Here is a 576,716-nt window from a genome sequence, read left to right on the forward strand (position 1 = left end):
ATCCCCGTCCCTTGCCACGTGCCTTGCCCATTTTAAATGGAGGACAATATCTTTCATGCTCACAACAAATGACTGAATTTGGAGCGAACTTATATGTGATCCGTGTGACGGACAAACCACAGTTTTACCTAGCCTGTAGGTAACTATTTTGAACAACAAACTGGTGTCAATTGCTTCACTGACACACTGAAACAAATTTTTAATGGAGGTCAAAAATGGCAGTATTTTCTGAAAACGTATATGTGATCCGTGTGACGGACAAACCACAGTTTTAATTACCTAGCCTGTAGGTAACTATTTTGAACAGCAATCTGGTGTCAATTGCTTCACTGACACACTGAAACAAATTTTTAATGGAGGTCAGAAATGGCAGTATTTTCTGAAAACGTGTTACGGACAAACCACAGTTTTAAATAGCTGGATTTTTAGCGCTGTAATATGGAAAGGACCTGGCTGTATTCTGCAATGCCAACAAGCAAATGGCGCAGAAAAACTGTGTTCTCTGGATTGCTTTTTAAGCAAATAATGAGGATTAAATCCGAAAAAGAATTATTCCTGGCCCCTGAGACTTAGGCCTATTTCTAAAAATATCTAACAGCAGCAGCAGACAAAACTGGAATGGAGCCTCTTGTCCTATGTGCACTGCAGTCTGCTATATACCCTGCCTGCCTGCATACACTGCCTGCTATCTCTGCAGATGGATTAGTCCTCAGAAGGACTTTTTTTGAGATAGATATGTGTCTCTAATATAGTTTGGTATACCTACACTAATTAGAAGCAAGCAAATCACTCCCCAGCTCAGCAGCTCCTCTCCCTACACTGTCTGATTCCGGAGTGACTGTGACGAGCATGGCGGCGCCAGATCTGATATAGACCTGTTGACGCTGTGCGGCCAGCCAATAACTGTAATGCCACAACCAACATGGCTACAGCATTACAGTGAGTGGCAGGCAATCCCTGTTCATTGGCTCTGTAAAGAGCACCAAACATGCAGGGAGGAGACCCGAGCTCCTGCAGAGCAACCCCCGAAATATTTGCAGAGCGCCGAGCATCTCGAGCAGTGAGATGCTCGGGCGCTCATCGAGCAGTAGCGAACATGCTCGCTCATCGCTAGTAATTATTTTAATTTACTGAGATGATTTTTGTGTTTTCATTGGCTGTAATCCATAATCATCAACATTAACAGAAATAAACAATTGAAATAGACCACTCTGTTTGTAATGATTATATAATATGTGAGTTTCACTTTTTGGATTGAAGAACTGAAATAAATTAACTTTTTCATGATATTCTAATTTTGTGAGATGCACTTGTGTATGAGAATATATACTATATATATATATATATATATATATATATACACATACATACACTATATATAAATGCACACACTATATATATATTATATATACAGTACAGACCAAAAGTTTGGACACACCTTCTTATTTAAAGAATTTTCTGTATTTTCATGACTTTGAAAATTGTACATTCACATTGAAGGCATCAAAACTGTGAATTAACACATGTGGAATTATATACTTAACAAAAAAGTGTGAAACAATTGAAAATATGTCTTATATTCTAGGTTCTTCAAAGTAGCCACCTTTTGCTTTGATGACTGCTTTGCACACTCTTGGCATTTTTTTGATGAGCTTCAAGAGGTAGTCACCGGAAATGGTCTTCCAACAATCTTGAAGGAGTTCCTAGAGATGCTTAGCACTTGTTGGCCCTTTTGCCTTCACTCTGCGGTCCAGCTCACCCCAAACCATCTCGATTGGGTTCAGGCCTGGTGACTGCGGACGCCAGGTCATCTGGCGTTGCACCCCATCACTCTCCTTCTTGGTCAAATAGCCCTTACACAGCCAGGAGGTGTGTTTGGGGTCATTGTCCTGTTGAAAAATAAATGATGGTCCAGCTAAACGCAAACCTGATGGAATAGCATGCCGCTGCAAGATGCTGTGGTAGCCATGCTGGTTCAGTATGCCTTCAATTTTGAATAAATCCCCAACAGTGTCACCAACAAAGCATCCTCACACCATCACACCTCCTCCTCCATGCTTCATGGTGGGAACCAAGCATGTAGAGTCCATCCGTTCACCTTTTCTGCGTCGCACAAAGACACAGTGGTTGGAACCAAAGATCTCAAATTTGGACTCATCAGACCAAAGCACAGATTTCCACTAGTATAATGTCCATTCCTTGTGCTCTTTAGCCCAAACAAGTCTCCTCTGCTTGTTGCCTGTCCTTAGCAGTGGTTTCCTAGCAGCTATTTTACCATGAAGGCCTGCTGCACAAAGTCTCCTCTTAACAGTTGTTGAAGAGATGTGTCTGCTGCTAGAACTCTGTGCGGCATTGACCTGGTCTCTAATCTGAGCTGCTGCTAACCTGCGATTTCTGAGGCTGGTGACTCGGATAAACTTATCCTCAGAAGCAGAGGTGACTCTTGGTCTTCCTTTCCTGGGGCGGTCCTCATGTGAGCCAGTTTCTTTGTAGCGCTTGATGGTTTTTGAAACTGCACTTGGGGACACTTTCAAAGTTTTCCCAATTTTTTGCACTGACTGACCTTCATTTCTTAAAGCAATGATGGCCACTCGTTTTTCTTTACTTAGCTGCTTTTTTCTTGCCATAATACAAATTCTAACAGTCTATTCAGTAGGACTATCAGCTGTGTATACTCCAGACTTCTGCACAACACAACTGATGATCCCAACCCCATTTATAAGGCAAGAAATCCCACATATTAAACCTGACAGGACACACCTGTGAAGGGAAAACCATTTCCGTTGACTACCTCTTGAAGCTCATCAAGAGAATGCCAAGAGTGTTCAAAGCAGTCATCAAAGCAAAAGGTGGCTACTTTGAAGAACCTAGAATATAAGACATATTTTCAGTTGTTTCACACTTTTTTGTTAAGTATATAATTCCACATGTGTTAATTCATAGTTTTGATGCCTTCAGTGTGAATGGACAATTTTCATAGTCAAGAAAATACAGAAAAATATTTAATTGAGGTTTGTCCAAACTTTTGGTCTGTACTGTATATATATATATATATATATATATATATATATATATATATATATATATATATATATATATATATACATACACTGCTCAAAAAAATAAAGGGAATACTTAAACAACAGAATATAACTCCCAAGTAAATCAAACTTCTGTGAAGTCAAACTGTTCACTTGGGAAGCAACACTGATTGACAATCAATTTCACATGCTGCTGTGCAAATGGAATAGACAATAGATGGAAATTATTGGCAATTACCAAGACACCCTCAATAAAGGAAAGGTTCTGCACGTGGGGACCACAGACCACATCTCAGTACCAATGCTTTATGGCTGATGTTTTGGTCACTTTTGAATGTTGGTTGTGTTTTCACACTCGTGGAAGCATGTGATGGACTCGACAACCTACAGAAGTTGCTCAGGTAGTGCTGCTCATCCATGATGGCACATCAATGCGAGCTGTGGCAAGAAGGTTTGCTGTGTCTGTCAGCGTAGTGTCCAGAGGCTGGAGGCGCTACCAGGAGACAGGCCAGTACACCAGGAGACGTGGAGTAGGCCATAGGAGGGCAACAACCCAGCAGCAGGACCGCAACCTCCAGCTTTGTGCAAGAAGGAACAGGAGGAGCACTGCCAGAGCCCTGCAAAATGACCTCCAGCAGGCCACAAATGTGCATGTGTCTGCACAAACGGTTAGAAACCGACTCCATGAGGGTGGTATGAGGGCCTGACGTCCACAGATGGGGGTTGTGCTCACAGCCCAACACCGTGCAGGAAGCTTGTCATTTGCCACAGAACACCAGGATTGGCAAAGTCACCACTGGCGCCCTGTGCTCTTGACAGATGAAAGCAGGTTCACACTGAGCACATGTGACAGACGTGACAGAGTCTGGAGACGCCTTGGAGAGCGATCTGCTGCCTGCAACATCCTTCAGCATGACCGATTCGGCAGTGGGTCAGTAATGGTGCGGGGTGGCATTCCTTTGGAGGGCCGCACACCCCTGCATGTGCTCGCCAGAGAGAGCCTGACTGCCATTAGGTTCCGAGATGAAATCCTCAGACCCCTTGTGAGACAATATGCTGGTGCGGTTGGCCCTGGGTTCCTCCTAATGAAGGACAATGCCAGACCTCATGTGGCTGGAGTGTGTCAGCAGTTCCTGCAAGATGAAGACAACCTCATCAGGAGCATGCCCAGGCGTTGTAGGGAGGTCATACAAGCACGCGGAGGCCACACACAATACTGAGCCTCATTTTGACAATTTTAAGGACATTACATCAAAGTTGGATCAGCCTGTAGTGTGTTTTTCCACTTTAATTTTGGGGGTGACTCCAAATCCAGACCTCCATTGGTTAATAAATTTGATTTCCATTGATGATTTGTGTGTGATTTTGTTGTCAGCACATTCAACTTTGTACAGAACAAAGTATTAAATGAGAATATTTCATTCATTCAGATGTGTTTGAGTGTTCCCCTTATTTTTTTGAGCAGTGTATACACATATATATATATATATATATATATATATATATATATATATATATATATATATATACATACATACACAGTACAGACCGAAAGTTTGGACACACCTTCTCATTTAAAGATTTTTCTGTACTTTCAGGACTATGAAAATTGCACATTCACACTCATAGAATCATAGAATCATAGAATGGTAGAGTTGGAAGGGACCTCCTGGGTCATCTGGTCCAACCCCCTGCTCAAAGCAGGATTCACTAGATCATCTCAGACAGATGTCTGTCCAGCCTCTGTTTGAAGACGTCCATTGAAGGGGAACTCACCACCTCTCGTGGCAGCCTGTTCCACTCATTAATCACCCTAACTGTCAAAAAGTTTTTTCTAATATCTAATCTGTGTCTCCTCCCATTTAGTTTCATCCCATTGCTTCTAGTCTTTCCTTGTGCAAATGAGAATAAAGATGATCCTTCTACAATGTGACAGCCCTTGACATATTTGTAGACAGCTATTAAGTCTCCTCTCAGTCTTCTTTTTTGCAAGCTAAACATTCCCAAATCCTGCAACCGTTCCTCATAGGACATGGTTTGCAGACCAGTCACCATTCTGGTCGCTCTTCTCTGAACTTGCTCCAGTTTGTCTATGTCTTTTTTAAAATGTGGTGCCCAAAACTGTACACAGTATTCCAGATGAGGTCTGACCAAAGAGGAGTAAAGACCGATAATGACTTCACGTGATCTAGACTGTATGCTTCTGTTAATACATCCCAGAATTGTATTTGCCTTTTTTGCTGCTGCATCACACTGTTGACTCATGTTCAGTCTATGATCTATTAGTATACCTAAGTCTTTTTCACATGTACTGTTGCTTAGCTCTATTCCTCCCATTCTGTATATGCTTTTTTCATTTTTATTGCCCAGATGTAGTACTTTGCATTTTTCCCTGTTAAAAACCATTCTGTTGGTTGCTGCCCACTGCTCCAGTTTATTTAGGTCTTTTTGAATCCTCTCTCTCTCTTCTCTAGTATTAGCTATCCCTCCTAGCTTTGTGTCATCAGCAAATTTAATCAGTTTACCCTCAATTCCTTCATCTAAATCATTGATAAAGATGTTGAACAATACAGGTCCCAGGACGGAGCCCTGTGGTACCCCACTTGAGACATTCATCCAGCTGGATGTGAAGCCATTTACAACCACCCTTTGAGTCCGATCACTAAGCCAGTTATGAATCCACCTAACAGTTGCCTGGTCCATTGCATACTTGGTCATTTTTTCAATAAGGATGGTGTGAGATACTTTGTCAAATGCTTTGCTGAAGTCAAGATATACTATATCTACAGCATTTCCCTGATCCACCCAGTCAGTGATTCTGTCATAGAAGGAAATTAAGTTAGTCTGACATGACTTGTTAGTTACAAACCCATGCTGACCCTGGTTAATCACTTCATTCTTATCCATGTACTTACATACATGTTGTTTAATAATTTGTTCAAAGATCTTTCCTGGTATAGAAGTCAGACTCACCGGCCTATAGTTCCCTGGGTCCACCTTCTTCCCCTTTTTGAAGATAGGAACAACATTTGCTCTTCTCCAGTCTTCTGGGACTTCTCCTGTTCTCCAAGAATTTTCAAAGATTATGGAGAGTGGTTCTAAAATTTCTTCTACGATCTCCTTCAGTACTCTGGGGTGTAACTCATCTGGACCTGGAGACTTGAACTCATTTATGTTAGCTAAATATTCCCTCACAATCTTTCTGTTTACAGATAACTTGGATTCCTCTATTCCTTTAAAAGGACAGTGAAGATCAGTTGATGTTACATTTTCTTTCTGAGAGAAAACAGATGCAAAATAGGAATTAAAAAGTTCGGCCTTCTCAACATCCTCTCTTACCATTTCTCCATTTTCATCCTGTAAAAATCCTATAGCATCTTTGACTTTTCTTTTGACATACCCCCAAAATCCATTTTTATTGCTTTTGACATCTCTTGCAAGCCTTAATTTATTGTCAGCTTTAGCTAACCTGATACGTGCCCTGCATGATCTGCAGACTGCATTATAATCTTCTTTAGATATGCCTCCCTCTTTCCATTTAATAAACATTTCTTTCTTTCTTTTTAGCATGTGTTTAAGTTCTGTGTTCATCCATCCTGGTTTCCTTAAATGCTTCCCATTCTTCCTACTTTTCGGGATTGTTAACGATTGTGCTTTGAGAATCTCATTTTTAAAAATTTCCCATCCTTCCTGGACATTTTTGTCCTTAAGGACATCCAGCCATTGGATCCCTCCTATTCTCTTTCTGAGTCTCTTAAAATCTGCCTTTCTAAAATCTAACCTTGAAGTTTGAGTCTTCACATGTCTTCCTCCTCTAGTTATCCAAAATTCTATAATAACATGATCGCTGCCTCCTAGGGTCCCAGCCACCTTTACCTCCTCAACCATTTCCTCCCTGTTTATAAGGATTAGATCCAAAGTAGCAGATCCCCTTGTTTTCTCCCCTACCTTTTGGAAGATAAAGTTGTCAGCAAGAGAGGATAAGAATTTGCTTGACCTGTTAGTTTTACTTGAGAGAGATTCCCAACAAATGTCTGGATAGTTGAAATCTCCCATGACCACTACGTCATATTTTTTGGAGAACTTGGTCATTTGATACATAAAGAGTTCATCCATATCTTCAGCTTGCCCAGGTGGCCTGTAGTAAACGCCTACAATGGTGTCCTTTCCGTTGTTCTCTCCTTGTATTCTTACCCAAACAGTTTCCACAGAACTCCCAGTCTCTGAAGCTTCAATCTCTGTGCAGATATACGCTTTTCTAACATACAATGCAACACCTCCTCCTCGTTTATCAAGTCTGTTTCTTGCAAATAAGTTGTATCCTTTTAGCCTTTTATTCCAATCATGTGTATCGTCCCACCAAGTTTCAGTGATTCCAATGACATCATATTCCTTTTCCTGCATTAGTAGTTCCAATTCTCCTTGTTTGTTGCCCATGCTTTGTGCATTTGTATAAAAACATTTTAGTTTGTGATTGATTTCTCTTCCTCCCATATTTTTATTATTTAAATTGTTTTGTCTTTGTTCTTCCTTTCCACTTCCAGTAACAGAGATCTCAATAGTATTTGTCAGCTGTATGGCTTTTTCTGGCCTTTTGCTTCCCTTCCCACATTGTTCTAGTTTAAAGCTCTTCTGATGAGTGTAGCAAGGCGACTTCCAAATACATGTTTTCCAGTCTTCGTTAGGTGCACCCCATCTCTAGCAAGTAGTCCATCGTATAGGTAATTCATTCCGTGATCCAGAAATCCAAATCCTTGTTGACGGCACCATCGACGTAGCCAGTTGTTCACCTGTAGAATCTTATTCCACCTCATTGTTCCATGGCCATCCACTGGGAGGATGGATGAGAAGACCACCTGCGCTCCCAATTCTTTCACTTTCTTGCCTAAGTCTTCAAAGTCACTGCAGATGGTTTCCAGGTCCTTTCTTGCGGTGTCATTTGTCCCCACATGTATTAGCAGGAATGGGTAGTGATCTGTAGGTCTGAAGAGTCTTGATATCCTGTCAGACACATCTTTAACTTTTGCTCCTGGAAGACAGCACATTTCTCTTGAGGTTATGTCTGGTCTGCAGATAGCGGCCTCTGTTCCTCTTAACAGGGAATCCCCCATGACCACCACTCTCCGTTTTTTCTTCACAACATTCTTCTTTCTCCATCCAGGAGGATTCTGAGGGCTTACAAGGTTATTCATTGTGGCAAAGTCTTATTTTGCTGTATTTCTTCATGGTTCTCCTGCGTGAGAGCCTGGTACTGGTTCCTGAGCAGTATGGGTGCTGACTGCCTCTCGATCCTCCTGCTTCTGTGGGTCACATGCTTCCATTCCTCTGTTTCCTCAGGTGCAGTTTGAATTTCTTCTCTTTCTGAATCATGAAGAGATAATTCTGCTCTGTCTAAGAACTCTTCACCTTCCTTAATGATTTTCAAGGTAGTTAACCTCTCTTCTAGATTTCGCAACTTTTCCTCCAACAGGGACACAAGCTTGCATTTCTGGCATGTGAAGTTTGGCTTTTCCACTGGCAAGTCTGTGAACATGTAGCAGGATATGCAGCTCACCAAATGGCTCCTGGACTCTTCCATGTTCTTATTGTTAATGTTCTGAAAACAGTGAAAAAAGCATTAAAAAAAAGCTTCAAAATGCGCGCGCCTAACGGCGCGCGGTTTACCGATGTCCTCTTTTCAGCTCCAACAGCCAAAATCCAGTGTTCTTTGAGCTCGCGGAGACTCTTCACTTACCCCAAAATGCTGTGGGAATATGCAAATTATCTCCTCAGGACTCCTCCCCTGGAGTTCTGAAGAAGGCATCAAAACTATGAATTAACACATGTAGAATTATAGAGTGTGAAACAACTGAATTATAAAGTGTGAAACAACTGAAAATATGTCTTATATTGTAGGTTCTTCAAAGTAGCCACCTTTTGCTTTGATGACTGCTTTGCACACTCTTGGCATTCTCTTGATGAGCTTCAAGAGGTAGTCATCGGAAATGGTCTTCCAACAATCTTGAAGGAGTTCCCAGAGATGCTTAGCAGTTGTTGGCCCTTTTGCCTTCACTGTGCGGTCCAGCTCACCCCAAAACATCTCGATTGGGTTCAGGTCTGATGACTGTGGAGGCCAGGTCATCTAGCGTAGCACCCCATCACTCTCGTTCTTGGTCAAATAGCCCTTACACAGCCAGGAGGTGTGATTGGGGTCATTGTCCTGTTGAAAAATAAATGATGGTCCAACTAAACGCAAACCAGATGGAATAGCATGCCGCTGCAAGATGCTGTGGCAGCCATGCTGGTTCAGTATGCCTTCAATTTTGAATAAATCCCCAACAGTGTCACCAGCAAAGCACCCCCACACCTCCTCCTCCATGCTTCATGGTAGGAACCAGGCATGTAGAGTCCATCCGTTCACCTTTTCTGCGTCGCACAAAGACACGGTGGTTGGACCAAAGCTCTCAAATTTGGACTCATCAGACGAAAGCACAGATTTCCACTGGTCTAATGTCCATTTCTTGTGTTCTTTAGCCCAAACAAGTCTTCTGCTTGTTGCCTGTCCTTAACAGTGGTTTCCTTGCAGCTATTTTACCATGAAGGCCTGCTGCACAAAGTCTCCTCTTAACAGTTGTTGAAGAGATGTGTCTGCTGCTAGAACTCTGTGTGGCATTGACCTGGTCTCTAATCTGAGCTGCTGTTAACCTGCGATTTCTGAGGCTGGTGACTCGGATAAACATCCTCAGAAGCAGAGGTGACTCTTGGTCTTCCTTTCCTGGGGCGGTCCTCATGTGAGCCAGTTTCTTTCTAGCGCTTGATGGTTTTTGCAACTGTACTTGGGGACACTTTCAAAGTTTTCCCAATTTTTCGGACTGACTGACATTCATTTCTTAAAGTAATGATGGCCATTCGTTTTTCTTTACTTAGCTGCTTTTTTTTGCCATAATACAAATTCTAACAGTCTATTCAGTAGGACTATCAGCTGTGTATCCACCAGACTTCTGCACAACACAACTGATGGTCCCAACCCCATTCATAAGGTAAGAAATCACACTTATTAAACCTGACAGGTCACACCTGTGTAGTGAAAACCATTTCCGGTGACTACCTCTTGAAGCTCATCAAGAGAATGCCAAGAGTGTGCAAAGCAGTCATCAAAGCAAAAGGTGGCTACTTAGAAGAACCTAGAATAAAAGACATATTTTCAGTTGTTTCACACTTTTTTGTTAAGTATATAATTATACATTTGTTAATTCATAGTTTTGATGCCTTCAGTGTGAATGTACAATTTTCATAGTCATGAAAATACAGAATAATCTTTAAATGAGAAGGTGTATCCAAACTTTTGGTCTGTAATATATATATATATATATATATATATATATACATACATACATACATACACACATACATATACAGGGTGGGCCATTTATATGGATACACCTAAATTAAATGGGAATGGTTGGTGATATCAACTTCTTGTTTGTTTTGTGGCACATTAGTATATGGGAGGGGGAAAACTTTTTCCCGATGGGTGGTGACCATGGCAGCCATTTTGAAGCCGGCCATTTTCGATCCAACTTTATTTTTTTCAATGGGAAGAGGGTCATGTGACACATCAAACTAATGAGAATTTCATAAAAAAAACAATGGTGTGCTTGGTTTTAACGTAACTTTATTCTTTCATGAGTTATTTACAAGTTTATGACCACTTATAAAATGTGTTCAAAGTGCTGCCCATTGTGTTGGATTGTCAATGCAACCCTCTTCTCCCACTCTTGACACACTGATAGGAACACTGCAGAAGAAATGCTAGCACAGTCTTCCAGTATCCGTTGTTTCAGATGCTGCACATCTCGTATCTTCACAGCGTAGACAATTGCCTTCAGATGACCCTAAAGATAAAAGTCTAAGGGGGTCAGATCGGGAGAACTTGGTGGCCATTCAACTGGCCCACGACAACCAATCCACTTTCCAGGAAACTGTTCATGTAGGAATGCTCAGACCTGACACCCATAATGTGGTGGTGCACCATCTTGTTGGAAAAACTCAGGGAACGTGCCATCTTCAGTGCATAAAGAGGGCAAAATATCATCATGTAGCAGTTTCAGATATCCAGTGGCATTGCGGTTTTCATTGATGAAGAATGGCCCCACTATCTTTGTACCCCATATACCACACCATTCCTTAAATTTTTGTGTTCAAACAGTCATGGATCTATCCACTGTGGGTTAGTGCAGGGCCGGCGTCAGCACCCGGCGCACCCGGGCAAATGCCGGGGCCCTGAGCAGGCAGGGGGGCCCACTGGCAGTCGCGCACCCCGCTGGGCTATGGGTGGAGGAGAGCGGTGTCAGCGCCCGCCCTTCTCCGCCGCTTGCTCAGGGCCCCGGCAGCCGGATACTTACCTCTCCCCGTGCCTCCGCAGATCTGCTGTCTTCCTGCTCTGCGCTCCCTGTGACGTCTCAGGTCAGAGGGCGCGGTGACGTCTTTACACCGCGCCCTCCCCTGAGCCGTCACAGGGAGCGCAGAGCGGAAAGACGCCGCCAACGCTGGAGTCCCGACCCAAGCAGCTGCAGCAGGTAGCAGGTGAGGAGGAGGGAGGTGAGTATTTGATTTTTTTTTTTTAATGTATGGAGGCATGGGGCAGTATAAAGAGAAAGGGGGGGTATCCTGCATGGGGCATTATAAAGAGAGGGGGGGCATCCTGCATGGGGCATTATAAAGAGAAGGGGGGGTATCCTCCATGGAGCATTATAAAGAGAGGGGGGGGTATCCTGCATGGGGCATTATAAAGAGAAGGGGGGGTATCCTCCATGGAGCATTATAAAGAGAGGGGGGGTATCCTGCATGGGGCATTATAAAGAGAGGGGGTGACATCCTGCATGGGGCATTATAAAGAGGGGGGGTAACATCCTGCATGGGGCATTATAAGGTGGGGAACAGCCTGCATGGGGCATTATAAAGGGGGGGCAGCCTGCATAGTGCATTATGTGGGGGGGGAGCCTGCATGGAGCATTATAAGGGGGGGGCAGCCTGTATGGGGCATTATGTGGGGGGTAACAGCCTGCATGGAGCATTAAAAGGGGGGGGCCTGTATGGGGCATTATGTGGGGGGTAACAGCCTGCATGGAGCATTATAAGGGGACCAGTATCCTGTATGGAGCGTTATATGAGGGCCAGTATTCTGTATGGAGCCTTATATGGGGGCCAGTATTCCGTATGGAGCCTTATATGGAGGCCAGTATTCCGTATGGAGCCTTATATGGGGGCCAGTATTCCGTATGGAGCCTTATATGGGGGCCAGTATTCCGTATGGAGCCTTATATGGGGGCCAGTATTCCGTATGGAGCCTTATATGGGGGCCAGTATTCCGTATGGAGCCTTATATGGGGGCCAGTATTCCGTATGGGGCCTTATATGGGGGCCAGTATTCCGTATGGGGCCTTATATGGGGGCCAGTATTCCGTATGGAGCCTTATATGGGGGCCAGTATTCCGTATGGAGCCTTATATGGGGGCCAGTATTCCGTATGGAGCCTTATATGGGGGCCAGTGTTCCGTATGGGGCCTTATATGGGGGCCAGTATTCCGTATGGGGCCTTATATGGGGGCCAGTATTCCGTATGGGGCCTTATATGGGGGCCAGTATTCCGTATGGAGCCTTATATGGGGGCAGTATTCTGTGTGGAGCGATTCACCGGTTTCTGAGCTATTGTGGAATTTACAATAGATATCACTCATGTAATGTAAGAAGTGAAATCTTTGCATTGTACTATATATATATATATATATATATATATATTTCTCCGCCGTATCTCTGCATCATGAATCGTGGTATGTGTTAAAGGGGCCCACTGAGACTCTTTCGCCCGGGGCCCAGAAAAACCTGGAGCCGGCCCTGGGTTAGTGTCAGACCAATAGCGGTGGTTTTGTTTGTTAACTTCACCATTCACAAAAAAAGTTTGCCTCATCACTGAATATAATGTTCTGTGTAAACTGAGGGTCCTGTTGCAATTTTTGTTTTGCCCATTCTGCAAATTCAGTGTGCCGATCTGGGTCATTCTCTTTGAGATGCTGCAGCAGCTGGATTTTCTAAGGGTGCCATTTGTGAGTAGTTAATATTCGCCGAAGAGACGTTCGACTGATGCCACTCTCCAGTGACATGCGGCGAGTGCTACGCTGTGGGCTCTTGCTGAATGAAGCTAGGACAGCCACTGATGTTTCTTCATTAGTGACAGTTTTCTTGCGTCCACATTTTGGCAAATCCAACACTGAACCTGTTTTACAAAATTTGGCAAGCAGTTTGCTAACTGTAGCATGGGAGACGGGTGGTCTCGTAGTGTGTCTTGCATTGAAATCTGATGCAATGACCCGGGTACTGCATTCACCAAACATCAACATAATTTCTATCCGCTCCTCACGTGTTAACCTCTGCGACATGTCAATGGCTGTAAACAAAGAGAAACTTGTAAATAACTCATGAAAGAATAAAGTTATGTTAAAACCGAGCACACCATTGTTTTTCTTATGAAATTCTTAATAAGTTTGATGTGTCACATGACCCTCTTTCCATTGAAAAAAATAAAGTTGGATCCAAAATGGTCGACTTCAAAATGGCCGCCATGCTCACCACCCATTTGGAAAAGTTTCCCCCCTCCCATATACTAATGTGCCACAAACAGGAAGTTATATATATATATATATATATATATATATACATATATATATATATATATATATATATATATATAAAAGTTTAAAAGCAGCACAAAAAATGGAAAAAGGAGCAAAGCCACCCGGGTACACACCAGTCCTATGTATATCCACAAGAAGATTGGAGGCAGCACACAAACAAATGATGAAAAACTATCTTTTAACAGCCCATGTGGCTGTAGCAACGTTTCGGTCAAAAATTGTGGACCTTTCTCAAGCAATGTGAAAGTGCAATGTGCAAAGTATTTAAGCCTGCTTAATCACACAAATTGATTAGCAGTAATTCATACAAAATATACATTTTATACATAATATAGATACCATCAATACATCATTTCACATGATTCATACAATGTGTATATTATATAAAGTGCTTAAAAGACAGAAAAGATCCAAATCATCATTATAAAATCCATCAATATTCATAATTGATCATAATCACCAGCTGTACATATTTAAGTAGCCACATGACTCACCCCATAAGATAAACAGGAAAAACGGCAAAATCTCACTATCTCTATTGCGCATGTCCGGAAGGAATATAATAGTTATGGAACGCAATTGCGTTTCAAAGGCCGGAAATACCGACGCCATCATAGGAACCTGTATAGTGCTGACCGCGCATGCGTGAGGAGGCCTCAACACACCCCTCACTGCGGTCATAACAAACTTGTAACCAGGGCATCCATGTTTAATAAGGGCAAATCGAGAAAATCTCAATATAGCAGAGCACACAGTGCGCATATATACATATCATAAACTGCAGGGGACGCAGCACTAAAGTGCATATTATAACTATATCCAGCACTGATTTATAAAGTGGATTGGATTCATAGGAGTCACAGACACCAGAGCCTGAGAGGCATGGGAACGCCCCCCATTGGCTGGGGATAGCAACCCAGTGGCCTTATTGGGATGGGAGATAAGTACCCATAGGGAAACCAATCTCAACCCCCCCATAACACAGGCTACCTAATGGTCCATATACTCCCATAAACAATTGCATAGCAACCCCTCAGTTAATTCTATAGAATCATTCATTAAGAAAGAGATTAATCACATGGAGCCCTATTTATGTCCTTTATCATCATCATATTCCTATACAAACATTGCGCTATTTTAGATAAAAATTATAGATCATAAAGAGTTATCAATTTCGATGGGGATGAATCATGTCCTCAAACATCAAACAGTGGTGGTAGATCTATAAGAAAAAAACAATAAAATATTGGTTAGAATCCTGTAAAACAACCACATCATGTATGACAAAAAAAATATCACAAGGAGGAAATAGGCAAGCAAACATCCCTAAAGAGTTACACTCAATTTATAATCAACATTTAATCCATTGGGTTTTAATGTTTTAAGTCTCTTAATCCATTCCAATTCTCTAATTTTCAACAAACGAACCCTATCTCCACCACGTCTCAAAGGGGGTATGTGATCAATATTTCTGCATTTCAGATGTTTCTCTAAGTGTTTCATCTCAGTGTTTCCACGTGTTTTGGAACAGGTAAGTCAAGTCTTTTTTTCCGAATTGTGTACCTATGCTGGTTAAGTTTAGTCTTTAAATCTAATGAAGTCTCCCCAACATAAAAAAGATTACAAGGACATTGTAATAGATAAATAACATAATCTGATGAACATGTTAAAAAATGATTCATAGAATGAATCTCCCCACTGTTAGAGCTGAAACTTATTGCTCTTCTGCAAAAATGAACAATTAATACAATTGAGGCAAGGGAAGCACCCTGTTCTCCGTTGTCCTGTTAATGTGCTCTGAACTTTCTCCCTTCGGGAGCCAATGTCTGCTCGGATCAACCTATCCTTGATATTTTTGGCACGTTAATAAGATATCAGGGGAGGTAATTGAAATTCTTTAATCTCATGTAGACATCTATTTAGCATTGGCCAATGGAGTTTAACAATACTCACCACCATCTTACTCTCTTCACAGAGAGTTCAAATTTCCATGTTTTTTAGCTGTTTTATTTAGTAAGCTGTTACGGTCCACTCCCTTCACTTTTTCCTTCCATTTATAAAGGAGTTTACATGGGTAATTCCTCACCCTAAATTTATCCATCATTGAGTCTAAAGAGGCCTCCAACTGCGTGGATGAGGACTATCATACTTCAATAAGTTGTTTCTATCTGTGGGTTTGACGAACAGTTCTGTACTTAATCTATTGTTATTATATTTGATCAATACATCTAAAAATTGTATCTCTCTCTCTCTCTCTCTCTCTCTCTCTATATATATATATATATATACACACACACACTACCGTTCAAAAGTTTGGGGTCATTTAGAAATTTCATTATTTTTGAAAGAAAAGCACATTTTTTTCAATGAAGCTTTTATTAAATGAATCAGAAATACACTCTATACATTGTTAATATGGTAAATGACTATTCTAGCTGCAAACGTCTTGTTTTTATTGCAATATCTACATAAGTGTATAGAGGCCCATTTCCAACAACCACCACTCCAGTGTTTTAATGGTATATTGTGTTTGCTAACTGTGTAAGAAGGCTAATGGATGTTTGGAAAACCCTTGCATAAGTATCTTAGCCCAGCTGAAAACGGTTTGGCTGATTTGAGAAGCTATAAAATTGACCTTACTTTGAGCTAGTTGAGAATCTGGAGCATTATATTTGCTTGTTCTATGAAACTCTCAAAATGGCCAGAAAAAGAGAACTTTCATGTGAAACTCGACAGTCTATTCTTGTTCTTAGAAATGAAGGCTATTCCATGCGAGAAATTGCCAAGAAACTGAAGATTTCCTACAACGGTGTGTACTACTCCCTTCAGAGGAGAGCACAAACAGGCTCTAATCAGAGTAGAAAGAGAAGTGGGAGGCCCCGCTGCACAACTGAGCAACAAGACAAGTACATTAGAGTCTCTAGTTTGAGAAATCGACCCCTCACAGCTCCTCAACTGGCAGCTTCATTAAATAGTACACGCAAAACGCCAGTGTCAAAGTCTACAGTGAAGAGGCGACTCCGGGATGCCGGCCTTCAGGGCAAAGTGGCAAAGAAAAAGCCATATCTGAGGCTGGATAATAAAAGGAAAATATTAATATGGGCAAAAGAACACAGACATTGGACAGAGGAAGATTGGAAAAAAGTTTTACTTACAGACGAATCAAAGTTTGAGGTGTTTGGATCACACATAAGAACATTTGTGAGATGCAGAACAACTGAAAAGATGCTGGAAGAGTGCCTGATGCCATCTGTCAAGCATGGTGGAGGTATTGTGATGGTCTGGGGTTGCTTTGGTGCTGGTAAAGTGGGAGACTTGTACAAGGTAAATGGGATTTTGAATAAGGAAGGCTATCACTCCATTTTGCAACGCCATGCCATACCCTGTGGACAGCGCTTGATTGGAGCCAATTTCATCCCACAACAGGACAATGACCCAAAGCACACCTCCAAATTATGCATGAACTATTTAGGGAAGAAGCAGGCAGCTGGTATTCTATCTGTAATGGAGTGGCCAGCGCAGTCACTAGATCTCAACCCCATTGAGCTGTTGTGGGAGCAGCTTGACCGTATGGTACGCAAAAAGTGCCCATCAAGCCAACCCAACTTGTGGGAGGGGCTTCAGAGAGCATGGGGGGAAATTTCACAAGATTACCTCAGCAAATTAACAGCTAGAATGCCAAAGGTCTGCAATGCTGTAATTGCTGCAAAGGGAGCATTCTTTGACGAAAGCAAAGTTTGAAAGAGAAAATTATTCTTTCTAATAAAAATCATTATTTCTAACCTTGTCAATGTCTGGACTATATTTTCTATTCATTTTGCAACTCATTTGATAAATAAAAGTATGAGTTTTCATGGAAAACACAAAATTGTCTGGGTGACCCCAAACTTTTGAAGCTCCATATCTGGTTCTATAATTCACTGATATGTATACCCTATTGCGCAATTATTACGGTTACAGTCTTTTTGACAGCATATAACCATTTTGATATTTACCTGCATGTACTTTACATACAGGATTTTTTGGTCTTATGCTAGGCGTGCTTTTAGCTTTCCTTAGAGCATTTGTAATCATTATTTTTTGATATGGTCAGTGTTAGGATTCTTCATCCATAGGCAGCATATTTACATCTGCCATCCATTGAATGTTGTTTTGGGGTGTTAGTCTCTTTGCTATACTAGTCACCTCATTATATTACCTTTTAGCTGTCCTCTCTCCCCCTCCCCCACTGTCCTTACTTTGTACTTTATTACTTATAATGATTGTAATTTTTATGATATTTTATATATTTTCTTCAATAAAGAATAATTTTTCTAATTTCCCTTATATGCGTCTGTTTGGAGAATACTTATTTATAGACTTTATTATTATTCATTTTGGAGGGAAAAGGCTTCTCCTCTCCCCCGTATTGTAATCTCTTTCTCCAGTACAGATCTTTTTGGTTTTTCTACCAGGAGACAGGCCAGTACACCAGGAGACGTGGAGGGGGCCCTAGGAGGGCAACAACCCAGCAGCAGGACTGCGACCTCCGCCTTTCTGCAAGGAGGAACAGGAGGAGCACTGCCAGAGCCCTGCAAAATGACCTCCAGCAGGCCACAAATGTGCATGTGTCTGCACAAGCGGTTAGAAACTGACTCCATGAGGGCCTGATGTCCACAGATGGGGGTTGTGCTCACAGCCCAACACCGTGCAGTACGCTTGGCATTTGCAACAGAACACCAGGATTGGCAAAGTCGCCACTGGCGCCCTGTGCTCTTCACAGATGAAATCAAGTTCACACTGAGCACATGTGACAGACATGACAGAATCTGGAGACGCTGTGGAGAACGATCTGCTGCCTGCAACATCCTTCAGCATGACCGGTTTGGAAGTGGGTCAGTAATGGTGTCGGGTGGCATTTCTTTGGAGGGCCGCACAGCCCTCCATGTGCTCGTTAGAGGTAGCCTGACTGCCATTAGGTACCGAGATGAGATCCTCAGACCCCTTGTGAGACCATATGCTGGTGCGGTTGGCCCTGGGTTCCTCCTAATGCAGGACAATGCCAGACCTCATGTGGCTGGAGTGTGTCAGCAGTTCCTGCAAGATGAAGGCATTGAAGCTATGGAGTGGCCCGCCCATTCCCCAGACCTGAATCAGATTGAGCACATCTGGGACATCATGTCTCGCTCCATCCACCAACATCACGATCCACTACAGACTGTCCAGGAGTTGGCAAATGCTTTAGTCCAGGTCTGGGAGGAGATCCCACAGGAGACCATCCACAACCTCATCAGGAGCATGCCCAGGCATTGTAGGGAGGTCATACAGGTACGTGGAGGCCACACACAATACTGAGCCTCATTTTGACTTGTTTTAAGGACATTACTTCAAAAGTTGGATTAGCCTGTAGTGTGTTTTTCCACTTTAATTTTGGGGGTGACTCAAATCCAGGCCTCCATTGGTTAATAAATTTGATTTCCATTGATGATTTTTGTGTGATTTTGTTGTTAGCACATTCAACTTTGTACAGAACAAAGTATTCAATGAGAATATTTCATTCATTCAGATCTAAGATGTGTTATTTGAGTGTTCCCTTTATTTTTTTGAGCAGAGTATATACACACACACACACATACAGTGCCTACAAGTTGTATTCAACCCCCTGCAGATTTAGCTGGTTGACACATGCGGAATTAACTTGGCATTGTGACATTTGTACTGTAGATCAGCCTGGAAGTGGGAAATGCACTGCAGCAAATTTTGTTTTTGTTTTTTTTTGTTTGTTTTTTTTAAAACGTTAAAAGTTAATTCAGAGTGTCATTTATTATTCAACCCCTCAAACCACAAGAATTCTGTTTGGTCCCCCTAAAGTATTAAGAAGTAGTTCAGGCACCAAGAATAATGAGCTTCACATGTGTGGATTAAAGATCTCTTTTGCCAGCCTTTTCTGACTATTTAAGACCCTCCCCAAACTTGTGAACAGCACTCAGACATGGTCAACATGGGAATGACAAAGGAGCATTCCAAGGCCATCAGAGACAAGATTGTGGAGGGTCACAAGGCTGGCAAGGGGTACAAAACCCTTTCCAAGGAGTTGTCTACCTGTCTCCACTGTTGGGAGCATCATCCGTAAGTGGAAGGCTTATGGAACTACTGTTAGCCTTCCACGGCCTGGACAGCCTTTGAAAGTGTCCTCCCGTGCCGAGGCCAGGCTTGTCCGAAGAGTCAAGGCTAACCCAAGGACAACAAGGAAGGAGCTCCGGGAAGATCTCATGGCAGTGGGGACATTGGTTTCAGTCAATACCATAAGTAACGTACTCCACCGCAATGGTCTCCGTTCCAGACGAGCCCGTAAGGTACCTTTACTTTCAAAGCGTCATGTCAAGGCTCGTCTACAGTTTGCTCATGGTCACTTGGAGGACTCTGAGACAGACTGGTTCAAGGTTCTATGGTCTGATGAGACCAAGATCGAGATTCTTGGTGCCAACCACACACGTGACGTTTGGAGACTGGATGGCACTGCATACGACCCCAAGAATACCATCCCTACAGTCAAGCATGGTGGTGGCAGCATCATGCTGTGGGGCTGTTTCTCAGCCAAGGGGCCTGGCCATCTGGTCCGCATCCATGGGAAGATGGATAGCACGGCCTACCTGGAGATTTTGGCCAAGAACCTCCGCTCCTCCATCAAGGATCTTAAGATGGGTCGTAATTTCATCTTCCAACAAGACAACGACCCAAAGCACACAGCCAAGAAAACCAAGGCCTGGTTCAAGAGGGAAAAAGTCAAGGTGTTGGAGTGGCCTAGTCAGTCTCCTGACCTTAACCCAATTGAAAACTTGTGGAAGGAGCTCAAGAATAAAGTCCACATGAGACACCCAAAAAACCTAGATAACTTGGAGAAGATCTGCATGGAGGAGTGGGCCAAGATAACTCCACAGACCTGTGCCGGCCTGATCAGGTCTTATAAAAGACGATTATTAGCTGTAATTGCAAACAAGGGTTATTCCACAAAATATTAAACATAGGGGTTGAATAATAATTGACCCACACTTTTATGTTTAAAATTTAATAAAATTCAACTGAGCAACATAACTTTTTGGTTTGTAAGATTTATGCTTCTGTTCATAAAACCTACTCTCGTTTGCAGTTTGAAGGCTCTAACTTATTTGCATCTTATCAAACCAGCTAAATCTGCAGGGGGTTGAATACTACTTGTAGGCACTGTATACATTACTAGCTTTTACCCGCGGCTTCGCTCGCGTGGAATTTGGTCTGCCACATTAAGTTTCGTGACAGATCATTTTAATAGTAAAAAAAAATAATCTTAATAGTAAAAAAAAATAATCTTAATAGTAAAAAAAAATAATCTTATTTAGTTACTCGTACATCCAAAATTTCAGATGTCTAACTTCAAAACTGACGGATTCCATACAATCTTTGAACCCCTATAATATGAAGAGGGAAACTCTTGAGGGTGGAATTATCAAAATTCCTTTCTTAGTGCTCATTTAAGCTATAATAGAACCTATCTGCAAATTTCAAGATGCTAAGTTCAGTGGTTTCGGCTGTGCGTTGACCGCTAGGTGTGTCAGTCAATCAGCTTTACAGTTTTATATAATCTTCGCCTGTATGGTGTGTTTATAAAAAGTAGCCCTATGTCCTTCCCCAGGCTTGAAATTATCCATATCAAATTTCATCACAAACGGATTACTAAACACTGATTAATAAACAGGACGGACTGAAGTTACTTGCGTTTAATATTGTTCGTGTTAGTAAAGAATTAGTATGTAATTGGAATAATGGACATCTGCAAGTAATTTATCTATGTGTTTTTACTGCAATATACTCCTGTAAATTATGTTATTTGATTTCTTTCGTTCAGCGAAAATATGTAGATTTTGCGATTTAGAAACACGTGAGCAAGCTACGTATAGCTGACCGTGGGAAAAACAGGGCGTGCCTAAATGTATCCCCGCTACCTTCAAAGTTTGCCCTTGCGATTTATTGATGGTCATTGAAAATGCAACTTTAAGTGGGAACTGCAAACGTTTGAAATTAAAGGGTAAGTTATTGGGTATTATTGGGATGCGTGGTATAAGAATATTTTCACCCTTAGCTTCTCCAGTTAAAATTGTGGCCTTTACAATGTGCCTGCCTAGTTCAGTGACTTGCAATCTAGTGCCATTACATAATCTCGGGGCGTCCAAGTTGCGCATTAACAAAACGGGTATACCGACCTTTAATTCGAGCTTATGAGATGGGACCCCGGATAGCTCCAAAGAGTTAAGAAACTCCACGGGGTAGCTCGTACAGTCTTCAGATGACATGACTGTGTCGATGGAGTTGTAGGTTGTTGCATCGCTGGTTACTTGGTCCAAGATAATTTTATTGATTTTCGCAACTGTTTCATTTCTTGGTGCTAGTATAGTTCTTTCACATAGCCAATTTTCATCGTGGATGTTTTGTTGCAAATTTGGAAAAACTTGAGCAATAAGTGCGTCTTCCGAATCCACAACATGACAAAATTGGTTAGTGAATAGAACCATACCTTCTTCGTCAGTTTCGATTCGACCTTCACCGATCTCGAGCAGTTTCTCAGCGTACGCGCCCGACTCTAGATCACTGAATAACTGGACACGCATGTTGGTGGTGAGGTGCAGTTTTTCAACTTTGGTCCATAAATATGAGGATTTCAGACATGCGTTAATTTCGTCTGCTACAGTGCCTCGCTCGATGACAGGCAAAGTTTGCCTAAAGTCCCCAGCCAATAAAACAACCACACCACCCATTATTGTTTGTTTACTGTGTAAGTCTTGTAGACAACGATCAAGAGCTTCGATGGCGCGTTTGTGTGACATTGTGCACTCGTCCCACACGATTAGTTTGCACTGTTGCAACAGGAGGCCACGGGCGCTGCTCTTGCTGATATTACACGATGGGGTTTCTTCGTTCACCAGATTAAGAGGTAATTTAAAGACTGAATGTGCCGTCCGTCCACCGCTTAGCAATGTTGCAGCAATTCCAGAGGAAGCTACAGCTAATGCAACGTTATGACCGCTACGAATTTTTGCTAAAAGTAAATTAAGCAAGAAAGTTTTTCCTGTACCACCCGGGGCATCAAGGAAAAAAAGTCCTATGAGATAGGGAAAGGGGAAAGTTGGAAAAGTGTGGATATAAGAAAATTAAAATACATAAACTTTATTGATTAGTTAAAATCCTATAAATGTGAAATTACTCATGCATCTATAGATGCATATAAGGTAACCACTTACTAGTTGAAAAAGTGGTACCCACTAATAGATCTGGCTGGATGTAGTGTAGGGCAAATTATGGGACACCTCAGTCAAGTCCCTCTAATGTAGGACCGAGGTTATATATATATGTTAACCCCATATATTGGAATAGCCTGAATATGAATGTCAGGTGGAACAACTAAAGACACATATAGTTGCTATGATAGCAAAATGTACATGTATCAATCTGCCATAGGGCATTACTATTCACCACCTGACAGACATATATATGTATATATGTATAGGCTCGCTTAAATCCAATTGTTTTAAATATTAACAGTGGGAGATGTCAGAAATCAGCACTCGCCTTCTGTTCAATCACACAATTGCACAGTACGTGTATTTAGGCTGCTATTAATGAGCCGGCACTGTTCAAAATCATTAGCAGGAGGAGATCACACTGACAAGCGATTGTCTCCTCTGTTACACTGAGGGGCCGTCCGCTGCATCGAGCGGCTCCTCACATGTCAGAGGTTAACGATCACACTGTGATTCAGCCTGTCCAGCTGTACAATTGATCGCCCGAGTGAGGAATAATATATTGTCCCCTGTCTCATTCCCTGCACGCACGTGCCGGCATGCCCAGCACAAACAGCTGATCGCTGCAGTGTTGAGCAGTCCGCTGTCTCGTAGCTGCACACGTGTTTGATGTGTCCGACTCAAACAGCCGAACACTGCGGCTATACTCTATATGATCCGCTACAGCTAAGGGTGCTGACACAGTTCTCCCTTATTATAATGCTGCCATATTATGCATATTCCTAGGGTAGATTCTCATTCCCCCCTACACTATCATGCAGCTCAGATAAATTCCCTGACGCGCGTTTCGCCGGTATACCGGCTTTTTCCTAAGGGTGAGGTCGGCCTCCAACTTTATACCATCCAAAGTGATTGACATGAGTATCGACCAATCATATTATGTTAATCAAAAGAAAAAAACAAACATTTCCTTTCTCTAAATCAAATGATTCTTATGTGTATAAATCATATTATTTGAACAATATTAGGACAGGCAAATTGTCCATTTGTATAAATTATAGAAGTAACACAAAAGGAAGAATAATGTGAGTATGATTCGAGACATTAATATTCTAGAAATCAGTACTCATACTTTACAATTGATTGATCTTTCAAAATTGAATATATTTGGAGTAGCTCCTCTAGATAAATTCCCAGAGAGATGAAAAAGAGGGAGATATAGTATGTAGGGAATAATTAGAAGAGGAAGATTTGAAATAGAAATTATTCAGATCTCATTATAGATTATATTCATAATTACTATCAGTTTTACTTTGTGTCTCTCGTTGTTACAAATGACACTTATTTCCATGTATTCCCTATTATGTTAAAGAGTATATGGACTATGATGTACATGTCCCACATACCATCAAAAAAGAGAGAAGGATTTTTAATAAGGTTTTAATTACAAAAAGCATCCAAAATTGAAGCTCTCATTTAATCCGTGTGGATTCACAGAATTACATCTAAAAATTCACTCACTTTCTTTTTTCAAAAGCATGGAATCCAAATCTCCGCCTCTATTGTCCATCATAGCTTAGCTCTTTTATCAACTCGTTTGACAGCTCTCCTCTATGCCGCGGTGAGGGTAGACCAAAATCGGACAATTTCTTTCCAGAAATTATTAAAATTTTGTCCTCGATAAGCCCCAACGCCTCATTGAAACAGAGATCATCGTTAACGTGATCCATTCTTTCAAATCTGTGCATGATATCCTCTGATAACGCAGTTTTATACTTGTGCCAGAGTTGTAGAGGATTGGATAAACCGCAAGTGCATATCAATATGGCAAACAGCTCTCTTATTTGCGCCGGGGAGCGACATAGCACGGCCTCTTCTAAGGTGGTATCCCAGTGGTTATCATCTTCCAACAACCCCATCTTCTCACACACCTGCCGAAAAGTTGCAAGTTCTTGACCTTCAAATGTTTTTAAATCCGAGAAGTTGGTTGGACCCCTTATTACATTCAGCAGCATACACAAGCAATAACACTCAAAATTGCTAACGTGCACCGTGTAAATGCGACCTAGAGCGTCTCCTGCCTTCACACCTGGCCAGCCATCGATAGGTGTTCCTTGTAAACGACGTTTCCATTGCTTCCGTGTCACATTCCAAGTATAGTAGCGAGGCACGTCAATGTAAAGTAATGTTTTTGCAAACGTATCACTTTGGCACAACAGGAAAAATGCAGTTAGTGTAGTTTTTGGTGGTGCTTCTAATCTCTCTCTAAAATTATTTTCCGTAAAGTAAACCCTCTCGCCATTGGGTAAATGAATCGCGAGATGAGTGACGGTTGGGTGTCTCTCGTGCAGAGGCAGACCTAAGATCCGCCACGCTGCTTCGTTACTACTAACATATCGGCCGGTTCTAAAGGTCTGCACCTCATCTCTTGGGTCAATGTTAACATTCCCTTGCTGGCGGATGTTAAAAATAGCCTGGTCGCTACCCTTATTAATATATTTACAAATACATTTTATCGCCTGTACCATATTACAGAACTCTACATTTAAATGAGAATTAAAAATTTTTGATAAGAGTGGAGAATATGGGACCACCCAGCTATTGTCCACCAATATTTCCTGTGTTCCTCTACGGGTTTTTATAATCGTCGTGCGTCCACCATTCTCTGGTGCTCTGCGCCTGTACAAAGGATAACCTTTTTCATTGGTTTGAGTATCTTTTAAAAGCTTCCTCGGATATTTTTTGGTACATTTTCCTTCCCTCATGCATGGCGATGAAGAATTGAATGTACCACATGGCCCGTGAATCATATTCTTTGTCACTGTATCATAGAGCTTTTGATCGGTTTCTGGGTTTGGTATCTCAGCACATATGATTTCGTCAATTTGGTTCGAATGCAATTTTTCCTTTAACCACAGCAGTAAGTGCACATGAGGCAAACCTTGCTTTTGCCACTCGATCGAGTACATGAAGCATTGCATATCACCAAATATGTTACCTTTTGTAAGTAGAGCTACCAACTTCTGTACTTTTATTCTAAATACTCGAGCTGTTAAGTCATGTCTGTCCGTTGAATTTTGACCAGCCATAAGCTCTTTGGTGATTTCTGGCCAAGCGGGGTTGCAAGTCATTGTAATAAATAAATCAGGCCTCCCATAATTACGTAAGTATGTGAACGCATCTTGTGTGTATTCGTGTAGGTATCTCGGGCTATTTACAAATGATGACGGGAGAATCACCATCTGACCTAAGTTATTTGGATCCAAATCCGCATCATTTCTTATTGCATCTTGCAAGTGAATATAATTTTCTGTGCGCAGTTTTTTTTTATTTAAAGAAATGAACCTTAAGCGTTCACTTTCCATCTTTACATACATGTCGACCAGAAACTGATGAAGTAGGAGCCTACACTTAAGCATCAAATTAAAATCGCTGCGACGGACCATCAAGTGAAAGGCATAAAAATCTTTGCAGGACACCTTTTTGCTTGGCATTGCTTGTTTGGTAATTGGATTTATCTGAGGAATATCAATGCTGTACCCCTCTTGTCCTTTCCAAAAAATTATTGGGTACTCGAGAGCGTCATAGAATCTATGTGTATCGGGAACCCTAGTGAGCATGCCATCGCGCGGCTGCACAACGATGTCCCGAGACATAGTTTGTTCGCTACTATTACAGCAGCTATTTCATTTGTAGTAGGGGCATTGAATAATCTCTCATGTTGACCACGTGGTACACGGTCTGGGTGAATCACTACTTTGAAATGATCGTCATTGATCATTCTGTCTCTAGCCATTTTAAATTCATGCACCAAAATGTTGTGGTCATGAAGTACTCGATGAAATTTTTTAACTATGTTTCTATCTACGCTTTGCACGCACTCAGTACGCCTGTTGATTTGTTCTTCTTCGTCACCTATGAAATAAACTTGTAAAAATTGTGGTTGCGAAATGGACATAGGAATTAAAGAACCGATACGGTGGTATACTTTTCCTTGTATTGTAAAGGTCGGGCAAAACCCTGGCATTGAGACAATTTGATCTGCTCCAAAAGACGTCATATGAAAGCATATGTTGTATTTTCTTATATTATTTAGAAAAAGGCGAGATTCATCAGTTTCATTAGAGAAAAGCTCTTTTAAAGGTTGAACTGGCTCGTCTATATAAGGAAGAGCTACTTTCCCGCCCAAACAACACATACCTGCTGCTTCCTCTTTCCACTTAAGAGCTCCGTAATATTTGCAATCTATGGTCATTGCTTCTATTTTTATAAGCTTGAGAGTTTCATAATCAAGAGTCTCGTCATACTCAAATGCAGCTTTATTAAACAATATCCATGTATTTCTTGTAAATGTTTGACGTCGCTGTGCTGCCCTTTCAGCAACAGTGTGTCTGCGAGATTCGGCCATTTCATAAGTTTCAGTGGCTCTTTGGGACGCCATGTAAGTCGCTTGCTGCTGACGTCGAGCTTGGGACTGTTCTGGAGTTTCAGCAGCCCGTTGACAAGCCAGATACTCCGCATGCTGTTCACGTCGGGCTTGGGACTGTTCTTGAGTTTCAGCAGCCCGTTGAGATGCCAAAAACTCCGCATTCCGTTCACGTCGGGCTTGGGATTGTTCTGGAGTCACTGCAGCTCTATGTGCCGCACAACGCACCGCCTGTTCAAGCCTTCGTTGCTCGGCTTGTTGAGACGTCTCATCACGTCTAATTATTTTCATAGCTCGGGCTTTATTAGAGCTTTGCGAAATGTTAGACTTGCGCTTTTGTGGCATTTTTATAAGTACTAATTACAAAATAGGTACTTAGTAAAGTTCAAACAAAATACTAAAACAATCTAATTAGTTATATTACGATCGCTGTACAGACGATATTAGTTGTATATGACTGGTCTATGAGGAGCAGCTGTGGCGCGGTTACCCATAGCAACCATTCCCAGTGCTCTGTGGGAGCTGAGAGCAGCCTGCTGGTGCTGTGGGTGACATGCTGCGCTGCACACACACAGGGCTGTGCTGCACACAGGAGGGGAGGACGCCATTTGTGTAGCGCTGCTGCCGGTGCTGTCAGGCTGCAGTGTGTGCATCCTCCATGGAGCCGCGCTCAGGTTACTGCCCCTCCCCATGTGTGAGTCACTTCCCCTCCGCCCAGGTGAGGCGCTCGGAACTTTCCCGGCCGCAGCAGCTGGCGCAGGTGAGCGCATGTTTTATTATACGGTGTTATGTGGAGGGACAATGGCGGCGGGGACCCCCTGTGTGAGGACAATGACGGCCCGGTGCCCCCGGGCAACCTGCAGGAGGAAGGCTCACACTCCCCCCGGGCTGTGGGCGCGGGCAGGCCGTGCTGGGACGTGTAGTTCCCTAGTAACCTGTTCCTGACATATGGGCTGTTTTCTGGGCTATTTTTTTTTTTTTTTTTTTTTTTAAGTCTTAGAAAATGTCATAAATTATCCTACTCCCTTCAGCTGTTTCCAGAGTGTAATGTATCAGGGTGAGCTCATGACTGACAGCTGCCAAAGTTTCTAGGAAATGTCAGTCCCTGGGGGTCGTGTATGAACCCCCTGGGCCACACTTGTACCTGGCCACGGTATATGATCACCCCTGTATTCTGACTGTGGACAGGCGGCAACTGTGACCTCACTATACAATGATCCACTATGGGCAAATTATTGTATTATCAATCTCTTTTGACTGCTGTAAATCAGCCATTTAAATATCACCTGTGTATGTGTGTATATAAGAGTTTGATAAATATACTAAAAAGTTTGATAAATATACTAAAATGTGCATTGTAAAATAGTATCTAATTTAATTAAATTTATGGTTCACAATTTTGGTCATAGTGGCTTCCACATAAAAGGTAGATATATGCTGTCACAGACTTTTATTTAGAACTATTCAAGACAAACAATTCTACGGTACATCATCTTTGTGTAACTCCAACGGTTTAAGCAGCGTACGCCAAGATAGCTCTCAGAGGCCAGATTTTTTTCCGACTTAATTGACATGTATCGTTATATTACGACCAAAATTACATAAAATCATTACAAATTGTAGCCTATATGTTATTCCGATGTATAACCTATATTACTGTAAAGTTTCATGCAAATAAGTCCAGTAGTTTTTTCGTGAAAGAGTAACAAACATACATACTCACAAACTTTCGCATTTATAATATTAGTAGGAGATATATATATATATATATATATATATATATTGTGTGTGTATCTATAATATAAACGGCCAAGCTTCCCTCTGTCTGAAGCCTCTATAGACTGCGCATGTGTGGCACCCTGCTACACACAGGTACCACAGGACCCAAAAGGGTGCATGGACGGACTTCTCCACAAGAGGCCCTTACTACACACAGACACCTCCACTCTTCCACCTCATACCACCAGAGGGAGCCCTGTTAGGGATATATATACTGGAGGGTGGAGTTAGGTAGGCAGAGTGTGCTGGCACTAGAGATCAGTGAAGAGGCAGCACCTGTTGAGCTGCTGTGCTGAGGGCCTGGAGTGTGGCCGGAGGCAAGGAGAGGAGAGAGGAGTTAAGGGGGCAGAGGAGCATCTTAAGCTCACCCCAAAACACAAGCCGGACACCGGGTCCATGTCTACAGGGTCCTCTACACCCAGTAGGGACAATTGGCATACCAGCAGGATTCCAGACCCCTGGTCAACGTGAAGCTATAATCATTTACAGAACTAGGAACCACGAAGGCCCCAGTGTCCTGGGATAGTGGTAGCCAGAGAAAAGTACTACTACCATGCAGACAGGTGAGAGAGTGAAACAGTACAGAAGCTAGGCCTAGTTCCAGGCTGACCAGGGGCTTTAGAGAGAGGAAGAAACGGACCAGGAGGCCTAATACCCGCTCACTAGGGAGAGTCCAGAAGTGCACCCGTCCTGCTAAGTACCCTGGACCATACCTGCCGTTTACACCAGTAAAGGTACTTAAGCGAATCCCCTGTGTGCGTATCCGTCATTCCCCCTGACACGACTGGGCCACCTCTCACCTGCATCCCTTCCATCAACCCTGCCCCGGGGGCCCGCTCCGCCTGTGGGGAGCAGAAACATCCCAGCTGCCATCCCATCACCCCCGGAGGTCTGCAGAAGTGCTGGTACCCATTACCAGGAGCCACAGGTGGCGTCACGAGACAAAACTGTTATTCTTCCCTTCAAGTAGCAAACCCCTTTTGAAGAGTGACTCCAGGGTACGGGCCCGGGAGCCGACCGCCGTGACATCCCAAGAAGGTAAAGGCCTGGGTACCGAGTCCCCCATATCCCCCTGGGTGAGTCACATGCGCGACGCGCAGTCTGGCTCCAGACAGAAGAATGCATAGAGCCGTTACAGGTAAGAGGAGTGTATGGCACCGGAGATCGCGGTATGTGTAGACACTGAATGCATACCGCGATCACCGGCACCATACTTGCATACTTAGTTGACGGGGAGGAGCATTGCCGCGGCGCCTCTCTTCTCGCCAGAGTAGGAGTGAAGGCGTCGGAGTTGGCGCATGCGCTTAGCGCTATCCGGCGCCATTTTACTGAAGACACATTTGCAGTGTGTCTTCAGCAAAATGGCGCCGGACAGCGCGGTATGGGCATGCGCGTACTCCGGTGCCACACTCCTCCGGCAGAGCAGGACACCACAGCGCTGGAGCACAGGGAAGAAAGGTGAGTATAAGTGGTTTTTTTTGTATGTGTGCAGCGTGAAAGGGATGAGGGGTACCATGCATACCAGGATTGGTGGGTGAGGGGGCCACACATACCAGGATTGGGGGTTGAGGGGGCCGCACATACCAGGATTGTGGGATGAGGAGGTGTAGTATGAACATGAAAAATGGCTATTTTATATTTCAAATCCATATTGAAAAAAATAGGAACCGGACATGTCAGCATTTGTAGGTATCCTACCTCAATAGACTAGGGGTCATTAGTCCAGACATACTAAAACATAGTTTTAGGTTGAGTTTGCTAACAGTCTGAGGTTTAATCTTTATTACTGAAGGGAATTAGCCTTTGTATACGCTGTGTTTGCTGTGAGAGATCCGAGGTAGAACCAGACACAAAAACGATTGCACAATATTGTAAGTAAGACTACAGGCATATGGCTTAAGATGGAGAAGCTTATTATAGTACCAAAAATATAAGTGGCTATCTAAAACCCATTATGATGCATCCAACCTTTAATTAATATTCTGATTATATATTCTGTGTTAAGGTATACTTTATCTGTGAATGTATCTCACTGATACATAGCTTCTTAACACAATATACTGTCTAGGAAGAAAACCTAGTTATGATTTATAACCCGGTGTAGGATTTACTCTTATCATATGTAAACATTATGACAGAAGTAGAATGGTCTGTGAACACGTCTTGTCCAGTATTGCTTATCTGTGATAGCTGGCCACTGTCACGGGATTGGAATGTTGGACAACAACCTATGTACTTTCATGCTTACGTAATATTAGGTTGTGTAAGCCTTTTTCTAAAATATATAAAAGTTGTTGAAGAATTCAGTTATAGCAGAAGCATTGTGGACCTGTGAAGATGACGCTCTTCACAGTGTAGAACCTAGGACGCATTCTCTGCCCATTGCTGAATGCTTCTCCAGCTAAAGTTTCCGGACAGATGATGTACATGCTACTAGGGAAATCTTTTTTTTCTTCTTCTATCCAATAGTAAGTATGTAACCTTTATAAGTATTTAACCTTTGTACTTCGAATCTACAAAAGTGTACGCAATATCATAATATCATACTATTCCTTTGATTCTGTATTTTATCTTTCAAATTAACTGTTATAAATAAAATTGCGTTATATTACAAGTGGTTGCCTTCTTTAAAGCCATATCTGAACCTTATTGCTAAAAACTTGGCAATACATAATTTGGTGTAGTCGGCAGGATACGCAGAAGGCTCAGAAGTTCTTTTTATTGGAAAGTAGAAGTGACTCTGTGTGATAGTGTGATATTGTGTAAAACATGCCTCTCTTTAAGAAAAAAAGAGGTTGTGTTTCTGTAGAAATTCCAGGGTGTGAGCAGGCTCCTTACCATATTTTGGCCAAAGAGTGGTCGCAATGTGTTGGATTAAGTGAATCATGTGATAAATGTTTAAAAGAGGCTGAACCTGCTGATGTGGTGACATGTCTGCACAAAAGTGAGAGTGGAAAAAAAACAGGAATTGGGTGCTGTGAGCGGGAGAGGATGGATTTTGTTACATGCTTATAGGAGACAGCATGAGGAACGGCTTCAATTGCTGCAAAGAATGCAAGCGTTAGAACAGCAAAGATGTGAAATGCAGAGTGCTTTGACAGTAGTGCAATGTCAGAATAGGCTGCTAATGGATTAATGGGATGGGTATCAACATGTCGCAGAAAAGGCAGCTGTACGTGTAGCTCAGTACAAATATAAAAAGAGACGGGGTAAAGTGAATAAGAAAAAGGTGGCTTTGGCCATAGCCAAGGCTAGGGTTCAGTGGGATCCCTATCAACGGGATGGTGAGGTGTGGGATTCCACTGATTCTGAACAGGATGAGTACTTCAATGAGCAGAGGGAGATTGATCCTCCTGCTGACTCAGTGAAGGCGCATCCTATACATCACAGACGGATCATAGACACCCCTGCAGGTAGACAGGAGAGAGATGTGATGGAGGATTTCAGTCAACAAGAACTCAATGACCTTCATGATCGCTTTTCCCAAAAATCTAATGAATCCTTGATTACCTGGGCAGTTAGGTTATGGGAGACAGGAGCCCATGGGGTGCGGCTGGATATGGTAGATGGTCCAAAGTTTGTGCAGCTGAGTCACAAACCTGTAGTGAAGGAAGAATTCCGCACACTGCAGATTCGGCAGCCCATGTAGTCTGCAGTATGCTGGATGTAGTGGCTGTGGCATTGCAGCATGAATATAATAATAATCTTTATTTTTTATATAGCGCTAACATATTCCTCAGCGCTTTACATACATTATCGTCGCTGTCCCCATCGGGGCTCACAATCTAGATTCCCTATCAGTATGTCTTTCTATCTGAAGCAGATTGGCCCCCTAATGAGAAGCCATGGTTTACTTTAAAAGATTGTTCTCAGATGCTAAAGGAAGAGGTTATGAAAAATGCCATTTCTGCAGATACATATGACACCTACATGGATGTCCTTGTCAGTGTGTCCGTCATAAATCGAATAATTAGGGCTGCTCCTGCAGCTTATAAACATATAATGATGACCCTGATGGTGAATCAGACTTGGAAAACTATCTCTAACACATTAGAGGCAATCTGACAGGAGATTTGGGAAATTGGGACCCTAAGCACAGTGGTAACTCTACATCTGGGGAGCAGCGTAAAGAGTCCAAAGACAATAATAGTGGTTTCCGCACCTCATGCAAGGATATGTTTACTGCCTTACTGAAAGATGGGGTTCCTAAGGAGAAAATTGATGGGAGCATTACGACAGGAGCTTAAAACCCGGCAAAGGAAGTCAACTTCTCCTTCCCCAGGGGTTTCTCAGTCAGAAGGAGACACGAGTGATTGACTCTCTGGCCGAGCCCTCAATCTGGATAAGCGCCCTCATGTAAATATGGTAATTAATTGGAAAAATAAAAATAGACAGTGTGTAAAAACTTTAGTGGATACGGGGGAAGAGGCCAGTTTGATTTATGGCAATCCAAAACAATTCAAAGGAAGAAAAGTAATAATCACAGGATTAGGGGGCAAACAAATAGAGGCAGTGCAAACTAAAGTGTCATTGAAAATAGGGAAACTGCCTACAGCAATGTACAGTGTAATGGTTGTCCCTATTCCAGAATATATAATTGGCACTGATATACTGAAAGGGATGACATTGCAATTACCAGATGGTAAGTATCAATTTGGGGTGCCCCCCTCAGTGACAGCTAGACCTTCTCAGCTATCAGTGAGGCCTTTCATTAAAGCAGCCCCAGTGATGGTTTGGTAAGTCAAAATGCCTCCAGTGGAAATCCCTCACAGCTCAAAGGTAATTACTATGAAACAGTACAGAATCCCAGGGGGGCAAAAGGAGATCAGCGTGACAGTTCAGGATTTGTTGAATGTTGGTATGCTTGTGCCTGTGTCCACTGAATGGAACAATCCTGTCTGGCCAGTGAAAAAGAGTGATGGTTCATGGAGAATGACTGTGGATTATAGGGAGTTAAACAAACACACCCCTCCCCTCAGCCCCAGTACCTGACATTATCACTTTAATTGAACAAATACAGAGACACAAAGGGACTTGGTATGGGGTGTTAGATTTGGCTAATTCTTTCTTCACCATACCAATTGACGAAAAATACTGGAATCAGTTTGCTTTCACGTGGAATATACATTCACACGTCTTCCCCAAGAATGGCTACACAGTCCAACCATTTGTCACAGGGTAGTGGGAGAACACTTGGATGAGTTTATCCTTCCATCACACATGAAGATATCTCATTACATTGATGACACTATGGTGCAGGGAGAAACAGAAGAGGAAGTAGCCCAGCAGTTAAATGCACTGATGGAACACATGAGGAGTAAGGGATGGGAGATTAATCCTAAAAAGGTGCAGGGACCTGCACAAAGAGTGAAGTTCCTTGGTATCCAATGGAGCAAGGGACACAGGGAAATGACCCCACAGGCTAAGCAAAAGATTCTTGATTTTGCCATTCCCAGAGATAAAACACACACATAACAGTTCATAGGACTTTTTGGACTTTGGAGACAGCACATTCCACACCTCAGTCAAATACTCACACCCCTCTACAAGGTAACAAGGAAAAAATATCAGTTTGAATGGGGTGAGGAGCAACAGGCAGCATTTAAACAAGCAAAGGAAGTAGTAGAAAAGGCATTGGATCTGTGGCCGGTGTTGGATGATGAGCCTATGGAATTGAATGTGTCAGTACAGGAAAGGTATGCTAATTGGAGTCTGTGGCAAAAAAGGGGAGAAACAAAGTACCCTTGGGGTTTTGGAATAAAAAATTACTTGAAGCGGCCCAGCGCTATACTCCTTTTGAATATCAGTTATTGGCGTGTTATTGGGCATTAGTTGACACAGAACAGTTGACGATAGGACATGAGGTAACAATCAGACCAGAAATTCCAATCATGCAGTGGATACGTAGTACCCCAAAAACCCACCGCATAGGGCATGCCCAGGAATCACCAGTAATAAAATGGAAATGGTATTTTCAGTACCGGGCAAAGCCAGGAGTAAGTGGGATTACAACATTGCATGAGAAAATTGATAAAGTCCCAGTAGAAGTTCAGCAGCAGGAGTTAAATAGGTCAATTCAGAAATCACCTATGGTATGGGGGGTTCCTTTTGAACAATTGAGTCCTGAACAGCGCAAACATGCTTGGTTCACTGATGGGTCATCCAGGTATCGAGGTAACCATCGAGTGTGGAAGAGTAGTCAATATGCAGAACTTTATGCAATTTACAGTGTTTTGAAACAGGAGTCACTGAGTGAATGTTATTTGTATACGGATTCGGGGTCTGTGGCAAATGGATTGACTACATGGTTACCAACTTAGGCTCAGAATGATTGGAAAAAGAAGTGTGGGGGAAAGAATTGTGGCAAGACATCTGGGCAATTGTGCAAAGAATTAAAGTGACTGTGTTTCATGTTGATGCTCATTGTGCTTCAGATAACCTGGAAAGACTTTTAATACGATAGCAAATGAACATTCCAAAATATCAGTTGCTGATGCCAGTGAAGAGCCTGACTAGTTGAAAAATTACTTGGATTGGCTCAGTGGGCACACCAGAAATACGGACATCTTGGAGAAAAAGCCACTTATCAGTGGGCACAAACCAGAGGGGTGCCCATCAGGTTAGATGTAATCAAGGAAACAATTATGAAATGTCCAGTATGCCAACATTCACAACAAAGACCTGTTGTTAGGGGTCAAATAGCCCGAGGTAAACTACCTGGACAAATTTGACAGGTAGATTACATCGGCCCCCTTCCACAAGATGGAGGGTGTGTATATGTATGCACGGCCGTGGATACATACTCAGGGTATATGATGGCTTGTCTGTGTAAAACGGCCAATGCCAACAGTACCATTAAAACCATGGAAACCATAATATTATATTGTGGTATTCCATTGCAAATTCAGAGTGACAATGGTAGTCACTTCAAGAACAGGAAGGTTGCAGAGTTCTGCTCAGAACATAATATCGAGTGGATCTTTCATATCCCATATTATCCTCAAGCCGCAGGATTGGTAGAGCGGATGAATGGGCTATTGAAAGAACAGTTGAAGAAATTGGGAAATGGAATCTACAAAGGGTGGAGAAAACATTTAAGTGAAGCCCTTAACATTCTTAATAACAGAACAATTGGTAAACAGGAAACACCGTTAATGAGAATGATTACCCCCAATTTACAGATCATGCCTTTAAAAGCTACTACCACAGGACAGACCGTTCTCTAATGGGAACTAGAGTCAGGGGCTCTGGGACCTTATAGAGCCACCCCACAGGCGCAGGACAAGATTTACACTCTCATGAGGAAATTAGATTAGAAATAGGGGTTGTAAGGGCAATCAGAACTGCTAATGATTACAAATGTCTCCTGAGCATTTTGGTTTTATAACTCCAAGATGGGCCTTGAGAGAAATTCAAGTGATGGGAGGAGTGACAGATCAGGATTATCAAGGTGAAATCAAGGTACTCCTGTTGAATAGTGGGGATAGTGACTTGCTGATCCAAAAAGGAGACAGGATAGCTCAATTATTAATTTTGTCTATCCAGAAAATGAAAATAATCAAGGGAACAGCTCCTACAATAATAACAGTTGGAGGAGACAGAGGTTTTGGCTCCACTCATTTTCTGAATGATGGTGCAAAAATCTGGGTGAAGCAACCTGGAGATAAAGGTCCCCCAGAACCTGCAGAGGTGATCGCACAAGGGGCAGACAATGTGTTAATAGTGATGAAGCCAGGACAAGAGAAGTGGGAACATGTTCCTGCAGACAGGTGTTATCTCAGAGGCTAATGTATATATTTCCATTTTAGATTCAAAATTGTAGATGATTGGTGTTACAGGCATGGTCCTTTTGGTCTCTGTCAATACCCAACCGTTATACAGAAGGGAAAGAGAAACACCGGACAAGGAGAATGAGGCTTTATGGAAAATTAAGCAGAATTTATGGAGTTACTTGGCGCAACTGACAAACATGACCATTTTTGTATGGCAAAGACTGCTAAGGCTACAAATGTGTTAGAAACTAGTATGGTAGTTATACCAACCCCCTTACGACTGAGGACCAAATTCATAGGGAGATTTATCCAAGATGAGGAGGTGGAAGAAGGAGATGTGCTTCAGAATTATACATACAACCCGTATTACGCTTGTATAAACTGTACTGGAGAAGATTTTATTACTGAAGATATGATCACTATAAAGACTCAAAACATTGCATCTGCTGAGTTATGTTATCAAATGACTTGCGACCAAAATAAAATAGGTAAATGCCAGCAAATGAAAATAGAAAGAAAAACAGGGAATAATGAGATTGATATTATTTGTAGTTCCCGTTCAGGTAAAGATTGTAAGAAAATAAGGTCGGGGAAAAATATGAAGTGTAATAATACAGTAACTTCCCCCTCATACATACAACATGTAAAATTTCCCAAGGGGTGGATGTTTTCTTGTGGGAATATAACTTTTAACTATATTCCAGACAATATAATAGGGGGGCCATGTGTTATCTCTAGATTAGGTTTAAAGATGTATCCTTTATTCCCATCTCGTAAAATTAAGTGTTCAAAGAGGGGATTTTCTTGCTTATCAGAAAATTGTAATTATAACGTAAACTTACTAACTGAATCAGAAATTCTAGGAATATATTTGACAATGGTAGGATCCCCTGTCATAACGGCATATGCTGCCCATACTGTAGGTAGATTATCTTGTCTTGTGGCTAGATCCATAAATACTACTAGTAGAGCTTTAGAGAATATATTATTGGATATACAAAGTTACCGAAAAGCAATTTAACAAAATAAGGCAACTATAGATTATTTACTGTTAATTCATAATCATGGATGTCAAGAGTTTGATGGGATGTGTTGTCTTAATTTGTCTGATCACAGCCAAGATTTGCAGTCTCAAATAGATCAGTTACAGGATGATGCTAATCAAATCATGCAAAGTGACGGTAAATGGTGGGACTGGTTATTTTCCTGGCTGCCTGATTTGGGGTTTTTACGCTATATTTTAGGAGTAATTTGTGCAATAATTTGTGCATGTATTGCTTTATGTTGCTGTATACAATGTATTCCTTGTTATCTCTGTGTCACTCATCTGTTGAAGTTATTCCTTTGGGATATGGCGTTTGATATAAATAATATATGGTTTCAGATAACCGAGGGTGGATTGTAGAATGAACATGAAAAATGACTATTTTATATTTCAAATCCATATTGAAAAAAATAGGAACCAGACATGTCAGCATTTGTAGGTATCCTACCTCAGTAGACTAGGGGTCATTAGTCTAGACATACTAAAACATAGTTTTAGGTTGAGTTTGCTAACAGTCTGAGGTTTAATCTTTATTACTGAAGGGAATTAGCCTTTGTATACGCTGTGTTTGCTATGAGAGATCCGAGGTAGAATCAGACACAAAGACAGGTCTTGTCCGGTATTGCTTATCTGTGATAGCTGGCCACTGTCACGGATTGTAATGTTGGACAACAACCTATGTACTTTCATGCTTACGTAATATTAGGTTGTGTAAGCCTTTTTATAAAATATATAAAAGCTGTTGAAGAATTCAGTTATAGCAGAAGCATTGTGGACCTGTGAAGAGGAAGCTTTCCACAGTGTAGAACCTAGGATGCATTCTCTGCCCACCGCTGAACGCTTCTCCAGCTGAAGTTTCCGGACAGATGATGTACATGCTACTAGGGAAATCTTTTTTCTTCTTCTATTTAATAGTAAGCACGTAACCTTTATAAGTATTTAACCTTTGCACTTTGAATCAACAAAAGTGTACGCAATATCATAATATCATACTATTCCTTTGATTCTGTATTTTATCTTTCAAATTAACTGTTATAAATAAAATTGAGTTATATTACAAGTGGTTGCCTTCTTTAAAGCCGTATCCGAACCTTATTGCTAAAAACTTGGCAATACAGGGGGCCACACATACCAGGATTGGGGGATGAGGGGGCGGCACATACCAGGATTGGGGGATGAGGGATACCATACATACAAGGATTGGGGGTGAGGGGACCATGCATACCACGATTGAGGGATGAGGGGTACCATGCATTCCAGGAGTGGGGGATGAGGGGGGCCATGCATACCAGGATTGGGGATGAGGGGTGTCATGCATACCAGGATTGGGGGGTGAGGGGTGCCATGCATAGCAGCATTGGGGATGAGGACTACCATGCATACCAGGATAGGAATGCGGGGTACCATGCATACCAGGATGACGGATGGGGTGCCATGCATACCAGGATGAGGGGTACCATGCATACCAGAATAGGGATGAGGGGTACCATGCATACCAGGATTGGGGAGTGAGGGAACCATGCATACCAGGATTGGGGGTCAGGAAACCATGCATACCAGGATTAGAGGTGAGGGGACCATGCATACCAGGATTGGGGATGAGGGGTGCCATGCATACCAGGATTGGGATGAGGGGCTATACATACCAGGATTGGGGATGAGGGAGCCATGCATACTAGGATGAGGTGCTGGGTGCCATGCATATCAGGATTGGGGGATGAGGAGACCATATATACCAGGATTTTGAGGATGAGGGGTGCCATACATACCAGAATTGGGATGAGAGGTACCATGCATACCAGGATGACGGATGTGGTGCCATGCATACCAGGATGAGGGGTACCAAGCATACCAGAATAGGGATGAGGGGTACCATGCATACCAGGATTGGGGAGTGAGGGGACCATGCCTACCAGGATTGGGGGTGAGGAAACCATGCATACCAGGATTAGGGGTGAGGGGACCATGCATACCAGGATTGGGGATGAGGGGTGCCATGCATACCAGGATTGGGGGGTGAGGGGTGCCATACATACCAGCATTGGGGATGAGGAGTACCATGCATACCAGGATAGGAATGTGGGGTACCATGCATATCAGGATGATGGATGGGGTGCCATGCATACCAGGATGAGGGGTACCATGCATACCAGAATAGGGATGAGGGGTACCATGCATACCAGTATTGGGGGATGAGGAGTGCCATGCATACCAGGATAGGGATGAGGGAGCCATGCATACCAGGATGAGGTGCTGGGTGCCATGCATATCAGGATTGGGGGATGAGGAGACCATATATACCAGGATTGGAGGATGAGGGGTGCCATACATACCAGAATTGGGATGAGAGGTACCATCCATACCAGGATGACGGATGGGGTGCCATGCATACCAGGATGAGGGGTACCATGCATACCAGAATAGGGATGCGGGGTACCATGCATACCAGGATTGGGGGATGAGGAGACCATATATACCAGGATTGGAGGATGAGGGGTGCCATACATACCAGAATTGGGATGAGAGGTACCATGCATACCAGGATGACGGATGGGGTTGCATGCATACCAGGATGAGGGGCACCATGCATACCAGAATAGGGATGCGGGGTACCATGCATACCAGGATTGAGGGATGAGAAGGCCATACATACCAGAATTGGGATGAGGGGTACCATGCATACCAGGATTGAGGGATGAGAAGGCCATACATTCCAGGATAGGGATGCGGGGTACCATGCATACCAGGATGAGGGATGAGGTGCCATGCATACCAGGATGAGGGATTGGGTACCATACATACCAGGATTGGGGGATGAGAAGGCCATACATACCAGAATTGGGATGAGGGGTGCCATGTATACCAGGATGAGTGGTACCATTCATACCAGAATAAGGAAGCGGGGTACCATGCATACCAGGATTGAGGGATGAGAAGGCCATACATACCAGAATTGGGATGAGGGGTGCCATGCATACCAGGATGAGGGGTACCATACATACCAGAATAAGGATGTGGGGTACCATGCATACCCGGATGAGGTATGGAGTGCCATGCATACCAGGATGAGGGGTACTATACATACCAGGATGGGGATGCGGGGTACCATGCATACCAGGATGAGGGATGGGGTACCATACATACCAGGGTTGGGGGATGAGGGGTGCCATACATACCAGGATTGGGATGAAGGGTGCCATGTATATCAAATTTTGGATGAGGGAGCCATGCATACCAGCATTGGGGATGAGGACTACCATGCATACCAGGATAGGAATGCGGGGTACCATGCATACCAGGATGACGGATGGGGTGCCATGCATACCAGGATGATGGGTACCATGCATACCAGAATAGGGATGAGGGGTACCATGTATTCCAGGATTGGGGAGTGAGGGAACCATGCATACCAGGATTAGAGGTGAGGGGACCATGCATACCAGGATGAGGGATGGGGTACCATACATACCAGGGTTGGGGGATGAGGGGTGCCATACATACCAGGATTGGGATGAAGGGTGCCATGTATATCAAATTTTGGATGAGGGGACCATGCATACCAGCATTGGGGATGAGGAGTACCATGCATACCAGGATAGGAATGTGGGGTACCATGCATATCAGGATGATGGATGGGATGCCATGCATACCAGGATGAGGGGTACCATGCATACCAGAATAGGGATGAGGGGTACCATGCATACCAGTATTGGGGGATGAGGAGTGCCATGCATACCAGGAAAGGGATGAGGGGCTATACATACCAGGATTGGGGATGAGGGAGCCATGCATACCAGGATGAGGTGCTGGGTGCCATGCATATCAGGATTGGGGGATGAGGAGACCATATATACCAGGATTGGAGGATGAGGGGTGCCATACATACCAGAATTGGGATGAGAGGTACCATGCATACCAGGATGACGGATGGGGTGCCATGCATACCAGGATGAGGGGTACCATGCATACCAGAATAGGGATGAGGGGTACCATGCATACCAGGATTGGGGAGTGAGGGGACCATGCATACCAGGATTGGGGGTGAGGAAACCATGCATACCAGGATTAGGGGTGAGGGGACCATGCATACCAGGATTGGGGATGAGGGGTACCATGCATACCAGGATTGGGGGGTGAGGGGTGCCATACATACCAGCATTGTGGATGAGGAGTACCATGCATACCAGGATAGGAATGTGGGGTACCATGCATATCAGGATGATGGATGGGGTGCCATGCATACCAGGATGAGGGGTACCATGCATACCAGAATAGGGATGAGGGGTACCATGCATACCAGTATTGGGGGATGAGGAGTGCCATGCATACCAGGATAGGGATGAGGGAGCCATGCATACCAGGATGAGGTGCTGGGTGCCATGCATATCAGGATTAGGGGATGAGGAGACCATATATACCAGGATTGGAGGATGAGGGGTGCCATACATACCAGAATTGGGATGAGAGGTACCATGCATACCAGGATGACGGATGGGGTTGCATGCATACCAGGATGAGGGGTACCATGCATACCAGAATAGGGATGCGGGGTACCATGCATACCAGGATTGGGGGATGAGGAGACCATATATACCAGGATTGGAGGATGAGGGGTGCCATACATACCAGAATTGGGATGAGAGGTACCATGCATACCAGGATGACGGATGGGGTTGCATGCATACCAGGATGAGGGGTACCATGCATACCAGAATAGGGATGCGGGGTACCATGCATACCAGGATTGGGGGATGAGGAGACCATATATACCAGGATTGGAGGATGAGGGGTGCCATACATACCAGAATTGGGATGAGAGGTACCATGCATACCAGGATGATGGATGGGGTTGCATGCATACCAGGATGAGGGGTACCATGCATACCAGAATAGGGATGCGGGGTACCATGCATACCAGGATTGAGGGATGAGAAGGCCATACATACCAGAATTGGGATGAGGGGTACCATGCATACCAGGATTGAGGGATGAGAAGGCCATACATTCCAGGATAGGGATGCGGGGTACCATGCATACCAGGATGAGGGATGAGGTGCCATGCATACCAGGATGAGGGATTGGGTACCATACATACCAGGATTGGAGGATGAGAAGGCCATACATACCAGAATTGGGATGAGGGGTGCCATGTATACCAGGATGAGTGGTACCATTCATACCAGAATAAGGATGCAGGGTACCATGCATACCAGGATTGAGGGATGAGAAGGCCATACATACCAGAATTGGGATGAGGGGTGCCATGCATACCAGGATGAGGGGTACCATACATACCAGAATAAGAATGTGGGGTACCATGCATACCCGGATGAGGTATGGAGTGCCATGCATACCAGGATGAGGGGTACTATACATACCAGGATGGGGATGTGGGGTACCATGCATACCAGGATGAAGGATGGGGTACCATACATACCAGGGTTGGGGGATGAGGGGTGCCATGCATACCAGGATTGAGGATGAGGGGTACCATGCATACCAGGATTGGGGTTGAGGGGTGCCATGCATAATAGGATTGGGGGGTGAGGGGTGCCATACATACCAGCATTGGGGATGAGGAGTACAATGCATACCAGGATAGGAATGCGGGGTACCATGCATACCAGGATGATGGATGGGGTGCCATGCATACCAGGATGAGGGGTACCATGCATACCAGAATAGGGATGAGGGGTACATTGCATACCAGGATTGGGGATGAGGGAGCCATGCATACCAGGATGAGGGGTTGGGTGCCATGCATATCAGGATTGGGGGATAAGGAGGCCATACATACCAGGATTGGAGGATGAGCGGGCCATGCATACCAGGATTGGGGATGAGGGAGTCATGCATAGCAGGATTGGGGATGAGGGGTGCCATGCATACCAGGATTTAGGATGAGGGGTGCCATGCATACCAGGATAGGGATCTGGGGGGGCATGCATACCAGGATTCGGATGAGGGGTCATGTATACCAGGATAGGGATGAGGGGTACCATGTATATCAGGATGAGGAATGGAGTGCCATGCATACCAGGATAGGCATGAGGGTTACCATACATACAAGGATAGTGCTGAAGGATGTGGTACCATGCATGCCAGGATTGGGTATGAGGGAGCCATGCATACCAGGATGAGGGGTGCAATGAATACCAGGATTGGGGGTGAGGGGTGCCATGTATACCAGGATTGTAAGTGAGGGGTGCCATGCATACCAGGATTGGGGATGAGGGGTGCCATGCATACCAGGATTGGGGGTGAGGGGTGCCTTGGATACCAGGATTGGGGGTGAGGGGTGCCATGCATACCAGGATTGGGGGTGAGGGGTGCCATGCATACCAGGATTGGGGGTGAGGGTGCCATGCATACCAGGATTGGGGGTGAGGGGTGCCATGCATACCAGGATTGGGGGTGAGGGGCTCATGCATACTAGGATTGGGGATGAGGGGTGCCATGCATACCAGGATTGGGGGAGAGGGGTGCCATGCATACCAAGATAGGGATGAGGTGGGCCATGCATACCAGGATAGGGATGAGGGCAGCACATAACAGGATGGAGGAACAGGTTTGGGAAGCACAAATACCAGGATGGGGGTAGCACAAATACCAGCATGGGGGCAGCACAAATACCAGCATGGGAGACCATATACCAAAAAAAAGGCTCGCCACCTGGGCATAGAACATGCTCAATATATATATACACACACACACACACACATATATATATATATACACACATGCACATATATATACATATATATACACACATACATCCATACATACACACACATCTATAATATAGCGGGCGCCATACATACCAGGATTGGGGGGTGAGAGTGCCACACATACCAGCATTGGGGGGATGAGGGGTACCATGCATACCAGGATTGTGGGGTGAGGGGACCATACATACCAGGATTGGGGGATGAGAAGGCCATACATACCAGAATTGGGATGAGGGGTGCCATGTATACCAGGATGAGTGGTACCATTCATACCAGAATAAGGATGCAGGGTACCATGCATACCAGGATTGAGGGATGAGAAGGCCATACATACCAGAATTGGGATGAGGGGTACCATGCATACCAGGATTGAGGGCAACAGTCTCTGAAGGATGGACCCTTGATCAAAAGATTGTTCAGATAAGGGATAATTACAATCCCCTTGGACAGCAGCATGGCCATGACAGTTGCCATCACCTTTTCACCTTTGTGAATACCCTGGGAGACGAGGCTAAGCCGTACGGGAGAGCTGTGAATTTATAGCAATTCCCTTGAACAGCGGACCAGAGGAATCTGATGTGGTACGCAGATCGGAATGTGCAGGTACACGTCCTGAATGTGCACCGAGCAAAGAAACTCCTCAGATTCCATTGAGGCGATTTCTGAGCGAAGCGACTCCATTCTGAAGTGACGGAGGCGTACTTGTCGGTTTAGGAATTTGAGGTCCAGAACTGGACGGAGGGAGCAGTCCTTCTTTGGGATAAAAACCTGAAAAGCGTTTGTGAGAGGGAACAGGTACGATGACTCCTGACTAGAGGAGATGGCTTGAAAGAAACCTGGAATCTTAGCTTGAAGCTTTGGGGGGCGGGACATGAAAAAAACATCTTTCTGGGGGTTAGAAAATTCTATCTTGTACCGGAAGACACAATCTCTCTGACCCAGGCATCATCGACCATGGATAGTCACAAGTCCCGGAAGAGAAGACGGCCGCCCACCCTAGGGGGAAGTCCCAGATGGGGGTGACCAGACATGCTGAAGAAAACCTATTTGAACGGGAGTGCGACCTGGAGGACTTTGAAGAGCAACCCCTTGCGTGCCAGTTAGGGGAGGGCTTGAATGATGGCTTTCTTCTCTCCCGCTGGTTGGAAGAGCGCTCCTGCTGGGAGGAGGTCCCTGGAGAAGAGAATTAATGAAACTGAAGAGAACACCTTCTTGTAAAAGGACATTTTGGTTTGGGCTGAGTTAGGGAGGTGCTTTTACTGCCTGTAGCATCCAAAATGATCTGATCCAGTTTTGCCCCAAAGAGTCTTGAATAGTGATGTGCGAGTACTGTAATTTTCATAATCGCTATACTCGTAACGAGTACTTTGTAATAATCGAGTTTTCGTTACGAATAGCGAGTACAAGCCAATGGGAAATGCGAGTAACTTTCTGCTGGACCCTACAAAGAGGTCTGGGGGTCTGAGGAAAAGGCTGAAATGGATGGGAAAGTGATGAAGCAGAATGGGAAGAGCCTGGAGAATATGCCTGCATGCATTTCTGACTCACATATGGTTTCTAGGAATAAGTTTGTCGCAGTATTACGCCACTTTTACAGACAACTACCAAACCTAACCTAAATTGCATTTAACAGGCCAAAAAGGTTAAGAAACAGTTTTTCCTGAACAATCACTTGTATATAAGGCTAAATAAACCAGAGAAACCAAAAAAATATCCCTTTTAGCCTTTGTTCACACATACTGTTGTGGCTTTTTTTTCGCCTTTTACAATTGGGAGGGCCCTGACTTATACATTTTGTAGGCCCCTCTGTCATACATCATTTTTAGTTCGCTATTCCCCAGCACTTTACAAGCACAGCTAGAACATACTAGTAGGTATGTTGATATTTGACCTGAGAGGCCTCAGGTGGCTCTGTAACATGCGTTTTGGAGGGACAGCTGTTACTTAGACATTTGGGTGGTCACTCCATCATTGACACTCAGATGGTGGAATACATATTCAATAGCAGTTTACAATGTACCCATTGTAGCGTTGGGCTTGACCCTCCTCTTCCTCCACCACCATGTGATACTGCGGCCCTAAATTCAAATGTTCAGAGGCCCTGCAGTAGGCAGGAAAGCGGAGTTTTGTGAGAGCCCCCGTGTGGCCCTGTAACATACATTTTGAAGTGCCCTCTAGAGATTTTGGAGGTCCCTCTTGTGTACAATGTATTTGAGAGTGTCCTCACTTATTCATATTGTAGGGCCTCACTCTATTATCTAACTCATTTAAGGGCAGAGAAAAAGGCCAAGAGACATGGAGAACTAGAAGGTAGCAGTGAGTGTGGCCTGCAATCCTCAGGTATGGCTGAACTCAGTGAACCGGAAAAATCAAGCTGCACTAGTCAACTGGATGATGAGCTCAAATATATCACTTGTGCAAGTCAATGGACAAAGGATAAATGGTGCCCCCCCCCTCCAGGATGGGTTGGAGAAGCTTCTCCAAATGGCTCAGAGATTTTGATTGTCAACATTCCCCATATTATATAGGAAGAGAAGACTTCTTGATACTGTACTACTTGGTCCAGTGCAGAATGTGCATCGTATTTCCAAAAATTACTCCTGGGGGCTGAGTCATAGGTGCAGGGAGATTCCATGACAAGGGCCTCCCTTGTCAAACATTATCTACGGTGGAGTACTATAGTAGTTGTGGCCCTCAAGTCAAGTTTTCAGAGGGCCATCATTCGGTCATCAACAGTCAGTGTAAATTTCTATTGAATATGTATCCTCTATCTCAGTCACAATGTAGCACAAGCCAGGCATGTTTTTTTGCCAAATAGGGTGGCTGACTGAATATGTATCCCCTCAGTCACAATGTGGCACAACCTGTGACAAGGGCCTCCAATGACAAATATTAGTTCGGTAGGACCACTGTACATTCCAGATTTGTCCACTGCACAATGTGCATAGGGTTTGTAGAAATGAGCCCTATGGGCTGAGTCATGGTTGATGTAGGTAGCTACCATCCCAGGGGCCTCCAATCACAAATAGTAGTTAGGCTGGAGTAGGAATACTGTCCTGGTTTGTCCACTGCACAATGTGCATAGGGTGTGTAAAAATTAGCCCTATGGGTTGAGTCATGGTTGACGAAGGAAGAAAACAGGTTTTTATGGGAATGGGGTGACGTTAACAGCAGTAGCATGAATCTGCATTTTTGGTGAATTTAGGTAGGATTGCTGTCATCTGGAGGGATTACAAACTGTGGAGATATCCAGTCCCTGTTGAATTTAATCAGAGTAAGTCTGTATGCATTTTACGTGGAGAGGGGTGTGCGCCTATCAGTGATGATTGCCCCAGCGGAACTGAAAACACGCTCAGACACCACACTAGCAGACGGGCAGGCCAGCACCTCCAAGCCATATAAGGAGAGGTCGGGCCAAGTGTTCAGCTTAGACACCCAATAATTAAAGGGAACTGAAGCATCAGAAAGGACACACGTATGGTCACTTAAGTACCCCTTGACCATGTTCTGCAACTTATCCCTCCTTGGCATTGTTACAGGCACAGATAGCCCTTGCTGTTGTGCTGTTTTTTTGAAAATTGCCCAATTTGTGGACATTTTCCCCCCATCTATGTTGGAGCTGCTGTTCGTGTCTCTCCCCATTATCCCTTGGTGTTGAAAAGAGTCGGTACCTCTGCCACCAGCATTGTCTGAGGGTGATGTTTTCAGCAACTGATCTACAACGGCTGTCTTGAACGATTCCATTGTAAAACTCTTTGATGACTCCAAAAGGAGAGAAGGAAAGGTGGCCAACCAGTATAGGTTGTTGGATAAAATGTGTATCATGTGAGGGTCTTACCACAGACACTTACACATGAACTGTGCCATGTGGGCCAAGCTGCAAAAAGGCAAATGCTCTGTGTCCCCAACAGTACCCATCCTCTCCTCATGCTGACTCGCCTCCTCCTCCTCTCCAGCCCATCTAGCCTGGACAGACATGAAGCTTGGGTTAGGTGTCCTCTCTGTAGCATTACGAGTCCCCTCGGTAGCAAAGAAAAGCAAGCTCTCTCCCTCCTCATCATCCATTGTTGCCTCAGAAGATTGACTGGGCTGGGTAGTAACACCCATTGGGAAATCTGGCTCCATACCAACATGCTGGGCACTCAAAGCTTCCTCTTTGAGATTATGCAGTTATTGTTTCAAGAGACACAGCAGGGGGATGGTTACGCTGATAATAGCCTGCTCACGAGGTTGAGCTGATCACAGCTCACGAGGTTGGTGCAGTACTCAAAGTTCTCAAGAACCTCACAAATGTCAATGATCCACACCCACTCAACAGTTTTGTGTGGTGGCTGACTCAGTCTGACGGGCATGCTGAAGCTGGTATTCAGCTACTGCCCCCTGCTGTTCATTAATCCTCACCAACATATGGGCAGGTCACAAATGAGTCGGTGACTTGGCAAATTCAAGAGCAGCAAAAGTGGTAGAGGAATGGCGGAAATGGGCGCTAATATAGCGCACCTTCTCAAGTAGGTACGACAAGTCACGGTAAGTTTTCAGAAATTTCTGAACAACTAGGTTCAGCACGTGAGCCATGCATGGCACACTTACCAGCTTGAACACCTTTAAAGCCGCCACCAGGTTACGCCCATTGTCGCAGACGACCAGACCGGGTTGGAGGTGCAGCGGGGAGAGTCATTGATTGGTCTGTTGTTTTAAAGCTTGCCACAGCTCTGCTGCAGTGTGTGCTTTCTGACCTTAACAGATCAGCTTCAGCAGAGCGTGTTGCCGCTTTGCCGATGTGCTGCTGCACAGGCCCCAGCTTGGCAGCGATGGGGAGGGTAATTCAGCAGAGAATGAGGAGCAAGAGGAGAGGAGAGAGGAAGTGGAATATGAAGAGGTGGAAACCCTGACAGAAGTTGGGCCTGCTATTCTTGGCGTGGGTAGGATGTGTGATGTTCCAGATTGCGCCTTTGTCCCACCCTCCACCAGGTTCACCCAGTGTGCCGTAACAGAAATGTATCGTCTCTACTCACAACAACTTGTCCAGGTGTCCGTTAGGTGGACCTTCCCGATTAAGACATTGGTGAGAGCACAGTTCAGATTGATTAACGCGTGCTTGTGTAACGCAGGGACGGCACACCGGGCAAAATAGTGGCAGCTGGGAACACTATCATGGGACACCCACAGCCAAGAGATCACGGAAAGACTGTGTTCCCACAAGCTTAAAACAGCAACATCTCCACAGCTAGCAATTTGGCAATCAGCAAGTTTAGTATTTGTGCCTGTGGGTGTGTGGCTGGGTATTTAAGCTTTCATTCCAAGCTCTCAGGCACAGACAATTGGACACTTTGCTGGGACAAGGAAGTGGATATGGTTGATGTTTGTTGTGTGTGAGCAACCGCAGCTTGTGGGCACAAGTTATGAGTGTCTGCTTCCTGAACAGCAGATTCTGAAGGATATAGCCAAGGTGACATGGCATTAGTTTGACCCGCAGATGCAGATTTGCTACCCGGGTGTTCCGCCCACCTACTGGGGTGCTTGGCTGCCATGTGTCGCATACTGGTGGTGCTTAGGTTACCTTTGCCCTGGCCTCTGCTCAACTTGGTATGGCAGATGCTACAAACTACAATGTTTTTCTCTGAAGGACTTTCAGGAAAAAAAATTCCACACAGCAGCTGAACACCCCCTTGCCGTGACTTGGAGCACAGCGGGGGTGCTCTTGGGAACAGTTGACCCAGTTCTCACTTAAGGCAAACCACAACCCCTTAGTGCCTGTGTTGGTGCTACATATCCATCTTCCTCTGTGTTGCTGTTATGGCTATGCATGCCAACGGTCCAGGTCGGATCAGTGGACTCATCATCGACCACTTCGTCTTCCATCTCATCCTCCTTCCCAATTGACATTGTAGGCTGACCTGATGGCAACTGTGTCTCATCATCATCAGCCTCCACCTCTGGAGACCGTAAATGACATTCCACCAAGTGGCTATCTTCTTCCCCTATGTCCTCAAATACTTGAGCATCAACACACGCCACCTCCTCTTGTCCTTCTTCAATGCTTCACGGTGATAAGCCAGAGCCAACCAAAGGATACGTACCAAACAGATCCTCGGAGTGGCCAATCTTGGGGTCATATGTCTCCTGTGACTGATAATGGCTGGAGGAAGGAGAACCAGCTTCAGGATTGGATGGGCCAGCCTTCTGTGTATCCACAGTAGACTGGGTGGTCATGGAAGATTTGTTGCTGCTTGACAAATGCGTAGAGGTCTTGTCTGCTATCCAAAACAGAATCTGCTCTCGCCCTTCTAGCTTCCACACACGTTTACATTCCAGACCAGGAAATTTTTCCAGGAACATAGTGGATGCATCAAGCCTCTTCTGGCCTGACAGACTGAGTGCCTTCTCGCGCATCACTGACACCACGTCCCTTAACAGGCTTTTTTGGCATTTTGGGTTATGTTGACAGATTTTCAGATGTTGATGGTGCAAGCCAAGCTAGCTGTCACAGCCAAAATAGTGGTTAAAATGGCCTGGTGCGTGCTTTGTAGCAGGCAGTAGGAAATGTTTTGACTACAGCTTTGTGTAGGGCACCCCATTTTTTAAGTTATATAATATGAACAGAAGGCAGTCTCTGATCCCTAAAACAGCAGGGGAAAAAAGACCTGTGCTAAAAAAAAAAAAAAAAAAAAAAAAAAAAGCACAAAATGCTACTTCTGTGTGTGCTAAAAAAATATTGCTTTGCCTCTGACAAGAGCTGTTTTAAGATGGACACTGGAACAACACTTTAACCTCTCCTTACCTAATACACAATCTCTCTCTCCCTGTACTCTGACCTTGTTGTGTGTCTCCAGCTCTGAAAATAGCTATTTTTTGGTGGTATTATGGAGCTAGTGAGCGGCTCCTTTAAACACAACTAGTATACACTGCAGGTAGCCCTTACAAGGGCTTTTGTTATATCAAGAGGCCTAAACACTCTCCCTAGCAGCTCAGCGATCTCACTCTCTAGGCTATTACAACGCAGGCTCCAGACGCAATGTGCACAAAATGGCAGGGCTTATAAAGACCCTATAATGCTGGGCGGCCAGCCAATCACAGTAATGCCACAACCAAGATGTCTGCGGCATTACTGTGATTGGTTAAGAAGCCCAGCATGTTTAGTGGCTGCAAAGGAGGCGCCAAAACTGCAGGGCAGGATATCCGAATATAGCGAGACGAGTACACGAAAACTCGCAATATAACGAGTAACCCGAATACCGTACTATCCGTGCGAATAGCGAATAGTAACGAATACGCTCACTCATCACTAGTCTTGAACCCTGGAAGGAGAGATTAGTAAGGGATTTTATGGAAGTTGGATCTGCGTTCCAAGCCTCAAACCAGAGAATTCGCCATATAGCAATAATATTGCTTGTGACGCGGGCTGAACAGCTGGCCGTGTCCAGGGACGCAGTGAGAAAAAACTTCCCTGCATGACTTTTGGGGACGTGTCTAGCTGCTGAAGGAGAAGGACATCAAGCAGGGAGCTCCCTGAGTCTAACTCTCAATTTCAGCAATTAAAACAAGTTTCTTGGGTCCATCCATCGTTCTAACATCTCAGGTGACAACTCAGGATCTGAAGGCAGCAGTACCGATTTCTGAGGTAGGGCCTACCTGGATCCCTGAAGCCGCGGTCTTTCCTGCTGGGCAGTCCCTGAGGGCGCCCAAGAGGGTGCCGGCGGTCATGACTGGGGTGGTCACGCAGAGACTCTGAGGATCGCTTGGAGCTTGGCTCCCTCCTACCGCAAAGGACAAGAGATGGTGACCGGAGAGAAGCGCTGCGACTGCTGAGTCGCTGTCCAGTAAGATCCGAAGCAGATGTAGGGGAAGACCCTGAGCAGCATCTGCCGCCTGAGGGGGTTTCTCGCCACAGAAGCGCCGCCATCTTGGTGAGAGTGAGACCCGAGGAGAAGCAAGTTATTAGCACAGACTGACAGAGGCCACAATAAATCCACACTGGGCAATCCAATAGAACCGGGTCCTACATGTGGCATCACCCTTCCACTATAAAACCTCTATAGACACAGATACTGCTCTATAGTTGGGGGGGGGGAGCCTGTGCACATGAAAATCCTGCAGTAGGCTCCTTTTATCCATTTCCTAATATACAGAAGCTCTCTAATATCACCATCGCAGAGTCTCTGGCGGCATCTTGTGGATATATGCAAAAGAACACTATAACCAGTCTTAACCCGGTACTGCATCCAAGATTTATTACTGCTACCTTCTAATACCCAGCCACGGTGTGGTATAAAATCTATAAATGGACAATAGGCAGTTTGCTCTGATGACCATGAAATAAGAACAACCCGCAAAATATGAATCTGTAAGTCTTCCGATTCAGGCGACGACCATGTGAATTCTAATTAACCGCTTATGTTCTCCCTCCCATTTAACCATCTGATCCCCACATTCAGAACCCTCAAGGTCTTTGTTATCGTCACCTAGCTGAAGGCCATCTTTAAATACCAACTTTTGTGTTTATGGACCTCTACCTCCTCTGTAGTGGGCAAAAGCAGCCCCTCTTCTCGCCATATTGATATTTCTAAACATACCAAGATGGCCTCAATTCTTGATCAAGAGAAACAACTCTCCCAAATAGATGGTGACGAGGAGGCATGCCACTCCCTTAGACCACCCCCCACCTCTTTGGTAAGGAAAGGGGACAGACAAATGGACCCATCGGAACTGGCAGCTGAGGTCACGGCTAAATTGCTACTGGAAATTAAATCTATCATTCAATCTACAATTAATTCTGCACTGATGGACTTACAGGTTAGGCAAGATGAACAAGCCGAACAGCTGACTGAATTAGAATCGCAGGTATCGACCATTGAGGATGACTCAAAGGAGGACCAAGCAAAAGTGACAGCTACTGCTAGTGAAAACATGATCCTGAGAGACCTTATTGATGACCTGGAGAATCGCTCCTAGCGAAGCAACTTGCGTCTGGTGGGACTACCGGAATCATATCCCCAAAATGTACTGAAACCATTATGTGAAAACGATATCCCAAAGGCTCTAAAATTACCTGAGGGCAGAAAGGTGGAAAGAGTACACAGGATTGGCCCCCCACCCTCAACATCCACGAACCAGAACACATCCAGGCGTAGACAGGTCATCATGAAATTCCTGGATTTTAACGATAAATCAGACATTATACGAGCTTATAAACAACTCAATCACCCGTTGGCCATTCAGGGTCATAAAATTTTGCTCTTTGAGGATTACTCCATTGAGGTGACCAGAAAACGCAAAACATTTAGCTCCATTTACACTAGACTCCATAAAGAAAATGTCCGCTTTCAACTCCGCTACCCAGCTACTCTACGATTGAAAGACTCAAATGGCTCTTTTCGTGAATTCATATCTCCAGACAAAGCTGAAACTTTTGTCAATAACCTGCTGTGCCCAGGGGTCAGCCCGGATCAGACCCCTCAAGATGACAACGAGGCTTCATGTCCAAGAACCTCAGAGAGATTCGGAAGCCGAATAGGTAAAGGAGAACGGAGACCTAACAAAAACGTGACAAAAAAAGTTAATTATTCAGGAAATTATCATATCTACACATGAGTCGCCTCAATCTGAGTGGCCAATTGGAAATTGCTGCTCCCGCCCTTCCCTCTCTCTCTTTGGACTCCTAATACAATAAATGACAAGTTTTACTAATTGGGAGAGGAGGGATAGAACTGGGAGCAAATGAGGGGAAAAAGCAAAAAAAATGAAAACAACAAAACAGGGGAGATTTTATTTGAAAATCTTATACACATGATCGGACAGAAGTGAAGCCCAGGGAAAAGGTTCTCCTAGCGAGCTGGGACGAAATGCCTCAGCTCATGCTAGGACTAATATGTTCTACTGCTTTGAATGTTTGTTGTTCAATTTTGGTATATAATGTTGAGAATGATTTCCGTTTCTATATTCCAGTTGAATGCCATCATTATTTTACAAATACCCCACCAATTTGATTTAACCATATTACTTCTATTTATGTATATTGTGTCATGGAACGTTAAGGGTTTGAGATCTCCCCAAAAAGGTATGAAAATCCTCAGACATCTAAAACCCGACATAGCCCTCCTTTAGGAAACACATCTTCCAGAGACAGATTTCCCTCAAATGAAGAAGTTATGGGTGGGCACCGTTTATGGTTCCTCTTCAGTGAATAGAAAGGCTGGGGTCCTAATTCTTTTCAACAAACACTTCTCACACCAGTTTATCAGCCAACAAATAGATAGTGAAGGTAGATTGGTTCACTTAACAAGATCTACGCCCTGCGGGGTTTTATCCATTTATAATGTATATGCACATAATGTAGGAAATAAATCCTTTTTCAAACAGTTGGAAACTAGACTTTTGCTTGACCCCAACTCCAATAAAATAGTAGGGGGTGACTTCAATTCAGTAGTGCCGGTACATGAAGACCGGAAAAATACTTCAGGCATCATACAGTCAACAACTACAAATGACAAGGTGCTATCACCTCTCATGTCCAACTGTCACTTAGTCGACTCGTGTAGGTTCCTTAATCCTAGCAATAGAGAATTTACGCATTTCTCACACGCCAATGATTCATGGTCTCGAATCGATTATATGTTTGTCTTCCCTTCCCTGTTGGCCAAATTGATCTCTGTCCACATAGACAATATCGCTATTTCGGGCCATGCTCCAGTAATTCTGGAACTATCACAGTCTTTTACCAAAGGCACAGATTTTCTATGGAGATTTCCCAACTACTTCTGTAAAGATGACTCTTTTACTTTCTCCCTCAAATTATGGTGGCAAGAATTTATTTCAGACAACGCGGAACACCAAAACGACCCAATATTACTGTGGGAGTCGGCCAAGGCTGTGCTCAGGGAGAAAATTTTGGCGTATACATTTTCCCACAAAAAAAAGTTCTAAAGAGATATGGGGAACTATCTACTGACTTAAAACAAGCCTACACCAAATTCTTGTTGAGCCAGGCATCATAAATAAAAACCACTGGTCGCAAAAACAAGTGGAATTCAATCAATACGCAGACTTGAGGGAAAAATTTCACTTATCCAAATCTGAAGCTTATTTTTATAGATTTGGAAATAAATTGGGGCGGATGTTGGCTAGTTTAGCTAGGAGGATGAGAAAACAACAGGGAAGTTTTCAATTAAAAAGTACCAACGGGGAAATCCACACCAACCCTAAAACAATAAACGAGATATTAGGTTCTTTTTATAAAGACCTCTACAAAAATTCAAATCAAACCCCTTCCTCCACAATTACACTTTTAGATAAAGTTAAGATACCCATCTTCTCAGAAGAACAAAAAGCTATTTTAAACAAACCTCTCTCTTTGGAAGAGGTCACGAATACAATTAAGAACCTAAAACCGAACAAAGCACCCGGCCCAGGCGGTTACACAAATGAATTTTTCAAATCTCTGAGAGGAAATATCCCCAAATTGAAATCAATTTTTAATAAACTATCTCAAGGCAACCTCATTTTTCCTTCTGCAAAAACAGCGTATATTAAATTACTACTAAAACCAGATAAAGACCCACTATTCCCTAGCTCATACAGACCAATCTCTCTCATTAATACGGACATTAAGATCATATCTAAAATAATGGCCACCAGACTGGCCTCCATCTTACCCCATCTCATTTCTCCTGCCCAGGCAGGCTTTGTAAAAGGTCGCTCGGCCACTCTAAATATCAGAAAAGTACTACTGGTACTAGATAAAATTCACTCCTTACCAGATTTAAAGGGCTCCCCAGTGATTGTTTCCTTGGATGCAGAAAAAGCTTTTGATAATATAAATTGGGAGTGGTGGTATATGGTCTTAACAAAAATGTCAGTAGCAGGCCCCTTTAACTACATTCGTAATCTATATTCATCTCCAAGGGTTCAGGTTTACACTCCGGGTTTCTTGTCCATTCCATTCCCCCTTGAGAAAGGAATGAGGCAGGGTTGTCCGTTGTCCCCCCTCCCCCTTCAACTTATCTCTGGAGCCCTTAGTTCGCATTTTGTCTGATCCAAGCACTTTCATAGGCATTCAGTTTACTAGGAAATCAATTCAGGTGGCTTTTTTTGCTGACCATGTCATTTTATTTATGTCTGACCCCACCCAACATCTACCTATAGCATTAGACTTACTTAAAAATGTTGGCTCTTACTCAGGGTTTAAAATCAATGTTACAAAATGTAAAATACTCCCATTAACCGAAAAAGGGAAGAAAAAACTCTGCCCAGATGGGTCTTTAAATGGTATATCCCTAGCACCCTCACATATCACCTACCTGGGAATTAAAATAGGCCATTTGCCTTCATCTATATACACCTTAAACTACCCTTCTCTTATAAAAAAAAAAAAGTCAATCAATAAAGTCATGGCAAGATTTGCCTCTATCTTTTATGGGTAGGGCACATTTGGTAAAAATGATCAGTACAGCCAGGATTATGTATCAACTACAAACCTTACCATTACTCCTGAAACACAAGGACGTAACTATACTCAATAGAGCCTTCAGTCACTTTATTTGGAAAGGAAAACGTCTCAGGATTAGTATGAGCAAACTTATGGCTTCCAAAGACGACAGAGGCATTAATTTCCCAAGCATCAGAAATTACAATCTTGCTTGCCTTTTCCTGTATATAATAGACTGGTTTCATTAGAGACGCACATATTCTGACTACACGTTGGAAGCAGATTATGCATACCCCCTTGACCTGATTGCCCTCCTTCATTCTCAATTTACTTCCCTTCCCTTGGCAGTTAAAAAGTCAACAATCCTTAGGGACACTATTTCCGCATGGAAGGCAGTCAGGAAAAAATACGGCCTTTCTTTCAGGATTTCAAAGCACCTCCCGATATGGCAAAACCCAGAATTCCCCAAGGGTAATGAAAACAAACTATTTCTGAAATGGCGGCAAGCATGTGTAGACAACGCATCCCATCTTCTCCACTCAAGTGAGCAAAGATGGATCACATGTACCGAGTGTTTAGACAGATACAATCTACCTCCCCAACAATATTTCCAATATGAACAAATCAAACTATCCATTATGGCCAATTTAAAAGATGTGACCTTTGAGGTCTCCCAAAATGTCTTGGATGTCATTCTGTTGTCTTCAATGGGTACCCCTTCAATTTCTGTCCTTTCTTCTGTAATGAGATCCAATCTACTAGGAGTTCACCCAGATACTTTCTTCAAATATTGGAGACAACAGTTGGAGGATGTGGAAATCTCTGATAAGATCAAGTCAGGCTGGAATTTAATAAGAAAACACATTATAAACGAAGCATGGAGAGAAACGCAATATAAAATCATGCATGGCGCCATCTATGCATTTAACATACCGAAAAAAGATCTGCTTTCAAACAGGCTAACAGTTTGCCCTAAATGCCACCTTCCACTCTCAGACCTCATGCATGGCCTATGGTCATGCCCGGCTTCAGTTTCATATTGGGGACAAGTATCAGCTATGATCGACACCATATGGGGTCCAGGTTATACTCTTTTCCCTTATCTAGCCTTGTTACATTTTTTGGAACCACAGAAAACCCTGAGGGGAAGAGGGGAATCCCTCCGAAATTGCTCCATACCCTACTTATCCTGGCAAAAAAAACAATGACTTTCTTTGGAAATGGAAATTGTTTATTGTAAATTGCTGCTCATTAAATGGAAAAAAAAGAAAATGGTTGAACCCTTCACTTCCACAGCGTGGTACATTCTGGAAGATCAAAATCAAATATGTAAGAACTCTTTATACCCTGTCTGTGAACCGGTATCTGATTATCATCTTAATCTGGTATGTTTTGTTTCTTTTTGAAAAAGTTAATAAAAATTATATATAAAAAAAAAAAAAAAAACAGATCGCCCATGCAGGGAAGTGGTCTGCCAGGTCAGCGACCTCATCCGGGGGTGGGGGAAAACGGAGTCGGTTGACCAGATGTTTTTCCCAGGCGGAAACAGATTTTGCTACCCATATGGAAGCAAAAGCCAGAAAGAGGGATGCGACAGCAGCTCCAAAGGCTGATTAGACTAGAGCCTCAATCTGTCTTTTGGTGGCATCCTTGAGGGAAGAGCCGTCAGGTAAGGAAAGAACCATCTCGGCGGACAGGCGGGAGACCGGTGGATGAACGGTCAGTGATTCCGTCCACTTACTAATAAGGTCCGGATTAAAAGGAATATAGGATATCCAATTGTTTTCTGCTGCAAAAGTGTTTTTACGGATGCTTCCAATGTTTAAAAAATATCGTATCAAATTCTTTATGATTTGAAAATGTCCGGGAAGGATGTTTCATCCTTTTAAAAGAGACAGAGTGATCCTGGGGAGGACCCTTGTACTCCTTAATATTAAGGGTTTGGTTAACAGTCGATATGAGGCTGTCAACCATGTCCTGGAGCTTGGAAGTCTGATCCATATCCGGATCGGACACTGAAAGGGAACCCAGGGTCACCTTGGGCGAGGAAGCGTGAAATACTGAAGGAATCCTGGAGGATTTGGACAGGGAAGGAGAGCTGGATGAGGAGCTTCAGTGAGTTGGTTTCCTAGATCTAACTCTTGATCTGCCCTTGTGAGGGTGGTGATTGGGTGCCTGCGAATCGTCCAGAAGAAGGTTCGGAGCATTGGTGGCGGTATTCTTTGGTCCAGGCCCTAGAATGTCTGCCTAATTTGTCTGAGATGCCATTTGTCAGTATATGACCTCACAAAGGTAACAGCCAACTCCAGGGGAATGCTCTTGTCCTGGGCAGCAAGGGTTTCCAGTGATGCCAGCATGGTGGAAGGGCTGCAAGTTAGGCAGAAGGCCGAGGTCTGACCTGTGGGCCATTTCTTCTTGCAGAGGACACAGGCATAGTGAATGATAGTGGGTGAAGGAGGCTTTCTATCCAAGTCTGGATTTGTTGAGTACTGCTGAATAGGGTGCCTAGAAAAAAATATATAACGGCCTGGACAGAGCCGAAATGGTCCTGGAGAAGGAGAGCTTGTTGGTGTTGAACTGTGAAAAGATGCTGGACTGGAAGAGTAGTCTATTAATGCTGTGATTTGAGGCGCTGCAGTGATAAGACCCGAGCTGCTGCACACGGACAGGGCAGAAGTGTGGGAGAGGAGAGGGTGGGCCCGAGCAGGGCACGCTGTGATCCAAATTGTAGGAAATGAGTCTTCTGATAGACTACAAATTAAGCCCACAAACTACTCCAGGAAATTTTGCTCTCTAAAAGATAAATGGCACTCTGTCTCTTCTGAGCTCTGCTATATGCCCAAACAGCAGTGTATGACTACATCTAGGGTACTGCCATACTTGGAAGATATAACTTAATTTACAGGATGTTTTTTTTTTTTTTTTTAACCAAGGTAAAGGTTAAACATTTTGATCTAAATGTAGTAATTATATCAAATGTTAAAATTTCATTCTCTCACATGCCAATACTACAGAAATTGTTAATATTTTTATTCCATAAATGTATTTATTACACCCACAGAGGAACTCCTTGAGGGGTAGAGATTCCAAAATGAGGTCGGTGGGGGGGGGGCTTCCTCCTGTTCTGGAACCTCAGGTATTCTGCAAGTTTTGCTCGCAAACTATTACTGCCAAATTTGTGCTCCAAAGCCAAATAGCCACTCTTCCCTTCTGAGCCCTGCCGTGTGCACAGATAGTGGTTTCCAACCACATACGGATTATTGTGGCATTCAGAAGAAATAGCATGAGAAATGTTGGGGGGTCCATTTCCTCCTATAAGTCCTTGCAAAAATTAATTGTGGCTAAAAGACATGTAAAAAAAAACCCTGTAATTTTTCATTTTCACATCCCAATGTTATAAAATTCAGTGATGCACCTGTGGGGTTCCATATGATACATCCTCAGATGAATTCCTTGAGGAGTGTAGCTTCCAATGTGGTCATTTGTGGGGTGTTACTGCTGTTCTGGCAATAAAAGGGCTCTACAAATGCAGCATGGTATCTGCAAAGGATACGAGCAAAGTCTGCTTTCATAACGGCACTCCTTTCTTTTAGAGCTCTACTGTGCGCCCAAACAGTAGTTTTCCCCCACATAGCGGGCATCAGCACACTCAGAAGAAATCAAACAAATTGATTAGTCCATTTTCTCCTGATACCCATGTGAAAACATTTTTGGGGAAAAACATTTTTTTTTTTTTTTTTTCTTCTTTAATTTTCATGGTTGAATGTTTTAATATTCTGTAAAGCGCGTGTGGGTTCAAGATGCTCACCACACCCCTAGATAGAAACTACACCCCTTAAGGAATTGAAATGCAGTCACTTGTGTGGGGGTTTCTGCTGTTTTGGCACCTTAATGTTCTTCAAATGAGACACAGAAACTGCAGTTTATTCTGCCAAATCAGCGCTCAAAAAGTCAAATAATGCTCCTTCAGAGCCCACCTGTGCTTAAACAGTGATTTTTGCCTCACATATGGGGAATCAGCATGCTAAGGAGAAGTTTCACAACAAACTGGGTGGTCCATTTTCTCCTGTTACCCTTATGAAAATGAAAAAATTGGGGCTAAAGAAACATTTTAATGAAAAATACGTAATTTTTCATTATTTTCTCCCACTTTGCTATTATTCTTGTGAAGCACTTGAAAGGTTAAACTTCATGAATGTAGTTTTGAATATCGTGAGCGTTTTTACAGTGGGGACTTGTTTGAGGATCCTGTATGTCAGAAAACCCCTAATGTCACTTAAAAGTGAAGTGGTTTGATTTGTACATTTCGTAGGAAAAACAATTTTTTTTTTTTAAATTTTGGATATTTTCATAAAAAAAAAAAAAAACACGTAAAGCATATCGCCCTAAATTTACTAGCATCGTGAAGTACAATGTGTCACAAAAAACATTCTCAGAATCACTAGGATTTGTTAAAGAGTTCCAGAGTTATTATCACAAAGGGACACTGGTCAGAACTGAAAAATATGGCCCGGACATGAAGGTGAAAACAGTCTTCGGTGTGAAGGGGTTAAACATGACTATAATACAAAGGAATTTTGTTGGTGATTTTAAAGCAAGTTTCAAAGTATATTTTATAAAAAAAGAAGAGGAAAACAGTGGATATTGTACAGACGTTAAAATCTTGTAGAGTGCAAGTACACGGTAGACAAATAAAAAGTCATGACTGTTAATAAACCTTTAATTTTACAAAAATGTTTAATTTGACGAATGCTTTAAATCAGGAACTAAAACTGTATTCACAATAGGGGAAAGGAGGGCTCTTAAAAGTTGCTTCTGTTTATTCCTCCTCTACTTCCAAATGGAACTCCTGCAAAAAATAAAAATGTAATGTTTTGAATTCCCATAATGTAAAAATAGCAAAAAATCAAAATGGTATTATTAAATAAGTACTCCCATGTATATTTTTTGATTAAATGTGTATATGTGCATGTAATGTAGTGTGAGTATTAATATACTCACCTACCGCTACGTTCTCATATGTTCAGCGCCGTTGGGCTTCGCTTCTCAGTGATGTCACCACAAGTGCGACCAGCCGCCTCACTACGCTCTGTGTGAGCCGGAAATCTTTTACAATGAAAGCCTAGAGAGCCTTGTTTTGATACTCCATAGGCTTACATGGTAAAAGTCACTTCCAGGTCACGCAGAGTGCAGCGTGACATCACTGGGAAGAGGAGAACAGCGCTGGACACCGGAGAGAGCGGCGGTAGGTGACTATTAATACACTCACACTACATTACATGCAAATACACACATTTAAATTAAAAAAATATATACATGGGAGTAGTTTAACACAGTTTTCTAGCTAACATCTAAATTCAAAGTAGGTGCGTATATTATACTGTGCCTAAACAGAGATTTGTGACATTTCTCAGCACCCACCCTGCAGCTTTAGGTTGCCTCGTTGGGCATGGGTGTATTATTTTTGTTTCTGTTTGGGAGAAACTGACTTTTCTTTTCTTAAGTTGTAATTCTTAGTGTCAGCCTCCTGGTGGCAGCAGCATACACTCAGTTTCCTGTGTCCCCTCAATGAAAGCTACTAGAAAGGGATTTCATAGTAAGTCCAGAAATCCTCTTTACAGTTCAAGCAGGGTCTCTAGCACTATCAAAGTGAGAAAGTTTTGATCCTTTAAAGAAGATCCGTCTTATAAGATGACCATAAACTTATTTTTATGGTTCCGTATTTCTTAAAGACATTGTATTTAAAAAACATTTCACTTTAGGTCGTATTTTATTCTATTTAACAAACCTCTTTGCCTAGTAAACTGCCTTCCCCGGACAGCAGGTCTTCCAGTCTGTGGATGAAGTCTTACTCTTCTGAGGGGTTTTGATTGACTGGTACTTGTGTCTGCATACAATTATATAAAAATATCAAGAACAATTTCATGGCCTACGGTGCTTCAGACAGTGCAAAAACGTCTTAACTTGGTACAATGGATTGGCATAAATTACCCACTGTGTTTATGGAATCTGTTTTAACAATGAGCATGTCGTGTATGCTATGGCAAAAGAACTACCATATTTTTCGGAACATAAGAAACACCTAGGTTTTAGAGGAGAAAAATAGAAAAAAAAATGTAAGCAATAAATGTGGACATGATGCCATGTTATATGGGAGGGGGTCTGCTGCTGACACTGGTATTGGTGGAATGTCCCCAAATTCTGTTAAAATCCTCTATTCTGGTATGCTTGGCACCCCTCAGTTCCCCATCACGCAGCTCACAAAAAAAAAAAAAAAAAAAAATCATACCTCCTCTCTCCTCCAGCGCTGCGTCCCGCTCAGCTGCCAACACGCTCACTATTTGAGCCGTGCATGGCGTCCCTGCCATGTGCCCTCACACAGTGAAGTGCTGTGCAGGAATAGTCACTGCTCCCCTGTTCACTCTCTTCAAAAGCGCGCACACTGTACCCACAGCGCGGTTCCTGCGCTCCGCGGTCAGTGTGCCTACTATTAAAGATCATGAATATTCACTACAACCCATGGGAGTGGATTGTAGTGAATATTCATCATCTTTAAGAGTAGGCACACAGACTGCTGGCCGCAGCAGGAGCCGCGCTGCAGCTACAGTGGGCGTGGGGAGCAGGGAATATTAATTTTCTTTACCAGCGGGCACAGCGTAAGCTGCAGCAAGCAGCTGCCGCTCCTCCCCAGCCTCCCCCCACCATCCACAGCCACAGTACATATGTTCGGACTACAAGACGCACCCCCCACTTTACTCCAAAAATTTTGGAGGAAGAAAGTGCGTCTTATAGTCCGAAAAATACGATACATATTAAAGTTAGAAGTCAATTTACATTTTTATTTCAGAAATCAAATGTACACATGAAAATAAGCAACTGTGTGATATATCTTATCAGAGAAATCCACTTTCTACTCCAGGACTGATCTTTCATTCTCAATTCAAGGGTAAAATCTGTATTCAGCGAAGACATTTTCCCATTACTGAGATAGGAGATGGCAGCTGCTACTGATCAGATTCTATGTAGAGTGGAGAGAAGAGAATGAGGAACTAAAGGCAAAGCTCCTCCTTTCTCCTTTCATAGAATCTTATCAAGAGCAACTGCTACCTCCTATCTCAATAATGTAAAAATTTATCTTCACTGAATACAAATTTAACCTGTGAATTGAGAATTTTGAAAATGAATGATCAGTCCACAAAGAGAAATGAGCACATTTATCTAATAAAATATACTGTATTACAAATTTTCTTATTTTCATGTGCACTATTGATTTTAGAAATAAAAATTAAAACAGTTACTCCTTAAGAAAACCAATTAGAATTTGAGTCTAATTATATAATACCACCTGCAGAGGAAGAACTGGGAGGATCCTGGCTTGTGGAAGGAAGGTCTGTTTCAGAAGGCTGAGCAGCATCCTGGTCTTGCCGCGTTTCCATTTCTAATGTTGAATCTGAGGCAATTCTGTAATAATGCAATGTTCATTATCTTACTGTTTAAGAAAAATTGCAAGATATTATATATTTAAAATAAAAAGGAGAAATTAACCCTTCAGATTCCCCCTCCGCAAATACTTCATCGCCTTCATCTGCTGTGCCAGACTCAACAGCCGTAGAAACATTTCCAGTGGAAGTTGTGACCATAGGGACAGACTGAGATGCATGATCTGAAGTATCAGCAGCAGGATTCTCAGCAAAAACAGAGACTAAAGGACAAAGAACAAATACTGATATTAAAAAATGCACAAAACTGGTCATAGAAAAAAATTCAGCTTAATTTTCTATTGTGGTGAAGAACTGTTCTGTGTCTGGTTCCACGCTGGGTCATACCTGGTGCTGCTACTTGAAGTGGAGTAGTTGGGACACTGCGACCACCTGACTCCTCCTCATGAGCAAGAAACAGGGGAGTTTCGTACATACCTAACCCTTCAGAAATAGAACAGTGTAAATGAACTGGTGATCAAACTAACACTAATATAATAAACTCCAAAAAAAACCTCAGAATAGAAGTGCTTCTGAGGTGTACAACAGTTTGTTGTCCTATTAACGCTCTGGGAGGATAACATTGCTTCCGGGGGTCAGAATAAAAAAAATTAATAACTTTATACTACCTCCTTGTGATGCAAGCTGACCAAGGTCAGAGTGACTAGAACTGGCTTGTGGCATATCCTCTGGTGGTCCAAACCGAAACCGAGGAACTCCAGCGACCTGTGGAGAACTGAATATATGTTCATGTCAGCCAAGACCAGTACACTAGCACTTAATTATGTATAAAATCTTGGTTAATAGTCAACATTTTATGTTAAAATCCAGAATAATACAAGGAGCAATTATATTTTCTGCATCCGACCAATGAACAGAATTTAACATGAAATACTAAGAACATTATTCTCACGTTTCTCCTACACAGAGGACCACGGTATGCTGACAAAAGTGCTATGGGTCAATAAGCCGTAGACTATTTTACTGCAGTAGTTTCATGATATACTGTACGTCATGTCACAACTTACTGAATTGCTTCAGCAAAACCATCCGTACGATGAGGTACAACAAGTGTTGGTGTGCTCGGCACGGTACGATCTTCATCATCAAAAAAGTGTTGCTATTTGGGAAATTTAGGGAACATAAAAATGAGCAAGTTTACCATCCATATAAGATCATTTCCACCCAGGACTTAAGTATGGACAAATAGTACAATTTATCAGCCACCAAAATAGATAAGACAATAAATCTATAAATGAATCAGTAAAAATCAATTCACAATTTTACACTTTAAATTGATGCCTACCATGCCACCTAATCCAGGTGTAAGCTGAAGTCCGCGGCCTACCGACTGTCTGCGGGCCATCGAAATCCGCTAAATACAGAAGTGGTAATCTATTTGTTATACTTATTTCAGAAGGTCCAAAAAAACAGATCATCTCATCTACAACACAGACACTTGTCTATTTTAATTTAGGCACTCACCAAGTATTACCCTGTAAAGCTGACTATATGCAAGTACAATCTATCAGCTGACCGCAATACCACAAACCACTGTACCCCCTAAACTTACATGATTGGATCGATTTAGCAATATATTGAAATGATCATTTAAATCATTTTTATCCCAATTAAAAAAAATAAATAAATTAAAAATATACCTCGCCCCACACAGGCTTGTTGATTTAATTAAGTAATGGTCTCTCACAAATAGGGATAGTCTTAGTGAACAGTACCCTTAAATACTTTAATTTCTAATTTTACATTTTAAAATATCTTATTGTAAAATCTACCTGAGCTGGTGGTCCAAGCTCTTGAGGAGGTGCATGTATTGTTAAACGGGGAGGAAGAGGATGTGGTGGTCTACGAGGTGACTGAGGAGGACGAGGACCTGGACGGTCAGAAGCAGAAGATGGTTGTTCCCTAGCTTCTTGGGAAAGTGAAGATTCAGAAGTTCCGGTCGAAGCCTCACCTGTACACAAAGATTAAGGCATCTACTAAATATACAAAGTAGATTAAAGCTTATAAGTCACTTCCTGACTACAATAACACGCAGCAAGTAGTAAAACAAAACAAAAAAGGAGGTTATAAATGTAAGATTCTATTACCGCTATTTTGAGAGTCTGCAGGTCTTTGACCAATATCTCCAGTACTCATACTTTCCTCGGTCTCTGTGCCAGGATCAGTGCCTTCGGCACCCTGGAGATAGATCAATTACAAGTTAAAAATAATTTCCAAGCTGCTGATAAAGACAGAGCAAAAATAAATATGCACAAATCAAACCATATTTAGGTGTAAAATATTAGGTGGCCAAAGATTAAGTGTAAAATGACGATATCTATACAAGTAGGCGAGTGAATTGGTGATCTATACTGACCACTTTACCAGTGTGATATCAGGGTGTGATGTGCCAAATGACATACAGCTGCGCAGCCGTTTAAGGGCCCATTGTATTTCCAAGCACAAATACTAAGGTGAATAGATATACAAGTCCACATGAAGCAATACCAAAACCCTTCTGCATCTTTGCGGAATAAATAAGTACTATGTACCGCAGCTTCTTCTCCTTCATAGGTGTCATTGCCATCAGCGCTACCATCTTCACCATTACTCTCATCCCCGTCGTCACCCATACCACCATCATCATCTTCATCCTCCTCCTCATCCTCTTCATATCCCTGAACGTCCGAGGAAAACATTAAGAAACACAACTTAGGAAAACCACAAGCCTTTATACATGAGCTTGTAACATGCACAAAATTGCAGATTACCTCTTGATCCGCTTCATTTTCATCCTCCTCCTCCTCTTCATCACTTTCTATGACAATAATATCATCACGCTTTGTTACAGCGTCCTGAGAGGACTGCACAATTTGGGCTGGCTCCGAAGCCTGTGCTGAATTATCCAGAACTGGGGGCAACGACTCCTCAGCATCATGAATTTGAGGGTATTCCAAACTAGCAGACTTACAAAAAAAAAAAAAGAAAAAAAAATACTTCCAGAATGCGGTTGCTTGGCTTTAAACCTCTATAGACAAAAAGTCCAGTATGGCCTGGTGCACTATGTAGCATGGTTTCTAAACTCAATATTCTGAGCATTGCATGATTGCCTATAGCAGGGCCTAAGCAGTGCTGCATGACACAGGAAGGCAAGTGACCGCAGGGCGCCCGTGTCATGGACTGTGCCTTCAGGTCCTACACAATGCATAACTCATTAGGTTAATCTCATTATTTTGAAAATGAAGAAATGAAAGATAAACACTAAGGGTTCTTTTTCATTGCGTGCAGGCACCCGTTCGTTTTACTTTACTGAGATAGGAGATGACAGCTGCTATGATAAGATTCTATGTAAAGGAGAGGAAGTGGTGGCAGAGCTGCTCGCTCCCTTCAGTCTACATAGAACTTTATGAGCACCAACTGTCATCTCCTCTCAGTAATGGGAATGTGTCTTCAATGAATACAGATTCTAAGATCTTGAAAATTTTGATAATCAATGACCAGTCCTTGCAGAGAAAGAAGCAGATTTCTCTGATAAGATATATTACAAAGTTGCTTATTTTCATTGGTGATACGGATTTAAGAAAATCAATGGCTACTCTTTAATTATATGTCATTTGATTTTTTTACTAAAATACAATTTTAGAATGCCACCAGTGATCAAGTTCTCTAACTTGCAGATGGAGAGTCATGTGACAAGAGCAACCATCAGACTGCTCCAATTGAAAACGGTTGATGGACAGATCTGGTCACACGCTTCTCCGTCATTGCCATTATGAGAACAGGAGATCTGTGCAGTCTGAGGAAGACGGCACTATCACATTCCAGTAGGAGAACCTCTAATACTTATATATTCATAATTGGCACAAAAGGGATGTCCTAATTACATTTGTTAAAATAATGTAGGCAAGCGCTTTAACGATGCAAACATATATGAGCAAAGAGCCAGTGACAAAACAAGATTATTACCTGAGTAAGTGTATCTTGGGATTCCTGGTCAAATGAGTGTGATTCGGCCTCAGGAATATCTTCTCCCAAAACTTCCTCCTTAAAAAGGGAAATATCCAGAATTGAACATTTACTTTATGCAGATGCACTTTTAATGGTTAAAAGAACAAGGTTCAGCGTGTTTACAAGGTTGCAATATCTTCCAATGTGCTGTAAGCATGAAGTATCGGGAACAGAGGCAGGAGCTATGGCTGCAGGATTAGCCTGCACAGGGTTTAACTCTATTCTGTAACCAAGGAGCCCAATGCACAAAGTCGCTCCACTGTTATTTTGGGGCCGATCTAAAACTAAAAAAAATAAAAATAAATAAAATCAGTTCTTTTATTACACACATTGGATGTTAAGGAGCAGTGCTTAACATGAAGCAGTGGTTTGTAGGAAGCTGCAACACAGAGATGGTGAAATGCACAACTAATCATGAAGCAAACCTCTGGTTCAACTCGCTGCAAAGTCCTCAGCTTTTTGTTAACAGGCAAATCTGGTTCTTCCATGGACTGTTCAGAGGTCTCTATAGAGCTTTCCTCTTCTTCACGCTGACGTTTTGATATGGAAGAACTTGGAGTTGCTGAAACTGTAAAGGTCTTTTAGCTTTAGGGAAAGCCAAGAACAATTATATAAAAAAAATGTTCTCTCATAGTAACTTACAAGTGGTAAACACAGAGGAGGACGTAGATGGCCTTTCTATAGGAGAGCTTTGGACAACTTCCACAGCGGGTTCTGGAGTACAAGGTTCTATGGTTGCATGGGACTGCTGAGTCGGCTGGACAAAGGCAGTTTGCTGCTGGACAGCTGGAACGGATTGTGAGAGGGATGACTGGACATTAGGACTTGTAGATCTAACAGATCCACTGGTGCTTCCAAAAACTGGTACATGCTCCAATAGACCTTCTGACTGCATTGCTGTAGAAAATGATACGGAAAAATAAGCTCATACTGTACACTGAACAGTAGCTTTAAAGACCTTAAAATAATTGGAGAGCAAGGCAGCAAAGATTGAAAAACATGTGAAACATTTTATTGAACAAACAATAAAAATCATGTGGACAGGCTATGAGGAAGTCACCAAAAATGGAAAAGTGCATCAAAGATGAAACTAGAAATATAGAACGGAAAATGCCAAAATATCATCATGATATCCCAAATGGTCATGGGGAACAACAAATTGCACAATGCCCTATGGCCAAATAACTATAATAATTAGTACAGTATGGTGCCAAATCAAGCAAGTACTAGCGGGTCCTAGAAGCTGAACCAGGGAACACCACAAGGCTATGTGGGCACAAATATATAATAGAAAACGTACAAGGCAATGCCTCCAATATCAGTCAGCACTAATCCCTAAAAATAACAAATGGTCCCTAGTAGCGGCAAATATAAATGTACATCAGAGGCACAATGGCATACTGTGAACCCGGACCTTTAAAAAAAAAAAAGGGAACAGTGTGAATAGTAGGGAGGCATATAACTACCAGAGATGCACGGCAAGTGTCAGGAGGAGAGGGGTAGATGGTAACAAACGTAGCCCAACGCACGTTTCGCGGTATCCCAGACCGCTTTATCAAGGGCAGAAAGCATTGCCTATTAAATATTTGTGCCCACATAGCCTTGTGCTGTTCCCTGGTTCAGCTTCTACGACCTGCTAGTCTGCTTGATTTGGCACCATACTGTACTAATTATTATAGTTATTTGGCCATCGGGCATTGTGCAATTTGTTGTTCCCCATTATCATTTGGGATATCATGATGATATTTTGGCATTTTACATTCTATATTTCTAGTTTCATCTTTGATGCACTTTTCCATTTTTGGTGACTTTCTCATTGCCTGTCCACATGATTTTTATTGTTATTTGTTCAATAAAATGTTTCACATGTTTTTCAATATTGCGCGCCAATTTTTTTTAGTGCTAATGTAGCAGATGATGCCTTGGGTGGCTCTCCGCTCTACTTATATGAGGCCTACCCATTGTGTCCATAATATATATGGCACTTTTTGTTGTATAATCTTTAAAAACCTATAGCAAAAAAATAAGGCAATGTGCATAAATGAAAACTAATCAGCAGGCTGCACATGTGTACAGCAGGATACGTGCCTTCTTGTGTTTCCACTTGGGTCGTGGGCATAACTGTAGCGGTTGGAGTAGTAGTTGGAGTGGAGACAACAGCAGGGGTGACCATGGGGCGTATACTAGCTCTTGGTGGCCTTTGTGCTGTAGTCACTTTACTTGGCGTAGCCACAACTGGAGTTGGTTTGATATTGGCAGTGGGTGGTTCAGTGCTGCTGGCCCTAGAAAACCAGGAACATACGTAAAAACAAGTTCATGAATTAAAAATAAGAAAAATGAAAGAAAAATCATTCATAGCTTATAGTTGTTTTATAACATAAGTTATTTCTACATTATCCTGTTTTGTTATTTACAGAAGAAAACAAAAGGATTTTATTATTTACCATCAAATCACTTTCTCATCAAGTTAATTGCAGGATACAGAGAGAGTGGGTAATAGCTGTTACCTCTAGGAGGCGGACACCAAGTAGTTAATTATTTGCCCCTCTCACTAGATATACCCCTCTTTACCAAGCTGAATCAGTGGTAGAGACATACCAAGATGGTGAAGATTAACATGACAACTGAGCTCAATTAGGAAAAATACTCATTAATAACGCACCTTACAAATTAAGAATTGGATGGGTGTTGAAAGAATATAAAAAGAAATTGATTCTATGCCGAGTACTAGAATTAAAAAAAATAAAAAAAAAACAAAACCTTTTCCTCATCTGTCATTGCGGAACACACGGCCCATGGCATGCAAACAAAAGGCAGTGCTTAGGGGTGGGAAAAGAAGAGTGATCAATGACAGTATCGCTGCCTGTGAATCATGCAACCTGGAGAGGGGACACAAGATATGGATCCTAAATGACTCAGAAGAGGATGAGCTAACCTCTGTACAGGCCTGCACAGAACAAGCTCCACTCCACAGAGCACACACACTACAGCACGGCTGCAATGGGCCATAGACTGGAGGGAAAGTGGACCATGCACCCTGCAATAGAAGGGCTGTAATGCCAGTCTGAAACCAACTGGGGGAAAGCTGGACACAGGGAAGAGCAATGCCTTGCTATATGAGGAAAAAAATAACTAACTATCTGGAGGGAGGAGGCAGAGACCGAAAGAAACAACCCTGTACTGAGGAGCACAAAAACAAAACAAAACATGAAGAATCTAAGAAAAAAGAAATCTGAGGACCCTGTACAGCAGGATAAAACCCAAACTGCTTTGCAGCCAATAAGAGAAAGTAACTGGGATGCCTTCATTCACATACAGTATTCTAAGAATGTGTGTTTTGAGGAGAAGTTGGGATGATGATGGCTATCTGAACTAAGTTCTAGATATAAATCCTGCAACGGACAACTTGTTCTGAAAAAGGACAATAAATGATTATATTATGGTGGCATCAACCGTCATGTTACCGAACAAGGCTGTAAAACCATTATTTGAAGAGTGGATCCTGGTGGAAGTGATTCCCATAAAAATATGTGCCAGAGTCATCTATCAGTAGGTCGACCAACTAGGGAAAATGCTGGAACAATGCAAGTCTGGAGTGAGAAGAAAAACTAGAATGCTTTCTGCTAAAGGATGTGTAGCAGAAGAAGATGGGAATAAGAATCAATGTTAAGGGCTGACCAGAGACCCCTCTGCTGTTCCCAGAATAACTTGAACTTGGGACTAGAGTGAATCAGTCTGGAATCTATGGGATCCAAGTTGTCTGACAAACTAATAAAATAAGATCCTCAAGTAACAGTTTTATAGGACTGCAACTACTGTCTGGGAGTCAATGATGTCTAGCAGCTTGAGATTGTCTGTCCAGACCCTGACAACAGGGTAGGTCACTCTATTCTACCAAAACTATGGCTGGATCTGTGATATCACAGGGAGCAGTGATCTCTGTGTGAGAGCCACAATGAGATCAGAGCAAAACAACCAGAATATTCATGGTTCCAATGTATGATGGTATGCAAAATAAAAACGAGGACCTCATAACCTTCAAAACTCAGAAATAAAATCAAGTGCGTACTTCAAACAGAATTGCATTGTATAGAATAAAGTTTTCCCAGCAGGAATAGTCCTCTCCATACTGCCAGATTGCATGAATAGAAGCTTGATTGAAATACTATTCTAAGGCTGTGTACCCACTATGCGTTTTTGAAGCATTTCAGCAGCGGCAATTCCGCTGCAGAAACGCTTAAACGCTTGGTAGAAGGTCTGCCATGTTCCCCAATGATAATCCACATGTGCTGTGCACATGCTGCTGAAATCTCCGCTGTGAGTTATCATTGAGGAAAAATCCGCAGCACTATCAATTATTTTCGCAGCCATTGACTTGCATTGAATAGCTTAATATCCGCATGACTACGTGTGGATATTAAGCGATTCAATGCGCGGATGGTACCTGGGTTTGGCGAAGAGGAGACTCTCCTCCAGACCCGGGTACCATAGTACCTGTAAAAAAAAGAATAAAATAAAAAATATACATTATACTTACCGTCTGATGGCCCCCGGTCTCCTCAGCGATGCGTCCTGGCAGCTCGCGATGGTCTAAAAGGACCTGCCATTACGTCATTTAGTCATGTGACGGGACGGCGGTCGCGTAATCCGTGACATGACTAAATGACGTCATGGCAGGTCCTTTTACACAACCGTGAGACAGCGGGAAGACCGGACGCAGCGTACCGGGGGCCATCAGAGGGTAAGTATAAGGTTTTTTTTTACCACTTTTATTCTTTTTTTTAACTAACTTGGTCACCCTATTATAAAATCCATCTCTTTTGCATGGATTTATATAGTGTGACCAAGTTGTCAAGCACTTTCCAAGTGATCCTAAAATTGCTTGGAAAGCGCTTGACAACCCGCATGCGAAATTGCATGATCAAAACGCTTAAATTCCGCATGTCCCTGGCAGGAAAAACGCATGTACAATCCGCATGTACAATCCGCATGTACAATCCGCATGTACAATCCGCATGTACAATCCGCATGTACAATCCGCATGTACAATCCGCATGTACAATCCGCATGCGTTTTTTTGTGCCAGGGAGAAGCAGAAACGCTCAGGAAAAATCCGGAGCATTTCTGCATCGTGGGCACATAGCCTGATAACAGAATAGTTGACCAAATTCAAGTGTTCTGGGATTCTGAGAAACATGCCAGGGAGGAAGAAGTGCCAGTGACCTAGGAAGCCTTCAAGGCCTATTTGAGGGGATGTTTGATATCTGCCATCTCCTATATTAAATAATTTCCCTCCCAGGACAAGCTACAGCTTTTAAAAAGACAAAGACAGACATTTATTCTTTTACCAGACAATACTTTTTCAAGCTTGGCAATAAGACTTGGTGACTGTTAGCCCGTATAGTTAGTCGTAATACTGCCTCTCCTCCGGTCCTTCTGTTTTAGGATTCTGGGGGCTAGTAGTGTCCAATTGCTGAGAAATTCTGTCAGTTTTTTTGTCACAAGATCTGTACTCCATTCGGGCAGATTACATAGAGGACAGTGCTGCAGCCCTTCGTGTTTTATTATTGTACAAAAGATAGTGGGTGCAGCCAGATATATGGCAGGGTTAGTTTGGGCTCCCTCTGCATGTAACATATTTAGACCTACTGGCCCCTCATCTTTATAACCCCTCCATAACACCCAAAGATTGATATATCTGCCCTTGAGCATGTCAAGGACTTTGGTATGGGCTCAGAGGCATAGCTCACTCCACACAAGGCAGATGTTGGCTGCATTATCTAGTTGAGCCTGCCAGTTGCTGCTGTTAACCTCTTAAATGCTGCTGTCAATTGCAAACCAAAGTATTCAAGAGCCGCGATCCGGCTGTAAAAAAAAAAAAAAACAAACAAAACCAATACCCACAAACCAAAAAACTAAAAATTCAAATTCCCATCCTTTTCTTAGCTAAAAGGGGTGGTCCAAACTAACATTTATTTTAATCCTGAATGTTTATTTAATGTCATCATCTAATCTATTTTCTATTCTACTTTAATTAAAAAGTCCCTTATATTCCCTCACTACTCTAACTGCTTAATTTTATTTATTACTACTACTACCTGTTTGATGAGTCTTCATTTGAGAAACCCAGTGCATGCTGGAATAATCAAATGAGTTGTCACCAGGGGGCAAAGGCTGCGATCACTGCCGCAGCCTCTGTCCCCACCCTTAACCCCTTTACCCCTGAAGGTGGTTTGCACGTTAATGACCAGGCCAATTTTTACAATCTTGACCAGTCACTATATGAGGTAATAACTCTGAAACGCTTCAACAGATTCCACTGATTCTGAGACTGTTTTTTCGTAACATACTGTGCTTCAAGATAGTGGTACAATTTCGTTGATATGACTTGCGTTTGTGTGAGAAAAAAAAAATAATAAATCGGAAATTTGGAGAAAATTTCGCAATTTTCAAAATTTGAATTTTCATGCCTTTAAATCAGAGATATAAAATAGTTAATAAATAGCATTTCCCACATGTCTAATTTACATCAGCACAATTTTGGAACCAAACTTTTTTTTTTGGTTAGGAAGTTATAAGGGTTAAAAGTTGACCAGCGAGTTCTCATTTTTCCAACAAAATCATTTTTTTTTATTTTTTTTTTTTAGGGACCACATCACATTTGAATTGACCTTGAGGGGCCTTTAAGACAGAAAATACCCAAAAGTGATATTCTAAAAACCCACATTCAAGAAGTTTATTAACCCTTCGGGTGCTTCACAGGAATTTTTGGAATGTGGAAGAAAAAAAATGAACATTTAACTTTTTTCACAAAAATGTTACTTGAGACCCAAATTTTTTTTATTTTGTAACGGTAACAGGAAAAAACAGACCCCAAAATTTCTTGTGCAATTTCTCCTGAGCACACCAATACCCCATATGTGGGGGGAAATCCACCGTTTGGGCACACAGCAGGGTTCGGAAGAGAAGGAGCGCCATTTGACTTTTTGTAGTGTGTAGTGAGCACCTTGAACCCCCAGGTGCTTCACAGAAGTTTATAACATTCAGTCATAAAAATAAAATTTTCACATTTTTCCAACAAAAATGTTTTTTTCAGACCCCAATTTTGCATTTTCATAAAAGGTAACAGGAGAAATTGCACCATACCATTTGTGCAATTTCTCCTGAGTACGGCGATACCCCATATGTGGGGGAAAACCACTGTTTGGGTACACTGCAGGGTTCGGAAGGGAAGGAGCCATTTGACTTTTTGAATGTAAAATTTGCTTGACTAATTAGCGGATGGCATGTCGCGTTTGGAGAGCCCCTGATGTGCCTAAACAGTGTAAACCCCTCACAAGTGACCCCATTTTGGAAACTAACCCCCCCAAGGATTTTATCAAGGGGTATAGTGAACATTTTGAACCCAGAGGTACGACACAGAATTTGATAACATTAGGTCGTTGTTAGTTTTGAGTGCAAGTGCTCGCTACTTGAGTTTGCATTGGGTACTCGGGTATGCACCATGTATCGTGGGTGCTCGCGTGACATGCTCGAGGCCCTGCCCGCGTGTTTCACGGTTGTTAGACACACAAAAAAAACATGCGGGGATCGCTCGTTCATGGCAAGAGAGTGCACTTTAATGAACATGATAAATGAAAAACTGTTAAAGTGCATTTTTTTGGAATTTCATCACACATTAAATTTTTTTTTCCTGCTTTCTAGTATGTCACATGAGAAAAAAGGAATGGTGTTAATCAAAAGTATGACTCGTCCCGCAACAAACAAGGCCTCGTATAGCTATGTCAATGGAAAGTTAATAAAGTTATGGCTCTAGGAAAAAAAACAAAAACGCTAAATAGCCATGTCAGGAGAGGGTTAAGAGGATTGGTATCATTTATTCTTTTTTTGCTGAGGAAATGGAGAGTGGTGTGGGCTGGATGCAAAGCTAATGGTAAAGAGTGCTAGAAGTGGCGAGATGGAATGAAAGCAAAAACCTGAAGGCAAAGCTTACCCCCCAGAAGACAACACAGACAGGCATATCTGCTGACCGCTCACATAAGGAGAGGGCATTGCAAGGGGATGTTTCTTGAAATGCAGAGCTAGTTGAAGATCTGGGAAAAAAGCGGCACTGCCTCAGGATTGGTTGCTGCAACTGGGACCACCACATATCGTTGCACCCTAGGCCAGGTAAAAACCAGGGTCTTCATTTTAGAGGACGGCTGGGAGGTGCTCAGTGCTGGAGAGAAGGCAGATGCGCTGAAAAGGGCAAGGGTGCAGAGTAGGGACCTGTGGCTCCCTCACTTGGGGATAAGCAGAGAAATTATATGTCTTCCCCCATCTCCCATACAGGGCAAGGGGAGGGGGAGAAAAAAAAAAAAAAAAAACAATAACTAAAATAAAAGCAGAAAAGCCCTGAAAGAAGAAGGTCTGCCTAATACAGGACACTAGGCTAAAACCCACCAGCTCAGTGCCTACAGGATGGGTATAGATGGCTGCAGGCGCAAACACAACTACTTAGTGTCTGTGTCCTAGGGGCAGCAGCTATAATCCACAGTCCTATGTCCACTAATGACATGGGAGAGAGTCTACTGAAATCCCCCAACAACTCTATGGGAATTTGTGGTAAATATGATCAGTAGGTAGGTTAGTATCTGACTCGCCCCCTGGGCCGTGGGGCACTCGGAACCGGGCAATAGGGAGACGATGGGAGTAGTAGTGGCGACCCGGTCCCATGGCTCAGGGTGGTCAGACCAGTGGCAGTCTTTTAGATGTTTTAAGAGATGTCAGACTACGCCACCCGTGGATTGCGGTTATTAGGAACCGCCGCTGCAGGGCAGACCGCTGAGGCCAATGATGTATGCAGCTGGGATGGTGTGACTCCCCACGGGAAGAGTGCGGCCCCAGGGCAGTGTGGTGGATGGATGGAAAGATGGTGGTGAGAGTCTCAGTACCGGTAATGCCAGAGGAGTGAAAAAGCACACAGACAACGTACTGCAGTCCAGGGTCTTTACTCACGGTTAATATCCAAGTCACTTCTGCAGGGAATGACTGCCCGAGCCGTGCTGCGTCCACCAGGTGAGGGGCTCGGTCAACTCCCAGACAGCTCAGGAGTATGGCTCAAGACCCCCTTTTGTCCTTTCTCTGGCCTGCCTCACCAGTGACCCACTTTTGTCCAGCTACCGCGGACTTGTGCGGTTAAACGTGGGCCCCGTCCTCCGCTGTCCTATATGGTGCCTTCCTAGCAGGTTTGATGAGGTGTCGCACCAATAAATGATCACGACCTCCGGTCTTTGGCTAAGGGTTGTTTCTCCTCCACCAACTTGGGATCCGGTACCCTTAATCTGCCTAACCCTGCACCCTGGATTCTCGTGGGTTCTTGTTCCTGAGCCCTTCTGTTTCTTCCTCTCTTTCTTTGCTGTTCCTTTCGGTTTCTGTTCCTTTCGGTTTCTGTTCCTTTCGGTTTCTGTTCCTTTCGGTTTCTGTTCCTTTCGGTTTCTGTTCCTTTCGGTTTCTGTTCCTTTCGGTTTCTGTTCCTTTCGGTTTCTGTTCCTTTCGGTTCTTGGCCCTCTCCTCAGGCCTGCCTCATGGAGCTGGGCCCAGAATGAGCCACAGCTCCCTGTCAGCCCTCTCTGGCTGAACTCCTCTCTCTCCTCCTGCTTGAACTGACCCAGAACTAAGATGGTGCCCACCTTTTATACCTCCCTCTAGAAACATGAGCCCAGGTGACCAGCAACCAATGGGCTCCTACCTACGCTCAGGAACCAACCCCTATCTGCCCCTACAGCACTGGGTGTTCCACCCCCCTCCCCACTCCAGACAGGGACATAGTCGGTCGTGCCTGCACTTCTGTCTAGTGGGAGCACCGTTGAGCTGTCCCTCGGAAATGGGGTGTGTGTGCTATATGCAGCTAACTGAGCCCTGGTCCATACTCCATCCTTACCCGGGAGTGGAATACCACACCTCTGGCAGAGGTGCAATACCCCTGAAGCGGCCGAGCCCTCGAGGCGCTACATATCTCCTTCATTTTTCAAAGTTTTATTGCAGGCAAAATAGCATTGCCTTCAATGCCATTCTATCCAAGAGGATATAAAACAGATTATAGATTGTAAGTTTGCGAGCAGGGCCCTCACTCCTTTTGATATCTGAGTGATGCTTATTCTGAAACGTCTTTATTGTCTGTACAAGTCCCTCTAAAATAGTAAAGTGAGACGGAATATGTTTGCACTATAAAAATTATTATATTTATTAGAATATCATGTTTCGATTTTGGTCATAGAAAGCATCAGTTATCCTTTACATAACTATGTTTTTAGTCTGTTCATCCTTCCATTACAAAAAGTTCTCCCAGATCAATTTCCCTTCCCTAATCCCTTTTAGGTGTGTGTAGTTTAGGTACTACAATACTTTGCCATCTCTGCCTTCTCCGGTTTCCGCTCTGGTCCCCTTCAGCTTTGCCGGCTCTCACTGTTGGGGCAGTAATGCTTTCCATGATGTAAATCTATGAAACCTGAAACAAGGCTCCACAGATTTACACTGCGAAAGAGTCATCTGCTGCACACAAACCCGAGTGAGACTGCTAGCTCCAGAAGAGGAATGGAGCTGCGCTGCAAATCAGGGAGAAAACAGCAATTGGCAAGTATTTCAATGGACTTACACTACACACATATGTAGACGGAATTAGTAAATATAACAATTAGTTCGGAGTGCTTCTTTAATCCAATAGTAACACATGCCTATAAGTGTGCTTGTCAGCTTGTGTGTACCAGACAGTGAATTATTATGTATACACAATATCTCTATCTATAGCACGTTTTGTCATTGCTTTCACCTCTAGAGGTACAGTATTATGAGGCGGTGTCTACAGTACAACCCACAGAAGTTGCTCAGGTAGTGCATGTGTCAGCACAGTATCTAGAGCATGATATCAGGAGACAGGCCAGTACACCAGGAGATATGGAGGGGGCCGTAGAAGGGCAACAACCCAGCAGCAGGAATGCTACAGCCTGTGCAAGGAGGAACAGGAGGAGCAGTGCCAGAGCCCTGCAAAATGAACTCCAGCAGGCCACTAACATCCAAGTCTGCTCAAACGGTCAGAAACAGACTCCATAAGGGTGGTATGAGGGTCCAACATACAAAAGTGGTTGATGTGCTTACAGCCCAACAAAGTGTAGGGTGACTGTCATTGGCCAGAGAACACCAAGATTGTCAGGTTTCACATTGGCACCCTGTGCTCTTCACAGATGACCGCAGGTTCACACCGAGTGTGGAGACGCCGTGGAAAACGTTCTGATGGCCGCAACATGCTTGAGCATAACTGGTTTGGGCAGTGGGTCAGTAATGGTGTGGGGAGTCATTTATTTGGAGGGCCGCACAGCTCTCCATGTGCTCACCAGAGGTAGCCCGACTGCCATTAGGTAGAGGGATGAGATCCTCAGACCCATTGCGAGACCATAGGCTGGTGCAGTGGGCCCTGGGTTCCTCCTGATACATGAAAATGCCAGACCTCATGTGGCTGGAGATGTGTCAGCTGTTCCTGCAAGATGAAGGCATTGAAGCTATGGACTGGCCCACCCGTTCCCTAGACCTAAATCCAATCGAGAACATCTGGGACAACATGTCTCATTCCATCCACTAACACCACGTTGCACCACAGACTGTCCAGGAGTTGGCGGATGCTTTAGTCCAGGTCTGGGAGGAGATCCCACAGAAGACCATCCGCAAGCTCATCAGGAGCATGCCCAGGCATTGTAGGGAGGTCATACAGGCATGTGGAGGCCACACAAACAAACTTCTGAGCATTACTTCCTTATCTTGAGGCATTTCGACTGAAATTGGATCAGCCTGTACTTTGATTTTTCACTTTGATTTTGAGTATCATTTCAAATCCAGACCTCCATGAGTTATTCATTTTCATTTACATTAATTATTTTTATGTTTCATTGTTCTCAACGCATTCCACTATGTAATAAAGATTTGCAAATGGAATATTTCATTTCAGTGATATTTAGGATGTGGTATATACACATAAGCACATAAGCGTCAGCAAGGCATTAAAGATACCGAAATCATTGGAAAAACTATTTCATCTATATAAAAAGGAAATAAATTACTCAAAGTGGCCGCTTACTAACTGCAGAAAAGCATGTGCATTTCTCTTTACTTACATTCCCCTTTCACCAGTTGCTGCAGTTGGTTTAACTGTAATTTGTCTCTGTTCTGGTCCCTACAAAAAGGAAAGTCAGAAATAAGTAAGGGAACAAATAGCAAAGATTCTTCCCTCTAACTCCACTGAAATGTCTTGCCTTTGAGGGCTCCTGAGTTTCATCCCTTTGTTCATGGTGCCGCTCTTGTTGCTCACGCAGCTCTCTCTCCAGGCGGCAGATCCTACCTTCATACTGTGATTTTAAAGCACTCATTCTAACCTCCAGCTCTTCCTTCTGCTGTTCAAGGTTATTGAGCCTCTGTTTCACATCTTCATTTTCACTTGATAGTTGCTCCTTTAAAGCTATTAAATGCAAAGAACTTCAAAATGAGATATTAACAGGCCCAAGAACAAATTACTACATCACTATACCAATGTTTAATTATGTGGAGTTTTACTTTGCAATACTAAAAACTAATACTTTGAAACCATCACTAATGACTGTACAAATATATTATTAGACTTCAAAACATTACATCAAGGTTATTGTGATTTACTCCTTGTCAACACTATCAACAAATGGTTTACACTTTTTGCATCCACTGATCATACGAGACAATTCAATTACTAATTAAAAGAGTCCTGGAATTTGAAAATTAAGAGCCTATCATTATGATGGGCCATGAATAGTGAAATGGTGGGAGTCCAGCTTCAGTGCTCAAGCTAATGCAGGATTCCATCCATTACCAAGCACTGAGCAGTATGTTTCATAGTGGTTAATGCCTTGGATAATTCACTACAGCTTCAACATATTCAGGTGAATGTGAACAAGCTGTGAAATGTACCAAGTACGATTACTAAAAGATCAGTACTGCGCATGGTATATAAAAAAGAAAAAAGAGAGCAAAATGCATTGCGGCCTTTTCAAGCAATTGTCAAAGTCAACAGGAAAGCTGCAAGATGCTCGTAAAGAAACGTTGCTAAATGCCATGTAAACAGGCAGCTGATCACCCAATGGCTGAAATGATCTTTTGGGCAGCACAGAAGATCATTGTTCTCAGCGGTGCATCGTTCTGTGTAAACAGGACTGGCTCTGCTAAGAGCTATGACCGCCAATGTGCACTGAGTGATCTATTTATATGGCTCAGTGTGCATGGTTTGCTCTAGTCTGCCTGTGTAGCAGCCAAACGATCCATCAGTAAAAGTATACCAATCAGCGGGCGTACCATGCCGCAGGTCCATGCAAATAGACTCCCACCAAACAAATATTGATGGACTATTATGATGTGTGTCTGTAAACTATTTGTCACAACACACATCAGTTATACATATACTAAAAGAAAAGCATTTTACTCTTACAATTAAGCTGTGCAAGCTTCTGCTTAGCGCCAAGAAGAGTTTTCTTTGTCTTCTCTTCCTTTTCATTCATTAGTTGCCGCAATTGCTCCTCTTGTGCAGTCTTGTCTTGCAGGTCTCTATGGACTTTGGAGAGTTCTGACTGAAGTTGTGTAATCTGTTCCTGTAGAGCTTTAAATTCATTTTCTTTTTCTTCCATTGTCTAGAAAATAAATTGGCAGCTTGCAAAGAATGTACAGGTGCATCTCACAAAATTAGAATATCATCAAAAAGTTAATTTATTTCAGTTCAATACAAAAAGTGAAACTCATATATATATAGTCATTACAAACAGAGTGACCTATTTCAAGTGTTTATTTCTGTTACTGTTGATGATTATGGCTTACAGCCAATGAAAACACAAAAGTCATTATCTCAGCAAATTAAAATAATCAACAAAAACACCTGCAAAGGCTTTTTAAGTGTGTAAAAAGGGCCCTTAGTCTGTTTCAGTAGGCTCCACTATCATGGGGAAGATTGCTGACTTGACAGATGTCCAGAAGGCAGTCATTGACACTCTCCACAAGGTCCCAGAGTTCCAATTTTCATTTGGAAATCAAGGTCCCAGAGTCTGGAGGAAGAGTGGAGAGGCCACAATCCAAGCTGCTTGAGGTCTAGTGTGAAGTTTCCACAATCAGTGATGATTTGGGGAGCCATGTCATCTGCTGGTGTAGGTCCACTGTGTTTTATCAAGGCCAAAGTCAGCGCAGCCGTCTACCAGGAAATTTTAGAGCACTTCATGCTTCCCTCTGCCGACAAGTTTTTTGGAGATGGAAATTTCATTCTCCAGCAGGACTTGGCACCTGTCCACACTGCCAAAAGTACCAATACCTAGTCTAAAAACAACAGTATCACTGTGCTTGATTGGCCAGCAAACTCGCCTGACACATTTTTTTTCCCTATTTTCTTCCTCTTAAACCTAGGTGCGTCTTATAGTCTGAAAAATACGGTAATATATGGAGTTTCACTTTTTGTATTGAAGAACTGAAATAAATAAACTTTTTGATGATATTCTAATTTAGTGAGATGCATCTGTGCATATTGAGTATATCACTACAGCAGTTTCCCGTAAATAGAAGAGCAATATGAATAAGGTTCGTAGACGCCTTCTTGCTACCTTCGCTCAGTGAACGTTATGATCAAAAACATCTGACATAGTATTATACCAAAAAAGACTCCAAGTGTTTTCTAATAACACAAGGGGTGAAAAGGGCTTTGGTCAATGCCTATATCTAATTAGTCACACTATAGGAACACCACTCTGATAGGGAATTTAGCTATTTAGCCGGAGGGTGTTTGCTTGGATGTGCAAATTGCCTCTTCAAAGGAAATATTCTTCACCACACACACATATATATTATACATACGCATTATATGTATATCTATCATGAATGTGCGTGTATGTATGTGCGTGTATCTAACTAAATATATATATCCACACACACACACATTCATGATATGATATAATATAATATATATATTACACACACACACAAATTCAGAAATATATATACATAGATATAAATGTGTGTGAGATATATATTCAGTGTTTTGCATGTGTTGCTTACTGTACATGTATGTTTACACAAAATTAAAGAACTTTTTATATAAAAAGCATGTGCTGACGTCATTTGCCGGCACTGCGAGCGTGAGAACTTTCCTACGCTCGCTCTGACGTCAAGGGGATTAACAGAGTTCAGATGATATGAACCCCGCTCAACTTGATGACAGCACTGAGAGTCACAGAGGTGCGCAAGCATGCACTCCTCAGTGTCTCTGCTGGATGGCAGGCTGGATGGTGGCATCCAGCTACTATGCAGGCTGCCATCTAGATGTAGCAGAGCTGGACCCGTCGCTGGACAAATGGATTATGTTCTTTACGTCGAAGAGGTGAGGATGAGGTTGGTTTATTATTTTATTTTTATCTCAGGTGACAATGGATTCAGTGGAATGGGTGTGATGGTAAGTAGGGTTAAATAAAGAAATATTAAAAGGAGTCTGTGTGGTTATTTCAAATGAAAGATTTTTTTCTGGGAGTAGGTGTTTTTTTTCCTCCATTTCAGTTTCACTATGGGGCTAGTAATAAGGGTGTCTCCATTACTAACCTGGGCTTCATGTCAGGTGGCAATACAAACTCCAACTCCAACCCTATAACCCCACTGCCACCGCTACAGGGCAATGGGCAGAGCAAGGCTAAGTGCCAGAATTGGAGCATCTTATGGATGCACCATTTCTGGGGCGGCTGAGAGATTATTTTTGTAGTCTGGGAGGGGGCCTGTATTCATGGTACCCTCCTAGGCTAATAATATCAGCCCCCAGCTGTCTGTCTACCCTTTGCTGGCTGTTAAAATAGAGGGACCGCACGTCAATTTTTTTTTGGGATCCCCGTTTTAATAATTAGTAAAGGCCAGGTGTATAGCCGGGGGCTGATATTAAAAGCCTGGGAAGCTCCATGGGTATTACCCCCTTCCCAGGCTACAAACATCTGCCCACATCTGTCCGCTTACCCTCTGCTAGTCAATAAAATTACGGGTGACCAAGCCAATTTTTTTTTTTTTTTTACAAATTCCTTAATTTAGCAATAAATGACATGTGCAGTAAGCAACAGTCACTGTACTAATTATATAGGTCACTGACATCTTTCTATCTAAATATTTTATGCATGTATAGCTATTCTCTAATGCCGGGTAATGCTGTGATTTTACAGTATGCGGCTGATGAATTGTCGGGTTTCAAGGAGATGGGTGCATGAAAATCAAACGGCACTCGCAGGGTCCAAGTGCCGTGCGATTTTTTTTCACTCACCCATTAACAATTCTTGTCTGAGATACGCGGCAATACGCAGCATGCTGCGATTTCTTGGTCTGATTTAAGCGGAGAAAAAAATAAATAAATAAAAATAATCGCAGATGAGATGTGCCTCACAGAACAACAATGGTCAGAGTGCAATCAGATTTTTTATCGGATTGCACTCATCTGTTTTTCTTGCTTACGAGTATGAGCCCTTTAAATGAGCCTTGTCACATGACTTCGGATAAAAGCCAAATGCAAATTGAGATTCTGGTTTGGCTTTTATCCCGAGTCATATGACAAAGCTCATTAAAGGATAGATACAGACTTTTAGGATTGTTACTTCCTAGGTGGCACTAGAGTTCTAGCCCTCTTCCTCCCTGAAGAGGCAATTTGCATATTTAAAAATTTCCCAGAGGAGCATTGCATGGCATACAAGTCTCCTTACACTAGCACGTCACTCTCCACAAGTAGAGACGTTGCACCCTTAAATCCAATTTGCTTGGAGACACCTTTTTTCTTTTCCAACCACTCAGACTTTGCCCAGTGGATTTCTTATATCTATCAGTGAAACAAACTCCCCCCTCCCTGACCCCCCCCAAAAAGCACACAATTGTGATGACTATGCCATTTAGTGAGTTTTCTGTCTAAACATGTTTATTGTACTCATACGATCCAGATAAAGGAGCAGTTAAAAAAAAAGGTCTTGCTCTCTTGCTGAAAGAAATGTGTAATGCACACTTGCCCAACTGGAGTCACATCTGCTCAGCCTCATCCAGCACATGCTACATAATGAGCCCTTGGATATAGCCAAAAATGCTCGAGTCCCAGAGAAAATAGGATAAATGATAGAAGGGTGTCCAAAAATATATATAGCAACAAATAAAGTACCGTATATTCCGGCGTATAAGACGACTTTTGAAGACTGAAAAATCTTCTGTGTAGTCTGGGGTCGTCTTATACGCCGGTAATGCTTTTGAACTTTCAGAAATTGACATGCGGGGATACTCTGGGGGTGTTAATAAGCTGCCGTGGCCGTATCCCTGCCATGTCGGAGTTAATATAAGGTGGAGGGAGTTAAAATACGGCGGCGGTAGGTCCAGACAGTCAGCGCTTCTGTGCTGAAACTGACACATCGCTGCGTATTCCCAGCTCCGTCCACAGCGCAGGGCTTCTGTGCTGACAGCTTTCACTTGTCACAGAAGCGCTGCGCTGTGTCCGGAGCTGGGAAGTTCGCATCGCTTCTGTGACAATATATGAAAAGCCGGCAATTCAGCAGCGGCATAAGCCGGCACCCGACAATTTAGAATAGAAAGAATAGAGCTTCACACATAGATTAGATAGATAGAAACATGTCAGTCACATACATATGAAGTACAGTGACAGTATTGCTTACTGTACTTGTCATTTAGTGTAAAGGATTTATTAAAACAAATAATAGTGTTTTCATGCACTGTCTCTTTAAAAAAGCCGGCCGGCAATTCAGCATCTGTACCCGACAATTTATAACAGACAGAATAGAGAATCACACATAGATTAGATAGATAGAAACATGTCAGTCACATATATATGAAGTACAGTGATAGTGCTGGTTACTGTACTTGTCATCTAGTGTTAAAATAACGGATTTATTTAAAAAAAAATTGGCGTGGGGTTCCCCTTAATTTTAGTCTCTAGCGGAGGTTAAGCAGACAGCTGGGGCAGATGTTTGAAGCCTGGGAAGGGGGTAATACCCACGGAGCTTCCCAGGCTACTAATATCAGCCCCCAGCTGAATACATAGCCTTTACTAGCTATTAAAATGGGGGACCCCCCAAAAAAATGACGTGGGGTCCCCCCTAATTTAATAGCTAGCAAAGGCTAGGCAGACAGCTGGGGGCTGATATTAATAGCCCAGGAAGGGTGCCATGAATATTGGCCCCCTCCCAGGCTAGAAACACCAGCCGTCAGCCGCCCCAGAAATGGCGCATTCATAGGATGCGCCAATTCTGGCACTTAGCCTCGCTCTTCCACGCTGCCCTGGTGCGGTGGCAGGGGGTAATAGGGCTGGGGTTGATGTCAGCTTATAATGCCAGCTGACATCAAGCCCAGGTTAGTAATGGTGAGGCGTCTATAAGACACCCCCATTACTAACCCCATAGTCAAAGTTAAAAAAAACACAAACACCCAGAATAAAGTCCTTTAATTGAAATAAAGACACAATTCTTTATTGTTCTAAATTAAACCATACTTACCGTCACGCCCATTCCAGCTGAAGCCAACGATCTCCTGCAATAAAAGAAAAATAATAAAGCAACCTCATCCTTACCTTTCCATGGTTCCCACGACAGCTCCAGCTCTGCTACATCGAGATGACAGGCTGGACCGCAGCAGAACGCTGCCATCCAGCCTGTCATCCCGCAGACACTGAGAAGCGCAGGCATGCTTGCGCTCCTCAGTGTCTCGCTGTGACGGCATCCAGATGAGCCGACAATGAACTCAGCTCACCTCCTGGACGTCCGTCACTGACAGCGTGGGAAACTTCTACTGCGCATGCGGGGAGCAGGAGAATTTTCCCACGCTGTCAGTGACGTGCATGAGGTGAGCCGAGTTCATTGGACATGATCTCGGCTCATCTGGATGCCGTCACAGTCAGACACTGAGGAGCACAAGCATGCCTGCGCTTCTCAGTGTCTGCCGCATGGCAAGCTGAACGGCAGCGTTCTGCTGCGGTGCAGCCTGTCATGTGAATGTAGCAGAGCTGGACCGGTCCTGGGAACCATGGAGAGGTAAGGATGAGGTTGCTTTATTATTTTACTTTTATTGCAGGAGATCGTTGGCTTCAGCTGGAATGGGTGTGACGGTAAGTATGGTTTAATTTAGAACAATAAAGGATTGTGTCTTTATTTCAATTAAAGGACTTTATTCTGGGTGTTTGTGTTTTTTTTAATTACTTTACTAGAAATTCATGGCGGTCATGTCTAATATTGGCGTGACCCCATGAATTTCGGGCTTAGGGCCAGCTGATAATGCCAAGCTGGCCTTAACCCCTTTATTACCCAGTGAGCCACCGCACCAGGGCCCTGGATGAGTTGGGTACAGCGCCAGAAGATGGCGCTTCTATGAACGCGCCATTTTCCGGGGTGGCTGCGGACTGCAATTTGCAGCGGGGGGGGGGGGCCCAGAAAGCTTGGGCCTCCCTGCGCTGCAGATTCCAGCCCCCAGCTGCCTAGTTGTACCTGGCTGGACACAAAAATAGGGCGAAGCCCCACGTCTTTTTTTTTTTAAATTATTTCATGAAATAATTTAAAAAAAAAGGGCTTCCCTATATTGTTGTGTCCGGCCAGGTACAAATAGGCAGCTGGTGGTTGGGGGCAGCCCATTCCTGCCTGCTGTACCTGGCTGGACACAAAAATATGGCGAAGCCCACGTCAACATTTTTGGGAAAAATTAATTACAAAATTAATAATAATTTAGGGACTGCATCTTTATTAACCCCTCAATTGTCATTTAGTGTTAAAATAAAGGATTTTTTAAAAAGAAAATTGGCGTGGGATCCACCATCATTATAGTCTCTAGCGGAGGTTAAGCAGACGGCTGGGGCAGATGTTTGAAGTCTGGGAAGGGGGTAATACCCACGGAGCTTCCCAGGCTACTAATATCAGCCCCCAGCTGAATACCTAGCCTTTACTAGCTATTAGAATGGGGGACCCCCCCAAAAAATGACGTGGGGTCCCCCCTATTTTAATATGTTTATGAGTGACAGTTTTCCTGCTATATACCTGCATGTCATAAGAATTTAAATTAAAAAAGGACCATGTTAAATTCAAATCTGTTTTTTTTTAATTTTTACCGGTGTTTGGTATGCGTTGGAAAAGGGGTAGTCTTATACGGTGAATATATCCTAAACTCTATATTTTAACAGGAAAGTAGGGGGGTCGTCTTATACACCAGGTCGTCTTATACGCCGGAATATACGGTAACCCTTTAAAAATTAGTAAATCTATATTCGATAGACTCAATAAAAACACCACCTCAAAAATATACATTTGTAAGACTGCCATCTTTTATCTGGATCTTGTGAGTACAATGACAGGGCTTGGGAACAAACCCTTAGTGAATAGCAGAGCTTTATGATAGTTTTTTTTTTTACAGGTTTAATATGTGAGAAAGAAGAAACTCTGAAAGATTGATACCGCTGTGCGTTGTAAAAAGTTTGGGTGGCTGGAGAAGAAAAATGGATGTCTCAAAGCAAACTAACACCATCCAGCTACACTTCTTAATTCGCCAGGTGTTTCTATAGCATTCTCTAAAAACTACCTGTCATGCCAATTTAAATATTTGGAATTTTATATGGTAAACTTGCATTTCATTGGCTACAGCATGCCACGCATAGGTGGATTGTAGCGGCACCGTGTCATTGACTAGGTCTTGTTAATATGGCATACATCAAAGCTGCCCATAAATATCACAAGCAGTGTTTTTCACATCACTCTTATGTGGATTTAAACATGGAAATACTACACGGACAGATCCCATGTGAAATACTATACGGACAGATCCCATGTGAAATACTACACGGACAGATCCCATGTGAAATACTACACGGACAGATCCCATGTGAAATACTACACGGACAGATCCCATGTGAAATACTATACGGACAGATCCCATGTGAAATACTATACGGACAGATCCCATGTAAAATACAATACGGACAGATCCCATGTAAAATACTATACGGACAGATCCCATGTAAAATACTATACGGACAGATCCCATGTAAAATACTATACGGACAGATCCCATGTAAAATACTATACGGACAGATCCCATGTAAAATACTATACGGACAGATCCCATGTAAAATACTATACGGACAGATCCCATGTAAAATACTATACGGACAGATCCCATGTAAAATACTATACGGACAGATCCCATGTAAAATACTATACGGACAGATCTCATTTCAACCTAATAACAAAAGTCACCTTCTGCATAGTTTCCAACTGGCTTTCTAGAGCAGACAGCTTGACTTCAGCTTGTGCTCGATAATCTCTCAATTCTTGAAGTTCTTTCTGAGCAGCTCGTTCTTCTGACTGATTTGCTTGAGCTGCTGTAGTTTCAGCAACCAACTGAGAAAAGAAACATAGAATTCAGAATAAGAGTATGTGCACACATCTTTTTCAGGTGAAAACCGCCAGGAATAGCGGTCAGAAAAGGCTCAAAAGAATGAACAGATGCAGATCTACGTAAGACACTTGCTGTGCATACGTCCAGGCTTTTGGACGCCTTTCAGCCTCTGAAGGTCTCTAAAAAGGGCAAGCTGTTAAAAAAGAGACATACATTCTCCTTCTGGCTCTGAACTTACAAATCAAAGGGAAAGCTCAAAATATTCCCAGAACAACCACCATGCAAAAACGCTCAAAAAATAAAATTAATATATTCACCAGAAACCAAAACCATTGGAAAAACGCTCAGGAAATTACCAAACAATAACAAGCCTCAGAGAAAAAAAACAAAACAAAAAAAAATGTCAGCGTTTTCTGAAGACTCAGTGGATTCACCCAAATCTAAAAGACGGCTTGTGCACAGACCCTTACAGTTTACAAAACGTTGGTGCAAAGCCAAAGAAACTAGTACCACCTCCTCAAGAATACAAACAAATACATGCACAATATTCTAATGTTTTCACTCATGAATAAATGTGACTTTTAGTTGAACACAATTTTATCAAAACCACAATCATGAATTTATATTTAACCCTTTCACGACCTATAGGTACGTCATAGGTAGTGTATCCCCCTTTGAGGCGGGCTCTGGCGGTGAGCCAGCATCTTTTCCAGCACATGACAACTGATTTGATCAGCTGTCATGAGCCCCTAACAGCTGCGGGTAGAACCGCGATCCACCTGCGGCTGTGAACATGCTAAATGCCACTGTTAATCTCTGACAGAATCCTTTTACATGATCGCGCCGGAAGCCCATCACAAACCATGCCCATCGGCGCCCCTGTCACATGATTGTGGGGAGCCAATGGGTTGCCATGACAACCAGGAGTTTGCAGAAAACCCCCGTGAGAACACTGCTGATCTGCTATGAACGCTGGCCCGTGGCCAGCGTTCATAGTAGATGAGTGCAGCATAAGCGATCAGACGATCGCAGCTCCAAGTCTCCTAAGGAGACTATTGAAACAAGTAAAAAGTGTTTTTAGAAATATTTAAAAAAATATAAAAAAGTTCAAATCACCCCCCCTTTTGCTACATTCAAAATCAAATAAAAAAAACAAACCAAAATACATATTTGGTATTGCTGTGTTCAGAAACACACGATCCATCAAAATATAAAAATAATTAATCCAATAGGTAAACGGCGTAACAAGAAGAAAAATCAAAACGCCAGAATTACATTATTTTGGTAGTCACAACGTTGTAATAACAGGCGATCAAAACATCTCATCTACCGCAACATGGTATCAATAGAAAACAGCTCAGCGCAAAAAATAAGCCCTCACCTGGCCCCAGAAAATGGAGACACTACTGGTCTCGGAAAATGGCGCTTTTTTTAAAAAAAAAACAAAAAACTTTGGATTTCTTTTTACCATGGAAATAAAAAAAAAAAGATCCTATACATGTTTGGCATCTGCAAACTCGTAATGACCTGGAGAATCATAATGGCAGGTAAGTTTTTGCATTTAGTGAATGTGGTTTAAAAAAAACAAACAAAAGTTGTGGAATTGCACTTTTTTTGCAATTTCACAGCACTTCAATTTTTTTTCCTGTTTTCCAGTAAACTACTTGCAAAAATCGATGTCATTCAAAAATACAACACGTCCCCACAAAAAACAACCCCTCACACAGCCATATTGACCAAAAAAAGTTGTGGCTCTGGGAAGAAAGTGAGCAAAAACAAACGGAAAATCCCAAGATCGTAAAGGGGTTAATGAAAAAAAAAAAAATCTGCAGCAACTCAAATATACTTTACCTTATTAACACAAGAGTTCATCTCACCTGATCATGTAGAGCCTTTAACTCTTCATACTGAGTCTTGTACCTCCTTCCAATTTTTTTCACTTGGTTGATATGTTTTATCTTTTCTTGTATATCTAACAATTTAGTATTAAGCTCTTTCTGGAGATTTTCCTTCTCATTCTTGAATTTTACAGCATCTTCTTTAGCACTTTGACACTGACTCTGACACGTATTCAGAGCAGCATTTAACCTGCCATAGAAATGGAAAAATGTTTGCAAATTTTAAAGCACATTGAGGAAAGACAAAAGGTCGGCATGCTCCAATTTCAATATTCACATCTAAATTTCTGGAATTTTAGCCTCGTCACCCCCCCAAACCTGTTTTCACCTTCCTGACCAAGCCAAACCTTATAATAATTACAAGTGTCATTTTATGAGGTAATAACTAACTTCAATCCCAGTGATTGAGACTTTTTAGTGACATTTACTTTATGTTAGTGGTAAATTTAAGTTGAATTTTTGTGCGTTTATGAAAACATCAGATTAACAAAAAATTGAGAATGTCACAATTTTCAAACTTTAAATTTTTATATGCTTAAACCAATTAGTCATGCTGTACAAAATAAACATTTCCCACATGTCTACTTTACATCAGCATCATTTTTTAAACAATTTTTTTGTTAGGATGTTAGAAGGGTTTTGATATAACTTGCGTTTATTTCTGAAAATATCGGAAATTTTGCAATTTTCAAATTTTTAACTTATGTCCTGAGAGATATGTCACACAAAATAGTTAACATTTCCCACATGTTTAGTTTACATCGGCACAATTCTTGAAACAATTTTTTTTGTTAGGAAGTTAGAAGGGTTAAAAGTAGATCAGCAATTTCTAAATTTTCCAACAAAATTCACAAAACAATTTTTTTTTAGGGACTACATCATATTTGTAGTGACTTTAAAGGTCTATATGACAGAGAATACCAAAAAGTGATACCATTCTAAAATCTTCACCCCTCAACAAGCTCAAAATCACATTCAAGAAGTTTAATAACCCTTCGAGTGCTTTACAGGAATTAAAACAAATGTGTAAGGAAAAAATTAATATTTTAATTTTTTCCGCAAAAATCTTCATTTAGACCCAAATTTTTTATTTTCACAAGGGTAACAAGAGAAAAGACGTTGTTACTTACCGGTAACGGGATTTCTCTGAGCCCATGACTGCACCAACGGAGAGAGGGGATCCGCCCTTCAAGGACAGGAAACCTACAGATAAAAAGGCTGTACCTCTCCCCGCATCAGTTGTTTACAGAGCACGAGAGGACCTCCAGGTTAATACAAAAACATCACCATTGCCATTCTTAGCAGGAACACTCTGTGCTGTGGCTAAAACAATCTTAACAAATAAATGTGCTCACTACATCTGCAGGGAGGGAATATACGGGCGCTGTCATGGGCTCAGAGAAATCCCGTTACCGGTAAGTAACTATGTCTTTCTCCCTCCCCCATGACAGCACCAACGGAGAGAATTACATAGAATTGTAGATTAGGGAGGGACCACCACCTCCAGAACCCTTCTCCCAAAGGTAAGGTCAGAGGAAGAGGTTAAATCTAGACTGTAATGTTTGTAGAAAGTAGAGGGGGAAGACCATGTCGCCGCCTTACATATTTGCTCTATGGAGACATCAGATCTTTCTGCCCAGGAAGTTGCCACTACTCTGGTTGAGTGAGCTCTGATACCCTCTGGAGTAGTATGCCAGGGAGTTGGCGTCCCTTATCCACCTCGACAGCATACCTCTTGAGGCTTTTAGTCCCTTTCGAGGGCCCTGGAAACAGACAAAAAGAGCCCTATCCTTCCTACACTCTGTGGTGACTGATAGATAATGCAATAAACACCTCCTGACATGTAGATTATGGAGGTCTTGACCCCTTTATTTTTGGGATTACGACAAAGATGGAAAAACAACCTCCTGGGACCGGCGGAATCGAGACTCCACCTTAGGCAAATAGGCTGGGTCTGGTTTAAGAATGATTCTGTCCTCCAGGATTTGTGTAAAAGGAGGGCCAGCGGACAGGGCCTGAATATCGCGGACCCTTACGGATCGAAGTCAACGCTACTAATAATGCTGTTTTGAGGGACAAATTCTTGAGAAGAGCTATCTAAGGGTTCACACGGTGGAAAGGTTAAGGCTAACAGGACTAGATTTAAATCCCAAGGTGGTACTTTCTGAATAATGAAGGGTCTGGATCTAGCGGAAGCTTTTATGAATCTAGCTACCCATCTGTTAGCAGCTAAATTGTAAATGTACAGAGCCCCCAATGCAGCAACCTGGACTTCCAGGGTACTTGTGGCGAAACCTTGCTCTAAACCCCTTTGGAGAAACTCTAAGATGGCCGGGATAGGAATCTCCCCTTTGGGATTAGCCCCTGAAGTGGAAAGGAATTTTCTCCAGGTTTTACCATAGGTTCTGGTGGGGACAGGTTTTCTGCTCTGAAGGAGAGTGGAGACCAGATTATGGGAAAAACCCCTACGCCTCATGAGTGCCCCCTCAAGTTCCAGGCCATCAGGTGTAGATTTGATACCTGGGGATGACATACTGGACCCTGGGAAAGTAGATCCGGAAGCACCCAAGGATCTGTAATGGAAATCACTCTTAGCCAATAAAACCATGCTCTTCTTGGCCAAAAGGGAGCGATCGGGATTACCCTGGCCCTGTCTTCTCTGATCTTCCGCAGAATGGCAGGTATTAGGATAACCGGAGGAAAGGCGCAAGCGACGCTGTGATACCACAAAATCATGAAGGCGTCCAGAGCAAAAGGGTTCCCCCCTAGATCTATCGAGCAAAACTGATCTACTTTTGGGTTCAGACTGTTGGCGAATAGATCTATTACAGGAAGACCCTACATCTCTAATCTGGTGAAAGATGGACTGATTCAGCACTCATTCGCCTCGTCTTAACTGAGTCCTGCTTAGGAAGTCTGCCTTCTGGTTCTCTATGCCCTTTATGTGGAGTGCTAAAGAGACATGAGATTTTCTTCCGCTACCTGAAAAATGAAGTCTGTTATCAGAGGATGGGAATGTGTTCCCCTCTAGTGGTTCAGATAGGCCACCAGCACCTGGTTGTCGGACAACACACTCACCTGATGGCCCCGAAGAGTGACCAGAAATTCTATAAGGGCGAACTTCACTGCCAAAAGTTGCTTCCTGTTTGAGGATATTGATCTCAAGTTCTCCGACCAGACTCCCTGAGCTACTTTGTCCCCCACATGAGCCCCCCACGCACTGGGACTTTCATCCGTAGTGAGGGTCTGAGTAATCCTGTTCACCCATGGAACACCTCTGGATAACCTGTCTATCTTCAACCACCAACCTAGAGAGAGAACAGCCTTGCGAGATGGGTAGTTGACTCTTTCTAAATGCCCCCCACTGTAATCCCCTGGTGTGGATTTTGGCCCATTGAACTGCCGATATGCAGGAGGTCATGGAGCCTAGAAGAGACATCGCCTTCCTCAGAGGGGAGATCTATTGCTCGGGACATCAAGCTCATGATTTTTAGCTTTTTCTCCTCTGGAAGGCAGCATTCCTGCCTCTCTAAATCCAGTAAGAGACCTAAAGACTCCTGCACTTTTTTTTAGCTCTGTTCTTGACTTTTTTAGGTTTAAAAGCCAGCCTAACCCTACTAAGGATCACATTACCTCCTCCAGCTGCTCCCTGCACTGCTGTATGGAGTTGCCCACAATCAAAAAATCATCCAGATATGGGACAATCAGGATGTCCCATTCCCTCAGGTGTGCTATCACTTCTGATATCAACTTGGTAAACACTCTGGGGGCGATTGTGAGCCAGAATGGTAGAGATGTGTACTGGAAGCTTGCACCGAGATCGCTACCCTGAGGAATTTGCAAAAGTCTTTGTGAATGCGGATGTGATACTAGGCGTCCAAGTCCAGGACAGCCATAAAACAATCTGGAAACAAAATTTTTATAGCCACCTTTATTGTCTCCATTTTGAACGGTTGAGATTCCAGTGACTTGTTCAGTTTCTTTAAATTGACAAAAGTCCTGAAACTGCCGTCTGGTTTCTTCACTAGGAACAACGGAGAGTAGAAACCTTTTCCTCTTTCTAGGAGGCGAACCTCCTGTAGGACTGCTTTGTGTACGAGACCCAACATCTCCTGTTCTAGAGCTAACTGCTCCTCTACGGAGGTCCGTAAGGGGGTAATTAACACATTCTGTCTAGGGACTGTCAAGAAACGTAATTTTAGACCTTATCTCATCAGGTCCAAAATCCAGGTACTGCTGGGGATTTTCTCCCAGGCCGGAAGAAAGAGGGACAACCTTCCTCCCACCTGGTGCAAAACCTCATTGGGAGGGCTTCCTATTATTACTGGAGGGACCCCCAAATATAAAGCCTGTTCTTTTTTCTTCTATCTTCCCACTTATCCTACTCTTTAGGGGGCTTTCGACGGATAAATTTCCTACTCCGAAAAGATCTTTTATATGATGGCACGGAGAGGATGGGAAAACGCTTCTTATTATCCCCTGCTTTGGATTCTAATCGACTAAGCCACACCATTAGGGATCTAGCTGTGCAGGTAGCAGCAGCAGCGGGCTTGAGACCCCCTTCCTCCCCGAGGCCTCCCAAGATCCTTTCAAGAAGAAGTCTGCCGTCTTATCCAGGAGATCTTTCAGAACCCCCATGTCTTCAAAGGGAAAGGCAAATTTCTTAGAGGCCTTAGCAATGGCCACGTCTAATTTCTGGGCTTTCTCCCAAAAGGAATAGACTGGGTCATCAAACGGGTACTTCCTTTTAGGGGTAGAAAGATTCCTTCTTTCTGGCCTATCCCATTCCTAGGGACTTAACTTTGTCATTAAGTGGAAAAACCTCTACGTTTTTTCTGATCCAACCCGCTAAACAATGTCTTCTATGGACTTTTCTGGACGCTGATCTATTAGCCCCATAGTGGATCTAACTGCTTTAATCAGACTATCAGTCTCATCTATAGGGAAGCAATTCCATCCACCTTTCTCTTCCTGAGACGAGGAGAAACCTGAGGAAGAGCAGGAAGATACTGATCCCTCATCGTAATCTGAACTAGTGGATTTGGAAACAGGGGAAGCGGCTCTAGATTTATGTTTCCTTTCCCTACCTCTTTGTAAAGATTTGAAGGTATTCTGCACCTCAGATTTAACTATAGAACTGATCTCAGACGCAAATCTTTGAGTTTCCTCGGAGATCGTCTGCTCTATACAAGAACTGCAGAGACGTTTAGTATATGAAGCAGGCAGTTCTTCAAGGCAGAGGGCACAAATCTTGTGCTTAGTCTTGTTTACGCTTTTTCTTCCCTAAAAGAGAAGAAAAAGTGGGGCCCTAACTAAAAAGGTTGAACATTCACGAAGATCACTCACCCATCAGACATGACCAGGGGGTACCAGGGTAGGTAGAGAAACCGGGCCAGCCGAAAAATCTCCTTTGGAGGCCAAAGCCACGCTCGAGCCCCCGCTGCGCTGAGTAGACCTGCCAGATCTTCCGCTCCCACTGCCACAATGACGGGAAGGATCTTAGTCTGACTGCTGAAGAGGAGCTTCCACAGACTCCTGCTCCATGTCACCCTCCATCTGGAGAGTTGCTCAGTTGATGTGCAGGATTTCACTGGCGCCAAAGCTCCCCTTATAAGGGCGGGAGCTTCCTTCTTTATTAAACATCCTTAATATATTTTTCTTTCCCCAGGGTCGCGTCGGGAGCTCCCTCCGGCCACGCCCCCCCGCCATGTCATCAGGAAGCACCTCAGGCGTGTCCCCGCGCATGCGCAGAAGGGAAACCCGGAAGTCCGGCACCACAGCGTGATGCCGCGACTGGGCTCCACCGCTCACCTTGCAGGCCTGCCGGACCCAGAGGTGGAGCTTCAGGTGACTGCGCCGGCCGAGGCAGGGAACCCCCCGCTGCCTGGATCAGACCGGCCAGGCCTGGATCTTTGTCAGGTAATTTTTCTTCCTGCAGGTACAGCACACTGCAGGTCCCCCGTCAAGGACAGGAAACCAACTGATGCGGGGAGAAGTACAGCCCTTTTTATCTGTAGGTTTCTTGTCCTTGAAAAGCGGATCCCCTCTCTCCGTTGGTGCTGTCATGGAGGAGGGAGAAATAAATTATACAATTTGTTGTGCAATTTCTCCTTAGTACGTAGATACCTCATCTGTGGTGGAAAACTACTGTTTGGACGCACGGTAGGGCTCGGAAGGGAAGGAGCCCATTTGACTTTGTGTGGAATAGATAGAAGTCATGTCACGTTTGCAGAGCCCCTGATGTGCCTAAACAGTGCCCAAACCCCCCCCCCCCCCAAAACTGACCCCATTATGGAAACTAGACCCCCAAGGAACTTATCTTATCTAGAGGTGTGGGGAGAACCTTGAACCCACAGGTGCTTCACAAAACGTTATAACGTTGGAATATGAAAAAGCAAAAACGTTGCTTTGGCCGCAAAGTTTCATTTTCACAAGGGTAAAAGGAGGAAATGGACATTTGGCCAGAGTATGCAGATACCCCATAAATGGTGGAAAACTACTGTTTGGGCGCACGGCAGGGCTCGGAAGGGAAGGAGCGCCAATTAAATTCTGGAGTGCAATTATGGCTGGCACAGACTGCGGATGCCATGTCACATTTGAAGAGCCCCTGACATGCCAAAACAGCAGAACATCCCACAGATGACCCCATTTTGCAAACTAAAGCTCTTGAGGAATCCATGTGGAGAAGTATGGTGGAACAAAACTAACTACGCTGATAGTAATTGTTGGTGAATTGTTTATGTCCAAAACTTATTCTGCTGGCATCCTACTTTAAAGGACTAAGGTTTTTAATTTATTAGTTTTTTTATAGCTATACCAAGGGACAGTTTTCCCATAGATGCACATTATTATTAGAGACTGTCTTCGGCAGGACAAGTTGTAGATTTAATTCTTAACCTTTTTTTTTTTTTTTGATGGGGTAGGGGGTGGGAGAGGAGGGGTTGTGGGAAGGGTGGAAGATGTGGTTACATTAGGACACTGGTGTCTGGGTATTGAGGCACCATCCAGACTCCTAAAAGGAAACTTTCATTCACATAAAAATCTATTTACCTTGCAATCTCAGTCTTCAATTTCCCAGTGTCTTCTGTCAATTGCTGAATACGTTTAGTATTAATCTCTCTTTCAGAAAGCAACTTTTTATACTCCTCCACATCAGTATCTTTTTGTTGATTAAGTAAGTGCTTAAAATGAGAAACAAAGCAGTTTTACTTAAACATAGGGGCAAGACAATGCTCATTATCCCTTGCAGTGACTTACCTATCAGATTAACAAAGAATCAGACATATTGAAATGTAAGGGCCCCTTAAAGAGGTTGTCCACTACTATGCAGAATGCCCCAATCTATTTAAATGGTGGAAATAAGTTGTTTTGTAACTACCATCTGTTGTGCTTCTTGCCTGTGAGCGGCGCCATCACTGGCTGCTCGCCAGGCATCACGTGATCCCGGCTGCAGCCGGCTGACATCTGCTGATGTCATGTCCAGTTCCGGCTGCAGCCAGGCGTGACCCAGTGACGCGCTCCCCCCTGAGTGATGGGCTGTGGGCGGGGTTTCACTGCACGTCACGGCCCCGCATCCACCGCGCACTTTTCATCTCCTCTGCATTCATTGGGAAATCATGCGGTGGATGCTGGGCTGTGGCGTGCGGTCAAACCCTGCCCACACCATTTAAATCGATTGGGGCATTCTGTATAGTAGTGGACAACCTCTTTAAAGGAAATCTGCCAGTAGGATCCACTCTCCTATGCAGTCTATGTGGGCATGCAGGTCATAGGAACCATTACCACCACAAACATAGCCATTACCAAATGGAGGTCTGGATCGCTAACCGTGTATAGCAAACAGCCTTCCCTAGCAGTAGATAGGGGGCTAAATACAAAAACATTTTAACCGTGTTCCTCTAAAAACTTAAAAAATGACAAATAGAATTTCACACATCCATGGAGCACAAGATAATTGTATACAGTGTGACATTTTATAAGCAACAAAGCACAAGTATCAAACGGCAACTGTGAAGAAAAATCTACAAATCAATCAATAAGGGAAAAATCGTAACAGCAGTAGAGAAAAGGGTGAAACTGGATATACCAATATTGTAAGCAAAAAGGGGCTTGAGCTGGAGGTGATAAATCTAGCACATTATCTCTGGGTCCATGAGCTTTAAAAGGGGTTATAGCAAATGGTCTACACTGGGCAGAATATTTCCTATTGTCTGTATAGAGAGACACAGTATATTTGAAAAGCAACAATTTGGCTCATTGGCCATTTACAGACAGCATCTTTTAAATAGACCAATTCAGGTCATCCTGGAAATAGGAGTCGGTGGTCAAGTCTATAAAAAGCTGGGCTACACAAAGAAAAAGCATTCACATGCGGGGGCAGCTTAAAGGCTGATGTGCTTTCCCTCAGTTATTCCCTCTCCTCCCTCAAGAAACAGGTCAACTGCAGACGGAAACGTGGGTATTTCAGTTTATTTTTATTTTAGAACTGTTTTGCCTATTTGTGTGTCATTGTATTTTTACCTTTTTATATATTTATTGTAAGCACTGTATATTTTTATATTAAAGCTTAAAACCTTTAAAAAGTTGACCCTTGTTCGATCTAAAAGAATCCATAGCCTTTAAGAGAGAGTGTGTGACCTTTTGATTGTCTGACCGTAACAGATTTCAGGGACTGATTACCCCGTGCTCGATGAGTGGTGGCAGCTAAGAAATCGGGGTGTGATGAATGTGTGGGGGTGTGATTTATGTTCACTTTATAGCCTAAAACAGAGGATAAGAGCTGGAGAAAGTGAGAGGAGATAGATTTACCCGTGCAGGAGCACTCCACGTCACGTGCCGAGCAGTGTGTATGTGACAGCAACAGTTACCACACATTCATCACATTTGATACGAGGTTTGTGTTCTCAGCTTAGCATTCAGTTATATACCTGTGTTCGTGCCCTCCAGCGTTTCACATCTTCCTCAAGCAGTTTCTTTTCTGCCTGTAGCATACCACTTTTCTCGCTTAATTCAGAGTTGGATTCTTGCAGTGGTAATATATTTGCCTCAAGTTTCCTGATCTGAAATAGATAATATACAGATTGGAGGCTTAGAATTGAACTATTTTAATTTTTTTTTTTTACTGCCAGTTTCTGGCTTTAAAAAAAAAACAAAACAAACACATGCAGGCCTAGATTGTAGAAGCAAAGTGCTCTTTCCTCCGTTAGTTTCTGAAATAATTTCGTATAGTCTGGCTCCAAGCAGACAAGAGCCTAAAAAAGGCTGAATCTGCATTGCATGACTTAAGCCAGAGGACTCCGCACAACATGTTGCCAGGATGTTTGAGCGGAACATCAGGCGATTTCCAGTACCCAAGATGTATTTACCTTCAAGTGCAATATGGTTGGTCAAGTCAGAAAGTTCAGGAGCCTAGGCATTGGATAGGATGCCATGACACAACGGCATCGACCATGCTGATATTGCCTTGAAGACTCAAGTGGTTGCAAAGGCCAGGCAAACATCGAGCCAGAAGCCTCAAAAGATGACTTTTCCACAGACTCAATGCATTTGTCCGTTAGGTCTTTTAGATAAGCAGCAACCGCAACTGGCAAGGGAGTGGACTTGGAATGAAGAAGCACAGGAGAGTCCTTTAAGGAAAAAGCACATTTAGAGAAGCTCACCCGAGAAGGGATAAAAATTATCCAGCCACTCGGGTCTCTGAAATAGTGTCTATGTGCTTCCATTCCCTGGTTAGCACCTTGGAATCGTTACAGAAATTTCTAATGGTGCGTTTGGCTCTCTTCAAAGAGATGCTCTCTATTGGAGGAAAAGAGCCCTCAATCTTCATTATTAAGGCATAACTGACAACCTGAACCAGGCGGTCAACCATGTCTCTTAATTTAGAGGATTCATCAGTGTCCAAATACAAATCTGAGTTAGAGGAAGGATCTTCCTCTCTCAAGGAGTTGGCATCCGGGAAGGATAAGAAGTAGAAGGAGGAACTCTAGGGGATGTAGTCAAAGAAGGGGACAGGAAGGGGAACTAGAACACAACTGCCTAGTTGGTTCCCTTATGTGATATGCTGAAGGGTCTCTGCTGGCGAGTCCGACTCTCCTTGTGAAACGGTCAGTACCAGATGCCACTGTGGCAAGGGGCCACTCTCCCGTAACAGGAACCAAGGAATGGTCAGTTCAGCCACATACTGAAAAGGCAATAGCCCATTTGTAGAGGAGGGTCACAACCTTCCTGAGTGAGTGGAGGTGGGGAAGTGGTCTGCGGCATGGCTGGTGGGCGGGCGCAGGTAGCCACCAGCTGGCTAGTAAGAAATTTACAATTGCTTACTGTGCATGCAAGAAAAAAAAAAAAAAAAAAGGCAACTAGGGAGATTAGTCTGGCAGAAGAAAGCGATCTTTCCTAGAGTTAGACATGACAGAAGGAAACAGATGAGAGAAAGACCTAAGGAGACCGCTTTCAGAAGAAAAGGGAGTCAGTCATTGTGTGCCATGGGGTACTGGGCTGTTTGTTTACTCACAGAGGCTACTGAAGTAGTATTAGGGGCATGCACCAGTTAGGGCCGTGATGTATGGGGTGATGGCAACTACTACAGAGTGATGGATAAAAGATGGTGGGAGTACAGCTTCAACAGGGAAAAAAGGGGGCAGAGAAGCTCTTGCGCTGATAGGTCCAGCATCAAAATGGGGGAGAGGCAGGCACAGTTGTCAGACTGCAAAAGCTAGAGGTTAAATTAGCGGATAAGGTCCGGCGGTGGCATCAAAGAAAAAAAAATAGCAAATGCTCACACTGGCGGGTTATCCGGTGAAGCAGCAGTAGTGCTGCACATATGGCATGTGCGCCAGGAGAGCAGAGAGTGGGGAAAGTGGTTGGTCAGGCAAAGAGAAAATGCTCGACTGTCCTGAAGTTGGGCACCATAGCTTCCCATCTTTGATGGGGGGAGTAGGGTGGGGGGGGGGCTTTGGGATTAGCCTAGTGCCAGTAGGTGAAGCCTGGAGAGGAGGAGGCGACTCATGCTCTTAGTGACAGCAGCTAACACCCATGGGTTCTATGCTCCCCCAATAAAGCATCCAAAGAACAGGAATCAAGAGCAAAGGAGGAGTTTGTCTGGAGAATGTTTATTGGCTTTTTGGGGTAAACCTGACGAGATTTCTTTTCTTTGGCATGGGAACAAGGTCAAAATTATAATATTATTAAAGAGAAAAAAGGAAACTACTATTTTTCAAAAAGGAAGAAACTGGATGAGGAACTTTCTTAAGCTGGTTGAGTACCAGAAAAGAGGAGCAATAGCTCGAGCTGACATTTCAAGTTCACTAGGAATGGAAGTTATACCCATCAGGAAAGACATCCATCAAGTCTTATTGTAAAACCAACAAGACAATCTTATGGCTTTCAGGAAGGTCTTTGATATTTGCTGAAAGCTCGGATACACAAGGATTGCAGTTTTAAACAGCCATATTGTTCAATGTATGGGCCCCTAAATGAGGGTGGAAGACTGGTTCCTGAAAGAGCAGATCGTGCAAGCAGCAGAAGCCAGGTTACGTAAGCCAGAAGGGAATTTGTGTGGGCATACTACATCCAATATCGCCATGCAGGAGCCACCAGAAATTAGCCTTACAGTTTAATTCTTCCAAGAATTCTGGGAATAAGCGGTTTCTTTCAGAAGTTCATTGAACAAGCCCATCACATATTCGAATAACAAAACTGGGGAATTTGCAATTTCATCTGGAAGCATTTAAGTCTACAGTAAATGCAGAGAGTACGCTCCTAGGTCTACATGCTTTAGGCTAAAGAAGTTGGTTATCCACGTGTTCACTTTGAGCAAGTGGACCGCTAAAAGTGCTGTCATGTGACTGCCATACTATGTCAAGATAGTCTGTTTAATCCACTTTCAAGAAGTGATGGGGCTCTGGAAAAGAGAAAAGAATAGAAAGCAAGGAGTAAGCTTCTGAGAGTTCATGACGTTGAAGGTAATTCTCAGGAAAATTAGAATTGGCCGACAGTGGTCTATGAACCAGTAATAGGAATAGTCTTAACAAGGTAGCCAAGATGTCAAGTCAGCAGGCAAAGTTTTTAATGATAACATCGGGGGTAAGTAGTGGGCTCACCAGCCGCTTTTCTGCAGCAAGGTAGGCCTTTCAGAGATACCTTCATTCATAGGAAAGACCTTTAGCATGGTTGGCCTAATAAAAAAAAAAAAAAAAAAAACACAACTTTCCTGCAGTGAGAAATACATCACCTGTCAAAAGTTTAGACATGTTCTCATGCAATGGTTTCCCTTATAACTGGAAAGTGCACATTGCAGAAATAGACAGAAGGTAGGAAAATCACAAAGAACATCATGGAAACAAGAAATGTGTGAAACAAACTACAATGTATGAAAAACCTTAGATTGTGCAAAATTCTCCTTTTTTTTTTTTTTTTTTTACTGTGATGACCACTTTACACCCCGCTGGGATTCTCTTAAGCAGCTTCATCAGGTGGTCACCCAGAATGGCTTCCAATAAATGGGTGTGACTCATTAAGAGTTAATTTGTGGAATCATCGGCCTTCAGAAAGTGCTTGCGATCATCAGGTGTGTTTAGCAGTAAAGTAAAGATGGATTGTTTCTCTAAGTAATGATGGTCAGTCAATAGAGAAAAATTGCTAAAACCTTGAAAGTGTCTAAGTGCAGTCATGAAAACCATGAATCTCCATGATGAAACTGGCACTCATAAGACCTGCCCCAGAAATTGGATACTCAGACCTATACTACAGAGGATAGGTTTATCAGAGTTATCAAGTTCAGAAATCGCAAATTGACAAGACCTCAGATAATATACACCAAGTTATGCAAGGGCGATGTAACCAAGAAAAAAAGTGATGGTGCGCTGCGTTGATAACATGGCCTCGATTATCACCCAATCTCAACCCAAGTGAAATGGTTTGGGATGAGTTGGACCACAGAGTGAAGACAATGCAGCCAACCTCTGGAAAAGCCTTTAATATTGTTGGAAGGCCATTACAGATGACTACCTGATGAAGTTGCTTGGGGAAATGCCAAAGGTGAGTAAAGCACTAATCAGATAAAAAGTGGGTCCTTTGAGAAATCTAAAGGTTTAACACATTCTGGTTTGTTTCACACATTTCTTTACTCCTTGCTTCCATGAGGTCCTTTCAAGATTCACATTGCGGGTCACAAAATCACAAAAGTGCATATTCAAATAAGAACAAGGAAAAACATTGCATAAACAGATCGAAAATTGAATTTCTAAAGCTGCAAAACTGAGAATACAGTTAAAGAGGTTGTTCACATTTGTGGACCTTTATGTCTACTTAAAATGCATGTATTTTGCAATTGGGCTTCAATAAAAAAAAAAAAAAAAAAAAAAAAAAATCAGTTAGTCTTTTTTTTTCTCTGCACAATTAACTTTGTTGTGGTCTGGGGTCAATCAATCAGTTGAGATGAACTCTTAAAAAGACAGATAAAGGGAGTTACATACTCTCCACAACTCTCGGACTATCAGAACAACTCACTAATGGATTGTCAGCTAACTCATTCTGCAGCCAGCAAGAGACAGTATAACACAGAGGCTAAAAACGGCAAACTTGTTACATTTTTAATGAAACCTAAATCACAAAAATGTTTTCAGCCCCTAATAAATGCATTTACTGAAAGTAGGGGAAAAAAAAAACTCAAAATAATAATTTACAAAGTCAATTTTTATGGAAATTTCTTCTACATCCAAAATGCAAAACTGATCATATATTTATTGCATTTGCTTCTTTTTTTCCCATGTTATCAGCTGACTTATTTGACTAAAGGAAGAATCGATTTCCCTTTGGCAGTAGTCATAATGTAGAAAGCAAACTAGGCTGGACTTACCTTGGCTTGCAGTTGCTGCAGGTCATGGTCCAGCTTTTCTTTATCTTCCCTTAGTAATCTATTAGTTTCAATTAAAACATTCATTGTTTCTGTTTTGCGCATTAGCTCATCATGTTGAGCCATAGTCTTTGCAGTTACCTGTATTTATTAGATTAAAAAAAAAAGTGTCACACTGGAAAACAAAGCGAGCAGTTTACGAATATTCCAATAACTTGTGACTACAAGCTTAGTAATGAGGACAAAAATGGTGTTTGACGTTGTTTTATCCCTTTATGTATTAGTTTTCAACATTTGCTGGGCCAATGTTTTGCATATTTTGTCATGGGTAATCGAATTTTGCCTCCATTTTCTTTGTGTGTGTGTAGTGTGTGTGTGTAGTGTGTAGTGTAGTGTGTGTGTGTGTGTAGTGTGTGTGTATAGTGTGTGTGTAGTGTGTGTGTGTATGTAGTGTGTGTAGTGTGCAGTGTGTATGTAGTGTGTGTGTATGTAGTGTGTGTGTATGTGTGTATGTAGTGTGTGTGTATGTGTGTATGTAGTGTGTGTGTATGTGTGTATGTAGTGTGTGTGTATGTAGTGTGTGTGTGTGTATGTAGTGTGTGTATGTAGTGTGTGTATGTAGTGTGTGTATGTAGTGTGTGTATGTAGTGTGTGTATGTAGTGTGTGTATGTAGTGTGTGTATGTAGTGTGTGTATGTAGTGTGTGTATGTAGTGTGTGTATGTAGTGTGTGTATGTAGTGTGTGTATGTAGTGTGTGTATGTAGTGTGTGTATGTAGTGTGTGTATGTAGTGTGTGTATGTAGTGTGTGTATGTAGTGTGTGTATGTAGTGTGTGCGTGCGCGTGTGTGTGTTTTTAGGTTAAAACATGCCAAAGACAAATTTATTTGTCAGGAAGCGTATTATTCTGAAAGTGAAGTCAGACAAAAGCCAAAAAGAGGTAGCTATGGAATACACCTGTTCTCAGAGTCAAGTGTCACGTATATTAAAGAAAGAAAAAGAAGGTTATGGAACAGCTGACAAATCTAGAAGTGGACGGCCACGGAAAACTATTTCCAGAGCTGATCACATTGTGAAAAAGTCAGTATCTGATGTCCATAACAGTGCTGTACAGATTTCACATGAAATGAACGAAGAATATGAGGTCAAGGTGAGTCACCAAACTGTGGTGCGACGGCTAGAAGCAGTAGGGTTGAATGCACGAGTTTCAGTCAAGAAGCCTTTCATCTCTGCGAAGAACCGGAAGGCCCGACTTGAGTTTGCCAAAGAACACAGCCAATGGAAAGAGACAGATTGGTCTAAGGCGTTGTGGTCGGACGAATCCAAGTTCAATCTGTTTGGTAGTGATGGCAAGCACTATATATACCGCCCAATGGGAAAACGTAATGTAAGGTACCAAACACCTACAGAGAAACATGGTGGTGGCAATGTCATGGTTTGGGGCTGCTTTTCTGCATCTGCCATTGGCCCTCTGCCTAATCTGTAAATATGAATGCTACCATGTACAAGGATATACTGGAGAATGTAATGCTGCCACACGGTAAAACCAAATTAGGCAGTGGATGGAAATTCCAGCAAGACAATGATCCTAAGCACACATCCAATTTAGTCAAAAATTGGTTAGCAAAGAAAAATGTTCTCCTGGTGTAATGGCCAAAAACTCCCCTGATTTATACCCTATAGAGCAGCTTTGGGATGAGTTGGGGCGACGACTTGGGGCCCGTACCCATAGAAATAAAGATGAATTGTTTGCAGATTTGTAAATGGAATGGAGCAAGAGCCCTCAAGATGTCTTGAATACCCCAGTGGCTTCAATGCCCTGCCGGTGTGGTGCAGTAATTAAAGCAAGAGGTTATGCTACAAAATACTAAGTTATGGCATAGTAAACAATGAATTACTCTCTATGTTGTGATCAATATATCATATATGCAAAACTTTTGGCAGTCAGTTTTCTTTAATTACATGACCATACCCATATCCAAAAGCATTTTGGTTAAAATTAAGGTCTTGCATGATGACAACTTCATGCACTTTTAATTCATCACCAGGAAAATGGCATCAAAACAACCAGACAGAAGTAATCACACTTTAAAAAAATAAACTTTCAAAGCCATTTCTCACCAGATAAGCATCTAGCCTTTCATCATTACTACATCTTGTGGTAGGTAGCGAATTCCAGATTCTGCCTACTCCAACAGTAGAGAAACCTTTCCAGTTCAAACATCCAAAATGCCTAATCTCTACATGTAAAGAATGTCCCCTGCTCCTTTGTACATTTTTTGGAATGATTAAATCATGCGACAGTTCTTTGCAGTGACAAAACTTTTTTTAAATGCAACAAGATCACCTCTGAAGAGTTTTTTACCAAGCTTAACAAGTCTGATTATTCTAGCTTGCCATAAGGGTGAACTAACATGAACAGATTTTCGGACATTGAAATTTCTGTAAGAATTCTTCTGAGTGTGTTTTTGGTGGATACTTTCTCAAAACAGGTTTGATAAAGCAGATAAGACTTCCAATAAGAATGTACATTTAGGACAATCCCAACCTGAACTTTTTCACGTTCTGCATTCAAACTGTCTTGAAGTTCATTAATCTCTCTTTCCATATGCTCGATCCGTTGCCTGTATCGCAAACATTCAACCTGTGCAACTTCAAATCTTGTCTCTGCAATTTCTTTCTCTCGTCTCACAAATCTGCAGATTAAAGACAAAAATGGTTATCACACACAAAAACCCTCTCGCCTATGCCCCCGTTTCCTACAATTTTGTAACCAATAGGGCTACTTCTACTTGTCAATGTAGCAAAGTCTCACTTCCCTTCTAGCAAATAAAGGACAAAATGTGAGCAGAGAATCCCACTACGACTAGCAAACATGGAAACAGTGAGATGATTAGTACATTTATTTTTTTAAAAGAAATGGAAAACAAAAGGGTCTTGGGTGTGTAACGTTTCGGCTCTCCACTGGAAAGGATGGCAGTGTGTAATGTTACTTTGGCTGTTAAAGAGGACTTGTCCCTAAGATAAAAGGGGCTAGTTTTTGCGCTTATTTTATTACTTCTTAGTTTTCAGAATTTTTCATTTTAAAAATCAGTTATAAGGTTCCAGAGATAAGGGCTTTTTTATTTGGTGCTAATTTTTATGGTCTTTAACAAGGCAGGGATACTCAAAGGATAAAAACGAAGGGCAGACTAGAGAGATGATCAAGAGAGTCCTGTGAGCCAAGCTCCATTGGTAAAGACAAAAAAAAATTCATATACTGAATAAAAGACTTATTTCTCTGAAATGGCAGCTCTTAAAAACAAAAAAATAAACCCCAACTGGGTACGAATTCTAACAGATAAAACCAAAGATCTGCTAGCATGCTCCAGCTGTCCTTTCTTTCCTGCAGCCACTATTCTTGACACAACAGTCATTGTTCTCTCAATATGTGGGTATGTAAATGGGCCAAACACAAATTCCATTCATTTACCTGAGAATTTCCATAACTTGCTCCTGGGACTTTCCTTCCTCATTCACTGAGACATTAAGAGCTCCTTCTTGAACAGAGGTCACCATTTTTTTACTAAGGTTCTCTATCTGGTCATGTAACAGCCTGTTTTGCTTTTCCAGATCTTCACACCGAGAGAGATTCTTTGAAGTCTCATCCTATGGTTACATACATAAGGGATTACATTTAGAAGCAAGTGCTTGCTATATGGAGCTTCAGTGCTATGCAGCCAAGCCAGAGCAAGATAAGAAAAGTGGAATAAAAGCATATGCAGCATTTTCACTACTCTAGGCTGATTCATGTATTTAGGGGCTACCTGCAATCACAGTTAAAGGGAGAACAGGCATTTACAACATAGTGTTATACAATGTATACAGTCAGCTCATATGGTCACTTTAGTGGGACGAGAAAAGAAAACTATCTTGAGTACTACTGCAGCTGAAGTCTAAAAGCCCAAAACTACGTCTGGTTGCATTTGTGCCTATTTTGGGAGAAAACAGCATTGCCTGTCTCGCAAGAGTGTGGGAAGTACATTGAAAGAACAGACCTGAGCCTTTAGGGTTGTTAGCGTGAAACCCTAGTATAAACTCCACTACAGGAAAGACAGAATTAATGGTCCACTCTGGTAAACTGGAGCTTACAGGCTTTTAGAATTTGTATGGCAAACTTAAGAGTAGATATTGACTTGTAGGATTGCTAGTTCCAATAGCGGGCACTAGACTTCTAATCCGCTTCCTCTCTGAAGAGGCAAGTTGTATATGGCAACCTCTGAAAGCCCTTAAAGGGAATTTATCAGTAGGTTTTTGCTATGTAAGCTGAAGACAGCACACTGTAGGGGTTAAAGCAGATTTCAGCTATGCCTCTCTCATCAAGCACAGTGGTTTTGTTTGCCTGTATTGATTATTTTAGCACCAGGAGCTTATCATTGCTGTGATGCAGCAACCTCCTGGTCCAACTCCACCCTCTACTGTGATACCAACTCAGGGTCTATAGCCATTGTATATACAGGGCCTGGGGGGTAATTAGCTTTTCAGCTTTGCTTCATTCAAAATCTAGAAGCTCTGATTGGCTGCACCCAGTAAACCAAAGTGGATTCAGCTTCTCTTTGCCTACATCAGGCTGCGGTCAGATAAGTTAGCAGAAATCTGGTGACAGATTTCCTTTAAGACCTTAGAGTCTCAGCTTTGACACAGACATCGCCACACAGCTGCGAAAAAGTGGCATGTAATTCACAATGTGAACTTGGTAAACAATAAAAAGGCAGGCCATGTGAGGAAAAGGCCAAAGTACATTGGTGAGACCAATAGAGAGGAGATGATGAAAAGCTGCACTCACCGTTTATGTAAAAATAAGAGTCCTTTATTTCATATTCGGATAAAATGAATGGAAAGCAGGGAGTGCGGGGAGGACGGCAGCTGTTTCACGCTCTAACTAGAGCTTCTGTGGGTCCATGTGATGACCTGCAGAAGAGCTAGTTAGAGCGTGAAACAGCTTTCGTCCATCTCAAAACGGTGAGTGCAGCTTTTCATCATCTCTTCTTTATTGGACTATATTTTCTATTATGATTTTACCTTCATTTAGAGACCACACATCGCATAGCTGCAGTTTGCTATTCTGGTGTCAATCTACAGTGGTTACGGAAAGTATTCAGACCCCTTTACATTTTTCACTCTTTGTTTCATTGCAGCCATTTGGTAAATTCTAAAAAGTTCATTTTTTTCTCATTAAAGTACACTCTGCACCCCATCTTGACTGAAAAAACACAGAAATGCAGACATTTTTCCAAATTTATTAAAAAAGAAAAACTGAAATACCAGAATAGCAGACTGCAGCTATACGATGTGTGGTCTCTAAATGAAGGTAAAATCATAATAGAAAATATAGTCCAATAAAGAAGAGATGATGAAAAGCTGCACTCACCGTTTTGAGATGGACGAAAGCAGTTTCACGCTCTAACTAGCTCTTCTGCAGGTCATCACATGGACCCACAGAAGCTCTAGTTAGAGATTGAAACAGCTGCCGCCCACCTCCTCCCCGCACTCCCTGATTCCCATTCATTTTATCCGAATATGAAATAAAGGACACTTATTTTTACATAAACGGTGAGTGCAGCTTTTCATTATCTCCTCTCTATTGGACTATTGTTTCTGCATTTTAAAGCTGGCACTGCAAGTTTATGTGATGTGTATTTGCAGTTAAGATTCTGGTGAGGTCATTATGCATTTAGAAGGTGGTACAGGCTCATTCTCCATTTAGCCACATTGGTGAGACGTCTGACCGATTTAGAGAAAGACTTTTGGATGTATCAACCATTCCCCAGAGTCTAGCCTTCCCCACCAAAGTGTCCACTCTGGGCTTGTGGACCAGAGGGAGTGGATCAGATAAGAAAAAGACATAAAATTGAGTTGCGTTGAACCCTGACTGTATGACTCTGCCTGAAGGAGGGAAGTCCAACAACAAAGGTCTAAGAAAATGGTATTCAGCTCCAGAAAGTGGATCTGTAGGAAGTCCTCCTTCAACTGCAAGCTCTGGGCCAGGTGAAGGCCGACAAAATCCTTATCTAAAACAGCGTTAAAAAGAGTCTGGCCTTCTGTACAAAGGAACCACTTATGTGAGGGTGGGGATTCAAGTTACTTTCTATGCCGCAAAGAAGCCGGGGCTTGCAGTTGAGTAACCATTATCACAAACGTGAGCTCCAGAGGGTTCCCAACATGCAGGTAGTGATCTAGTGGTACAGTGGGGGCAAGAAGACAATGCAGGGAGAGGGGGAGTCAGTCAGAACAGAGAAAGAACATCTTCAACCCACTCAAATTCCTTGATAAATAGCAACAGCAGCAATCAGACATGTAATCTGTTGCTACATTCATCATTGACATTTTCAAAGAACTGTGGGAATCCTATAGCAAGCAATTTGTGCCAGTTTTTGGTGTAAATATGCATATGCTGATAGGGGACTTCAGGACAGTCTAAAAATTGACCAAACTTAGTGATGCATGCCTTTAAATGAATTTGGCAATTTGTTACATAGAATGTCACTCTTCATAAATCAGCTTTTGTAGGTTTTTCTATACCCTTTTGATCTTTTAACCTCTGCTGCAATTAGATTTGAGCTGCAAATATCTGAGCGCTGTTACCTTTAACATACGTTCCCGCTCCTCCCAAGATGCCTTGCTCTCCAGTAGTTCGGCTTCTGCCTTCCTGGCGGCCTGCTCTGTTTTTTGGCGTGTAGCAGCACCATTGGTCAATTGTTCTTTAGCTGCCTGAAGAGCTTCAACATCAGCTGCATGCAACATTAATTCACGTTCGTATTTGTTTTGCGCCTCAGCAGCAATTCTTGCCTATTAATCGATAAAATGAAAATTAAGTAAAGAAGCTTCAATAACCACCTAAACTTTCCAAATCTTGACAACTCACTTGCTCCTGACAATCCTGTCTGGCTTTCTGCTCATTGTTTGTAGCAGTTGTTGCTCTTTGAAGAGCAGACTTGACTTCTTCTTGAAGAGTGGAAAGACTTAGTCTAAGTTGCGAAAGCTGGTCATAAAAAAACAAAAATGAAATACTAAACCATCACTGAATATCACAGTTGGCACAATTTGTATTTAGTAAGTGTATCAAGGTGTATTCATTTGTACTGGTTACAGTTACATCATATGCTGGCTTCCTGAATCCGCTCCTGAGAACGCATCTTTCCCAGCAGATGGCTGTGACATTCAGCCATCATCTGATTCTAATAGCATGCCGGCAGGGGGGGTGCATCATTCCGTGCACTCATCGGCACCCCCGTGATGAGATTGTTGGCGCCGATGGGTTGCCATGATTGACAGGAATCTGCTGAAGACCCCCCTTGCCTTTCAAGGCGATTCTCCCGTGAACAACAGCTTCTGCCTGATGTTCACAGGAGAACACAATTTTTGCTATATACAGCACTGCTGTGGTATTTCTTTATATTGTAAAAGCAATCAGATGATAGCATGTTCAAGTGCCCTAACAAGTACAAGGAAAAAAAAAGTTTAACATATGAAAATAAAACAAATCCAGTACAGACCAAAAGTTTGGACACACCTTCTCATTTAAAGATTTTTTTCTGTATTTTCATGACTTTGAAAATTGTACATTCACACTGAAGGCATCAAAACTATGAATTAACACATGGAATTATATGCTTAACAAAAAAGTGTGAAACAACTGAAAATATGTCTTATATTCTAGGTTCTTCAAAGTAGCCACCTTTTGCTTTGATGACTGCTTTGCACACTCTTGGCATTTTCTTGATGAGCTTCAAGAGGTAGTCATTGGAAATGGTCTTCCAACAATCTTGAAGGAGTTCCCAGAGATGCTTAGCATTTGTTGGCCCTTTTGCCTTCACTCTGCGGTCCAGCTCACCCCAAACCATCTCGATTGGGTTCAGGTCTGGTGACTGTGGAGGCCAGGTCATCTGGCGTAGCACCCCATCACTCTCCTTCTTGGTCAAATAGCCCTTACACAGCCTGGTGGTGTATTTGGGGTCATTGTCCTGTTGAAAAATAAATGATGGTCCAACTAAACGCAAACCGGATGGAATAGCATGCCGCTGCAAGATGCTGTGGTAGCCATGCTGCTTCGGTATGCCTTCAATTTTGAATAAATCCCCAACCGTGTCACCAGCAAAGCACCATCACACCTCCTCCTCCATGCTTCACTGTGGGAACCAGGCGTGTAGAGTCCATCCGTTCACCTTTTCTGCGTCGCACAAAGACACGGTGGTTGGAACCAAAGATCTCCAATTTGGACTCATCAGACCAAAGCACAGATTTCCACGGGTCTAATGTCCATTCCTTGTGTTCTTTAGCCCAAACAAGTCTCTTCTGCTTTTTGCCTGTCCTTAGCAGTGGTTTCCTAGCAGCTATTTTACCATGAAGGCCTGCTGCACAAAGTCTCCTCTTAACAGTTGTTGTAGAGATGTGTCTGCTGCTAGAACTCTGTGTGGCATTGACCTGGTCTCTAGTCTGAGCTGCTGTTAACCTGTGATTTCTGAGGCTGGTGACTCGGATAAACTTATCCTCAGAAGCAGAGGTGACTCTTGGTCTTCCTTTCCTGGGGCGGTCCTCATGTGAGCCAGTTTCTTTGTAGCGCTTGATGGTTTTTGCAACTGCACTTGGGGACACTTTCAAAGTTTTCCCAATTTTTCGCACTGACTGACCTTCATTTCTTAAAGTAATGATGGCCACTCGTTTTTCTTTACTTAGCTGCTTTTTTCTTGCTATAATACAAATACCTCTGGGTTCCAGGACAACCATCGAATACCCATGATTTTGTCTCAGGGGTGGTGATGGAGGAGAGAGGAAGCCCCCTCCCTCCCACAACCTTTTAAATGCTGCGATCACTGGCATCTGGAGGGTTAATTAGCGAGGGGTGGTGTGGGCACTGGTTATTATCCCAGGAGCTCGGTTTTCAGCTAAGCAGAGTTCCCGGCAGTGATCGTGCAGGCAAGTGCTGATATTACAGCATCTTCTGCCGATCACGTGCGGTGATCAGTTGGTCAGATTGACTTACTGATCACAGTGATCAAAAGGTGGGGACCGCTGTAATTGGTCCCCGCATCTCTAGCCGTGTCGTCACCTGTCTGTGACTACTGCCAGCAATCGTTTAAAACTATGACGGGTATAGCACATAATGATACGGGAACGGACACCTTCTTATGACGTTCTATACCAGTCATGCAGAATTAAGGGGTTAAAAGAAAAACCTAAATAAATGTTTAAGTACAATTTTTATACTTTTTGGCAACCAAACATACACTGGCATGTGCCTCTTGTCAGAGTTCCAGTTTGTGAATTTAACCCATTTTAACTGAATGGAGGACAGATTCAGGAAATGCAGGAGCTGTGTGGTGGGTGATCACAAAGACATCCCTTGGTATGTGGTAAATTCAAAGGCAGTGACTAAGGATTTTCCAATCTGTCCTAAACTCGGCTGCCCTACTAATCCACCTGTTCCCCGCTATTCCCCTCTGTCAACCCCTTCACTGGATCCCCATTGCCCAGAGACTCCAGTTCAAAACCCTAACCATGGCATACAAAGCCATCGACAACCTGTCTGCTCCATACATCTGTGACCTAGTCTCCTGGTACTTACCTGCACGCAACCTCCGATCCTCACAAGACCTCCTTCTTTATTCCCCTCTTATCTCCTCTTCCCACAATCGCATACAAGATTTCTTCCGTGCATCCCCCCTACTCTGGAACTCTCTACCCCAACATGTCAGACTCTCAGCTACCATGGAAACCTTCAAAAGGAGCCTGAAGACCCACCTCTTCCGACAAGTCTACAACCAGCAGTAACCACTGCTCTACCATACCGCTGCACAACTAGATCTACCCTCACCTACTGTATCCTCACCCATCCCTTGTAGATTGTGAGCCCTCGCGGCAGGGTCCTCACTCCTCTTGGACCAGTCGCTGACTCCTTTTGTTCAAGAATACTGTAAGTGTTTTTGCTAAGTATACCCCTTTCACATGTAAAGCGCCATGGAATTAATGGCGCTATAATAATAAATAATAATAATAGATAAACTAAACATTTGCATTAATGAGTAATCATTCATTATTGAGAATTACCTGTTGCTCCGTGCTGTCCACAGCTTTGTGTTTTTCATCTTGAAGCTCCTGTTTTTCCTTTTCGGCTTCCATCATCTTCTTTTCAAGTTGTCCTTGGTACTCAGCCGCCTCTTTCATCCGTACTTCTATGGTTTTACGGGCCTCTTCGGTTACCTTGAAAATATTTAAAGACATTAGCATTTACATATAAATCTTTATTACATTTTTAAACTTACATTGCATTCGTTACAAATAAAATAAATTAGAAAATATTAATACAGCTTAAGTCCTGGAAAATCAAAAATCCTTCTGGACCTACCGGAAGTCTTGAATGGAAAGTAGCCTTTGGCTTTCTTCCCTTACTCACAAGATAAGCTATTATTGAATAGAGGTTTCTGAATATGAGAAATCCAAAGGGTGCGGGGGTTTGTCAATACTATAACATATGTGGGAATAAAATCATCATAGCCAATTACACTAGTCATAGCGGGAGTTTCACAGAGGGATCCATATATCAATCCCACCAAGACTGCAGGACTATAAAACTACTGCAGTCTATGCATGAATTACAGTCAGGTGAAGCTAAAAGGAAGCATGGTGACACTAGAACTGCCTTGTGAATACTATTGCTTTATAGATGATTACTGTACCTGCTTTTCCTTGTTTAGGGATTCCTCCAAGCTAAGCACAACCTCTCTGTATTGCTCTATATTACTATTGGCATTTTTCAATCTCTCGTTGAGGTCACTCACTAACTCTTCAGATTGTCTTAGCTTATTCTTTATCTCTTCTATATCTTCACCCTTGTCATCTGTATCTTGAAAAAGATAGCAAATATTGTATTATAACCGGTGCATAATAAACACAATTAACAATTTATTAAAAAAAAAAAAAGTATTAAATCAGTGAAAAGTACCTTTGCTGGAAGACAACTGGCTTGAGCGTGATGCCAACTGTGCTTCAAAATTACCAAGCTGTTGTTTGAGTGTAGCAATTTCTTTATGCGAATTCTTCAGGAGCTCTTTTGTGCTGTTGTGAAGGTTTACTTCTGATTCATACTGTCTTTTAAGGTCCAAAATCTGAACCTGCAAAGAAAATCAGTTAACGCTTCAAAAAAACAAAAAAACACATCCACCCAAAAAGAACTACTAGTAGAGAAAGTTTACTCACATCTCGGTTTTTACCAGTCATGTGTTTCTGTTCTATTTCATGCTCCAATTTCTTCTTAATTTGGATTAACTCCTGCTCCAACTTTTCTATTTGGTTGGTATATCGCTGTCTAATTTCTGCATCAGACCTTTCAAGGGTAACCTAAAATAAAAAGAACACAGAAATTAATATTATATATCCAAGTGTTCCACGATCAGTGGTGCGGGAACAAGGCCTATTAGTATCAATATAGAGCGCATCATCCAGATGGGATCTCATGTGTAAGCAATTCCATGAGGAGAACAGCTAAATATACAAATTAATAGATTTAACAGATTTATCATTGGGATAATTACATAGGACAAGATTCACTGTGTAAAGCAGAGAAATAAAATACAGCTACTAACCTGGATAGCTTGCAGATTTGTGAGCAGTAAGTTTTGACCCCTCTGCTCAACAATTAAGGAATCTCTTTCTTGGGTAAGCCTATTTTCTGTCATCTTCAGAAGCTCTTTTTCCCGCTTTAAGTTTTCTGCTCTTACCTTATAAGATGGTAAAAAAAAACACAATGTCTGTACAAGCAGGGCAAAACAATGTAAATATTAGCAGTGCGAAGCCACCGTATTTCTGCTAGGGTCCATTCAGATAATCCATTTAAAAGACACTCCTAACCCCAGAAACAAATGGTGTGGAAAGTTGAGGACTTAAACTATTTCTACATTTCGGCCGATTGTTGATGAATTATCTCTTACTTATTAGTCATGTTTGCGATGTTTTAATCAGATAAATACTTACTTCTGTAATTGCCAGCTTTTCATTGGCTGCTCTCAAGTCTTGTGTCATTGTGTTAATGATCTGCTCCTGTTTTTGTGTAGTGGCAGAAAGCTTCTGGGATTTTTCCTGTAAGATTGTAATTTCTCGACGGTAGCCTTCCACATTATCCTGTAACATTTCATACCTATTGAAGCAATTCACATTAGTAATGAGATAACTCAACAAAATGCGCTAACATGTCTTAACTGACAAAAAAAAAAAAAAAAAAGTACATTTCTCATTTACAGTGGGTATGTAAAGTATTCAGACCCCTTTACATTTTTCACGCTTTGTTTCATTGCAGCCATTGGTAAATTCTAAAAAGTTCATTCTCATTAAAGTACACTCTGCACCCCATCTTGACTGAAAAAAAAACCCAGAAATGTAGAAATGTTTGCAAATTTATTAAAAAAGAAAAAATGAAATATCACACGGTCATAAGTATTCAGACCCTTTGCTCAGACACTCATATTTAAGTCACATGCTGTCCATTTCCTTGTGATCCTCCTTGAGATGGTTCTACTCCTTCATTGGAGTCCAACTGTGGTTAAACTGATAGTACTTGATTTGGAAAGGCACACAGCTGTCTATATAAGACCTCACAGCTCACAGTGCATGTCAGACCAAATGAGATTCATGAGCTCAAAGGAACTGCCCAAGGAGCTCAGAGACAGAATTGTGGCAAGGCACAGATCTGGCCAAGGTTACAAAAGAATTTCTGCAGTACTGAAGGTTCCTAAGAGCACAGTGGCCTCCATAATCCTTAAATGGAAGAAGTTTGGGACCACAAAGTGAAAAATTTAAGGGGGTCTGAATACTTTCCGTACCCACTGTACTTGATAGGAATAGGTTACTACAACTTCCATAGGGTACTAGTGGTTTGGTAGAGTACATGACAGTGCCATCTACTGTCTAGCAGCAATCCCCAATTTGCAGCCTAACAGTGGAGGCCACTTCTTAGAAGGTCGTGGACATGTGGTTGACCACATTATGGCAATTAATTATTAAATTAAAAATAAGAGTAGTTTTGCTTAACTAAAACATTGAGTAAGCAATATAGTAACACAAGATCAGTAAATGTGCTCAAATAAATGAAATACCCCTGACTTACCTTTTGACTTCACCACAGCAGGACTAGGAGGGACTGTCTTGTGGCAGTGTATTAAACCAATATTTCAAAATTGTGAAGCCATTGGGCAATGCAGGTGAGCGGAGATTTGGTTGCACGGCCAGGCACTGCACCCACACCAACATTTCCTGCTATTTGCCCATATATAATATAATCTAATATAATATAATATTCCCTTAAAGAGAACGGTTGAGGGATGCTTTCATTAGATTACCGTTTTGAAGCAAATTCCAGCTGAGTGGAAATTTTTGTGCTCTGGGCCCGTAGTTCAGTAACTTGCTCCTGAAGTTTTTCATTTTGATCATTGAGCATTCTGTCATTTTCTGCTTTTTCTTTACGATAGCTTTCAAACACTTCTTTTAGCTGTTGGATGAAAACATTGGAAATGGGCATTTTACTTCCAACTTTATTTAAATCGATTTCAATTAAGAGCGTTTATCCATCAGGCCTTACATAGTGGAGAAGTGATGTTATGATAGGGGATATTGCTACCTTTATTACACAGTTCTTCATTACATTCACTAAATCTACAATACTACTGTAGAGGAGCAAAGTGAAAAGTCTTTGCAATGCTTCTTCCTCTATGCACTGTACTGATAAGGTGGAAAAAGACCATGTGACTGATTCACTAAAGCTTTCAAGCCAGAAGTCTGGGTCAAAGCTTTGAAAAGATGCTAGATCTTACTGCTTTTGGCGTTTTCACTCCAGTTACTATTAGCTCCGCCAAAATGGGCTGAACGCCACAGCTTGTCTGATTGATGACAAGCTGTGACATTGCCTATGCCAGATTCATGAGGAGGCATGCAGCTTTTCATGAAATGGGAGTGTCTGACTCCACCACGACCCCTCATTAAGGACGGTGTGAACAACGTCATCCTTGGTGAATAGGGCCCAAAATCCTGAAGAAGTGCAAAAGTGAGGCTCAATAAGGCAATAGACACTTGAGCTGCCACAAAGAAACCACATGTGTCACAATCTGTGAAAGACTTGACCACTACTAGGAGTTAAAGTCAATTGCTCTGGATTGGCAAATTACACAGCTCATTAAAAATGAAGTGCAATTTTTTATTTCCTGAAAAGGAGTTTGGCAGTAGGATCAACCTTCTGATCACCTTCACCTCCAAGCCTATTTTCACCTTCCTGACCAGGCCAATTTTTACAATTCTGACCACTGTCACTTTATGTGGAAATAACTCTGGAACGCTTCAACGGACCCCACTGATCTGAGAATGTTGTTTTGTGACACATTGTACTTTATGTTAGTTGTAAATTTAGGGTCGATCTAATTTGCATTTATGATAAAATTGGAAATTTAATGAAAATTTAAAAATGTTGTAATTTTCAAATTTTTACATTTTTTTAGGCCCGTGAAACAGATAATTATAAATAACATTTTACACTACTACTTCATAGCAGCATCATTTTTTTGCTTGTTAAGAAGTTAGAAGGGTTAAAAGTTCATCAGAAATTTTTCTTTTTTTAAAATGGCACCCCTCAAAGTGATGAAAACCACATTCAAAAAGTTTATTAACCCTTTAGGTGCTTTGCAGGCATTAACCCCTTCACCTCCGGGCCTTTTCCGCTTTAGTTTTTTTTTGCTCACTGTCGTCCTAGAGCCATAACTTTTTTATTTTTCAGTTAATATGGCCATGTGAGGGCTTATTTTTTGCAGGAAAAGTTGTACTTTTGAACGATACCATTGATGTTACCATATTGTGTACTGGAAAATGGGAGACAAATTCCAAGTGCAGTGAAATTGCAAAAAAGGTGCAATTCCATAACTGTATTTTTAACCATGTTCTCTAAATGCTAAAACGGACCTGCTATGATTCCCCAGGTAATTATGAGTTTGTAGATACCAAACATGTGTAGGTTCTTTTTTTATTTAAGTGGTGAAAATGAAGAAATCAAAAGTCTGTAAAAAAAAATGTAAAAAAAGCGCCATTTTCTGAGATCGTAGCGTCTCAATTTCTCGGGATCTGGAGCCGGGTGAGAGCTTATTATTTTTGCGTGCCGAGCTGACATTTTTATTTATACCATTCTGGGGTAGATACAATGTTTTCATCGCCTGTTATATAATTTTAATGCAATGTTGCGGCAATCAAAAAAACGTAATTCTGGTATTTTGACTTTTTTTTCTCGTTACACCATTTATCGATCGGATTAATTATTTTTATATACTGATAGATCAGGCAATTCTGAACGTGGCGATACCAAATGTGTATTTTTTTTTCTCAATGGTTTTATTTTGAAAGGGGCAAAAAGGGGGTGATTTGAACTCTAATATTTTCTCATCTGATCGCCTGTATTACAAATAGCAGGGCTTCAGCAGAGATGCTCCACATATAGCAAATTGGATAGGAGAACCACAGGGGTCTTCTGCGGACCCAGAATTCTCATGCCAACCCACTCGCACCCCGCGATCATGTGACGGGTACGCCAGTGGGCAGGTCTTATGACGCGCTTCTAGCGCAGCCATGTTAAATGCCACTGTCAGAGTTTGACAGCGGCATTTAACATGTTAACAGCTGCGGGTGGATCGCGATTTCACCCACGGCTGTTAGGGGCACATGACAGCAGATTAGATCAGCTGTCATGTGCCTGAAAAGATGACGGCTCAGTGCCAGAGCCCACCTCAAATTTAGGGAGGAGTCACATACACATACATACACGTTATATGTCAGGAAGGGGTTAAAGAATTGTAGAAGGAAAAAAGTGAACATTTTAATGTTTACGCACAAAAATTTTGCTTTAGCCCTAAATTTTTCATTTTCACAAGGTTAACAGGAGAAATTGCACAAAAATTTTGAGGCCCATTTTCACTCGAGTACGATCATGCCCGATATGTGGGGGAAACTACTGTTTGTAAGCAAAGCAGGGCTTAGAAGGGAAGGACTGTTTGTTGAATTTTGGAGCGCTATTTTGGCTAGAATAGATTTTTGGATGCCATGTAACATTTGAAGAGCCCTGACATGAAAAAAAAAAAGCAGAAACCCCCACAAGTGACGCCATTTTGGAAACTAAACCTCTCGATGAATTTACCTAGGGGTGTAGTGAGCATTTTTTACCCTCAGGCGATTCATAGAATTTTATAACATTGGGCTGAGTAAACGAAAAATTTAATTTTTTCCCCACTAAAATGTTGCTTTGGCCCAGTGGCATACCGGCAGGCCATGTGGCTGCTATGAGCAGTGGACGCTCCGTGCCAGTGATTGCAAGTTACAGTTGAAAGTAATGATGAAGGAGGCCCCTTCTTTGCCCCAAGTTTTCAATTATCAAAAGGGATAATAAAAGAAAATTAATGGTATAATTTGTAATGCAAGTTATCCTGAGTACACAGATACCCCATATGTGGCCGAAAAGAACTTTTGAGGCACAGTGCAAAGCTCAGAATGGCAGAGGGGCCATATTGGAATGCAGATTTTGCTGGAATGGTTTGAGGGTGCCATGTCACATTGGCAAAGCCCCAGACATGCGAGAAAAGCAGACCCCCCCCATAAGTGATGGCATTTTACAATGAATTCATCTAGGGGTGCAGTGAGCATGTTGACACCACATGTGCCCCACAGAGTTTTATACTATTGGGCAGTGAAGAATGAATAATGACATTTTTACCACTACAATGTTGTTTTAGCCTTAAGTTTTTAATTTTTATAAGGGCGAATAGGAAAAAATGGATCGCAATATTTGTTGTGTAATTTTTCCTTAGTGCTCCAATACCCTACAATTGGGAACTACTTTTGAGGCACAGTGTAAAGCTCAGAAGTGAAGGAGCACTATATTATAGTGCAGCTTTTGCTGTTATGGTTTGTGGATATCACATTGGCAAAGCCCTTGAGGTGCCAGAACAGCAGAAATCCCCATAAGTGACCCTATTTTACAAACTACACCTCTCAATGAATTCATCTAAAAATGCAGTCATCATACTGACACCACAAATGGGTCACAGAATTTTATACCTTTAAGCAGAGAAGAAAAAAATTCATTTTTACCACAAAAATTTTGTTTTAGCCCCAGATTTTACATTTTTCCCATGGGCAAATGGGTAAAAAAAAAAGGCCACCAAGATTTGTTTCACAATTTCTGCTGAATGTGGCAATACCCCATATGTGTCTGTAGAGTACTGCTTAGCCACACGGCGACACTCATGAGGAACACAGCGCAGATTTTCCTAGAATAGTTTGCGGACTCCATATACAGAGCCTTTAAGTGCCAGCAGAGCAGAAACCCCCCTCAAGTGACCCCATTTTGGAAATTATACTCCTCTGGGAGTTTATGTACAGCTATAGTGATTATTTTGACTCCATGGGTGCTTTCCAGAAACAAGCAGCACTGGAGGTTACAGAGTGAAAATTGTAAATCTGGTGTTGTAGTGCCCGCACACTGTAGTGCTCAGAACATTGTGCCCAGCTCATGCTTCTGGAGACATGAACCCGTAAATTAAGTGGGCTCTCATTGCTACAAACATGCCAAACATGTGGACGCTAAGGGTATGTGCACGTTTAGTAAAATTTCTGTATCTCTTGGCAGAAAAAAAGCAGCTGCATTTTTGGTGCATTTTTGCTTGATTTGAGGGAAGTCAATGGTGACAAATGTAGGGCATAATCGCACAGAAAATTGATATGCTTCAGATTATTTTCTGCATCAAATCTGTAAGTCAAAAATAAGCATCGTGTGCATGACACTTCAGGTTTCTCAAACTTTGCTGTAATCAGGATTGCTTCAGTTTTTGCTAGCAAATCTGCATGGCAAAAATGCACCAAATCTGCAACGTGTGCACACAGCCTAAATGTGGTTCAGACACACTTTGGAGCTCAGAATGGAGGCGGCATTTGGATTTGGGAGCACAGCTTTTGCTGGATTTCTTTTAGGGGAGCAATATCCCTTTTTCAGAAGCTTTGTATTACCAGTAACGTGGAACCCTCCTATATTTCCATTGACAGGTGACAGACCTGGGTGGGAGCATTTTATGTGGATTGAGTTGAAGCTTTTATTGGGAACATTTTACATCATTTTGGATCACGTTTATCCGGCGCACTACGCTAAGCCCTTATATCGGGGTTTCCATCTAAATCTCCAAGTGACTTGATTCAGATGAAACCCCTGAGGGATCCATTCACTATAATGTGGCAGCAGAGGTACTCAGGACTCAGTCTGGCCTTTGTTCAGCAGTGTCCTTTTCAGAGGTTCACAAAACTAAGGCAGCTTTATTCTTTGGGACAGTAACATCACAACAATACCAATCATTTGTTTTATGTTTTGCTGGTTTTATACAAAAAGTCAAATAATAATTGTATCACTTTATTCTGAGAGCTATAGCTTTTTTATTTTTTCAAGGATGGAGCTGTATTGCAGCTTGTTTTTTGTGGGACAAGATGACGTTTTCAGAGGTACCATTTTTATTTCCATTTGACTTTCTGATTGCATTTTTCCTAACTTTTTGTTCAGCTGTATGATGTTAAAGCAGAATTTTTTGCCAAGTTTATTTTTTTTTACGGTGTTAACTAGTGTGACAATTTTATAGATCGGATCATTCTGGACACGGCAATAACAAATGTGTTTTTGTTTTTTTTTGTTAATTTAGTTTTTACACGAATATACATGTTTTATTGCCATTTTTGTTTTAATTTTTTGTTTCTTATTTTATGATTTTTTTTACTCATACACTTTATCCTTCTATGGGACTTTCATTACTCTGAACACTGGTATAATGCATTGCAGTACACATGTACTCCTTTCCAATGCATTATACCTGCCAGTGTTACACTGACAAAACGCCTTTTAGACCATGCTGCTGGCTTGGTCTTAAAGGCCACCGTAGTTGGCAGACCAGGTCATTATTTGAAGAGGACAAGTAAAGTCCAGCATGCTGAAGGTCTTCTAAAACTCCATATTTATTAGCAAAGTGAGGATATAAAGGATACATAATCCATTTCAAAGTGGAGTGGTTAAATGAAAACGGCAGGCATAATGCGACATGTATCAAACTGAGCAGATCTTAATCCATGCGTTATCTTGTTGCCGTGATGAAAAAAGAAAGCATTGCATTTTTTCAACATAGTAGCAAGACTAAGACCTGCTCAGATCGAAACGTGTTGCATCATGCCTGCCGTTTTCATTTAACCACTGCACTTAGAAATGGATTATATATCATTTTTATCCTCGCTTTGTTAATACTTGCATGCTGGACTTTACTTTTCCTCGCTACAATTTACTAAAGCACCCTGGGAGCCCGTGCAACTGAACGTATCTTCAAGGAAGGTGAGCTGACAAATACTCTTTCTTCTTGTCATTATTTGACCTCCTGCTCCCATGATTGCATTGTGGGGGTGCCGATAGGGTGGGAGAAGGAGCTCCCTCCCTTTTCTAACCTTCTAAATGCTGCAATCACTATTGAGTGGGATATTTAGAGGGTAAAACAGCAGGATTAAGTTTGGCTATCAATTAAAAAGAGCTATCAATGGCTATTAAGCGGGCACAGCTCCTGTACCGGCATGTCCATTTGCAAGAAAGTACATATATAGGACGTACCAGTAAGTCCAAAGTCCGTAAGGGATGAAAGGGAATATCTCGCCAGATTTTTGCTACCTCATCTAATAGAATATGGACCCCAATTCCAGCAATGCATCACTTGTCACAACAGCTGCATGCAGTAAACTAGTTTTGAGATGAAGCAGAGCTCAAAGCTGCCCCTCACCCACACCTCTGATTTCAGCTGTGTACATTGTCTATGGACAGTAGGCTGCTAATCAGTGCTGGGGGCATGCTAAGACCAGGATGCAGCTAGTCTGAGCACTGATAATCTCCTGTTGATAAAACACTCATTGTATTGAAACATCATAGAGCCTAATAAGTTACATTGCTAAAATCAGTCTCTCAGCCGCTACTTTATTCTGCCCTCAGATTACATAGCAAAACCTGCTGACAGATTCCCTTTAAGCCACCAGTGTGGGGGGTCCATGTCAGAGAAAGTTGAATAAATGATACCTTGATATCTGCGATCTGATGTTTTATCCCAATGTGGGGGGCATTACCAATGCGACCATGTAATGACTGATAGTCTGCTCTCCAGATCTAAATGTCTCACACTGAACACCGTTTTCATTAAAAATAATCTCTGGAGGCAGATTCTCATGGAGATCAGTGTCCGGCCCATAGATCTTAACAGCTCATTTACATATTAAGAAAAACGGGGATCTCTCTGAAGACATCAAATCGTAGATATCAGGGTATCGTTTTATTCAACTTTTTAAGACCTATATGCCAATATAGACAACGTAGCTGGATTGATCCTTCTGAAATACTTGCTTCACGGTATATGCCCACGATGCAGGTTTGGAGCAGAAATCTCCTGAGAGTTTTTTCCTCTCCCTGGCAGAAAAAACGCATGTGGATTTTACATGCGTTTAACCGTTTTTACATGCGTTTTTTTCAAGAGGTTTTGAGCATCACTCAAATGCATTTGGAAGAGGGCTTGACAATATAAGTTGGTCACACAATATAAATCCATGCAACTGGCATGGATTAATATTGTGTGACCAACTTATGAGTAGAGTTCTGCTTTCAAATGGTGCATCTATACTAAAAAAAACAAAAAACCTTATACTCCCCTATCCGGCGGCCCCGGTCTCCACCCGGCGGCGATCCTCTCTCCTCGGCGGCCTGCGGTATACTGGCAGGACCTGCGGTAATGTCATTTATCAGCTGATGGTCACGCGACCATCAGCTGACTGGTGAAGTCAGCGACCAGTGTCCCCACAGGTCCTAGCAGTACACCGCGGGCCACCAGAGAGGCGAGTATGAATAATTTTTTACTTTACAATGCTTTTTTAACTTGCGGGTACGATTGTACCCGAGTCGGATAAGAGTAGCAGCAGTCTCCTCTTCTCCCGACCCGGGTACCATCCACGCATTGAACTGCAACAAATCCGCATGTATAGATATACACATGAGGGTTTGCTGTGGTTCAGTGCAAGTCTATGGGCGAGATTTCTCCGCGAAATCGAGCCCATATTGGTTGTGCTGAGGATTTTTCCGCAATGATAATCCACAGCAGAAAATTCCGTAGTATGTGCACAACACATGCAGATCATCATTGGGAAATCGGCATCGTGGGCACTCAGCCTGAAATGATGAGGAATGGTAGAACTGGACTGCGGCTATGTTCTTCTCTGCAGGGAAAATGCAGCTAGGAGTTGAGCGACTAAGCAATGCATTATAGCTTATATGGTAAGAATACAGCACAGCTTCATTAAACACATAAGAAATGCTTGAATCAAAAAAGGGGGGGGGGAGGGGGGAGCTTGAAATTAAACTATGCATTTTTTCCTTACTCTTCATTGAAAGGGGCTTTTCTGAATATTAAACAAAAAAAAAGTGGAGAATGTTTTAAAATAAAGAACACCCATTGTATCTCTAAGTGCTTCCCCGATGACCCTGCAGTGGTGTTCTGTTCATAATAAAAGTGACCACTATAGCCTATCACTGGCCTCACTTGTAACATTTGCACGTACAGCACATGACCGCTGAGACCAGTGATTGGCAGCAGCTGTCACACCAACAACCTCATCACTGCAGGACAAGAATGGGCCACAAGAGCAGCAATGGATAAGAAATTATTTTAATAAAATAATATTTTTTATTTTTAACCCCTTAACAACATCTGACGTACTAATACGCGTCTGTGCCCTGGGACTTAAGAGCCAGACCCGTATTAGTAAGTCATGGCGATCGCGCGCGCACACAGGCTGTGCGGGCGCGATCGCCGCCGGGTGTCAGCTGATTGTCACAGCTGACACCCGGTACTATGTGCAGGGAACGGTCCTGCACCGCTCCCAGCACACTAACCCCCGCGATGCTGCGATATTTGGTATCGCCGCGTCCGGAACAACCTGACCTATAAAAGTGTCCCACTAGTTAACCCCTTCAGTGAACACGGTAAAAAAAAAAAAAAAAAACCGAAGCAAAAAACAATGCTTTATCACCATACCGCCAAACAAAAAGTGGAATAACACGCGATCAAAAAGACGCATATAAATAAAAATGGTACCGCTGAAAACGTCATCTCGTCCCGCAAAAAACAAGCCGCCATACAACTCCATCAGCCGAAAAATAAAAAAGTTATAGCTCTCAGAATAAAGCGATGCTAAAAAATATTTTTTTCTATAAAATAGCTTTTATTGTGTATAAGCGCCAAAACATAGAAAAATGATACAAATGTGGTACCGCTGTAAGAGTACTGACCCGAAGAATAAAGCTGCCTTATCAATTTTACCACACGTGTAACAGAATAAAAAAAAAAAAAAAAAAACACAATTCCTGAATTGTTGTTTTTTGTTTATTCTGCCTCCCAAAAATCGGAATAGAAAGCGATCAAAAAATGTCACGTGCCTGAAAATGGCACCAATAACAACGTCAAGTCATCCCGCAAAAAACGAGTCGTCACATGACTGTCTGCCAAAATCTGGAAAAATTATAGCTCTCAAAATATGGCGATGCAAAAACTAGATTTTACAAAAAATGCGTCTTTTAGTGTGTGACAGCTGTCAGTCATAAAAACCCCATATGATTCTGGCATTGCTGTAATCACACCGACCTGAAGAATAAAGTCGTCTAATCACTTATACCGCACAAGGAACGGCGTCAAAAATAAACTCTTGGGTTAGGATTGGGCTAGGGTTAGGGCTGGGTTTGGGGCTAGGGTTGTGCTGGGGCTAGGGCTGGGGTTGGGATTTTTTTCAAAAGTAAGAAAAAAAGATGACGATATGGCGACTAGTGTTGAGCGCAAGTGCTCGCTACTTGAGTTTGCATCGGGTGCTCTGGTATGCATTGAGTATCGTGGGTATTTGAGTGACATGCTCGAGTCTCTGCCCCATATGCTTCGCGGCCAAAAAAACTTTACGGGGATTGCCTGCCATGCACGAGCGATCCCCGCATGTTTTTTTTTGGGTGTCTAATAACCGTGAAACATGCGGAGCAGGGACTCGAGCATGTCACTCGAGCACACGCTGTACATGGTGCATACCTGAGTACCCGATGCAAACTCAAGTAGCGAGCACTTGCGCTCAAGAATAATGACAACTTATTCAATATGATGACCTAATGTAAACAAATTCTGTGCGGTACCTCTGGGTTCAAAATGTTCACTATACACCTTAATAAAATCCTTGAGGGGTATAGTTTCCAAAATGGGGACACTTGTGGGGGAGCTCCACTGTTTAGGCACATCACGGGCTCTCCAAACGCGACATGGTGTCCGCTAACAAATTGAAGGGAAAAATCGGCTCAAATTGTTAGCGGACGCCATGTTGCGTTTGGAGAGCCCCTGTGTGCCCAAACTTTAGAGCTCCCCCACAAGTGACCCCATTTTGGAAACTAGACCCCCCAAGGCACCTATCTAGATGCATAGTGAGCACTTGGAACCCCCAGGTGCTTCACAAATTGATTCATAAAAATGAAAAAGTGTTTTTTTTTTCACTTTTTCATTTTTACGAATCAATTTGTGAAGCACCTGGGGGTTTCAAGTGCTCACTATGCATCTAGATAGGTGCCTTGGGGGGTCTAGTTTCCAAAATGGAGTCACTTGCTCTAAAGTTTGGGCACACAGGGGCTCTCCAAACGCAACATGGTGTCCACTAACAATTTGAGCCGACATTTTGTTAGCGGATATCATGTTGCGTTTGGAGAGTCCCTGTGTGCCCAAACATTGGAGCTCCCCCACAAGTGACCCCATTTTGGAAACTAGACCCCCCAAGGCACCTATCTAGATGCATAGTGAGCACTTGGAACCCCCAGGTGCTTCACAAATTGATTCGTAAAAATGAAAAAGTGTTTTTTTTTTCACTTTTTCATTTTTACGAATCAATTTGTGAAGCACCTGGGGGTTCCAAGTGCTCACTATGCATCTAGAAAGGTGCCTTGGGGGGTCTAGTTTCCAAAATGGGGTCACTTGTGGGGGAGCTCCAATGTTTGGGCACACAGGGGCTCTCCAAACGCAACATGGCGTCCGCTAATTATTCAAGCAAATTTTACAATCAAAAAGTCAAATGGCGCTCCTTCCCTTCCGAGCCCTGCCGTACGCCCAAACAGTGTTTTTTCCCCAAATATTGGGTATCTGCGTGCCCAGGGGAAATTGCACAACAAATTTTGGTGTCCATTTTTTCTTGCTACCCCTGTGAAAATAAAAAAATTGGGTCTAAAGTAACATTTTTGTGAAAAAAGTTAAATGTTCATTTTTTTCTTCCACATTCAAAAAATTCCTGTGAAGCACCTGAAGGGTTAATAAAGTTCTTGAATGTGGTTTTGAGCACCTTGAGGAGTGCAGTTTTTAGAATGGTGTCACTTTTGGGTATTTTCTGTCATAAAGACCTCTCAAAGTGACTTCAAATGTGATGTGGTCCCTAAAAAAATGGTTTTGTAAATTTTGTTGGAAAAATGAGAAATCGCTGGTCAACTTTTAACCCTTATAGCTCCCTAACAAAAAAAAATTTTGGTTCCAAAATTGTGCTGATGTAAAGTAGACATGTGGGAAATGTTATTTATTAACTCTTTTGTGTGACATATCTCTCTGATTTCAGGGCTTAAAAATTCAAATTTTGAAAATTGCAAAATTTTAAAAATTTTCGCCAAATTTCCGTTTTTTTCACAAAAACACAAGTGATATCGAAGAAATTTTTCCACAATCATGAAGTACAATATGTCACGAAAAAACAATCTCAGAATCAGGGGGATCCGTTGAAGCGTTCCAGAGTAATTACCTCATAAAGTGACAGTGGTCAGAATTGTAAAAATTGGCCTGGTCATTAACGTGCAAACCACCCTCGGGGCTTAAGGGGTTAAAGCACCAACATATTCCGCAGCACTGTACAATTTTAGGGGGGGGGGGGGTTTATATCAATTCCTGCTCTTGGACAACTTTTCTTTTAATCAATTTCAGGGCTAAACTCTTTTTTAACACCAAGTCGCACCCCACAACCAATACACAACCGTTTCCCTCACCTGTTTCAGTGCAGCTTTTGCTTCAGTCGCCTCGGAAGATTCAGAAACCAAAACTGTGGGAGCTGGAGTGGAAGGAAGCTGAGAAGCTCTAGGGGATTTTCTTGGGGTAGATGTCATTGAGGCTTCATCTAAAATTATATAAAAAAAACCCTCATGTACTTTATTTTTTAATTCGAGTGCCACGTCCTCACGAAAATGACTTATTTAGGGCTGCAACTCATATGTTGAAGTCATGCATGTCAGGCCACGCTGAAACAGCACCTCTCAGTTTACTCTCCAGAGGATTCAGTAGATCACCTAGTAGATTGGATATGAGAAGCAGAGGGGTCACCGCCCCGGCGCTCGTCAGAAGCTCACACTCTACTTCTACTAGTTATTTAGTACAGACTTTCAGGGCTTAATCCCTTCACAATGCGGCCAATTTCAGTTTTTGCATTTTCCTCCCCTTCTTCCAAGAGCAATTGCAACTACTTTTTTATTTTTCTGTCCACACAGCCATATGAGGGCTTTCTTTTTTGCAGGACAAGTTGTAGTTTTTAATGACAATTCATTAGATCACAGTGTACTGGTAAATGGGAAAAGAATTACAACTGAGGTCAAAAATTGTGAAAAAAAAACAAAACAATAAATTCTGACGCAGGTTTTTAGGAATCATTTTTTACGGCGTACATTGTGTGGTAAAAAACAACATGATTCAGCTCATCAGTACGATTGCAGCAACACCAAACATGTCTAGTTTTTTTTAAATCTCTATCTCTCGCTCTTTTTTTTTTTTGGTCGATGAAGCCATGTGAGGGCTTATGTTTTGAGCGGCGAGACGAAATTTTGGAATACCGTATATACTCGAGTATAAGCCAACCCAAATATAAGCTGAGGCACCTAATTTTACCACAAAAAAACTGTGAAAACTTATTGACTCGAGTATAAGCCTAGGGTGGAAAATGCAGCAGCTACTGGTAAATTTCCCCGTCCTGGTATGCATGGCCACCTCATCTCAATCCTGGTATGCATCGCACTAGGGCCGGCGTCAGCCCCCGGGCAAGTGCCGGGCCTTTAAGCAGGATGGGGGCCCACTCACCGTCGGGCGCCCCGGCATGCTATGTGACCCGCCGCTTGCTCAGGGCCCCGGCACCACAATACTTACCTCTTCCCGTGCCTCCGCAGCAGCTCCAGTCTCTTCCGCGGCAGCTGCACTGTGACGTCTCAGGTCAGAGGGTTAGCTGGCGTCTTTACACCGAGCTCTCTCCCGAGCCGTCACAGCGGAGTGGGAAGACACCGACAACGCTAAGGGGTCCGGAGATGCGGCAGCAGGTGAGCATTTGATTATTTATTTTTTTTATAAATAATTGAGTCCCCCACTACCAGCACCTGCTTGCCCTGCCCTGCTCTCCTATTTCCCCCCTTACTGGAGCTGACACTCCTCTGGTTTTCAGAGGACATTTCTTGCTGCAGCAGTGCTACCCCTGTACCAACACCCCCCTCATCTGCCAACTTTGCAAACTTATTGGGGTGCGCCAGATCAGGACTAGCCTCTCTGGCACTCTTCCCTCTACCTGTCACCCAGCTAGCTGCCACACTGTCCTGCAGCTCAATACTACCACCCTCCACCACATCTACCCCAGTGAGCAGCTGCTCAGTGAGCAGCAGACTCCTTTCCATATTGTCAATGGATCTCAGTGTTGGAGCTCATTTTCTAATTGAGATTGCACTAGACAGAAATGTTAAGTAAAAAGAAATGTAAAGAATTAATAAAATACAGACAGCAATTCAGTCCAAATTCCTCCCTTCCAAACTCCCTGAATCGAAGTCACTGAAAAACAAGTCACACACTTACTTCTGTTTGCACTTACACTCCAGTCACACTCAGCTCGTTCACACTTGCTAAGGAAGAAGATTTAAAGAGGTTTTTTTCCCCTTTTAGCAGCAATCCAACCTACAGCTCAATGCTTAAAAGCACAGTAAAACTAAACAGGTAGAAAAGCACTCAGCATTTCACAATTCAGCAACTCACAGCAATTCACACAGGTATTTTCTGCAGGATTCCCAAATACCTCTTCACTGAAAAACAAGTCACACACTTACTTCCGTTTGCACTTACACTCCGGTCACACTCGCTAAGGAAGAAGATTTTTTCTTTCCCCTTTTAGCAGCAATCCACCCTACAGCTCAATGCACTACCAAAGGAAAAGCAATATGGGGGCCAGTATCCTGTATGGAGTGTTATATGGGGTCCTTTATTCTGTATGGAGTGTTATATGGGGTCCATTACTCTGTATGGAGGACTATGTGGTGCCCATAATACTGTATGGAGGACTATATTGTCCGGTCTGCACTGTGCACGCACTGCGAGGATTCGCCGGTTTCTGAGCTTTTGTAGAATTTATGATATCGCTCATGTAATGTAAGAAGTGAAATCTTTGGCATTGTACTACATATTTCTCTGTGGTATCTGTACATCATGAATTGTGGTATGTGTTAAAGGGGCCCACTGAGACTCTTTCACCCAGGGCCCCCCTCGTCCCCAATCCTGGCATGCATGGCTCCCTATCACTGCACACACACACAAAAAAAAAAAAAAAACAACACTTCTACCTCCCTTCCTTCCCTCTACTCCAGCGCTGTGTCCTGTCTGTCAGTAGCTGATCTCAGCATCTGAGCAGCGTATGACATAACTGCCATGTGCCCTCAGACGCCAAAGCGAGCTGCGAGGATATTCATTCCTCTCCACGCCGGGACTATGGTAGTGTAGAGGATTGAATATCCCTGTTGTTTAATAGCGTGCGCACTGTGTCAGCAGTGCCGCAGCTCCCACTGTGGCTCAGTGATCCTCTGTGCCCGCTACTTGAGAATGAATATTCACCCTTCTCCACACCCATGAGCGTGGAGAAGAGTGAATATGCATGCTCTTTAGTAGCGGGCACAGAGGATCACTGAGCCACAGCTGTAGCTGCGGCACTGCTGACACTGTGCGTGCTATTAAAGAAATGAATATTCACTCCTCTCCACTCCCATGGGCGTGGAGAAAGGTGAATATTCATTTTCCTTTAGCAGCGGGCACACGTGGTAGCTGCAGCAGTGGCTACTACGTGTGCCCCGCTCCTACATCGCCGCAACCCCCCCCCCACCCACCACCAGAATGTATATACAATAAAGTATATACCCGAGTATAAGCCAAGGGGGGCTTTTTCAGCCTAAAAGATGGGCTGAAAGTCAGCTTATGCTCGAGTATATACGGTATATATCACATTTTATACGCTTGTTACACATGTTTGGTGTTCGTTATTTTTTTTTAATTTTTACAGGGTTTACCCATCAGGTTAAATTAGTCTTATATTTTAATAGATCAGACTATTCTGAGAGCTGTGATAACGCATATGTGTATTTATTTTATCTTTATTTTTAATGGTGAAAAAGGAGGGGTTAGTAGTACTTTTGTTTTTTTTCTTCATATTTAGAAATGTTATTTGTTCTTCAGGCAGAATAATATTAGTAAATGCCTCCAATTAAAAATGTAGTGTAGTTTTTCTGATTCGTCAAGTCTTTCCCCATGTGCAGGCATGCAGGACCTTAGGTATCCATGGTTATGGCCACTAGCAACTAGCCATGGATACCTAAGGTCCTGCAAGGAAATGCACATATAAACTGATGTACTTATACATTGTCCCCTACAGAAATGCCTTACCTGCAGCAGGCAGCGTGACTCCAGTCGTCTGAGCCAACAGAATACGATACATGTCTCGCTGACGTACAATAGACTCGACCATGTGCATCTGATGTTGACGGTTTTCGCGAAGCTGCTCTAATTCAGAAAGAGCCATGTCCAGCTCCCGCCTCAAATCAGAAAGCCTAGAAACAGAATTACTGCATTAACCAGCGACTCTATACACCAAGCATTCAAACATCGCAGCAAAAACTTTAAAAAAAAAAAAAAATAGATTAGTAGAAGCCCATATCAATCAAATTTACTGTAGTAGTCGCTACTTGATATGTATTTTACAGCACATGGCTTCTCTAGTCCTCGGCTGCTGGGACAGATCTATGCCTCTTTGCACCAGTTATTTATACATGGCAGCAGAGTAAATTAGATCACCAAAATACTACACCTTTAGGTGACATTTACAACTAGTCCGTGAGCTCCGAACCACCCAATTACAAGAAGAAATCTGCGGCTAAGTTCTGGCTAATTACTACACTGCCACATGTGAGGATTTCACATCTACTTATCTATATTAAAGACATGACTAAAGTCTTTATCCCAGTCATTTGAACAAATTCGTATAAAGTTTGGAATCCCTCATAGGGATTTCTACAGATATCTACAAATGAGGCATGCCATAACACATCAATTCCCATATCCTAGAAGGTGAATATCTAAACACCCATTGATAGGCGTTCTTAAAACTCAAGGACCTACAGGCGTGGTATCTTCTCTATATACTTTTCTATCGAATTCTAACATCACTTCTACCCAACTTGCTGTTGAGAGTAAATGGCGGCAATGAATCCCTTCTATAGCTGATGATCAGTGAAATGATACGCTGGAGGCGCATATGGTGGTGTCACCAGCCGCCAATAATAAATTAATTCAATTATATATACTACATCAATCTTACCTGACCCCAGTGAGAATGTAGAGATTTGGTAGAATGGCATCTGATGAATGCCACAGATGTGGGGAGTCAGGAGCGGATTTCTGGCATCTTATTTGGAATTGTGGGATAATACGCATATATTGGGGTGAAGTGATAACTACACTGGAACAGATAATTGGGATACCAATTGAATGTAGTCCAGAGTTATGTGTCTTAGGTGTTGCGGATGAGAAAATGTGGACACACTATGATCGGATATTCCTTCGGGATGCTATATTTATGGCCAGGAAAGCGATAGCACCAAGATGGATGGGAGGAAAGTCTCCTACTATCAACCAATGGAAAAAACTAGTGAATGATACAATACCGTATGAAAATATAGTGTATAGAAATAGGTGATGTCCCCAGAAATTCTAAAGGATGTGGGAAAGATGGTGTAACTCGCCCTTAACACACTTGTCCCCTGGTGCCATGACTTCGCTAATCTCACGTTATGAGTCCTGATATATGCCCTGTTGAGTGCATGGGAAATTATATATATGGGCTGTATGAGTGTACCTCTATTGCAACTGTAATTGAGATATATACTGAATTCTTATAAGGAATGGGCCGGTTTAGTAAAGAGTGCAGTGCTCCACAATGAAGCTTATGTTATAAACTATTTGTTTTCCTCTCTCTTTCTTCTAACCGTTTACTCTGATTATTGAGAATGTGATGTAAATTGTATTAAACTGAGAATGGTAGATGTTTAGATTACCCTGACCTTATGTTATGACAGTATCTGTTTGTAACACTTATCCTGAGGAATTTTTCAATAAAAGTTATTAAAAAAAAAAAAAAAAAAAAAAAAAAAAAGTCTTTATCCCGAGGTTCAGCTCACTGCCATATTGCTGAGATTCAGACAGCAGTTCTTATTTAGTTATACCTGTCAATATTTCCCATAGGAAACAAAAGCACACCACAATATCAACCAAATTTGGCCTTGTATGAATAACTTTGTATATAAAAAAACAACTTTGGTGCATCCTGGTAACACGTTACCTGAAACTATGCATTCCAAAAAATAAATTGACTATAAATATGCAGTTTTACCCAAAATCACAGTAACACTCATAGGTAAAATGTCAGTGGCTTACTGTGCGGCAGCAGCTTCTTGCTCCTCTTTTTCCTTGGCTTCACCAAGCTCTCTCAATGCGACTAGTAATTTCTGGTTCTGCTCCTGAAGTTCATCAATGTTTCTGAAAGTGACTAAGTGCTGCGTTATGACTTCAGATGAGCTGCTGCTATTAGAGGAGCTGACTTCGTCATCTCTTTGAACATGGTTTCCTCTTGCTTCTTCCAGTTCTATTAACAGAACTCTAATCTATAGAAAGAGGGGGGAAAAAATCTTATTGCAACACTCAAAGGACATTCAAAAAGGCCAGACCACAAGGTGCTCAGATAGTAAAGTCCCAAGTCATCAACACAAATCTAGTACACAAGGTTCTGTATTCGGGTTACATTCACTTTAGCATGTACACACAAAATAAAACTATCATTTACAATAGTTGCTAAAACCTTGGAAATTGCTGATCAAGATTATAATGACCAAAGAAAAAAAAAACAACACAATTTCAGAGTCTATTAACCCTTTCACCGCCAGTGTTTCTTTCAACATTCTGCATCTCTGGTAGCAAAGACAATTTTCATATTTTGGACAAGTGCAGTAAAAAATCTAAATTCCAAAAAAAAAAAAAAAAGATACTAAACCCCCAATAGTAATACATTTCCTGAAAGAAGACAGCTGGCGAGGCCAGAGCTGGCGAGGCCAGAGCTGGCGAGGCCAGAGCTGGCGAGGCCAGAGCTGGCGAGGCCAGAGCTGGAGAGGCCAGAGCTGGAGAGGCCAGAGCTGGAGAGGCCAGAGCTGGAGAGGCCAGAGCTGGAGAGGCCAGAGCTGGAGAGGCCAGAGCTGGAGAGGCCAGAGCTGGAGAGGCCAGAGCTGGAGAGGCCAGAGCTTTTGTTCAGTATCAAAACCATCTATAGGGCATCTAGAAAATTCTAGGAAAATGCATTATACACCATGCAGGCTTGCTGGGATGTACAGTGCCTACAAGTAGTATTCAACCCCCTGCAGATTTAGCTGGTTTGATAAGATGCAAATAAGTTAGAGCCTTCAAACTGCAAACGAGAGTAGGTTTTATGAACAGAAGCATAAATCTTACAAACCAAAAAGTTATGTTGCTCAGTTGAATTTTATTAAATTTTAAACATAAAAGTGTGGGTCAATTATTATACAACCCCTATGTTTAATATTTTGTGGAATAACCCTTGTTTGCAATTACAGCTAATAATCGTCTTTTATAAGACCTGATCAGGCCGGCACAGGTCTGTGGAGTCATCTTGGCCCACTCCTCCATGCAGATCTTTTCCAAGTTATCTAGGTTCTTTGGGTGTCTCATGTGGACTTTATTCTTGAGCTCCTTCCACAAGTTTTCAATTGGGTTAAGGTCAGGAGACTGACTAGGCCACTCCAACACCTTGACTTTTTCCCTCTTGAACCAGGCCTTGGTTTTCTTGGCTGTGTGCTTTGGGTCGTTGTCTTGTTGGAAGATGAAATTACGACCCATCTTAAGATCCTTGATGGAGGAGCGGAGGTTCTTGGCCAAAATCTCCAGGTAGGCCGTGCTATCCATCTTCCCATGGATGCGGACCAGATGGCCAGGCCCCTTGGCTGAGAAGCAGCCCCACAGCATGATGCTGCCACCACCATGCTTGACTGTAGGGATGGTATTCTTGGGGTCGTATGCAGTGCCATCCAGTCTCCAAACGTCACGTGTGTGGTTGGCACCAAAGATCTCGATCTTGGTCTCATCAGACCATAGAACCTTGAACCAGTCTGTCTCAGAGTCCTCCAAGTGATCATGAGCAAACTGTAGATGAGCCTTGACATGACGCTTTGAAAGTAAAGGTACCATACAGGCTCGTCTGGAACGGAGACCATTGCGGTGGAGTACGTTACTTATGGTATTGACTGAAACCAATGTCCCCACTGCCATGAGATCTTCCCGGAGCTCCTTCCTTGTTGTCCTTGGGTTAGCCTTGACTCTTCGGACAAGCCTGGCCTCGGCACGGGAGGACACTTTCAAAGGCTGTCCAGGCCGTGGAAGGCTAACAGTAGTTCCACAAGCCTTCCACTTACGGATGATGCTCCCAACAGTGGAGACAGGTAGGCCCAACTCCTTGGAAAGGGTTTTGTACCCCTTGCCAGCCTTGTGACCCTCCACGATCTTGTCTCTGATGGCCTTGGAATGCTCCTTTGTCTTTCCCATGTTGACCATGTCTGAGTGCTGTTCACAAGTTTGGGGAGGGTCTTAAATAGTCAGAAAAGGCAGGCAAAAGAGATCTTTAATCCACACATGTGAAGCTCATTATTCTTGGTGCCTGAACTACTTCTTAATACTTTAGGGGGACCAAACAGAATTCTTGTGGTTTGAGGGGTTGAATAATAAATGACACTCTGAATTAACTTTTAACGTTTTTAAAAAAAAAAAAAAAAAATTTGCTGCAGTGCATTTCCCACTTCCAGGCTGATCTACAGTACAAATGTCACAATGCCAAGTTAATTCCGCATGTGTCAACCAGCTAAATCTGCAGGGGGTTGAATACTACTTGTAGGCACTGTATAAGGACAGCTCTGCAACCTTGCTGTCTCTGTTCTAGTCCTATTGCAGGCATGAAGTATATCCCTTCTCTATGGGAAGCGATCAGCACTGGGACCTAATATTGAAAAGTACACACATTGAAAATGTATCCTTTTTTTTTCTCCCAAAACGTTTTAATCCAAGTTTTTAATTTTCAAAAGGGCTAATAGGAGAAAATGGACCAATCAATTTGTTAAGTCATTTTTCCTAAGCATGCTGTGAGGAACTGGCCACTTACTGAAGACTTTTCCAGTTCAAGCACCATTTTCGTAGATCTTCTTGTTGTGTTTTGTTAGAAATTTGCTTGCGGCGTTTTATTAGTGATTTGTTTGCTCATCAGTTCAGCCTCAGGTATCAATGCTTCCATTCAGAGACCTTATCTCAGGGGCCTTGGGTCATTGTTCTCTCAGCTAATAGACCCCTTGTGTAGATGGGAAGAGTAGAAGCAGAGGAGCAGTCACCACAGGGAGTCTCACATGCAGAACCAGGCGATTGCGTCGACCTCAGAAAATATCTCCACTAAGGCTATGTGCCCACGATGCAGAAATGCTCAGGATTTTTTCCTGAGCGTTTCTGCATCTCCCTGGCAGAAAAAAAACGTATGCGGATTGTACATGCGTTTTCCTGCCAGGGACACACGGATGTGAAGCGTTCTTCACTTGCATTTCCGCATGCGGGTTGACAAGCGCTTTCCAAGCGATTTTAGCATCACTTGGAAAGTGCTTGACAACTTGGTCACACTATATAAATCCATGCAAACGGCGTGGATTTATATAGTGTGACCCGAGAGAATGTTTAAAAATAAAAAAATAAACCTATACTTACCCTCCGATGACCAGCGCCGTCTTGCTGCGCTCGTTCCTGGCTGCCAAAAGATCGCGGTACGCTGTACTGAAAGACCTGCCGTCACATGACTGACGTCAGCGCAGGTCCTTCAGTCCTGCGCGATATGTCGGCAGCCAGCACAGGGAAGGAGTCCGGGGGCCGTCGGAAGGGGAATATAATCTTTATTTTTTATTTTATTCTTTTTATTTATTTTTTTTTTTACAGCTTTTAATGGTACCTGGGTGTGGATGAGACTCTCCTCTCCTCCACACCCGGGTAGCATCCGCACATTAGAACGTGCCAATTACGCAAGTACAGATGCAGTCTTGTGGAATTGGCGCGTTCTAATGCAAGTCAATGGCGGCAAAAAAGCAGCGCTTCCGCAAAATTAATGGACATGCTGCGGATTTTTGAGCGCAGCATAAACGCTGCGGAAAAATACGCAGCATGTGCATTGAAAGTGCGGAATTGCATTGGAGACCATGGGGGAAGGTTTACCAAGCGTTTCCCAAGCTATTCTGCCCATTCAGGGGGCTGATCCCAGTGTAGGAGAAAGAAGACACATTTCTAGTCTGAGGGAGAGCTGGGTGGTATTCATGTTCTGCAGTCATCTGGAGAAGCATATGCTGTGGCTGCCAATATACCGGCAGGAGATACAGAAAGCTGTGGACCAACCTAAAGTTGGGGGACAGTGGAACTACGGATATCGGGTGGGAAACTTGAGGACTGAGAGAATTGCATTTTTGCCATTTACCTGGAATTGCTGTATTACAATGGATGGAAGGAATAAAACTAATTGCATCGTTAACCTGCCTAGGTGATTATTTAAATCCACAACCGCACATCTTCACACACGCCAATAACCCATATGTGATCAGAAACTACTTTTCAGTCAGTGCAAAGTACTAAGAAGTACTATTTGAGTGCAGATTTTGCTGGAATGATTTGCGTGTGCCAGGTCATATTGGCAGTGCACCCGAGGCATCAAAACAGCAGACCCCCTGTCCATAAATGACCCGGTTTTACATTACACTCAATGAATTCCTCTATGGGTAAAGTTTGCAAATGACACCACAAGTGTTTAACAGAATTGTATCCTATTGGGCATTAGAGAAAAAATAAATTCATTTTTTTCTCCACATAAAGGAAAATGTGTGAAAATGGCCCCATAAGTTGTTACACAATTTCTCCCGAAGGTAGAAGTACCTCATATATGGCTTACAGTAACAACATTTGGAGGGAGGGGAAGGTGATTTTAGTAGAATATTTTGCAAACTTCACTGGCAAAGCCCTTTATGTGCCAGAACGGAAGAAACTACCATCACAAGTGACCCATTTTGGAAATTATACCCCTCTGGGAATTCATCTACAGATGTAGTGATTAGGGATGAGCGAGTAGTGAAATAATCGGACTCGCTATTACTCATAACAAGTAGGTCCCAATACTCGGGTACTTGTTACGAGTAGCGAGTCCAATGTAAGTCAATGGGAAAAGCGAGTAAGCCGAGTAATTGTCTGCTGGAGCCTATAAAGCGGTCTGGGGCTGAGGAGAAGGCTGAAATGGGTGCATGATTGTTTAAAAGCCAGCGGTAAAAAGCCGCCGGCTTTTAAACAATCACTCAGCCCCATACTTGCTTCCCCGCAGCCTCCCATCCAGATCCTCCACCGCCTCCCATCCCGATCCTAAGTTAGGACTGGGCGGGGAGCGCAGCACCAGGGAGCGGGGAGCAAAGGACCCGGCAGTGAAAAGACTTCACCGCCGGCTTTCCTGTTCGGTGCTGTGCTCCCCGCTCCCTAATGTACGCTCCCTGCTGCTTCGCTCCCCGCCCGGTCCTAACTTAGGATCAGGATGGGAGGCGGTGGGGAAGTATGGGGCTGAGTGATTGTTTAAAAGCCAGCGGCTTTTTACCGTTGGCTTTTAAACAATAATGCACCCATTTCAGCCTTTTCCTCAGCCCCCAGACCACTTTACAGGCTCCAGCAGACAATTACTCAGCTTACTCGCATTTTCCATTGACTTACATTGTACTCGTTACTCCTAGCGAGTAATCACAAGGAAACTCGGGGAGTAAAGATTGGAGCGCTACTGCAAGGAAGAATGAGCAAATATTGCCAATACTAGATGTGCCGTGCTGATAAGACTCATACCCAAAAAGACTGAATACTGTCAAATTCAAAGGGTACATCAACTAAGTATTAGTTTAAAAGGGTTGTCCACTACCAAGACAACCCCTTCACCCCTTTTCATACCCCATACTTGGCCCCGATAAAATAAAAAGGATTTTTAGTACTCACTGTAATCTTTCATCAAACTAATATTACGATAGGAAGATGCAGACAGCAACATATTTTCTCTTCAATGACCGCAAGAAATACCGTACCGGACTATAAGACGCAGTTTTTTCCTCCAAAATTTTGGAGGAAAGTGGGGGTTGCGTCTTATAGTCCGAATGTGTATATATATATGGACGTGGGGAGTAGTGAATATTCCTGCTCTTTAATAGTGGGCACACATGACCACCACAGGAGCCGCGCTACAGCTACACTGTGCACTCTATTAAAGAGAGTAAATAGTCACTACTCTCCACGCCCATAGTCGCGGTGTGGGGAGCAGTGACTAGTCCAGCAGATCATCTCACTGTGTGAGGGCGCATGGCAGTGACATCATGCGCAGTTCACACGCGTGGTGTAAGGGGTGCCATGCATACCAGGACGGGGGGGGATGGGATCATGACCACATTTTTTGCTTACATTTTTTTTTCTATTTTCCTCCTCTAAAACCTAGGTGTGTCTTCTAGTGAAAAAAAATAAGGTACATTATATCACCATACTCCCGGCAAACAGCAATACTTGAGGGGTTGTCAAAAATGTTGATATTGATGGTTAATCCTCATTTGAATGGTGGGGAGGGGGTCCAACACTAGGCACCACCACCAAGCAGCTGTATTCAGCTCCAACCGATGTAAACAGTTAAAGCGCACCTGCCAGCAAGATTGTGCTCAGTAAACTACATACACTGTCAGGTGGGCGCTATTACACTGATTAATATGATACCTTGGTTGATGAAATCCGTCCTGTGGTTCTTGTGTAAGCTTTACTTTCAGTTTGGAGATGATATTCTCGTGATTCAGGGCGGCCTGTGGGGGCGCTTTATCTGGTTCTCTGCTTATATATTCATCTGCATGCTCTTATGAGAGCTCACCGTGCCTTCACTGACCTGCCTCCTATTTTACATAATGCATCTAGTAGTGTGGGATTAGGTAAAAGAAAGTTTAAATCAAGCAAAAATGGCCGTGGCGCCCACGCATGCGCTATAGCATAGATTGCCTACCAATACATGCTTCTGTGCACGTGAGGCGGCCATTTTGTTGGAGCAAAAAAAAATATATCGTTGTCGGCAGTCAGATATGCTCAATTGCGGAGTTGGCCATCTTCTGATAGAGGCCAAGGCTTGGTACTACATATCTGTCTCCTATTCAAATAAATAGACAAATGTGTAGTACCCTGCGGTGGCCTATATCAGAAGATGGCCAGCTCCGCAAGTGGGCATATCTGGCCGGCGGCCGCTGGCACAGATGGCAGATGATTGGCATAGGTTCCAGGTGTTGGACCCCAGCCTATCAGACATTGATGACCTTTCCTAAGGATAGGTCATCAATGAAAAAGTAGTGGACAATCTCCTTTACAACAAAGTCTCAGAAGATTCCTTTAACATACGGTATATGGAAATTTAGCCACAATGGCATACAGGGACTTTGTTTAGTCTTCCTAAAAAACAAGCCTGAAAAAGTTTAATTTACAGACCTTAGACTTTTCACCAACTATATAAACAACAGTACCTGTTGGGAAAGATCTTTCACTTGTAACTCCAGCCTCTGATTTTCTTTTTCAAGAACTGAGGAAAGTTTGTTTGCCTTATCAGTTTTGCTCTGCAAACACTGAATCTCCTAAATCAAAAAGGGAAATGAGAAAAATGCTAATTAGGGGAAAAAAATAATTATGATAGAAAGAAAATAAAAATAAAAAGAATACCTTCATAGCCAATTCAAGCTTAGCAGACAGACTTGCCACAGTTTTTTGCATACGCTCATACTCTTCTCGCTGACGTTTCAGGATGGGTGCTTTAGCCTCAACTTCTCTTACTATGTCATCCAAGTACTGGGTAATTCTTTTATTTTCCAGCTTTTCTATTAGTAATTGGTCTTGTGTTTCCATGTATGCATTATACAGCTAAAAGGAGGGGAAAAAATACACCAAATCTACCATAATCTAAAGTAAATAGTATGCAGAAACAGCAATAATATTCAGAAACAGAAATACTGTAAGATTATACAGCAACAGGTCTGACTGGATGTGAAAGTTCATATTATGGGAAAATGAAGCCTATACTTCCTAGGTGCGACTAGTAAGAGTGGTTCTGGGGCTTACAGAAACCTATGAAGGGTTCCAGAAATTCTCTAAGCTTTATCCCCAGATTCATATATTGGTGTTGTTGGGCGGTGTTCGTAAAAACAGGATTTACAGGAGTACTTGGCAAAAATTTCTCTCGTAGCCTTCACTGAGGGAACACAAGAAACCAATGGTGTATGCTGCTGCCACTTAGAAAAAAGTTACCTGCTCCTCAGCCAGTTACATCCGTCTACTTGTCCCAAGCTACTCCGTGAGAAAGCAGTAGGAAAAGCAACATATAGAAGGAAGTCACAACTAAAGCCATTACACAACACTGGCCCGACAGGCAGAAAAGAAGGGATGAAGGCTATGAGAGATTTTACAGTGACTAACCAAAATCTTTTCTGTGGCTTCATTGGTGGACACAGGAAAACCAGTAGACAAAAGTCCCACAGGGTGGGATAACAAAAAAAAAAAAAATAGGAAGATGCAGAGTACAGAGGTAATTCCCTAAGGTCAAGACCCGATCGACTGCTGCTTGTAGCATCTTTCTACCCACTCTTGCATCTGCTGAGACGAAGGTGTGAACTCGGTAAAACTAAGAGAAAGCATGTACGGAGGACTAGGTAGCAGCGTTGCAGAGCTGCAAGAGAGGCTTGATGACAAACTGCCCAGGAAGCCCCCAGGGCCAAGTGGAAGTGCGCTGTCCTTTTCCTGACACTTCCAGAATGGCAGAGCGAATCTAGCGCGCAATATTAGCCTTAGCGACAGGGAGACCTCTATGAGGACCTTCCAGGATATTAAAGAACCTGAACATCTGATAAAGGCCATCATTGACAGGTAGTGACGCACAGCTCTCCCACCTGTCTAAGGACCACTCAGGGGGTGAGAGGGAGAAGGACAGAAAGAGAGAAGAACAGTTTCCTCATTGACCCCTTCACTACCAGGCGATTTTCCATTTTCGCCTTTTCCTCTCCTTCAGAAAGCCATAAATTTATTTTTCGGGCTATATAGCTTGTTTTTTTGCAGCACAAGTTGTACTTTTGAACAACACCATTCATTTTGCCATATAGTGTACTGGAAAAAGGGAAAAATTTCAAGAGTGTTGAAATTGCAAAGAAAAGTGCAATTCCACAATTTTTTATTTCCCATATTCACTATATAGTAAAACTGACATGGCAACATGATTCCCCAGGTCAGTACGAGTAAGTAGAAACCAAACATGTATAGTTTTTTTTATTTAGGTGGTAAAAAATATAATATTATATTATAGTTTGTCGTCCTTTTTTAAAACCCATAACGGTCTCATTGTTTGGGGGGGACATGAGGCTGTGAGGACTTATTTTTTGCGCTCTGAGTTTTTATTGACACCATTTTGATCCCATATTTCATTTTAGTTTAATGTTGCGGTGGCCAAAAAAAACTAATAATTCAGGTATTTTGATTTTTTTATCGTTATGCAGTTTATCGATTGGACATTTCTGAATGCAGAGATACCAAATATGTATATTTATTTTTTAATGGGACAAAAGGAGGGTGATTTGAAAATGTGTTTGAAAAAAAATTAAGATTAAAACGTTTTTTTTACTCTTTATTGTCTTCAATAGTCCCCTATGAGACTTGAAGCTACAATCGACCGATTGCCTCTGCTGTACATAGCAGTGCTGCACTCCCCCTACATATAGGAGAAATCACGGTCCCCTATGGACGCCAGCCACGGGCGGCGTTCGAAGGAGGATCGTAATGACAGGCCATTGGCACCCCCCAATCACGTGACAGGGGCGCCGATGGGCACAATGAATGAGGAGCTTGTGGCAGGACAGTGCTAAATCCCGCTGTCATTCATTGACAGAAGAATTTAACTAGTTAACAGCTGTGGGCTGAGCACAGCTCCACGGCAACTGTTAAGAGGCACTTGACGGCTCATTAAATCAGCCATCAAGTGCAGGGAAAGATGTGGGACTCTACCTTTGACGTACAAGTATGAGCTCGATGCAATAACACCTTGTCCATGTGTGGTGCCCTGCAAAGACAGGTGTCATAAATATCTGTGAACTCTGATGGTGCGAGAAGCCAGCTCTTCAGCCATCTTTAAACACACAAGTAATAAATGTAAGGACTATTGTGAAGTCTGGTGGGTAGCAGTCCCTGCAGGAGAACTACTAAGCCCCGGAGAAGCAACCCTGTGCCCCTGGGATTGAGGGGTGCTGAAGATCCAGCCAGTGTCTTTGCTGTGGTTGTTGTCAGGACTTCAGCGAAATCTGTGCAGCCGAATGGGACATATTTTTCTGCGTGGTTCAACAAGATCCCAACTGCCAGACGTCAGTTAGGGATCAGAGGAGAGAGGTCTAGGAACGATCCTTAGTTGCCAGGGTATTTTCCCCTTAGCCTGAAGTGCTGTGGATGCCAAGGTCCCAGCTGAGAAGAGATGTTTTAGTGCACGTATAGAGCTATATGCAGCGGGAGTGAGGAGAGCTGCTACACGTTACTGGAAAAGAGCTGGATTCATCACACCATGAGGGGCTGTGGAGAGCTGTAATCCTCAATCATCTCCAGTAAAAGAGAGTTTTTCTTCCTGTTGCACCTGATGTCTGGACATTACTAATTGAGACGGTCTGATCGTGCAACCCTTCCACAACTTACCCCTTTTATTCTGCTGAGGAAGGCCTGCCGGACAGCGAGACCTCCAAGATAGTGGGCCGCCATTACGCCACGGTTCGGTGGAGGCAGACCCAGACACATGTGAACGACAAGAAAGGGAGAACGACAAGAAAACTGCCAATTCTGATAATCGCCTAATGGAAGTTATCGCCACCAGAAAAGCAACCTTCCAATGGAGCAGAAGCAGAGAAGGCATTGTAAGGCATCTAGCATTAGTTTCAGGTCCCAAGCATCCTATGGGGGGCGAAAGGGATTTACTGAGTGGGCCATGACCTGAAGAAAAATTCTGATTTGTGCTTCAGAGGCCAGATTGTTTTGACAAAAGGATAGACAGGGCAGAAACTTGTCCTTTGACGGAACTGAGGGCCAGACCAGACTCAAGACTCGACTGCAAGAAGGCAAGGAGAGAAAGGTAAATTGAAACAAGGTTGGATTCACACAAGCGAAAAAAGGCCTTCCAAGTACGATGATAGTTATGAGAAGAGGAGGGCTTCCATGCTTTAATCATAGTGTAGATGACTTGATCGGAAAAGCCTGAGGCTTTTAAAACTGCAAATTCATCAGCAAAGTTGAGAATTTGACTAATTGTGTATTCGGGTGGAAGAGGGGACCCTGGGAAAGCAGGTCTGGACGATTTGGGAGTTTTCCTAGGGAGCCTGCGAGAAGGTTGACCATTTCCAAGTCCCCAGGGCTTTGATCAACCTGGGTAATAAAGGCAGATAGGGAAAAAAAAAGGAGAGAATTGGAATCATGAGGATGTTCGAGTATCAGAATTTATCGCTACCGAATTGCAAGACCTGGACACAAACAGAAAATATGTTGTTCAGTCTGGATGCCATCAGATCAATATCTGTAGTGCCCCACCGTAGACCGATTTGGTCAAGGATAGTCAGGTGCACGGACCAGTCTCATGTGGTAAGCCCTTACGGGCTTAGGAAATCCACAGCCCAGTTGTCCATTCCAGGTACGTGGACTGCCAATATTGCCGAGTCTTTTTGTTCCACCCATGCAAGGATCAGGCACTGTTGGAGTGGATCCAAATAGGAAGACCCGACAGACAAATGGTCCCGCCAATGGAGGCACAGACAAATAGCTCTGAGCTCCAGAATGTTAATGGGAAGTAAGGTTTCCTGATTCTTTCAGTGTCCCTGGACTGTGAGAATCCGGAAGACTGCACCCCCCCAACAGATGAAGCTTGTGTTTCACATCATGAACTGCAAACGGACTGGGAGAAAGGATAGTCCGTGGTGAATGAGAGGAGAGTATTGCCAGCAGACTAGAGAGACTGCTTGAATCATGGGATGAAGAAAGATTGGGTAATCCAGGGAGAAGATAGTCTTCTCCCATAGACAAAGAAAGGCAAGCTGCAGAGGTCTGTTATGGAACTGTGCAAAGGGAGGAATTGATATGATGGCCATCTTGCTCAAAATGCTCATGCAGAAACAGTCGGTGGATGGAGAGGGACGCCTCAGAGAAAAGATACTGTACTGAAGGGCAAACATCTTGTCCTCGGAAGGGAAGACTCTTGCTCGGACCATGTCAAACAGCATTCTCCCCCCCAAAAAAACTAGATGCTGTCATGCTGAGCAGGATCAGTGAACACTTAAGATTCATTGACAATCCATCCAAGACAAGAGAGAGTGTCCATGGTGATCTGTACACTCTTTAGGCTTGTTGAATAAGAGGGGGCCTTGAAAAGGATGTCTTCCATATAGAGGATGACAATGATGCTCCTAGCACACAGGATGGCCGTTACCGCTGCCATAAAATATGCAAAAAAAGGAGATTTTTGTGTACTCACCGTAAAATCTCTTTCTCTTAGCCTCTAATTGGGAGACACAGGACCATGGGTGTTATGCTGCTGTCCACTAGGAGGCGACACTATGCATAATCTGAAAAAGATTAACCGTGGCTCCTCCTCTGCAGTATACACCCCTGGACGGCATCAGCCTTCTCCAGTTTTGTGCAAAAGCATTAGGAGGAACGTAACATGGATAACATAACCATGCCTATAAGAAGGCAACTATATACGAGCTCAAAACAATATGAGAACTCAACATAACGGCCCGGAACGGGCGACAGGGTGGGAGCTGTGTCCCTCAATTAGAGGCTAAGAGAAAGATTTTAAGGTGAGTACACACAAATCTCCTTTACTCTGTCGCCTCATTGGGGCACACAGGACCATGGGACGTCCCAAAGCAGTCCCTGGGTAGGAAGCAATGAACGAATATTGTGTAGACGGGCCCCTACAATTGGGGTACAGACGCCTGCAGAACACATCTACCCAGGCTCGCGTCTGCCGAGGACCGAGTATGAACCCTGTAGTGTTTGGTAAACGTGGTAGGCTAGTCCAGGTGGCTGCCTTACACACTTGTTGTGCCGAAGCGCCCAGGAGGCCCCTACCGCACGTGTAGAGTGCCGTAATACCTGCTGGAAGAGGAGAATTTTTGAGGCGGTAGGCCTCTTGTATGGTGGATTTGATCCACCTGGCAAGGGTAGCTTTGGAAGCTGGCAGACCATTGCGACAGCCTTCCAGAAGAAGGAAAAGAGAATCAGACTTCCAGAAGGGTGCAGTCCTAGACACAGATACGCAATGCCCTGACAAGGTCAAGCGTATGCAGAGCCTTCTCCACTCTATGAACCAGGACCGGACAGAGGGATGGCAGTGAAATTTCCTCATTGAGGTGGAAGTTGGACACAGCCTTTGGAAGGAAGGATGGGACCGTATGGAGAACTACCTTGTCCTGGTAAAAAGCCAGGAAGGGCCGTCTGTAGGAGAGTGCTGTCAGTTCAGACACCCTGCGTAGCGAGGTGATTGCCACCAGGAAAACCACTTTCTGGGATAGAACGTGGAGTGGGACTTCCCTAAGGGGTTCAAAGGGTATTTCCTGCAATGCTGTCAGCACCAGGTTGAGGTCCCACGTTTCTAGTGGTCGTCTCTGTAGGGGGGAACCAATCGGGAAACCCCCTGAAGAAATGTCCTTACTTGCGGCTTGTTAGCAATGCACCTCTGAAAGCACAGAGAGCTGACACATGGCTCTTAAGGGAGGCCAGGGACAGCCTGGCCTCCAGACCCGATTGGAGAAACCCAAGTACCCTGGGGAGGGAATAAGGGAATGGGGTCTGGCCACGAGATTCGCACAAGGGAAAGAAGGCTTTCCATGTACGGTAATAAATCTTAGCAGAGGTTGGCTTCTGTGCCCTGATCATGGTTCCAATGACGTCCGGCGAAAACCCTGACTGGGTTAGAACCCAGGTCTCAATGGCCACGCCGTCAAATTGAGGGCCCCAGAGTTCTGGTGGTAGAACGGGCCTTGTGACAGAAGATCCGGGCGGTCGGGGAGACGTCTGCTGTGAGCTGTACGATGTCGGCGTACCATGTACGTCTGGGCCAGTCTGGTGCGATTAGGATGGTTGGAACTCCCTCTTGCTTGATCTTTCTCACCACTCTGGATATCAGGGGGAGAGGTGGAAAGATGTACAGGAGCTGGTACTGGGTCCAGTCCTGAACCAGGGCGTCCACTCCTAGCGCCCGCGGGTCGTGAGTTCTGGCCATGAAGTGTGAGACCTTGGCATTGAAGTGGGATGCCATTAGGTCCACGTCCGGAGTCCCCCCAGCGATGGCAGATCTGTCGAAAAACTTCGGGATGGAGAGACCACTCTCCCGAGTCCATTCCTTGCCGGCTGAGGAAGTCTGCTTCCCAGTTGTCCACACTCGGAATGTGCACCGCAGAGAGAACTGAACCTGTGTCGTCCGCCAAGTGGAGAATGTGTGTCACTTCTCGCATCGCCTGGGCACTGCGGGTCCCCCCTTGGTGATTCACATATGCTACAGCCGTGGCATTGTCCGACTGCACTCTGATGTGAGAGGCTGCCAGTAAGTGATGGAAGGCTCTCAATGCCAGGAGGATGGCGCGAATTTCCAAGATGTTGATGGGCATGGTTGCTTCCGCTGGGGACCACTTGCCCAGTGCTCTGTGGTGTAGGTGTACCGCACCCCAACCTGTCAGGCTTGCGTCGGTGGTCAGAACCTTCCATTGACCCGTGAGAAAGGATTTCCCCTTTGTTAGTGAGGTTGGCTTGAGCCACCAGTGCAGGGACCTCCTGGTTGACGACGTCAGTTGGAACTCCCTGTCGTGAGAAAAAGGGTTCCTGTCCCATGACTTGAGGATGGCTAGTTGGAGAGGCCTGAGGTGAAGCTGGGCAAATGGGACCGCTTCTATTGCCGCCACCATCCTGCCGAGGATTCTCATGGCAAACCGGAGAGATCGAGGGAGTTTGCTGAGGAGAGTGCAAACTCCTAGACGGAGAGGCAGTGCCTTGTCCTTGGGAAGGAGCACTAGACCCCTGAAGGTGTTGAATAGCATTCCCAGGAAGGTCAGAGACTGACTTGGGGTTGGTGATGACTTTTGTAGGTTGACTAACCAGCCCAGGCGACTCAGAGTGTCGATTGTGATTGAGACGCTGAGCTCGCAGTCCTTGAAGGTGGGAGCCTTGATAAGGAGATCGTCCAGGTATGGAACGACTACTATGCCTCTGGAGTGCAGGACGTCCATGGTGGCTGCCATGACTTTGGTAAACACTCTGGGAGCCGTGGCAAGTCCGAACGGGAGAGCCACGAACTGGTAGTGGTCCTGGTCGATTGCGAACCTGAGAAATCTATGATGGGCGGATGCAATTGGTATATGCAGGTATGTGTCTTGTATGTCTATGGAGGAAAGAAATTCTCCCTTTTCCATGGACGCAATGATGGACCGAAGGGACTCCATGCGGAAGTGACGTACCCGTACATATTTGTTGAGCTGTTTTAGGTCCAGTATGGGCCGTACGCCGCCTCCTTTCTTGGGGACTACGAATAAATTGGAGTAGAACCCTTGGAAGCGCTCGGCCGCGGGGACTGGTATTATGACTCCTGCTTGAAGAAACGAGAAGACCGCTTGGCAAAAGGCACAAGCCTTGGCTGGCGGTTTTGGGGGAACAGAAAGAAAGAGTCTGTTTGGTGGGTTGGAAGTGAACTCTATCTTGTATCCCGAAGACACAAGTTCCCCGACCCACCTGTCTTCTGTAATAGGCAGCCAGACTTGATGAAAGAGCAAAAGTCGGCCGCCTACAGGTGGAGTGTCTTCCGGAGTCCGTGAGTCATGATGAGGAGGAAGTCTGAGATTTTTGCTCCTTTGAACCTTGACTAGCTTGCTTTTGACTGCCAGGTCTTGTCCGACTTTTGAGTCGACCGCGAGTTGTCCCTGCGTAGGGAGCGGTTGGTATTTTGTGCTGGCCGCGAGACGGACCAGCCCGAAGAGTTCCGAAAGGATCGGAATCGAGTTTGGTTACGCTTCTTGTAAGTGCGTTTGGGTTTCAGTTGGGGGAGAGAGGTACTCTTACCCCCGGTGGCGTTGGGTATCATCGTGTCCAACTGTTCACCAAAAAGTCGACCACTGAGGTACGGGAGGTGCGTGAGGGACTTCTTTGAGGCTGCGTCTGCTTTCCATTCCCGCAGCCAGAGGATACGCCGAATCGTGATGGCGTTTGATGCTATCCCCGCTGCAGCCCTTGCAGAATCCAGAGCCGCATGTAATCTGCTACAACTGCTATTTTGGCCGCTTGGTCCAACAGCTCAGGAGCAGATACTTGGAGGTCAGCTTGTAAATTTTGGGCCCAAGCCGGGATGGCCTTGGCAGCCCAAACTGAAGCGAACGCGGGAGCCAGGGAGGCCCCTGAAGCCCGAAAATTGAACGAGCCATGCGTTCTACCTGCCGGTCTGCTGTGTCCCTGAGGGTTGAGCTATCTGGCAGTGAAAGGAGTGACTGTGCTGCTAGCCTAGAGACTGGGGGATCTACTTCGGGTGGATCTGTCCATTCCTTGGTGGTCTCCTGTGGGAAGGGGTACCGCGCCTCCAGATATTTGCGATTGGTAAACATCTTCTCAGGCTGTGAGAACTGCTTTTAAGGATCGACTTAAACTCTGGGTGGTCAAAGAAGACCTTAGGCGGCTTCAGAACTCCTTCAAAGGAAATCTTGTGTTGTGGTGTCTCCGGGGGCGGATCAGAAATGTCCAGCACCCTATGGATGGACGAGATTACGTCCTCAACTAGCTCTGTACTGCTAGGGGGGATTGGGATCAAAGACTCTTCAGTTTCCTTGTCTGAGTCGGAATCACAGATGCCTTCCGAATCCTGTGTATCGCTAAGGCGTCTCCTGCTGGGTGAACCAGGGTGGAGGCCTTCTCTGGTCAGGGATCGCTGCGGAGAACTGCATTGTCTGTCCCAGGTAGGGGACGGTCTAGATGACCTGGAACTACGGTGTCTCTCCCTAGACCGTGTGCCATGGGATGACGCAGATGAACGTGACCTGTGGGTCCGCTTGCGTCCTGACCTAGACGTGGATGTGCCTGGGTCGTCATGTCCCTGAGTCGAGCCTTCCCTTTGCTGGGTAGCATTCATAGCCAAGGCATGACTCTGCAGAGCCTGAAACAATGTGGAGGTTAGGTTATCTATAGACTGCGTCATAGATTGTGACACCGAAGCATTGGCAGGGGATTCTAGGGGCTCTGGCACAGTAGTCTGGATGCAGTTCTGGCAGTGCGGGTACGTGCTGCCACTTGGGAGAGTATTGCTGCAGGCTGTACAGAAAGCATAATAGCAGTCCTGCCTGGTTCTCTTGGACCTTGAGCGCGGCATAGTGCACTGGGGTGGCTATGCAGAGGGCCCTACAGGGATGGCTATGCAGAGGAGCCTGGACTCACAGCCGAGGAAGAACTCCAGCTGTGATCTTATCCCACCAGTGTGTCCCTAGGTCCAGCGCCGAAGATCCACAGTCCTGTGCCCCCTGGAGACTGGCTGGTCTTCACTTATCCTGCAGCAGATAAAGGCCGCTGGAGTAAAGTTAAGAAAGAAGGGGGGCGGAGACCTGAAAAGGGCGGCAGAACTGTGTGAAATCGCACCCTTTCAGTCTCAATCCGCCCCCTCTATGACACTGTAGAGTGTCATATTTGTCATCCTGGGGGCGGGCCGGGGAGAAGAGGCGGCGGCGGCGGCCTAAATTAGATGCCTGATGCCCAAAGGGACTGCAGGCCGGCGCGGAAGTCCGGGAGGGGGCCGGATCTGAACCAGACCCCCCCCGGATTTAAAGGCAGGATAGCGGTGGGGTATAAGCGGAAGGGGGGCCCTGTGAAGAGTCCCCCTGAGGCACCGTAGAGCTGGTGCTGCCGCAGAAACAGGGAGCAGGGAGGCCTGTGCCCCTGTTGTGTTCTGCCTGCACTCCCCCCAGCCCCGACAGGAGCCCGCAGCAAGGCTGGGGTCCCTGGATTCAGCCGTAGTGTGCTGGCTGCTGGGAGCTGCTGAATGTACAGGCCCTATCGCAGGCGTTTCAACCTAATACCCCCCCGGGGGGGGGGGTTAGGGAGGTGCTGTTGTCACCATCAGGGGGCTTTATCCTCGCCTCGACCTCAACCCAGAAACCAAAAGGAATTGGGAAGGAGGGGGGTCTCGACTTCGAACCAGCACCCGAGGGGCTGGGGAAGGAGCGACATGGGGAATAGTCATCTCAATTTCAACCGTGCACCCCATATAAGGGGCTGAGGAAGGAGCCATGCCGGGAGTCTCGCAGTAGACCCACTTTTCTTCATCTGTAATCTCGTCGGTGAAAACGGAGTAAAAGTTTTAGGTGTGCCTCCTATGCGACACTAAGCAAAAACTGGAGAAGGCTGATGCCGTCCAGGGGTGTATACTGCAGAGGAGGAGCCACGGTTAATCTTTTTCAGATTATGCATAGTGTCGCCTCCTAGTGGACAGCAGCATAACACCCATGGTCCTGTGTCATCCAATGAGGCGACAGAGTAAGCTGGGTGCTATTGCAAGCCCAAAGGGGAGAGCCACACTTAAAAATGAGACTGACTGCAAAAGCAGAGGAACCTTTGGCGACATGGAAAGATGGGGATGTGGAGATGGGCATTCAGAATGGGCACTGAGTACAGAAATTCCACAGGTTCCATGGATGCTATATCTGAGTGGAGACTCCATCCATGAAGTGGTGTAATCGGACACTATTGTTTAGTAGTTGTAGGTCCATGATAGGCTGGATGACCCCATTTTTCTTGTATACCAAAAAGATATGAAAAAAAGCGTCTGAAGAGCTCTTGTAGAGGAGTAGGAAAAAGAGCGCCTAATTGTCAAAGGGATGAAGTTGTCTGGGAATAAAAAAAAAAAAGGTTGTGAGGAAAATTCTATCTTGCATCCAGAAGAGACATCCTATCTGACCCAGGCGTCGTCAACTGTGGAGAGCCACACATCCCGAAAAAGGACAGGGCCGCCCACCCTGAGGATTCCGAGGTGGGAGTGCCCAATTACACCTTCCCCTTTCTCGCTCATTTTGGGGAATGAGGCGCCTGAGACTATACGCGGTCATAGATGCTTGGTCCAGGCGGAGACCGTTTAGGGAACCCACATAGCGAAGACGACTGGACACAGGGCCGAGCCAGTAGGTTTGAAAGCTCACTTGGTTAGGGACGTTATGTATCTGTCTGTAGGGTCTTTAGAGAGATGCTCAGTCGGAGAGCAGAAGTTTAGTGTTGGTGGATAACAAAGATACACAGGATCTGGATGATAAAGGTTATGGAATCTCCATGCTCCACAGTCTCTGGAAACCTCTGCCCGGGAGCTTCCATTTTTGACAGGACTCAAATTCTTTGAGGGTTTGAAAAGTGTCTGGCCACTTGCTTGTCCCTCTCTTAAAAGGACAGTCTGTTCAGGGGGAGAGGGGTCCATTTTCCTTAACGTTCAAGGACTGGTTCACAGCGTGAACCAGACTGTCGACCATATCCCTTAATTTAGAAGCCTGGCCGAAGTCAAGATCCGAGTCGGAGCAGAGGTCAGACTCCTGTACAGTATGGTTTTCAGGAGAGGAAGAGCAAGTAAGGAAGTCCATCCTGAAAGAAACAGAAGGGGAAGGAGACCTACAAGAGGAAATTGCTTGAATTTGCTTGGATCTTCAATGTGATATGTCATATTGGTGCAGAAGAACTGTTGGGTCTGATTAACCTTGGGAAGTGGTCAATCTACTAGGGGCAGTATAAGGGTTAAGCAAAAGCTTTATGAAAGAAATCAAGGTCTGGGATATCCTGGTAACAGTAGTGTGATCACACATTAACCGGGTTAGCATAACCTTTGTTTTAAAAAATGTAACCAGAGAAAACCCTATTGCACATATTTTGTTCCCAATAATTGGTTACATCTGCGACAGAGCTACGTCCCATTCAGGGACAGAGGATGCACTCTCATCACAGGTAGTGGGGGGCTCCTGTGAGGCATGTGGCGGCTGCAATTGAGGCAGGTAACAGTAGGATGGCCCAGGAAAATTTGCACTTGCAAGAGGCACATGCAAAGTGCATGACTAGGGGGAGCTGAGCAGGTTGGCATGTGCGATCTTCTCTAAGGTTAGGCATGGTATAGTAGGAGACAGATCGAAGCAGTAAAGTTATGAGCCACCGCCTGCCCAACCAGAAGGAGAGAGAAGCCATCAAAGGGAGAGTGTCAGTTCCTGGAGGATATAGGCGAGCCTACCTGATCCTTAAGATGTCAGAAGATGATGGCAAGTTGTCATGAAGTGAGGAAAGAGGGTGTACTCAGGAGGAAGCTCTTCCCTCTGTGGTGTGATGGGAGAGGAGATGGTACCATACCGGGCACTAGCTGGCAGAGCTAGGGAGCATGCACAAGAAATAAATGGATGCTCTGGAGGACGGGATGAGAATAAAGCGTGTGAGAAAAACCTATACCTGGCTGACTGGATAAAAAGGAGAGGCTTGCCAGGACAGATTAGGCAGTTTAGAAACAGAGGGCTAAATTAGTGAGGAGGCCCGCAGCCGAAATTAGCATGCCGCGGTGGGCCAGAGTGGGTAAACACAGCCAGTGAGCCCCCACTGCATGATTGGAGACCGTGATAGAGATGGGGTCTGTGCTATGCCATGCACGATGAGTGCGAGTACCCTATTTGTCCTGAAGAAGGAAGATTATGACGCCAGTCTTCACAGAAAATTTGAAGACTGTCTTCCGGGGTCCCTTGAAACATCTTCGATGTGACCAGAGATCAGTATTCACTACATGCACGCGCAGGAAACAGTAGAAAGGACCATCCACCTAGTCACCTGAACGTGACTGTTAGGGTCCTGCAGAGCAAGCCAGAGGATACAGTGTGACCTTTTCAGCACTGTGCTCTCGGTCTCTATGTGGGGTAACAGGCATTTCCGCTCCGTTTCCCAAACTAAAATAGAAGGAAGGAAAAAAGACAAATGATGGAAAAGAAGGTAGAAATAAGTCTGGAACTCAGACCTGTGTCTGCCTCCTACTGAGACCAAGCTAAAACTGAGTAGCTTGGTGAGAGAAAGCAGGAGTAATCCTCTGAGGAGGAGCTTTTTTTCTCTTCGTGTCAGCAACATACACCCATGGTCTTCCTGTGTCCCCCAATGAAGCAAAAGAGAAACAGTTCCCTGTTGAGGTTGAAAGTCAGGAACCCAGGGGGATGGGATAAATACCAAAAAGACTACTCCTGATATGACACAAAAGGGAGTAGGAGGCACAGCAAAAAAGGATGCAAAAGAAAATAAGAGTGGGAGATGAGGGAAGGATAGTCCACACGGAATAGAGAAGGAGAACCCTCAGAAGAGTCCATGAGACTTATGGAGGCGGTACTGAGGGATTAAACAAAGCTATCCAACATCAATTATACCAGCAGGGTCACCCATTCAATGGCCTTGCACGGAGAATGGGTACACCAATACATGGCGGAGCTGTGAATGGCAATAAAACAGTGCCTGCAGGGAGATACACTACAGTGAAGTCCATGGCGTATTCTCTGTGGCATACTAACCTAAGGTGGGGGGACATCCTCACCACCAGGGAGGAAAAAAAACATAGGAAAAAGGAAACTGAAAAAAACACAGCAGACCTGAAAACTAGTTATTTTTGCCTCCTTTGGATACAAGTTTAAAAACAGTTGTCTGTTGTCCGAGGAGAGGGTATGTCCCACCAGGCGGGGCCAACACTTTCACCTAGTGGCAAGGAGTATACCCCATGGGTCTGTGTTGCCAATGTCATTGATTAAAAAATGTATTTCCTAACTCCATGGCACTGTCTGCTACATACTGTATATTACAAGTAGAATCAAACAGATAGAAATAAAGAGCAAATGGGGGACAATGTCATTTACCACACTATACAGTATGCACACATTGAAAATAAGGTAAGAGAACGTTACCTCTGTTAATTTCATTCCTGGTTTCACAACTTTTGCCACAGCTGCAGCTGTTGGGGACATTGCAGTTAATTCTTCTTCACTCAACAGAACACCTAAAAGTAAGAAGTCATCAACTGAACTGGGATGTAGGATTCTCAGCTCATTTCTAGACTAATTATTTAAAGGGGTACTCCAGAGAGATAAAAAAAAAAAAAAAAAAAATAGTGCACGGTTTCTGCCCTAACAATAAAAAGATGAGATGCCCAGTACAGTTATACATTTTTAACTCTTGTAATTCCATGTGACAGGATCTGCTCTTTCACTGCTCCCCTTGTAGCAGCCCCCTGATGAAGCCATCTCCTTCACAGGGCTACTTGCAGGGAGCAGGCCATGCCCCCTCTCCTCAGGCTGCCTGTTCCTTACAGGGGGGGATATAATCCGCAAAAGATAAAATAATGTCTCTTTATTATTATAACCTTATTTTAAAACAGGTTAATACTGGACAATACTGGACACAAAGCATGTAAAAGACACACAGTGTACTGATTGAAGAGATGATCACAAATGTTAGGTCAGCCTGATGGAGACTTGACCTGACTAACCCAATTGGTATAATGAGGTGGAACCCTTAACAATATAAGGCCCTCCAGGCAAATTGTGTCTCACCAATGGTCATAAAGTCCCATACAATGTGAAATCATGTGAAACATACACTACTACAAATTAAAGAAGACAGTACACATAGACCGACGCACTAAATGCGTGATAATACCAGATAATTATTAGAGTATGATAATAGATAGTGGTTAGGCAATGTCATATACCACTCGGACCATACAGATCTACCATCTCTAATTGTACCAAAAAATAAACCAGTGCACATTGAAGGCTACCTGGTCATATAGTCACAGCAGTATATCTGAGTCAGTGGGTACAGATACCTCTCATAAACTGCTGTACATCCACATAATAACTAGATTTGCGGAAAAAGACTCTCATAGCTCAATAGAAAGAAACCACTACTTAGCTTTCCAGTATTATTAGCAGTGCTCCAATATTAAAGGCGGGCTCCCGACGCGTTTCTCCAGGGGAGTGCATAGCCCAATGTTCTGCGCCATCACAGAGATGCATATGCTGAGAAGAGATTGTCCCTGTGTCTTTTATAGACACCGCACGCTGACCGCCGGCATGCTTCCAGGTTGTCGTGTGTCAGCTGGGTGACGCACGTCCTGCCGGATGCATACTCACATCCGGCTCTTGCAGCGCACCGTGGAACGCATTGTACTGCGCATGCGCGGGCACGGATCCCGCAGTAATCTCATGCACCCGCTCGGGTCAGAGGCAGCTGTACCTCCAAGCAATCCGCCATGGAGACAGCTCCAACCCCAAACATAGACCGCATTAGAAGAACCGCCTTATAAGACAGTACTAATGCCAATATAGATGATCATGCCCGCCCACAAGGGCCTGTCATAATGATCATAAACCACAGAGAAGAGGTCAGTTCCTGGACATGATAAATAGACATCCAACATACCTGACCAAAAGGGCGCGAAAAAAAACATATAGAGGCCAGGGAGTGCGATCTCATCAGATACAGAAGATAGAGCTACAGACATATTGACGTACTTAAAATGTGACTAAAAAGTTGGGAATGGACATGGTGAGAGACGAGTGGGAAAGGGACAAAGGGAAGAACTATTGCTGGTTCTACGGACTAAGCCCTCTCTAAGCTGATCCCTACCTAACGTGGAGGTTGGCACCCTAGGGGGACTGGGCAAATGGCGCCCCCACTCAATGGCGTCTAACCCTCACTGACTGGGTCCCTATGATGACCCTATTATAGAAAAGAAGTGAAGGAAAGTTGTTCATTAAGGCCGTGAGGCTGAATAGTTCTCAACCAAAAGATCCATTTACATTCCTTCTGTAGGATCTTTCGATCCCAATTCCCACCTCTGGCTGGAGGCCCGATTCTATCAATGCCTACAAATAGCATGCAGTCTGGGTTGCCACTGTGAACATTGTTAACATGATTGGCAACTGGAGTCTCCCTTTTATCGATGATGTCTCGTATGTGTTCCCTAATCCTCCTCCTGAACTCACGTCTAGTCTTTCCCACATATTCGACACCACAGTCACACTAACACTTGGATCACAGAGACCAGGAAGGTCTTCACTGACCGAACTTTTGTACAAAAACAAAAATACCTTGTCCTTTGGCACTGCCTTTAAGGAGCTCACCAAGGTTTATAGGGATCAAATCACGTTGTGGTGGGAGGTGCAAAGCTTAGACCATTATATTAGATAAGGAATTGTCCCACGTCATCTTAGAATTGCTCTCTCACCAGGATACAGATATAAAAACCCTGTTATGGTAGCAAAGTGGGAGAAAGAAGCAACGGATAGCTCCCTGAGACTTATGAAACTCCTCTTAGAGGAGGAAAGGGTCACCTTAAATAATCTGAATGAGTCTCTGAAGGAACATATTGAAATTACCAAAAAGTTTGCCTCTGAACCTGAGTTTTCTGTTAAAGAAACCGGTCTTCAAAACAACTTGGAAAAATGTAAATATCATCTTAAATAAAGTAAACACAAACTGTTCAATAGAGACCTACAAGAATTTCGAGAGAATAAAGCACACTATCTCAATTGGCCATGGTCAAAGATTACCTGAATCAGATCTCCTCATCAGAAACCGAGATCTCAGATACCGAGACTAGGCCAAGATATCAGAGAGGTAGAGGCAAAGGAAGGAGTGCTCATCGGGGGAATAGAGGGGGTGGGAGAAGATCCCCCCAAAGAGATGTTTTTTTTAGAGTACAATTACCCATTGAGAAATCGTCTAAATTTGAACGGAGGTATCTGAACCACAGTTCGTCTGAGTCAGTAGGAAAATCAGTGACTCCTGCTCCACCTGTCACTCACCAGTCTATCCCTACAGTGAGCACTTCCTCCTCACGAGAATCACGCATTATTAACTTATCTTCGAGACCACTTAATAATCAGGAGATGTGTGTTCTGAGCAAGGGATTGTCCTTTGTCCCCACCACTTATTTTAACCCCTTCGCAACCCTGGGTTTTTCCATTTTTGCATTTTCGTTTTTTGCTCCCCTTGTTCCCAGAGCCATAGCGTTTTTTATTTTTTGGTCAATATGGCCGTGTGAGGGCTTATTTTTTGCGGGACGAGTTGAACTTTTCAACGCCATTACTAGTTTTACCATATCGTGTACGGGAAAACGGGCAAAAAATTCCAACTGCGGTGAAATTGCAAAAAAAAGTGCAATACCACTGATGTGTTTTTTTTTTTACCACATTCACTGAATGCTAAAACTGACCTGCCATTATTATTCTCCAGGTCATTACGAGTTCGTACATACCAAACATGTATAGGTTCTTTTTTATTTAAGTGGTGAAAAAAAATTCCAAAAAGTTTGGTAAAAAAAAAAAAAAAAATAGCACCATTTTCTAAGACCTGTAGCGTCTCCATTTTTCGGGATCTGGGGCGGGTGAGGGCTTATTTTTTGCGCACCGAGCTAAAGTTTTTATTGATAACATTTTGGGGTAGATCCGATGTTTTGATCGCCCGTTATTGCAATGTTGCGGAAACCAAAAAAAGCAATTCTGGCGTTTAGAATTTTTTTTCTCGTTACGCCGTTTACCGATCGGATTAATTCTTTTTTTATATTGATAGATCGGGCGATTCTGAACGCACCGATACCAAATATGGGTATGTAGTTTTTTTTTTTTTTTTATTCTTTTATTTTGAATGGGGTGATTTAAACTTTTATATTTTTTTAATTTTTTTTTTATATTTAATTTTTTTTATATTTTTAAAAACTTTTTTTTCACTTTTTGCTTGCTTCTATAGTCTTCATAGGAGACTAGAAGCAGCAACTGTAAGCTCGCCTCTGCTACATACAGATGATCAGCAGATCACCTCTATGTAGCAGAAATGGGCCTGTGCTATGAGCGCCGACCACTAGGTGGCGCGCATAGCGACCAGCTCATGACAACCACTGGAGTCTGCTGCAGACCCAGGGTTGTCATGACCACCCATCGATGACCCGCGATCACGTGACGGGGTCACCGATGGGCGGGGTAAGTGCCGCGCTTCTGGCGCGGCGCTGTTATATGCCGCTGTCAGTGATTGACAGCGGCATTTTAAATGTTAACAGCTGCGGGTGGATCGCGATTCCACCAGCGGCTGTTGCGGGTACATGTCAGCTGTAATAATCAGCTGACATGTGCCTGGTTAAGTGCGGGCTCAGCGCCGGAGCCCTCACTGAACCGGGGGATTACAGCCTGTGCGTACTAATATGGCACAGGCTGTAAAAGGGTTAATTGCTTTGAGACCATAAAGGACCTCCACCTTTTTATTCGTAAGCTAAGGTGGAAGAAACATTTCAGTAGGGAAGATAAAAGATCATGTATGGAACTTGGTATTGGGGAGAACCTTCTTGAGGATGTACATTTCCTTTTTCATTTAGGAGTCACCGATCCTAATAATAACCGGGATGGCCCATTTACATCACTTAAGAATAAGAGCAAAAACATGCCTCCGCAATCCGGAGACCCTGGGTCCATAGAAGTTTTCCTTAACTTGGTCACGAGGGACATTTTGGAATTATCCAAGTCTAAGCTTATGGGTAAACACAATCTCACTAAACAGGAGATGCAGTGTCTCTGTAATCTTGAGAATGATCGTACCATTATGATTAAACCATCTGACAAGGGCGGAAATATCGTCATCATGGATTCCTCGTGATATAAAGAGACTTGCATGACCCTGCTTAGAGATCGTACCAGTTATGAGGTTGTGGCTGGAAATCCCACGGTTGATCTTTTGAAGGAACTTTAGCGTCTCGTTGCGGAGAGTGTGCATAATGGTGTAATTGACAGGAAGGAGAGAGACTTCCTCTGCCCCACACACCCCACCATGGCCACTTTTATTGTCTCCCTAAGGTGCACAAGGGACTGGACCCTCTTAAGGGCAGACCTATCGTTGCAGGCACTAACAGTTTAACACAGAACATGGGGATTTATTTGGACCAGATATTAAAACCGTTTGTAGGGTCCTTGAGCTCGCATGTCCGTGACACTACAGATCTATTGGGCAAATTGGATGGTATTTGTCTAGAGCCTGATATGATTCTAGGCAGCATAGATGTAGAGGCACTGTACACATCAATTCCACATGACATGGGTCTTCGGGCTGTGGACCACTGAGTACAAGAGGTTGTCAGTTCACCAGACATAACAGGTTTATTTTACAATCATTGGAGTTTTGTCAGAAGAACAATTTTTTTCTATTTGACAATAAGTACTTCCACCAGCTCAGGGGCACAGCGATGGGGTGTCCCTGCGCCCCTTCGCATGCAAATTTGCTCCTGGGCTGGTGGGAGGAAACAATGGTCTTTAGCGAGCCTCCGGTTCCCCTATGTGATAGGGTGATCATTTGGTTACGTTATATTGATGACATCATCGTTGTGTGGAAGGGACCTGAGGCCCTTTTTAGTGATTTTGTCAAACAGTTTAACACTAACAACATCGGCTTACGTTTCACACATGAATGTAACAATGCTGTTCTACCATTTCATGATGTTTGCATCCGTAAAGGGGAAAATGGTGAATTGACCACGAGCAACTACCGGAAACCCACGGCCACTAATTCCTTACTGAGGTGGGAGAGTGGACACCCAGGCCCACTGAAAAAAGGTATCCCTAAGGGGCAATACCTAAGGATTCGCAGAAACTGTTCTGACATCGGCACATTTAAAGTACAAGCTGATGATTTACGTGAACGGTTTATCGAGAGGGGGTACCCTCAGAAAACCCTAACTGAGGCCTATAAGAATTCAATCAAAAAATAACACAGGGATCTACTCATTCCTAAGGTCAACAACAACCCGTTTCATTACTACCCACTCCAATGGAGCCAGCGGGGTTAGGGAGATTCTTAAGCGCCACTGGCCAGTGTTATTAATGGATGCAGACATCAAAGATGCAGTTGGGGTCCTCCCACAGGTCACCTATCGCAGGGGGAGGTCCCTAAAGGATACATTGGTCCACAGCCATTTTAAAGACAATTTACATCCATCTTGGTTGGGCACCCAAGTTAAGGGGTGCTTCAAGTGTGGTCACTACAGTGCTTGCGAAACGGTGGCACAGGCCAAGGGCTTCAGCAGTAGTGTGACGGGAAAAAAACTATACCATCCGACAGTTCATCAACTGCCGCACTACTGGGGTGATCTATAAGGCCACGTGTGACTGTGGTGTCGAATATGTGGGAAAGACTAGACGTGAGTTCAAGAGGAGGATTAGGGAACACATAAGAGACATCATCAATAAAAGGGAGACTCCAGTTGCCAATCATGTTAACAATGTTCACAGTGGCAACCCAGACTGCATGCGATTTGTACGCATTGAGAGAATCAGGCCTCCAGCGAGAGGTGGGGATTGGGATCGAAAGATCCTACAGAAGGAATGTAAATGGATCTTTTGGTTGAGAACTATTCAGCCTCATGGCCTTAATGAACAACTTTCCTTCACTTCTTTTCTATAATAAGGTCAGCAAAGGGACCCAGTCAGTGAGGGATAGATGCCGTTGAGTGGGGGCGCCATTTGCGCAGTCCCCCTAGGGTGCCAACCTCCACGTTAGGTAGGGACCAGCTTAGAGAGGGCTTAGTCCGTAGAACCAGCAATAGTTCCTCCCTTTGTCCCATTCCCACTTGTCCCTCACCATGTCCATTCCCACCTTTTTAGTCACATTTTAAGTACGTCAATATGTCTGTAGCTCTATCTTCTGTATCTGATGAGATCGCACTCCCTGGCCTCTATATGTTTTTTTTCGCGCCCTTTTGGTCAGGTATGTTGGATGTCTATTTATCATGTCCAGGAACTGACCTCTTCTCTGTGGTTTATGATCATTATGACAGGCCCATGTGGACAGGCATGATCATCTATATTGGCATTAGTACTGTCTTATAAGGCGGTTCTTCTAATGCGGTCTATGTTTGGGGTTGGAGCTGTCTCCATGGCGGATTGCTTGGAGGTACAGCTGCCTCTGACCCGAGCGGGTGCACGAGATGACAGCGGGATCCATGCCCGCGCATGCGCAGTACAATGCGTTCCACGGAGTGCTGCAAGAGCCGGATGTGAGTATGCATCCGGCAGGACGGGCGTCACCCAGCTGACATGACAACCCGGAAGCATGCCGCATGCCGGCGGTCAGCGTGCGGTGTCTATAAAAGACACAGGGACAATCTCTTCTCAGCATATGCATCTCTGTGATGGCGCAGAACATTGGGCTATGCACTCCCCTGGAGAAACGCGTCGGGAGCCCGCCTTTAATATTGGAGCACTGCTAATAATACTGGAAAGCTAAGTAGTGGTTTCTTTCTATTGAGCTATGAGAGTCTTTTTCCGCAAATCTAGTTATTATGTGGATGTACAGCAGTTTATGAGAGGTATCTGTACCCACTGACTCAGATATACTGCTGTGACTATATGACCAGGTAGCCTTCAATGTGCACTGGTTTATTTTTTGGTACAATTAGAGATGGTAGATCTGTATGGTCCGAGTGGTATATGACATTGCCTAACCACTATCTATTATCATACTCTAATAATTATCTGGTATTATCACGCATTTAGTGCGTCGGTCTATGTGTACTGTCTTCTTTAATTTGTAGTAGTGTATGTTTCACATGATTTCACATTGTATGGGACTTTATGACCATTGGTGAGACACAATTTGCCTGGAGGGCCTTATATTGTTAAGGGTTCCACCTCATTATACCAATTGGGTTAGTCAGGTCAAGTCTCCATCAGGCTGACCTAACATTTGTGATCATCTCTTCAATCAGTACACTGTGTGTCTTTTACATGCTTTGTGTCCAGTATTGTCCAGTATTAACCTGTTTTAAAATAAGGTTACAATAAAGAGACATTATTTTATCTTTTGCTAATTATATTCAAATATTGGGTACCACTTTTTCACTACATATTTTTCCTTACAGGGGGGAGCAGCACTTACTGTATGATGTAATGATCCAGACGGGATGGGGGAGCAGTGAAAGAGCAGATCATGTCACTTGAAATTACAAGGGTTAAAAAGATCATATAACTGCACTGGGCATCTCATCTTTGTAGTGTATGAGGGCAGGAACAGTACAAAAATGTTTATCTTCCTGAAATACCCCTTTAAAGAGATGAAATGTTACAAAATGCTTTGAAAATCCCTTACAGACTGCAATGATACTTTAGAAGTAGATCAAATATAAAAGGATTTATGGCACTACTTACAAATGGTCTGGTAACTGCAGAAAATAGGAGACAAGCATGCAAATAAAAAACATGTAGTGAACAAAAAAAAGTATCAATATATTAAAACACTAATAATTATCAGCACGAATCACCGCACAACAATCCCATTATGGGTATCAAATCATCAGAATAGCACTTCACAATAATAGTGTGTATGTAGTCCAGAGTCCTTATTGTGCTCCAATAGTCAATAGTGAAGAATCCAGTTGAGAATGATAATTTGTAATTTATAGTTATTGCACAGCTGGTCCAGAGCAGACACTGGCTCTGGGTTTCCTAAATGAAGTAAGTGCCCCTCTGTGGAGAGCCGACGGTGGATGAGAAATACTTGCGGAGTGGAGGGAACTAATGGTCATCACATTAAAGAAGCGCTGAGTATGGCATAGATACTGCTGACAATGAGTCAGCGGACAGTAATACTCACTTGCTTCACATTATTATTGTAACGCGCTATTCTGATGATTTGATACCCACAATGGGATTGTTGTGCGGTGATTCAAGCTGATAATTATCAGTGTGTTTTAATATATTGATACTTTTTATTGATCACTACATGTTTTTTATTTGCATGCTTGTCCTCTATTTTCAGCAGTTTCCATGCCATTTGCAAGTAGCACGATAGATCCTTTTATATTGGGCCTAGTTTTTATGCACAGATTTGCACACAGGATCGGCACATCTATCTGCAGCTTCTTCTTTGGTTACCAATCTACCCCTATCCCTTGGGTACTTGTGAAAGAGACATTTTTTATACTTTAATACTTATAAAGAAACTCCGACTACCTTTCCGCTTGGTGGAGGAAAGCAAATCATTTGCATTTTCAAGTTCTCGCTCTAGTTTACTGATTCTTTCACCAAGGTCTTTTTCGACTTTACATTTCCCGGCTTCCATTTCTCCTAGCTGATCCTGAAGAGAGGAGTTATCTTAAAAAAAAAAAAAAAAAAAAATTCAAGTGAAACAATAAAGATTACATATGGTGTTAATAGGAAATCAGAGAAGCAATACTATCTGTATAAAGAGGGATGAATGCACAATCTCCAACTTACGATCACCGGCTTCTTTCAGGAGTTTATGAAGCTCCTCCACCGCCCGTGACAATTCTACGCTCTTTCCCTCAGAATCGTCTGCAGCACTCTGGAAAAACATGCAGCAAAAAGGGGAATTTCTTTCATGAATCTTTGATGAACGCAGTCGCATTGAAAACATAAGACAAGTAAAAGCATTAGAAATCGCAACTTCTCAAAATTCGAGAGACCAATTGCTATTACCTGGACAGCCACTCATTTTCCCTGCCCCATGGAATGAATAGGCAATCGTGTCATACATAGTTGTGTCCCTGTACTTGTCAACTCATGTCAAGAAAAGTTGGCTGTGACACACAGCACCATGATTATGTGTAAGCACCATTTTAGGTTGTGATCATTCTGTCTGACATGTAGCCTTACCTTGTAGAGGTTACAGAGTTTAATATTTGCTTTGAGTTCATTATGAAACTTTTCTTCCACACTGGCTTGCTGGTCCTTTGCCTGTAAAAGCAATTAATATAATTGAAAGAAACTCAACCTGGTTTTCTGTAATGTTTGTGCTTCTCAAACTATTTAACAAACCAAAAGAAATACAATTACAGCTGACACTCAATACATTACCAGGAATCAGGGCAGGGTTGTCACACAACTTTACTGTGGAGTTTATAAGAAATTCTACTTGCCTCTTTTAGTTTATTCATTAGATCTTCAGCTTGTTTTTGGAGATTTCCATTGCTTGTTTTCAGATTTTTAACCTGTTCTTCTAGTTGAATAACCTTAAAAAGATTAAAAAAAAAGTTAAAGGCGCTTCCTAATATTAGGTAAGGAATGTCGATTATCTGTAGTAGAGGTAAAGCAAGGTATATTCTAAGCAATACAATGGAGTTACCTCATCTTTTTTATTCCCCAGAGTTCCTTTAAGTTCTAAGATTTCACTGCCTTTCTGTCTTTGAATAGATAAAAGTTCATCAGTTTTCGATCGCAGTTCATTGTTCAGCCAGTTGTTTTGGGTTTGCAGAAGCTCCTTTTCTTGTTCCAAGCGCTTCTCCCGATACTTGTGAGGAGAGGGGGTAAAATGGAAGCGAAATTAGGCAAAGAATTAAGGTTCTTAGAGCCAGCTTGTCCTACTGAAGTTAAAATGCTCTGGTCATGAAGGGGTTAAGTTTTTGCTGTTTTTTTTTTTTTTTTTTTTTTTGCTCCCAGAGCCAGAACTTTTTTATTTTTGGGTCAATATGGCCATTTGAGAGCTTATATTTTGCGGTTGTACTTTTGAACAACATCACTAATTTTACCATATCGTGTACTGGGAAATGGGGAAAAAAAGTGCGGTGAACTTGCGAAAAAAGTGCAATACCACATTCGCTTTTTGTTTTTCCACCGCGTTCACTGAATGCCAAAACTGACCTGCCATTATGATTCTCCAGGTCATTACAAGTTCATAGATACCAAACATGTATAGGATCTTTTTTATTTAAGTGGTGAAAAAAAATCCAAAGTTTGCTAAGAAAAAAAAAAAGCCATTTTCCGAGACGAGTAGCGTTTCCATTTTTCGTGATCTAGGGCCGGGTGAGGGCTTATTTTTTGTGCACTGAGCTGACATTTTTATAGATACCATTTTGGGTAGATACAATGTTTTGATCGCCTGTTATTGCAATGTTGCGGCGACCAAAAAAAAGTAACTTTGGCGTTTAGAAATTTTTTTTCGTTATGCCATTTACCGATTGGATTTTTTTATATTGATAGATCGGGCGATTCTGAATGCAGCGATACCAAATATGTGTTTTGTTTTTTTTAATTGTTTTATTTTGAATGGAGCGAAAGGGGAGTAATTTAAACTTAGTTTTTTTATTTTAATATTTTTAAAAACTTTTTTTTTTTTTTTTACTTTTTGCATGCTTAAATAGTCTTTATGGGAGACTAGAAGCAGCACTTGCTTGATCAGCTCTGCTACATACAGGCGATGAGCAGATTGCCCATATGTAGCAGATTTGCTCACTTGCTATGAGTGCCGACCACTGGGCAGCACTCATAGCAATCTAGACATGACAACCACAGAGGTCTCCTGCAGACCCCGGGTTGTCATGCCAACCCATTGGTGACCCGCGATCATGTGACGGGGTCACCGATGGGCAGGGCAAGTGAAGATCTTCCGGCGCGGTGCTATTAAATGCAGCTGTCAGATTGACAGCAGCATTTAACTAGTTAACAGCCGCAGGTGGATAGAGGTTCCACATGCGGATGTTGCGGGCACATGTCAGCTGTATAGATCAGCTGACATGTGCCCAGTTTAGCGCGGGCTCAGCGCCGGAGCTCGCGTTGAACAGGGGGTGCCAACGTGGTGCATACTATTGTGTACCGCGTTGGAAAGGGGTTAAAGTCATGAACAAACAAAATTCTGCAAGAACTATTTTTTTTATTTTTTGTTAGATTTTATGACCGCTACAGAAAAATCTTATGACTGAGTGCAATCCAAGTTAAAACTTAGAAAACCACTAAAGTGCTTCCAATCAAAAAGGACCCATCTTTTCTATCACATGTCCGTGTCAGGAAGTATTTGCATTAATCTGAATAATTCTAAAGTCCATTTTCTATGAACTGTACATTGTGCTTTTCCTTCATTAGTTTTGGAAAGAGATGAATAAATTGACAATTGGAAACCAATCATAAAAAAAATGGGATCAGATGTACATAAAAAAAACGGTCAAAAATACTGATAGAAGTTCTTGTTCAGATGAGCATATTTTTAATCAGTGTGTGAGTTCACAGGGTCATTGCTGAAAAAAATAAAAAGCGCAGCATGCATCAATCTGGTCAATGACAGTCCAGATTGTGCATGCCGACAACATGCAGCGCCCGCGCTTGTTTGCTGCAATTCAGACATGACTGGCTCGAGTTGTAGTAGGGCCGTCTGAATGTGTCCAAAAGCGCAGATGAAAATACAATTTCCAAAGTTATGCAAAAGAAGTTCCAATGCTACATGATGGAGAAAGCACAGGCAGAAAGTACTCATCAAAGGCCACTTGAAAGTCTATGATACATGAGGGAAGCGGCTGCTTGGCATTACAACTGTACACACTTATGGCTTCTATAGGGTGCGGGTGACAGTTACATGGCATTCAATATGCTGACTTACAGATCAGTAGTGACAGCAATGCCATTGGCAAAGGAAGTGATACCACCCAGTTGCCTACCTGTATATGTCCTGGCATATTGTACACTGTGCGGGGAATACCAGTGCTTACTAATAGACGAGCGCTAACAGTATCTTGCTGTGCTTGACCACAGACACAGGGACACACAGACACCAGTCTAATTTACCTTGATGGAGACCTCGGAGGACTGTAACTCATCCAATTTTAACTGAAGCTCTAGCTTTGCAGCACTAGAATCTTTCAGTTTTTCATTAAGACGTTTTATATCATCTGATGGAAATAAAGAAGAAAGGCAAAAATAAAGCGACTGGTGAGAGATTATGTTATCATTTATCAAATACATACATTACTAGAAGCAACAGGCAAATAGCTCAGAGCACCAGACTGTCCTATTTATAGAGGGTGTCATGGCACAAAGGCTTTGACTAAGAAGGTCTACATGCAAGGTGCTACTGACATCAGCATGGGTTATGCTGGCACTACCATGCAGTGATCTGTCAGACCTGTCATACAACACCCCGGATGAGACCCTTTAATTTGTAATTGGCATCAGAGTTCCAATGAAGCGTGGACGATTATAACCAGAACTTCATGTGGAGCTACTTTTACGAGCACATGTGACTTGTGAGCGAGCCACCTCCAATGCAGAAATGTATACAATACTGCTCCTGCTGACAAAATGCAAGAGACCCGATTCTCCAAGGCTTCCTTCATGCCCATTTCTGTAGCGGCTGACCCCCATTGCTGGCATGATGTGCCTGCAAAGCATCAATGTCTGACTCCTACAGACACTGATGGGAGTGCTTCTATAAAGTGTTTGCTTCACTCAAGTTTAGATCAAAGTTTTAATATTCTTAATATATTGCAGTCATCATATTATATAGCACTGTGTACTTACAATTGCTCATTTTCCCCCTTCTACCCAGCTAATTCTTCTCTTTTCCTTTAGGTCTGTGTAGAAACAGGAAATCTCTTGTCCCTGCATTTATCATTCCCCTCTTCAACCCCTGACCCAGCTGCTCTCTGCTCCCCTGTCAGGGACTTTTGCAGTGACTTATGACTTATACAGGGACAACTGACCTCCTGTTTCTACATAGAGCTTAGAAGGATTCATCTAGTCAGGTTTTAGACTAACAAGCAGAGAAAGAATGTGCATATAAGCAGTGATCACCAAAATAATAGATGAAGAAAAGAGATATATATATTTTAAAGTACATTAATTAATTGTATTTAAATATCATCTGACACAAGTAAAGGACATACCAACAAATTTAAAACACCATTAAAAAAGTGGAATGAACCACTATGTGACGAGCCAGCTACTCAAGAAACCTTTCCATGATATTAAAGAATAGAGTGCAAATAATGCACATAATCAAACAAACCACACAAGCTGTATAGAATATCTGTAGTGGTCAATATTTGCACAAGCCCTATATTGCACACACCCAAGACAAGAAGTGGTACATTACACACTATGTTTGCATGATCAAAATAAGCAGTGGTTTTCAATCAATTGGTAAATGCCTATTCCCCATATGCCCGGGTGCCAGGCCAATGATGTAATACACATTCAGTTAGAATAGTCAAAGTGCAAACAAGGATTATTCAATAAACAAACAATATACCAAAAATAAATATCTGCAAAAAATTAGTCACCATGACTATAAGGGCAGGAAAAGCAGCTCCCCGCACAGTATGGCGATCTAGACCCGCAACATGACCCTAAATGCATATACTTAATTTAAAACAGCATGTGCTCTGGAAGGTGAAGCTGGGACCTCAGTGCCCAACGCGTGTCGCCACGCAAAGTGGCTTCATCAGGGGCATGTATGATCCCATACCATGTGTCAATATATATAAAGCCTAAGTAATCAGTAATTTACCCAGAAAACAGCTGTATCTCAGGAGACGCCAGAGCCCCGGATATCGCGGAACGGAAGTGTGTATGTCTGAACCGGAAGTGCTACCACCGGCACAGATATGTCAAATGCAGCCAGTATAGTATGCGTCCTGAGTTGCTAAGGAGACCCACGCGCACAGACCAAACAGTCCCCGTACATTAGCGCATGCGCGGCTTCATAAGGAGCGTCCACAATGTAAGCCACAGAAAGAATGCTGGCCCGATCAGATGGGAGGTTCACAAATAAGAACTCTCCACCTAGACCCAACAAGTTGAGCGTGGGTACAGTAAAAAAGTCCCAACTCAGTCAGAGTGAGGCTATGTCATGACAATAGCAGCATATCAAAAAATAATAATAATAAGACACATAGGAGTGTGTACAGTAGTCAAACCCCTATGTGTCCTCTGAAAAAACAACTTTTTCCTTATAAGTAAAAATGTTTATAAATTAGATCAGGGTCACTCAAGGTCCAATCCTGTCCAGTTAATATTGATCATTCTGTTGCTAGATAAAGAAGAAAGTATACATGCTACCTTTAAGGAGATTTATAAATAACCCCATTAAAAGTACGACATTGTATGATAAACGCGACACCGCCATTGGAGCACTTGTGGCACTATCAAACAGCAAAATAATGCAACTCAATTCATATCATACATGGGCGCCGTTATAAGTATTGATTCTTCCTTTAATGCACTCTTTATAAGGTGGGAGTACAGATTCCCAAATTTTTCACCGAAGTAGGCTTTAGTGGGTAAATATTATCTATTACCCAACAAGGTCATCAATGACTAGTCTGTGTGCATTCAATGTAGTATAACAATTATTGACCACCACAGATAGAGAAGCCTAGTAGCGGATTGCGGTTTGATAGTGCCACAAGTGCTCCAATGGCGGTGTCGCGTTTATCATACAATGTCGTACTTTTAATGGGGTTATTTATAAATCTCCTTAAAGGTAGCATGTATACTTTCTTCTTTATCTAGCAACAGAATGATCAATATTAACTGGACAGGATTGGACCTTGAGTGACCCTGATCTAATTTATAAACATTTTTACTTATAAAGGAAAAAGTTGTTTTTTCAGAGGACACATAGGGGTTTGACTACTGTACACACTCCTATGTGTCTTATTATTATTATTTTTTGATATGCTGCTATTGTCATGACATAGCCTCACTCTGAGTTGGGACTTTTTTACTGTACCCACGCTCAACTTGTTGGGTCTAGGTGGAAAGTTCTTATTTTTGAACCTCCCATCTGATCGGGCCAGCATTCTTTCTGTGGCTTACATTGTGGACGCTCCTTATGAAGCCGCGCATGTGCTAATGTACGGGGACCGTTTGGTCTGTGCGCGTGGGTCTCCTTAGCAACTCAGGACGCATACTATACTGGCTGCATTTGACATGTCTGTGCCGGTGGTAGCACTTCCGGTTCAGACATACACACTTCCGTTCCGCGATGTCCGGGGCTCCGGCGTCTCCTGAGATACAGCTGTTTTCTGGGTAAATTACTGATTACTTAGGCTTTATATATATTGACACATGGCATGGGATCATACATGCCCCTGATGAAGCCACTTTGCGTGGCGACACGCGTTGGGCACTGAGGTCCCAGCTTCACCTTCCAGAGCACATGCTGTTTTAAATTAAGTATATGCATTTAGGGTCATGTTGCGGGTCTAGATCGCCATACTGTGCGGGGAGCTGCTTTTCCTGCCCTTATAGTCATGGTGACTAATTTTTTGCAGATATTTATTTTTGGTATATTGTTTGTTTATTGAATAATCTTTGTTTGCACTTTGACTATTCTAACTGAATGTGTATTACATCATTGGCCTGGCACCCGGGCATATGGGGAATAGGCATTTACCAATTGATTGAAAACCACTGCTTATTTTGATCATGCAAACATAGTGTGTAATGTACCACTTCTTGTCTTGGGTGTGTGCAATATAGGGCTTGTGCAAATATTGACCACTACAGATATTCTATACAGCTTGTGTGGTTTGTTTGATTATGTGCATTATTTGCACTCTATTCTTTAATATCATGGAAAGGTTTCTTGAGTAGCTGGCTCGTCACATAGTGGTTCATTCCACTTTTTTAATGGTGTTTTAAATTTGTTGGTATGTCCTTTACTTGTGTCTGATGAGATTTAAATACAATTAATTAATGTACTTTAAAATATATATATCTCTTTTCTTCATCTATTATTTTGGTGATCACTGCTTATATGCACGTTCTTTCTCTGCTTGTTAGTCTATGTCATTTTTTTTGCGTGCAGCAGGTGGATCCCAATCACCAGATGGTGCCCTCCTTAACTGGTTGTTGTTCTAGTCAGTTTTTAATCACATGATGTCATAGACCTGATGGAAAACAGAAGAATTACCTGGGTATAAAGGCAAAATGAGCAATTATAAGTACACAATGTTATATAATATGATGACTGCAATATATTAAGAGGAGAACTATTTTGATGGGAGGAGGAGGAGTGCTTCTTTAATTACTTTGTGTCTGCCTGCTAGCAGGTGCAGCTATAACCCTAGGTCATGTGTCCCCAAAGTGAACTTTGATCTGTTGGTGCCTTATGGAGGGGATCCCAAGAACTTGAGAATGAAGTGGACACAGAGCTGTTTTAGCCCTATGCCAGATTGTCAAACAGGGCACCGCATGGCTCTTATATGACCAGCTGAAAGGTAAAGGTCCCATTGATGCCACTAGTCTGGTATCAGCCAACTTTAGTGTTAAAGGGGTGGTCCAAAATCAAAGCGGAGTTTAATCATAAATATCTATTAAATCTAATAATCTAAACGCTTTTCTAATATATGTTAATTAAAAATTCTTTACTTTCTACTTTTTTTTTTTTTTTATAACTTCCGATTTGATATAGTTTTGTTTTATAATCCATATGTATGAAAGAAAAAAAAGATATACAGTTAGGTCCATATATATTTGGACAGAGACAACATTTTTCTAATTTTGGTTCTAGACATTACCACAATGAATTTTAAACAAAACAATTCAGATGCAGTTGAAGTTCAGACTTTCAGCTTTCATTTGAGGGTATCCACATTAAAATTGGATGAAGGGTTTAGGAGTTTCAGCTCCTTAACATGTGCCACCCTGTTTTTAAAGGGACCAAAAGTAGTTGGACAATTGACTCCAAGGCTATTTCATGGACAGGTGTGGGCAATCCCTTCGTTATGTCATTCTCAATTAAGTAGATAAAAGGCCTGGAGTGGATTTGAGGTGTGGTGCTTGCATTTGGAAGGTTTTGCTGTGAAGTAAACATGCGGTCAAAAGGAGCTCTCCATGCAGGTGCAACAAGCCATCCTTAAGCTGCAAAAACAGAAAAAACCCATCCGCGAAATTGCTACAATATTAGGAGTTGCAAAATCTACAGTTTGGTACATCCTGAGAAAGAAAGAAAGCACTGGTGAACTCATCAACGCAAAAAGACCTGGGCACCCACGGAAGACAACAGTGGTGGATGATCGCAGAATAATCTCCATGGTGAAGAGAAACACCTTCACAACAGCCAACCAAGTGAACAACACTCTCCAGGAGGTAGGCGTATCAATATCCAAATCTACCATAAAAAGAAGACTGCATGACAGTAAATACAGAGGGTTCACTGCACGGTGCAAGCCACTCATAAGCATCAAGAATAAAAAGGCTAGACTGGACTTTGCTAAAAAACAACTAAAAAAGCCAGCACAGTTCTGGAAGAACATTCTTTGGACAGATGAAACCAAGATCAACCTCTACCAGAATGATGGAAAGAGAAAAGTATGGCGAAGGCGTGGTACAGCTCATGATCCAAAGCATACCACATCATCTGTAAAACACGGCGGAGGCAGTGTGATGGCTTGGGCATGCATGGCTGCCAGTGGTACTGGGTCACTAGTGTTTATTGATGATGTGACACAGGACAGAAGCAGCCGAATGAATTCTGATGTATTCAGTGCCTGTGTGCTAAGATCCAGCCAAACTGATTGGTCGTCGTTTCATACTACAGATGGACAATGACCCAAAACATAAAGCCAAAGCAACCCAGGAGTTTATTAAAGCAAAGAAGTGGAATATTCTTAAATGGCCAAGTCAGTCAGCCGATCTCAACCCAATTGAGCATGCATTTCACTTGTTAAAGACTAAACTTCAGACAGAAAGGCCCACAAACAAACAGCAACTGAAAACCACCGCAGTGAAGGCCTGGCAGAGCATCAAAAAGGAGGAAACACAGAGTCTGGTGATGTCCATGAGTTCAAGACTTCAGGCAGTCATTGCCAACAAAGGGTTTTCAACCAAGTACTAGAAATGAACATATTATTTACAATTATTTAATCTGTCCAATTACTTTTGGTCCCTTTAAAAACAGGGTGGCACATGCTAAGGAGCTGAAACTCCTAAACCCTTCATCCAATTTTAATTTGGCTACCCTCAAATGAAAGCTGAAAGTCTGAACTTCAACTGCATCTGAATTGTTTTGTTTAAAATTCATTGTGGTAATGTCTAGAACCAAAATTAGAAAAATGTTGTCTCTGTCCAAATATATATATGGACCTAACTGTATATACACAAAGGTGATCACCTAGAATTACTTTATTAGACAAAACTTTAACAAGCCACAAATAAGGGAATTAAAAACATTAAAAAAAAGGCCATAAAAGGCCATGATGCATACCACTAAAAACAATGATAAATGTATACAAGATTAATCAATCCACTCACTTGGTATGATATACAAAGTGCATTTGATAGTACATAAAACTAGGGTTTACAGTGGCACTGCAAATTGGGACAGTGACCACTCAGTGTCCTACCAAGAGCTATGATATTGGTTTTTAGTAAACTATTAAAGAAAAATATATATAAAAAATATATATATATAAAATTTGTGCTGGATAAATAAACTTTGAGAGCTATGATGATAAAAATAGAGAGGTTTCATAATCAATGTTTTTTTAAAATAAGCAATTAATAGTTGTTACATTGTTTTTATTCGCATTATTCATTTCAACATAGATAGTCAGGATTTAGGGTGGTGGTCCTATTGAGGAGTAAGTAGGAGGGATGTGGTATGGTACAAGGTACCAGTGGTCCCCTAGTAGAGAGGAAGAGTTAGGTATGAAATTGGAAGATATAATCTGGACAAAGGTATTAGAGGATGTTCGTAGTACCTTTATGGGGCCGGAGGAAGTTGATTCTTGGATGGAGAGGCTGGCTTATATAAGTACTGATAGTATGAGAGCTGGGAGAAAAATGAATCTGAATCTGCAAAAAATTATGTCCTAAAAATCCAGAGATACCCTTTTGAAAGGAAAAAACCCTAAAACTCATTCCAAATTAAGCAATACTATACTAGATGCCCCAATAATTGTACAATTTAATTCCACACACACCTTTAACGTCAAATTGTGAGAAAACATTGGGATCCCCTTAAGTATGACAAAATCCTGGGGGATAAGATACCACCTAAACCTAAATTTATATACAGAAAAGCTAGTAATTTGAGAAACATGATTGCCCCTTCAATAAGAATCCCGCCAAATCCTACTATTTCCTATAGTCTATTCACCAAAAACCTTAAAAGTATTTTTCCATGTAAAAAGTGTAACGCATGCAAACATTCACTTTCCACTAAAAAGAAAACCATCAGCACGGATCAAAAAGTACACCCCATTAAGGACTTTATTACATGTACCACAACAGGAGTTATCTACTGCCTGAAACACCCATGGAATAAATTGTACGTGGGACGCACTAAACACCCCATGTTCAAAAATATTAATGAACACCTTCGGAATATTAAAACCAATATCAGGGACACCCTCTAAACACTTCCTAGAAGCTCATTGGGAACGCATACAGGGAACACAAGTACTGGGGATCCAAGTGGTAAAAAAACACTGGCGAAAAGGGGACTACATTAAAAGTATGTCCCGAGCCGAAAGTGCATGGATTTTTAAGTTAGACACAAGGAAACCCAAAAAGGATTGAACAGCGAAATAGAGCAGTTTGCATTTAATACTTGACTGGATATATTTAATTCACCTTGACCAATCACAGGAAAGAACTCCCTATATAATGGACCAAGAGTGGTAATGGGACCATCCCTGATGGAGACCGTGTGTCTCCGAAACGCGTAGGAACTATTTTGGCCCTTCTACCGCTCCATACATAGTGATCACCGCGTGACTACTAAGTCAAGGCAGTTCCTTGAATACCGCTGCACCAAGTCGCCTATAAGTGCGAGTCGCCAGCCTCGACTCCGCTTCACCACGCTGAAGCCAAATCTCTGCTCACTGCAACTATCCACGGGATGCCGAACAGCCCCCTGGAGCCATTCCTTAGACCAGACGCTACCGGATACAGCCACAAAATGAGGCTTCTTGCATCCGCCTGCATCCTTCTGCACTCTTCTGCTGTCAGCACGCTGCCAGTGTTACAGCGCAACACAGCAACCAGGAATTACGCTGAAGACAGGGCAAACACCTGCTGAGCCCTGTACTGACTAAAGCACCGCGGTTTCTTGTATGGAATAACATATCCATTAAGAACTCCGATATTTGCAGCACTTGTAAGTGGATACCACTGCCACACCAAGTATATCTTTTTGTACTTTCTCATAAGTTGTGCACATTAACCTTAGAACGCATACCTGGGGCCTCGCAGGCCCACCCTGTTAATTGTTTTCTATTTTCTGCAAGATTACTTTAGTTAGAATTTTGAAACTCTAGGTATTCCTCAGGTATATAGTTGTTTGTCATTTCCAGTTGTTCATTTATTTTTATGTTACAGGCATTTTCGGTATAACAACTTTTTTGAAAATACCCATTTTTATGGTCATGCGTTCTAGGGTTAAGTACTTGCCAAAACTAACCTCTATTTCTCCCTTAGACCCCAACAACCCTCAGTGGCAAGCCCTCTCGCCTGAGCATATCTGTATACACCCATATGGTCCTAACAGGTTAGGCACGGGCATATTCACCTATACAGGGAGCTAAAGCGGCAATACTCCTTCTTGGTCTGGATTTTGGTTCCACACATTCCAGGTACAAAAACTCTAATCCACCAGCCAGTTAGTTCCCCCTAATCCCACTACTTACAGCACCCCTCCCCCTCCCTTTTTTCCCTATTAGGTCCCAATAGGACAAGGATCTTCATTTATTCTCCTCTCCAACCAGGGAGCTTATACATCTGAAACCCTATCAATCAGGTAACTATAACCTACTCTAATATTGAGATTAATCGTACATCCTATTTTTAATATTCATTTTTCTCCCAGCTCTCATATTATCAGTACTTATATAAGCAAGTCTCTCCATCCAAGAATGAACTTCCTCCGGCCCTATAAAGGTCCCAACCTGGCTTCTCCGAACATACCCATGGGTTCCAGGTGACCGGAGGGTCCCAACCAGGTTTCACCAAGCATATCCCTGGTGTTAGGTGACCGGAGGGACACAATCCTAGCTTCTCCAAAAGTATCCATGGGTTCAGTGATATTCAATGGAACAGATCCATGTTCTTCCAGCTGGGGCGGTGGTCCTTTAAGCTGACATCCTGTAGGGTCAAATATGTGTCCCTCTTGATGGAGCCATGTGTACTGGTTACTGTTCTGAAGAGTCTCTATTGGCTGTGATTTTGTAAAGTTCCTCTCAAAAGGATAGGGGTCCTTTTTATATCCACATCTGTGGTTCATGTCATCATCCACAGGTCAATGGGGAGGTGGGATGAGTTTAACTCTCAATGTTTGAGCATTTAATCGATCTGCATAGTTCCTCCTCTGTTTTGCGAGTCAACAAGTCACAGGGCCCACACAATAGTCAATTAACATATTTAGCAAACATCAATTGTTCAATGACCCTGCATCTCGGTCTTGCAAAGTTAGCAGACAATAAGTTGCAGTAAATATCACTCAAGCGTCAACATTCAGGCTTAAACAAATAGTTTCTTGACTAAATAAAAATAAAAATTCAAAAGTCAAAGAAAATAACCTATGTCCCCTGGCCTACTGAATTTACGTCTGGATAATTAAGACTGAATGCTGCGTTGTCACACTTATGCACAAAATTTAGATTTTGTCTGCTACCATAAGATCATCATGTCTATCTGTTTACAACATGTAAAATATATTAATTACACTATTATATAACAGGTTATTCTCTATTATCGTGCAAGATCCACGTACATGTAACATTCCTTTCCTATTTTAAGTGTATATAGTTTCATTGTAGCTAACAGAGGGATATCTTTTTGGGCAGCTAAGGGATAGACCCAAGACCCATTAGACTGGGTCTTTGTTTTTGTGTTATGCATCATGGCCTTTTTAAAATGTTTTCAATTCCCTTTTTTGTGGCTTGTTAACGTTTTGTCTAGTAAAGTAATGCTAGGTGATCACCTTTGTATATATACACACACCTTTTTTCTTTCATACATTTGGTACACTGCTTGGTATCTTATGGTAGATCCTTATGTATATGGAAGTGGTGCCCCCATCAAATTTATTTTCTCTTGTGCATCCACAGTGCATGCTGGGACACTCAAGAGGAACGTCACAAGTGGCTGGGTCTCCAGTCACTGCCACAGCTGCTACCACTATCCTGGAACAAAGTCATCAGTCACATCCATTTCAAGGGCTGGAATAGTCCCCGCTATACTGACCATGTGCCCAGTTGTCAATTTCAACGCATGATCAGTATGAGCTCCCTGCTGACTGCACAATTTTCCTTTAAATGCGCAGTGACAGTGAACTCCCTTGTCGACACTAATGAGAAGTAAGAAGACAGCAAGTGAGTGTGCTCATTAATAATTTTTATTTATATAGCGTCAACATATTTCCGCAGCACTTTACACTCATAGAAAAAAAGAATGCGGCGAGCAAGCAGTGAGCACAAACCAGCCCCCGAAACAGTCGCCACTGATGACATATTGAAATAAAGTTTAACACTGCTACCGTTTAGAAGAAAGACGCTAAATTGGTGCCGACACGCCATCAAAATGGAGCGTCAAATGCCACCTTATTCAGACAGTACAGTGCCTTAAAAGGTTGTGCGTTACGTGGAACTGCTCTATTCGTAGGCTCACCCCCACCTTTGCTTTTACCATCATTTTCTGCACACTAGACCGCGCCAATTTAGCATCTTTCTTCTAATGTATAATTACTCTACTCTGGTTTGTTGAACCATGTGAAAGTCCTCTGTAAAAAGGATCACACCAGGAGACGGCAGGTACTACTGTCCCTCCAACCCATTTACAGGGCGAGCTACACTTTTAGGCCACGGCCTCACTATCACTATTTGTTCAGTATTCGGTCAGTAATTTTTCTCAGGAGTGGGAGCCAAAACCAGGAGTGGGTGATAAATGCAGAATTGGTGCACTTGTTTCTATTAGACCTTTTCTCTGATTGTTCCTCACCTGGTTTTGGCTCCCACTCCTGAAAAAAAGTACTGACAGAATACTGACCAAATACTGATAGTGGGGCCATGGCCTTAGACATTAAAAAGGTGAACACCACTTTGTTGGGTATGTCTGCTTTGTATAGTAATCTGTGAGAACGTATAACACGAGGCATCGTCCTTTCTATGCTATTTTGCATTAATTCTGGAGCTGCAGAAATTATAAGATGCATAAGTCACAAGACAAAGAAAAACAAAATAAACAAGCTACTCTCTATCATCCCATTGCCCTGTCCCACCCTCATGGTTCAGAGTCTAACACAGTAGTGAATGCACAAAATAGGTGAACAGAACACAAAATCATGCTTTACTTGCAGTCCTCACCATTAAGATGTTCCAGCTGTTGGGCTCGGCGCTCATTGGTTTGAACTAGATCTCTTTTTTCAGAATCAGCTGAATCTCTGGCTCTTGTTAACTGACTCTAAAAAGCAGAAACGTGAGTAACATTACTATGAGAGAAGAGTAACAAGCTGCCAAGTTCCACAATGACCGTCACTATTAGGGCAGGTGCAGACGACAGTGTATTCTCTAGAGTGAAATGGGACCATTATGCTGATGACAATAAGATCAGAGTGTCTGCATAGTTTGGTCCAATTCTCTTAGATGAGGAAAAGATGCAAAACAAAAAAAAAAAAAAGTTCTCCATCTTCTCCATTCTGTCAGTCTGTGAAAGTCAGACTGCACTCAAATGTCATACGAGTGCAATCCAATGGTTTCACTGACTTGCATAAGAGAGTGCAATCTAAAAATCAGATCAAATTCAGGCATGCAGCGATTTGTTCCATGGATGGGTGGGGGGGGCAAGGGAATCTGACATGTTGACGTCCCTATAGACTAACATTGGTCCGGGTGTGATCTGATGTTTTGTCGGATTGCACTCGAACTGATAATTCAGCAATATGCATCTGCCCTTAGGGAAGAAAATATATATTAACATCCAAGGCTGTTGGGAACACACACACACACACACCATTTTTGTCAGAGCTGTTCATTCATACACACACACACACACACACAGATAATCCAATCTGTCACTGCAGTAGTCTCAGACTCCGCAGGGTAAATGGACCGCACATAGAAAAAAAAAATTGAAGTTGATAGGCTGTATTCCCTGAGGGACGAGATGATGTTTTCAGTGATATTTTCTTCCTGTACGACTTTTTATTCAATTTTTTTGTGTATCAGTGTAATAAAAAAGCTACTTGTGTTTTATTTTTTAGTATTTTTTACAGTGATCATCACATGGGTTATAGATCACTTTCATCACATTGGTTATTGTAGACACGGCAATACTAAATATGTACTTTAATTTAATTTTTATCAAAAAGAGTTTTTAAATAGGTAAATATTTTTTCACACTATTCAGACTTTTTTTTACATTTTTTTTTTCCTTAGTCAATATATGTGACTAACTTTTACTTGCCTGATCACTGATAATACCATGCAATATTTCTGTACTGCAGAATATTAGATCTGTCAGTTTTACACTGACTCTTTGCCTGTTAGACCCTGCTTATTGCAGGGCCTTACAGGCCACCACTATTGACAGTGGGATCTAAGTGTTTATCGGGAGTGTCAGCACAGAATGACTGTTCATACAAAGCACAGACACCCCAAGAACCATGGCTATAAATTTAAGTACACCTTCCCACATATTTATTTTTTCTTTATCTTCACTACCCCTCTTCTTTGATTGACAGCTCTGGCTTTCTAAATCTAGAGAAGGGTGGAGATGCAGTCATGCCCGAAAGAGTTGGTACTCTTGAAATGGTTCCAGAAAATAAAGTATTTCTCCTGAAAATTATTGCAATTAAACGTTTTGTTATACACGCAAAGAAATTAAACGTGTATTGGAACAACACAAAAAATAGACAAATTGGATACAATTTCACACAAAACCCCCAAAATGGGCCAAGGAAAATTGTTGCCACCTTTCCAAAAATTTGAGTAAACAACTTTGTGTCAAGCATGTGATGCTCGTTCAAACTCACCTGTGGCAAGTAACAGGTGTGGGCAATATGAAATTCACATCTGAAAACAGATAAGAGGGGAGAAATGGATTCAATCTGTGTGTCTGTGTGTGCCACACTAAGCATGGAGAAGAGAAAGAAGAGAAGATAACTGCCTGACGACTTGAGACCAAAAATTGTTGAACAATAGCAACAATCTCAAGGTTACAAGTTGGGAGAAGGCACCCTTCAAATATGAGAGACCTGGAGCAGTTTGCAAAAAAAGAGTGGTCCAAAATTCCAGTTGAGAAGTGTAAGAAGCTTGTTGATGGTTATAGGAAGTGATTGATTACGCAGTTATTTAACCACTTTACCCCCGAGGGTGGTTTGCACGTTAATAACCGGGAACTACTCCGGAACGCTTCAATGGATCTCCCTGATTTTGAGATTGTTTTTTTTCGGGACATATTGTACTTCATGATAGTGTTAACATTTCTTCGATATGACTTGCGTTGGTGAAAAAAAACACGGAAATTTGATGAAAATTTTGCAATTTTCAAAATTTAAATTTTTATGCCCTTAAATCAGATAGATATGTCACACAAAATACTTAACATTTCCCACATGTCTACTTTACATCAGCACAATTTTGGAACCAAATTTTTTTTTAGGGAGCTATAAGGGTTAAAAGTTGACCAGCGATTTTGAAATTTTCCAATATAGGGAAAATATATATTCTTGTACCATGTTAGCCAGTGGATAGAAAAATATTTAGATTTGAGAGTCCTCAGTGGTTGATACCTTTTAATGGCTAACTGAAAAGATCGTAACAAATTGCAAGCTTTCGAGACTACTCAAGTCTCTTCATCAGGCTAATATACCACAAAATCTGAAGAGCCACATATTTATACACAATAAGACACACAAAAAATGCAATAGGTAAAACAGGTGATGAAAAGCAGAGTTATTATATCTAAAATCTAAATACATTTCCCAACAAAATTTACAAAACCATTTTTTTTTTTTTTTTAGGGACCACATCACATTTGAAGTGACTTTGAGGAGCCTTTATGACAGTAAATACCCAAAAGTGACACCATTCTAAAAACTGCACCCCTCAAGGTGCTTCATAGGAATTTTTTGAATATGTTAGAAAAAAAAAATACCTTTGCAAAAATAAAAAAATTGGTAACAGGAAAAAATGGACCCCAAAATGTGTTGTGCAATTTCTTTTGAGCACAATGATGCCCCATATGTGGGGGGAAGCCACTGTTTGGGCGCACGGCAGGGCTCGGAAGAGAAGTTGACTTTTTGAATGTAAAATTTGCTTGAATAATTAGCGGACGCCATGTTGCTTTTGGAGAGCCCCTGATGTGCCTAAACAGTGGAAACCCCCCACAAGTGACACCATTTTGGAAATTAGACCCCTATAGGATTTTATCAAGGAGTATAGTGAACATTTTGAACCCGGTGGTACGACACAGAAGTTGTCATTAGTCTTGAGTGCAAGTGCTCACTACTTGAGTTTGCATCGAGTACTCATGTATGCACCATGTATCGCGGGTACTCAAGTGACATGCTCGAGTCCCCGCCCCGCACATTTCACAGTTATTAGACACCCAAAAAAAACGGAATTAGTATTACCGGTAATGATGTTTCCAGGAGTCCACGTGACAGCATCATAGGAGGAGTAATCCCATATCCTTTGTAGGGACAGGAAGCACAAGAGGTTAAAAGCCCTCCCACCCCCAACCTCCTCAGTGATTTTCCAAGAACCACATTGGCTTGGTACAACAAAATTTTATTTTAGACTGCTTAGACATACGTTAGAGTCACATACAGTAGCAATATAGGGAGGGAAATAAGGGTGCTGTCAAGTGGACTCCTGGAAACATCATTACCGGTAAGACTAATTCCGGTTTTCCAGTACGTCCCCATGACAGCACCATTGGAGTATATCCAAGAACTCATATCTTAGGGTGGGATAACTGCCTTAAGTACCATCCTACCAAACGCAGATCTCTGCTGTGAGAGAACATCTAGCTTGTAGTGTTTGCAGAAAGTAGTATGTCCTGACCATGTGGCTGCGGTACATATCTGTTCAATGGTAGCCCCTGCTCTAGTTGCCCATGAGGTGAAAATTGCTCTGGTGGAATGGGCTTTGATAATTTCAGGGGGAGGCTGTCCTTCTGAAAGGTATGCTAGATTAATCATGGATGTGACCCATCTAGCCAAGGATGGTTTTGAAGCCTTCCTGCCTTTATTTTTTCCCCCAAACTGTATAAAAAGATTAGAGTCTAATCTCCAGTTCAGATTGGCTTCCAAATAGGCCAACACTGCTCGGAGGACATTGAGATGGTGGAACTCTTCCTCCCTCTGGTTCCTAGGGTTTTCGCAGAATGATGGAAGAATCACTTCTTGGTTTAAGGTAATCGATGACACCACCTTCGAGGAGAAACTTGGATCCAGTTTGAGAATGATACAATCATCCCGAAATACAAGTCTCGACAGCAGATAGAGCCTGGATTTCACCCAACCGTTTAGCCGTGGTGATTGCCACCAAGAAGACTGTTTTCAGAGTCAAGTTCTTTATTCCCAATTCATTAACTGGGCCGAAGGCAGGTTTGCAAAGGACTCTCAGGACAAGATTCAGATCCCACGGAGCGGAAGAAATTCTCTGGGCAGGCCTAAGTCTCTGGATTGCCTTGACAAACCTGATTATCCAGGGATGCGAGGACAATGATGTGTCGAAGAAAGCACCTAGTGCTGCAATCTGCACCTTCAAGGTACTTGGTCTAAGACCTGTGTCAAATCTCGCCTGCAAGAAATCAAGGATCGCAGGGATGTCTGGCTGAGAGATGTCTACCGTCCTGTGGAACTGACAAAAAGTCCTCCAGACTTTTTTATATATGGCCTGGGTTACAGGTTTTCTACTAGCCTGCATAGTCTGGATCACTCTGGCGGATAAGCCTTTGTTCTTCAGGATCTCCCCTTCAGAAGCCAGGCTGAGAGTTGGAGTTGTTGAAGATTCCGATGCAACAGTGGACCTTGCGTCAGAAGATCTTCCTGAAATGGTAAAATGATTGGGTCTTCCAAAGCTAGATGACGTAGAAGGGAGAACCAACTCCTCCTTGGCCAGAACGGTACAATTGTTATGACTGTTGCCCGATCTTCCTGAATTTTCTGCAGCATTCTCGGAATTAGAGGAGCAGGTGGGAAGGCATATTTTAGGCCTTCTCCCCAATATTGTGAGAGCATCCACTGCCAGAGGATGATCTCCTGGGTCGAGAGAGAAGAAAGATGTCGTCTTTGCATTCGTTCTGGATGCAAAAAGGTCTAGGTGCGGCTGACCCCATCTGCGAGTTAGTTGCTGGAACACCTCTTAGTTCAGCTCCCATTCTAAAGCCTTCATCTGACGCCTGCTGAGGTAATCTGCCTCCTGATTGTTGGATCCCCGAAGGTGAACTGCTGAAATGGAGCTCACTATCTTCTCTATCCCTAAGAATATCCTGTTAGCCAGGGACTGGAGAAGTGGATGTCTTGGTCCGCCCTGATGTCTGATGAAAGAGACTGCCGTGATTGTTGTCCGACAGGATTTTTACATGTCTGACTCTTAAGACCGCCCAGCTTCTCTGTAGGGCTTCCCAGATTGCCTGTAGTTCTCGAAAATTCGATGATCGAGTCTGAATCTCTGTATACCATGTTCCTTGGAGATAATAATCTCCCACTTGAGCTCCCCATCCTGAGAGGATTGCATCCGTGGTCACTAAAAGACAAGGTTCCAGAATCCACTGCACGTCCTTCTGTAGATTATTCCGGTCGAGTCACCAGTGTAGCGTCCTGGGCAGGGTGGATTTGATTTAAATCTAACTGATTTAAATCACGATTTAAATCACTAGTCAGTAAGGCTTGATTTAAATCAGTGATTTAAATCAAAGTTTCTACCTAAACTAGTTCTTGCTACTTTAACATGCAAGTAGATGAAGATTTTTAGAATCACTTTTTATATTACTTTTTTCTCCCCGGTTTAATGGGTTAATCATTCATATTTGGACACCACTGTTCTGTTGTACTTAGGAAGGAGAAAAATAATCCTGACCTTAATAACAATTTAAATAGATTTATTCAACTGAAACAATAACAACATTACAGCATAAGTTATTTGCTTAAACAAACATCCATGTTTGTTAAGTAATTTGGCTAAACAAAATATATATATATATATTTTAAGAAACTTAGACTGTCAGCCCAGCCGACACATGAAAAACTTAAATACTACTGTCCCTGTAGCTCACTCGTCGTCATCTTCATCATCATCTTCTTCTTTGTTCCTATTCATAATCTGGAAAAGAAAAACAAGCTTTCCTGCTTTATTGGGTCCCAACCGATTTCTCAATTTAGAATGAATGAGTCCAAAGGAAGAGAATATTCTTTCAACGCCTGCAGAAGAAGCTACTGCTGTTAAAAGTGAAATCATTACTTGAACAGTCTCTAAATCCAAGCGCTTAAGTGACTTCCACCAGTTTACTGGTGTGACCTTCCTTAAAATATCTTCAGCAAACATATTTCTTGAATGGTTCCCCCTTAGCTCTGAAGTTTATTATAGTTGGCATTAAAGATGGATGATTGCTGGATACCCATGTCATAGCTAACTCCTCTTCCTCAGCACTTAGGTTTTGACCCTGATATTGGATATTGACAATATTTGCCAAAAAATGAGCCGGAGTCAGTGCTTGTCCCATTCGTTTGTTTACTGCTTGTAATTTAATTCTGTCCATGTGTAGTTCTGTTTTTAAGTGTTCACTCAGTTCCTTCCAAATTTCAACAGCATCCGCAATGAAACAGTTATTTTTCTGTATTTTGTTTAAAGCTTGAGAGATGGGTTTCAGGAAGCTCAGCATATGTTCAACATTTCTCTTAAGCCCAATGTTGAGGATTTTGGCCGTGACAGTGCCATCTATTTTATCTCGATTTTCTTCACAAAGTGTCATCAGAATAGGCCAGTTTTTGATATACTGCTCAAAACAGTCCACCACAGAGTTCCATCTAACATCTTGTGGGAGCGTTAGCTTGGTTCCATCCATCCTTTTCAGAGCTGCTGCAGCAAAATGATTATTACGGAAGTATTTAGCAATTTCAACAACATTAGCCTTTATTTCTGGAACACTTAAGTCTTTGGCTAAGAGGTGCAGCAAATGAGCACTGCAACCATATGTTATTAGCAGCTTTGTATTCCCTCCCTGCTCTTCTAAATTTCTTCTAATCTTGGATACGTTTGCAGCATTGTCAGTGACCAAACTGCGTACTAGACATTTGAATTTTTGTTCACATGTTGTTATAGCTTTTACTGCCACTTCTTGTAAGTATTCTGCTGTGTGTGCATTTCCTGACGTATCAGTTGTTTGTGCAAGGAAGACTTTACCTTCTTCTGTTGTTATACAAGCACATACAATAGGATCATTGTGGACATTACTCCACCCATCAATACTTAGGTTAACAATTTTACCCTCCAGAGCTGTTGCAAATTGCTCCATTTCTCTGTCATACACTTGATCCAGCAGTTTCCCTGCAACATCAGCTCTGCTGGGTGGACTGTATCCTGGTCTCAGTGACTGAACCATATTAATGAAATGTGGGTTCTCAGTCAGACGGAAAGAAGAGTTCGTTGCATAAATAAACTGGGCAATTTTTTCATCAATCAACTCTTTTTCTAATCTGCTAGTTCTTATCACAAACCTATCTATGGTGGTTCCAGGAGGTAAAGGTTTTTTCTTCCTTTTGGGTGATGGTGATATGTGGCTGTTGGTGTCTGATGATGATGATGCTGCTGCTAATGAAGCACTATCCTGGATGGATAACTCTGAAACTGTAGAACAGGATGATGGTGATCTTGGAGGTGGATAGTTTCCAGAATCCATGAATTCCCCTAAACGAAAAAAGTCAATGCTGTTATTTTATTGTTTATACAATTTCTGCTTACTGTACACAACACATCACTGCCCCTGCCCCAAAAGGAATATTTGTTTTTCTTCATAACTGTACCAAATGACAGTAACATGCAGTAATAATAAGAAATATAATTTTTCTCACACATGACAGTTCAGTCTTTAGAAGCAGGATTCAATAAAAATGTTTACCAACAGATCCGGCCTGTTCAGAAGTGTTTCTTTGGTCATCTTCATCACCGCACTTCTCATGATGTTGCCTCATTCGCGCCACCAGGCCTTGCATCTCTTTGTTGCATCGTTTGCATTTTGCACGCATGTCTGCCTTACCGATAGGCGAAGGAGCTTCATTAAAATATTCCCAAACTGGGTCTCTTTTACGGCCTGCTGCCATTATAAGGAAAGAATGTAATAAACCTCAGATCGTACACACAAACAGATCCAGACTTGTCTGTCTGTGGCTATGCTGCAGTATTGTGCTCAAAGTTTCACTTTCATTTTCTTGTCTGCTTGCCCTTCCTCCTCCTCACACTTAGATTCACATTCTTCTTGTGTTGTGCAGATCTATTCCACTCCAAACAATCAGAAACATATTGTCTAACTTCTTGGACTTGGCACTGAAGGGGTTGATTCTGTATTCATAGGTTTGTAGAACAATAGGATTAAGGTCTTTTTCTCAACTCTGTTCATGTTGTAACATTTTTGCCGTGAAGAAGAGGCTGGGACCTCTGTGGAGTCAAATTCAGTTTTGAGAACTGCGTAAGTAAAGCGAGCGTCTGTGATAATATAGGAGAGAAACTGCCCACTAATCCTACAGAAACCTCTGGAAGAGCATGGCATTGTGAATGTTACACATATACAGCCTTTATTCTACTGAGTTAAACAACTCAGCTTTATCTCATGATGGAAGAACCTTTGGATGGTAAAATATTTTCCTCAAAAAGCAGTTTATTGAAAAAAATCCGATTTAAATCAAAAAAATCCGATTTTTTTGATTTTTTTTAAAAAAACATTGATTTTTATCCACCCTGGTCCTGGGCGTCTCTGGACAAAGACATCTTCCTGTCTAAGCAATCCTGATGTCCGTCTGTCACTTCAAGGATGCATTTCTGTAGAGGTCTGGAATGGAACTGGCTCCATCTGACGCAGGTGATGCATGACGTCATGATTCCCAAAATAATCATAGCCTTCCGGATTGAAGGTTCCTTCTCTCTTGCAAAAGAACGAATCCTTTGTGGAATTGAGAGCATCTTGTCTTCCGGAAGACAAGACATTCGTATTTGGGAGTCGAGATGGACTCCCAGGAAGATGTGTGATGTACTTGGGACAAGATTGGATTTTTCTTTGTTCACAATCAAGCCCAGGCTGGTTAATGTCTGTAGGACAAATTCCAGATGTTGCGTCATACCTAGAGGAGATCCTGCCACCAACAGGAAGTCGTCCAAGTACGGAATGAGGGTAATATCCCTGAATCGGATATAGGCCACTACCCCTACCATGATCTTTGTAAAGATTCTGGGAGCAGATGACAGGCCAAAGGGAAGACATCGGAACTGGTAGAGTAGAATCTGACTGCCTGATGGTAGTGCAAACCTCAGATATTGCTGACTTGAGGGATGTATTAGCAGGTGGTAGTATGCATCCCTGAAGTCCAGGATGCACATTACCGCATCCGCGTCTATTAGAGGGATGGCTGATCTTACCGATTCCATGCGGAATTTTTTGTAGCGGACCCATCGGTTTAGGGGTTTCAGGTTGATAATTGTACGGAACTCCCCTGACGGTTTCTTTATTGAAAACAGAGAGGAGTAATGGCCCCGATGTTGTTCGTGTTCTGGAACTGGTACAATAACCCTCTGAAGTAGCAGCTTCTCTATGCCTGCCCGCAGACAGGAAAGAGAGGTAGGGGAACCTCTCGTCAGGCGGAATTTTTGAGGGGGATTTTGAGAAAATTATATCCTGTAACCCTGCGCTATAGTTGTTAGTATCCAGGGATTTTGAGTTACCCGTTGCCAACTGTTTCTGAAAAACTTTAATCGCCCTCCTACTCTGACATAGTCATTGTCGTTTTGGATGGGAACTAGTACTGGGCTGGTATTTTTTATCTTTGCTCCCCTTATTAAAACTCCTGCTTATGGACCCCCCCCTTTTTTCTGCGTGTTATATTTACGGGAGGGGAAAGGTTTACGAAAGGGCTGCTCCTTTTTTCCCCTCAGGAAACCCTTCTTATTATCGGACGCTTTTTCTAGAATGTCATCTAGTATAGGTCCAAATACTCTGAGCCCAGAAAATGGAATGGAGCACAGTTTGTTCTTAGAAGCTGTATCTCCAGACCATGTTTTTAACCAAACAGCTCTACGGGCTGAGTTGGAAAGCGCATTATTTCTGGCCGCAAATCTGACCGATTCCGCTGAAGCGTCGGCCATAAAATTTGTTGCCATTTTTAAAAAGGGGCAATGATTGAAGGAGAGATTCCCTCGGGCTGCCATGTCGTAGATGACTCTCTAGCTCTTCTAGCCAGACTCTTATGGATCTGGCAATAGATGTAGCAGCGACATTAGATTTAATAATTGCCACTGAAGCTTCCCAGGTTTTTTTTTCAAAAGTCCATCCGCCTTCCTAACCATAGGATCTTTAAGTCCTGACGAGTCTTCAAAAGGGGATAGAGGTTTTCTTGACCACCTTACCACCGGGACGTCAATTTTAGGAATAGTGTCCCACACATTGGTGTCCTCTGGGTCAAAAGATAGTCGAGCGCGGAAGTCTCATGGTATAGAGTCTCTTCTCCGCATCCTCCCATTCCTCTAGTATCATGTCCTTCACATGAGCATTAACAGGAAAAAAACATGGATCTCTGGGTTCTAAGACCACCAAACATCTCATCCTGAATGTTACTGCTCTTCTCTGTTTCCTCTACCGGCATCGTTTTTCAGACTGCTCGAAGAAGAATATCCATACCATCTGAGTGGAACAAATATCTTTCCAGCTCCCTGCCCTGAGGTGGACTAATGGTCTCACTGTCAGAGTCGCCAGATGGGTCAATTTCACCCTCAGAAGATGGTGCTATATCTTCTCTGGGTCTTTTGGGACCCTGGACATCCTGGACTCCTGAACCTGGGGGCTGCAGAGACGTAATACAACCCTGAACCTCTTCTTTGAATATACTATGCATCTCGTTTAAAAAAGCCCCATGCTCCTCCTTTAGCATGGAGGCTCTACATTCAGCACATAGCCGTTTTGTACAGTACAGACCAAAAGTTTGGACACACCTTCTCATTTAAAGATTTTTCTGTATTTTCATGACTTTGAAAATTGTCCATTCACACTGAAGGCATCAAAACTATGAATTAACACATGTGGAATTATATACTTAACAAAAAAGTGTGAAACAACTGAAAATATGTCTTATATTCTAGGTTCTTCAAAGTAGCCACCTTTTGTTTTGATGACTGCTCTAGCACAACCCTAACCCGGACCCTAGCATAACCCTAGAGTTTAATTTTTTACGCCGTTCCTCGTGCGGTGTAAGTGATTAGACCGCTTTATTCTTCGGGTCGGTGCAATTACAGCGATACCAGAATCATATCGGGTTTTTATTATTGACAGCTGTCACACACTAAACGACGATTTTATTTTGCAAAGACTAGTTTTTGCATCACCACATTTTGCGAGCTATAATTTTTCCGTATTTCGGCCAACAGTCACGTGACGGCTTGTTTTTTTGCGGGACAAGTTGACGTTTTTATTGGTACCATTTTTGGGCACATGACATTTTTTGATCGCTTTCTATTCCAATTTTTGAGAGGGAGAATAAACAAAAACCAACAATTCCGGAATTGTTTTTTTTAATGCTGTTCCGCGTGTGGTAAAATTGATAAAGCAGCGTTAGTCAGTATGATTACAGAGGTACTACATTTATATAGTTTTTTTTTTTATGTTTTGGCGCTTTTACACAAACTATTTTATAGAAAAAATTAGTTTTGTAACGCTTTATTCTGAGAGCTATAACTTTTTTTTTTTTGGCCAATGGAGCTGTATGGCGGCTTGTTTTTTGCGGGACAAGATGACGTTTTCAGTGATACCATTTCTATTTGCATTCGACTTTTTGATAACGTTTTATTACATTTTTTGTTTGGCGGTATGATGATAAACAGCATTGGACACCTGCAGGAGAGGCGAGTATCGGAAATCACCTCCCCTTGCCCCCGCAATGCTGCAATAGACATTTATCGCAGCATTGAGGGGGTTAATGTGCAGGGAGTGGTGCAGGACCGCTCCCTGCACATAGTACCGGCTGTCAGCTGTGACCATCAGCTGACACCTGGCGATGATCGCCCTGCACCGCTTGTGTGCGGGCGCGATCGCCATATGACCTAATAGTACGTCACTGGTCCAATCAGCCCAGGTCACCATGACGTACTATTAGGTCACACGTCAGAAAGGGGTTAATCCAAAGGGTGTGCAACCACATATTAAGTTGAGGGTGCCAACAATTTTGTCCTGATCATTTTTGGGGGTTTTGGGGGAAATTATGTCCAATTTGCCATTATTTTCCTCTTTTTTTTGTTCCAATATACACAAAGGAAATATACATGTGTATAACAAAACATGTGTAATTGCAATAATTTTCTGGGAGAAATACTTAACTTTCTTGAACAATTTCAAGTGCGCCAACACTTTTGGCCATGACTGTATATGGAAAAAAAATGATGCACCAAGCGTCAGTACCTTGTTTGAAAAGTCATTCTGTGCTGATAAACTTCCTTTAAATGCTATGCAGCCGCTGCAGTAGGGTGTCAGCTATGATATACACCAGGCAGCAGCTGATGGTGCTGACTAACAAGCATGCTTATGAGCCAACAGCATCATTGAATCACTGTACATGCATGGCGGTTTGCGGGAAGTCACCTCCCACTGTGCTGGACATGTACAGTACATGTCGGGAAGGGGTTAAAAAAATAACTCCATTTTAACCTACCACTATCAATCCAAGAGAGGGGTATGAGACGGCTCTGCTCTGACACGCTGCTCCGGGGTGATGGCATTAAGGGGTGCTGGCTCACTCCTCCTTCACCCTGCTCTCTGCTGTCCCAAGGAATATCTCCGGAGTTCTGATGCCACACACGTGACCGCCTCATGTGCCACAGTATTGGTACTAACATACATTGTACAACTGATATGGAAAAGTTGTAGAGACTTTCTGCAAGTCTGAAAAATTATATGCAAATTGTGCAGAAACAATTCAGATTTACCGTACAAGAAACTTCAACAGCATACCAGCCTCATGTGAACATAGATCTTATAACCAGAGGAATTTCCCATCCAATTATCTGTGCAGTTTCCTTCCACTGAAATCTGACATTTGATTGCAGATATTATGAAAGGGCCGGGCTAAAAACTTTTTCCTCTTAGCATTTCTATTGACTAGTTGTAAAAAGGAGACATGTCTTAAAGTTTTCCCCCCCAATATAAACCATGGGCCCACCCTTTAATAGGGTGCCTGACGTATGTGTATGATATAGGTGACGTCAATCACGGCTGAGGAGACAGCACCCATTGAGCCGCTAGCATACAGTACATGACAATTATAGTCAATTTTGGACCTACTGAGGGTGATGGGGCTCATGTCAAGGGGGTTGCAGAAATTCTATCAGAAGAGGGCTAAAAGGTGGTAGATATTGCGTACACAAGGAAAATCGGGTATCAAGTTCCCTATCATGGCAACAATCCAATCCCAACAAAACTCTGCGAATGAAGAGCTAAATGTTATCATTTTACACAAATCAGCACAGTAGCATAGAATTGGCTATTTGCTTCAGATTTGGGTCAGAGAAGCATCATCTGCTAAAGTTGTGCAGCTTAATAAAAATAACCAAACCTGTAAAGCCACAAGACGGATATTGGACGTCTCAAGATCTTTAACTTTCTCATTCAATTCTTTTTGTTCTTCACCTTAAATAAACAATGAAGCATGTAAATGTCTTCACAAATGCCATAATGGTAAAAAATACAATAAATTAAATGGGTTACACATAATCTGTGCTCTAATATGTTATGAAGAATTGGAGCACATTAGTAACAGGTTTTATTAATAAACTGCATATCTTTAAGTATGTTTCTCTGCCTGACTACATCTTCAATTAAAGTGCACCTGTCAGCAGGGTTGTGCTCAGTAAACTACATACACTATCAGGTGGGCGCCATTACACTGATTAATATGATACCTTGGTTGATGAAATCCGTCCTATGGTTCTTGTGTAAGCTTTACTTTCAGTTTGGAGAGGATATTCTCGTGATTCAGGGCGGCCTGTGGGGGGCGCTCTATCTGGTTCTCGGCTTATATATTCATCTGTATGCTCTTATGAGAGCTCAGTGTGCCTTCACTGACCGGCCTCCTATAAATCCAGAAATTTACATGCAGCAATATGGCCGCACATTAACAGTAACATCTATCGGCAAACAAGATATTTTACTGCAAATGCGCGGCCATATTGCTGCATGTAAGTTTCTGGATTTCTGACAGTGTATGTAGTTTACTGAGCACAATCCTGCTGACCGGTGCGCTTTAACAGCCATGTAACTCTGAAAAGTCTTTATACTTGTTGGCTTCTGTGGATGTTGATGGATCAGTTTTGAAAAGTTTTGTCTTCATTATTCTAAGCAAAAAATAATCACAGTTTACAAAATAGAAGGCATGAAGAGAGGAAAGATTAAGAGGAGCAGCCTTATATACTCAGTAACTAACACTCCACAAGCGGTGCCCAGTGCAGATTAAGGACAGGCACAGGGTAGACAAGCGGATCACCAGTCTACCAGGGGAAATAAAATGATAACATTGAAAACACCTCACAAATACGTGCAAAAGAATTCCCCAGGTACCTACCTTTCTTACTGAGCTGATCCCTCAGACTCTGACTCTCTTGTGTCTTAGATACAAGGTATTCCTGACTTTGAGTTAACCGCTTCTCAATTTCAAAGTACTGCTGGTCTATGAGGAAAACCATAAGAGCTGGTGAATATTCAGTAAGAACAAGATGATCGCCAGCTGCCTAAATATCATTAAAGTAGCACTCTAGCTTTTCATTTTTACTATCCTGTACCTTCTTCGTGATAGCCTTGTGCACCGGGCAGGTATTATATACCCACCGATGGCTCTTTTCCATCCAGTTCTGCAGCATGTGGCCACAGCTCTTACTTTCTGGCTTGCCCAGAAACTTCTGCACGAACTGGAAGTCACTTTCTCAATGCAACTATGAGAGTCTCTGACAGTCTCAGACATGGGCCGGGGTCACACGAGAGATTCAGGAAGATTATGTAATGACACAGATCAGAGTCTGAGCCGAGTGCCATCTTTGTGTGATCTGATTCTCTCACATGCAAGAATCCTATCACCGGTGTGGAGAAGATGGAGAACTTAATTTCTCCATTGTCTGAGTCTGTGGATGTTGGACTGCAGTCAAAGGACATCCAAGTGCAGTCTGATGTTTCACACGCACCCATAGACTTGAATGGGCGCGAGTGTTCCAAATTCCGGAGCCACTCGGAGCATGGTGCGATTTCTTTTCCCCACAGACCGATTCAGTCTGCAGAAAAAAATTGCAGATCTACACTGCCGCATAGTATAACATTGGTCGGAGTACTACCTGATAAAATAGAATTAGACTTAATTCAGTTTCTAATAACCCACCATGACAGCACACAGGAGGATGTAACCCCACCCTAATAGGGACAGGAAATATGAAGAGGTTTAAATAGCCCCTCCCTCATCCTTCCTCCAGTGTTATTACAAAGGACCACAAGAGTATAGATGCTTCAAATTAATTTTATTTCTACTGATCAAGCTGTCGTAGAAATAATAAGCGAGGGGGAGGGAATTACCCATGCTGTTGTGGTGGGTTATTAGAAACCGAATTACCGGTAAGTCTAATTCTATTTTCTCTAATAACCCCCCACGACAGCACACAGGAGGTATACCAAAGATATACTAGGGAGGGACAATAGCCTGAAGGACCTTCCTTCTGAAGGCTAAATCTCCAACGGACATGAGGTCTAGTCTGCAGTGTTTGGAGAAAGTCTGAATCGAGGTCCACTTAGCAGCTCTGCAAATCTGTTTTATGGATGCGCTGGCTTTCTCAGCCCAGGAGACAGATATCGCTCTTGTAGAATGGGCCTTGAGCTTTGCCGGAGGAGGCAGATCTTGGATCTGGTAATCACCCTCTTAATCCAGTTGGCTATTGTGGATTTTGCTGCCTTTTTTCCTCTGTTTGGACCTTGTGTATGGACAAATAGGTTCTTGTCTTTCCTTCCTTCTTCTGTTTCATGAAGATAGTGTAGTACTATTCTCCGAACATCCAGAGTGTGGAATTCCATTTCTTTCTTGTCTTTTGGGTTGTCACAAAATGATGGAAGAATTATCTACTGAGATCTGTGGAAATTTGAGACCACCTTAGGTAGAAATGAAGGGTCAAGTCGGAAAATTAGACAATCTTCCAGGATTCTCAGGTAGGGTTCGTTGACCGAAAGGGCCTGTAGTTCACACACTCTTCTGGCTGTTATTGCAACCAGGAAAGCCGTTTTCCAGGTCAGCCTGTCCAGTCTTATGGCTGATAAGGGCTCAAAGGGTGGAAGGGTTAACCGCTTCAGAACAATGTTAAGGTCCCAGGGGGGAATCAAGTCTGTTACTTTAGGGTGGATGCGGGTGGCTGCTGTCATAAATCTCTTCACTCACTGATGTTCAGCTAGGCTTTGATCAAAGTAGGAGCTTATCGCTGCTACCTAGACCTTAAGTTAACCACTTTACAGCCTGTGCCGTATTAGTACGCACAGGCTGTAATCCCCCGGTTCAGTGAGGGCTCTGGCACTGAGCCCGCACTGAACCGAGCACAAGTCAGCTGATTATTACAGCTGACATGTGCCCGCAACAGCCGCGGGTGGAATCGCGATCCACCCGCGGCTGTTAACATGTTAAATGCCGCTGTCAATCTCTGACAGCGGCATTTAACAGCGCCGCGCCGGAAGCGCGTCACTTACCCCGCCCATCGGTGACCCCGTCACGTGATCGCGGGTCACCGATGGGTGGTCATGACAACCCTGGGTCTGCAGCAGACTCCAGTGGTTGTCATGAGTTGGTCGCTATGCGGCCCACCTAGTGGTCGGCGCTCATAGCACAGGACCATTTCTGCTACATACAGGTGATCTGCTGATCATCTGTATGTAGCAGAGGCGATCAGACAAGTGCTGCTTCTAGTCTCCTACGGAGACTATAGAAGCAAGCAGAAAGTGAAAAAAAAAAATGTTTTTTAAAAATTTTTAAAAAATATAAAAGTTTAAAATCACCCCCCTTTCGCCCCATTCAAAATAAAATAATAAAAAAAAAAAAAACCTACATACACATATTTGGTATCGCCGCGTTCAGAATCGCCCGATCAACATAAAAAAAAAAATTAATCCGATCAGTAAACGGCGTAACAAGAAAAAAAATTCTAAACGCCAGGAATTTACGCATTTTGGTCGCCGCAACATTGCAATAAAATGCAATAATGGGCGATGAAAACATCGGCTCTACCCGTAAATGGTATCAATAAAAACTTCAGCTCAGTGAGCAAAAAATAAGCCCTCACCCAGACCCAGGTCCCGAAAAATGGAGACGCTACAGGTCTTAGAAAATGGCGACATTTTTTCTTTTTTTTAACCAAACTTTGGAATTTTTTTTCATTACTTAAATAAAAAAGAACTTATACATGTTTGGTGTCTACGAACTCGTAATGACCTAGAGAATAATAATGGCAGGTCAGTTTTAGCATTCAGTGAACATGGTAATATATATATATATATATATATATATATATATATATATATATATATATATATATATATATATATATATATATATATATATAACAAACATGTGGTATTGCACTTTTTTTGAAAATTCACCGCACTTGGAATTTTTTTCCCGTACACAATATGGTAAAACTAGTAATGGTGTTGAAAAGTACAACTCGTCCCGCAAAAAATAAGCCCTCACGCGGCCATATTGACGTAAAAATAAAAACGCTATGGCTCTGGGAACAAGGGGAGCAAAAAACGAAAAGGCAAAAACGGAAAATCACAGGGTTGCGAAGGGGTTAAGAGTACTAGGTATGAGACCTTTGTCCAGACCTTCTTGTAGAAAATCTAGAATCTGTGCCACATCGGCCCGATAAGAGTCTGGGTGAGTGGGTGCACACCACTTTAAGGTTTTCCAGATCTTATGGTAAAATGGTGTTCGTTACAGGTTTCCTACTCTTCTGGAGAGTTTTGATGACTTTCTCTGAGAGGCCTCTTGTTTTTAATATCAGGAATTCAGAAGCCAGGCAGCTAGGTGTAGTCTCTCAGGATTCGGATGGTGAATTGGTCCCTGGAGAAGGAGATCTCTGATGGAAGGAAGGATTAGAGGGCTCTCCACACTCAGACTGGTTAACGTCCCGAACCAACTTCTTTTTGGCCAGAGGAGCCACTAGGAATACTCTGGTCCCTTTGGTCCTTATCTTTTGTAAGGTTTTTGAAAGAATAGGCAGTGGGGGAAAGGCATATGCTAGTTTGAATTCCCATTGGTGAGGGAATGCGTCCACGCCCAAGCAAGGGCTGTTTGGATTCAGGGGGAAATATTAAGCTACCTTCGCCTTCTGGTGCCCGACGAAGAGATCTACCTCTGGATAGCCCCATCTCTCGACTAACATCTGGAAGACGTCTTGGTTTAGGCTCCAATCTCCTGGATGAATCTATGTTCTGCTTAAGAAATCGGCCTGGACGTTGACTGAACCTTTGATATGAAGAGCCGACAGGGATAGAAGATGTTCATTGGCCCAGGAAAATATTCTCGCAGAGACTGCTTTTAAGCTTTCGTGTCTTGTGCCCCCTTGATGATGAAGGTGGACTACTGTGGTGATATTGTCTGAAAATATCTGTATGTGGGTTTTCTGGACTAGAGGCTCTGCTGCTCTGAGTACTTCTTCTACGGCCTTTAATTCTCGGAAATTTGATGAGCGCAGGCTCACCTCTTTGGTCCATATACCCTGGAATAGCTCTTGGGAGACCATGGCTCCCCATCCCTTCCTGCTGGCATCCACTCTTATGGTTACTAGAGGATTCTGGATTCATGGTACTCCTCTGTTCAGATTCTTCACGCTCAGCCACCAGAAGAGAGGTTTTTACCCATGGTGATATAGGAATTCTCCTGTTCAAAGACCGTGGAGATCTGTCCCAATTTGTAAGGATGTGGGTCTGAAATGTTCGGGTACGTGCCTGAGCCCAGGCCACCATCTGGATACAGGATGTCATAGACCCGAGTATAGACGTGGCATCTCTCAATGATACTGATGATCTGCTTCTTAGGACATTGATCTTCGCTTTTAGTATGACCTGTTTTCGTTTAGGCAGAAATGACATCTGGCTGTGGGAATCCAATCGTACTCCTAGAAAAGTTTTTGTCATGGAGGGAACCATATCCGATTTTTTGTGGTTCAGTAACCAGCCCAGAGAAGATAGGATCTGAGTGGTCATCTGTATATGTTCCTGGAGTAATGGTACTGAGGACCCGATTAATAACAGGTCGTCGAGGTATGGTACTATTGAAATAGTCTGACCCCTGATATAAGCTATGACTTCTGCCATGACCTTTGTAAATATTTGCGGGGTTGATGATATCCCGAATGGGAGAACATTGAACTGGTAGTGGACCATTTGTTCCCACTGAACCACTGCGATTCTTAAGAACCTCCTGTAAAGTGGATGTATGGAGATGTGGTAATATGCATCCTGGAGATCGATTGTGGCCATGACATGGTCCTGTCCTATCAGCGGGACCGTCGATCTGATGGATTCCAGGGATATCACCCCTGAGGACAATAGGTCTGTTAGACCGGATATCAGGGTGGCCTGCCGACTTTGAGAAGAGAGCTGCGTTAACTTTATTCTCTGTGGAGGATAGGAGAGATTTATTTTTACTCCAAACTCGACTACCCTCAGGACCCATGGGGTCTGAGCAGATTTCTTTCCACTGGAGGAAGAAAATTCGAGATGCGGCCCCCCGACTGTCCTGACATCATGGTTTGTTCTGATGCTGATTTCGGGAAAGAAAAAGATTCTTGCCTCCTCTTCCTTTTGGGTAGCTCCATCGTCCTGTTTTTCCCTTTACCCCTATATTGGGGGTCTGCTCCTGGGAGGGACGAAAAGGCCTTTTACTTACATTTCTAGGTTCCGGGAGGGCTGCCTTATTGTCTGAGGCTTTCTCGAGAAGATCATCTAGGGCTGGCCCGAACATGTATTTCCCTTTAAAGGGGATGGAACACAACTTCATTTTTGATGCCACATCACCGCTCCAGGATTTCAACCATAGGGCCCTTCTCACGGAGTTTGATAACCCAGATAATCTTGCCGCCACTCTCACTGATTCTGCAGAAGCATCTGCTAAAAACCCCGTAGCTTTCTGTTGAAGCGGTAGGGATGCTAAGATGTCTTCTCTGGGGGTGCCCGAGACTAGGTGTTCCTCCAGTTGATCGAGCCATTGATCAAGCTACGCCCATAGAGACTGCGTTGGTGTTTAGTAGTGCTGCCGAGGTCTCCCAGAACTTTCATAGTCCCTCCATTTTGCGTTCCAAGGGGTCCTTTAGTTGAGAGGAATCTTCCAAGGGCAATGTGGTCTTCTTTGCCACTTGTGCAATCTGGATATCCACTCTTGGGACTTCAGACCAGCATTCTGCAGTCTTGTTGTCTACAGGAAATCTATCCTTTAACTCCGTAGGGGTATTCAACCTCATTCCGGAGATTCCCATTCCTCTAGGACTAAGTCCCTAATACTCTGGTGTATAGGGAACACTAATTTCTTCCTGGAACGCAGCCCCCCAAACATCTGATCCTGTACTGTCTGGGGAACCTTTTCTTCCTCGACCTCCATAGTTCTCCTTACTGCCATGAGGAGTTCCTCCAAGCTATCTGATGGAAAGTAATATCTTTCGGGCTGGAAGTTATCAGGAGTTGGACTCAGTTCACCTTCCTCTGGAAGATTTTCCAAAATATATATCTCATCTTGAGAGTCTTCCTCCCCTCCCTCTGGCAGGCTGATCTTCCTCTTTTTGGCTGCTGAGGGAGTAGATGTAGTATCCTGACTAGGTGAGGGCGTAGGGAGAGCGACTGAGGCTAAGGAGGATTTGATCTCTTGACGTACAATTCCCATTTATTTCTTCCATTAAGGAAGATTGTTTCTGCCTGATAACTTTCTCCGTACAGTCCTTGCATAGGGGCGTTCTATGGGAGGACGATAGCTTTTCTGTACAGATGGGACATCTGCGTGACGGTTTAGCTTAGTCTCCAGATGCAGGTGTGGCACCCCAGGGGTCTGGTTTCCACAGTAACGGCAATGTTATGTCTGAGAGCAGGTGGGAGGTCTCTTGGTCAGGGATCCTGTGCATGCCACACCTCCTGCCCAGTCCTGGGAGGGGAAGAACTTCCCCTATATAAACCTAGGGCTGAGGCAGGGTTAGTGAGTAGAGAAGAAGTAGAGACAGAGAAGAGAAGCAGATATAGGAAAGAACATCAGGAGCTCTGTGGGAGCAGTACTACAAGGAGTCAGGGGCTGGCAGCTGCAGAGCTCGCCCTGACTGAGAAGTTATCTCCGGACCCGGAGTCCGAGGCTGTGGGGACTAACTCCTATCCAGCAGCAGAAACCGACCGGCAGGGGATTGCAGGTCCTCTGGCCCAGAAACCCGAAGGCACGGTCACACGCGTGGGACCAGCACCGCCGTCGTGGAGCGGAAGCTACTAGAAGGCCCCGAGTCACCGGCCATACGGGTGAGCACCACACGGTACACTCAGGGACGTGGGCTACTTATACCCGCTTCTAGCAAGGTAGCCAGAAGAGTATCGTTAGTTTGGGAGGCCTACAACTCCGCCTGGCCAGGGGAGATCCCATCTGCTCAAGGACTGACCAGGCCCCAACCGCTAGCCAGTACTCCGGGAGGGTCTATCTTTGTCACCAGTAAAGACCCTGAACTACACCGCATCGTCTCTGAGTGGTTCCTGCTACCCCCATCATCCACGTCGGCTGCCCTGAGGCCATACCCCTCCCGTTGGGGGTTATACCATCCACGCTGCACCATCCTTCCACCGGCCTCAGCGGTCTGCCCTGCAGCGGCAGCTCCATAGCTGCATTCAACGGGTGGCGTAGTCGTCCATCATCTACCGCTGATACAGCGCCACTTAGTCTGACTCCCTGGGCACGGACCGGATCACCGCCACGAGACTACAACCCTCAAGAGATCCGGCTCCGGGTAAGCTCCCGCGTGCGCAACGCAGCGCGACACAGGCCCAGGGGCGCGTCACAGGTTCCTTGTCTCCCTACAAGAGAGGGGAGAAGGGAAAGGGAGCTATAATCAGTATTACCTGCATCTGGGAGATGGACTACCAGTGCCATACTTACTGGGACCGGACCTAGGCTCTACAGGTGCAGAGAGAGAAGATGCTTCAACAGACATGGTTTTGTCCTACCTGCAGATGTCTTCCTGTCCAGGGCTCCTTTATGGGCGACAGGACCAGCGCCTTCCTCTGATAAGAGGGCTTCTACCTTGGGGTCTAGGTGAAGACAGGTGTGATCACCGGCGGCTATCACCGTTCTTTCCCCCCCCTTCGTCTGCTGCGCTCTATGTGAAATGCATAACGGCCGGGAGTGACGTCATCATCCACCGCCCGACGTCACTTCTGGCGCCGCGGCGTGCGCTCCACATCCTGGATATCAGCATCGCCCGCGCATCCAGCAGGGAAGGGGGGGAGGAGGAGGAGATGGGCCAGAGAGCTCAAAGAGGCCTCTGGCCAGAAGATCCTGCAGACCTTGCCCGAGAGTGAGGACTGGAGGAGGGAGTCCCGAATCCGGAGGAGAAGGGAGCAGCGCATGTGAGGAGGAGAGGTAAACCGCTCGATCCTCCGCTGCCCGGCTTGTAGTTTTCTCCCCAGTGCCTGTCGCCAGCCCAGCACACCAGGGAATGACCTCTTCATCCCTGATAGGGACAGGAAATAACACTGGAGGGAGGATGTGGGAGGGGCTATTTAAACCTCTTCATATTTCCTGTCCCTATTAGGGCGGGGTTACATCCTCCTGTGTGCTGTCATGGGGGGTTATTAAAGAAAACACTGCATAGCACTCGGCCGTGCTATATGCTCATCTGAGCGAGCCCTCACACTGATAAAGTGACTTCAGTTATCAAAGACCACGCTGAGCCAGCCAGCCAGCCGGTCACTATTGTTATCATGGTGTGCAGGAGATTGGAACTGGGCTGAGAAAAGGAGAAAGCAACAATCGAAAAATATTTTAAAGTGAATGTCATCAAGTTTTTGCCACCTCATCTGAGAGCATGATGTACGCGAGAAGAAACCGACACGTGAATGAGCACCATCTCTGGAGATAGGCAGCTGCTGGAGAGTGTGCTGATAGGTGCAACACTCAGGAGAACAAAGGTACTGACTCACTGCCATCATCTGTACTCCAAACAAGTAACTTCTGCTAAGAATATAACAAATTATAAAAAAAAATTGAAGGTTTAGTTACTCCTTAGCCAGTAATATAAGGGGTGATGCCCCAGGAGCGTATGTTCACTAGCTGCCTGGCTCCTGCAGACGTGGGGGACACAGCAGTATTCAACTTTCAGCTGACGTCTATGGGCCGATTAGCACTCTGCATGATGATATGTTAAGTATGTTGTAAGGTCAGGACCTCTAGGAGAGCACTAATGTACTCCGGCACAACACAGTACCCATAGTACAGGATGAAACATACAGGACCTCTATGAGAGCACTAATGTACCCTCCAATACAAGATATAACACTAAAGCTGTGTTTCCCCAAACTCCAGTCCTCATGGCCCCCCACAGGTCATGTTTTCAGGATCTCTAACTTAGTGTTAGGCTGTGTGCCCACGTAGCGTTTTTCAAGCGTTTATGCTGCGGAATTTCCGCAGCGGAAACGCTTGTGAACCGCTAGGTAATCCGCACCCCATGGTCCCCAAGGGGATTCCGCATGTTCTATGCACATGCTGCGGATTTTTCCGCAGCGTTTATGCTTCGTACAAAAATCCGCAGCATGTCATTTAATTTTGCGGAAGCGCAGCGGAACTCCAGCCATTGACTTGCATTGAGACGCACAGAAACCGCGACTGTACATTTTTACAAGCGGCTTCTATGCGTCTCTATGTGCGGATGGTACCCAGTTCTGGAGGAGAGGAGACTCTCATCCAGATCTGGGTACCATTGTACCTGTAAAAAAAGAATAAAATAACAAATAAAGTTTATATTCACCTGTCCGCCGTCTTCTCTCTGAATGCCAGCAGCGCTGAAGTACCTTCGGTGACGTCACAGTCATGTGACCGCAGGCCCTTCACCGCTCTGTCTCGCGATATGCCGGCAGCCGGGAACCAGACAGGAAGCAGCGCTGCAGCCACGCCGGGGCCTCGGGGGTGAGTATAGCTTTATTTGTTTTAATTTTTACGGTTCACACTGTATAAATCCATGCTGTTTGCATGGATTTATAGTGTGACCTAGTTGTCAAGCACTTTCCAAGTGATGCTATCGCCTGGAAAGTGCTTGTCAATCTGCATGCGGAAACGCATGTGAACCCGCATGTGGATCCGCAAGTATTCTGCTGGAAAAACGCATGCACAATCTGCATGCGTTTTTTTCTGCCAGGGAGATGCAGAAATGCTGCAGAAATTTTCTGCATCGTGGGCACATAGCCTTACACAGGTGATGGAAGTATCATCGAGGCATCAGGAATTCTCTCACCTGTGCAACACTAAGGAGATCCTGAAAACATGACCTGTGGGGTCTGTGAGGACTGGAGTTTGGGAAACACTGCACTAAAGGAACCATACAGGACCTCTGAGAGCACTAATGTTCCACCAGCACAATGCAGGACATATAGTGCTGGAAGAAACATACAGGACCTGAGAACGTTAATGTTCCACGAGCTCACTACATATAGTGCTGTAAGAAACATACAGGACCTGAGAGCATTAATGTACAACCAGCACAACCCAGAACATATAGTGCTGGAGATCACATCTCCACCATAATGATGGGGCGTTATTCTGTAGTTATGAAATAGGACGGGGTCTCCGCAGATGACGAGGACAGGACTCCCCCATAGGGACTACATGGCGTCCTGGAGAGCGAGGAGCGCGCAGCCTCAGCCCACCCGACACCCTGCTCCCTTGCAGCGCCAGCCAGATCCCATACCACAGTCCACGAGGAACTTCTCATGCCGGGACTTCAGCTGCTCCATGTCACTCTGCTGCTCCGCTAAGTACCGCTCCAGTTTGCCCTGCACGGCTTTGGGCAGCTTGGCCAGCTCGGCCTTCTCCAGCACTTGCTGAAGAACCGCCGCCATCTTGTCGGACGCAGTCTCTGGGTCACACAAGCAGGATAACAAGGCTTACAAATGCCGCCTACCCGAGCCCCGGGGGCTGCTGGGAAACTATACTTTTTCGAAAAGCTCGCCAATTGGGCGACAGCGTGACGTAAAATAACAGCGACTTCCGGTGCAGCGCAAAGTAGTCTGGTAAGTGTAGTGCATGGTCCCAAGCAGAGAACTTCCTTGGTCAATGGCGACGTGACGGCCATGTTTCTGTAGACCGGCCTGTATTACAGCGGACGGAAGCTTGTACAGAAGAACAGCCCCGCACCGCGTAGGTCACGTGGCGTGGAGTCTGGAGAGTGATTGGCTGCCGGCCTGCAGAAGTCCTCTCAGCTCAGGGAAGGTATTAGGTAAGGGGTCGTGTGATTCTGAGTGAGGTGTGCGCTGTAATGCTTAGCCCCCGGGTATGTGCTCCACATTACCCCGTTGTGGTCGGTGCTGCTCAGAGCCAGTGAGGGGCATGGAGGGACGCATGTTATCTGCTAGCCCCCTGCCCCAGAGCCGGGGCCACACTCTGCACCATATGGTCATGCCCACCATGCCTGCCTTAGCTGGGGCCATGCTGCACTACTGCACAGTATTGGGGTTTACTGAGCAGTGAAGTGTCATTCCCATCACCCTAAATGGCGCTGTCGGATCCTGAATACAAGCAATTTACTGTTTATTAATGTTTTCAGCCAGTCTTGAGGTATTATTAATACTTTTTTTTTTGTTTACAGCTTGTTGCTTTGGAGACCGACCACTGCTCTTAGCTGAAGATGTGCAGTGCTTACAACCTCTTTTCTGTTGAGCTTGTAAGCTCTGATCTGAAGCTTTCCAGGATCACTGGTGCACGGTTTCCTCCTAATCCCGGCCGGCTAAAGTACAGCACTTACAAGCTGAACAGCAGTGATGATCCGTCTCCTAAGCAATAAACCAAAGAAAAGCGTTAAAGGGATAAGCTCTTAAATTTGCTTTGGTTAGTTAGATTATATGAAAATAAGCAACTTTTCAACTGACTTGCTTTTTGTATCTGCTGCTATTCTGCAATGAGCTCAGCCTCCAGTGCCTGCCCAAGAGTGTGCAGTAGTTTCATTCCTAGAGAGAAATGAACTCCCAACATACCAGCCACCTCTCTCCAGCCCATTGACTTCTATACAGCAGTTAGCTGATCGGCTACCTCCCTCTCACCGCTTGACAAGCTGCTGTTATAAATCTTGCAAAATCACCAGCAGGCAATATTTGGCTTCTCTTAGAGTAGTTCTTAGTTCTATTCTATTACTCTCAACCAAAGGTTGTCTGGCACTGTCCTAAAGTACAATGCAGTCAGTGATAGTCATCTTGATAAGACTACAAGGAGCACCAGTTCATGTTAGTTATACAAGTCTATTCAACAGCAGAAGCCGAGGAGAAGGACTTCTAGCTATTATACGATCAAGTTCAAGATGAAGTCCACAAACACCCAAGCAAACCTTAATCATTATCATGGGAGACTTGAATGCCAAAGTGGGCCATGGCAAACATGCACTAGTTGTTGGAAACTTTGGACTTAGTGAGCGAAATGAAGCTGGAGGAAGTTTCATTGAATTTTGTTCAGCAGATCAACTTTACATCATGAACACCTTCCAAAATCGTAAACAAAGACTATACACATGGACATCACTGAATGGAGCCTATAAAAATCAGATTGACAATGTATGTGTTCGCCAAAGATGGAGGTCGTCGATCATTACCACGAAAACAAGGCCAGGAGCTGACTGTGGAACTGATAATTAACTTTTGACCGCAAAGATTAGAGGCAAGTAGAGCAAACGGGCTAAACAACAAGTAGTTTCCAACTTCAATTTGACCAACATACCTGAACTTTTTTGGAACGGTCTGCCCAACTGATTTATATCACTGGACTCAGACGAAAGAAAGCCTGTGGAATTATGGACACGTATAAAGACTATTATTACTAAAAAGGACAATAAACAAGAGGCAGAAGAGACCTCTGCAGTCATTGTTAACAGAAGAGAACAAAAAGATCATCAAAGAAAGACAAATAGTATAAGCAAACGCTAACAAGCCAGACGCAGACAACATAAGTAAAAGACTAAAGAGAGCCATTCGAGCAGACTAAGAGCTTTTATTACCAAAGAATATGTACAGAGTTAGGCTATGTGCACACGGTGCATTTTTTTTTTTTTTTTTTTATGCGGCAATTGCGCGCTGAATTGGCCTTATACGCATTACAATCCTTATCCCATGATTTCCTATGAGACTTAGGCAGATCTGTGCATATGATCAGGATTTTTCCTGACTGAATTTTAGGTACTGAAAAAGCAGCATGTCCATTCTTTTTGCCCAGAAATAGAGATCATATCTCATTAGACTGCCATTCACTGGTATACACCACCATCATTACATGAAGTATAAAATGGGAAGGGAAAATGTGAATGGAAAATAAAATGTAGTGTTTATTGAAAATTGCTCTTAAAATGAATAAATTTGTGCAAAATGTGCATTAATAAATGCATACACGGTCACCGTCTATTAAATAGTGACCCACGAAACCCAGTCCGTAGTAAGGTGGAAAGAAGTATTAGTGGGAATGCCTAACCCAGTCCCTTATTTATTGGGTTATGGCTGTATATTATACACATAAATTAGCCCAACGAGAATTCATTGCTAGTTTTCTATTAAACAATGGACATAGCTCATGTTTATATGAGCAAGCTATGTTCCACACCTGATATCCAATCCGTATAGTCTGACACTGCCTGTTGTGAAGCTCATATATGAATCATACTCATATATATATATATATATATATATAATATAATCAGTACAGACCAAAAGTTTGGACACACCTTCTCATTTAAAGAATTTTCTGTATTTTCATGACTATGAAAATTGTACATTCACACTGAAGGCATCAAAACGATGAATTAACACATGTGGAATTATATATTTAACAAAAAAATGTGAAACAACCGAAAATATATCTTATATTCTAGGTTCTTCAAAGTGGCCACCTTTTGCTTTGATGACTGCTTTGCACACTCTTGGCATTCTCTTGATGAGCTTCAAGAGGTAGTCACCGGAAATGGTTTTCACTTCACAGGTGTGCCCTGTCAGGTTTAATAAGTGGGATTTCTTGCCTTATAAATGGGGTTGGGACCATCAGTTGTGTTGTGCAGAAGTCTGTTGGATACACAGCTGATAGTCCTACTGAATAGACTGTTAGCTGCTTTTTTCTTGCCATAATACAAATTCTAAGTAAAGAAAAACGAGTGGCCATCATTATTTTAAGAAATGAAGGCCAGTCAGAGCGAAAAATTGGGAAAACTTTGAAAGTGTCCCCAAGTGCAGTTGTAAAAACCATCAAGCGCTACCAAGAAACTGGCTCACATGAGGGCCGCCCCAGGAAAGGAAGACCAAGAGTCACCTCTGCTTCTGAGGATAAGTTTATCCGAGTCACCAGCCTCAGTAATCGCAGGTTAATGCCACATAGAGTTCTAGCAGCAGACACATCTCTTCAACAACTGTTAAGAGGAGACTTTGTGCAGCAGGCCTTCATGGTAAAATAACTGCTAGGAAACCACTGCTAAGGACAGGCAACAAGCAGAAGAGACTTGTTTGGGCTAAAGAACACAAGGAATGGACATTAGACCAGTGGAAATCTGTGCTTTGGTCTGATGAGTCCAAATTTGAGATCTTTGGTTCCAACCACAGTGTCTTTGTGCGACGCAGAAAAGGTGAACAGATGAACTCTACATGCCTGGTTCCCACCGTGAAGCATGGAGGAGGAGGTGTGATGGTGTGGGGGTGCTTTGCTGGTGACACTGTTTGGGATTTATTCAAAATTGAAGGCATACTGAACCAGCATGGTTACCAACATCATCTTGCAGCGGCATGCTATTCCATCCAGTTTGCGTTTAGTTGGACCATCATTTATTTTTCAAGAGGACAATGACCTCAAACACACCTCCAGGCTGTGTAAGGGCTATTTTACCAAGAACGAGAGTGATGGGGGGCTACGCCAGATGACCTGGCCTCCACAGTCACCAGACCTGAACCCAATCGAGATGGTTTGGGGTGAGCTGGACTGCAGAGTAAAGGCAAAAGGACCAACAAGTGCTAAGCATCTCTGGGAACTCCTTCAAGATTGTTGGAAGACCATTTCCGGTGACTACCTCTTGTAGCTCATCAAGAGAATGCCAAGAGTGTGCAAAGCAGTCATCAAAGCAACAGGTGGCTACTTTGAAGAACCTAGAAAATAAGACATATTTTCAGTTGTTTCACACTTTTTTGTTAAGTATATAATTCCACATGTGTTAATTCATAGTTTTGATGCCTTCAGTGTGAATGTACAATTTACAAAGTCATTAAGATACAGAAAAATCTTTAAATGAGGTGTGTCCAAACTTTTGGTCTGTACTGTGTATGTATGTATGTGTGTATATATATATATATATATATATAAGAGAGAGAGAGATATATATATTAGAGATATATATTAGAGATATACATTTTATATCTCTATATATAAATATATACATACATATCTCGAGAGAGTGATATGTGTGTGTATATGTATGTGTGCATCTCTCTCTCTCTCATATATATACTTATATTTATTTATTTTCTCTAAAATAGACCAGGGGTGCTTAAACTTTTACATTGCCACTGTACATATACCGTATTTTGCAGACTATAAGACCAGGCCTGTGGAGTTGGAGTCTGTGTCCATTTTGGTGAGGTCAGTATAAAATGGACTGACTCCGTCTCCTGAAATATATAATAAATTGGCTACAGTAGTCCAATGCAGTATGTGCTGTAAAAGTTTTCATGAGAATTTGGGAAAGTTCTGAAATGTTCTATTCCTGATCTAAGTATCTCTGCTTTTAGTTGAGAAGAATCTGTGCTGCACTTTATGTACATGCTCAGTAGTGAGGCAGGGCTGTGGAGTCAAGGAAATTGAGGAGTTGGAGGATTGGCTTACTGACTCCACAGCCCTGAATAAGACTGGACCACAAGACGCGCTCCAAATTTTGAGGAGCAAAGTAAGAAAAAAAATTATTAATAAAATGGGGGTCCGTCTTATAGTTAGAATTTAAGGCAACTTACTGGGGGGGGGGCGCAATTGAGTCACAGGAGGCAGTGTGGTTCTGCAGGAAACTTGTGGCAATAGGAATGGTGCAATGCTGCGTGCTCCAGACTTGGAGAGAGGATGTCCTGGCGGCAGCGCTGTGGAGTCGGTATAAAATGGACCGATACCTAAAATATATAATAAAATGGGTTCAATGGTCCAATGCAGTATGTGCTGTAAATTTTTTTCAGAACAAAATGGGAAAGTTATGAAATATCCTGTAAATGTCTGTTGTATTCCTGATCTAAGGATCTAGGCTTTTAGTGGAGATGAATCTGTGTTGCACTTTATGTACATGCTCAGTAGTGAGGCATTGCTGTGGAGTCAGGAGTCGGTGAAACTGAGGAGTCTGATTCAGAGGTTTGGCTTATTGACTCCACAGCCCTGCCCAGCGGTGGTACATCTGCACATGCTCCTCCTCCATCTGCCATTTTCCTGAAGCCCACTGTCGCAAAATCAATGGGCAGAGCATGGACTCTGCTCCTGCCTCACATCCACTATCTTGTTGAAGCCCACAGCCCGCTGACTCGCACCGCCGAGCCCACCCCACCTCCCAGCCCAGGGTCCGCAGCATTGCCTCACTCCTGCCACCGACAGCTTCCTGTAGCAGAGACTCTGCCTCCTGTGAGCCCCACTCCACCACCGCTGCCCCCCTTCCCCTGGTAAGCTAAATTCCAACTATAATACTCACTCCAATTCTCATCCAAAATTTTGGGGAAAAGTGCATCTTATAGTTTGAAATATATTGTATACACATATTACATCCATATAGTGTGTGTGTGTGTATATATATATATATATATATATATATATATATATTACACCACCATATATTGTATACACATATTACTACCATATAATGTGTATATATAAATGCCACCACCACTTTTAGTCATCAAATAAATGTACAAGGATTTCCAGTAATGCTAATATAGAAAGCCACCCTGAAGGTCTATTTTGTCGGGAAACAATTCTTTGTGGTAGAAATGCCGAGCACTGTGATGCCGTGCTTTGTAATGACATGACATAACATTTGTATTTCTCTATCGCTTAATTGGGTGACACAGGAGACTGGGTGTATGCTGCTGCCACTAGGACTCTGTCAATATGCAAAAAGGTTAGCTCCTCCTCAGCAGTGTACACCCACCAACTGGCAGAAAGCTAATCATTTTTTAGCTTAATGTCAATAGGAGGCAGACTCTGGTCAGCTTCCAGACCCATTTCTTCCTTTTAGGGCCTTGTTGTTTGTAATTAATCTTTTCCCTTTGCCTTTCAAACTCACCTTGTGACTACGGGCAACAGGGTGTAACAGCTCACCCACATTTCCCACCTAAAGACCAAGAGAATAGTGTGGTCCTCCACATCGTGCTCTTGTGTGTACGCGGCAGGAACATACCTCCCTAACACATCAAGAGTGTCTCAGGGTGGCCAGAGGATGTTCCTTGCGATTTATCTCCAGCCCAGACTTCCACCTTAGCGAGATGGTACCAGGGCGAAGACTGACCAATCCCAGTGACGCCTTGAGGGCCACTGAAGTCAGTCTTCTTTCTGCGAAGAGGGTATTGGGACCACTACAGGACAGGCATTCTCCCTCCTTCCCCAGACTACTATCCCTTTTCTCCCTACAACTCCTTCCCAGACTACTACGCCTCCTAACTACGAATATGTTCAGGTTGGTGGGCTTGGTGGCTCATTCTAGGACTCACGAGATCCTCCAGGTCCCTGGCTCATTTCGGGCCCATCAACAATCCTTGGTCTACGCGCACAGACCCACGCACTTCGCTGGTCGTTAATTTTAATCTAGACCCCCGACTTCCCCGATATCTATTTTTTCTGGACACAGCCCCTTCTCCTGGAGCCTTCGCGTGGGCTTTGCTCTGTTCTGCGGCTCTGCCCGGCAGCCAGTCCGCTATCTACATTTCTGCTACTTTTGTCAATTTTCATCCTCTGGGATGTCCAGGACTGTTTCACTGCACAACAGGAGAAGAGGAGACCCTCCTTCAAGCCGGCTCCTTCCTGGCAAGCACTAAGTCATCAAAGCAAGTCCTCCAGAGCCAGGTCAAACAGATTTTCTTCTGTATGACTGGTAGTTCTCACCTGGGGACACCCTTCTATTTAGGGATGCGCTGTCGCCCACACCTTGATCAGAGAGGTCGTTTCCACCAATTACAAAATAAAGTTTTCATCTGTTCTCCGCTACAGTTTTTTCAAATTCCAGCCCCCAAGGGATCCCTCGCTGGTTTCCAGGTTCTTTCAAGCAATCACCTCCCTACTTCAATCCGGCGTCATATTTTCCGTTCCTCAGGAGCATTAATCAGGTTTCTACTCAAATATCTTTTTGATCCCAAAAAAGGGTGGTTCTGCCCCTTATTCGACCTCAAGCTCCTGAACAAGTGAGTGCAACTTCGCCACTTGCGGACGGAGTTCCTCTGATCAGAGATTGCCTCTATGGAACCGGCAGAGTTCCTCTATTCTGTGGACATTCAAGATGCTTACTTTCATATCCCGATCTGCGAATCTCATCAGAGGTTCCTTCGCTTTGCTGTCCAGGATTCTCACTTTCAATTCATGATGCTTCCCTTCGAGGTAGCCTCTGTCCCCAGGTTCTTCACGACTGTCATGGCGCCTGTCGTGGCTTTCCTTCACCCCAGGGAAATCCTGGTCATCTCCTACCTGGACGACCTTCAGATCAAAGACTCGTCCTTCCGGGAGTGCTGCGAAATTCTCCATTTGACTTCCCTTGGCTGGCTCATCAACAGGGCGAAGTTGTCTCTGATCCTGGCCCAGCGCTTAGTTTTCCCAGGCGTGCTTTTCGATACCGCACAAGCCATAGTCTTTCTTCCCAAAGAAAAGGTCTCCTCTCTCCTTCTCAGGAATCGTTCTCTCAGATGACGATCTCCCCGTCCACTTTGGACCTGCATCAGCGTATTGGGCCACATGGTAGCTGCGTTAGAGGCGGTTCCCTTCGCACAGTTTCACACTCGTCCTCTGCAGATCACACTCCTAACTCACTGGGACCAGAAGACCTTCTCTCTGGACAGCCCCAGCCTTCTCACTCTACATGTAAGACAGTCGCTATTATGGTGGCTTCTATCTCCTCTCGTTCTCCCATTTACACTGGCAGATTGTGACGACGGACGCCAGCCTGCTCCTCCAGGGAGCAGTATTTCACTGGTTCATGGTCCAGGGCCGCTGGAAATCTCAGGAATCCTCCCTCCCATCAGCATCGTGGAACTCACGGCCATCTACATCACCCTTAGGCACTGGCAGGATCTCTTAATGAGTCACCCCGTGCGCATCCAGTCCGAAAATGCCTCAGCCATCGCATACATAAATCACCTGTGCGAAACTCAAAACAGAGCCGTCGTGTCGGAGGTCCACTGGATTCTGGCTTTGGCCTTAAAAAAAAAAAGTGCCCGCTATATCAGCAGTCCACATTCCTGGAGTAGACAGCTGGGCAGCCGGCTTTCTAAGTTGCCGGAGTCTATCCTCAGGCAAGTAGCTCCTGAAACCATCAGTTGTCAGGCAAATCTGTCTAAGGTGGGGCACACCCGATGTCGACCTGGAGGCATCCAAGATGAACAACAAAGGTTCCTTGTTTTGTAACCAGATCTCTTAACCACCTTGCGATTGCAGTTCCTCCTGCCATATCTCTTTCCACCTCTGTCTCTGGTTTCCAGACTCCTCAAGAAGATCAAGGCGGAGAGAGTACTGGTCATTTTTGTGGCTCCTGACTGGCCCAGAAGAGCTTGGTACGCAGAAGTGGTCAGTCTCATCACAGACGTCCCGTGGAGACTCCCAGATCGTCCAGACCTCCTTTCCCAGGGTCCCACCTTCCACCAGAATTCTCAGTCTTTGAATTTAATGCCATTGCTGTTGAAGCTGCAGTTCTTAAACACACAAATTTCTCCGACCAGGTCATCCAAACCTTGATCAGAGTGAGATTTTTCCTGCCTCATCTACCACCGCACTTGGAAGGTCTTTTTTCTCTGGTGCGATGCCGAGCACGCAGCTCCCATATTCTTTTCTCTTCTGTCCCTGAGGAACCTATCTTCCCGCCATCAGGTAAGGATCTTCTTACAGGGAGTTGCTCATTCTGCTACTCCTGTGGACCCCTGGGACCTCAATCTGGTCCTAAATGCTCTTCAGGGTTCCCCCTTTGAGCTCGTATGGGAAATTTCTTTCCACGTGCTTCCTTGGAAGGTTGACTTCCTGGTGGCCATCACCTCCATCAGGTGCACCTTTCGGATCTGGCTGCTCTTTCGTGCTGCTCGCCCTTTTTTGTCCATCACCAGGACAAGGTGTAGCATCGGCGTCTCTGCCCCTTGCTAGGCAGAGACGCCGTCCCTCTCACCTCCCTGCTCCTGGCGCGGCTTCCTCCAGCGCTTCTCTCCCCGCTGCTTCCGGCACGCGCTCCTTCCCCGGCAGTGTGCTTAGGGCGCACGCGCTCCCCCTCTCTTAAAGGGACCGCGCGCACCGTCCTAAGGAGTCCCCGGCCAATTGCCGGAGGACCTCCCATATATAAGGCACCTCCTCCAAAATGGAGGTGCCCGAGCAAAGTTGTTTGCAATGTGTCTGATCTGTGCTTCAGCCCTCAGGTCCCGCTGCTAGCCTGACTTCTCGTCCTGCCTGCCAGCCTGTTATCTGCCCGTTACCTGCCGAGCCTGCCAGCCTGCTTACCTGGAGCGCTCACCTGTTACCTGCCTGTTACCTGCCTTGGCTATCTGTCTGCTCACCTGGGAGCATCCGCCTGCCCTGTCTGTCAGACCGCTCACCTGGGAGCGTCTACCAGTTACCTGCCTGTTACCTGCCTCGTCTGTCTGCCTGCTCACCTGGAAGCGTCCACCAGTTACCTGCCTGTTACTTGCTGTGTCCGTCAGCCCGCTCACCTGGGAGCGCCCACCAGTTACCGGCCTGTTACCCGCCTCGTCTGTCTGCCCGCTCACCTGGGAGCACCTGCCTGTTTCCTGCCAGCCTACCTGGAGACCCTGCCGTCACTTGCTGTGACCACCTTCCTGGTAAACCTAAAGACTGCTACTTGCCCTGCTTTCTCGAACTGTGACCACCTGTCAGCTACCAGAGACTTCCGCCTGCTTGCCGTGTCCATCCGCCATACCGGTCAGTCCCAGCCATCTGACCCGTGGGAGCCACCTGCTCTCTTACAAGGTCGTCCCCAGAGTAGCACCTGGTCCCTCAGCCCTGATCCTCCCTGGTCACGGTGTCGTTTGCTGCCATACGACCAGGGTCGGTTCGGGTGGATACTTAGTCACGCCCCTCTGGGTCCCTCCTTGCACCTCGGCACAGAGGTTCCACCACCCGGACCCGTAACACAATGTGGTGCTATGTCCAGTGCCTTCCTTTCTCCCAAAGGTGGTTTCCCCTTTCCACCTTAATGAGAACATTAGTCCTTCCTTTTGTCCATTTCCAACTTATCCTAGGCAACAATCCCTCCACAGGGTTTAGACCTTTTCAGTGCTCTGCGTCTCTAGCTCTCCAGAACAGCATCTTCCAGACGTTCCGACTCTTTATTCGTGATTCCAGAGGGTCACCGCAGAGGTATTCCGGCCTCCAAGGCCACAATGGCCTGTTGGATCCGCTCTGCCATCCTGGAAGCGCATCTGTCATGGGTGTGTCAGAAGTGACAGACAGTCACCCTGCAGTTGGTTGCAGGAGATCTCTTCTTTTGGCATTACAGACAACTTCTTAGAAGCTGTATCTCTAGGACCCAGCAACTAACTTCCTCTGGCTAATTAACACCCTGGTCTGGGTGTATAAATACTTGCTGTGTGCAAGAGGGAGATGCTGGCGATATTAATTACTCCTTATGAAGGCTTGAGTAAGAGCAGTACTTCTTCTTCCTCTCTGGTGCTAGGGGGCGTGTGCGCATTTGTCTGGAGTCGACTAAAGCTAAGCGATTTTCCCTTGTTTGTCCCCCCTTGTTGTCTTTAGTGTTCAGTGGGGATCGACTAGCGCTCATCCGTTCCCTTCCCTATCCTGAGCCTATCGTCAGGAAAAGACAGGTCGAGGTATGCGTGCGGCGATTGGTGAAGAACCAATGTAGGGACTTTAGTGGAGACAGGGTGACACTAGATCAGCCTAAGAAGTCTCCACTCCCCCCTTTCCCTAGAGTCTGGGCTCCCTTTCCCTCTTCCCTTTGTGTTGCACTTAGTCTTTCCCACACCTTGCGTGACAGCATCACACACAGGATAGACTGCCCCCGCCCAGGGTTAAAGCTCCCTCCACCCATACAGTTGGGACCTTTTAGGCCTTTCGCCATCAGGCCTCTGTGTCGCAGCTCTGCAAGGCTGCTATATGGTCTTCAGTACCTTCGCAAAGTTTTACCGAGCGCATACCTATGCCTCGGCTAATGCAAGCTTAAGTAGGAAGTTTCTGCTAGCGGCAGTCACCCGGGCCTAGTTCTGCTCTGGGCGTACTTCTGTTTCTTTCTGTTTCCCCTACTTGGGACTGCTTTAGGACGTGCCATGGTCTCCTGTGACCCCCCAATGAAGCAATAGAGAAAAGAGGATTTTGGGCACTTATCGTAAAATCTTTCTCGGAGCCTTCATTGGGGGACACCGTTCCCACCCTTGTTATGCCTATATTGCCCTTGTTCAAGTTAATGTTTTCTGTTGCTTCTACTGCTTTCTCACTAAATGATTAGCTTTTTGCCAGTTGGTGGGTGTACACTGCTGAGAAGGAGCTAATTTTTTTGACCAGTGTAGCCTCTTGTGTCCTCCAATGAAAGCCCCAAGAAAGAGATTTTACGGTAAGTACCCAAAATACTTTTTGCTGCTTGACTTTTACCATTCGGTTTTGTCCATCGTACAGATCTGTAAGACAAGACTCGATGAAATCTTCTCATCATGGGGAGAAGTTACTATGTGGATGAAACAGTGGAAAAGTACTTCACAAAGATTATTCCAGAAGTAAAGTCTTATGTGACGGGACTCCTTGTGGGACATGTAAGTACAAACATGGATATATGATTTTCTCCACCAGGCTGCATTGAACTGCTGTATGATCACACTGGCCTACAGCCAAATTGGTTCAGTTATAAAAACAGTTGAAGCCAACAAATTTTGGGGTGCTGAAAACAAAAATAATTCTTAAACTTGCTAATTGGCTCTAATTTCCAAGATACAGGGGTGGTTAACAATGACACGTTTTTGATACAACTTCAGGTGAAGATCGTATAATTAGTATGACGTCATCAAAAGTGTGTTTGACTATTGCACCATCTTAGAGTGTCCAATAGAAGACTGCCATCCTAGCCCTGATAATGTAATCCAAATTACAATTGCACCATGTGGCTTTCTAAATTTATTTATTTTATTTAAATCCGCCCTCTATCAGTCACACCTCATTATTTGTTGGCATTATGGCTTATTTCTATCAGAATATATTTAGAAATGTATCAGATGTACATTAACAAAGCATATAATTTTTGCTATATATGAGGTCAAGAGACTTTTATGCCACAAAAGTGAAACCTAACTCCACTCCCATGGTTAGGAAAGCCTACAACCTGTATTATGGCCACAGAAAAGGAGATCAGGACGAGTTGTGCTGCGCACGTATGCTGTAATGGATGGGCTGTAATTCTAGATAAAATTGTAGCAATGTTGGTGCACACATGCCCTCTCACATTTATTATAAGGCTATTCCCACTTCAGGCATTTATAAATCCATAAATGTCTGATACATGTGCGTACCTCCTTGAAGACCCCCCTTTATCATGTAATGAGACGCATCTCACAGTGCTGTAGGTGCCGATCAATGTTTATTTTTTACATTTAAAAATGTAAAGGCGAGGTGGTGTAATGTTAGACAACAGCATTTAAAGATTGGCCAAACTTTTCATCCAACCTGAGCCCCTGTGATACACTTGATGACTATTATAAGTTTATGCTGTCTTTGTATTACACAGGATCAGTAAATGTGTCATTTTTTTACATATATTCCTTAACTTTTATAGCTTTCTTGTTGTTTTTTGTATGTTCTACATTCTCTCCTGTTTGTTTTAGTCTTCCCAGCAAAGGGATTATGTTGTTCTGGCTGTCCAAACCCCCAAAAAAGAAGACCAAGACGAGGTCCTTAAAAAAAGGTCTGGTCCTTCCAAACTAGATGAAGTTGATGAGGAGTGGGTTTCCATTCACGCTAGTCAGGTAAATACATAAGAAATAAAGTAATGTTTCTTGCGCACGGCTGTACTATGGCTCTAAGCGAGATGTGTATGTTCAGTGCCAAGTGCAGGATCGAAACTCTCGGATGTCAGGATAGACTTTCCCAGACCTTAAGTGTATGTTCTCTCTTAATGTTTCATTGACCATGATGTCAACATCTAGTACATTTTTCTGATATCAAAGTGCTGAGTTTACACCAAGCTTTAATATTTTTACTAATAGAAATACAATCTGAAATCTCTATCTTAACCACTCACATAAGGAAAATCATTCCATGCAGATTTCACTGTTGGTCAGATTAAGGTCCTGTATAGCAAGAATGCTAGTCACTTTTCTTGCCAGTTTAGGTCAATTTTACATCCGTATTTGTAAGTCAAAATCAGGAGTGGAACAATCATAGGAAAGGTATAATAGAAACACGTCACCACTCCTGTATTTATCACCTACTCCTGGTTTTGGCTTACAAATACTGATGTAAAATACTGACCAAATACTGATAGTACGAACGTGGCCTAACACTGATGTTTTAAGGCAATGGATTGCTAAAAATCTGCTAAAAATTACCTTAAAACAACCCCAATTCCAAAAAAGTTGAGATGTTGTATAAAATGTAAAGAAAACAAGAATACAATGATTTGAAAATCTCTTATAGTCAAATTTTATTCATAGCTGAACATATAGAACACAGATCACAAGGTGGAAGATATTTTTCTATTTCATTTGAAGAAATTATTTGTAAATTGATGGCAGTAACGCATCTCAAAAGTGTTGGGACCGGTCACTTCTACCATTGTGTAGCATCCCCTCTTCATTTTACTACAGTCTGTAAACACTTGTGAAGTGAGAACAATTGCTGGAGTTTTGCTATAGGAATGTTGTCCCATTCTGGTGTGATGTAGGAGTGTAGCTGCTCCACAGTCCGGGTTTTTGCAGGATTTTTCGTTTCATAATGAAATTAGAAAATACAATGTTGAAGACATGACCTGGGAGGGATATATTAACATTAATGGATAAAAGGGGAGAACCCCACAATCAAATCCTGCTTTATCAGGCCATAAAACATAGCTTTTATTATTGAATGATTAAAATGTGTAAGGGTATGTGCACACGATGCAGAAATGAAGCAGAAAATTTCTGCATCATTTCTGCATCTCCCTGGCAGAAAAAACGCATGCAGATTGTGCATGCGTTTTTCCTGCAGAATACATGCGGATCCACATGCAGATTCACATGCGTTTCCGCATGCAGATTGACAAGCGCTTTCCAGGCGATTTTAGCATCACCTGGAAAGTGCTTGACAACTAGGTCACACTATATAAATCCATGCAAACAGCATGGATTTATATAGTGTGACCCGAGAGAGTGTATATACTTACCTCCGATGGCCCGCGCTGTCCTGCTTTACAAAGTTCCCGGCTGCCGGCAACTTTGAATTGAAAGACCTGCCGACGTCAACGTCACGTGACCCGTCACATGACTCTGACGTCAGCGCAGGTCCTACAACTCACTGCAAGTGCCGGGAACCAGGCGGGAGCGCTGCGCGGGCCGACAGATGGTAAGAATACATTTTTTTTTTTATTTTATTCTTGTTTTTACAGCTTTTTTAATGGTACCTGGGTGTGGATGAGACTCTCCTCTCCTCCACACCCGGATACCATCCGCATATTAGAACGCGCCAATAGCGCAAGTACAGATGCTGTCTTGCGGAATTGGCGCGTTCTAATGCAAGTCAATGGCGGCGAAATCACCGCGTTTCCGCAAAATTAATTGGCATGCTGCGGATTTTTTGACCGCAGCATTTACGCTGCGGAAAAATCCGCATCATGGGCACAGCACATGCGGATTTCCATTGGGGAACATTGCTTCCCTTCTACCATACGTTTTTCATGCGTTTCCGCGGCGTTTACGCAACTGCAAAAACGCCGCGGAAACGCATGAAATACGCATCGTGTGAACTCAGCCTAAGGGGTAAAAATAAATTTATGTCTCTAATTTGCCTCTAATAAAGTGATTATAAGCAACTGCCTAGACTGATGGGTGGGTGATGGCACCCCGGGGTGTCATTCCTATTTGGCAGTATTAGACATATGTTTTAAAGCACAGCCCCCCCCCACCCCCCCAACATTTTTCTACGCAGATGCAACGTCATCAGGGGATCTGACAACAGCATATGTGGCAGCCAGCCAAACATTCGTGTGTGATTTCCATAAAGACATTAACATTTTGATTTATCTGACCACCGAACAGTTTTCTATTTTGCTTAATTCCATTTTAAATGAGCGTTGGTCCAAAGAAGACAGCATCGTTTCTGGATTGTTCTATATATGATGACATATTCAAGATTTTTGAAATGAAGGAATTGTTCCACACATTAGTCTCAGTTGTTCACAGATCGGTGAACCTTTGACCATCTTCCAAGAGATTTTGCCTTTCTAACGTGCTCGTTTTATACACAGTCAAGTGACTTAGCTGGAAATTGACCCTCCAGTTTGTCACTAGTACCACTTACTTTTCAAGCCTTCTGTTATTGCTGTCCTAACTTTTTTGAGATGTGTTGTTGCCATCAATTTCTAAATGGCTTCTTTTTTATTAAATTAAATTGAAAAATCTCATTCACCTTGCTATCTGTGTTCCACGTTCTGTCATGAATAAAATATGGTACAGATTTCCTGATCATTGCATTCTTGTTTTCTTTTTGGAATTAGGGTTCAATTTGTGCTCTGTTTTAACCCATCTAGATCAAAGTAAGTTAGAGCAAAGTAAAAAAAACAAACTCCAATTTGAAGTCATTCTTAAGCTGACGATACACATTACATTAAAGTGAGGTGACCATATAATAAGTACAGAAGCCGCCCAAGTGTTCCCCAGTGTCAGAAGTATAGAAAGACCTAGCATGTTGGATTTCGACATGTTCAATCCATTGCTAAAAACTTTTTGAAAAACTAAAAATCCTTTAGCTGAATGTCAATGGTTAATACAGAATATACCTTTGCTGAATATATTGGACGTGGAGAAAATGAGAGACAGACAGATAATAAGATTACAACTTCTCTGACTTGGTGCCATAAATGGGGTTGTATGTTCTGCCTTCTTAGGTAAACCGGATGCTTCCTGGTGGCCTTTTGGTTATTGGTGTATTCCTTATAACCTCTCCTGAGCTTTCAAAGGACACCCAAAATACTTTGAGAAAGGTAAGCTGGGCAAGGTTAAACCCTACCTGTCTAAATGATAAGACCTATCCGGTCATTATTCCATGAATATCTGTTGTGCAAAATCCCCTTTAACAAATCACAGCTAATTAATTATATGTACTGTAGTTTTTCCCTCCCCTTCTTCCAAGAGCCATAACTTTTCGATTTTTCCGTCACACAGCTGTATGAGGGCTTGCTTTTTGCGGGTCGAGTTACAGTTTCGATTGACACCATTCATTTTGTCATAAAATTTACTTAAAAAAAAATGGAAAAAATTCCAATGAGTGAAATGGCGGAAAAAATGCGATTCTTCCATTGTTTTTTGGATTTTGTTTTTATGGCGTACATTGGATGCTAAAAACAACCTGGTAGCATGAATTCTCTAGGTCAGTACAATTATGGCAATTTCAGACTTGCATAATTTTTTTATTATGTAAATTGTGGGGAAAAAAAATCTGAAGTTTTTGAAAAAAAATAAAAAATTTGGGTAGAAACAAAATTATGATCACTTTTTATTTCATTGTTTTAGGGAGGTGTTATTAGTGAAAAAGCACAATTCTGACATTTTGGTTTCTTTTATCTTTACAGTGTCTATAATACCAGTTAAATAATTTTATATTTTGATAAACCAGACTTCTGTGGACTCGTCAATATCAAATATGTAGTCCTCCATATTCAAGAGCTCAGTAAAACCCCGCCACCACTGATTGGCAACTTTCTGCCTATGCACAGTGTACACAGAAAGCTGTCAATCAGTGGTGGTGGGGTTATACAGAGCTCAGTATTCAGAGGACTGGTAGATCTGCAGCAGAAAACAACAGGGATTTTATCAAAACTGCAGCAAGCAGCCCAGTAGGTGACACATTACTGGAATCAGGGGCTCTTGCCCCTACATCACTCTGCTCTAATATTAGGGTAACACAAACCTATTGACAGATTCCCTTCAAAGAGGTTGTCCAGGGTTAGAAAAACACTGCTGCTTTGTTTGATATAACTCAAACTCTGCCCATGGTACCGCAGCTCAGCTCTGTTCCCGTCAGTCCGGTTGAGTTGCAATTTGAGTCTTGGGTGGCACTTTTTCTGATAGAAATCCGCTATCTTTTTCTACTTGTGCACATCCCGTGTAAATAGTACATGACCTGTAACTTTATCTTACCATCATAGCTGGAAAAGCTTGGTATACAGATCACAATCCATCACCCTTATTTCTCTTTGTAGCTCATCTTTGCTGTGGATAAGACTTGTAGGAAGAACAGATTGTGGAGTCTCAATGAGAACGATGTCACTGACAGAGTAGCGGTACATGTCTGTTCAGCATCAAGAAAGTAGGTTATTGTACGTTCTTAATATTTCTTATGATTTGTCTGGAACCATTTTACTATAGTGAGCACAGTGTCACGGAAGGAAGCTGCTAATAAATGCACTAGACCCCGCCACCACTCCAGCTTGTGAAAAACCAGACACCAGACCATGTCACATCAGCATTTTGATGCCAAGGGGAAAAAGGATTGGACAGGCTGATTTTTACTTTGCACAGTTATATAGCTTACATCTGAAAATAAGTTTCTGGCTGCTGTCTTACCTGGCTGAAACTATAGAAATGACATTCAATAGTTGTGGTGGAATTTGGGGAGTAGTAGTAAAGCAGTTGTCCAGGCCTGGGACAGAAGTCTGCAGTTACTCAACACGACTGCAGGATGGTGACCACTTGCCATGGGCATGGTCTCATGGTTCTCCGGTATTCCCCATATGAGCGGGCGGTAACGTGACCTGATGTATGCAATGTGATTCTATTGAGATAAGCCTGACGTGTCTAGTCAGCACGTGACTGCAAGTAATACATGCAGTCATGTGACCGCCTGCTCGCACCGGGAGTGTTGTACTTTATCCTAAAAGGGTTTTCTGGTACCATAATATTCATGACCTATCCTATATAGTGACCGCAGCTGGGTACTTCACAAATGAACAACTATGCAGTTAACTGAGCTATGCTGTTTTGCTCCGCAACTAAGCAAATTCGGGTGGCATAGAGAAAAGCTGATCAGCGGTGATGCCGGGTGTCCCATCCCCACCGATCTCATATTGATGACCTATCATTAGATAGGCCATCAATATAAAAGTACCCGACAACCTCGTTAACCTTAATCAAATGTGTATACAGTGGTATGTAAAAGTTTGGGCATCCCTAGTCAAAATCACTGTTATTGTGAACAGGTAAGTAAGTTGAAGATGAAATGATCTCTAAAAGGCCGAAAGTTCAAGATGACACATTTCCTTTGTATTTTAGACAAAAATTAGAAAAAGAAAAATGGGTTGATGCAAAAGTTTGGACACCCTTGGAGATTTGATCAGATAACTTTGACCAAGATTTCAGACCTTAAGTAGTCTGTTAGGGTTATGGCTTGTTCACTGTCATTATTAGGAAAGGTCAGGTGATGCAAATTTCCCAGCTTTATAAAAACCCAACCTCCTCTAACCTTTGTGCCAAAAACCAGCAGCCATGGGTTCTTCTAAGTAGCTGCCTATCGCTCTGAAAATGATGGAGGCCCACAAAGCAGGAGGAGGCTATAAGAAGATAGCAAAGCATTTTCAAGTTGCCCTTTCCTCCGTTCAAAATGTAATCAAGTTAACAGGAACAGTGGAGGTCAAGACAAGGTATGGAAGACAAAGCAAAATTTCAGTGAGAGCTGCTCGTATGTTTTGCTTTAGTACTCTGTACATACAGGTGCGTGATCTCCCCTTTTTGAGCTGTTCATCTTGTCTATATAGCTTTCCACGGACAGGAGCAAAACAATCCGGTCTGGGTCCTGCTCTGCTCCCGTCTGTTGAGGCATGCTGGCACATAGAGATGTGAAATACTAGGGTCAGGACCATTCTGATTGGGTACATCATGTCTTGGTGGGATGGCTTTTACCCTTTTTGATCAAAATAGTGTCCACTAAGCATCCTGTTATGTACATGTACTATGACTATATACTTACTGCAGGGTATTAAATAAACACATTTTTTTCTCAATTCCTCCTCCCTAAGGAGCTGCACCTCAACATTGCTCATAAAGCTTTGATGTCATTTGAAACTAAGATTCTGGGCTTTAATCGCCAGCCCTTGTGTTGGCAGTGAAAGCTTTAAACTGATAGCATGTATGTGATAATCCAATTACATTTTATCTTACTTCTTTTATCTTTAAGGAATACTTGCAGAACCTTTGATGTCTCAGATCCAAAGGTAAGGTAACTAGCAAATTATTTATGAAATTCCGCATATTAAATTTGGAAAAACTTTTTTTTTTTGTATTATATCTTTGGAGAGTACAGTACATCCATGACGAGCAGCAGTTTTTAGTTCTATGCTGAATGTATTTAACTGGCTTATCGTTTTTCAAAATATATATTAATTCTGTTAAACTAGTCCTACCTGTATGCCTCATATTAATGGTCTTAGAAGAGGGGAGTGGGGTGGCATTATAATGAAGAGAGGAGGCAGGGATTTCTTCCAGGCACAGTACACCCTGGAGCCTGGAAGAAATCATTAGCATAATGAAATGAAATACGATTTCACAACAAGACCATTAATATGAGGCATACAGGTAGGACTGGTTTAACATTTCTATCACCTGTATGCCCATATTAATAGGTTATATACATCCCAGGGGGTGACAGATTCCCTTTAACCCCTTTCTGACTTTGTGCATAATAATATGTCCCTGTGTCCAGGGCCTTATGGACCAAGTACGTGTTATTACGACACGGCGATTGCGCCCTCACATAGGCTGTGCTGGCTCAATCGCCGCCGGGTGTCGGCTAATTCTGACAACTAACACCCGGCACTCAGTGCCAGGAGCGGTGCCCACTTTAACCCCCTAAATCATTGAGCGAGCGGAGGGACAAAAGCCGCTCTGCTCTTGGATCGGAGACCCTGCGCCATCAGCGCCAACAACGTCATCTTGTCCCCCAAAAATCAAGCCGCCATACAGCTCCATCAGCCGAAAAGTAAAAAAGTTATAGCTCTCAGAATAAAGCAATGCAAAAATAATGGCTACGAGAAAGAGATTTTACGGTGAGTACACAAAAATCTCCTTTTTTTCTATAAAAGTTTTTGTGTAAAAGCGCCAAATCTGAAAAAACAATATAAATGTGGTATCACTGTAAACGTATTGACCAGAAGAATAAAGCTGTGTTACCAATCTTTTGCGCAGAGCGGCATAAAAGGAAAAAAAAATCCTGAATTGTTGGTTTTTGTTTATTTTACCTCCCAAAAATCGGAATAGAAAGCGATCAAAAAATGGCACGTGCCTGAAAATAGTACCAATAAAAACGTAAACTTGTTCCACAAAAAACAAGCCATCACATGACTGTCGGCCGAAATATGGAAAAATTATAGCTTTCAAAGTATGGCGAAGCAAAAACTAGTCTTTGCAAAAAAAAATGATGTTTAGTTTGTAACAGCTGCCAATCATAAAAACCCGCTATAAATCTGGTATCGCTGTAATCGCACGGACCCGAAGAATAAAGTTGTCTAGTCACTTATACCGCATGAGGAACGGCGTAAAAAATAAATAAAAACAATTCTTCACCTGCTGCTGGTTTGTTCATTCTGCCTTCCAAAGATCGCAGTGTGGCTCGGCTCACATTTATCCTGCACTCTGCGCTGAGCGCTTAAACCAAGGTTTCCGTGTAAATCTCTGAAATACGTGATTCAAATAGAACCCCCAGCGGAACATTTCCTGTAATGAGGCAGATGGAGGCACCATGGATGCCGTCTGGCCTGTGATCCCACGGTGTCCGTCTTTTTATTAGGCGTGCATAAAAGTGCTGTCGGCCACAGTTTTGTGGACCTCTGAAAAAAAGGACAACACTGAACAGGGGCCAGACGGAGTCCAGAGTAAGGCCGGTTTCACGCTTCCTGATATTTCCAGTACCGGAAAAACCAGTACCAGAAATGTCCATGTGCCGCCCGTGTGCTGCATCAGGAGAACACATTTCGGCGCCTGGGAATCCCAAGCGCTGGTTGCTGATCGCTGCCCTCATCATTGCCCCCTGCCAGCGCTGTGATCAGCGCGAGCAAGGGACAATGTTGAGAGTAGTATTCTTCTTCCGCTGTATCCCGGTGTAAAAATATGAATAAAATAAAAAAATCCTTATACTCACCTGTCCGAAGATGTCCCCCGCTCTTACCCATCTGACCGCTCACGCCGAGGAGCGGGCCCCTGAGCTGCACTCAGCGAGCAGTGTCCTGTCACTCACTGAGCTCCGCACAGCTCCGGGGCTCAATGTTATAAACTTCTGTGAAGCAACTGGGGGTTCAAGGTGCTCACCACATATCTACTGTTTCCGCTGTTTAGACACATCAGGGGCACCCCAAACGTGACATGGCGTGCGCTAATTATTCAAGCAAATTTTTCATTCAAAAAGTCAAATTGCACTCCTTCCCTTCCGAGCCCTGCCGTGTGCCCAAACAGTGGTTTACTTCCACATATGGGGTATCGTCTTACTCAGGAGAAATTGCACAACAAATGGTATAGTGCAATTTCTCCTGTTACCCTGATGAAAATGCAAATTTTGGGGCTGAAAAACATTTTTGTGAGAAAAATGTGAAAATGTTATTTTAATGCTCAATGTTATAAACTTCTGTAAAACACCTGGAGATTCAAGGTGCTCACCACACATCTAGATAAGTTCCCTGAGGGGTCTAGTTTCCAAAATGGGGTCAATTGTGGTGGGTTTCCACTGTTTAGGCACATCAGGGGCTCCCCAAATGCAACATGGCGTGCGCTAATTATTCAAGCAAATTTTACATTCAAAAAGTCAAATGGCGCTCCTTCTCTTCCGAGCCCTGCCATGCACCCAAACAGTGGTTTTCCCCCACATATGGGGCATCTGTGTGCTCAGGAGAAATTGGACAACTAATTTTGGTGTCCATTTTTTCCTGTTACCCTTGTCTAAATAAAAAAATTGGGTCTAAAGTAACATTTTTGTGAAAAAAGTTAAATGTTCATTGTTTTCTTCCGCATTCCAAAAATTCCTGTGAAGCACCTGAATGGTTGAATGTGGTTTTGAGCACCTTGAGGGGTGCAGTTCTTAGAATGGTGTCACTTTTGGGTATTTTCTGTCATATAAACCCCTCAAAGTCACTTTAAATGTGTGTCCCAAAAAAATGGGTCTGTAAATTTTGTTGGAAAAATTAGAAATCACTGGGCAACTTTTAACCCTTATAACTTCCCAACACACACACAAAAAAAAAATGTGGTTCCAAAATTGTGCTGATGTAAAGTAGATGTGTGGGAAATGTTATTTATTAAGTATTTTGTGTGACATATCTCTCTGATTTAAGGGCATAAAAATTCAAAGTTTGAAAATTGCAAAATTTTCTACATTTTTGCCAAATTTCCAATTTTTTCACAAATATCAAGTTATATAAAATACATTTTACCACTATCTTGAAGTACAATATGTCACGAAAAAACAATCTCAGAATCAGTGGGATCTGTTGAAGCGTTCCAGAGTAATTACCTCATAAAGTGACACTGGTCAGAATTGTAAAAATTAGCCTGGTCATTAGCGCACGAACAACCTTCGGGGGGTTTGTCATAGAAAATATTAAGACTTTCTCCCTCTGGAATCCCTCTCACTCTTCCTCCTCCCCTTTCTACCCTCTGTCCAAGTAGAAGAACTCACAATCTAAGGAGCTGTTGCTATACAAAAAATAGTACAGGCCAGAGTTGGCAAACTCATTACCATACGAATGTTGCCCTTAGTAGAACAGGCCTGTTTTACTGATTTACAACACTCCGTACAATAGCAGGGTCATCCTCATTTGCAAACTCCTTTTGATCACCGGTCTCGTGGGCACCAACACAAAATATGAAATAGATAGATAATTAGCGTTCACTCGGTCAATATAGGGAGGTGCAGATGGACTGGGCCTGTGGTGCCCAGACAATGCAGAAATTAATTCATTGCACACTCAAAAAAAATTTTCATTGCAGTGTACATTTATTTACAGGCAAAAACGAAAACAGACCATAGAGGTGAAGGCGACAGTAGACGTTTCAGCCACTATATAGGCCTTATTCATTAGGTCGCTATTGTGTTTAGATATGAGCATATGCCAGGGATTATATGCCAAGGTGGGGAGGAAACCCAGTAGGAAAGCTTAAATATGGTTCTGTTGCCTGTCAGCCTGAGAGGACCTGCGATTGAAGGGAGATGGTGCTCCAGCGCCTGAGACAGGGCAAAGTTCCATGTGCCAGTGTGAAGGATTGAGGAGTGGCGTTCCCACGCCTTGCTGTTACCAGGTGGAAATATGGAATATCGGAAGTTCTATAATTCCGATAATGATGGGACCCACATTTTTAGCAGAGGGTCTAGCTAAGGAACCATATGTACATTTTTCCTGATCTGTGAGCCCTTCTGGGGAGCTATAATGCAAAAGTACAAAAATAACAGACAGCAGCCATGTCATGTATGGTCTCTACAGAAAGGTAAATTCGCAATAAAAAATATGGCGCCACTGGCTAACTTCTGCGATCAGCCAGCGAGAAGTTATCGCAGAAGTTAGAGATTTTAATAAAAACATGAAGATGGATCTATACTCATGCCGGGAGGTATATATTCTATAAGCAGAGGTTCCGTTGGATAATGGTCCATTGGAGCACCTCCCCTCCAGCTAAACTGAATCGTCTCTATCTGTCTAGTAAGTTTCTTTTGTTAATCCCTTTTTATTTTGTGTAACTGTATATTCTTTATTGTATTGTTCCCCTTTGTAAAATCTTTGTGTATTTTTCATAAACACTGCCTCCCTTTTGGATTAAATCTAAAATGTAATAGTCCTGTTTCTTGTGCTCTGTAATCGTTCCTCCCCTGAAGCCATACGCTACCAGAAAGCAGGCGCCCGATCAGGCCTGTATTATATTTTAAAACTGATCGGTGGTAGCAGCGAATAATCTTAATTGGGCTATCGTGAAGCTGGCAGTGATCGTACAGGGGCGTATACACCTAGTCCATGCATTGGAATTCAGAGCTGTGTGCGCCATACGCTCACTGCTCGCTTGCCGATAGCTACGTAGTGAGTAATGGGGATCGTGTGCGCGAATCCCTGACAAATTAACGGCAGCGGTGGGATATTGTATGATCCTGCCGGTGTCATCCTGACAGGGTTAATCTCTCTCTGTCCTCTGTGCATCCAGATTCACATATTAGAATGAGCAGTCCTTTTCTTATCTGTTAAAACTACATTTTCCAACTGTGCTTGCTTTTACTCAGTGCTGCAGACCTTTCGCTCCCTCTCCTGTGTACACCTGACTAGCTCCACCTCTCCGAGATGTCATCAAGCTCATCTTAGTGTCACCTTATGCCTCTGTGCACTCTCTGCTGTCATACAGTACTTTGACCAATTTTATTTTCTGCCATCTACATCAGTATATCCGTTGTGTGCCTTTACATCATTAGCTGATTATAGCAGTGCTGTAAGACCGCATTGTGATTATGGGAATACCTCTTTAATGATGAACTTCTCTGGTATTGATCCTTCTGAACAACATGCAGACAGAAAATGCTTGTGTATGTAAGAGCTGCATTAAACTGCTCTGTGTGATGCCAGCCTTAGGTCTCCTTGGGTTGATTTCATGGGCCACAGCCGGTTTCAGTCCCGCTTGTGTATGGAGCTCAAAGCTCTGTCTGATTCCTGATGTTTGACCATGACCGTAAACATTGTATTGTCCCTATCACAAATGACTGTATGGAGGAGAGGAGAACTGGGAAAATATCAGTCTGATAAAGGATTGCTAACACAGGAAATAATTACTCTGTATTTCGTCTTATTCTTGTTTGATTTCAGAGCACAGCAAAACCTGCTGATTGGAAATGCCAAAATGCCCCTTCATCTTGGCTTACAATAGACTGTAATGTTCGTGTAGACCTGACCATACCATTGTCTTCATCTGCAACTTATCAAGAAAAACAGAGATGTACAAGAGTGAGTGTTTTATCCTTTTATGCAGACTATTTGGAATAATAACTTAGGTGGTTGTCTGTCTAAAACATGCAATATACTTTTATAGCAAGGATTGGCACAATGGGCAAAAGAACTAGAAAATGCTATCGTATTTTTCAATGGACAAGTGAAAGACACGGACGGTGACCTGATTGAAGAGCAGGTAAGACATTGCAATGAGGAAAGTTCATTTATATGTAGGTATTGTGGTGTTTTCTGTAATCCAGACCAGTCATGTAATTAGCAATTTACTTATGAGTTTGCACAGCCCCATGATTTATTTATTTTACCAAGAGCTTGATTGGTATAAAAAAAACATGAGTAATATTCTTTTCCACGTCCCACTATTTCTAGAGTTCCTTGCTGGTTTCGTTACACCAGCCTCCAATGATGAAAAGAAAATTTGTCACTGCTGTACTAAGTATGACTACAGCCAGCCAACGTCCATAATGAAACCTCATTGTTGGAGGCCAAAAAATTGAAAAAGGTGCAAAGCCACCCAGGTACACACCAATCCTATGTATAGCCACAAAAAGATTGGAGGCAGCACACAAACAAATGATGAAAAATTATCTTTTAATGGCCCATGTGGCTGTAGCAACGTTTCGGTCCAAAATTGTGGACCTTTCTCAAGCTTGAGAACATGAAATTAAAGTTAATAATATTACTTTCATTACAAAATCTTCAGCTTTAGGGCTCGTGCAGACCACTGTATTTTCAGTTTGATCCTACAAAACCTCGGATCGCACTTGGACCAATGTTATTCTCTGGGGTCGTGCACATGTCCAATCATGCTCGACTTGCATCCAATATTTGGATCGCATGTGCAAATAAATGGGTCTGTGAAAAAAATGGACCACACTCTGAATCCCGGGGTGGTCCGATTTTCATGGACTGATTGAATAGAGAATTTTTTTTTCCATTTTCTCCATATCCGAGAAAATCAGATCACACTTTGATCAAACTCTTATCAAAGTTTGATCAGAGTATGATTAACATAATCAGCCTGATTCTCTTGGATGAGAGAAAATACAGTTGTGTGACCCTAGTTTTTCTCATATTAGTTGTTACAAAAATGAATACACCCCACATCAAAAACTATTAAATCTAGTATTTTGTATGACCTCTGTGATTTTTCAGGACATCACCAAGTCTTCTAGCCATGGAATGAACATTGGCGACATATTGCAACATTTATTTTTTTCCATTCTTTAAGAACGACCTCTATTAGAGCCTGGATGCTGGATGGAGACTGATGCCCAACTTGTCTCTTCAGAATTGCTCATACCTGTTCGATTGGGTGCAAATCTGGAGACCTACTTGGCAATTGAATCACTGTCACATCTGCCAAGGGCACAGAGTGATGGTAGTATCTTCTATTTCAATATAGAGCAGTCTGTGAATTATGATACCATTAATGAAATATAGCTTCCTGACACCAGCAACACTCATGCAGCCTCACATGCGGACACTGCCACCACCATGTTTCACTGTAGGCACCATGCATTTTTCTAAATTCACTTTTTTTTTTATCTTCATCTTTCGTAGCTCCCCTCAGCTGATTTATTACCACCTATACTTCTCAACTGGTGCATATTAATGTTAGATAACGCAGAATGATTCACACCTAAGGATACTAGCGAGGTTAAATCGCCACCAATATAAATTCATAGACGAACATAGCGATCAAACACCCAAAATATATTTCTCAATAAAAAAGACAAATTTTATTATATCCATGTAAAATGCAAAATGCAATACAAATGATTGACAGAAATGGTGCAGATACATGCACTATAAAAAATTCATCGTAATATAGGACCAACGGGGTCCGTTCTGTAAAAACCACAATGGCTCAGTGGCCATGTGCACTAACATTGAGTGACCCACACAGCAGTATTAAGGTCCAGATAAATGTACATGTATGGAGGTTAAGGTGTCCAGGAAATTAGTCCTAGTCTATAGTGGTAGGTGCATTAAATAATCGCCAGGTAGTTATGCATTCAACTAACCACAAGAAATAAAGGACCATAGAGTGTGGGAGCTCACAGAAGGGCCACGCGTCCACCCCAACGCGCCGAAACATGCACATGGGAGCGATTCAAACATATCACCAAGCAGCTGTAAATACTTGGAGCTCGGCCCGAGCATACTCGGCGAAAGGGTTAACAGAACATACTCGCTCATCACTATTAGCCAGTCCTCATAGAAGGGTAGGACACTGCGCGGCAAGTGCGCGTGCCTGGGCTTTCATGAATGGAGACTGACCTCACACATACAGCAAGGTCATCCGTTTACATATATAGGCATTGCATTAAAATAATCTCTGGAGGCAGACTCTTGGGAAGATCTCTGTCCCGCCCTGAGATCTTAACACCTCATTTATATATAAGAATTTGGATTTCTCTGGAATAAGTCAGCACATGGCAGATATCAAGGTATCGTCTTACTCAGCTTAGTAGGGATGATCATTCTGACAGGTTTCTTTTAAATATAAAGTCTGATAACCCATGCCAAATACTTCTCAGAATTTAGACTTTGCTACAGATGAAAATTTACAAAGCAGGAAAGACCTTTTTGTGATATATACCATATCCAAGAATATGCCATAAATGTATAGTAGATGTGAGTGTCTCCAATGAGACCTGCATCTGTCTCTAATATGGGGCCCGTTACGTGCTGCTGTCAGTGAAGAGGTGGTTGCAATTGCCATAAAAATGAATAGGCGTTTCCACCACCTGCTGACAATGTCAGAGTGCCATTCTCAAGAAAGGTGCCGGTCTCTTTGGTTGGACCCACATCTACTGTACATTTCTGGCCTAGCCTCTGGATATGCCATACATGTGCAAGATGAGAATACTGGGTTTAGCTCAGAGAACACAGTTTAGCCTGAATACAAATTGTACAATTATACATTTGTGTAGTATACTCTCTTTGTTTCAACTTATCCTTTTAAAGAATTTTTCCAGGATAAACTTTTTTGTAAGATAATAATAATAATAAACGTTTTATTTAGTAAAATTACTCACCCTCCCCAGGTTCAGTGCCGGCTCACAGCTGCTCTGGTCTTTATTCACAGACTGCAGCGACCTGGGGAGGGTGAGTAACAGCTGTGTTTTCTCATATTATACCTACATACAAATTTTCTCAAATAAAAGCTTTATTCTGGAATGTTATGTCCCTTTGTCTGCTTGCTTAGTGGAGGAGAACACTCTTGCTTCCATTCATATAAGACATGCTTCCTTTATCGTGCTCTCCCTGACAGTAATGAGTGTGGGGAGAGACACAGAGTCAGTAGATGCCCAGCTACACAACACTGAGAAGACGTAACTCCAAATAGTCCCTGTTATTTCAATAAACTTATTCTCATCTGATGTAAATACTATTACTGGCAAAACTGCAAAGCCGAAAAATTACTCAATAGTGCCGGCAACTAGTTACCTCTCTTCTGTCTAACCTGCTGGCCACTGCCTCTTGTGTAATCTGTCTCCAGTAGCAGAGGCTCCAGAACAGATTACCGGAAATTGGGACGGGTCTCTGTCTCCTTCGTTCTCCCATCTGGAAAACTGTGTAAAGGCTTAAAGGGGTATTCCCATCTTCAAGATTCTGTCCCAATATGTAGTAGATGTAATAATAATATTAGCAAATACCTCCAGTTAGAAATGTAGTATAGTTCCCCTGATAACCTATGTCTTTTACCTCACTTGCAGGCCATTTCTGTAGCTTAGGTATCCATGTTATGACCACTAACTAATAACTGTCACAATATGAGTGGTCATAACCATGGATACCAAACTACTATAATGGCCTTAACATGGGGTAAGCAACAGGTTATCAGGAGAACTATACTACATTTCTAATTGGAGGTATTTGCTAATATTATTATTATTACACGTATTACATATTAGGATAGGATCTTGGAGATGGGAATACACCATACGCTGGATAATGGTCATTCCTGTAGTGCTGGCTAAATACCATTGACGAGAAATTCATCCTCTCAAAAGGCCTGGGTGGCAAGTTACAGAGCGTAAGAATTGGGACTAAAAGCCGTTTTAACTTGGGATGTGGGCAGCAAGGCCATGATTCTATTTGTTGTTTAGGCGAAATGACAACACCTTAACAGATTGACTTACAACTGAAACATGCTCTGATTTGACATATAATTCTTTATTTTTAATAAACTTTGTAAATAGGTTATAGGTATGGTCAAATTGGGTGGATTTTACTAGTGTGAAATCATTACGCTTAACATCATTGTGGATGACATCTAACCAAATGTCATCCATGTACTGTCAGTAAACGTCAACACCAAAATTGACATGCGGTGCTCATTTTAAAGCTACAGCGTGTCAATATGTGCTGTGAATTTTCACCATCAATTAACCCGATTTCAACAAGTGGGGTAAAATTTGTGGTGGTAATACCATAGGAAAAAGCACTACAGAATTCTAATATAATTCACATTTACTTTGCAAATGACATCTCATGTGGACGTCCCTAATTTGTTCTCACGTTGTCTTACCATCTTTATCTACCTTTTGTATTTTTGCTCTGAGATGGCAGTTTCCTGAGTGTTCATACGCCACTAAATAAGTATTAGATGACAGTTGCCTATATCAAGTTTTTCTGTTATACTGGGTCCGTAGTTTTTCAATGAACGTTATTTGTATGTTGTTAAGGTCCAAGAAATTCTACTTTGTGGCGTGCTCGCTTTCCTTTCATAAAATGATTCAAATAAGATGTAAAAATAGATAAAGGAAGGAATTTAATCTAATCTATGTTACTTTTTTTTTGTATAGAAAAAATCCAGGTTTGTTGCACAGTCCAGTCCTCAGAGCATGTCTGCAAACATTGTTGTAACATCAGTAAGTAACCTGCAGTGCTAGTAACAATCCCCTCCTAAATTACAGAATGTGGTAGATAGATGAATGTATGCATGTGCCATCATTAGGAGAATGTCCAGTGCTCCAGCTATCAAGTCACTTAGTGTTCAAGTTCCCTATTGGCTCAGAGAATTACCAAAAAAACAAAAACATGTTAACTCGTTAAGAAACAAATTCTACCCATACCCCCCAGCTTTTCCTATTACTTATATAAAATTGTAAATATTATAAAATAACTATTTAGTACCCACTTGTCCGTAACAACTTGTCCCTCACACGTGGTGAATGCTGGAAAAAAAACACAAAAATGCTGTTTTTGGTCTTCTCATCTTACAAGAAAAAAAAGGAATAAAAAGCGAGCAAAAAATCATATGCTTCCTGCAAAAAACATTCCTTCACACGTCTTATTAAAAGCAGTAAACACTGCAATAAGTCAGCAAAAATACTAATGCATGGCCTCCTAGCTCTGCCTAGTGACTAACATTCACCTATGTCCACTCCAGATTTCTCCCCTTCAGCCTCCAATAGTCTCTCTACTCCTTACCAGACATCTCCTCCATCTTTGGTGCCTTCAAAACCACCCTGAAAACCCTCCTGTTCAAATAAGCAAGCCTTCAACCTAGTATCACCCTGCTGCCTCCTCACTGGCATGTGAGCAGGTTCTAGCCTCATCTTCTGCAATCTTAGGCTGTGTGCCCACGGTCCGGAGCCGCTGCGGGTTTGAAGCTGCGGACTTATGCCGGACCTAATCTCTGAGGAAAGTCCGCAGGTAAAAAAAAAATAAAAAAGGCACTGTTCATTTGCATATGTGCCTGCGGATCCTCCACAGCGTCGGGGCGGCAGGCTGGGATGCGTCGTAGGCATATAGCCTTACCAATTCCCTGGCAAATTGTAAGCCCTTGTGGACAGGGCCCTCTCTTCATATGTACCCAGGCTAGGACCGGTCCACGGGGAATCTGGTGAATTCCCCAGTGGGCTTCTGTGCTGGAGTGGCCCGCACCTCCATATATCAGCAGTGGTTCACACAATACACTTGATTTACTGTGTACAGACAAAGGAAGCATCTGCTCATTCATTTAAACAACTATCAAGTTTATTATTTTATGAAGCAAAGATACATGTGTGACTGAGGATAATGTAATATTTGCATATAGAAGAATAGTGGACCCCAGGAGTCAATGTTATTGGTGGGCCTTGGCACTGCAGTCCAACACTGTATGTATGCACCAGTCTTGTATTGCTGGATTTAGTGTGTAGCGTGCTGTAAACCCTGTTCACAGCTTTTCATGTGTACAGCACACTAAACTTAAGAGTGCTTTAAAAGACAAACAATAATAAGAAAATCCAAAAGATATGAGATAAAACCGGGGATAGTAAGGGACACATTTTGCAGGTTAGTGCAGAGATAGTTTTGGACATCAGTATGACCGCTTGTATACATGGTTATTTATGCCACTAAATGCACAAGTAGTGGAATTCTACAAGCATGTTCCCATCACGTGTAAAATCCTATTATTGCCATTAAGTTAAAGAATAGCAACATTTTCAGACATCCTAATTTATAGGTTTGTGTCATACGTGGTATACGTTTTCTTGTGTCTTTTTTATATTGTGATGCTTGTTTCTTAATCACTGCAGAATTCTGTTAATCGTTCCACGGCATTGGTTCAAGCCTGCAAATCTTCTCTAAGTATTCAAGGAGTTGTCAAATGTAGAGGGCATGTTAGCACCAACAAGCCAAAAGTCAAAGATGCTCTACAGGTACCATGTGGTTTCTTCAATAGCTCGCATAGAATACATGGTCAGATACGTGTGGATGATTGAACACCATCCATTCAGATGTCTAGAAAAAGTAAAATCTATCACACCGGAGAACTTGTCTTCACTGTTCCAGAATTAGGTGGCACTTTCCAGCACTCCATTAAAGAAGCACTCCTCCTCTCATCAAACTTTTTATCCTCTTAATATATTTTCACTTTTTGTTTCATTGCTGCCACTTGGTAAATTCTAAAAAGTTCATTTTTTTTCTCATTAAAGTACACTCTGCACCTCATCTTGACTGAAAAAAACAGATATGTAGACATTTCTGCAAATTTGTTAAAAAATAAAAACTGAAATATCACATGGTCATAAGTATTCAAACCCTTTGCTCAGACACTCATATTTAAGTCACATGCTGTCCATTTCCTTGTGATCCTCCTTGAGATGATTCTACTCCTTCATTGGAGTCGAGCTGTGTTTAATTAAACTGATAGGACTTTATTTGGAAAGGCACCCACCTGTCTATATAAGACCTCACACCTCACAGTGCATGTCAGACCAAATGAGAATCATGAGCTCAAAGGAACTGCCCAAGGAGCTCAGAGACAGAATTGTGTCAGGGCACAGATCTGGCCAAGGTTACAAAAAAATTCTGCATTACTCAAGGTTCCTAAGAGCACTGTGGCCTCCATAAATCTTAAATGTAAGAAGTTTGGGACCACCAGAAGTCTTCCTAGACCTGGCCGTCCAGCCAAACTGAGCAATCGTGGGAGAAGAGCCTTGGTGAGAGAGGTAAAGAAGAACCCCAAGATCACTGTGGCTGAGCTCCAGAGATGCAGTAGGGAGATGGGATAAAGTTTCACAAAGTCAACTATTACTGCAGCCCTCCACCAGTCGGGCCTTAATGGCAGAGTGGCCCAACGGAAGGCTCTCCTCTGCAAGACATATGAAAGCCCGCATAGAGATTGCTCAAAAACACATGAAGGACTTCCAGACTATGAGAAATAAGATTCTCTGGTCTGATGAGACAAAGATAGAACTTTTTGGTGATAATTCTTAGTGGTATGTGTGGAGAAAACCAGCCACTGCTCATCACCTGCCCAATACAATCCCAACAGTGAAACATGGTGGTGGCAGCATCATGCTATTGGGGTGTTTTTCAGCTGCAGGGACAGGATGACTGGTTGCAATTGAAGGAAACATGAATGCAGCCAAGTACAGAGATATCCTGGATGAAAACGTCTTCCAGAGTGCTCTGGATCTCAGACTTGGCCGAAGGTTCACCTTCCAACAAGACAATGACCCTAAGCACACAGCTAAAATAACAAAGGAGTGGCTTCAGAACAACTCTGTGACCATTCTTGACTGGCCCAGCCAGAGCCCTAACCTAAACCCTATTGAGCATCTCTGGAGAGACCTGAAAATGGCTGTCCTCCAACGTTCACCATCCAACCTGACGGGACTGGAGAGGATCTGCAAGTGAGAATGGCAGAGGATCCCCAAATCCAGGTGTGAAAAACTTGTTGCATCATTCCTAAGAAGACTCATGGCTGTACTAGCTCAAAAGGGTGCTTCTACTCAATACTGAGCAAAGGGTCTGAATACTTATGACCGTGTGATATTTCATTTTTTCTTTTTTAATAAATTTGCAAAAATTTCTACATTTCTGTGTTTTTTTCAGTCAAGATGGAGTGCAGAGTGTACTTTAATGAGAATGAACTTTTTAGAATTTACCAATGGCTGCAATGAAACAAAGAGTGAAAAATGTAAAGGGGTCTGAATACTTTCCGTAACCACTGTATATTGCACTGTGTACTTAAAAATTGCTCAGTTTGCCTTTCTACTCAGTTAAAGGGAACCTGTCAGCTGATACATGGTGCCCAAACTGTGGGCAGCATGTATTAGTCACTGGCTGTAATATCCCAGCCATGTATGGTTTGTCTCTGAAACTAACGTTAGCTGTTGGGCTCATATACTTTGGCCAATTTATGTGCTAAGTACCTTCCTTCTACTGTAAATATTCCTAGAGCAAAATTTTTGCAGTTCCATTTTACCAAAATTCCATATGTACATTATGTAGCACTTATCTATTTTCATGGCAGTAATGCAGTTCCAATTGTCTAAATTTATCATTCTAGCAACCTAGAGTGCAGCTATATATTTTTTATATCGGTTTTCTTAGCTGGCACCTATTCATACTAGTTAGGAGCTGCTTGTCAGTTTTTTCTATTTGTCTCACACAGTGTTTGGTGTCTTTCAGACGTTCGGGTATTTACTGGTTTTTACAGTACCAGAGATATGTGTCCATGTGCACCTGTGTGGCATACTTGTGGCAACCGTATGCCGCATTAGTAGCACACGTACCAGCGCTTAAGAATCCGTGTACAGTTAGCGCTGTTCCTAAGCGCCAGGTGCTGAATGCTGCCCTCATCATTGTCCCCTGCTTGCGCTGCAATCAGCATGAGCAAGGGACAATGTTGAGAGTAGTAGTCTGTTTCCTCTGTGTCCTGATGTAAAAATAAGAATAAAATGAAAAAAATCCTTTTACTCACCTGTCCTAAGATGTCCCCCGCTGTAATCCACCTGACCACTCAAAGCAAGGAGTCGGGGAGAATGACTCGCTGATGTCATCAGTGTGGGACGTTTTGTGCCTGTGCTGCGAGAAAAAAAACGGACATGTCAGCGTGTGGAACACACGGTCCGTTGAAACGCACTGTCTCATGTGCACAGACCCATTGATTTGAATGGGTCTATACGTGTCCGTGTCTCCAGTACGTGTGGAAACGGACACCACACATGCTCAAAACAGTGACGTATGAAAGGCACCTTATTGCCAGCTCTCATCGTTGGCTCTTGTCTGCAGCACAGCACCAAATGGCTTCCACAGACAGGAGCCCACACTTGGAGTCGGCAATGACACGGAGCACAGCGGCAGCGTCCGTGCAAAGGTGTAGAGCCGTTGATTGAGTTCATTTGTGCGATGTCAAAGTGCTCAGTATGCAAATTGAGGTGAAGTGTAAAGCTGCGCTGAGCCCATGACCATGCCAAATTTGCATCAAAGCCCCATCATTTGTACACAAGATAAATATATATTTTTTGACATCTAAACTACTAATCGCAATACGACAGGTATGATTTTTATAGGGTTTTAGTCCCCTATATACCTTTTTAGTTAGCATTTTGGAGGTGACGGTCTTCATTTAAATCCATCGAAGAGGCAGCAAACAGAAATACATTGACAATAGCAGTGAGTTGTCTCTTCCTTTCTGCAATGGAAATGTTTTTTTTTCTTTCATTTGGTTTTATGTTTACGTAAACAAGAAAAAAAAATATTAAAAATTTCCTTCACGTAAAGATATGTGTCTTTGTAAATTAACAGATAAATTTCCAATAAAGACTTGCAGAAAATGTCACCTTAACTGGAACTTTTTTGTTTTTGCTAACTTGTATTTCTTAATTTTTTATAGGCAATAAAAAGAGATCTTCTCGATACCATTTCGGACCGTTGTGAAATAATGTTTGAGGATGTTATCCTTAATGGATCCCAACATGGTAAGTAGCAACATTTACCATCAATAAAGGAGGATTTTTGACACTTAATGTAAAATCGTTTTCTCATAGCCTTCATTCGGTGACACAGAAGCAGCGGGTTATATGCTGCCACCTGCAGGCTAACACAAAGAACACATCTTAGAGCGCTGACAGATGGCCGTATTTCACGTGCGAGGATCTCGTCGCAGTGCACGGACTGGCCTGGCACCTTTCCCTACCTGAGCGAGACATATTTCTATGCAGCTGTCATGCTCCGGTCAGGAGAGCCTACGGTCAGTCCGAGGATTGCAATGCGATCCAAGCATGAGAAATATGGCCGTCTGTCTGCCCCCTTTTGAGAAGGTTGACTCCTTCTCAAAAGCCTACACCTGCCAAGCCGACACCCAACTATTCAGTTAGTGCAATAGCAGCAGGAGAAGCAAAACCAAGACCTCCCAAACAAGGAAGTGTGCGGTGTCTCCCAATGAAGGCTATGAAAAAGAGATTTTACGGTGAATACCAAAAATTCTCCTTTCTCGGTTGCTTCATTGGGAGATAAAGAAACAACGAGTCATCCTAAAATAGTCCCTGTTTAGAGAAATTAATATCAGTACTGCAGAAGGAAGGATCGCGATCCCTCAGGTTACCACCCAAGATACTTGCTGTATCTTTCTGCTAACACTTGCAACCATTGACGCAAAGGTGCTCTGCACAGATGTGGACTGAAGGATAAGTAGCGGCTCTATGAAATAGATGGCTGGAGGCATATAACCCAAGAGGCTACTAACACATAGGAGGAGTGAGCTGTACCCCGACAGGAGCACCTTAGCTCAACCTTCCACATTGGCAGATTGAAACCAGTGAGCAATCATAGTCCTAGAGGCGGTCTGACCTGTGCAAGAGCATACTGATATTACCAACAAGGCATCCAAATGTCTGCAAGGAGCTGTGAGAGACAGAGCTGCACAGCTCCGACTACATTAGAGTGTGTAAGAACTTCTCAGAGAGATGGGAGGCAAAGTGCCTAAAGGAAGGAGAACAATCTCCTTATTAAGGTGAAAGGCCGAGAAGATGATAGGGAGAAAGGAGGGTGCCAAACACAAGACCACTCTGTCCTACAGAAGGGGAGAGACAGGTGAAGGCCATCACGCAGAGCTGCACCTGATGAAAGGGATCACAAAGATGAAAAAAAATCACCGTAATGAAAGCGGTGCAGCCTCCAAACTGTGGGGACGCCCAGCGATATGGAGGGAATGCCCGGGAGATCGGGGATGTGCGCATTGTAAGGCGAGACCCGGGGACACTGAAGCCACTGCTGGACCACCAATGAAACACTACGAGCCCACAATAAAGATGTCGCAGAGGAGGCTGCAGGGAAATCCAGCACAACGCAGGACCAAAACAGGGTACATCTTTAACTGTCCTGACGAGGCTTTCTCCTGTGCTTCTGAGAGTCCTGGATCCATCTTCTGCTCCATGCAATGCGCCATGTTCTGGAAGGCAGCTAGCAGAAGTCAAAAAGCAAAGGACCTCAGGTACCTGATCGCTGACTGCATCAAGGTATAATAGTCCTGCCATCCCAATGAGAGGGATGCAGACTGACAACTATAGGCTGTGCTCTCTGTCGATTGGGGGGGTAAAACAGTGGCCCACCCAGCTCTGTTACCCAACCTAAAGGAGAACAGAGAGAGCGTTTAGTTTCTGCAAGAAAAAAGTGATATACAAATAGAGGCTTGAAAGTCGGATCTGTGTCTTCCTCCAAGTAAGGCTAATCTAAGCTGACTAGCTGGGTGTCGGCAGGCAAGGTGTAGGCTGGTAGGGAGGAGACTGCTTTTTTCTAAGATATGGCAGCATATTACTCACTGTTTCTGGGTCCCTGAATTAAGAAAAGAGGATGAACTGATTTAAATGCCCATTAACCCCATAGTGATTGGAACAATTTTTTAAAAATCTGACCACTTTCACTTTATGTAGTAATAACTCTGGAATGCTTCAACAGATCCCAGTGATTTTGAGATTGTGTTTTTTTCATGACATATTGTACTTTATGGATACTGATAAATTTAGGTTGATATGTTTTGCGTTTATTTAGAAAAATAACAGAAATTTGACAAAAAATAAAAAAAAATTGCAATTTTCAAACTTTGGTTATCGTTTTAAGCCAGCTAGTCATACCACACAAAACATTAATAAGTAACCTTTCCCTCATGTCTGCCTTACATCAGCACCATTTGTAAAGCGTTGTTTATTTTGTTAGCATTTTAGAAGGTTTAAAAATGTAGCAGCTGTTTTTTAGTTTTTCAAGGAAATTTACAAAAATTATTTTTTTTAGTGATCTATTCAGTTTTGAAGTAACTTTGGGGTCCTATATATTGGAAACAACCCGAAAGTGATACCATTTAAAAACTGCACCCCTCAACGTATTGAAAATTGCTTTCAGGTAGTTCATTAACAATTCAGGTGTTTTTCAGAAATGAATGTTAAGTGCAATGACAGGAATGAAAAAGTTTGTTTTTCCAACCTAAATTTTGATAACTTCTGAACAGGCCACTATAGCCGGCAGACTCTAGCACTGACATGGCAAACATCAGGACCACACAATCAAGATTTCAGGTTAAAATGAGGTTAAAGAGGGAGTCCCCATACTCTTAACTATTTAGATTCTGTAGTCACTATTGACAGCAGCATCTAAGGGATTAAACGGCGATAGTTGGTGCCAACACTGATAATGGCTGATGCAGCATGTTGTCAGCTATAGTGTACAGGTGACAGCTACAGCATTGTCACCAGTCAGAGGATGCTAGTGTCTTATATCACAGGTCAGTAAAAAAGAAAGCTCCTCTTTATCTATGTCGTAACTTTGATAAATCTGTGGTTATTTTGTATAGCGGTATTATGCTTCATCTTATTATTTTTTGACATTAAACCTGTTTTTGTAGAGTCTCAGAGGGAGCTCTGTCCTCTTCCTCAGCGAGTATTTATTCCCCTTCCTGGCTCAACCATAATGCTGTGTGACTATATTTTTGGAGATGAATCAGAAGATGACTTGCAGAATCGATTTCTTGAGATGCTGGATCTTGAGGTGTATTGTAAAACGTTAGTGTTTGTGGAGGAGATGAATAACCAAGACACTCATGGTATGTATCAAAGAGAAATATTGGTATTGTGTTTCTTCAGTTTCCGGCAGTTTCCCAACATGTAAAATAGATTTTTAATCTGGGATAGCTCTGTCTATGTAAATTTCTTACCAATACAGTCACACCTAGTATCATTTTTACTCAAGGGTATGTGCACATTCAGTCTTTTTGCTAAGTTTTTGCAACATAAAATTGAGTGGACACTCCAGGTTTTTCAGGAGGATTTGAAGAGTTTCTACTCTAAAACCGCCTCAAAAAATTCTGTCTGCACATAATCTAATGGCATAAATGTTGGTTTGACCGGTTTTGTAGCCAGAAGATGGATGAATCTAACTCAGTGAAGCTTCTCATTGTTTTACCACAGATCTCATCAATATGTGTGGTTCCTATTTCCTATGGGCTCACAGCTGATGTCCGCCCCTACATTCTTGTTTACTACTAACAATTGAATGGTTTTTCAATGTTAAAGCTACTTTTATATTAAATATATTATTTCTGGCGAAGCTGTTATACATTACACTTTTATGCAGGACAATGTTGTAAATGTCACTGTATGCCAGTTTTGAGCAGCCATTTTTGAGTGATCGGTAGCTCACGGTGGCACGGGGCTGAACCCCAAGCAGAATCGGCTGTATGCACAGTGACTTATAGGCTGTAGATGCATTTTTTCGCTTTTGCAAGATAGATTTTTTGGCTCCTGACATGTCTGTTTCAGAAGGTCAACTGTATCTTTTCTCATAAATAAGTCTTATTCCTCTGTGAGTCATCTTAATCAATTCAGTAAATTGACAACTGGGCCTTACAAGTTGTAGGTGTGTCCCTGTAGACTCTGACATTGTGCAATCAGCGCTGACTATACCAGGCTGTGAAAGGACGCTCTCTTTGACAAGTGGAATGGTAACACCTAGTTGTAAATTCAGTTGTAAAAATGCATTTTTAGGCCGGACAATGCTTCAGAATTGTTATTTCATTGGAAATGCAAGCAGTTAGTAAAACAAGCCTTCAGATTAGTGACATGTCCTCTTTAATGATAAAATGTGGCTGCAGAGAAGCAGAACGTGACAGATGACCTCCTTGCTTAGTTACCTGATTGGCTTACACTCTACAATCTCATTGCAGGATCTGAGACATTCAGTTTGCCCTCTAGAAGGTCAGAATGGCTCTCACAAGTTATGGCAATGTCTCATGTAGAGCTGAAGTCGATACTTTATTTCAGGGTACAGCATCTTGTATAGAGCTGATACATTATCTCGGGATGCAGCGTCGTATAGTGCTGAAGCTCATACATTATCTCAGGGTGCAGCGTCGTATAGTGCTGAAGCTCATACATTATCTCGGGATGCAGCGTCGTATAGTGCTGAAGCTCATACATTATCTCAGGGTGCAGCGTCGTATAGTGCTGAAGCTCATACATTATCTCAGGGTGCAGCGTCGTATAGTGCTGAAGCTCATACATTATCTCAGGGTGCAGCGTCGTATAGTGCTGAAGCTCATACATTATCTCAGGGTGCAGCGTCGTATAGTGCTGAAGCTCATACATTATCTCAGGGTGCAGCGTCGTATAGTGCTGAAGCTCATACATTATCTCAGGGTGCAGCGTCGTATAGTGCTGAAGGTCATACATGATCTCGGGATGCAGCGTCGTATAGTGCTGAAGGTCATACATTATCTCAGGGTGCAGCGTCGTATAGTGCTGAAGCTCATACATTATCTCAGGGTGCAGCGTCGTATAATGCTGAAGCTCATACATTATCTCAGGGTGCAGCGTCGTATAGTGCTGAAGCTCATACATTATCTCAGGGTGCAGCGTCGTATAGTGCTGAAGCTCATACATTATCTCAGGGTGCAGCGTCGTATAGTGCTGAAGCTCATACATTATCTCAGGGTGCAGCGCAGGGGCGGAACTACCGCCCGTGCAGCCGGTTCATTGAACGGGGGCCCCGAGGGAGAGGGGGCCCCTCCAGCAGGGCCGCCATCAGGGCATGACTGCCCTGACTCCAGTATGGGGCCCGGCCGGTAGGGGCCCCCTCGGGGGCCCCCCTCTTGTGCGTCTCTCTCCGGGGCCCCATGCTATGCGCCGGGTCCGGGACATTTCAGCGCTGAGCTGCGCTGTTGCAGCAGCGCCTTGATGATTCCCCTGACTTCCGGTCATGTGACGGTGCCGTCACATGGCCGGAAGTCAGGAGAACCTGCTGTCAGCGATTTGGACGAGCGCCAGGATTCTGCAGGGATCGAATGGGGGTAAGTATAACAAGTTTTATTTTTTTTAAAATACAATTAACTAGGAGTGGAGAGATGGGAGAAGCACATGTGTGTGTGTGTGTGGGGGGGGGGGAGATGGGAGATGCACATGTGTGTGTGTGTGTGGGGGGAGATGGGAGATGCACATGTGTGTGTGTGTGTGTGTGGGGGGGGGGAGATGGGAGATGCACATGTGTGTGTGTGTGGGGGGGGGAGATGGGAGATGCACATGTGTGTGTGTGTGGGGGGGAGATGGGAGATGCACATGTGTGTGTGTGTGGGGGGGGAGATGGGAGATGCACATGTGTGTGTGTGTGTGGGGGGGGAGATGGGAGATGTGTGTGTGTGTGGGGGGGGAGATGGGAGATGCACGTGTGTGTGTGGGGGGGGGAGATGGGAGATGCACGTGTGTGTGTGGGGGGGGGAGATGGGAGATGCACGTGTGTGTGTGGGGGGGGAGATGGGAGATGCACATGTGTGTGGGGGGGGGAGATGGGAGATGCACATGTGTGTGGGGGGGAGATGGGAGATGCACATGTGTGTGTGGTGGGGGGGGGAGATGGGAGATGCACGTGTGTGTGTGGGGGGGGAGATGGGAGATGCACATGTGTGTGTGTGGGGGGGGAGATGGGAGATGCACGTGTGTGTGTGGGGGGGAGATGGGAGATGCACATGTGTGTGTGTGGGGGGGGAGATGGGAGATGCACATGTGTGTGTGTGGGGGGGGAGATGGGAGATGCACATGTGTGTGTGGGGGGGGGGAGATGGGAGATGCACGTGTGTGTGTGTGGGGGGGGAGATGGGAGATGCACATGTGTGTGTGTGGGGGGGGAGATGGGAGATGCACGTGTGTGTGTGTGGGGGGGGAGATGGGAGATGCACATGTGTGTGTGTGTGTGTGGGGGGGGGGAGATGGGAGATGCACATGTGTGTGTGTGTGTGGGGGGGGAGATGGGAGATGCACATGTGTGTGTGTGTGTGGGGGGGGAGATGGGAGATGCACATGTGTGTGTGTGGGGGGGGAGATGGGAGATGCACGTGTGTGTGGGGGGGGAGATGGGAGATGCGCGTGTGTGTGTGTGGGGGGGGAGATGGGAGATGCACGTGTGTGTGTGTGGGGGGGGAGATGGGAGATGCACGTGTGTGTGTGTGGGGGGGGGAGATGGGAGATGCACGTGTGTGTGTGTGGGGGGGGAGATGGGAGATGCACATGTGTGTGTGTGTGGGGGGGGGGAGATGGGAGATGCACATGTGTGTGTGTGTGGGGGGGGGGAGATGGGAGATGCACATGTGTGTGTGTGTGTGGGGGGGGAGATGGGAGATGCACATGTGTGTGTGTGTGTGGGGGGGGAGATGGGAGATGCACATGTGTGTGTGTGTGGGGGGGGAGATGGGAGATGCACATGTGTGTGTGTGGGGGGGGGAGATGGGAGATGCACATGTGTGTGTGTGGGGGGGGAGATGGGAGATGCACGTGTGTGTGTGTGGGGGGGGGAGATGGGAGATGCACATGTGTGTGTGTGTGGGGGGGGGGAGATGGGAGATGCACATGTGTGTGTGTGGGGGGGGGGAGATGGGAGATGCACATGTGTGTGTGTGTGGGGGGGGAGATGGGAGATGCACATGTGTGTGTGTGGGGGGGGAGATGGGAGATGCACATGTGTGTGTGTGTGTGGGGGGGGAGATGGGAGATGCACATGTGTGTGTGTGGGGGGGGAGATGGGAGATGCACATGTGTGTGGGGGGGGGAGATGGGAGATGCACGTGTGTGTGTGGGGGGGGGAGATGGGAGATGCACATGTGTGTGGGGGGGGAGATGGGAGATGCACGTGTGTGTGTGGGGGGGAGATGGGAGATGCACATGTGTGTGGGGGGGGAGATGGGAGATGCACATGTGTGGGGGGGGAGATGGGAGATGCACATGTGTGTGGTGGGCGGGGAGATGGGAGATGCACATGTGTGTGGTGGGGGGGGGAGATGGGAGATGCACATGTGTGTGGTGGGGGGGGAGATGGGAGATGCACATGTGTGTGGTGGGGGGGGAGATGGGAGGGGCACATGTGGTGGAGGGGGATGAGAGAGGGGCACATGTGGGGGGGAGGGGGATGAGAGAGGGGCACATGTGGGGGGGAGGGGGATGAGAGAGGGGCACATGTGGGGGGGAGGGGGATGAGAGAGGGGCACATGTGGGGGGGAGGGGGATGAGAGAGGGGCACATGTGGGGGGGAGGGGGATGAGAGAGGGGCACATGTGGGGGGGAGGGGGATGAGAGAGGGGCACATGTGGGGGGGAGGGGGATGAGAGAGGGGCACATGTGGGGGGGAGGGGGATGAGAGAGGGGCACATGTGGGGGGGAGGGGGATGAGAGAGGGGCACATGTGGGGGGGAGGGGGATGAGAGAGGGGCACATGTGGGGGGGAGGGGGATGAGAGAGGGGCACATGTGGGGGGGAGGGGGATGAGAGAGGGGCACATGTGGGGGGGAGGGGGATGAGAGAGGGGCACATGTGGGGGGGAGGGGGATGAGAGAGGGGCACATGTGGGGGGGAGGGGGATGAGAGAGGGGCACATGTGGGGGGGAGGGGGATGAGAGAGGGGCACATAAATGATGATGGGGTGGGGAGAGCACGGACATGATATAATGAATTGGGGCAGGGGGTGCATGTAAATATTGAATGCGGGGAGCAGGAAGTATAGAGTAGGGGGCGTTGCGGATGCAGGAGTGTGACTGGTAACAAATTGGCGGAAAGAGTAGAGGTTCTAATTAAATTATATATTAAGTGCCTATTTACAGTTAATGGGGGCACAGTGGTGGATTACAATTTATATTTGGAATGGTAGGTTGCCTAATAACTAACCATATATTGATGGTGGATGCACGTCTGTATTCAGCTGCGTAATGTAGAAGTTGGGGAATGTGCTCTAGATAACTGTGTTATTTTATGCAGAGACGAGTGATGGCGGTCTGTGCTGGATGAAGGAGAAAAGCGAAGATGAAGGACTTCACCTAGAGACGTCACCGGTGAGTCAGTCTATTACATGTACACTGTGTATAATGTCACTGGTGATCACTGTATTACCTGTACACTGACACTATATACAGAGCTCCTGTGTATAATGTCACTGGTGATCACTGTATTACCTGTACACTGACACTATATACAGAGCTCCTGTGTATAATTTCACTGGTGATCACTGTATTACCTGTACACTGACACTATGTACAGAGCTCCTGTGTATAATGTCACTGGTGATCCCTGTATTACCTGTACACTGACACTATATACAGAGCTCCTGTGTATAATGTCACTGATGATCACTGTATTACCTGTACACTATATACAGAGCTCCTGTGTATAATGTCACTGTATTACCTGTACACTGACACTATATACAGAGCTCCTGTGTATAATTTCACTGGTGATCACTAGATTACCTGGACACTTACGTTATACATACCATGTATAGAGCTCCCGTGTATAATGACACTTATGGTAATATTAGTAATGTGGTGGTAATATTAGTAATGTAGTGGTAATATGTGGTCTGGTCATGGTGTGGCAGTTTTTCTCCCTTCTGTGTGGTATTATTCGGTCACTATGTTGTGGTAATATGTGGTCTGGTCATGGTGTGGCGGTATTCCCTGTATGTGGTATTATTGGTCATTTAAAAAAAAAATGTATATGACACATTCCCTTAAAGAAAACTAAATAAAAATATATCTAAAAAGAGTATTGGATATTTTAAGAAAATTTTAATAGGTTAGAGTAGGGCCCGCCCAGAAGAGTCTACCTTATCGTGGTGGCGGCTTTAAAAATCTTTTGGCCAAAACAAAAGCTGATGGCTATGTATGTGGCGCCGTCACATGGCCGAACGTCAGGAGAACCTGGTGGCAGCGACGTGGACGAGCGCCAGGATTCTGCAGGGATTGCATGGGGGTAAGTATAACAAGTTTTATTTTTTTTAAATACAATTAATTAACTAGGAGTGGGGGGAATCAGAGATGCACATGGGGGGGGATGAGAGATGCACATGGGGGGGGGATGAGAGATGCACATGGGGGGGGGGATGAGAGATGCACATGGGGGGGATGAGAGATGCACGGAGGGGGATGAGAGATGCACATGGGGGGGATGAGAGATGCACGGGGGGTGAGAGCTGCACATGGGTGGGATGAGAGCTGCACATGGGGGGGTGAGAGATGCACATGGGGGGTTATGTTTACATAACTTTGTTGCCTTATGAAGGGCAGGGGGGGCCCCCCAAAATTTCTTGCACAGGGGCCCACTACAGTCTGTGTCCGCCCCTGGTGCAGCGTCGTATAGTGCTGAAGCTCATACATTATCTCAGGGTGCAGCGTCGTATAGTGCTGAAGCTCATACATTATCTCAGGGTGCAGCGTCGTATAGTGCTGAAGCTCATACATTATCTCAGGGTGCAGCGTCGTATAGTGCTGAAGCTCATACATTATCTCGGTGCAGCGTCGTATAGTGCTGAAGCTCATACATTATCTCGGGGTGCAGCTTCTCGTATAGAGCTGAAGCTCATACGTTATCTCGGGGTGCGGCATCTTGTATACAGCTGAACATGATACTTTATCTCGGGGTGCGGGGTCTTGTATGCAGCTGAACATGAGTCTTTATCTCGGGGTGCGGCGTCTTGTATGCAGTTGAATGATACTTTATCTCGGGGTGTGGCGTCTTGTATGCAGCTGAACATGATTCTTTATCTTGGGGTGTGGCGTCTTGTATGCAGTTGAATGATACTTTATCTCGGGGTGCGGCGTCTTGTATGCAGCTGAACATGATTCTTTATCTCGGGGTGTGGCGTCTTGTATGCAGCTGAACATGATTCTTTATCTCGGGGTGTGGCGTCTTGTATGCAGTTGAATGATACTTTATCTCGGGGTGTGGCGTCTTGTATGCAGCTGAACATGATTCTTTATCTCGGGGTGTGGCGTCTTGTATACAGCTGAACATGATACTTTATCTCTGGGTGCGGCGATGCAACAATATTTTATTCCTTACATCCATGGTTTTACAACAATTCCAGGTAAAATGGCCAAAATACAATGCTCTCAGTCCACAAGTTCCCAACCCGGGATTCCACTGCCTTTGTACCAGGCGATACTCACTGTCTCCCAATTTATGGTTGGCCCACAGATTTCTTATCTCCTGGCAGTATAGTCTGTAATCTGTCTGTGAATGCTCAGACAGAAGACTCATCAATAGAGGCACTGATCTTTATTTCTTCATATAAATTTTATTACCAATGGTGGAGATATTTATTAGAAGTACCCTTCCATCTCCTGTCCTTGGTCTATTTACAACCATGTGATATATCGTTCATTTATTGATGTGCACAGTAAACAGGGCCATAGACTAACTTTATATATGCCTCTATATACTCCCAGCCGTCCGTTACCATGGATGCCTGGCGGCGCCTAGACTGCATCCCAGTACTTCTTGCCCCATGTCCTTGGCTTTGACGCATGTACCTATTGCAGCTTTATCCGACTATACTGGGTGTGTACTACTTGTAACACCAATGAGTTACGGATCCATCAGCCGCAGAGAGTTTGCGCCTGGGCGGATGGCTGGAGTACCAATTACTTCTGGTCCCGGCTCTGACGTATGCTCTGACTTCACCTTACCTGGCTGCACTTGGTGCGTTCCTCCTTGAAGCGCTCTGTGATTCTCAGTCCCAGTAGCCTGTGCAGTTGGCCGGAGCACCAATTACTTCTTGTCCTATTCTTCGGGTCGGTGCGATTACAGCGATACCAGAATCATATCAGGTTTTCATGATTGACAGCTGTCACACACTAAAAAACGCTTGTTTTTGCAAAGACTAGTTTTTACATTGCCATATTTTGAGAGCTATAATTTTTCCATATTTCGGCCGACAGAGTCATGTGACAGCTTGTTTTTTGCAGGACAAGTTAACTTTTTCATTGGTAGCATTTTCGGGCACGTGACATTTTTTGAATGCTTTCTATTCCGATTTTTGGGAAGCAGAATAAACAAAAACCAACAATTCAGGAATTGTGTTTTTCTTATTTTTATTTTATTTTTTTTTATGCCGTTCCGCGTGTGGTAAAATTGATAAGGCAGCTTTATTCTTCGGGTCAGTACGTTTACAGCGGTACCACATTTATATATTTTTTTTTGTTTTGCCTCTTTTACACAATAAAAACTTTTTTATAGAAAATTATTTTTTTGTATCGCTTTATTCTGAGAGCTATAACTTTTTTTTATTTTTTGGCTGATGGAGCTTGTTTTTGCAGGACAAGATAAAATTTTCGGCTGTACCATTTGTTTGGTGGTAAAATGATAAAGCATCGTTTTTTGTTTCTTTTTTTTTTTTTTTTTTTTACTGTGTTCACTAAAGGGGTTAACTAGTGGGACAGTTTTATAGGTCAGGTTGTTCTGGACGCGGCGATACCAAATGTGTGTACTTTCATGTTTTGGTTTTTTTTCCATAATAATACTTATTCATGGGTACAGTATATTTTTATTTTTTGGGGTTATTTTTTTTATTTTAATTTATTTATTTTACTTTCTGATACTTTTTTTACTCTTACACTTTGTCCCACTGTGGGACTTTCACTTTTTGCAGGCTGATCGCTTGCACAACATAGGGATGCAGCAGCATCTCTATGCTATGCAGCCTGTCAGCGCTGCACAGGCAGAAGTTACTTTGATCTCGCACTGCGCCTGATCAAAGTTACTTCCTGCTATCTGCTGACCCGGATGTCGTCATGACGACATCGGGTCACTGTGACAACTACCGGGACCCCGGACTGACAGCGCAAGACGACGGAGAAGAGGTGAGTAAGCGGCGCTTACCTCCCCTTGTCCTGGAATGCTGCGATCCATTTCAATCACAGCATTACAGGGGTTAATGTGCTGGAGCGGTGCGGGACCGCTCCTTGTCACAGCTGACACCCGGTACTCTGTGCAATCAGCTGACACCTGTCGGCGATCGCGCCAGCACAGCCTCTGTGTGGGCGCAGTCGCCAGGGCGAATTAATACGAATCTGGCCCAATAGGTCCAGGGCGCAGATACTTATTAATACGCCCCACGTCAGAAAGGGGTTAAGGTATTATTTATGTTGGGTATTTCCTATGTACCTTGCTGATCTAGTTTATCTATACGTGCATGTGTACCTGTCTGACACATTAGACAACAGGCGTCTACATTAGCCTATGCTATCTAGTGCTGTGAGTGTTATCCATATATCTTGCTGATTTGGGTCATCTAATTCTCTATGTCGCTCTGTGTATGATATAGTGACATATCAAAGAATAAGGGACAAGATCAAGTTTCGGTTAGTGGACCGGTTGAGTGGGCCTTTCCAGTTGGCACTAATATTTTTAGCTGGCTTGTTGATTTGGCTATTTATTTTTTGCTGTGTTCACTTGGGATTTTTTGGTGTCTTTTTAATACAATATAAATAAATTCAATCTTTTAAGTGATTCATTACTTGCTTGATCAATCTTCTAAATTTAAGTTACCGATCATCCGCACCATGCAGAACACACACACCACCTTTCTCCCATATGTTGTGACTTTTAGAAACCACCATTCCAAATGTAAGAATGAGGGAAAGTCATTGACTTTCACCACATTTGCTCTGCGCATACTGGAGTTATTCCACCCACATCCTGTGGAAAGTCTGCATCCAACAGAAAAGTTTCCAGACTGTCAGTGGCTTCTGCGTGACATGTCAGAGTGCCTGATGTAAGGCTTGGTATTCCTGCGGTTGGGTGAGCAGATGTATTGCATAACACAGCTGGCTGAATCTTATGTTTCCAGAGTTTACTTTTTCATGTAAACTTTGTGTTTAAATTGGATTTGTTTACTATGATTTATATCTAATTCACTTTATCTTTATTCTTACTTACCATGAAAAAGAAAGCTCTGTATAAATGGAAACATATGTTCAGTGACCTTTCGTCGGTTTGCCATTTGTCTTCTGTTATGTGGAGTGGGCTATTGTAAGATGCAGAACTTTCCATATAGAAGTGTTTTACTGAACATTTTATCACGTGCGCTACCAAGGAGTTGTATTATTAACTCCGACTCACATTGTGGTTTCCCGTCTTAAGCTGATGAGAAATGTGGGTTAGTGGTGGGAGTTTCTGTAATTATTTATTTCAGATCATTTAACCCTCACCCCCCCACCCACCCCCCCTTTAAAAAAGCCCTGTGCTTGTACCTGCCTATTGGCATAGACTGAAGAATGCCCCTGTCACGGGCAGGGCTGTGGAGTCGTGGAGTTGGTATAAAATGAGCCGACTCCAACTCCTAAAATATATAATAAATTGGGTACAGCAGTTCAATGCAGTTTGTGGGGAATATTTTTTCATAACAATTTGGTAAAGTTATGAAATGTCCTATAAATGTCTGTCCTATTCCTGATCTAAGGGTCTAGACTTTTAGCTGAGATGAATCTGCGCTACAGTAAATGTATCACTTAAACATGAGCCATGTATGAGGGAGTCGGAGTGGGTGTCATGGAAATTGAGGAGTCGGAGGTTTGGCTTACCGACTCCACAGCCATGGTCACGGGGTTACCCCGACAGGTTGCAGCAAGGAGACCTCTGTGCCGGAGGGCTCCTGCTCCAACTCCGAGACGAAGCACTTCTCCTTCATTTTAAATGTATTTATTCCAGCAGAACAGGGGTTAAGCAGCCATGTTGGATTTCCCTGTGCTCACAGCTGAGCTTGGTTAGCCACTCCCTTTCCCTTTATAACCTGGGTTCTGATACTAAGTCCTTGTCAGAGCTAGAATTTGCTGCATGGTTAAGGAGAGCGAGTAGTTCTAGGTGAAGGAATTTGGGAGGAATAGCTTGCCTGGTTTGTATGCATGGTTATTCCTTATCCTTCTCCATTTTGATTTATTCCCCCTACCTACACACCCCGGTGCTTCCCTCTGTTATATGTGAGAGAATATTTTATGTGCCTGGAGTTTTCTGTTTATCCCTGTCTGTGTTGCCTTGTTTGTCAGGTGGGTGTACTTCTGTGCACAGTAGCGCCCCGCTGATGCATTTTGGAAACAAGTCCTGTGGACCGATGAGGTTAAAATAGAACTCTTTTGGCCACAATGATCAGAGGTATGTGTGGAGAAAAAGGGCACAGAATTTCAGGAAAAGAACATCTCGCCAACCATTAAGCATGGGGGTGGATCAATCATTCTTTGGGGTTGTTTTGCAGCCAATGGCACAGGGAACATTTCACGGGTAGAGGGAAGAATGGATTTAATGAAATTTCAACAAATTCTTTATGCAAACATAACACAATCTGTAAAAAGGTGAAGTTGAAAACAGGGTGGCTTTTCCAAATGGATAATGGTCCTAAACACACGTCAAAATATACGATAGACTATCTCAAAAGGCGGAAGCTGAAGGTTTTACAATGGCCCTCACAGTCTCTTGATCTGAACATCATTGGAAATCTGTGGCTAGACCTGAAAATAGCAGTACAAAAAAAGAGCATGGAAATAGCAGTGCATGCAAGACGACACAGGAATCTCACAAAACTGGAAGAATTTTACAAGAAATCCCTCAAACAAGAATTGAAAGACTCTAGTCTAGCTACAAAAAGCTTTTCCAAGCTGTGTTAGTTTCAAAATGGGGTGCTACTGGATACTAACCATGCATGGTGCCCAAACTTTTCCATCAGCCCATTTTCCTTTTTGTAATTTTTAAAATTGTACAAGATGATAAAATATAGATAGATAATTTTTGCCAGAGCTGTATATATAAATAAAATCTAAGAGACCACTGCAAATTTTTCATTTTCTCTGATTTTTCTCTTTATAGGTATATTTTTGAGTAAAATGTACATTGTTGTTTTATTCTATAAACTACTGACAACATGTCTCCGAAATTCAAAGCTAAAAATTTTGTATTTATTTGCAGCAAATGAGAAATCGTCAAAATAATAGAAAAGAAACAGCGCTTTCAGAACTCAAATAATGCAAAAAAAACAAGTTCTTATTCATTTAGAAACAACAATACTCATGTTTTAAATCAGGAAGAGTTCAGAAATCAATATTTGGTGGAATAACCATGATTTTTAATCACAGCTTTCATGCGTCTTGGCTTGCTTTCCACCAGTCTTTCACACTGCTTTTGGGTGACTTTATGCCACTCCTGGCACAAAAATTTAAGCAGTTCTTCTTTGTTTGATGGCTTGTGACTATCCATCTTCCTCTTGATTACATTACAGAGGTTTTCAATGGGGTTCAGGTCTGGAGATTGGGCTGGCCATGACAGGATCTTGATGTGGTGCTCCGTCATCCACACATTGATTGACCTAGCTGTGTGGCATGGGGCATTTTCCTGTTGGGAAAAACAGTTCTCAGAGTTGGGGAACATTGCCTGAGCAGAAGGAAGCAAGTGTTTTTTCAAGGGTAACATTGTATGTGGCTTGATTCATACGTCCTTCGCAAAGATTAATCTGCCCAATTCCAGCCTTGCTGAAGCATCTCCAGATAATCACCGATCCTTCACCAAATTTCACAGTGGGTGCAAGACACTGTGGCTTGTATGCCTCTCCAGGTCTCCGTCTAACCATTAGATGACCAGGTGTTGGGCAAAGCTGAAAATTAGACTCATCAGAGAAGATTACCTTACTCCAGTCCTCTATGGTCCAATCCTTATGGTATTTGGCAAACTTCAGCCAGGCTCTCCTTTGCTTCTCATTGATGAAAGGCATTTTTCTAGCTTTACATGACTTGAGGCCTGCCTCTAGGATCCTGTTACAAACTGTTCTTGCCGTGCACTTCACCTCAGCTGCCATTTGCCATTCCTTTTGTAGGTCACTTGATGTCATCCTGCGGTTGCTGAGTGACATTTGAATAAGATGACAGTCACCCTGGTCAGTGGAGAGTCGCTTTCGCTCTCTGCCGGTCTGTAGCTTTGTTGTCCCCAATGTCTGCTGCTTGACCTTGTTGTAATGGACTGCAGTCTTCGAAATTTTAAGGATGGAGGCAACATGACGCTCACTGTATCCCTCTGCTAGTAAAGCCAGAATTGAGCCCTTCTTTTCCTCACTCAAGACTTTTCTTTTCAACTCCTTTGGCATGGATAGAAGTTATTTTTTCATTCAAATTACTTTTGGGCTATTCCTAGCACTTGTTTTGCCATCCAGCTTGTCCTATTGCAAGTGGATTGTGAAGACCACGCCAGTGTTTTTTTATACTTTCCCCCGTTACGTAAGATTCGGTTCGGGTGATCACCTAATCAGAAGCTCATTAAGTAGAATGAGATGTACTTTGGTTGGAATTCAACTGACACTGGAATGGAATGGCTGTCAGACATGTAGAGATTTTGATTTTTAGAAAACTGTGCAGTGGTCTCTTAATTTTTGCCAGAGCTGTGTATGTATATATATATATATATATATATATATATATATATATATATATATATATATATATATATATATATATATATATATTAATATATATATATATATATATATTAATATATATATATATATATATATATAATTAATATATATATACATACATACATTTATATTGGTATGTCCTGCCATCCTGCGCCCCCCATTCTGTCACGTGCAGCCCCCATCGTGCGCCTCCATCCTGCACCTTCATCTTTTCATGTGCTGCCCTCATCCTGACATGTGCTGCCATCCTGCGCCGCCATCCTGGTATGTGCTGACCTCATCCTGTCATGTGGTGCTCTCATCCTGCTCCCCCAGCCTGTCATGTGGTGCTCTCATCCTGCTCCCCCAGCCTGTCATGTGGTGCTCCCATGCTGCGCCCCCATCTTGCGCCCCCAGCCTGTCATGTGGTGCTCCCATCTTGCGCCCCCAGCCTGTCATGTGGTGCTCCCATCCTGTGCCCCCAGCCTGTCATGTGGTGCTCCCAGCCTGTCATGTGGTGCTCCCAGCCTGTCATGTGGTGCTCCCAGCCTGTCATGTGGTGCTCCCAGCCTGTCATGTGGTGCTCCCAGCCTGTCATGTGGTGCTCCCAGCCTGTCATGTGGTGCTCCCAGCCTGTCATGTGGTGCTCCCAGCCTGTCATGTGGTGCTCCCAGCCTGTCATGTGGTGCTCCCAGCCTGTCATGTGGTGCTCCCAGCCTGTCATGTGGTGCTCCCAGCCTGTCATGTGGTGCTCCCAGCCTGTCATGTGGTGCTCCCAGCCTGTCATGTGGTGCTCCCAGCCTGTCATGTGGTGCTCCCAGCCTGTCATGTGGCGCTCCCAGCCTGTCATGTGGCGCTCCCAGCCTGTCATGTGGCGCTCCCAGCCTGTCATGTGGCGCTCCCAGCCTGTCAGGTGGCGCTCCCAGCCTGTCAGGTGGCGCTCCCAGCCTGTCAGGTGGCGCTCCCAGCCTGTCAGGTGGCGCTCCCAGCCTGTCAGGTGGCGCTCCCAGCCTGTCAGGTGGCGCTCCCAGCCTGTCAGGTGGCGCTCCCAGCCTGTCAGGTGGCGCTCCCAGCCTGTCAGGTGGCGCTCCCAGCCTGTCAGGTGGCGCTCCCAGCCTGTCAGGTGGCGCTCCCAGCCTGTCAGGTGGCGCTCCCAGCCCGCGCCCGCAAGCCTGTCAGGTGGCGCTCCCAGCCCGCGCCCGCAAGCCTGTCAGGTGGCGCTCCCAGCCCGCGCCCGCAAGCCTGTCAGGTGGCGCTCCCAGCCCGCGCCCGCAAGCCTGTCAGGTGGCGCTCCCATCCCGCGCCCGCAAGCCTGTCAGGTGGCGCTCCCATCCCGCGCCCGCAAGCCTGTCAGGTGGCGCTCCCATCCCGCGCCCGCAAGCCTGTCAGGTGGCGCTCCCATCCCGCGCCCGCAAGCCTGTCAGGTGGCGCTCCCATCCCGCGCCCCCAGCCTGTCATGTGGAGCTCCCATCCCGCGCCCCCAGCCTGTCATGTGGAGCTCCCATTATGTGCCCCCATCCTGTGCCCCCATCCTGTCTTGTGCTTCTCCCATAAAATAGCGCCTGAGTCAACGTGTGCGCATCTCACAATATCTGGCGCTATTTTCTTGAAGACACACTGTCTGGGAATTTGTACACATAGTGTCTTCACTAAAATGGCATCGTAGTGCAGTATGCACACGCTGTGACTCAGGCAGCACACTGCACAGGCGCCACCCATTCCGGCTTCGAACAGAAAGACACATTCACTGTTATATATAACATTTTAAATTTTAATTTAAGTATTAGCTGAAAAAAAGAATTATTGTGCAAAAACTTCTCTGCAAACAACATTTTTGGTGTAAACTCTGTGGTCTTTTTTTAAGTTGTCTTGTTGATCAGTAGCGAAAACTTTGACTTGCTGGAAGGATTTTGTCCTTGAAAAGGCGACATAAAGTTGGCCATGGCTGAAGGCTGCAGATGGCAAATATATGCCAACTGAATCCATTGTTTGCCCTTGACTTTTGTTGATGGTCATAGCATAAGCAAGTCTTAAGGGAAACTGTTTTAGTTTTAAAGTAAAAGGAAGATCAGGATCGCTTGATGCCAGAATAACTCAGGGAATGAATACCCTTGTACCTTTTAAATGATCCGGTGACGATTTCAGTTTGTGACTTTTGACATCATTTGCTTCACAACCATTCTGGTGCCATTGCAAAGACTTCTTGTTGAGTTAAGGTTTCTTAATAGCATGACTACTGCTCCAACTTTCAAATGTAATCTATGAGGAGGCATACCACCAGGCGTTAAGCTGTTTAAGAACTCCATTGGATAGTTTGCTGCTTCCTCAGCATTTGCAGTGTCTTGCTGAATGGAATCAATGCTGGTGTAGCATTTCAATTCAGACTGAATTCGTCTAAGAACATTTTCATTCAGTTCATGTGAATGTTGGTTTTTTGGAGTTAGGATTGCACAGTTTTGTTATGCTTTCATCTTCTGATTGTATGACTTGAGTAAAGACAGCATCAACAATACATCCATTTTCAATGCAGAAAGAAGGAATTTCAAAGATACCTTCCTCTAGTCCTAGTTCTTGAAGTTTTCCATCTCCAAGGTTTAAAAGCCATTGGGAAAAGCCTTGATGTTCTTCAGGGACATTGTCCTCATTGGTACCCATGTTTTGATCTAATTTGAGGACTTCAATATTCCTCCAACAATTGCTGTTCTTCATGCATGCAGAAATTCTTTTGGTTCTGCTGTCATGTGGTACAACAGGAAGGATCTGTCGAAAATCTCCACCAAAAAGAAACACCGCACCTCCGAATGTTTTTTTTTTTAGGAAACTTTTGGATATTCAGCCATGAGTTCTTTGTAGAAGTTGTCAACTGCATTTACAGCATGAGCTGGAGCCATAGAAGCTTCGTCCCAGATAATGAGTTTGGTGGTTTTCAACTCATTGGCAGTATTGCTGCCCTGACGAATATTGTACGTCGACGTTTCATTAATTGGTATAGGCAGTTTGAACAGATTATGGGAAGTTCGGCCTCCCTCCAGCAAAGTAGCAGCAATGCCTCTAAATGTACATGGCAAGACTAATTCATTTTTGCTCCGAACGTAATGCATGATTGTATTATACAGGAATGTTTTACCACTTCCACCAGGTCCGTCAATAAAAAATAGGCGTTTTTCCAAGTTGGAATTCTCAAAAGCTTCTCTAATTTTTTCGAAAGCCTTTCGTTGTCCTGGGTTTAACATTTGGAATTTCTCCTCAACAAAGCCTTTTCCATAACAGTGTCGTAATATTTGCCAGAATTGATTGGATCATCGTACTTGCCAAAATCTTGTAATGACTTTCCATATGTCCTAACACAGACTCAAATTCATGTAATGTCATATAGAGGGCTTTTTCTACATGAAGGAAACATCTGGTACAGTCTTCCATGAGATTTTTATTGTGCCTTTGAAACAATGCTGCAGCATTAGACGGCTCACACATGATGCAAATAAATGCAAACAATTGTCTAAGTTGTATTGGCATTTGATAAGTTGCAGCTCTGTTAGGCAAGTATCCCATTCAGAGTCATCATCAGTTAACCCTCTTGCAATACAGGCTTCTTGCAAAGTAGCAAAATGGTTTCCTTCAGTTGTTCTGAGATCCTCAAAAGATGTTGCGCCTCTAACATTGAGAAGGAGAATTCGTAGAAAGTATTTTTCTCTGTCTAATGCACTAACGTTAAACATTCTGCCAATTGTGATTTTATGACCTTTGCTACGTGGTTTCCATTTAATATTTTTATCATCCCATGTGTAATGTTCGGGGATTTCAATGGATAAATATTGTTGGGCATTAGGATCTTCCCGATTCAGTTTAAACCAAGCCAGAAGTTTAGACTTGGTGTTTTTCTGCTGCACAGCTTCAGCTTCTTTACCTGTTATAAAGCATATTGTATGCTTGTCCTCAAGGTGGACATTTAATCTTTCTACATGATCAGTTTGATGGTGCATTTTATATTTCCTGAGTCTCCAGCATACTTCAGGTGCACTTACATATCGAGTTTCTAAGTAATTTTTTACTTCATCCCATTCAACTGTGGCTTTTTGATCTGTGGCAGCAGTAACAAACTGGATATTTGCACAATCATGCCCTTTGTTAAAGTATTTGAACAAATATTTTACAGTCTGTATAAAACTGCAAATCTCAACGTTTGTGGGCATTGTATTTTAAGGAAAGATAAGGATTGTAAGGTACAACCCATCTATTATCAACTCTGTTTCCACCAAGTTCAACAAAGTTGTTATCATCCTGGCGTTGGTATTTAGGGTATCCATTTACATTGCTCTTAGTTTCAGAACAGAAATCTTTGGGAAAGCCTTTGGTACAGTTCCCATTGTCCATACATGGTGCATTTGGATTAAGTGGACCACATGGACCGTGTATCATGCAAGATTTTACAGTTTCATAAAGCTTCGGATGAGTGTCTTTGTGCGGGAGCTCTGCATAAACAATTTTGTCAATTCTCTCTTTTTCCCAGGCTTTGTATTCCGGGGCCATAAATATCAATATGTGTCCATGACAATTTTGTCAATTCTTTATTTTTCCCAGGCTTTGTATTCCACGGCCATAAATATCAATATGTGTTCATGAGGAAGCCCTCTTCTTTGGAACTCAATTACATACTCCATACCATTAACACTTCCAAATCTGTGGTATGTGGTTAAGTCTCCAAGTAGCAATTTTAGTTTCATGTTAAATACTAATGCTACTAAATCGAGCCTGTTACATGGTTTCTGACTGGGAAGTAAGTTTTCCCTGATTTCCCTTCATTTTAGATTGCACGTTACTGTTACAAATAGGTCTGGTTTGTCATATTTCCTGACCATTGCCATGGCATCTTGGTAGTTTTGTGCCATATTTCTTGTACTTCCTTGGAAACTTGATGGCAATATGACTTTTTTTTTCTAGGTAGGATATTTATGTCCATGAAATGGTGGTTGTCTACTAATCAGTAAAGAACGTCATATTCTTCGGCTCTTACAGTACTTTGATTTTTGCGCACCCAATTCAAACTGCTTGCCTCAGTTTTGCAATAGGCATCAACCATAAATTGGTGTGTCAGCTTTCCTGCATTAAGGAACTGGTTAAAAGTACCATCACGAATGGCAAAGTGGTATGAAGTTGAAGTCACATTTACTCGTCCAACTGTTTTTTTTTTTAGTTCTGTAGTCCACTCAGAGTCCCCATAATGGAAAATCAAAGGGTAGCACATTGGGTCACAGAGTCTACTCAGAATAGATATATTTTGTAAAATCCCACTTTTTGGATGAATGGTAATGTCACTGTTTTCTGGGGGTTCATCCTTATATTACTAATTGCATGAAGAGATCAGAACCAAACTCCAAGAATTTTATGGAAAACATAAGATCGTACAATAGTGCAAACATTTTTGCATCAATGGGCGCACAAATTGACCAATCAATTAACAGACGATCAGGTCCTTTCTGTTACAGAATCCATGGGCAAATTTACCATGCAACATCTGCGTTGCACCCTAACCAAGGTAAATCACCAACATACAGTACAGACCAAAAGTTTGGACACACCTTCTCATTTAAAGATTTTTCTGTATTTTCATGACTATGAAAATTGTACATTCACACTGAAGGCATCAAAACTATGAATTAACACATGTGGAATTATATACTTAACAAAAAAGTGTGAAAACAACTGAAAATATGTCTTACATTCTAGGTTCTTGAAAGTAGCCACCTTTTGCTTTGATGACTGCTTCGCATACTCTTGGCATTCTCATGATGAGCTTCAACAGCATGTGAAATTGATTGTCAATCAGTGTTGCTTCCTAAGTGGACAGTTTGATTTCACAGAAGTTTGATTCACTTGGAGTTATATTCTGTTGTTTAAGTGTTCCCTTTATTTTTTTGAGCAGTGTATATATTCACTAAAAAGTCGCTGGATTGCTGTGCTGACTTATTTTATATATATATATATATATATATTCACTAAAAAGTGGCTGCATTGCTCCACTTATGTATTTTATATATATATTCAGTAAAAAGTTGCTGGATTGCTCCGCTGACGTATTTTATATACACTGCTCAAAAATATAAAGGGAACACTTAAACAACACAATGTAACTCCAAGTCAGTAACAGTTCTGTGAAATCTACCTGTCCAGTTATGAAGCAACACTGATTGTGAATCAATTTCTCCTGTGAGAAATGTGCTGTCCTATTTTGTTGCTAGATTGCTCCGCTGACATATTTTGGTGCTGGATTGCTCCGCTGACGTATCTATAATATAACGGGACATGCGTGTTTCTGTCGGAAGCCTTTATAGACTGCGCAAGCGCGACACGCCTGCGCCGTCTGGCTCCAGACAGAAGCACGCATGGGGCCATTACAGGTAAGAGGAGTGTGTAAGGCGCCGGAGATTACGGTATGCGTAGACAATGAACTCATACCGCAATCTCCGGCACCATACTTAAATACTTAGCTGACCGGGAGGAGCGTTGCCGCGGCGCCTCTCTTCGCCGGAGACCGGAGCCGGAGTGAGGCGTCGTAATCAGCGCATAGCGATATCCGGCGCCATTTTACTGAAGACACATTTGCAGTGTGTCTTCAGCAAAATGGCGCCGAACAGCTTGGTATGGGCACACGCGTACTCCGGCACGCATAAGTGTTTATTTTTTTGTATGTGTGCAGTGGGGGCCACACATACCAGGATTGGGGGATGAGGGGTGCCAAGCATACCAGGATTGGGGGATGAGGGGTGCCAAGCATACCAGGATTGGGGGATGAGGGGTACCAAACATACCAGGATTGGGGGGATGAGGGGTACCATGCATACCAAGATGGTGGGGTGAGGGGACCATGCATACCAGGATTGGGGGGTGAGGGGATCATGCATACCAGGATGAGGAATGGGGTCTCATGCATACCTGGATGAGGGGTACCACACATACCAGGATTAGGGGTGAGGGGACCATGCATACCAGGATTGGGGGATGAGGGGTGCCATGCATACCAGGATTGGGGGATGAGGGATGCCATGCATACCAGGACTGGGGGGTGAGGGGACCATGAGTTTGGGGTACCATACATACATAGAATGGTAGAGTTGGAAGGGACCTCCTGGGTCATCTGGTCCAACCCCCTGCTCAAAGCAGGATTCACTAAATCATCTCAGACAGATGTCTGTCCAGCCTCTGTTTGAAGACGTCCATTGAAGGGGAACTCACCACCTCTCGTGGCAGCCTGTTCCACTCATTAATCACCCTAACTGTCAAAAAGTTTTTTCTAATATCTAATCTGTGTCTCCTTCCATTTAGTTTCATCCCGTTGCTTCTAGTCTTTCCCTGTGCAAATGAGAATAAAGATGATCCTTCTACAATGTGACAGCCCTTGACATATTTGTAGACAGCTATTAAGTCTCCTCTCAGTCTTCTTTTTTGCAAGCTAAACATTCCCAAATCCTGCAACCGTTCCTCATAGGACATGGTTTGCAGACCAGTCACCATTCTGGTCGCTCTTCTCTGAACTTGTTCCAGTTTGTCTATGTCTTTTTTAAAATGTGGTGCCCAAAACTGTACACAGTATTCCAGATGAGGTCTGACCAAAGAGGAGTAAAGACCGATAATGACTTCACGTGATCTAGACTGTATGCTTCTGTTAATACATCCCAGAATTGTATTTGCCTTTTTTGCTGCTGCATCACACTGTTGACTCATGTTCAGTCTATGATCTATTAGTATACCTAAGTCTTTTTCACATGTACTGTTGCTTAGCTCTATTCCTCCCATTCTGTATATGCTTTTTTCATTTTTATTGCCCAGATGTAGTACTTTGCATTTTTCCCTGTTAAAAACCATTCTGTTGGTTGCTGCCCACTGCTCCAGTTTATTTAGGTCTTTTTGAATCCTCTCTCTCTCTTCTCTAGTATTAGCTATCCCTCCTAGCTTTGTGTCATCAGCAAATTTAATCAGTTTACCCTCAATTCCTTCATCTAAATCATTGATGAAGATGTTGAACAATACAGGTCCCAGGACAGAGCCCTGTGGTATCCCACTTGAGACATTCATCCAGCTGGATGTGAAGCCATTTACAACCACCCTTTGAGTCCGATCACTAAGCCAGTTATGAATCCACCTAACAGTTGCCTGGTCCATTGCATACTTGGTCATTTTTTCAATAAGGATGGTGTGAGATACTTTGTCAAATGCTTTGCTGAAGTCAAGATATACTATATCTACAGCATTTCCCTGATCCACCCAGTCAGTGATTCTGTCATAGAAGGAAATTAAGTTAGTCTGACATAACTTGTTAGTTACAAACCCATGCTGACTCTGGTTAATCACTTCATTCTTATCCAGGTACTTACATACATGATGTTTAATAATTTGTTCAAAGATCTTTCCTGGTATAGAAGTCAGACTCGCCGGCCTATAGTTCCCTGGGTCCACCTTCTTCCCCTTTTTGAAGATAGGAACAACATTTGCTCTTCTCCAGTCTTCTGGGACTTCTCCTGTTCTCCAAGAATTTTCAAAGATTATGGAGAGTGGTTCTAAAATTTCTTCTACGATCTCCTTCAGTACTCTGGGGTGTAATTCATCTGGACCTGGAGACTTGAACTCATTTATGTTAGCTAAATATTCCCTCACAATCTTTCTGTTTACAGATAACTTGGATTCTTCTATTCCTTTAAAAGGACAGTGAAAATCAGTTGATGTTACATTTTCTTTCTGAGAGAAAACAGATGCAAAATAGGAATTAAAAAGTTCGGCCTTCTCAACATCCTCTCTTACCATTTCTCCATTTTCATCCTGTAAAAATCCTATAGCATCTTTGACTTTTCTTTTACTTTTGACATACCCCCAAAATCCTTTTTTATTGCTTTTGACATCTCTTGCAAGCCTTAATTCATTTTCAGCTTTAGCTAACCTGATACGTGCCCTGCAGGATCTGCAGACTGCATTATAATCTTCTTTAGATATGCCTCCCTCTTTCCATTTAATAAACATTTCTTTCTTTCTTTTTAGCATGTGTTTAAGTTCTGTGTTCATCCATCCTGGTTTCCTTAAATGCTTCCCATTCTTCCTACTTTTCAGGATTGTTAGCGATTGTGCTTTGAGAATCTCATTTTTAAAAATTTCCCATCCTTCCTGGACATTTTTGTCCTTAAGGACATCCAGCCATTGGATCCCTCCTATTCTCTTTCTGAGTCTCTTAAAATCTGCCTTTCTAAAATCTAACCTTGAAGTTTGAGTCTTCACATGTCTTCCTCCTCTAGTTATCCAAAATTCTATAATAGCATGATCGCTGCCTCCTAGGGTCCCAGCCACCTTTACCTCCTCAACCATTTCCTCCCTGTTTATAAGGATTAGATCCAAAGTAGCAGATCCCCTTGTTTTCTCCCCTACCTTTTGGAAGATAAAGTTGTCAGCAAGAGAGGATAAGAATTTGCTTGACCTGTTAGTTTTACTTGAGAGAGATTCCCAACAAATGTCTGGATAGTTGAAATCTCCCATGACCACTACGTCATATTTTTTGGAGAACTTGGTCATTTGATACATAAAGAGTTCATCCATATCTTCAGCTTGCCCAGGTGGCCTGTAGTAAATGCCTACAATGGTGTCCTTTCCGTTGTTCTCTCCTTGTATTCTTACCCAAACAGTTTCCACAGAACTCCCAGTCTCTGAAGCTTCAATCTCTGTGCAGATATACGCTTTTCTAACATACAATGCGACACCTCCTCCTCGTTTATCAATTCTGTTTCTTGCAAATAAGTTGTATCCTTTTAGCCTTTTATTCCAATCATGTGTATCGTCCCACCAAGTTTCAGTGATTCCAATGACATCATATTTCTTTTCCTGCATTAGTAGTTCCAATTCTCCTTGTTTGTTGCCCATGCTTTGTGCATTTGTATAAAAACATTTTAGTTTGTGATTGGTTTCTCTTCCTCCCATATTTTTATTTAGATTTTTTCCACTTCCAGTAGCAGAGATCTCAATAGTATTTGTCAGCTGTATGGCTTTTTCTGGCCTTTTGCTTCCCTTCCCACATTGTTCTAGTTTAAAGCTCTCCTGATGAGTGTAGCAAGGCGACTTCCAAATACATGTTTTCCAGTCTTCGTAAGGTGCACCCCATCTCTAGCAAGTAGTCCATCGTATAGGTAATTCATCCCGTGATCCAGAAATCCAAATCCTTGTTGACGGCACCATCGACGTAGCCAGTTGTTCACCTGTAGAATCTTATTCCACCTCATTGTTCCATGGTCATCCACTGGGAGGATGGATGAGAAGACCACCTGCGCTCCCAATTCTTTCACTTTCTTGCCTAAGTCTTCAAAGTCACTGCAGATGGTTTCCAGGTCCTTTCTTGCGGTGTCATTTGTCCCCACATGTATTAGCAGGAATGGGTAGTGATCTGTAGGTCTGAAGAGTCTTGATATCCTGTCAGACACATCTTTAATTTTTGCTCCAGGAAGACAGCACATTTCTCTTGAGGTTATGTCTGGTCTGCAGATAGCGGCCTCTGTTCCTCTTAACAGGGAATCCCCCATGACCACCACTCTTCGTTTTTTCTTCACAACATTCTTCTTTCTCCATCCAGGAGGATTCTGAGGACTTACAAGGTTATTCATTGCTGGCAAAGTCTTATCTTGCTGTATTTCTTCAAGGTTCTCCTGCGTGAGAGCCTGGTACTGGTTCCTGAGCAGTATGGGTGCTGACTGCCTCTCGATCCTCCTGCTTCTGTGGGTCACATGCTTCCATTCCTCTGTTTCGTCAGGTGCAGTTCGAATTTCTTCTCTTTCTGAATCATGAAGAGATAATTCTGCTCTGTCTAAGAACTCTTCACCTTCCTTAATGATTTTCAAGGTAGTTAACCTCTCTTCTAGATTTCTCAACTTTTCCTCCAACAGGGACACAAGCTTGCATTTCTGGCATGTGAAGTTTGGCTTTTCCACTGGCAAGTCTGTGAACATGTAGCAGGATATGCAGCTCACCAAATGGCTCCTGGACTCTTCCATGTTCTTACTGTTAATGTTCTGAAAACAGTGAAAAATGCTTCAAAATGCGCGCGCCGTTAGGGAATATGCAAATTATCTCCTCAGGACTCCTCCCCTGGTTTACCGATGTCCTCTTTTCAGCTCCAACAGCCAAAATCCAGTGTTCTTTGAGCTCGTGGAGACTCTTCACTTACCCCAAAATGCAGTGGGAATATGCAAATTATCTCCTCAGGACTCCTCCCCTGGTTTACCAGGATGAGTGATGGGGTACCATGCATACCAGAATAGGGATGAGGGGTACCATGCATACCAGGATAAGGAATGGGGTGCCATGCATACCAGGATAGGGATGAACGAGACATACATACCAGGATTGGGGATGAGGCGTGCCATGCATACCAGGATGAGGGATTAGGTGCCATGCATACCAGGATGAGGGATTGGGTGCCATGCATACCAGGTTTCTGGGATGATGAGGCCATAGATACCAGGATTGGGGATCAGGGGTGCCATGTATACCAGATTTGGAATAAGGGGGCCATACATACTAGGATGAGAGATGTGGTGCCATGCATACCAGGATTGGGATGAGGGGTGCAATGTATACCAGATTTGGATTGAGTGGTGCCACGCATACCAGGATTGGGGATGAGGGGTGCCACGCATACCAGGATTGGGGACGAGGGGTGCCACGCATACCACGATTGGGGACGAGGGGTGCCACGCATACCACGATTGGGGACGAGGGGTGCCACGCATACCGGGATTGGGGACGAGGGGTGCCACGCATACCGGGATTGGGGACGAAGGGTGCCACGCATACCGGGATTGGGGACGAGGGGTGCCACGCATACCGGGATTGGGGACGAGGGGTGCCACGCATACCGGGATTGGGGACGAGGGGTGCCACGCATACCGGGATTGGGGACGAGGGGTGCCACGCATACCGGGATTGGGGACGAGGGGTGCCACGCATACCGGGATTGGGGACGAGGGGTGCCACGCATACCGGGATTGGGGACGAGGGGTGCCACGCATACCGGGATTGGGGACGAGGGGTGCCACGCATACCGGGATTGGGGACGAGGGGTGCAACGCATACCGGGATTGGGGACGAGGGGTGCCACGCATACCGGGATAGGTGACGAGGGGTGCCACGCATACCGGGATTGGGGACGAGGGGTGCCACGCATACCAGGATTGGGGACGAGGGGTGCCACGCATACCAGGATTGGGGACGAGGGGTGCCACGCATACCAGGATTGGGGACGAGGGGTGCCACGCATTCCAGGATAGGATGGTGGGGACAGGAGGGGGGCAGCACATACCAGCATGAGAGACCATATTCCAATAAAAATGCTCGCTACCCGGGCGTAGAACGGGTTCAATAACTAGTTTTATATTTGTTGAGTAGAAAGTTGCTGGATTGCTTTGCTGACGTATTTTATATATATATATATATATATTGACTAAAAAGTTGCTGGATTGCTCCGCTGACATATATACAGGGTGGGCCATTTATATGGATACACCTAAATTAAATGGGAATGGTTGGTGTTATCAACTTCCTGTTTGTGGCACATTAGTAGTATATGGGAGAAGGAAAACTTTTCCAGATGGGTGGTGGCCATGGCGGCCATTTTGAAGTCGGACATTTTGGATCCAAGTTTATTTTTTTCAATGGGAAGAGGGTCATGTGACACATCAAACTTATTGAAAATTCCATAAGAAAAACAATGGTGTGCTTGGTTTTAAAGTAACTTTATTCTTTCATGAGTTTTTTTACAAGTTTATGACCACTTATAAAATGGGTTCAAAGTGCTGCCCATTGTGTTGGATTGTCAATGCAACCCTCTTCTCCCACTCTTAACACACTGATAGTAACACCGCAGAAGAAATGCTAGCACAGGCTTCCAGTATCTGTTGATTCCGAAACGTGCGTTGGGGTGGACGCATGACCTGTCTGTGAGCCCTGATATCCTGCGGTCCTGTGCTTAGGTATTTATATATACATATTCATGCATTGTCACTTGAGGATTAACAAACTTCTACCTTGTACTAGCATTTTCAGCCATACGGCTGACATATGTTCTTTACTAATGATCGCAGGGCACTCTTGTTGTATACTTTGTGTCTAATATATATGGCTATATATCCTTACTTGAGACTAATGATTGCAGGGCACACCTGTTGCTGTACACTTAGTATCCAATATATATACTATTTAGCCTTATTTGGGCCCTATAGCATGGGTCTTGCATGTCCCATATCGTGATGCATTTTTTATACATTGTATGTTATCCACACCATTTGTGCACCAATTATCTGTGTTTGAAACCTTTAATGGTTTTAATAAAAATATTTTTATATTATGAAATGTGGGCTTTGGATCGTGGTTGTTTCGTTTGAATATGTAAATTTTGCGATTATGCTTCTATATTATCCATAGGTGCTACTAATTGTGTGCCACTACTTAAATATTATGGATTGGCGCCAGTTGAAAACTGTAATATTAATTCCAAAGATGTTTAATTGAGCTAAGGTCACAGCTCTGTGTGGCCAGTGTGGTAGACTGGCTCACTCGGCTGCTCACAGAGGTAGACACAGGAGCACTTTTTAATCTTCTGCTGGTTTATTAAAACACGGCATAAACCATTGCAGGGTTCAACAAAATAAACATGGCATAACGGGAAAACAAAAGATAACGTATAGCACAGTCCATATGACTGCGGGAATCTGCCTGCTCTGGATACAACAGGGCTCAGCAGTGTTTAGCATAAACACTACTATGGAACTTTTGCCTCCAGGCACACCAAATTACTCAGAAGGCTATTTTCCTTGGGGTGAACAGCCTCCCACCTATTCTTCACCTGTTCACATAAAAACCTAGCCCTTAAAAATAGCCAATTAACCCCTCTCAGCAATTAGTGTGCTGGAGCTTTTTCCCTAGGTTCATATCACTGAAGCCAACAACCTCAGTGGTACATATCTCCCCTCCAGTACTTTACCAGGGACTTTGTCACACCAGACATATTCTTTCACATCAAACTTCCCCACCAACGCCTTTATGAGCCTTGCTTTGTGCACTGGGACACAATTTTGCTGGAGCAGAAAAGCGCCTTCAGCAAACTTTTTCCACAAAGTTGGAAGCATACAATTGTCCAAAATGTCTCATATGCTGAAGAATTTAGATTTCCCATTACTGGAACTAAGCAGCCTAGGCCAACCCATGAAAAACAACCTGATGGCATTATCCCTTCTCCACCAAACTTTATAGTTGGCACAATGCACTTGTTCAGGTAATGTTCTCATATTCGCCAAACCCAGACCCATCCTTCAGATACCAGGTAGAGATGTGTGACCAAGGGGCATACATAGAAATCATGGGGCCCCATAGCAGAAGTTCTATCCCGCACCCCTCCCCCCAGAAATAAATTAAGTAACTTTCGGGGTCACAGTACTTTCCATACCTTTACATAAAAATTTTCCTCCTGCCTACGTCCTAGATTCCTCTTTCATTGCCCCCAAAAAGTATCATGCCAACAAAAGTGCCCCCAAACACAGTATGATGCCCCCATGGTGAATTCTTCCACATTAGCCTCCACATGCACAGTATAATGACCCTACTGTACCCCACCTCAACTCCCAACGCAAAGTATTGTGACCTCAGCACAGTATGATCCCCCACACAGCCCTCCATGCAGTATAATGGGCCTGCATACAGTATAATAGCCCCACACCTCTCCACACTCTATAATGACAGACACTAGCCCTCCAAACAGTATAATGGAACCCACACAGTATCCTGGATCCAACATAATGGTCCACATAGCCCTTCAAATATTATAATGACCCCACATAGCCTTCCATATAGTATAATGGTCCCCATACAGTCTATATAGTATAATACGCTCCCCAAGGTCATCCATATAGTATAATGAACTCCCCTTGGTCCTCCATAGAATATAATGCACCCCTTCATGATCCTCCATACTCTTATGGCCACCAGTCACTTAAAAAATAAATACAATACTCACCTCTCCTCGTTCCACCCAATGCTCGGGTTTCCTGGGCGTGTGGTGTTAAGCGCCGCACATCTCTAACAGCGGGCACGTTATAATGATGTCATTGCGCCCACTGCTCTGACACATCAGACTCCGAGGCAGAACGATGTAGGTTGAAGCGTCTGCTGACGCTCCCTCCTCTATCATCATTGCTTGCGCTGATGGTCGGAGGGGTGACCTGATGTGGGCTCTGACACTGGGCCCCTCCGGCTCATGGGCCCCATAGCAGTCGCATGGCCTGTCGTCATTGGCGATACGCCACTGGTGTGACCCATCACTGCACAAAACACGTTTCCACTACTCCAGAGTCCTGCTTTAGACCACTCCATCCAATGCATTGTGCTTTGTGATGTAAGCTGCATGCAGCTGTTCGGGTATGAAACTCCCAACGCACAGTTTTTGTGCTAACCATGCCAGAGGAGGTTTATACTCAGCAGTTCTAGAGTCAGTAGAACATTGGTGACTTATCTGCACTATGCCCCTCAGCACTTTGTGACCCCGCTCTGAACATTTACATGGGCTGCCACCTTGTGGCCGAGTTTTTGTGGTTCCAATATGCTTCAAAATTTCAATAATACTACTCATAGCAGGTCATGAAATATTTAGAAGAGAAGAAATTTCACAAACTGACTTGTCGTAATGGTGGCATCATATTACAGTACCATGCTCAAATTTAGTGCGCTCTTTAGAATGACCCATTGTTTCACAGAGAGAAGCCTGTCAGTCACCTCATGCAGCCCTGGAAAAAGCCGACCAAGGGCGGTGCCGGACTGGTCTCGTCACAGACTATGGTCCCTGGCTAGTTTTTCAAACTTTATTTTCTCTAAAACATTGGAGCATTTCAGAGAAAAGCATAGCTAAATGCAGTCATGCAGCCAGGCTCTGATTCGTGCTGCCTGTAGTTTGGACATGGTGAATCATGGTTCCCTTTTAACCAGGTTCCATTTTTAGTGTTATTGAAGGTGTTGTCCACTAATCAGACAACCCCTTTGACATCACTATGTTTCCCACAAATAAAATAACAACACCTATAGTTGCCTTTTGTTCCAATGCCATTCCAGCTAGGTCAGCTCTGACTCTCCCGAGGCTCACGTGGCATTCTTATGTCACAGGAGGCTTGAAGCCAGTCAGCGGACGTTTCACTCTCCACTCCTTTGGACAAATCTGAGATCTGGAGCAAGTGAGAGCTGCGGCTGCTTTCTGACTTTATCCAAATGTCAGATTTGTCCGAAGGAGGGGAGAGTGAAGGGGCTTCTGATTGGCTGCAGGCCTCCGGTGACATCATATCATACCAGCCCATGTTAAACAAGGCATGCTGCCAGCACCTGAGCTGTTATTTTACTTGGGGGAACATAGTGATTGAAAAGGGGTTGTCCGAGTAGTGGACAACCCCTTTTTAATTTGTATTTTTTTTTTTTTTTGGGGGGGGGGGGGCTCACGGTAAGCTACACACTATCATGTTACAGTGGATAAGCAGTATATAAAAAGAAAATTGTATAGTAAGAGTGAAAAGTTTAGATACACCTATTTAAACAAAGGCTTTTCTTGTTATTGTAATGTGCACATTGTCGATTTCATTCTGAAGGTAGCAAAACCATGATGGAACACACATAGAAACAAGGAATATGAAACGTGAAATAATCCAGAATGTGTTTAACCTTTTGATTCTTCAAGGTATCCCCCATTTACTCTGACATCTTCACACCCCCTTGAAATTCTCTCAAGCAGCTTCACCAGGTTCACGTAGTCACTCAGATTGGCTTTCCATTAATATTGAAGGAGTTACCGAAGATGCAGAGCACTTCACTCTGTGGCCCAACTCATCCCAAACCATCTCCTTTGAGTTGAGGTCGGGTGATTGTGCCGGCCATGTCATCTGACACGTTGAATGTTGTGCTTCTCGCAGTCTCCTCTTGACAGCTGATGTTGAGATATGCCTGCTACTTGATGTTTGTGCATAATTTATGAGGGCTGATCTTTGAGGTGCTGTCATTTTTCTTTTGAGACTGGTAACTGATGAACTTATCTTCTGCAGCAGGCCAAATTCATCATAGCGACTGATGGTTTTCCTGACTGCACTTGAGATTATCTTCAAGTTTCTAGCAATTTTCCAGTTTGACTGACTTTCATGTCTTAAATTAATGATGGGCTGTTGTTTTTATTAGTTTAGTGGCTTTCTGACATATTCTGGCGTAAAACAGTTGTGTAATAATGCTCAGCAATGAATGGAATAGTGTGCCAACACTGCTTCTGTAAAAGACACTTTATGGTCTCACTGAATGTCGATGATTTCAGTAATGAACTCTTGAAGATAAATACCTGTTCATTTGAAATTATTCCAGGTGACTGCCTGAGAGAATGCCAAGGGGGAGGGGGGGTGTAAAGCAGGCATCAGAGTAAGAAGGGGCACTTTGAGTACTAACACATATTCTCGTTTATTCCACATGTGTTTCCTTACGCCTTGTTTCCATATTGTTGCTTTGTGGTCTTGCAGCCTTCAGTCTGAATCTATAGTGTGAACTTGCCAATAAGAACAGGGAAAATCATTTCATGAGTAGGTGTATCCAAACTTTGACCAGTATTGTACTTCAGACAAACTGAGTCTGAGTTCATTGACCTACAAGTTCAATTATTGTATAGAAGTTTTAGTAATTCTCTCTACGTATAACTTTTTCTTTACTTTATTACTAGTGAAATTATAGCACATTACATGAAAAAGTCCTGCCTGGGCATCACTATTTTGAGAAAGTCCCCCGACCCAGAGATTATACACACAATCAGAGTCGTATGTGGTGGGGAGGGGGGCAGCTGGGGCATGTAACCCAGGCACAGCCAGCTGGGGAGCGCTGTTGGGCCACCTAAGGCTGCGGTCCGAAGTGTCTTCCCCAGCGGCTGCAGCTATTCTGCTGCCCTTCTCAGATTGTGAGCCGACAGTTTTCTGAGCCGGCTGTCAAGCTGACGGCCGGCTCAGAAAAGCTGCAGCGCGCCGGCTCCCAGTGCTCAATTGTAAAATCGAAGCTTTGACCATCAGCTTGGAGTAACTTGAGCAGTGTAATCAAGTCATTCACTGGCATCCAGAAAAGAGAAGACTATCGGAGGTAAGTGTTCCAGGGGCTATGGAGCTGAAGACACTGCAGATTCAGTGTGGAGGGGGGTTATTTATTCAGTGTGGAAGGGGGGAAATTTATTCAGTGTGGAGAGGGGAGATTTATTCCGTGGGGAGCGAGTGGGGGGTGGGGGCAGACACAGTATGGGGAGCGAGGGTGATGTGATGTGTGCGTACACAGTATGGGGAGTCGGGGATGTGTGAGGAGGAAGTATGGAGAGTGAGAGGGTAAATATGTTAGGAGATAATATGGTTAGGAAGGGGGACGTGAGAGGAGACAGCATAAGGATGGAGGGGGAAAGTGTGAGGAGACAGTATGGGGGGAGAAAAGTGTGAGTGAGCACAGATTAAAGACTGAGTAGTGTTGGGGAGGGTTAGCATGGGGGAACAGTGTAAGGGCATAGCCAGGAGGGGACAGTATGCTAAGGAGGGGGAATGTGATGAGGAGACTGGGCCCTATAGGGGGGATACAATGTGAGAGGACAGTGTGAAGAGGGGGCCCAGTATGGAAAGGAGGGGGCAATGTGAAGGGAATATACCATAAGTGGGACAGTGTATGGGTCATATTTTGTGCATGGACTATAGTGAGGGGCAATTATTTATTCAGGGGCTTAGCATGGGCCAGATATTTGTATTCAGGAGCATTATACTGACACTGCTATCTTTAAGGGCATCGTGTGGGGATTTGCTGCAGAAGACCGAAGAAGGTGTAAGTCTGCAGAGATGAGCTGTGAATATGAAATGTCATTATGGCGTCTGGAGAAGAGGAAGAAAGCAAACTATTCCAATCAGAGACGTCATCTATAAGGTAAGTGTATGTAAATGTTTGTGATGCTGACTAATGCTCATGTTTTTTGTTAGGAGCATTAAAGGGATTGTCAATGTTTGTGATGAGTCAGCAGTCATTCTATGTGACTGCAGACTTCTGAATTCTCATAGTATGCACTGCACACTGTCAGAATTCTCTGGTTCCCGCGATTTACATACAGGTGCTTCTCACAAAATTAGAATATTATCAAAAATTTAATTTATTTCAGTTCTTCTGTACACAAAGTGAAACTCATATATTACACTGCTCAAAAAAATAAAGGGAACACTTGAACAACAGAATAGAACTCCAAGTAAATCAAACTTCAGTGAAATCAAACTGTCCACTTAGGAAGCAACACTGACTGGCCATCAATTTCACATCCTGTTGTGCAACTGGAATAGACAATAGATGGAAATTATTGGCAATGATCAAGACACCCTCAATAAAGGAGTGGTTCTGCAGGTGGGGACCACAGACCACATCTCAGTACCAATGCTTTCTGGCTGATGTTTTGGTCACTTTTGAATGTGGGTTGTGCTTTCACACTCGTGGTAGCATGAGACAGACTCTACAACCCACAGAAATTGCTCAGGTAGTGCAGCTCATCCAGGATGGCACATCAATGCGAGCTGTGGCAAGAAGGTTTGCTGTTTCTGTCAGCGTAGTGTCCAGAGGCTGGAGACGCTACTAGGAGACAGGCCAGTACACCAGGAGACGTGGATGGGGCCGTAGGAAGGCAACAACCCAGCAGCAGAACCGCTACCTCGCCCTTTGTGCAAGGAGGAACAGGAGGAGCACTGCCAGAGCCCTGCAAAATGACCTCCAGCAGGCCACAAATGTGCATGTGTCTGCACAAACGGTTAGAAACTGACTCCATGAGGGTGGTATGAGGGCCCGACGTCCACAGATGGGGGCTGTGCTCACAGCCCAACACCGTGCAGGACTCTTGGCATTTGCCACAGAACACCAGGATTGGCAAAGTCGCCACTGGCGCCCTGTGCTCTTCACAGATGAAAGCAGGTTCACACTGAGCACATGTGACAGACGTGACAGAGTCTGGAGACGCCGTGGAGAGTGATCTGCCTGCAACATCCTTCAGCATGATCGGTTTGGCAGTGGGTCAGTAATAGTGTGGGGTGGCATTTCTTTGGAGGGCCTCACAGCCCTCCATGTGCTCGCCAGAGGTAGCCTTGCTGCCATTAGGTACCGAGATTAGATCTTCAGACTCCTTGTGAGACCATATGCTGGTTCGGTTGGCCCTGGGTTCCTCCTAATGCAGGACAATGCCAGACCTCATGTGGCTGGAGTGTGTCAGCAGTTCCTGCAAGATGAAGGCATTGAAGCTATGGACTGGCTCGCCCGTTCCTCAGACCTGAATCCGATTGAGCATATCTGGGACATCATGTCCCACTCCATCCACCAACGTCACGTTGCACCACAGACTGTCCAGGAGTTGGCGGATGCTTTAGTCCAGGTCTGGGAGGAGATCCCACAGGAGACCATCCGCAAGCTCATCAGGAGCATGCCCAGGCATTGTAGGGAGGTCATACAGGCACGTGGAGGCCACACACAATACTGGGTCTCATTTTGACTTGTTTTAAGGACATTACATCAAGTTGGATCAGCCTGTAGTGTGTTTTTCCACTTTAATTTTGGGGGCGACTCCAAATCCAGGCCTCCATTGATGATTTTTGTGTGATTTTGTTGTCAGCACATTCAACTTTGTACAGAACAAAGTATTCAATGAGAATATTTCATTCATTCAGATCTAGGATGTGTTATTTGAGTGTTCCCTTTATTTTTTTGGTCAGTGTATATTGAGTCATTACAAACAGAGTAATCTATTTCAAGTGTTTATTTCTGTTAATGTTGATGATTATGGCTTACAGCCAATGAAAAAAACAAAAGTCGTTATCTCAGTAACTTAGTATAATTAACAAAAAACACCTGCAATGGCTTCTTAAGCGTTTAAAAAGGTCCCTTAGTCTGTTTCAGTAGGCTCCACAATCATGGGGAAGACTGCTGACTTGACAAATGTCCAGAAGGCAGTCATTGACACACTCCACAAGGAGGGTAAGCCACAAAATGTCATTGCTAAAGAAGTTGGCTGTTCACAGAGTGCTGCATCAAAGCATATTAATGGAAAGTTGAGTGGAAGGAAAAAGTGTGGTAGAAAAAGGTGCACAAGCAAACGTGGTAACCACAGCCTTGAAAGGATTGTTAAGAAAAGGCCATTCAAAAATTTGGGGGAGATTCCCTGACTTAAGTCACCAGCGACCTAATAACTGCCAAGTCCAAGTGACACTACTCTGTCCTCCTCCTTCTAGACCTGTCATCTGCCTTTGACACAGTGGACCATTCCCTCTTACTACAAACTCTCTCATCTCTCAGCATCACAGACTTAGCCCTATCTTGGATCCCTTCATGCCTAACAGACCGGACATTCAGTGTCTCCCACTCACACACCACCTCCTCATCTGGCCCCCTATCTGGCAGCGTCCCCCAAGGTTCATTCCTAGGACCCCTGCTCCTTTCCATCTACACTTTGGCCTCAGACAGCTCATAGAGTCCCATGGCTTTCATTATCACCTCTATGCTGATGACACACAGTACATGCCCTAATCATCTTGACTACTGCAACCTCCTGCTCTGTGGCCTCCCCTCTAACACTCTCGCACCCCTCCAATCTATCCTAAACTCTGCTGCCCGACTAATACACCTGTCCCCCCTCTATTCCTCGGCCTCTCCTCTCTGCCAATCCCTTCACTGGCTCCCTATTACCCAGAGACTCCAGTTCAAAACCCTAACCATGGCATACAAAGCCATCCACAACCTGTCTCCTCCATACATCTGTGACCTAGTCTCCCGGTACTTAAATTCTCTCTCATTCTCTACTCCCCACTAATCTCTTCCCACAATCGCATACAAGATTTCTCCCGTGCATCCCCCCTACGCTGGAACTCTCTACCCCAACACATCAGGCTCTCGCCTACCGTGGATATCTTCAAAAGGAACCTAAAGACCCACCTCATCTGACAAGCCTACAAACTGCAGTAACCACCACTCCATCATACCGCTGCACAACCAGCTCTACCCTCACCTACTGTATCCTCAGCCATCATGTAGATTGTGAGCCCTCGTGGGCAGGGTCCTCTCTCCTCCTGTTCCAGTCGCTGACTTGTATTGTTCAAAATTATTGTAATTGCTTGTGCTTTGTATACCCCTTTCACATGTAAAGCACCATGGAATAAATGGTGCTATAATAATAAATAATAATTCACAAGGAGTGGACTGCTGCTGGAGTCATTGGTTCAAGAGCCACCACACACAGCCATATCCAGGATATGGGCTACAAGTGTCGCATTCCATGTGTCAAGCCACTCATGACAAATAGACAACGCCAGAAGCGTTTTACCTGGGCCAAGGAGAAAAAGACCTGGACAGTTGCTCAGTGGTCCACGGTGTTTTCAGATGAAAGTAAATTTTGCATTTCTTTTGGAAATCAAGGTCCCAGAGTCTGGAGGAAGAGTGGTGAGGCCACAATCCAAGCTGCTTAAGGTCTAGTATGACGTTTCCACAATCAGTGATGGTTTGGGGAGCCATGTCATCTGCTGGTGTAGGTCCACTGTGTTTTATCAAGGCCAAAATCAGCGCAGCCATCTACCAGGAAATTTTAGAGTACTTCATGCTTCCCTCTGCCGACAAGCTTTTTGGAGATGGAAATTTCATTCTCCAGCAGGACTTGGCACCTGTCCACACGGCCAAAAGTACCAATACCTGGTTTAAAAACAACAGTATCACTGTGCTTGATTGGCCAGCAAACTCGCCTCGCCTGGGGTATTGTCAAGAGGAAGATGAGAGACACCAGACCCAACAATGAAGATGAGCTTAAGGCTGCTATCAAAGCAACCTGGGCTTCCATAACACCTCAGCAGTGCCACAGGCTGATCGCCTCCATGCCACGCCGCATTGATGCAGTAATTGATGCAAAAGGAGCCCGATCATGTATTGAGTGCATTTACTGAACATACATTTCAGTAGGCCAACATTTTGGATTTTAAAACATTTTTCAAGCTGCTGTTATAAAGTATTCTAATTTACTGAGATAATGACTTCTGTGTTTTCATTGGCTGTAAGCCATAATCATCAACATTAACAGAAATAAACACTGGAAATAGATCACTCTGTTTGTAATGACTCTATATAATATGAGTTTCACTTTTTGCATTGAAGAACTGAAATAAATTCTTGAGGATATTCTAATTTTGTGAGAAGTACCTGTACATGCTTTCACATGATGACTAGACATGTGTGGCCTCACTCAATGAAAATGAATTGAGCGAGGCCGGACACATCTAGTTGGAATGTGGCCAGAAGTATACAAATTGCATACTTGTGCTGACATGACCGTCCACTCTTGCCACCAGCAAGGGAGAATCCTAAAAGTGTGCAGTGCAGGCGCTGTGAGAATGCAGAAGCCTGCAGTCACATAAAGTGACTGTAGACTTTCATCCTAAACCTGGACAAGCCCTTTATTTATAAAATGAAGCCTTGCAGCGTGCCAATCCTAACCACATGTAATATACTCACTGTCAGGATTCAACTCTGCTTGCTTGTACTAGCAGTCATCACATGGCCACTTCACATATGCGATTTTCCTACTGACGGTCACGTGACAACGAGCTTTTCTTCCTGCTTCTCCCAGAGAGAATTAGGGAGAGCAGCTCATCGGCACATGAGTAAGTGTGCAAATCGCAAATGTGCTGGGTAAGGGGGTGGGCGCCAAACCGAATTCTTGCCTTGGGTGCTAGAAGACCTAGATACACCTCTGCACACAATAATGCATTTAATTACTTATTTTTATTTCCAGATTGCATTTGGAAAACAGAAAATTGCCTGGATGGGAAGGGGTTAATATATTATCTTAGAAAAGTGAATAATTTAGTATTCCAAAGCAAATAAATCAAAACATAAAATTATGAATGCCCTGACGTGTCTGTTACACTTTAATGTTGGAAATTACTCTTCCTGAAGACCTAAAGAGACTCTAATTTTTTTACCTTCTTATTCCTTACGCACACACCTCATGATGCACCAATCATGTGAGGAGTGAGTGTGAAAGCGGCATGTTACTGTTAGGAATATCTGCTGTGGACGCAATCGCCCTCCTCCAGTTTCCAGACTGCTCCGCTGGTCTGTCCGTGCTGTGTGCGGAGCCAGCTGGCACCTTGGTGGTGCGACACCACACGGCGATGCCTCTTGTGGAAGTGGTGAGCGATGTAGGAACACGGGACGCGGTGCTTCCCACTGGTTTTGCGGCCCAGGAGACATGGGACGCTGTGTCTCCTGGTTGCCAAGGAACGAAGGACGCTATGATGCTGCTTTCCCTGGTGTTAACCATTGGTGGGAGTGTGTTCACCCTGCTGTCGAGGTGAGCAGGTAGTGGCTCTATGGCCATGACTGGGAGGAATGCATCACCCAATTGTTATCCTTAGATTTGGGCTGGCTATTTAAGACCTGCCTCTAATCCAGTTCAGTGCTGTTTGTTCAGTGCCCTTGTGTAGTGGTTGGTGGGTGCTTCCTGGTTGGGTTCTGTTTGCTTCTCAGTAGTTGCTAATGGTCGTTATTGGTTCTTATTCACTAGCTATTAGCCCAGGGTTTCCCTTTGGTTTTCTTTCTTTTTTTCTATTTTTTTTTTTTTTTGGTAGCTTTGGTCTTACTCTTGTACCTGACACTACACCGTCCGTGTCACGAGACACCAGCTATCCTGCAACAGGGCTCTGTAAAGCCCCCCTCCAATTCAGAAGTGGGTGAAGAATATCCCGATCCGAAGGATTTACCTAGCAGTGGTGGCTTGCACAAAGTGTGTCTGTGACTGCGCTTTTGTTGGTCTGATGCGAGTCGATACAGAGTAGCTATTTCTAAGCATAATATTTGCATAATTTCACTGACGTTGTTTTTTAAAATGATATAATGGCAATACTAAAATGTTACTTACATGGAAACATGGTGCTATAGGTGAGTTATAGAGGCCAAATGCCATACTTGGTGATTAATGGGCTCAGCTATTATTAATTACCGTATATATTAATATTTATTGCTTAAATGACCTTTGCTGTTATAGTGTATGGACTTATACAAATAAAGGATATGTAATAAATGTCTGATCTTGGGGGCCTAACCTCAGGAACCCCACTCTAGTGATCCTTGTGGTCCTCCCCATGATCAGACATTTATCACCTATCGTGTATAAAAGTAATGAGTCTTTAGTAAAACTTTTTAATTTTTTTTTTTTTTTTTTAACTGTGATGTTTCTAATATTACTTGAAACCTAAGACGCTGGGCTTTAATCTGATAGATCTAAGTTCTGGCCCATTTAGCCTTCATCGTTTAGATTTCGACCAAAATGATTTTATATAGTGTTTTTAGTAAGATATGTTTATTTTTTAGTTAATAAAGAGAATGAAAATCAGCCACATCATGATCTGTGTAAACCTGATAAGCCATCAAGTGAAGAAACGCATACATTAAAAAAAGGTGCATCTAAAAGACTTCAGGCAAATATGGGTATGTGCTGTGCATATTTTTTCTAATGACAATTTATAAAGTTGTGCAGAATTGTTTGCAGGAAAAACCCAGAATCGAATTCTGACTTTAAAGAGAATCTGTCACCACATTTGACCTATCTGAACTATTAGGCTATGTGCCCACGTTGCATTTATGAAGCAGAAAATTTCTGCTGCATAAATGCAAGTCCTCTCCCGGAAAAACGCATGCGGAATTCCGCACGCGTTTATCGCGCATTTTTCGCGCGTTTATCACGCGTTTTCCACATGCGGAATTGCCTTGCGTTTTTTATGCATTGGACAAAGGCAATTCCGCTTGCGGAAACGCAAAATTAAATGACATGCTGCAGATTTTTGAACGCGGCATAAACGCTGCGGAAAAATCCGCAGCATGTGCATAGAACTTGCGGAATCCCATTGGGGAACATGGGGTGCGGATATACATGCGTTTTTCAAGCGTTTACGCTGCGGAAATTCCGCAGCATATACGCTTGAAAAATGCTACGTGGGCACACAGCCTTAATATGGTCATACAGGTTATAGCCTGCTGAGGACAGTGATCCCTGTATGTCTTATATCAAATGGCTTGTTGAGAAATCATCTTTTATCACTTTATATAAATAACATCTTCCATGCTCTGGGGAGGGGGATGCTGCCTGGAAAATAACTCTGCCTCTAAAGATTATTTTGCATGAAGAGGAGTTACCAGTGTAAGGCATGTAACCAACACCGAACAGGAGAAATTAAATTTGTCTGCTTGCAAACACATTTTTCCTTCTCTCTGAGCTCTGCTGTGTTACAATAATATTACAACCCTGTCTGCTGAGAGTTGGAAGCTGAGAGGAGCCAGCAGATGTGTCAGGTATAGTCACACACAGCTCTACAGGGAGATCAGGAGTTCAGATGAGACGAACATGTTCGAAAAATGATCGCCAATTTCAAATTCAGCACGTATATGGCACATTGGGATTCGTGTTTGGACACACAAGCATTTTTACTTAAAATCGACAAAATTTGGTAAAAGTGCAGTTAATGATTGCTTTTCCACTACACGATTTTTATCACTTTGGCTAGGACAGTGGTGCTGTATGATAAGCTGGGGGAGGGAGGTGGGGTGTGTTTGATGAGAGGACGGGGTGGGGAGAGGTAAGAGGAGCAGTGTGCTTGTAATCTAATTTTTTTTTCTCCTAACTTTGGGTGCAAATTGCGGCTAGCCAATCAGGGTGCTGGAACCATCCACAACGTCCAGACACAAGGGCTTGTGCCATTGGCTGCTGAAATCACATGTCCCTCTCTATATAAAGAGCGGACGTGTTTTAGCGCCATTTTGTGACTATAACATATAAGAGAGGCTGCTCCTTGTCTGCTCCTGGATTCATTAGAGAATTTAGCTAGTTAGCTAGGCCGTTGCTTCTAAGTCAGATAGTTTAGATAGCTAGTGTCCTGTGTGGCTGTGAAGTTGACCTTCCAGCAGATTTTTTTTTCTTGTGCCATTAGTGAGGTCCAGACAAAGACTGCAGGGCACATTTCAGCATAGAACTCTGTTGTCCACTCCATCTATTGTACTCCACGCACGAGTACACCTTTAAAAATCTAATTTTTCATGTTAGAAACGTGATACAGCACGCCATATCTCAGGTTGTCATTTTGTGGCGGTGAAATTCATCTGTATGCAGAGTAAAAAAATCATTTTTTTTCTGTTACTAATGTGATACAGCCAGGGAGATCTCAGTTTGAAATTGTTTGGAGCATATATTCTATGTTATACAGGCCTCATTCACAGTAAAAAAATACTTTCTTATGTTACTATTTTAATACAGGAGGCTAGATCTCATTTTGAAATTTCATGGAGCATATCTTCTATGTTATACAGGCCTCATCCACAGTAAAAAAAAATTACTTCTGTTACTAAGGTGATATTCTCCTAGAAATTTCAAAATGAGATCAAGCCTGCTATATCACCTTAGTAACAGAAAAAAGTATATCTTTATTGTGTATGAGGCCTGTATAACATAAACGATATGCTCCTAGAAATTTCAAAATGAGATCAAGCCTGCTATATCGTCTGTTATACAGCCTCATCCACAGTAAAAATATACTTTCTTCTGTTACTAAGGTGATATAGCAGGCTTGATCTAATTTTAAAATTTCTTGGGAGCGCATATCTTCTATGTTACACAAGCCTCATACACAGTAAAAAAAAGAAAAAATTTGTTGCTAATAGATTGCTCCAGCCACACTCTCTGAGCCACGTGAGTTGGAAAAAGTGAGGTCACGGTGGAAGGCTTAATAGGTTTAGTGTTCAAGGTATACGTGGGGTAGGTGGTAATGTTAGTGAAAGCACTAGTGAACCAATACTGTCATGTCCTATTCAGCCACAACTGACAACTTCTGTTACTGGACAGGCTAGTCTACTCCCTTTCTTTGGCAGCCGCACAGCGGAACCCCTTGTAGATGAGGGACAGAAAGAGTATATGCCCCAGTGGATGGCAAGCGCTGCATCAAGTGGCCTCTCCTCCTCTTCCTCCACCTCAACATCACAGAAAGTACAGTCCACAGAGGTGACACCCCAACTACCCTTGTTTTCCTCCACGTCACAACTCTCCAACCGCCCAACTGAGTGTAGGGAACCACAGATGGGTTCTGAGTGAGTCTGCAAAGCTGTTCACACATTCTATGCCATGGGCGTCAGTCTGCTCCAAAGATTAACAGACTCAAGAGGAGGAAAGCATCTGCACCGATGCCCAAAATCTTTTTAGGTTGGATCTATGGCAGGATGAAGTAGGCTCTGAGCAGCATCCTGACCCTCGTCACCAGACCTTAACCCCTGGGATGATCCTGATGAGACTCAGATATCTGAGGCTCACACGGAGTGTACTGTACTGTCAGGGCAGGAAGAGGAGGAGGGTGACTCTCAGGGCGAGGAATGGGATAACAGAGAGGATGATGATGAGGTTGTAGATCCCACTTGGTATGAACCCAGAGGCATGCAGCTGAGTACGTCATCTGAGGAGGTGGAGGAGGAGGAAGACGAGGAGGTTACGTTGCGCCCTACGGCGCAGACACGGAGTGATACAACTACGACAAGCACTGCATCCTTAGCCACAACTGTGGCTGTGGCCAGCAGCAGTCGCGGGTCTGCAGCTCGCAGGGGCAGCAAGGGTTGCCTAGCCTGGTCATTTTTTGTCGCAGCAAAGGATGAGCCAACTCACATTATCTGCCAATTTTGCAAAAAAAAACTCAGTAGAGGGAAAAAGTGCAATAATTTGACTACTACATGCATGAACCTTCACATGTGCAATCCACATAATTTACTCTGGCAATCTCACTGCGATAAAATGCGAACCTCAACAACCATCAGCCACCCCATCAACCGCATCTGCTGCTTCTTCCTCCTCTGCTACAGTTCCAAGTGTTGTCACGCAGGTCTCCGACCACAGAAACTCCGGTTGTTTTCCTCGCCCCAGTCAGGCTGAGTGAGAGCCCGTCAGCTGTAATGGAAGCAGACATGCCTGCTGTTTTTGACCAATCTCCGAAAACAAACACACTACATCTTTCTCAATCCACAGTAACATCTCCGCCTGCAGCACACTCACGGTCCAGCAATTTGTCCAGTTCACTGTATTCCGCCCTCTCTCAGGACTGCAGTCAGCCCTCGGTCCTGCAGTTGTCACGTAAAAGATTGTTTCCTCCTACACATGACAAAACTAAGACGTTGAACTCCACCATCTCCAATCTGTTGGCCACAGAAATGCTGCCTTTACGCCTGGTAGATACAGACGATTTCTGAAAGCTCATGGCCGTCGCAGTTCCCCAGTACCAGTCCCCAGAGGCCATTACGTCTCTAAGAAAGCTGTGCCGGCGCTACACCAGCATGTCGCAGACAACATCACCCATTCCTTGACTAAATCAATGCATTTCACCACAGACACCTGAATGAGTAGGCATGGCCAGAGGCGTTACATCTCGCTGATTGGGTACTGGGTGACTGGAGGCTGTGGGGGCTGGCGGGGAAGGGGCTGCTCCACCAGTCTTTTAATCTCCAAGGCTTGCAGGACAAACCTCTGCATTTCACACTTTCTCCACTGCTTCTGCCTCCTTCATCTGCGTCCTCAACCTCTGCCTTAATGAGACACGCGTTCCAACAGTGCAGAGCGAATTTCCACCACCTCCGTACTGCGCAACCAGAGCTCACCGTAATCAGGCAGTCTTAAAAATGTAATATGCCTTGGTGATCGCAGTCATACAGCTGAAGAGTTGTGGACAATAGTGTTGTGTTAACCCTTTCACTGAGCACGCTCGGGTGCTGAACCGAGCACGCCGAAAATACTCAGGCAGCACCCGAGCGTACTCGGTGAAAGAGTTAACTGAGCATGCTCACGCAGCACTAGTGGACAGCTATCCAGGCCGAGTTTTAGCAATGGCTGTCTCCGCTGAACCTGGAGATAGGGAAGGCCGTGTGCGATAACAGTGCGAACCTGGTGGCAGACCTACGCCGAGGCAAGCTCACATACGTGCCTTGCATGGCTCACGTCCTCAACCTGGTGGTAAAGCTGCTGCAGAAAGCACGGAAGCTGTGTGCTCACGTCCACCGTTCGTACCCCTCAGGTCATCAACTTGCATCGATACAGAGGTCTTTGCCCATGCCAGTTAACCGGTTGATATGCGATGTGCTGACACGGTGGAATTCCACTTTGCACATGTAGCAGCGACTGTGGCAGTATCAACGAGCCCTGACACAGTATGTCACGTCGTATAGCCTTGGCAGTACGGACGTGGGGCATATCACGTTTACGGAGTGGGCACAGATTAAGGATCACTGCACCCTCCTGCACAGTTTCAAAATGGCTACTAAGATGGTTAACACAGACGATGCCATCATCAGCATCACTATTCCGGTCATCCACATGCTGGAGCAGACTTTGAATAGCATGCGGGAGGAGGTGGTGGTCCCAGAGGAAGAGGAGGATGCGGAAGGGATAAAAATGTCTCAAAGTTCCAGACTGTCATCACACAGGCGGGTGCCAAGGGACCGTGGATTACAGAGATTGAGGGGGGCTGGTGAAACCAGACAAATTGTTAGTGAAGGTGCAGGAGTTGAGGAACAAATGGAGGAGGAAGAGGTGATGGGCAAGCAACAGTCAGGAGATGAAGAGGATAATCATCCCTTCTCTGTTGTTCGTGGTTGGCGGGAGATTACGAGGAAACAAGCATCAGTGTTACCCAGCCATCAACACAACATGGGCTTGGACCTCGTGGAAGAACTCTACATATGAGTGCCTTCTTGCTGCACTATTTGCAACATGATCCCCGTATAGTTATGATTTGAAATAGTGCTGACTACTGGGTTGCCACTCTGTTAAATCCACGTTATAATAGTAAATTTTGCCAATTGCTTCCCGCTCTGGAAAGGGACCCGCTAGTGCTGGAGTATCAAAACACACTGTTAAACAACCTTAAGAGCGGTTTTCCCCAAGATAGCAGTGAGGCACACAGTGTGCATCACAGCTCTAAGACTTCCAACCTCCATCACTTCAATTCATCAACGCCAAACATTAGCAGCAACAGCAGGAGTGTAAGTGGCAGAAGCAATTTCTGTGAGTCCTTTAACACATTTTGTAGACCAGTTTGTGCACTAACACAACAGAGTACAAGTCTGACATATAGTGAACAACTGGAGAGGATGGTTCAGGTGTATCTAGAGCTCAATACCATCCAGGAGGGTTTGGACCCTTTTACATTTTGGTCTTCAAAAACGGATGAGTGGCCTGAGCTCGCCTGTCACGCCTTGGAGGTTTTATTATGCCCGGCAGCCAGCGTTCTCTCAGACGTGTCTACAGCGCTGCTGGTGGTGTCCTGACCGATAAGCACAGCCGGCTGTTCCATCAAGATGAACAAGTCATGGATCTCCAAAGACTTTTGCACCCCAATCGCAGAATGTACCGACTAGGCGATGTTGTCATTTTTAGTGTGCTGCATTGATCTCGCATAACTGCAGTCTGTGATATCTTTAGCATGCAGATATTAACACTAATTTTTGGAAACGTGAAGACTCCTGATTGGGTCTCCATCTGCTGGGTTGGCTGTAGTGGAAGGGTTGTCACAATGCCCCATTATACTAGTTGTACTCTGGTGGAATTGATGCCACTTTGGTGGTGTCTGTCCCTAATTTTTTTAAATGTGATTGGGTCTCCTTTATGTGTACAGTAGTGCTCCCAGACTGGCAGGCCTGCACTTACTTTCAGTCAATTACCTGTTTTACTATCCTTAAATTTTTGTACCTATGCTAATCTATGAAACTGATGTTTGTGCCACCTGAGTGTGGATGATCATAAAAGCAGCTTGAGCTGTTGCATGTGGTATAAGGGCTCCCAACACAGCAGGCCTACACTGATCCCTTACCCACCTCATCTTAATTTGAAGTTCAATTCAAAGCTGTAAATGCTGGCCCACACCCTGAATCTTCATACATGGCCCATGGCTGATTGTTGCTGTGCCATTATAAAATTTGTACTGGGGGTCAATTGAGGACATTTTCCTGGTGTCTGCCCATAATTTGATCTGTTTTGGCAGCTTTTGGGCCCGTTTGAAGGTGTTACATATGCGTTTGGTGTTGCCTCCCATTGAATCCAATGGGGTTCGGAAAGGTTCTGCGAATGTTGGATGAATTAATCTTTGAATATTGCAAATTCGGTGAACGGAAAACGAACCGAATATTGAAATGTTCGCTCATCTGTAATCAGGAGATCAGTGCGGCCATTACACATCACACTAGGAACTCCTCCTTCAGGTAAAAGAAGTTCTAGAGGCAGTTATCTTCCGGGCAGCGTCCTCCCCACAGCCTGGAAGATGTCATTTATGTAAAGTGATAAAAGATGATTTCTCAACAACAAGGCAACTGATATGAGGCATACAGGGATCACTCTCCTCAGCACTTTATAACCTGTATGCCCATATTAATAGTTTAGATATGTCAAATGTGGTGACAGATTCCCTTTAAGATATCTGTTCTGTGGGGAGTTCAGCTGTAAATTAATAGACAAGTCATAAGGGAGTTTTAACTTTCCTGTAATGGTGATCATTTACTTAAACTAGAATACGATTTTGACGCTCATGACAAGAAATGTAATAAAGTTTGAAGGTGTTGTACGGCATTTAATATTGATGAACTTTCCTGTGGATACATCATTAACATGAAATCAGTGAGGTTCTGATATCCTGCACCCTCACTGATCAGCTGTCATCCGCTCCAGCAGAAACCAGATTTAACCATTGTGCAAAGCTGACGAGCACAGCTCCGTTCAATGTGTAGTGACCATTCTTGTTCTTTTGCATAGGGGCTAATTTACAGTTGTCGACTGCGTCTGATACACACATTGAATGTAGCCACTGGAGCTAATAACAGCTGCCCAGACAAAACATTTATTAAAAGAAAAAAATGTAGGTTGTTACCAATACAGGACATACAGTGGGTCTGGAAAGTATTCAGACCCCCTTAAATTTGTCACTCTTTGTTTCATTGCTGCCATTTGGTAAATTTTAAAAAGTTCATTTTTTTTTTTCATTAACCCCTTAACAACATTTGACGTACTAATACGCGTCTGTGCCCTGGGACTTAAGAGCCAGACCCGTATTAGTACGTCATGGCGATCGCGCGCGCACACAGGCTGTGCGGGCGCGATCGCCGCCGGGTATCAGCTGATTGTCACAGCTGACACCCGATACTATGTGCAGGGAGCGGTCCTGCACCGCTCCCAGCACATTAACCGCCGCGATGCTGCGATCGAAGTCGATCACAGCATTGCGGGGGCAAGGGGAGGTGATCGCAGATACTCATCTCATCTTCCGGCTTCCAGCGCTGTCTGACGCGGCTTCCCGGGTGTTGCCATGACGACCCGATGTCGTCATGACAACATCCGGGTCACCAGACAGCAGGAAGATTGTTTGGACATGCGCAGTGCATCTCCAAACAATCATCTCCCTGTCCAGCGCTGACAGCCTGCATGGCACAGGGATGGTGCTGCATTCCTGTGCCATGCAGGCGATCAGAGAAAAAAAAGTGAAAGTCCCATAGTGGGACAAAGTAATAAAGTATATAAACTTTCAGAAAGTGGAAAAAAAAAAAAAAAAAAAATTGCAAAAATATAAAAAAAAAATTTAAAAAAATAATCCACCAAAAATAAAAATATAATGTACCCATCAATAAATATTATTTAAAAAAAAAAAAAAACAACAATAAAAGTACACATATTTGGTATCGCCGCGTCCGGAATAACCTGACCTATAAAACTGTCCCACTAGTTAACCCCTTCAGTGAACACAGTAAAAAAAAAAAAAAAAACGAAGCAAAAAACAATGCTTTATCACCATACCGCCAAACAAAAATGGAATAACACGCGATCAAAAAGACAACTATAAATAAAAATGGTACCGCTGAAAACATCATCTCGTCCCGCAAAAAACAAGCCGACATACAGCTCCATCAGCCGAAAAATAAAAAAGTTATAGCTCTCAGAATAAAGCTATGCTAAAAAATAATTTTTTTCTAGAAAATTGCTTTTATTATGTAAAAGTGCAAAACATAGAAAAACTATATAAATGTGGTACCGCTGTAAACGTACTGACCCGAAGAATAAAGCTGCCTTATCAATTTTACCACACGCGGAACAGAATAAAAAAAACAAAAAAAACAATTCCTGAATTGTTGGTTTTTGTTTATTCTGCCTCCAAAAAATCGGAATAGAAAGCGATCAAAAAATGTCACGTGCCTGAATATGGCACTAATAACAACGTCAATTCATCCCGCAAAAAACGAGCCGTCGCATAACTGTCTGCCAAAATCTGGAAAAATTATAGCTCTCAAAATATGGCGATGCAAAAACTAGATTTTACAAAAAATGCGTCTTTTAGTGTGTGACAGCTGTCAATCATAAAAACCCGATATGATTCTGGTATTGCTGTAATCGCATCGACCCGAAGAATAAAGTCGTCTAATCACTTATACCGCACGAGGAACGGCGTCAAAAATAAACTCTCGGGTTAGGGCTGGGTTTGGGGTTAGGGTTGTGATGGGGTTGGGATTTTTTTCAAAAGTAAGAAAAAAAGATGACGATATGGCGACTAGTGTTGAGCGCAAGTGCTCGCTACTTGAGTTTGCATCGGGTGCTCTGGTATGCATTGAGTATCGTGGGTATTTGAGTGACATGCTCGAGTCTCCGCCCCATATGCTTCGCGGCCAAAAAAACTTTACGGGGATTGCTTGCCATGCACGAGCGATCCCCGCATGTTTTTTTTTGGGTGTCTAATAACCGTGAAACATGCGGAGCAGGGACTCGAGCATGTCACTCGAGCACACGCTGTACATGGTGCATACCTGAGTACCCGATGCAAACTCAAGTAGCGAACACTTGCGCTCAAGACTAATGACAACTTATTCAATATGATGACCTAATGTTATCAAATTCTGTGTCGTACCTCTGGGTTCAAAATGTTCACTATACACCTTAATAAAATCCTTGAGGGGTATTGTTTCCAAAATGGGGTCACTTGTGGGAGAGCTCCACTGTTTAGGCACATCACGGGCTCTCCAAACACGACATGGTGTCCGCTAACAAATTGAATGGAAAATCGGCTCAAATTGTTAGCGGACGCCATGTTGCGTTTGGAGAGCCCCTGCGTGCCCAAACATTGGAGCTCCCCCACAAGTGACCCCATTTTGGAAACTAGACCCCCCAAGGCACCTATCTAGATGCATAGTGAGCACTTGGAACCCCCAGGTGCTTCACAAATTGATTCATAAAAATGAAAAAGTGTTTTTTTTTTCACTTTTTCATTTTTACGAATCAATTTGTGAAGCACCTAGGGGTTCCAAGTGCTCACTATGCATCTAGATAGGTGCCTTGGGGGGTCTAGTTTCCAAAATGGGGTCACTTGTGGGGGAGCTCCAATGTTTGGGCACACAGGGGCTCTCCAAACGCAACATGGCGTCCGCTAATTATTCAAGCAAATTTTACAATCAAAAAGTCAAATGGCGCTCCTTCCCTTCCGAGCCCTGCCGTGCGCCCAAACAGTGTTTTTTCCCCACATATTGGGTATCTGCGTGCCCAGGGGAAATTGCACAACAAATTTTGGGGTCCATTTTTTCTTGTTACCCCTGTGAAAATAAAAAAATTGGGTCTAAAGTAACATTTTTGTGAAAAAAGTTAAATGTTCATTTTTTTCTTCCACATTCCAAAAATTCCTGTGAAGCACCTGAAGGGTTAATAAAGTTCTTGAATGTGGTTTTGAGCACCTTGAGGGGTGCAGTTTTTAGAATGGTGTCACTTTGGGGTATTTTCTGTCATAAAGACCTTTCAAAGTGACTTCAAATGTGATGTGGTCCCTAAAAAAATGGTTTTGTAAATTTTGTTGGAAAAATGAGAAATCGCTGGTCAACTTTTAACCCTTATGGCTCCCTAACAAAAAAAAAAATTTGGTTCCAAAATTGTGCTGATGTAAAGTAGACATGTGGGAAATGTTATTTATTAACTCTTTTGTGTGACATATCTCTCTGATTTAAGGGCATAAAAATTCAAATTTTGAAAATTGCAAAATTTTCTAAATTTTTGCCAAATTTCCGTTTTTTTTCACAAATAAACGCAAGTGCTATCGAAGAAATTTTACCACAATCATAAAGTACAATATGTCACGAAAAAACAGTCTCAGAATCAGGGGGATCCGTTGAAGCGTTCCAGAGTAATTACCTCATAAAGTGACAGCGGTCAGAATTGTAAAAATTGGCCTGGTCATTAACGTGCAAACCACCTTCGGGGGTTAAGGGGTTAAAGTACACTCTGTACCCCATCTTGACTGGAAAAAAAACAGAAATATAGAAATTTTTGCAAATTTATTAAAAAGGAAAAACTGAAATATCACATGGTCATAAGTATTCAGACCCTTTGCTCAGACACTCATATTTAAGTCACATGCTGTCCATTTCCTCGTGATCCTCCTTGAGATGGTTCTACTCTTCCATTGGAGTCCAGCTGTGTTTAATTAAACTGATAGGACTTGATTTGGAAAGGCACACACCTGTCTATATAAGACCTCACAGCTCACAGTGCATGTCAGACCAAATGAGAATCATGAGCTCAAAGGAACTGCCCAAGGAGCTCAGAGACAGAATTGTAGCAAGGCACAGATCTGGCCAAGGTTACAAAAGAATTTCTGCATTATTCAAGGTTCCTAAGAGCACAGTGGCCTCCATAATCCTTAAATGGAAGAAGTTTGGACCACCAGAAGTCTTCCTAGACCTGGCCGTCCAGCCAAACTGAGCAATCGTGGTAGAAGAGCCTTGGTGAGAGAGGTAAAGAAGAACCACAAGATCACTGCGTCTGAGCTCCAGAGATGCAGTAGGGAGATGGGAGAAAGTTCCACAAAGTCAACTATCACTGCAGCCCTCCATCAGTCGGGCCTTTATGGCAGAGTGGCTAGACGGAATCCTCTCCTCAGTGCAAGACATATGAAAGCCCACATAGTGTTTGCGCAAAAACACATGAAGGACTCCCAGACTATGAGAAATAAGATTCTCTGGTCTGATGAGACGAAGATATAACTTTTTTGTTATTCTAAGAGGTATGTGTGGAGAAAACCAGGCACTGCTCATCACCTGCCCAATACAATCCCAACACTGGTTGCAATTGAAGGAAACATGAATGCGGTCAAGTACAGAGATATCCTCGATGAAAACCTTTTCCAGAGTGCTCTGGACCTCAGACTTGGCCAAAGGCTGACCTTCCAACAAAACAATGACCCTAAGCACACAGCTAAAATAACAAAAGAGTGGCTTCAGAACAACTCTGTGACCATTCTTGACTGGCCCAGCCAAAGCCCGTACCTTAACCCAATTGAGCATCTCTGGAGAGACCTGAAAATGGCTGTCCACCAGCATTCACCATCCAATCAGATGGAACTGGAGAGGATCTGCAAGTAAGAATGGCAGAGGATCCACAAATCCAGGTGTGAAAAACTTGTTGCATCATTCCCAAGAAGACTCATGGTTGTACTAGCTCAAAAGGATGCTTCTACTCAATACTGAGCAAAGGGTCTGAATACTTAAGACCATCAGTTGTTTTTTTTGATAAATTTGCAAAAATTTCTACATTTGTTTTTTTCAGTCAAGATGGGGTGCAGAGTGTACTTTAATGAGAAAAAAATGAACTTTTTAGAATTTACCAATTGGCTGCAATGAAACAAAGAATGAAAATTTTAAAGGGGTCTGAATACTTTCTGTACCCATTGTAGCAAAATGACTGATATTACAAGGCTATTCTCAACTTTAGAAGTTATCACACATCTGTGCTGATCTTAGGATCAGTGGGTGTCCAACTGCTCTGCAGAACTCCCTCGGAATTAATCAGTGGCTGGACATGTTCACCTTTACTCCATTCATTTTCCATGGGTCTGAAGCAGATAGAAGAGTACAATGCTTTACTTTTTTCCACAGTCCCATAAATAGGCATATATATAACATTAATGGAGCCCCCTAGCTATTGCATTACCTTCTCTGCCCACACCCCAGAACAAAAATATCTTGAGGAGTAAGTAGACCGATACCTCCCAACTTTTAAAAACAGGGAGAGGGACATGTATTGCTGCACATACATAGTAAATGTGCCCCTACTGAAGCCTATAAGTTTTCTTATCCATTACAATACCCATTTCATGGCCCCCATAGAGTATGATGCCCACAAAAATCCCTCCCTCAAACACCATATGAAATTCCCACAGTGAATCCCCTCACAATTTGCTCCACAGTACGTCAACACACAAAGTCTAATGCCCCAACAGTTGCCACCACATTGCCACCAACCCCTTATGGTGTCTCCACATGGTACCCACAGCCCCGCATAAACAGTATCCTGGACCCACCACCCCCTCAAATACAGTATGATACCCCTACACTTTCATTGACATTAAAATAATAGAACTACTCATCTAGCCCCTTTCCTCCACTGGTGCTGCGTTTGGACTCAGGCTCTGCACAGCTGGCACATTCTAGTGGTGTCTCATCGTGTCTGCTGTGGTGAGACACAGACACAAAGGCTGAATGGGGAGTACGGGGTCGACGGATGCAGTACACCTTTATATTCAGTCCCATTCCTATAGTTGGGTTATATCTTCTAAAGATGGGAATAACTCTTTAAAGACTTATATCATCTGTTTCAGAGATTAGAGTGAACTGATTATTGATCCTTCTACTGCATGTTCTAGTAGTCTTTTTACTTATCCTGAACTTTTTTTTTATTTCTCTTTTATAACTTTTCTTCTGGAGTTTTTCAGTTCTGCATGTGTTTTTTGAGAGTACAACATAATTCTTCTAATATTTTACATTAAAGACTTAAGTTGTAATTGAATTTTATCAATGTTGTTCCATTTGTGAAAGGTAGAAAAGCTGTGAACCTCTACCCTAAAGTACCTTTCCCATAGTCTAGCAAAACAGATGTACGTGTATTAATAAATCTAGCATCCCCATGCAGATATGTTCTATGATATATTCATTCAGAATCGCCAGTGTATCGTGTAAAGTACAAAGGTTATCAGCATTTATACGTTACTTGCAAAGGGATTCTGCTCTTTTACAAAAGAACGTGCGTAGGGGCATGAGTGTTCATGCATAAAAAAGGTGAATAAACACTCGCGTTATCTAAAAAAAAGATTAACATGAAATGTTGATACCTCTGGCTTTATTGTTTCTAAATATCTTGTATATAATAGAGCTCTTAAAATCCTGAAAGTATTCTGTTTTATAATGTGCTGTATTTTGATAATTTGACACCAATATTTTCTTTTTTCACTCAGGACTCCTAATGGCGACAGCAGTAGTTCTTCTTGCAACCCTAATATCCTTACATTATCTAAATGAGTAAACCTGTGCAAATACACATGGCTAAGCAATGTTCTTTTATTCAAGAATGAATATGTCTTGTCATATTATAAAGGAGAATTGTCAATCTGCAATCAAAGCGTCTTATGCAGTTATTTCATAAAAGTAATTTTTCAGTATGCTGCATCACAGCATTATTAGCATATTTCTCATATACAATGCACTTTTGTGTGTTATTATCAGTCTCTTTCCTAATAAATTGACACCTGCTTAAAAAGAATCTGTCACCAGGTGACAGCAGCATGATGTTGGGGGCAGAGACTCTGATTCCAGGGATGCGTCACTTACTGGGCTGCTTACTGCAGATTTGATTAAATCACTACTTTATCTGCTGGAGATCTACCAATTCTCTGGATGCCGAACTCCCTATAAACCCACCCACAACACTGACACTGACAGCTTTCTGATTACCAGTGGTGTGGGCAGGATTATACAGGGCTCACGAATATGGAGGCTAATCTGGTAATAATATCCTGCTGTTTAAACAAGGGACTTTATAAAAACTACAGCAAGCTGTCCAGTAAGTGATTAATCGCTGGAATGCGGGTTTCTGTGACTACTTTCCTTTCAAATTAGGTGTCAAAAATCTGGTGACCAAGTTCCTTTAAGAAAAATCTTTTCTGGTTCTAATGTTTTTTTCTTATTGTGTCCTACTCACATCCTCAGTCAGCCATGTTTGGTGCTAGAGTGATTGAACAGCTGTAGAGTGGAAGGAGTCCAGAGGATAAATACCCAGCTTTCTAGAGCATTCAGTGTGGGTGGGTCTGGAGGTGCAAACACTGGAACTGTGTTTTCATGTTAAGGAAACAGAACCTTGTGTCGATTGTTCCTGAAGCGGACGGATTCCCGTAACAACAAGGACTGTGCCATACGTTAATTTTTTTGTTTTCCTGTTAGGCCGGTAAGGCTGTGTTTTGTTTTGCTAATGTTCTGGATTTATGCAGTACTTTTAATAAACCAGTGGAAGACTTAAAGAGACAGTTTTTCCCTGTGCCTACCTGTATGTGCAGCTGAGTGAGCCGATCTACCACTATATATACAGTACAGACCAAAAGTTTGGACACACCTTCTCATTTAAAGATTTTTCTGTATTTTCATGACTTTGAAAATTGTACATTCACACTGAAGGCATCACAACTATGAATTAACACATGTGGAATTATATACTTAACAAAAAAGTGTGAAACAACTGAAAATATGTCTTATATTCTAGGTTCTTCAAAGTATTGGCATTCTCTTGATGAGGCATTCTTTTCACATGCTGACAGTTTCCTACTCAGGTAGAGAATGGGGTGGTCATTCCCTTGTATTACCTGAGAAAGGACCGCTCCTAATCCGACTTCTGAGGTGTCTGTTTGGAGTGCAAATTCCTTTTTAAAGTCGGGGGCAATCAGAACCAGCTGCTTACTCAGAGCTACTTTCAGCTCTTGAAAGGACGTCTGCACCTTCGCTGATTATTTGGCCATTGCCGATTTCGTCCCCTTAAGGAGGTTGGTCAGGGGTGCAGCCATCATGGAAAATGTTGGAAGGAACCTCCTGTAGTATCCCTCGATTCCCAGAAATGCTTTAACTTGTGTCCTTGAGAGTGGTTTCAGCCAGTTTTGGATTGCGTCCACTTTACTGATCTAGGGTTTTATCTTGCCTCTACCTACTACATATACTAGATAATAAAGGAAGAAAAAAGTTTTTATCCAGCTCACCCATTGGTTGTGAATATTCCTCTGGTAGTGCACGGACTTGAGGCTTGTGTCAGCAGCAAGGAGCATAGAAGTAAAAAGGTAAAGTGCATCCAGCACAATCCGGAGAAAAAAACAAATAATTATATTAAAAAAATATATATATTAAAAATTCCTGGTCTAAAAAAAAAGCGCTCATCAGAGGCATGCACAACTGACATGTTTTGTACTATGTGTTCTTATTCATAGTGTGGTCCATCTTTGTCTGTCTGAACTGCCTGGGAAATGCGCTCCTCTCTCCAGCGACGGACGTCGCTTATACACCAAGCACTGCCACAACTTTTATCTCCTTCAATCCTTTGTGACCTATAATAAGTGTGTATGTTTGATAAAGGTCTCTACCGACCGAAACGTTATGTATTATACACAATATTAATTAGGACCACTGTTTTAACAACTACACGTTTTTTCACCATACTGAACCCAGAGTGCCGGATTTTTCATTATATATTGCCTGGGAAATATGTCTGATATATAATATAATATAAGCGAAGGCAAATAAATGGCTACAATATAACTGAATATGGTAATAACAGATGTTCTGTGGTGCAGTCATATCAGAATTGGGATTAATCTTTCCCACAAATTACCTGTGATTACACCATGCCTCCTCATGACCTGGTCAAGAGAACCACTCACAATTACTCAAGAGTCAGAATAGAAATGTAAAAATATTTGATAGTGTATGTCTTTTGCTATAGTAATTTTGTCTTCAGAGAATTATTATTTACCAAGTTATCATCCATATTATGAATTACTACTAGGATACATATGGGAGAACATCTCATATGTTCCCTAAAAGATTTATTAACTTTCACAAGCTTGCTATGAAAGCACAGAACCTCCCGTCAACCTGCAAACAGCTGATTTTTGCAGATTAAAGCTGTATCCAACCAGGCACTTCTGCACCCATCACTTACGAACAGGGATTGTCATCACAATTGAGGCAACCACCTCAAGGCTGCCTGTATGCTTTTTTCTAGCAGTTCTGGATGTGTAGACTAACTACATTAAGGCTTTATATACAGCCAGTATTTGCCACGTGTGAAGTGGGCTATGCTCTTGAGCCCTCTCCATTTATGCGGACTTTGACATAGATATACAAGTATATACATTTACGCTACAGGGTTAAAGGGGTTTTCCATTTCAAAGGTGGTCCCCAAATGATTTTATAATCATAAAATAAATGGCTGGTTCTCCCTTTCCCCTGGTCCAGCGCTGGCTCTCCGCTGGACAGTTTCTGTGTTTGACGGCAGCGGTCAAAAGTCAATGCTGCAATCACTGAGCGCAGAGGCACGAGCCACCAAGCTTAGTGATTAACTACAGCAGTGATGTGCACTGTATTAATGATGTCACCACTGCAGCCAATACTTAGAGACTAGATCAGCGGCAGAGAGTCGGTGCTGGCCCAGGGAGCATGAGGACTTGCTCTGTTTATTTTACATGTATAAAAACATCTGGAGGCCCCTTTAACACTTTAATAATACTGGTTATTTGGGACATTATGACGCAGCACCAGTTTTCAAATTTATGATATTATCGCTTTGGAATGCTGTTACTTATTTAAGATTATTCTGAGATTCGGGACGCCGAACAGTTTATTAAAAGTTTGTGTTCGGGTACCAGAACAGTACCCGAACACGGACCCCATTCATGTGAATGGAGGAGCCAAATATACCTGGTTTCCTGTGTTGTCATTTGCGTGACAGCGCAGGAAGCACAGGCTCTGATCGGCGGTAAAAAGCTTACCGCGTGTCAGTCGCCGGCTGATGGTACTACTACCACCATCAGCCGGCGCGTACTGCCATAGGAAACAGCGAGCGCAGGCGCTTCTGGATGGGAGTAGTAGTCTCTCACCAGCTATGCCTGTGCTCAAAGTAAAAGAAAAAAAAATGTTAATTAATAAAAAATGAAAATAAAAATATAACACATTATACTCACCTACACCTTGTCCCCGATGTTCTCGGCCCCTGCATAAAATAAGAAAACACCATATACTCAATACTCACCTTAAAGCTAATCCCCGAAGCCCATGATCACCTGTAAGAAAGGTAAAATAATAAAGCAACCTCATCCTCACCTGTCCGCCGTAGTCCAAATAGCGAGGGTCCCATGAACAGAACGGCCACATTGTAAAATGTGACCGCTCTGTTCATTTGCCGGCAATACACTGACGCTCATTGAGTGTATTGATGTCAGTGCATGCGCAGTGAGTATTTTCCCACGCTGAGTTCAACGGAGTTCAACTCATTGACACAAGTGTGGGAAAATACCGCGCATGCGCTGACCTCATTTGCCGGCAATGAGCGTCAGTGTATTTCCGGCAAATGAACAGAGCGGTCACATTTTACAATGTGGCCGTTCTGTTCATGAGATCATCGTGGGACCCTCGCTATTTGGACTACGGTGGACAGGTATGGATAAGGTTGGTTTATTATTTTACTTTCATTGCAGGTGACAATGGCTTCAACTGGAATGGGCGTGATGGTAAGTAGGGTTTAATTTAGAACATTAAAGGTGTCTGTCTTTATTTCAAATAAAATATTTTATTCTGGATGTGGATGTCTTTATTTTACATTTCACCATCACTATGGGGTTAGTAATGGGGACATCTTATAGACGCCTCTCCATTACTAACCTGGGCTTGATGTCAACTGGCATTAAAAACTGACATTGTCAGGCAGATCGTCTGCCTATGTTAAAAACCTTCTTTCCAAGTCCATCCCAGCCCTTACAGAACTTGACTTAACATTTGATAGGATCCTCGCTTGCCTCGCCCATCGTCAATTTCTTCTGAAGTGCCAAGAGACACAATTCTTCGCCTACGCTTTTATAATACTAAAGAAAAAGTGTTAAACTATCTAAAAGAAAAGAAAGAGCCATACAATCATATTAAACTTTTTGCGGATTTATCAAGGGACACAATTCAACTCAGAAAGTCCTTTAAAGATATCATCAGTGAATTGCGCCAAAGAGGATAACTTACAGATGGGGATTCCCTACAAAGCTTTTGGTCTCCTATAAAGGGAAAATAGTCCCAATATTTTTGGCTGAAGAAGGAAGAAACTTTTTATTATCAATTGGAGACGGCGAATATCCTTCCTCCAGTCTTTACTCTCCAGGCTGACTTAAGAGGGAAAAGATCATCTACATTTTCTTCTTTAGGTTTCCAGTTGTTGCCATTACGCATCTTATTGAAGGTTTATTTTTTTTTCTTGGCAAGACTGTATCCTTTCATGGAATTATAATTGGTTTTGGTTTAAAAAGATATCGTCTATTTTTTTTGGAGATGTGACTCAGGAGTTTAATCCCACAAACTTGTTTCCCCAATTAGGAAGAAACTTTTGCTTATGTATTTTATTTGGGTAAACTTCAATCATATATTTTACTGTATTTCTTCTGTATTTGTGTACTAAAAGTGATAAGTAAATATATATAGTATAAGTAAGTTTAATAGTAAATTTATTACAATCTAAACTTTCAAGAATAACTCTTTAACATCCTTACATCCTTTTTAATATATTAATCAGTGGTTTAATATTATTCTCTTTCAGTATGGACATAAAACTGCTTATATTAAATGTGAAAGGTCTTAACAGTCCTAAGAGACTATTTTTAACCTGGAGGGAAATAAAAGATAGAAAAGCCAACATAATTTGTTTGCAAGAAAAAATTTGGTTTCATTCAAGTTAATTTCGGAACATAATGACTCTGATGGTAGATTTCATCTTCTAACTTGTCAGATTAATAATCATACTTGTACCCTGGTTAATGTATATGCACCCAATAAGGCCCAAATCCGATTTTTAGATATCCAAGAAAAAAAACAAGGCGATCTCATTTTACTCAGAGATTTTAATCTAGTACCCGATCCGTTATTAGATTCTTCTGCTCATTCACGACATTGTGTCCCTTCATTGAAAAATTGGTTAAACAAGAACTCCTCGATGTTTTTAGATGCTTAAATACCTCTTCCATTGAATATACATTTTATTCTTATGCTCACAAATCCTTCTCTCATATAGACTTGATTTTAACAAATTCTCTATCTAAATATCCCAATTTAGAAAGCTCTCAAATATCCCAAAATCATTTTCAGACCATCAGTCACTTGTGATGTATATTTAGGATACCCGTCATCTCCTTACTTTGGAAATGTAATTCTTTTCTCCTACATTCACCAAAATATAAAAAATATGTATTGAAAACATTGAGAATTACTTGAAAGAAAATAATGTAGAAAGCATATGCCCATTTATGTTATGGAATGCACACAGGCAGTTCTGAGGGGAATACTAATACAAATTTCATCCAAAAATAAAAAAGAGAATAGGGAAAATATAAAAATAAATTCAGTCAAACCTTTTTGAGAAAGAAAAAATTCAGCAAAATCTCACAACCCCATCCTCAACGATTCATAAGGAAATCCTCAAGATTAAACTAGGCCTAAGAAATGCCTTATTCTCTGAATATTAATAAATTATAAACCCATTTCACTCATTAATTGTGATATAAAAATTTATTCCAAAATTATTGCAAATAGACTTAAAAAAAATTCTTCCTGGAATTATACATAACGATAAATTGGGCTTTATTGAGAGTCATCAGACTGTAGATGGAACAAGAATATTAAATCTAGTTGACATTATAATATGCTCTAAAAAAACATCAATACTATTGACTTTAGATGCCGAGAAGGCTTTTGATAGAATCAACTAGGACTTCTTAAAAGCCACTCTTCTCAAATTTGGTTTTAACTCGCAACTTATCAGAACAATTATGGCCCTTTATGCATACGCAACTGCTAAAATTTATGCAAATAGTCACCTATCTAAACCGTTTCAAATCTCAAATGGCACTAGACAGGGTTGCCCTCTCTCTCCTTTGCTCTTTGCACTAATAATGGAACCATTTGCTGAATTAATAAGCAATTCTAAAATCAAAGGTATCCTAACCGATAAACATCATACTTACCCTCTCAAATCGTTTGTCTTCTATTAAAGAAGTCATTCATACAATTGAATCATTTGCAAAGGTATCTTATTACAAAATTAATATCACAAAATCAAAAATACTAGACTTTAATTTAAGCAACACCCTTATCAATTCCATAAAAAAAAAATCTCATCCTTTGACTGGGAAAAGGAGGTCGTTTCATACCTGGGAATACTTCTTACAAGAGATTTTAAAACCACAATTGAGTGCAATTTGAATCACATAACAAACACGGTGCAAGCAGACTTTAAAAACTACTCAAAAAATGAATTTTCATGGTTAGGTTATATAATTACTATTAAGATGTTTACATTACCAAAATGTTATATATATTCAGAGCAATTCCCCTTTTAATTCCCCAAAAATTCATCATTAAGTTACGATCACTACTAAACAAATTCATCTGGAATCAAAAGAGAGCTAGGACCTCCAATAAAGTACCATTTAAGAACAAACTACATGGAGGTCTTGGATTACCAAACCTAACTAATTATTATTATACTAACTTAATTAAGCAATCTCAAAACTGGATGAATAAAAATTCATCTCCGGCTTGGACTGATCTGGAAGCTTATTCCAATAGCAATATGCCCCCAGTTTCTCTACTTTTGAAGCATATTATTAATCCCTCTCTTATACTTCCCCAACACACTACTATATCAGCAGTTATTCATGCATGGGAAAAACTTGCTAGTGTTTCAAGTAAAAAAAATGTCAATTTGCTAAAATCAAAAACATCTCAATTTATTTTATCGAACTTATTTCTGGGCAAAAAATTCCCGACTCTTGGAAATCTTTGGGCTTAAAGAAAATCAGGGATTTTCATGATGGAATCAAATTTATTCCCTTCCAAACATTTGCGCCTCCTTACACGAGGCCTTTTACAAAACCATCTCTAGATGGTATTTTACTCCAAATAAACCAGCAAAGGCTTTCCCAAACCAATCTCCTCTTCGTTGGAGGGAATGCGGGCTCAAGGGAGATTTATTACACATTCTATGGGAATGTCCCAAACTTCAACATTTTTGGAAAGAAATATCATTACTTATCAATCAAATAAAAAGACAGAACATTATTTTACTTCCCCAAATGGCTTTGCTATCTTTATATTTGGATGTGGTAAATCCATCTTTGAGACCTATGCTAATTCACTTTTTCTAGTAGCTAAAAATGCCATAGCAGCAAATTGGAAAAAAACATCCATTCCCAGCATTGAAGATATTGTAGACAAAATAACTCTTCATAATTCTTACGAGAGAAGCCACGTCATATCAAACAATTATTATCCAAAGTACTATAAGACATGGGTACCATGGATTAACTTTTGCTCTAATTAGCTAAGTTTTGTTTAAGACATTGATAACTTTATGAAATTGTTACTGACTAATATTATGTTTGATTCTTAATATTTTATGTCTAATATTACAGTATATTTGTTTCATAATACTTTCGTATTCTCCTCTGTAAAGTTTTGTGATTTCACTTTAAACTTATGTTCACAAAAATGTTAAACCCTATTAGTATATTTTGAATTTAATATTATAACCACTGTTAATAATATTACAATATTGTTGTTGTTCTCCTATCCCTCCCTCTATTCCCTTCTTTCATCTTCCCTAAGTTTACCCAATAAAGATCAACTTTCTTTCCTTCCCATACTCGTACCTTTTCCCCTTCTAGACGTTTATAAAACTTTAATAAAATGATTGGAATATAAAAGCTGACATCAACCCCAACCCTATAACCCCACTGCCACCGCTACAGGGCAGTGGGCAGAGCGAGGCTAAGTGCCAGAATTGCCGCATCCTATCGATGCGCCATTTCTGGGGCGGCTGAGGGCTACTGTTTCTAGCCTTGGAGGGGGCCAATATTCATGGCCCTTAGTAGGATCCCACGTCCTTTTTTGGGGGGGGGTCCCCCATTTTAATAGCCAGTAAAGGCTATGTATACAGCTGGGGGTTGATATTAGTAGCCTGGAAAGCTCCATGGATATTACTCCCTTCCCAGGCTAGATACATCTGCCCCATCTGTCCACTTTCCCTCTGCTGGTTAATAAAATTATGGGGGACCCCACGCCAGAAATTTTCCAGAAATTTACTCATTTATTAATAAATTACACGAACAGTAAGGTACACACGCAAAGCATGGATTATATATATCACATTTATATCTATCTATATAGCCATATATCTATTTATCCGTATATCTATTAATCTATCTATCCATATATCTATTATCTGCCATATGGGCTATTAAACCTTATCACTTTACTCTACTGTGTGCTGCCTCCATTTTTGCATTGATATTATCTATATATATCCATATATCTAACTATCTCTAAATCTATTTATCCATATATCTATCCATATATTTATCCATATAGCTATCTATCCATGTATCTTTTATCTATCCCTATTTCTATTATCTATATATCAATAAATCTATTCATATATCTATTATCTATCCATATATCTATTTATATATCTATCCATTTATCTATCTATATATATATATATATATATATATATATATAAATCTATCCATATATCTATTTTCTATCTATCAATATAGCTAAATATTCATATATCTAACTATTATCTATATATATATATATATATATATATATATATATATATATATATATATATATATATATATATATATATATATCCATATACAGTGGGGGAAAAAAGTATTTAATCAGCCACCAATTGTGCAAGTTCTCCCACTTAAAAAGATGAGAGGCTTGTAATTGACATCATAGGTAGACCTCAACTATGAGAGACAAAATGAGAAAACAAATCCTGAAAATCACATTGTCTGATTTGGAAAGAAATTTTTTTCAAATTTTGGTGGAAAATCACTATTTGGTCAATTACAAAAGTTAATCTTAATACTTTGTTATATATCCTTTGTTGCCAATGACAGAGGTCAAACATTTTCTGTAAGTCTTCACAAGGTTGGCACACACTATTGCTGGTATGCTGGCCCATTCCTCCATGCAGATGTCCTCTAGAGCAGTGATGTTTTGGGGCTGTCGCTGGGCAACACAGACTTTCAACTCCCTCCAAAGGGATTTTTCAAGCTGTTGTTATAAAGTATTCTAATTTACTGAGATAATGACTTGTGTTTTCATTGGCTGTAAGCCATAATCATCAACAGTAACAGAAATAAACACTTTAAATAGATCACTCTGTTTGTAATGACTCTATATAGTATATGTATTTCACTTTTTGTATTGAAGAACTGAAATAAATTAACTTTTTGATGATATTCTAATTTTGTGAGATGCACCTGTATGTAGCCTAATGCCGCCGGAGATAGCAGTATGCGGTGAGCGCTTCCGCATACCGCGATCTCCGGCACCACAGTCCTTCACCCCGGCCTCTTCCTCCTCCCTCTCACCTGTAACGGCAGATGTTTTCTTCTGTCTGGAGCCAGACTGTGCAGGTGCGTCGCGCTTGCACAGTCTATAGAGGCTTCGGACAGAGGGACGCATTTACGGTTATATTATAGATATTGAAAGATAGATAATAGATATATGGATAGATTAATAGATATATGGGTAGATAGATAATAGATATATGGATAGCTAGATATATAGATAATAGATATACAGATAGATATAAATGTGATATATATAATCCGTGCTTTGCGTGTGTACCTTACTGTTCATGTAATTTATTAATAAATGAGTACATTTCTGGAAAAAAAATGGCGTGGGGTCCCCTGTAATTTTATTAACCAGCAGAGGGAAAGCGGACAGCTGGGGCGGAGGTTTTTAGCCTGGGTAGGGGGTAATACCCATGGAGCTTCCCAGTCTACTAATATCAGCCCCCAGATGTATACTTAGCCTTTACTGGCTATTAAAGGGAGTTTCCCACAAACAAAAGTTAATTTTAAAAAATTGGCCGTGTCTGACCGTGTACTTTCCGACTTCAGACATTACAGCAAGGGATCGCAGAGGATTCAATTTGTGAGGTAAAATATTGTTTCAAAAAGGGCAGTGAAATGAAATGAATCCTCTGCGATCTCATGCTGTAATATCTGTATTGTCTTTTGCTTCCTCCCCTGCCCAGGAGATGTGGTATGTTCCGTACACGGTTAGACACAGCCAATTTTTAAAATGCCCTTTCGTTTGTGGGAAAACCCCTTTAAAATGGGGGACCCCAAAAAAAATGACGTGGGGGTCCCCCTATTTTAACAGCTAGCAAAGGCTATGCAGACAGCTGGGGGCTGATATTAAAAGCCTAGGAGGGTCCATGAATATTGGCCTCCTCCGAGTCTAGAAACAGCAGCCCTCAGCGGCCCCAGAAATGGCTCATCCATAGGATGCTTCAATTCTGGCACTTAGCCTCATTCTGCCCACTGCCCTGTAGCGGTGGCAGTGGGGTTATAGGGTTGAGGTTGATGGCAGCTTATAATGACAGCTGACATCAAGCCCAAGTTAGTAATGGAGAGGCGTCTTTAATGTGCCCCCCTTTACTAACCCCATAGTGATGGTGAAATGTAAAATAAAGACACCCACACTCAGAATAAAATATTTAAATTGAAATCAAAACAGACACCTTTTAATATTCTAAATTAAACCATACTTACCATCACGCCCATTCCAGTTGAAGCCATTGTCACCTGCAATGAAAGTAAAATAATAAACTAATCTCATCCTCACCTTTCTGCCGTAGTCCAAATAGCGAGGGTCCCACGATGATCCCATGAACAGAACGGCCACATTGTAAAATGTGACCGCTCTGTTCATTTGCCGGCAATACACTGACGCTCATTGCCAGCAAATGAGGTCAGCGCATAGGCGGTGAGTATTTTCCCACACTTGTGTCAATGAGTTGAACTGAGTTCAACTCATTGATGTCAGCGCAAGCGTGGGAAAATACTCATCGCACATGCGCTGACCTCAATACACTCAATGAGCGGCAAGCGAACAGAGCGGTCACATTTTACAACGTGGCCATTCTGTTCATGGGATCATCGTTGGACCCTCGCTGTTTGGACTGCGGCGGACAGGTGAGGATGAGGTTGCTTTATTTTACCTTTATTACAGGTGATCATGGGCTTCGGGGATTAGCTGTAAGGAGAGTATATGGTGTTTTTTTTATTTTTTGCAGATACGGAGAACATCGGGGACAAAGGTGTAGGTGAGTATAATGTATTTTATTTTTATTTTTTTTTTATTAATTTTAACATTATTTTTTTTTTTACTTTGAGCACAGGCACCACTGTGAGAGACTACTGCTCCATTCAGCAGCGCCTGCGCTCGCTGTTTCCTATGGTAGTAGGCGCCGGCTGATGGTGGTAGTAGTACCATCAGCCGCCCCTATGACTGGCAGTAAGCTTTTTATTGCGGGTCACTGTCACAGCTGCGGGATCATGCTGACACCTGTCAGCATGATGCCACAGCGCTCTGACCACGGTAATGCTATTACCGCCGATCAGAGCCTGTGTTTCCTGCACTGTCACCCAAGTGACAGCGCGGGAAACACACAAACCCGAACATTAACATGGACTACCTGAGGAAGGACGTGTTCGGGGTCCTTGCCGGATCAGTAGGTGTTAGGTATGGACCCCGAACTTTAATCTTCGGGTTCGCCCATCACTAATTATGTTGCCTTAATTTTTTAAACATCTATTTATTTTTTTGGAACATTAGACTGCTTACAAGTTTAGCCACAATTTTTTTACATTTTCAAGAAATTTTCATAGACTTACTTTTTTTGGGTACCAATTCAATTCTGAAATGCCTTTTAGGATACAAGGCCACTTCTTCCATGAGACGAGATGAACATTTCACGTTATGTGTTTGTCCAAAGTGCCTCCCAGGAATGGTATTTTGCTACCTCCTAATAGTGGTATTCAGCCAGTCTCTGAACTGACATCCAGCTGTGAGAACAGATATATCACCAGATCCCTGATTGCAGCATTTTTTTTTCAGATGCAAACACAATTGAAGATGTGAGTTGGACACTGGCCCTTCCGGAGTCGAGGTAACATGCAGCCACGCGATGAGGTCACCTCATGATGCTGCTGATGTCACTGCTAGTATGGAGAAATGGCACCATGAAGGGTACAGTATGGGGGGGGGGACAGTGAAAACTGTGAAGTGGGTACCATGTGGCAGTTATATAGTGACATGTAAAAGTTTAGGCACCCCTGGTCAAAATTACTGTTATTGTGAACAGTTAAGCAAGTTGAAGATGAAATGATCTCTAAAAGGCCTGAAGTTAAAGATGACACATTTCCTTGGTGTTTTATGCACAAAAATATATATATTTTCATCTTTTACATTTTAAAAATTACAAAAAGGAAAATAGGCAGATGCAGATGTTTGGGCACCATGCATGGTTAGCACCACTGCTTGCAAATGCTTTTTGTAGCCAGCCAAGAGTCTTTCAATTCTTGTTTGAGGGACTTTCATTCATTCTTCCTTGGAAAATTCTTTCAGTTCTGTGAGATTCCTGGGTCGTCTTGCATTCACTGCTATTTTGAAGTCTAGCCACAGATTTTCAATGATGTTCAGATCAGGGGATTGTGAGGGCCATTATAAAACTTTCAGCTTGCGCCTTTTGAGGTAGTCTATTGTGGATATTGATGTGCGTTTAGGATCATTATCCATTTGTAGAAGCCATCTTCTTTTCAACTTTAGCGTTTTTAGAGATGGTGTTATGTTTGCATAAAGAATTTGTTGAAATTTTATTGAATCCATTCTTTCCTCTACCCGTGAAATGTTCCCCATGCCATTGGCTGCAAAACAACCCCAAAACATGATTGATCCACCCCCATGCTTAATGGTTGGCGATGTTCTTTTCCTGAAATTCTGTGCCGTTTTTTTCTCCACACATACCTTTGATCATTGTGGCCAAAGAGTTCTATTTTCACCTCATCGGTCCACAGGACTTATTTCCAAAATGCATCAGGCTTGTTTAGATGATACTTCTGACTCTGAATTTTATGGTGAGGACGCAGGAGAGGTTATCTTCTGATGACTCTTCCATGAAGGCCATATTTGTGCATGTATCTCTGAGTAGTAGAACAATGTACCATAACTCCAGAATCTGCTAAATCTTTCTAAAGGTATTTTGCAGTCAAGCAGGGGTTCTGATTTGTCTCTTTAGCAATTCTATAAGCAGCTCTCAATTGCTTGGTCTTCCAGACCTTATTTTGACCTCCACTGTTCCTGTTAACTGCCATATCTTAATTATATCTCAAACTGAGGAAAGGGCAACTTGAAAACTCTGTTATTTTCTTATAGCCTTCTCCTGCTTTGTGGGCCTCCACCATTTTCATTTTCAGAGTGCCAGGCAGCAATTAGAAGAACCCATGGCTGCTGTTTTTTGGCACAAGGTTAGAGGAGGCTGTGTTTTTATAAAGCTGGGAAATTTGCATCACCTGGCCTTTCCTAATAATGGTAGTGAACAAGTCATAACCCTAACAGGCTAATTTAGATCTGAAACCTTGTTCAAAGTTATTTGAGCACACAAATCTCCACGGGTGTCCAAACTTTTGCATCTGCCCATTTACCTTTTTGTAATTTTTAAAATGAAAAAAATATATATATATATTTTTTTTTTTTGTGCCTAAAATACAAAGGAAATGTGTCATCTTTAACTTTAGGCCTTTTAGAGATCATTTAATCTTCAGCTTGCTTAACTGATCATAATAACAGTAATTTTGACCAGGGGTGCCCAAACTTTTACATGCCACTGTAGTTCAAAAGGGAGACATTGTGTCAATTATACTTCATAAGAGCAGATAGTGTGGTGGCTATGATTAATAATGGATATAATTTGATGTTATCATTTAGAAGGGGGCACAGTGTGGCGTTTATCATTTATAAGGTGGACTGTGTGGTGGATATAGTTTATAAGGTAGACAGTGTGGCAGTTATAGTTTATAAAAGCATACAGTGTAGCCATTATAGTTCATAAGGGGGGAAATGAAATGGTTAGTTCATAAAAGCAGACAGTGGCGGTTATAGTTTATAAGGTGGACAGTGTGCCAGTCTTAGTACAAACCATAACCTTCACTGACAGTGGAGGCTATGGTTTATTAGAGCGGATAGTGTGACTGTTATAGTTTATAAGGGGGACAGCGTTATTTATTCATATGGGGGACATTGCAACAGTTATAGATTATAAAAATGACAGTGCAGTTATAGTTTATAAGGTGTACAATGTGGTGGTTATAGTTCATAAGAATAAACAGTGTGGTGGTATAGTTCATATGAGCAGAGAATATGGCTGTAATAGCTAATAAGGGAGGACAATCTGGTAGTTATAGCTCATTAGAAAGGACAGTGTGGAGGCAATATTTTATAGGAGAGGACAGTGCAGAGACAATCATAAGATGGGCAATGTGGGGGTCACAATGAGGGACAATTATTCAGGGGCACAGCATGGGCAGATATTTTTATACAGGTGCCATTATAATGATACTGTTACTTTAAAGGGTACAATGTCAAGATGTGCTTCAGGAGACCAGAGAAAAAAAGACATCTGCAAAGATAATCAGTTGATATAAAAATTCATCATTGCGTCTGGACAAGATGGAGGAAAAAAGGAATAGAACAACTCCAATCAGACAAGGTGTCACTGCAAAGATACCTGTATGTAAATTTTTATTTGTAATACTGACTGTATTTAATTACTACTGTGGCTCCTGTATGCTACACAGTTTGATGATGGCTGGTAACAATAACTCCCAGCAGCGCCTTACAATCTTTAAGGACATACTGTGAGTTTTAGGATCATGTGAAATAAATATATATTGCAGGGGCTGACCTGACAATGCAATTGATCACAGTATTAAGATTGGTTCTGTATTTAGGTACTGATGGGGTTTCAGGTGCTGTATTTCTGTACTGATGATGTTTCTGGTGCTGTATTCATGAACTAGTGGTAGTTGTGTAATATCCATGTACTGATGATGGTTCAGGTGTAGTAATCATAAACTGATGGTGGTTTTGATGTAATATTAAATCTTTGTATTTGAAGGCCCCCACCGCTGCCCTTTTCACTCTTTTGTGCCACATGCTGAGCTAAATATAAGACTGTGATTTGTCCTGTATACTGAAATACTGTAGTATTGCAGTGTATAATATGAGAGACAATTGCAGGCTCAAGGTCCCTAAAGGTACCCCCTTCTCCTTTGATAAAAATAAAGAGATTAAAAAATAAACATATTTGGAATCACTGTTTTTGATCAAAAATAGTATGAATGCTATCCCACCAGCGACAAGATGAACTCATCCGGGATAGAACCTACTCTGTCTAATATTAAAAACCTTACCATGTGTCAGAGTTGACCTCTGTGTGAATAAGGGCAGACTGAGGCTTCGGTCCCAAAGTGGGAACACAAGCCAAGGGAAGCTTTTAAATGTGTTATGTAAGGTTTTTGATCAGGTTTTTTGATCAAAAACAGTGTTACTAAGAACCTTATTTTATTTAAATGCACTTGCTTTTTATTTATTTACAGCAGGGTTTATTTTCATTTTGCTTCTTGTAGGTTTTTCTGATTTATGGCCATTGTGAAACATGCATTTATGTGCTGCATGTATACCATCTTAAACCAAGCTCAAATTTTGTGTTTTTTTCTTTGTATATTTTGCATTCTGTGCAAACCTGGGTGTGGCCTCCCTGCCTAGAGCTGGACAACTCATTTAAAAGCTTCCCAGTCTGCCCTTATTCACACAGAGGTCAACTTTGACACATGGTAAGGTTTTTAATATTAGAGTAGGTTCTATTCCGAATGGGTTCACCTTGTCGCTGGTTGGATAGCTTTGATACTATTTTTGATCAAAAACAGTGTTACTAAGAACCCTATTTTATTTAAATGCACTTGCTTTTTATTTATTTACAGCAGGGTTTATTTTCATTTTGCTACTTGTAGGTTTCTCTTATGGCCATTGTGAAACATGCACTTATGTGCTGCATGTATACCATCTTAAACCAAGCTCAAACTTTGTGTTTTTTTCTTTACCAACAGAATGCAGTAGTAGAAAAAAAAATTAAATGCGCAGTTACGGCCTAATTTAGGAATTTTCAAAGCATTGACCAACAAATGCTGAAATTCTATGGTGAAAAATAAATGGCAGTGCCTTGAAAAAGTATTCACTCAGGATTTTATTTAGGGGTATCTGACAACAGGGGGCTGAAAACAAATGCACATCACAATTTTCAGATTTATATTTTAAAATATTTAGAAAACCATGTATCATTTCCTTTACACTTCAGTAATACCGGTACTTGATACTAGTGTTAGTATATCAAATAAAATCTCAATAAAATACATTTAAGTTTGTGGGTGTAACTTGAAAAAATTTAGAAAAGTTCACTGGGTATGAATACTTTTTCAAGTCACTGTAAACCCCCCAAAAGGTTATCTACATTATGGAAACTACACCCTTCAAGCCATTTATCAAGGGATGTAGTGAGTATTTTGACCCAAAATGTATTTTCATTAAATTAATGTTCAACAATGTTGTAAAAATTAGAAATTAAAGGGAACCTGTCAGCACCAAAAATAACACTGTTTACTTACACTTGCAGACATAGTGGTAATCTGCAAGTAAAACTTATTTTAACCCCTTCACGACCTTGGACATATCCATACGTCCAGGTTGGTAAGTACTGGTAAGGTTGGCGATTTTGCGCTCACAGAACTGTGCGATCGCCGCCGTTTGTTCAGCTGACATGACAGCTGACACCCGGCACTCACTATACGAAAATGGTACCAATAAAAACGTCAACTTATCCCGCAAAAACAAGCCCTGACATAACATTGTCGGCAAAAATATGGAAAAATTATAGCTTTCAAATATGGCAATGCAAAAAATCGTTTTTGCAAAAAAAAGTGTGCGACAGCAGCCAAACATAAAAACCTGATATAAATCTGGTATCGCCATAATCGCACCGACCCATAGAATAAAGTCATCTAATCACTTACAGTCGGGGAAATAAGTATTTGATCCCTTCCTGTTTTTGTAAGTTTTACCACTGACAAAGACATGAACAGTCTATAATTTTAAAGGTAGGTTACTTTTAACATAGAGATAGAATATTCCAAAAAAAATCATGAAAATCACATTGTATAAATTAGATAAATGTATTTGCATTTTGCAGTGAAAAATAAGTATTTGATCTCTCTGGAAAACAACACTTAATACTTGGTGGCAAAACCCTTGTTGGCAAGCACAGCAGTCAGACGTTTTTTGTAGTTGATGATGAGGTTTGTGCACATGTCAGGAGGAATTTTGGTCCACTCACTCCTCTTTGCAGATCATCTCTAAATCATTACGATTTTGAGGCTGTCGCTTGGCAGCTCTGAGCTTTAACTCCCTCCATAAATTTTCTATGGGATTAAGGTCTGGAGACTGCGTGACCTTACTATGCATCTTTTTGAGCCACTCCTTTGTGGCCTTGGCTGTATGTTTTGGGTCATTGTCTTGCTAGAAGACCCAGCCACGACCCATCTTCAATGCTCTTACTGAGGGAAGGAGGTTGTTGGCCAAAATCTCGCCATACATGATGGTTTGGAGGGGATCAAATATTTATTTGTCACTGCAAAATGCAAAAAAACTATCTAATTTATACAATGTGATTTTCTTGATTTTTTTTTGGGGGGGGGGGGATATTCTATCTCTGTGTTAAAATTAACCTGCCCTTAAAATTATAGACTGTTCATGTCTTTGTCAGTGGACAAACTTACAAAAACAGCAAGGGATCAAATACTTAAATATGTGGTCTAAATTGTTGGTACCCCTCGTTTAATGAAAGAAAAACCCTCAATGGTCACAGAAATAACTTGCATCTGACAAAAGTAATAATAAATTAAAAATCTTTGAAAATGAACAAATGAAAGTCAGACATTGCTTTTCAACCCTGCTTCCACAGAATAAAAAAAAAAAATAAACTCATGAAATAGGCCTGGACAGAAATGATGGTACCCCTGAAAATAATGTGACAAAAGGGACATGTTAAATCAAGTTGTGTCCACTAATTAGCATCAAAGATGTCTACAATCTTGTAATCTGTCAGTAGGCCTGTATATAGGGAAACAGATACTCACTGTGCTGTTTGGTGACATGGTGTGTACCACACTCAATATGGACCAGGGGAAGCAAAAAATTCGAAAATTATAGACAAGCCTGTTAAAGGTAAAGGTTATAAGACCATCTCCAAGCATCTTGATTTTCGTGTGACTACAATGGCACATATTATTCAGAAATTTAAGATCCATGGGACTGTACCCAACCTCCCTGGACGTGGCCGCAGGAGGAAAATTGATGACAAATCAAAGAGACTTATAATACGAATGGTAACAAAAGAGCCCAGTATAACTTCTAAAGAGATTAAAGGTGAACTTCAAGCTCAAGGAACATCAGTGTCAGATCGCGCCATTCGTCGTTGTTTGATCCAAAATGTACTTCATGGGAGATGACCAAGGAGAACACCATTGTTGAAAAAAAATCATAAAAAAGCCAGACTGGAACTTGCCAAACTACATGTTGACAAGCCACAAAGCTTCTGGGAGAATGTTCTATGGACAGATGAGACGAAAATGGAAGTTTTTGAGAAGGCACATCAGCTCTATGTTCACAGACGGAAAAATTAAGCATATCAAGAAAAGAACACTGTCCCTACTGTGAAACATGGAGGAGGCTCTGTTATGCTGCATCTGGCACAGGGTGTCTTGAATCTGTGCAGGGTACAATGTAATCTCAAGACTATCAAGGGATTCTAGAGAGAAATGTGCTGCCCAGTTTCAGAAAGCTTGGTCTCAGTTGCAGGTCATGGGTCTTGCAACAGGATAATGACTAGAGATGAGCGTTGTTCTACTCGAACTGTTCGCCAATCTCAAATTCGAGCTGTTTTGGGCGGTGTTCGAGCCCGTCGGCGAACACGAACAATTTGAGAAAAATTCGGCTGTTCGAGGTTATGTTCGATAACTGTTCGTGCACCAAAATCATAACTGGATTTTTTCTCAGTAATGATGAAAATTAATGTTAATACGCAGTTTGAGTGTACAGCGGGGCGGGGGGAGGGGCAGGGGATGGATCTCTGCAGGAACAATGAAGATCTCCATTTTTTTTTCTCTTTCCCGCATTTGCAGTGGGGAGGTGCAATCTGTCAGCCTATCAGCAGCGCACACACGGAGCGAAGTGCTTTTTTTCACACAAGCAAGGGCATGTGTGATTGGCAGTGTATGTCACATGTCCTTGCCCTATAAGACCAAGCCATTTTCCCCGTCGCCACCATTTTCTCACTGCTGCAGCTGCGTGTTAGATGGCACCGCTGTTGCTGCGTGCGCTATACCTTGTTAATTTCAAGCCAATTTTCGCACAAATCTACAGATAGCTTGGGAGTAGGGAATAGTTGTGATTGCAGTCCTTTTAAGGACTAGGTTACAGCATTTCCTACGACTTTTATCAAGCAGGTCTGTGCTCTTAAATAGATAGATTGTGGGAGTAAAGACTAATTGTAATTGGAGTCCTTTTCAGGACTAGGTTACATCAGTTCCTATCAGTTTTTGCCAGGCAGGTCTGTGCCAGTGCTGTGCAAGTTTTTTTCACAGCATTTGGCTGAATCTAGCAAAGCTAATCCTTTTTGGCCTATTGCAGAGTGTGTTAGTCAGTGGAGTAGCCTATCTGTGTTGCAAGATATACCACCTGTGTATAGAATACCAATTTTTTTACTGCACCTAGTGAAGTAAAATCTTTTGGGCATAGCATCATTCTATTAGTCCATCTATACTGACCACCATCAGGTTGCAAACTGAATATAATTTTTTTCTGCATCTAGCTCTGAAAAAATATTTGGGCTTCTAGCAGTGTGTGGGACTTGGTCTATTAGTCCATCTATACTGACCTCCATCAGGTTGCAAATTAAAAATAATTTTTTTCTGCATCTAGCTCTGAAAAAATATTTGGGCTTCTAGCGGTGTGTGGGACTTGGTCTATTAGTCCATCTATACTGACCTCCATCAGGTTGCAAATTAAAAATATTTTTTTTCTGCATCTAGCTCTGAAAAAATATTTGGGCTTCTAGCAGTGTGTGGGACTTGGTCTATTAGTCCATCTATACTGACCTCCATCAGGTTGCAAATTAAAAATAATTTTTTTCTTCATTTATCTCTGAAAAAATATTTGGGCTTCTAGCAGCGTGTGGGACTTGTTCTATTAGTCCATCTATACTGACCTCCATCAGGTTGCAAATTAAAAATAATTTTTTTCTGCATCTAGCTCTGAAAAAATATTTGGGCTTCTAGCAGTGTGTGGGACTTGGTCTATTAGTCCATCTATACTGACCTCCATCAGGTTGCAAATTAAAAATAATTTTTTTCTGCATCTAGCTCTGAAAAAATATTTGGGCTTCTAGAAGTGTGTGGGACTTGGTCTATTAGTCCATCTATACTGACCTCCATCAGGTTGCAAATTGAATAAAAAAAATTTCTGCATCTAGCTCTGAAAAAATATTTGGGCTTCTAGCGGTGTGTGGGACTTGGTCTATTAGTCCATCTATACTGACCTCCATCAGGTTGCAAATTAAAAATAATTTTTTTCTGCATCTAGCTCTGAAAAAATATTTGGGCTTCTAGCAGTGTGTGGGACTTGGTCTATTAGTCCATCTATACTGACCTCCATCAGGTTGCAAATTAAAAATAATTTTTTTCTGCATCTAGCTCTGAAAAAATATTTGGGCTTCTAGCAGTGTGTGGGACTTGGTCTATTAGTCCATCTATACTGACCTCCATCAGGTTGCAAATTGAATAAAAAAATTTTCTGCATCTAGCTCTGAAAAAAATATTTGGGCTTCTAGCGGTGTGTGGGACTTGGTCTATTAGTCCATCTATACTGACCTCCATCAGGTTGCAAATTAAAAATAATTTTTTTCTGCATCTAACCCAGCCAATAGTTTTGGCCTAATACCACAGTTTGGCCACTCAGCTCTGCTCGGTTACCATCCATTGTTTTTTTGTGCAAACAACTCCAGAGTTGTGAATTAGTTAACCACCAAAATGAGTGGAAAAAGGCCTGCTGCTGGTGGAAAGGGGAATAGGCGTGTTGGGAAGGGGAAAAAAGGTTGTGTCCGTGGGGTAGGTGCAGAAGAAAGACCATCTTCCAGCCAAACTAAAATGTCTACTTCTTTTAGCGGACAATGTGATAAGATCCCTTTCTTACGGCCACGCCAATCGCTACAAATTCCAGATGAGGCACAAAAACAGCAGGTGCTTCAACGGATATCAAGTGCTCCTTTAAGTGGGCTCTCCTCCACATCAACTTCAACATCACAAATACTCCAGTCCTCAAAGGTGTCACCCAAATCGCACTTGCTTCCTCACAGCTCCCAAATCTCCAGCTGCCCGTCTGAGTATGAGGTAGAACAGATGGTTGAGTCTGCAGAGCTGTTTACTCATACTATAGCCTGGGAATCAGAGGTCGACTCCAGCGCTTCTGTGAATCCAGACGAGGAAATGATCTGCACTGATGCCCAGAATCTTTATGAGTCGGATCCAGGACCAGACGCAGAAGGTTCTGACCATAATGTAGACCCTCATTCCCAAACTGTAACTCCTGTTGGTGGAGACAATGAGGAAGACGATGATAAGACTCAAATACCTGATTGGAGCGACAACTTTAGTTTTTTGTCAGGGCAGGAACAGGTTGGCTCTGAGGACGACGGGTGTGATAACGCACAGGGTGATGATGATGAGGTCGGAGATCCCACTTACTGTCAACCCACAGTCAGCCAAGAGATGAGGTCAGCAGAGGAGGTGGAGGAAGATGCTAGTGACGACGAGGTCAGGTTGCGCCTTCCTGGACAGAGACGTAGTACTGGAAGCACGTCAACAACTGCATCCTCAAACACAACTCTGCCTCTCACCACAAGTCGTGGTGGCTCTTCAGGTCGCATGGGTGCTAAGCCTTGCATAGCCTGGGCATTTTTTCAGATCGATAAAGATGACCCAACTCGTGTTATCTGTAACATTTGTCAGCAAAAGCTAAGTAGAGGCCAAAAAATACATAGTTTGAGTACTTCATGCATGAACCGGCACATGGACATGAAGCATAAGTTGCAGTGGGAAGCTGTGTGCTACAATGCGGCCTAGCCGGCCGGGCCAACCACCGTCTGCCATATCTTGTGCATCCGCGGCCTCTTCATCCTCTGTGACTGGGGGGACAGCAGTCACACCTGTTTTGGGGCGCAGACCTGCCACCTCTTTACCCGCAACAGCCAGCGTGATTGGCAGGTCATCATTTTCTTTGGAGGTGGTAACACCAGCTGGTCTTGAGCGCTGTCCGACATCGATAGCACCACCTTTGGATCAAGGCAACCTAACATGTCCGCCTGCATCTTCCTCACAGACCGGCAGTTTGCCGGGGACACCCTTATCAACCCCGTCTAAGCACAATAGCCAGCCCTCGGTCCCTCAGATGTGGACAAGTAAAAAACCATTTCCTCCTAGCCATGAGAAAGCTAAGAGGTTGAATTTCACCATCTGCAAGCTCTTGGCTACAGAAATGCTGCCTTTCCGCCTGGTGGACACAGAGGATTTTCGAGACCTTATGTCCGTCGCAGTGCCCCAGTACCAGATGCCCAGTCGGCACTACTTCTCAAAGAAAGGTGTGCCTGCGCTCCACCAGCATGTCGCACACAACATCACCGCTTCTTTGAGAAACTCTGTGTGTGACAGGGTGCATTTCACCACAGACACTTGGACGAGTAGGCATGGACAGGGGCGTTACATGTCGCTGACTGGGCACTGGGTAACTATGGTGACAGCAGGACAAGGGGCTGCTGTCCAAGTCTTGCCGTCCCCACGAGTTGTGCGTCAATCCTCTTTGTCAAAGTTCCTCCACTGCTTCTGCCTCCTCAACCTCCTCTCGGTCTTCCACCTGCACCCAAAGCCTGTCTGGTCATGCCACAAGCTTTCTAACTGCGCAGAAGGGATCCTGCACACCTCCTTACTATGCTGGCAGTAGGGCTCAACGTCATCAGGCGGTTTTTACATTGAAATGTCTGGGAAATGTGAGTCACACAGCTGAGGAGTTGTGGTCAGCTCTGGAGAACCAATTTCATGAATGGTTGTCTCCACTGGACCTGAAACCAGGGAAGGCCGTGTGCGACAATGCTGCAAACCTGGGTGCGGCCCTTCGCCGGGGAAATGTCACACACGTGCCTTGTATGGCTCACGTGTTGAACCTGGTTGTCCAGCAATTTTTAGCCCACTATCCCAGACTAGATGGCCTTCTGCAGAGGGCACGGTCGCTGTGTGCTCACTTCCGCCGTTCGCATCCCGCAGCTCAGCGACTTACATCTCTACAGAAGTCGTTGGGCCTGCCACTTCACCGGCTAAAATGCGATGTGCCTACCCGGTGGAATTCAACTCTGCACATGTTGCAGCGACTGTGGCAGCACCGACAAGCCCTGGTGCAATACGTTCTGACGTATAGCCTGGGCCAACGAGATTCAGAGGTGGGGCAAATCACGCTGGAGGAGTGGTCTCAGATCAGGGACCTATGCACCCTTCTGCACAGTTTTGAAATGGCGACGAAGATGTTTAGTGCTGACGATGCCATTATCAGCATGACTATTCCGGTGATTTACATGCTGGAGCACATGTTAAACAGAATTCGGAGTCAGGTGGTGGCACAAGAGGAGGTGGAGGAAGTAGAGGAGGAGGAGTTGTATGCGGAAGGGCTAACATCTGCAAGGTCCAGACGGTCGGCAGCACCAAGGCGGCAGGCATGTGAGGGTGGGGGAGATGATTTTACCAGGGCGCATGGTAGCAGCCAAACTAGTGAGGAAGGTGCAGGAGCCCAGGAAGAAGTGGAGGGCGAACTGATGGAAGACTCATCAGATGAGGAAGACCTTGATCACATTTCTGTTGTGCGAGGTTGGGGGGAGAGGACAGAGGAAGGAAGCATGATTGTTACCTCGCCACCAACACAAAAGGGACTTGGTGCTCCTGGATGCGCAACACACATGAGTGCCTTCTTGCTGCACTACCTGCAACATGACCCTCGAATTGTGAGAATTAGAAATAATCCTGACTACTGGGTTGCCACACTGTTAGATCCCCGGTACAAAAGTAAATTTGCAGAAATTATTCCTGCCATAGAAAGGGATGCACGCATGCAGGAGTATCAGCAGAGACTGTTGCAGAATCTTACATGTGCTTTTCCACAAAATACCAGTGGTGCACGTAGTGAATCTCACAGTTCCAACTTGCCAACCGTGGGACCGTCAAGTGTTCAGCACTCAAACCGTAACAGAACCACAGTATCTGCTGGTAACATCAATTTTGCGGAATCATTTCACCACTTTTTTAGCCCATCCTTTGCAAGGCCACAGGAGACAAGAAGTCTGACACATAGTCAACGCCTAGAGACGATGGTACAGGAGTATCTCCAAGTAAACATTGAAGCCACGACTGTGTCACTGAACCCTTGCTCTTTTTGGGCTTCCAATCTGGATAAATGGCCGGAGCTAGCCACTTACGCCTTGGAGATCTTGTCATGCCCCGCAGCCAGCGTTCTGTCTGAACGTGTGTTCAGCGCTGCTGGTGGTGTGCTGACAGATAAGCGCACGCGGCTCTCCACTGATAATGTAGACAGACTCACGTTCATAAAGATGAACAAATCATGGATCCGAAACAACTTTTCTACCCCTGTGTCATCCTGGGGAGAGTAAAAGCTTGATGATTGGTTAAAATCACCCTACCAACCGTTTTAAGCTTTCAAATTACTAATCATGTTTATCTGTATCTTGACTGGAAAATAATTTGGGCTTTGTAGCAGTGTGCAGCACTGATCCTATTAGGCCATCTATAATAAGCTTCACCAGATTTAAAATTAAAAATAATTTTTAGCTGCATCTAGCCCGGAAAATAATTTTGGGGCTCCGAGATGCGCAAGACACATAAGTGCCTTCTTGCTGCACTACCTGCAGCATGACCCTCATATTGTCAGAATTCGAAGTAATCATGACTACTGGGTTGCCACACTCTTAGATCCCCCAAACTTTTCGATCAACCTTTTCATTTTAATAAAGACCAAAAAAATGGTCATTTTTGAAATTATAAGCATTAGCAGGTTGTTAGAAACTGAAATCAAACAGTTTTCAACTCAAAACTTTATTCTAGGTGATGTTACATTTTCACATAGGACCCCTTGTTCGAAAGGAGCTTCTGAACTCTCTCGTCCATTGAATTTGTCAGGTTTTGGATGGTTTCTGCTTCAATTGTTTTGCATGAGGACAGAATACCCTCCCAGAGCTGTTGCTTAGATGTGAACTGCCTCCCGCCATCATAGACACTCCTTTTAATGATGCTCCAAAGGTTCTGAATGGGGTAGAGGTCAGGGGAGCATGGGGGTCACACCATAAGTTTGTCCCCTTTTATGCCCATATCAGCCAGAGATGCAGATGTTTTATGTGCAGCATGAGATGGTGCATTATCATGCAGAAAAATGATCTTGCTGTGAAATACACGGTTCTTCTTCTTGAACCATGGCAGGAAGTGCTGTTTGAGAAAATCCACATACATTATGGAGTTCATCTTTAGCGCCTTCAGGGATCCTAAAGGGGCCGACAATCTCTCTCCCCATGATTCCAGCCCAAAACATTACTCCACCTCCTCCTTGTTGGCGCTGTAGCCGTGTTTGCGTGGGGTGTCCATCAACCAGCCATCCTCCACTCCATTCATCTGGACCATCGAGCGCTGCACGGCACTCATCCGTGAACAAAACAGTTTTGAAATCAGTCTTCATGTAATGTTTGGCCCACTGGAGCCGTTTCTGCTTGTGTGAAGTGGATAGAGGAGGTCGACAGGATGGCGTATGCACAGCTGCAAACCTCTGAAGGACCCTGCATCTTGTTGTTCGGGGGACGTTGGAGGCACAAGCAGCTTCAAAAACTTGTCTGCTGCTATGACAAGGCTTTTTTGCCGCTGCTCTTTCAACCTGACGTAATTGCCTGTAGGAAAGAGTCCTCAATTTGCCCTTATCAGCACGCACACGTGTGTACTGTGAATCAGCTACATACTTCTTGATTGCCAAGACACTTCATCCTGATCATCGCACAATGTTGATTGTAGTCATGCCTTGACCTAAACACTCCACAATTTGTTGCTTCTCAGCAGCCGACACATCCTTTTTCTTTCCCATTTTGGCAGAAAATGTAGGCTGCTTAATAATGTGAGAGAGCCTTCTTAAGTAGTCTTGCCTTTCATTGGACACACCTGCCAAACTAATTAGCACAGGTGTCTGCAATTGCTTACAGTGATATAAAGAGCCCTGACACACATCACCATCAATGAGTTTAACTGACAAACAAACAAATTCTTCCCTTATCACTCCTAAACACTTTTTGCATAATAATTTGGAACGCGGTTTACATGTGCTTTTCCACAAAACACCAGTGGTTCACGTAGTGAATCTTACAGTTCTAACTTGCCAACCGTGGTCTGTATGGAATTGTTCAATAAAGGGCCCAAAATTAAGATAACATAGATGGGAGAGGTCTCTGAATAGGAATTCCTAAGTATTTGATACCCTGTGAGGGCCAGGCAAAGGGAAAGTTGGACTGGATGGAATCCTATATGGATTTAGGGAGGGAGACATCGAGGGCCTCAGACTTCGCTGCATTGATTTTAAAATTTTACCATGTAACAAAGTGATCTATTTCAGCCATAACAGCAGGGATGGATATATGTGATTGAGTGATATATACTAGGACATCATCAGCAAATAGAGAGCACTTGTACTCGGTGCCTCCCACCTCAATCCACCTAATATTGGGGTTATGGCGAATTGATGAGAGCAGGTGCTCCGTCACTAGGATGTATAAGAGAGGGGACAGAGGACATCCCTGCCTTGTCCCATTGGTGATTGTGAAAGGTGATGAAAATGTTCTGACGCACCCCCTGGGCCTTGGGACACCCGGAGCCGGACCCTTTTTGGTGGATGCTGGTGGTTGTAGTCTTCGTGGCGGCGATCCGGTTCCGTGGCTCAGGGCGGTCAAACCAGTGGCGGAACTATTTATGTGGTTTTGATGTTTAAATGTCCGACTACGCCACCCGTGGATTGCGGTCAGAGTGAACCGCCGCTACAGGGCAGACCGCTAAGGCTGGTGTTGTGGGTGCAGTAGAGCGTAGCATAACTCCCCACGGGAGGAGTATAGCCTCAGGGCAGTGTATGCGGAGGATGGGGGTGATGGTGCAGGGCAGCAGCAGTAACGACACGGAGTCAGTGATGCAGTTCAGGGCCTTTACTCACAGTTCTTATTATCCAGACCACGTCTGCAGGTAACGGCTGCTCACGTCGTACTGTGCTCACCAGGTGAGGGGCTCAGACAATTCCCAGATAACTTTGAAGCGCTTCACAGGACCCCCTTTGTGTGTCCTTTGTCTGGCCTTTCTTACCAACACTTCTGTCCGGCTGCCTCGGGCCTCCTCTTGGTAAACTTGGCGCCAGTTTCCCTGACCCTATGTGGTGCCTTCCTAGCGGGTGGAGCAAGGGGCTGCACCACATAAAATGTCAGAGCCTCCGGTTTCTAGCTGAGGGTCGTTTCCTGCCTCCACTAGTTCGGGGACCGGTCTCCCCCTTTGGCCTGACCCCTCCACGCAGGTGGATTCGGGCGTGCGGTGGCGACTCGCCCGTCCGCACCCCTGGGATCCCTTCATTCCTCGTTCCTGGAGCCTTCTCCGCTCCTCTTCCTTCCTTCTCCCTCTTGCAGGCCTGGGCCTCTGTTACTAGGCCCGCCTCCGGAGCAGAGCTCATGCAGAGCCCCTGCTCCCTGCCACTTCTGCTCAGACTTCTCTGCACTGAACTAAGATGGTGCCCACCTTTTATACTCCCTTCTCAATGCACCCAGGAACTGCTTCCTCCCTGCTCCTGCACTGCAGGGTTCCCCTTCCTCAGTGTTCCCTCCCCCCACTCCAGCCAGGGACAGGGACTGTCGTGCCCATCTCAGGGGCATATTGGTCGCCCTGCCCCACGGCAATGTGGTGTAATGCATGCAGGTGTCGGGTCCTGATCCACACTCCATCCTTATCTGAGAGAGAGGTGTGATATCTCAGGGTGAGGTGCAATACGTCTGTAGCAACCGAGCCCTCGGTGCTACAGTTCCATTTATCTTCAGCCTAGGTGACGTATTGTGATACAGGGCCGTGATTTTGGCTATAAAAGGGTCCCCTAGACCCCTACCCCAAGCTTTTTAAGAGAATCATATATGGCGTGCCAGGAGACTCTATGAAATGCTTTCTCAGCATCCAACGAGAGTATCTACTTACAAATTTTTAACTGCATCTAGCCCAGGAAATACTTTGTGCCTAGTAGCAGTGTCTGCTAGTCAGCGGATTATCCCGGCTGTTAAGCAAGCTACACCACCTGTAGTTTGGACACTTAATTTTTTCAAAGGAAATGCTTCGGGACCACGGGATACTCAGTGAAGAGCATCAGGAGGCACCCCAAGGCATAGGGGCTGGGACTGGCACTAGGATGCCTTGCGGTGGACAGCCGAGCTCGATCCTTATAAAAGCTTTTTAACTGCAGCAGCTTTAGTGGACGCTACTGGAGCTGGAATTACGCGGCTGCTGGCATGAGACTTGCCCTCCAATAGATCCTTGTAAATGGATTTAAAGTGTATTCATTCAAATTAGAGGGACAACTTAAATTAAAAAGCTTAGAGCTGCCTCCACCACAGGGGGGCTCTCTCGACCCACCAGCGGACAGGCACCAGTATTGGGAGAGGGGGGCTGGCCGTCAGGGTTCACCGCGGCTCTGGCACAAACCCGGCGACACGGAGGTGGCACGGGCAGGAGCGGACTGGCCGTCTCGGCTTCTCACTTTTTGGATTTTAGAAGGGCATGACATGCCTATATCTGTGTCTCCCCCTCCTTTTACTCCTCCACCTCTTTTCTTTTCGCATGACTATATGTACTTGTCACTTTTCCATGTGTTAGTTGTGTCTTCTGAGCAGTTTGTCAGCTTTTGGACACCTTTGAAGGTGTTTTCTATGTGTTTCTATGTGTTTTTGTTTGCCTGCCATTGGTTTTAACGGTGTTCGAAGGTGTTCGACGAACAGTTCGGCGAACACACGGGTGTTCGACGAACCGAACCGAACTCGAACACTACTGGGGTGGCTCAACACTAATAATGACCCAAAACACACAGCTAAAAACACACAAGAATGGCTAAGAAGAAAACATTGGACTGCTCTGAAGCGGTCTTCTATGAGCCTTGACCTAAATCCTATTGAACATCTTTGGAAAGAGCTGAAACATGCCATCTGGATAAGGCAACCTTAAAACATGAGACAACTGGAGCAGTTTGCTCATGAGAAGTGGGCCAAAATACCTGTCGAGAGGTGCAAGTGTCTCATTGACAGTTACAGGAATCGTTTGATTGCAGTGATTGCCTCAAAAGGTTGTTCAACAAAATATTAAGTTAAGAGTGCCATCATTTCTGTCCAGGCCTGTTTCATGAGTTTAATTTTTTTTTTAATTCTGTGGAAGCAGGGTTGAAAAGCAATGACTGACTTTCATTTGTTCATTTTCATAGATTTTTAATTTATTATTACTTTTGTCAGATTCAAGTTATTTCTGTGACGATTGTGGGTTTTTCTTTCATTAAACGAGGGGTACCAACAATTTTGACCACGTGTGTAGTTCCCCAACTGTAGACAAGGAACGGCATAAAAAATAAAACAAATTCTTACCTGCTATTGATTTGTACCGGGGTTTCCATGTAAATCTCTGATATACCATGATTCAGACCGAACCCCAGGCGGAAGATTCCCTGTAATGAGACAGACCCTGTGGACAGGATCCGGCCTGTGATCCGTCGGTGTCCGTCTTTTTAGGCATATAAAAAAAATGCCCTCGGCCACAGTTTTGTGCACCTCTGAAAAAAAGGACAACGCTGAACACAGGCCAGACGGAGTCTAGTATAACTCATTATAGTAAATGGATCCCCCAGGGGTTTCATCTGAATCATGTCAGTCAGAGATTTAGATGGAAACCCCGATATAAGTGCTTAGCGTAGAGCACCGGTTAAATGTGATCCAAAATGTTATAAAAAATGTAACAAAAGCTTCAAATCAATCCACAAAAAAGCCCCAACTCATGTCCGTCATCTGTCAATTGAAATATAGGGGCTTCCACGTTACTGGTAGTACAAAGGCCCTGGAAAAGCTACATGGCTCCTCGCCCCCCCAAAAAATAAAATAAAATTCTGCGCTCCCAAATCCAAATGCCCCCTTCCCTTCTGAGCTCCAGTTTACCTAAATAACATTTGGCGTCCACATGTTTGCCATTTTTGTAGTGATGAGAGCTCGCCCAATTTACAGATGCGTGTCTCCAGAAGCATGAGCTCGGCATTATCACGTACTGGGCACAACAATGTCCTTTGCACTACAATGACAGTGTGCAATTTTCACTAAGCAACATCCACTGCTGCTTGTTTCTGGAAATCACCCATAGTCAAAATCATCACTACACCTGTAGAAAAATTACTGACGGGGAATATTTTCCAAAATGAGGTCACTTGAGGGAGGATTCTGCTCTTCTAGCACTTAGGGGCTTATTCTAGCCAAATCTGCACTCCAGGAGGCAAATAACGCTCTGTCCCTCCCAAGTCTCGCCGTATGGCTAAGCAGTTTGTACTGCCACATATGGGGCATTGCCACGTTCAGCAAAAATTGTGGGACAGATTTTGCTGCCATTTTTGTCCATTTTCCCATGTAAAATTGGGGCTAACACAAATGTTTTTTATTTTTTCTTCACTGCCCAATGGTCTAAAATTCTACGACACTCCTGTGGTGTCAATATGATCACTGCACCCCTAGAAGAATTCATTGAGTGGTGTAGTTTGTAAAATAGGGTCATTCATGGGGGGTTCTGCTGTTCTGCATCTCATGAGCTCTCCCAGTAGGTCCTGGCACCCGCAAACCATAAAAGTAAAATCTGCACCACAATATGGCGCTCCTTCCCTTCTGAGCTTTGCACTGTGCCTGAAAAGTAGTTGCAGATTACATGTAGGGTATTGGTGCACTGAGGAGAAATTTTTGCAACAAACTGAGGTCCATTTTTTCTGGCTAGCCCTTATAAAAATTTAAATCTTGGGGCTAAAACAACTTTTTAGTGGTAAAAATGTAATTATTATTTCTTCACCGCCCAATGATATAAAATTTTGTGAGGCACATGATGTCAATATGATCACTGCACACCTAGATGAATTCATTTGGGGGGTGTAGTTTGTAAAATGAGGTCACATGGGGGAATTCTGCTGTTTTGGCACCTATGAGCTCTGCTAATGTGACATGGCATCCTCAAATGATTCCAGCAAAATCTGCACTCCAATATGGCGTTTCTTCCCTTCTGAGCTTTGCGCTGTGCCTCAAAAGTAGTTTTCGACTACATATATGGTGTTGTGCAATTTTGGGGTCCATTTTCTCCTGCTATCCTTGTGAAAATGAAAAAAATTGGGGCTAAAAATAATTTTAAAAATTCTGTGAAGCACCTGGGGGTTCAAGGTGCTTACCACATGTCTAAATTCCTTGAGGGGTCTAGTTTCCAAAATTTGGTCACTTGTGGTGGGTTTCCACTGTTTAGGCACATCAGGTACTCTCCAAATGCTACATGACACTTGCAGACAATTCCATCAAAGTCTGTGTTCCAAAACACGCCTTCCTTTCTGAGCCCTGCTGTGCGCCCAAACCAGTATTTTTTTCCCCACATATGGTTGATCTGCTTACTCAGGAGAAATTGTACAACAAATTTTCTGTTCTATTTTGTCCTGTTACGCTTGAGAAAATAAAAAAATGGTAATAAAAACATTTTTGTAGGAAAAATGTAATTTTTTATTTTCACGGCTCTACGTTATAAACTTCCGAGCCCAGCAGTAATTTTACCCCACATATGGGGTATCGGCGTAGTCAGGAGAAATTACACAACAAATTGTATGATGCAATTGCTCCTTTTACCCCTGTGAAAATAAAAAATTGAAGCTAAAATAACTTGGAAAAATGTGATTTTTTATTTTCATAGCTCAACGTTATCAACTTCTGTGAAGCACCTGGGGGTCCATGGTGCTTACCACACATCTAGATACATTCCTTGAGGGGTCTAGTTTCCAAAACGGGGTCACTTGTGGGGGTTTCCACTGTTTAGGCACATCAGGGGCTCTGCAAATTCAACATGGTGTCCACTCTTGATTCCAGACAATTTTGCTTTCAAAACATCAATTGGCGCTCCTTCTCTTCCAAGCCCTGCCGTGCACTAAAAACAGTCGTTTTCCATACCCATATGTGATATCAGCGGGCTCAGAAGAAAATTTTGGGGTCCGTTACCCTTGTGAAATTAAAAAATTGGATATAAAGTAACATTTTTGTGAAAAAAAGTTAAATGTTCACTTTTTGCTTTCACATTCTATTAATTCCTGTGAAGCTCCTGAAGGGTTAATAAACTTCTTGAATGTGTTTTTTAGCCACTTTAGGGATACAGTTTTTAGAATGGTGTCAATTTTTGGTATTTTCTGTCATATAGGCCCCTCAAAGTCACTTCAAATGTGATGTGGTCCCAAAAAAATGGTTTTGTAAATTTTGTTGGAAAAATGAGAAATTGCTGATCAACTTTTAACCCTTCTAACTTCCTAACAAAAAAAATATTATGTTTCAAAAAGTGTGCTGCTTTAAAGTAGATATATGGGAAATGTTTATTAACTATTTTGTGTGTCATAATGTCACTCACTGTGTAGGAAACACTAAGTGCAACACAAAGGGAAGAGGGGAAGGGAGCCCAGACTCTAGGGAAAGGGGGGAGTGGAGACCTCCTAGGCTGATCTGATATCAACCTGTCTTCCATATATTGGTTCTTCACCAATCGCTGCACAGGAACCTATACCTGTATTTCCCTAGCGCTTGGCCCTGGATAGGGAAGGGGGATGAGTACTAGTCGATCCCTACTAACAACTAAAGATCGCAAATGAGACAAACACGTGGAAAAGTAGCTTAGCTTGAGCCGACTTCAGAGAGAACTCTCAAACATCCTTCTAGCGCTAGAGAAGTAGAAAGCAGTCTGAAATAGCTCCAAGCATTCACAAGGAAACATGTGAATATCTCCGGCACCTTCCTCCTGCAAAGTGAAACTATTTAAACACCCAGGCCAGGATGTCAATTAGAGCAGGAAGGAGGTAGCCGTTGGGTCCGAGAGTGAAACGGCTTAGAAGGTGTCTGTAATGCCAAATGAAGAGATCTTCTGCAACCAACTGCAGGGTGACTGTCACATCTGACACACCTGTGACACATAACTCTTGTTTAGGAGCAATAAAATTAACATTTTGAAAATTGCTAAATTTTCACCAAATTTCCGTAATGTCATATCGAACAAATTTTACCACTGTCATGAAGTACAATATGTCACACAAAAAAATTCACAGAATCAGTGAGATACGTTGAAGCTTTCCAGAGTTATTACTACATAAAGTGACACTGGTCAGAATTGTTAAATTTGGTCTGATCATGAAGGTGAAAATAGGCTTGGGGAGGTGAAGGGGTTAAACATATTTGATTATCTAGCTGGGAAATCCGCTACAAGGAGAAAATGAAGTTATATTCTCTCTCCAGCTGCTTTTCCAGTCATGGGGGCATCATAGGGAGCTGTAACAGTCACAGGTATGCAGAGCAGGCTGTCAGTCAAAGTACTGGAGCGTGATTATAGTATTCTCACTGTCGTGGGTGGGGGGGGGTTACAGCCATGTGGATTGCCAATGAAATGTCACGAGCAGCTAAACGGAGACTAAAATTTCATATTTTTTTCTGAGTATCATGTCCAAGTAAGTGACTCAACCAGGTTTAAAGTGCTATTTACCTACAGATTACCTCTATGTCTGCAGGCACAGTGGCTTGCAAAAGTATTCACCCCCTTGACTTTTTATCTATTTTTTTACATTACAACCTGTATTTAAATATTTTTGTTTTCCGATTTGTGTGTGATGCATCAGCACTAAATAGTCTACATTAGTGAAGTGGAAAAAATATATGCATAAATTAAATTTATCCATCAAATACATAAAAATTGTTATGCGCATATGCATTCACCCCTTTTGCTATGAAGTCTCTAAAAATTTCTGGTGCAATCAATTTCCTTCATAACTCACATGCTTAGTGAAAGGAAGTCCACCTGTGTGTAATCTAAGTGTCACATGGTCTGTCACTTTATACACACCTTCTTTGAAAGGCCACAGAGGATGCAACACCATTAAGCAAGAGGCAACACTAGCCAAACAACACCATGGAGATCTCCAAAGCAAGTCAGGGACAAAGTTGCTGTGAAATACAATTCAGGGTTGGGTTATAAAAAAAAATATCCCAATCTCTGATGATCCCTCAGTGCACTATCAAATCCATTCTCATCAAATGGAAAGAACATGGTTCCACAACAAACCTGCCAAGAGAGTGCTGACCACCAAAACTCTCAAACCGGGCAAGGAGGACATTAATCAGAAAGGAAGCACAGAGACCAAAGGTAACCCTGAAGGAGCTGCAGAGTTCCCTTGCAGAGACTGGAGTATCTGTCCATTCGACTACAATAAGCTGTACACTCTATAGAGGTGGCCTTTATGGAAGAGTGGGCAGAAAAAAGCCTTTACTTAAACACAAAAATTGGCAAGGCTCGTTTTGAGTTTGGTAAAAGACATGTGGGAGACTCCCCAAATGTATGAAGGAAGGTGCTGTGGTCTGATGAGACCAAAATTGAATTTATTGGCCATGAATTTAAACGCTGTGTCTGGCACCAAACCAACACAGCTCATCACTCTAAGAACACCATCCACACAGTGAAACATGGTGGTGGCAGCATCATGCTATGGGGGTGTTTTTCAGCAGCAGGGACAGGGAAAATGGTCCGAGTCGAGTGGGAAATGGATGGTGTGAAATACAGGGATTTTCTTGAGCAAAACCTGTTTCAGTCTGTCAGTGATTTGAGACTGGGGTGGAGGTCCACCTTCCAACAAGACAATGGCCGAAAGGATACTGCTAAAGCAACGTCTAGTGATTTACGGGAAAATGTATTAATGCTTTGGAGTGGCCTAGTCCTTAATTCAATTGAGAATCTTTGGTCAGACTTGAAGATTTGGTGTTCACCAGAGGAATCCATCTAATTTAAAGGAGCTGGAGGAGTTTTGCTTTGAGTAATGGGCAAAAATCTCAGTGGCAAGATGTGGAAGCTTATAGAGACGTATCCAAAGTAACTTGCAGCTTTAATTGGCACAAAAGGATGCTCTACAAAAGTACTGCCTGTATACAGGTGAATAGTTATGCACACTAAAGTTTTCAGTTGTTTTGTCCTGTTTGTTGTTTGCTTCACAATAAAAAGAAAACCAAATATTCATAGTTGTAGACATGTTCTTTACATGATGTGATGCAAGCTCTCAAAAAAATTGTTAAATTCCAGGCTGTGAGGCAGCAAAACACGAAAAATGCCAGTGGGTTGAATACTTTCTCAAGCTGCTGTAAATAGCTTCTTTGTAGCTGACAGGTTCCCTTTAAATTTACTTACTACCCTGTAAGAGTTTATTTTTCTATGCCGTTGACCCTGTGGTATAAGTGACATTCCGCATGTCAGTTTGATCATGGCACAACAAACTTTACATTTTACTATGCTTGCAAAATAAGAACACTTGAATAAATAATTTATGCATCACATGTTCTGGCAGGCATAACTTATTTTATGTTGATGGAGCTGCACAAGGCCTTAATTTTTTAGGTTAAACTGGTACATATGACATTTTGATAATTTTCTATTAGAAAAACTTGCAATTCTGTCATTGTATAGCTTTTTTTTTGTGGGGGAAGGAGAGCATTTCCATGGCAGGATAAATAACATGAAAGGATATGTGCACATGATCCGTAGCTTCTGCGGCCCCGACGCAGCTGAATAGCCGCACCACTTCCACCCTCATTATGTAAGTGAGCGGTGCAATATATATAGTTTTTTTCACATGCCGACTTTCCTTATTGATGTTAATCTATGGGGAAAGTCCGCACGTGGACTAGAAATCCCATCCACTGTACTGTAACATCTGGACGCTGCAGGTTTGATGCATAAACACACAGCTTTAAACCCGCAGCGGCTCCTGACCATAGCCTAAGTTGTAGTTCAGGTTGCTACTAATGCAGTGATATAAATTATGTATTTTTTATGTATTATTTGTTTTGTGCACTAAAATTCCTTACTTAAACTTGGCTACACAATTTTTTTTATTTTCTTAAGTATCGTATTATTTTTGCCTATAGGACCTTGTATAGGTGTAGTTTTTATTGGTATCATTTTAAGACCTTTTAATCACATTTTGTTCCATAGTTCAGGAACCAATGTAATTAATAAACAATAATTTTGTTTTTTGTCTATTTTTTGTTTGTTTTTTTACAATGGTGTTCATGAAACAAGATAAAGGGCGTGCTCATTCAGAACTTTGGGTTGTTAAGGATACAGCGATACCAAACGTGTAGTTTATTTTATTTAGTTACTTTTTCACAAGAAAATCCAATTTAAAAAATGTTTCTTTGTATCATCGTATAAGGCTATAACATTTTTATTTCTTAAATCACCCTCCATGACCGCACAACAGGAGGTTGACTACACGACCTTACTAGGGACAGGAAACACAGAGAGGTAAGTCTAAATAAAATTAGACTCACTAGTAAACAATTTCAAGGAACCCTAAACAACAGCACAATGTCTCTCAATTTTACATTTACCTTTGCGCAAAGTTAATACTTTGAACATTGATGCTGGTCTAGTTATTTGGAAATATACGGAGGAGAGAAGATGGAGAGGTGCTATTTAACCTGTTTTTCCGGTCTCTAATTAAAGCGTGGAGTCACCCTCCTGTGATACTGTAATGGAGGGTCCCTAGAAACCATATTACTGGTAAGTCATCAGTATACCGCAATTGTGGTATAAGTGAAGGGCAATGGGGGTGCCCTCTTTGTTGTAACCATCTAGATGACACTATTGACTGTGACATCTAGGGGATAAATGGTCGGATTTGGTGTTTGCAACAACCCTGGCCATAGCAGTAGTGTGCCAACTGTATGTTGTCGGTTCAGCTCATGGACTTTCACAATGTGACTACCATAATGGTGTGGTGCAGCAATTCGTGTTGAGACCCAACAACCCATGAAATAATAGCACATCATAGAAAGGGAAGGGCTTAGGAACTAGACTACATGGAATTTTTTTTAAAAGTGAAAGTTTACCAGATTGCTTGCTATTCAATCTGCTTTGAATCGCAGTTGTAGTTGATGGTTAAACTATGGCTCTATACAAAGTCTCTGTATAGCCCTGGCATTGACATGCCCATGCAACTTTGATAGCTATCTCTTTTGGCCCACCATTCAGGTATTTCTAATGGGGGCCTTAAGGCCTCATACATATGGGTAAATCTTTAAGTTGTGTGCCATAATATGTCACTCATAGAGTGTTCTAGCTGACCTTTGTGTACTTTTGTATGCCTCTGTGACTCCTGCTCCATAGTACAGAGTTTGAGAAACTCCACTTGTGTCCGACATAGAACCTTAGAGCACAGAAGTCTACTATATGCATAAGGATTCACTTTGACTCATCAAACTAGCTGTAAAACTTTATTATCAATTAAATGGACCAACAAAGACATGTTTTAAACAATGTTTATTGAACTATTCAAAAACTGTAGATTAGTGAACCTTATAATATACAGGCAGCCTGAACCATTACTATGAAGTGATATTGTGCTTAAGCGACTCTTGGCTTCCCCCTACTAAGGCTCATTACTTTCAGTATAGCTGTGTGAGATGCATAATGATTATCTTTTTATTACTGATGGTTTCATGGTCTGCACTTTATAATTGTACTGCCTTTTCAGTAATGCTAATAAGCTTTCCATACACTAATGTCCTGTTGAGTGTATGATAAAAGATAACAGTAGCCTGAACCATTGAAGAATATGGAGGTTTTCCTCAGATTCCTTGTAGGCGCTGTATCTAAACTTTAGCCACAGCCTTGCCCAAAGGGAGCTGAGCTATAAAATGAAACAAAAAAAACAGCCCACTAGTAAGTTCTGAGAAGAAAAAAAGTTGTCATCCCCTGAAAGATCATGTTTTAGTGCCTGACTTGCCAGTCACTCTAATACCAAGTCCTTTATTGACCAAGTTTTGAAATGTTCACACATGCATATTTATTAAGAAAGTAACTTTTCCAACCTATGATAGTTGGGGGTCCTAAATCCCTCACTCCTATTCGCTGCACTATCACAGTTAAAAGGACTTTAAATTGATCATCTGTCAAGCTAGTTGCCACTTCTAAATCTACGTTGAGAGAAACAATTTCATTCTACCTTCTGTTACAGCTGTGGACAATGCATTTTTATAAGAAAGTGCTCTTGTTGAATTTCCTGCAAGTTGTTCTGGGTCTGCAGGTGCAGCAGCTTTTCCTTTCTTTGCAGCAGCACGCAAATGAAGTGTTGCACAGTGCCCAGAGGACGTGCTTCAGAGACAGTTTGTTCAGGATCCTCGTCTAGCAGTCAAGAGAAGATTTTAGCAACTACAGGAGGACATGCCGGGACGTGCTTACTGCCGCTGATTTCAGTACTCTGAGTGGTGAACTCTGGGCACACCTGTATGACTGAAAGCCGATGGCTTTTGGAAAAATAAAGTTACTTTTTTTCCTAGATGCCACACTTTCAGTACTACGGTCAAGCACCTTCATAATGCTATTAACCAGCAGGTTAAACCTTTATCTGCAGGTTAATATTGTTATTGGACCTGACAGGTTCCCTTTAATTCTTATGTTTATAGCTTTACCTTCACTAATTTGTGCATTATTACAGCAGATCACATTGTGACCAAGAATATTTCACAGAACCTAATGATTAAAATACATGACAACTTAAAGGGGTTTAACTGTTTTAGCAGATTAAAGTTATTCTTTATGTAAATGGAAAGTTAAAGAATTTTACGATAGTTCTCAAGATGTTCACTGGAAGGGACACTGTCAGGTTGTTTATGCCTAGAAAGCCATCTGCAGTGCTGGGTAAGAGTCTTTAATGTACACATGTTACAACGTGTACAACGTACACCTCGTATGTGGCTGTAGATCAATTTAGAAAATGAGAGTATCAACTTTGTCCAAATAGATAAGTGAGTTAGCAAGTGCCTCAAAGCGTCCCAGTCCAGACAAGTGCTCGATCTGTCCTCTCTGAACCCTACCTGAAGCTGCTCTTGATGGATGGCTATGGCAAGGAACATACAGCTCACATACAAAGGTTTAGTACAGAACACAATGTCTTGTCACAACTGTGCAGCTGTCCATGGCTGTTCTTATCAAGTGACTGCAAGATGAGAATCTTCAGAAATTGATACTGAAAATATTTTGGAACACAACTTTTCGCTAATCTTTATTTGCTGAAATGTTCTATCAAAGTTGTTCTGTACTGCAATAACAGAATGTGATGTCATATGCTAGTTGCGTTAGACTAATTGTTTCTAAAACACTTCACTTTCTCTTAGTTAATCACACTATTTGGTATTAAACCAGGACTATAAGGAAAACTGGTTAACTTTGGTTAACATAACCATAAATATGCTTCACAACACTCCAAATATTTCCTATGATGTTTCCTTTTTTAATCATTGGACACAGGAACATCTCCTAAATGTAAGGTCTGTCATTATAAAATTTGGATATGTTTCAGCTATTCAATATCACCCTCCCCATCATCACATGGCATGCCTTGACTTTCTTTCTCAGGCAAAAGCCCATATTCATTAAGAAATGCCTCCACATCACCAGCAAAAAATTCCTCAGTCAAGTTTTCAGACACATTTATAAAATTACTAATAAGATCTCCTGATTTGTAGACCAGTATGGTTGGGAGGATTTCTATAGAGAACCGTTCTCCAGCTCCTGTGTCAGCTGACTTAATTTTACAAAACTTTACTGTTGGATACTCTAACGCAAGGCAGGTCAAACAGTTATTCAGTGCCTCACAAGCTTTGATCTCATCAGAAAATATATGAACTATTACTGTAGTGGTTTTTTTCTCTTTCTCTATTGCTTCTAAAAATTCATCCCCACTTTTCAGCTCATATAGGTACCCATATTTAGGGCCAAAACTCAACCTCTGGTGCATGTCCTGCATACATTGTTTGCGATACTTTTGTAGACAGTTTTCATCCTCTTTGTCATTAATTAGTTCCTTTTCTTGCATACTCATCTGTGAATAGAAGAGAATAACAATTAAGTACAAGTCATAAGAACGTTTCAATGATCATTCTCAAGATGCCTTTTAAAGGGAACCTGTCAGTCAATTCATGCTGCCCAAACCACAAGCAACATGAATCAGATAACCTCACAGGAAATCGGCTGTTTCACCTGCAAGACCGCGTGTCCGATCGTAATGACCCCACGGTTTCACAGGTGAAACAACTTCTCTACAAGATAAAATAATTGTGCAAGGAGAAAGTGGAAAGACAGCAGTTGCACAGGGCTGTTGCAGTTTTCAGCCGCAGGGTGGCCGCTGTATGTGAATACAGCCGTATAACTTATTCAGATGTCCGTTTTTCTCATACAAGTTCTATCTATGGTTTTCATGGATAGTACTCGTACCTATAATAATCTGTGGAGCTGTTCACATTTTCGTGTTTTCTTACAGACTGAGTCATTGCACAAAATCAAGGAGACCAATTTTTTATCTGAGTCTTTGATCAAATTTGCCAATTCAAGTCGCTGGGTTCATAAAAAAAATCCGTCAGTACTTGAATGCCATTTGCCTATTTGATAGGAGAAACTTGGGAAACCTTCATCAGTTTTTATTTTTTCATCTGAGGAAAACTGATGAACTCTGATGGTAAAAACTGGCACACTGACCAAATTCTGATGAAACTCTGATAAAAATCACAGACTTTTGAATGAGGCCTTATTCTCATTGTATTTGAAATAGCAATGGAAGGATTGTACATCCCAAGGCCAGGATCCCACAGAATAGTGTAGCGCAGTTTTTGTTTTTGTAGACCATGCCAAATGTTGGTGCCTAGTGATTGGCTGAGTGGGTCTTTCTGGCTATTTCTGGTGATAGGAATTAATAAGGGTTCATATCATTCCTTTGTTCTTTAGAGTCTGAGGCATTTAAATAATAATTTATATTCCCTGGGCAATCCCGCTAAGTAGTATATCTCACATTTTAACAATATAGTACTCCTCTAAACATCTTTTTCTCTTTTGTATACATAAAATTTAATTTGTTTTAAAATTACTTTTACTTTGCATAATTTTATGTATGTTTACTGTAGGCGTCATGTGAAGTAGCCAATAGATCATCTTACCATATATCCGTTCTTTTGCAGTCAGCTATATGGGCATATAAAGTGCCTTAAAAAAGTGTTCATACCCTGTGAACTTTTCCAGATTTTTTTCACATTACACCCACAAACACTTAAATGTATTTTATTGGGATTTTATGTGATATACCAACACAAAGTAGCAAGTATTTATGAAGTGTAAAGGAAATGATACACGGTTTTCTAATTATTTTAAAAATATAAATCTGAAAATTATGACGTGCACTTGTGTTCAGCCTCCCTGAGTCAACACTTTGTTAGACCACCTTTCGCTGCAATTACTGCTGTAAGTATTTTGGGGTATGTCTCTACTAGCTTTGCACATCAAGAGGCTGAAAGTTTTGCCCATTCTTCTTTACAAACTAGCTCTAGCTGAGTGAGATTGGATGGAGAGCATCTGGATTCCCCTGTATTTAGCTCCATCCATCTTCCCATCAACTTTGACCAGCTTCCCTGTCCCAGTTGAAGATAAGTATTCCCATAGCATGATGCTGCCACCATATTTGACGCTGGGGATGGTGTTTTCAGGGTGATGTGCAGTGTTAGTTTTCCACCATAAATAGCATTTTGTATTTAGCCTAAAAAGTTTTACTTTGGTTTCATCTGACCAGAGCACCTTCTCCCACATGCTAGCTGTGTCCCCTACAAGGCTTTTTGAAAACTGCAAACTTCTTATGACTTGCTTTCAAAAACTGCTTTCTTCTTGCCACTCTTCCACAAAGATCAGATTGTCGGAGTATAATAGTTGTCCTATGGACGGATTCTCTCACCTGAGTTGTGGATCTCTGCAGCTCTTCCAGAGTAACCATGGGTCTTTTGGCTGCTTCTCTAATTAGTGCTCTTCTTGTTTGGGATTTCAGTTTACGTGGACGGCCATGTCTTGGTATGTTTGCAGTTGTGCCATACACCTTCCATTTTGGATGATGGATTGAACACACTGTGATATGTTCACAGTTCGGGCTATTTTTTTTATAACCTAACCCTGCTTTACTCTTCTCCACAACTTTTTCTCTGACCTGTCTGGTGCATTCCTTGGTTTTCATTATGCTGTTTGATCCTCAATGTTTTCCACCAAACCTCTGAGACTTTCACAGAACAGCTGTAGTTATACTGAGAATAGGACTGAGGTGGACTCAATTTACTAATTATGTGACTTCTGGAGGCAATTGATCACTCAGGATTTTATTTAGAGATATCAGAATACAGGGGGCTGAATATAAATGCACGCCACCATTTTCTGATCTATATTTTTAAAATATTTAGAAAACCATGTATAATTTGCTTTAAACTTCACAAATACTTTGTACTTTGTGTTGGTAAAGCACACAATATATGATAAGATCCATTTAAGTTTGTGGGTGTAGCGTGAAAAAATGTAGAAAAGTTCACGGGGTATGAATACTTTTTCAAAGCACTGTACATTTGCGAGCTTTATTATCAGTGTTTGGGGTGGTGGATTTCCTAATCTGTACTACTAAATTCAGCACAAAGATACAAATCCAATGTCTGCCACTATAAAACTTTCCAACTCATGTAGCAAATTAAACTTAATTTTTATATGGGTTGTGTAAGGCTTAGATATTGATGAACATAGATGGTACAAATTGAATCAAAGGACCTGGTCAAGTGGCCACATCAGTAATCTGTGGCTGCTGGACGGAAGCTCAGTGAACCACCTCCTACATGCCAGCATCTGCAGTTCTTTTGATTAGCCAGTCTTGCACAATGTCAAGTGCATCATGCCACAACAATGACATTATGCCAGGTCACCTAATCAAAAGAGGAGACCGGGATGCCGTCAGGCAGGTGGCAGTTTGCTGGGTTCCTGACTGGCAGCTACAGATAACTGATGTAGCCACTGGACCTGGCCCTACAAATTGATTTGCACCATCTTTATTGATGGCCAATCGTGTTTAATCCCTTAGCGCAAAAGGCTGTACATGTACTTCAGAGATAGGAAGAGCGTTTGGAGGGGGACTCACAGCCATATCATGTGTAGTAGATGTTGGCTATGTTACATAGCTGGTATTTGTGTCTAACAGCTGTAGTCAAAACTGATCGCCAATCGCTGATGTTAACCATTTACATGCAGCTGTCAATACCTGACAAAGTGTTTAAATGAAGCAGGGCATCTATGGTTTACTGTGGCAGCCGGGGACCTGCTGAAGGCCCTCGTCGATGCCATCTTGGTACTTTTGTTAAGATCACGATTTACAACATATACTGCAATACTGCAGGTTCTAGTGCCCTAAGGGGGCTTTAAAATAATGTAAACAATAAAATAAAAAATATAAAAATTCAAATAACCCCTATTTTCTCTTGTTAATAATAAAGAAGAAAAATAGAAAATTGGTATCCCTCATCTGTAAAAGTACGGTTTATCAAAATATAAAATGAATTAACCCATTAGGTAAGCGCCATAAAAAAAGAAACCTCAAAACATCATATTTACCCCAAATTGAATAAATGTATGAATAAAATGGTCAACTCAGGAAGCTGACATAGCTCGATTGACTGGATTTATTTCCCTGTTTTTCAGTGCATTATTTTGTAAAATGAATGGTGTTATTCAGAACTACAACTTTAATATAACCCTTATTTAGTTATGTGATCGAAAAAGGGGAGCAAAAAATGCAAACATAAAAATTTAAATGAGTTGCAGAGCCAATGGGGTAAGCTACTATGGCTGCCAGATATACACAGTGTGCAAAGTCCGCACACCACAGCTCTACATTGTAGTGGCCATTACAGCACAGCTCCTATTGAAGTGAATGGGGGCTAAGCTGCAGTAATGTAGAACAACCACTGCACAGTGTATGGAAATGTGATGTCTATCGCCGTATACGGTTTACTTCCGGACTCTATGGAACCTCCAACCAATTGATTTATAAGGCTATTGCATCTATTGTACCCTCCCCAACCTGATAGTTATGACCTATGCTGGAAATTGCATTTAAATAAGGCAAGTATTGAAAATCTCTATTTCTACCATATGGTTTGCTGTTTTTGACCAACTGTTGAATTACCTTTCGAGTGAATTTTTCTCTTGTGTCTTTCTCATCTTTGCTTGGTGCCTTGTAAGGAGAAGACATTTGCCGAAGAATTTCCTTTTTGTTTGCAGCTATTGCTTCTTGATCTTCACTGGCAAGCTTGAACTTTCTCCAGTCATGTATGACACCTTTTGGTCCTGTGTAAATAAAGTGGGTAGACTAAGAATAAACTAAAGCATCTTCATGTCATATTAAATAAATGCAATTATCAAATATGCTATTAAAATTGAGCATTAATTTCAATTTCTTTCCCAAAAATCAATAGTACAATCTTGGACCTAATTCTTACCAACAGGGTGGAAATGGTTAAGGTAGTAAAGGTGGCTGGGAATTTAGGAGGCAGTGATCATGCTATCCTTGAATTTTGGATTACAAATGAAGGAAGACCTGCAAGGACTCAGACTTTAAGGTTGGACTTCAGAAAGGCAGATTTTAATAAACTCAGAAAGAGGGTAGGAATGGTCCAATGGCTGGATGTTCTGAAAGACAGAAATGTCCAAGGATGGGAGCTTTTGCTAAATGAAATTCTCACTGCACAATCAGTAACAATCTCTAAAAGAACATTGAATTGGAAGCAATTAAAGATACCAGATGAATGAGCACAGAATTTAAACAAATGCTAAAAAGGAAAAAACAAATGTATATGAAATAAAAAGAGGGGGCATAGCAAAAGAAGAATAGCTGTTTGCAGGGAAAGCGTTAGAAGACCTAAAGCCAGTAATGAAGTGAGGCTTGCAAGGAAGACCAAAAGCAATAGAAAAGGATTTTGGGGGTATGTCAAAAGCAAAAGAAAAGTCAAAGATGCTGTAGGACTTTGCAGGATGAAAAGGGTGAAGTGGTCAAAACTGATGTTGAGAAGGCCGAACTTTTAAATATCTATTTTGCATCTGTGTTCTCTAAGGAAGCAAATGTAACATCAACTAATCTTCACTGTGCTATTGAAGGAATATAAGAGTCCACACTATGAGGTAACACTTAGGTAATTTAGATGAATTTGAATCTCCTGGTCCAGATGAATTACATCATATGGTTCTGAAAGAGAGGAATACATACAGCCTCCTAGTGCAACTTATATATCCACAGTCATAAAAAACTTGGCGCCAAAATGGCTAGTCTGTTAACAATTGCCAACATAATCAATGCTTTATAAATTATTGCTAAATTGCATTTTCATCAAAGTATTAATTACAGGAGTGCTTGTATAAAAAGTAGAATTAAAAAATAAATAAAAATAGAAATAGATTGTGCATACTTCTTGTATGTGCATTCTGTATGTGAACCTGTAGTAAAATATTATTAGTATTATTATTACATTGATGTGTTATGGTTTCGAACCCATGGTTCTTATTCTGTTGTTGTTCTGTTAGAGTCACTAGTCGGAACCACCACTCCAACGTTCCCGTCATGAATACATAAAAACTCTGACCAGATAAGGTCAGCGGGAGTGGTCACGGAATGAAATTTTAAAACTTTTTCTAGTCACTTTGTTCTATCAGTTAATGTATGTGGTGCCGACTGCTAGTGAACACACTAGGAATCCTGAGCTAAATAATTGACATTATGCCTGAACTGAGCCATAAAAGTAGATATAGCATCTGGTTCATTTCTGTTTTTTTAGGGATGTATAAATAAATAATTAAATTAATTAATACATAAGAAGGTAAGAACTATTAAAACAATTGAATAGATAACCAAGGGTTCCTACATAGGTAGTTCAATAAATATATGCATGGGTTGATCTACTACGACCAGAATAATACGGTGCCGGCCCCGCAATAAACTGCATATACAGTTATATGAAAAAGTTTGGGCACCCCTATTAATCTTAAGCTTAATGTTTTATAAAAATTGGTGTTTTTGCAACAGCTATTTCAGTTTGATATATGTAATAACTGTTGGACACAGTAATGTTTCTGCCTTGAAATGAGGTTTATTGTACTAACAGAATATGGGCACCTCACCAGAAAAGTGACATTAATATTTAGTAGATCCTCCTTTTGCAAAAATAACAGCCTCTAGTCGCTTCCTGTAGCTTTTAATGATTTCCTGGATCCTGGATTAAGGTATTTTTGACCCTTCCTCTTTACAAAACAATTCCAGTTCAGTAAAGTTTGATGGTCGCCGAGCATGGACAGCCCTCTTCAAATGATCCCACAGATGTTCAATGATATTCAGGTCTGGGGACTGGGATGGCCATTCCAGAACATTGTAATTGTTCCTCTGCATGAATGCCTGAGTAGATTTGGAGCAGTGTTTTGGATCATTGTCTTGCTGAAAGATCTATCCCCTGCGTAACTTCTACTTTATCACTGATTCTTGAACATTATTGTCAAGAATCTGCTGATACTGAGTGGAATCCATGCGTCCCTCAACTTTAACAAGATTCCCGGTGCCGGCATTGGCCACACAGCCCCAAAGCATGATGGAACCTCCACCAAATTTTACTGTGGGTAGCAAGTGTTTTTCTTGGAATGCTGTGTTTTTTTGCCGCCATGCATAACGCCTTTTTGTCTGACCAAACAACTCAATCTTGGTTTCATCAGTCCACAGGACCTTCTTCCAAAAAGAAATTGGCTTCTCCAAATGTGCTTTTGCATACCTCAGCCGACTCTGTTTGTGGCGTGCTTGCAGAAACGGCTTCTTTCGCATCACTCTCCCATACAGCTTCTCCTTGTGCAAAGTGCATTGTATAGTTGACCGATGCACAGTGACAACATCTGCAGCCACTTCTGGCCTTAACAAGAACTGTCCCTGTGTTCTTCCATTTCCTTACTATGTTCCTCACAGTGGAAACTGACAGGTTAAATCTCTGAGACAGCTTTTTGTATCCTTCCCCTGAACAACTATGTTGAATAATCTTTGTTTTCAGATAATTTGACAGTTGTTTTGAGGAGCCCATGATGCCACTCTTCAGAGGAGATTGAAACAGGAGAACAACTTGCAAGTGGCCACTTTAAGTAGCTTTTCTCGTGATTGCATACACCTGGCTATGAAGTTCAAAGCTCAATGAGGTTACAAAACCAAAAAAAGTGCTTTAGTAAGTCAGTAAAAAGTAGGTAGGAGTATTTAAAACAAGAAAATGATAAGGGTGCCCATACTTATGCACCTGACAAATTTTGTTTGAATGCAGATTGCACATTTTCTGTTAGTACAATAAACCTCATTTCAAGGCAGAAACATTACTGTGTCCAACAGTTATTACATATGTCAAACTGAAATAGCTGTTGCAAAAACACCAATTTTTATAAAACATTAAGCTTAAGATTAATAGGGGTGCCCAAACTTTTTCATATAACTGTATGTATATATAAAATGGCAGGTATATACGGGCTTTTTTTTTTATTTTGGTGTTTTGAATCAAATAAATGAGTGCTTAGGAAGTTATGGAGTATTAATCTCAATACATGCTTTTTGGTGTGTATAGTTAATCAATATAAATTAATTCTTAGGAAGGTATAAAATATACATTGCTAATAATTCATGTGTGGATGGAAATGTGAATGGATGGGTACACTGAGAGAAGAATACCGAGGTGCCGTCTCCGCATGAGTGAATCAGTAAATAGATGAGTACAGGATTTACAACAATAAAGTAAATCAATGGATTCATACATGAATAGATATGCGCACGGGTCGGTCTGCTGGACTAAGAAAACTGAGCTGCCGTACCCGTGTAGACCCAAGATTGCAAGAATGGTGCGCTATGAAGGCAAAACATGTTTTCACATAGTATTGTGTAGGAGTACTGCATCATTTGGTAAGCTGCCACGAGAGGTGGTGAATTCTCCTTCAATGGAAGTCTTCAAAAAGGCTGGACAGATATCTGTTTGAGATGGTTTAGTGAATCCTGCATTGAGCAGGGGGTTGGACACAAGGACCCTGGAGGTCCCTTCCAGCTCTAACATTCTATGATTCTACAAGAAGTGCTAAGAAACTTTTGCAATGTATCTTATTATAGAAAAATATTTATTTGACAGGTAGAGATGTAGAATGCAGAGGGGGGAACTGATAATGAAATTCACTGATTGAGGACCTTAAAACTCCATTAAATCCACTATATAAACAAATTTACTGACTAAAGTGGACAAACAATATTAAAAATTAACTTTATTTTATTAATAAAAACTATAATTTCATATTCACTGTGCTTTTTGCAGTCTATCCACTATGCACTATATGCTTGTTATAGTGTTAGACTGAGGGCAAAGTGCAATAAGTAGTCATTGGTCATATCCTGGGCTGAGAAAAGTAGGGAGTACTACATTAAAATTCTCCAAACATTGATACATTGGGAATAACTATATGAGTGTCAAGAGCAGTATATGCGCACTATGATGATCCTTAATGTGCGTATTGAGGGATTAGAAATGCTCCCTGAAGAACGATGAACATTAAACACCACAATTGATATAAATAAGAATAGTATACAAGATTGTTGCTTTAATTTTATATTAGTATCCACAAGATGATCAGAATGTGAATTAAAAGCATCATAGAAACTGCTAATAAGTGCAGTATACAAGTAATAATATAATAGGCTGATGTTGTCTTTTTACTTTACACATATGAAAGTATTAATCGGTTGACCCCTCCTTCTCTGGACAGGAAACAATGGGGTTGAGGAATTTCTGTTACTCTTGGATATGTTCTGGGAACAGCAAGAACTTTATTTACCAAGTTTTTACTTATGGGTAGATGTATCTGGGGCAGTATAAGTCTCCTCTATGAGACAATTATAGTCTGCTTGCTAATAGAGATGAGCGTTGTTCTACTCGAACTGTTCGCCAATCTCAAATTCGAGCTGTTTTGGGCGGTGTTCGGGCCGGTCGGCGAACACGAACAATTTGAGAAAAATTCGGCTGTTCGAGGTTATGTTCGATAACTGTTCGTGCACCAAAATCATAACTGGATTTTTTCTCAGTAATGATGAAAATTAATGTTAATACGCAGTTTGAGTGTACAGCGGGGCGGGGGGAGGGGCAGGGGATGGATCTCTGCAGGAACAATGAAGATCTCCATTTTTTTTTCTCTTTCCCGCATTTGCAGTGGGGAGGTGCAATCTGTCAGCCTATCAGCAGCGCACACACGGAGCGAAGTGCTTTTTTTCACACAAGCAAGGGCATGTGTGATTGGCAGTGTATGTCACATGTCCTTGCCCTATAAGACCAAGCCATTTTCCCCGTCGCCACCATTTTCTCACTGCTGCAGCTGCGTGTTAGACGGCACCGCTGTTGCTGTGTGCGCTATACCTTGTTAATTTCAAGCCAATTTTCGCACAAATATACAGATAGCTTGGGAGTAGGGAATAGTTGTGATTGCAGTCCTTTTAAGGACTAGGTTACAGCATTTCCTACGACTTTTATCAAGCAGGTCTGTGCTCTTAAATAGATAGATTGTGGGAGTAAAGACTAATTGTAATTGGAGTCCTTTTCAGGACTAGGTTACATCAGTTCCTATCAGTTTTTGCCAGGCAGGTCTGTGCCAGTGCTGTGCAAGTTTTTTTCACAGCATTTGGCTGAATCTAGCAAAGCTAATCCTTTTTGGCCTATTGCAGAGTGTGTTAGTCAGTGGAGTAGCCTATCTGTGTTGCAAGATATACCACCTGTGTATAGAATACCAATTTTTTTACTGCACCTAGTGAAGTAAAATCTTTTGGGCATAGCATCATTCTATTAGTCCATCTATACTGACCACCATCAGGTTGCAAACTGAATATAATTTTTTTCTGCATCTAGCTCTGAAAAAATATTTGGGCTTCTAGCAGTGTGTGGGACTTGGTCTATTAGTCCATCTATACTGACCTCCATCAGGTTGCAAATTAAAAATATTTTTTTTCTTCATTTAGCTCTGAAAAAATATTTGGGCTTCTAGCAGTGTGTGGGACTTGTTCTATTAGTCCTTCTATACTGACCTCCAGCAGGTTGCAAATTGAATATAATTTTTTTCTGCATCTAGCTCTGAAAATATATTTGGGCTTCTAGCGGTGTGTGGGACTTGGTCTATTAGTCCATCTATACTGACCTCCATCAGGTTGCAAATTAAAAATAATTTTTTTCTGCATCTAGCTCTGAAAAAATATTTGGGCTTCTAGCAGTGTGTGGGACTTGGTCTATTAGTCCATCTATACTGACCTCCATCAGGTTGCAAATTAAAAATAATTTTTTTCTTCATTTATCTCTGAAAAAATATTTGGGCTTCTAGCAGCGTGTGGGACTTGTTCTATTAGTCCATCTATACTGACCTCCATCAGGTTGCAAATTAAAAATAATTTTTTTCTGCATCTAGCTCTGAAAAAATATTTGGGCTTCTAGCAGTGTGTGGGACTTGGTCTATTAGTCCATCTATACTGACCTCCATCAGGTTGCAAATTAAAAATAATTTTTTTCTTCATTTAGCTCTGAAAAAATATTTGGGCTTCTAGCAGTGTGTGGGACTTGTTCTATTAGTCCTTCTATACTGACCTCCAGCAGGTTGCAAATTGAATATAATTTTTTTCTGCATCTAGCTCTGAAAAAATATTTGGGCTTCTAGCGGTGTGTGGGACTTGGTCTATTAGTCCATCTATACTGACCTCCATCAGGTTGCAAATTAAAAATAATTTTTTTCTGCATCTAGCTCTGAAAAAATATTTGGGCTTCTAGCAGTGTGTGGGACTTGGTCTATTAGTCCATCTATACTGACCTCCATCAGGTTGCAAATTAAAAATAATTTTTTTCTGCATCTAGCTCTGAAAAAATATTTGGGCTTCTAGCAGTGTGTGGGACTTGGTCTATTAGTCCATCTATACTGACCTCCATCAGGTTGCAAATTGAATAAAAAAATTTTCTGCATCTAGCTCTGAAAAAATATTTGGGCTTCTAGCGGTGTGTGGGACTTGGTCTATTAGTCCATCTATACTGACCTCCATCAGGTTGCAAATTAAAAATAATTTTTTTCTGCATCTAGCTCTGAAAAAATATTTGGGCTTCTAGCAGTGTGTGGGACTTGGTCTATTAGTCCATCTATACTGACCTCCATCAGGTTGCAAATTGAATAAAAAAATTTTCTGCATCTAGCTCTGAAAAAATATTTGGGCTTCTAGCGGTGTGTGGGACTTGGTCTATTAGTCCATCTATACTGACCTCCATCAGGTTGCAAATTAAAAATAATTTTTTTCTGCATCTAACCCAGCCAATAGTTTTGGCCTAATACCACAGTTTGGCCACTCAGCTCTGCTCGGTTACCATCCATTGTTTTTTTGTGCAAACAACTCCAGAGTTGTGAATTAGTTAACCACCAAAATGAGTGGAAAAAGGCCTGCTGCTGGTGGAAAGGGGAATAGGCGTGTTGGGAAGGGGAAAAAAGGTTGTGTCCGTGGGGTAGGTGCAGAAGAAAGACCATCTTCCAGCCAAACTAAAATGTCTACTTCTTTTAGCGGACAATGTGATAAGATCCCTTTCTTACGGCCACGCCAATCGCTACAAATTCCAGATGAGGCACAAAAACAGCAGGTGCTTCAACGGATATCAAGTGCTCCTTTAAGTGGGCTCTCCTCCACATCAACTTCAACATCACAAATACTCCAGTCCTCAAAGGTGTCACCCAAATCGCACTTGCTTCCTCACAGCTCCCAAATCTCCAGCTGCCCGTCTGAGTATGAGGTAGAACAGATGGTTGAGTCTGCAGAGCTGTTTACTCATACTATAGCCTGGGAATCAGAGGTCGACTCCAGCGCTTCTGTGAATCCAGACGAGGAAATGATCTGCACTGATGCCCAGAATCTTTATGAGTCGGATCCAGGACCAGACGCAGAAGGTTCTGACCATAATGTAGACCCTCATTCCCAAACTGTAACTCCTGTTGGTGGAGACAATGAGGAAGACGATGATAAGACTCAAATACCTGATTGGAGCGACAACTTTAGTTTTTTGTCAGGGCAGGAACAGGTTGGCTCTGAGGACGACGGGTGTGATAACGCACAGGGTGATGATGATGAGGTCGGAGATCCCACTTACTGTCAACCCACAGTCAGCCAAGAGATGAGGTCAGCAGAGGAGGTGGAGGAAGATGCTAGTGACGACGAGGTCAGGTTGCGCCTTCCTGGACAGAGACGTAGTACTGGAAGCACGTCAACAACTGCATCCTCAAACACAACTCTGCCTCTCACCACAAGTCGTGGTGGCTCTTCAGGTCGCATGGGTGCTAAGCCTTGCATAGCCTGGGCATTTTTTCAGATCGATAAAGATGACCCAACTCGTGTTATCTGTAACATTTGTCAGCAAAAGCTAAGTAGAGGCCAAAAAATACATAGTTTGAGTACTTCATGCATGAACCGGCACATGGACATGAAGCATAAGTTGCAGTGGGAAGCTCAGTGTGCTACAATGCGGCCTAGCCGGCCGGGCCAACCACCGTCTGCCATATCTTGTGCATCCGCGGCCTCTTCATCCTCTGTGACTGGGGGGACAGCAGTCACATCTGTTTTGGGGCGCAGACCTGCCACCTCTTTACCCGCAACAGCCAGCGTGATTGGCAGGTCATCATTTTCTTTGGAGGTGGTAACACCAGCTGGTCTTGAGCGCTGTCCGACATCGATAGCACCACCTTTGGATCAAGGCAACCTAACATGTCCACCTGCATCTTCCTCACAGACCGGCAGTTTGCCGGGGACACCCTTATCAACCCCGTCTAAGCACAATAGCCAGCCCTCGGTCCCTCAGATGTGGACAAGTAAAAGACCATTTCCTCCTAGCCATGAGAAAGCTAAGAGGTTGAATTTCACCATCTACAAGCTCTTGGCTACAGAAATGCTGCCTTTCCGCCTGGTGGACACAGAGGATTTTCGAGACCTTATGTCCGTCGCAGTGCCCCAGTACCAGATGCCCAGTCGGCACTACTTCTCAAAGAAAGGTGTGCCTGCGCTCCACCAGCATGTCGCACACAACATCACCGCTTCTTTGAGAAACTCTGTGTGTGACAGGGTGCATTTCACCACAGACACTTGGACGAGTAGGCATGGACAGGGGCGTTACATGTCGCTGACTGGGCACTGGGTAACTATGGTGACAGCAGGACAAGGGGCTGCTGTCCAAGTCTTGCCGTCCCCACGAGTTGTGCGTCAATCCTCTTTATGTCAAAGTTCCTCCACTGCTTCTGCCTCCTCAACCTCCTCTCGGTCTTCCACCTGCACCCAAAGCCTGTCTGGTCATGCCACAAGCTTTCTAACTGCGCAGAAGGGATCCTGCACACCTCCTTACTATGCTGGCAGTAGGGCTCAACGTCATCAGGCGGTTTTTACATTGAAATGTCTGGGAAATGTGAGTCACACAGCTGAGGAGTTGTGGTCAGCTCTGGAGAACCAATTTCATGAATGGTTGTCTCCACTGGACCTGAAACCAGGGAAGGCCGTGTGCGACAATGCTGCAAACCTGGGTGCGGCCCTTCGCCGGGGCAATGTCACACACGTGCCTTGTATGGCTCACGTGTTGAACCTGGTTGTCCAGCAATTTTTAGCCCACTATCCCAGACTAGATGGCCTTCTGCAGAGGGCACGGTCGCTGTGTGCTCACTTCCGCCGTTCGCATCCCGCAGCTCAGCGACTTACATCTCTACAGAAGTCGTTGGGCCTGCCACTTCACCGGCTAAAATGCGATGTGCCTACCCGGTGGAATTCAACTCTGCACATGTTGCAGCGACTGTGGCAGCACCGACAAGCCCTGGTGCAATACGTTCTGACGTATAGCCTGGGCCAACGAGATTCAGAGGTGGGGCAAATCACGCTGGAGGAGTGGTCTCAGATCAGGGACCTATGCACCCTTCTGCACAGTTTTGAAATGGCGACGAAGATGTTTAGTGCTGACGATGCCATTATCAGCATGACTATTCCGGTGATTTACATGCTGGAGCACATGTTAAACAGAATTCGGAGTCAGGTGGTGGCACAAGAGGAGGTGGAGGAAGTAGAGGAGGAGGAGTTGTATGCGGAAGGGCTAACATCTGCAAGGTCCAGACGGTCGGCAGCACCAAGGCGGCAGGCATGTGAGGGTGGGGGAGATGATTTTACCAGGGCGCATGGTAGCAGCCAAACTAGTGAGGAAGGTGCAGGAGCCCAGGAAGAAGTGGAGGACGAACTGATGGAAGACTCATCAGATGAGGGAGACCTTGATCACATTTCTGTTGTGCGAGGTTGGGGGGAGAGGACAGAGGAAGGAAGCATGATTGTTACCTCGCCACCAACACAACAGGGACTTGGTGCTCCTGGATGCGCAACACACATGAGTGCCTTCTTGCTGCACTACCTGCAACATGACCCTCGAATTGTGAGAATTAGAAATAATCCTGACTACTGGGTTGCCACACTGTTAGATCCCCGGTACAAAAGTAAATTTGCAGAAATTATTCCTGCCATAGAAAGGGATGCACGCATGCAGGAGTATCAGCAGAGACTGTTGCAGAATCTTACATGTGCTTTTCCACAAAATACCAGTGGTGCACGTAGTGAATCTCACAGTTCCAACTTGCCAACCGTGGGACCGTCAAGTGTTCAGCACTCAAACCGTAACAGAACCACAGTATCTGCTGGTAACATCAATTTTGCGGAATCATTTCACCACTTTTTTAGCCCATCCTTTGCAAGGCCACAGGAGACAAGAAGTCTGACACATAGTCAACGCCTAGAGACGATGGTACAGGAGTATCTCCAAGTAAACATTGAAGCCACGACTGTGTCACTGGACCCTTGCTCTTTTTGGGCTTCCAATCTGGATAAATGGCCGGAGCTAGCCACTTACGCCTTGGAGATCTTGTCATGCCCCGCAGCCAGCGTTCTGTCTGAACGTGTGTTCAGCGCTGCTGCTGGTGTGCTGACAGATAAGCGCACGCGGCTCTCCACTGATAATGTAGACAGACTCACGTTCATAAAGATGAACAAATCATGGATCCGAAACGACTTTTCTACCCCTGTGTCATCCTGGGGAGAGTAAAAGCTTGATGATTGGTTAAAATCACCCTACCAACCGTTTTAAGCTTTCAAATTACTAATCATGTTTATCTGTATCTTGACTGGAAAATAATTTGGGCTTTGTAGCAGTGTGCAGCACTGATCCTATTAGGCCATCTATAATAAGCTTCACCAGATTTAAAATTAAAAATAATTTTTAGCTGCATCTAGCCCGGAAAATAATTTTGGGGCTCCGAGATGCGCAAGACACATAAGTGCCTTCTTGCTGCACTACCTGCAGCATGACCCTCATATTGTCAGAATTCGAAGTAATCATGACTACTGGGTTGCCACACTCTTAGATCCCCCAAACTTTTCGATCAACCTTTTCATTTTAATAAAGACCAAAAAAATGGTCATTTTTGAAATTATAAGCATTAGCAGGTTGTTAGAAACTGAAATCAAACAGTTTTCAACTCAAAACTTTATTCTAGGTGATGTTACATTTTCACATAGGACCCCTTGTTCGAAAGGAGCTTCTGAACTCTCTCGTCCATTGAATTTGTCAGGTTTTGGATGGTTTCTGCTTCAATTGTTTTGCATGAGGACAGAATACCCTCCCAGAGCTGTTGCTTAGATGTGAACTGCCTCCCGCCATCATAGACACTCCTTTTAATGGTGCTCCAAAGGTTCTGAATGGGGTAGAGGTCAGGGGAGCATGGGGGTCACACCATAAGTTTGTCCCCTTTTATGCCCATATCAGCCAGAGATGCAGATGTTTTATGTGCAGCATGAGATGGTGCATTATCATGCAGAAAAATGATCTTGCTGTGAAATACACGGTTCTTCTTCTTGAACCATGGCAGGAAGTGCTGTTTGAGAAAATCCACATACATTATGGAGTTCATCTTTAGCGCCTTCAGGGATCCTAAAGGGGCCGACAATCTCTCTCCCCATGATTCCAGCCCAAAACATTACTCCACCTCCTCCTTGTTGGCGCTGTAGCCGTGTTTGCGTAGGGTGTCCATCAACCAGCCATCCTCCACTCCATTCATCTGGACCATCGAGCGCTGCACGGCACTCATCCGTGAACAAAACAGTTTTGAAATCAGTCTTCATGTAATGTTTGGCCCACTGGAGCCGTTTCTGCTTGTGTGAAGTGGATAGAGGAGGTCAACAGGATGGCGTATGCACAGCTGCAAACCTCTGAAGGACCCTGCATCTTGTTGTTCGGGGGACGTTGGAGGCACAAGCAGCTTCAAAAACTTGTCTGCTGCTATGACAAGGCTTTTTTGCCGCTGCTCTTTCAACCTGACGTAATTGCCTGTAGGAAAGAGTCCTCAATTTGCCCTTATCAGCACGCACACGTGTGTACTGTGAATCAGCTACATACTTCTTGATTGCCAAGACACTTCATCCTGATCATCGCACAATGTTGATTGTAGTCATGCCTTGACCTAAACACTCCACAATTTGTTGCTTCTCAGCAGCCGACACATCCTTTTTCTTTCCCATTTTGGCAGAAAATGTAGGCTGCTTAATAATGTGAGAGAGCCTTCTTAAGTAGTCTTGCCTTTAATTGGACACACCTGCCAAACTAATTAGCACAGGTGTCTGCAATTGCTTACAGTGATATAAAGAGCCCTGACACACATCACCATCAATGAGTTTAACTGACAAACAAACAAATTCTTCCCTTATCACTCCTAAACACTTTTTGCATAATAATTTGGAACGCGGTGTACATGTGCTTTTCCACAAAACACCAGTGGTTCACGTAGTGAATCTTACAGTTCTAACTTGCCAACCGTGGTTTGTATGGAATTGTTCAATAAAGGGCCCAAAATTAAGATAACATAGATGGGAGAGGTCTCTATGAATAGGAATTCCTAAGTATTTGATACCCTGTGAGGGCCAGGCAAAGGGAAAGTTGGACTGGATGGAATCCCATATGGATTTAGGGAGGGAGACATCGAGGGCCTCAGACTTCGCTGCATTGATTTTAAAATTTTACCATGTAACAAAGTGATCTATTTCAGCCATAACAGCAGGGATGGATATATGTGATTGAGTGATATATACTAGGACATCATCAGCAAATAGAGAGCACTTGTACTCGGTGCCTCCCACCTCAATCCACCTAATATTGGGGTTATGGCGAATTGATTAGAGCACGTGCTCCGTCACTAGGATGTATAAGAGAGGGGACAGAGGACATCCCAGCCTTGTCCCATTGGTGATTGTGAAAGGTGATGAAAATGTTCTGACGCACCCCCTGGGCCTTGGGACACCCGGAGCCGGACCCTTTTTGGTGGATGCTGGTGGTTGTAGTCTTCGTGGCGGCGATCCGGTTCCGTGGCTCAGGGCGGTCAAACCAGTGGCGGAACTATTTATGTGGTTTTGATGTTTAAATGTCCGACTACGCCACCCGTGGATTGCGGTCAGAGTGAAACGCCGCTACAGGGCAGACCGCTAAGGCTGGTGTTGTGGGTGCAGCAGAGCGTAGCATAACTCCCCACGAGAGGAGTATAGCCTCAGGGCAGTGTATGCGGAGGATGGGGGTGATGGTGCAGGGCAGCAGCAGTAACGACACGGAGTCAGTGATGCAGTTCAGGGCCTTTACTCACAGTTCTTATTATCCAGACCACGTCTGCAGGTAACGGCTGCCCACGTCGTACTGTGCTCACCAGGTGAGGGGCTCAGACAACTCCCAGATAACTGGAGCGCTTCACAGGACCCCCTTTGTGTGTCCTTTGTCTGGCCTTTCTTACCAACACTTCTGTCCGGCTGCCTCGGGCCTCCTCTTGGTAAACTTGGCGCCAGTTTCCCTGACCCTATGTGGTGCCTTCCTAGCGGGTGGAGCAAGGGGCTGCGCCACATAAAATGTCAGAGCCTCCGGTTTCTAGCTGAGGGTCGTTTCCTGCCTCCACTAGTTCGGGGACCGGTCTCCCCCTTTGGCCTGACCCCTCCACGCAGGTGGATTCGGGCGTGCGGTGGCGACTCGCCCGTCCGCACCCCTGGGATCCCTTCATTCCTCGTTCCTGGAGCCTTCTCCGCTCCTCTTCCTTCCTTCTCCCTCTTGCAGGCCTGGGCCTCTGTTACTAGGCCCGCCTCCGGAGCAGAGCTCATGCAGAGCCCCTGCTCCCTGCCACTTCTGCTCAGACTTCTCTGCACTGAACTAAGATGGTGCCCACCTTTTATACTCCCTTCTCAATGCACCCAGGAACTGCTTCCTCCCTGCTCCTGCACTACAGGGTTCCCCTTCCTCAGTGTTCCCTCCCCCCACTCCAGCCAGGGACAGGGACTGTCGTGCCCATCTCAGGGGCATATTGGTCGCCCTGCCCCACGGCAATGTGGTGTAATGCATGCAGGTGTCGGGTCCTGATCCACACTCCATCCTTACCTGAGAGTGAGATATCACACCTCTGGGTGAGGTGCAATACGTCTGTAGCAACCGAGCCCTCAGGGTGCTACAGTTCCATGTATCTTCAGCCTAGGTGACGTATTGCGATACAGGGCCGTGATTTTGGCTATAAAAGGGTCCCCTAGACCCCTACCCCAAGCTCTTTAAGAGAATCATATATGGCGTGCCAGGAGACTCTATGGAATGCTTTCTCAGCATCCAACGAGAGTATCTAATTACAAATTTTTAACTGCATCTAGCCCAGGAAATACTTTGTGCCTAGTAGCAGTGTCTGCTAGTCAGCGGATTATCCCGGCTGTTAAGCAAGCTACACCACCTGTAGTTTAGACACTTAATTTTTTCAAAGGAAATGCTTCGGGACCATGGGATACTTAGTGAAGAGCATCAGGAGGCACCCCAAGGCATAGGGGCTGGGACTGGCAGTAGGATGCCTTGCGGTGGACAGCCGAGCTCGATCCTTATAAAAGCTTTTTAACTGCAGCAGCTTTAGTGGACGCTACTGGAGCTGGAATTACCGCGGCTGCTGGCATGAGACTTGCCCTCCAATAGATCCTTGTAAATGGATTTAAAGTGTATTCATTCAAATTAGAGAGACAATTTAAATTAAAAAGCTTAGAGCTGCCTCCACCACAGGGGGGCTCGCTCGACCCACCAGCGGACAGGCACCAGTATTGGGAGAGGGTGGCTGGCCGTCAGGGTTCACCGCGGCTCTGGCACAAACCCGGCGACACTGAGGTGGCACGGGCAGGAGCGGACTGGCCGTGTCGGCTTCTCACTTTTTGGATTTTAGAAGGGCATGACATGCCTATATCTGTGTCTCCCCCTCCTTTTACTCCTCCACCTCTTTTATTTTCGCATGACTATATGTACTTGTCACTTTTCCATGTGTTAGTTATGTCTTCTGAGCAGTTTGTCAGCTTTTGGACACCTTTGAAGGTGTTTTCTATGTGTTTCTATGTGTTTTTGTTTGCCTGCCATTGGTTTTAACGGTGTTCGAAGGTGTTCGACGAACAGTTCGGCGAACACACGGGTGTTCGACGAACCGAACCGAACTCGAACACTACGGGGGTGGCTCAACACTACTTGCTAATTCTCTTTGCTTCCCTCTCCTAATGGCTGCTGAGGTTCAGTGGTCTCTTGTGGGCTCCTCCTGCTGTGCATATGTAGCGCCCCGAGGGTTCGGTTGCTACAGGGGTGTTGCACCTTAACCAGAGGTGTGGTATGCCACTTCCAGGTAAGGATGGAGTGTGGACCAGGGCTCAGTTAGCTGCACATACACATACGCTCGACGGTGCTCCCATCTTATTGCAGGCACAACTGACCATGTCCCTGGCTGGAGGGGGGAGAGAACCCAGTGGTGTAGGAGCAGAAGGGGACGGTTTCTGGAGCATAGGAAGGAGCTTATTGGGTGCAGGTCACCTGAGCTCAGACACAGAGAAGTAGATAAAAGGTGGGAACCATCTTAACAGTGAATGGAGTAGCTGAGTAGTGGAGTGGAGGAAGAGAGAGAGCTGACAGGGAGCTGCGGCTCGGCCTGAGCTCAGTTCCACGAGGCAAGCCTAGAGAGAAGGCCGGAGCCAGAGAGGAGAAAGAAAGAAGGAGAAGAGACAGAGGAGTGGAGGGGCCCCAGAAACAAGAAGGCAGAAGGGACCCTAAGAGAGCAGAACGAACAGCAACCGTTGCAAACCCACGTCATATCGGGTGAAGGGTCAGGCTGTGGAAGGGTACCGAATTCCCAAGTTGGTGGAGGTAAATCATCCCTCAGCCAAGAACCGGAGGTCATGATCATTTATTTGTGCGACCCCCCCGCCAAACCTGCTAGGAAAGCGCCATATAGGATAGCGGGAAGAGGAGGCCAACGCTTGCCCGACACAGTCCGCGGCAGCTGGACAGAAATTTGGTCACTGGTGGGGCACGTGAGGCCAGAGAAAGGACAGAAGGGGGTCCTGTGCCATACTCCTGAATTGCCAGGGGGTTGACCGAGCCCCTTACCTGGTGGACGCAGCACGGCTTGGGCAGTCATTGCTGACCGAAGTGACTTGGATATCAACTGTGAGTAAAAGACCCTGGACTGCAACATTAGACTCTGTGTGATTTATTCTGTGCCTGCACCATCACCCCCAGCATCCACCTACATTGCCCTGAGGCTACACTCTTCCCGTGGGGAGTTATCCTACCCCTGTGCTGCACACTAACACCAGCCTCAGCGGTCTGCCTTGCAGCGGCGGTTATCTCTGACCGCAATCCACAGGTGGCGTAGTCGGACATTCATAAATCTATACATAGACTGCCACAACATTTGGTCTGACCACCCTGAGCCACGGGATCGGGTTGCCACTACTACCCCCCATCAGCACTGTACACAAGAAGGCCCGGTTCCGGGTACCCCACGGCCCAGGGGGCGAGTCACATATGTTCCATAGGCAGAGATGGTTGGTTCTCTCTCCTCTCTCATCCATGGCTTTCTTGTAAGATATGTCACCATGGCTACATTGTTGTGTATGCCAACATGCGGATGCTCTCAGCAGCTCCATGCCTTTGTGGTGTGCATGAGTGTCTGGCATACCAACATAACTTGTATAAAGGTGTATATACACTGCTCAAAAAAATAAAGGGAACACTCAAATAACACATCCTAGATCTGAATGAATGAAATATTCTCATTGAATACTTTGTTCTGTACAAAGTTGAATGTGCTGACAACAAAATCACACAAAAATCATCAATGGAAATCAAATTTATTAACCAATGGAGGCCTGGATTTGGAGTCACCCCCAAAATTAAAGTGGAAAAACACACTACAGGCTGATCCAACTTTGATGTAATGTCCTTAAAACAAGTCATAATGAGGCTCAGTATTGTGTGTGGCCTCCATGTGCCTGTATGACCTCCCTACAATGCCTGGGCATGCTCCTGATGAGGTTGCGGATGGTCTCCTGTGGGATCTCCTCCCAGACCTGGACTAAAGCATCCGCCAACTCCTGGACAGTCTGTGGTGCAACGTGACATTGGTGGATGGAGCGAGGCAGCACATTTTGTTGTCAGCACATTCAGCTTTGTACAGAACATTCATTCAGATCTAGGATGTGTTATTTAAGTGTTCCCTTTATTTTTTTGAGCTGTGTATAAAAATATACATTACATCTCAACACATAGCTGCAGTATTTCGGAGCCAAACATATAAGGCTGAAATCATGCAGCCAGTGTCTGATACACTACATGCTGCCTTTGAATCAGGCGGCATGTATCGGCTGTCTAGCTCTCTCTAATACTAAAGAGGTGCAGGCTTTTTTTACTTAAATTTGATATTGTTACTTTGCTAACATACATTAGTGTTCAAAGTAATAGCAGTCCAATATGACTAACCAGATTAATCAGTGTTTTTGGTATAAATTATATAACCTCATTTCAAACAATTTACCAGTTGGTGCAGTAGATTCTGAAAAAAACAACAGACTAATTGAAAGGCTGTGTGTTCAAAATAGCAGTGTGAAGTTCAATTAGTGTGGTCAATCATTCTGTGAAGAAACAGGTGTGAATAAAGCAGCCCTTATATGAGGGTGAAGCCAGCACATGTTGTACATGCATTTTTCCTTGAAATCCTGAAAAATATGGGTCGTTCAAGACATTAATCAGAAGAACAGCACACTTTGATTACAAAGTTGATTGGAGAGGGTAAAACTTATAAAGAAATGCAGACAATGATAGGCTGTTCATCTAAAATGATCTCCAATGCTTTAAAATGGAAAGCAAAACCAGAGACACATGAAAGAAAATGGAAGACTACCGTTCGAATGGATCAAAGAATAGCCAGAATGGCAAAGGCTCATCCAATGATCAGTTCCAGGATGATAAAAGACGGTCTCAAGTTACCTGTGAGTACTGTGACAGTTAGAAGATGTCTGTGTGAAGCTAATCTCTTATCAAGAAGTCTCCGCAAAGTCCCACTGTTAAAAAAAGACGTACTGAAGCAGACACAATTTACAAAAGAACACATCAACTGGCCTAAAGAGAAATGGAGAAACATTTTGTGGACTGATGAAAGTAAAATTGTTCTTTTTGGGTCCATGAGCCGCAGACAGTTTGTCAGATGACTCCCAAACTCTGCATTCAAGCCACAATACACTCTGAAGACAGTGAAGCATGGTGGTGCAAGCATCATGGTATGGGCATGTTTCTCTTACAATGGTGCCAGAAATATTTACCGCATACCAGGGATCATGGACCAGTTTTCATATATTAAAATACTTGAAGAGGTCATGTTGCCTTAAGCTGAAGAGAATATGCCCTTGAAATGGGTGTTTCAACCAGACAACGACCCTAAACTCACCAGTAAACGAGCAAAATCTTGGTTCCAGCCTAACAAAATTGAAGTTATGGAGTGGCCAGCCCAATCCCCGGACCTTAATCCAATAGAACACTTGTGGAGTGAATCAAAAATGCAGTTTCTGAGGCAAAGCCAACATATGACAAAAAATGGTGGATGTAGTCAAAGCATCCTGGGCTGGAATAACAGTTGACAGGTGCCAGAAGTTGGTTGACCCTATACAGCATAGATGTGAAGCAATCCTAAAAAAAACTGTGGGTATACAACTAAATATTAGGTTAGTGATTCACATGAATGCTAAATCCTCAAAAAAGATAAAGAGTACATATTGTGAGTTTGTAAAGACAAATGCAGACACTGCTATTTTTTAGAACAGCCCAATGTTCATTTTTTGTTTTCTGTAAAGTAGTTAAAAATTATATACATTTCTCCATGTTTTTAATTAGTAAACAGTATGAAATGTTCCCAATGCATGGAAATAAAAACTAGTTTAAAGATTTTGCCAATTAGGGCGCAGGAACCATCTACAATATCCAGACACAAGGTCTTGTGCCATTGACTGCTGAAATCACATGTTCCTCTCTATACAAAGAGCGGACATGTATTTTAAGTGCCATTTTGTGATTATAACAGGTCAGGGAGGCTACTCCTGATGCTACTCCTGGATTCATTAGAGATTTTAGCTAGTTAGCTAGGCGGTTGCTTCTAAGTCAGATACTTTAGATATCTAGTGTCCTGTGTGACTGTGAAATCGACCTTCCAGCAGATTTCTTGTACCATTAGTGAGGTCCATCCAAAGACAGCATGGCACATTTCTTAGAAGTCTGTTGTGCACTGGTTCTATTGTGCTCCTTGCACAAGTACACCTTTAAAAATCATTTTTTTCAGTTGCTAACGTGATACAGCAAGCCAAATGTCACCTTGTAATTTTGTGGCGGTGAAATTCAGCTATATCCAGAGCTCATGCAGAGTAAAAATATCTATTTTTTTTCTGTGACAAATGTGATACAGCAGGCTAGATCTGAGTTTGAAATTTCTTGGAGCATATAGCCTATTACAGGCCTCATCCACAGTAAAAAAAATACTTTCTTCTCTTACTAACATGATACAGTATGGGAGATCTCAGTTTGAAATTGTAGCATATCTTTTATGTTATAGAGGCCTCATCCACAGTAAAAAAAATACTTTCTTCTGTTACTAATGAGATACAGTAGGGGAGATATCAGTTTCAAAATTGTTTGTAGCATTTCTTATATGTTATACAGGCCTCATCCACAGTAAATAATACTTTCTTCTTTTAATAACGTGATACAGCAGGCTAGGTGTCAGTTTGAAATTTCTTGGAACATATCTTCTATGTTATATAGGCCTCAGCCACAGTAAAAAAAATACTTTCTTCTGTTACTAACGTGATACAGTAGGGGGGATCTCAGTTTGAAATTGTTTGTAGCATATCTTCTATGTTATGTTATACAGGCCTCATACACAGTAAAAATACTTTCTTCTGTTACTAAGGTCATATAGCAGGTTAGATCTGAGTTTGAAATTTCTTGGGGCATACCTTCTATGCTATACAGGCTTCATCCACAGTAAAAAAAAATACTTTCTTCTGTTACTAATGTGATACAGCAGTCAAGATGTCAGTTTAAAATTTCTTGGAGCATATATTCTATGTTATACAGGACTCATCCACATTAAAAAATACTTTCTTCTGTTACTAAGGTGATACATTAGGGGAAATCTCAGTTTGAAATTGTTTGGAGCATATATTCTATGTTCATACACAGTAAAAAATACTATCTTCTGTTAGTAACGTGATACAGCAGTCTAGATGTCAGTTTAAAATTTCTTGGAGCACATATTCTAGATTATACGGGACTCATCCACATTAAAAAATACTTTCTTCTGTTACTAACATGATACATTAGGCGAAATCTCAATTTGAAATTGTTTGGAGCATATATTCTATGTTATACAGGCCTCATCCACAGTAAAAATGACTTTCTTTTGCTACTAACAAAATACAGCAGGCTATATGTCAGTTTGAAATTTCTTTGAGCATATCTTCTGTGTTATACAGGCCTCATCTGCAGTAAAAAAAAATACTTTCTTCTGTTACTAACGTGATACAGTAGGGGAGATCTCAGTTTTGAAATTGTTTGTAGCATATCTTCTATGTCATACAGGCCTCATCCACAGTAAAAAAAAATAATTTCTTCTGTTAATAACGTCATACAGCAGGCCAGATGTCAGTTTGAAATTTTTGGATGCTGATATTGTTCCCCATACAGCGGTACACATGATGAAATCAAAATTGGTTTTCTTACTATTGTGCTACCTAAAGAAAGCTACATTTCATCTTTTAATTCTTTGATGCAGATATTGTTCTCCACACAGGGGTACGCATGATAAAATATAAATTTGTTCTGTTACTACCGTGCTCAAAACAGTAAGCCACATCTGAGGTTGTAATTCTTTTGCGCTGACATTCTGCTATATCCAAGACTCGTGCATAGTAAAATATAAATCACTTTTTTCTGTTACTACCGTGCTACATGAAGCAGGCCACATTTTATCTTTTAATTATTTTATGCTAGTATTTTGCTCCAGCCAGGAGTCCACATTTCACAATATAAATTCTTTGTGCTAATAGCGTGGTCTTGAAACCATGTCACATTTAAGCATTGGACAGGGCTTTGAGCAGTATTTCTTGCTTAAAATTTGATCAGTAACTGGTGGATGAGTGACAAATATAGGCCTGGTGCTCTGAGAGCTCTGCCAAATTCAGGTAACACAAATGAAGGAGACCCAACTTGGAGACCAAACATTTCCAAAAATTATGGGCAGATACCACTAAAGTGGCATCAATTTCTATTTTTTTTTTTTACTCACTTGTCAATAATTCCACAGCGCTTTACAGACATTAGTGGCACTGTCCCCATTGGGTCTCACAATCTAAATTTCCTATCAGTATGTTTTTGATGTGTGGGAAGAAAAATTAGTTCCCAGAGGAAACCCTTGTAAACACGGGGAGAACATACAAACTCCTTGCAGATGTTGTCCTTGGTGGGGTTGGAACCCAGGACCCCAGCACTGCAAGGCCACTAATATTTTTGCGTTGATGACTTAACGTTCCCGGGGTTGGAAGTCTATCACTGCGATGCACACTGTGTGCATCACTGCTGTCTTGGGGAAAACCACTCTCAATATTGTCTTCAAGCATATATTAATACTGCAGCATGGGTGCGTCCCTTTACAGGGGGGGAAGCAACTGGCAAAATTTACTTGAACCGTGGATTGTACAGACTGGCAACCCAGTAGTCAGCACTATTTTGAATCCTACCAATACGAGTAACAATCATGTGCTTGTCTATTAGTTTGGTTCTCGATGTTCTGGTGTGTATTTGTTTCATTCTCCAACCCCTGTTGTCTAGTAGTTTAGTTCTCCATCTTCTGGTGGGTAGTGGTTTAGTTCTTCATCCCCAAGTGCCTTGCAAGCCTTGGGGGTTCCAGACTTGTGGAGCAGCCCATTCCCCGCCCGCCCCCACAGCCACCAGAGTCATGCAGTGCCCAGTCAGCGAAATGTAACGCCCCTGGCCATGCTTACTCGTCCAAGTGTCTGTGGTGAAACTCACCCTGGCAGGCATAGATTTAGTCATGGAACGGGTGATATTATCTGCGACATGCTTGTGTAGTGCAGGCACAGCTTTCTTAGAGAAGTAATGGCAACTGGGCAATTGGTACTGGGGGACTGCAACGGCCATAAGCTTTTGGAAACCGTCTGTATCTACCAGGCAGAAAGGCAGCATTTCCGTGGCCAAAAGATTGGAGATGGTGGAATTCAACCTCTTACATTTGTCATATGTAGGAGGTAACAATCTTCAATGTTACCACAACTGCGGGACCGAGGGATGGCTGCAGTGCTGAGAGACGGCAGAGTACGGTGAACCGGACAAACTTCTGGACCGTTAGTGAGGTGCAGGCGGAGATGTTATGCTGGATTGAGAAAGAGTGGATGTGCTCGGTGTCTGAGATCAGTCAAAAACAGCAGGCATGTCCACTTCCGTAAGAGCTGATGGGTTCTCACTCACTCCGACTGTAGGGGGGAAACAAGTGGAGGTTCTGTGGCTGGAGACCTGTGTGAGAACACTTGCCATGGTGACGGAGGAGGAAGAAGCTGAAGATGTGGTTGATGGGGCGGCCGGTGGTTGACTATGCCTCCGCTAGACTGCATTTTAGCACAGTGAGATTCCCAGACTAAACGCATCTTGATCGCGCATGTGCCAGTTCATGCATGTAGTAGTTAAATTGTTGTATTTTTTTTTACTCTACTTTGTCGTTTTTTAAAAAAGTTGGCAGATAACGTGAGTTGTGTCATTTTTTGCGGTCTCAAAAAAGACCCATGCTAGGTAACTGCAGATTCGAGAATGCTGCTGGCCACTGCCAGATTTGGGGCTGAGAATGCAGTGCTTTTCGTGGTTGCATAACTCTGTGTCTGTGCTGGAAGCCGCAATGTAACCCCCTCATCTTCCCCCTCCTCCTCCTCCACCTCCTCTGCTGAGCTACTCAGCTGCATGCCTTTAGATTCCCACCAAGTGGGATCTACAACCTCATTGTGATCCTCTCTGTTCTCCCACTCCTTGTCCTGAGAGTCACCCTCCTCCTTTTCCTGCCCTGACAGCACAGTATAGTCCGCGTTCACCTTAAGTATCTGAGTCTCATCAGGATCACCTCCACCCCCAGGGGTTAACGTCTGGTGACAGGGGTTTGGATTCTGCTTGGACCCTACTTCGTCCGGCCCCAGATCAAACTGAAAAAAATTTTGGGCATCGCTGCACATGCTTTCCCCCTCTTGAATCTGTGAAGCTTTGAATCAGACCTCTGATGCCCCAGAATAGAATGTGTGAACAGCTCTGCAGACTCGCCCATCTCTGGTTCCCCACAATCAGTTGGAGAGTTGGAACGCTGGGGAAAACAAGGGTAATTGAGGTGCCACCTCTGAGGACTGTACTGTTTGTGATGTTAAGGTGGAGGAAGAGGAGCAGAGGCCACTTGATCCAGCGCTCGCCATCTACTGGAGCACATGTTCTTTCTGGCCCTCATCTACAAAGCATACCGCTGTGTGGCTGCCAAAGAAAGGGAATGGAGTAGCCGTCCAGTAACAGAAGTTGTCAAAATGCTGCGCAATTGCTCACTGCAGCAAAACAAACCTACTTCTCATATCATACCTGTCTCACAACCCCAAACAGCTGTTCAGTACTTTCAAGTTTCCTCCATCCACCAGCTCCCCTGAAGACTTTGCCTCATTCTTCGAACTCTCCTCCTCCAAAACCAGCTTCTCCGCCATCATGGAAGATCATCTTTACTCTCTAAATCACATTTCACCACCTGTGAACTTGACCCAATACCTTCCCACCTCATTCCAAACCTTACCACAGTCTTCATCCCAGGCCTAACCCACCTCTTCAACCTGTCACTAGCAACTGCTGTCCTCCCCTTGTGATTCAAACATACCTCGATCACATCCTCAAAAAGTCCTCCCTTGACCCATCCCCTGTGTCTTGCTATCACCCCATCTCACTTCTCCCCTATGCCTCCAAACTACTGGAACAACACGTCCATTTTTAACTGTCCTCCCACCTTTCCTCCTGCTCCCTCTTTGACCGCTTACAATCTGGCTTCTGACCGCACCATTCCACTGAAACTGGCTTGACTAAAGTCACCAACGACCTACTAACCACCAAATCCAAGCAATGCTAGTTTGTCATCCTCCTCCTCCTGGACCTGGCATCTGCCTTTGACACAGTGGACCATTCCCTCTTACTACAGACTTTCTGATCTCTTGGCATTTTGTTGGATCTCCTTGTATCTAACAGACAGGACATTCAGTGTCTCCCTCTCACACACCACCTCCCCATCTTGCTCTCTGTGTCGGTGTCCCCCAAGGTTCAGTTCTAGGACCCCTGCTCATCTCCATCTACATGTTCGACCTGGGACAGCCCATAGAGTCTCCCGGCTTTCAGTATTACCTCTATGCTGATGACACACAGATCTACCTCTCTGGACCTAATATCACCTTCTTACTAACAAGAATCCCACAATGCGTGTCCGCTATTTCATCTTTCTTCTCTGCTAGATTTGTAAAACTTAACTGGATAAAACCGAATTCATCATCTTTCCACCATCTCATTCATCCCCCCCCAACTGACCTATCCATCAAAGTCAATGGCTGCCCACTCTCCACAGTCTCGCAAGCTTGACTCTGATCTCTCCTTCAAATGTCAGATCCAAGTCCTTTCCACTTACTGCTGACTCCAACTCCAAAATATCTCCGGGATCCGCACATTCCTCAGCCATGAATTTACAAAAACACCAGTGCACGCCTTCATCATCTCCTGCCTTGACTACTGCAACCTTCTGTTCTGTGGCCTCCCTACTACCACTCTCGCATCGCTCCAATCTATCCTAAACTGTGCTGGCCCCAACTAATCCACCTGTCACCCCGCAATTCCCCGGCTTCTCCCCTCTGTCAATCCCTGCGCTGGCTACCCGTTGCACCGAGATCAGTTGAAAAGCCTAACTTAGCATACAAAGTCATCCAAAACCTGTCTTCTCCATACATCTGTGACCTAGTCTCCCTGCACACAGGTAAGTACAATCTCCCATCCTTACAAGATCTTGTTCTCTACTTCCCTCTTATCTCTTTTTCCCGCAATCGCATACAAGATTTTTCCCGTACATCTCCCTTACTGCGGAACTCTGTACCCAAACACATCAGACTCTCACCTACTGTGAAAACCTTCAAAAGGAAGCTGAAGACCCACTTCTTCCGACAAGCATACAACCTGCAGTAACCCTCACTTCACCATGCCGCTGCACGACCAACTGTAATCTCACCTACTGTATCCTCACCCATCCCTTGTAGATTGTTTGGGCACCGTCGTGGGCAGGGTCCGCTCTCCTTTTCACATGTAAAGCATCATGGAGTAAATGGTGCTATAATAATAAATAATAATAATTATTCTACTTGTACTATGGGTCAATTGATGCCACTTTCCTGGAATCTGCCCCTAATTTGATCTGTTTTGGCAGCTTTTGCCCCCATTTGAAGGTGTTGTGTATACGTTTGGTTTTGCCTCCCATTGAATCCTATGGTGTTTGGATATGTCCGACGAATGTTCGACAAATTTAATCGGCGGATATTGCAAATTTGGCGATCGGAAACCGAACTGAACATTGAAATGTTCTCTCATCTCTATCAGTTACTCTATAGCTACAAGTATTTAGGGCTGTAGTTTTTGAAAGTGAAAATCCCTTTAAATGTAATAGTCTTTAATTAGGTCCACCATTTTAGCTTAAAGTGTCAGCAATTCATTAATACCGGAGGAAGGAAAAAGTGACAAATTCACCTTAAAAGGGGACCTTTCATTAAATTTTTCATTTTGAACTGAACACACAATGTAATAGTGGCTGCGGAGAGGAGTAAACTTTTTTTTTTTTATATTATTTCTCATACCTGTTGCAGAGATACTAGCAATCAAAGTATTTGGGATCTAATGAGTTAACTTTCGGTTAAAGGGAACCTGTCATGTCACTTCTATAACTTACACTGTCCCCAGGTCCATGTTAGTGGTGCAACGTGCATCACTAACATGCTTTTCCCATGCAAATCACCTGCTATAGTGACTTGCTAAAATCACTTTATATACTTATAAACTTACTTGCTCATTCAGTGATAGGGGTGTTCCTTTCTGTATTCAGTCAGCCTGGTTGCCGCCCATTGAAATTTAATGTTTATTCCACGCTTGCGCAGTTTCAATGTGTTTACCAGAGTTCTGTCTTTTTCCCCCATTGCGCAAGCACAGGTAATGTGTAATATGCTTGCGCATTATGACGCGTGGCTACCCCGCACATGCATCGGGACACGCAGCGGCTCCTGCACATGTGCTCAGTTAGTGAAGCTGTGAGCTCAACACAGCTTCACTGCGCAAGCACGGTGACCCGCGATTCACGCCGCACGCGCGGGCGGGGTCCCCACACAGCACCGCACATGCGCGGGTTCCCCACATGTCATGGTGCAGTTATAGAAGTGACATGACAGGTTCCCTTTATGTCCATATGCATGGTATTTGATAGATTTCACTGGGGAGCGTGTACTTCTTCTCCTTGTATGAGTTGCCCAATCATTAGCAGGCAGCAATACAGCAGAAAAAGAACGCACCCCCACCAAAGCTTAGGTTTGTCATTGTGTGAAATGTAATAATACAGGTCTGATCTCCTGGTCTAACCTCCTGCATGATTAGAAAGTGCAGATAAGTTTAGCTGGGTCATCTTCCAAAACCTTCTATCTGCTCTTCTCTCATAGCACTGTCAGCTTACAGTTATGTCTGTTGTGCTCACAGCATCTTGTAATTCCTCTGCAATGAGAGCAGAGCTGGGTGTCATCAAATCTCACACAGGAGATGTGTGGATTTATACTAAATAGGGTTTACTGCAAATATTAGTAGTCTTCTGCCTGCTAGGAGGTTTTATTTGCATGTTCTGGTATTCATTAGCTAACAAATTTTACACATAATAATTTATAGAATGCTTTAAAGATAAGAGTAGAGATAAGCTGATTGATCTGTTGCAAATCTACTTTGAGTTGAATTTCTCTAAAATTTGTAGGTTCCAGCAAACTCTGACAATTTAAGTCACAATGTGTGAAGGTTGAAAAAAAAAATGCCTGCAGTTATTTCACACATTGCTGAAGATAGCAACAGCCAGAGAGTGGACTCATGATGTCAGTAATGGCCACGGAGCTTCCCCATAATTTTTTTCGGCTTTTACATTAGATGGTCTTGTGTGTTTGGGAGTTCTTTTGCACATTGCCTCAGATAATTTTTTTTTAGTCTGCAGGCTTTGTGATACGAAAATAAGCCGTGGACATCGCGGCTTGTATAGACTAGGAACTACAGCTCTTCATCAGCTCATGAAGTGACATCACTTAGTCATTTCAGAAAAGCAAGCTCAAGCAGTCCTGCTCCCAATTCTCATGCTCATCTTTCTGTCAACCAGGCTACAATCTGAAGTAGTACCTGGTTGGTGTCATCATCATTATCATCTGCCATTACTGAGTAGACCTTATCTGTTGCACTGGCAAAGATCCATCCCTGATGTATATTGAGAAAACAGGCATACGTTACCGGTCATCTGTTTGTGTGTCAAATAAGCTCTCACCTTGTCAAGTTACTGGTGTTGCAGTTGGTTGCCTTTCGAGAAATTATGGTATACACTCAGCCTTGCTGAAAGGTACCCAGACACCACTACTTCTTGTAAAAAGAGGTGCCCACATATGCGCTTTTACATGAAGGAGAACATAAGATACTTAACTTGCTATTGAGTTACAAAGTGCACTGCACCATAGACACTTGGAGCAGCAACTACGGACAGGGAACTTAATCTCTTTAACATCGCACTAGGTGAATGTATCACCTCAAACAGGACAGGTGGTGAAGCCTCTGACAGGTGGTGGGAGATATGCCTTTTTCCACCGCCAGGCAGCAATTATCTTCCTCCCCCTACACCTCTCAACAGACTTGACCCTATCCCCAACAGCCAAAAGGAATATGGTGATTCTACATATCACTCTCATTCTTTATTCTTAATTAGTTAGTGCTTACGTTTTACACCTTAATTGCATGTGGGACAAAAGGTAAAAAGCAGATGAGTAGCTGCTGTGCATCTAGTGGAAAATCTCATGTTGGCTTGCTCCCTATGAACTACAGATGGGAATAATTTTACACGATAATATCCAGAACGTTCTTGCTATCTTTCAGTTGGGCAAAGCAACATGTCCTGAAGTTAATTGTGCAACATTTCTTTAAGAAATGTATCCACTTGAGGAAGGTGGTGGCTATGGCCAGGAATATATCTGCTCATTTCATATGTTCTTACAAGTTAAAGCATGCCCTTCTGGCTTTGGAAAAACAACCGTTTACCATAGATCCGCTCTAATGTCGCAACTCGCTGGAATTTGACATTGCATAAGTTAGAATGTCTGTACAAGGAACATAAAGCAGTGACAGAATATATCATGCAGCTGCAAAACTGGAGCATGGATTTCTTTGAGATTCACCATTATCAGCTGACAGATACTGAAGCCCTTCGAAAATGCTACAAAATTTGTTAGTGGTGACGAGTGTGGAATCAATCATGACATCCCCCACATATGTATCCTGGAAAAAACACTCGCCAGAATGCAAGAGGGGATGCAGGAAGAATAGCAACTTGTACATGTTAATCGCCACCTTCTGTCTGTTGGGGCCCCACAATGTCCATGTTATATGCAGCAAGATGTAGAGAAAGAGCAGTATTTACAGCAGGTGGATGTGTAGGGGGGCATTGAGTTAGCACACGCAGGAGATGAAGCTGACAGAGTGAAAATGAGGATGACGATTCTGGCCATGATAACCAATTGTCGCAGCAGGGTCAAGAAAGTGAACAAATGAGGCCTTGAGATATTCTGTTAAGCTGTACGCTGGAATGCTTTTGCGCTGACAGGCATATTGTTATGCTCAAGCAAAGTGATGACTATTGGATAGCCATGCTTTTAGACTCTTGATATCAAAGTAAAATGGGGAAATTTTTTCCTCCTACCAAAAGGGAGTCCATATTTGCCTATTTCCAGGATTAACTGTGCTACCTGCTTGGCAAAGCTGTTGCCAAGTGGACTGCTGCTAGTAACACAATGTACATCCAACTCTCGCCTGACTGTTCCAGCTACCTGGCTGAATAACTAGGTTCATCAGTACCTAGACTGTTTTTTCTTAGGCAGATGCCTTAATCCCATGGACTTTTGGCTTAGCAGATTGGAACAGTGGCAGGAACTGACCCAGGTTGTTATGGGCATACAGTTATGTCCAGGATCTAGTATATGTTTCAGAGAGGGTATTTAGAGTGGCAGGTGCTTTTGTTATATTCAAGTGGACCGCGTTATCTGCCGCATGCTTGGAAATGTTACATTTGTCAAAAAGAATGAGGCATGGATCAGACTTTCATTTATATCGTTTTATCTAAGGGTAATGCCAACGATCAGATCAGTCATATCATCTGACTGCCTGTTGGTTTTCTATCTTCCACAGAGTTCCCACACTCAGCTGGGCATCTACTCCCTGTCTATGATGTAATCTACTGTTGAATCTTCCTTCAGAGGGTTTGGGATATCTGGAGGAATTATTGTCCGGTGAAGAAAAAGTAAAAGCTACCAATGCTACAATGAGTCATGCCAACAGTTAACCATCCAGAGAATATTCATGTGTGGTGTTACTTTTCAGTTTAGGGAGTAGATTCACTCACAATTTTACCTAAAACACTGCTGTGAATAAAGAAAGTTATCTAAACATCTTCCAAGAGTAACTTCTACCAATGATCCAGAAGAAATTTGATATTGAGCAATGCTTTTTACAGCATTATGAAGCACATTGTCACAAGGTCAATCCGCAAGAAGCATGTGGATAAAAAAAACATAGAAGTTGTGATAAGATTCAAGTACAGATTAGGCACCAAAGGGTTGTCTGTCATCTGTCAGGATTTGGCCCGGAAGCTATATCCAGAATGCCAAATTTGATGTATTTTTTGCTTAGAAGCTTATGAAATACTTAGAGTTGTATTTCAGTAAGCATAGAAATATCTGACTAAAAAATAAGAAACACTGAAGCAACAAACCTTGTAAAATCAAAATTTGTGTGAGTATCAACACTTTTGGCAATAAGTGTACATATTGTAGTTGTTTCTGCAGCTGAAATGTAGAATTATATGCTGGAAATTTGAGTGAATGACTGACCAGTAGTGATGAGCGAACGTGCTCGCCACTGCTCGGTACTCGCCCAAGCATCACTGTGCTTAATGAGCTCAGCGAGTATTTCCGGGTTGCTCGGGCGGGAACTCGGATCCCCTCCCTGCATGTTTGGCGCTCTTTAGAGAGCTAATGAACATGCAGGGATTGCCTGCCACGCACTGTAATGCCGTAGCCTTGTTTTTTGTGGGCATTACAGTGATTGGCTGGCCGCACAGACTCATCAGGTCTATATAAGACCTGGCGCCGCTATGCTCGTCACAGTGTACCCCGGAATCAGGCAGAGTAGGGAGAGGTGCTGCTGCGTCAGGGAGAGATTTGCTTCTTTATAGTTAGCATAGGTATTCCACAACATATATACAGTATATATCCATCTGAACTAACAATCCTTCTGAGGACTAATCCAGCTGCATATATTCAGTGGTGATAGCAGGAGTTCGGCAGGCAGGCAGTGTTTGTGGCAGACTAAAGTGCATATAGTGCAAGAGGTTCCATTGAACATCCTGTTAGTATAGGTATTATACATATATATCCATCTGAAATAACAGTCCTTCTAAGGACTAATCCAGCTGCTTATAATCAGTGGCAGGCAGGTAGTGTATGTGACAGACTGCAGTGTATGATACAGCACAAGAGGGTCCATTGAACATCCTGTCTGCTGCTGTAATAATTACAGATATTTGTAGACATAGCCTCAGATATCAGGGGCCAGGGCAATTTTTTTTTATCTTAATCCTGGTTATTTGCTTAAAAAGCAATCCAGAGTACACAATTTTTCTGCTCCATTTGCTTGTTCTCACTGCAGAATAAAGCCAGATCTGTTCCATATTTCAGTGATAAAAATCCAGAAATGTAAACTGAACGTGGAAAATATTGGCCTCCTTTTCCATTCTGTTGCAGTGTGTTGGTCAAGCTATTCACACTAGGTGTCTGTGAAGAATAGTATTAGCAAATTACAGGCCTGCTATGTAAAACCGTGGTTCTCTGTCAGACATATCATCTATAAGTGTGTTCCAAAATCAGCCATTTCTTCCATTTTCATTCAGTTGCAATGTGTCGGTCAAACTATTCACACTAGGTCTCTGTGTAGAATAGTATTAGTAAATTACAAGCCTGCTATTTAAAACCATGGTTCTCTGTCAGACATATCACCTATACGACTGTCCCAAAATCAGCCATTTCTTCCATTTCCATTCTGTTGCAGTGTGTCAGTCAAGCTATTCACACTAGGTCTCTGTATGGAATAATATTAGTAAATGACAGGCCTGCTATTTAAAATTGTGGTTCTCTGTCAGACGTATCACATATAACTGCGTTCCAAAATTAGCCATTTCTCGTGAACGTGAAAAATATTGTCCTCTATTGAAAATGGGCAAGGTGCGTGGCAAGGGACAGGGAAGTGGATGTGATGGTGATGGTGCATGCAGAGGCCAAGGACAAGGTCGTAGGCAAGCTAAAATTGTGCCACAACAAACACCCACATCTTGTCACTCGACCTTCCTGTCCCAATTACTAGGGGACCGCAGTACACCACTATTGAACCCAGGGCAGTGTCAAAAGGTTGTTCATTGGATAGCAGATAATGCTTCCAGTCACTTAGCCACCACCACCACCCTGTCTTCCACATGGTCAAGTCTCAGTAGCCATGAGTCTGGACCGCATATTCCTCTCCCTGATCCTCCTTCCTCCCACCATGCCGAGTGCTCGGAAACAACTGATCCCACACTTGGACACTCAAAAGAGCTGTTCACTTTTCCATTTGTAGATTCAGGCCTCTCGCCTGGCCAGCTTCAAGCGAGTCAAGAGGAGAACGCGTGTAGCAATGTCCAAATATTGGAGCAGCCACGGTCACACGAAGGCGAAGGTGGGAAAGTGAAATTACTGTCGCAAGAGGTGGATGATGATGAGATACAATTGCCAGAAAGTCAGGAGGAGGACCAGGGTGCAGAAGTGGAAGATGAGGTGGTTGATGATAAAGTAACTGACAACAGGCAGGGGGACATAAAGAGCGAGGACAGCAGCACACAGGGGGAAGGAGGCGAAGCACTACAACAGGCAGGAAGAAGCAGTGTGGTGGCCGTACACACAAGGCGGGAAAGCGCTCCTCGTAATGCCAACACGACGTTAGGTCTTCCCGAGTCTGGTTATTTTTTAAAGACTTAGCAGATAACCCCAAAAAGGCCATTTGCACCACCTGCCAGGCCAGCATCAGCAGGGGTAGCAAAACTAGCAGCCTGACCACCACCAGCATGATGAGGCACATGGCAGCAAACCACACGACTAAGTGGGCAGAACCCCAGGGTTCAGCAACAGTGTCTGGGGGTGACATCACTGCTTGTTCTGCTGTTGTGTGTGCATGCCAATCCCCTGTCCATGGCACATGCCAAGATGCCTCCCGCCCTGCACCTGGTGTTGAACACTCTCAACTATCTCAATCAGCAAGCACGTCCATGTCATTGTCCCAGCACAGCGTTCAGTTGACACCAGTCCTTGGAATGCAAGGGATGGTACATCTCGCTGACGGCACATTGGGTTAATATAGTGGAAGCCGGGACACAGTCGGACCTTGGGATGGGACACGTCCTCCCGACGCAGAGGATTGCGGGCCCTGGGTCAATCAGGGTTGCCCCCACATTCTACAGCTCCTGCACCTCCTCCTCTTCAGCCTCCATCTCCAAAATAACCACATCAGTCACAAGCTGGAAGCACTGCAGCACTGCCTCGGCCAAGTGGCAACAGGCTGTGCTGAAGCTAATATGCTTAGGTGACAAACCGCACAATGCTGAAGAGTTGTGGACAGCTCTGAAAGAGCAGGCAGATCTGTGTCTGACACTGCTGAACCTACAGCCAGGCATGGTCGTGTCTGACAATGGCTGGAACCTGGTGGTGGCCCTGAGGTGAGACGAGGCAAGCTCACACATGTACCATGCCTGGCCCATGTGCTTAACCTCATGGTTCAGCGGTTTATCAAAACCTACCTCGATCTGTCGGATCTCCTTGTCAAAGTACGCTGCCTGTGTGCCCATTTTAGAAGGTCAGCTACAGCTTCTGCCGTCCTTGCGTTTGCAGCTTCCAGCTCACTGACTGATCTGCGATGTCCGTACGCATTGGAACTCTACATTGCAGATGTTGCGAAGGATTTGTGAGCAGAAGAGGGCAGTTGTTGACTACCAGCATCAATAAGGCCGTCGGTATTCAGGTCAGACTCCACACATAAAACCTCAGGAGTGAACATGGATGTCAGACATATGTACCATCCTCCAAAACTTTGAGGACTCCACCAAGATGGTGAACGGCAATGACGCCATAATTAGCGTCACCATCCCGCTTCTGTCTTCTGAAATGCTCTCTGCTCACAATTAAAGAGTATGCATTGCAGGCGGAGCACGACGAGCATGTTGAGATGGAGCAAGGCACCATACAGAGTGATTCCATACAGGCCAGCCTCATCTCATCCCAACGTGGATTGGGTGACAATGAGGAGGAGGAAGAACAGGAGCTAGTTTCCTGCACTATAGAGGGTACTACCTGCACAACTGTCATACCGTCTGTTCACCGTGGATGGCCTGAGGACAAGGAGGAGGAGGATGAGGAGACCATGGTCAGTTGTCCTCTTGGTGAGGACATGGAAGTCTTGCCTCTTTGCAGCTTGGCACACATGGCTGACTTCATGTTTTGCTGCCTTTCCCGTGACCCTCGCGTTGTCCAAATTTGGGTGACAATCATTATTGGTTGGTGACACTTCTAGACCCACGCTACAAGGAGAACTTTCTGTTTCTTATTCCCATGCAGGACAGGCCTAATAAAATGGGGCAGTACGAGAAGGCCCTTGCTGTGGAATTATTAAAAAAATTCCCATCTGAAAATGCTGTTGGCAGAGGGGTACTCTCCCAAGGAGGGAAAAGTTGCGGAAGATGCTGAGGGAGTACCTTGCTGACCGTACCAACGTCCTCCGTGATTCCTCTGTGCCTAATAATTATTGGATATCCAAACTGGACACGTGGCATGAACTGGCTCTCTATGCCTTGGAGGTCCTGTCCTGCCCTGCCACTAGTGTTTTGTCAGAGCAAGTTTTTAGTGCCGCCGGGGGGATTATAACCGATAAGCGCATCCGCTTGTCAACTGAAAATGCTGACAGGCTAACTCTTATAAAAATGAACAAGAGCTGGATTGGACCAGACTTGTCAACACCACCAAATGATAGCAGCGTAACATAAACTCAAATACAGTGTCTTTTTTTGGGAGGTCTAACTATTCCCATGCCCCTCTGTTTTCACACCCAGACATGGGTATGCGCTTCCTGATTTTGTCTATTTACTCTTGTCCTCCTCATTCTCCACATCCTCATCCTCCACCACCATATGTACCATATCAACATATCTATGTCTCTTGCAAGGGACATTGGAGTTCCTCAAAATTTTTGGCAGCCGTTGCTTCACTAGGAAAACAGTATGGGAGACACACTTCCTAATAATGATAACATTGTTTACAGGAGACCCTCCGACCTCTACGTTTCTTGCAAGGGGCATTGGAGTTCATCCAAATTTTTGGCAGCCATTGCTTCACTGCATAGGCAAACAGTATGGGAGACACACTTCCTAATAATGGGAACATTGTTTTCAGGAGGCCCTCCGACCTCTACGTCTCTTGCAAGGGGCATTGGAGTTCCTCCAAATTTTTGGCAGCCATTGCTTCACTGTATAGGCAAACAGTATGGGAGACCCTCTCCTTTCTAATGGGAGTATGTCATTACTGTGGCCCAGCTCTATGTGTCTTTAAATTGTTAGTAGGGTTTTTCCTAAATTTTTTACAGCCGTTGGACTCCCTGCATACCCTATAACTGAATAGCAGACCCTCTCCTTTCTAATGGGAACATGTCATACTCGTTACTGTGGCCCAGCTCTATGTGTCTTTATATTGTTAGTGGGGCTTTTCCCAAATTTTGGCAGCCCTTGCAGTCACAGCATGGGCATTACGACTATAGGAGACCCGCTCCTTTATAATGGGAAAATTTTTTTTACTGAGACCCTCCTCTATATCTCTTCAAATGGGTATTGGGTTGCGTCCAAATTTTTGGCAGACCTTGCAGTCTCTGCATATGCAATAACAGTATAGGAGACCCATTCGTTAATAATGGGAAAAACAAAGCATAGCCGGCTGATGGCTCTCTAACAATAGCGAGGGCCGACTGCTGGCCCTTAAAGAATAGTAAGGCTGTAAAAATAGGGTTTGTGACTTTCAGAATCCCTCCTTCATAAATGAAATAGGATGTGTCTGATGATGTTTCACACACCACATGGCCAGATAAGGTTGTAAAATGTTAAAATGACATTTGCCGGTGAATGCATTTGTCTTGGTTGAAAGCAATGCAAAAGTGCAAAAACTCATCAAAAACGCTACGTGTGAACATAGCCCAAGGTGTGGAGGAGCTTTTTTGTTTTTGGTTATTTATTTTGCCTTATATGTTCCTTAACATATTTCCCAGGAAAATCCATTTTGTTTTTGTTTTTGTATGTTTCATTGTGAGTCTGCAAAAGTGGCGTAATACCTCTGGCAACGTTGTTGACAGCAGTGACCTGGGAGTCAGAAATGCTTCCAGGGGTCTTCCCCATGCTGTTCCCATGTCATCTGAGCACTGTTCCCATCAATTTGGGCAATTTTTAGGCCCTCTGCTGACCGCCGGGGGGGGGGGGCCCAGAAAAATGCTTGAGTTTCCCATAGACTTACATTGTGCTCGTTACTCGGACAGAGCACTCGAGCATTCCAATTTGCTTGACTCAAACAACGAGTACCCGAGCATTTTAGTGCTCACTTATCACTACTGACCAGGTAATACTTGGACAGGCTTGGTCTGCCAGAGCAATATACTTTCTTACAAAGCAGTTCTCCTTTCTGATTTTTGAAGTAGGTCTGGTGCTTAGTAACCTTCTGTGTCCATCAATATGCCCCGATGAGGCATTTGATCATGGGTTGTTTGGATTAATTGCTCATATGTGCTATTTGTATCTATCCATTTAAAATTCAATAACAATTGTGATTTTAATACCCCTCCTCAGACTTATTATTTATGAACCCATGTTAAATGTTACCTTATTAGTTCCTGTCACCTTCCATTAATTTGTACTTTCCTCTTTTCCTACTGTTTTGTTTCTGCATCTATGGATCGCACATATTAGATGTATTAAAGGGGCTGTCCACTACTTTACAAGTCCCTTTCATGTGAACTAACTGCCATAGGTAAGCACTTTACTAAACACCTTGCTTTCCCAAATCCTGCTGTAACCTGAGCAGCTTTTCTGGTCACATGAACTTTGGCTTAGACTCCTCGGACTTCCTCTCTGGAAACAGATTTTTTATGTGACTTGCTGTGTGGGTGGACAGGGCTCCATTTAGCAGAGCTATCCGTGCTCCTGTGCATGCTGCTGCAGGCAGACACAGCTCCCCCTTGTATGTGTATTTATACTACAGGGTGTATATATATGTACACACACTGCTGTATTATCTGTGTAATGTATAAGCACCCTGCTGTATTCCCTATATAAAATGAGTACATTCATATCTATTTCCCCATCCCTCATTCCATTTATCCACTAGTTCGTGAGGGGGGAGTAGACTATAATCTTTATTGCCTGGGCTGCTGTTCTGGTGCTTTGTGCATTATTTCTATTCCCTGTATCAGTGTCCTGTACATGAGATGCTGATACTGTATGTGACACTGGGGAGGAGTTGGATGATTTGAGGTGGGTGTGCTCACAGCTGGCTTGCAGCTCAGCACAAGGGCTCATGGGAAATGTAGTAAGGAGGTAGAAGAGGGTTCTGAAGAGGAAGTGATTGCTGCGATGGCTGAGCTGATGCCGAGGGAAGGAAGTGAACCAGAAATTCATAAAACAAAATGAAACTAGCAGAAAAGGTATCTAGGAATATTTAGGGGCATTATCCTTAAGCATTGGCGACAACGATAACTGAGTTAGGGTAGTGGATGACCTCTTTAACCCCTTTTTGATGTGAGGCATAATAATGTGCCTCTATGACCTGGGCCTTAATGACCAGGTACGTTTTATTACGCCACGTCAATCGCGCCCGCACAGAGGCTGTGTGGGAGTGATCGCTGCCGGGTGTCAGCTGATTCTGACACCCGGTACTCTGTGCCAGGAGCCAGCACCACTCACGGCACATTAACCCCCGAAATGCTGCGATGGAAGTCAATTGCAGCATTTCTTGGAGCAGGCAGAGGTAAGAGAGCCTCTCTTACCTTGGATCGGAGACCCCGCGCTGTCAGTCACCAGACATCAGGAAGTTCGTTAGATCATGTGCAGTGCACGGTCTACCTAACCTGTGCCAGTGCAGAGCTGACAGCCTGCATAGCACAGGGATGCTGCTGCATCCCTATGCTATACAAGCGATCAGCCTGCAAAAAATGTAAGTCCCATAGTGGGACAAAGTGTGAAAGTGTCAGAAAGTGGAGAAAAAAAAAAATATTTAAAAATAAAATGAAAAAAATAATCCAAAATAAATAAAAATATACTGTATCCATGAATAAATATAAAAACAAACAAACAATAAAAGTACACATATTTGGTATCGCCACATCCGGAACAACCTGACCTTTAAAACTGTCCCACTAGTTAACCCCTTTAGTGAACACGGTAATAATAATAAATAAAAAAACAAAGCAAAAAAAATGCCACAGAACAAAAAATGGAATAAAACACGATCAAAAAGATAAATGTAAGTAAAAATAGTACCACTGGAAACTTCATCTTGTCCCGCAAAAAGCAAGCTGCCATAAAGCTTCATCAGCCAAAAAATAAAAAAGTTGTTCCTCTCAGAATAAAGCAATACAAAAAAAATATTTTTTCTATAAAATTGGTTTTACTGTGTAAAGGTGCCAAAACATAAAAAACTATATAAATGTATTATCGCTGTAAACTTACTGACCTGAAGAATAAAGCTTCCTTTGCAATTTACCACACGTGGAATGGCATAAATAAAAAAAAATCCTGAATTGTTGATTTTTGTTTATTCTGCCTCCCAAAAATCTGGTATCGCTGTAGTCGCACAGACCCCAAGAATAAAGTCGTCTAATCACTTATACTGCTTGAGGAACGGCATAAAAAATAAACTCTAGGATTAGAGATAGGGTTAGGGTTGTGTTAGGTTTAGGGTTGTGTTAGAGCTAGGGTTGGGTTAGGCTTGTGTTAGGGTTAGGGTTGTGTTAGGGTCAGGGTTCTATTAGGGATAGGGTTGTGTTAAGGATTGGGTTGTGTTAGGGTTAGTGTGCTAAGATTGTGTTAAGGTTAGGCTTAGGGTGATGGTTAGGCTTAGGGTTAGGCTTAGTGTTAGGGTTGTATTATGGCTGGGTTTAGGGTTAGTGTTAGGGTGTATTAGAGTTGGGGTTAGGGCTATGTTAGGGTTAGGGTTGTATTAGAGTCGAGGTTAGAGTTGTTTTGGGGTTGGGATTTTTTCAAAAGTAAAGAAAAAAATGATGACGATATGGTGACTAGTGTTGAGCGCAATTGCTCGCTACTTGAGTTTGCATCGGGTGCTCGGGTATGCACTGAGTATCGTGGGTGCTTGAGTGACGTGCTCCAGTCTCTGCCCCATATGTTTTGCGGCTGTTATACAGCCCAAAAAACATGCGGGGATTACCTGCTATGCACGGGCAATCCCCGCATGTTTTTTTTTGAGGTGTCTAACAACCGTAAAATATGCGACACGGGGACGTCATGTCACTCGAGCACCCGCAATACTTGGTGCGTACCCGAGTACCCAATACAAACCCAAGTAGCTAGCACTTGCGCTCAAGACTAATGACAACTTATTCAATACGATGACCTAATGTTATCAAATTCTGTGTCGTACCTCTGGGTTCAAAATGTTCACTATACCCCTTGATAAAATTCTTGAGGGGTCTAGTTTCCAAAATGGGGTCACTTGTGGGGGGTTTCCACTGTTTTCCACTGTCAGAATCCTGACTTGACTATGTAAGAGGTAAAGGCATGGTTTCTGTCTGGGGAAAAATACATTTTCCAGCATTTCCAAATTGCTACAGGCTATCAGGGCATGCGAGGTGATATTATTTTATCAAGCTGGAGACCATTGTTATAGAGAATATTGTGCATAATCATATAAGGTGGCCAATTTTCATACAGTGGCATGTAAAAGTTTGGGCATCCCTGGCCAAAATTACTGTTGTAAACAGTTAAGCAAGTTGAAGATGAAATGATCACTAAATTTGATCACTGAATTTTAGGCAAAAAAACCCCTATATTTTCATCATTTCCTTTTATTAAAATTACAAAAAGGAAAATGGGCCGATGCGAAAATTTGGGAATCCTAACATAGTAACATAGATTTTAAGGTTGAAGGAAGACTAAATCCATCTAGTTCAACCCATAGCCTAACTTGTTGATCCAGAGGAAGGCAAAAAAAAAACATGTGGCAAACACTAAGCTCCACATTGGAGAAAAAAAATCCTTCCTGACTCCATATGGCAATCAGACTAGTTCCTTGGATCAACGCCCTATCAAGGAATCTAGTATATATAACCTGTAATATTATACTTTTCAAGAAAGGCATCCATGCCCTTCTTAAATTTTAGTAGTGAATCACTCATTACAACATCATGCGGCAGAGAGTTCCATAGTCTCACTGCTCTTACAGTAAAGAATCCGTGTCTGTGATTATAATTTAACCTTCTTTCCTCCAGATGTAGAACATGCCCCCTTGTCCCCGTCTCAGGCCTCAAAGTAAAAAGATCAGTAGAAAGGTCTTTGTACTGTCCCCTCATATACTTGTACATAGTAATAAGATCACCCCTAAGCCTTAGTTTTTCCAAAGTAAATAACCCCAAGTGTAATAACCTGTCTTGGTATTGCAGACCCCCCAGTCCTCTAATAACCTTGGTCGCTCTTCTCTGCACCCGCTCTAGTTCAGCTATGTCTGTCTTATACACCGGAGACCAGAACTGTACACAGTATTCTAAGTGTGGTCGCACTAGTGACTTGTATAGAGGTAAAATGATGTTCTCCTCATGAGCATCTATGCCTCTTTTAATGCATCCTATTATTTTATTTGCCTTTACAGCAGCTGCCTGACACTGGCCACGAAACGTAAGCTTGTCGTCCACCAATACACCCAGGTCTTTTTCAGTGACAGTTTTGCCCAGTGTTTTACAATTAAGCGTATAATTATACATTTTATTTCCTCTACCCATTACCTTACATTTATCGCCATTAAAGCCGATTTGCCATTTATTAGCCCAAACTACTAGTTTACATAGATCCTACTGTAATACAAAATTGTCCTCCTCTGTATTGATTACCCTGCAGAGTTTAGTGTCATCTGCAAATATTGAAATATTACCCTGTATGCCCTACAAGGTCATTAATAAATATGTTAAAAAGAAGTGGGCCCAATACTGACCCCTGTGGTACCCCACTGTTAACTGAGACCCAGTCTGAGTGTATTCCATTAATAACCACCCTTTGTTTCCTATCACTGAGCCAGTTCTTAACCCACTTACATATATTTTCCCCTATCCCCATTGTTCTCATTTTATGTATCAACCTTTTGTGTGGAACCATATCAAAAGCTTTTGAAAAGTCCATATACACAACATCCACTGCATTTCCTTGGTCCAGTCCGGAACTTGATTCTTCATAAAAGCTAATCAGATTATTTTGACAGGAACGGTCCCTCATAAACCCATGTTGATATTGGGTCATGAGGTTATTCTTCTTCAGATACTCTAGTATAGCATCTCTTAGGAAACCCTCCAGGATTTTACCCACAGTAGAGGTTAAGCTTACTGGCCTATAATTTCCAAGTTCGGTTTTTGTCCCCTTTTTGAATATTGGCACCACATTTGCTATACACCAGTCCTGTGGTACAGATCCTGTTATTATGGAATCTTTAAAGATTAAAAATAATGGTCTATCTATGACGTTACTTAATTCCTGCAGTACTCGCGGGTGTATCCCATCCGGGCCCAGGGATTTGTCAACTTTAGTGATTTTTAGATGCCGCCTTACTTCCTGCTGGGTTAAGCAAGTGACATTTAATGGAGAATTTTTGTCATCACTAATCATGTTTTCTGTCATGCGATTTTCTTGTGTAAATACTGTTGAAAAAAAAATCATTTAGCATATTGGCTTTTTCCTCATCCTCATCCACCATTTCACCCAAACTATTTTTAAGGGGGCCAACACTATCATTTTTTATTTTTTTACTATTTATGTAGTTAAAGAATATTTTGGGATTATTTTTACTTTCTCTGGCAATGAGTCTCTTTGTCTCAATCTTTGTTGCCTTGATTTGGTTTTTACAGAATTTATTTAATTTTCTGTATTTATTTATTGCCTCATTACTACCTACTTGCTTTAGTTCTCTAAATGCTTTTTTTTTGTCACTTATTGCGCCCCTTACAGCTCTATTTAGCCATAGTGGTTTCCTCCTATTTCTAGCATGCTTATTCCCATAGGGTATATATTGTGCACAGGTCCTATTCAGGATGCTAATGAATGTCTCCCATTTGCTTTGTGTAATTTTATGTCTCAGGATATCGTCCCAGTTTATTGCACTAAGATCATCTCTCAACCGTTGGAAATTTGCCTTCCTGAAGTTTGGTGTCCTTGCAGCCCCTCTACTACACATCTTATTAAAGAAAAAATGAAAACTTATTATTTTGTGAACATTATTACCCAAGTAACCCCCAACTCATATATTTGATATGCGGTCTGGCCTGTTGGTTAATATTAGGTCTAGCAGTGGCCCCCTTCTTGTTGGGTCCTGAACCAGTTGTGAAAGGTAATTGTCTCTCAAAGTTGTCAAAAACCTATTACTTTTGCTTGAACTACAGGTTTCTGTTCCCCAATGTATTTCAGGGTAGTTGAAGTCCCCCATAATAATGACTTCTCCTTGAGTCGCTGCTTCATCTATTTGCTTTACGAGGATATTCTCCGCTGCTTCCATTATTTTTGGAGACTTATAACAAACCTCTATCAGTAATTTATTATTTTTTCCCCCTCCCCTTATCTCCACCCACAGAGACTCTACATTTTCATTAGATTCACATATATTCTCACGCAAGATGGGTTTTAAGGATGATTTTACATATAAACACACACCCCCCCTCGCTTGTTGTGCGGTCATTTCTGAACAGACTATAGCCCTGTAAATTAACTGCCCAGTTATGGCTCTCGTCCAGCCATGTCTCAGATATCCCCACCATGTCATAATTAATTTCCAACAAAATTAATTCTAATTCCTCCATTTTGTTGGTGAGGCTTCTGGCATTAGTGTACATGCATTTTATGTATCTCTCTGTACCTCTATTCCTTCTTATTATATTGACTCTTCTAACCCCACCCCTAATTTCTTTATTTGTGCCCAGGTCACTATCTGCACTATCTTCCCCACCTACAAAATGAATACCCTCCCCCCTAGTTTAAACACTCCTCCAATCTTCTAGCCATTTTCTACCCCAGCACAGCTGCACCCTCCTCATTGAGGTGCAGCCCGTCCCTAGCGTTGAATCTGTAGCCAACTGAGAAGTCGGCCCAGTTCTCCAGGAACCCAAACCCCTCCTTCCTACACCAGTTTCTGAGCCACTTATTTATCTCCCTAATCTCCCGTTGCCTCTCTGGGGTGGTACAGGTAGTATTTCAGAGAATACCACCTTGGAGGTCCTTGCTTTAAGCTTGCAGCCTAATTCCCTGAAATCATCTTTAAGGACCTTCCACCTACCTCTAACTTTGTCATTTGTGCCAATGTCCACCATGACCGCTGGGTCCTCACCAGCCCCTCCCAGTAATCTACCCAATCAGCGATGTGCTGGACTCGAGCGCCAGGTAGGCAGCACACTGTTCAACGATCCCTGTCTTTGTGACAGATTGCCCTATCTGTTCCCCTAATAATTGAGTCCCCCACTACCAGCACCTGCATGGCTTGCCCTGTTCTCCTATTCCCCCCCCCCTTACTGGAGCTGACATTCCTCCAGCTTTTAGGGGACATGACTTGCTGCAGCAGTGCTACCCCTGTACCGACACCCCCCTCATCTGCCAACTTTACAAACTTATTGGGGTGTGCCAAATCAGGACTAGCCTCCCTGGCACTCTTCCCTCTACCCCCCCTTCTAACTGTCACCCAGCTAGCTGCCACACTGTCCTGCAGCTCTCTACTACCACCCTCCCCCACATCTACCCCAGAGAGCAGCTGCTCAGTGAGCAGCAGACTCTTTTCCATATTGTCAATGGATCTCAGTGTTGCCAGCTGCTCATTTAGATCCAGTACCTGGACTTCCAAATGCACAACGTGCACACATCTCGCACAGCAGTATGCATGGTTAGTACCTAGTAATACCCCCTTTTGAAAGTATCACTGCTAGTAAATGCTTTTTGTACCCAGCCAAGGGTCTTTCAATTCTTCTTTGAGGGATTTTTATCCATTCTTCCTTGGAAAATTCTTCCAGTTCTGTGAGATTCATGCATCATCTTGCATGCACTGCTATTTTGAAGTCTAGCCACTGATTTTCAATGATGTTTAGATTAGTAGAATATGAGGCCATTGTAAAACCTCAGCTTGCGCCTTTTGAGATAATCTATTGTGGATTTTGACCTGTGTTTTATCCATTTGTAGAAGCTATCCTCTTTCCAACTTCAGCTTTTTTACAGATGGTGTTATGTTTAGCAAGAATTTGTTGAAATTTCATTGGATCCATTCTTCCCTCTGCCCATGAAATGAGCTCTGTGTCATTGGTTGTAACACAACCCCAAAGCATGATTGATTCACCCCCACGCTTAATGATTGGCAATGTGTTCAATTCCTGAAATGCTGTGTCCTTTTTACTCCACACATACCTTTGATCATTGTGGCCAAAGAGTTCCATTTTAACCTCATTGGTCCACAGGACTTGTTTCCAAAATACATCAGGCTTGTTTAGATGTTCTTTAGCACACTTCTGATGCTGAATTTTATGGTGAGGGCCCAGGAAAGGTTTTCTTCTGATGACTGTTCCATGATGGCCATATTTGGCTCAGAACAGTAGAACAATGTACCACAACTCCAAAGTCTGCTAAATCTTTCTGAAGGTCTTTTGCAGAAACACCTATAATTGGATCCTATAGATTAGGCCATAAAGTATACATTATATAGAAGCATCAAAGAAGAAATACTTTATACACAGGCCAAGTGAAATATTTAAAATACATTTTATTTAAATAGATCATAAAAACAAGCCAAAAAATTGCAGAACATGCAAACATATAAGTAGGGAAAACCACAGATGAGGCAATTTGTGATTTGTGATGTGGAGTCACTATATATCTCGGTCTGACATCATGACAGTATTGAGGCAGTCCAATTTTTCCTAAGATCACGTGGTTTGGATAGAGACTTGTATGATTTTCTTGCAAAAGCCCTTAAATTTGTGTTTAACAAAAAAAAATTTTATGTTCAGGGATGTCCTCTACCTGCAGCTCCAGGTGACCGCAATAGGGACGTCTTGTATGCCCTCATATGCAAATCTTTTCCTGGGGCTGTGGGAGAGGAGCATATTTCAGTCTGACCCTGTAGCATGCAGCAACAGGGTGGTTCTTTGGTGGCAATATATAGACAATGTGCTTTTGATCTGGCAGGGGACACATGAAGAGTTACATTCCTTCTTTAATGAATTAAATGCCAATGATCTCAATATCAAATTGACCATTAAAAGCAGCAAGCATTTAATTGAGTTTTTGAATGTCTCCATCCAGGTGGACCGTTCTTACTATAGTCAGACAGATTTATTTAGCAAAATCACATCTGCCAATACCCTGCTGCAAGCAACCTCCCAGCATCCGAAACATCTAGTGAATAACATCACGACTGGGCAATTTCTGAGGGCCAGGAGGATATGTTCCAGCAATCCCCTCTTTGAAAAACAAACGGAAGACTTACACACGCGGTTTAGAGATCGCGACTATGGCAAGAAATCAATCTGTCGTTCTTACACTACAGCATGTTCCAGTGAACGGACTGACCTTCTGAAAAACAAATCCATCAAAGAAAATCTGATAAATGCCAAGATATGATGCATTCTGGACTTTAATTCTACAAGCAATGACATGTACAAAATATTGCAATAATATTGGCCAGTACTGTCATGTCATTGGACAAAACACTGTCTAAATTAATTGACAACACCCGACTGTCACTTATAGAAGGGCTAAAAACTTACGTGACTAGTTAGTGCATAGCTATTACAAAAGTGAAACTACAAGGTATTTTTTTGGCTCTAAAGGTCCAGCATGGGGATGTTCCCTTTGTGGGAAGTGCATAGCATGTAAAAATGTGGACACAGCGAAAAATGTTGCTAAATCGGACTCCAACAAGACATACAGTACAGACCAAAAGTTTGGACACACCTTCTCATTTAAAGATTTTTCTGTATTTTCAAGACTTTGAAAATTGTACATTCACACTGAAGGCATCAAAACTATGAATTAACACATGTGGAATTATATACTTAACAAAAAAGTGTGAAACAAATGAAAATATGTCTTATATTCTAGGGTCTTCAAAGTAGCCACCTTTTGCTTTGATGACTGCTTTGCACACTCTTGGCATTCTCTTGATGAGCTTCAAGAGGTAGTCACCGGAAATGGTCTTCCAACAATCTTGAAGGAGTTCCCAGAGATGTTTAGCACTTGTTGGCCCTTTTGCCTTCACTCTGCGGTCCAGCTCACCCCAAACCATCTCGATTGGGTTCAGGTCTGGTGACTGTGGAGGCCAGGTCATCTGGCGTAGCACCCTGTCACTCTCCTTCTTGGTCAAATAGCCCTTACACAGCCTGGAGGAGTGTTTGGGGTCATTGTCCTGTTGAAAATTAAATGATAGTCCAACTAAACGCAAACCGGATGGAATAGCATGCCGCTGCAAGATGCTGTGGTAGCCATGCTGGTTCAGTATGCCTTCAATTTTGAATAAATCCCCAACAGTGTCACCAGCAAAGCACCCCCAAACCGTCACACCTCCTCCTCCATGCTTCATGGTAGGAACAAGGCATGTAGAGTCCATCCGTTCACCTTTTCTGCATCGCACAAAGACACGGTGGTTGAAACCAAAGATCTCAAATTTGGACTCATCACACCAAAGCACAGATTTCCACTGGTCTAATGTCCATTCCTTGTGTTCTTTAGCCCAAACAAGTCTCTTCTGCTTGTTGCCTGTCCTTAGCCGTGGTTTCCTAGCAGCTATTTTACCATGAAGGCCTGCTGCACAAAGTCTCCTCTTAACAGCTGTTGTAAAGATGTATCTGCTGCTAGAACTCTATGTGGCATTCACCTGGTCTCTAATCTGAGCTGCTGTTAACCTGCGATTTCTGAGGCTGGTGACTCGGATAAACTTATCCTCAGAAGCAGAGGTGACTCTTGGTCTTCCTTTCCTGGGGCGGTCCTCATGTGAGCCAGTTTCTTTGTAGCACTTGATGGTTTTTGCAACTGCACTTGGGGACACTTTCAAAGTTTTCCCAATTTTTCGCACTGACAGACCTTCATTTCTTAAAGTAATGATGGCCACTTGTTTTTCTTTACTTAGCTGCTTTTTTCTTGCCATAATACAAATTCTAACAGTCTATTCAGTAGGACTATCAGCTGTGTATCCACCAGACTTCTGCACAACACAACTGATGGTCCCAACCCCATTTATAATGCAAGAAATCCCACTTATTAAACCTGACAGGGCACACCTGTGAAGTGAAAACCATTTCCGGTGACTACCTCTTGAAGCTCATCAAGAGAATGCCAAGAGTGTGCAAAGCAGTCATCAAAGCAAAAGGTGGCTACTTTGAAGAACCTAGAATATAAGACATATTTTCAGTTGTTTCACACTTTTTTGTTAAGTATATAATTCCACATGTGTTAATTCATAGTTTTGATGCTTTCAGTGTGAATGTACAGTTTTCAAAGTCATGAAAATACAGAAAAATCTTTAAATGAGAAGGTGTGTCCAAACTTTTGGTCTGTACTGTATACCCTCATCTACAACATAAATTGCACCACTAAAGCAGTCATTTACCACGCTACATGCCCATGTAGTCTTATACATGTTGGTAGGATGACAAGAGAGTTCAGAAGACATATCCAGGAACATATTCTGGACATAGAAGGAGCAAGACAGGAGCTGGACTTTGCTATATTTAAACCCATCCCCCGTCATTTTACACTTGTCCACAACTGTGATCTAACAGTATTACATTTTAAAGGAATTGACAGTCTTTCTGGGACCCTGGGAAGGCAATTGGAAATGGCTTTTCGCACAGAAGGAAACAAAATGGTTTTATAAAGTTAACACCATCTATCTGTCCAGTTTGCAGTTTGAATGACCATAATAGCTTTGCACCATCCTGCCATAAACAACTGTTCTGGGTATGTCCCCTTCCTTCATAAGCCTTCTTCATATTATATATATATATATATATATATATATGGATATTGTGAGGCATATTGATATTGTGACCGGGATCATATACGAGGGACGTTATATATCCCCCAGGATGTGTACAGAGACCTATTAAACCCACTGGAGTGCATTGCAGTCACAAACTCACCTGCGGCTGCAATGCAGGAAGGAATGTGAGCATTGACCTGGTCAGGCTATCTGGCTAAGGCAGATTAAGTAAAACCCGGCAGGGCCTTCATTTCTTGGAGGAGGTCACAGGAGGCAGTGGGGCAGAGCAGAGCGAAACCGCCGGTGCGGAGGACAAGCGAGGCAGAACAGAGCAGAGTGAACCCACAGGTGTGGAGGAACAAGCGGAGTAGAACAGAGCAGAGCGAAATCGCAGAGCAGAAAGTGCAGGCAGACAGGACAGGGTTCTGTTCACATGGAACAGACTGGGAAACACAGGAAGATAGAACACAGGAGGTACAGTACAGACCAAAAGTTTGGACACACCATCTCATTTAAAGATTTTTCTGTATTTTCATGACTTTGCAAATTGTACATTCACACTGAAGGCATCAAAACTATGAATTAACACATGTGGAATTATATACTTAACAAAAAAGTGTGAAACAAATGAAAATATGTCTTATATTCTAGGTTCTTCAAAGTAGCCACCTTTTGCTTTGATAACTGCTTTGCACACTCTTGGCATTCTCTTGATGAGCTTCAAGAGGTAGTCACCAGAAATGGTCTTCCAACAATCTTGAAGGAATTCCCAGAGATGCTTAGCACTTGTTGGCCCTTTTGCCTTCACTCTGCGGTCCAGCTCACCCCAAACCATCTCAATTGGGTTCAGGTCTGGTGACTGTGGAGGCCAGGTCATCTGGCGTAGCACCCCATCATTCTCCTACTTGGTCAAATAGCCCTTACACAGCCTGGAAGTGTGTTTGGGGTCATTGTCCTGTTGAAAAATAATTGATGGTACAACTAAACGCCAGCCAGATGGAATAGCATGCCGCTGCAAGATGCTGTCCTAGCCATGCTGGTTCAGTATACCTTCAATTTTGAATAAATCCCCAACAGTGTCACCAGCAAAGCACCCCCACACCATCACACCTCCTCCTCCATGCTTCACGGTGGGAACCAGGCATGTAGAGTCCATCCGTTCACCTTTTCTGCATCGCACAAAGACACCGTGGTTGGAACCAAAGATCTCAAATTTGGACTCATCAGACCAAAGCACAGATTTCCACTGGTCTAATGTCCATTCCTTGTGTTCTTTAGCCCAAACAAGTCTCTTCTGCTTGTTGCCTGTCCTTAGCAGTGCTTTCCTAGCAGCTATTTTACCATGAAAGCCTGCTGCACAATGTCTCTTCTTAACAGTTGTTGCAGAGATGTGTCTGCTGCTAGAACTCTGTGTGGCATTGACCTGGTCTCTAATCTGAGCTGCTGTTAACCTGCGATTTCTGATGATGGTGACTCGGATAAACTTATCCTCAGAAGCAGAGGTGACTCTTGGTCTTCCTTTCCTGGGGCGGTCCTCATGTGAGCCAGTTTCTTTGTAGCGCTTGATGGTTTTTGCAACTGTACTTGGGGACACTTTCAAAGTTTTCCCAATTTTTCGGACTGACTGACCTTCATTTCTTAAAGTAATGATGGCCACTCGTTTTTCCTTACTTAGCTGCTTTTTTCTTGCCATATTACAAATTCTAACAGTCTATTCAGTAGGACTATCAGCTGTGTATCCACCTGACTTCTGCACAACACAACTGATGGTCCCAACCCCATTTATAAGGCAAGAAATCCCACTTATTAAACCTGACAGGGCACACCTGTGAAGTGAAAACCATTTCTGGTGACTACCTCTTGAAGCTCATCAAGAGATTGCCAAGAGTGTGCAAAGCAGTCATCAAAGCCAAAGGTTGCTACTTTGAAGAACCTGGAATATAAGACATATTTTCAGTTGTTTCACACTTTTTTGTTAAGTATATAATTACACATGTGTTAATTCATAGTTTTGATGCCTTCAGTGTGAATGTACAATTTTCATAGTCATAAAAACACAGAAAAATCTTTAAATGAGAAGGTGTGTCCAAACTTTTGGTCCGTACTGTAGATACGGAGGCAGGGAAACGGGACAAGCAGAACCAGATACACACAATGCACTTACAATGAAGTAGCGAGTGAACACAAAACTCACAAACAGAAGTACAGAGACAACAAGTTTGAGTTAGGTGCAGGTTCAGAAACTGCAGGAAAAGGGAAGGTACGGACATAGAGACAAACAGGTAACGGGCTAGGACACAGTTCAGACAGGAACTGAACCCGGAACGAGATACAGAAACGAGCCTGGGAACTCAGCCCCCAGGGTGGCGGAAACAGACTAGAAGTCACAGATACAGGTAACGGCCCTAGGTATACAGCCCCCAGGGTGGTGGAACAAACTAGAAGTCACAGATACAGGTAACAGGCCTGGGTATACAGCCCCCAGGGTGGCGGAAACAGACAAGATACAGGAAAGGACCTGGCAACTCAGTTGCACAGAACACACTGAAAGAAAGTGTTGCTCAGGCACCTCCTACTGGGTGGAGGGGGTTTAAGTATCCAGTGACTCACAGCAATAGGCTGGGGACGCATTAGGAGTGCGCACACTATAACTTTAAGAATCAGGTAGTAACCGCGCTGCCGCCCTAAGCAATCAGACAAGAGACCTGCACACAGCAAGTACTGGAGCAAAGTGTGCAGCCTGGACTGATAGGTAAGTTGGCAATCTTGCATGGTGGGAGATGGTAAGCCATGCCAGCACGCTGCCAGGGATGTTACAGTACCCCCCCTTTACGCCCCCTCTTCTTCAATCCTGCAAGGATTTTCTGCAGAGAATTTGGAGGTCAATCCTTCTCTTCAAGAAGATTACCTCTTCTGTCCACTAGAGGGAACGAGACTGGTCTCACCATCTTGATGACTAGGATGCTTCCTCCCATCGAGCCATCCTCAGCATCAGATGAAGTGGGCGAAGTACCAGGAACAGGACACAGGAAAGTCTGTCTCCATTTGTTATTATCGGTTAGCACCCCAAAGGATTCAGGGGACAACTGGAAATCCTCCGCCTGGTTGGAGGGGTGCAGAGACTTGGAGGTAGCCACCGCCTTGATGGACTTATTGCCAGATTTATTAGAGATGGAGGATCCTTGCTTTGGGACCATCTTCAGTCTGGTTTCTGAGATGACACGTCTGCGAGGTGGGGCAGTACCAGAAGCCAGATCATTGGTACAATTGTCGAGACTGTGTGGGGACATTGTCTCCGCTTCCCTTCCTTCGGAGACTTCAGCGCACAGCGAGTCAGCGACTAGTAGATCTGGTGAAGAAGAAGAAGACATTGCTGACTGTCCTGAAGATATGGGGACTGGACACCCCTTGCACCGCAGCAGTCCCCCAGGAAACACCATGCAGGATTTCCAGACCAGAGCGGGCTCTAGATCAGTCGGCTCTGGACTACCTGTGGGTAAACCAGACAGCACCTGGAATCTGAACTTCTTCATGTGTAATACTCCAATCTGGAGCTTAAATTGTACAGACATATTTTGACTGTTTCTGAGTAGGGCTCATCCTTACACTGACCATGCCAAACCGGATTCTGGAGTTGTCGGACGGGAATCAGGCACAGACTCTTCAAGTCTTTAAGCCCGAAACTTCCGGTTAATCCGAGGCCTTCACTTGCCACGGAGACAATCATGGTCATCTGTGGAGAGGAAACACTAACGCCAAGGGCAGCCTCTCCTACAGGCCTAATGTCTTGGCATTCTCCAACCTTCACTGGACAAAGACCGTCAGGGTGTCCCAAACAACCGCAGCGGGACCGCAATCCAATTTTGTGACTGAGTTCCGGCCTCTGCTTTGCCTGACGAACATGGTCATCCTTCATGGATTCTGTGCGGGTAGCTGCCTCTACAGGCTGGGGAACAGGAGGTCTTTCGGAGGACAGAACCTGGCGTGACGGTTTACCTCTGCGCCTTGCACGTCTGGACTGCCTCTTGAGGTTGGGAAGAGAAGTATTCTGTGGAGCATTGTCATCCTGTGTGGATTCTGTGTGGGCAGCAGCCTCTTCAGGCTGGGGAACTGGTGGGCTACCTACATGCATCACCCATCGGGACTGCTCCAGGATATTGGGAAGGGAAGTTTTAGCAGAAGCTTCAGGGTTAGGGTCATCGAAGACCATTAGAAAGGCCACCAGGAAGGCCTGCAGGTCAGAGACGATAGGATCCTATGCTTCCCATAGGGGGGTGATCCAATTCAAAGCATCACCGACTACGTAGGACATCAGAAATGCTACTTTAACCCGATCAGTGGGAAAATAGTGAGCATAGAATTTGAAATCCAGCATGCATTGCTCCACAAACGCACAGCTTTGTTTTGGATCCCCATAGTACCGTGGTGGATCCGCAGGAACGAGTGCTGATAGCTCCATTTGAGCTGGTGCATAAATCGCCTGGAACTCAGCTTGAGAAAAATTTTTTCCTTGGTGCACGTATTTGCCAGACAAGGATTCAAATATCTCCGAGAGCAAAGGGCCGTGGGGCTCAACGGGGACCATGGCCTGAGCAAACTGTTACGCTCACGCCCGGACTGACTGTCATGAGCGTGGTTAGTGGTCCCACTGGGCCACGAACCGAGGAGTGCCTGGAGGGATGTGACTAGGGGCCTCGCCAGATCTGACCACGAACACACGGTGGGTTAATCGACTCCGTGGTCTGAGGAGGGATGTGGGAGGTGGCCCAGGTGCTACTCCAGGTCAGACCCCGGTCACAGCTGTTGACCCACACAATGCAGGAACGGGCAGGCACGGCTGGTATGCAGACAGGCGGGTACTGGCAGGCACGGCTGGTATGCAGACAGGCAGATACTGGCAGGTAGGAACGCAGGCTGGATAGGGACCAGTACAGACTGGGATACAGGAACAGAGCCGCAGGTGCGGTGGACAAGCAGAGCAGAACCGCAGACGCGGAGGACAAGCGGAGCAGAGCAAAACCGCAGGTGCGGTGGACAAGCAGAGCAGAGCGAAACCGCAGGTGCGGTGAACAAGCAGAACAGAGCGAAACCGCAGGTGCGGTGGACAAGCAGAGCAAAGCGAAACCGCAGGTGAGGTGGACAAGCAGAGCAGAGCGAAACCGCAGGTGCGGTGGACAAGCAGAGCAGAGCGAAACCGCAGGTGCGGTGGACAAGCAGAGCAGAGCGAAACCGCAGGTGCGGTGGACAAGCAGAGCAGAGCGAAACCGCAGGTGCGGAGAACAAGCAGTCATGGCAACAGAGTTAACTTCTCCATGCGGCAGCCCTTTGAATTTGAATGGGTCTTCATAGGGATTAACACAACTCCTCTTCTATTGGTTGGTGACACCATAAATCGCTACCTGACCAGCATCTTATCACCACTGGACGAAGCTTTTCAGTGTTAAATGCACGTCAGGTGTTGTGGACACCTGGGCATTCTAACTCATAAGGTAATGAATATATTCCTTCTACTGTGATTCCCCCATACCTTTGCTGGCTGTATGTGTGTTTTCATATGTCTTTCACCTAATCACTGCTCTACCCCCACCCTTATTTATGACCTCCTTGTTTACTCTGCCTTAAATATCCTGCATCTGGTTTAGGCTTAATTATCTGATATAGATGAACAGAGGCCACTCCCCTCTGTTTCACAGCTGTCTGCCTTTTGTAACAAATATATTGTGAGCTATACATCTGCAGGACGTCAGTCTGCCAGCGTAACATAGAAGTGTACTGAAGATATACTCAGCTAAGAATTATACCAGAATTTAATATGATGTATACAGACTGCATCTCATCATCTATAACCATTGCATTCTAATCAAGATCCTGTTTCTCCATTCCTCCTACAGGTATGCAACCCAGCTTTCCTCCTACTATGATTCCCCCATACCTTTGCTGGCTGTATGTGTGTTCTGGTATGCAACCCAGCTTTCCTCCCACTGTGATTCCCCCATACCTTTGCTGGCTGTATGTGTGCTCTGGTATGTCTTTCACCTAATCACTGCACTACCCCCACCCTTATTTATGACCTCCTTGTTTACTCTGCCTTAAATATCCTGCATCTGGCTTAGTCTTAATTATCTAGATTTGAGAGTCCTCAGTGGTTGACACCTTTTAATGGCTAACTGAAAAGATGGTAACAAATTGCAAGCTTTCGAGACTACTCAGGTCTCTTCATCAGGCATGGTATAAGACAAAATCTGAAGAGTCACATATTTATACACAATAAGACACACAAGAAAAAAAAATGCAATAAGTAAGACAGGTGATGAAAAGCAGAGTTATTATGGAAGAGATAAACAGTTCTGGCTATAAATATTTTAGCAGTTAACAGATAAGGAGTGTGAAGGTTTTATTGTCCTGTGACCAGGTCCAGGGTTGTGATGGCCTCACAATTCTGAGGAGCACATTCCTTAGTTGATGTAGAATGACATAAATCCATGCGACACATTCATTCCTGCTCTGAAAGTGTTAAAGGTCATCATCAGTTTATATTCTGAGACTCTTCTTTCTCTTCTTTCTCTTTGAGATTTGAAGTTACCTTTTAATACTAGTAATTTCATATCTTTTATGCTGTGATCAATATGCTGTGATAAATATTTTTCTATCTACTGGCTAACATGGTACAAGAATATATATTTTCCCTATATCAAAATGGAGGATACCTGAATGTGACGCGCCCCTGGGCCTGTGTCGCGCTGCGTTGCGCATGCGGGAGCTTACCCGGAGCCGGATCTCTTGAGGGTTGTAGTCTCGTGGCGGTGATCCGGTCCGTGCCCAGGGAGTCAGACTAAGTGGCGCTGTATTAGCGGTAGATGTTGGACGACTACGCCACCCGTTGAGTACAGCTAAGGAGCTGCTGCTGCAGGGCAGACCGCTGAGGCCGGTGGTAGGATTGTGCAGCGTGATAGTATAACCCCCAACGGGAGGGGTATGGCCTCAGGGCAGCCGACGTGGATGATGGGGGTAGCAGGAACCACTCAGAGACGGTACGGTGTAGTTCAGGGTCTTTACTGGTGACAACGATAGACCTTCCCGGAGTACTGGCTAGCGATTGGGGCCTGGTCAGTCCTTGAGCAGATGGGATCTCCCCTGGCCAGGCGGAGTTGTAGGCCTCCCAAACTAACGATACTCTTCTGGCTACCTTGCTAGAAGCGGGTATAAGTAGCCCACGTCCCTGAGTGTACCGTGTGGTGCTCACCCGTATGGCCGGTGACTTGGGGCCTTCTAGTAGCTTCCGCTCCACGACGGCGGTGCTGGTCCCATGCGTGTGACCGTGCCTTCGGGTTTCTTGGCCAGAGGACCTGAAATCCCCTGCCTGACGGATTCTGCTGCTGGGTAGGAGTTAGTCCCGACAGCCTCGGACTCCGGGTCCGGTAAGAAATCTTCTCAGTCAGGGCGAGCTCTGCAGCTGCCAGCCCCTGACTCCTTGTAGCACTGCTCCCACAGAGCTCCTGATGTTCTTTCCTATATCTGCTTCTCTTCTCTGTCTCTACTTCTTCTCTACTCACTAACCCTGCCTCAGCCCTAGGTTTATATAGGGGAAGTCCTTCCCCTCCCAGGACTGGGCAGGAGGTGTGGCATGCACAGGATCCCTGACCAAGAGACCTCCCACCTGCTCTCAGACATAACATTCCCGTTACTGTGGAAACCAGACCCCTGGGGTGCCACATTCCCCCCTAGTGAAATTTAGTACTCCGGGACTAAACATATTTTTAGAAAAACATAACAAGGTATAAACAATAATAATACAATAAGAAAAACACATAAAGATGGTTACAGCGTGTCCGCAACCGGGTGCAGTTTTGAAGAAAACAAAGGTGTCCATTTCACCAAAACAGGGAGACGTAACCAGGTAGGGGTCTGTCCTGCCCTGAGTCCTTAACAGTCTTTAGTCCATTCCTAGGTTACGCTCCAACCAATTGTACAAGGATTCCCGGTAAATCCACCAAGGACTCCTAAAAATAACTAGAGACACATAATTATTTACAAGTAACAGACAGGTGACCACAAATAAAACAATTTAAACACTTCAAATCCTCCAACTTGCGGGTAACTGGCCTCTAGTGGCCCTAGTGGACCTACGGAGCTGACTGTCTGGCCCTGAACTACAGGGTGTAGAAGCTGTCAAGGGTAAACTGGGCAGCTGTCTACCGGCTGTTTGGCTCACTAGGGGTACGGCAGGCTCACTATAAGCAGAGGGTTGATCCTCCTGTTCTGCTTGTGTGGAGTCTTCTGCCTCCTGGACCGGCTGTTCTTCCAGCTCTACCTGTTGCTCCATAGGTGCTTGGGATGCTGGTTGGAGGAAGGTGAGTACGGGTATCACAACTGCGCCATTGACTTGAGTCCAAGACCGAGGGAAGTCTCCGAGCACAGTACTAACCATGTCTTCCCTTTCCTCTACGGGTCGAGGGTCTTCTTGTTCCTCTTCAGGGTTCCGTAGCTGTTTGGGACACTTCTTCAGGTGATCCCGGGATACAATGGTTGTGGTTTCCCCTCCGTCTTTACTGATGGTACAGACCTTTGGGTTGTCGTGGCTTGAGGGCAGTACGATGTACGGGTCCTTCTCCCACTGGTCGTCCAACTTGTGGAGCCGCCTTTTCCTCTTCAAGACCTGCTCTCCGGGTACCAGGGGAACAGCGGGAGCATACTGGTTGTAAGTTTTCTCTTGTCTTTCCCTAGCTTGACAGAGACTTCGCTCCACGCTCTCCTGTACTTTCCGGTACTGCTGCTGCCTCTCTGTGTCCCAGTCTGCTTCTGGTGAAGTGTCCTCGGGTGTCAGGACTCCCATCTCCAGGTCAACAGGTAGCTTACCAGGCCTTGCCCTCATCAGGTAAGCCGGGGTACAGTTGGTGGAACCTACCGGGATGTGGTTGTATAGGTCCACCAGATCGGGCAGCTTCTCAGGCCACAGACTGCGTTCTTCCAGGGGCAACGTTTTCAGAAGATCCATTACCACCTGGTTCATTTTCTCACAAAGTCCATTAGTTTGCGGATGATAGGGTGTCGTCCTTATCTTCCGGCAGCCATACAGATTGCAGAATTCCTGGAAGACCTCCGCTTCAAAGGCAGGTCCCTGGTCTGTCAGCACTTGGTCCGGGTACCCGTGTGGACGGCAGAAGTGCTGCTGGAAGGCTCTAGCTGCTGTTCGAGCTGTTAAGTCCTTGACGGGGACGACAACCAAGAACCGGGAGTAGTGATCCACGATGGTTAGTGCGTAAACGTAGCCACTTCTGCTTGGGGTCAGTTTTACATGATCCAAGGCTACCAGTTCCAACGGCTGCCGGGTGATGATGGACTGCAGGGGAGTCTTCTGGCTGGCACGGTCCTTCCTTCTTAGGTTGCACGGGACACAGTCTCTGCACCACCTCTCGATGGTTCCCCTCATGCCTACCCAGTGGAACCGCCCGCGCAGCAGGAACTCCAGCTTCTTCCATCCGAAGTGTCCAGTCCCGTCGTGGTATGCCTCCATCACCATGGCTGCGTCTCTCCGTGGCACCACTACTTGCCAGATTAGTTCATGCGTCCGGGAGTTAACCATTCTGCGGCACAACTTCCCCTTGTAAAGGAACAGTTGACTCTTCTCAGCCCACAGTTGCTTGGCTTCCTCCGGAGCGTCTGGGTCAAGGCGAGCCTCTGGCCGAGTCAGCATCTCCTTCACCAGTCGGACGGCAGGGTCACTGTCTTGCGTTTCCTCCCAGTTGTAGTGAGGCAAGGGGTTAAACGTAGCGGCTTGCTTACTCCTTACCCGATGGGAATACTGGATAGTCCCATGACGGTGGAACGCGGGGAGTTCAACTTCTTCCAGTCCCTCTGGATCTTCTCCTACGTCCGGTAGGTTTGGCATCCTGGACAGGGCGTCCGCGTTGGTATTGGAGCGTCCTGCCCGGTATTTGATTGTGAACTCGTAGTTGGACAGACGGGCCATCCATCTCTGCTCTAGGGCACCGAGTCTTGCAGTGTCCAGGTGTGTCAACGGGTTGTTATCCGTGTACACGGTGAACCGGGAAGAAGCGAGGTAGTGCTTAAAGCGTTCGGTGACTGCCCACACCACTGCCAGGAACTCTAGCTTAAATGAGCTGTAATTCTCAGGGTTTCTCTCGGTGGGTCGCAGTTTTCGGCTGGCGTAAGCGATTACTCGTTCTTTCCCCTGCTGGATCTGGGACAGCACGGCTCCTAGCCCGATGTTACTTGCGTCGGTGTAGAGGATAAAGGGCTGGCTGTAATCAGGGTACGCCAGGATTTCATCCCCCGTGAGGGCCATCTTCAGCTGGCGGAAGGACTCTTCTTCTAACTTCTCCCATCTGAAGGGTGGCTTCTGGTTCTTGGCCTTCCGGGACTGGCCTATCAGGAGGTCCTGCATAGGAGCTGCCTTTTTGGTGAAACCGGGGATGAATCTGCGGTAATAGCCTACCAACCCGAGGAACTGCCGCACTTCCTTTACACTGGAGGGACTTGGCCATTCCTTAATTGCGGTGATCTTATCAGGGTCGGGAGCCACTCCATCAGCACTCACCACGTGTCCCAGGTACTGCACCTTTGGTTTCAGGAGGTGACACTTGGAGGGTTTCACCTTTAGGCCGTAGCTTGCCAGAGCTTCGAACACTTCCGCCAGGTGTTTCAGGTGGTCCTCATACGTCTTGGAATATACGATGACATCGTCCAGGTACAACAAGACCGTCTCGAAGTTTCTGTGGCCCAGACAGCACTCCATTAATCGTTGGAAGGTCCCTGGTGCGTTGCAGAGTCCGAACGGCATGCAGGTAAACTCGCTAAGTCCCATCGGGGTGGTGAATGCGGTCTTCTCCCGGTCCGCCTCTGCTACAGGAACCTGCCAGTACCCACTAGTGAGATCCAAGGTAGAGAAGAAGTTAGCAGATCTTAAAGCAGCCAAAGACTCCTCTATCCTTGGTAAGGGGTACGCATCCTTGTGTGTGATACGGTTGATTTTCCGGTAATCTACACACATCCTCATGGTGTTGTCTTTCTTTTTGACTAAGACTAGTGGAGCTGCCCAGGGGCTACAGCTATCCCTGATCACCCCAGCCTCCTTCATGTCTCTAAGCATCCCCTTGGCGTGTTGGTAGTGTGCAGGGGGTACGGGTCGATACCTCTCTTTTATGGGAGGATGGTCTCCCGTGGGGATGTGGTGTTCTACCCCCTTGACTCGCCCGAAGTCTAACGGGTGTTTACTAAACACTCTCTCGTACTCTTGAACCACCCGATAGACTCCCTGTTTCTGGTGTGAGGGAGTGGAGTCAGTACCCAAATGTAGTTGCTGACACCAGTCCTCCATTGTTTTCTTAGAGCCGTTACCTTCCTCCGGGGAAGATGGAGGCAAGGGTTCTACGGACTGTATGGAATCTTGATTGATGGTATACAATTTGGCTAGCGTGGCATACCGGGGCAGGTACACTTCCCTCTTCCCGATATTTATTATGCGAACGGGCACCCTCCCATGGGGTACATTGACCACCCCCCGTGCTGTCAAAATGGTGGGCCTACTGTCTGAGTAAACTGGTTCTACCATTGCCTGGTAATCTCTACCTCTCAGACCAATAGCTGCCCGGCACCAAATCATCATTTCACTTTTCGGGGGCATGGCAATAGGGAAAGGGTCACACATTCGCACGCTACCAATCTCACCACCGGAGAGTTCTAGCTGTTGCCGTCGCATCAGTGCCCGGATCTCTTTCTGGAGCACTCGCTGCTGGCCGGAGCTGGCGTTCTTGGCAACCTGCTGTAAAAGGAAAATCACCTCTGCAAGACAATTTTCAATTACATTAGTTCCTAGAGTTATCTTTGGGTCACTCTCGTGTTTGTCAATGTCTACAATGATCAGTCCCTGTGCTGCCAATTCGACTCTACCGATTTTAATGGTCACCTCTTTAAATCCAATCTGTGGCACGGGCTGACCATTGCTGGCGATGATACTCAAGTCGTCGTCAGGGTAGCGGGTGATATCCGAGTCATTCCAGTACTGCTTGAAGAGCACGTACGGGATGGTGGTGACCTGTGACCCGGTGTCTAGTAGGGCACTCATAGGAATGCCATCCAGTACCACGGGTAAGACTGGACGTCCTCCCACATATTTGTCGCGCCAGTTCGATGGGCCTGGTGATCTTTTTCCTGGGGGTTGGCCCTCTACCCCAGGTTGTGCCAGTTTAAAGGACAGTACCTTGCCATATGTCCGGGTTGATTGCAGCGGTGGCAGATGGGTCGTCCGTCCTCGTTGTATCGGTCGCTGGGTCTTCCTCTGGCCGGTGGGGTCCTCCTTGGTCGACGCCACGGGATATCCTCCGGTCCGGATGCCAGCTGGATCTTCCCTGGAGTGGAAACCTGTAAAGACTGCACAGTTCGGGTTAGCGCAGCAACGCTTTTAGCTAGCTCTTGGACCTGATGGTGCAGGTCTGGAGCCGGGTCATTGTTCAAAGCCTGCGCATCAGCTCCCACAGGCCCTGCCGACAAGGGCGCCGCCTCCTGGTGGTAAGTGGTAGTGGGGCGTCTGTGGGTCACAACGCCACCTGGTGCCGGTTCTCGAAGCACCCGGATGGCTCTGTCCTTGAACTGTGCAAATCCCAGATGAGGGTCCTGTAAGGCCATTGCCCGCAACTGGGTTCGGTGGGCATTGCAATATAAACCCTCTATAAATTGTTCAGTCAACAGCCTGTCCTCGTCTCCCACGCCGTCAGGGTCGGTCTGCTTAATGGCTCTCAGGGCCTCCTGTAGGTTCAGGGCATAGTCCCTTATACTCTCATGTGCCCGCTGTTTGCACCCGTAGAATCTAAGCTTGATCTCGGCTGAGGTGCGGGTATCAAAGGTGTCCCTCAGCCGGGTTAGTATCCCTGCGACAGTCCTCCCCCCAGGTGGCCAGGACTTTACCTCCCTTTGGGCTGCCCCGGTTAATTGGGCCACCAGGATGCTCACTTTTTGCTCCTCTGTGAGGGGGTACACCTGGAAGAGGCTATCCAGCTTTTCTCTAAAGTCATGCAGGGTATGTGACTCCCCTGAGTACTGGGGTAGCCAGGCTGCCCCCGGGATATAGGGCATGGTGAAAGGCATGACCGCAACAGCGGTGGCGCTGGCGGGGGTTGAAGCGGTGAAGCTCTCCTCCGTATCCGGCATCCTTCTCCCCCCTAGTGGACCGTGGCCTACCTTGCGATGATCCTCTTCCGTAGGCCGCGGCTCCGCAGTGGATCGTCAGGGTTGAGGACCTTCCGTCGCGCTCCTGTGACGTCGGCGTCTGCTGGGCTCCTTCCAGGACCTTACGCAATGTCCGGACGTGAGGCGGGGCTTCAGTTCTCGCGCACTTTCGGAGTCCACGCCCCTCTTCTTCCCGCGCGGCGTCCTCAAGATGGCGTCCAATGGCGGGAAAACTCCACGTGTGGCGGGAAGAAGGCTGAAGATGGCGCCGGATAGCGGGAAAACTCCACCGATGGCGGGAAGGAAGCGGAAGATGGCGCCGGATGGCGGGAATCTTCACCACAGGTAAGTTTGAACAGTCTTTTTCAGGCACGCAGTACCCGGTGGTTGCGGGCACGTGATCCTGCTGACTACGCCAAAAGTTGACGCGCCCCTGGGCCTGTGTCGCGCTACGTTGCGCATGCAGGAGCTTACCCGGAGCCGGATCTCTTGAGGGTTGTAGTCTCGTGGCGGTGATCCGGTCCGTGCCCAGGGAGTCAGACTAAGTGGCGCTGTATTAGCGGTAGATGTTGGACGACTACGCCACCCGTTGAGTACAGCTAAGGAGCTGCTGCTGCAGGGCAGACCGCTGAGGCCGGTGGTAGGATTGTGCAGCGTGATAGTATAACCCCCAACGGGAGGGGTATGGCCTCAGGGCAGCCGACGTGGATGATGGGGGTAGCAGGAACCACTCAGAGACGGTACGGTGTAGTTCAGGGTGTTTACTGGTGACAACGATAGACCCTCCCGGAGTACTGGCTAGCGATTGGGGCCTGGTCAGTCCTTGAGCAGATGGGATCTCCCCTGGCCAGGCGGAGTTGTAGGCCTCCCAAACTAACGATACTCTTCTGGCTACCTTGCTAGAAGCGGGTATAAGTAGCCCACGTCCCTGAGTGTACCGTGTGGTGCTCACCCGTATGGCCGGTGACTCGGGGCCTTCTAGTAGCTTCCGCTCCACGACGGCGGTGCTGGTCCCATGCGTGTGACCGTGCCTTCGGGTTTCTTGGCCAGAGGACCTGAAATCCCCTGCCTGACGGATTCTGCTGCTGGGTAGGAGTTAGTCCCCACAGCCTCGGACTCCGGGTCCGGTAAGAAATCTTCTCAGTCAGGGCGAGCTCTGCAGCTGCCAGCCCCTGACTCCTTGTAGCACTGCTCCCACAGAGCTCCTGATGTTCTTTCCTATATCTGCTTCTCTTCTCTGTCTCTACTTCTTCTCTACTCACTAACCCTGCCTCAGCCCTAGGTTTATATAGGGGAAGTCCTTCCCCTCCCAGGACTGGGCAGGAGGTGTGGCATGCACAGGATCCCTGACCAAGAGACCTCCCACCTGCTCTCAGACATAACATTCCCGTTACTGTGGAAACCAGACCCCTGGGGTGCCACAAATGTACCACATCTTCATGGAACTTAAGCCACTTCTGAAGAAACGTGCACAATTGGACAGCGACATTTTTTTCTTATCTAAATGCAAAAAGGAGAATCTAATTCCCAAAGGACTCTGGATTACAAACCCAATTCTTCATACCTACAATACTCATTATGCACAAAACCTTTGCCACAGGACTTCTGAGAGACAAAGGAACCACCTTTTGCATGTCTTCTACAGCATCAAGAGTAAAGTCCAAGGGCAATTTGAAACTCAGAGGAAAACACTTACAGAAAACACAGAGCAAAAATTACAGCAATACTATAACAAACTACGGACCCTTCTGATTCATAACAAGGAAAAGAAGCTGCACAGATTGCGCCTAAACTCAGGGCGCTATGCAAACAGTTACAAAACAAAGCCAAAACCTGACAATTTGGACAACCACTCCATTTCAGACAAAGAAGCATCTAACTGTGTTATCAATCTGTCAGATTATACACCAAACAAAGCGGAGCTGACCGTGCTTTCTAGAGGACTCTCATTTTGTCCTACTAAGGCCCTAGATAAAACTGAACTCTGTAGTGATATGGAAAATTATTTCAGGAGACTGCGCCTGAGGGAATACTTCAATGCTACAGAAGATTCAGAACCCACCCCAACTGAAGGAAAAGGGATCTTGACAACCAAGAAGAGGTCAGATTGGACTCCTCCACCTGGACGAAACCCTCATTTGGATACATATATAGACTCCTTCAGACATGTGATAAAATCCACCATCTTAGACACAATCAGGAGACAAGCATCCAATATCAGTGCCCAGGAAAGAGAGGCCATACAATCTTTAAAAACAAACAAAGAAATCATCATTAAACCTGCTGACAAGGGTGGTGCAATAGTCATGATGAACACATCAGACTACATGAAGGAAGCAAGCAGACAACTGGTAGACACGCGCTACTACAAAAAACTGGAGTCTGATCCTACACTGGACTATTACAAGGAACTAAACAAGTTGGTATCGTGTCTGCCTGATGAATCCATAAGAGCCGATGACCTGATACCAGAGAGTCCAAGAATAGGGACATTCTATATGCTCCCCAAAATCCACAAATCTGGAAATCCAGGAAGACCAATTATTTCATGTGTGGGCACCCTTACTGAGCAAGTTGCTGGATGGGTAGAGTGTGTTCTTAAATCACTGGTAAAGAGTACACCCAGCTACATTCAGGACACGACAGACCTACTGAATAAACTAGCAGTAGGTCTTCTATCAGAAGGAACCATCCTGGCCACCATGGTTGTGGAATCTTTGTATTTTAATATCCCATACAAGGATGGATTAAATGCCTGCAAAATCTTCATAGAAAATACAGGAATTGTTGCTGATTCTGTGGTCAAACTTACAGAATTCATTCTCACCCACAATTACTTTGAATTTGATAACAACATAGATCTACAGGAAACTGGTACAGCGATGGGAAGTAAAATGGCTCCACAGTACGCAAATCTTTTCATGGCCAAGCTTGAAAGTGACTTTTTGTCCTCATGTCCCATCAGGCCTCTGGCCTACTATCGTTTCATTGATGATATTTTAATCATCTGGACGGGGTCTGAGCAACAGCTGAAGACGTTCCATGAACACTTTAATCGATTTCATCCCACCATCAACCTAACACTCAACTACTCCTGTACTGAAATTAACTTTTTGGACACCATTATCAAGCTACAGACCAATGAAATAGAGACATCCTTTATCCCGAAAACCAATCGACCGTCCTACATACCTTAAATGGGACAGTTTCCATCCAAAATACATAAAAAACTCTATTGTTTACAGCCAAGCCATCAGATACAATCGAATATGTTCCAACCAGATGGATAGAGACAAACACCTTGATGGCCTCAGAAAGACCTTTTTGAAACAGGGCTACCATCCAAGAACAATTGAGAACCAGATTACAAGAGCCACCAGAATATCAAGGAATCATCTCCTACATTACAAAACCAAACAAGAAAACCACCGGGTGCCTCTAGTAGTCACCTACAATCCAAATCTGGAGGCGCTAAGAAGAGCTGCACGGAAACTACAACCCTTACTACAAAATGATGCCCGATTACAATCCATATTTCCAGACCCGACCCCCCACTTCTGTGTTTCAGGCAGCCCCCAAATGTAAGAAGCATCATTGTCAGAAGCTCCCTGTCATCTCCACCAGCTACAGGTACCTTTCCTTGCAACCAGAAAAAATGTAAAACCTGTCCGTTTATAACGACCACAGACAAGATAAAGATTCCCAATTCACATCAGGACTATAAGATCCCAGGTACGTTCAGCTGAATCACATCTAATGTAGTGTACTTAATTATATGTACCAAATGTCCTGCTGGGGGTCTTTATGTAGGGGAGACAGGGCAGAAACTTAGAACAAGGATGAATCATCATCGCCACACAATAAAAGAAAAAAGAATAGATCTGCCTGTAGCCAAGCATTTTTGTTCCCCTGATCACAGCATAAAAGATATGAAATTACTAGTATTAAAAGGTAACTTCAAATCTCAAAGAGAAAGAAGAGTCTCAGAATATAAACTGATGATGACCTTTAACACTTTCAGAGCCGGAATGAATGTGTTGCATGGATTTATGTCATTCTACATCAACTAGGGAATGTGCTCCTCAGAATTGTGAGGCCATCACAACCCTGGACCTGGTCACAGGACAATAAAACCTTCACACTTATTATCTATTAACTGCTAAAATATTTATAGCCAGAACTGTTTATCTCTTTTTTTTTCTTGTGTGTCTTATTGTGTATAAATATGTGACTCTTCAGATTTTGTCTTATACTATGCCTGATGAAGAGACCAGAGTAGTCTCGAAAGCTTGCAATTTGTTACCATCTTTTCAGTTAGCCATTAAAAGGTATCAACCACTGAGGACTCTCAAATCTAAATATTTTTCTATCTCCTGGCTAACACGGTACAAGAATATATATTTTCCCTATATCTTAATTATCTGATATAGATGAGCAGAGACCGCTCCCCTCTGTTTCACAGCTGCCTGCATTTTGTAACAAATATATTGTGAGCTATATGTCTGCAGGACGTCAGTCTGCCAGCGTAACATACAAGTGTAACACAGAAGTGTACTGAAGATACACTCAGCTAAGAATTATACCATAATTGAATTAGAAGGGAACTGAAGATAACTGGATACTTAGTCACAGTAAACAATGTTCCTGTTTGTTTTCACTCTCTCCTCTATAGTCCTTCATTTTCTACTAACCCCTCTAATCCCTACTCCTAGTAAGGAACTGGTCATCTCTCCCTCCATTCTCCCCATCGATATCACCTTCTCCTCAGAACTGTTCCTCAACATGCAATCCTTTGTCTCCAAACACAGAGAACCACCTCATGCTTTCTCCTGCTCCCACCTGCTAACACTTTCTCTGCTCCTCCTCACTGCCAGCGATATCTCTCCATATCCAGGCCCCCCCTCACCACATACCCACAGTCACGTCTACCTCTCATACTGGATCTATTATACATTTCTGCCACCTTTCTATCCTCATACCCATCCGCCCAGCCCCCACTTCCCCAGTCCCACTAATAGGAGCACTATGGAACGCTCGCTGTGTCTGCAACAAACTTTCCTACATCCATGATCTTTTCATTACTAACAAACTTTCCTTCCTCGCCATCACCGAAACCTGGCTCACCCCCTCTGACACAACCTCTCCAGCTTCACTCTCGTACGGCTTATTCAACTGCTCCCACAGACCCCGCCCCAGCAGCAAGAATGGTAGAGGAGTTGGCTTGCTCCAAGGAGTTTATCTTTCTGATAGCTGCTCCTTCTCACATATCCCATTGCCACCCTCCCCTCTTTTGAGGTGCACTGTGTGCACATCTACTCCCCCTCCAACCTCCAACTGACTGTCATTTACCGCCCCCCAGGGCCAGCTACCACCTTCTTACACCACTCCACTACCTGGCTACTCCATTTCCTTTCCGCTGACATTCCCACTATCATGATGGGTGACTTCAACATCCCCACTGATACTTCCCACTCATCTGTCTCTAAGCTTCTATTCCTCACTTCCTCCTTCAGTTTCACTCAATGGTCTTCCGCAATCACTCACAAAGATGGACACACATTGGACCTCATCTTCACCCGCCTCTGTTCCCTATCCAACCTTTCTAACTCACCTCTCCCTCTTTCTGACCACAACTTACTCACATTCTCTTCCCTCTCCTCTCCAGGTCCACAATCCCCTATCCAGAAACTTGCACACTCTCGCAGAAATCTCAAACACCTTGACCTACACTCACTCTCTGAATCCCTTCTCCCTCTAACAGACATAAATTCCTTACACGATGCAGATGCTGCTGCTGCTTTATGTAACACCACAACAGCTGCAGCTCTCAATTTAGTCGCCCCCTCACACACACCAATGCTCACACAACCTGGCACACCAGCCTGACTAAAGAACTGAGATGGGCTTCCAGGGTTGCTGAACAGAGTTGGAAAAGGTCCCACTCCAATGAGAACTTCATCGCATTCAAACAGTCACTCACTACTTTCAAGTCCACACTAACTGCAGCAAAACAAACCTACTTCTCATTGCTCATATCCTCCCTGTCTCACAACCCTACACAGCTATTCAGTACTTTCAATTCTTTACTCCATCCCCCAGCTCCTCCTCCCTCCCCACTCATCTCAGCTGAAGACTTTGCCTCATTCTTCAAACAGAAGATTGAAAACATAAGGCAAAGCTTTGGTCATAAGTCTCCACAGCCCCTTCTCATAACTACTCAACTCTCCTCCTCCAAAACCAGCTTTTCCACCATCATGGAAGATCAACTTTCCTCTGTATTCTCCGAGTCACATCTCACCACCTGTGAACTTGACCCAGCCTCTCTTTCTAGCTATCGCCCCATATCACTTCTACCCTATGCCTCAAAACTACTGGAAAAAATGTCCATTTTGAACTGTCCTCCCACCTCTCCTCCTGCTCCCTCTTTGACTGCTTACAATCTAGCTTCCGACCGCATCACTCTACTGAGACTGCCCTGACTAAAGGCATCAGCAACCTACTGACCGCCAAATCCAAGCGACACTACCCTGTCCTCCTCCTCCTTGACCTGTCCTCTGACACAGTGGACCATTCCCTCTTACTACAGACTCTCTCATCTTTCGGCATCACATACTTGGCCCTATCTTTGTCCTCCTCATACCTAACAGAACGGACATTCAGCGTCTCCCACTAACTCACCACCTCCTCATCTCGCCCCCTACCTGTTGGTGTCCCCCAAGGTTCAATTCTAGGACTCCTGCTCTTCTCCATCTACACTTTCAGCCTGGGACAGCTCATAGAGTCTCACAGCTTCCAGTATCACCTCTATGCTGATGACACACAGATCTACCTCTCTGGACCTGATATCACCTCCTTACTAACCAGAATCTCACAATGTCTGTCCGCTATTTCATCTTTCTTCTCTGCTTGATTCCTAAAACTTAACATGGATAAAACCAAATTCATCATCTTTCCACAATCTCACTCAACCCCCCCACCTGACCTATCTATCAAAGTCGGTAGCTGTCCACTCTCCCCAGTCCTGCAAGCTCGCTGCCTCGGGGTAACCCTTAACTCTGATCTCTCCTTCAAATCTCATATCCATGCCCTTTCCACTTCATGCCGACTCCAACTCAAAAATATTTCCTGTATCCGTACATTCCTCAACTATGAATCTGCAAAAACACTAGTGAATGCCCTCATCATCTCTCGCCTCGACTCCTGCTACCTCCTGTTCTGTGGCCTCCCTTCTACCACTCTCGCACCTCTGTTATCTATCCTAAACTCTTCTGCCCGACTAATACACCTGCACCCCCACTATTCCCCTGCCTCTCCCCTCTGCCAATTCCTGCTCTTGCTCCCCATTGCCCAGAGACTGAAGTTCAAGACCCTAACGTTGGCATACAAAGCCATCCACAACCTGTCTTTTCCATACATCTGTGATCTAGTCTCCCGGTACCTACCTGCACACAACCTACGATCTTCACAGGACCTCCTTCTCTACTCCCCTCTGATCTCCTCTTCCCACAATCACATACAAAATTTCTCCAGTGCATCCCCCTACGCTGGAACTCTCTACCCCAACACATCAGTCTCTCGTCTACCGTGGAAACCTTCAAAAGGAACCTGAAGACCCACCTCTTCTGACAAACCTACAACCTGCAGTAACCCTCGCTGCACGACCAGCTGTGCCCTCACCTACTGTAACCTCACCCCCCTTCTAGATTGTGATCCCTCGCTGGCTGGGTCCTCTCTCCTCCTGTACCAGTCGGTGACTTGTTTTTGTTCAAACTATTGTACTTGTCGTCTGCTACGTATACCCCTTTTTCACATGTAAAGCGCCATGGAATTAATGGCACTATAATAATAAATAATAATAATATATAACAGCTTTAGTCACTTGGCTCGATGCAAGTATATTTATACCCATTTCTATAAGGCTTATCTGTTACTATATAATTGTTTACATCTATTTGTATTTTGAAGGACATTAATGAATGGTATACTCTAATTTTCTACAAGATTTCTCATTTATGCCCTGTGGATATAGACAAAGTATCTATGTGCATTTGATATATATAGCTTTGTTTATTGTGTTATGATTTTCTGTCTAAAGGTTATACCTGAAATAGAAAGCTGATGTTACTTGTTGCCTTTGTATACTGCTCTTGCCTTTTTATATATTGTTATGTATAAATTTTGCTGTTTATATCAATATCACCAGCTTTTCACCAATTTGCCTCATCTGTGTTTTTTGCCTACTTATACGTTTGCATGTTATGCCATTTTTTGCCATCTTTTGTTTTTATGATCTATTTAAATAAAATTTATTTTTATATTTCACTTCGCATGTGTATAAAGTATTTCTTCTTCGGTGCTTCAAGGTCTTTTGCGTAAAAGTTGGGGGGGTTTCCGATTTGCCTCTCTAGTAATCCTACGATCAGCTCTCACTGAAATGTTGCTTGGTCTTCCAGACCTTATCTTGACCTCCACTGTTACTAATAACTACCATTTCTTAATTACATTTCGAACTAAATAAAGGGCAATTTGAAAACGCTTTGCTATCTTCTTATAGCTTCTTTCTGCTTTGTGGGACTCCATCATTTTTAGAGTGTTAGGCATCTGCTTAGAAGAACCCATAGCTGCTGTTTTTTGGCAAAAGATTAGAGGAGGCTGGGTTTTTATAAAGCTGGGAATTTTGCATCACCTGGCCTTTCCTAACTATGAATGTGATCAAGCCATAACCCTAACAGGCTAATTAAGGTCTGAATCCTTGGTCAAAGTTATCCGAGCACACAAATCTCCAAGGGTGCCCAAACTTTTCCATTGGCCCATTTTCCTTTTTGTAATTTTTAAAATGAAAAAAATGACAATATATATTTTTTGCCTAAAATACAAAGGAAATGTGTCATCATTAACTTTAGGTCTTTTAGAGATCATTTCATCTTCAACTTGCTTAACTGTTCACACTAATAGTAATTTTGACCAGGGGTGCCCAAATTTTTACATGTCACTGTACAGGAGTAGCACAACATGTTTAAATAGTAACCATTGTTTTAATTTATTCTTCTGATTGGTCTTCCGCAATCACTCACAAAGATGGACACACATTGGACCTCATCTTCACCCGCCTCTGTTCCCTATCCAACCTTTCTAACTCACCTCTCCCTCTTTCTGACCACAACTTACTCACATTCTCTTCCCTCTCCTCTCCAGGTCCACAATCCCCTATCCAGAAACTTGCACACCCTCGCAGAAATCTCAAACACCTTGACCTACACTCACTCTCTGAATCCCTTCTCCCTCTAACAGACATAAATTCCTTACACGATGCAGATGCTGCTGCTGCTTTATGTAACACCACAACAGCTGCAGCTCTCAATTTAGTCGCCCCCTCACACACACCAATGCTCACACAACCTGGCACACCAGCCTGACTAAAGAACTGAGATGGGCTTCCAGGGTTGCTGAACAGAGTTGGAAAAGGTCCCACTCCAATGAGAACTTCATCGCATTCAAACAGTCACTCACTACTTTCAAGTCCACACTAACTGCAGCAAAACAAACCTACTTCTCATTGCTCATATCCTCCCTGTCTCACAACCCTACACAGCTATTCAGTACTTTCAATTCTTTACTCCATCCCCCAGCTCCTCCTCCCTCCCCACTCATCTCAGCTGAAGACTTTGCCTCATTCTTCAAACAGAAGATTGAAAACATAAGGCAAAGCTTTGGTCATAAGTCTCCACAGCCCCTTCTCATAACTACTCAACTCTCCTCCTCCAAAACCAGCTTTTCCACCATCATGGAAGATCAACTTTCCTCTGTATTCTCCGAGTCACATCTCACCACCTGTGAACTTGACCCAATCCCGTCTCACCTCATCCCAAACCTCACCGCAGGCTTCATCCCAACCCTAACCCACCTCTTCAACCTGTGTCTAACAACTGGCGTCTTCCCCTCATGCTTCAAACATGCCTCGATCACACCCATCCTCAGAAAGCCCTCCCTTGACCCAGCCTCTCTTTCTAGCTATCGCCCCATATCACTTCTACCCTATGCCTCAAAACTACTGGAAAAAATGTCCATTTTGAACTGTCCTCCCACCTCTCCTCCTGCTCCCTCTTTGACTGCTTACAATCTAGCTTCCGACCGCATCACTCTACTGAGACTGCCCTGACTAAAGGCATCAGCAACCTACTGACCGCCAAATCCAAGCGACACTACCCTGTCCTCCTCCTCCTTGACCTGTCCTCTGACACAGTGGACCATTCCCTCTTACTACAGACTCTCTCATCTTTCGGCATCACATACTTGGCCCTATCTTTGTCCTCCTCATACCTAACAGAACGGACATTCAGCGTCTCCCACTAACTCACCACCTCCTCATCTCGCCCCCTACCTGTTGGTGTCCCCCAAGGTTCAATTCTAGGACTCCTGCTCTTCTCCATCTACACTTTCAGCCTGGGACAGCTCATAGAGTCTCACAGCTTCCAGTATCACCTCTATGCTGATGACACACAGATCTACCTCTCTGGACCTGATATCACCTCCTTACTAACCAGAATCTCACAATGTCTGTCCGCTATTTCATCTTTCTTCTCTGCTTGATTCCTAAAACTTAACATGGATAAAACCAAATTCATCATCTTTCCATAATCTCACTCAACCCCCCCACCTGACCTATCTATCAAAAGTCGGTAGCTGTCCACTCTCCCCAGTCCCGCAAGCTCTCTGCCTCGGGGTAACCCTTAACTCTGATCTCTCCTTCAAATCTCATATCCATGCCCTTTCCACTTCATGCCGACTCCAACTCAAAAATATTTCCTGTATCCGTACATTCCTCAACTATGAATCTGCAAAAACACTAGTGAATGCCCTCATCATCTCTCGCCTCGACTCCTGCTACCTCCTGTTCTGTGGCCTCCCTTCTACCACTCTCGCACCTGTTATCTATCCTAAACTCTTCTGCCCGACTAATACACCTGCACCCCCACTATTCCCCTGCCTCTCCCCTCTGCCAATTCCTGCTCTTGCTCCCCATTGCCCAGAGACTGAAGTTCAAGACCCTAACGTTGGCATACAAAGCCATCCACAACCTGTCTTTTCCATACATCTGTGATCTAGTCTCCCGGTACCTACCTGCACACAACCTACGATCTTCACAGGACCTCCTTCTCTACTCCCCTCTGATCTCCTCTTCCCACAATCACATACAAAATTTCTCCAGTGCATCCCCCTACGCTGGAACTCTCTACCCCAACACATCAGTCTCTCGTCTACCGTGGAAACCTTCAAAAGGAACCTGAAGACCCACCTCTTCTGACAAACCTACAACCTGCAGTAACCCTCGCTGCACGACCAGCTGTGCCCTCACCTACTGTAACCTCACCCCCCTTCTAGATTGTGATCCCTCGCTGGCTGGGTCCTCTCTCCTCCTGTACCAGTCGGTGACTTGTTTTTGTTCAAACTATTGTACTTGTCGTCTGCTACGTATACCCCTTTTTCACATGTAAAGCGCCATGGAATTAATGGCACTATAATAATAAATAATAATAATATATAACAGCTTTAGTCACTTGGCTCGATGCAAGTATATTTATACCCATTTCTATAAGGCTTATCTGTTACTATATAATTGTTTACATCTATTTGTATTTTGAAGGACATTAATGAATGGTATACTCTAATTTTCTACAAGACTTCTCATTTATGCCCTGTGGATATAGACAAAGTATCTATGTGCATTTGATATATATAGCTTTGTTTATTGTGTTATGATTTTCTGTCTAAAGGTTATACCTGAAATAGAAAGCTGATGTTACTTGTTGCCTTTGTATACTGCTCTTGCTTTTTTATATATTGTTATGTATAAATTTTGCTGTTTATATCAATATCACCAGCTTTTCACCAATTTGCCTCATCTGTGTTTTTTGCCTACTTATACGTTTGCATGTTATGCCATTTTTTGCCATCTTTTGTTTTTATGATCTATTTAAATAAAATTTATTTTTATATTTCACTTCGCATGTGTATAAAGTATTTCTTCTTCGGTGCTTCAAGGTCTTTTGCGTAAAAGTTGGGGGGGTTTCCGATTTGCCTCTCTAGTAATCCTACGATCAGCTCTCACTGAAATGTTGCTTGGTCTTCCAGACCTTATCTTGACCTCCACTGTTACTAATAACTACCATTTCTTAATTACATTTCGAACTAAATAAAGGGCAATTTGAAAACGCTTTGCTATCTTCTTATAGCTTCTTTCTGCTTTGTGGGACTCCATCATTTTTAGAGTGTTAGGCATCTGCTTAGAAGAACCCATAGCTGCTGTTTTTTGGCAAAAGATTAGAGGAGGCTGGGTTTTTATAAAGCTGGGAATTTTGCATCACCTGGCCTTTCCTAACTATGAATGTGATCAAGCCATAACCCTAACAGGCTAATTAAGGTCTGAATCCTTGGTCAAAGTTATCCGAGCACACAAATCTCCAAGGGTGCCCAAACTTTTCCATTGGCCCATTTTCCTTTTTGTAATTTTTAAAATGAAAAAAATGACAATATATATTTTTTGCCAAAAATACAAAGGAAATGTGTCATCATTAACTTTAGGTCTTTTAGAGATCATTTCATCTTCAACTTGCTTAACTGTTCACACTAATAGTAATTTTGACCAGGGGTGCCCAAATTTTTACATGTCACTGTACAGGAGTAGCACAACATGTTTAAATAGTAACCATTGTTTTAATTTATTCTTCTGAATCAATAGAATAAGAAATTTTGTAATATATTTGAACCCCTTCCTGACATTTGACGTACTATGATGTCATATCTCTGATCCGGTTCTTTGATGCAGGCTCAGAAGCTGTGTTATTCAGCCATCACCTGCCTTTTAATAGACACGAGTGAAGTTGAAATACATCCACAGCTTTTAACCCAGTAAATGCTGCTGTCAATCTTTGAAGTGGCATTTACAGCATGCAGCCCAGAGGTGCTTTGTTCTAACCGCCAATCGGCACCCCCGAAACACGATCCGCTGAAGACTTTTATGCCTGTCATGACGGTAATCCTATGAAAATAAGCCTGTGACTTTCATTCAAAGAAGACTAAGGTTTTTGATAGTACCCTAGTATTGCTGTGTATTCAGATGATCCCATGTTCAAGTCCTCTAAAGGGACTGCAAAATAGTAGGCATTCATTCTCAAAATTCTGAATTCATTGGTAAAATCAGTCGTCAGAAATTTTCCAATTACTGAGTTATTAGAGCTGGTACCAGAATGTCTGTGTTTGCATCTAGATCCATTCTCCTCCACCACTGTCCACTTTCCATAGAATTTTAGAAGCACCAATTGTCATCTCCAATCTTAGTAGTATGAAAGTCTGTCTTCATTGAATACAGATTTTACCCATGAATTGAGACTGAAAAAATATTCCATGAGGAGAATGAAGCAAATTTCTCTGATAAGATATATTGCAGACACTTATTTTCATGTATGCTATTTATTTATGATTTTTTAACCCCTTAGTGAAGGAGCCAATTTGAACTTTAATGATCAGACCACATTTTTGAAATCTGACCACTGTCATTTAATGTGGTGATAACTCTGGAACGCTTCAACGGGTCTCAGTGACTCTGAGATTGTTTTTTTCGTGACATATTGTACTTCATGATAGTGGTAAATTATACAGCATTAAAAAGACGTACGTATATAGCCACTCCTATATACGTCTTTTAAATGCTGTATGATTCTAATAAGTAGCAACAATAAAGACATCTAAATACTAAAGCATGAACTCAGACTGCCGCTGTGATATTTAGATGTGGATGTATAGTAAGACTTGTTTCTTTAGAAATTGACATTGTTTTTGAGGTCTGAAATAATAATATAGTAATACAGTAATAATACAGGATCTTTGCAGCAATAATTTTAATCTTTAATTTTTAATGATAGATAAATAAAAGTCATGTTTTAAAATCCCTTAATCTGGGATCTATTTGCCCCTTGGGGCAATTTGGTGTTTTATAGATCATCATATTTTTGTTCATTACCTGTGTTCGTAGCAGAGCCTTCAAAATCAGTCTCTTCTTCAACACTTTGTGTTTCTAAATCTTCCATTATTGTATAGTTATTCTGTAAAAGTGAAAATATTACTATTTTAAACAACATTAACACTATATTTTGCCAATTTGTATACTGCCAAATTTCTGTATGTCATATGCCCAACATTAAATATCATTAAATGCGTATAGAAGTATTATAATGATAAAGAATTGCCCAAAGCCTCATTCAGATGTCCGATTTTTGAGTACAAATCCTATCCGTAATTTTCACAAATAACACTCATACCTGTGATAGTCTATGGGGCCATTCACTTGTCCGTGATATTTCACTCAGTCTGTGGAAAATCTCAGAGACATGTCCGATTTTGATCTGAGGGTCGATTCAAAATCAGCAATATAAGTCTATGGGTCCATGGAAAAATCAGAGACTGTCAGAAAGGAGAAAGTGGAGAAACTTTTTTTTCTCCATGTACGAGAAAAACTGCTGATATTTGGACTATGCTCTGATCAAAGTCTGATCCAAAAAAATCTGTCCATTTTTCTTGTACATGGAAAAATCGGACGTCTGAATGAGACCTGACAGACCACCTGCATTCAGGTACAGTAACAAGTGATATTTCTGTTTGCTAGGCAATCCCTACATGTGTTGTAGCTGTCAAACAGCCGCGAGACATGCAGCTGCGGTGACTCAAACCAACTTTTCGAGCATGCCGAAGATACTCAGTAAGCACCCGAGCATGCTCATATAACCCCTTATCCGAGCACGTTCACAGTATTTCCGCCGCGGAAACGCATTAAAATCGCTTCTTAAGATGTCTGCCATGTTTCCCAATGATAATCTGCATGTGCTGTGCACATGCTGCGTAAATTTCCACTGCGAATTATCATTGCAGAAAAATCCGCAGCACAACCATTTATTGTGCGATTTCACTGCGAAATCGCCTCCATTGACTTGCATTGAACCGCATAACATCCGCATGTAAACATGTATACATGCGGATGTTATGCGGTTCAATACGTGAATGGTATCCGGGTCTGGAGAAGAGGAGATTCTCCTCCAACCCGGGTACCATGGTACCTGCAAGTTAAAAAAGAATTATAAAGCAAAAAATCCCAAAAAATATTCATACTCTCCTCTCCGGCGGCCCCCGGTCTGCTCCCGGCGGCGTCCTCTCTACTTGACGTCCCGCGTTGTTCTGCCAGGACCTGCGGTGACGTCATTTAGTCAGCGGATGGTCACGCGACCGCTGACGTCAGCGGTCAGGTGATGGTCGTGTGACCATCAGCTGATTAAATGACGTCCCCGCAGGTCCTGGCAGAACACCGCGGGACGCCAAGGAGAGAGGACGCCGCCAGGAGCAGACCGGGGGCCGCCGAAGAGGTGATTATGAATATTTTTTTTTTAGTTTTTACTTCATAATTTATTTTTTTTTTACTATAGGTGCAGTATTTTAAGCTGAAATCTCGGTCACACAATATAAATCCATGCCAGTTGCATGAATTTATATTGTGTGACCAACTTGTCAAGCCCTTTTCCAAGCGATGCTCAAAATCGCTTGAAAAAACGCATGCATAAACGCATGTAAAAACGCTTAAAAACTCCTCCCTGGCAGGAAAAACGCATGTAAAATCTGCATGCGTTTTTTCTGCCAGGGAGAGGAAAAAACGCTCAGGAAATTTCTGCTTAAAATCTGCATCGTTGGCATATACCTTTATTCAAAGCAAATAAGTTATTCCATAGCATACTCTAAAAATCTTTGCTTAAACTGGACTTCTTAAACCTAAAGATAATTCAAGTTAATCAAGCAAACCAAAAGTGAGCATCACACCGTCAGAAGGTTAGTACATAAGGCTTTGTTCACCAGGCTATAGAGCTGGAACTGCATCATTCTATTCTTCATGTGAAAAACTAAGGGCATACCAAGTTTTTTGTTTTTTTTTAACATGTGGATACATTTAAAAGATTATCCTTCGGAAAAGCAAAAATGAAAAGGGCTCAGACTGGTAAAAAAAATGAGTAAAATTTGTGCCATCACAGATCCCCTGCAGCTCTTTTTTTATGCTTATCTGGTCCATAGTGGTCTTTGCTTTCTGATCCTGTCTAAAGACATCAGAAATGGCCACTCAGTCAATCACTGCCTTAGGAGGACGTTTTTAAACAATAACAATAAGTAATTAATTTGCACTAGTAATCCTAACCTATTTATTATGGTTACTTATACAACTCCATAATATTCCACAGTGTTTTACGGTAATTGTCTTCACTGTCCCCATTGGGGCTCACAATCTAAATCCTCTATCAGTATGTCTTTGCGGTGTGGGAGAAAATCGAAGAACCCAAAGGAAACCTACGCAAATACGGGGAGAACATGCACTGATGAGAAAAATTTATGTATGAGATAGCCAAGATGATTATCTATAAAATAATGGTAGTCTCACGTTCGAAGCAGTAGTGGAAGGTGAGATATGGAGCCTGAAAGTCAAAAGTTCAAAACATTGTTACTGTTATGATCGTGTTGCAACTTACTTGAGAAAATAGGTAACACACTAAAAACTGCAACTGACCATGACCGCTCCTGTATAGACTAGAGATCCTGACCCCACAGTCCCTAGTGATGCCTGTGTCAGTTGAGATAGCAGTAACAACAGTTTAGATGAAAGCAATTCAGACTTATGTTGCCTGAAAGGCCGATGAGCACTTCATGTTTCTCCTCAAGAACCGGAGAACCGAAGGCCTCATTTTGAAGCCGGAAATCTGCGCACACTACCGCCATAAATGTCAGTGTCTGTTGCTTAGATGCCACGCTCAAAACCTGTGTGGCCTGCAGTGAGGAGTACTATTATCCCCACTAGTCCCCTGATGAACCCTGAGACGAACAGGGGGAAACGCGTTGGGATGAAGGAGTAGTCCATACTTACCATCATGGCTGATAAGTATCATTTTGTCTCACATTGATAGTTTCTTCCTGAAATTCCTGACTGCAGTACAGGAAAGTTTTGTTTCCATGAACGGAGGAAGTGTGTATATAGGTGCACCAGCATTTCTGACCTTAGTACATTGTGAGTTATTTGATCTAATTATATTATTCATTTTGGAGCTTTTCATGCCATACCCTGATTTTCCACATGCTTGGTTCCTATGGCTCTGTATTAATCAATGACAGGTTTTTCTTCATTATCATCTTTATACCGCCAGAGACTTATGAACCCGTATAGCCTTGATAAAAAGGGCCTTTAGGGCAGAGAGACTTTAATTGTGGATAAATTACTGCCTAAACATTTGTTATTCAATAGACTATGTTATATTGATTTTTGTCCCTGATAAAGGGTGCTCTGGGACAGAGGGACTCTAACTTTTGATCAATCATTATCTACTATCTGGTATCCAATGTACTACTATATAAAGATTTTCTAAGGCCATTATTCTAATATAGGCTTTGTCGGTATACAAACGACTTTTGTTATTTTCTGTTTGTGCTGCCACTTTTTTGTACTCTAGGGGTTAATAGGACTTTCAGGGATACAGACGTGGAGCGGGTGTGCCAATTCACTACTATTAAGGTGTTAACCTCCGCTGTCAGTTAGGGAGACTGATAGGGATCATTATGGATTTGATAGTCCCCACCACTATATGTGTATCTATATGTTCATTGTTGTGTAACCCTGAATGGCCTTAATTGGTTATACCTCTATTTTTTAGAAAGGTTGTTTATGAGTGTTTCTCTTTTAAATGTAAGAGTAAAAGGTATTTTTAGGGGTCTATTTTCTTCTTGGTTTACTTGATATTGAGGCCCTGCTGGTTTATTTATGTTATGCTTTTTCTTTCAAGTTTATATCTGTCTGGTGGACACCAGATCTACTGGCGCTCCTCCTTTCCTGAACTGGAAAAATATTTCTCAGATTTAATTTGGGACAATGCATCCGTTTCTTAACAGATATGGCTATTGGTTTCTCTCAATTTGTTATGGTAGAAAACACAGACATGTTTTGTGGCCTGATCATGTTCTTCCTGATTCAATGGAGATTCCTAAAGTACATGAGTGCCTTAAAAAGAATTTGTTTTACACTGAATGGGAATTGTTTTTTGCTTGTTTTTTTTTACACATATTCTATGTGCCCTTAGAATCAAAGCTTTTATAACAACCTCCTCATATTTCTCCTGACAAAGAGGGGCCAACGCCAGTGACCTCATTTCGCAGAGGATTTCTGGAGACAACAACCATTTGAGGTCATATTCAGTGGTACTCTGTATGTTAATTGATTTATGCATGTATAATCTAGATTGGATATCTCCTCAAAGACTCCAGACATGCAGTCTGACCCACATTATTGTCTATATTGCCTCAGTAAGAAGCACCATAGCTTTTCTTACTGAGGCGACTAGAGGGAAAATAAAGTGGTGTTCTTCATCCATGAAAGCCTGTAACTTGGAAGATCATGATTTTCTTAAATATCCAATGCAGTGACACAGAGCTGGCTCCAGGTTTTCGTAGGCCCCGGGTGAAAGAGTCTCAGTGGGCCCCTTTAACACATACCATAATTCATGATGCGCAGATACAGCACATAAATATAGGTATACAACACCGGGCCCAGCCTGCCCCCTCATCCTTCACATATGCAGATGACTCGCCCCCTGGGCCGTGGGGCACGCGGATCCGGGCGATAGGGGAACGATGGGGGGAGTAGTAGTGGCGGCCCGGTCCCGCGGCTCAGGGTGGTCAGGCCAATGGTAGTCTGCTACGTGCTTCAAATAATGTCCGACTACGCCACCCGTGGATTGCGGTTATTAGGAACCGCCGCTGCATGCAGACCGCTGGGGCTGATGAGGTGTGCAGCTAGGGTAGTGTGACTCACCACGGGAAGAGTGCGGCCCCAGGGCAGTGTAGTAGATGGTGGGAGTGATGGTGGTGAAGGTCCCAGTACCGGTAGTGCCGGAGGAGCGAAGAAGCACACGGACAACAAGTTACAGTCCAGGGTCTTTACTCACTGTTCGTTTGTTCCGGGTCACTTCCGTCAGCAGTGACCGCCCGAGCCGTGCTGCGTCCACCAGGTGCGGGGCTCGGTCAACTCCCAAGCAGTCAAGAGCATGGCACAGGACCCCCTTTAGTCCTTTCTCTGGCCTGCCTCACCAGTGACCCACTTTTGTCCGGCTGCCGCGGACTCGTGCGGTTAAACGTGGGCCCCGTCCTCCGCTGTCCTATATGGTGCCTTCCTAGCAGGTTTGATGAGGTGTCGCACCAATAGATGATCACGACGACCGGTCTTTGGCTGAGGGTTGTTTCTCCTCCACCAACTTGGGATCCGGTACCCTTAATCTGTCTGACCCTGCACCCTGGATTCTCGTGGGTTCTTAGGGTCCCTTCCACCTTCTTGTTCCTGAGCCCTTCTGTTTCTCTGTCTCTCCTTCTCTTTCTCTGTTCCTTTCTGTTCCTTTCTGTTCCTTTCTCTTGGAGCTGAGATGAGCCAAAATCCCAGCTCCCCTTCACCTCCTCCTCGGCCTCTCACTAGGCCCTTCTGGAGTAGAGCTCCTACAGAGCCTCTACTCCCTGTCTTCTCCTCTGGCTGAACTGACCCAGAACTAAGATGGTGCCCACCTTTTATACCTCCCTCTGACCATGAGCCCAGGTGACCAGCAACCAATGAGCTCCTTCCTACGCTCAGGAACCAACCCCTATCTGCTCCTACAGCACTGGGTGTTCCACCCCCCTCCCCACTCCAGGCAGGGACATAGTCGGTCGTGCCTGCACTTATGTCTAGTGGGAGCACCGTTGAGCTGTCCCTCGGAAATGGGGTGTGTGTGCTGTATGCAGCTAACTGAGCCCTGGTCCATACTCCATCCTTACCTGGGAGTGGAATACCACACCTCTGGTCTGAGGTGCAATACCCCTGTAGCGGCCGAACCCTCGGGGCGCTACACAGACATGCACACATATATAGTATGCAGACATGTACAGTACACTCATACAATACGCAGATATGTACACACACAATACCCAGACATGCACACATATACAGTACGCAGACATGTACACTCATACAATACCCAGACATGCACACACACAATACGTAGACATGTACACACATACAGTACGCAGACATGCACGCACACAATACGCCGACATGTACACTCATACAATACGCAGCTATGTACACACATACAGTACGCAGACATGCACGCACACAATACGCCGACATGTGCACTCATACAATACGCAGATATGTACACACATACAGTACGCAGACATGCACGCACACAGTACGCAGACATGCACGCACAGTATGCAGACATGCACGCACACAGTACACAGACATGTACACACAGTAAGCAAACATGCACCCACACAATACTCAGACATGTACGCACATACAGTACGCAGACATGCATGCACACAAAACGCAGACATGCACACACACCATACACAGACATGCACACACACACAATACGCAGACATGCACACACGTGCAATACATAGACATGTACACACGTACAGTACGCAAACATGCACGCACACAGTATGCAGACATCCATGCACACATTACCACAATACGCGGACATGTACACACATACAGTACGCAGACATGCACACACACAAAATGCTGACATGCACACACACAATACGCAGACATGCACACACGTACAATACGTAGACATGCACACGCACAGTACACAGACTTGTACACACATACAGTACGCAGACATGTACACACATAAAGTACTCAGACATGTACACACATACAGTATGCAGACATGCACACACACAATACCCAGACATGCACACACGTACAGTACGCAGACATGCACACACAATATGCAGACATGCACACACGTACAATACACAGACATGCATACTCGTACAGTACGCAGACATGCACACACAATACGCAGACATGCACACATGTACAATACACAGACATGCATACACGTACAATGCGCAGACATGTACACACATACAGTATGCAGATATGCACACACATAGAGGGTGCCAACCTCCGAGGAAAGGCAGGATGTGATAGTTCTGCAATAGAGTATCCTATCTACACCATATTATATCTTCTTATTGCTTATACTCCTGGTCCAATTGATCCTTTTGGTTTGGTTTTGGTAATTATATATGTTTTTAATTGTTTAGATAATAACTAGTGATGAGTGAGTATGTTCGGTTAACACTTTCGCTGAGTATATGACTCACCCCCTGGGCCGTGGGGCACTCGGAACCGGGCTTCAGGGCAATGCTGGGAGTAGTAGTGGCGACCTGGTTCCGTGGCTCAGGGTGGTCAGACCAGTGGTAGTCTGCTATGTGCTGTAGGTAATGTCCGACTACGCCACCCGTGGATTGCGGTCAGGGCTAACCGCCGCTGCAGTGCAGACCGCTGGGGCTGATATAAATGTGCAGCACTGAATAGTTCAACTCCCCACGGGAGGAGTATGGCCCCAGGGCAGAATATATAATGGATGATGGAGGGGATGATTCCGACCGCGATAGCCAGGAAACGGAGGCCTCTTAAACAGTTCAGGGTCTTTATTAGAACAGGTAATATGACCCAGAAACAGGCCCGGCTAGGTGGGGGCCTGGATGTCTGAGAGCAAGTGGGAGGCTGGCCCTGGTCAGGGTGAGGGTGTAGGCCTACCGTGCTCTCTGTGCTCCTTCTGGCTATTTCCCTCCTTGTAGTGTAACAGCCCACGTTCACGAGCTCACCGTGTCCTCTCGCCCATATGGCTTGCAACTTGGGTCCCTTTCTACTCCCGGCCTGGTACGGCTTTGCTGGTCCCTTCTGCTGTGGCGGAGCCTCCGGGCTTCTTAGGCCAAGGAACATACAGTCCCCTGTGGACTGGTTATCTGCTGTAGGACGTGGAATCCTCCCAGCCTCAGACACCAAAGTCTGGTATATTAGTCTCTTTATCTGCCAGGACAGGCTCACTTCGCCTTTGTCCCTGGCTCGTGGCTCTCCTACTGCCACACGTCCTCTTAGGCTGCAACACAACTGTCTCTCCCTGCTCTGGGACACTTCTCTATCCAGAGACAGGTTGTCCGGTTCTACCTAACCCTGCCCCCAGCTCCAGCTTTTATAGGTGCAGCCTGCTCCCCCTACTGGTCTGGGACAGGAGGTGCTGCATGCTAATGGTCCTTGACTAGAAGACCTCCCCCTTGCTCTCAGACACAGCTTTATTATATTTGTGGCATTCAGGCCAGGGTGACACATATACTCGGCCAAGCACCGAGTATTTATAGAATGCTCGGGCTTTAAGTTTTCGTCGCTCCGTGAACATGATTTGCGACTGTTTGACAGATTTAATACATGTGAGGAATGCCTGTTTTTCCAGCATTCCTCACATGTATTAAATCTGTCAAACAGTTGCAAATCATGTTCAAGGAGCGACGAAAACTTAAAGCCCGAGCATTCTATAAATACTCGGTGCTCGGCCAAGTATACTCGACGAAAGGGTTAACGGAACATACTCACTCATCACTAATAATAACATTTTAAAGATTATCATTAACAGTTATTTTTTATGGCACATTTCTTGCAATGATTTTGTCCATAAGAGTAAGGCACACTTCCTATTACTGTATACACATCAGCACAGTGTATATAGCGATAAATTAAAGAAGTCAGAGACAGTAATAAACATCTCTTCCTTCTCTATAGGGAGCTAGCTGCATCTGACAGCTGACTCCTTCCTCCTGCTTTACTGTGCAAAGACATTTTAGAATGTCACTGCAGAGTAGAATGCCGGCCGCCAAGATCTTTAAATTCTATGGGCTGTTCGCAAAGTAGTTAAACAATAAGGTGCCACAAAGTATGTACTGAAAGTAGATGCATTCTGTCTCCTAGGGGTAAACAAATAATAGTTTGAGAATTACAAATCAAATCAAGAACAACAGCAAACAACCTTGTGAAGATCAGATGCAAAAGATCTACAGTGGCTTGTAAAAGTATTCATCCCCCGTGGCATTTTTCATCCCCTCACAACCTGGAATTTTACTGTTTTGTTTTTTTTGAAGGTTTGCATCAGTTTATGTAAAGAAAATGCTACAAGTGTAAACATTTGGTGAACCTTTGGTTTTCTTTTTATTGTGAAGCAAACAACAAATAGGACAAAATAACTGAAAACTTCAGTGTGCATAACTATTCACCCCCCCTTAAAGTCAGCACTTTGTAGAGCCTTCCTTTGTGGCAATTACAGCTACAATTCACTTTGGATAAGTCTCTATGAGCTTTCCACATCTTATCACTGGGATTTTTACCCATTCCTCAAGGCAAAACTGCTCCAGCTCCTTCAAGTTAGATGGTTTCCTCTGGTGTACAGCAATCTTCAAGTCTGACCACAGATTCTCAATAGCATTAAGGTCTCGGCTTTTACTAGGCCACTCCAATACATTTACACGTTTTCCCTTAAACTACTCGAGTGTCGCTTTAGCAGTATGCTTGGGGACATTGTCTTGTTGGAAGGTGAACCTCCATACCAATCTCAAATCACTGACAAACTGAAACAGGTTTATCTCAAGAATATCCCTGTATTTCGCTGCTGAAAAATATCCCCACAGCATAATGCTGCCACCACCATGGTTCATTGTGGGGATGGTGTTCTTGGGGTGATAAGCTGTGTTGGTTTGACGTCAGACATAGCATTTACCTTGATGGCCAAAAAGTAAAATTTGGTCTGATCAGACCACAGCACCTTCCTCTATACATTTGGGGAGTCTCCCACATGTCTTTTGGTAAACTCAAAATGAACCTTATAATTTTTGTAAGTAAAGGTTTTTTTTGCCCACCCTTTCATAAAGTCCACCTCTGTGGAGTGTACAGTTTATTGTGGTCATATACTCCAGTCTCTGCTTGGGAACTCTGTAGCTCTTTCAGTGTTACCTTTGGTCTCTGTGCTGCCTTCCTGATTAATGCCTTCCTTGCCCTGGCTGAAAGTTTTGGTGGGCGGCCCTCTCTTGGTAGGTTTGTTGTGGTACCATTTTCTTTCCATTTGATGATAATGGATTTGATGGTGCTCCAGGGGATCATCAGAGATTGGGATATTTTTTTCTAACCCAACCCTGACTTTTACTTCTCAACAACTTTGTCCCTTACTTGTTTGGAGATATCCTTGGTCTTCATGGTGTTGTTTAGTTAGTGGTGCTTCTTGCTTAATGGTGTTGCAGCCTCTGTGGCCTTTCAGAAAAGGTGTATATATACTGACAGACCATGTGACATTTAGATTGCACACAGGTGGACTTCCTTTCTCTAAGCATATGAGTAATGAAGGTAATTGCTTCCACCAGAAATTTTTAGGTACTTCATAGCAAAAGGTGTGAATACTTATGCACATGAAAATTTTTATTTTATGCCATAAATTTAATTTATGCCTATATTTTTTTCACTTCATCAACTTAGACTATTTAGTGCTGATGTATCACACACAAATCGGATTACAAAATGATATAAACACAGGTTGTAATGTAACAAAATAGGTAAAAATCCAAGGGGGGTAAATAAATTTGCAAGCTACTGTATATTCTTATATTCTAGAGATATTGAAGCAACGTCTAAAAAGACATCAGCCAGAAATCTAAAGATTTATCAAAAATGGGTTTTCAAAATGAACAATGACCCCAATTATACTTACAAAGTTGTGGCAAAAATGGATTAAGGACAACAAATTGAAGTTAATGGAGTGGCCATCACAAAATCCTAACCTAAACGCCCCCCAAATATATATGGACAGAATTGAAAATTTTAAGTGATTAAAGAGTCCAACAAACATGACTGACATCTGTTCTGTGAGGAGGAGTGGATCAAAGTTCCAGCAACTTATTGTGGAAGGCTACTCAAAACACGCCACCCAAGTTAGACAATTTAAAGTCAACTGGGCATGTTATAAAAGAAATAAAAACTGAAATAAATAATTGTCTCTATATTATTCTGACATTTCACATTCTTGAAATGGTAGTGGTCCAAACTGATCTAAGAGAGAAGGATGTGTACTAAGATTAAATGTCAGGAATTGTGAAAAACTGAGTTGTAATGAATGTGGCTAAGGTGTATGTAAACTTATGACTTCATCTGTATATGTTTATTACAGGCATGTTTAAATTCACTTACTGTTGATATTCCAACCACATCTGCTGGAAGTTTGTCGAAAGCATCTACTACTCGTTTGGATAAATATTTTCTAACATTGCTTCTGAACTTCTCTGCAACTAAATTAAAATGTATAATTTACACTTAAACACAATTAAAGATTTGATCATGTCTCCTTCTGTTCTTTCCATAAACTGCAAATAAAGAATCTCTTGATTAAGTATGGTGCTTGACCTTCCACTATTTTTGTTTCATACATTTGGATTCACTTAATTTTTGTAATGTCTTTGTAGAGGAGAGATCTCTAGAGCTGGATATGGCATTCTAAATATGATCTACACAATGGGATCAAGATCTCTCTATTTCATCTTGTCTACCCTCTGGTTATGCCACCTAGCATTCTCTTGCCCACCTATACTAATGACTCGCAGTCAGAAATAAGTTATTTTCAAGACCATCGTTTCTAAAATTCTTCTTAACATCAAACTGCCAAAACAACACTCACAGAGAATTTTGTCTCCCCAAGATATTTTTACATTTAAAATATCAAACTACTTTATATTATTGTGGTCATTTTTTTCTGAATAGCTAAACAGAACAGATAACGTCACAAATTATAACCATAGTACACAGTTTGTGTCTTTTACCGTACCTACCTATCCTTCTCCCATATCAATAATAAACAAGTTAAAAGGAACAAGGGCCAAGAACAAAAATTTGTGGTACACTACTAGCAACTCGTCTCTCTTCAGAATGGACACCATTAACAACAACACTGATGTATGTTCTTTAGATAACAGCAAATCCATTGAAGTATCCAGTGATTAAGTTCAATTTTCAATACCATATACACAACTCAAATAAAAATTTCAGGGAACAATTAATCGCACATTGGATCTTGTTAAACAAAGATTCAAGTTGAAAATATTTACTGATATAAATTGGGCAATACTTTGAGAATATAATGACGTATGATTAGTCAATGGAACCCAAAATCATCAACCAATTGAGATTGGATTCCAAATCACATTAAAAATCAAAATAAAAAAATTGAAAACACAAGTGGATCCAATTTGCATGAATTTCCTCACAGCAACCCATAATGTAGTAGTGTGTAAGGCTCCAACATGTCCTACAGTATATGCACTCCCAGCAACATCTGAGCATACTCCTGATGAGACCATGGCTTGTGTATCGGCATATTGGCATAAGCGAGTAACTATACAGGCTGTGGCTCTACTTGCTGGCTGCTGATGTATGCACTAATACATAATGTCCCTGAGGTTTTCGACTGGATTCATGTCTGTGGATCATGACAGACAGTCAATGAAAGTAATGCCTCTGTCATCCAGAAACTGCCTAGACATTCAGGCCACATGAGGCCGGGCATTGTGCCGCACCAAGAACAATCCTGGTTCCACTGCACCAGTGTAAGGTCTGACAATGTCTTTGGTGATTTCATCCTCATATCCAGCAGGAATTAAGGTACTACTGGATATTATGTGGAGATTCATGCAAGCCTACAAGGATATACCTTTCTAGACCATCAATGAGCAACTGCCAAACCAGCCATGCTGGATGACATTGCAGGAAGCATAACATCCACAATGGCATCTCCACTTTCTTTTACAACTGTCACATATGCTCAACGTAAAACTTATTCTGATGATTAGTGCAAAAGATGAGGTTAAAACTACTGTTGTCACTTTACTACATTTAATTGTATTACATGCTATTTTTCTGCAAAGCTGATGATTGCATTTTGGGAGAAACCAATGCATTTTGGGTAAGAAGGTCCTGGTGAAGCAGTCATTTTGTAAGAAGCAGTCTAGCAGAACAGTTGTGTAAAACTTTCTACTGCATTATGTTGCTAAAACTCCATGATCTTGGATAAAGTATTTCTGGTAAGGGAATTATCTCTGTTCTGTGGTATTGTGTATTCAGAACTGTTGCTAAATCAGATGGTGATTGTTATTAGGTCATGTGTTCACATGTACAATCACCATATTGCTATGTGCTTTCACTGTTAATTGTAAATGTCACAGTTATGTGATATTCTAAGCTCAATACTTATAGCTATTATTTGTATTCTTGTAATTTTACTACTGTGACAAAGTCACTGGCAGAATACTGGAGGGGAGATATGTTTCACTGAGGCTGTTGGCTTCAGTGATGTGAAACATGGAAGTTTTCTCTTGCATAGTAGGTGCAGAGAGGGTTAAGCAGCCATATTTCAAAGGGCATGTTTTATAGGTGGATGGCTAAAGTGTGGGCAGGAGGCCATACACCGTACACCATATACGGACTGTGCTGCATCTTTGTATTTTGTTTTACCATTAAGCTGAATGGGCTGTGTTTACTTTATGGACTCCAGGTTGGGTTATGATGTTTTAATAAATCGACCCGAAATTTAAATAGTCAATGTTCCTTTTCTGCCTCCGCATACAGCCCAGAAAGCAGCTTTACCACACCACACATTCAAACATTACGATTCTATACGTCCATCTGTTGACCAATAAACAAGTTAGGCTACAGAGAACGGTCTGCTTATTTTGGAAGACAAAGAAGGTTTATGCTGTATGTTAGATTGCACACCGTAAGAACGTGTAAGAACACAGAACAGTAAAACAGATGCTACTCTCAAGCAGTAGTGGATTGGACTATATGGATCCACCATCATCCACAGCGTACTGCGTATGGGTATTTGCAGTCACAAGTAAAGAGAGTGCAGCCCACCAGCAAGTGCAACACAATTCAGACCGCGCTGAAGTCTGTTCCTACCCAGATTCAGGTCCATACAGAGATATTCAGCAGTCCGCATACAGACATACAATGTCTGCTACCCGAGCATCTTCAGTCGGGACGAGGTCCCAAGTAAGCCACTCCAAAAAGTCTTCAATAAAAGAATGTACTGCTCTCACTCGTGCAGAAGCTGAGGCGGTGAAATTCAGATTCTCCTTTGCTGCACAAGAGATGCATCTGAAGCTAAAACAAGTTGAAGTGATGAGAGCTCCCCTGCAAGCGTCACTGGAAAAACCTGTCGCAGAAAAAGAGGCAGCAGCCGCAATAGCCAAGGCAGAGTTCCTAGAAGCCATGGAGTTTCCCAAATCTGAGAAATGCAGCAATGTACTCGTACCAGACCTAGATCAACAAGATCCAGCACAATGATTCTCAGTGTACAGTACAGACCAAAAGTTTGGACACACCTTCTCATTTAAAGATTTTTCTGTATTTTCATGACTATGAAAATTGTACATTCACACTGAAGGTATCAAAACTATGAATTAACACATGTGGAATTATATACTTAACAAAAAAGTGTGAAACAACTGAAAATATGTCTTATATTCTAGGTTCTTCAAAGTAGCCACCTTTTGCTTTGATGACTGCTTTGCACACTCTTGGCATTCTCTTGATGAGCTTCAAGAGGTAGTCACCAGAAATGGTTTTCACTTCACAGGTGTGCCCTGTCAGGTTTAATAAGTGGGATTTCTTGCCTTATAAATGGGGTTGGGACCATCAGTTGTGTTGTGCAGAAGTCTGGTAGATACACAGCTGATAGTCCTACTGAATAGACTGTTAGAATTTGTATTATGGCAAGAAAAAAGCAGCTAAGTAAAGAAAAACGAGTGGCCATCAATACTTTAAGAAATGAAGGTCAGTCAGTCTGAAAAATTGGGAAAACTTTGAAAGTGTCCCCAAGTGCAGTTGCAAAAACCATCAAGCGCTACAAAGAAACTGGCTCACATGAGGACCGCCCCAGGAAAAGAAGACCAAGAGTCACCCTGCTTCTGAGGATAAGTTTATCCGAGTCACCAGCCTGAGAAATCGCAGGTTAACAGCAGCTCAGATTAGAGACCAGGTCAATGCCACACAGAGTTCTAGCAGCAGACACGTCTCTTCAACAACTGTTAAGAGGAGACTTTGTGCAGCAGGCCTTCATGGTAAAATAGCTGCTAGGAAACCACTGCTAAGGACAGGCAACAAGCAGAAGAGACTTGTTTGGGCTAAAGAACACAAGGAATGGACATTAGACCAGTGGAAATCTATGCTTTGGTCTGATGAGTCCAAATTTGAGATCTTTGGTTCCAACCACCGTGTCTTTGTGCGACGCAGAAAAGGTGAACGGATGGACTCTACATGCCTGGTTCCCACCGTGAAGCATGGAGGGGGAAGTGTGATGGTGTGGGGGTGCTTTTCTGGTGACACTGTTGGGGATTTATTCAAAATTGAAGGCATACTGAACCAGCATGGCTACCACAGCATCTTGCAATGGCATGCTATTCCATCCGGTTTGCGTTTAGTTGGACCATCATTTATTTTTCAACAGGACAATGACCCCAAACTCACCTCCTGGCTGTGTAAGGGCTATTTGACCAAGAAGGAAAGTGATGGGGTGCTACACCAGATGACCTGGCCTCCACAGTCACCAGGCCTGAACCCAATCGAGATGGTTTGGGGTGAGCTGGACCGCAGAGTGAAGGCAAAAGGGCCAACAAGTGCTAAGCATCTCTGGGAACTCCTTCAAGATTGTTGGAAGACCATTTCCAGTGACTACCTCTTGAAGCTCATCAATAGAATGCCAACAGTGTGCAAAGCAGTCATCAAAGCAAAAGGTGGCTACTTTGAAGAACCTAGAATATAAGACATATTTTCAGTTGTTTCACACTTTTTTGTTAAGTATATAATTCCACATGTGTTAATTCATAGTTTTGATGCCTTCAGTGTGAATGTACAATTTTCAAAGTCATGAAAATACAGAAAAATCTTTAAATGGGAAGGTGTGTTCAAACTTTTGGTCTGTACTGCATATCCACCAGCATTCCAGAACAGACGACAACTCTGATCCACCACTTCAATCAACCTATGCAGATTACCAGAGATACTACCTTGAGCCACAGTACTACAAGCAAGAAAGTATCCAACAAAATGACGTTGGCCACAACAACCCTTCTACTGAACAGAAGGTACACCCTCTATTCCGACTTAAAGGGACACCCTTCGCGTCAGAACGGTATTATTCAGACTACTCTAAGCCAGAAGATCCTAACAGATATGGTGATACACCGTACTCACATCATAACAGCACACCAGCTCGTATCAGCGCTGACCAAACCATGATGAACTTTGCTAAGTTCTTTGCACGGCGGGAGCTGGTCATCAAGAAACTTGTAAAGTTTACCTATCTTGCTGAGAACTACAGGGCATGGCGAGCCTCCTTCCAGAATGCCATCAGAGATTTGGACTTTTCCAGTAGCGAGGAGTTAGCTATTCTGGTAATGTGGCTTGGAAGCCAGTCTGTTGAACACATCAAAAGAATCAGCGACAATAACATAAAGTATCCGACATGGACCTTCGTATGGTGTGAGAAAGACTTGATGAATGTTATGGGTCAATAGAAGCTATAGAAAATGCTTTGTACAAGAGAATCGATAATTTTCCCAAAATAATGACTAAGGGTTATCAAAAGCTCAGGGAACTGAGCGACTTGTTAAATGGAAGTACAGGTTGCTCAGGCAGAAGGAGATCTGCCAGGTTTGGCATTACTGGACACCGCCAGGGGTGTCAACCCAATTGTTCAAAATCTCCCTTATAACCTACAGAAGAAGTGGGTCACAGATGGTTCTCATTCTAAACAGATACATAATGTACTGTTTCTTCCCTTCACAGTGTTTGTAGACTTTGTCACTCAACAGGCGAGGATTAGAAATTACCCCAGTTTTGACTTTACTATGTCGTGTTCCTCTGCCCCTGGTATCAAAAAAACACCGGCAGTCCACAAAACTAATGTTACCTCCACAGGTTTTCCTTATGGAGCGGATAAGTCTTCTCAAGAAGAGAGCAAACCCAAGGATCTCAGCAAACAATGTCCTCTATATTGGAAACCTCATTTTCTACTAAAACGCAGAGCCTTCAGATAGAAGTCTCTAGAAGACTGAAAGGGTTTCCTCAAAGAAAAGAAAATCTGCTCCATATGCTGTGCTACAACATCACACTTTGCCAGGAACTGTGAAGCCAGTGTAAAATGCATAGAATGTGGTAGCATAAAACAAAATATCTTTACACCCTGGACCACCCTCACAGGCATTGTTGCAAACGGAGAAAGGTGACAGAAAGCTGATGGACACTGACATAGACACCCCAATAATCATCTCTCAGTGAGATCTGTAGAGGACTTGTAGGAGGAAGGTCTTGCTCAAAAATCTGCCTTGTCAGAGTCTATCCGATCAAGATATAAGCAATTCTAGATGATCAAAGCAACAGGTCTTTAGCTAGGTCCTTCTTCGACACCTTTAACACTGCAGGCCCCAGTTCTCTCTACTCCTTGAAGACATGTGCGGGTACTGTCAAGATGGCGGGCAGAAAAGCAACCGTGTTCAAAGTGGAGTCTATGGATGTCCAGACCTGCTTACCTCTGTCGATCATACTGGAGTGCAATCAGATTCCTGACAACAGGTACGAGAAACCTAAACCGGAGGTAGCGGCAGACCACCCTCATTTGAGGCGTATAGCTGACCAGATACCAGAACTGGACCCAGAGGCTCTGATAGTCTTACTCCTCGGAATAGACATATTATGAGCCCATAAGACTAGAGGACAGATCAACAGCCTCCAGAATGCTTAGTATGCCCAGAGACGTGACCCAGGATGAGTCGTTATAGTAGATGTTTGTTTAGGAGGAGCACACAAGCCAGCTTCAGTCAACAGCATGCTCACTAGTACACTTGAAAATGGATGTTCATCTCTCTTACAGCCATGTCAGAGTACTTTCCTGGTAAAAGAATTGCAACACAGTGCTCCTCTGCTGTGTCCTTTTACAGATCCTTCCTGTGAAGACCATGTTTTTGATGGAGAGCAAGATCACATAGGGTGCACAGTCTTCCACAGGACAAGAGAAGATAACAGGGTGGCAATGTCTATAGAAGATAGACTGTTCTTGGACATCATGGATCAAGAAATTGTAAAGGATGAGTCAAAAAGTTGGGTCGCACCTTTACCATTTAAACCCCAGAGACGACGCTTACCCAATTACAAAGACCTTTTCTACAGTTGATTTGTCTCCCTCAAACATAAACTTCAGAGGGCACCAGAAACAGGAGAACAAGAAGTTATTCATCATGCTGCTAATCAAGATCTTGAAGGAACCAAAGAGTCCCAAATTGAGCAACAAAAAACTGAAAACAGTTCAGAAGATATCCAGTTACAATCTAAAGATAAGAATGTGTCTACAGAGGAGACAACCAAGTCAGTAGAGGATGCTGAGATGACAGGCCCAGAAACTGACACATTGAGGATCCAAACAAAGAACCACAGGCAAAGTAAAACAAAGAGCAAAGATCTGATAAAGAAGAAGATTCTGCAGCTAAAACACAGGTGGATGATGAACCTATTGAGAGTCATAAGGGCAACTCAAACAAAGTGGGTGATAGTTCACCTAAAGATGAAGAAAATGAGAATGGGCTGTTGGGAATAGGAGGTCGCGTTCATGAAGCCGAAGTTGAGTTCATGGAGAAACACCCGGTAATAATTCCTGGACATCATCACGTCATGACTCTGCTCGTGCAACATCACCACGTTCTGGTGAGACACCAGGGGCGATTGTTTACTGAAGGTAATCTACGAGCTGCTGGACTGTGGATAATCAGAGCCAAGAGATGTATGAGTTAACTCATCTTCAACTGTTAGGCTATGTGCCCACAATGCAGAAATGCTCAGGATTTTTTCCTGAGCGTTTCTGCATCTCCCTGGCAGAAAAAACGCATGCGGATTGTGCATGCATTTTTCCTGCCAGGGACATGCGAATGTGAAGCGTTCTTCACATGCATTTCCGCAAGCGGGTTGACAAGCGCTTTCCAAGAGATTTTAGCATCACTTGGAAAGTTCTTGTCAACTTGATCACACTATATAAATCCATGCAAACGGAATCAGAAGGTAAGTATACTATTTATTTTTTATTTTGTTCTTTTTTTTACAGGTTCTATGGTACCTGGGTCCGGAGGAGAGTCTCCTCTCCTCCACACCCGGGTACCATCCGCACATTGAAATGTTTGGATTCCGCATGTACCGATACAGTGATGCGAAATCCATGCGTTCCAATGAAAGTCAATGGAGGCGAAAACGCCGCGCTTCCGCAAAATAATTGGTAGTGCTGCGTTTTTTTCCGCAATGATAATCCGTAGCGGAAATTTCCGCAGCATATGGGGAATATCATTGGGGAACATGGCAGGCCTTGTGTTTTTTAAGTGTTTCTGCAGCGTTTTTGCCGCTGCGGAAACGCTTAAAAAACACATCGTGGGTAAGTCTATCAGATGGGAGATTGGCCAACTTTGGGTTCTGAAACATCATGAGTAAGTCTATCAGATGGGAGATTGGCCAACTTTGGGTTCTCAAACATGCCATGAAGTTTGCCACAGGTAACTGTGGCAAACTTCATGGCATGTTTCAGAACCCAAAGTTGGCCAATCTCCCATCTGATAGACTTAGTACAGATCCTTCCATATATGTATTCTTGTAGTTTTACTACAAATTCAAACATTGTGAATCTATACATCCATCTGTTGACCAATAAACAAGTTAGATGAAAGAGAACGGTCTGCTTATTTTGGAAGACAAAGAAGATTTATGCTGTATGTCAGATTGCACACCGTGAGAATGTGTAAGAAGACAGAACAAGCCTACTCTCATCTGTGAAGAGTGCCAGTGGCGGGATTGCAAAATTTTGGTGTTCTCTGGAAATGTCAATCAATCTACATGGTGATAGGCTATGAACACTGGTCCAGCTATAGGATGTTAGGTCCTCATACCACCCTCAAGGAGGCTATTTCTGACTGGTCACAAACATGCACACTGCTAAGAGGGGCTATTTACAGTGTCAGCAATGCAAGATGATCCAGTTCTGCGCATGCACCATGTCCTCATTTCTGGTCATGGTCTAGGGCTGCACATACTAAGGCGATTCTCTTTCTTTTTTATAGATTTTCCATTGGCTTCACTTTGTCGTTTTGCAAGACTGAAATTCAGATCTGGTAAAAGTGAAGCTATCATTAGAAAATGACCTATTGTTTGTGTCAGATATTTGTGTTAAATGACTTTTTTTGTTGTTAATTTTTTGGCTTTTTTTTAAAAAAAATAAGAATCTTTCAGCTGGTACATCACATGTTGTCAATAGTGGTTTTGTCTGTCTTTGTAAACCCGACTCTGCTAATAAGGAAACTTGCAGAAAACTCCTTCTAAAATGACAGGATCTGTGAAAAAAGTCCCAGTGGTCACAGTGAAAGTTACACGATTACTAATTTTTGTTTTATTAATAAGATAAGAAAAAAAAATTAACAATTGTTTTTTTAAGATACATGTAACACAAAAACTTAATTTAAAGTGCAAGTAATTGTCTGATGAAAGTTTCCCTTTAAAGGATAACCCAGTTGTCAGAAATCTATAGTATAGAGAGGAACAACTATGTGCCAGAGAATGGGAACAACTTAATACAAAATTATGTCTCACCAACATTAGGACAGAGCAAAAATTATAAAAACTAATTACATTTTTTTCTCTGTCCTTAGTAGGAGTGTTTCACTATAACTTCTACTGTCTGAGGATGAAAAGGAGATAGCAAGTGCTAAATAAGATACAAGTGACTCTAATCAACAGTAGAGAACTCAAACTAGTAGGAGTCTGCAACAGTTCTATGAAGAGAAAACAAGGTCAAACAAGTGGCATTTACATCCCCTTTGATGTGCCTGTTTCAGTGGAACACAAGGAAGAAAATCCTACATACCAATAATTCAAGGTTAAGGCTATGTGCCCACGATGCAGAAATGCTCAGGATTTTTTCCTGAGCGTTTCTGCATCTCCCTGGCAGAAAAAAACGCATGCAGATTGTACATGCGGATTGTACATGCGTTTTCCTGCCAGGGACATGCGGATGTGAAGCGTTCTTCACTTGCATTTCCGCATGCGGGCTGACAAGCGCTTTCCAAGCAATTTTAGCATCACTTGGAAAGTGCTTGACAACTTGGTCACACTATATACAGTACAGACCAAAAGTTTGGACACACCTTCTCATTTAAAGATTTTTCTGTATTTTCATGACTATGAAAATTGTACATTCACACTGAAGGCATCAAAACTATGAATTAACACATGTGGAATTATATACTTAGCAAAAAAATGTGAAACAACTGAAAATATGTCTTATATTCTAGGTTCTTCAAAGTAGCCACCTTTTGCTTTGATGACTGCTTTGCACACTCTTGGCAATCTCTTGATTTGCTTCAAGTGGTAGTCACCGGAAATGGTCTTCACTTCACAGGTGTGCCCTGTCAGGTTTAATAAGTGTGATTTCTTGCCTTATAAATGGGGTTGGGACCATCGGTTGTGTTGTGCAGAAGTCTAGTGAATACACAGCTGATAGTCCTACTGAATAGACTGTTAGAATTTGTATTATGGCAAGAAAAAAGCAGCTAAGTAAAGAAAAACGAGTGGCCATCATTACTTTAAGAAATGAAGGTCAGTCAGTGCGAAAAATTGAGAAAACTTTGAAAGTGTCCCCAAGTGCAGTTGCAAAAACCTTCAAGCGCTACAAAGAAACTGGCTCACATGAGGACCGCCCCAGGAAAGGAAGACCAAGAGTCACCTCTGCTTCTGAGGATAAGTTTATCCGAGTCTCCAGCCTCAGAAATCGCAGGTTAACAGCAGGTCAGATTAGAGACCAGGTCAATGCCACGCAGAATTCTAGCAGCAGACACATCTCTACAACAACTGTTAAGAGGAGACTTTGTGCAGCTAGCCTTCATGGTAAAATAGCTGTTAGGAAACCACTGCTAAGGACAGGCAACAAGCAGAAGAGACTTGTTTGGGCTAAAGAACACAAGGAATGGACATTAGACCAGTGGAAATCTGTGCTTTGGTCTGATGAGTCCAAATTTGAGATCTTTGGTTCCAACCACCGTGTCTTTGTGCGACGCAGAAAAGGTGAACGGATGGACTCTACATGCCTGGTTCCCACCGTGAAGCATGGAGGAGGAGGTGTGATGGTGTGGGGGTGCTTTGCTGGTGACACTGTTGGGGATTTATTCAAAATTGAAGGCATACTGAACCAGCATGGCTACCACAGCATCTTGCAGCAGCATGCTATTCCATCCGATTTGCCTTTAGTTGGACCATCATTTATTTTTCAACAGGACAATGACCCCAAACACACCTCCAGGCAGTGTAAGGGCTATTTGACCAAGAAGGAGAGTGATGGGGTGCTACGCCAGATGACATTGCCTCCACAGTCACCAGACCTGAACCCAATCGAGATGGTTTGGGGTGAGCTGGACCGCAGAGTGAAGGCAAAAGGGCCAACAAGTGCTAAGCATCTCTGGGAACTCCTTCAAGATTGTTGGAAGACCATTTCCGGTGACTACCACTTGAAGCTCATCAAGAGAATGCCAAGAGTGTGCAAAGCAGTCATCCAAGCAAAAGGTGGCTACTTTGAAGAACCTAAAATATAAGATATATTTTCAGTTGTTTCACACTTTTTTGTTAAATATATAATTCCACATGTGTTAATTCATAGTTTTGATGCCTTTAGTGTGAATGTACAATTTTCATAGTCATGAAAATACAGAAAAATCTTTAAATGAGAAGGTGCGTCCAAACTTTTGGTCTGTACTGTAAATCCATGCAACCGGCATGGATTTATATAGTGTGACCCGAGCGAATGTCAAAGAATAAAAAATAAATCTATACTTACCTTCCGATGGCCCCCGGTGTCTTGCTTCACCGTCGGCAGATCGCGTTACACTGAAGGACCTGCCAACGTCAGCGTCGCGTGACCTGTCACATGACTCTGATGTCAGCGCAGGTCCTTCAGTTCATTGCGAACTGCCGGCATGCGAGGAGGAGAGTCCCACGGGCCGCCAGAAGGTAAGTATATATTTATTTTTTATTTTATTCTTTTTTTTACAGTTTTCTATGGTACCCGGGTCCGGAGGAGAGTCTCCTCTCCTCTAGACCTGGGTACCATCCGCACATTAGAACACATGGAATGCACATCTACATATACAGTGATGCGTAATCCAAGCGTTCTAATGCAAGTTAATGGCGGCGAAAACGCAGCACTTCCGCAAAATAATTGGTAGTGCTGCGTTTTTTTGCGCAATGATAATCCGCAGCGGAAATTTCCGCAGCATGTGCACAGCACATGCGGATTATCATTGGGGGACATGGCAGGCCTTCTACCATGCGTTTTTTAAGCGTTTATGCAGCGTTTTTGCTGCTGTGGAAACGCTTAAAAAACGCATCGTGGGCACACAGCCTTAAAGGGAAGGTGCCTCGTTTTTATATTGTTTACAAAATACAAACATGCTGTTTTAGCAAATGATGTACTAAATAGGATCCATTTTTTTTTTAAATAATGTTTTAATGTAGCCACTGAGGGCTGCCATTTTACTTTGCAGGCTGTAAGGGTGGCTGAACGACACTAAAGGCCCCGTCACACTAAGCGACGCTACAGCGATCCCGACAACGATATGACCTGTCACGGATCATTGCTGCGTCGCTATGTGGTCGCTGTTGAGATGTCAAACAGTCAGATCTTCCCAACGACGCAGCAGCGATGCGGCGATCCGTAACGATCTGTATAACGATGCACGCCTATGTGTTTATGTGTCTGAGTCGTCAACAAGGTCGTTGGTAAGGTGTCAAACACACCGATACATGCTACCCAACGATCAAAGAAATGTCTAGACCATTCCGGCATGACCAGCGATCTCACAGCAGGGGCCTGGTCGCTGCTAAGTGTCAAACATAGCGAGATCGTTACTGAGGTCGCTGTTGTGTCACAAAACTTGAGACTCAGCAGCGATCTCGCTAGCGATCTTAGTGTGACGGGGGCTTTACAGTCTGCAAATACGGCAGTCCCTGTGCATAGGAGACAGCAGTTGGACTTCGACCCTATCTCTAACATTGCAGTCGCAGCAGCTGTGAACTGGGCACGCATTTGTGGGCTGCCCAATTCACAGCTGTAGGTGTGTCTGGGAGCCATTTTATTATAGCCCAGCGCTATCCATTGAGCTCCAGTTACCCTCTGTCACAGGAGCAGTTATGCTGGAATCTGTGCTCTTCACTTCCGGCATAGCTGGTCCTGTGTTGTGAGGAGGACAAGCTGCAAAGACCGGAGAAGGTGGACAGCAGAGGAGAGGAGCGCTCACTGGAGCCAGAGGATGGAGAGCAGTGAGTGTGGGAGACCCACCTCCGTGCTCCTCCATCCTGTTACTCCAGGCGCTGCGCTGTGCATCCTGAGCAGACATCTCCTCCTCCGCACACGCTGACCTGCTGTGTCCTCCTGCTCTGCCCTAGTGTTTAAAAGTGAAAATACCAAACCTTTTTTAATTATTTTTCATATTTTACTTTGTTAAAAACAAATGATAAAATATAAAAAAAAATCAAAGAATTAATACTTTACATTTTTTTAATTGTTGAAAAAAACACTTTTTGATGGCACCTTCCCTTTAAGGTTGATGTTAGTAACAGTTTATAAATGCAGGTGAACCAATGACAGAGGGATTTCTTAGAGCATTGACATGGCAGTGAAACATGGTGCTGATATTATATAACTTTGGTTTTGCCTACTCTGAAGTTGGACGTCTGTGTAGAATAAACTGAAGCCTGAGAAAGGATAGTAACAGTAAAGTCTATAGACACATGCAAGATTAGCTGTTTTTGATCTTTGAGAGATGTATTTATTTCACACATGTCAAAAAACAATGTCAAAGATTTGCAAAATTACCAAAAAGATGCTTGAAGAGAACTCTAAGATAACAAGGTTTATCAGGTATTGCACAAACCTATGGGGTCCGTGTCATTACAGAAAAAGTGGACAAAGTACTATTAAACTCAAATAAATAGCTTTAAGATTCTATAGTTCAATAATTTAAAGGTATGAAAATAGAGAAATTCTCACTAGACTCTGAACACACAGTATAAGAGAAGTTTTCACAACTTAATTTCTTTATCGTGTACTGATTTTGAGTTATATTACATTCACAGCTGCATTATATACATTCACAATTCTGTAAGGCTCAGAACGGAAATTTCCCAGCATTTCTTGTGTTTTCAATGTTACTTAACTTTAGATTTTAAACTTTAAGATAGTGTCGAAGACTTCAAAATACCATAGATCTGGCTAAATCCAAAATGTTGTCCAAATATCCTTATAATACATAAAAAATATAACATTTGCCATTGAAGATTCTGCATACCCATGTATTACATTGACATCCAATCCCATATTTCTTTAGCGGTGGCTACTCTAGGAGAAATATGTGACAGCCTGCAGCTTTTCCAAGTGATAACAGCTAATCTCTGTGTGTTTTAACTTCTGAACCCACAGTAATCAGCCAATTTCCTATATTAGAGAAGGGGTTGTCCAGATAGGATAACACCTTTAAATTCCATTGAGAGCCACTGGAAGCCAACATGAACCCACTACTACATAATTGCTTTGTGTAGATTTAATAAATACTGTACAAATATACTATTTCTATACATTTTACAATACTTATTTTATTACTATTATTTCACTAAAATAATAAAAATCAGTGTAAAACTGGAAAGTCTGAAATGAGCATCAAGAGTAATATTTCATCTGTATTGAAGAATGTAGTTTAGAAACTTCTACAAACTCAAGCAGTATGCTGCGGGCAGGCCGTTTTTCCAATATAAAGTGACCTCTCACAATCTAATATACATCATAAAAAGTTTATGATGAAAGTAAAAATGAAAACAAAAAATGTTATGTTGAAAATGTATAAAATATTAACTGGATGTGCACTTACACCAAGTAGAGTCAACACAACAGTCATTTTGATTTTGGTAGGGTTAAACAGTGTGATTAGAAATCACGCAAAAAAAAAAATCCTATGGGCACCACTTAGATAAATAACTAATTCCTGTTAAATACGCCTTGTGGGATGTTTGGATGACTTGAATGTCGACATGTATTTCAGTATAGCTGAGAGGTAAGAAGTTAATGTGATTGGATTAAGATAAATAAAGCAGGCTGAAATGACGAACAATGCTTCTATGTTTGCTACAAATAACCTGAGTTGTTAAGAGGCTACTGGCTTACTTCTATCCGATTTGAAAGAATTACCTCATCGTAAGAATCACGGTGGTGCATCTGAGAATTACTTGCTTTAAACCAAGGTCCACCGATATATTTTAACTAAGAAATCAATGGGAATAGTGCAATGTATAGGTGGTTTTAGACTTTTGTATTTCAGACTTTTTAATTTATCAGCTGCAAAGATGCTTAAAAAGGATTGTTTACTTTTTACAGTCTTTTTTTTTTTAGCTAGGCAGCCGCCTCAAAAAATAGTTCACCCCATACTGTTAATTAATGATGGTGGAGTGTACAAGAGAATACAAATTTACATGATCAGCAGAAGTTATCTAAGTGATAACCACGTCAGTATAGGAAACATATACACTTTGTATCTCTATGTAATTATATAAATACACTGTGTATCTATATGTTTGTATATTGGCCCCAGTGTATTATGCACTTGTATATTAATTTTATAAAAAGGTGTGTGAACCCTTTTTTTAATATGTTTTGGGGGGAAGGGGTTGGCCTCCTCCCAGACTTAGCACCTTGATCCAGCCATCTTTCTCAGAAAGGTTTTAATTAAGAGCTAAGTTTGGATCCAGGGTTGGCCTTGAGGTTGAAGGGGGTGGGAAGTGCAAACTGGGCAATTTCATAGGGTCCCCTCTCCCTTAGAGGCCCCCCAAACATCTACAGCAGGAGATAAACTGATAATAGCATGATCAGTGAAGCTTCCGATATGGAGGCTGCTTCACAATCATGTAACAGTCATAGTGACATCACAATCACGTGATCAGTCATGTGATTATGATGTCACCACAGGACCTGTAGTCTACGGGACTTCAGGACTCTTGGTGACATCACGATCATGTGACTGATCATGTGACCAGTCATGTGACTGTGATGTCACCAAAGAACCTGTACTCTGTGGGGGTTGGAAAAACTGAAGAGCAGAGTGGGCGCTGCAGGGAGACATCACATCAACTTCAACTCCAAGCTTGGGCAGGCAGATTGAAGAGGGCGACTTCCCCCCTCCCTCTGTGCTCTGCTCTTGGTCTTCTCCGCTGTCTGCACCAGACAGAGGGGGAGAGGCGCCTGCACTGCTCTGGCTGGAGAAGCTGTTGGCAAATACTCACTGCTTGGGTAGGCCCATGGCTGTAGAGTATGTGCAGGGAGCCTGCCAAAAAAGAAGGAAGTGCTACGAGGTGCTTGGCATGGGACTGGAGACAGGTGAGAGATTGTGTTTTTTTTATTAAATAGTAGTAGTAGGCACTTGGAGACACAATGGGGGCCATATAGGGAGACTAAGGGTGCATTAAAGGGGTTGTCTTGGCTTGACACAAAAGTCTGCAGTCACTCTATGTAACTGAATACTGCTGAATTGGGACAGTGCCAGTGTGTATGCTGTCAGGATTTACCAGAATTCCCAGAAGGAGCGAGCGGTCACTAGAAGTGCATTGTGAGAAGCCAGATACATTCAGTCAGCAAGAGACTGCAAAAATGCACATCGCATAAAATATATAAATATATATACAGTACAGACCAAAAGTTTGGACACACCTTCTCATTTAAAGATTTTTCTGTATTTTCATGACTATGAAAATTGTACATTCACACTGAAGGCATCAAAACTATGAATTAACATATGTGGAATTATATACTTAACAAAAAAGTGTGAAACAACTGAAAATATGTCTTATATTCTAGGTTTTTCAAAGTAGCCACCTTTTGCCTTGATGGCTGCTTTGAATGCCACTCTTGGCATTCTCTTGATGAGCTTCAAAAGGTAGTCACCGGAAATGGTCTTCACTTCACAGGCGTGCCCTGTCAGGTTCAATAAGTGGGATTTCTTGCCTTATAAATGGGGTTGGGACCATCAATTGTGTTGTGCAGAAGTCTGGTGGATACACAGCTGATAGTCCTACTGAATAGACTGTTAGAATTTGTATTATGGCAAGAAAAAAGCAGCTAAGTAAAGAAAAACGAGTGGCCATCATTACTTTAAGAAATGAAGGTCAGTCAGTCTGAAAAATTGGGAAAACTTTGAAAGTGTCCCCAAGTGCAGTTGAAAAAAACATCAAGCGCTACAAAGAAACTGGCTCACATGAGGGCCGCCCCAGGAAAGGAAGACCAAGAGTCACCTCTGCTTCTGAGGATAAGTTTATCCGAGTCACCGGCCTCAGAAATCGCAGGTTAACAGCAGTTCAGATTAGAGACCAGGTCAATGCCACACAGAGTTCTAGCAGCAGACACATCTCTTCAACAACTGTTAAGAGGAGACTTTGTGCAGCAGGACTTCATGGTAAAATAGCTGCTAGGAAACTACTGCCAAGGACAGGCAACAAGCAGAAGAGACTTCTTTGGGCTTAAGAACACAAGGAATGGACATTAGACCCGTGGAAATCTGTGCTTTGGTCTGATGAGTCCAAATTTGAGATCTTTGGTTCCAAAAACTGTGTCTTTGTACGACGCAGAAAAGGTGAACGGATGGACTCTACATGCCTGGTTTCCACCGTGAAGCATGGAGGAGGAGGTGTGATGGTGTGGGGGTGCTTTGCTGGTGACAGTGATGGGGATTTATTCTAAATTGAAGGCATACTGAACCAGCATGGCTACCACAGCATCTTGCAGTGGCATGCTATTCCATTTGGTTTGCGTTTAGTTGGGCCATCATTTATTTTTCAACAGGACAATGACCCCAAACACACCTCCAGGTTGTGTAAGGGCTATTTCACCAAGAAGGAGAGTGATGGGGTGCTACGCCAGATGACCTGGCCTCCACAGTCACCAGACCTGAACCCAATCGAGATGGTTTGGGGTGAGCTGGACCGCAGAGTGAAGGCAAAAGGGCCAACAAGTGCTAAGCATCTCTGGCAACTCCTTCAAGATTGATGGAAGACCATTTCCGGGGACTACCTCTTGAATATCATCAAGAGAATGGCAAGAGTGTGCAAAGCAATCATCAAAGCAAAAGGTGGCTACTTTGAAGAACCTAGAATATAAGACATATTTTCAGTTGTTTCACACTTTTTTGTTAAGTATATAATTCCACATGTGTTAATTCATAGTTTTGATGCCTTCAGTGTGAATGTACAATTTTCATAGTCATGAAGATACAGAAAAATCTTTAAATGAGAAGGTGTGTCCAAACTTTTGGTCTGTACTGTATATATCCATGTATATATACAGTTGGGAAAATAAGTATTTCATACACTGCCGTTTTTGCATGTTTTCCCACCTACAAAGAATAGTGAAGTTGTAATTTTTATCGTAGGTACTGTACACTTCAACTGTGAAAGACAGAATCTAAAAAAAATCCAGAAAATCACATTGTATGATTTTTACATAATTAATTTGCATTTTATTGCATGAAATAAGTATTTGATACAATAGAAAAACATAACTTAATATTTGGTACAGAAACCTTTTTTTGCAATTACAGAGGTCAGACGTTTCCTGTAGTTATTGACCAAGTTTGCACACCGTGCAGCAGAGATTTTGGCCCACTCCTCCATACAGATCTTCTCCAGATCTTTCAGGTTTCGGGGCTGTCGCTGGGCAGCATTCAGTTTCAGCTCCCTCCAAAGATTTTCTATTGGGTTCAGGTCTGGAGACTGGCTAGGCCACTCCAGGACCTTGAAATGCTTCTTATGAAGCCACTCCTTAGTTGCCCTGGCTGTGTGTTTTGTGTCTTTGTCATGCTGGAAGACCCAGGCATGACCCATCTTCAATGTTCTTACTGAGGGAAAGAGGTTGTTGTCCAAAATCTCTCAATACATGACCCCATCCATCCTCCCTTCTAAACGGTGCAGTTGTCCTGTCTCCTTTGTAGAGAAGCACCCCCAAAGTATGATGTTTCTCCCACCATGCTTCACGTTTGGGACAGTGCTCTTGGGGTTGTACTCATCCTTCTTCCTCCAAACACGGTGAGTGGAGTTGATACCAAAAAGTTCTATTTTGGTCTCACCTGACCACATGACCTTCTCCCATGCTTCCTCTGGATCATCCAAATGGTCATTGGCAAACTTCAAACGGGCCTGAACATGTGTTGGCGTGAGCAGAGGGACCTTGTGTTCCTTGCAGGATTTTAATCCATAACGGTGTAGTGTCTTTGTTTGAGACTGTGGTCCCAGCTCTCTTCAGGTCATTGACCAAGTCTTCCCATGTAGTTCTGGCTGATTCCTGACCTTTCTTAGAATCATCCTTACCCCACGAGGCGAGATCTTGCATGGAGCTCCATACTGAGGAAGATTGACAGTCATTTTGTGTTTCTTAGGAAGGGTTTCTCTGTAAGGAGAAAAAGGAGACCAGCAGCGCCGATCTAAGAGTAGCTGTTAAGGATAACAAAATCAATTTACCAAGTGTTTTACTCACCTGATATCCAGTGTATTGAGGCTTCAATTGAAATCTTATGTCATAGGAAAATTTGGGGGATCCCGTATTAGATTTTTATATTTCATGGGTCTGCAGCACACGGTGGATAATTAGGAGATTTGGACGGCTCTCCTAAGGCAACATCAAGGAGCACAGGTATCTAACTTAAAAATTAATGTGGCGCTTCCCGAAAAAATCTTTCATATGTTCTCATCATATATATGAAAATATTTTTTCTTATTCTAGGCAATCAATAAAGCACAACGCATTTCGGCTAATTTTTCACAATAGCCTTCTTCAGGTAATAAAAAAGAAAATCAAAAGCACAAAAAAACATGGTCAACACACAACAACAGTTGGTTGTGTGTTGACCATGGTTTTCTGTGCTTTTGATTCTGGTATTAAAGAAAGAAATAAGGTTAATAGCATTGAATATATAGAAAAGGAAAGTTTTGAAAGCATTATTTACATAAAGTCCTACCGAGATCATCTTTTTTACCCTATACGCCATAGGGTACATAATTTGGAAAAAATTTTTCATTAGTCTCTGAGGAGTTTAAACAATTATCAAATTGATCATAGTAAAAATACAAGTATAAAGAATAAAAAGAAAATTAGGAAAAGTTCATTAGGACAGAAAAATGAACAAAAAATTATAATGTAATATCACCAGAATGGAAAAGAATGCTTTAGAGAAATTAAGAAACAATCAGGATTTGGTTATTAAACAGGCAGATAAAGGGGGAGGGATAGTCATCCAGAATAGAGATGATTATCTCAAAGAAGTGATGAATATACTTTCTGATAATAAATATTATAAAGAGGTATCTATAGATCCAAACCACGATTTTAATAAGGAATATCACCAATTAATTAATAAGGCCTTTGAGGAAAATATTTTGAACAAAAAAGAAAAACGTTTTTTAACGAATAATTCTCCTACTACAGCATTTTTCTATCATTTGCTGAAGGTTCATAAGAACCCAGTGACTCCCTGGGCTGTCCAATAATATCAGGGATTGAGTCATTAACAAGCTACCTCTCGCACTATATAGATCTGTTTTTACAGGATATTGTGAAACCTCTACCGTCATACTTGCGTGACTCAACTCAACTCATCAAGGAATGCAAATCTTTATCATGGCATTAAAACTATTTTTTATAACACTTGATGTTAATGGGCTCTATTCGAATATTGATCACAAATTGGGTGTCAGAGCAGTGGATTATTATTTGAGTTTTATTCCAAATATGCAGGTTGAACAAAAAAACTTTCTACTTGAAGGTCTATATTTTATTCTAAGGCACAATTTGTTTTCTTTTCAAGATATACTGTATATATAGCAACTCAGCACCGCGATGGGGACTCGAGTCGCGCCAAGTTTTGCTAATTTATTTATGGGGAGGTTCGAGTCCCTATCGGCATTACAGTCTCCACAATACAGAGATAAGATCATGTTATACCGGCGGTACATAGATATTTTGATTGTATTTTGGAAGGGGAGTGAAATAAATGCGCAAAAACTGATAGAAGATTTAATCCACAATGATTGGGGTATATCTTTTTCCTCTAATATCAGTAATAAAACTATAGTGTTTTTGGATTTGGAAATAAGTTATCATAATACTACAATAAGTACAAAAACTCGTTTCAAAAAAAGTTGACACAAATGGTTATTTGGACTTTCGCAGTGCACACTATACAAAGTGGAAAAGAAATATCCCCAATAGTCAGTTGTTTAGGATTAGAAAAAATTGTACTGATAAATATATTATAGAGTCTGACATTTTGAAAAGAAGATTCAAAGATAAAAAATACCCAGAGAAACTTATAAGTGGAGCATATGAAATTAACTTACAAAAAACCCAGGAGGATTGTTTCTGAAAATCGAATGTGAATAAAAAAAGCAGAAATGAAAATGCATTGCAAAGAATTAAGAAATATGGAGAATGTGAAAGAAAAGAAAATATGTGGAAATACAATTTTGTGACGACGTCTAATAAAGGGAACAGGATAGTTCGTCAGGTTTTGAAAAAATACTGGTATATTCTTATGAAAGATCCAGTGCTAAATAAATTCCTCCCAACTGAACCAGGAATAACATTCAAAAGGGGGCAAACAATAAAGAATTTACTAGCACCAAGCCGGATTAAAGCGATTAAAAATAAAGAAAAAATCACTACCTTTAAAACAAGAGATGCAGGCGTATATAAATGCAATTCCAAAAAATGTTGTAGTTGCAATATAATGATCATAGAGCAAAATGTATCAGATCCAATGCTACTGGTGAAACATTCCAAATTAAACAAAGAATGTCATGCAACAGCAATTACGTTATATACGTTATCAGCTGTACCTGTGGTCTTCAATATGTGGGCCGCACTGTTCAGACTGCGGTCCCGCATGAATGGCCACAGGCATAATGCTAAAAATGGGTATGTGAAACATAGCCTATCAAGACATTTGATGCTAAAACATAAGAAATGCTTTGATGTGAAAGTGACCTCTAGAGAGCAGATTCCCGAAAATGCGAATAATCGCAATGCACTATTAAACAGAAAAGAATCCTATTGGATTTACTGCCTGCAATGCCTTTACCCAGATGGGTTGAATGATGTGATGGAGAAAATACAACTTTTTAGTACTTATGATTTTATTTGATATTAATATAGTGAAACAATGCAGTGAATTTTAGATATGTCTGTCTTATTTATATGCAAGCTTTTAAAAAAAACAAAAAACTTTTGGATGGGTGTGATTGTAGCAATTCTCTTCCTGTGAACAACCACTCCTACTAAACTTGATTGCCTTTATAATGGAAGAACTGTTGTTGTGTGTTGACCATGGTTTTTTTTTGCCATTTTTTTTATTACCTGAAGAAGGCTATTGTGAAAAATTAGCCGATTATTGATTGCCTAGAATAAAAAAATTATTTTCATATATGTGATGAGAACATATGAAAGATTTTTTATGGGAAATGCCACATTGATTTTTACGTTGGATACCTGTGATCCTTGATCTTGTGCTTCTTCCATTTCCTAAGAATTGTGCCAACAGTTGTTGCCTTCTCACCAAGCTGCTTGCCTATTGTCCTTATTCATAACCATCCAAAAGCTAGGTCAAAAAATTGCTAGACACTGTACTACCAATAATATATACTCCATCCAATGTAGCAAAATTTATACTACGGGATAACAGACTCAAGCTTATTAAAAAGTTATTTTTATTGACATATATTTAATTAAAAACAAGCTATGAACATAAAAGAAAATAGGAACAGGAAGCCTCCAAATGCAGAGAGATCCATAGTGAAGCTGGGTTGTATCACAAATTATTAATCAATTGCAGACAAATCTATGGGTAAGTAGAATTACAAGCAAAGTGTAATAGGCTAAGGCAGCATCTATACTTAATCATGAAATTTCAACGTGCCAATAGTGCAGTCATAACCGGTTGGGTATGAGGGATCAAGCTACACCCTGGTTGTCATCAATCTACACTGCTCAAAAAAATAAAGGGAGCACTCAAATAACTGTAGCATCGGCGTCTCTGCCACTTGCTAGGCAGAGACGCCGTCCCTCTCACCTTCCCGCTCCTGGCGCGGCGTCCTTCAGCTCTTCTCTCCCTGCTGCTGCCGGCCAATTGCCGGAGTACCTCCCATATATAAGGCACCTCCTCCAAAATGGAGGTGCCCGAGCAAAGTTGTTGCACAGTTTCTTATCTCTGCTTCAGCCCCCAGGTCCCGCTGTTAGCCTGACTTCTCGTCCTGCCTGCCAGCCAGTTATCTGCCCGTTACCTGCCGAGCCTGCCAGCCTGCTTACCTGGAGCGCTCACCTGTTACCTGCCTTGGCTGTCAGTCCGCTCACCTGGGAGCACCCGCCAGTTACTTGCTGTGTCCGTCAGCCTGCTCACCTGGGAGCGCCCACCTGTTACCTGCCTGTTACCTGCCTTGGCTGTCAGTCCGCTCACCTGGGAGCACCCGCCTGTTACCTGCTGTGTCCATCAGCCCGCTCACTTGGGAGCGCCCACCTGTTACCTGCTTGTTACCAGCCTTGTCTGTCTGCCCGCTCACCTGGGAGCACCCGCCTGTTTCCTGCCAGCCTGCCTGGAGACTCTGCCGTCACTTGCTGTGACCACCTGCCTGGCAAACCTAGAGACTGCTACTCGCTCTGCTGTCACGTACCGTGACCACCCGTTAGCTAACCAGAGACTTCTGCCTGCTTGCCGTGTCCATCCGTTATACAGGTCAGTTCCAGCCATCTGACCCGTGGGAGCCGCCTGCTCTCTTACAAGGTCGTCCCCAGATTAGCACCTAGTCCCTCTGCCCGGATCCTCCCTGGTCACGGAGCCGTTAGCCGCCGTCCGACCAGGGTCGGTTCGGGTTGATACTTAGTCACGCCCCTCTGGGTCCCTCCTTGCACCTCGGCACAGAGGTTCCACCTCCCGGACCCGTAACAGTTTGCTCGGGCCATGGAACCCGGTGGCACCCAAGCTCCCTCGCTCTCTGACCTATTTCACGAAGTCTCCTGTCAGAGATCCCAACAGGAATCCATCCTGAACCACCTGCGTAATGTCAACTCCGCCTGGACACACTGACTGCTCCACCAGGACCTGCCTCCAGTCGCACGACTCACGCCTCGGCAGCGCCGCTGCCCATCAATGCCATGGTACCCGGTCCTGGTCTCCGGCTCTCTGCACCGCATCATTTTGGTGGAGACCCCGCCTTGGCTCACGGCTTCATTAACCAGTGCACCCTGCACTTTGAACTCTTGGCACATCATTTTACCTCCGACCGGGCCAAAGTGGCCTTCATCATGCCCCATCTCACTGGGGAAGCACTGGCTTGGCTTAATCCCCTGTGGGAAAGAGGGGATCCCCTGGTATCCAACTTGTCAGCTTTCCTCACTGCTTTCCGGAAAGTCTTCGATGAACCGGGACGAAAGACCTCATCAGCCTCCTCTCTGCTACGTCTCCGCCAAGGGAGTCTCACCGTGGGCCAATATGCCATACGTTTCCGTACCCTCGCTTCTGAGCTTGCCTGGGATAACGAGGCTCTGGTGTCCATCTTCTGGGAGGGCCTTTCCAGTCGGATTAAAGACGAACTTGCCGGTCGGGACATTCCAACCACCCTGGATGACTTGGTGACACTAGCTACCCGGATTGACATCCGGTTCCAGGAACGTACCAAAGAGACCACCCGTGAGAGGAGGTTTCCCCGCCTTGCTCCTACTTTCCAGAGACCTGTCTCTTCATCTTTCACTCCCCGGACGCACTCACCCGAGCCCATGCAGATCGACCAGACCAAGATGGTCAAATCTCGCCAAGAGTCACGCCGAGCCGAGGGGAGCTGTTTCTAATGTGGCAGTAAGGAGCACCTGATTCGTTCCTGCCCGGAGAGGCCGGGAAACTCCGGTGTCTAGGACCGCTCGGAGAGGTCGTCCTAGATAAAAGTAAGCCCTCTCCATCCCTGACTCTGTCTGTTTCTATCTCCTGGGGAGAGAACCGTAACTTTGTACTCCCTCAGCTAGATTCTGGATCTGCTGGAAATCTCATTTCCCAGTCCCTAGTAGAGAAATACCGCATTCCCACCAAACCTCTGGCTGAACCTTTGTCTGTCGCCTCCGTGGATGGAAGACTCCTCCCTGTGACCATCCTGCTCGTCACGGAACCCATAACCCTGCAGGTGGGAATGCTGCACTCTGAAAAGATCTTCTTCCATGTGCTACCCGGACTCTCTCACTCCCTATTGCTAGGCCTACCTTGGCTCCAGACGCATGAACCCGTGTTGAACTGGCAATCCGGTGAAGTACTCCGGTGGGGCCCGGACTGCCATAGGACCTGCCTGGTTCCGGTTCGCCCGGTTCGTCCACTACCCACTCCAGCTAATTTACCCGGTCTTCCGGCTCCTTACTGGCCCTATGCAGACGTTTTCGGTAAAAAGGAGGCAGAGACATTACCACCTCATAGGCCATATGATTGCCCGATCGACTTGGTACCTGGCGGCACTCCACCCTGTGGGCGTATTTATCCGTTGTCTGCAGCCGAGACCCGGGCCATGTCAGAGTACATAGAGGAGAATCTGGCTAGGGGGTTCATCCGGAAGTCAACCTCCCCGGCCGGAGCCGGATTCTTCTTTGTCAAAAAAAAGGATGGCTCACTACACCCCTGTATTGACTATAGAGGACTCAATCAGATCACCATAAAAAATAAATACCCCCTGCCGCTCATCTCCAAGTTGTTTGATCGCCTTAAAGGCGCCAGGATCTTTTCCAAGCTGGATCTACGTGGAGCGTATAACCTGGTCCGTATCCGTCAAGGAGACGAGTGGAAAACGGCATTTAATACCCTGGACGGACACTATGAGTACCGTGTGATGCCCTTCGGCCTCTGCAATGCTCCCGCCGTCTTCCAAGAACTGGTCAACGACATCTTCCGTGACCTTCTTTACTCCTGCGTGGTGGTATACCTGGACGATATCTTGGTCTTCTCTCTGGATCTTCCCACACACTGGAGGGATGTTCGTCAGGTCCTGCTTAGGCTCAGGCAGAACCACCTCTACGCAAAAGACGAGAAGTGCCTCTTCGAGCAGACCTCTCTTCCATTCCTGGGCTATGATATCTCCCAGACAGGCCTACGAATGGATCCTGAGAAGCTCTCTGCTGTTCTTAAGTGGCCCCGTCCGGAGGGGTTGAAGGCGATACCGCGATTCCTGGGCTTCGCCAATTACTATCGTATCTTCATTCCACACTTCTCGTCCCGGACTGCTCCCATATCTGCGCTCACCCGCAAGGGGGCAAATCCCAAGGTATGGTCGCTCGAAGCCGAGGAGGCCTTCCTCTCCTTAAAGCAAGCCTTCTCCTCTGCCCCAGTTCTGCACCGTCCAGACTGCAATAAACAATTCTACCTGGAGGTTGATGCCTCCTCTTCCGGAGCCGGAGCAGTACTTACCCAAAAATCTTCTTCCGGCAGAATGGTAACCTGCGGCTTCTTCTCCAAAATCTTCTCCTCTTCTGAGCGCAACTACTCCATAGGAGACCGAGAATTGTTAGCCGTCAAATTGGCGCTGGAGGAGTGGTGCTACCTGCTTGTAGGGGCTCTATACCCGGTGATCATTTACACAGATCACAAAAATCTGGCATATCTCCAAAATGCCCAGAGACTTAATCCGCGTCAGGCTCGGTGGTCTTTGTTTTTTGCCCGCTTCGACTTCATCCTGCAGATACGCCCGGCGGACAAGAATGTCAAAGCTGATGCCTTGTCCCGATCCTTCCTGTCCTCCGATCAAGAGGAGGAGCCTATGCACATCATCGACCCCTCCAAGGTGATGAATGTGGCCCCCTTGGATTTGACTCGTCCTCCACCCGGCAAGACGTTTGTAGCGGTTCCAGACCTTGAGAAGGTTCTTCGCTGGGGTCATTCTTCTAAACTAGCTGGCCATGCTAGCCAAAAGAAGACCTTCCTGCTCATTACCCGGCATTACTGGTAGCCTACCATGCGTAAGGATGTGGAAGACTTCGTCTCGGCCTGTTCATCTTGTGCCCGCAACAAAGTTCCCAGGCACTTACCAGCCGGTCATCTCCTGCCGCTTCCCATACCTGTGCCCGTGGCAACACATCACCATGGACTTCATTACCGATCTTCCTGTTTCTGCTGGGTGTACAGTCATTTGGGTGATCGCGGACCGCTTTTCTAAAATGGCCCACTTCATTCCCCTGCCTGGTCTCCCGTCTGCATCTGAGCTGGCTAAAGACTTTATCCGCCATATCTTCCGTCTCCATGGCCTACCCCTCCACATCGTGTCGGATCATGGGGTTCAGTTTACCTCACACTTCTGGAGAGCCACATGTAAACTGCTGGATGTCACCCTGGATTTCTCCTCCGCTTACCATCCTCAGTCCAATGGTCAAGTGTAGCGGATAAATCAGATCCTTACCAGTTACCTCCGGCACTTCGTTAATGCCCACCATCCTGATTGGGTGGACCTCCTACCATGGGCTGAATTCTCATATAATAACCACAAGAGCAAATCCTCTTCCAAGTCCCCGTTCTTCATAGTCTATGGCCAACATCCCCGGATTCCCTTTCCCGTCTCCGCTTCTGTGGACAGCCCTGCCGCAGAGTCTCTTGTTAGCGAATTTTCCACCATTTGGGAGAGTACTAAATCCGCACTTCTTTAGTCCTCCGAGCGAATGAAGAGATATGCTGATAAGAGGAGTCTGGATCCGCCTCAATTCTGTCCGTGAGACAAGGTTAGGCTCTCCTCCAAACATGTGTGGCTCAAGATACCCTCCTACCAGTTGGGTCCTCGTTTCATCGGCCCTTTCAAAATCCTGAAGCAAATTAATCCAGTGGCCTACTGTTATGTTCTGCTACCAGAGCTAAGGAAAGAGAGGAGATCTGTCCCTACGATAGAACTCAGCTGAATCCCTACGATGTAACAGGGAACCTGATCCTGCGATCAGACCTGCTAAAGTCCTAAGCTAGTCTGTACGAAGACCTATAGATGTGGGGGAGGAATCCCTACAAGTACTAAGGACTGGGAGGAATATGGGACACCTCCTAACAGAAATAGTAGCAGACAGACGAACAAACAAAATATAAAGAACATAGAGGTCAGTAAACCAAGCAAACTAACAGAGCAAGACACAGAGCACAGGCTAGCTAGAAAGTAGATATACAATGAAGTCCAGCAAAGCCAGAAGGGCGGAGCAGGATTAAATAGGCCAACAAGGTCATGTGACCAGCAAAGGAAAAAAAAACCTAACAGCAAGGTTCTAACAGTACCCCCCCTTCTAAGAGGATCCTCCGGATCCCCTAGGACCAGGCTTATCAGGAAATCTCCTGTGAAACGCTCTGATAAGTCTGGACGCGGAAACATCATCTGACCTCACCCAAGAGTTATCCTCGGGTCCGAAACCTTTCCAGGCCACAAGATACTGCAAACTACCTCTATACCGTCTAGAGTCAAGGATGCGAGAAATTTCATATTCCCCGTCCTCCACCACCGGAGGAACAGAGGCAGAGGCGTCACCATCCGACACAACAGCTTTTATTAACAGAGAGACTTGAAAGACCGGATTAATTCTCCAGGAGGTAGGAACCTCCAACCTAACAGCAGATTGGTTGACAACCTGAAGCACCTTAAAGGGCCCTACAAACTTGGGACCCAATTTCTTAGAAGGAATCCTCAACCGCAGATTCCTAGAGGACAACCAAACCATGTCACCAACAGCGAACAAAACCTCCTGTCGTTTCCTATCAAAGTAGTCTTTAGATTTTCTGTTGGCCTCCTGAAGATTACCACGCACATCCGTCCAAACTCTTTCCAAATCACCGGAAAAATTCTCCTCCTCAGGCACGGCAGATCCCAACTTGGAGAACGACCCAAACGACGGATGTCTCCCAGAACAACAAAAAAAAGGCGAACAACCAGCAGAAGAAGATGTATGATTGTTCAGAGCAAATTCGGCAAGTGGCAGAAACTCAGACCACCCCTCTTGATTGTCTGCCACAAAACAACGCAAGAACTGCTCAACATCCTGGTTTTTCCTTTCTGTCTGGCCATTAGATTCAGGATGATATCCGGACGAAAACGACAAATGAATTCCCAACCTGTCACAAAAGGCACGCCAAAAACGAGCCACGAACTGAGGACCCCTATCAGAAACAATGTCAGTAGGAACGCCATGAAGTCTGACAATTTCCTTGACAAAGGCCTTAGCGAGAGTTTTAGCGCAGGGCAGTTTGATGAAGGGAACCAAGTGACACATCTTACTAAAACGGTCCACGACCACCCAGATGACAGTAAAACCCTCAGAGGGGGGAAGGTCAGTTATAAAGTCCATAGCCAAATGTGTCCAAGGAGCACTGGGGACCTCCAAAGGACAAAGCAACCCCGCAGCAGGAGTATGTGAGGACTTAGATCTAGCACATACAGTACATTGGCGTACCCACTTAATGACTTCCTTCTGCCATCCAGGCCACCAAAAACTGCGACCCACCAGTCTCTTGGTCTCAGAGATTCCGGGATGACCTGCCAACCGAGATTCGTGACACTCAACAAACAAATCTCTCCTAAAGGTCCCAGGCACAAACAACCTCCCATGAGGAGTGTTAGATGGGGCATTCTCCTGAGCTTTAAGAATCTCATCTTCCAAAACGGAGTCTAAAGCAGCTATCACAACACCTTCTTGTAAAATGTTTTCCTCTTTCTCAGCACCGACTATGGGAGAAAAACTGCGAGACAAGGCATCCGCCTTAACATTCTTAGTACCAGGGATGTAAGTAACGGAGAAATTAAACCGCGAGAAAAACAGTGCCCACCTAGCCTGACGGGCATTCAGGCGCTTGGCAGCGTCAAGATATATCAGATTTTTATGATCCGTAAGAACCTGAACGGGAAATTCCGCACCTTCCAAGAAGTGGCGCCAGTGTTCAAATGCGAGTTTAATAGCCAATAATTCCCGATTACCAATATCGTAATTCAATTCAGTCTCCGAAAAATTTTTTGAAAAAAAGGCACAGGGATGTAATCCATCCCCGTTATCCTGAGACAATACTGCGCCAACCCCCACAGAGGAAGCATCAACCTCAACCAAAAACGGCCTAGTAACATCAGGCTGCATAAGGATGGGAGCAGAGGTGAACCTCTCCTTGAGATACACAAAAGCTTCAATGGCCTCAGAAGACCACTGAACCGCATCAGCACCTTTCCTGGTGAGATCAGTCAGAGGTTTGACAATACTAGAAAATTTTTTTATGAATTTTCTATAGTAATTGGCGAAACCCAAAAACCTCTGTATCGATTTCAAACCAATAGGCCTAGGCCATTCCTGCACAGCCTGAACCTTAACCGGATCCATCTCAAAACCTTTGCTGGAGATAATGTAGCCCAAAAAACTAATTCTCTGTACAGCGAACTCACATTTCTCCAGCTTAGCAAAAAGCGAATTGTCCATTAATAACTGTAATACCTCACGCACGCTCCGCCAATGAGACTCCAGATCTGGCGAATAAATCAAAATGTCATCCAAATACACAACCACATTTTTACCGACCAAAGGTCTAAGGATGTCATTAATCAGATTCTGAAAAAATGCAGGAGCATTAGTAAGACCAAAAGGCATAACCAGATTCTCAAAATGACCCACAGGAGTGTTAAAAGCAGTCTTCCATTCATCACCCTCCTTCATGCGCAACAGATTGTATGCCCCCTTAAGGTCAATTTTAGAGAACCACTTGGCCCCCAATAACTGGTTAAACAGATCAGGAATCAATGGCAGTGGGTAAGGATTGCGTACCGTAATTTTGTTAATCTCACGAAAATCCAGACAAGGACGTAAACCGCCGTCCTTTTTTTTTACAAAAAAAAATCCAACCGCCACAGGAGACTTAGAGGGCCTAATGTGACCGGCGGCCAAACTTGTCTGTATGTATTCCTCCAAAGCCTTCCTCTCAGGAATAGTAAGGTTAAATAAACGACTTTTAGGAAGAGTCGCTCCAGGGACAAATTCAATAGAACAATCATAGTCTCTATGGGGAGGCAAAACCTGCGATTCCTTCTCAGAAAAAACTCTCCAAAAATCCTGAATAGGAACAGGCAATTCTCCCCTATCCAAAGCTGCAATACGCCCGTTACAACACTTGTCATAACATTTATGGCTCCAGGATTTAATTTCACTGGTAGACCAATCCAGTACATGATTGTGACATTTTAACCAGGGCAATCCCAATATTACTGGAGAAGGCAAGTTATTCAACACTACCAAATCCAATTTCTCATGGTGAACACCATTAATAGTGAGAGGAAATTCACAGACCTTGAGAGTAATATTCTTCAAAGGGGAGCCAGCCACAGAAACCACAGCAATGGGGGATGATAAAGGTTCAGGTTTTAAATTGAGTTTTTCCACGAATCCCCCATCAATTACATTCAGTGTAGACCCGCAATCAACAAACACCCGAAATTCCATTAATTTATCCTGAGCAATCGTGGAAGCAGCTAAAAATACACCCTTGGAATTTAAACAGGCAATACGGGCATGACTGACCATTTTTTTTTTCTTTCTTCATACGAAGCTCACAGCCTTTAATCAAATGACCAGATTTTCCGCAATAGAAACACAAGCCTTTCGAAAAACGACGGTCTTTTTCTTGAGAGCGAGGTGCCACCGATCCAATCTCCATCGGTTCACCACTGTTAGTACACACATTATCATAACCAGAAACTGACATAGCAGAGGATTTGCTCTCATTAACCCTAGCACGCAGTCTTCTATCCACCCGTATAGCTAATTGCATAGCCTGTTGCAAATCCTCAGGTGTAGGATAAGCAATTAGCAGGTCTTTAACCCTTTCACTGAGCCCAGCAAGAAATAGACTTTTCAGAGCAGAATCGTTCCACCCTGTTTGAGTGGACCAACGACGAAAATGTGTACAATATTTTTCGACATTACCTGATCCTTGTTTTAAACGTCTCAACTCAGTCTCAGCTGATGCGACACGGTCAGGATCATCATATAATAGTCCTAAAGCAGAAAAAAAACTATCCACTGATCTGAAGCATGTATCACTAGGTTGCAAAGAAAAGGCCCACTCCTGAGGCTCTTTGCGCAAAAGTGACATTATGAACCCTACGCGCTGGGATTCATCCCCAGAGGACTTGGGTCTCAAACGAAAATACAATAAGCAAGCATTTTTAAATGAAAAAAATTCTCGATGTTCACCAAAAAATAAATCCGGCAAACATACCTTAGGCTCCAAGAAATGTGCTCCAGAACAGTTACTCACGTGCTGACGGAGCTCGGCCACTTCCAGAGAGAGTCCCTGCAGGCGATGAGCCAAATCCTGAACCGACACCATGATGGAACAGAAAAATCTTTCCTTAGAGAATTTGCTGGCTGGACTTACTGTTATGTTCTGCTACCAGAGCTAAGGAAAGAGAGGAGATCTGTCCCTACGATAGAACTCAGCTGAATCCCTACGATGTAACAGGGAACCTGATCCTGCGATCAGACCTGCTAAAGTCCTAAGCTAGTCTGTACGAAGACCTATAGATGTGGGGGAGGAATCCCTACAAGTACTAAGGACTGGGAGGAATATGGGACACCTCCTAACAGAAATAGTAGCAGACAGACGAACAAACAAAATATAAAGAACATAGAGGTCAGTAAACCAAGCAAACTAACAGAGCAAGACACAGAGCACAGGCTAGCTAGAAAGTAGATATACAATGAAGTCCAGCAAAGCCAGAAGGGCGGAGCAGGATTAAATAGGCCAACAAGGTCATGTGACCAGCAAAGGAAAAAAAAACCTAACAGCAAGGTTCTAACACCTACAAGTTAAAACTCCCGGCCACCTTACGGATTCTCAACTCCTTCCACGTATCTCTCCTCAAACCCATTGTCTTTAACTCTTTTTCCAACAATCCAGGTACTTCCCCTGCTCTGGTTTCCGCTGAGGACATCTTTGAGGTAGAGAGTATTCTGGCCACCAAGAGGGTAAAAGGAAAGACCTTTTTTCTGGTAGATTGGAAGGGGTTTGGTCCTGAGGAGAGAACTTGGGAACCCAGGGAGAACATCAACGCCCTGCTTCTCCTGGTGCGGCGTCCTCCAGCGCTTCTCTCCCTGCTGCTGCTGGCTCGCGTACCGTGACCACCCGTCAGCTAACCAGAGACTTCTGCCTGCTTGCCGTGTCCATCCGTTATACCGATCAGTCCCAGCCATCTGACCCGTGGGAGCCGCCTGCTCTCTTACAAGGTCGTCCCCAGAGGAGCACCTGGTCCCTCTGCCCGGATCCTCCCTGGTCACGGAGTCGTTAGCTGCCATCCGACCAGGGTCGGTTCGGGTTGATACTTAGTCACACTCCTCTGGGTCCCTCTGGGTCCCTCCTTGCACCTCAGCACAGAGGTTCCACCTCCCGGACCCGTAACAATAACACATCCTAGATCTGAATGAATGAAATATTCTCATTGAATACTTTGTTCTGTACAAAGTTGAATGTGCTGACAACAAAATCACAGAAAAATCATCAATGGAAATCAAATTTATTAACCAATGGAGGCCTGGATTTGGAGTCACCCCCAAAATTAAAGTGGAAAAACACACTAAAGGCTGATCCAACTTTGTATTGTGTGTGGCCTCCACGTGCCTGTATGATCTCCCTACAATGCCTGGGCATGCTCCTGATGAGATTACGGATGGTCTCCTGTGGGATCTCCTCCCAGACCTGGACTAAAGCATCCACCAACTCCTGGACAGTCTGTGATGCAACGTGACGGTGGATGGAGCGAGACATGATGTCCCAGATGTGTTCAATCGGATTCAGGTCTGGGGAACGGGCGAGCCAGTCCATAGCTTCAATGCCTTCATCTTGCAGGAACTGCTGACACACTCCAGCCACATGAGGTCTGGCATTGTCCTGCATTAGGAAGAACGCAGGGCCAACTGCTCCAGCATATGGTCTCTCAAGGGGTTTGAGGATCTCATCTCAGTACCTAATGGAAGTCAGGCTACCTCTGGCGAGCACATGGAGGGCTGTGTGGCCCTCCAAAGAAATGCCACCCCACACCATTACTGACCCACTGCCAAATCGGTCATGCTGAAGGAAGTTGCAGGCAGCAGATCGCTCTCCACGGCGTCTCCAGACTCTGTCACGTCTGTCACATGTGCTCAGTGTGAAACTGCTTTCATCTATGAAGAGCACAGGGCGCCAGTGGCGACTTTGCCAATCCTGGTGTTCTGTGGCAAATGCCAAGCGACCTGCGCGGTGTTGGGCTGTGAGCACAACCCCCATCTGTGGACGTCGGGCCCTCATACCACCCTCATGGAGTCGGTTTCTATCTGTTTGTGCACACACATGCATATTTTGCAGGGCTCTGGCAGTGCTCCTCCTGTTCCTCCTTGCACAAAGGCAGAGGTAGTGGTCCTGCTGCTAGGTTGTTGCCCTCCTACGGCCCCCTCCACATCTCCTGGTGTACTGGCCTGTCTCCTGGTAGCGCCTCCAGCCTCTGGACACTACGCTGGCAGACACAGCAAAACTTTTTGCCACAGCTCGCATTGATGTGCCATCCTGGATGAGCTGCACTACCTGAGCAACTTCTGTGGGTTGTAGAGTCCGTCTCATGCTCCCACAAGTGTGAAAGCACAACCAACATTCAAAAGTGACCAAAGCATCAGCCATAAAGCATTGGTACTGAGATGTGGTCTGTGGTCCCCACCTGCAGAACCACTCCTTTATTGAGTGTGTCTTGATAATTGCCAATGATTTCCATCTATTGTCTATTCCATTTGCACAACAGCTTGTGAAATTGATTGTCAATCAGCGTTGCTTCTGTGGCGTCCTGCTGCGCATGGTGCCATAGAACCCAGAAGGGTGCATGGACGGATTTCTCCACAAGAGGCCCTCACTACATGCAAACACCTCCACCTTCCACCTCATACCAGCAGAGGGAGCCCTGATAGGGATATATAAAGGGAAGGTGGAGCCAGGCAGTTCAGTCTACAGAGGAGTTACAGTGTGCTCTGAAGAGAGAGCAGCACGCAGGCTGCTGTGTGAGGCAAGCTAGGCCTCCAGCATACCTGAAGCCTAGTGAGGGCCCCGAGCGTGGCCGAAGGCGAGAGGAAGGAAGGAGTGATAAAAAGTGGGCAGAGGAGCATACCAGGCTCACCCCAGTATATATACCGGACACCGGGTCTGAGCCTACAGGGACCCTTTACACCCAGTAGGGATAACCGGAATCCCAGGAGGACTACAAGTCACTGGCAAACCTGAAGCTAGACACATACAGGACCAGGAACCACGAAGGCCCCGACGTCCAGGGAAAGTGATTACCAACCGGAGGTCCTACTTCAGAGCAACAGGTGGAGTAAAAGCAGGACACATAAGCTAGGCCCAGTTGCAGGCTGGCCAGGAGCTTACACAGAGGCAGACACGGATGAGGAGGCCTTATACCCGCTCCCTGGGGAGAAGTCCAAAAGTGCGCCCTTCACCTGGAGTACCCTGGACCGTATCTAACAGCTGTACCAGTAAAGGTAACGAAGCAAAACCCCCTGTCTCTGTCCGTTACTCCGGCTGCGCTATTATAACTCTACCTGCACCACAACGCCCAGCGCACCCACGATCTATCAATCCACACTGCCCTGAGGCCCGCTCCACCTGTGGGGAGCTGCACCATCTTTAGTTGCCTTGACACCTGTCTCAGTGGACTGCTGCAGCGCTGGTGACCTTCACCAGACACCACAGGTGGCGTCACGAATTTCTCAGAACTTTTATTAATAATTGACACCCCTTTGTGCACTGTCTGCCCTTGGCCAGCCACCGTGATATATATATATATACTGTCCCCAAACAGTAAGGCCCCCGGGGGCGCGACATCCCAACTGCCGTCACGAACAGGATGGCGTGCCCGTTGCCACCGGGTACTGTGCACCTTAAAAGACTGTAAATCTTACTGTGGTGAAGTTTTTCCCGCCAATTGCCGCTGTTTCCCGCCATTATCCGCCATTTTTGGGTCGCCGCGCGGGAAGAAGAGGGGTGTAATCGCTGGAAGCGCGCGAAGTCGAGGACACGCCCCGCCCCTGACATCGTACCAGGAAGCGTCAGGTCCTGGAAGGAGCCAGGGGACGCTCTGACGTCAGACGCGAGCGACGCAAGGTCCTGAAAGAAGACCGTCGCCCGCGGAGCTGCGGCCTACCTGTTGAAGAAGGTAGGCTCCGGTTCACTAGGGGGGCACAACAATGGCCGACGACCAGCAAGCCGCCGGAGCATCGACTAAAGCTCCTGATGTGCAACCTGCTCCCGGCGCCGCACAGGCCGGAGCGGTCGCTCCACCAGCAGGGGTCGTAACTCCGTTGATCCCTATGGCCCTGCCGTATATCCCTGGAGCGAAGTGGTTCCCTCAGTATAACGGCAAACCGGACACACTGTCCGGATTCAAGAGGAAAATATGCGGCATACTGGACATGTACTCTATGACTGGCAAGCAGAGAGCCGCTGTAGTTTTAGGACAATTGACTGGTGCCGCTGAGCGAGAAGTTGAAACCTGGCTAGCCGCAGACCAAGAATCAGGTGTCCACCATCTTTAAAAGACTGCAAACCGCGTTTGAAAACCGCACTGAGAAGGATCTCCGGATGAGGTTCTACCAGTGTGTACAGAGACCTGAGGACAGTATCCGGGACTATGCCTGACGCTTACAGGAGGCCCTGCGGGCCCTGAAACAGGTTAGTCCAGCCAGCATCCATGATGAAATTAAAATGCTGACGGAACAGTTCATCCGGGGGTTAAAGTCCCAGGAGGAGAGCAGAACTGTACGGTGGTGGGCCTTAGACCATCCAGATGCCACCTTTGACACCCTTAAGGACATGGCTATAAAGTGGCTGCAGCCCCTGGAAACAACAGACACTGCTATCCAGCGTTACCAGGGTGGGACCACCCCCGTGCCTGCAGAACCCACCGCTCCTTCATTAACGGCCGAAACAAGGATGCAAACAGTGCCCCCTAGCGAGCTGGACAGCCTACACTCTGAGGTGCGCCAGCTAAGTAAAACCCTGGACACTGTCATGAGCACCCTGCAGCAACAGACGTAGCCTGAGCCGGAAGGAAGGATCTTGCTAGCCGACAGCCCTGAGGATGTCCCCTGGATGAGAAGAAGAAGAAGGACGACGCCACCCCGTAGGAGGACAACACCACCCCGGAGGGGGGCAACGCCACCCCGTGGAAGGACCAACGACCAACGCCGCCCTCCAGAAGACTTCATCTGCTACCGCTGCCGTAAAGCAGGCCACACCACACGGAGGTGTCCTTTAAACGAGGAAACCCTGGGGCCGAGGGCCGACACCCAGTAGTAGACCAACAAGGCCCAACAAACTGGTACCGCCGGTTCGTGGGAGGAAGACCTTTCTTGTCCATTGTACTGGACGGCATCGCGACCCCTGCCCTGCTGGACACAGGATCTCAGGTAACCATTATGCCTGATGTCCTCTACAAAAGGTTCTGGTCCATACACGAACTGAGCCCGCCAGCTCCAAACCTTTCCATGTATGCCTCTAATGGCCTTCCCCTTAACCTAGTCAGGGTTAAGGATGTGGCAGTAAAGGTGGGAAGAGTGGAATTGAAGGATCAGGGACTAATTGTAGTGGAGACCAATCCTGATGATACAGACTTGTATATGGTACTTGGCACAAATATTGTTAGTAACTGTTTGGGAGAAGTGTTGTTCTTGCTCCAAGAGATGGCTGACACCTCCAGACCGGGGCAGAGGAGGCTGCTCCAGAAAGAGATCTGAGCCCTTATGTACCAGCAACAGGTAAAGCTATCAGGTGGTGAAATCGGTAATGTACGGGTGACAGACCCGATACCCATTGTGATTCCCCCAATGAGTGACATTCTGATTTGGTGTAGAGCAGCAATAGGTCTCAAAGGACGAAGCTACCAGGCGGTAGTAGAGCCCCTTAGCTCGGTGCATAGACCTACACTCTTGACTGCCAGAGGGGTAGTGGATGTACGCAATGGGAGGGTGCCCGTACGCCTCCTAAACTACGGGGAAGACGAGATTAGATTACCACGTTACGCCACTGTTGCCAAACTGAACACAGTAGATAACAACTCCATACACACGGCGGAGTCCTTAACCTCACCAGACAAAGTGGAGGATAATGACCCGGGAACCCAGGTGGAGGATTGGTGTCAACAGCTCCATGTTGGGACAGACACCACTCCTGCCCATCAGAAGCAGGTTGTACACCGGGTGGTTCAGGAATACGAGCATGTATTCAGTAAACACCCACTTGACTTTGGGAGGATTAAAGGGGTACAACACCATATCCCCACAGGTGACCATCCACCCATCAAAGAACGTTACAGGCCTATACCACCAGCACACTACCAGAAGGCGAAAGAGATGTTGCACGACATGAAGAAGACAGGGGTAGTAAGGGATAGTTGTAGTCCCTGGGCAGCCTCCCTAGTTCTAGTCAGGATAAAGGACGGAAGCATGAGAATGTGTGTAGATTACAGACAAGTAAATTGCATTACACATAAAGATGCATACCCTTTACCGCGCATAGAGGAATCCCTGGCTGCCTTAAAGTCTGCAAATTACTTCTCCACCCTTGACCTCACTAGTGGGTACTAGCAAGTAGCTGTTGCTGAGGAGGATCGGGAGAAGACGGCCTTCACCACCCCGATGGGACTCTGCGAGTTCAACAGTATGCCGTTCGGACTCTGCAACGCCCCCGGAACGTTCCAGAGGTTGATGGAGTGCTGCCTGGGACACCGCAACTTCGAGACTGTACTACTATTCCTGGACAATGTGATAGTGTACTCCAAAACGTATGAGGACCACTTGAAGCACCTGGCAGAGGTATTTGAGTCACTGTCCCGGTATGGGATGAAGCTGAAGCCCTCAAAGTGCCACCTGCTTAAGCGAAAGGTACAGTACCTGGGGCACATCATTATTCCAGAGGAAGTAGCACCAGACCCGGAGAAGGTCACTGCCATCCAGAAATGGCTGGAGCCGAAGAGCCTCAAGGAGGTACGTCAGTTCCTGGGACTAGTCAGGTATTACCAGAGGTTTGTGAAGGACTATGCCAAGAAAGCGGCACCTTTGCAAGATCTCTTGGTAGGGCAGTCCGGGAGAGGCAGAAATCCCCCGTTCCAGTGGGGTAAGGAGCAAGCTGAATCCTTTGAGGTGACGAAGGAGATCCTGACCGGCGAAGAGATCCTAGCCTACCCTGACTACAGCCAACCGTTCCTGCTGTACACAGATGCCAGCAACGAGGGATTCGGAGCTGTGTTAAGCCAGAAGCAGAATGGCCGAGAGAAGGTGATCGCCTATGCAAGCAGAAAGCTCTGCCCGACCGAGAGGAACCCAGAGAACTATAGCAGCTTCAAGTTGGAGTTCCTGGCCCTGGTCTGGCCACCACCGAGTGGTTCAAGCACTACCTAGCCTCCAGTAAGTTCACTGCCTACACAGATAATAACCCCTTGACTCATCTGGAAACAGCCAAGTTAGGAGCCATGGAACAATGATGGATGGCTCGGTTGTCAAACTACCAGTTCACCATTAAGTACTGGGCAGGCCGCAAGAATGCCAACGCCGATGCCCTGTCCAGGATGCCTCACCAGTCGGACACTGAAGAAGAAGTGGATGACCTGCAAGAGCTTGAGCTACCTGCCTTCCACCGTAATGGAATGGTCCACGAGCAACGAGCCTACAGGAGGCATCGCGGTAAGACACTAAACCCTTTGCCTCACCACAGCTGGAAGAAGACCCAGGACAGCGACCCGGTTGTCAGCCGTATGAAGGAACTGATAACTCAGGAAGGTTCCTCCCTGGAGAAGGAAGCGTCTCCACAAGCCAAGCAACTGTGGGGTGAGAGAAGCTGGCTGTTCATCTATAGGGAGAAGCTGTGCCGAAGGTACGTCAACCCGAGGACCCATGAAATGGTGTGGCAGATCGTAGTGCCCAGGACAGACATCCAGATGGTGTTGGAGGCCTACCACAATCAAGCGGGGCACTTTGGCTGGAAGAAGCTAGAAACCCTGCTGAAAGGTCGGTTTTACTGTGTTGGAATGCGGAGCTCCATAGAGAGATGGTGCCGAGACTGTGGACCCTGTAGCCTCAGAAGGAAAGACTACAGCAGCCAGAAGGCACCTCTGCAACCCATCAAGACAACTCAACCCTTGGAGATCGTGGCCCTGGATCATGTCAAGCTGTCACCCAGCAGGTCAGGATATTCCTCTGCCCTGACCTTGGTGGATCACTACTCCCGGTTCCTGGTGGCAGCCCCCGTCAAGGATCTGACGGCAGAAACTGTGGCAAAGATATTTCAGGCGTACTTCTGCAGGCCCCATGGATACCCGGAGCAGGTGCTGACAGATCAAGGCTCAGCCTTTAAAGCCGAATTGTTCAAGAAGTTCTGTCATTTGTATGGGTGTAAAAAGATTCGGACTACACCGTACCACCCCCAAACCAATGGTCTCTGTGAAAAGATGAATAACATCGTCATCGACCTGCTGAAGACCTTACCATTTGAGGAGAGAAATCAGTGGCCAGACCTACCTGACCTGGTAGATCTGTACAACCACATACCTGTGAGTTCCACCAATTGTACTCCAGCATATCTCATGCGAGCAAGACCCGGGAAGTTTCCCATGGACCTGGAGCTTGGTGTAGTAGAACCAGAAGCAGATATGTCCACTGAGGACTGGGACACGACTAGACAGGAGCAGTACAGAAGAGTACAGGCCTGTGTCGAAGACAGTCTCACTCGGGCAAGGGACAAGCAGGAAGCCCACTACAATAAAAGTGCCCCTGCAGAACCCTTCACACCAGGAGAAGTGGTGTTAAAGAGGAAAAGGAGAAACCATAAACTTGATGACCAGTGGGAGAGAGAACCCTACACTGTGTTAAAGTGACGATTTGATAGCAGGAAGACCTGTCTAATTACCAAGGACAGCGGAATAACGACTGCAATGGTATCAAAAGACCACCTGAAGTTGTGTCCAGGTCTGCTAAAGCCCCAGGAGGAAGCACCTCTCATCGTACCGGAGGAGCCTAAAGAAGCAGTAATACATACCGAGTTAGGAGATTTCCCGGCAGATTGGCCCCAAATAGGAGGAGCAGTGATAATACCTGTGATAACCTTCTTCCAACAGCCAGAAGACCCTCCACAGCAAGAAGAACCTGTAAGTGCTCCAGAAGAGCCAGCTCAAGAAGAATCCCCGGAAGAAGGATCCTCGGTTGGAGCAGAGCAAGAAGGCCCAGCCAATGGTACACTTGCCAGTCCCATGGAGAGGTTAAGGCAGTTTACAATTTACCCACACATAGAACCGACAGGGTAGCAAACACAGATACCATCCACACTCCCGAACTACGCAGATCAACACGTAGCACCAAAGGCCAGGCCCCTGTTAGGTTTAGTGAATGAACAGAAAAACCTACAGTATAAATAGTTGCCCTTGGGGTATGTTATTATTGTAAAATTTTCATGTATTCATTTATTGTTGTGTTTTGTCTTGCTGGTGGACAATTTAGGTGGACACTTTTCTATTGTATTTAGTCACCCGTAAGGGTATATATAAAAAACCCCTCTGTGGCTGAGGACTGTGAGCAGCCCAAAAACTGTCCATGTAAATAGTTGGACTCCCTGGAGTGCCTTGTAACTGACCACTGAACAAAAACCCATTTGGCGTGGCGGAAGACGTGGTCCATCACCTGGATCACCTATGCCCTGCAGCCACGCCCAGGGCCTACGTGGAGGGTTTGCGGACGGGTCCCTCATGCTACCATGTACTTTTGGTGAAAAGGACACCAGGTTACTGGACTTGCTGTAACCATATTGTTATTATTGTAAATGTTAATGTTATTGTTTAACTTGTTTTGCAAACAGAAAATGCTTCAGTCCAGGAGTATTGAGTTTTACTAGGGGGGACTGTGGCGCCCTGCTGCGCATGGTGCCACAGAACCCAGAAGGGCGCATGGATGGATTTCTTCACAAGAGGCTCTCACTACATGCAAACACCTCCACCTTCCACCTCATACCAGCTGAGGGAGCCCTGATAGGGATATATAAAGGGAGTGTGGAGCCAGGCAGTTCAGTCTACAGAGGAGTTACAGTGTGCTCTGAAGAGAGAGCAGCACACAGGCTGCTGTGTGAGGCAAGCTAGGCCTCCAGCAGACCTGAAGCCTAGTGAGGGCCCCGAGCATGGCCGAAGGTGAGAGGAAGGAAGGAGTGATAAAAAGGGGGCAGAGGAGCATACCAGGCTCACCCCAGTATATATACCGGACACCGGGTCCAAGCCTACAGGGACCCTTTACATCCAGTAGAGATAACCGGAATCCCAGGAGGACTACAAGTCCCTGGCAAACCTGAAGCTAGACACATACAGGACCAGGAACCATGAAGGCCCCGACGTCCAGGGAAAGTGATTACCAACCGGAGGTCCTACTTCAGAGCAACAGGTGGAGTCAAAGCAGGACACATAAGCTAGGCCCAGTTGCAGGCTGGCCAGGAGCTTACACAGAGGCAGACACGGATCAGGAGGCCTTATACCCGCTCCCTGGGGAGAAGTCCAAAAGTGCGCCCTTCACCTGGAGTACCCTGGACCGTATCTAACAGCTGTACCAGTAAAGGTAACAGAGCAAAACCCCCTGTCTCTGTCCATTACTCCGGCTGCGCCATTATAACTCTACCATCACCACAACGCCTAGCGCACCCACCATCTATCAATCCACACTGCCCTGAGGCCCGCTCCACCTGTGGGGAGCTGTACCATCTTTAGCTGCCTTGACACCTGCCTCAGTGGACTGCTGCAGCGCTGGTGACCTTCACCAGACACCACAGGTAGCATCACAAATTTATCTGAACTTTTATTAATAATTGACACCCCTTTGTGCACTGACAGCCCTGGGCCAGCCACCGTGATATATATATATATATACTGTCCCCAAACAGTAAGGCCCCCGGGGGCGCGACACTTTCTAAGTGGACAGTTTGATTTCACAGAAGTTTGATTTACTTGGAGTTATATTCTGTTGTTTAAGTGTTCCCTTTATTTTTTTGAGCAGTGTATATCACTGAACTAACCACAGGTATTTTGGACTTTTTATGCAATGAATTTCTTAGATAGCCACTTGTGCACTTTATAGTAAAGAGGCATTGTAAAAGGCATATAGATAGAGACTTCTTATGACTGCACTATTGGCACGTTGAAATTTCATGATTCAGTATAGATACTGCCTTAGCCTATTACACTTTGCTTGTAATTCTACTTACCCATAGGTTTCTCTACAATTGATTAATAATTTGTGATACAACCCAGCTTCACTGTGGATCTCTCTGCATTTGGAGGTTTCCTGTTACTAGTTTCTTGTATGTTCGTTGTCAGCTTGTTTTTAATTAAATATATGTCAATAAAAATAACTTTTTAATAAGCTTGAGTCTGTTATCCTGTAGTATATAATTTTGCTACATTGGATGGAGTATATATTATTGCCTATTGTCCTGTAGCCCATCCCAGCCTTGTGCAGGTCTACAATTTTGTCCCTAGTGTGTACAGCTCTTTGGTCTTGGCCATGGTGGAGAGGTTGGAGGGTGATTGAGTGGGTGGACAGGTGTCTTTTATACCGGTAACGATTTCAAACAGGTACAATTAATCCAGGTAATTAGTGCAGCGTAGGAGGGCTTCTTAAAGAAAAACTAACAGGTCTGTGAGAACTAGAATTGTTGCTGTTTGGTTGGTGATCAAATACTTATTTCATGCAATTAAATGCTAATTAATTATGCAAAAATCATACAATGTGATTTTCTGGTTTTCTTTTTAGATTCTGTCTCTCACAGTTGAAGTGTACCTATGATAAAAATTACAGACCTCTCCATTCTTTGTAGGTGGGAAACTTGCAAAATCGGCAGTGTATCAAATACTTATTTTCCCCTCTGTATATAATGTGTGTGTATGTGTTATATATTTGTGTCATTTACGAGTTTGTTCTTCTGAAAGTTGACATAAACATGCTGAATCCTAAAGGAGGTGTGTAAAATAGACTTTCACTCTGTTTGCCTATTTGAGCGGTCGTCACGTGATCGCTCACATGCGATTTGCGGACTTGAGATCATGAGCCGACTGACATCTTCTCTTGCTTCTCTCATATTTCTAATTTTAAGTTGAGAGACATAGGAGGAGATGTCAGTCGGCTCATGATCACACGGTTCAGACTCTTTGAAGCATATCTAGATGCGAAATTGTCTCATCTGTTTTATTGCACCTGCTACTCTTCTCACGCTGTCTTCACTTACAAGATGTTTTAACCCCTTTCTGACGTGGTACGTAATAGTACGCACCACGCCGGTACTCCCTGTTCAGCCCGGGCTCCGGCGCTGAGCCCGCACTGAACCGGGCACATGTCAGCTGATCTATACCGCTGACATGTGCCCGCAACAGCCGCGGGTGGAATCGCGATCCACCCACAGCTGTTAACTAGTTAAATGCCGCTGTCAATCTCTGACAGCAGCATTTAACAGCGCCGAGCCGGAAGCGCATCACTTACCCCGTCCATCGGTGACCCGTCACGTGATCGCGGGTCACCGATGCGTGGGCATGACAACCCGGGGTCTGCAGCAGACCTCTGTGGTTGTCATGTAAAGATTACTATGAGCGCCACCTAGTGGTCGGCGCTCATAGCACTTGAGCATTTATACTACATAGAGGCGATCTGCTCATCGCCTCTGTGTTGCAGAGGCGATCAGGCAGTTGCTGCTTCTAGTCTCCTATGGAGACTATTGAAGCAAGCAAAAAGTGTAAAAAAAATGTTTTGAAAACTATTAAAAAATTTAAAAGTTTAAATCACCCCCCTTTTGCCTCATTCAAAATCAAATAATAAAAAATAAACCCCACATACACATATTTGGTATCGCTGCATTCAGAATATCTCGATCTATCAATATAAAAAAAAATTAATCCAATCGGTAAACGGCATAACAAGAAACGAGAAAAAATTCCAAACTCAGGAATTACGTTTTTTTGGTCACCGCGACATTGCAATAAAATGCAATAACGGGCGATCAAAACGTCGGATCTACCCCAAAAGGGTATCAATAAAGGCGTCAGCCTGGCGCGCAAAAAGTAAGCCTTCACCCGGACCCAGATCCCGAAAAATGGAGATGCTACAAATCTTGGAAAATGGTGCCATTTTTTTTTTTTTAGCAAACTTTGGAATTTTTTTTCACCACTTAAATAAAAAAGAACCTATACATGTTTGGTGTCAATGAGCTTGTAATGACCTGGAGAATAAGAATGGCTGGTCAGTTTTAGCATTCAGTGAACGTGGTAAAAAAAAACCCCAAAAAACAACTGTGGAATTTCATTTTTTTTTGCAATTTCACCGCACTTGGATTTTTTCCCCCATTTTCCAGTACATGATATGGTAAAACCAGTGATGGCATTTAAAAGTACAACTCGTCTCGCAAAAAATAAGCCCTCACACGGCAATATTGAACAAAAAATAAAAAAGTTCTGGCTGTGGAAAGAAGGGGAGCAAAAAACAAAAGCGCAAAAACGGAAAATGCTCCGGTCATGAAGGGGTTAAAGAAGTATAATAAAGAAATGACCTTTTTACTGCTTACGGTGAGTGCCGCTTATCTTTTCTTTGAAGCTAAATCGAAAAAAATGGAGTATAAATTAGTATGCATACAAAATGGGAGCATGTTCACACTTGGCCATTATACAGACAAAACCTAAGACAGAAACAAAATGAATATATACCCTGCTATAAGTAATTAAGTAAAAGCAAATGTGCATTTAAATAACACAGGGTACTTCGTAAACACAGTTTTTGATATAACAAAAAGCGTTAAAGCCATCCCACCAGCGTCAAGGTGTACCCAATTCCGAATGGTCCTAAAGATGTGAAATGCGAAATGGCTGTCATCTGTTTTACCGCACCCACTACTCTTCTCACTGCTCTTTTCGCTGACAAGATGTTTTAAAGAAGTAAAATAAACAAATTACCTTTTTACTGCATACAGTGAGTGCTGCTAATCATTTTTTGGAATTGCACTTTATCTTTTCCCGTTGGGAACTATTTTAGCTGAGCACCATCGCATAACCTGGCGTCCACACATGTCAGACTGTATTTGCAAGTCTTCCACCTCAATTTAATGATAGTGCAGAGTCCATTCATATCTTTTAGCATGCTGAGGTGTATTATGTGGTTTTGCAGTAGCTGAGGTGTGGGTTATGAGGTTATGCCATCCAAAAATTTCTGGATAGCCTGTAAAAATAGGGCACTTTGTTGTGTGTATGCATATTTTTGAGTGCTATGTGTATATACATACAGGTGCATCTCACTAAATTAGAATATCATCAAAAAGTTAATTTATTTCAGCTCTTCAATACAAAAAGTGAAACTCATATATTATATAGAGTCATTACAAACAGAGTGACCTATTTCAAGTGTTTATTTCTGTTAATGTTGATGATTATGGCTTACAGCCAATGAAAATACAAAAGTCATTATCTCAGTAAATTAAAATAGTTAGCAAAAAACACCTGCAAAGGCTTCCTAGGCGTTTAAATAGGTCCCTTAGTCTGTTTCAGTAGGATCCACAATCATGAGGAAGACTGCTGACTTGACAGATGTCCAGAAGGCAGTTATTGACACACTCGACAAGGTCCCAGAGTTCCAATTTTTACTTGGAAATCAAGGTCCCGGAGGGGGAAGGAAGAGTGGAGAGGCACACAATCCAAGCTGCTTGAGGTCTCGTGTGAAGTTTCCACAATCAGCGATGGTTTAGGAGCCATGTCATCTGCTGGTGTAGGTCCACTGTGTTTTATCCAGGCCAAAGTCAGTGCAGCCATCTACCAGGAAATTTTAGAGCACTTCATGCTTCCCTCTGCTGACAAGTTTTTTGGAGATGGAAATTTCATTCTCCAGCAGGACTTGGCACCAGTTCACACTGCCAAAAGTACCAATAACTGGTTTGAAAACAACAGTATCACTGTGCTTGATTGGCCAGCAAACTCGCCTGACCTTAACCCCATAGAGAATCTATGAGGTATTGTCAAGAGGAAGATGAGAGACACCAGACCCAACATTGCAGACGAGCTGAAGGCTGCAATCAAAGCAACCTGGGCTTCCATAACACCTCAGCAGTGCCACAGGCTGATTGCCTCCATGCCACACCACATTGATGCAGTAATTGATGCAAAAGGAACCCCGATCAAGTATTGAGTGCATTTACTGAACATACATTTCAGTAGGCCAACATTTCGGATTTTAAAAACATTTTTCAAGCTGTTGTTATAAATGTAATGCAGCGGCTTGCTGCATTACTAAAATGTCCAGGGTGTGTGTTCTGGCTCACCACGTACCTCCCCTTCAGGTGACTGATCACATGACTGTGACATCATCACAGGTCCTGTGCGCACAGAAGGATATATAAATCCTGGTGCTTTTGAAACAGAGGCCTGGTCCCTGTGTCTGAGACACCATTAGCCCTGGGAGGCAAGAGGCCTGGTCCCTGTGTCTGGGACACCATTAGCCCTGGAAGGCACATGGCCTTGAGACCACGTCTGGGGATCCTTAAACCACAGCTTTGGCAGAACAGAGCTGATAGAAGAAACTAAGACCCGGCAAAGGTAAAGGTGGTGCTTTATATGGACATTGATGTTGTTACCTTGCTGAAGTTTGTATCTGAAGCCAAGCGGGCACTGAAAAGGCTCTAGGATATTACATGTGTAACATTCCTGCTAGCCACTGAGACGGACTATGTTATAAGCAGTTTATGATGTGTAATAAACTGCTGGACTTCACATTACCGGAAAACGTTGCATGTGTGCTTTAATTGACCCAGTGACGTGAGTGCTCCTCAACATGATGAATAGTGCTACCTTACATAAAGTATTCTAATTTACTGAGATAATGACTCTTGTGTTTTCATTGGCTGTAAGCCAATCATCAACATTAACAGAAATAAACACTTGAAATAGATCACTCTGTTTGTAATGACTTTATATAATATAGGAGTTTCAACTTCTTTTTGATGATAGAACTTTTTGATGATATTCTAATTTAGTGAGATGCACCTGTATGTGTGTGTAACATACAATGTTTGTGTCACGTAATGTGTGTGCAGGGTTCACATGTGTAAATCTTGGCAGCACAGATGATAGTTCATATGTGTAAACATGTCGGCAATCACCCAACGAACAAGTAAAATGCTGCTCATTCATTGAGTGATTGGATTGTTTATGGAAGAATAAAAATCATTGTTCTCAGCAGCACATCGCCCGGTGTAAACTGCAGATATGCTGATGGTAACATGATGATGGTGTTTGGGGACAGATTGATGTATTAGTGATAGTTCTGTCCCCATCATTATTCCTCAGCCCATGTAAAGAGGCCGGGAAACAAGCGCCAAGCAATTTGAATATTGTCGATTTAACCCTGCTGTTCTGTTCGTATTGACCATACACTTGTACTATTCTACTTAATGTGACCTGACATATTAAAGTCTGTAAATTTTGACATTTAGTACTCTAAGCGTATTATTTGAATACCAGTTGCATTATTTAACTGTCTGTGAACATGGCTGGTAAAAAAAAAAATCAAAACTGCAGTTTGCTTTATTTTCTTTAGAAAAAGGTTGTACTTGTACAGGTTCACTTACATTCTGCACAGCTTGTGTGCTTTACATAAATATTTACTACAGCTAGAACATATAATATTTGTTTAGTTATCACACGAAGATGGACAGATGCTGCATCTTTTCCTTTTTAGGCTTTGCTGAGCATGCTGCTGGGTACGGTTTAGTATGGCTGCTGCTCCTTCACTTTGGGTTTTTACTTTTCTTCCTAACATAGATGGCATAACAAGTGACTTCCCTAATTCTTCAAGAAAGTCTTTGTTTATGCAGTTTATTGGTATTCCAATCTGGGTTTAGTTCATGCCATAAAATAAATGCATTGTAGGCAAATACATCAACAGTGTTATAAAATAAAACCATTTGCCACCGGTTGGTTTTACGTTTGCTTGTATACATAGCTATTAGTTGACCTAGTGTTTCAACTGCCCTTTGGTGGCATTCCAATCAAACTGGCTATTGAACCCGTTCAACGCCCGGGTGGCGAGCATTTTTATTGGTATATGGTCTCCCATGCTGGTATGTGCTGCCCCACATCCTGGTATTTGTGCTGCCTCCATCCTGTTTCCTCATCCCTATCCTGGTATGCATGGCACCCCTCATCCCTATCATGGTATGCATGGCACCCCTCATCCCCATCCTGGTATGCATGGCGCCCTTCACCCCCAATCCTGGTATGCATGGCACCCCTCATCCCTATCCTGGTATGCATGGCACCCCTCATCCCTATCATGGTATGCATGGCACCCCTCATCCCCATCCTGGTATGCATGGCGCCCTTCACCCCCAATCCTGGTATGCATGGCACCCCTGTGAGAGAAAAGAATCCATCTTGTTTGTCTGTGGTATCCATTTTGTCTTCACTCTTATGTAATGGTCATCAGGTAACACTGAGGGGCAGTGAGGTTTCACATTACTGTTCACTCCCCTATGGTTACTATTGGTTCATAGGTCAGAGGGAACTATTCCTTTGTCTCTGACCCTATTTAAAGTGTCACATGTGTTAATAAAGCAGAAGTCTTTTTCTAGTACACCATTCCTGGTTGTGCTGTACTGATTTCTCGAGCGCTCGTAAAACAAATCTTATTAATTTGGAGTTCGGAAGGCATAGAGGAGAGCATATTTCGCTCACAGAATTTGGTGCCGAAAAGTCCCGGGACTAGACGTGCATTATACCATCCGGATCTAGAGTCAGGAGGACTCTCCAGTAAAAGTGAATTCAAATGCTGCAGCATAAGGTAAGAAGCTTTTTCTTACAATAGTATTTCACTTTTACTGTGAGCTGGTCACCTCCAATCCGGGTGAGTTATTTTTGCAATTAATAGTCTAGTCCAAGAACTGGGAATAGTTACCTATGCCTTTTTGAACTGTGTGCATGTGATCTGATCAGTGTATGAGTGTGATATAGTGGTACTTATACTTAGAGGATTGTTGTGTTGCTGAATCTTGTTTGGCTGATGAGACTGATCATCTCACCAGAGGGGTATCTTATGGACCATTTACAGGCTGTATTGTAGTATTTGTGGCTTTGTGACGGACTACTCTACAAAATAATAGGATCTGTGGCTGTGTGCCTGCCTATTGGACCCTTGGCTTTGTGCCTATTGTTGATATTGTGCTAGCACTGATTTTGAGGCAAGTATGGGAAACTTGTCGTGTAAATGGAGACAGAAACCCAGTGGAAAGACAGCAAAAAGTAGAATGTGCAGATAACGTGAAGGCAAGGATGCCATAACGGATAGTAAAAGAATGTTGAAATGGCTGAAATTCCCCACAGGGGGGGTCTGGTCCTTATGTGTTCAGGGAGAAGGCTGAGCAGGAAAAGAATGTTGGCTCTGGAAGTAATTAGTGCAGAAAGTGTGAGAAAAGCACTATAAGTAAAAGTATTGTGTGAGTGCTTTTGACAATGGACTGAACGGATTTAATGAGACAGAATCATCAGTACCTCCTCCTTATAACGGACCAGGACGGTGAACATTTACAGTATGTAGGGTACAGAATATGGGATGGAAAAATAACTGTTCAAATTGCAAGATAACTAAATTTAAATTCAGTTCCCCAATTGCTCCGATTTTTCCAGTTATAACAAAGACGCATGTGGTAGCTGATAGTACACTTCCTCCCCCAGAGCTAATTACATGGGATGGGGAGGGGGAAGAGAGCAGTGAGAGGGGGGCTGATAGAGGATACTTTCACATACCAACGACCAGTACTCCTCACACGAGGCATGGCCCCCCTCACAAGGTGATGAAACAACTTCCTGACCCTGATGAGAAATCTGTTCCTTTCTCTAGACAAATTCAGCAGATACAGGTTACATACAACTGTACATGGCAGAATTTAGAATCCTTAGTAGACGCAAAAGGAGGAGATGTGACTGCACATATTATAAAGCAAGAGACAGGACGGTCTGATTGACAGACCTGGAACAGAATATTTACAGACATTAGAGTCAGGGGAAGACTATTGTAAGATGTTGCAGCGTTGGGCATTGAGAAAACAGAGAGAACAATCTATATCTTTAAATGACGTAACTCAAGAAAAAGATGAAGCTGTAGAAAAATATTTTGCCCATTTACAGATGACTTGGACAGATATGGGATATTTTCCAGGGGACACTCTTAATATACGTATATTGGGAAATGCTTTTGTGGAAGGGTTAAAGAAACCAATTAGAGAGGGACTTGTAAAAGCGTGCCCAGAGCAGAGGGGGAAGGACCCAAAGGATTGGCTACAAGTAGCCAAAGGGGTGGAGCAAGAGTTGATTCAAACTTGCAGAACAAAGACAGTAAGTTTTTTTTTCTTTACCATAGAAAAAGGGGGGGGCGGACTGGAATGCAGCAGCCCCCACTCACATAGCAGATAGCTGGGATTGACTTTTTCCCTTCATCCTAATTATTGAAAACCACTAGATAAAAATTATAATGACAGAAATTCAAATTTTAGAGGTTCTATTTCAATGATTAAAATGAACTCCAGGCACATTTTTAAATTTTTATTTTTTCCTTAATATATACTGGGCAGCCAGGTCTGTATGCAATTAATGTTTTTCTTTGAGAAATCATCAAAGCATTTTATGGTGATTTGCTTAGACAATGCATTATTTCCATGCCTCTGCACCCAGACTGCCGGCATTTATTTGTTTTTATTTATTTATTTATTTTTCCTTGGTCATAAGCAATTTACAAGGATGGTGCTATCACAAGGTGCTCAGAATTCACCGATAATGTCTAGTTTTGCAATGTTTTCTCATTTTTGAAAATTTGTTGACTCCTCCATGTTTGGAGGTTGTGATGCTTTAGAGCAGGGGTCTCAAACACGCGGCCCGCGGGCCGCATGCGGCCCCTGAGGCTGCTTTATGCGGCCCGCAGGCACAGACCCCTTGACGATCCCGACCTGGTCCAGGAGGAGCCGCCGACAGCAGCGCTGAATTGCCACACAGAGACTGTTTCCCAGCACTGCATTTCCAATGCCAGCCGCTGGCCAATCAGAGGCCAGCAGCTGATATCTGCGTGTCGGCGCAGCGAGTATGACGTCATTGCCATATGCAGATGTCAGCTGCTGGCCTCTGATTGGCCAGCGGCTGGCATTGGAAATGCAGTGCTGGGAGACAGTCTCTGTGTGGCAATTCAGCGCTGCTGTCGGCGGCTCCTCCTGGACCAGGTCGGGATCGTCAAGGGGTCGGACTCTGTGGTGCCTGCGGGCCACATCTGCAGGAAGGCCGCCGAGGGAATGGAGGACAGGTGAGAATCATCTTTTTTTTTTTCTATTTTATGTGTGTGAAGAACAACACAGGGGGCACATAGCCACAAGAGGGGACCTGGATGGGGCACATAGCCACAGGATGGGGACCTGGATGGGGCACATAGCCACAAGAGGGGACCTGGATGGGGCACATAGCCACAAGATGGGGACCTGGATGGGGCACATAGCCACAAGATGGGGACCTGGATGGGGCACATAGCCGCAAGATGGGGACCTGGATGGGGCACATAGCCACAGGATGGGGACCTGGATGGGGCACAGAGCCTCAAGATGTGGACCTGGATGGGGCACAGAGCCTCAAGATGTGGACCTGGATGGGGCACAGAGCCACAAGATGGGGACCAGAGCCACAACATGGGGACCTGGATGGGGCACATAGCCACAAGATGGGGACCTGGATGGGGCACATAGCCACAGGATGGGGACTTGGATGGGGCACATAGCCACAAGAGGGGACCTGGATGGGGCACATAGCCACAAGATGGGGACCTGGATGGGGCACATAGCCACAAGATGGGGACCTGGATGGGGCACATAGCCACAAGATGGGGACCTGGATGGGGCACAGAGCCTCAAGATGTGGACCTGGATGGGGCACAGAGCCTCAATATGTGGACCTGGATGGGGCACATAGCCACAAGATGGGGACCTGGATGGGGCACAGAGCCACAAGATGGGGACCAGAGCCACAACATGGGGACCTGGATGGGGCACATAGCCACAAGATGGGGACCTGGATGGGGCACATAGCCATAGGATGGGGACCTGGATGGGGCACATAGCCACAAGAGGGGACCTGGATGGGGCACATAGCCACAAGATGGGGACCTGGATGGGGCACAGAGCCACAAGATGGGGACCTGGATGGGGCACAGAGCAACAAGATGGGGACCTGGATGGGGCACAGAGCCACAAGATGGGGACCTGGATGGGGCACAGAGCCACAAGATGGGGACCAGAGCCACAAGATGGGGACCTGGATGGGGAACATTGCCACAGGATGGGGACCTGGATGGGGCACATAGCTCCAAGATGGGGACCTGGATGAGGCACATTAGTACAAGATGGGCGCCAGGATGGGGAACGTTGCTACAGGATGGGGACCTGGATGGGGCACATAGCCACAGGATGGGGACCTGGATGGGGCACATTAGTACAAGATGGGGACTTGGATGGGGAACATTACTACAAGATGTTTTCCATTATTACTATATGATGCTAATTGTAAGACAATATTACTGTATGTGGCCAATTGGGGGAAATAAAATTGTAAAAAAAATAAAAAATAAAATAAAGCATGAAAAAATATTGGGCACTAAAAATGCTGTTTTATATGTAAACTAAAGTAAACACAAAAAAGTGCACGTTTATTATCGCCACATCCATAACGACCCAAGCCATAAAAAAATAAACACGGCAAAAATGTTCAAAAGGTGTATACAAAAAAATTGGTATCACTAAAAATGTCACATTGAACAAAGAATGCGGCCCCCCAAATTCAAATTTTTTCCATGTGCGGCCCATATACCCAGCCGAGTTTGAGACCCCTGCTTTAGAGTATGTGGACGATTTATTACTTTGTTCTGGCCAAGTCTCATGTCAGGAGTCATCTATCTCACTTTTGTGTTCCCTAGCAGAACGTACATGTAAGGCCTATAAAAAGAAATCACAGGTTTATCACCAGAAGATAGTCTTCTTACGACATGGCATGTCACAATACACCAGACATTTCACAGAGGAAAAAAAGGTCACAATACAGTAGGTTGCATTACCCAAAAACACGGACAACTACATAGACCAGTGGACTACTACTCAGCTAGGCTGGATCCTGCTGCCTGGGGGGCACCCTCTTGTGTTAGAGCCATTTCTGCGGTTCAAGCCATGATTGAAAAGGCCACAGAAATAGTTCTTGATTTCACGGTCACACTATACACTCAACAGGACATTCATGGTGGCTTCAGTCAGGTACATTCTAGGCACATTTCAATGACCCAGCAACTTTGACTTTAATGTGCTCTCCTCATTCCCCCAAATGTAGACCTCAAACGACGTACAGTTTTTAACCCAGTTAAGCTTCTGCCATTGGATTCAAAAAGGGGGGAAAGATGTGGAAAATGAACTATTTTTACATTCTCTGACAGAGGAGGAAATAAGCGAAATACATACACCCCATGATTGTGTAGCTCTGATGTAGCTAGAGACGGCAGGGTTTGAATATGTCTCAGCTGAACCCATTGCTAATGCAAATTTTGAGTTTTTTTGTAGATGGATCCAAATGCCAAGATACTGGTCGGTTCTATACTGGATACGCTGTGGTCACGCAACATGAGGTAATAAAAGCTGAACCACTCCCTCCTCACCTATCGGCACAGGAGGCAGAGCTGAGGGCACTCACTGAGGTGTGTAGAACGGCAAAGGGTAAGACGGCCAAATGTGTGTGTAGATAGTAGATCTTGCCTAAAGTCACATGAAAAACCTATAAACCACAGAGAGCGTAAGGGCCCTGATGAAGGCTCTCCTGTTACCAACGAACCTTGGCATAGTGAGAATAAAGCTCACACTCGAGCTGACACCAATGAAGCCAGAGGAAATGCTGGTGCGGATGCCGCCGCCAAGGAAGCAGCAAAGAGGCCGAGAGTTGAGAGTCTAGCAGCGGTACAGACTGTGACCTCAGTGGCACCTGTCACTCCTGATATTCTTAAATCCCTGCAGAAACAGGCGGTTCAACAGGAAAAAGAGTGGAGACGCAGGGAGCCCAGCTGACTGAGGAAGGTTTGTGGAAAAAGGGCAGTAAGCTCTGCCTGCCGCCAGCTCTTTACTCAGTGACGGCCCAGGTAATCCATGGACTAACACATTTGTCAAAAACAGCTATGTGTGCTTTGGTAGACAAGGTATGGGTGGCGCCAGGGTCCAGTACCCAGGCAGCCAGGCACACACAGTCTTGTATGACGTGTGCACAACAACGTAGGGAAAGCTGTGATGATCCCGCAGAAACACACCCCTCGTCCGCTCTACCGTTCCAGAGATTGCAGATTGACTATATACAACTACCATGAGTAGGGGTATATGAGTTCTTGCTTGTGTGTGTTGATCTCTTTTCAGGTTGGCCTGAGGCATATTCGGTGCAGAAAGCGACAGTAAAGATTACTGCTCAAAAACTCATGAAGGAGGTGGTATGTAGATATGGGGTTCCTGAAGTGATTGAAAGTGATAGAGGTACGCATTTCACTGGAGAAATCATGAGAGAGATCTTAAAATCTTTGGGAATTGAGCAGGGTTTACACACACCTTATCATCCACATAGTAGTGGGAAGGTAGAAAGACTGAATGGGACATTAAAGTTAAAGATTCAGAAGGCAAAAGAGGAAACCGGCAAACCATGGACTGAATGCTTGCTTCTAGCTCTTTTCTCAATAAGGTACACTCCAAGTATAAGAACAGGTCTCAATCCATATGAGATACTTTTTGGTTCAGTACCTAGAACAGGGTCATATTTCCCACAGTCACTTCAGATGCAGAATGACAGCCTGACTAGCTATGTGCCAGCCTTGCATAATCTCCTAAACAATGCATAAACAGGTGTATTCTTCCATTCCAGACCCTGAATCAATGTCTGGAACACATGATCTCAAGCCAGGAGACTGGGTGGTCCTAAAAAGACACGTCAGAAAAAGCCTTGATCCAAGATTTGATGGGCCATTCCTAGTTCTTCTGACCACAGCAACTTTGGTGAAGCTTGAGGGAAAATCCACTTGGATACACGCCAGCCACTGTAAAAGAGTCACTCCACCAGCAGAATGATGACCATTTTACCAGCTCTAATGGGGATATTGGTGGCATTGTCTCTAGCAAAGACATTAAATGAAGTTCTGAATGATGACTGAGATAATAAATTCATTAGACATCACCAAATACTTTTAAAAGATATGGACATGAGTACATTAGCGAAAGACTGTTGGATTTGCACTCACAGTCCTGTGAGCTCCAATACTATGCCTTATTAAGCCATTCCAGTGACTGAAAGAAATGTTCTATTTGAGTAACCGCACTTTTCCCACTAAGCTAGATAACAACAGGAAAGAGAGAGCTGTAGGTTTGCCTGTAGCTGCACGGGTGACAGAGCCGTGGTTGTTCAACAGGAGTGGTCCGCCTCTAAGACAGACAGGAATGCCTTGGGCTTCTAGTCGTGCTGACCTCTCCTGTTATCCGGACTTCACCTCTTGCAGCTGCATCCAGATAAGATCCAGAGACGTCGCTTTCTCTACAGTATTCTGAGTGTAATGGGTCTGCTACCGACATCACACAGTGTGTAGTCGATGCCATGCTTAATCCTGAGCTTCACTGTGTAAACGTCACCTTGGAAAGACTGATATCAGGTATTATGTCAAATGACACTCAGTATCAGGAAGAGATTATGGACATATTAAGCTCCACCTTGTTGTCTAAATGGATTACTAGTCTATTCAATAACACTGTTATGGGAGCACCGGAGAGTTTGTACATTGTATGTGGACATCAGGCCTACAAGTGGTTACCTAATAACTTCACAGGGGTCTGCACACCGGCCTTCCTGACCCCATCAACCTTTATAGTGCCTCACACCAGAGTAAATGTTAAAGCAATCCCTATACACACATTATACAGACGAGCTGCAGACAATCCCAGACCCAAGGGTAAACCGCATCTTGTAGAAATGGGGGTGGCAAATAAGATTGTGAGCAGCGTATTGATTTACCCGTCCATAACGCAGATGGGATAAGCTGGTGGAGGCAACTGAATATCTAGATGACCAGATCTTCCAGGTGCTTGATGTCCTTAATGCATCTAATATAATACAGAAGCAGCTGATTGTAGTCACTGACAGCACCCCATAGTGCTGGACCACCTGACCACTATGGTGGGATGTGTCAGATCATCGGTCCCGCATGTTGTCATTACACATGATATTATGGGAAATCTCCAGGTTAGAACTGATATACAGAAGATAACCGAGATAAGGGATAAGTGGTTACAGGAACATCACGCAAACAAGGACTCCTGGTGGGAGAAACATTCTCTTTCCTGAATCCCACTAATTGGTTCAAGGGTCTAGGTGGGGGGCTCTCAGGGATTATACATGTATGCAATTATTATTATTCTGCTTGTTGATATATGTAGCCGTAAAAGCACTGATTTATGTTACACCTAAGTTTCTCAGGTTTATATGTAAGGAAAACCGTGTCACAGAACCCCTGATTGTATACTATGGACCCCAAACAAGAAAAGATCCATTGTTGTGATACAATTATAGGTGTTTAGGTAGGGAACTGAGGCGAAGCAGGTAGGAAAGTCCCGAGGACGCGACTAGCGCGCTCCTATATACCTACTGAGATGCCATAATTGGTCACAAAAGGGGGGAAATGTGAGAGAAAAGAATCCATCTTGTTTGTCTGTGGTATCCATTTTGTCTTCACTCTTATGTAATGGTCATCAGGTAACACTGAGGGGCAGTGAGGTTTCACATTACTGTTCACTCCCCTATGGTTACTATTGGTTCATAGGTCAGAGGAAACTATTCCTTTGTCTCTGACCCTATTTAAAGTGTCACATGTGTTAATAAAGCAGAAGTCTTTTTCTAGTACACCATTCCTGGTTGTGCTGTACTGATTTCCCGAGCGCTCGTAAAACAAATCTTATTAATTTGGAGTTCGGAAGGCATAGAGGAGAGCATATTTCGCTCACACCCCTCACCCCCAATCCTGGTATGCATGGCACACCTCATCCCAATCCTGGTATGCATGGCACCCCTCATCCCCAATCCTTGTATGCATGGCACCCGTCATCCCCAATCCTGGCATGCATGGCACCCCTCATCCCCAATCCCGGCATGCATGGCACCCCACCCATCCCCAATCCTGGTATGCATGGCACCCCTCATCCCCAATCCTGGTATGCATACCACTACTCATCCCCAATCCTGGTATGAAGAGCACAAAAGGAAAAAAGAGACGATAAAGGGGCCACTAGATTTGAAAAAATTATAACAAAATTTATTATAAATGGTTAGGCACACAACAAGGGTAAGTGCAGATACAATAGGTAAAGCTTAAAAACAACCCACTCCACATGGCAATCTCCATATTAAGCCCTACATTATACACGATTGAGTCATTAGTTTCAGACATATAGGAACAGAGGGGATGTCATCATGGAGAACAGCAACAGGTAACATCTCCATAAAAGATTCACAAAATATTATAGTGCCCTTTCAACATGGATGAAGTGATTAATTGATTATTACTATCACTCACTAGCTCTTGCATATATATATATTCCCCAGAGCGCTCTCTGTATACATAGCAGGGAAGTCAGACCAACGTCACGAACAGTCAAAGGGCAGTCAGGAATTGAGGGACTAATTTGGAGGGTGCGCACGTGGAGCGGGATGCCCCGAAGCGCGTTTCGGTCTACCTTCGTCAATCCTGGTATGCATGGCACCCCTCATCCCCAATCCTGGTATGCATGGCACCCCTCACCCCCAATCCTGGTATGCATGGCACTCCATCTCTCATCCTGGTATGTATGGCACCCTTCATCCCCCAATCCTTGTATGTATGGTACCCAATCCCTCATCCTGGCATGCATGGCACCACTCATCCCCCAATCCTGGTATGCATGGCACCCCATCCCTATCCTGGTATGTATGGTGTCCCTCATCCTGGCATGCATGGCACTCCATCCCTCATCCTGGTATGCATGGTACCCCTCATCCCTATTCTGGTATGTATGGTACCCCTCATCCTGGTGTACATGGCACCCCTCATCCCAATGCTGGTATGTATGGCACCCTTCATCCCCCAATCCTGGTATGTATGGCCTCCTCATCCCCCAATACTGGTATGCATGGCACCCCCATCCCTCATCCTGGTATGCATGGCACCCCTCATTCCTATTCTGATATGTATGGTACCCCTCATTCCTATCCTGGTATGTATGGTACCCCTCATCCTGGTACGCATGGCACCCAATCCCTCATCCTGGTATGCATGGTACCCCTTATCCCTATTCTGGTATGTATGGTACACCTCATCCTTGTATACATGTCACCCCTCATCCCCCAATCCTGGTATTCGTGGCCTCCTCATCCCCCAATCCTGGAATGAATGCACCCTATCCCTCATCCTGGTTTGCGTGTCACCCCTCATCCCCAATCCTGGTATGCATGGTACCCCTCATCCCTATCCTGGTATGCATGGCATCCCATCCCTCATCCTGGTATGCATGGCACCCCATCCCTCATCCTGGTATGCATGGTACCACTCACCCTATCCTGGTATGCATGGCCCTTCATCCAAATCCTGGTATGCATGGCACCCCCACATGCCTATCCTGGTATGCATGGCACCCCCACATGCCTATCCTGGTATGCATGGCACCCCTCATCCTCAATCCTGGTATGCATGGCGCCCCTCATCCCCAATCCTGGTATGCATGGCACCCCTCATCCCCAATCCTGGTATGCATGGCACCGCTTATCCCCAATCCTGGTATGCATGGCACCCCTCATCCCCAATCCTGGTATGCATGGCACCCCTCATCCCCAATACTGATATGCATGGCATCCCTCATCCTCAATCCTCGTATGCATGGCACCCCTCATCCCCAATCCTGGTATGCATGGCACCCCTCATCCCCAATCCTGGTATGCATGGCACCCCTCATTCCCAATCCTGGTATGCATGTCACCCCTCATCCCCAATCCTGGTATGCTTGGCACCCCTCATTCCAAATCTGGTATACATTGCATCCCTCATCCCAATCCTGGTATGCATGGCACTCCATCTCTCATCCTGGTATGTATGGCACCCTTCATCCCCCAATCCTGGTATGCATGGCACCCCTCATCCCCAATACTGGTATGCATGACATCCCTCATCCTCAATCCTCGTATGCATGGCACCCCTCATCCCCAATCCTCGTTTGCATGACACCCCTCATCTCCAATCCTGGCATGCATGGCACCCCTCATTCCCAATCCTGATATGCATGGCACCCCTCATCCCCCAATCCTGGTATGTATGGCACCCCATCCCTATCCTGGTATGTATGGTACCCTTCATCCTGGTACGCATGGAACCCCATCTCTCATCCTGGTATGAATGGTACCCCTCATCCCTATCCGGGTATGTATGGTACCCCTCATACTGGTATACATGTCACCCTTCATCCCAATGCTGGTATGTATGGCACCTCTCATCCCCCAATCCTGGTATGCTTGGCCTCCTCATCCCCCAATCCTGGTATGTATGGCACCCCTCATTTCTATTCTGGTATGTATGGTACCCCTCATCCCTATCCTGGTATGTATGGTACCCCTCATCCTGGTACGCATAGCACCCTATCCCTCATCCTGGTATGCATGGTACCCCTCATCCCTATTCTGGTATGTATGGTACCCCTCATCCTGGTATACATGGCACCCCTCATCCCAATGCTGGTATGTATGGCACCCCTCATACCCCAATCCTGGTATGTATGGCACCCCATCCCTATCCTGGTATGTATGGTACCCCTCATCCTGGTATGCATGGAACCCCATCTCTCATCCTGGTATGCATGGTACCCCTCATCCCTATCCGGGTATGTATGGTACCCCTCATACTGGTATACATGGCACCCTTCATCCAAATGCTGGTATGTATGGCACCTCTCATCCCCCAATCCTGGTATGCTTGGCCTCCTCATCCCCCAATCCTGGTATGTATGGCACCCCTCATTTCTATTCTGGTATGTATGGTACCCCTCATCCCTATCCTGGTATGTATGGTACCCCTCATCCTGGTACGCATAGCACCCTATCCCTCATCCTGGAATGCATGGTACCCCTCATTCCTATTCTGATATGTATGGTACACCTCATCCTGGTATACATGGCACCCCTCATTCCAATTCTTGTACGTATGGCCTCCTCATCCCCCAATCCTGGTATACATGGCACCCCTCATTCCAATTCTTGTACTTATGGCCTCCTCATCCCCCTATCCTGGTATGCTTGGCACTCCTCATCCCAAAATCCTGGTATGCATGGCACCCCATCCCTTATCCTGGTATGCATGGCACCCCTCATCCCCCATCCTGGTATGCATGGCACCCCTCATCCCCAATCCTGGTATGCATGGCACCCCTCATCCCCAATCCTGGTATGCATGGCACCCCTCATCCCCCAATCCTGGTATGCATGGCACCCCTCATCCCCAATCCTGGTATGCATGGCACCCCTCATCCCCAATCCTTGTATGCATGGCACCCCTCATCCCCAATCCTGGTATGCATGGCACCCCTCATCCCCAATCCTGGTATACATGGCAACCCTCATCCCCAATCCTGGTATGCATGGCACCCCTCATCCCCAATCCTGGTATGCATGGCACCCCTCATCCCCAATCCTGGTATACATGGCAACCCTCATCCCCAATCCTGGTATGCATGGCACCCCTCATTCCCAATACTGGTATGCATGGCACCCATCATCTCCAATCCTGGTATGTATGGTACCAAATCCCTCATCCTGGTATGCATAGCACTACTCATCCCCCAATCCTGGTATGCATGGCACCACATCCCTCATCCTGGTATGTATAGTACCCCTCATCCCTATCCTGGTATGTCTGGTACCCCTCATCCTGGTATGCATGGCACCCCATCCCTCATCCTGGTATACATGGCACCCCTCATCTCCAATCCTGGTATGCATGGCACTCCTCATCCCCAATCCTGGTATGCATGGCACCCCTCATTCCCAATCCTGGTATGCATTGCACCTCTCATCCCCTATCCTGGTATGCATGGCACCCCTCATCCCCAATCCTGGTATGCATGGCACCCCTCATCCCCAATCCTGATATGCATGGCAACCCTCATCCCCAATCCTGGTATGCATGGCACACCTCATCCCCAATCCTGGTATGCATGGCACCCCTCATCCCCAATCCTGATATGCATGGCACCCCTCACCCCCAATCCTGTTATGCATGGCACTACATCTCTCATCCTTGTATGTATGGCACCCTTCATCCACCAATCCTTGTATGTATGGTACCCAATCCCTATCCTGGTATGTATGGTACCCCACATCCTGGTATGCATGGCACCCCATTCCTCATCCTGGTATGTATGGTACCCCTCATCCCTATCCTGGTATGTTTGGTACCACTCATCCTGGTATGCATGTCACCCTATCTCTCATCCTGGTATGCATTGTACCCCGCATTCTGGTATACTTGGCACCCCTCATCCCAATTCTGGTATGTATGGCCTCCTCATCCCCCAATCCTGGTATGCATGGCACCCAATCGCTCAGCCTGGTATGCATGGCTTCCTCATCCCCAATCCTGGTATGCATGGCCCCCTCATCCCTATCCTGGTATGCATGGTACTCCTCATCCCCAAATCCTGGTATGCATGGCACCCCATCCCTTATCCTGGTATGCATGGAACCCCTCATGCCCAATCCTGGTATGCATGGCACCCCTCATACCCAATCCTGGTATGCATGGCACTCCTCATCCACAGTCCTGGTATGCATGGCACCCCTCATTCCCAAACCTGGTATGCATGGCACCCCTCGTCTCCAATCCTGGTATGCATGGCACCCCTCATCTCCAATCCTGGTATGCATGGCACCCCTCATTCCCAATCCTGGTATGCATGGCACCCCTCATTCCCAATCCTGGTATGCATGGCACCCCTCATTCCCAATCCTGGTATGCATGGCACCCCACATCCCCAATCCTGGTATGCATGGCATCCCTCATCCCCAATCCTGGCATGCATGGCACCCCATCCCTTATCCTGGTATGCATGGCACCCCATCCCTTATCCTGGTATGCATGGTACCCCTCATCCCTATTCTGGTGTGCATGGTACCCCTTATCCCCAAACCTGGTTTGCATGGCACGCCTCATCCCCAATTCTGGTTTGCATGGCACCCCTCACCCCCAATCCTGGTAAGCATGGTCCCCTCATCCCCAATCCTGGTATGCATGGTCCCCTCATCTTTAATCCTGTTATGCATGATACCCCTCTTCCCCCAATCCTGCTATGCATGGTACCCCTCATCCCCCAATCCTGGTATGCATGATACCCCTCATCCCTATTCTGGTATGCATGGTACCCCTTATCCTGGTAAGCATGGCACCCCATCCCTCATCCTGGTATGAATGGTACCCCACATTCCTATCCTGGTATGCATGGTACCCCTCATTCCCAATGCTGGTATGCATGACAACCCTCACCCCCCAATCCTGGTATGCATGGTCCCCCCACCACCAATCCTGGTATGCATGGTACCCCTCATCCCCTAATCCTGGTATGCATGGTACCCCTCATCCCCCAATCCTGGTATGCATGGTACCCCTCATCCTCCAATCCTGGTATGCATGGTACGCCTCATCCCCCAATCCTGGTATGCATGGTACCCCTCATCCCCCAATTCTGGTATGCATGGTACCCCTCATCCCCCAATCCTGGTATACATGGTACCCCTCATCCCCCAATCCTGGTATGCATGGTACCCCTCATCCCCCATTCCTGGTATGCATGGTACTCCTCATCCCCCAATCCTGGTATGCATGGTACCCCTCATCCCCCAATCCCGGTATGCATGGTACCCCTCATCCCCCAATCCTGGTATGCATGGTACCCCTCATCCCCCAATCCTGGTATGCATGGTACCCCTCATCCCCCAATCCTGGTATGTGTGGCCCCCTCATCCCCCATCCTGGTATGTGTGGCCCCCCTCACCCCTCAATCCTGGTATGTATGGTACCCCTCATCCCTTTCACGTTGCACACTTACTAAAGAAAAACACTTATACTCACCCTTCTTCCCTGTGCTCCAGCTTTTCCTTGTCCTGTTCTGCCGGTGGCCGGGGGAGGAGTGTGGAGCCGGAGTATGCGCGTGTGTAGCACCCTGAGGATTCGGCTGCTACAGGGGTATTGCACCTCAACCCAGAGGTGTGATATTCCACTCCCGGGTAAGGAAGGAGTGTGGAACTGAGCTCAGATAGACTGCATGCACTACATACATCCCATTCCAGAGGAGCAGGCCGACGGTACTCCCACTTAGAAATGTGCAGGTACAACCGAGCCTGTTCCTGGCTGGAGTGGGAGGGGGGTGGAACATCCCATGTAGTGTAGGGGCAGATAGGGGGAGCAGTCTGGGTAGTGATAGGAGCTCATTGGGTGCTGGTCACCTGAGCTCACACATAGAGGGATATATAAGGAGGGCACCAACTTAGATCAGGGTCAGACGCTGAGAACAAGTCAGTTGGAGAGAGAGAAGGAAACAGCAGCCCTGGAGAGAGAGAGAGAGTGGAGCAGAGAAAGACCCAGAGGGGGAAGACTGAAGGGACCCAAGAACCCAAATTAGAGCACCGGGTGAGGAGTCAGCAAGAGGGTACCGGAACCCAAGCTGGTGGGGGCAAAGACATTCCCCAGCCAGAGACCGGAGACCGTGGGCAGTGTCTGTCACGGTCACCCACCACATTCACCCCGAAGGCACACCACATGAAGGGTCAGGGAACCCAGGGCCAAGGGTGTCCCAAAAGAAGGCCCGAGGGAGCTGGACCTAGGTGAATCACTGGTGGGGACGGCTGAAGAAAGGACAGAGGGAGAGCTCAGGGCCACGCTCTGGACTTGTTTGGGGGTTGACCGGATCCAGGACCTGGTGGACGCAGCACGGCTCGGGTGGTCACTAGCAGCTGGAGTGACCAGTACAACATCAGCAGTAAGTAAACACCCTTAACTGCACAACCCGAGTCTGTCTTCATTGCCGGCTGCATCGCACCACCACAACCCCCATCCTCTGCGCCTGTCCCCTCTGAGGCTATACCCCTCCCGTTGGGGGTTATCCCACCAAGCTGCACATCCACCATCAGCCTCAGCGGACCCTGCTGCAGCGGCGGCCACAGTGACCGCATTACAACGGGTGGCGTAGTCGACACAAAAGAACTTTAGTAACATCTGTAAAGCTGCCACATAACACTTAGCTTGACGCCCTGGGCACGGGACCGGGTCACAGCCGCTCGGAGACTACAACCCCCCATCTGATCCGGTGCCGGGTATTCCCCTCAAAAAGGAATATGTCCCAGGGGGCGCGTCAACTTTGGCGTAGTCGGCAGGATTACGTGCCCACAACAACCGGGTACTGCGTGCCTGAAGAAAAGTTCAAGTTTACCTCAGAAAGAAGACTCCTGCCGGTTCCAGAGGGTCCACGCCATCGGACTCCATCACCAGTCGTTTCCCGCCGATTGTCCGCCATTTCCAGCTTGTTCCCGCCATCTGCAGAGTTTCCCGCCACTGGGAAGCGATTCCCGCCAAAACCGCAGATTTCCCGCCTTGGAAGAACAGCGGACGCCATTATGGGCGTGCCAAAGGAGGGCAGGAGGCCACCTCCCATCGTGGGCCAGGACAGAAAATGGCGCCAAAAGTGGAAACCGCCCCCACCAACAGAGACTGTGATGCTGGAGGTGTCTGTCAGCGTGAAAGAACTCCCCCTAGAGCTGACAGTCACCGAGTTGCCCCGGGACCGCCCTCTAAGTGGGAGGAGACGAAAGAGAAGAGAAAAGATGGGTGTCGCTTGGAGCAGTCTGGAGCGAGCGCACCCGGAGACAAGAGGTCTAATGAGGAGTAGCGGAGGAGCTCACCCGGAGATGGAGAGAAAGCAGAACAGCACCGGCCCGCTGGCCAGGAGTCTGCTAGAGACCGAGGAAGGAGGGCAGAGCAGCACCGGCCCGCTGGCCAGGAGCCTGCCGGAAGCAGAGCAGAGCAGCACCGACCCGATGGTCAGGAGCCTGCTAGAGTCCACAACCCCGCTAGGTCTAGCGGAGATCCTAGCGCAGCTCCCCCGAGACCGGGAGTGTGCACAAACTGCCCTGGAGGGCCTCGCAAGGAGGATGGCCCGGGTACAGCGTGAGATACTGGCGGAGTGGAGCCGGGAGATGGCCCAGCAAGCAGAGACCAGTCAACGGAGCACGCTACCCTGGAAGAGGAAGCAGACCGCCTCTGAGGATGGCGCGGGAGGACCCAAGGCCGGAGACGGCGCCGAGGAGGGAGCCGAACGCATGGAGGCAGGTAAAGGGGATGCCTATACCCCAAGCCGTGACACCGCTTACCTGCCCCAGCTCCCCGTCGCAGAGCCCGAAAGTCCCCCTGCTGTGCCCGTAGCCGCCATGTCACCACCATGGACTAGGCCCCGACCGGAAGCCGCCGCAGCGACCCCTGTGACGTCACGCGCCTCGACCCGGAGCGTGACAAAGCAGGAATTACCACCAGCCTGGTCGCAAGGCCTAGTACCCCCGGGCGCCGCACCACCAACAGCGCCCCCTACCTCCGCGGAGCCTCCGGCCTGGCCGCAAGGCCAGGTAGCCCAGGGCGCCGCCGTCCTAACGGTGCCCTTCACCTTCCAGGTGCCCCAGGCCTGGCCGCAAGGCCTGGGCAACCCGGGCGCCACCACCACCGCGCCCGCGCCCGCAATACCAAGGGTGCCACACCTGGGGGAGGACCTCTTCAGCCAGCTCACATGGCCGGACGGGCGACCCTTCATCTGGCCCGAAGGATACCATGAGCTGGAGCGGCAACAAAGACTAGGGCCCTTGTGTGAGCCCCTGATCCCGGCTCCGAAGCCCGTGACTCGGGTCTCGCCTCCTTTAGAAGAAGCCCAATTCGTGTGGGACCCCACGGGAGAAGATTTGATGGGGTTCACCGGAGAAACTCGGGCAGTCGCCGCTGAGCGTACTGAGTGTTGTCGTCAGCAGCTAGCAGAGTTTAAGAGAGAACGGGAGGAGAGGCGGGTCAGAGAACAACAGGCCCAAATCCGGAGCGCGGAGCAGAAGAGCCGGACTAGGAGGAACCCCCGTGCAGCGCATTGTCCCCGCACCATCGGGACAGTGATAAAGTTCAACCCGCAGCATGGGTGGGGCTTTATTCGGGACCGTAACAACCGCGGTGACGTTTTTGTGACTCGCAGAGACGTCGAGTCCCACCTGCCAGAGGGTCACAAAGGCCGTGACCTCTACGTCGGTGACGAGGTAACGTTCACCCGGCACAAGTGTGCCAAGGGACCTTACGCCCTCCACGTGCATCGCCTGACAGAGGAGGAGTTGCGGTGTAGGGAGGAGGAGCCAGAAGACCCGGACGGGTTCAAGGCTAGAAGGTACTATGACTGAGATAGTACAAAGGACTGTATATAGTTACCTGTCGGGGTACCCAAGTAACCGTGGCTGCTTTAAAGTTTAGTCCCCGTTGGGACCAGTGAACAGTTTAACCCGTGTGTCCCCTACCCAAACCAGGCTGAGGACTGTGAGCAGCCATCCCTTTCCCTTTACTTGGCCGGGGACTGAGAACGGCCAAATTCCCCTGTATATAGTTGCGCTTCCTAAAGCGCCCCTACCGGTTTTATAGGAGAAACCATTTTTCTAGAAAGACTGTCGCACTTTTCCCGGACACACGTTGCACAGTGTCCGGAGGAGGAACCTGAAACCAGAGACGACGAGAATGTTTATATGAAAAAGTTTTATATATATATAATGTTTTACATGTTTTATATGTTGATATAAAAATTTTGTATGTTTTTGGTGTTTTATGTCTTACAGCCCGAGGACGTGCTGTGGTTTACCAGGGGGGAATGTAGCACCCTGAGGATTCGGCTGCTACAGGGGTATTGCACCTCAACCCAGAGGTGTGATATTCCACTCCCGGGTAAGGAAGGAGTGTGGAACTGAGCTCAGATAGACTGCATGCACTACATACATCCCATTCCAGAGGAGCAGGCCGACGGTACTCCCACTTAGAAATGTGCAGGTACAACCGAGCCTGTTCCTGGCTGGAGTGGGAGGGGGGTGGAACATCCCATGTAGTGTAGGGGCAGATAGGGGGAGCAGTCTGGGTAGTGATAGGAGCTCATTGGGTGCTGGTCACCTGAGCTCACACATAGAGGGATATATAAGGAGGGCACCAACTTAGATCAGGGTCAGACGCTGAGAACAAGTCAGTTGGAGAGAGAGAAGGAAACAGCAGCCCTGGAGAGAGAGAGAGAGTGGAGCAGAGAAAGACCCAGAGGGGGAAGACTGAAGGGACCCAAGAACCCAAATTAGAGCACCGGGTGAGGAGTCAGCAAGAGGGTACCGGAACCCAAGCTGGTGGGGGCAAAGACATTCCCCAGCCAGAGACCGGAGACCGTGGGCAGTGTCTGTCACGGTCACCCACCACATTCACCCCGAAGGCACACCACATGAAGGGTCAGGGAACCCAGGGCCAAGGGTGTCCCAAAAGAAGGCCCGAGGGAGCTGGACCTAGGTGAATCACTGGTGGGGACGGCTGAAGAAAGGACAGAGGGAGAGCTCAGGGCCACGCTCTGGACTTGTTTGGGGGTTGACCGGATCCAGGACCTGGTGGACGCAGCACGGCTCGGGTGGTCACTAGCAGCTGGAGTGACCAGTACAACATCAGCAGTAAGTAAACACCCTTAACTGCACAACCCGAGTCTGTCTTCATTGCCGGCTGCATCGCACCACCACAACCCCCATCCTCTGCGCCTGTCCCCTCTGAGGCTATACCCCTCCCGTTGGGGGTTATCCCACCAAGCTGCACATCCACCATCAGCCTCAGCGGACCCTGCTGCAGCGGCGGCCACAGTGACCGCATTACAACGGGTGGCGTAGTCGACACAAAAGAACTTTAGTAACATCTGTAAAGCTGCCACATAACACTTAGCTTGACGCCCTGGGCACGGGACCGGGTCACAGCCGCTCGGAGACTACAACCCCCCATCTGATCCGGTGCCGGGTATTCCCCTCAAAAAGGAATATGTCCCAGGGGGCGCGTCACGTGCCCATACTGCGCTGTCCGGCGCCATTTTGCTGAAGACACACTGCAAATGTGTCTTCAGTAAAATGGCGCCGGATAGTGCTATGCGCATGCACCGATTCCGACGCCTTCATTCCTGCCCCGGTCTCCGGCGAGAAGAGAGGCGCCGCAGCAACGCTCCTCCCCGTCAGGTAAGTATGGCGCCGTAGATCGCAGTATGCGTTCAGTGTCTATGCATCACGGCACCATACACACTCATCTTACCTGTAACGGCTCCTTGCGTTCTTCTGTCTGGAGCCAGACTGCCCAGGCATGTCGTGCTTGCGAGGTCTGTAAAGGCTTCAGACAGAGGGACGCTTGTAGCGTTATATTATAGATATCATCTGTGGCTTTTTGTCATCTCGACTACTTACTGCATTGTCATGGTGCATCATGCTCATCAGAATGACCTGTTTTTTTGGGGGGGGGGATGTAAGAAACCACTGTCGTATCTCCAGTAAAGTAAAACGTTGAACTATGAACATCTCTTTTACCAAGGTTACCCTGCAACAATTGAGGCTTGCTTTTTCTTAAAGTGCCCACCATTGTAAGTTTTCATTTTAGCAACAGCGGCCCCAGTTGGTGCGATCTAAAAAAGTTGTCACATTTTGTCCTCTTAGTCCATACGTCAAATCTGAAGTGACTCGCATTCCCTGATTATTTTCAGATTTTTCTCTAGGCTTTTTTTGTATATACCTCAGCATTTAGGGTATATTAACTGCTGCTGTCACAAAGTGTCCATATCTTGATGCTGTACTTTTTTGGCTTACTCTGTATATATTGTTTGAACGGGCACCTACCTCGGAATGCCACAAGTTGCTCATCCAGTGACATTTTCACCAGTATTGTATAATTTTGGAAGAATCTCTATCCATTTATCCCAAACTTCTCTAATAGCGGCTAGTTATTAGAGAATTTTCTGATGTTAGCAGTAGAGATGAGCGGTGTTCGACTAGAACTGTTCGCCAATCTCAAATTCGAGCTGTTTTGGGCGGTGTTCGAGTTGTTCGACGAACCCGAACGATTTGCAAAAAATTCGGCTGTTCGAGGTTATGTTCGATAACTGTTCGTGCACCAAAAGCTTGTCCTGCATGTCTGGCGCTATTTAGAGCACCAATCATGCAGGGATTGTCTGTCACTCACTGTAATGCCACAGCCATGGTGGTTGTGGCATTACAGTGATTGCCCAAATCGATGGGAACAGTGTCAACAGTGAAACATGAAAAGCCGGCAATTCAGCAGCGGCATACACCGGTACCCGACAATTTAGAACCGAAAGAATAGAGCTTCACACATAGATTAGATAGATATAAACATGTCAGCCACATATATACGAAGTACAGTGAAAGTGCTGCTTACTGTACTTGTCATTTAGCGTAAAGGATTTATCAAAAAAAATAATAGTGTTTTCATGCACCGTCTCTTTAAAAAAGCCGGCCGGCAATTCAGCAGCGGTACCCGACAATTTATAACAGACAGAATAGAGCTTCACACATAGATTAGATAGATAGAAACGTCAGTCACATATATATGAAGTACAGTGATAGTGTTGGTTACTGTACTTGTCATTTAGTATTAAAATAAAGGATTTATTATTAAAAAAAATGGCGTGGGGTTCCCCTTAATTTTAGGCTCTAGCGGAGGTTAAGCAGACGGCTGGGGCAGATGTTTGAAGCCTGGGAAGGGGGTAATACCCACGGAGCTTCCCAGGCTACTAATATCAGCCCCCAGCTGAATACATAGCCTTTACTAGCTATTAAAATGGGGGACCCCCCCAAAAAAATGACGTGGGGTCCCCCCTAATTTAATAGCTAGCAAAGGCTAGGCAGACAGCTGGGGGCTGATATTAATAGCCCAGGAAGGGAGCCATGAATATTGGCCCCCTCCCAGGCTAGAAACACCAGCCGTCAGCCGCCCCAGAAATGGCGCATTCATAGGATGCGCCAATTCTGGCACTTAGCCTCGCTCTTCCACGCTGCCCTGGTGCGGTGGCAGGGGGTAATAGGGTTGGGGTTGATGTCAGCTTATAATGCCAGCTGACATCAAGCCCAGGTTAGTAATGGAGAGGCGTCTATAAGACACCCCCATTACTAACCCCATAGTCAAAGTTAAAAAAAACACAAACACCCAGAATAAAGTCCTTTAATTGAAATAAAGACACAATCCTTTATTGTTCTAAATTAAACCATACTTACCGTCACGCCCATTCCAGCTGAAGCCAACGATCTCCTGCAATAAAAGAAAAATAATAAAGCAACCTCATCCTTACCTTTCCATGGTTCCCACGACAGCTTCAGCTCTGCTACATCGAGATGACAGGCTGGACCGCAGCAGAACGCTGCCATCCAGCCTCTCATCCCGCAGACACTGAGAAGCGCAGGCTTACTTGCGCTGCTCAGCGTCTCTCTGTGACGACATCCAGATGAGCCGAGTTCATGTCCAATGAACTCGGCTCACCTCATGCACGTCACTGACAGCGTGGGAGAATTCTCCTGCACTCAGTGCTTCAGCGTGAGAATTCTCCCGCTGAAGCGCTGAGTGCAGGAGAATTTTCCCACGCTGTCAGTGACGTGCATAAGGTGAGCTCATGTCCAATGAACTCAGCTCACCTCCTGCACGTCACTGACAGCGTGGGAGAATTCTCCTGCACTCAGCGCTTCAGTGTGAGAATTCTCCCACGCTGAAGCGGTGAGTGCAGGAGAATTTTCCCACGCTGTCAGTGACGTGCATGAGGTGAGCCGAGTTCATTGGACATTAACTCGGCTCATCTGGATGCCCTCACAGAGAGACACTGTGGAGCGCAAGCAAGCCTGCGCTTCTCAGTGTCTGCGGGATGACAGGCAGGATGGCAGCGTTCTGCTGCGGTCCAGCCTGTCATCTCGATGTAGCAGAGCTGAAGCTGTCATGGGAACCATGGAAAGGTAAGGATGATGTTGCTTTATTATTTTTCTTTTATTTCAGGAGATCGTTGGCTTCAGCTGGAATGGGCGTGATGGTAAGTATGGTTTAATTTAGAACAATAAAGAATTGTGTGTTTATTTCAATTAAAGGACTTTTTTCTGGGTGTTGTGTTTTTTTTAAATACTTTACTAGAAATTCATGGTGGTCATGTCTAATATTGGCGTGACCCCATGAATTTCGGGCTTAGGGCCAGCTGATAATGCCAAGCTGGCCCTAACCCCTTTATTACCCAGTGAGCCACCGCATCAGGGCCCTGGATGAGTTGGGTACAGCGCCAGAAGATGGCGCTTCTATGAACGCGCCATTTTCCGGGGTGGCTGCGGACTGCAATTTGCAGCGGGGGTGGCCCAGAAAGCTTGGGCCTCCCTGCGCTGCGGATTCCAGCCCCCAGCTGCCTAGTTGTACCTGGCTGGACACAAAAACAGGGCGAAGCCCCACGTCAATTTTCTTTAAATTATTTCATGAAATAATTAAGAAAAAAAGGGCTTCCCTATATTGTTGTGTCCGGCCAGGTACAAATAGGCAGCTGGTGGTTGGGGGCAGCCCGTTCCTGCCTGCTGTACCTGACTGGACACAAATATAGTGCGAAGCCCCACGTCAATTTTTTTTAAATTATTTCATGAAATAATTAAGAAAAAAGGGCTTCCCTATATTGTTGTGTCCGGCCAGGTACAAATAGGCAGCTGGTGGATGGGGGCAGCCCGTTCCTGCCTGCTGTACCTGGCTGGACACAAATATAGTGCGAAGCCCCACGTCAATTTTTTTTAAATTATTTCATGAATTTCCTGAAATAATTTAAAAAAATTGAAGTGGGGCTTCGCACTATATTTGTGTCCAGCCAGGTACAGCAGGCAGGAACGGGCTGCCCCCATCCACCAGCTGCCTATTTGTACCTGGCCGGACACAACAATATAGGGAAGCCCTTTTTTTCTTAATTATTTCATGAATTTCATGAAATAATTAAAAAAAATTGAAGTGGGGCTTCGCACTATATTTGTGTCCAGCCAGGTACAGCAGGCAGGAACGGGCTGCCCCCATCCACCAGCTGCCTATTTGCACCTGGCCGGACACAACAATATAGGGAAGCCCTTTTTTTCTTAATTATTTCATGAATTTCATGAAATAATTAAAAAAAAAGTACGTGGGGCTTCGCCCTATTTTTGTGTCCAGCCAGGTACAACTAGGCAGCTGGGGGCTGGAATCTGCAGCGCAGGGAGGCCCAAGCTTTCTGGGCCCCCCCCCGCTACAAATTGCAGTCCGCAGCCACCCCGGAAAATGGCGCGTTCATAGAAGCGCCATCTTCTGGCGCTGTACCCAACTCATCCAGGGCCCTGGTGCGGTGGCTCACTGGGTAATAAAGGGGTTAGGGCCAGCTTGGTATTATCAGCTGGCCCCAAGCCCAAAATTCATGGGGTCACGCCAGTATTAGACATGACCGCCATGAATTTCTAGTAAAGTATTTAAAAAAAACACAACACCCAGAATAAAGTCCTTTAATTGAAATAAAGACACAATTCTTTATTGTTCTAAATTAAACCATACTTACCATCACACCCATTCCAGCTGAAGCCAACGATCTCCTGCAATAAAAGAAAAATAATAAACCAACCTCATCCTTACCTTTCCATGGTTCCCACGACAGCTTCAGCTCTGCTACATCGAGATGACTGGCTGGACCGCAGCAGAACGCTGCCATCCAGTCTGTCATCCCGCAGACACTGAGAAGCGCAGGCTTGCTTGCGCTCCTCACTGTCTCGCTGTGACGGCATCCAGATGAGCCGAGGTCATGTCCAATGAACTCGGCTCACCTCATGCACGTCACTGACAGCGTGGGAAAATTCTCACGCTGAAGTGCTGAGTGCAGGAGAATACTCCCACGCTGTCAGTGATGTGCATGAGGTGAGCTCATGTCCAATGAACTCAGCTCACCTCCTGCACGTCACTGACAGCGTGGGAAAATTCTCCTGCAATCAGCGCTTCAGCGTGAGAATTTTCCCACGCTGTCAGTGACGTGCATGAGGTGAGCCGAGTTCATTGGACATGAACTCGGCTCATCTGGATGTCGTCACAGAGAGACGCTGAGCAGCGCAAGCAAGCCTGCGCTTCTCAGTGTCTGCGGGATGACAGGCTGGATGGCAGCGTTCTGCTGCGGTCCAGCCTGTCATCTCGATGAAGCAGAGCTGAAGCTGTCGTGGGAACCATGGAAAGGTAAGGATGAGGTTGCTTTATTATTTTTCTTTTATTGCAGGAGATCGTTGGCTTCAGCTGGAATGGGCGTGATGGTAAGTATGGTTTAATTTAGAACAATAAAGGATTGTGTCTTTATTTCAATTAAAGGACTTTATTCTGGGTGTTTGTGTTTTTTTTAACTTTGACTATGGGGTTAGTAATGGGGGTGTCTTATAGACGCCTCTCCATTACTAACCTGGGCTTGATGTCAGCTGGCATTATAAGCTGACATCAACCCCAACCCTATTACCCCCTGCCACCGCACCAGGGCAGCGTGGAAGAGCGAGGCTAAGTGCCAGAATTGGCGCATCCTATGAATGCGCCATTTCTGGGGCGGCTGACGGCTGGTGTTTCTAGCCTGGGAGGGGGCCAATATTCATGGCTCCCTTCCTGGGCTATTAATATCAGCCCCCAGCTGTCTGCCTAGCCTTTGCTAGCTATTAAATTAGGGGGGACCCCACGTCATTTTTTTTGGGGGGTCCCCCATTTTAATAGCTAGTAAAGGCTATGTATTCAGCTGGAGGCTGATATTAGTAGCCTGGGAAGCTCCGTGGGTATTACCCCCTTCCCAGGCTTCAAACATCTGCCCCAGCCGTCTGCTTAACCTCCGCTAGAGCCTAAAATTAAGGGGAACCCCACGCCAATTTTTTTAATAATAAATCCTTTATTTTAATACTAAATGACAAGTACAGTAACCAACACTATCACTGTACTTCATATATATGTGACTGACATGTTTCTATCTATCTAATCTATGTGTGATGCTCTATCTTTCTGTTCTAAATTGTCGGGTACCGCTGCTGAATTGCCGGCCGGCTTTTTTAAAGAGACAGTGCATGAAAACACTATTATTTTTTTAAATAAATCCTTTACACTAAATGACAAGTACAGTAAGCAACACTATCACTGTACTTATTATATATGTGACTGACATGTTTCTATCTATCTAATCTATGTGTGAAGCTCTATTCTTTCTGTTCTAAATTGTCGGGTACAGATGCTGAATTGCCGGCCGGCTTTTTTAAAGAGACGGTGCATGAAAACACTAATATTTTTTTTAATAAATCCTTTACACTAAATGACAAGTGCAGTAACCAACACTGTCACTGTGCTTCTTATATGTGTGACTGACATGTTTCTATCTATCTAATCTATGTGTGATGCTCTATTCCTTCTTGTCTAAATTGTCGGGTACCGGTGTATGCCGCTGCTGAATTTGCCGGCCGGCTTTTTTAAAGAGAGTGTCTTCTGAGCAGTTTGTCAGCTTTTGGACACCTTTGCAGGTGTTTTCTATGTGTTTCTATGTGTTTTTGTTTGCCTGCCATTGGTTTTAACGGTGTTCGACGGTGTTCTAAGGTGTTCGACGAACAGTTCGACGAACAGTTCCTCGAACATCCCGGTGTTCGACGAACCGAACCGAACCCGAACACTACGGGGGTGGCTCAACACTAGTTAGCAGAGGACAATTTTCCTGCCTCGGCAGAAGGCTGCAAGTTCCAAATGACATTTTTGCTTTTAGACTGAATTCCTTGCATTGGACTAGTTGTTTGGGTATCATGTGTCTCATCAGATTCAACTTCAGAATCAAAATTCTTGTAATCACTTTCTCCTCCACTTATGTGGTCCTCATCTTTGGACATTTTCTCCAATTAGATATCTTCTTCAGAATCTGAGGTGTTTGTAAGCTTTTCCAATTCAGCTTCACTCAATGGACGTCTTGGCACATATTTATCCAACTTTCCAAATAATGGACACTCACGACTTTTCAGGGGGTAAAATCAGCGTTGTAGAATAAAATAACACTATATAAGTAAACAATAATAATAAAATTGCAGCAACCACTAACCAGTGTTGCAACAATAAGAGCTTATATACTACAACTAAACAGACCTGCACACAAAAGTACTAAAACCCCATCCATCTGCAGTAACTTGCAAATGTATTGAGCGCAAGGAACGTCAGGAACTGGAGAAATCGATAAACAACAGTAGATGTAAAAAATAATCCACAATGATATTATGAATAGTTTATGTGGCTGAAAATATGTTGGGAGATCTGTATAAAACACTATTAGGTCATATTGACCCGAACAGTACATATGTAACAATTATTATTTCATACAGAAAAAGTTAAAAATAAACAACACTCATAATAACAACACCTATCCATAAACAAACTTGCCTAACCACGATTTGTATATTGGCCACAACGTATTTTTTTAACTGTACGTTAATTTTATACTGAAGGTGTGTGGGCCTTTTTTTTTTGGAGTATAGGAAATGTAGTCATGTGATAATGTATTGAATGTTTTCTGAATACACGGGATCAATAACATAACTGTACCTCCCCATTCTGATCAGACTGAATGATAAGCACCAATATTGTCACTCAGTGGTATCTATCAGCCGCCCACTACATCTTTGTAGTAGATAAGGAGCATGCGTGTTTTTGGCGGGGTCAAAGTAATTTTTGTCTGCAAAACAATTTTAAGCCGACAGCTGCTGTATCTCGTTATAGGTGTGTATCTCAAGTATATGGTGTGAATGAGAATTTGTTTTCCAAAGAAAATTGATGAAACTCTTACAGGACGGGCTAGATTCTAAAATGTGTATAATGTCATAAGATATCTGAATGTAAAGACCTACCTACAGACTCTCCCCTAGTATGTTAGCAAAGTAACAATATCAGGTTTAAAAATAAAAAGGGCTGCACCTCTCTAGTATTAAATTAATATGAATGTGGCCAAATACACTGAGGGCAATATACAAATATATATATATATATATATATATATATTGTGTGTCAGCACACTGTGATTAATGAATACATGAATTCCGTTAATGCTAAACACATACTTTTTTGTCATATGTATGGTGGAGGGATGGCTTCCTCCCAGGATGTGCACCTTTATCCACACATATGTTCCAAAAAGGTTTCTTTACTAGCTAAATCTGATTTCTACCTTGTCACCAGTTCATTGGAGAACTGTCTAGGCACGTGGAGATGTAGTGATAGGGACCATTTATTTTCAGTGTACCTTGACTTGGTTGGGTGACTTTTACTATATTTGATAAAAAATGTTTACTAAGTACCTTACGTTTTTACGTGCATAGCACTAGTGGAGTTCCTGTATTCATTAATTGCAGTGTGCTGATGCACAGAGTAGGACAATATCAGGTTTGTCAGCTTGTATACAGAAGCCATATTCCGCCGAAGAGTCTTTTTATGCTTTTTTGGTAAAACAAAAATTTATCTGTGACGAGGTCTAGGCATTTTTGACATATTAAGTTAAAAGGACATGTCTATTTTAGCAAATACTCATAGTCTTCATTATAATAACAATTATTGAGTATCTGCACCACCTGTATAGGCTACAGCAGAACTATGTGTCATTACAAATACCTCTAGAAGCTTTTATCTCATGGCACAAAGTGTGTGGTGGAAGGAGGAGTCAACCAGAGCTGACAGTGCCCTGAGATGAAAGCTATAAAAGTTGTTTGTAAAGAGTGTAAGATGGCCGCCGGACATGTACTTGAGGGGAGATATGTATCGCTGAGGTTGGCAGCTTCAGTGATGTAAAACAGGGAAAGCATGCTCCAGCACACATAGTGCTGAGAGGGTTAATAGGGCGTATCAGGGCCGTTTTATTTGAACAGTCATAAGAGACGGTTGGGATTGGCTGTTCACATATTCCCACCCCAGGGTGTGTGTATAAAATGGAGACCGAGTGTCTCATTCAGAGTCTTTGGCTGGAGATGTGGAGACTTCCAGCATGTCTGTGCTAAAACACACTGACTGTGAGCGGGCGAACCCGCAGTACTATATGGACGGTTTATTTTCCTGTTTTGTTACTTTGTGCTTGGGAAGGCTGTGTTTTGTTTCCTTTGAAAGTGCAGTTTATGAAGCCTGAATAAACCTGCCTTGGACATTTTAAAGAGACTGTCTCCTGTGCCTACCTCTAACGTGGCTGAGTGAGTACAAAACCTTACAATTGGTGCTATAAGCACAGGTACGAATCCCAAGGGGCTGTGTGACTGCTACAGAAAACCGTTTATGTCCTGGGTGAAGTCGGCCGCAAGCCAACAAGTGACGCCGGATGAAATGGAGGACCTGCTTAAACATTTGTTGCAGGCACAGCAGGCACAGTAAACACAGCACCAGCAGAGCATGCACCAGTACCCAGAGAGCCAGCAGAACATACAACAGCAGCATTGGGAACAGTTGCAGAGCCAGCAGAACATACAGCAGCAGCAACGGGAGCAGCAGAAGGAGACAAATAGACTTCTGATGCAGCAAATCCAACAGCAGCAAAGACAGATGGAACTCCTAACAGAGCAGATCCGTGGCAGGACAACCGCCCCACCCCCAACTCCAGGTGATGACTCTCACATGAGGAAATCTGTAAGAAGAGCATTACAAAAGATGACCCTGGGTGATGACGTCGAGGCGTTCCTGACGGTCTTTGAGAGGGTGGCAGAGTGGGAGAAATTGCCTCCGTAGCAGTGAGCGAAAATTTTGGCACCATATTTAACAGGCGAGCCGCAGAAAGCCTATTATGACTTGGCATTGCAGGATGCAAAAGAGTACGTCAAATTAAAAACGGAGATCTTGGCGTGCTTGGGAGTGACTGACTGTCAGGGCGGAATGGGTGCACCACTGGGCCTATTGCAGTAACAAACCTCCCCGGTCCCAAATGTTCGACCTCCTACACCTGGTCCAAAAGTGATTGCAACCTGAATCTTCCTCACCAGCACAGATGGTGGAGAGGGTCGTCATAGACAGGTTCATACACTCCCTTTCGAGGTTGGTGCATTTCTGGGTTGCCCAGGGAGATCCCTGTAATGCTGATGACTTGGTGGGGTTGGTGGAAAGGTACCAGGCGGTTGAGAGTTCCTTGGGGAAACAAGGGGTCGTAGCCTCTCCATACTGGGTTTCCCAAAAGGAGGCGGACACCCAAAAGAGGGGAGCTAGAGCCACATCTGGGGGGTGTCCTAGACCTCAGGAGGGGTCTGAGTTGATGCCAACGGTCCCACCCCATAGCATAGTATGTTGGAGATGTAACACCCCAGGTCATATAGCCGCCCACTGCCCCATGACCAATGAGCCAATGGACTGTAGCGCAGGACGGCACTGTTCGTACTTCGCATATCCTGCATGCAGTGCTGTTGCTCACTTGGAGTGCAAGTGAACGCTTTGTTAGACTTGGGGAGTTTGGTAACCCTAGTGAGGGCCACAGTTCCTCATCGGCTGGTTATGGGAAAAAGGTCGGCGTCCGTTGTATCCATGGTGACGCTAAGACTACCCTGTGGCCCGAGTGGTCATAGACACAAACTGTGGCGCCGAATCCCATGAGGTGGGCGTAGTCAAGGACCTGTTGCACTCTGTTATAATAGGGCGGGACTTTGCCTTGTTTTGGGACTTGTGGTGGAAAGGGAGGAAGCAGGTTGTCCGGACAACAACCCGGACGCTCCTGAAGAAGCCGCATCACAGGCTGCCGCTGCCGAGTTTCCTTTTTGTATGCTTGGATGAGGCGGCATCCCCGGAGGCCAACATCCCTGAGCTGGAGGTGTCCGGGGGAAACTTTGGAACCACCCAGCTCAGAGACTTGACTCTAAAAGGGGCGTTTGATAATGTCACTGTCTTGAATGGTGTTGCTCAAGAGCCAGGGGCTGACACCCGATATTCGTACTTTGCGGTAAATGGGGAGTTACTATATCGGGTCACCAAGCTCAGAGGGGTGATAATTGAGCAGTTACAGGTGCCTGGGCCCTACAGGCACAGGGTGTTAGATATGGCCCATACACATGTGTTGGGTGGTCATCTGGGGGTAGAGAAAACCCAGGAGAGGATCCTCCAGAGGTTCTATTGGCCCGGTTGTCACCGAGAAATTGTACATTTTTGTAGGTCATGTCCCACCTGCCAACTAACCTCCCTAGTGGCCCACTTCTGTAGCGCTTTAGTGCCTCTGCCTATCATTGAGGTGCCATTTGATTGCATAGCCATGGATCTAGTGGGACCCCTGGTCAAGTCAGCCAGAGGACAGCAGTATGTCCTGGTGATACTGGACTATGCTATGCGGTATCCGGAGGCCGTACCACTACGTAACTCCTCTGCCAAATGTATAGCTCGGGAGTTGGTCCATATCTTCTCTAGAAAGGGGTTGCCTAAGGAGATCCTAACACACCAAGGGGCCCCATTTATATCACGGGTGATGAGGGAGTTGTGCAAAACCCTGCAGATCACACAACTCAGGACCTCAGTCTACCACCCCCAGACAGATGGCTTAGAGGAGAGGTTTAATAAAACCTTGAAGCCCATGTTAAAGAAGGTCATGGAGAAAGACTGCCGGGACTGGGACTGTCCACCTTCTATTCTCCATCGAGAAGTCCCACAGGCCTCTACTGGGTTCTCCCCGCTTGAGCTGTTATATGGCCAACACCTTCACGGGCTCCTGGACTTAGCAAAGGAGACATGGGAGGCGGAGTTTACACCCTATAGGAGTGTATTCAAACATGTAGCCCAGATGCAAGAGAGGATTCAGAGGTAATGCCCAGTGTGAAATAACTTCTGCTCAAAGCACAAGAGGCACAGTCGAGGGCGTACAATAGATCAGCAAGGGTGAGACACTTCAATCCTGGGGATCGGGTACTAGTGCTGGTACCTATGGTGGAGAGCAAGTTCCTAGCCAAGTGGCAAGGCCCCTATGAAGGGGTTGAAAAGCTTGGCGACGTCAAGTATAGGGTCCACCAACCTGGGAGAAGGAAGCCCTACCAGGTGTACCAAGTCAACCTCATTAAGCCGTGGCGAGATAGGGAGCTGGTAGAAGCTCCATGTCTGATGGCGAAGACTGAAACCGACGTGTAGGAAGTCAAAGTGGCAGAGTCGCTGTCACGTGCCCAGAAGCAACAATGCCGAGAGTTGCTGCAGCAGAACCGGGAGTCCTGTTGTCGGATCTACCGGTCTGTACTCAGGTCATAGAGCATGAGATACTTACGGAGCCTCATGTCCGAGTGAATATGAAGCCATATTGGATTCCTGAAGCCCATCGAGAGATAATCTCAAAGGAGGTGACACGTATGCTGATTCTGGGGGTCATCGAGGAGTCCAAGAGTGGCTGGTCCAGTCCCATAGTCTTAATGCTGAAACCAGATGGAGAATAGAGGTTCTGCAATGACTATAAGAAACTGAAATTTGTCTCTAAGTTTGATTGTTACCCAATGCCCAGGGTAGATGAACTAATTGAGAGACTAGGGCCGGCCAGGTACATTACCACCCTTGACCTCACAAAAGGGTGTTGGCAGATCCCTATGTCCCAAGAGACCAAGGAGAAGATGGCCTTTTCAACGCCAGATGGTTGTTTCCAATACACCAGAATGCCATTTGGATTTCAAGGAGCTCCATCTACCTTCCAGAGAGCCATGAACCAGATTCTAGTAAAGGATTCATTTTCTGAGGTAAAATATTGTTTAAAAACATTCAATGAAATGTTTTACCTCACAAAATGAATCCTCTGCGATCTCCGGCTGTAATGTCTGTATTGTCTTTTGCTTCCTCCCCTGCCCAGGAGCTGTGGTATGTTCCCTACACGGTCAGACACAGACAATTTTTAAAATGAACTTTTGTTTGTGGGAAAACTCCTTCAACTATGGTCACTAAATTTAAGTGTTTATGTACCCATCCTAGTTACATAAATATTTAGAATATTGAAACCACTTAGCCCAATTGTGTTTAAATTGCAATTAGTGTTGAGCAAGCATGCTCATTTATCCCTTTAAACGAGCACGCTCGAGTGCTCGCTGAGACGTTTCGGCGTCCTTGGCATCTATGTTTGAGCCGCCGTGGCTGCATGTGTTGCTGCTCTTAGACAGCTGGGACAGATACAGAGATTGCCTAACAAACTGGCAATCACTATTTCCCTATTTGAATACCTGAAATTTGGGGAGAAGATCAAATCAATTGGGCATTAGCAGAGTAAAAATTAAGGGAGATAGGGGGCACCCTTGCTGAGTCCCATTTGTGATACGGAAGGGGCTAGAAAGTACTCCTGAAGTATAAATTTGTGCTGAGGGAACTGTATACAATGCAAAAATAGATGATATAATGAAGCTAGAAAAAACAATTTTTTTTAACACTTTTTGGAGATAACCCCAGTGGATCCAATAAAATTCCTTCTCCGTGTACAGAGTAAGGAGCTGAGAGGGCATTCACCGGTGTTCCACCTCTGAGATAATATTAATAAAACATTGGGTGCCATCACTTGTTTGGTGATTTTTCACAAAGCCCACTTGATCTCTTGCTATTAATGTTGGCAAAATGTCCACTAATCTGAGAGATAAAACCTTAGCATGTAAATTTTAAATTTGTATTCAAGAGGGATATCGGTCTAAAGTTAGCCGGAACATCAGGAGTTTTTTTGGGTTTAGGTAATGTGATAATGTATGCTTTAAGCATTTCTCTAGGGAAAGATTCTTTTCTTGAAGCTTCATTAAAGAGTTTTACCAAATAAAGGGTTAAGGAGGATTTATGTTTTTTAAAATACTCATTCGTAAGGAGGTCTGGGCAAGGGGCCTTGTTGAATTTCAGTGAGTCTATTTCTTTTAATAATTCTTGTGAATAGTTGACTAAGAAATTGCAATTGCTCTGGATTTAATTGAGGGAGTTTTACATTATGTAGAAAAGAGGAGATTTTATCATGGTTTGGCTGGGGAGAATTGTCATCTAAATTTAAATTATACAAATTATGATAGTAAGAGGCAAATTCATTAGCTATTAGTGATGAGCGAGCACTAAAATGCTCGGATACTCGTTATTCAAGTCAAGCAAATTGGAATGCTCGAGTGCTTGGTCCAAGTAATGAACCCAATGTAAGTCTATGGGAAACTCGAGCATTTTTCAGGCGGCTCCCCCCAGCGGTCTGCAGATAGGCTAAAAATTGCTCAAATCGATGGGAACAGTGCTCAAATGACATGGGAACAGCATGGGAAAGACCCCTGGAAGCATTTCTGACTCCCAGGTGAATGCTGTCAATAATGTTGCCAGAGGTATTACGCCACTTTTACGGACTCACAATAAAACACACAAAAGCGAAACCAAAATGGATTTTCCTGGGTAATATGTTAAGGAACATACTTCCAGGATAATGACTTGTATATGAGGCAAAATAAATATACAAAAACAAAAATGCTCCTCCACACCTTAGGCTATGTTCACACGTAGCATTATTGATGCGTTTTTTAACTTTTGCATTGCTTTCAACCAAAACAAATGCATTCACCAGGAAATGTCATTTTAACATTTTACAATCTTATCTGGCCATGTGGTGTGTGAGATATCATCAGACATATCCTGTTTCATTTATGATGGAGGGACTCTGAAAGTCACAAATCCTATTTTTATTGGGCCATCAGACGGCCCTTACTACTCTTAAAAGGCCAGCAGTTGGCCCTAGCTATTGTTAGAGAGCCATCAGCCGGCTATGCTTTGTTGTTCCCATTATTAACGAGTGGGTCTCCTATACGCTATTGCGTATGCAGTGACTGCAAGGGTTGCCAAAAATTTGGACGCAACCCACTACCCCTTTGAAGAGACATAGAGGAGGGTCTCAGTAAAAATTTTTTTTCCCATTATAAAGGAGTGAGTCTCCTATAGTGGTAATGCCCATGCTGTGACTGTAAGGGCTGCCAAAATTTGGGAAAAACCCCACTAACAATTTAAAGACACTTAGAACTAGGCTTCAGTAACGAGTACGACATGTTCCCATTAGAAAGGAGAGGGTCTGCTATTCAGTTATAGGGTATGCAGTAAGTGCAACCGTTGCCAACATTTAGGAAAAACCCTACTAACAATTTAAAGACACATAGAGCTGGGCCACAGTAACGACATGTTCCCATTAGAAAGGAGAGGGTCTGCTATTCAGTTATAGGGTATGTAGTGAGTCCAACGGCTGCCAAAATTTAGGAAAACCCCCAATAACAATTTAAAGACACATGCAGCTGGGCCACAGTAACGAGTGCAACATATTCCCATTAGAAAGGAGAGGGTCTGCTATTCAGTTATAGGGTATGCAGTGAGTGCAACGGCTGCCAAAATTTAGGAAAAACCCTACTAACAAGTTAAATATACATAGAGATGGGCCACAGTAATGACATGTTCCCATTAGAAAGGAGAGGGTCTCCCATACTGTTTTTGCCTATGCAGTGACTGCAATGGCTCTCAAAAATTTGGAGGCACTCCAATGCCCCTTGCAAGAGATGTAAAGGTCAGAGGGCCTCCTGTAAACAATGTTCCCATTAATAGGAAGTGGGTCTCCCATACTATTTGCCTATGAAGTGAATCAACGGCTGCCAAAAATTTGGAGGAACTCCAATGCCCCTTGCAAGAGATGTAGAGGTCGGAGGGCCTTCTGAAAATAAAATTTGCATTATTAGGAAGTGTGTCTTCCATACTGTTTGCCTATGCAGTGAAGCAACGGCTGCCAAAAATTTGGAGGAACTCCAATGTCCCTTGCAACAGACGTAGATATGTTGATATGGTACATATGGTGGTGGAGGAGGACAAGAGCAAATAGACAAAATCAGGAAGCGTATACCCATGTCTGGGTGTGAAGACAGAGGTGTATGGAAATAGAGTTAGACCTCCTACCAAAAAATACACTGTATTTGAGTTTATGTTACGCTGCTATCATTCGGTGGTGTTGAGAAGTCTAGCCCAATCCAGCCCTTGTTCATTTTTATAAGAGTCAGCCTGTCAGCATTTTCAGTTGACAGGCGGATGCGCCTATTGGTTATAATTCCACCAGCGGCACTAAAACCCGCTCTGACAAAACGCTAGCGGCAGGGCAGGCCAGGACCTCCAAGGCGTAGAGAGACAGTTCATGCCATGTGTCCAGCTTGGATACCCAGTAATTATAAGGCACAGAGGAATCACAGAGGACGTTAGTACAGTTGGCAAGGTAATTCCTCAGCATTTTCCAAAACTTTTCCCTCCTTGGGAGAGTACCCCGCGCCTCAGGGCCTGTGCAATTGGAGGGGCTGAGGATACTCTCCAAGAACTTTGACAGTGTTCCCCTGCCTCTGCTGAATTGCATTTGTGTCTCTCTTGCATATACTCCTTGGTTGTCCAGCGAACTGTGACCTCTGCCGCTAGCGTTTTCAGATGGGAATTTTTTTAATAGTTCCGCAACAAGGGCCTTCTCATACTACCCCATTTTATTAGGCCTGTCCTGTGCGGGAATAAGAGACAGAAAGTTCTCCTTGCAGCGTGGGTCTAGAAGTGTCACCAACCGATAATGACTCACAAATTTGGACAACTGGAGGGTCACGGGAAAGGCCGCGTAACATGAACTCAGCCATGTGTGCCAGACTGCAAAGAGGCAAGACTTCCATGTTCTCACCAAGAGGATGACTGACCATGCTCTCCTCCTCATCCTCCTCTTCCTCCTCCTCCCTGTCCTCAGGCCATCCACGCTGAACTGACGGTATGACAGTTGTGCAGGTAGTACCGTCTATAGCGCAGGAAACTAGCTCCTGTTCTTCCTCCTCCTCCTCCTCCTCTTCCTCAGTGTCACCCAATCCACATTGGGATGAGACGAGGCTGGGCTGTGTGGAATCTCCCTGTATGGTTCCTTTCTCCATCTCAACATGCTCTGCCTGCAATGCATCCTCTTTAATTGTGAGCAGAGAGCATTTCAGATGACAGAGAAGCGGGATGGTGATGATAATTATGGCGTCATCTCCGCTCACCATCTTGGTGGAGTCCTCAAAGTTTAGGCGGATGTTACATATGTGTGACATCCATGTCCACTCCTGAGATTTTATGTGTGGAGTCTGACCTGAATACCAACAGTTTTGTTGATTCTGGTAGTCAACAACTGCTGTCTTCTGCTTACAAATCCTTCCCAACATCTGCAATGTAGAGTTCCAATGCTTGGGGACATTGCTCATCAGTCGGTAAGCTGGAAGCTGCAAACCATGCTGAAGCACGGCAAGGGCAGCAGAAGCTGCAGATGACTTTCTAAAATGGGCGCACAGGCGGCGTACTTTGACAAGCAGATCTGGCAGATCCGGGTAGGTTTCGAGAAACCGCTGAACCTTGATGTTAAGCACATTGGTCAAGCATGGTACGTGTGGGAGCTAGCCTCACCTCAGAGCAGCCACCAGGTTCCGGCCATTGTCACCCACGGCCATGCCTGGCTGTAGGTTCAGCGGTGTCAGCCACAGATCTGCCTGCTCTTTCAGAGCTGTCCACAACTCTTCAGCATTGTGCGGTTTGTCACCTAAGCATATTAGCTTCAGCACAGCCTGTTGCCGCTTGGCGAAGGAAGTGCTGGAGTGCTTCCAGCTTGTGACTGATGTGGTCATTTCAGAGATGGAGGCTGAAGAAGAGGAAGTGCAAGAGCTGTAGAATGTGGGGTCAACGCTGATTGTCCCAGGGCCCGCAATCCTCGGCGTTGGGAGGTCGTGTTCCATCCCAAGGCCAGATTAGGTCCCGGCTTCCACTATATTAACCCAGTGTGCCGTCATTGAGATGTACCGTCCCTGCCCACAAGCACTTGTCCACGTGTCTGTGGTTAGGTGGACTTTCCCAGTAACTGCGTTGTTGAGGGCACGTCTAATGTTGTGGGACACGTGCTCGTGTAATGCGGGGAAGGCACACCGGGAGAAATAGTGGTGGCTGGGGAATGAATACTGAGGTACGGCCGCCACCATCAGGTTGCGGAAAGCTTCCATCTCCATGAGCCTAAAAGGCAACATTTCGAGCGCAAGCATTTGTGAAATGTGTGAATTTAGTAATGTGGCCTGTGTGGCGCTGGCTGCATATTTGCGCTTGCGTTCAAAGGAATGGGGTATGGACAACTGAACGCTGCGCTGGGACTAGGATGTGGACGTGCTTACTGATTGTGCTAGTTCGTGTGACTGTGGCTGCTCCAATATTTGGGCGTCATTACATGCGTTCTCCTCTTGACTCGCTTGAAGCTGGCCGGGCGAGAGGCCTGAATCTACACTTGGAAAAGTGAACAGCTCTTCTGAGTGTCCAGGTGTGGGATCAGTTGTCTCCGGGCACTCAGCATGGAGGGAGGAAGGAGGGTCAGGGTGAGGAATATGCAGTCCAGACTTACAGCTACTGAGACTTGACCGTGTGGAAGAGAGGGTGGTGGTGATAGCAAAGTGACTGGAAGCATTAACTGCTATCCAACCAACAACCTTTTGACACTGCTCTGTGTTCAATAGTGGTGTACTGCTAATAATTGGGACAGGAAGGTCGATCGACAAGATGTGGGTGTTTTTTGTGGCACAATTTCAACTTGCAAACGGCCATGTCCTCGGCCTCGTCATGCACCATCACGTCCACTTCCCCGTCCCTTTCCACTTATCTTGCCTACTTTTAATGGAGGACAATATCTTCCACGTTCACGAGAAATGGCTGATTTTGGAACAAAGTTATATATGATACGTCTGATAGAGAACCACAATTTTAAATAGCAGGCCTGTAATTTACTAATATTATCATTCACAGACACCTAGTGTGAATAGCTTGACCGACACACTGCACCGGAATGAAAATGGAAGAAATATCTGATTTTGGAACAGTCTTATAGGTGATATGTCTGACAATAACCACGGTTTTAAATAGCAGGCTTGTAATTTACTAATACTATTCTTCACAGACACCTAGTGTGAATAACTTGACTGATACACTGCTACAGAATGGAAATGGAAGAAATGTCTGATTTTGGAATAGTCTTATAGGTGATATGTCTGACAGAGAACCACGGTTTTAAATAGCAGGCCTGTAATTTACTAATACTATTCTTCACAGACATCTAGTGTGAATAGCTTGACTGACACACTGCAACAGAATGGTAAAGGAGGCCAATATTTTCCATGTTCAGTTTGAATTTCTGGATTTTTATCGCTGAGATATGGAACAGATCTGCCTTTATTCTGCTATGAAAACAAGCACATGGAGCAGAAAAATTGTGTACTCTGGATTTCTTTTTAACCAAATAACCAGGATTAAGATAAAAAAAAAATTTGCCTTGGCCCCTGATATCTGGGGCTATGCCTACAAATTTCTGTAATTATTACAGCAGCAGTAGACAGGACGCTCAATGGACCCTCTTGCGCCATATGCACTGCAGTCTGCCACAGAAGGACTGTTAGTTCAGATGGATATATATATATATATATATATATGTTGTGGAATACCTATACTAACAGAATGGACTCTCTTGTGCTGTATCATGCACTGCAGTCTGCCACATACACTGCCTGCCTGCCTAAATCCTGCTATCACCACCGAATATATGCAGCTGGATTAGTCCTCAGAAGGACTGTTAGTTCAGTTGGATGTATATATATATATATATATATATATATATATATGTGTATATATATATATATATATGTTGTGGAATATCTATACTAACTATAAAGAATCAAATCTCTCCCTGACGCAGCAGCACCTCTCCCTACTCTGGCTGATTCCGGGGTACACTGTGACGAGCATCGTGTTATATAGACCTGATGACACTGTGAGGCCAGCCAATCACTGTAATGCCCACAACCAACATGGCTAAGGTATTACAGTGCATAGCAGGCAATCCTTGCATGTTCATTGGCTTTCTAAAGAGCGCCAAACATGCAGGGAGGGGACCCGAGTTCCCGCCCGAGCAACCCGGAAATACTCGCCGAGTGCCGAGCTTCTCGAGCACCCTGATGCTCAGGCGAGTACCGAGCAGGGGCGAGCACGTTCGCTCATCACTATTAGCTATGTCTTTGAGGTCCTTCAATTTAGAATTTTGTGGATACTAGTTATGGTATGCAAGTTTTAAGAGAATGGGTTTCGATTTGTTTAGCTAAGAGAGCATTGCCCTGCCAATAATAAGGCTTTTTAAAGGGAATCTGTCACCACTTTGGAGTTATCAAAACTCTAGTATGGCCATATAGGGTATAGAAAAGTAAATCTATACATATCTGTATGGCCTATAGTAGAGGTCTGATTGCAGAGAAAAGTGCTTTAATGAAATCTATCTTGTACAGGCTTGGCGTCCAGGGGACGCCAAGCAATCCCATCCTATGTGCTTATTATTCCCCAAATCCCCGGCTATATGGTTAATTATCATATTCCCCCCTCCCCTGCACATTACAGGGCCTGTCACAGGGCCTGTGACGTGCACTGTGCTCCCTGACTTCCTGGGAATGCGCAAAGCGCCGCTCACATAGAGCGTGTTTTGCTTCATTCCGGCCCTGTCTGCCTGTGCACTGCACCACAGGATTCTATTACACAGGCGCCGGGAAGTGACAGTGACTCCCTAGTGCCTGTGCAATAGAAACCTGTGGCGCAGTGCACGGAGAGACGGGCCGGGATGAAGCAAAGCGTGCTCTATGTGAGCGGCGCTTTGCGCATGCCCGGAAAGTCAGGGAGCACAGTGCACATCACAGGGCCTTGTGACGTGCAGGGGAGGGGGGAATATGATAATTAATCATATAGTTGGGGATTTGGGGGAATAATAAGCACATAGGGGGGATTGCTTGGCGTCCCCCGGACACCAAGCCTGTACAAGATAGAATTGATTAAAGCGCTTTTCTCTGCAATCAAACCACTACTATGGGCCATACAGGTATGTATAGATTTACTTTTCTATACCCTGTATGGCCATAGTAGAGGTCTGATAACTCTAAAGTGGTGACAGATTCCCTTTAAGCGCTTCTTCGTAATTATTTAAATTCAACTCATGAAGCTGATTGTGAAGTTGGTAAATTTCCAGAGCTATTGCATTGGAAAACGATACCTTATTTAATCTATGAAGAATACTTAGTCTGCTCTGTATAGATGTACAGTACAGACCAAAAGTTTGGACACACCTTCTCATTTAAAGATTTTTCTGTATTTTCATGACTATGAAAATTGTACATTCACACTGAAGGCATCAAAACTATGAATTAACACACGTGGAATTATATACTTAACAAAAAAGTGTGAAACAACTGAAAATATGTCTTACATTCTAGGTTCTTCAAAGTAGCCACCTTTTGCTTTGCTGACTGCTTTGCACACTCTTGGCATTCTCTTGATGGTTTTCACTTCACAGGTGTGCCCTGTCAAGTTTAATAAGTGGGATTTCTTGCCTTATAAATGGGGTTGGGACCATCAGTTGTGTTGTGCAGAAGTGTGGTGGATACACAGCTGATAGTCCTACTGAATAGACTGTTAGAATTTGTATTATGGCAAGAAAAAAGCAGCTAAGTAAAGAAAAATGAGTGCCAATCATTACTTTAAGAAATGAAGGTCAATCAGTGCGAAAAATTGGGCAAACTTTGAAAGTGTTCCCAAGTGCCGTTGCAAAAACCATCAAGCGCTACAGAGAAACTGGCTCACATGAGGACCGCCCCAGGAAAGGAAGACCAAGAGTCACCTCTGCTTCTGAGGATAAGATTATCCGATTCACCAGCCTCAGAAATCGCAAGTTAACAGCAGCTCAGATTAGAGACCAGGTCAATGCCACACAGAGTTCTAGCAGCAGACACATCTCTTCAACAACTGTTAAGAGTAGACTTTGTGCAGCAGGCCTTCATGGTAAAATAGCTGCTAGGAAACCACTGCTAAGGACAGGCAACAAGCAGAAGAGACTTGTTTGGTCTATAGAACACAAGAAATGGACATTAGACCAGTGGAAATCTGTGCTTTGGTCTGATGAGTCCAAATTTGAGATCTTTGGTTCCAACCACCGTGTCTTTGTGAGACGCACAAAAGGAGAACGGATGGACTCTACATGCCTGGTTCCCACCGTGAAGCATGGAGGAGTAGGTGTGATGGTGTGGGGGTGCTTTGCTGGTGACATTGTTGAGGATTTATTCAAAATTGAAGGCATACTGAACCAGCATGGTTACCACAGCATCTTGCAGCGGCATGCTATTTCATCCGGTTTGCGTTTAGTTGGACCATCATTTATTTTTCAACAGGACAATGACCTCAAACACACCTCCAGGCTGTGTAAGAGCTATTTGACCAAGAAGGGGAGTGATAGGGTGCTACGCCAGATGACCTGGCCTCCACAGTCACCAGACTTGAACCCAATCGAGATGGTTTGGGGTGAGCTGGACCGCAGAGTGAAGGCAAAAGGGCCAACAAGTACTAAGCATCTCTGGGAACTCCTTCAAGATTGTTGGAACACCATTTCCGGTGACTACCTCTTGAAGTTCATCAAGAGAATGCCAAGAGTGTGCAAAGCAGTCAGCAAAGCAAAAGGTGGCTACTTTGAAGAACCTAGAATATAAGACATATTTTCAGTTGTTTCACACTTTTTTGTTAAGTATATAATTCCACATGTGTTAATTCATAGTTTTGATGCCTTCAGTGTGAATGTACAATTTTCATAGTCATGAAAATACAGAAAAATCTTTAAATGAGAAGGTGTGTCCAAACTTTTGGTCTGTACTGTATACAGTAGTTGTCTATTTTTTTCAGGGCTGTGGAGTCGGTAAGCCACAGTTGCGACTCCGACTCCTGGATTTTATCAGGTTTCGACTCTGACTCCGGCTCCGACTCCGACTCCGGCTCCAACTCCGACTCCTTCATAAATGGCCAATTCGTAACAATAAATTTACTGTTATAAAATATTAACATCGTGCTTATTCAGTTTCTCACCATCATATAAGTAATCAGACCACTTAGAGCAAAAACTATATTTATTAGAATACAATTAGAATATAGCAAATAACTTTTCTAAACTTTTCTAAACTCTTGTAAGTAAATATGCAATAAACACTGTTATGCAGTTATTAAGAAGAAATCTATAAATTTGTCCTCAGAAAAAGTATTGCCTCTGTCAGATCCTCCTTCATGGATGCCCTCAAATCTGATCTAATTATTTTGAGAGCAGAGAACAACCTCTCTACACTAACTTGGGTTGGTGGCAAAGCAGTAACCATTCGGGCAACATCTCTGACAATGTCAGGATACAGAGGAATCGCTTGTTGTACTGTTATTTTTGATGAACGGTCAAATTTCTCAATTTCTTTTAGTGCACATGAAAAATTCTGCTGAAATGTACTGGCTGTGTTCTTTGATGGGGATGACTCTTCTTCTATGCGGGAACACTTTGCACGGTCCTTGTGATCCAAATATTTTTCGAAATTAAATTCTTCATCAGTTGATGATGAGGGTGAAGATGTGGCAGGACGACCAAATTCTTCTTGTTCCTTCTGACTGCTCTGCAACCCTTTCATCCTTACTGCTATTTCAAACAGAGCTTCTTTTCCTTTAGTTAGCTGTTGATCATCTAGAAGAATCCAATGCATTGGGTCTACATAAACAGCGGCCAAAAGAATGTTATTTTGTAATAGTAGCTCCTCTCTCCATTTCAATGATGTAGCAATGCCACTTGCAATTAACCCTCCTCTTTGGGACAGGCGAAACATCAGGTTCTTCCACTCCTTTAAGAAAATACCTGGAGTTAAGTCCTCTGCTTGTAATTTTTTAGTCACTGTAAATGGGTGCTCTAGCAATTTTTCCAGCTCAGTCACCTGATTCCACTGACTTTCATTTAGCGTCAGTTGAGGGTTAGCCATGTCTACAAGAAAGGTTTTCAGTTCAACCAAGCGCTGAATCATTAAGTAAGTACTGCCCCATCGTGTGGCTTGATCAATAATTGCCCCTTTTCCAGCACGTCTCTTCAAAATTGAGTCAACTTTAGGGGTTCTGGCAACAGTAGCCAATTTTCTCACCTTGCCAATCAGTGCAGCAGCATGTCCTTCTTGCAGACTGTCTCTTATAGCCAGCTGTAGCGTATGCACAGCACAGCGCATGTGATGAATGAAAGAACGTATTGACACAGTTTCAACAAGATCATCTAAACTATCATGTTGCTGTTCATCTGAAGCAACTTCAGTTTGCTCCTCAGTTACAATACTGTGTTCCTCTATTTCAAACATTTCTGTGTCTGTGGACCCAGAATGTTCTTCTAGCTGCTGGTCACCATCATTACTCTCATTCATTAGCTTAATAGTACTTATCATATTTGAAGCATTGTCAGTTACGACAGAAAGAACTTGCTCTTTTTTAAGTTCATAGTCTTGCAGAACCTTTTCCACCAAGACCTGGAGAAACTCACTGGTGTGATGAGCTTTGGTGTCTTTTACTGCCAATGTCTTGGTAACTATTTCATTTTTGTCACAAACAAATCGGACATTGATGGCAAAATAGTTCACTCTGTGACGTGTGCAGGCATCCATTTTAAGAAACAGAAAGCGTCCCTTGAGAGTTTTTTTAAGTTCTTCCTTTTGTTTAAAAGCTTCTTCGATTACTAATTTTCTAATACTCTCTCTCTCCAGAGAAACACCAAGCTTGCGGGCCATTTCCCCATTCAGACACATAAAAGCTGCTCGTGAAAATAATGAAATAGGCACACTATCCTTTACAACAAGCTCTATGATCTGTTTTTTAAATGTATCTACTGTCATTGTCACAGTAACTTTGTCACTGACAAAATATCTTGCAACTGATGGCTGCAAAGTTCTCTGCTCCTTTGTTTGGCTGGAAGAGCTGGGCACTGGTTCATTGGTTTGGATGCAGTCTTTCTCATCCACTGCTTTCAGTACTTCTGGATGAAAGCACTGTAAATGTCTCTTTAGATTAGAAGCTCTGGTAGGAGCATTTTTATCTTTGCCTGAATATGCACTGATCTTGGCTTCACAGCATTTGTTTTTGTCTGGATCATTTGTCATACACTGAGAGACATAATGTTTTCTATCTTGAGTGATGGTGAAATGTTCAAATACAGCTGATTTAATGTGACGCTTCTTTGACATTCTCAGGTTTTTAATTCTGCATTCACAATCCAAATGACAATTGTTTTTCCCTAAAAACAATTGTACAAAATTATTGCCAGGTCGTACAACTGATATAGTGGTCAGTAATACTGTTATTCCTCATGTACTCACAGTTAACTGATGCAAAGTTTGTTGAAAGGATAATACTTCTTACAGTCTTCCTCTTCTGAGTAGCAGCTGTGACGCACACCTAGTAAACATCTAGCCTAGAGGAGGAGCTTTACTACTTAGAATTTGCAACACATTTTCACTTTCAGTTTCATACATTGTAAGTAGGGGGGTTGGGGCAGAATGAGGTTAACCAAGTATAAGATTAGATAAGGGCAGTGGAGAACAGTGACACACAAGAAGTAAGAAATGTCTCTATCTCTATCTCCAGCAGAACTGCTTATCACTGTTGTTCATAGTTTGATAGAACATATATATTTGAGTAACATTTATAAAATTCATATGAAAGTTCAATTATGAAATATTAATACATTTTTTTTAAAGCTGGAGTCGGAGTCGGTACATTTCTACTGACTCCGACTCCAACCAAAACTAACTCCGACTCCGACTCCACGACTCTGACTCCGACTCCACAGCCCTGATTTTTTTATTGTGATGTTTGCTTAATTAATTGGCTTCGTATCGTTGCCTTATAAGCACACCACACAGTAATGTCTGAGTCTTCTTGGTTACCATTAATTTCAAAATAATCCTGAATAGCTTGAAGAATATGAGGGGATTACAAAGGATGATTTAATATATAACTGTTAAGGCACCAGATTGGGTTAGGAAATGAGGAGAACTGTTCATGTATTTTTAAAGTAATATGTGCATGATCCGACCAATTAATATTAGATATGTGAGCTTTATTTTTGTATAAGCATAGTTACATAGTTACATAGTTACATAGTTTATAAGGCCGAAAAAAGACAAGCGTCCATCCAGTTCAGCCTATTTCTTGTGCACTGCAGCTATTCCGCAGCGTTGATCCAGGGGAAGGCAAAAAAAAAAAAACCATGCGGTATAGGCCAATTTACATCATTGAGGAAAAATTCACTTCCCAACACCAATCTGGCAGTCAGATTAAATCCCTGGATTAATTAACTATCACTAAGCATAAGATGTAATTTTATTGTTCTCAAGAAAGGCGTCCAGGCCTCTCTTGAACTCATTAAGTGAGTTGGACATCACCACTTCCTCTCCCAGAGAGTTCCAGAGTCTCACGGCTCTGACCGTAAAGAATCCCCTTCTATGCTGATGCAGGAACCTCCTTTCCTCCAGACGCATAGTGTGCCCCCTCGTCTTTGTCACCATCCTTGGTATAAACAGGTCATGGGAGAGATCTCTGTACTGCCCCCTGATGTATTTATACATGTTTATGAGGTCTCCCCTAAGCCTTCTCTTTTCCAACGTAAATAGGCCTAATTTTGACAACCTCTCTGGGTATTCCAGTCCCTCCATTCCCTTTATTACCTTAGTCGCCCTCCTTTGTACCCTCTCTAGCTCCAATATGTCTTTCCTGAGCACCGGAGCCCAGAACTGTGCACAATATTCTAAGTGCGCCCTTACCAGCGTTTTATACAGAGGAAGAACAATGTTCTCATCATATGCCCCTATTCCTCTTCTGATGCATGCCATGACTCCCCCTTATGGGGATGTGAAAAAAAGGTAGAATCCCTTTCCGATGGGTTTTGTAATCTCCATATATTGTGCAATTCACGTGTGTGGAGAAATTGTGTTAGGGGCTTGGATTAATATTTGAATCATTTGAGGTAGAATCCATAGAAGGCTGTAAAGAGAGATTAAAGCCTCCTGTTATAATGAGAGAACCTGTTTTGTGTTTAATAGAAAAGATAATTACTTTTTTTAAGAATTTATATTGATGTGTATTAGATGCATAGAAAGTGACCAGTGTTAATTGAATGTTGTTAATTAAACAAATCAAAATAATATATCTACCCCTATTGTCTATAACTTGTTAATCTATAGTGAATGCAACAGAATCCCTAACAACAATGGAAAAGCCACCTTTTTTCTTAGATGCAGGAGCAGAAATTATATGTGGGAATCTTTTATTTTTAGTCTAAAAAGATCAGTGTGGTTGAGATGTGTTTCCTGAACACAAAAAATATCAGCATTCAATTGAGTAGCTTCCTTCCACAGCAATGCTCTTTTATACGGAGAATTTAAACCTTTTGCATTAATAGATGCAATTTTAATCACAATTATTAATATAAGAGAAGTTGCTATATGTAAGTGTGGTGACTGTATAGAAGAAGATTTTGAAATGTAGATGGGTCAGCACATTTGAGTAATAGAACATGCATGATGTCAATAAAGAAGAGAGCATATTAAATTAAAACTTAAAAGTTGAATTGAGAACACATAAACTTGAAAAAACTTTAACCAAAATACCAGTTGGCTTAGGAATAAAGAGTTCCCGAGCTTGTAACGGGGTCCAAACATAGAAAAAGTCAAAGAGAAAACGTGACAGCATCGGGTTATCATATATTGTAGCCTGAAAGAGAAGAAAAAAAAAGCAAAAAAATCACAGGCATGGTCATAGACCTAGTAATTCTTCAAGTCATTACCCGTTCTATCAAATCAGTGAATATTGTCATCTTGAAATCTTCCTGAGATGTCAATCTTGGGTGTCTTCTACTTGGAGCAATTTGCCATTCTTCCTGCAAGTGATGTGGAGATGGTCTTTTAGCGTGATTGTTGTCAGTAGGTGAAATCAAGTCCCGCTCTTTGCACAGTTGTAATGCCTCTTCTCGGGTAGAAGCCATATGCTTTAGACCATTTTTAGTTATCAACAGTTTTACAGGGAATCCCCATTTGTACAGAATACCATGCTCTTTGAGAATTTTTGTGCTATCAGCAATTACTCTTCTCCTGGACAGAGTAGCCGCAGAGAAGTCTGTAAATAGAGTAATATTATGAAGCGTTCTGGGAGAGAAGAAGGGTTTCGTGCCTTTTCCATTCTTTTCTCCTTCACATGAAAGAAGTGAATCCTCACTATGACATCTCTAGGGAAAGATGAGGGTAGAGATTTAGGCTTTGGCAGCCTATGAGCATAGTCAATCACCAGATCTGATTGTGAAGCATCAGGTAGCAAGATGCAAAAGTAATCCATTAAAAACTCTTTGAGATTCTCTGACTTGACAGATTCTTCAATGGCTCGTAGTCTGAAGTTATTGCGGCGTGATTTATCCTCCATGTCCGCCATTTTAAATTTAATTGCGTCTATTTCTTCCTCAGTAGTGGTAACCAAGTCCACCATCTCATTAAATATAGATGTTATCTCCGCCATTTTGTTTTCCACATGGGATGTTCATTCCCCCACACAAGATATTTCCCTTTGTAGATTATTAAATGTATACTGTAAGTCCTTTTGAATGGAGGACTTTAACTCTGTCAGCAAAATGCGCATGGTGGATTCTGTTATGGTCCCCGAGGAGGTGGATTGTGTACCTTGGGCACATTCTGCTATGTGCAATGACGGTGCATCCCATGTCTGCGGCATCTGAGATAGAGAAGGGGTGTTCACGGCGGTGACATGGCCGAGTCTGATCTCGGGTGATGCCTTAGTGCCAGCAAAAGCTGGTTCCACATACCCTCCAATTAACGAGGCCGAAGCTGGACTGCTCGCCGAAGACGTCATCAGCAGAAGAGGATCGCCAGTCAAAAATTGGTCGTTCAGCACACTAACTGTCGTGAATGCCGCTGCAACCGATTGAGAAGGCAAGCTGCGGAGGGATCTGCCGGCGCCATCTTGGGAGCTTTCTGAGGCCGGGAAGAACTTGGTGAGTTTTAGGGGACTTTTCTTATGTTTCCCTTGTGTGTTTTTGATTTCCTTCATGATTCTTGTGGTCAGAATGACTTTAGCCGTCATTAAAGCGGATAGGTGGGCAGTGTAATGCAGGTGTCGGAATGCAACACAGAGACACAAGGTGAGGACAGTCAGAGATGAATATAAACAGTTTATATGTAGATATAACAGGTATTCTGAACAAGGGAATGACAACAAGGCTAATGAACGGTAATTTGAAATATTAATAGTATGCAAAGTCTCTCAAGGTAGTGTGGTGCACCCAATCATGGGAGTCACCACGTCAGTTCTTTAACGCTGCATATGGCCCTAGCGGGGGTCACTGGTTATTCCCACTAGGCCGAAAGTCTCTTCCAGACAAAGTCAATTAAATCATGTTTAGCTTCTTCCACCCCAACCGTTCCCCTCCCAACCTGAGTACCTAAACAAAACTGGCCCCGGTACCGTGAGTGAACAGTAGAAGTGACGGCCCTGTCACGTATGCAGCTCCTCTGCTTTCACTGGCGTGACTTTCCTGGGGCAGCTGTCTCCCAACTCCTCTCTTCCTGGCCGTTGGAGGCAGTCTCTCAAGCCGTGGATAGGGGGGTCCAGACCTCGTCTGTCGGCGGGCGACGTCGGGTTCCGCGAACTCACTCAGCACCGCAAACAGGTTCCGACTCTCCTCAGTAGGCACAGCACTTGGGGCACATCTGTGAGGGATCCGGAGCTCATCTACCGGTGTCCGGCTGTGGCACCTCGCAGGCCTCTGGCTTAGGCCAGCTGTGCGGGGCTTCTCAGCACGTAGGGAGCATATCTGCTCCTCTCTGCTGCTTAGTGCCAAAACCACCTCAGGCTTGGTGCACTGGCCTCTTATACCCAGGAACTCCTTCCTGAAAGTCACCTGACTGGGTCAAGCATCTAAATCTGCTCCCCCTTCAACTTCCCTTGCACATCTTGGTTCCGCTTGACTGTGCCTGACCAGCAGATGGGAATCTCTCTCCATCTTTGAAGCATCCTGTAAGAATTCTCTTAAAGGCTCTCTTGCCTCTACTGCAGCAGCACTGTGGCTCAGTGGATAGCACTGCAGCCTTGCAGTGCTGGAGTCCTGGGTTTAAATCCCACCAAAGGCAACATCTGCGAGGAGTTTGTATGTTCTCCCCATGTTTGCGTGGGTTTCCTCCAGGTTCTCTGGTTTCCTCCCACATTCCAAAGACATACTGCCCATAATGTCTGTAAAGTGCTGTGGAATTATTGGCGCTATATGAGTAAAATAAATAAATAAATAGTGACCTACTACTTGCCAATTAGAGCCGCTTTATAAGCCTTGGAGCACGCGAGTTGAACAGCTACACATCTGCCTCCATGAGCTACTGGATATGCCCCCCGGCACTGCCTTTTCTTAATCCAGTTTTGAATTAAAAAACTGATCATATAACTGTTTTTAAATGATGTGTGCTACCTAACATGTGAAGCAGATTGGTGGTGATCCTGGCGTTGACACCCCCACTTAATACTCAAAAAGTTCTCTATAGAGTGCATGTACAGAGCTGTGTAAGGTCCTAAATGTAAGTCTATGGATCTGTATACCATTCTGTGAGTGTACTGGCTCAATCATAATGGGTCCCCATATACCACACTTAACACTGCTGTGCTTCCGTGCTCAGGCAGAAGCTCGGCACTTCTGCTCCTGATCAGCACACTGCTGTTCGGCTTTTTAAGTAATTAGTAGGGGTCTCAGGACCCCCACTGATCTGCTACATATGTTAGGTAGTCGCTATCAATAAAACATATGAAATGATAGTCACTCTTTAAGGGTATGTGCACACGATGCAGAAATGAAGCAGAAAATTTCTGCATCATTTCTGCATCTCCCTGGCAGAAAAAACGCATGCAGATTGTGCATGCGTTTTTCCTGCAGAATACATGCGGATCCACATGCAGATTCACATGCGTTTCCGCATGCAGATTGACAAGCGCTTTCCAGGCGATTTTAGCATCACCTGGAAAGTGCTTGATAACTAGGTCACACTATATAAATCCATGCAAACAGCATGGATTTATACAGTGTGAACCGAGAGAGTGTATATACTTACCTCTGATGGCCCGCGCTGTCCTGCTCACTCCGTTCTCCCGGCTGCCGGCAACTTTGAATTGAAAGACCTGCCGACGTCAGCGTCACGTGACCCGTCACATGACTCTGACGTCACCGCAGGTCCTACAACTCACTGCAAGTGCCGGGAACCAAGCGGGAGCGCTGCGCGGGCCGACAGAAGGTAAGAATACATTTATTTTTTATTTTATTCTTCTTTTTACAGCTTTTTTAATGGTACCTGGGTGTGGATGAGACTCTCCTCTCCTCCACACCCGGGTACCATCCGCACATTAGAACGCACCAATTACGCAAGTACAAATGCTGTCTTGCGGAATTGGCGCGTTCTAATGCAAGTCAATGGCGGCGAAATCGCCGCGTTTCCGCAAAATTAATTGACATGCTGCGGATTTTTGACCGCAGCGTTAACGCTGCGGAAAAATCCGCATCATGGGCACAGCACATGCGGATTTCCATTGGGGAACATTGCTGCCCTTCTACCATGCGTTTTTCATGCGTTTCCGCGGCGTTTACGCAACTGCAAAAACGCCGCGGAAACGCATGAAATACGCATCGTGTGAACACAGCCTAATAAAGTAACTTTAATGTGGGAGAAAATATATTATGTGTTTATTCTTTGTTTCTTTTAACTTTTTAAAATAATATTTAATTTTTAAGCAAAAACTGTCAAATAGACATTAAAACATGGTGCTCCCAACAAGGTGTGTACACCTGCTGCAACAAGTAGCAAGGGATCTGCCAAATCTATGCCAATAGGGATACAAAAATCAATAAACAAAAATTGCAATGTGCGCTGTGGTTCCACCTCTATATCTCTGAAAATAAAAGCTGATTATACTGATTATTAAATGTCCCACTTATTAGCTTAGTAGTCTGGAGTTCAAATTGTCCAAAAAGTGAGTGAGTGAATGAATCTGTACTGCAGAGTATCTCAACATACTCACTGACAATCCTGGTATGGATTGCTGGTATTGTTGGGTTGCTGGTATCCATGCAAATGTTGTAGTGTGGGGTTCAAATTGTCCAAAAAATAAGTAAATGAATCAGTGCTGAAGAGTACCTCAACACACTCACTGACAACCCACAACATGATTATCAGTGAGTGTGTTGAGATACTCTGCAGTATGGATTCATTCACTCACTCTTTGGACAATTTGAACTCCAGATTACTAAGCTAGTAAATGGGACATTTAATAACCAGTATATTCAGCTTTTATATTCAGAGATATAGAGGTGGAACCACACCGCACATTGCAATTTTTGTTTATTAATATTTACTTTTTATCCCTTTTATAAAAAAAATCAGACACAACGGGACTTGATCACTGCTATAAAAGGCTACAATAATTCTGTATTCCGGTATATGACACCTCTGGCTTGGCCTCAGAGGAATATTAAGATGGCACACCTGGAACCCTTTATCTGCTCCATGACTGCCATACAGGGGCGTACATATCATTGGTGCAACCTGTGTGTGACATGCAGAAGTAGTGCTTTTGCTTCAAAAGCATCCAGCAACTGTTACAAATAACACAAGCACAGGAAACAGTAAGTGTTGTGCTTCAGAAGCATCCAGCAACTAGAGAGGTTAACACAGTCACAGGAGACAAGGAGTGTTTTAGCAGAGCCCCAGTGGGATTGTGGGGAACTTGTTATTGTAGTCTGGTTGAAGCCGAAGAGAAATGTGGTGTGTTATCTGGATCTGACAGAAGGCAACTGAACAGGATTCAGATCAGGAGAGAAACTAAACACAGATCAGATAAACTCCCTGAACTAACAGTGCAGAGTATTATCAGGCAGGAAGATAAGGACTGGAATGAATTGTGTCACAGGGATCATCTCCCTCATCAAACACTCTCCCTCCATCTCCATGCAGGATAAAGAATGCTGTGTACTATTGTGTCCTTGTGAAGGAACAGCCTGTGGTTGTGTATGCATAGAAGTGTGCTGCTAAGAGATCTAATCTATGCTGAATTATGCTACTGAAGAGACTGCAATACTGTGCCTTGTGAAGAAACTACAGTATTGTTACTGGAGCCGGTTGCTCAAGAAACTCAGACTGTACTGTAATGAAGACTGTTGCTGTAATATCCCTGAATTGCACTGGCCGTGCTTCAGATTCAATTCCACTGCTAAACTGTTAAAAAAGACTCTTGTCTGGTCAGCACTTGAATCTATCGTGTGCCTGAGAGAAGCTGCAGCCTATGGTTGCCCTGTGTAACGGTTCCCCCAGGATTCCAAAGAATTCATGAAACCCGTCTCGCCCTATCTGAACTTAGGCGGCGTGCGTGTAACATGTGCCATACGTCCGTCAATCCTTATTTTACTAACAAGGGTAATAAGTAATGATGGGCGAGCACTAAAATGCTCAGGTGCTCGATGCTCGGGTCGAGAAAATTGGGATGCTAGGGTGCTTGACCCGAGCAAACGAGCCCAATGTAAGTCTATGGGAAACTTGAGCATTTTTCAGGCGACTCCACGCGGCGGTCTGCACAGAGCCTAAAAATTGCCCAAATCGATAGGAACAGTGCTCAAATGACATGGGAACAGCATGGGGAAGACCCCTGGAAGCATTTCTGACTCCTAGGTCACTGCTGTCAACAACGATGTCAGAGGTATTACGCTACTTTTACGGACTCACAGTAAAACATGCAAAACCAAAACCAAAATGGATTTTCCTGGGAAATATGTTAAGGAACATACTTTCCAGGGTAATGACTTGTATATAAGGCAAAATAAATAACCAAAAGCAAAAATGCTCCTCCACACCTTGGGCTATGTTCACACGTAGCGTTTTTGATGCGTTTTTGCACTATTGCATTGCTTTCAACTGTGACAAATGCATTCACCGGGAAATGTCATTTTAACATTTTACAATCTTATCTGGCCATGTGGTGTGTGAGACGTGATCAGACACATCCTGTTTCATTTATGAAAGAGGGACTCTGAAAGTCACAAAGCCTATTTTTATAGGGCCATCAGGCGGCCCTCGCTATTCTTAGAGAGCCATGAGCCGGCTATGCTTTGTTGTTCCCATTACTAAAGAGTGGGTCTCATTAACTGTTAATGCTTATGCAGTGAGTGGCAGGTCTGCCCAAAATTTGGACGCACCCCAATACCCCTTTGAAAATTTGGACGCACCCCAATACCCCTTTGAATTGACTTAGAGAAGGGCCTCCTGAAAACAATGTTGACATTAGTAGGAAGTGGGTCTCTTATACTGTTTGTCTATGCAGTGAATGCAAGGGCTGCCAAAAATTTGGACCTACTCCAATGCCCCTTGGAAGAGATGTAGAGGAGGGCCCCCTGAAAAAAAATGTTCCCATTATTAGGAAGTTGGTCTCCCATAGTGTTGGCCTATGCAGTGAATGCCAGGGTTGCCAAAAATTTGGAGGCACTCCAATGCCCCTTGGAGGAGATGTGGAGGTCAGAGGGTCTCCTGAAAACAATGTTCCCATTATTAGGAAGTGGGTCTCCCATTGTGTTTGCCTATGCAGTGAATGCAAGGGCTGCCAAAAATTGGGAAGCACTCCAATGCACCTTGGAAAAGACGTGGAGGAGGGCCTCATAAAAAAATGTTCCCTTTAGAAAGGAGCGGGTCTCCTATACTTGTAATGCTCATGCACTAAGTGTATGGCCTGACAAACATTTACCCCTGGGGGGTATACATGAACATACTGTATAAAATTTTTTTTTAAGGGCATCATAAACACCCTTTAAAAAAATTATGTGGGTGTTGCATCACGGACCATGGTCACCCTGGTGATATGGTGGTGGAGGATGAGGATTAGAGATGAGCGTTGTTCGACTCGAACTGTTCGCCAATCTCAAATTCGAGCTGTTTTGGGCGTGTTCGAGCCGTTCGGCGAACACGAACGATTTGAGAAAAATTCGGCTGTTCGAGGTTATGTTCGATAACTGTTCGTGCACCAAAATCATAACTGGATTTTTTCTCAGTAATGATGAAAATTAATGTTAATACGCAGTTTGAGTGTACAGCGGGGTGGGGGGAGGGGCAGGGGATGGATCTCTGCAGGAATAATGAAGATCTCCATTTTTTTTTCTCTTTCCCGCATTTACAGTGGGGAGGTGCAGTCAGTCAGCCTATCAGCAGCGCACACACGGAGCGAAGTGCTTTTTTTCACACAAGCAAGGGCATGTGTCATTGGCAGTGTATGTCACATGTCCTTGCCCTATAAGACCAAGCCATTTTCCCCGTCGCCACCATTTTCTCACTGCTGCAGCTGCGTGTTAGACGGCACCGCTGTTGCTGTGTGCGCTATACCTTGTTAATTTCAAGCCAATTTTCGCACAAATCTACAGATAGCTTGGGAGTAGGGAATAGTTGTGATTGCAGTCCTTTTAAGGACTAGGTTACAGCATTTCCTACGACTTTTATCAGGCAGGTCTGTGCTCTTAAATAGATAGATTGTGGGAGTAAAGACTAATTGTAATTGCAGTCCTTTTCAGGACTAGGTTACATCAGTTCCTATCAGTTTTTGCCAGGCAGGTCTGTGCCAGTGCTGTGCAAGTTTTTTTAACAGCATTTGGCTGAATCTAGCAAAGCTAATCCTTTTTGGCCTATTGCAGAGTGTGTTAGTCAATGGAGTAGCCTATCTGTGTTGCAAGATATACCACCTGTGTATAGAATACCAATTTTTTTACTGCACCTAGTGAAGTAAAATCTTTTGGGCATAGCATCATTCTATTAGTCCATCTATACTGACCTCCATCAGGTTGCAAATTGAATATAATTTTTTTCTGCATCTAGCTCTGAAAAAATATTTGGCCTTCTAGCAGTGTGTGGGACTTTCTCTATTAGTCCATCTATACTGACCTCCATCAGGCTGCAAATTAAAAATAATTTTTATCTGCATCTACCTCTGAAAAAATATTTGGCCTTCTAGCTGTGTGTGGGACTTGTTCTATTAGTCCATCTATACTGACCTCCATCAGGTTGCAAACTGAATATAATTTTTTTCTGCATCTACCTCTGAAAAAATATTGGGCTTCTAGCTGTGTGTGGGACTTGTTGTATTAGTCCATCTATACTGACCTCCATCAGGCTGCAAATTAAAAATAATTTTTATCTGCATCTAGCTCTGAAAAAATATTTGGCCTTCTAGCAGTGTGTGGGACTTTCTCTATTAGTCCATCTATACTGACCTCCATCAGGTTGCAAATTAAAAATAATTTTTTGTCTGCATCTAGCTCTGAAAAAATATTTGGCCTTCTAGCAGTGTGTGGGACTTTCTCTATTAGTCCATCTATACTGACCTCCATCAGGCTGCAAATTAAAAATAATTTTTATCTGCATCTACCTCTGAAAAAATATTTGGCCTTCTAGCTGTGTGTGGGACTTGTTCTATTAGTCCATCTATACTGACCTCCATCAGGTTGCAAACTGAATATAATTTTTTTCTGCATCTAGCTCTGAAAAAATATTTGGCCTTCTAGCAGTGTGTGGGACTTTCTCTATTAGTCCATCTATACTGACCTCCATCAGGTTGCAAATTAAAAATAATTTATATCTGCATCTAGCTCTGAAAAAATATTTGGCCTTCTAGCAGTGTGTGGGACTTTCTCTATTAGTCCATCTATACTGACCTCCATCAGGTTGCAAACTGAATATATTTTTTTTCTGCATCTACCTCTGAAAAAATATTTGGGCTTCTAGCTGTGTGTAGGACTTGTTCTATTAGTCCATCTATACTGACCTCCATCAGGTTGCAAACTGAATACAATTTTTTTCTGCATCTACCTCTGAAAAAATATTTGGGCTTCTAGCTGTGTGTGGGACTTGTTCTATTAGTCCATCTATACTGACCTCCATCAGGTTGCAAATTGAATATAATTTTTTTCTGCATCTAACCCAGCCAATAGTTTTGGCCTAATACCACAGTTTGGCCACTCAGCTCTGCTCGGTTCCCATCCATTGTTTTTTTGTGAATTAGTTAACCACCAAAATGAGTGGAAAAAGGCCTGCTGCTGGTGGAAAGGGGAATAGGCGTTTTGGGAAGGGGAAAAAAAGGTTGTGTCCATGGGGTAGGTGTTAAAGCAACAGTAACATCTGCAGAAGAAAGACCATCTTCCAGCCAAACTAAAATGTCTACTTCTTTTAGCGGACAATGTGATAAGATCCCTTTCTTACGGCCACGCCAATCGCTACAAATTCCAGATGAGGCACAAAAACAGCAGGTGCTTCAACGGATATCAAGTGCTCCTTTAAGTGGGCTCTCCTCCACATCAACTTCAACATCACAAATACTCCAGTCCTCAAAGGTGTCACCCCAATCGCACTTGCTTCCTCACAGCTCCCAAATCTCCAGCTGCCCGTCTGAGTATGAGGTAGAACAGATGGTTGAGTCTGCAGAGCTGTTTACTCATACTATAGCCTGGGAATCAGAGGTCGACTCCAGTGCTTCTGTGAATCCAGATGAGGAAATGATCTGCACTGATGCCCAGAATCTTTATGAGTCGGATCTAGGACCAGACGCAGAAGGTTCTGACCATAATGTAGACCCTCATTCCCAAACTGTAACTCCTGTTGGTGGAGACAATGAGTAAGACGATGATGAGACTCAAATACCTGATTGGAGCGACAACTTTAGTTTTTTGTCAGGGCAGGAACAGGTTGGCTCTGAGGACGACGGGTGTGATAACGCACAGGGTGATGATGATGAGGTTGGAGATCGCACTTACTGTCAACCCACAGTCAGCCAAGAGATGAGGTCAGCAGAGGAGGTGGAGGAAGATGCTAGTGACGACGAGGTCAGGTTGCGTCTTCCTGGACAGAGACGTAGTACTGGAAGCACGTCAACAACTGCATCCTCAAACACAACTCTGCCTCTCACCACAAGTCGTGGTGGCTCTTCAGGTCGCATGGGTGCTAAGCCTTGCATAGCCTGGGCATTTTTTCAGATCGATAAAGATGACCCAACTCGTGTTATCTGTAACATTTGTCAGCAAAAGCTAACTAGAGGCCAAAAAATACATAGTTTGAGTACTTCATGCATGAACCGGCACATGGACATGAAGCATAAGTTGCAGTGGGAAGCTCAGTGTGCTACAATGCGGCCTAGCCGGCCGGGCCAACCACCGTCTGCCATATCTTGTGCATCCGCGGCCTCTTCATCCTTTATGACTGGGGGGACAGCAGTCACACCTGTTTTGGGGCGCAGACCTGCCACCTCTTTACCCGCAACAGCCAGCGTGATTGGCAGGTCATCATTTTCTTTGGAGGTGGTAACACCAGCTGGTCTTGAGCGCTGTCCGACATCGATAGCACCACCTTTGGATCAAGGCAACCTAACATGTCCGCCTGCATCTTCCTCACAGACCGGCAGTTTGCCGGGGACACCCTTATCAACCCCGTCTAAGCACAATAGCCAGCCCTCGGTCCCTCAGATGTGGACAAGTAAAAGACCATTTCCTCCTAGCCATGAGAAAGCTAAGAGGTTGAATTTCACCATCTGCAAGCTCTTGGCTACAGAAATGCTGCCTTTCCGCCTGGTGGACACAGAGGATTTTCGAGACCTTATGTCCGTCGCAGTGCCCCAGTACCAGATGCCCAGTCGGCACTACTTCTCAAAGAAAGGTGTGCCTGCGCTCCACCAGCATGTCGCACACAACATCACCGCTTCTTTGAGAAACTCTGTGTGTGACAGGGTGCAATTCACCACAGACACTTGGACGAGTAGGCATGGACAGGGGCGTTACATGTCACTGACTGGGCACTGGGCAACTATGGTGACAGCAGGACAAGGGGCTGCTGTCCAAGTCTTGCCATCCCCACGAGTTGTGCGTCAATCCTCTTTATGTCAAAGTTCCTCCACTGCTTCTGCCTCCTCAACCTCCTCTCGGTCTTCCACCTGCACCCAAAGCCTGTCTGGTCATGCCACAAGCTTTCTAACTGCGCAGAAGGGATCCTGCACACCTCCATACTATGCTGGCAGTAGGGCACAACGTCATCAGGCGGTTTTTACTTTGAAATGTCTGGGAAATGTGAGTCACACAGCTGAGGAGTTGTGGTCAGCTCATGAGAACCAATTTCATGAATGGTTGTCTCCACTGGACCTGAAACCAGGGAAGGCCGTGTGCGACAATGCTGCAAACCTGGGTGCGGCCCTTCGCCGGGGCAATGTCACACACGTGCCTTGTATGGCTCACGTGTTGAACCTGGTTGTCCAGCAATTTTTAGCCCACTATCCCAGACTAGATGGCCTTCTGCAGAGGGCACGGTCGCTGTGTGCTCACTCCCGCCGTTCGCATCCCGCAGCTCAGCGACTTACATCTCTACAGAAGTCGTTGGGCCTGCCACTTCACCGGCTAAAATGCAATGTGCCTACCCGGTGGAATTCAACTCTGCACATGTTGCAGCGACTGTGGCAGCACCGACAAGCCCTGGTGCAATACGTTCTGACGTATAGCCTGGGCCAACGAGATCCAGAGGTGGGGCAAATCACGCTGGAGTAGTGGTCTCAGATCAGGGACCTATGCACCCTTCTGCACAGTTTTGAAATGGCGACGAAGATGTTTAGTGCTGACGATGCCATTATCAGCATGACTATTCCGGTGATTTACATGCTGGAGCACATGTTAAACAGAATTCGGAGTCAGGTGGTGGCACAAGAGGAGGTGGAGGAAGTAGAGGAGGAGGAGTTGTATGCGGAAGGGCTAACATCTGCAAGGTCCAGACGGTCGGCAGCACCAAGGCGGCAGGCATGTGAGGGTGGGGGAGATGGTTTTACCAGGGCGCATGGTAGCAGCCAAACTAGTGAGGAAGGTGCAGGAGCCCAGGAAGAAGTGGAGGATGAACTGATGGAAGACTCATCAGATGAGGGAGACCTTGATCACATTTCTGTTGTGCGAGGTTGGGGGGAGAGGACAGAGGAAGGAAGCATGATTGTTACCTCGCCACCAACACAACAGGGACTTGGTGCTCCTGGATGCGCAACACACATGAGTGCCTTCTTGCTGCACTACCTGCAACATGACCTTCAAATTGTGAGAATTAGAAATAATCCTGACTACTGGGTTGCCACACTGTTAGATCCCCGGTACAAAAGTAAATTTGCAGAAATTATTCCTGCCATAGAAAGGGATGCACGCATGCAGGAGTATCAGCAGAGACTGTTGCAGAATCTTACATGTGCTTTTCCACATAACACCAGTGGTGCACGTAGAGAATCTCACAGTTCCAACTTGCCAACCGTGGGACGGTCAAGTGTTCAGCACTCAAACCGTAACAGAACCACAGTATCTGCTGGTAACATCAATTTTGCGGAACCATTTCACCACTTTTTTAGCCCATCCTTTGCAAGGCCACAGGAGACAAGAAGTCTGACACATAGTCAACGCCTAGAGACGATGGTACAGGAGTATCTCCAAGTAAACATTGAAGCCATGACTGTGTCACTGGACCCTTGCTCTTTTTGGGCTTCCAATCTGGATAAATGGCCGGAGCTAGCCACTTACGCCTTGGAGATCTTGTCATGCCCCGCAGCCAGCGTTCTGTCTGAACGTGTGTTCAGCACTGCTGGTGGTGTGCTGACAGATAAGCGCACGCGGCTCTCCACTGATAATGTAAACAGACTCACGTTCATAAAGATGAACAAATCATGGATCCGAAACGACTTTTCTACCCCTGTGTCATCCTGGGGAGAGTAAAAGCTTGATGATTGGTTAAAATCACCCTACCAACCGTTTTAAGCTTTCAAATTACTAATCATGTTTATCTGTATCTTGGCTGAAAAATAATTTGGGCTTTGTAGCAGTGTGCAGCACTGATTCTATTAGGCCATCTATAATAAGCTCCACCAGATTTAAAATTACTAATCATGTTTATCTGTATCTTGACTGGAAAATAATTTGGGCTTTGTAGCAGTGTGCAGCACTGATCCTATTAGGCCATCTATACTAAGCTCCACCAGATTTAAAATTAATAATAATTTATAGCTGCATGTAGCCCGGAAAATAATTTTGGGGCTCCGAGATGCGCAAGACACATAAGTGCCTTCTTGCTGCACTACCTGCAACAAGACCCTCATATTGTCAGAATTCGAAGTAATCATGACTACTGGGTTGCCACACTCTTAGATCCCCCAAACTTTTCGATCAACCTTTTCATTTTAATAAAGACCAAAAAAATGGTCATTTTTGAAATTATAAGCATTAGCAGGTTATTAGAAACTGAAATCAAACAGTTTTCAACTCAAAACTTTATTCTAGGTGATGTTACATTTTCACATAGGACCCCTTGTTCGAAAGGAGCTTCTGAACTCTCTCGTCCATTGAATTTGTCAGGTTTTGGATGGTTTCTGCTTCAATTGTTTTGCATGAGGACAGAATACCCTCCCAGAGCTGTTGCTTAGATGTGAACTGCCTCCCGCCATCATAGACACTCCTTTTGATGATGCTCCAGAGGTTCTGAATGGGGTAGAGGTCAGGGGAGCATGGGGGTCACACCATAAGTTTGTCCCCTTTTATGCCCATATCAGCCAGAGATGCAGATGTTTTATGTGCAGCATGAGATGGTGCATTATCATGCAAAAAAATGATCTTGCTGTGAAATACACGGTTCTTCTTCTTGAACCATGGCAGGAAGTGCTCTTTGAGAAAATCCACATACATTATGGAGTTCATCTTTAGCGCCTTCAGGGATCCTAAAGGGGCCGACAATCTCTCTCCCCATGATTTCAGCCCAAAACATTACTCCACCTCCTCCTTGTTGGCGCTGTAGCCGTGTTTGCGTGGGGTGTCCATCAACCAGCCATCCTCCACTCCATCCATCTGGACCATCGAGCACTGCACGGCACTCATCCGTGAACAAAACAGTTTTGAAATCAGTCTTCATGTAATGTTTGGCCCACTGGAGCCGTTTCTGCTTGTGTGAAGTGGATAGAGGAGGTCGACAGGATGGCGTATGCACAGCTGCAAACCTCTGAAGGACCCTGCATCTTTTTGTTCGGGGGACGTTGGAGGCACCAGCAGCTTCAAAAACTTGTCTGCTGCTATGACAAGGCTTTTTTGCCGCTGCTCTTTTAACCTCACGTAATTGCCTGTAGGAAAGAGTCCTCAATTTGCCCTTATCAGCACGCACACGTGTGTACTGTGAATCAGCTACATACTTCTTGATTGCCAAGACACTTCATCCTGATCATCGCACAATGTTGATTGTAGTCATGCCTTGACCTAAACACTCCACAATTTGTTGCTTCTCAGCAGCCGACACATCCTTTTTCTTTCCCATTTTGGCAGAAAATGTAGGCTGCTTAATAATATGAGACAGACTTCTTAAGTAGTCTTGCCTTTCATTGGACACACCTGCCAAACTAATTAGCACAGGTGTCTGCAATTGCTTACAGTGATATAAAGAGCCCTGACACACATCACCATCAATGAGTTTAACTGACAAACAAACAAATTCTTCCCTTATCACTCCTAAACACTTTTTTCATAATAATTTGGAACACAGTGTCCACAAAACACCAGTGGTTCACGTAGTGAATCTTACAGTTCTAACTTGCCAACCGTGGTCTGTATGGAGTTGTTCAATAAAGGGCCCAAAATTAAGATAACATAGATGGGAGAGGTCTCTATGAATAGGAATTCCTAAGTATTTCATACCCTGTGAGGGCCAGGCAAAGGGAAAGTTGGACTGGATAGAATCCTATATGGATTTGGGGAGGGAGACATCGAGGGCCTCAGACTTCGCTGCATTGATTTTAAAATTTGACCATGTAACAAAGTGATCTATTTCAGCCATAACAGCATGGATGGATATATGTGATTGAGTGATATATACTAGGACATCATCAGCAAATAGAGAGCACTTGTACTCAGTGCCTCCCACCTCAATCCACCTAATATTGGGGTTATGGCGAATTGATGAGAGCAGGTGCTCCGTCACTAGGATGTATAAGAGAGGGGACAGAGGACATCCCTGCCTTGTCCCATTGGTGATTGTGAAAGGTGATGAAAATGTTCTGACGCACCTCCTGGGCCTTGGGACACCCGGAGCCGGACCCTTTTTGGTGGATGCTGGTGGTTGTAGTCTTCGTGGCGGCGACCCGGTTCCGTGGCTCAGGGTGGTCAAACCAGTGGCGGAACTATTTATGTGGTTTTGATGTTTAAATGTCCGACTACGCCACCCGTGGATTGCGGTCAGAGTGAACCGCCGCTGCAGGGCAGACCGCTGAGGCTGGTGTTGTGGGTGCAGCAGAGCGTAGCATAACTCCCCACGGGAGGAGTATAGCCTCAGGGCAGTGTATGCGGAGGATGGGGGTGATGGTGCAGGGCAGCAGCAGTAACGACACGGAGTCAGTGATGCAGTCCAGGTCCTTTACTCACAGTTCTTATTATCCAGACCACGTCTGCAGGTAACGGCTGCCCACGTCGTACTGTGCTCACCAGGTGAGGGGCTCAGACAACTCCCAGATAACTTTGGAGCGCTTCACAGGACCCCCTTTGTGTGTCCTTTGTCTGGCCTTTCTTACCAACGCTTCTGTCCGGCTGCCTCGGGCCTCCTCTTGGTAAACTTGGCACCAGTTTCCCTGACCCTATGTGGTGCCTTCCTAGCGGGTGTAGCGAGGGGCTGCGCCACATAAAATGTCACAGCCTCCGGTTTCTAGCTGAGGGTCGTTTCCCGCCTCCACTAGTTTCAGGGACCGGTCTCCCCCTTTGGCCTGACCCCTCTATGCAGGTGGATTCGGGCGTGCGGTGGCGACTCGCCCGTCCGCAACCCTGGGATCCCTTCGTTCCTCGTTCCTGGAGCCTTCTCCGCTCCTCTTCCTTCCTTCTCCCTCTTCCAGGCCTGGGCCTGTGTTACTAGGCCCGCCTCCGGAGCAGAGCTCATGCAGAGCCCCTGCTCCCTGTCACTTCTGCTCAGACTTCTCTGCACTGAACTAATATGGTGCCCACCTTTTATACTCCCTTATCAATGCACCCAGGAACTGCTTCCTCCCTGCTCCTGCACTACAGGGTTCCCCTTCCTCAGTGTTCCCTCCCCCCACTCCAGCCAGGGTCAGTGACTGTCGTGCCCATCTCAGGGGCATATTGGTCGCCCTGCCCCACGGCAATGTGGTGTAATGCATGCAGGTGTCGGGGTCCTGATCCACACTCCATCCTTAACTGAGAGTGAGATATCACACCTCTGGGTGAGGTGCAATACCTCTGTAGCAACCGAGCCCTCAGGGTGCTACAGTTCCATTTATCTTCAGCCTAGGTGACGTATTGTGATACAGGGCCGTGATTTTGGCTATAAAAGGGTCCCCTAGACCCCTACCCCAAGCCTTTTAAGAGAATCGTATATGGCGTGCCAGGAGACTCTATGGAATGCTTTCTCAGCATCCAACGAGTGTATCTAATTACAAATTTTTAACTGCATCTAGCCCAGGAAATACTTTGTGCCTAGTAGCAGTGTCTGCTAGTCAGTGGATTATCCCGGCTGTTAAGCAAGCTACACCACCTGTAGTTTGGACACTTAATTTTTTCAAAGGAAATGCTTCAGGACCACGGGATACTCAGTGAAGAGCATCAGGAGGCACCCCAAGGCATAGGGGCTGGGACTGGCAGTAGGATGCCTTGCGGTGGACAGCCGAGCTCGATCCTTATAAAAGCTTTTTAACTGCAGCAGCTTTAGTGGACGCTACTGGAGCTGGAATTACGCGGCTGCTGGCATGAGACTTGCCCTCCAATAGATCCTTGTAAATGGATTTAAAGTATATTCATTCAAATTAGAGAGACAATTTAAATTAAAAAGCTTAGAGCTGCCTCCACCACAGGGGGGCTCGCTCGACCCACCAGCGGACAGGCACCAGTATTGGGAGAGGGGGGCTGGCCGTCAGGGTTCACCGCGGCTCTGGCACAAACCCGGCGACACAGAGGTGGTACGGGCAGGAGCGGACTGAACGTGTCGGCTTCTCACTTTTTGGATTTTAGAAGGGCATGACATGCCTATATCTGTGTCTCCCCCTCCTTTTACTCCTCCACCTCTTTTCTTTTCGCATGACTATATGTACTTGTCACTTTTCCATGTGTTAGTTGTGTCTTCTGAGCAGTTTGTCAGCTTTTGGACACCTTTGAAGGTGTTTTCTATGTGTTTCTATGTGTTTTTGTTTGCCTGCCATTGGTTTTAACGGTGTTCGAAGGTGTTCGACGAACAGTTCGACGAACAGTTCGGCGAACACACGGGTGTTCGACGAACCGAACCGAACTCGAACACTACGGGGGTGGCTCAACACTAATGAGGATGAGGAGAAGGAGGAGGACAAGAGCAGATAGGCAAAATCAGGAAGCGTATACCCATGTGTGGGTTTGAAAAGGTGCATGGGAATACACCTCACAGAAAAAGACACTGGATTTGAGTTTATGTTACGCTGCTATCATTGGGTGGTGTTGAGAAATCTGACCCAATTCAGCCCTTGATCATTTTTATAAGAGTCAGCCTGTCAGCATTTTCAGTTGACACGTGGATGCGCTTATCAGTTATAATTCCAACAGCGGCACTAAAAACCCTCTCTGATAAAAGTGGCAGGGCAGGCCAGGGCATCCAAGGCATAGAGAACCAGTTCATTCCACGTGTCCAGCTTGGATACCCAATAATTATAAGGCACAGAAGAATCACAGAGGATGTTGGTACTGTTGGCAAGGTACTCCCTCAGCATCTTCCCAAACTTTGCACTCCTTGTGAGAGTACCCCGCGCCTCAGGGCCTGTGCGATGGGAGGGGCTGAGAAATCTCTCCCAGAACTTTGACAGTGTTTCCCTGCCTCTGCTGGATTAGATTTGTGTCTCTCTTGGCTGTACTCCTTGGTTGTCCAACGAACTGTGACCTCTGCCGCCAGCGTTTTCAGATGGGAATTTTTTTAATTTGTCCACAACAAGGGACTTCTGGTACTGCCCCATTTTTGTAGACCTGTCCTCCTCAGGCATAAGAGATATAAATTTCTCCTTGTAGCGTGGGTCTAGAAGTGTCACCAACCAGTAATGACTGTCACCCAAAATTTTGAGAACGCGAGGGTCACGGGAAAGGCAGTGTAACATAAACTCAGCCATGCGTGCCAGACTGCTAACAGGCAAGACTTCTGTGTCCTCACCAAGAGGACGACTGACCATGCTCTCCTCCTCCTCCTCCCTGTCCTCAGACCATCCACGTTGAACAGACAGTATGACAGTTGTGCAGGTAGTACCATTTATAGCGCATGAAACTAGCTCCTGTTCTTCCTCCTCCTCCTCCTCTTCCTCATTGTCACCCAATCCATGTTGGGATGAGATGAGATGATGATGGGCTGCGTGTAATCACCCTCTATGGTTCTTTGCTCCATCTCATCGTGCTTCGCCTGCAATGCATCCTCTTTGATTGTGAACAGAGAGCATTTGAGAAGACAGAGAAGCGAGATGGTGATGCTAATTATGGCGTCATCACCGCACATCATTTTGGTGGCGTCCTCAAAGTTTTGGAGGATGGTACAGATGTCTGACATCCATGTCCACTCCTGAGGTCTTATGTGTGAAGTTTGAACTGAATACCGATGGCCTTTTTGATGCTGGTAGTCAACAACTGCCCTCTTCTGCTCACAAATCCTTCCCAACATCTGCAGTGTAGAGTTCCAACGTGTGGGGACATCACACACCAGTCAGTGAGCCGGAAACTTCAAACTCTACTGAAGCGCGGCAAGGGCGGCGGAAGCTGTAGCTGACTTTCTAAAATGGGCACACAGGTGGCGTACTTTGACAAGCAGATCCAGCAGCTCCGGGTAGCTTTTGAGAAATTGCTGAACCTTGTGGTTAAGCACATGGGCCAAGCATGGTACATGTGTGAGCTCGCCACACCTCAGAACCACCACCAGGTTCTGGCCATTGTCACACACGACCATGCCTGGCTGTAGGTTCAGCGGTGTGAGCCACAGATCTGCCTGCTCTTTCAGAGCTGTCCTCAACTCTTCAGCATTGTGCGGTTTGTCTCCTAAGCATAATAGCTTCAGCACAGCCTGTTGCCGCTTGGCCGAGGCAGTGCTGCAGTGCTTCCAGCTTGTGACTGATGTGGTCATTTCGGAGATGGAGGCTAAAAAGGAGGAGCAGGCTGAGGAGGATGGGGTGCAGGAGCTGTAGACTGTGGGGAAAATCCTGATTGACCTAGGGCCAGCAATCCTCAGCATCGGGAGGATGTGTTCCGTCCCAAGGTCTGACTGGGTCCCGGCTTCCACTATGTTAACCCAGTGTGCCGTCAGCGAGATGTACCGTCCCTGCCCACAAGCACTTGTCCACGTGTCTGTGGTTAGGTGGACTTTCCCAGTAACTGCATTGTTGAGGGCACGGCTAATGTTGTGGGCCACGTGCTCGTGTAATGCGGGAAAGGCACACTGGGAGAAATAGTGGCGGCTTGGATCCGAGTACCGAGGGATGGCCGCCTCCATCAGGTTGCGGAAAGCTTCCGTCTTCACGAGCCTAAAAGGCAACATTTCGAGCGCAAGCAGTCGCGAAATGTGGGAATTTAGTAGTGTGGCCTGTGGGGCGTTGGCTGCGTATTTGCGCTTGCCTTCCAAGGACTGGGGTATGGACAACTGAAAACTGTGCTGGGATAAGGACGTGCTTGCTGATTGTGCTAGTAGAGAGTGTGCAACGACAGTTGCAGGGCAGGAGGCATCTTTGCATGCACTATGGACAGGGGATTGGCTTGCACGCACAACAGCGGAGGAATCAGTGGTGTCACCCGCAGACACTGTTCCTGGACCCTGGGGTTTGGCCCACAAAGTCGGGTGCTTTGCTGCCATGTGCCTGATTATGTTGGTGGTGGTGAGGCTGGTAGTTTTGCTACCACTGCTGATGCTGGCCTGGCAGGTGGTACAAATGGCCTTTTTGGGGTTATCGGCAGAATCTTTAAAAAACAACCAGACTCGGGAAGACCTAACAGTTGTACTGGCAACGTCCGTAGTGTTGGTGTTACGGGGAACGGTTGCCTGCCTTCTGTCGGCGGCCACCACACTGCTTATTCCTGCCTGTTGGGGTGCTCTGCCTCCCTCCCCCTGTGTGCTGCTGTCCTCACTCTGCATGTCCTCCTGCCAGGTTGGGTCAGTTACTATATCATTCACAACCTCATCTTTCACTTCCGTACCCTGGTCCTCTTCCTGACTTTCTGGCAATTGTGTATCATCATCGTCCACCTCTTGTGACACTTTCTCACCGTTGCCTTCGTATGACCGTGGCTGCTCAAATATTTGAGCATCGCTACGTGCTATCTCCTTTTGCCCCTCTTCAAGTGGACCAGGCGAGAGGCCCGAATCTATAAATGGAAAAGTGAACAGCTCTTTGGAGTGTCCAAGTGTGGGATCAGTTGTCTCTGGGGCACTCGGCATGGTGGGAGGAAGGAGGATCAGGGTGAGGAATATGCGGTCCAGACTCACGGCTACTGAGACTTGACCGTGTGGAAGACAGAGTGGTGGTGGCTAAGTAACTGGAAGCATTATCTGCTATCCAACCAATAACCTTTTCACACTACTCTGTGTTCAATAGTGGTGTTCTGCGGTCCCCTATTATTTGGGACAGGAAGATCGAGCGAGAAGATGTGGGTGTTTGTTGTGGCACAATTTCAGCTAGCCCACAGCCTTGGCCTCATCCTCTGCATGCACCATCATCACCATCACGTCCACTTCCCTGTCCCTTGCCACGCGCCTTGCCCATTTTAAATGGAGGACAATATTTTCCACGTTCACTACAAATGGCTGATTTTGAACTGCAGTGATATGTGATATGTGTGACGGAAAACAACAGTTTTAAATAGCTGGCCTGTGGATAACTATTTTTAACAGCGACCTCGTGTCAATAATTTCACTGACACACTGCAACAAAATTTCAATGGAGGCCAGAAATGGCAGAATTTTCAGCACACTTATATGTGATCCATTTGACGGACAAACCACAGTTGTTTTAAATAGATGGATTTTTAGCGCTGTAATATGGAAAAGATCTGGCTGTATTCTGCAGTGCCAACAAGCAAATGGAGCAGAAAAATGGTGTTCTCTGGATTGCTTTTTAAGCAAATAATCAGGATTAGGATCCAAAAAAAAATTATTCCTGGCCCCTGATACCTGGGGCTATTTCTAGAAATATCTGTAAAAGCACCAGCAGACAGAACTGGAATGGACCCTCTTGCTATATGCACTGCAGTCTGCCACATACACTGCCTGCCTGCCTACCTAGCACTGATATCTATGCTGCTGGATTAGTCCTCAGAAGGGCTGTTAGTTAAGATGGATATGTGACTAATATATGCTGGAATACCTACACTAACTAAGAAACAAGCAAATTTCTCCCTAATTCAGCAGCACCTCTCCCTACACTGCCTGATTCTGGAGTAGACTGTGACGAGCATGGCGGCGCCAGGTCTGATATAGACCTGATGACGCTGTGCGGCCAGCCAATCACTGTAATGCCACAACCAACATGGCTGCGGCATTACAGTGTGTGGCAGACAATCCCTGCATGTTGATTGGCGCTCTAAAGAGCGCTAAACATGCAGGTAGGGGACCCGAGCTCCCGCCGAGAAACCCCGGAAATACTCGGCGAGCGCCGAGCATCTCAAGCAGTGAGATGCTCGGGCGAGCACCGAGCAGTAGCGAGCATGCTCACTCGTCACTAGTAATAAGTAATATAATCATTGACCCCCATTTAAAAAAAATAATTTTGCAATGGCTCAGTATAAGTAATGTTTTACAACTTACTGTAGTGTGGTTCATTTGGCTAAGGGCTCTTTCACACGTTAGTGTGTCCTGTACGTGTGGTGACAGTTTCCACACGAACTGGAGACACTGACACACGTAGACACATTCAAATGAATGGGTTTGCGCACATGTCAATGTGTTTTCACGGACTGTGTGTCCGTGGGCAAAACATGCTGACATGTTCATTTTTTACCTGCAGCACGGTCCGCAAAATGTCTCACGGTGAACATACACGGATGACATCCATGTGTCATCTGTGTGACACATACCGGCACCTGGGAATCAGTGGTACAGTAAGGGCTGTTCCCAAGCGCAGGGTGCTGAATGCTGCCCTCATCATTGTCCCCTGCTTGCACTGCAATCAGCGAGAGCAAGGGACAATGATGAGAGTAGTAGTCTGCTCCCGCTGTGTCCATGTGTAAAAATAAGAATAAAATAATAAAATCCTTATACTTACCTGTCCAAAGATGTCCCCCACAGTAATCCATGTAACTGCTCACATCCAGGAGCCGGGGAGAATGAGCCACTACAGCAAGCGGGTCCTGCATTTGAGCGGAGCTCGCTGGGTGACAGGACACCGCTCCTGAGCTTAGTGCAGGAGCTACTCGCTCTAGCGGCTCATTCTCCCTGGCTCCTCTGTGCGATTGGTCTCATGGATTACAGCAGAGGACATCTCCGGACAGGTGAGTAAAAGTATTTTATTATTTTATTCTTATTTTTACACATGGTCATTGCGGGAGCAGAGTACTACTCCCAAAATTGTCTCTTTCTCTTGGTGATCACAGCGCAAGCAGGGGGCAATGATGAGGGCAGCATTCAACACCCGGCGCTTGGGAACAGTGCTTACTGTACTGCTGTTTCTCAGGCACCAGTACGTGTGATCCTGATGTGGCACACCGATGGCACACGTATGCCACATGTGTGCAACACAGGTGCACACAGACACAGATATCTCCGGTACTGTTTTTTCTGGCACCGGAAATATTGGGATGGGTGAAACTGGCATAGGAGCGAGCTTCCTCACGGTTCACACTATCAACCAGTAGTCTCTGATTAGTGGAGCAACTGAGCAGAGAGAAACCATCTGACTGTTGCTCCACCAATCAGTGCTGGCATTGGAGAGGAGAGGGAAGATCGATGTTTGTCTCCTTATTTCCTCCTCCATGCAGCACGCTGCCACTTTTATCCAAGAAAATTAAACTAAGGAAAACTGCACAATAAGGACTTATTCAGTTTTTTGCATAGGAGTCCTATTTGTGTTTTACATTGAAAGCACTCATTCCTACAATGGTGCATGTAGTGGTCCATGCAAATTCATCGAGACATATCCGACATTGATCCCAGTCGGATCAAAATCGTCAATAGAGATGAGCGGTGTTCGACTCGAACTGTTCGCCAATCTCAAATTCGAGCTGTTTTGGGCGGTGTTCGAGCCGTTCGACGAACCCGAATGATTTGCAAAAAATCCGGCTGTTCGAGGTTATGTTCGATAACTGTTCATGCACCAAAATCGTAACTGGATTTTTTCACAGTAATACTGTTAATCAATGTTAATAGACAGTTTCAGTGTAGAGTGGGCGGGGGGAGGGGCAGGGGATGGATCTCCGCAGAAATAATGCCGATCTCCATTTTTTTTTTCTTTCCCACATTTACAGTGGGGAGGTGCAGTCTGTCAGCCTATCAGCAGCGCACACACACAGCGAAGTGCTTTTTTTCACTTAAGCAAGAGCATGTGTCATTGGCTGTGTATGTCACATGTCCTTGCCCTATAAGACCCAGACACTTTCCCCGTCGCCACCATTTTCTCACTGCTGCAGCTGAGTGTTAGGCGGCACCGCTGCTGCTGTGGGCGCTATACTTTGTAACTGTGTGAATTGCAAGCGAATTTGCTCTTAAATAGACAGATAGGTGTAGGGAGTAGGGACTAGTTATAATTGCAGCCCTTTTGAGGGCTAGGTTACAGCAGTTCCTAGCACTTTTTGCCAGGCAGGTCTGTGCCAGTGCTGTGCAAGTGTTTTTCACAGCATTTGGCTAAATCTAGCTAAGCCAATCCTTTTGGGCCTCTAGCAGTGTGTGTTAGTCAGTGGAGTAGCCCATCTGTGTTGCAAGCTACACCACCTGTGTATCTAATACCAATTTTTTACTGCACCTAGCCAAGTAAAACCTTTTGGTATAGTAGCAGCGTCTGTTACTCATTGGAGTAGCCCATCTGTACCAAGCTACACCACCTTCGTATTTAATAGCAATTTTTTACTGCATCTAGCCAAGTAAAACATTTTGGGCATAGTAGCAGTGTCTGTTACTCATTGTAGTAGCCCATCTGTACCAAGCTACACCACCTTTGTATTTAATAACAATTTTTACTGCATCAAGCCCAGTAAATCCTTTTGGGCCTGTAGCAGTGTCTGTTACTCATTGTAGTAGCCCATCTGTACCAAGCTACACCACCTTTGTATTTAATAACATTTTTTTACTGCATCTAGCCCAGTAAATCCTTTTGGGCCTGTAGCAGTGTCTGTTACTCATTGTAGTAGCCTATCTGTACCAAGCTACACCACCTTTGCATTTAATAACAATTTTTTACTGTATCTAGCCAAGTAAAACCTTTTGGGCCTGTAGCAGTGTCTGTTACTCTTTGGAGTAGCCCATCTGTACCAAGCTACACCACCTTTGTATTTAATAACAATTTTTTACTGCATCTAGCCAAGTAAAACCTTTTGGGCATAGTAGCAGTGTCTGTTACTCATTGTAGTAGCCCATCTGTACCAAGCTACACCACCTTTGCATTTAATAACAATTTTTTACTGTATCTAGCCAAGTAAAACTGTTTGGGCCTGTAGCAGTGTCTGTTACTCTTTGGAGTAGCCCATCTGTACCAAGCTACACCACCTTTGTATTTAATAACAATTTTTTACTGCATCTAGCCAAGTAAAACCTTTTGGGCATAGTAGCAGTGTCTGTTACTCATTGTAGTAGCCCATCTGTACCAAGCTACACCACCTTTGCATTTAGTAACAATTTTTTACTGTATCTAGCCAAGTAAAACCGTTTGGGCCTGTAGCAGTGTCTGTTACTCATTGGAGTAGCCCATCTGTACGGATATGCAGCGATACTAAATAACCAATGGTGCACAAGCTTATGGCCTCCGTATTGGGCAGCACAAGTGCTGACAAAAAAACAGACACTCCTGGAACTCTTCCCAATAGTGGTAGCAATAGAAATATGGGGCGTGCGCCTGGCTAACAAAAATATACGCTTCATAACAAAAAACACCAGCCTAGCACACTGCATTAATAAGATGGCATCATCGTCTCTCCCAGTGCTAGGCCTACTACGCCGGCTAGCATTCCTGTGCCTAAAACACAATGTATGGGTCCGCGCTAGCCACGATGCTGAGGGGTCTAATGCTGCTGCTAACGCTTTATCACAATTCAATTGGCAGATTTTCACAGAGCTCCTCCCCAACGCCCACCCATCGGGCAACAGTTGCCCACCTTCCCTATGGGATCTAATGGCGAATAGTTGATGCCATTAATCAGAGCGTCAGTTGCCCCATCGACGTGGCATGCATACGGTAAGACATGGGAAGAGTGGACACGACTAGTAGCAGGCAGACGGGTTGACCAATGTGAACAAGCCAGATTACAAGTCACCATAGAATTTCTCCACCAGCTAATTATGAGGGGCATATCAGGGGCGTCAGCGCAGCGGTGTCTGACCGGAGTAGCATTTCACTTCCAACTACTGAATTGGGGAGATGTGACAAAGAGATTCATCATCAGACAATCCATAAAAGGGTGGAAAAGGGGTCAGCCAAGTCAGGAGTGTAGACGTCCCGTCCCATGTCACTAAAACTGATTTCTCACATCATATCCCTAACACCATTAACATGACACTCACAATTTGAAGCAACACTACTGTCTACTGCATTTGCGATCGCCTTCTTCGGGGCGCTATGCATAAGCGAATTAGTCCCTCAATCCAAAATTACCACCAGTGGAGGCTTATTACACCAGGACGTAGTCATAGCCAATAATGCAATACGTCTACGCATACGCAAATCGAAAACGGTTCCAGCGGGCAGGGGCACTTGGGTACTTCTACAACCCACAAACGGTACACTGAGTCGGGTAACAATAGTAAAAACATACATAACCATCAGATCACAAAGTAATTTCTTCCTATCACACATTGATGGAACGCCATTATCAAGATACCAGTTCCAAGCTATATTTAATAAATGCCTAACATCGGCAGGGAACCACCCCAAAGATTACGGGACACACTCATTCCGTATAGGCGCTGCCACGGAAGCAGCAAGAGCAGGACTGTCAGAAATGGAAGTTCAGGGGATAGGGAGATGGCGATCCACGTGTTTGGCGAGATACATAAGACCGGACTTGTTATCCTAACGTGGTTTGTTTCTTTTACAGGTGATGCTAAGCCAACAGTGTGGGTGATAGGCCACTCGTATATATATTGGGCAGAAAAAAGGGCGAAAGTCTGCCCAGGCGGCAGGAAATTAGAGTTTCATAACACATATTTCAACTGGAGGCCTGCAATGGCCACAGGTACTAATGGAGGTAATCAAGGTAGGGATAGAGGCAAAAGGTCCGGGGGAAAGGCCGGGGGAAACGACCTAGGTCATCACAAGAGCGCATAACTAATGGCAATAATGAAACTAGACACTGAGCGCTTCAGAGAATTTTTCACAAAACTAACTATAGTGTGGTCAGAGATTGTGCCGATAGCGGTATGGCAAGGTGCCCGAGACATCACGGCCATCGAACGGACAAGGCGGGTAATAAATATTCGGATGGCAAAATTTAGAAGAGACAAAGGCGGTGTAGTGATACGACACCGACAACTGGAAGGAGATAAAGCAGGCCTCATACGGCCCGACGGTGTTCACTTAATGGATATTGGACTGGACATATTCCTGTCAGGACTCCAGGACGGAGTGGAACAAGCGTTAAGAGTGATGGATGGGGGTCAGAGTCTTGCATACGAGTACGCAGGATCCTCCGTGACTGGGAAATAGAAAGGACATGTTGGAGAGCTACACGTGTTGGCCAACTTGCCGGAGTGGAGACACAGGGCATGCTGCAACAAGCTGAATTATTTTAGAAATAAAATGCCTTTCTATTGGAATGAGTATAAAGAGTTAATAATGCTGTGACCGATCCTCACCCATCCAGTTGTAAGAGTTACATTATTGTATTGTCAAGGAAAGGGGGGCGGTAGGGGGGCTGAGCGTCTGGGTTTGGTTGGGGGTCCCCACAGTCTTCCTAGGCTAGATGCAGTTAAAAATTCTTATTAGATACACAGGCGGTGTAGCTTGCTTCTGAGCTGGGCTACTACGCTGACTAGCAGACACTGAAGCATTGGAGCAGACCTCTGAGTAAACAGCTCTTCAGACTCAACCATCTGTGTTACCCCAAGCCATAGTGTATGTAGTTTTTTACAGTTAAAAGGGGGGGGGGGAAGTGACCGAACCCACCTGGAATTGACGATGCCAACGTCACGTAAAACACAGCAAGGGGACTCCAAAAAGAGTCTCCATTTTTTCCAAAAATTGGGGCACAGACACCACTTAAGTGGCATCAATTGCCCCAGAGTGGCTTAAAACGGATGGTGAGGTGATTTTACCAAATCCTCAAGCTTTTAGTCTCCCCAGGATGACACAGGGGTAGAAAAGTCCTTGCGGATCCATGATTTGTTCATCTTTATGAACGTGAGCCTGTCTACATTCTCAGTGGACAGCCGCATGCGCTTATCTGTCAGCACACCACCAGCAGCGCTGAACACACGTTCAGAGAGAACGCTGGCTGCAGGGCATGACAAGATCTCCAAGGCGTGAGTGGCAAGCTCCGGACATTTTTCCAGATTGGAAGCCCAAAATGAGCAAGGGTCCAGTGACACAGTCATGGCTTCGATGTTCACTTGGAGATACTCCTGTACCATCCTCTCTAGGCGTTGACTATGTGTCAGACTTCTTGTCTCCTGTGGCCTTGCAAAGGATGGTCTAAAAAAGTGGTGAAACGATTCCACAAAATTGCTGTTACCAGCAGATACTGTGTTACTGTTACGGTTTGAGTGATGAAGACTCGACAATCCCACGGTTGGCAAGTTAGAACTGTGAGATTCACTACGTGCACCACTGGTGTTTTGTGGAAATGCACATGTAAGATTCTGCAACAGCCTCTGCTGATACTCCTGCATGTGTGAATCCCTTTCTATGGCAGGAATTATTTTGGCAAATTTACTTTTGTACCGGGGATCTAAGAGTGTGGCAACCCAGTAGTCAGGATTACTTTGAATTCTGACAATCCGAGGGTCATGTTGCAGGTAGTGCAGCAAGAAGGCACTCATGTGTCTTGCGCATCCAGGAGGACCAAGTCCTTGCTGTATTGGTAGCGAGGTAAGAATCATGCTTCCTTCCTCTGCCCTCTCCCCCCAACCACGCACAACAGAAATGTGATCAAGGTCTCCCTCATCTGATGAGTCTTCCATGCCCATTGCCAGTTCGTCCTCCACTTCTTCCTCGGCTCCTGCACCTTCCTCAACAGTTTGGCTGCTACCATGCGCCCTGGTTAATCCCTCTCCCCCACCCTCCCATGCCTGCCGCCTTGGTGCTGCCGACCGTCTGGACCTTGGAGATGTTATCCCTTCTGCATACGACTCCTCCTCTACTTCCTCCACCTCCTCTTGTCCCACCACCTGACTCCGAATTCTGTTTAACGTGTGCTCCAGCATGTAAATCACCGGAATAGTCATGCGGATAATGGCATCATCAGCACTAAACATCTTCGTCGCCATTTCAAAACTGTGCAGAAGGGTGCATATGTCCCTTATCTGAGACCACTCCTGCAGCGTGATTTGCCCCACCTCTGGATCTCGTTGGCCCAGGCTATACATCATAACGTATTGCACCAGGTCTTGTCGATGCAGCCACAGTCGCTGCAACATGTGCAGAGTTGAATTCCACCGTGTCGGCACATCGCATTTCAGCCGGTGAACTGGCAGGCCCAACGACTTCTGTAGAGATGTAAGTCATTGAGCTGCGGGATGCGAACGGCGGAAGTGAGCACACAGCGACCGTGCCCTCTGCAGAAGGCCATCTAGTCCGGGAAAGTGGGCAAAAAATTGCTGGACAACCAGGTTCAACACTTGAGCCATACAAGGCACGTGTGTGACATTGCCCCGGCAAAGGGCCGCACCCAGGTTTGCAGCATTGTCGCACACGGCCTTCCCTGGTTGCAGGTCCAGTGGAGACAACCATTCTTGAAACTGGGTCTCCAGAGGAAACCACAACTCCTCAGCTGTGTGACTCACATTTCCCAGACATTTCAAAGGTAACAGTCCCTGATGCCGTTGAGCCCGGCTGCCAGCATAGTAAGGAGGTGTGCAGGATTCCTTCTGCGCAGTTAGAAAGCGGGTGGAATTACCAGACAGGCTTTGGGTGCAGGTGGAGGACCGAGAGGGGGTTGAGGAGGCAGAAGCAGTGGAGGAACTTCTAGATAAAGAGGATTGACGCACAACTCGTGGGGACGACAAGACTTGGACAGCAGCCCCTTGTCCTGCTGTCACCATAGTTACCCAGTGCCCAGTCAGCGACATGTAACGCCCTTGTCCATGCCTACTCGTCCAAGTGTCTGTGGTGAAATGCACCCTGTCACACACCGAGTTTCTCAAAGAAGCGGTGATGTTGTGTGCGACATGCTGGTGGAGCGCAGGCACACCTTTCTTTGAGAAGTAGTGTCAACTGGGCATCTGGTACTGGGGCACTGCAATGGACATAAGGTCTCGAAAATCCTCTGTGTCCACCAGGTGGAAAGGCAGCATTTCTGTAGCCAACAGCTTGCAGATGGTGAAATTCAACCTCTTAGCATTGTCATGGCTAGGAGGAAATGGTCTTTTACTTGTCCACATCTGAGGTGCCAGATCAGCTAAACCCCCCCATAAGTGACCTCATTTTACAAACTACACCTCTCAATGAATTCATCTATGGGTGCTGTGATCATATTGACACAACAAGTGTGTCACATAATTTTATACCATTGGGCAGTGAAGAAAAAATAATTACATTTTTACCACATAAATTTTGTTTAGCCCCAGATTTTACATTTTCAAACTGGGAAATGGGTAAAAATGGCACCAAAATTTGTCAACACAATTTCTGCTGAATGTAGAAATACCCCATATGTGGCTGCACAGTACTGCTTAGCCACACGGTGAGACTTGGTAGGGACGGATTACTTTTTGCCTCCTGGAGCGCAGATTTTCCTAGAATAGTTTGCGGATTCCATATACAGAGACCCTATGTGCTAGAAGAGCAGAATCCCCCTCAAGTGACCCCATTTTGGAAATTATACCCCTTTGTGAATTTATCTACATATGTAGTGATGATTTTGACTCCATGGGTGTCAGAAACAAGCACAGTGGATGTTGCTAAGTGAAGATTGCAAACTGCAGTTGTTGTGACCAGTACGCTGTAGTGACCAGTACGTTGTAGTGACCAATACATTATACCCAGCTCGTTCTTCTGGAGACTTGCACCCATAGATTAGGCAGGCTCTCTTTGCTACAGGAATGCCAAACATGTGGATGTTAACTGCAGTTTAGACACACACTGGAGCGCAGAATGGAGGGGGACATTTGGATTTGGGAGCACAGAATTGGCTGGATTTCTTTTGGAGGGCGAGGAGCCATTTAGTTTAATCAGAGCCTTTGTGCTACCAGTAATGTGGAAGCCCCTATATTATTGTTAACAAATGACTGACCTGAGTGGGGGCTTTTTTTGTGAATGGAGTTGAAGCTTTTATTGGGAAGATTTTACATAACATTTTGGATCACGTTTTTCCTGCACTCTACGCTGAGCACTTACATCGGGGTTTCCATCTAAATCTCCGAGTGATGTGATTTAGATGAAATGCCCAAGGGATCCATTGACTATAATGAGGCAGCAGAGTTAGTCTGGACTCCGTCTGGCCTCTGTTCAGCGTCGTCCTTCTTTTCAGAAGTGCACAGAACTGTGGCCGATGGCACTTTTATGCATGTCTAATAAAAAGACGGACACCGTGGGATCACAGGTCCTACAGCGTCCACAGTGCCTCCATCTGCCTCATTACAGGGAATCTTCCGCCGGGGGTTCTATCTGAATCACCTATTTCAGAGATTTTCACGGGAACCCCGGTATAAGCGCTCAGCGCAGAGCGCCTGGTAAATGTGAGCCGAACCTTACTGCAATCTTTGGAAGGCAGAATGAATAAATCAACAGCATGTGAAGAATTGGCTTTATATATTTTTATGCCGTGTGGTATAAGTGATTAAACGGCTTTATTCTTCGGGTCGGTGCGATTACAACGATACCAGATTTATATCGGGTTTTTATAATTGACAGCTGTCGCACACTAAAAGACACTTATTGGGAGAGCTAAAATTTTTCTATATTTTGGCCGACAGAGTCATGTGATGGCTTGTTTTTTGCGGGACAAGTTGACATATTTATTGGTACCAATAAATTCCGTTTTTTGGGAGGCAGAATGAACAAAATCCAGCAATTCAGGAATTGTTTTTTGGGGATTTTTTTATGCCGTTCCGCGTGTGGTAAAATTTATAAGGCAGATTTATTCCTCAGGTCAGTGCGATTACAGCGATACCACATTTATATCTTTTTTTTATGTTTTGACGCTTTTACACAATAAAAACTATTTTATAGAAAAAATAATTATTTTGGCATCGCTTTATTCTGAGAGCTATAACTTTTTTATTTTTCTGATGACGGAGCTGTATGGCAGCTTGTTTTTTGAGGGACAAGGTGACGTTTTCAATAGTACCATATTTATTTACAGATGTCTTTTTGATCGCGTTTTATTCAACTTTTTGTTTGGCGGTATGATGATAAAGCATTGTTTTTTTGCCTTGTCTTTTACTTTTTTTTTACAGTGTTCACTGAAGGGGCTAAATAGTGAGACCGCTTTATAGGTTGGGTCGTTATGGACGCGGTGATACCAAATATGTGTACTTTTATTGTGTTTTTTTTTTTTTACACAGATAAATATATTTATTGGATTAATATATATTTTTTTTCTTTATTTTGTGATTTTTTTTAAATATTTTTATAATTTTTACTAAATGTTTTTTAACTTTTTTACCTTGTCCCAGGGTGGGACATCATTTTAAAACTTTCAGATTGCTGATCTGATGCTCTGCAATGCTTATGCACTGCAGAGCATCAGAGCAGCGTCTGACAGGCAGGAAGGAGGTGTCTCAGCCTGCTCTCTGAGCAGGCGCTGACAGGCCACCTTCCTGCAGGACCCTGAAGGACTCTGCGGCCATCTTGGGACTGGGGTTCACCATGCTGACCATCAACACAACAAGTGTTGTGCTGATGGGATCACAGAGGGAGCCCACTCCTTCTGTGATGCCCTGGGATGTCGCTGTCACTACTGACAGCGGCATCACAGGGGTTAAATGCTTGGTGCTAGCGACGATTGTGGGCGGTGCTGCGGAGTGTCAGCTCTCACACAGAGCTCACACCCGCATGTGATCACGGCGGCGCTCAGCGTGAGCCCGCCTTATCACCGCGCCATACATGTCTGCTCTTTGCGGGAACGCAGCTCCTTCAGAGCAGTACATGTATGTCGCATGTCGGGAAGGGGTTAAATCAGATTTTTTGGGTTGGCTACTTTCATTTTTATCACTTCTCCATCACCTCCCAAAGAAATGCCATTTTGCTATTAAGTCCTTCAAAAGGCAGGTAAACGGTTTATACCCAGCAGCTACTTTTATGTCATTACCTTCTTTCAGTCACGGCATTTGTTGTCTGTTCACTTTAGAATTCAGTTTATCTTGATCCTTCTCAGTCACAAGCATCTCCTCCCTCATCCATGTATCACCCTACTCTTGCTTTATGCTATGCCATACATTGTGGATAGCTGTCTGTCAAAGTTAATCCTGTGAATGGCTATTCCTCCTGATGCTCTCTCTCCATCCCACACAGGTTATTCATAGGCGCTGGGCAGTGACTACAACACTCATCAGAGCTGTGCTCAGCGAGTGCAGGTGTGGCACCCCAGGGGTCTGGTTTCCACAGTAACAGCAATGTTATGTCTGAGAGCAGGTGGGAGGTCTCTTGGTCAGGGATCCTGTGCATGCCACACCTCCTGCCCAGTCCTGGGAGGGGAAGAACTTCCCCTATATAAACCTAGGGCTGAGGCAGGGTTAGTGAGTAGAGAAGAAGTAGAGACAGAGAAGCAGATATAGGAAAAGAACATCAGGAGCTCTGTGGGAGCAGTGCTACAAGGAGTCAGGGGCTGGCAGCTGCAGAGCTCGCCCTGACTGAGAAGTTATCACCGGACCCGGAGTCCGAGGCTGTGGGGACTAACTCCTATCCAGCAGCAGAAACCGACCGGCAGGGGATTGCAGGTCCTCTGGCCCAGAAACCCGAAGGCACAGTCACATGAGTGGGACCAGCACCGCCGTCATGGAGCGGAAGCTACTAGAAGGCCCCGAGTCACCGGCCATACGGGTGAGCACCACACGGTACACTCAGGGACGTGGGCTACTTATACCCGCCTCTAGCAAGGTAGCCAGAAGAGTATCGTTAGTTTGGGAGGCCTACAACTCCGCCTGTCCAGGGGAGATCCCATCTGCTCAAGGACTGACCAGGCCCCAATCGCTAGCCAGTACTCCGGGAGGGTCTATCTTTGTCACCAGTAAAGACCCTGAACTACACCGTACCGTCTCCGAGTGGTTCCTGCTACTCCCATCATCCACGTCGGCTGCCCTGAGGCCATACCCCTCCCGTTGGGGGTTATACTATCACGCTGCACAATCCTACCACCGGCCTCAGCGGTCTGCCCTGCAGCAGCAGCTCCTTAGCTGTACTCAACGGGTGGCGTAGTCGTCCAACATCTACCGCTAATACAGCGCCACTTAGTCTGACTCCCTGGGCACGGACCGGATCACCGCCACGAGACTACAACCCTCAAGAGATCCGGCTCCGGGTAAGCTCCCGCGTGCGCAACGCAGCGCGACACAGGCCCAGGGGCGCGTCAACTTTTGGCGTAGTCGGCAGGATTTCGTGCCCGCAACCACCGGGTACTGCGTGCCTGAAAAAGACTGTTCAAACTTACCTGTGGTGAAGATTCCCGCCATCCGGCGCCATCTTCCGCTTCCTTCCCGCCATCGGTGGAGTTTTCCCGCCATCCGGCGCCATCTTCAGCCTTCTTCCCGCCATACGTGGAGTTTTCCCGCCATTGGATGCCATCTTGAGGACGCCGCGCGGGAAGAAGAGGGGCGTGGACTCCGAAAGCGCGCGAGAACTGAAGCCCCGCCTCACGTCCGGACGTTGCGTAAGGTCCTGGAAGGAGCCCAGCAGACGCTGACGTCACAGGAGCGCGACGGAAGGTCCTCAACCCTGACGATCCACTGCGGAGCCGCGGCCTACGGAAGAGGATCATCGCAAGGTAGGCCACGGTCCACTAGGGGGGAGAAGGATGCCGGATACGGAGGAGAGCTTCACCGCTTCAACCCCCGCCAGCGCCACCGCTGTTGCGGTCATGCCTTTCACCATGCCCTATATCCCGGGGGCAGCCTGGCTACCCCAGTACTCAGGGGAGTCACATACCCTGCATGACTTTAGAGAAAAGCTGGATAGCCTCTTCCAGGTGTACCCCCTCACAGAGGAGCAAAAAGTGAGCATCCTGGTGGCCCAATTAACCGGGGCAGCCCAAAGGGAGGTAAAGTCCTGGCCACCTGGGGGGAGGACTGTCGCAGGGATACTAACCCGGCTGAGGGACACCTTTGATACCCGCACCTCAGCCGAGATCAAGCTTAGATTCTATGGGTGCAAACAGCGGGCACATGAGAGTATAAGGGACTATGCCCTGAACCTACAAGAGGCCCTGAGAGCCATTAAGCAGACCGACCCTGACGGCGTGGGAGACGAGGACAGGCTGTTGACTGAACAATTTATAGAGGGTTTATATTGCAATGCCCCCCGAACCCAGTTGCGGGCAATGGCCTTACAGGACCCTCATCTGGGATTTGCACAGTTCAAGGACAGAGCCATCCAAGTGCTTCGAGAACCGGCACCAGGTGGCGTTGTGACCCCCAGACGCCCCACTACCACTTACCACCAGGAGGCGGCGCCCTTGTCGGCAGGGCCTGTGGGAGCTGATGCGCAGGCTTTGAACAATGACCCGGCTCCAGACCTGCACCATCAGGTCCAAGAGCTAGCTAAAAGCGTTGCTGCGCTAACCCGAACTGTGCAGTCTTTACAGGTTTCCACTCCAGGGAAGATCCAGCTGGCATCCGGACCGGAGGACATCCCGTGGCGTCGACCAAGGAGGACCCCACCGGCCAGAGGAAGACCCAGCGACCGATACAACGAGGATGGACGACCCATCTGCCGCCGCTGCAATCAACCCGGACATATGGCAAGGTACTGTCCTTTAAACTGGCACAACCTGGGGTAGAGGGCCAACCCCCAGGAAAAAGATCACCAGGCCCATCGAACTGGCGCGACAAATATGTGGGAGGACGTCCAGTCTTACCCGTGGTACTGGATGGCATTCCTATGAGTGCCCTACTGGACACCGGGTCACAGGTCACCACCATCCCGTACGTGCTCTTCAAGCAGTACTGGAATGACTCGGATATCACCCGCTACCCTGACGACGACTTGAGTATCATCGCCAGCAATGGTCAGCCCGTGCCACAGATTGGATTTAAAGAGGTGACCATTAAAATCGGTAGAGTCGAACTGGCAGCACAGGGACTGATCATTGTAGACATTGACAAACACGAGAGTCACCCAAAGATAACTCTAGGAACTAATGTAATTGAAAATTGTCTTGCAGAGGTGATTTTCCTTTTACAGCAGGTTGCCAAGAACGCCAGCTCCGGCCAGCAGCGAGTGCTCCAGAAAGAGATCCGGGCACTGATGCGACGGCAACAGCTAGAACTCTCCGGTGGTGAGATTGGTAGCGTGCGAATGTGTGACCCTTTCCCTATTGCCATGCCCCCGAAAAGTGAAATGATGATTTGGTGCCGGGCAGCTATTGGTCTGAGAGGTAGAGATTACCAGGCAATGGTAGAACCAGTTTACTCAGACAGTAGGCCCACCATTTTGACAGCACGGGGGGTGGTCAATGTACGCCATGGGAGGGTGCCCATTCGCATAATAAATATCGGGAAGAGGGAAGTGTACCTGCCCCGGTATGCCACGCTAGCCAAATTGTATACCATCAATCAAGATTCCATACAGTCCGTAGAACCCTTGCCTCCATCTTCCCCGGAGGAAGGTAACGGCTCTCAGAAAACAATGGAGGACTGGTGTCAGCAACTACATTTGGGTACTGACTCCACTCCCTCACACCAGAAACAGGGAGTCTATCGGGTGGTTCAAGAGTACGAGAGAGTGTTTAGTAAACACCCGTTAGACTTCGGGCGAGTCAAGGGGGTAGAACACCACATCCCCACGGGAGACCATCCTCCCATAAAAGAGAGGTATCGACCCGTACCCCCTGCACACTACCAACACGCCAAGGGGATGCTTAGAGACATGAAGGAGGCTGGGGTGATCAGGGATAGCTGTAGCCCCTGGGCAGCTCCACTAGTCTTAGTCAAAAAGAAAGACAACACCATGAGGATGTGTGTAGATTACCGGAAAATCAACCGTATCACACACAAGGATGCGTACCCCTTACCAAGGATAGAGGAGTCTTTGGCTGCTTTAAGATCTGCTAACTTCTTCTCTACCTTGGATCTCACTAGCGGGTACTGGCAGGTTCCTGTAGCAGAGGCGGACCGGGAGAAGACCGCATTCACCACCCCGATGGGACTTAGCGAGTTTACCTGCATGCCGTTCGGACTCTGCAATGCACCAGGAACCTTCCAACGATTAATGGAGTGCTGTCTAGGCCACAGAAACTTCGAGACGGTCCTGTTGTACCTGGACGATGTCATCGTATATTCCAAGACGTATGAGGACCACCTGAAACACCTGGCGGAAGTGTCCGAAGCTCTGGCAAGCTACGGCCTAAAGGTGAAACCCTCCAAGTGTCACCTCCTGAAACCAAAGGTGCAGTACCTGGGACACGTGGTGAGCGCTGATGGAGTGGCTCCCGACCCTGATAAGATCACCGCAATTAAGGAATGGCCAAGTCCCTCCAGTGTAAAGGAAGTGCGGCAGTTCCTCGGGTTGGTAGGCTATTACCGCAGATTCATCCCCGGTTTCACCAAAAAGGCAGCTCCTATGCAGGACCTCCTGATAGGCCAGTCCCGGAAGGCCAAGAACCAGAAGCCACCCTTCAGATGGGAGAAGTTAGAAGAAGAGTCCTTCCGCCAGCTGAAGATGGCCCTCACGGGGGATGAAATCCTGGCGTACCCTGATTACAGCCAGCCCTTTATCCTCTACACCGACGCAAGTAACATCGGGCTAGGAGCCGTGCTGTCCCAGATCCAGCAGGGGAAAGAACGAGTAATCGCTTACGCCAGCCGAAAACTGTGACCCACCGAAAGAAACCCTGAGAATTACAGCTCATTTAAGCTAGAGTTCCTGGCAGTGGTGTGGGCAGTCACCGAACGCTTTAAGCACTACCTCGCTTCTTCCCGGTTCACCGTGTACACGGATAACAACCTGTTGACACACCTGGACACGGCAAGACTCGGTGCCCTAGAGCAGAGATGGATGGCCCGTCTGTCCAACTACGAGTTCACAATCAAATACCGGGCAGGACGCTCCAATACCAACGCGGACGCCCTGTCCAGGATGCCAAACCTACCGGACGTAGGAGAAGATCCAGAGGGACTGGAAGAAGTCGAACTCCTCGCGTTCCACCGTCATGGGACTATCCAGTATTCCCATCGGGTAAGGAGTAAGCAAGCCGCTACGTTTAACCCCTTGCCTCACTACAACTGGGAGGAAACGCAAGACAGTGACCCTGCCGTCCGGCTGGTGAAGGAGATGCTGACTCGGCCAGAGGCTCGCCTTGACCCAGACGCTCCGGAGGAAGCCAAGCAACTGTGGGCTGAGAAGAGTCGACTGTTCCTTTACAAGGGGAAGTTGTGCCGCAGAATGGTTAACTCCCGGACGCATGAACTAATCTGGCAAGTAGTGGTGCCACGGAGAGACGCAGCCATGGTGATGGAAGCATACCACGACGGGGCTGGACACTTCGGATGGAAGAAGCTGGAGTTCCTGCTGCGTGGGCGGTTCCACTGGGTAGGCATGAGGGGAACCATCGAGAGGTGGTGCAGAGACTGTGGCCCGTGCAACCTAAGAAGGAAGGACCGTGCCAGCCAGAAGACTCCCCTGCAGTCCATCGTCACCCGGCAGCCGTTGGAACTGGTAGCCTTGGATCATGTAAAACTGACCCCAAGCAGAAGTGGCTACGTCTACGCGTTAACCATTGTGGATCATTACTCCCGGTTCTTGGTTGTCGTCCCCGTTAAGGACTTAACGGCTCAAACAGCAGCTAGAGCCTTCCAGCAGCACTTCTGCCGTCCACACGGGTACCCGGACCAAGTGCTGACGGACCAGGGACCTGCCTTTGAAGCGGAGGTCTTCCAGGAATTCTGCAATCTGTATGGCTGCCGGAAGATAAGGACGACACCCTATCATCCGCAAACTAATGGACTTTGTGAGAAAATGAACCAGGTGGTAATGGATCTCCTGAAAACGTTGCCCCTGGAAGAACGCAGTCTGTGGCCTGAGAAGCTGCCCGATCTGGTGGACCTATACAACCACATCCCGGTAGGTTCCACCAACTGTACCCCGGCTTACCTAATGAGGGCGAGACCTGGTAAGTTACCTGTTGACCTGGAAATGGGAGTCCTGACACCCGAGGACACTTCACCAGAAGCAGACTGGGACACAGAGAGGCAGCAGCAGTACCGGAAAGTACAGGAGAGCGTGGAGCGAAGTCTCTGTCAGGCTAGGGAAAGACAAGAGAAAACTTACAACCAGTATGCTCCCGCTGTTCCCCTGGTACCCGGAGAGCAGGTCTTGAAGAGGAAAAGACGGCTCCACAAGTTGGACGACCAGTGGGAGAAGGACCCGTACACCGTACTGCCCTCAAGCCACGAGAACCCGAAAGTCTGTACCATCAGTAAAGACGGAGGGGAGACCATAGCCATTGTATCCCGGGATCACCTGAAGAAGTGTCCTGAACAGCTACGGAACCCTGAAGAGGAACAAGAAGACCATCGACCCGTAGAGGAAAGGGAAGATATGGTTAGTACTGTGCTCGGAGACTTCCCTCGGTCCTGGACTCAAGTCAATGGTGCAGTTGTGGTACCCGTCCTCACGTTCCTCCAACCAGCATCCCAAGTGCCTACGGAGCAACAGGTAGAGCTGGAAGAGCAGCCGGTCCAGGAGGCAGAAGACTCCACACAAGCAGAACAGGAGGATCAACCCTCTGCTTATAGTGAGCCTGCCGTACCCCTAGTGAGCCAAAGAGCCGGTAGACAGCTGCCCAGTTTACCCTTGACAGCTCCTACACCCTGTAGTTCAGGGCTAGACAGTCAGCTCCGTAGGTCCACTAGGGCCACTAGAGGCCAGTTACCCGCACGTTGGAGGATTTGAAGTGTATAAATTGTTTTATTTGTGGTTACCTGTTTTTCTTGTTGCTTGTGTATAATTATGTGTTTCTAGTTATTTATAGGAGTCCTTGGTGGATTTACCGGGAATCCTTGTACATGGTTGGAGCGAAACCTAGGAATGGACTAAAGACTGTTAAGGACTCGGGGCAGGACAGACCCCTACCTGGTTACGTCTCCCTGTTTTGGTGAAATGGACACCTTGCTTTTCTTCAAAAACTGCACCCGGTTGCGGACACGCCGTGACCATCTTTATATGTTTTTCTTATTGTACTATTATTGTTTATACCTTGTTATGTTTAAAAATATGTTTAGTCCCGGAGTACTAAATTTCACTAGGGGGGAATGTGGCACCCCAGGGGTCTGGTTTCCACAGTAACAGCAATGTTATGTCTGAGAGCAGGTGGGAGGTCTCTTGGTCAGGGATCCTGTGCATGCCACACCTCCTGCCCAGTCCTGGGAGGGGAAGAACTTCCCCTATATAAACCTAGGGCTGAGGCAGGGTTAGTGAGTAGAGAAGAAGTAGAGACAGAGAAGCAGATATAGGAAAAGAACATCAGGAGCTCTGTGGGAGCAGTGCTACAAGGAGTCAGGGGCTGGCAGCTGCAGAGCTCGCCCTGACTGAGAAGTTATCACCGGACCCGGAGTCCGAGGCTGTGGGGACTAACTCCTATCCAGCAGCAGAAACTGACCGGCAGGGGATTGCAGGTCCTCTGGCCCAGAAACCCGAAGGCACGGTCACACAAGTGGGACCAGCACCGCCGTCGTGGAGCGGAAGCTACTAGAAGGCCCCGAGTCACCGGCCATACGGGTGAGCACCACACGGTACACTCAGGGACGTGGGCTACTTATACCCGCCTCTAGCAAGGTAGCCAGAAGAGTATCGTTAGTTTGGGAGGCCTACAACTCCGCCTGGCCAGGGGAGATCCCATCTGCTCAAGGACTGACCAGGCCCCAATCGCTAGCCAGTACTCCGGGAGGGTCTATCTTTGTCACCAGTAAAGACCCTGAACTACACCGTACCGTCTCCGAGTGGTTCCTGCTACTCCCATCATCCACGTCGGCTGCCCTGAGGCCATACCCCTCCCGTTGGGGGTTATACTATCACGCTGCACAATCCTACCACCGGCCTCAGCGGTCTGCCCTGCAGCAGCAGCTCCTTAGCTGTACTCAACGGGTGGCGTAGTCGTCCAACATCTACCGCTAATACAGCGCCACTTAGTCTGACTCCCTGGGCACGGACCGGATCACCGCCACGAGACTACAACCCTCAAGAGATCCGGCTCCGGGTAAGCTCCCGCGTGCGCAACGCAGCGCGACACAGGCCCAGGGGCGCGTCACAGGCAATGATGATGAGTGTTGACCTCAGTACCCGGCACCTGTGACTAGCCGTAACTTTACTGCTATTCACACCAGATTCGAGGAACGTTGACTACAGCGGAGTTTCGCTGGAATATTTTTATAAATAAATTGGTGAGTGAGGGACTGTGTCTTGTTTTTATGTTTTTCAGGTATCTATTTCTGGACTACTTCAGATTCGGTGGATTACTGCGGACCTTCATGGGATTTTTTACATTTTTTTAATAAATTGGTGAACAAGGGATAGTGTGGGGGAGTCTTTACTCAAATAAAGTGTTTGTTTCTGTGTGCGTGTTTTTATTTTTTATTACTGGATTTGCAATGCGGTTGTCTGATAGACACCTCTCCATTACTAACCCCAGGGGTTGATGGCAGCTGTGATTTTTGACAAATCACTGCTGTCATCAACCCCAATTAACATTATCCCGATTGCCACCTCACCAGGGCAACTGGGAAGAGCTGGATGCGCCAATTCTGCGGTGGCTGCGGGCTTGTATTTTTGGCATGGGAAGGATCCAATAACCAGGGACATTCCCAGCTTGATATTATGAGCCGCCAGCTGTCTGCTTTAACTTGGCTGATTATGAAAAATAGGAAGGACCCGACGTCATTTTTTTAATTGATTTATTTATTATCTACTTACAAGTACAGCAAAACTACACATGGACGGCACTAAAACCTATCTGTCTATCCATCTACCCCATATCTACCTATCTTTCTATTTATCTATCTATCCTTCTCTCTATTGATCTCTATCTTTGCACATCTAACATCTAAACAGCTGTCATTTCTATTCTGAATTCTATTCCAGTACGTGTCACACATAGATGCTACACACGTACACGGATAGCACCACTACTGTTTTTCCAGCACCAGAAATATCAGGCGATGTAACAGGGTCCTAATAGGTATGGTGGTACAGCAGAACTATTGGACTGCAAAGGGTCCATATACTATTCTTGCACAGGGGCCCTTCTCTGTCTGTGTCAGCCACTATCAGGAGCACTGCACTTTTACTTCTAATGTCACTCCACGTTACCGTAGATTGAAAGCTCTAGAACAGGGCCTCATTCCTCTAGTTTGAATTGCTGCTTAGTTTTTCTGCTATGTAATATCTGATTTTCTTTATATAGGTACCTTCTGAAAAGTACTATAGGCACTATAGAAATATAGTTTGTTATTAGAATTATTATGCTCACATGCATCTGCTTATAGCCATAGATTGTGTCAATGTATACCTGACTGATGACAACAAAGCTCGTGCGATTAGTATTCATCCTGGCGAATAAAGAGTGAGATCAGAGGTTGATCTCTCCTCCATTAGAGCAGATTGTTTAGTAGGACTTTAGTTCTTAGAACCCCAGCTCACATATATCCTCTGGTATAAGAACAGGTTAATACCGAACACACTTTTTCAGTAAACAATAAGGCCTCATTCAGACATCCATTTTTCATGTATGTGTTTTATCCGTGATAGACCACATGTCCGTTATTATGTATGGGCTATTTATATGTCTGTGTTTTTTGTGGACAGTGTGTCCATGCAAAAATCACGGAGATATGCTTGTTTTTTATCAGAGTTATAGAGGAAATTCTCCCATAGGCCTCATTTAGACATCAGTGATTTTTCACATATGCAAAAAAAACAATCTGTGTCATCAGTGTTTTGGGTCCCATTTTCATCAGTGTTTGGTCAGTGTCAGTTTTTACCATCAGAGTTTCATCAGAGATTTTCATGAATGGAAAAATAACTAAATTACAAATCCTATCCTATTCATTACAATGTTCATAGTGGATAGCACACAGATCGTACACATGTCATCCGTGTGCTCTCCGTCATTTAAACAGAACTATAAGCCCAAGGTCCACAAAAAAACAATGGCATGTGATCAACCACATAGAAAACACTTACCCATTACAGTCTATCTATGAAGACCACGGATAGAACATATACTTGAAAAACAGACTTGTAGATAAAGCCTTATAAGTTTACAGCACATGGATGACATCAGTGTACAAGCTGTGTGCTGCCCGTGACTATTATTGTATTGGATAGGAGACAATTTGTCATTTATTCATCCATACAAGAAAATCACTGATGAAACTCTAATGGCAAAAACTGACACACAGACTAAACACGCAGATACGAAACACTAATGAAACGCGGATCATTTTTTTGCATACATGAAAAATCACGGACATCTGAATGAAGCCTTAAAGAGTATCCCAACATAAAATCTAAGTTATTACCTTAACACAAAGATCCTCTAAGAATTCTTTATAGGTTGTTTTAGGAAATGTCCTCTAGTTTTCAGCCCTCTATCCTTCTCGTTTCCTTTACAATACTCATTATGGTATGTGCTGCATAATGCCGTATAACGTCCATACACAGTGAGTGATCTGGAAGTCTTGTTAGATATTGAATTGAGCACCTGTATAATCGTAGTTAAGATAACAGTGAAAGTGAACAGTGTGTAGTGGTATTTATATGTCTTTAATCTCCTCTTGTCATATCAGGTAAGGCAATGGCTTTAACCCTTTGTATTTTCTCACTTCATACCAGTGTAAATGGTAACTTATATAAGTCATGGAAGTACTGGTACAAATGTAGAAATGAACATGTTGTGTATTGCCTTTGCTCTTAATATATATTTAAGCTTTAGCCATGTTTTCATAGACCTGGCCCAGCACAATTCTTCCATCTCCTAATTCATGATACTTTGACATCATTGGTGCTCCTAATCTGAGGAGTGACACTATAAAATATTCCAGAATTATAAATGTAGTACAGCTAACCAAACAGAAAAAAATAATATTTTTCTTCACACCATTTGAAGTGAGATCTTGCATTTAAAAGTTATTTCACTAGTTCTGACATTGTCCCAAAAGTTTTTGAGGGCTTTACGTATCTTCTGGCTATTGGCTTATTCACTGAAATGATAGTAAAATAAGAAAGTACAACGGATGTATGCCTTAAACCTTTTTTATATATTCTATATCATTTTCACATATCTCGCAAGTCAACAAACACAAATAAATCAACAGGTATTGGCACATATTTAGATGCTCTTTTTCATTATCTGGCATTTTTCCATCTTGCTTGGCTTCTTCCGAAGCCTGAAAAGGAAGCAGTGATCATAGGCAGACGGTGGCTACAAAATGGCAAAAAGTCCCAAAAATCATATAAAAATCTACAATTATTGCTATGAGTTATTACATTTTTTGCATTATGAATACAATATAATATGCATCTGCACCATGGGTTTTTGCCTTCCTCTGAATCAACATGTTAGGTTATGGGTTGAACTCGATAGATTTATGTCCACGATAAAACTTAAAAACTGTGAAACTTTAAATTTCCTAGCAATTCTAATAACTTTTAGCTATGTAGATTCAGGTCTAATTCAGTCCTTGATGTTACTTGCATGTGTGGTGTCCGTGGGTAATGATAGGTGATCATAATAAATATGAGATACGAGGTGTTAGATCTTCCAATAATACTAGGTCACTGAGCTAAGTCCATTGACAATATGTATACTTATTTATAATATCCATGCCATCCATGACAATAAATATGTCTTATTTCTGACTAAACAATGAAATCACTTCTAGTAGCCAATTTCTTATTTTGTGATGGCTTGTGCAACTTTAATATGTACCAATGAAATCTTTCTGAAAGGTATAAGTCTCAGTTTGCGATTTTCCATACCAAATATCCTAGATACATCAGAAGTGTAGAGAAACAAGAAACTTTTAATTCCCAGTCAATCAGGAACGAATGAAAAAAATTAAACCTAAACTGTACGTTTTTTCCCTATGAACTAACATTATTAAGTATTGAGATAAAATTATGCATTTTAGTATTTTTATGAAAATAAATCAAAGCTGATAACTTTTCTTACAGTTGTGTGTATATATATATATATATGTGTATATATACGACTATAAGATGCACACATATATGTTCTTATGCTCTTGCTCTTATGTGCTTATGTTCTTGCTTTATCGAGTGTTCAAAGCATTTGTGCTGTAGGTTTGAGATATTCAAATTTTGTTAAAGTTAATTTCTGTGACCCAACTCTTTAAATATATTTACCTACGATGATGTTCAGCTTCAGTTTCTTTTAGTGCGCTGTGTCCTTGAGTGGAGAAGGATTAGGCAGCCACAGAACTGTCTTTGAGAGCAGGTGGACAGATTGGGAAGACGGTTTAGCTCCCTGGATAATAATGATGACATTTGCAGAAATAGCCCCGTGTAAGTAATAAGATTATCAGAAGGATTTAGGAAATGTTGTTCATTAGTGCGGTCCAATAAGAATGATGCTGATATCCAAGTAGAAGGAATGTTCTAAAATAGCAAATTAATTCTACAGCCTGAATGAGAAGCAACGCATAGCCATTTTACAAGTTCACTTTTGTAGTTATCATTATATTTTTGACATGTCAAGAAATGTAGAAGCACTCAGCAAGTACAAAGGGACCAGAGCTCATTATTTCTTTTTAACGTAAGAATTGTGATAATTTGTGAAGAAAAATTCTAGCAAAATGCTGTTGGGCCACATAAAAACCATTCCAAGTAGCCTTGATTGTTAGTGTCCAATCTTAGCATATCACTCTTTTATCCACTGTAGTTAAAAGAAATACAAACCTAGAAAACAAAGACTTCTACTTGTGGTGCCCTGCAAAGACAGACGTCACAAATATCTGTGAAGGCTGATGGTGTGAGAAGCCAGCTCTTCAGCCATTTTTACAAACACACATGTAATTAGTGTAAGGGATATTGTGAAGTCTTGTGGGTAGCAGAACCCACAGGAGAACTACTAAGCCCTGGAGAAGCAACCCTGTGCCCCTGGGATTGGATGATGCTGGAGATCAAGGAGGCCAGCCAGTACCTTTGCTGTGGTCGTTGTTGGGACAACAGCGAAATCTGTGTAGCTGCATGGGACATAGTGTCCTGCGTGGTTCAAGAAGTGCCCAACTGCCAGACGACGTCAGTTAGAGATCATACGAGGGATGTCTATGGAGGATCCTTAGCTGTCAGTGGTGGGAAGAGAGCTGAGGTACTTTCTAGTGTTGAGCGAACATGCTCGACACAGCTCGGTACTCGCCCGAGTAACCCGGAAATGCTCGGTGCTCGCCGAACATCCCGAGTAGCGTGATGCTCGGGCGAGTACCGAGCAGTGTCGAGCATGTTCGCTCAACACTAGAAAGTACCTCAGCTCTCTCCGCCCTGCATGTTTGGCGCTCTTTACAGAGCCAATGAACATGCAGGGATTGCCAGCCAGTCACTGTAATGCCGCAGCCATGTTGTTTGTGGGCATTACAGTGATTGGCTGGCCGCACAGCATCACCTCGAGTATTTAAAACCGGGCGCCGCCATCTTGGACACAGTCGCTCCGGATCAGACAGTGTAGGGACAGTGCTGCTGATTTAGGGAGAGATATATCCTGCAAAACAGTTAGTGTTGGGTCTGTAAAGGCTGCCAGATCAAACAAACAGTCCTTCTCAGGACTAATATCCATCCCAGGTATATCAGGCAGGCAGGCAGGCTGTATAGGAGACGCAGTGGTTATACCAGCAAACGCTGCATTACAGTCCTGTGTGCTGCTCCTGTTGCTGAAATTGCTAGACTTAGCTCCAGGTCCCGGGGGCCAGGAAAAATCCTTTTTTTTTAACTAAATCCTCTTTTTTTTTTTCCTCCTTCACAATGTACAAATACCCATCTTATTAACCTTTTGGTGCCCCCCCCCCCCCAAAAAAAAAAAGTGTGCCTCTGATTTTTCAGACACAAATATATCTGTTGAAAATAGTCTGGTGTAGGCCAGAGAAATAGAAGTGTGGTTTTGCAGTTCTATGGGCCATTTGTATCTAAAAAAAACCAGTTTGAGTGTGTGGCTCACTGTTCAGCCGCAAATATATATATATTTTAAAAAGCCTGGTATACACCAGTAAATTATTACTGTGGTTTTGATGTTCCACGGTAAAACATCTCTATTATCCTGTTTTTGGCATTTTTTGCTGTATAAAAATAATAAGTGTCTCCCTGATTTTTCAGACACAAATATATCTGTTGAAAATAGTCTGGTGTAGGCCAGAGAGACAGAAGTGTGCTTTTGCTGTTCCACGGTAAAAATCTCTATTATCCTGCTTTTTGCATTTTTTGCTGTAAAAAAAAAAAAAAATAGTGTCTCCCTGATTTTTCAGACACAAATATATCTGCTGAAAATAGTCTGGTGTAGGCCCGAGAAATACAAGTGTGGTTTTGCAGTTCCACGGTACAAACCTCTGTATTATCCACTTTTGGGCCATTTGTATCTAAAAAAACAGTTTGAGTGTGTCGCTCACTGTTCAGCCGCAAATATATATATATTTTAAAAAGCCTGGTATACACCAGTAAATTATTACTGTGGTTTTGATGTTCCACGGTAAAACATCTCTATTATCCTGTTTTTGGCATTTTTTGCTGTATAAAAATAATAATAGTGTCTCCCTGATTTTTCAGACACAAATATATCTGTTGAAAATAGTCTGGTGTAGGCCAGAGAGACAGAAGTGTGCTTTTGCTGTTCCATGGTAAAAAATCTCTATTATCCTGCTTTTTGCATTTTTTGCTGTAAAAAAAAAAAAAATAGTGTCTCCCTAATTTTTCAGACACAAATATATCTGTTGAAAATAGTCTGATGTAGGCCCGAGAAATACAAGTGTGGTTTTGCAGTTCCACGGTACAAACCTTTGTATTATCCACTTTTGGGCCATTTGTATCTAAAAAAACCAGTTTGAGTGTGTCGCTCACTGTTCAGCCGCAAATATATATATATTTTAAAAAGCCTGGTATACACCAGTAAATTATAACTGGTTTTGCTGTTCCACGGTAAAAAATCTCTATTATTCAGGTTTTGGTAGTTTTTTTCCGTAAAGAAAAACAGTAGTGTCTCCTGACTGTTGTGACACAAAAATATATCTGTTGAAAATAGTCTTGTGTAGGCCCGACATCCCAGTGTGGTTTCGCAGTTCCACGGGTCAAATCGCTGTACTATCCAGTTTTGGGCCTTTGGTATCTAAAAAAAAAGCAGTTTGAGTGTGTCGCTCACTGTTCAGCCGCAAATATCTCTATTTAAAAAAGTGTGGTATACCCCAGTAAACAATAACTGTGGTTTTCCTCTTCCACGGTTCTAATCTACTCTTTATTACCCTTTTTCCATTGATAGTGCAAGTGTAAGCTATTTTACTTCATTTACAATGGGCAAGGCGCGTGGCAAGGGATGTGGAAGTGGACGTTCTGGTGATGGTTCGTGCAGAGGACGGGGCCGTGGCCAAGGTGAAAATGTGCCACAACCAACAGCCACATCTTCTCGCTCCCACTTCTTGACCGAATTACTAGGGAAGCACAGAACAACACCAGTATTGAGAACTGATCAGTGTGAACAGGTTATTAATTGGATAGCAGACAATACTTCCAGTTACCTGGGCACCACCACCTCCGGTCTGTCTTCCACACGGTCAACTCTTAGTAGCCGTGAGTCTCGACCGCATACTCCTCCTCACCCTGATGCTCCTTCCTCCCACCATGCCGAGTGTCGTCAGACAGCAAGTGATCCCACACTTGGACACTCTGAAGAGCTGCTCACTGGTCCATTTCCATATTTGGGCCCCTCGCCTGATACGCTTGAAGTGGTGGAACAGGAGATCCCATGTTGCGATGCCCAAATATTTGAACAGCCACAGCCACAGGAAGTCGACGCTGGCAATCTGTCACAAGAGGTGGACGATGACGAGACACAATTGCCAGGAAGTGAGGAGGAGGATCGTGGTGCGCAAGTGGAAGAGGAGGAGGTGGTGGATGATCTAGTAACTGACCCAACGTGGAAGGAGGACATGCAGAGTGAGGCCAGCAGCACACAGGGGGAGGGAGGCAGAGTACCCCAACAGGCAGGAAGAAGCAGTCCGGTGGCCGCAGACAGAAGGCAGGCAACCGTTCCCCGTAACACCAACACGAGGGACGTTGCCAGTACAAGCGGTAGGTC

The 576,716-nt window shown here is 44.1% G+C and overlaps 5 protein-coding genes across 8 annotated transcripts; 1 reads left to right on the top strand and 4 right to left on the bottom strand.

Moving 5' to 3' along the window:
* Positions 1–61,848: 61,848 nt before the first annotated feature.
* Positions 61,849–207,618, bottom strand: TPR (translocated promoter region, nuclear basket protein). The gene is made up of 51 exons (XM_073642977.1): positions 207,348–207,618; positions 196,970–197,074; positions 195,965–196,038; positions 182,517–182,613; positions 170,995–171,098; positions 168,566–168,730; positions 168,360–168,452; positions 168,097–168,177; positions 167,698–167,785; positions 167,434–167,574; positions 158,347–158,438; positions 144,083–144,280; positions 143,890–143,997; positions 136,682–136,908; positions 134,636–134,799; positions 130,954–131,081; positions 119,171–119,319; positions 117,810–117,972; positions 117,422–117,556; positions 117,036–117,176; positions 116,782–116,950; positions 116,516–116,682; positions 115,887–116,039; positions 112,705–112,821; positions 112,425–112,628; positions 109,273–109,448; positions 108,349–108,496; positions 105,805–105,942; positions 100,877–101,008; positions 99,000–99,130; positions 91,929–92,139; positions 89,910–90,053; positions 82,112–82,310; positions 80,913–81,115; positions 80,775–80,833; positions 70,717–70,910; positions 69,271–69,525; positions 69,054–69,196; positions 68,587–68,664; positions 67,392–67,586; positions 67,173–67,298; positions 66,729–66,819; positions 66,414–66,592; positions 65,927–65,995; positions 65,649–65,740; positions 65,250–65,356; positions 64,969–65,064; positions 64,688–64,844; positions 64,488–64,603; positions 62,931–63,029; positions 61,849–61,991 (listed from the first exon to the last, which is right to left on the bottom strand). The coding sequence occupies exons 1-51, from the start codon at positions 207,496–207,498 to the stop codon at positions 61,945–61,947; spliced, it is 6,999 nt and encodes a 2,332-aa protein (XP_073499078.1). The 5' UTR covers positions 207,499–207,618; the 3' UTR covers positions 61,849–61,944.
* LOC141156704 (uncharacterized) lies at positions 188,156–191,078 on the bottom strand. The gene is made up of 2 exons (XM_073642979.1): positions 190,279–191,078; positions 188,156–190,067 (listed from the first exon to the last, which is right to left on the bottom strand). Exons 1-2 carry the CDS (start codon positions 190,478–190,480, stop codon positions 188,695–188,697), a joined length of 1,575 nt encoding a protein of 524 aa, XP_073499080.1. The 5' UTR covers positions 190,481–191,078; the 3' UTR covers positions 188,156–188,694.
* Positions 207,619–207,717: 99 nt separating the features above from the next.
* Positions 207,718–300,400, top strand: ODR4 (odr-4 GPCR localization factor homolog). 4 transcript variants are annotated; one of them, XM_073642982.1, is made up of 15 exons: positions 207,718–207,875; positions 219,467–219,600; positions 220,663–220,803; positions 223,917–224,012; positions 225,231–225,337; positions 227,201–227,237; positions 232,848–232,985; positions 233,071–233,166; positions 237,806–237,871; positions 239,528–239,650; positions 243,118–243,202; positions 246,121–246,318; positions 251,507–251,580; positions 285,387–285,503; positions 299,342–300,400. In XM_073642982.1, the coding sequence occupies exons 2-14, from the start codon at positions 219,502–219,504 to the stop codon at positions 285,465–285,467; spliced, it is 1,341 nt and encodes a 446-aa protein (XP_073499083.1). In that variant the 5' UTR covers positions 207,718–207,875; positions 219,467–219,501; the 3' UTR covers positions 285,468–285,503; positions 299,342–300,400. The 4 variants fall into 4 exon arrangements, with proteins under 4 accessions (XP_073499083.1, XP_073499081.1, XP_073499084.1 ...); XM_073642980.1 differs by lacking the exon at positions 251,507–251,580; XM_073642983.1 differs by lacking the exons at positions 285,387–285,503; positions 299,342–300,400 and adding an exon at positions 257,569–257,619.
* A 37,512-nt stretch (positions 300,401–337,912) lies between these two features.
* PDC (phosducin) lies at positions 337,913–572,921 on the bottom strand. The gene is made up of 4 exons (XM_073642563.1): positions 572,789–572,921; positions 419,731–419,812; positions 344,571–344,731; positions 337,913–340,421 (listed from the first exon to the last, which is right to left on the bottom strand). The coding sequence occupies exons 2-4, from the start codon at positions 419,795–419,797 to the stop codon at positions 339,900–339,902; spliced, it is 750 nt and encodes a 249-aa protein (XP_073498664.1). The 5' UTR covers positions 419,798–419,812; positions 572,789–572,921; the 3' UTR covers positions 337,913–339,899.
* On the bottom strand, positions 513,515–525,279 carry LOC141157686 (uncharacterized). Its single transcript, XM_073645236.1, has 3 exons — positions 525,205–525,279; positions 523,990–525,122; positions 513,515–513,586 (listed from the first exon to the last, which is right to left on the bottom strand). The coding sequence occupies exons 2-3, from the start codon at positions 525,070–525,072 to the stop codon at positions 513,515–513,517; spliced, it is 1,155 nt and encodes a 384-aa protein (XP_073501337.1). The 5' UTR covers positions 525,073–525,122; positions 525,205–525,279.
* Positions 572,922–576,716: the final 3,795 nt, after the last annotated feature.

This window comes from Phyllobates terribilis, unplaced genomic scaffold, assembly GCF_046119375.1.
Source record: "Phyllobates terribilis strain yellow unplaced genomic scaffold, ASM4611937v1 Scaffold_8__6_contigs__length_399053987, whole genome shotgun sequence".
NCBI lineage: Eukaryota > Metazoa > Chordata > Amphibia > Anura > Dendrobatidae > Phyllobates > Phyllobates terribilis.

Bases quoted from the DNA above. Each gene is read 5' to 3' on its own strand.
- LOC141157686 (XM_073645236.1), bottom strand. From the start codon at position 525,072: ATGTCAAAGAAGCGTCACATTAAATCAGCTGTATTTGAACATTTCACC. The intron at 513,587-523,989 runs GTGAGAAAATTG...TTTATCTCTCAG, and splicing joins CTGCTGCACTGATTGGCAAG to ATTAGTGGACATTTTGCCAA.
- TPR (XM_073642977.1), bottom strand. From the start codon at position 207,498: ATGGCGGCGGTTCTTCAGCAAGTGCTGGAGAAGGCCGAGCTGGCCAAG. The intron at 99,131-100,876 runs GTATATAACTGA...TCTCATTTTAAG, and splicing joins GCTGGAGGGCACGAACACAG to CACTTACTTAATCAACAAAA. The intron at 64,604-64,687 runs GTTAATTTCTCC...GCATTATTACAG, and splicing joins GCGGAGGGGGAATCTGAAGG to AATTGCCTCAGATTCAACAT.
- LOC141156704 (XM_073642979.1), bottom strand. From the start codon at position 190,480: ATGGCAGCAGGCCGTAAAAGAGACCCAGTTTGGGAATATTTTAATGAA. The intron at 190,068-190,278 runs GTAAACATTTTT...TTTTTCGTTTAG, and splicing joins TGAACAGGCCGGATCTGTTG to GGGAATTCATGGATTCTGGA.
- ODR4 (XM_073642980.1), top strand. From the start codon at position 219,502: ATGGGGAGAAGTTACTATGTGGATGAAACAGTGGAAAAGTACTTCACA. The intron at 227,238-232,847 runs GTAAGGTAACTA...GTTTGATTTCAG, and splicing joins TTGATGTCTCAGATCCAAAG to AGCACAGCAAAACCTGCTGA. The intron at 237,872-239,527 runs GTAAGTAACCTG...TAATCACTGCAG, and splicing joins CAAACATTGTTGTAACATCA to AATTCTGTTAATCGTTCCAC.
- PDC (XM_073642563.1), bottom strand. From the start codon at position 419,797: ATGGAAGATTTAGAAACACAAAGTGTTGAAGAAGAGACTGATTTTGAA. The intron at 344,732-419,730 runs GTAATGAACAAA...TTATTTACACAG, and splicing joins AGGCTCTGCTACGAACACAG to GACCAAAAGGTGTCATACAT. The intron at 340,422-344,570 runs GTAATTCAACAG...TTCTATTCACAG, and splicing joins GAGAAAAATTCACTCGAAAG to ATGAGTATGCAAGAAAAGGA.